At 45.0% G+C, this 518,295-nt stretch overlaps 3 protein-coding genes and 3 long non-coding RNA genes across 57 annotated transcripts; 2 read left to right on the top strand and 4 right to left on the bottom strand.

The window, feature by feature from the left end:
- The first annotated feature begins 38,493 nt into the window (after positions 1–38,493).
- On the top strand, positions 38,494–348,586 carry DTNB (dystrobrevin beta). Of its 42 annotated transcripts, none has more exons than XM_021677068.2 (21): positions 49,718–49,903; positions 75,803–75,870; positions 87,807–87,887; positions 93,621–93,834; positions 119,087–119,172; positions 129,788–129,942; positions 146,043–146,148; positions 150,718–150,884; positions 188,982–189,106; positions 238,940–239,017; positions 268,719–268,808; positions 272,277–272,364; positions 287,096–287,181; positions 288,385–288,498; positions 293,799–293,895; positions 301,843–301,863; positions 338,137–338,296; positions 339,111–339,200; positions 342,489–342,542; positions 346,517–346,550; positions 348,283–348,586. In XM_021677068.2, exons 2-20 carry the CDS (start codon positions 75,804–75,806, stop codon positions 346,519–346,521), a joined length of 1,884 nt encoding a protein of 627 aa, XP_021532743.2. In that variant the 5' UTR covers positions 49,718–49,903; position 75,803; the 3' UTR covers positions 346,522–346,550; positions 348,283–348,586. The 42 variants fall into 42 exon arrangements, with proteins under 42 accessions (XP_064219981.1, XP_021532743.2, XP_064219985.1 ...); XM_064363915.1 differs by lacking the exon at positions 348,283–348,586 and adding an exon at positions 347,861–348,238; XM_021677080.2 differs by lacking the exon at positions 268,719–268,808.
- On the bottom strand, positions 208,690–209,955 carry LOC110568161 (glyceraldehyde-3-phosphate dehydrogenase). The gene has a single exon (XM_064363910.1). The coding sequence runs from the start codon at positions 209,889–209,891 to the stop codon at positions 208,884–208,886; it is 1,008 nt and encodes a 335-aa protein (XP_064219980.1). The 5' UTR covers positions 209,892–209,955; the 3' UTR covers positions 208,690–208,883.
- On the bottom strand, positions 338,249–348,563 carry LOC135269659 (uncharacterized). The gene is made up of 5 exons (XR_010337895.1): positions 348,263–348,563; positions 344,552–344,675; positions 342,388–342,475; positions 340,731–340,953; positions 338,249–339,833 (listed from the first exon to the last, which is right to left on the bottom strand). It is a non-coding gene; the product is annotated as an uncharacterized LOC135269659 (long non-coding RNA).
- Positions 348,587–353,697: 5,111 nt separating the features above from the next.
- LOC135269660 (uncharacterized) lies at positions 353,698–376,432 on the bottom strand. Its single transcript, XR_010337896.1, has 3 exons — positions 375,909–376,432; positions 353,924–354,326; positions 353,698–353,808 (listed from the first exon to the last, which is right to left on the bottom strand). It is a non-coding gene; the product is annotated as an uncharacterized LOC135269660 (long non-coding RNA).
- Positions 376,433–385,761: 9,329 nt separating this feature from the next.
- LOC105717890 (uncharacterized) lies at positions 385,762–386,759 on the bottom strand. 2 transcript variants are annotated; one of them, XR_001107614.2, is made up of 2 exons: positions 386,267–386,759; positions 385,762–386,154 (listed from the first exon to the last, which is right to left on the bottom strand). It is a non-coding gene; the product is annotated as an uncharacterized LOC105717890 (long non-coding RNA). The 2 variants fall into 2 exon arrangements; XR_001107613.2 differs by having other exon boundaries at positions 385,762–386,151.
- A 222-nt stretch (positions 386,760–386,981) lies between these two features.
- On the top strand, positions 386,982–498,401 carry DNMT3A (DNA methyltransferase 3 alpha). 10 transcript variants are annotated; one of them, XM_012453299.3, is made up of 23 exons: positions 386,982–387,051; positions 416,593–416,841; positions 429,480–429,584; positions 448,947–449,214; positions 456,849–456,892; positions 457,305–457,451; positions 483,142–483,357; positions 483,649–483,807; positions 484,241–484,348; positions 484,607–484,763; positions 485,061–485,210; positions 485,306–485,350; positions 486,032–486,111; positions 486,709–486,821; positions 487,115–487,298; positions 487,461–487,545; positions 489,993–490,138; positions 491,177–491,267; positions 491,455–491,603; positions 492,686–492,771; positions 494,866–494,935; positions 496,054–496,172; positions 497,443–498,401. In XM_012453299.3, exons 2-23 carry the CDS (start codon positions 416,779–416,781, stop codon positions 497,582–497,584), a joined length of 2,727 nt encoding a protein of 908 aa, XP_012308722.2. In that variant the 5' UTR covers positions 386,982–387,051; positions 416,593–416,778; the 3' UTR covers positions 497,585–498,401. The 10 variants fall into 10 exon arrangements, with proteins under 10 accessions (XP_012308722.2, XP_064219975.1, XP_012308723.2 ...); XM_064363905.1 differs by lacking the exon at positions 386,982–387,051 and adding an exon at positions 387,638–387,653; XM_012453300.3 differs by lacking the exon at positions 386,982–387,051 and adding an exon at positions 416,239–416,414.
- The last annotated feature ends 19,894 nt before the right edge of the window (positions 498,402–518,295 follow it).

Genomic DNA, 518,295 nt, shown 5'->3' with positions numbered 1-518,295 from the left:
GGGAAAATTAAAGTCTTAGAAGAAAACTGGGAGTTTCACAATTGGTTTGACAATGATTTCTGAATGTTACGCCAAAAGCATGGGCAGCAAAAAAAACAGTTTTTAAATTGTACTTCAAAGGACATTATCAACAGTTAAAAGGCAACACACAGAATGGGAGAATGTATTTGCAAATCATTTATTTGATAATATTGAAAATATATAAAGAACAACTCAAAAAATGGGCAAAGGACTTGATGTGCACAAAGGACCTTGTGCGTTGCTGGTGGAAATGTTGTATGCATTGTGGATACCAGTATAAACCATACTCAAAAAATTATGTGATCCAGCAATTCCATTTCTAGGTATACACCCAAAAGAAGTGAAAGCAGGGACCCGAACACATTTGTATGTCAATGTTTTTAGTATATTCACAGTAGTCATAAGGTGGAAACCACTCAAATGTTCATTGATGAATGGATAAACAAAATGTGTATATAACTACATACAAGGAATATTAGCCTTATAAAAAAATTCTGTCATGCTGCAACATGGATAAACTTTGAAGACATGCCGAGTGAAACAGACTAAAGGACAAACATTGGATGATTCCATTTATGTCAGATATCTAGCCAAATTCTTAGGGACAATAGAATGCTGGCTATCAGGGGCTGGGGAGTAGGGAAGGATTAAGGAGTTAGTGTTTAATATTAGAGTACAGAATTTCCACTGGGAAAGATGAAAAAGTTCTGGAGATGGACAGTAGTGATGGATGTACAACATTGTGAATGTACTTCATGCCACAGACCTGTATGCTTTAAAAATTGTTAATATGGCAAATTTATGTACCTCTTTTTAGGAAAAAAAAGGAAACTAAATGGATAGAGAAAATGTATATTGTCTGAACAAGCTGAAGAGGTTAAATTAAAAGCAGTTTGTTTAAGAGAATACAGAATCAACAGAGTTAAGAAAAAGCCTGTAGCTCTATAGAAACTAGTAGTGATGTAAGCAGCAGCCATGTGTCTTCAAAGGAAACAAGGCTCTTAGAGATCACTTTCCAGTGACTTGGAATACTGTCATTGGAACTAAGAAGCTGCAACCAAAAATGGAACCAACTAGAACATTCAGTACAGCCAGGAACCCAGAATGTGGGATCAGACCCACAAGGCAAGAGGATTGTGTGAGGCCAGGAGTTCAAGACCAGCCTAGGCGACATAGTGAGACCCCATCTCTACAAAAATAAAGTATCTAGGCATGGTGGTGCACACCTATAGTCCCAGCTATTTGGGAGGCTGAGGCAGGAAGATCTTTTCAGCCGAGGAGTTTGAGGATGCAGTGAGCTATCATTGAGCGACTGTACTCCAGCCTGGGTGACACAGCAAGACCTTGTCTCCAAAGGAAAAAAAAAAAAGCCCTTTAGCCCACACAAAGATTATAAAGACGCCTAACCCCCTTTCTTTTTCTACGTGTTCTGTGGTTTAGATTTTAACAGCTAAAATTGATTTTGGCCCAGGCGTGGTGGCTCATACCTGTAATCTCAGCACTTTAGGAGGCTGAGGCGGGTGCATCACCTGAGGTCAGGAGTTTGAGACCAGCCTGGCCAATATAGTGAAACCCTGTCTCTATTAAAAATACAAAAAATTAGCTGGGCATGATGGCATGCGCCTGTAATCCCAGCTACTCAGGAGGCTGAGGCAAGAGAATTGCTTGAACCCTGGGAGGTGGAAGTTGCAGTGAGCTGAGATCGCACCGTTGCACTCCAGCCTGGATGACAAGAGTGAAACTCCATCTCAAAAAAAAAAATTAATTGATTTTGAACAAACTGCACATAAAGTGTACAATATGATAAATATTCCCATGTTTCACCATCACAATCATAATGAACATATCCATCACCTGCCAAAGTGTCCTCCTTTGTTGTCCCTCCCGACCCTCCCTGACTCCATCACAGGCAACCATTGATCTCTCTGTCACTATATATTATTTTGCATTTTCTAAAATTTTATATAAATAGAATCCTACAGTATGGTTTCTTTTATTGGTTAGGGGTCTGGCTTTCACTCAGCTCAATTATTTTGACATTTATCTGTCTTGTCACATGTATGAATGGTTCATTCCTTTGTGTTGCTGAGTAATAGTGTATGGATATGCCACAGTTTATCCATTCATCTCTTGATGGACACTTGAGTTCTTTCTAGTCATCATTACAAATAAAGCTGCTTTGCACAAGGTTTTGTATGGACATATGCTTTCATATCTCTTGGTCAAATACCTAGGAATAGAATGGCTGGATAATAAGGTAGATATATGCTTAACTTTTTAGGAAATGGCTAAACTATTTTCCAAATTTGTACTATTTTTACATTCCCACCCACAGTATGGGAGATCCAGTCCTTCCACTTCCTTGTCAACACGGGGTCAGTGTTTTAGCCACTTTGACAGGTGTGTGGTGGTATCTCCTTGGTGACTAATGTTACCGAACATCTTTTCATGTGCTTATTTGCTATCCATATATCTTCTTTCATGAAGTGTTCATGAGTTTTTGTATATGGTAAGAGATATAAATCAAAGTTCTTTGCATGTTAATATCCAGTTGTTCCATCACATTTAAAAAGACCATCATTTTTCCACTGAATGACTTCCATATTTCTGTTGAAAATCAGTTTTGTATATGTGTGTGTGTCTATTTTTGGACTCTTCCACTGATAAATTTATATATCTTTGAACAATTACCACATTGTCTTAATTACTATAGCTTTATAAATAAATCTTAAAGTTCAGTCGTGTTAGTTCTCCAACTTTGCTTTTCATGTATCAAGTTGGTTAGGCTATGTTAAGTCCTTGGTTTCCATATGAATTGTAGAATCAGCTTATCAGTTGCTACAAAAATGTAATTTTGATTAGGATTATTTTTACACAATACATCAATTGGGGACAATTGAGATCTGAACAATATTGTTCATCCATCTTTCTATTTGTGTATGTATTCTTTAATTCCACTAAGCAATGTCTTATATAGGTTTCAGTGAATAAGTCTTACACATCTTTTGTGAGATTCAACCCTACATTTTAATATTTTAAATGATACTGTAAAATAATTTAAAATTTAAAATTTAACACTCATTTTCTGAATGTTAAGTGATATAAACAATCAATTTATATTCTTGTACTTATTTTGCATCCTACGACCTTGCTGGACTCACGGATTTGCTGGCTTCTTTGAACATTTCATTGGATTTTCTATACAGATAACAATGTCGTCTCCAAAGACAGTTTTATTCTGGATAACTTTTCCTGCCTTATTGCTCTGGCTCTAACCTCCAGTGCTATGTTGAAAAGATGTGGAGAGAGAGGACATCCTCGTTCTGATCTTATGGAGAACGCATTTAGTATTTCTTGTTAAGTATCATGTTAGCCGTAGGTTTTTCCTAGATGCTCTTTGTCAGGCTGAGGAAGTTTTGTTCTATTATATGCTGAGAGTTTTTTACTGTTTTTTAATCAGGAAGGGATGTTGGATTTTGTCAACCGCTTTTTCTGCATCTATTGATACGATAAAGTTTGACTTTTTCAGTCTGTTAATATGATGAATTACATTGATTGACTTCAGGATATTAAACCAGCTTTGGATTCACTGATTTTCTGTATTGGTTTTCTGTTTTCTGTTCCACTGATTTCCACTCTGATACTCACTGTGTTTCATTTATTTTGCTTTCTTTAGGTTTAATTCTTCTTTGCCCAGTGTTTAATTTGGAAGCTGATGTTATTAATCTGAGGCCTTTCTTCTCTTCGAATGTAGGTGCTCACTACTCTACGTTTCCCTAAAGTGCTTCTTTCACAGCATCTCAACAGTTCTGACATGCTGTTGTGTCATTTTTCTTCAGTTCAAAATACATTGTAAGTTCCATTTTAAAATGGTCTATTAGAATAAACATGTTTCAAAACGTGTTAAATCTCAACCCCACTTCCTGTCATTTCTGTATGTATGACAAAATGGGGAGTTCATACATAAAACACTTTCACTGCATATTAAGGGATAGTCACAGAAAAAGTATTTGTGTGGGTGAATCATGAGCTGAGCTAGTGCTTTTTTCATGTAACACTACTTAAGAGAATAACTGACTGTGGTTGTTCAGATTTGGGAATTTTCTGGAAAATGAACAAAGCCTGTCACTTAAGAACAACAATTGACTGGCCAGGCATGGTGGCTCACACCTGTAATCCCAGCACTTTGGGAGGCTAAGGTGGGTGGATCACCTAAGGCCAGGAGTTCCAAGACCGGTCTGGCCAACATGGCAAAACTTCGTCTCTTCTAAAAAATATAAAAAATTAGCTGGATGTGGTGGTGTGCACCTGTAATCCCAGCTACTCGGGAGGCTGAGGCAGGAGAATTGCTTGAATCCAGGAGGTGGAAGTTGCAGTGAGCTGAGATTGCACCACTGCATTCCAGCCTGGGCAACAGAGTGAGACTCCATCTCAAAAAAGAACAATTGACAGTATTTGTTGGCAATGTTAAAATTTGAGCTTTAAAGTAAAACACTGGGGGGAAATATATACCCACCACCACAAGCTTGACAGTTTCCCAACACTTCAAGACTTTTTGAGGAATTAAAAATACTAAAATTATACATACATATATACACACACACATACATATGTATGTTGGATATTGTATCCTGAATCCAAAAATCACTCCCTAGAGAAACAGTCTCGGTAGACACTTAGTCTGCCTTCTCAAAATCAAAAACTTTGAGAACATTGCTCTGCCCTGCTCTGGATTATAAGGTATTTGATGGGGCTACACTCCAGGCCCAGCTACTGAGGCACCTCTCTCAGCCATTGCTGCTCTATCAGTCTAGTGCCACAGTTTCTCTGAGACTTGCAATCAGTATCCTCATACTCAGTGCGGGGAGTAAGAACACCAGCCTTGATATTCTTGGATTAACCCATACTCATGTGAGTATTTCACTATTGCAGTTTGAGACAGGTCAGCCGAGAGACCTTGCACCTAAATTCCTGCCTTTTTTTTTTTTCGTCTGCAGATCCTTCCCTCTCTGGTGGAAGGGCTTTCTCCTCCACGAATGGCACAAATTTATGCTTCCTACTCTCTATGGTTTATTCTTTATTATAAGCCCTCTAAGAGGCTTTGTTTCTTTGTATGTAGAAACCCAGCTTTAGAGACCTGAGAAATAGCTCTGTCTTTCTCAAAAAAGCCTAGCATTCAAGACAATTGTCTCACGATGGACTTTAAAAAAGTCTGGTTGAAGCGCAGAGCTGAGCCATAACGTCTTTGTTTTAGCCAGTGTCCATCCAATTTCCCTGAGAAGTAAGCTTCAACCTTACTGTTTGACTGAAAGTTTTGGCAGGGTGCAGGACGAATCACTGAGAAGGAAAAGTATGTTATTAGCTCAGCTGGATCAGTAGTGTTAACGATGGTGAAGGAAAAGTTTCAAACACTGAGAGCCTGGGTAATGAATGGTTCTTAATGTGTATGTTGTTACCTAGAGTACTATGACAAAGATGAGTTGGAGGGAAAACCCCGTATGTTTCAATCTTCTTTTTTTAGTTCTGCATACTAGGGGTTCAGTAAATATAGGTCTAATTTAATATCATTTTTCATTTGCAATTTTTAAATTCTTTTCTTTTACATTTGAGAGGTGGATAAACAGGAAAAACAGAAAACAAGAAGGGGAAGGAAGCATTTCAGAGAGGGAAAAGTTAAATACTTTAATATCAAATTATATTAAAATGATTAAATTCATAAACTTATAGCTGAGTGGATAAAGACATATAAATGTTATATTCTTTTAGGTGTTCCTACTGAGAATGAAAAAAACGCTTTTCTAAACATGACCTCTCCTCAACTTATTTGCAAATATGTATATTTAGACAATTCAGTATACAGTTGCTATGGCTGAATGTGTCTCCCAAAATTCATGTGTTGGAAATATATTCCCCAATACAACAGTGGTTGGGAGGTAGGGGCTTTCAGGGTGTTGTTAGGTCATGAAGGCGCCACCCTTATGAATGGATAAATGCTGCTTTATTATAAAAAGGGAGCCTGGCCGGGCGCGGTGGCTCACGCCTGTAATCCCAGCACTTTGGGAGGCCGAGGCGGGTGGATCACGAGGTCAACAGATCGAGACCATCCTGGTCAACATGGTGAAACCCCGTCTCTACTAAAAATACAAAAAATTAGCTGGGCATGGTGGCGCGTGCCTGTAATCCCAGCTACTCAGGAGGCTGAGGCAGGAGAATTGCCTGAACCCAGGAGGCGGAGGTTGCGGTGAGCCGAGATCGCGCCATTGCACTCCAGCCTGGGTAACAAGAGCGAAACTCCGTCTCAAAAAATAAAAAAAAAAAGGGGGGGAGCCTGGCATGGTGGCTCATGCCTATAATCATAGCACTTTATGAGGCCAAGGTGGGAGAATTGCTTGTGGCCAGGAGTTTGAAACCAGCCTGGGCAACATAGTGAGACCCCATCTCCACAAAAAGAAATATTGAAAATTTAGCTGGGCATGGTGGCACACATCTATAGTCCTAGTTACTCATGAGGCTGAAGCAGGAGGATTGCCTGAGCCCAGAAGTTTGAGGATACAGTGAACTGCAATGGCGCCACTGCACTCCATTCTGGATGACAGAGCAAGACCTTGTGTCCTGAAAAAAAAAAAGTTAAAAAAGGTGAGTCTGGTGGGAGGGGGTTTGCTCTCTTTTGCCCTTCTGCTTTCCAACAGGTGAGGACACAGCCAGAAGGCCCACACTAGATGCTGGTGCCTTGATCTTGGACTTCCCAGATCCCAGGACTGTGAGAAGTAAGTTTCTATCCTTTGTGAATTACCCAGTCTCAGGCATTTTGTTATAGCAGCACAAAATGGACTAATGCAACACTGTGTCTCTTCTCTTTGCTGAATCAGTACTTCTATTTTAATTGCAAATAGTAACACTGGCAATATTTTTTTTTTTTTTTTTTTTTTTTAGCATTACCCATGTGCTTAAGGATTGGAAACAATGGTCTCAGACAGGAGGAAGGGAGCAAAGGTGATGACAAAATCTCCACATAGTGTGACAGAGCCTCACATGTCGAGGTTAAACAGGCACTGGCCCTTTGAGAAGGGAAATCTGGGCATTTCTGTTATTTATGGCAATCCACCTACATTTGTGTCACATAGGTACATTTCACAAAGCACTCTGCAAAAGTTACCACATTTCATCCTCATTACTTTCCTGTGAGGTAGAGATTATCATGCTTATTGAATGTACAAAACACCGAGGCTCAGAGGGGATCAGGGGTCAGTGGCAGAGTTAGGGGTTGAAGCCCATTTTCTGAATCCTGGACACAAGCTGAGCTGCCCCAGCCCCACCTCCCTCCCGAGAAGGGGAGAGCCTCCTCGCAGTGACTGCCGCTGGCCTGCTCGACATTGTTCTCTTGCGGGCACTACCATCCATCAGGGAGGGATCCAAGGCTCCTCCAGGGGAAAGAAAGCTCTGCAATTAGACTAAATATAGTCTGGGAGAGTTTGCACCTCATTTGGACTAATTATCCTGTCACCCATCAGAAGAACAAAGAGTGAAGAATTTTCAAGCCTCATCATTTCCATTCCTCTCACTAGCTTGGGCTTCTATATAATTGACCTCACCCCTCGGGCTTGGAGATAAATGTTAACAGAGCAGACATGCTGACTGACTGTGAAATGTCTGGGCTGCTGAGGAAGACCACGTTGATAATTCTGCTTCAATTTCCAGCACAATCCAGACTCCATCAGAATTGGAGGGACACTGGCCTGGTGAGAGATTCCTCAGTCCTAGTAATGCTCAGATGAGAGAGAGGGAACAAGGAAAGGCCATCGGTGGAAACCCAGTTGACATCAATTGTGTGATGTATTGATACCCCATTTTGCAAAGCCTTTCTTGTTCTAACAAACACTGAACACCCATACTATGTGCAAGGCATGTGGACAGTTTATTAAATATCATGTTTGAAGGAAGCCAGAAAAAACTCAATGGATCCCTAACAGTTGAATGCAAAACCAAAGTTAGAGAAATTCAAGAGAAGGAAAGGTACTTTGGTCAAAATGTGTGCATAGCCGTTAAGGTTTAGGATAAAGAAGAATTTCGTTATTGAAGGTCAGTATGTCAGTGGCAAGTTTAAGCAATGAAATATGTTTCAGGATGGTTTTATTAAATTATTGTTTCTTTTAGGAAAGATCTATAGAGTATTTGCCATCAACCAGCAACAACATTTTTAAAAAGAATAGTGTGGGCTGGGTGCGGTGGCTCACGCCTGTAATCTCAGCACTTTGGAAGACTGAGGAGGCGGATCACGAGGTCAAGAGGTCGAGACCATCCTGGCCAACATGGTGAAACTCCATCTCTACTAAAAATACAAAAATTAGCTGGGTGTGGTGGCCTGCACCTGTAGTCCCAGCTACTTGGGAGGCTGAAGCAGGAGAATCGCTTGAACCTGGGAGGCAGAGATTGTAGTGAGCTAAGATCACACCACTGTACTGCAGCCTGGCAACAGAACGAGACTCTGTCTCAGAAGAAAAAAAAAAAAAAAAAAAGAATAGTGCTCCATAGAACACAGATTAAATTCTATTAACCACAGGTATTACAAATGGCTTTTATTAACTTGTTACTTTCCACTGTGGGTGATTTTCTTATGGAGGTATAACATCTGTTGATGGCCTCAGAAACTGTTATATGTGTAATAGAATAAAAATCTGTAATATCTGTAATAGCACATTTGATATCTGCAACAAGTTCCAAGTAAAAGACTGCAATGGAAAAAAATGTTTTGCACATTTCAGATCAGATGTTGCACATTTAAAAATCGAATTTCATTTCTAAGAAAAAGGATGAAGCTTGTTCTGCCAACAGGCCACAAAATAGAGTTCAAAGGGTTCGTGTCACAGTTTGAATCATCATCCAACCAAAGTGTGGAGAGACGGTTCATACATCTTGTGTCTGGCACTAACCAGTTGGCTCTCCAAGCCTCATTAACAACAACAACAACAGCACATATTTACCGATAATCCCCTATGATAAGGTGAATGAGCATGCCAAAATTATTATGTTGGTGCAAAAGTAATTGCGCTTTTTGCCTTTTTTTTTTTTTTTTTTTTAATGGCAAAAACCACAATTATTTTTGAACCAACCTAATATGAATTTTACATATACTTCCTCGCTTCCCTTCAGAGGCGAATGCTGCTACAAGACAGGATTCTGCTTCAGAACCCAGCTATGAGAGAGGCAGTCCCCACTCTACCCAGAAGGTGGAAGAGAGGAAGTAGGCTGGAATCCACTGAAGTGCTTCTGGGAAGCAGAGCAGGAGGCAAAGAAGTAAGTTGAGGAACCAGGGCGCACGAGCTGTGCAGAGGACTGGCCGTTTTGGTGGTTTTGAGTTTTCTGTGTTGGTTAGTTCCCTACTCCTTGGGTGTCCTCTCTCTCTCCCTCTCTCTCTGCGCTGCACCCACCCCCTCCCTGACGTCATCGTATTCTGCCTCACTCTTCCTCATCCTCTGCTTTGTCCAAAATCTGATTGCTCTGCTGCACACGTGTGATCCAAACCCAGTTACTCGGGAAATCTGGGCTGCCCCAAAGACCAAATTGGATTAATTATGCCCAAGCAAACTCTGAAAACGCTTTACAAAGAAAGAAAGAAGGCCAAATGAGCTGAAGACGGGTTCAGTGACCTGGAGATGATTTGGCTCATTTGCATATCTTGGTAGGGTTTTCAAAGGGCAGAGAAGGCAAGATCTTTTCCAGGAGCTTTGTTTAAACAACATATTTATATAAGAAAACCAGTTAACTATAACCCTCACCAAAAGAATTACTATGTTATCGAGTGCTAAAACCCCTGAAGCAATAATTCCCAGGTCAATTTTCTCTGCCCTGAGAGGAATGTGTTTCTGAATCCAGAAGTTAGGATGGCTTTGTCCATTCTCTCCTCAACCATGGGCAAGTTCCATGGAACACAGAATATAAAGGGCAGGTTTTCTAAGACTTTTAGGAGTAAAAGGGATTTCTCTCCCTTTGCAGCCAAAGAATAAATGACCGTGGATGAAGCAGGTACCTTCTAGACCACGGTTTCTAAGCCTTGACAGTTGAAACTTTGGGTCAGGTAAGTCTTTGTGGTAGGGGCTGACCTGGGCATAATAGAACGTTCAGCAGCATCGCTGGCCTCCCCTCAACTAGATCCCAGGAGTATACACACACACACACACACACACACACACACACACACGCATGCACGCACGACTTATGACAATAAAAAATGTCTGTAGACATCACCAAATGTCCCCTGGGAGATGGAAATCAACCCCTCTTGAGAACCACTGCTTTAGAGAAGGGGGGTGAAATATTATGTTCCAAAATATACATGTAAGAGCTTAAGTGTTTTTAAGTATTTAGGAAAAGATGATGTTTTAGGAAAAAAATATAGTGATAGCTTAACCTTCATAGGTTCCAGGGCACTGCTCCAAGCTGTGACTTCTGCTGAACTATTGTGTTTCAAAAGGGAAGGAACAGCATGTGTCATATTCACTGCTGTGGTTATTACACCCAGTACGGTGCCCTGGGCATAGCGTGTGCTTAAAAACATTTGTGACATTATTACCATTTAATGAGCAAATGCTATATGCCAAAGCACTATGACATGTTCATACATCATCCTTAATCTTTACCACAACACTAATAGGATAGGTAAAGTAAGACTCTTCAATAAAGCAAATCCAGATGTCATGTCATTGTTATTTGATTCCCAGTTCTTTGCCTTCCCCCAGCTTCTATGGGAATGAGCTAAAATTTCTACCAACATGAAGTGGGTGGACTGCAACTCGCTTTTGGGAAGAGGAGAAGCAGAGAGTGAGTCCCCATGTCCTCTGTATTTGCTCAGCCACCTTTCCCTGGATCCAAAAAACAAGGTGGCAGGTAAGTAGGAGATTCCTGGAATAATTCCTGCTGTCCTGGGAACTTCAGTCAGCCACAAAACCCATACTTGTCCCCATCAATATTTAAACTAGAGTAAACAATGCCCAGGTGACACAACATCACAGCTGAGCCTGGGAAGGATTTGGCTCACATCGCCAGCACCCTGGAAACCCAAGTCATGACATTCATTTCTCACTAATGCACCTTGCATTTTGTAAGATTGACCACTTCTGCCCCACTCATCACATCATGCTGGGGTTTTACTGTATCATCTCCATGGTACAAATGAGGAAACAGGCCCTATGAGGTTGCATGATTTGTTCAAATCACAAAGCTGCTAATTGGTATCCCAGGATTTGAACCATGCAAGGTTGGGCTGACTCCATATTCGTTCCACACATATCTTCCAGAGTGGAGCTGATGATTGCCATTCCTGCATCCCGTGTGTTCTAATTCCCTGAATGGTTCTGAGTAGGGGGATTGTAGTCTCTGCTGTGTGAGCTTGAGAGGGGCAGATGAGCAGGACCTGCTCCAGAGCCAACAGCCTTCAAGCTCTGCCAAGCAAGTGTGCAGCAGGAATACCAGGACAAACAGCAGGCAGGACTGGACTGGCCAGCTAAGAACAGGCAGAGGCAAAACATGCAGCCTTTATTATGAAATTGAACAAGACGAGGCAGAACCCATGATCTGGCACTTGCTCACCGCTCCTGCTGTAGGCAGGACCACCGAGTGAATCGCTGCCTCCCAGAGAGGCCTGAGCAGGATCCCTGACATCAGATAAGCCAGAGGTCTTGGCAGCTGCCCAGACCCCACCAGGGGAAGGTGCAGTGTTGGAGAGCATGCATGCTAGATTATACACGCGTGCGCGCGCGCGCACACACACACGTATGTGAGGCAGAAACCTAGCTGGATACAGGAGTAAGCTACTTTTCTTACGTATATTTATCTCATGGGGATTTTTAATTCTTTAAAAAAAGTCTTGCTTTTTGGCCAGCCACAGTGGCTCACACCTGTAATCCCAGCACTTTGGGAGGTTGAGGCAGGTGGACCACAAGATGGTCAAGAGATTAAGACCATCCTGGCCAACATGGTGAAACCCCATCTCTACTAAAAATATAAAACTTAGCTGGGCGTGGTGGCATGTGCCTGTAGTCCCAGTTACTCGGGAGGCTGAGGCACAAGAATCGCTTGAACCTGGGAGGCAGAGGCTGCAGTGAACCGAGATCATGCCACTGTACTCTAGCCTTGGTGACAGATTGAGACTGTCTCAAAAAAAAAAAAAAGTTTTGCTTTGGGCAGTTGTGTGGTCACCAACCTGGCTGTTGGTGTAAGTCAGTGAGTGCTGCCAGGCAGCACAGACCAGGAGTCCAGCTAGTTAGGAAAGCCAACCACATAACCATTTCTAGCAGAGATGGTGGAAACCAAGATGCTTTCATTCAAAGAGGAGCGGCAGGGCACAGTGACACCATTTCCCTTAACTGGGAGCACCACTGCAGGGAGGAAGCTAGGTCTGCTGTGGAGACGTAAGCTGAACCAAAGAAAACAGAACAGAAATGAAGTTCAAATAAACGAGTGGTGTAGCACCCCCACCACTCACACCAGGTAGGTAGGTGGTTCTTCCTGGACAAGGGAGCAGGTTGATTGAGGTAAGGAGATCAGGATGGCATCTCACAACAAGGACATGGGATGGGGTTCACCTCATCCCTCCATCTAGATAGAACTGTTGTTTAAGAGGAGATACACTATTCTTGTGATTGTGGTTTTGAGAATAAAAAAGAATAAAAAAAGAGGAGATACACTGGCCAGGTGTGGTGGCTCATGCCTGTAATCCTAGCACTTTGGGAGGCTAAGGTGGGTGGATCACGAGGTCAGGAGTTCTGGCCAACATGGTAAAACCCCGTCTCTACTAAAAGCATATAAATTAGCTGGGCATGGTGGTGTATGCCTATAATCCCAGCTACTCAGGAGGCTGAGGCAGGAGAATTGCTTGAACTGGGACCTGGGAGGCAGAGGCTGCAGTGAACCAAGATCATGCCACTGCACTCCAGCCTGGGCTACAGAATGAGACTCTTATCTCAAAAAAAAAAAAAGAGGTGATACTCTGGCCTGACAGGAAGCAAATCTATGTATTCATCAAATTCTGTTCTTAATTCTGCAGGGAAAATGATATGTGAACAATTGAACCTATGATATCCCTTTCCTTCATAATGTGAACTCATGTCATATATTACAAATGACAGGTTAAAATTATTTTCTATTATTTCATTAATCAAATTCTATTGATAGGTAAATTGAAATGTCTGGTCCTTCCTTCTCATTTCTTTTTTAATGCATGGAAAGTTAGTTGTTTGTTTGGTTTGTCTTTTGAGACAGAGTTCGCCCTGTTGCCCAGGCTGGAGTGCAATGGCACAGTCTTGGCTCACCGCAACCTCTACCTCCTGAGTTCAAGCAATTCTCCTGCCTCAGCCTCCTGAGTAGCTGGGATTATAGGTGCCCGCCACCACACCCAGCCAATTTTTGCATTTTTTTTTAGAGATGGGGTTTCTCTATGTTGGTCAGGCTGGTCTCAAACTTCTGACCTCAGGGGATCCGCCTGCCTTGGCCTCCTAAAGTGCTGGGATTACAGGCGTGAGCCACCGCACGTGGCCAGAAAGTTAGCTGTATAGCAGTAGTTAGAAAGTTAGTATCTTGTACTTTTAAAAAATGTAGGCCAGGTACGGTGGCTCACTCCTGTAATCCTCGCTCTTTGGGAGGCCAGCTCTTTGTGGGTGTATCACTTGAGCCCAGGAGTTTGAGACCAGCCTTTCTGCTAAAAATAGAGAGTAGAGACCCCATCTCTACTAAAAATACAGAAGAAAAATATAGCCAGATGTGGTGGCACACATCTGTAGTCCCAGTGACTAGGGAGGCTGAGGTGGGAGGATTGATTGCTTGAGCCCAGGAAGTTGAGCCTGCAGTGAACCGTGATCATGCCTGCACTCCAGCCTGGGTGACAGGAATGAGACTCGGTCTCAAAAAATAAAAAAATGAAAAATAAAAATGTATTCAGATATTTATTGAACTACTATTTGGCTCCTACTAGCACCTGTAGGCTTTTTCAAGACCCTGGGGACGTATGACACGGGTAGTTCCTGCTTTCACGGCATTGACATTCTGGTGAGGGGGTAATAGCGGGAAAGAAACAGGTATGTAAACAATAAACTTCCAAATAGGGATAAACACGTTAACCACGACAACGCATTACTGTTCCTAATTATTGCATTTATTGTTCTATATAATACTCTGAAGCTCACTCCGAATGATCTCCCTTCTCCCCAGTGTCCTTACAGAGCGTGAGCCTATTTGCATGTGTTCCTTCTGTCAGCAGGGGCACTCAGTTCAGCCCTCTTTTTTTTTTTTTTTTTTTTTTGATGGAGTTTTGCTCTTGTTGCCCAGGCTGGAGTGCAATGGCATGATCTCAGCTCACCACAACCTCTACCTGCCAGGTCCAAGTGATTCTCCTGCCTCAGCCTCCCAAGTAGCTGGGATTACAGATGCCCGCCACCACGCCCAGCTAATTTTGTGTTTTTAGTAGAGACGGGGTTTCTCCATGTCGGTCAGGCTGGTCTCGAACTCCCGACCTCAGGTGATCTGCCCACCTCAGCCTCCCAAAGTGCTGGGATTACAGGCGAGAGCCACCACACCCAGCAGCTACTATGTTTTCAATGGGCTGGTATGGGTCATAATTTTTTCAGCCACGTTAAATGATATACACGATCAATGAGTCAGCTGTGCCATAAATCTGCTGCAATTTTTAAGTACTCAATAAGAGCTTTCTGGATGGGCAGGCTTTTTTGTTATCATTTAGTGTGTTGTGAGGCTGAATAATGGCCCCTCCAAGAGGTCCGTGCCCTCATCCCTGGAACTGTGACAAAAGGGAAAAGAAACTTGGCAGGTGCACTTGAGTTAAAGATCTTGAGATGTGGACATTGTCCTGGATTATCTGTGTGGGCCACAGGACTCCTTGTAGGATGGAGGCAGAGGACTGGTGTGGGCAGAAAGTGATGTAATAATGGAGGCAGAGGGAGAAAGGCAGTGTGACACGAGGCCCCAAGACAAGGAACAGGGGAGCAGCCTCTTCAAGCTGGAAAGGCAATGGACTTTCCCTGGAGCCTCCAGAGGGACCAGCCTGCAGGCACCTTGATCTTATCCCTGAAAAACTCATTTTGCATCTCTGACCTCTTAGGACTGTAAGAGAATCATTCTGTGTTGTTTAAGCCACTGAATTTTGGTAATGTGTGTTTACTTTTATTTATTTATTTATTTATTTTTTATTTTATTTATTTTTTTTTTGGGACGGAGTCTCGCTCTTGTTACCCAGGCTGGAGTGCAATGGCGCGATCTCGGCTCACCGCAACCTCCGCCTCCTGGGTTCAGGCAATTCTCCTGCCTCAGCCTCCTGAGTAGCTGGGATTACAGGCACGCGCCACCGTGCCCAGCTAATTTTTTTGTATTAATAGAGACGGGGTTTCACAATGTTGACCAGGATGGTCTCGATCTCTCGACCTCGTGATCCACCCGCCTCGGCCTCCCAAAGTGCTGGGATTACAGGCTTGAGCCACCGCGCCCGGCCTATTTATTTATTTTTTTTAAATGAAGTCTTGCTCTGTAGCCCAGGCTGGAGTGCAGTGACCTGATCTCAGCTCACTGCAACCTCTGCTTCCCGGGTTCAAGCGATTCTCCCGCCTCAGACTCCCAAGTAGCTGGGATTACAGGTGCATGCCACCACGCCCAGCTTATTTTTTTTTGTATTTTTAGTAGAGACAGGGTTTTGCCATGTTGCCCAAGCTGGTCTTGAACTCCTGGGTTCAAGCGACCCAGCTGCCTCTGCCTCCCAAAGTGCTGGGATTACAGGCATGAGCCACCGCGCCTGGCCACCGGCCATGTTTTCATCTAAACCCCACAGTAGGAAAATGTATGAATGCTTCTTTTTCTTTCTTTCTTTCTTTTTTTTTTTTTTTTTTGAGACGAAGTCTTGCTCTGTCGCCAGGCTGGAGTGCAGTGGCGCAATCTCAGCTCACTGCAACTTCCGCCACCTGGGTTCAAGCGATTCTTCCGCCTCAGTCTCCCGAGTAGCTGGGACCACAGGCGCATGCCACCATGCCCGGCTAATTTTTGTACGTTTTAGTAGAGATGGGTTTCACCATGTTGGTCAGGTTGGTCTCGATCTCTTGACCTCGTGATCCGCCCGCCTTGGCCTCTCAAAGTGCTGGGATTACAGGCATGAGCCACCGTGAATCCTTCTTCTTGTTCGGATTCCATCTCTTCTGTCTAGTTGCTGAGCAGATCTCATTACGGGAAGCCAGAAAGAATGGCGGGACTGTCTAGAGAAGGAAGGCGTGTAAGAGTGGAATCTCATCTCCTTTTTCCCTAGATGCTATTTCTTTTGCGTCCATTTTGGTAGTTGTCTTTCCAGGAATCTGTTCATTTCCTCTCAGTTATCGCATGTGTTAATATACGGTTAGGCATAGCTTTGCCTATGACCCTTTCTACTTTGCTGACGTCAGTAGTCATGCCCCCTCTTTCATTTCTGAATTTAGTAATTTGAGTGTTGTCTTTTTCTTGGTTATTTTAGCTGAAAGTTTGTTAATTTTGTTCATCTTTTCAGAAAAACAGCTTTGGTTTTATTGATGTTCTCTGTTATTTTTCTCTATTGTTTTCTATTTTCTTTTTTTTTGTTTGTTTGAGCCAGGCTCTCAGTCTGTTGCCTCGCCCAGGCTGTAGCACAGTGGCGCCATCATGTGCTCAAATGATCCCCCCGCCTCAGCCTCCCAAGTAGCTGGGACTACAGGCGCACACCACCACACCCGGCTGTTTTTTGTTTTGTTTTGTTTTGGAGACAGAGTCTCACTATGGTGCCCAAGCTAGAGTACAACGGCACGATCTCGGCTCACTGCATCCTCAGCCTCCCAGGTTCAAGCAATTTTCAGCCTCCTGGGTAGCTGAGATTACAGGTGTATGCTACCACACCCAGCTAATGTTTTGTATTTTTAGTAGAAACAAGGTTTCACTATGTTGGCCAGGCTGGTCTCCAACTCCTGGCCTCAAGTGATCTACCTCTCTTAGCCTCCCAAAGTGCTAGGATTATAGGCATGAGCCACTGTGCCTGACCACACCTGGCTAATTTTTAATTTTTTTTTTGTAAAATCAGGTTCTCACGATATAGTCCAGGCTGGTTTCTAATACCGGACTCAGCTGATCCCTTCCACCTTGGCTTCCCAAAATGTTGGAATTACAGGCATGAGCTACTGCGCCTGGCCTTTATCTATTTTCGATTGCATTAATCTCCATTCTAATCTTTATTTTCTTGTTTTAGGTTTATTTCACTCTCTTTTTTTCTCTAAGGTGGAAGGTAAATTATTGATTTGAGTGTGTTCTTTTTTAATGGAAGGATTTATAGCTACACATTTCCATTAAGCAGTGCATTAGCTGCATCCCATATTTTGGTATGTTGTGCTAAATTTTTAAATAAACTATTGTATGTTATTGACTTGAGTTTACATAGGCACTAGTAACTGAAATTTTGAAGATAAAAACATATAAAATGTATTACTCACCTTTAAGGAGGGAGAGTAACTTAATAATGAGACAGTAGCCATGGATTAAGAATTATAGTGTGTAGAGTATAAAGATATTATGTATTAATTTCCTCTCTCTCTTTTTTTCCTTTTAGTTATTCATACCTAGGTATGTCTTACCATAAAGGCAGCAGGGCCAACTCTTGACCCCATTACACATTTCCTGTAAGTTACCCAAATTACAGACATTGTGCTTAGGAGGAAACAGCCTCAATAACGCTTATAAGCGTCAGACTACTGTGTGACATTTGCGTCTTTCACTTCAGCGCATCACTGTTTGAGGTTTCTGTTGTTGTTGTCGCTCTTTTTGTTTTGTTGAGATGGAGTCTCGCTCTGTCACCCAGGCCAGAGTGCAGTGGCCCGATCTTGACTCACTACAATCTCCACCTCCCAGTTTCAAGCGATTAACCTGCCTCAGCCTCCTGAGTAGCTGGGATTACAGGCATCCACCACCAGGCCTGGATAATTTTTGTATTTTTAGTAGAGATGGCGTTTCACCATGTTGGCCAGGCTGGTCTCAAACCCCTGACCTCAGGTGATCTGCCTGCCTCGACCTCCCAAAGTGCTGAGATTACAGTGGCCGTGAGCCACTGAGCCCAGCGTGTTTCAAGTTTTATCAGGAAAACGGCAACTTTTTGTTTAGTCACCTCCATTTTCCTTTTTCTTTCTTTTTTTTTTTTTTTTTGAGACAGAGTCTCACTCTGTCACCCAGGCTGGAGGGCAGTGTCATGATCTTGGCGGCTCACTGCAACCTCCACGTCCCAGGTTCAAATGATTCTCCTGCCTCAGCCTTCCAAGTGACTGTGATTACAGGTGTGCACCACCACTCCTGGCTAATTTTTGTATTTTTAGTAGACACAGTGTTTTGCCATGTTGGCCAGGTTGGCGAACTCCTGACCTCAGGTGATCTTCCTGCCTCAGCCTCCCAAAGTGCTCAGATTGCAGGCATGAGCCACCGTGCCCAGTGTCACCTCCATTTTTACAGAACCATTTTTAAGACCCATTGGTGGAATTAGCTCAATGATAAAGTATTTCCTTACATTTCCTAGGGATTGGAAAAGCCAAAGGCTAAAAAGGGAAGTACTACAATGAGCCTGTACCTCCATGTTTCCCTCTGAAAAAGAGACTTTTCTTCACCTTCTCCCAATTCCTTCCCTTCCTGTACCCACCATCACTGTGGTACTAACCCTCTCTCCCCTGCGTTCCATGTGGGTCTCCTCTCTCCAACAAAATCCTCCAAATTTCTCCTTATGTCTTGGGAGCTGGCACTCCCTCCTACTGCCCTCTTCCCTCAAGGGAAGCTGACTGCTGTCTCATGAGTTCACTGGAGGAAAACTTGACATTCAGGCTAATAGTTCTCTGTGTTTCCTTTCATAGCAACACTGCTTACTTACACAATTCTGCCCAGGAGTAGCCAGCCCTGGCATCTCCACCTTGGGGTATTTATAGGCTGTTATCACAGCTCCCCTGTTTCACAGGCTGTGAAAGGAGTTGGGTACCTTTCAGGCTTGCTTCTCCCTCCATCCACGTATAGACAGAGGCTGGAATCTGCCACTCTAGAACAAAGCATGGGACAAGGCACCAATCAAGTCCAAGTACCGCTCGACCAGAAACTGTCCACACACCAAGCTGGAGTTAGAGCTGTTCACACCCCTCAGCCCTAGCACCACCCTCTCATCCTATGAACAGAGCATCGCCCAGCCTGCTGCTTCCACAGCTGCAAAGGAGCTGCTCCTCCTTCCCGATGTCTGCTTCAGGCCCTGGCTGCTGACAACAGGACAGCTTGGAGCTGCCAGCCAGTGTATCTATGGTAGACTTAATTGGGGGACATTTTTTGACCTTTCAAAGTTAGTCATACCTTAAAGAGATTGCAAGTTTGGTTCTAGACCACCGCAATAAAGCAAATATTGCAATAAAGTGAGTCACACACATTTTTTGGTTTCCCAGTGCATATAAACTTTATGGGCTGGGCACGGTGGCTCACACCTGTAATCCCAGCACTTTGGGAGGCCAGGGTGGGCGGATCACCTGAGGTCAGGAGTTTGAGACCAGCCTGGCCAACCCCGCCTCTACTAAAAATACAAAATTAGCTGGGCGTGGTGGTGCATGCCTGTAATCCCAGCTATTGGGGAGGCTGAGGCAGGAGAATCGCTTGAACCCCAGGAGGAGGAGGTTGTGGCGAGCTGAGATTGCGCCATTGCACTCCAGCTTGGGCAACAAGAGCGAAACTGTCTCAAAAAAATGAAAAATAATAATTTATTGCTAAAACACACTAAGGATCATCTGAGCCTTCAGCAAGTCTTAATCTTTTTGTTGGTAGGGTCTTGCCTCAGCATTGATGGCTGCCGATTGATTGGGATATTGGTTGCTTAAGGTTGGCCTGGCTGTGGCAATTTCTTAAAATAAGATGACAAGGAAGTTTACCACATCAATTGACTCCCTTTAATGAAAGATTTCTCTGTAGCATGCAATGCTGTTTGATAGCATTTTACCCACAGTAGAGTTTCTTTCAAAATTGGAGTCAATCCTTTCCAATTTTGTTGCTGCTTTACCAACCAAGTTTCTGTAACAGTCTAAGCCCTTCGTTGTCATGTCAGCGATGTTCATAGCATCTTCACTAGGAGTAGATTTCATCTCAAGAAACCAGTTTTGGCCAGGCGTAGTGGCTCACACCTGTAATCCCAGCACTTTGGGAGGCCGAGGAGGGCAGATCACAAGGTCAGGAGATCAAGACCATCTTGGCCAACATGGTGAAACCCTGTTTCTACTACTAAAAATACAAAAATTAGTTGGGCGTGGTGGCGGGTGCCTGTAGACCTGGTTACTCGGGAGGCCGAGGCAGGAGAATCACTTGAACCAGAAGGCAGAGGTTGCAGTGAGCCGAGATTGCGTCACTGCACTCCAGCCTGGCAACAGAGCAAGACTCTATCTCAAAAAAAAAAAAAATAATAAAAATAAAAATAAACCACAATGCTCATCTATAAGAAGCAACTCCTCATCCATTCTAGTTTTATTATGAGATTGCAGCAATGTAGTCAGATCCTCAGTCTCCATGTCTCATTGCAGTTCTCTTGATATTTCTACCACATCTGCAGTTACTTCTTCCACTAAAGTCTTGCACTACTCAAAGTCATCTGGGAGGGTTGGAATCAACTTCTTCCAAACTCCTATTAATGTTGATATTTTGACTTCCTCCTATGAATGTTCTTAATGGCATCTAGAATGGTGAATCCTTTCCACAAGGTTTTCACTTTACTTTGCCCAGATCCATCAGAGGAATCACTATATATGGCAGCTATGGCCTTACAAATGTATTTCTTAAAGAATAAGACTAGTGAGTCAAAATGACTCCTTGATCCAGGGGCTGCAGAATGGATGTTGTGTCAGCAGGCATGAAACGGCGTTCATCTCCTTGTTCATCTCCACTACAGCTCTTGGGTGGCCAGGATTTTCAGAATGGTCAATGAGCACCAGCTTCAACTTGCAGTCACCAGCTGCATTCATCCCTAACAAGAAAGTCAGTCAGCCTGTCCTTTGAAACTTTGAAGCCAGGCATTGACTTCTACTCTCTAGCCACGAAGATACCTAGATGGCATCTTCTCCCAATAGAAACCTGTTTCATCTATATTAGAAATCTGTTGTTTAGGGTAGCCACCTTCACCAGTGATCTGAGCCAGATCTTCTGAAGCACTTGCTGCTTCACGCCACTTCGCCTCGCACTTTTATGACATGGAGATGGTTCTTTCCTTAAACCTCATTACCAACCTCCATTAGCTTCTTTCTAGCTTTTCTTCTGGAGCTTCCTTACCTCTCTTAGCCTTCAAAGAATTGAACAGGGTTAGGGCCTGGGTCTGGATTGGGCTTTGGCTAAAGGGAATGCTGTGGCTGGTTTGATCTTCTATCCAGACCACTGAAACTTTCTCCATATCAGCAATAAGGCTGTTTTGCTCTCTTATCATTCTGTGTTCACTGGAGCAGCAGTTTAAATGTCTTTCAAGAACTCTTCCTTTGCATTCACTTGACTGTTTGGCACAGGAGGCCTAGCTTTTGGTCTTTCAGGCTTTTACCGGGCCTTCCTCACTGAGCTTAATCACTTCTGTTTAGTGATCACTAAAACAGATATCATGATCATGAAAAAGCTGGAAATATTGCAAGAATGACCAAAATGTGACACAGAGACATGAAGTGAGCACATGCTATTGGAAAAATGGCCCCAATAGACCTGCTAGACACGGGGTTGCCACAAACCTTCCATTTGTCAAAAATGCAATATCTTTGAAGGACAATAAAGCAAAGTGCTATCAAATGGGCTATAACTATAGACAGTTCTGTTATTATAGGTTTCAGTCCTGAGTATGGGTTATCCCATAATTCAGGGAGGAGAAGAGACAGTAGAAAGATTGATAACTGTAACACTAACACATTTCTTTTTCTTTTTTTTTTTTGGAGATGCAGTTTCACTCTTGTCACCCAGGGTGGAGTGCAGTGGCATGGCCTCAGCTCTCTGCAACCTCTGCCTCCTAGGTTTAAGCGATTCTCTTGCCCAGCCTCCTGAGTTACTGGGACTACAGGTGCATGCCATCACACCCAGCTAATTTTTGTATTTTTAGTAGAGATGAAGTTTCACCATGTTGGCCAGGCTAGTCTCAAACTCCTGACATCAAACGATCCACCCACCTCAACCTCCCAAAGTGCTGGGATTACAGGTGTGAGCCACCATGCCCAGCCTAAAAGTTTTTAAGAAACAAAGATTACTTGACACAATTCTTCACAACCATTATTTTTTGCATATTGCTTTGTCATATTTGTATTTTCTATTCTTGAAAAATATATTATTTTATAGTCCGTCCTGCATGCTGATGTCTTTGAAAATACATATTTAATAGTATAAACATTTCCCTAAGTTTCTATGTAATCTTTCTAAGAAATTTAAGGATTTCTTCATTTAAAGAAATGACTGCCTCATTCACTGAGTCAGTATGTATAACAGACATACCATTTCCTTGCTTGTTGTATGTTAAGTTTTTGTCAGCAAAATCATTAGGGTAAAGGGTGCCAATGAATTCAGTGCTCCAGAGGGGGGTGGTCAGGGTGCCACAGTGCAGGGTGCTGCTGCCCACTGCCGTGTGAGGGCTGGAGTATGATGTCCCACGCAAGTCACTCACCTGCCTTATCAGAGGCTGCCTTACCCTGGTTCTATGTACCTTAACTCATGCTTCATCCAAAAAAAAAAAAAAAAAAAAAAAAAAAAACTCATGGAAAGAAAAGAATGTTGAGGCTCCTGTCATCTGTAGTATTGGATGAATCAAATGGTGCCCTCCCAGGGTCCAAGAGCCAGAGCCCACTGGTCACCAAATGATAAAACTACTGGGCCCCAGGAATAGCATAGCTGCTGCAGGCGTTTCTAAGTGGGAACTGGGGAGTGGACAGTGCTGGGGACTGACCTGGGTTGTGTGATGACCTCCTGCTTCCCCAGTTCTTTATGTCATAGTTGCAGCCACGTGGCTCTGCCGGAGCACCTAGCATCCCTGACTGCTGATCTGTGAGTCTCAAACTCCAGTGTGGTAGGAACTGCCTTGGGAAGGGAATGACGAAAGTAGAGATGCTCAGTCCCAGCCCTCTGATGGATAGGTCTGGGATGGAGCAAGGAGTGAGCATTTTTGACAAGTACATCAATTTTCCTTTTACAGTGATCAAGCAGATTGAGACACGCTGCCTTGGAACCTAGCTCAGGGACTTGTAACAAGACTGTTTTCAGGCTGGAAGCACCTCCTGATGTTATAGCTGGGTTTCTACCAGTGGTTTCTGCCTAGTTCCCAAGAAATGGGGATCTGCTTAACTCCCTCTGCCCTCCCCAATCCCAGCTGGGCCCAACTGCCGGCTCAGAGACCTCCATGACACCATCTGCTAAAATGTAGGACACAGCCTTGTCCAGCACAGAAGCCATCATTGTCTTTTGGGTCATTAGGGAGGTCACCAGATGATAGTCACCCATCTGCCTCCTCTTCTATCTTCTAAGCCCATCTTCCCACCCCAACCCCAACACACTCTGAGTCCTGTGGGGGACTTTCTCTTCCTGCTGAGTGCACTTGCGCTGCCTCCTCCGTGCTGCCCCTGAGCTTGTCTTACCTCTGCATGCCAGTTCCTCTCTGCTGGGCCCATCCTGCCACTGAGGGAACTGCTCTCCAGTGAGAACCCAAAACAGCCAGACCTGGAGCCATAGTGGGCGCCCTGTTTGGCAGCTGCTGGTCTACTTCTAGCTCCTGTTTTGTCAGCCTTCCTAAAGAACAGCATTGGAGCCTTCATGGATCACCTCCAAAATTACATCTTTCCAGATCTCTACTCTGCCTTTTTTTTTTACATGCAGACTGAAGTGCAGTGGTGTGATCTCAGCTCACTGCAGCCTCTGCCTCCTGGGCTCAAGTGATCCTCCCACTTCAGCCTCCCAAGTAGCTGGGAGTACAGGTGCTCACCACCACGCACAGTGAATTTTTCTTTTTTTTTGAGACAGAGTCTCGATGTGTCACTCAGGCTGGAGTGCAGTGGTACAGTCTTGGCTCACTGCAACCTCCGCCTCCCGGGTTCAAGTGATTCTCCTGCCTCAGCCTCCTGAGTAGCTAGGACTACAGGTGCTTGCCACTACACCCAGCTAATTTTTTTTTGTATTTTTAGTAGAGATGGGTTTTCACCATGTTAGCCAGGATGGTCTCCTGATTTTGTGATCTGCCTGTCTTGGCCTCCCAAAGTGCTGGGATTACAGGTGTAAGCCACCATGCCCAGCCTTGTATTTTTTTTTTTTTTTTTTTTCCAGTGATGGTGTTTCACCATATTGCCCAGGCTGGTCTCAAAGTTCTGGACTCAAGCGACCTGCCTGCCTTAGTCTCCCAAAGTGTTGAGATTACAGGCATAAGCCACCGTGCCCAGACTGTGCTTTAAAAAAAATAATCAGGGTTGGCAGGGCATGGTGGCTCATGCCTGTAATCCAAGCACTTTGGAGGCCAAGGCGGGTGGATCACCTGAGGTCGGGAGTTCAAGACCAGCCTGACCAACATGGTGAAACTGCGTCTTAAAATAATAATAATAATAATAATAATAATTAGGATCTCACTCTGTCACCCAGGCTGCACTCCTCTGACCAGGCTGGAGTGCAGTATTGCAACTATAGCTCACTGAAGTCTCAAACTCCTGGACTCAAGCAATCCTCGCCCCCAGCCTCTTGAGTAGATAAGACTATAGACAAACCACCAAATCAGCTAATCAAAACAAATTCTTGGCCAGGCGCAGTGGCTCACACCTGTAATCCCAGCACTTTGGGAGGCCAGGGCAGGCGGATCACGAGGTCGATCGAGACCATCCTGGCCAACACGATGAAACCCTGTCTCTACTAAAAATACAAAAATTATCTGGGCATGATGGTGTGCGTCTGTAACCCAGCTACTCAGGAGGTTGAGGCAGGAGAATCGCTTGAACCCAGGGGGCAGAGGCTGTGGTGAGCCAAGATTGTTTCACTGCACTCCAGCCTGGCGACTGAGCAAGACTCTGTCTCAAAAAAAAAAAAAATTGTTTTGGCTGGCTGTGGTGGGTCACGCCTATAATCCCAGCACTTTGGGAGGCAGAGGTGGGTGGGTCACCCAAGGTCAGGACTTTGACACCAGTCTGGCCAACATAGTGAAACCTCGTCTCTACTAAAAATACAAAATTTAGCCGGGCATGGTGGTGCATACCTATAGTCCCAGCTACTTGGGAGGCTGAGGCAGGAGGATTTCTTGAACTTGGGAGACAGAGGTTGCAGTGAGTCAAAATTGTGCCACTGCAGTCCAGCTTGGGCAACAGAGCAAGATTCTGTCTTAAAAAAAAAAACTCTGTTGCCCAGGATAGTCTCGAACTCCTGGCCACCCCCGCCTCAGCCTCCTGCTGCTCGTTTGTGTTCCTGCCCAGGGTATTAGGATGTCTCTGTGCTGAAGACATTCAGGCCACACTACCCAGTGGTCTCTTGCTGTCCTCAGTCACCCACCCTTCAACATTTACAAACAAATGAACACGAGGCTAAATATACAGTTAGTGTGACAGTCAGGCAAAGCCAATGAATGCCAGCCATTTAATGATGTCTTCTTATCATTCTGCTATATGGCATTTAATCATGAATGGTAGGCAGTAAGCTCTAGTTACAGTGATATATTGCTGGTGACTCAGATATATATTTGTAAATTAGACCTGACCCCTGATTCATAAACCAATAAAATATGAACTTGTAATTTATTGTATGTACCTGCAGTGGGCCTATTTCACCACTAGGAGGCAAAGGTGCAGTGTTTCTACCTTTTTCTTTTTCCGGGCAGCTTAAGGCTAATGTGCCAGTGAGCAGAGGGGTCCCAGGTCCCTGGAGTCTGGAAGGGCATGGGAGGAGGCAAAGAAATGGGCGGTTATTGTTTAAGGGGTACAACATTTCATCTGTGGAGGATGGAAAAGTTCTGGGGATGGAGGGTGGTGATGGCTGCACAGCAATGGGAATCTAATTCATGCCACTGAACTGGACACATAAAAATGGTTACCATGGTAAATTTTATGTTTATACATTTTATCATAATTTTCAAAAATTAAAACATATATATCACTGAAAATCTCAGCTCCAGGTTGTTAATGTCTTGTTTTTTTTTTTTTTTTTTTTTTTTTTTTTTTTGAGACAGAGTCTTGCTCTGTTGCCCAGGCTGAAGTGCAGTGGTGCGATCTGGACTCACTACAACCTCCGCCTCCTAGGTTCAAGCGATTCTCCTGCCTCAGCCTCCCGAGTAGCTGGGACTACATGCATGTACCACCACACTTGGCTAATTTTTGTATTTTTAGTAGAGATGGCGTTTCACCGTATTGGCCAGGCTGGTCTTGAACTTCTGACCTTGTGATCCACCTGCCTCAGCCTCCCAAAGTGCTGGGATTACAGGCGTGAGCCACCGTACCTGGCCAATGTCTTCCCTTTTAAAGCAGCTGTCTGCTCACGGATACCCACCCAAGGAACACACTCCCAGGCACAGGGACAGCCCTGCTGTCTGGCTTGATAAACAGGAGGCCTCAGAAAAGGCTGGCTGTCTTCAGCATGTCCTTGAAAGCTCCTAAGAGCCCTCATGTTCCAACCTTCCATTAGACTCACCCTGTGGGTCCCCAGCCTGGATAATCACCATCGTATGCTGCTTCGGCCTGATGCCGCCAGCATTGCTGGGGAGAAGCAATGAGCCAGCTGGCTCTGCTGCGGCCTCAATGCCATTGCGCCCAGCAGGGACCTCTGTGTTGCTTGGCAATCCCATTTTTCCCAGCCAGTCAAATCAGTAGCTCACTTTTCACTGTGACTCTTCCAAAGTTTTCTGCTTTCTTTAAGCTTTCACTTTTCCATATCCCCACCGTGCCCACAGCAAAATATCTCCCTTCCTGCTTCTCTAACCTCATGTTCTTATCCATCTTGTCTCCATCCACTCGTTTGTTTGTCCTGGAGCTGATGCCCCAGGGCGACAAAGGCCTTCTACAAGCCTCTCCATCCCCTATTTCAACTCAGCATCAATGATTTTATATATTGGGATTCTGAATAAGGTTAGTCTGAAAGTTTCTGTTGTTGAAAAACATTTTTTTTCATGGTATTGCCTTGGAGGCTCAAGTGTCTGTCTCCTGAGGAAGCTGACCCACCAATGCCCCAGTCCCCTTTCCTGCACACACTGATTATCTGATGCTCACATAATCTTTATCCACCAACCTCTTACCTGCAAACATGCTCAGAGGCACACACCCTAAAAAATACTCCCCTTGATCTTGTTGAGGCATTTAACTTGCCAGCCCAGCTCTCCTCTCCTTATCATCAAACTTAATGAAAAAGTTAGTGTTTCTCCATTCTGTGGCTGTGCTCTCAACTCCTGATACTCTGGCTTCTGCCCTACCCTAAAGCTTTCTCATGAGGCCCCGTCCCCACCCCAGCTGCCTTAGCAATGTTCCTGGCGCCCTCCACAGCAGATGTTCTCTTTGTCCCAGCCTTCAGGGCATTGATCTCCTCTGACCCCATCACCATCACCGGTTTCTCCAACATCTGTTCTTCTAACACCTAAACATCGTTCTCGAAGTTTCTGCCTTCAGTGTTGGTTTTTTTTGTTTTGTTTTGTTTTGTTTTTGTTTTTTTTTGACCTCTCTCTGTTGCCAGGCTGGAGTACAATGGTGTGATCCTGGCCTCTGCCTCCCGGGTTCAAGCGATTCTCCTGCCTCAGCCTCCCAAGTAGCTGGGACTACAGGTGGCTGCCACCACGCCCAGCTAATTTTTGTATTTTCAGTAGAGATGGGGTTTCACCATGCTGGACAGGATGGTCTCGATTTCTTGACCTCATGATCTGCCTGCCTCGGCCTCCGAAAGTGCTGGGATTACAGGCGTGAGCCACCGCGCCCGGCCTTCATTGTTCTTAGACACTGCTACCTTTTCAGCTGCAGCCTGTTCAGCGAATAGCTCCCAAATCTAGCCCCGACTGCTCTCCCAAGCTCGCACCTAAACTCAACTGCTCATAAGACACGGCCACTTGCATTTAACTCACCGCATCCCAAGCCCCTTTCTTCTGGGTTTTCTGTTCTTATCGTCAGTGTCACTAGTGCTCTGTCTCCCAGGTCTTAAGACCAGGAAAAGCGAGTTAGTGAATCTGCCAATCCTGGCCCTGCAGTGCTGCTCACACCTGTCTTTGCCTTTCCGTTCAGCTGCTGAAATCCTAGCTCAATCAAACTCTCATCGCTTCTCCTGTGCTTCACTTCCTGGCTTCCTATCTTCCCCACTCTGATTCTGTCTTCACACTCCTGGCACCGTGCATTATTCTAAAGCACAGCCAGGAAGACCATTCATAATGCAGCCCCTCCCGGCTCCAACCTCTCTTTCCCATGTATCTCTTGCTGTGCTCTCTGGCTTGGCTCAGCTGGACCACTCACCTCTGCCCGAGTGCGCTGTGGCTCCCCCACCTTTGCTTTCTGGCTTACACTGGCTACTCAGCCTGAAACGCCTTCCCCAGGCATCACCTCCATCTGACAAAACGCTTCAAGACGCATTGCAGGTGACCCTTCCAGCTGACCATGATCTCTTCCTGACTCTGTAGCACCGATTTCCTCCCTTCAAAGTCCGGACTCGTAGCATAGTCCGTTCTATCCCTCCCCACCCAGTTGCAAGCTCCTTGCAGCAACAACCCCATCTTACTCATTTTCGTCACCCGCTTCAGGGTCTTATACAAAGCGGTCGCTCAATGATGCCAGCCGGTTTGAATGGAAATGATCTTCACTGCTGATGGGAGGATGAGGTGATGTCTCTTTTCTTGGTGCTTCTCTCTGGTTTCCAGCAACAAAAACACTTTGGTCAGGTCATGTCCGGTCAGCACAGGTTCCATTTTGTCAGATCTCCTGCCAGAACCATCATGGGTAAAAGGTGGGCGTCTGAGGGTCCCTCTGAAGTGCCTCGTTACTCTCTCCCTGGCTCCCCTCTGTGATGTGGCTCTGGGTGGCATGAATGACCCTCGCTGGGCAGGGACTCCTGGTCAGCTCCTCTTGATCCCCAGTGGGCCTCTTGGATGCTACCAGGAGAGGCTCATGTCTGTTTCAGGGATCCTGCCGACTTGGGCTCCAGGTGACCCCCAGACCTGCTGTGCAGTGGTGCTGGGGCTGTGGGCATGGGCTTTCCCATTCTCCCACAGGAACACTTGGTCAGTCACTACAGTGAAGGACACAGGGACATGATAGTCTTTTAGAAAGCCTTATTACAGGCTGGTCCAAAGGCAGCTAGTTACTCGGTTAATTGTTCACTGTACTTGACCAGTCTACAAATAACAAAATAAAAAGCCTGTTTGGGTACGGTGGCTCATCCCTGTAATCCCAGGACTTTGGGAGGCCGAAGTGGGAGGATCACTTGAAGTCAGGAGTTGGAGACCAGCTTGGGCAACATGGCAAGACCCTATCTCTTAAAACAAAACAAAACTAGCCAGGTGTGGTGGCATGCACCTATAGTCCCAGCTACTTGGGAGGCTGAGGTGGGAGGATCTCTTGAGCCTATGAGTTTGAGGCTGTAGTGAGCTATGATCGCATCACTCACTCCAGTCCTAATGATAGAGACCCTGTCTCTTAAAACAATACATTTTTAAAAGCCTTATTATAAGGATAACCTATAAGAGCCTTAAGGAAAATAATGTGTTTTTAAAAACCTTCAATATAATCTCAGCTTTTTTTTTATTTTTAAGACAGGGTCTTACTCTGTTGCCCAGGCTGGAGTGCAGTGGCACAATCTAAGCTCACTGCAACCTCTGCCTCCCGGGTTCAAGTAGTTCTCCTGCCTCAGCCTCCTGAGTAGCTGGGACTACGGGTGTGCCTCACTATATCCAGCTAATTTTTTTGTATTTTAGTAGAGACGGGTTTCACCATGTTGGTCAGGCTGGTCTCAAACTCCTGACCTCAGGTGATCCACCTGCCCTGGCTTCCCAAAGTGCTGGGATTACAGGCGTGAGCCACTGCGCTGGGCCTCAGCTCTTTAATACAGCTATTTTCATATTTGCGAGTTTCCTTCTGGCCTTTGTCCATATGCATTATCTATTTTCAGATAGGTCTAGAAATAGTATAGGATAATATTTTGCTTTCTCCATTGATTATGAAATCAAAAACACCCATGATTTTACAGCTTTCATAATAATCCTTCATGGCTGTATAATATTGCACAGGTGATAATTTATTCTTTTCATTCGACATTTAGGTTGTTTCTGGTTTTTTACCTTAGAGGTGATGCATGTAACTTTTATCTTATGTTTTATTACTTCCTTGGGATTACAAAGTCGCAGGATGAATGTTTTTATGACTCTTGATTCTTATCCCCACATGCTTTTTATAGGGTTGTACTGATTTATAGATAATAGTATTTCAGTGCTCTCATCGTCCATTGTATTGCTCATGCCTATTCAGATTCAACAGATGTTTGATTGCTTATTATGTGGAAGTCACTTTCATATTTAATTGTGCATTAAAATCTTTTCCTAGCCGGGCCTGGTGGCTCACACCTTAATCCCAGCACTTTGGGAGGCCAAAGCGGGTGGATCACCTGAGGTCAGGAGTTTGAGACCAGCCTGGCCAACTTGGTGAAAGCTCGTCTCTACTAAAAATACACAAATTAGCCGGGCATGGTGACAGGTGCCTATAATCCCAACTACTCAATCCCAGCTACTCAGGAAGCTGAGGCAGGAGAATCACTTGAACCTAGGAAGCAGAGGTTGTAGTGAGCTGAGATTGCGCCGTTGCACTCCAGGCTGGATGATAAGAGCAAAACCCTGTCTCAAAAAGAAAAAAAATATTTTCCTAGAACCCAGCTGGGGGTGGTGGCTTAGGCCTGTACTCCCAGCACACCCAGGCTGGAGTGCAGTGGCGTGATCTCGGCTCACTGCAGCCTCCACCTCCCAAGTTCAAGTGATTCTCCTGCCTCGGCCTCCTGAGTAGCTGGGATTACAGGTGCGCCCCACCATGCCTGGATAATTTTTATATTTATGGTAGAGGTGGGGTTTCACCATCTTGGCCAGGCTGGTCTTGAACTCTTGGCCTCAGGTGATCCACCTGTCTCAGCCTCCCAAAGTGCTGGGATTCCAGGTATGAGCCACCTCGCCTGGCCTGCTCTGGCTCTTTAAGACCCCACAGTTAAGCCAAGACCTCTGTTAAATAATGTAAGACTTAATGGCACTGCCTTCTAAAAGGCGCCATCACTATTTCTCCTTGAAGTCATCCCTGCAGACTGGCATAATAAGTGTGAAGTGGCCTCAATGCCGTCTGTCCCCATGCCTTTTCTTAGGTCTCTACCTTCTCTTGTGATGCCGAGAATGCCCTTTCTCTACCTCTCCATGTGCTAACCCTCTCTGATCCTTAAGTACTAGCTCCACCAAGAAGGCTTTTTCTTTTTCTTTCCTTTTCTTTCTTTCTTTTTTTTTTTTTTGTTTTTGTTTTTTGAGACAGGGTCTCACTCTGTTGCCCAGGCTAGAGTGCAGTGTATAATCACGGCTCACTGCAGCCTTAACTTCCCAAGCTCAGGTGATCCTCCCACCTCAGCCTTCCTAGTAGCTGAGACTACAGGCGTGTGCCACCATACTTGGCTAATTTTTGTATTTTTTATAGAGACAGGGTTTTGCCACGTTGTCCATGCTGGTCTCAAACTCCTAGGCACAAGCAATCCACCTACCTTGGCCTTCCAAAGTGCTGGGATTACAGGACTGAGTCACTGCACCCAGCCAAGAAGGCCTTTTCAGTCTTCCTGTGTATCGGTTATCTGTTGCTGTCTAGCAAAACCATCTTGAAAATTTTACCTTACTAACAAGGATCTATCATGATTTATAATTTGATATGATTCTGTGGATTGGCTGAATGTGCCTGGAAACACTCATTCAGTTTAGGGTAACCCCATCTGATGGTCCAAGATATCTATCTAGCAGTTGCTGCTGGCTGCCACCAGGGGTACCTCCTTTCTCCTAAACATGGCCTCTCATCCTCCAGTGGACCAGACTGGCTTCCTTACATGCAAGTCTCAGGGCAATGTTCCAAGAGGACAAGCCCCACTGTGCAAGTGCTTACAAGCCTCTGGCTGTGTGATGTGTGTTGTTCTCCCTTGGCCAAAGTGAATCACAAGGCCAAAGTTAGATCCATGGGAGAGGGTTACCCATGATTCATTGGGCCATTACTCAGACGATCTACTACAGTTCTCCCTGGGTCACAAATGGTTCACATCCCTCCCACATGCTAAACACACTCACTGTTTCCAGATCTCTTGAAGTCTTGTCCAATCTTGGCCCCAGGCTCAAAGTAGGGTCTCATGATCTATGCCAGGCCCAGGTGTGGCCCTGGTGCTCAAGTGCAGTTCCTCAGATGGCTCCTCTTGATCTAAAAAGACAAAGTATTGACCTGGCATGGTGGCTCACACCTCCAATCCCAGCACTTTGGGAGGCCGAGGCAGGTGGATCACGAGGTCAGAAGATCAAGACCATCTCTACTAAAAATCCAAAAATTAGCCGAGTGTGGTGGTGTGTGCTTGTAATTCAACTACTCGCGGGGCTGAGGCAGGAGAATCGCTTGAACCAGGATGTGGAAATTGCAGTGAGCCGAGATCACACCACTGCCACTGCACTCCAGCCTGGTGACAGAGTGAGACTCTGTCTCAAAAGAAAAAAAAAAAGACAAAGTATCTCCTCCTTCATGTACTCAACACACGGTGGCCAGACAGGCATGGGACAACCTCAGTAAATACTCAACATTCACAAAGAGGAGGAATGGGGGATGCACAGGAGTTCTGTAAATCTGAAATGAACAGGCAGGACTCATTGTCAAGGCCTTCTGCTTTGGAGCTAAGGACTGCTACTGCACGACCACCCGTTAGCTCCCAGGAAATTATTTCTTAGTCCACTGTTGTCTTTGGCCTTTAGCCTTCCCTCTGAGCTTTTGGCTCTGTCTTCTGAGATGTACTTCCTTTTCAATAAGAATTGGCTTCTGTCGGTAGTAACTTTCTCAACCTGCTTTCTTTTTTCCTTAGAAAGTTTGGGACCCAGATGTCTTTTCCATTTTCAACTGTCTCTGTCCCACAACTCCCTTAACACTTTGTCAGCTTTTAACATATCAGAAAATAGTCCACTAGGCCAGGCGCGGTGGCTCACGCCTGTAATCCCAGCACTTTGGGAGGCTGAGGTGGGTGGATCACTTGAGGTCAGGAGTTCGAAACCAGCCTGGCCAACATGGTGAAAATTAAATGGTCACCTGGCCACCCTGTCTCTATTAAAAATAAATACAAAAATAGCCAGGTGTGGTGGTGCGTGCCTGTAATCTCAGCTGCTCGGGGGACTGAGGCAATAAGGGAATTGCTTGAATCTGGGAGGCAGAGGTTGCAGTGAGCCAAGATAGCACCACTGCACTCCAGCCTGGGCGATGGAGTGAGACTGTCTCAAAAAAAAAAAAAAAGAAAAGAAAAGAAAGAAAATAGTCCACTCAATTAGAAAAAAGTCATACCCAGGATTATTTTAGAGCTGGTCCTTCCTCTACTTCAGGCAGCACGTCAGAGAGCTGTGAGACAATGCCCTTAAGATTCTTAGAAACCCCTTTTTCTAGGTGACAGGGTTATTTGGCACCATCTTAAATCTCTTGGAGGTCTTAAAGAGTCTTCCAGCCTTCAATTTAATTTGATCTTTACCCTAAAGCCATGTCTTTGCAATTCTTTTGTGGGTTAGAGAGACTAGAAATCTGACATTTTATTTTTACAACCCAGCACATCCCAGACTCTCTGTTTCTTCTAAATTCTGTTTGCAAACTCAACAGTGCTTCCTTTGGAAGCTTATGGTTAAAGCTTCTAAAAAACAGACAATTTACACTTTTATTGTTCTACCTGGAAATTTCTTTAGCTGGATTCACAAGTTCGTTAGGTATGTTTCTTTTCTTTTCTTTTTTTTTTTTTTTTTTTTTTTGAGACAGAGTCTCTCTCTATTGCCCAGGCTGGAGTGCAGTGGTGCAATCTCACTTCACTGCAACTTCCACTTCCCAGGTTCAAGCCATTCCTCTGCCTCCCGAGTAGCTGGGATTACAGGCATGTACCACCATGCCCAGCTAGGTTTTGTATTTTTACTAGAGACAGGGTTTCACAGGCTGGTCTCCAACTCCTGACCTCAAGTGAACCGCCCACCTCAGCCTCCCCAAGCGCTGTGATTACAGGCTTGCGCCATGGCGCTGGGCCCGCCAGGTATGTTTCCTGTCTTTCGAGTTGCTACAGATGACAGTTTGGCAGCACTACTTCCACGACTTGAATTCTTCCCTCTACTCCTTCTTTCAGTGCTGCGACACACAAGTCACTCTCTCTCCAACCTCTGGCAGCTGTTTCCTCCTGAACCCTCTGGACCGCACCAGCAACCTCCTTGCCACCCTTCTAGCCGCCGTCTGCCACGCCGTCAAAAGCCAAAACAACATGCTGTGTTTTGTTTTATTACAACACTCTCTTCTCCTGGGTACCAATTTCTGTCTGTAAGCTTTGCTGCATAACAAATCCCCCCAAAACTTTTAGTCTTCAAACAATATTGATTTATTGTTTCTCTCAATTCTGCAGGTCAGCTGGAGCCTCCTCTCCTGGCGTCACCAGGGCCCAGCCAAGTGGCTGCACTTAACGGTAAGGTCAGCTGGCCTGGAACACCCTAGATGGTCTCATTCCCATGCCTGACAGTAGGTGCTGCCTGGCAGCTGGAGTGCCTCAGTTTCCCTCCACAAGGCTTTTCATATTCCATTAAGGAGACTGGCTTCCTTACAAGGTGGTCCCAGGGCAATGTGCCAAGACAGCAGGCCCTAGTGGTAAGTATTTATCCAGTCTTTGCTTATGTCATGTGTGCATTGCTTTAAGTCACATGGCAGCGTCAGAGTCCATGTAGGAGGGGAACACAGAAAAGCATGCATACCAAGAGGTGTGACTCATTGGGGACCATCACTGTGACAATCTGCCACACCAGGGCTCCAGATGGAATGAGTCTTTGGGCTCCCATAACTCTCTGAAGCTCTATTAAAAAGCACTTTCCCTTCCCTTCCCTTCCCTTCCCTTCCCTTCCCTTCCCTTCCCTTCCCTTCCCTTCCCTTCCCTTCCCTTCCCTTCCCCTCCCCTCCCCTCCCCTCCCCTCCCCTCCCCTTCCCCACCCTTCCCCGCCCCTACCCGCCCCTCCCCTCCCCTCCCCTTCCCTTCCTTTTCGACAGTCTTGCTCTGTTACCCAGGCTGGAGTACAGTGGTACAGTCATAGCTCATGGCAACCTCAAACTCCTGGGCTCAAGTGATCCTCCTACCTCAGCCTCCCAAGTAGCTGGGACTATAGGTGCATGCAACCACATTGGACTAATTTATTTTTATATTTATTTTGCAGAGACAGGGTTTTATCATGTTGCCCAGGCTGGCCTCAAACTCCTGGCCTCAAGGGATCCTACCAGCTGAGCATCCCAAAGTGCTGGGATTGCAGGTATGAGCCACCATGCCTGACCTTTAAACTTCTTTAAGCAGAAGTTGCCAGGTCTATTTTTTATCCTGTCTTCTATTTCATAGGCCAGTATGGGGAAGACATTCATTCAATATGAACTGCTTGCGAAAGAGTACTAGCAACACAGCGCAGGGCATTGCTGTTCGTGTGAGGGGTTCCTCCTTGGTGTTTCTCAACAGATACCCAAAGTGCTGCACAGGTTCCGAATCTCCTTGGGTCTATGACTGTTTCAGGTTTCTGAAAAGTCTAACACCTGCACCGCAGCCAGGTGCAGATCCTGTAGGGCCCAATCAGAAAGCCCAGGCCTGGCTAGGTGTGGTGGCTCACGCCTGTAATCCCAGAACTTTGGGAGGCCAAGGCGGGCGGATCACGAGGTCAAAAGATCAAGACCATCTTGGCCGACATGGTGAAACCCCCGTCTCTACTAAAAATACAAAAAAAAAATTAGCTGGGTGGGGTGGAGTGCACCTGCAGTCCCAGCTACTCGGGAAGCTGAGGCAGGAGAATTGCTTGAACCTGGGAGGCAGAGGTTGCAGTAAGCAGAGATCGCGCCACTGCACTCCAGCCTGGCACCTGGCGACAGAGCAAGACTCTGTCTCAAAAAAAAAAAAAAAAGAAAGCCCCTAGGCCTGCCTCTCATCACTCACAACCACAGCTCCTCGACTTATTCATGTATCTGACCATGAGTGCTGGGTTCTGAAGAACTTGACATTGGCTGGGTGTGGTGGCTCATGTCTGTAATCACAGCACTTTGGGAGGATAACCCCAGCACTTTGGGAGGCTGAGGTGGGCGGATCACCTTAGGTCAAGAGAACAGACTGACCAACATGCTAAAACCCCGTCTCTATTAAAAATATAAAACTAGCCAGGTGTGGTGGCGCACACCTGTAATCCCAGCTACTCAGGGGGGCTGAGGCAAGAGAATCACTTGAACCCAGGAGGCGTAGGTTGCAGTGAGAGGAGATTGTGCCATTGCACTCCAGCCTGGGCAACAAATGCGAAACTCCATCTCAAAAAAAAAAAAAAAAATGTAATTATTCAGGCCCTAAAAAAATCAGTCATGTGGAACCAGATGAGGGGCTGAATTGTGTAGAGGCTGAGCTCTGAAATGCCGAGTCAGCACACAAACGTGCGAGGCACACAGCAGAACAGGTGAACCCTGCATGAGGAAGTGAGCAAATGTTGAGAAGCTAAGAAGGTGAAACAAGAAAGAGATGGAGCAGCTCAGCATACACAACTAGAAAGCTCTTTCCTGTTTCTGGGTCCCGCCGGCCTCACGCCTCCTTCTCTCCAGTTCTAGAGAAATGGCATGGAAGGGGCCTGGAAGACGAAGGGGATGTGTATCTCGCTTGTCTTTCCTTCCTCACACGATAACAGGGACCATGGAAACATACCCTAATGCTGCCCAAGGCTGTCTGGTACATGCTGAAATCTAAAGCAGCTGAGGCTGGATGTGGTGGCTCACACTTGGAATCTCAGCACTTTGGGTGGCCGAGGCAGGCAGATCACTTGAGGCCAGGAGTTCGAGACCAGCCTGGCCAACATGGTGAAACCACATCTTTACTAAAAATACAAAAATTAGCTGGGCATGGTGGTGCGTGCCTGTAATCCCAGCTGCTCGGGAGGCTGAGGCAGGAGAATCACTTGAACCTGAGAGGCGGAGGTTACAGTGAGCCAAGATTGTGGCTCTGCACTCCAGCTCAGGCAACAGAGCAAAACTCCATCTCAAAAATAAATAAATAAATAAATAAAAATAAAAAATAAAGCAGCTGAGCCTCCCTTCCCTCCCCCACCACCACGCAGGGGCACCCTGGACGTATTTCAGACCTTGCGTGCTGAGCCGGCGGAATGGTCTCTAATTCTATCACAGCTAGTTTCCAGCGCCCTTTGCACTCTTCCTACAGCCAGAAACCCTTCCAATAATTAACTTTAACAAATGGGAGAAGCTCAGTGCTCCTCTACCCTGGCTGCACATTATACCACTTGGGGTCACTTAAAAAAATTCAGCCCAGGTGCAGTGGCTCATGCCTGGTCCTAGTGCTTTGGGAGGCTGAGGCCAGAGGATCTCCTGAGCCTAAGAGTTTGAGGCTGCAATGAGCAAGACTCTGTCTCTTAAAAAAAAATTAGTTCCGCCAGGCATGATGGCTCACGCCTATAATCCCAGCGCTTTGGGAGACCGAGGAGGGTGGATCACGAGGTCAAAAGATCGAGACCATCCTGGTCAACATGATGAAACCCTGTCTCTACTAAAGCTACAAAAATTAGCTGGGCATGGTGGCGCGTGCCTGTAGTCCCAGCTACTCGGGAGGCTGAGGCAGGAGAATTTCTTGAACCCAGGAGGCGGAGGTTGCGGTGAGCCGAGATCACGCCATTGCACTCCAGCCTGGGTAACAAGAGCAAAACTCCGTCTCAAAAAAAAAAAAAAATTAGTTCATCTAGATGAACTTTGGGTGCAGGTATATTTTCTCAAAATCATACCAGGTGACAGGTATGTGAGAACAGCTTCAATCACCCTTGAGCTAGTTTAGAAAGTTTTGTCAACATAGAATTTGTTGACATTTTCAGGTGTTTGACAACACTACATAAATAAACAGCCTTTGATAAACTAACAAAACCTGTAAGACACTCTTCCTTGGACACTCTAGCCTCTGGATTGCCTTCTTGGGGTAATTCTTGGGAATCTTTTGGGGTGCCATCAAGCCTCTGGCCTCATGAGCTTTGCATGGTATGGCAGAATGATAGCTACTCACACCTGTAATCCCAGCACCCGGAAAATACTGTGACAGGTCTCGCTAACTATCCAAGCCAGTCCAAACTTCAGCTTGACACCTAAGGACAGTTTTATTGAAGAATACAACTGCTGTTCACGAGATAAATCTTAGAAAGCTTTGTCTTGAAAGGTTTTTCATGCAATTTGTCACAGGCTCTCATAATCCACAGGATGATACAGAGAGTAAAGATCAACACCACCATCCAGCACTGCCTCTCCTGCCCGCCCTCCGAATCCCACTCAGAGGTGTTCGAGCTGGTTTTCTGTGCCAGCTTCATTCCACATTTGGACAAGACCGAGGACTCAGGCTTCAGCCTCTGGGGGTAAGGATTTCCACATTGTTATTTGCCATGCAAAATAGCAGTTCCTATTCATTTCTTCCAAATCTGCCTCTGTCAACACTGATGGCGCACTACCCGGTACTGCTGGTACTATGAGATTCGGCAACATTGTCTGTGTCCTGACTGTGCGGACCTTTGGCAGCCAAGCTCTCACCGTCCCCTGAAGGATGGATTTTGGTTTTTGTTTGCCTCCTGTGAAGGACCCTCTTTCTGCTAATCATTTTAATTACTCTCTCCTGGACCCCTTCCAGTCCTGTCACGCCATCTGTAAATGGCAGAGAACAGAACGACACACATTATGGTGTCAATGTATAATAATTTGATTCAAAGATGCAATTATGTCTCGTTTTGAGTATTGCTATCTGCGTGTACTTGGTTTTTCTGGCGGGATGGGGGTGGAGGTGGGAGGAGGAGGCTAGAAGCCAGAGCAGGCTGGACAGTGGATTTTATTTACAACTTTAAGGAATGGTTTTCAGGTTCATTAAATTGTTTTCCTTCAGCTGTTATTACCTTCCTCCTGCCCACACTGACACTCGGCGGGCAGGTGTCTGCCCTCCCATGCAGCTCGCTCGCATCCTTCTGTAGCCTCCTCCCTGCCACTCTCAGCTCACTCACTACCTGGCACATGACCTTGGCGATTCCACCACGCACCTCTTCCCCAGATCATTTATCACTATGGTAATTAAGACTTGGATGTTCAGGCTGTGGAATGAAAATAGAACAGGTTCTAGCACAGATTTTTAAAAATATTTTTCTTCCTGCCTCCAAAAAAGTACATGTTCATTTAAGACAAGTTTGAAAATACAAACAAATGCAAAGAAAATTAAAATAATTCTTAATCCTATTACCCAGAGATAACTTCTTCTAATATTTTGGTTTATATTCCTCCAGTCTTATTCAAGGAACACAACAAACACACACTTTTTCCCTTTATCTTTGAAAAACATTATATTTGATATATTCAAAGAATATATGTAACATTACACTCCCCCCACAAGAATCAAAACATTATAAATAATGGCAGTAATTGTCATTTACCTAAGTGCACCCCTTAGTTACCACTTCCTCTCATGGGGTGGGAGTGTCATTCCCTTGCCTTATTTTTTGTTTCCCTTGCCTTATTAAAGTAATTTTAGAAACTGTGTTTATTTGATTTTGAGGTTTGTAAAAATGGTAACATGCTATGAGTCATATGTTTCTTGCTTTTTTCACTAAGAAAAATGTTGGTTCAATTTATCCATGTTGTGTTATGCAAATGTTCTTTTATTTTTGCTGCTGTTTAATATTTCCACTGTGGAGATATACACATTTATACATTCATTTTTCTCTTGCTGGCCATTTGGATTGTTTTCACAAGTCCCAAGAACAGGCTGGGCGTGGTGGCTCATGCCTGTAATCCCAGCACTTTGGGAGGCTGAGGCAGGCAGATTGCCTGAGCTCATGAGTTCGAGACCAGCCTGGGCAACATGGTGAAACCCTGTCTCTATGAAATACAAAAATTAGTTGGGCGTGCTGGTGCATGCTTGTGATCTCAGCTACCCTGGATGCTGAGGCACGAGAATTGCTTGAACCCGGGAGGTGGAGGTTGCAGTGAGCCAAGATTATGCCACTTCACTCCAGCCTGGGTGACAGAGCGAGACTCTGCCTCCAAAAAAAAAGTACTAGGGACAGTGCAGTGATTGTACACTCCCCTTGGTGCATGCGTGAAGAGTATCTTTGGGGTTGAATAGCTGGATATAAGGTATGTAGAATTTCAACTCTGTTAAGTATTGGCAAAATGGTTGTACCGAGTTATACTCTCACCATTACTGGATAGGAGTTTCCAATTGATTAGCCTTTTTTCCAACATTTGGAATTGGGAAACTTTAAAACTTGCCATGTTAGTAGGTGTACAACTTTGTAGTATTAATTTGCATTTTCCTGAATACTAATGAAATTGAGGATCTTTTTCTATGTTTATTGGCCACGTGTTTTCTCTTCCATAAAATGCTTTCCCCTTTTTCTATTGTGTTGTCTCGCACATTTTTTTTTTTTTTTTTTTTTTTTGAGACGGAGTCTTGCTCTGTTGCCCAGGCTGGAGTGCAATGATGGATCTCAGCTCACTGCAACCTCTGCCTTTGGGGTTCAAGCAATTCTCCTACCTCAGCCTCCCAAGTAGCTGGGACTACAGGCATGCACCACCACGCCTAGCTAATTCTTTGCCTTTTTTGTATTTTTAGTAGAGATGGGGTTTCACCTTGTTGGCCAGGCTGCTGTGGAACTCCTGACCTCAGGTGATTCATGGGGTTTCACCTTGTTGGCCAGGCTGCTGTGGAACTCCTGACCTCAGGTGATTCAATTGACTCAGCCTCCCAAAGTGCTGGGATTACAGGCGTGAGCCACTATGCCTGGTCTCTCACACATATTTTTAAACAAAATTTGAGCCATACTACATATACCATTTTATATTATCTAAAACATTCTTTTACAGTGTTATTTTAATGATTTGGGACTCTTCTATCTCATAATTTAATCAGAGCTCTGTAAGTATTTTTTTTAATTTTGGTTTTGAGAAATAACTCTGGTAAGATATTCTATTGCATATATTTAATTACACATAACTGAATGTTTTAATAAAATAAGTTCTAAGAATTGAGATTTCTGAGCCTGGGCAACATGGTGAAACCCTATCTCTACAAAAAAATAAGCTGGACATAGAGGCATGTACGTGTAGTCTCAGCTACTTGGGATGCTCAGGTGGGAGGATTACCTGAGCCTGGGGAGATCCAGGTTGCAGTGAGATATGATTGCGCCACTGCACTCCAGCCTGGATTACAGAGCAAGACCCTGTCTCAAAACAAAAAAAAACACAACAAAAAAACCCAATTATATATCTTGGTAATGACTATGTATCAGTCAGTAAAAATCTTCTGAATTCCTTTTGATGGCCTCCTAATATCCCATTGTAGTTAAGTACAATAGTGTAGTCAATCCATCTTTTATGTTTGGGTGTTTAGTTAGTTTCCCATGCAAATACAAATATTTTTGCAAATTATGGTGCAATGAAGAAACTTACATATGTAAGCATGCCTATGTATTTCGGAGGTATCTTTAGCATAAATTCCTAGAAGTGGGAGTGCTAGGTTGAAATGTAAATGTACAAATTGTTTCTTTAAATCTTACCAAATGCTTCTCCATAAGGGCTATACTATTTTTCATTTCTTACAGCAATGCGTTTTTCCATAATCTCACCAACAGAGTACAAATATTCAATTGCCCCAACACCATTTATTTTTGAAACAGAGTCTTGCTCTGTTTCCCAGGCTGGAGTGCAATGGCAGTGATCTCAGTTCACTGCAACCTCTGCCTCCTGGGTTCAAGTGATTCTCCTGCCTCAGCCTCCTGAGTGGCTGGGATTACGGGTGCCCACCACCATACCCAGCTAATTTTTGTAGTTTTTAATAGAGACAGGGTTTCACAATGTTGGCCAGGTTGGTCTCAAACTCCTGACCTGAAATGATCCACCTGCCTCAACCTCCCAAAGTGCTGGGATTACAGGCATGAGCCACCGCGCCCTGCCTCCCAACACCATTTATTAAAAAGCCCATCTTTGCCTCAGTCATTTGACTGTTTATTGTCTACTGGATTTTCATAAGCAGTAAGTTAATTTCCGAAGTTTCTATTTGATTTCATTGGTTTGCCTATGAAATCAAACGAAACAGAACCACACTGTTTTCATTCAGAAAGCTCTACAGCATGTTTTAATATTTGCTAGGGCTAGTCTCCTCGCATATCTCTTTCTTTTCTGTGTCTTACTAGTTATCCTTGAGTGTTTATTTTTCCACATAAACTTTGGTATCAACTTGTATAGCTACAGAAAAGAATTTGTTTATATTTTTTGGAGAATCATATTAAATTTATAAATTAACATAAGGAGAACTGTTAACAACGTTGAGATATTTTAAACAAAACCAAGTGATGTCTTGTTCAAGTATACATATGCATCTTTGAGGAGGGTTTCATAGTTTTATTTTTTTGATGGAAACAGCTGGCTAGGTGCAGTGGCACATACCTGTAATCCCAGCACTTTGGGAGGCCAAGGCAGGAAGATGACTTGAGCCCAGCAGTTCAAGACCAGCTTTGTGAGACCTTGTTCCTGCAAAAAAAAAAAAAGTAGAAAAATTAGCTGGGTGCAATGGTGCACACCTGTGGTCCCAGCTACTTGTGAGAGAGGCTGAAGTCAGAGGATGGCTTCAGCCTGGGAGGGCGAGGCTGCAGTGAGCTGGGTGACACTGCAGTCCAGCATGACAACAGAGTAAGACCCTGTCTGAAACAACAACAGTGAAGAAAAACAACAACTTTATTAGATATAATTTACAAACTGTATAATTCACCTATGTAAAGTTTACAATTAAATAGTTTTTAGTATATTAACAAGAGTTGTGCAACCATCACCACAATCAACTTTAGAACATTCTCATCACTTCCAAAAGCAATCCTATACCCACTGGCAGCTCCTCCTCATTCCCTCCCACCTCTCCAGCCCCACGCATCGACTGATATCCTTTCTGTCTCTGTGGATTTGCCTATTCTGGACTTTCATAAAATGGAATCAGGCTGGGCAGTGGCTTATGCCTGTAATCCCTGCACTTTGAGAGGCCGAGGTGGGCAGATCATGAGGTCAGGAGTGCGAGACCAGTCTGGCCAACATAGTGAAATCCCATCCCTACTTAAAAAAATACAAAAATTAGCTGGGCATGGTAGTGTAAGCCTGTAATTCCAGCTACTTGGGAGGCTGAGGCAGGAGAATCATGTGAACCCGGGAGGCGGAGCTTACAGTGAGCTGAGATTGTGCCATTGCACTCCAGCCTGGGCGACAGTCCAGGACTCCGTCTCAAACAAACAAACAAATAAAATAAAATAAAATGAAATGGAATCATACGATATGTGGTCTTCAGCGACTGGCTTCTTTCACTTAGCATGTAATGTTTTCCGGGTTTATCCATGTGGCAGCACTCCATTCTTTTTTTTATTGCCCAGTGACATAGTCATCTGGGGGGATGAAGTGGTATCTCATTGTGTTTTTGATTTGCATATCCCCAGTAGTTCATCAAGTCAAGCATCTTTCTGTGTGCCTCTTGGCCTTCTGTATATCTTCTTTGAAGAAATGTCTCATCAAATATCTTGCCCATTTTGCAACAGGGTGATTTTTTTTTTTGAGATGAAGTTTCACTCTTGTTGCCCAGGCTGGCGTGCAATGGAGCAATCCCGGCTCACGGCAACCTCTGCCTCCAGGCTTCAAGCAATTCTGCTCAGCGTCCCGAAAAGCTGCGATTGCACGAATACACCACCACACCCGGCTAATTTTGTATTTTTAGTGGAGACAGGGTTTCTCCATGTTGGTCAGGCTGATGTCAAACTCCCGACCTCAGGTGTCCTGCCAGCCTCAGCCTCCCAAAGTGCTGGGATTACAGGTGTGAGCCACCATGCCCGGCCAATTTGTTTTATAATCGTTGTGTCTAATTATTCCTTATATATTTTGGATATAAGTTCCTTATTATATATATCATCTGGAAATATTTTTGTCCATTGTGTAGGCTGTCTTTCCATCTTCTTGATGGTATTTTTTGATGTATGAAGGTTTTAAATTTTGATAACATCCAATGTAGCTATATTTTCTTTTGTCATTTGCTTTTACCAGCCCCAAGGTAACGAAGATTAATACCTATGTTTTCTTCTAAGAGTTTCACAGTCTTAGCTTTTACATTTAGGTTGTTGAAGTCCTAATCCCCGGTACCTCAGAATGTATCTATATTTGGAGCTAGGGTCTTTCAAGAGGTAATTCAGTTAAATGAGGTTATTATAGATGGGTCCTCCTTCAATAGGACTAGTGTCCTTGTAGGAAGAGGAGGTTAGGGTGCACACATGGACAGTAGAGAGGGAGCACGTTAAGACACAGGGAGAAGGCGGCCACCTACAAACCAAAGAGCAAGGCCTCAGAACAACTGACCCTGCCAACATCTTTTTTCTTTTTTTTTGAGGTGGAGTCTTGCTTTGTCTTGCTTTAGAGTGCAGTGGCACTATCGCCACTCACTGCAGCCTCGAACTCCTGGGCTCGAGGGATCCTCCTGCCTCAGCCTCCTGAGTAGTTGGGACCACAGACACGCACCACCATGCCTGACTATTTAAAAACAATTTTTGGGCGGGGCTGGGTATGGTGCCTCGTGCCTGTAATCCCAGTACTTTGGGAGGCTGAGGTGGGTGAATCACCTGAGGTCAGGAGTTTGAGACCAACCCCGTCTCTACTAAAAATCAAACAAAAATTACTGGGTGTGGTGACAGGTGCCTGTAATCCCAGTCACTTGGAAAGCTGAGGCAGGAGAATCACTTGAACCTGGGAGGCAGAGGTTACAGTGACCTGAGATCACACCTCTGCACTCCAGCCTGGGCAACAGAACAACACTCTGTCTCAATTTATTTTATTTTTTTCTGTAGAGGTGGGGTCTTACTGTGTTGCCCAGGCTGGTCTTGAACTCGTAGGCTCAAGTACTTCTTCCTCCTCTGCTTCCCACAGCATTGAGATGACAAGCATGAGCCACCATGTCCCACCCTGCCAACTTCTTGATCTAGAACTTGTCGCCTCCAGAACTGTGAGAAGATAAATTTCTGTTCTTTAAGCCAACCAATCTGAATACTTTGTTATGGCAGCTCTAGTGGACTAATACATAAACCCCACTTGGATCATGGTATATTATTTTCTTGAATCATACTGGCCTTGTGTTTTGTGAGGTGCTTACTTAATAAATTTATTTCTTTTCCTCTAGTATAGGGGTGGCAAACTATAGCTCATGAGCCAAAACCAGACCAATGTCTGTTTTTGTAAATATAATTTTGTCAGAACGTCATCTTTTTTTTAAAGGTCAGGTCAGAGTTTATTGACAATGATGAACTATGACAGCCTCTATTAAATTACCCCTTCCTTCAAGGTGTACGTGATCAAAGCAGCAAAGATATTTTCATTCAGTCACATAACAAGCCATTTGTTGAGATTGAAACATCTGGTCAATATCTCCTAACAGCATCTAGCAAAATCTTAAATTTCAAAAGATAATTATACTCATATAGTCAAACTACCTGTCAAGTAGATATGTCAAAGGAAATATGAAACGTAAAATATGTTTTTTGAGATGGAGTTTCACTCTTTCACCCAGGCTGGAGTACAGTGTCACGATCTCGGCTCACTGCAACCACTGCCTTCCGGTTTCAAGCAATTATTCTGCCTCAGCCTCCTGAGTAGCTGGGATTACAGGCGCCCACCACCACGCCTGGCTAATTTCTGTATTTTCAGTAGAGACAGGGTTTCCACATATTGGCCAGGCCAGTCTCAAACTCCTGACCTTGTGATCTGCCCAAGGATCACTTATTGACATGTCATGTATGGTTGCTTTTGTGCTACAGCAGCAGGCTGGTGTAGTTAGGCTACCAAACCCAAAATGTTTACTATCAGATGCTTTAGAAAATTTGCTGACCCTGCTCTGCTAGACACTTAAGATGGGCTTGTATGTACAGCATTCTCTGAGTCATGCATTTTGTAAACAGTTCTTTTTTATCGACTGGATGTTTTAAAAACAGCATGAATGGATGGATATAAAATCCTTGGCTTGCATCTTTGTTCCTTAAGTTTCTAGAAAATGCTGAAAATGCTGTATCACTACTGCCTGGCTTTGTATGTTGCTCTTGAGAAGTCTGATGCCAACTATTTTGGCTACCAGATGCCATAATAAAACACCTACCCTAAAAAGAATGGGCTAAAGTAAGAACCATTTTAATTATAATTTTACAGACTTTGGGGTTAGGAATTTGGGTAGGGCTTGGCTGGATGATTCTTCTGTTCCACATGGCTTCAACTGAGGTCACTCCGTGGTATTCAGCTTATGTTTGGGGTAATATAGGGCATTCATGACAATTTCACTCATACCAGCAAGGATCAGCTAGGTGCTCTCCTCCACGTAGGGCCTTTCTGGGGACTTACATATTTTACATAACAGCTCAGGGCTTTAAGAATAAGTGTTCCCAGCTGGGCGCAGTGGCTCACGCCTCTAATCCAGAGGCTGATAAGGGTGGATCACTTGAGGCCAGGAGTTGGAGAACAGCCTGGCCAACATGGTGAAAACCTATCTCTGCTAAATGTATAAAAATTAGCCTGATTAGGCGGGAGCCAGTAATCCCAGCTACTTGAGAGGCTGAGGCAGGAGAATTGCTTGAACCTGGGAGGCAGAGGTTGCAGTGAGCCAAGATCATGCCATTGCACTCCAGCCTGGGTGACAGAGCGAGACTCCATCTCAAAAAAAAAAAAAAAAAAAAAGCTGCTGCATTAGTTTAGGGGAAAGAGGGGATAAGAGAGACAGATTCTAGTTATTTTTTAAGAGGTAGCATCAATGGGACTTAGCAGTTGTTGGGTATGGAGTCAGGGCAGAGGGGTGGAGAAGAAGGAATGAAGAATGGCTCCCAGGATTCTGAATTGGGCAACTGTTTGGACAGTAGTTTAGATGTGTAGAGTGTGGGTGTTTCTAGGACACCCAGGTAGAGAAGTCCAGCAGGCTTTTGTGAATAAGGAACCCGGATGAGTGGCCTGAGCTAGAGATAGAGCACTTGGGTGTTGCTGATATGCAGCAGATGCAGACAGGGAGGATGTGTGGAGTGAAATGAGCAGAGGAGGGAATCTGTGAGATTGAGAAGTGGTCACAGGGGTTAAGAGAGGAGTCACGCCATGTCACCAAGGGAGTTCCAGAAAGAGTGGAGTGCTCTGTGTTGTCAAATGTCACTGAGAGTTCTAATAATAGGAGGACTCAAATATGGCTTGTGGCATTTAGGATCAAACAGGCCATTCATGACTGAGAGCAGTGCAGTGATGCGGTGTGGACAGAAACTCCATAGGTTTGAGGAGCTGAGGAGCTGCCAAGGAGGTAGAGATGAGAGAAGGTGACTTTCAAGACATTTGTGAAGGGAAACAGAGAGAGGGACTAGTAACTGAAGCAGAATCCAGAGAGACAGAGAAAGGGGTTCTCCCTTTTTCTTGAGGACAGGAAACGCTTAAACATGTATAGATGATGAAGGAAAGAGACAAGTAAAGAGAAGTTGGTAATTTTGGAGTGAGAGGGGGAGAATGATTGAAAGATGTTTGAAAAGTTTTCTGAGGATGTGGGAGGTGAAGAAATACAGAACAGAGATGGAGAGATGCGAATACAAGTGTACTTGAAGTATTTATTCCCTTATGGTTCATGCTTGTCTAGTCCACATTTTGAATTTACATTGGTTTCAATCGATAGGACAAACATATCAAGCAATATTTACACATTTATTTTATATTATTTACACCTTTTCTCCAAAGAACAGAATCAATATTTACCCTCTCAATGCCTTCCACATAGTGGGTGCTCAAAAAGGGCAAATGAAGAAGCTAGAAGTCTCTTACCTGTATTCTGAGTATCTTAATATGTTCAAAATATAGCAAAGACCGTGCCTACAAGAGATAAGTCTCCTCAAGCATGAAAATATTCACACACTTTATGTATGAAAGGTAAAATGCCCATTTTTTTGTTTCGTTTTGCTTTTTTGAGGTGGAGTCTCACTCTGTTGCCCATGCTGGAGTACAGTGGCACGATTTCAGCCCACGGCAACCTCTGCCTCCTGGGTTCAAGCCATTCTCCTGCCTCAGCCTCCCAAGTAACTGCTGGGGTTACAGGCTTGGAATCACAGGCATATGCCATCACGCCCAGCTAATTTTTGTATTTTTAGTAAAGATGAGGTTTCGACATGTTGGCCAGGCTGGTCTCGAACCCCTGACCTCAAGTGATCTGCTCACCTCAGCCTCCCAAAGTGCTAGGATTACAGGCGGAGCCACAGTGCCAAGCCAGAAAATGCCCATCTTTTGAGGAACCTATTTGTTCCCATTTAACAAAGTTGGTTATCAGCATTTCCTTCACTATAGGAGTTTAAAAATAAAAAGAGGAGAGGAGGAGGAAGAGGGTGTTCTAAAGGCAGGCAGGCAGACAGCAGCAGGAGGTGGCACGATCTGCCTTACCATAAGGTGCCAAAAAACAGTGAAAACCATACTCTCAGCATGCAGGCCTGGGGTTGCTTAGCTCGGGAGCTTACAGCCTTCATCATTGACCAATAGCACTTTAATAAGGACGTTGCTGTTTTGAGTCTTAAGTAACACTGAGAAAAATGACCATTTGAGCCATTTAAAAAGTCTTACCTATTCCTAATTTGGCACCATCTCCTGCATTTCACATAGTTTGGAAAGAATTCTATAAAAGATGGCTAACAGTAAAACAAAAAAATTGGCGCTGAGAAGGTAAACCTGGCTGCCCCTGGCTCCTTTGCCCAAGCTGTTTTCCCAGCCCTGATGTCCTCCCTTTTTCCTCCTAAGACTTTTCTTCCTTCGAGGCTGATCATAAATGCCACTTCTTCCAGGAAGCCCTCCGCGGCGTCCAAGTAGAAATCATCTCTAGGTCCTGTGCCTTCCCAAAGCACCGCACCGAGGCTTGGCTCTGCACGGGTCACCGAACCTGGTTGTGTACATGGCTGTTTTCCCCGCTAAGTTATGGGCGCCTCGAGCCCAGGAGCCGTGACTGTGATCGTGACCGTGCGCCCACAGGCACCTGGTGCAGCGCGGGGCGCACACCGCTGCCGAGCGAGCTTGCGGAGTTCACGGGGGTCACTCGGGCAGAGGCTTGTGCTTAGGCGCTGGGAATGATTCACGGGGTGGCTCTTTGCATTCTTTGCCCTGTAGTCACGTCGGGCCGGGCACCCCGCGGGCAGATACCTGAGGATGGAAAGGCACCCGGCCCGGCGCCAGCGAGCGGGAGAAGCCTAGACGGAGTCAGCTTCCCGCCTGCCCGGAACCCGCGGGCGACCGGGGGGGCGGGGCACGCCCGCGGGGGCGGGGTCGAGGGGGGTGCTCGGCTGCTCCCGCCCCCTCCCGCCCCCTCCCCACGCACAGAAGCCCCGCCCCCGGCCGCGCGCGCGCGTTGGGCGCGCGCCCCCCCCCACCTCCGCCCTCCGCCCTCGCGCCCTCGCGCCCTCGCGCCGGGGGCGGGCGCTGCGCGTGCCGGGCAGGGAAGCGGCGCGAGCCGGGCGCTGCGAACGTTCGCCGCGGGGGCGGCTCGGGGCCTGAGTGGGCGCCGCTACTGCCTCAGTCGAGGGGGCCGGAGCGGGCGGAGGAGTGAGGCCGCCGGAGACCTTCCCGACGCCCCCTGCTCCGGCCGGGAAGTGAGCAAGGTGGGGGTCCGCGGCGGCCGCCGGGGCTGTGGGGAGCAGAGCGGGGCTGGAGCCTGGCGCCCGCGACGTGCGAGACGGGAGCCTGCGCTGCGCCGGGACCCGGGACCCGGGAGCCTGCGGGTGCGGGGCCGCGGGAGGCGGGGAGGGCGCGGAGAGCCGGGGCGCTGCACCCGCGCGGCTGCGAGGAGAACCAGGCGGAGGGGATGCGGCTGAGCCCGGGCCGCGAGGGATCTCGGGGTCCGGAGCGCGCCGGAGCGCGGGCGCGAGCGGGGGCGCGGCACCGGGTTGATGCTGCCCGATCCCGGCTCGCCGGGAGGCCGCTCTGCGTTAGGTGCTGAAGGGGCGAGGGAGGCAGGTCCTGGCAGAGGGCAGGTGAGGCGGGCAGGCCCTGGCAGAGGGAAGAATATTTGTTTCAGATCACCCCAAATCACTGTTTTCCGAGGCGCCTAATAGCGAACCTGTCCGGGAGGTCACCCTGGACTGGAAAGTGTCCCGAGAGGAGGATGCCGGTAACGAATGCTTGCCATTAAATTCCCGTGCCAGGCCTTGGGATTAGGAAGACCTTCTATCTACCTTGGGTAGAGAACCTTAGTCAGCACTGGGGCCACGAAATAGTATGAAATACACCGTCATTTGTTATTGAGGTGCTGGCAGTGTGACTGTGAAGGTATGCACATAAAATACAGAGGAGCATCGAATTTTATGTCTCGTGCCCTATTCACTTTAGATCTCTTTTGTCTTTTCTCAGTATTGGGAAATTGGAGCCATAAATTCCGTGGTTTTGGGGATAAAGCAGAAAGGTTAAAGAAGCCTGTGGGAGAAATTTGGGAGAGTTTTGAAGGCTCCTATGGGTACCATTTAAAGGGGACTCTCAGAGGGGAAACGACGTTTGGAAAGAAAGGAAGTTTCCTTCCTTCCCAAGTGGAAATAAGCTCCATGACTATTCACTGCTAAATCCTCAGAATGTTGCCTGGCTCACAGCGGTGGAGCCATTAATGTCTATTGCAGGAATGAATGGACAGGCAAGGTTTTGCCACATTTGACATGGAGCAGTCTCAGCCACTCTAGTGTTAGGGAAGGTTGCTGGATTTCCCCTGTTCTTCAAGTTCTCTCTCTCGCTCTGCCTTTTTTTTTTTTTTTTTCTGCCATGCGAGGCAACCCCGGTTCTTAGGTCTGGGCACGTTAAAGCAATGGTTAAGGGGTCGAGGTCTTGGTTTCCTGTAGCCATGCTACCACCTTCCCATGTTGCTTGCGTGTTGGCTGTCAGGAGCTTGCTCCTTCGGCTGTTGCTTGAGATCATCCCATTTTGTTCCTTCTCCCATTGGCTTTTTCGGAAGAGGGTAGTTTTGTCTAGAGAACACTTTTTCATTTTTATCCTGGTTCTTGAATCTTAGATCTGTAGTCCGAGGCTGTTTGTGCCTTTGCTTTTCTGTAAGGCTGGAGTTCTACCTGTTCTCTGCCTTGGCTGAATCTCTGAAGTCTGGAGAGCTCCAGGCTGCTGTTTCCGTTCGCTGGGTTGCAGTGCCTGTTGGGTTGCTTTGTCTGCCAAATTAAAACTTGACCTTTTATGAGTTCTTTGAGGATTTTTATCGTGCATAAGTGGAGTTGCCTTTGAAGGGGGATGTGCACTCAAGGTAGTGCTGGCAGCGTTTTTGGATGTCCACTATGCCTGAAAGACAAATTTCTACCTATGGTTGGAAAATTAGACTCAAAACCAAGAGAAATTCAATTTGTTGTTTATTTTATGGCTTTATATTAATCTCTCAGGGCCTTAGTTTCTTCGTGTGAAAAATAAGTAATAATCAAAATCTGGCATTATATAGGAAGCGTTGAAGAAGTAAATTACTTTCTCCTGTTTTAGGACTGTACAACCAGGTCTCTTGTTTAGGGGTGCCTAAGTTCTGCAATTCTGGGTGCCTTATTCCAGGCCCTCTCAATGATATTTTGTTTATGTATTTATTTTAAAACTAACTTTTTGACGCATAGTTGACATGATAAAATGCACAGATTTCCCATGAGTGGTTGGATGAGTTTTGAAAAAATGCGTACAGTGGTCCCCCCATTAGCCTCAGGTATATGTTCCAAGAGCCAATGGGTGCCTGAAGCCACAGCTAATTCCAAATCCTATACAGACTGTTTTTTTTCCTGTATATAAGCACCTATGATAAAGTTGTAACTGGTAAGTTAGGTGCTATGAGAGATTAATAACTTCTCTTAGGCATATATTTGGCTTCTCTTTGGCTTATCCTAGTTGCCAGCATCACTACTCTTGCACTTTGGGTTTATTATTAAGTAAAACAGTGGTTACTTGAACAGTAGCCCTGTGATACCATGGCAGTCACTCTGATTAATTGAGAGAGCTACAAGTGAGTAACCAGGGTGTGGCTTATGCAGTGTGGTTATGTTGGACAAAAGGATGGCTCACATCCTAGGTGGGACAGATCGGGATGGCACATTTCATCGCGCTCTTTAGAATGGTGCACAACTTAAAACTTATGAATTGTTTATTTCTGAGGGGGGACTGCTGTATACTTTGTAACCACCATTCCAATCAAGACATTTCCATGGCCCCAGAATGTTCCTGTATGCTGGTTTGCAGTCCATTCACCATCCTTCCCCACTCCCTTCTATTGATTTTTAATTACACGAGCGTCAGAGCTGTGGCATCTAGTTGTATAGATCAGCTTTAGGGAGCACCATTCACATTGGAGTCCCTGTGCCTGGCAGCTCCTGGAGTTGTATAGTGCACACTCTGTGTGACTGTGTGCTACAACTCTGCAGGTGGCTCAGAATGCACACTCGCTTGTCAAATACTCAAACAGTGCAGACAGGATAAAGGCCCCCTCGACCTACTCACGGAAACTGAAGTTACCAGTTCGTTGTGGTCTTTCCAGACCATTCTCTATGTAGATTCACGTATATATAGATAATACAGAATAAAAAAAGAGCAGTTTTTTCTCCTCTACATTAGTGACATCATACCGTATACATTGTTCTGCAGTTTTTTTCCCGTAACAGAATGATTTTGAGATCTTTTCGTGTTGGAACACAGGAATCGACCTGAGTCTTCTTACTACACAGTCTCTTATGCAGTACGTATTGTAGTTTGTTCAGTATTCTCATTAAGGGCCATTGGTGCAGTGAATGAAAAAATACAATTGCTGGGTCAGAGGTACGCATTTGACCATATAATTGATGGGGCTGTTACCATGTTGCTACTTGTGGATTTAATCTATTTATTTTTAATTGCTGAGTGTATTCAGTATTCAGTGTAGACTTTTTTTTTTTTTTTTTTTTTTTTTGAGGTCAGGTCTTGCTCTCTTGCCCAGGCTGGAGTGCAGTGGCACTCCAGAGTTCAAGTGATTCTCCCAAGTAGCTGGGACTACAGTTGAGTGCTGCCATGCCTGGTTAATTTTACAATTTTTTGTGGAGATGCAGTCTCGCCATGTTGCTCGTGCTGGCAAGTGATCCTCCCAAAGTGTTGGGATTACAGGCGTGAGCCCCTGCACCTGGCCCCACTATAGACTTACATCACAGCGTAATGTCTACACAGAGTCTTTTACTCACTGAAGAACAGTTGGGTTCCCTTAGATGCTGATTCTTCATGGGTCTGTGTGTTGCAAATGTACCCTGCCAGTCCTAGGCTTTTCTTTCCCTTTGTTAGCAATGTATTGGTTGTATATACCATTTAAGTTTAATGTAATATTTATGAAAAATTTCCTTAAATGACTTGTCATTCTTTTGGGTGTGTATCTGGTTTAAGAAAATTTCCTTGGCCAGGCGCGGTGGCTCAAGCCTGTAATCCCAGCACTTTGGGAGGCTGAGGCAGGTGGATCACGAGGTCAAGAGATCGAGACCATCCTGGTCAACATGGTGAAACCCCGTCTCTACTAATACAAAAAATTAGCTGGGCATGGTGGCGCGTGCCTGTAATCCCAGCTACTCAGGAGGCTGAGGCAGGAGAATTGCCTGAATTCGGGAGGTGGAGGTTGCGGTGAGCAGAGATCGCGCCATTGCACTCCAGCCTGGGTAACGAGCGAAACTCCGTCTCAAAAAAAAAAAAGAAAGAAAGAAATTTTCCTCTATCCTGGGATGTGAATTGTATATTCTTATATTTTCTTCCGAAAGTTTTAAAAAGTTTTGCTTTCCATATGGAATTTATTTCTATGTATGGTATGATGGAGAGAGAATTTTTTTTTCAATTAGGATGACCAGTTTTTCAGCACTTAAAAATTTTTTTTATTATAGTAAAATACACATAAACATTACCATTTTAACAATTTTTTTTTTTTTTGAGACGGAGTCTTGCTCTGTCACCCAGGCTGGAGTGCAGTGGCACAATCTCGACTCACTACAACCTCCGCCTCCTGGGTTCAAGTGATTCTCCTGCCTCAGCTTCCTGAGTAGCTACGATTACAGGCACGTGCCACCACACCCGACTAATTTTTTGTATTTTTAGTGGAGAACGGGTTTACAGGCTCTTGCCACCACACCTGGCTAATTTTTTTATATTTTTAGTGGAGACGGGTTTTCACCGTGTTAGCCAGGATGGTCTTGATCTTCTGACCTTGTGATTCACCCTCTTCGGCCTCCCAAAGTGCTGGGATTACAGGTGTGAGCCACTGCACCTGGCCCTATTTTAACCATTTTTAAGTGTACAGTTCTGTAGCATGAAATACATACATGAAATACATTGTTATGCAGCCATCACCACTGTCTCCAGAGCTTTTCCATCTTACTGAAACTCTGTACCCCTTAAACACCAACTCCCCATTATTCCCTCCCTCAGCCCCTGGCAGCCACCATTCTGCTTTCTGTCTCTATGAATTCCACTACTCTAGGCACCTCATATAAATGGAATCATTACAAAATTTGCTCTTTTGTATCTGGCTGATTTCACTTAGTATAATGTCCTTAAACTTCATTCATATCGTAGCATGTGTCAAAATTTCCTTTTTAAGGCTGAATAATATTCCGTGGTATGAATATACCAGATTTTGTATATTCATTCATTCATTGATGGACATTTGGGTTGTTTCCCACTTTTGGCTATTATAAGGAATGCTGCTGTGAACATTGGTATGCATATATCTGTGTAAGTCCCTGTTTCCAACTCTTTTGTGTATGTATTCAAGTGAAATTGTCAGTAATACAGTTTTAAAAATAATGTACATAATAGGATAAAAATAGATGAACACAACCTTGACCAATATGGCTGGATAGTACAGTGTTCCCATATATCCACCCTTTCCCATACAATTTCCCCTATTATTAACATCTTGCATTAGTATGCTACATTTGTTATAATTGATAAACCAATGTTGATACATTGTTATTAACTGAAGTTCACGATTTCTATTAGAGTTCACTCTTTGTATTGCATAGTTCTATGGATTTTGACAAATGCATAATGTCATGTATCATTAATATGGCATTACGTGTAATGTCATTACGTGGCATGACTGCATGTTACAACTCTGCAAGTGGCTCAGAAGGACACTCATTTGTAAAATACTCAACCGTACAGACAGAATAAATGTCATCACATAGCTATAGTTTTACCTTTTCTAGAGTTGGAAATGTCATAGATTTGGAATCATATAGTATGGAGCCTGCTCAGATGGACTTCTTTCACTTAGCAATATGAATGTATGTTTTCTCTAAGTCTTTTTTTGTGGCTTGTTAGCTCAGTTCTTTTTAGCACTGAATAATAATAATCCATTTGATGGAATTACCACAGTTTGTTTATTCATTTACCTACTGAAGGACATCTTGGTTGCTTCTAGTTTTTGGCAATTTTGAATAAAGCTGCTATAAACATCTGTGTGCAGGTTTTTATGTAGACATTAAGTTTGTAACTCCCTTGGGAAAATATCTAGGAGAGTGATTGCTGGGTCACGTTGTAAGAATATATTAAGCTTTGTAGGAAGCTATTAAATTGTCTTTCAAAGTGACTGTACCATTTGCATTCTCAATACTTTAAAAAATTTATTTCCAAGTACCCTAAATGTACTTATAGAATAAGTCTATCAGACTGTTCTGTAAAATTAAACTTACTCTGGAATAATATTCAGTTGTTGGTTTTGTTGGCTGTCTTTCTTAGCAGTATATCTCTTCATGTGTTTTGAAGTTTTGAATTACAGACTTGCTTTTTTTTTTTTTTTTTGAAACAGAGTCTGGCTCAGCAGCCTCTGCCTCTGCCTTCCAGGTTCAAGCGATTCTCCTGCCTCAGCCTCCCGAGTAGCTGGGATTACCGGCGTCCACCACCATGCTTGGCTAATTTTTGTATTTTTAGTCGAGATGGGGTTTCACCATGTTGGCCAGGCTGATCTCGAACTCCTGACCTCAAGTGATCCGCCTGCCTCAGCCTCCCAAAGTGCTGGGATTACAGGTGTGAGCCACCATGCCCACCTTAATTACAGACCCATTTTGAGAGTGAGTGCTTTTGATTTTGTTTTCTTATCTCTGTACCCATTCTCCTCCGTGTGGTGATATTTCAGGTGCTTGGGCTGACCTACAGGACCTCAGTCTGGAATCAGATATGATAATTGTGGGTCTGAGGCCTGCCCTTTGAGTTAATTGGGGCTATTTTCCACCCCTCATAGAATATGAGTCTTGACTCAGTTCCTGGTCCTGAGGGCTGTTTATATTTTCCCACTTATCTAAGTCTAGAACATTATATAAACTGTAGTTCTAGGCAGAGATTGGCAGCGGTATTTTTTAGCTTCCCGTCAGCTCCAGCATCATGACTGGCCCTGAGCGGTGAGTCTGGCCCAGATGTCTTCATTTTCATCCTCCTTTGCTTTCTGTTACTACTGCCCTGCAGGAAGTGTACACCTGGTTCTGGACTCAGGATCCAGCAAGCCTAGAGCCTCAGTCCTGCTTGCAACATTGTGTCTCCACATAGAGATTTATCTTGTTGTTGAGCCTATTTTTAAAAAATACTGTTAAAAAATATTTTATTCATTATTGTATATTTGGAGCCAAAAGGCTGCATCAAAGAATGTACTTACTGGGCCACTTTGACTAGAAGATTTAATTAACCAAGCTCCTGTTTCAACTTTATATGAATGACTTTTTTCTTTGTTGTTGCATTGCCTAGGCCCTCCGTATGATAGTGGGCATTTTAATCTTTTTCCTGAGTGGTGATGTTTTGATGTTTCCAGTGATTTACTGTTAAATACGATGTTTACTGATGGTTTCTGGAGGATGTCTTTTGTCAATTTAAGGAAATTTTCTTCTGTTCTTGGTATTTTTTTTTTTTTTTTTGAGATGGAGTTTCGCTCTTGATACCCAGGCTGGAGTGCAATGGCGCGATCTCGGCTCACCGCAACCTCCGCCTCCTGGGTTCAGGCAATTCTCCTGCCTCAGCCTCCTGAGTAGCTGGGATTACAGGCACGCGCCACCGTGCCCAGCTAATTTTTTGTATTAGTAGAGACGGGGTTTCACCATGTTGACCAGGATGGTCTCGATCTCTTGACCTCGTGATCCACCCGCCTCGGCCTCCCAAAGTGCTGGGATTACAGGCTTGAGCCACCGCGCCCGGCTGTTCTTGGTATTTTTAATTGGGTGTTGAATTTTATGGAGGCCCTTTTTTTTTGGTGTTTCTTGGAATTATTTTTTCCCCTCTTTAACATGTCGACAGTAGGACAGACCTCTTTTGAGTTGTAGGTAACTGAGAGAAACAGATGTATGTGATGTACTTGTTAATTCGTTTTAAACAAAAAAACCTCATGACCTTTAAAGAAAACACATTTTAAACTTGAATTTTAGTATATTAACAATATATATAAGTCAAAATAGGACTATTTGGACTAAATATCATTGTAACTTCACTATATTCAAATAGTACATAATTATATCAGTAATAATAGCTAACGTTTATTGGGCTCTTATTTGATGCCAGTCATTGTGCTAAATGCTTTACATGATATATTTAATAGTTACCATAGCCGTATGAGGTTATATTTAGCTATTCAGAACTCTTTGTAGTATTGGAGTGTAATTACTGAATTTTTAAATTGGAACCTAGAGAACTCTTTTAGGTTTGTAAAAAGCAAATCTCTGAGATTTTATGAACATTTATTTTCCCTGGCCCTGCCTTTTTTTTTAACCTGAAAGAGAAGAGAAAAGAAGTGTTAGAGGAAGGATATTTGAGAATTTTCTGAAATGAGGAAATTCTCTTTCAATAAATTTTGGCTTGTTACAACTGAGTGTTACTGAGAGTCTTAGTTATCACTGACTCTTAATTAAATCGACATCCAAAGACAAACTGACTGGGAGATGGTGAACTTACGTAAGAAATTTCAATACTTGGATGCTTTGACATAGCTGAGAGCTGGCAAGGTTAAGAAATTTACAAAAAGATTTAAAGGAAATAAAGGCTATTTAATACCAAGGCACGTACAGAGACATTTTGGAGGTACTTCCAAAGCCTTCTCTCCTTTTCCTTTAGTCTTTACTGTGGGAGTTACGTAACTTCTGCATGTAGACATAGTCCAGGTCTGAAACACTGTATCTTCTATGAATAGAACAGAGTATAAGAACTAACAAGGATCCAAACTTTTTGCTGCACTCTCTTCCAAACCCTACTTAACTCTATGATTTTAAGGTCTGAGCTAGCACCCCATTTTTGGGAGCTGTATTCTTTCCTTATTCCTTGAGGCCTCATGCTGCCCTGGAGGGGGCGATGTGACACAGTAGAAAAGAGAGTGGGCTTGAGCTTCGTGGTCGTCAAAACTCCACAGATTCCTAGCTTTGCAACTTCAGGCCAAGTTACCGGACCACTTAGACCCTTAGTTTCCTCTCTGCTTCTAACATCCCTACTCCTGATTATCTCAAGTTCAGCACAGTCCTGTCTTCTCACCTAGTTTTAAAAAGAGCAATAGTCTCCAAAGTGTGGGAGGTATGTAAAATCATCCTCTAGACAGGGTATTACAAGAAAATATGAACAATCAAGTTTTACAAATATTTAACCCATAAAGTTGACACTTTACTTCATCTGTGTGTCTGATGCTGTCTGTCCGGTATGGTAAGCTAGATGGGGTTGATAATGTGATCCTTCTTATTTACCTGCTTATATTGTTTTAGCACATATTTTAGTTCACCTCTGCTGAATTTAGGGGTCTTTCAGGTCATATTATATTATATGAATAAAATGAACCTTGCTGAATAGACAAATGGTTCACAAAGATTCCTGCAAAGAAAATGCAGAATGAAGTTTCAGAGTCAACTGAAGATTGAAACAATAATGCAAACACACATGGACAGCCAGAAAAACAGAGTGGATACTTCTGTTTCTATTATGAACATGTCAGTCAAATGCAAAATAGAAAAACAATGGTAATCCAATCAGATGGATGGAGAATCAATAATAAAAAATAGCTTAGAATTACTAAAACTATTTAAAATATGGATTTATGTACACTGTTGAGTACATTGTGCCTGAAGGTATTCACTAATGGTATTATGGGCTAATGTTATAAATTGAGTCATTTAAAAAGTAAGCATTCAGAATACGAAGACAGACTTATTGATGTTTTTCAGTGATGATTAGTCATGCTGTAATTAATCCAGTACCTTAAAATTTTATTAAGCTTAATAATAGTTTTTGTTTTTTTGAGACAGAGTCTCACTCTGTCACCCAGGCTGGAGTGCAGTGGCGTGATCTCAGCTCACTGCAACCTCCGCCTCCCAGGTTCAAGCAGTTCTCTGCCTCAGCCTCCCAAATAGGTGCTTGCCACCATGCCCAGCTAATTTTTTGTATTTTTAGTAGAGATGGGGTTTCACCATCTTGGCCAGGCTGGTTTTGAACTCCTGACCTCGTGATCCACCCACCTCAGCCTCCCAAAGTGCTGGGATTACAGGCATGAGCCTGGCCAATAATAAATTTTAGAAGTTTTTTTTGAGGTTTAAGAATAAAAGACAAAAAAGCCATAAACCTTTGTTCTTCCTGTTTGGTAAAAGTGGCTGAAATAATATATAGATAAATAATTTGAGTATGATGTAAAACTGAAATATATCCTTTATTAGCAACTATTGTTGAGATACTGGTAGAACACATTGCTGAAGATTTGAAATGATGGCTATTGTACCAAATTATAGTTTGTGAGAATTCATGTATATTTGGCTAAAAATACAGAGCTTATGGTATTTGATATACTCTGTTTTAATAATAAAATATATGGAGAACTGCCTCCCCCCCTCCAAACCACTCAGGATAAGATTTACCAGAGAATATACTAAAAGTAGATGATCTAAAATGTTATAAAGAAATAGGATATATGAAGCATAAAGAATAATATATTGTTGTTCAACCATTGTGAAAGACAGTGTGGCAATTCCTTGAGGATCTAGAACCAGAAATACCATTTGACCCAGCAATCCCATTACTGGTTATATACCCAAAGAATTATAAATCATTCTACTATAAAGACACATGCACACATATGTTTATTGCAGCACTGTTTACAATAGCAAAGACTTGGAACCAACCCAAATGTCCATCAACGATAGACTGGATAAAGAAAATGTGGCCCGTATACATCATGAAACACTATGCAGCCATAAAAAAGAATGAGTTCATGTCCTTTGGAGGGACATGAGCAGGGATGAAGCTGGAAGCCTCATTCTCAGCAAACTAACACAGGAACAGAAAACCAAACACCACATGTTCTCACTTACAAGTGGGAGTTGAACAATGAGAACACATGGATACAGGGAGGGGAACATCACACACAGAGGCCTGTCAGCGGGTGGGGTCAAGAGGAGGGTGCGCATTAGGACAAATACCTAATGCATGCTGGGCTTAAAACCTAGATGATGAGTTGATAGGTGTAGCAGACCACCATGGCACATGTATACCTATGTAACAAACCTGCACATTCTGCACACGTATCCCAGAAATTAAAGTAAATTTAAAAATATATGTATTTTTTGGCCGGGCGCGGTGGCTCACACCTGTAATCCCAGCACTTTGGGAGGCCTAGACAGGCAGATCATGAGATCAGGATATTGAGACCATCCTGGCCATGGTGAAACCCCCGTCTCTACTAAAATGCAAAAAATTAGCCAGGCGTGGTGGCGCGCTCCTGTAGTCCCAGCTACTCAGGAGGCTGAGGTAGGGAAATCGCTTGAATCCGGGAGATGGAGGTTGCAGTGAGCTGAGATCGTGCCACTGCACTCCAGTCTGGTGAAAGAGCAAGACTCCATCTCAAAAAAAATTATCTATCTATCTATCTATCTATCTATATGTATCTATCTCTCTCTCTATATGTATCTATTTCCACTTAAATAAATTGAGCACAGAAAGAGAATAATATATTGTACTTAGAACCCAGCCTAAGAAAGAAAACATAGCCAGTGGAGTTGGTATACCTCTGCAGTCATGATTCTGTTTCAATCCCCAGAGATATTCACTTTTCTGAATTTTGATGATTATCATTTCCATATACTTCTTTATACTTTTGCTGTGTGTGTGTGTGTGTGTGTGTGTGTATGTGTGTGTGTATGTGTGTGTGTATGTGTGTTATATTCAGGGCCAGGGCCAGGGTGAAATGAAAAGGCACATAGGTCCCCAATGTCAGGTCAGAAGGCCCTCAGTCTTAGGCTTGCGTGACCCCTAGAGTGGCGCTTCCTTAAATTTGGTGCCTAGGTGCCTTGTTCACCTCACCATAGTCCCAGTCCTCCTCCTGTTAGTGTGCATTTTTTTTTTTTTAAGTGCAGTGACGCGATCTTGGCTCACTGTAACTTCCAACTCCCTGGTTCAAGCAATTCTCCTGCCTCAGCCTCCCGAGTAGCTAGGATTACAGGCATGTGCCACCATACCCAGCTAATTTTTCTATTTTTAGTAGAGATGGAGTTTCACCATGTTGGCCAGGATGGTCTTGATCTCCTGACCTTGTGATCCATCTGCCTCAGCCTCTCTTAAGTGCTGGGATTACAGGCGTGAGCCACTGTGTCCTGCCCTAATTTGCATGTTTTTAAGCTTTATAGAGATAATATTTTTTGTGTATTCTCTTGTAACTTTTTTCACTTAATAATGTGAAATTGATCCATCTCAATAAATGTAGCTCTACTATATTCTATTGTGCACTTGACTATACTATAATTTTATTTTCCCATGCTTTTGTTGATGGACATTTAGGTTGTTTCTGATTTTGCATTTACAAACAATATCGTAAGCATTCTTGTATATGTCTCCTTAGGACATAGTTGTAGAAGGGAAATTTTTGGGTAATTAGGTATGTCCTTTTTTTTTTTTTTGAGACAGAATTTTGCTCTAGTTGCCCAGGCTGGAGTGCACTGGCATGATCTTGGCTCACTGCAACCTCTGCCTCTCGGGTTCAAGCGATTCTCCTGCCTCAGCCTCCTGAGTAGCTGGGATTACAGGCGCCCACTACCACACCCGGCTAATTTTTTTTGTATTTTTAGTAGAGACGGGATTTCACCATGTTGGGCAGGCTGGTCTTGAACTCCTGACCTCGTGATTCGCCCACCTCAGGCTCCCAAAGTGCTGGGATTACAGGTGAGAGCCACCATGCCTGGCCTATATCCATTTTTAATATTACTAGATACTGCTTTTGCTGTTCTAAGTATTATATTTATGCTTTCAATGAGAATTAATGTCACCTCATATTTTTGCCAATATAAATGATATTTTCAGACTCATTTTTTTATTTGATGTGTGTGATGGGTAAATTACATTTTTGTAAATTTTGTGTTGCAGAATAAAACAGATACTAAAAAAATTATAGCTTAGTGAATTATCCTACAGCAAATACTCCATCATCATCACCCAGGTGAAGAATAGAATTCTGCCAGCCCTTTTAGAAGCTCCTCTGTGTACCTCATCCCACTCATAGCCCCTTCCTTCCCTCCTGGAGCAATCACTGTCCTGATTTGCATAGTAATCCCTTCCTTGGATTTCTTTATGGGTTTATACCCCAACTGTAGATCCTTAGATATTATAGTTTAGCCTTGAGTTATTATGTGCAACTTTTTATATGTTTATTTCCCATTTTTGTTGCCTCTTCTGTTTTGTTTTATTTTATTTTTTTTCTTTTATTGAGACAGGGTTTCACCATGTTGGTCAGGCTGGTCCTGAACTCCCAACCTCAGGTGATCCGCCCGCCTCGGCCTCCCAAAGTGTATTGCCTCTTCTGTGAATTGCCTGCTCATATCTTATGTCAAATTTTCTTACTGGTTTGTACAAGTTGTGTGCATGTTGTGGATACCAGTCGTTTGGTTATATGAATTGCAGACCTCTTTTCCCAGTCTGTGACTTGTCTTTTCATCTTTCTTGTGAGTTTGGATATATAGATTTTTTTTAAAGTGTACTTTAACTTAGGCTAACTTTTGCTTAGAAAGTCCTTCCCTATGTTGAGATTAAAAGATATTTTGAGACTACTGTAACAAAAGCTTAACTGCAAAAGACATGAACAGGCACCTCACGGAAAAGGAAACGCATATGACCAGTAAATGTATTAGAGATGGGCACCTTCGTTAGTGATCAAAGAAATACAAATCAAGACCACAGTGAGATGATGTCATATACCCATGCTGTTGGCAAAATTGGAAAAGCCTGGTGGACCAAGTGTCGGAGAGATTGGGAATTCACACGATCTCAAATATATCAGACAGGAACATCCTCTGGTGCACTTTAAAAAACATTTTGGTGGCCGGCGCGGTGGCTCAAACCTGTAATCCCAGTACTTTGGGAGGCTGAGGCGGGTGGATCACTAGATCAAGAGATAAAGACCATCCTGGCCAACATGGTGAAACCCCGTCTCTACTAAAAATACAAATATTAGCTGGGTGTGGTGGCGTGCGCCTGTAGTCCCAGCTACTTAGGAGGCTGAGGCAGGAGAATTGCTTGAACCCGGGAGGTGGAGGTTGCAGTCAGCTGAGATCGTGCCACTGCACTCCAGCCTAGCGGCTGGCGGCAGAGTGAGACTGTCTCAAAAAAAAAAAAAAAAAACATTTTGGCAATTCCTTTTTTAGATATACAGTCAAGATAAACTCTTGACTTTATGCAGCAAGAGAAGGTACAAAAATGTTTATAGCAACACTGTCCACGACAGGAAAAAAAAACAACAACTAGAAACAACTCATTTCCATCAGCAGGAGAGTAGGTTAAAATGCAGTTTTGGAATTATGCAACAGCAAAAAAAAAAAAAAATGAATGAACAATAGGATGCATCTTAGCAATATTATATTTAGTGAAAACAATTACCCAAGGCTTATGTATAGTAAGATATCTTTTTTACATCCATGTGATTCAACTTACAATTCATTGGTTTTTAGTATACTTCTAGAGTTGTGCAACCATCACTATTAACTTCAGAACATTTGCATCATCCCTAAAAAGAACCCTGTACTCATTAGCAGTTACTCCCTATTCACTTTCCCCCATCAACCTCCCACAAACCCTGCAAACCAATGATTAATTTTCTGTTGCTATGGATTTACCTATTGTGGACATTTCATAGAACTGGAATCATATAATACGTGGTCTGTTGTGACTGGCTTCTTTCATTTAGCATAATGTTTTCAAGGTTCACCCCTGTTGTAGCATGCTTCAGTACTTCATTCCTTTTTATGGCTGAGCAGTATTCCATTATATGGGTTTGCCACAATTTGTATGAATATACTGCAGTTTCATTCCAGCACTATTTGTTGAAAAGACTATCCTTTCTCTATTGAATTGTCTTGCTACCTTTGTTGAAAATCAATTGACCATAGTGTAAGGATATATTTCTGGACTTTCAGTCTGTTCCACTGATTCCTGTTACTATCCTTGTGCCAATACTACGTTTTTATTACCGTGGCTTTGTAGTAAGTTTTCATACATTCATGGATTTCATTTGCTAATATTTTGTTGAAGACTTTTGCAATGAAAATGAATGAACAATGTTCATGCACATTGGTCTGTAGTTTTTTTGTTTTTTTTTTGAGACTGAGTCTCACTCTGTTACCTAGGCTAGAATGCAGCGGCGCCATCTTGGCTCACTGCAGTCTCCGCCTCTGGGGTTCAGGCAACTCCTCTGCCTTAGTCTCCCGAGTAGCTGGGACTACAGGTGCAGGCCACCACACCCGTCTAATTTTTTTGTATTTCACTACGTTGGCCAGGATGGTCTCGATCTCCTGACCTCGTGATCTGCCCGCCTGGGCCTCCCAAAGTGCTGGGATTACAGGCATGAGCCACCGCGCCTGGCTGGGAGTTTTCTTTTTTGTACTGCCTTTGTTGGGTTTTGTTATGTAGGCAATGCGAGCTACAAAATGAGTAGGTAAGCGTTAACTTGTCTTTTGTTTTCTGGAAGGGATCTTGTAGAATTGGGCTTGGAGATTCCTTTTACAGGTTTTTTTTTTTTTTTCCTACAAATTCAATTTCTTTAGTAGTTATGGGTTACTCTCGTTACCTGTTTCACCCTGGGCGAGTTCTGGCAATTTGTAGTTTTTGAGGAATTGGTCAGTTTTATCTTAAGTTGTTATATGTATAGAATAGAATTGTTCATAATATTTCTATGGTGTTTCTTTTAATGTTCATGGGTTCTATAGTGATAACTTCTACTCTTTCATTAGTAATATTGATAAATTATGCCTTCTGTATTTTTTTGTTTGTCTTGCTAGAGGTTTATCAGTTTTATTGATCTTTTCAAAGAACCAACTTTTGGTTTCATTGACTTACCTCTTTCTTTTAGTAAATTCTAGTTTCAATCCATTATGCTCAGATAACACACTCTGTATGAGTTTAATTCTTTCGAATTTGCTAATGCTTGTTTTATGGCCCAAGATCTGGTCTTTCTTAGTACATGTTTCATGTGCACCTAAAAAGAATACGTTTCATTATTGTTGGTAGAATGTTCTATAGATGTCAATTTGATCTATTTGGTTGATGGTGTTGCTCAGTTCTTCACATCCTTGTCACTACCTTCTCCCTGATCCTCTTCAGTGAGGTCATTTCATACATGTGTAATACAGCTGGATTGCTTTGTCACATTCTGTATTTCATTCTGGGATCTTCTGATTTTGTTAAAAAAATTGCATGCATTAAGGTTCACTCTTTGTGGCTGGTGTGGTGGCTAACTCCTGTAGTCCCAAAACTTTGAGAAGTAGGGACAGGAGGACTGCTTGAGCCCAGGAGTTCGAGACCAGCCTGCGCAACATAGTGAGACCCTGTCTGTACAAAATAAATAAATAATTAAAAGATTAAAAAATAAAGATTCACTCTTTGTGTTGTGAGGTTCTTTCAGTGTTGACAAATGCATAGTGTCATGTATTCACCATTAGAGTGTTATACAGAAGTTTCTCTGCCCTAAAAATTCTCTTGTGCTTCACCTATTCAGTTCACTGCCTGCTTCCCTCAAACCTCTGGCAACCACTGATCATTTTTCTGTTTCTGTAGTTCTGTTTTCTCTAGAAGGTCATAAAATTGGAATCAAACAGTATGTAGCCTTTTCACACTGGCTTTTTTCACTTAGCATTATGCGTTTACGGTTCCCCCATGTCTTTTGATGGCTTGATACTTTGTTCTGCTTATTGCTGAACAATATTCCATTTATGAAGTATTGCAGTTTATTTATACCTTCACCTATTGAAGGGCATCATCATTGCTTCCAGCTTTTGGCAATCAAGAATAAAGCTGTAAACATTTTGGTACAGATGTTTTGTGTGGACATAAATTTTCAACTCAATTGAGCAAATACCTAACAGTATGATTATTGGATCATATGGTAAGACTATGATTAGCTTTGTAAGAAACTGCCAAGTTTTTTACAACGTGACTGCTTGTGCATTCCCATCAGCAATGATGAGAGTTTCTGCTGCCTCTGCATCCTTGTCAGCATTTTTTTTTTTTTTTTTTGAGACAGAGTCTCACTCTGTTGCCCAGGCTGGAGTGCAATGGTGCGATTTTGGCTCACTGCAACCTCCACCTCCTGGGTTCCAGCAATTCTCCTCCCTCAGCCTCCCAAGTAGCTGGGACTATAGGCATGTGCCACCATGCCCAACTAATTTTTGTATTTTAAGTAGAGACGAGATTTCGCCACGTTGGCCAGGTTGGTCTCGAACTCCTGACCTCAGGTGATCCACCTGCCTTGGCCTCCCAATGTGCTGGGATTACAGGCCTGAACCACTGCGCCCAGGCCTTGTCAGCATTTGATGTTGTCAGTTTTTTTGGATTTTTAACCCTTCTGGTAGGTGTGTAGTGTTATTTTGCTGTTTTAATGTATAATTTACAAATAATAAGTGGCGTTGAACATCTTTTCATGTACTTATTTACCATCTGTGTATCTTCTTTGGCAAGATTTCCGTTCCGATTTTTGATTGTTTTTGATTGAGCTGTTGTCTTGTTATTGAGTTTTATGAGTTTTGTTTTATTTTTATTTTATTTTTTTTGAGATGAGGTTTTGTTCTGTCACCCAGGCTGAAGTGCAGTGATGTGATCATAGTTCACTGCAGCCTCTGTCTCCTGGGCACAAGTGATCCTTCCCACCTCAGCCTCCTGAGTAGCCAGGACTACAGGTATGTACCACCATGCCTGGCTATTTTTGTATTATTCTTGTAGAGATGAGCTTTTACCATGTTGCCCAGGCTAGTCTTGAACTCCTGGGCTGAAATTATCTGACTACCTCAGCCTTCCAAATCCTGTTGGGATTACCGGTGTGAGTTATCACGCCTCATGTTCTTCATATAATTTGTATACAAGTACTTCATCAGATACATGTTTTGAAAATATTTTCTGTCACTCAGTGGCCTGTCTTTTTATTCACTTAATAGTATCTTTTGCAGGGCAGTTAATTTTCATAAAATCCAATCTATTGATTTTTTTTATTTCAGGGGTTGTGCTTTCCAAACTCATTCATTTGGTTTTACTTTGAGCTTAGGATATTAAACAGCTTCTTCTAGTTAACTTTCAGTTTCAACCCTTTTATTTATTTATTTATGAGATGGAGTCTCACTTTGTTGCCCAGGCTGGAGTGCAGTGGCACAATCTCAGCTCACTGCAACCTCCAGCTCTTGAGTTTAAAAGGTTCACCTGCCTCAGCCTCCCTAGTAGCTGGGATTACAGGCGTGTGCCACCACACTCAGCTAATTTTTTTGTATTTTAGTAGAGATGGGGTTTCACCATGTTGGCCAGGCTGGTCTTGAACTCCCAATCTCAAGTGATCCACCTGCCTCAACCTCCCAAAGTGTTGGGATTACAGGCGTGAGCCACTGTGCCTGGCCAGGTTTCAACCCTTTTAGATTTAAGAAACTTCACTTATATTTGCATACCTAGGACTCTGGTCTTCTTTATACTTTGTAGACTGAAGCTGTATTCTGGTTCTTTAAATTGGGTGAAATAAACGTCCTGAGTAGGGTGATTTGGACCCACTGAAGATCAGACATGTTTGAATGAATGTGCCTGCTGGATTTCTCTGTATGCTCACAGGATGAACTATAGGAAGACAGGGGTGGAGAGTCCTGCGATCACAAGGTCATAAAATTTTATTTGTGCATTAGTGTGGACAAAGATTTTGGCAGTTGAAATGGGAAAAGAGGGTGGATATGAGAGTGATTATGAGGAAGGAAATGGCAGGGTTTGAAGTTAGAGTTAGTGTTAAGGTAATTATATTGGTTGTATCTAGATGGTGTGGTTAAGAAAAGGCAGAGTGCTAGTAGTCCAACTGGAAGGAAGTAGAGAGATGTACTTACATTCATGGTGGCGGTTGGTCTTCAACATTATATCAAAATGGCAAGGGCATCTAATCAGCTGTGGTATTGGAGTAAATATATTCTTATTAGGTATGGAACTGTTAAAAGCATAATTACAAAGATACAGGCATTAGTTTACATAAAGCCCTGGCGTGGAGTCCCCTTTTACTGGGCCTAGAGAAATGGTTTATAGTAATCTCAGTTTTTATGTATCCCAAATCCATTAATTTGGATTTTATGTAACCTAACTTATAAGCTTGCTTGAAATGAAACTACATAATGCCTTAATTCCCTAGTAGCTGACTTGTAGACAAGGATTTAAATGCAGGTATTTTGTTTTGGAAGTTGTCCTTGGAAAAGCCAGTAGGGGAGTGGGAAGTGAGATAGGAGAAAGAGGATAGCAAAGATTGCAAATACAAGATTTGTTATCAAGCCAGGTACTGATTTTTTCACAGTGTTCCCACTGAGAAACTCTAGGAGCTAATGTGAAACATGTGTCTTAGAGTTACAGTCCTTCAGGGGAGAGATAGGTGGAGTATTTATATACTATCTCTTTCAGTAATTGGTTAAGATTGTTTCCAGGAGGTGATAGATCTACAACCTGTCAGGCCTGCCATGCAGGGAACAAAATGGACTCAAGGTTAGAGAAGGCCCTCGGGGCTGTCAGGCCAGTGTACCTGGTAAGGGTTGGGGGATATGCGGACACTCTTTTGACACCTTCCTTAATATCCTGCCATGCAGTTCCAGGATCATCAGTTCTTTTCCTTTAAGACATCATTGGAAACATTTATTTTCACCTTAAATGAGCCATTCTAGTAGCATGTTAGGACTGGCTCAGGATGTCCTTTTGGAACGTTAAATTGTGAGTCATGGAAGAGTGGCCCATATCAACAGACCTTTGCTTACCAGCCTTATACTTGACCTCTAAGTTCAGCACTCTCAAGATCCAGCTATGTTCTTCCAGTTCTTGCCAGTATGTCCCATCGTCTCATACTGTGTTGTGAATCAGTGCTTTCATCTAAAGGAGGATCAGTTCCTCCCTATTCTGACAATGCCTGGTTGTTAGCCTAGAAGCAGTGAGGAAGGTAGGCACATATCTCCAGGAGGGCAGGCATCTTTGGAGGCATGCATCCCAGCCGAGACCTCATATCTCCAGGAGGGTAGGAATCTTTGGAGGCATGCATCCCAGCTGAGACCTCATATCTCCAGGAGGGCAGGCATCTTTGGAGGCATGCATCGCAGCTAAGACCTCTGCTTAGTTTTTAGACAGGTGAGTCCGCCCTCTTGTAGTTAGAGGAAGAAAGCTGCTTCTGGCCTAGAGGGTTCAGGAGAATCTTGTCAGGACTGTGAATTCAATCTCTGTAATTTGCTTGCTTTCATAATCGGAACTTGGGTCTAATTTTTAGCACAGTCTGTCTTCAGGCAAAGAAATGCAGATGCTGGCAACCAGAAACTGGACAGATAGGCCTTAGAGGAGCATGGGTAATGCAATAAAGGCAGGGTCTGCCACACCTGTTAGGTCAACAGATGGTGCCAGTGTTACGGCTACTGTTGAGTAACAGACTTTTCTTAGCATCAGTTGGGTGTGCTGGTCCATTCTAACACTTAACACTGACTATGTGCTGGGGATTGTTCTAGGCATTTGATGTGAGTCTTTACAATAATTCTTGAGGAAGGTACTTGTGATCATCACAGTTTTACAGACGATGAATCTGAGATTCAGAAGGATTAAGTAATTTTTCCAGAGTCCAGCTGTTGAAGCTAGTGTTTGAAATTTAGTTCAATTGACTAAAACACTCATTCTTTTGTTATTCCACATTGCTTCCCAGTAGATATCCCAATTATGTCCATTTGATAAATGATGAACTTGACATGCAGAGATTGAGTGACAAGGTGAGTTTCAAGGCTAAAGAAAACTATAGTTAGAATTCAGGATACTAACTCTTTTGCTGTTGAATATCATGTTGAACAGTGGCTAAATTTAATACTGGCTGCTTTATAACGTTTACTATTTTTAAAATTCCATTAAATGGTCTGTCTCAGGGTTTCTCAACCTCAGCACTATTGCTGTTTTGGACTGGATGATGCTTTGTTGTGGAATACTGTCCTGTGCATTGTAGAATGTTTAGCAGTGTCCCTGGCCTCTGTCTACTAGATGCCACTAGCATCCTCCCAGTTGTGACAACCAAAACTGACTGTAGATATTACTAAATGTCCCATGGCGGCAAAATTGTCCCTGGTTGAGAACCAGGTCAATCTCTGAAGGTGGTTGTGTTATGACACGACTCACCTAGAGTAACTCAGAAATTTGTTTTGTGAGCAGGGAGCTATATTGCTTTAAAATGGAAGCAGTATGGTGTGGTGGACAGAACATGAGCTTTGGAATTGGATGGAATTGCTGCATCTCTTGGCCCTGGCACTTATCAGTTCCTGTAGTCTTGATTAAATAATTTGTCTTTTCTGAGCTTTTGTTTCCTCATTTGTAAAATGGGCATTATGTCTCTCTGGTAGGGTTTTGGTGATTAAGCTGGAGGATAATATACATGGAAGAATGAGGGGGAAAAAAAAGGAAAAAAAAATTCTGTAGTAGAAGAAAGTGAAGGAAAGATACAGAAGGGAGTTGTCAAGAGAAGGAGCGAGAGGTACTTTGGGAAGGTCTAAGACGGCTGGTGAACGAACCACATCTGCCCTCTTCCCACACTCCAGTTCCAGGCCACTGAGTCTGGAAGAAATTTCTGAATGAGGCCAGGTGTAGTGGCTCATGCCTGTAATCCCAGCACTTTAGGAGGCTGAGGTGGGTGGATCACTTGAGGCCGGGAGTTCGAGACCAGCCTGGCTAACATGGTGAAACCCCATCCCTACTAAAAATACAAAAATTAGCCAGGCGTGGTGGCACGTGCCTGTAATCCCAGCTACTTGGGAGGCTGAGGCACTAGAATTGCTTGAATCCGGGAGGCGGAGGTTGCAGCGAGCTGAGATCTCGCCATTGCACTCCAGCCTGGGTGACAGAGCGACACTCCATCTCCAAAAAGAAAAAAAAAAAAGCTTTATTCTGTATTTTTGCTTCTATTCACTGTCACTATGATCAGTGTTTTAATAAGCTTTCTTGGCAATTTTTTTCTTTAAATAGACATTATTTTTTAGAGCAGTTCTGGCTTCACAGCAAAATTGAGTGGAAGGTACAGAGATTTTCACATGCACAGCCTCCCCATTGTGATTGCCCCCTACCAGAGTGGTGCATGTGTTACAGTGGCTGAACCTGCATTAATACAGCATTATCATTCAAAGTCCATACTTAATATTAGGGTTCACCCTTGGCGGTGTACATGCTATGTTTGGGCAATGTATAATGACATAATGTCTACCATTGTAATAGCATACAGAATAGTTTCATGGCCCTTAAAGTCTTCTGCTTATCTGCACCTCCCTGTCCACCATGACGGGAACCAATGGTATTTTTACCATAATTTTGCCTTTTCCAGAACATCCTATAACTGATAATGTACAGTATATGGTCTTTTCAGATTGGCTACTTTCATTTAGTAGAAGGCATTCCAGGTTCATTCATGTCTTTTCATGGCTTGATAGCTCATTTCTTAGTGCTGAATAATATTGCATTATTTGGATATACTACAATTTACCCAGTCACTTTGGTTGCTTCCAAGTTTCGGCAATTATGAATAAACGTGGTGTAAACATCTGTGAGCAGGTTTTTGTGTGGACATAAGTGTTCACCTCCTTTGAGTAAATACCAAGAAGTGTGATTGCTGGATCATATGGTTAGATTATGTTTAGTTATATAAGAAACCACCAGTCTTCTAAAGTGGCTGTACCATTTTGCATTCCCACTGGCGATGAATGAGAGTTTCTGTTGTTCCATATCCTTGCTGGCATTTGCTGTTGTTAGTTGTAGGGTCCAGCCCTACAGGGTTCTATGAGCCTCTCCCTGCTGATGTGGAGACAAGAAATTGTAGAAATAAAAGACACAAGACATAGAGATAAGAGAAAAGAGAGTTTGGGCCCAGGGGTCCACTGCTAACCAAATCGCGGAGACCAGCAGTGGCCCCAATGCCTGGATGCTTCCATTTCTATCGAGTTGCTGAGGGCAGGGTAGGTAGGGTGTGGCCTAGGTGGTTGGAGACTGGGGGCAGGGTAGATAGGGCATGGCAGTGATAGGGTCAAGTGCATCACGTGTCATGCAGGTAGGGGCTCAGGAAGGGCATAATGCATCAATACTTTTTCCATACTTGTCACAAAGACATTAAGATTTATGTTACTTCTACTGATTAATTCTTACAAGAAAAAAGGAACCAGGTGCAGAAGCAGAACATGGGAGGGGACATGGAACATGACCACTGAAGCACAGCATCACATAGAGACAATTAAGCCCCCGGATGTCTGCAGGCCTACCTGACAGCCATCAGGCCTTTCCACAAGAGCTTGGAGAAGCGGAGTTTTCTCCTAACTCCTCCGAGGAAGGAGATGTTTCAGCTATTTTGGACGTCTCCTTCCCTAGCTGGCTGAACAGCGGGAGCTTTCTCAGCGTTGGAGCTGCTGCACAGCCAGGGCGCCCTCCAGCAACCTTTATGGGGGTGTGACAGAGGGCTTAAAGTGTCTTGCCTTAGGGTCATTCATTTCACAATGTCGCCCCAAGTTCACACTTCCGACCTGAGAGGCATTAGTAAAAGAATGAAGATCACTTATGAATAACTAATAACTACTTTGGTTATATTGCTAGTTACTTTCTTCTTCATTATTTATATGGGAATAGGCTGAGACTTTTGGCTCCTGCTTTGGCATTTATGGGATCTCCCCCCTACAGTTAGTGTTCCGGATTTTGGCGATTCTAACGGATGTGGAGTTTTTTTTTTTTTCTTTGAACATTTTTTTTAGATGCTTATTTGCCATTCTGTATATCTCCTTTGGTAAGGGGTCTATTCAGATTTTATGTGTTGTTTGATTCAGGTTTGTAATAATTGTTTACATGGCTTTCGGATACTATCTTTTATTTTAAAAAAATTAAATTTTTTTTTTTTTTTTTTTTTTTTTTTTAGGGACAGAGTCTTGCCCTGTCAGCCAGGCTGGATTACAGTGGTGCAATCACAGCTCACTGCAGCCTCCAGCTCCTGGGCTCAGGTGATCCTCCTGCCTCAGCTTCCTGAGTAGCTAGGACCACAGACCCATGTCACCATGCTTGGCTAATTAAAGATTATTTTTTTTTTATAGAGATGGGGGCTTGCCATGTTGCCCAGGATGGTCTTGAACCCCTGGGCTCAAGCGATCCTCCCACCTTGGCATCCCAAAGTGCTGGGATTACATGTGCGAGCCACTGTACTTGGCCTAAAGAGCCAGTCTTAATCAGAATATTTATTGTAAAATGTTAAGAAATATATTTATATTTTAAAATTTTCTTTATAATATATTACAACTAAACTTTTTATAACCAGGCAACTTGCTTTAATGAATATGTAATTCGTAGTCATCATATAATTTGTGATTCCAATGTATTTGAGAATGACTTAGAACAGTTAAATCTACAAGAGTTTAATCATATTTGAAAATGATTTACACAGTTTAATCTACTTAGGGAAATTATTTGGCATATGCTTTTTAGATATTTTTTTCTTAATAGAGTAAGGCAAACTGCAGCTGAAATTGTCACAAATTTTATATCAGTGGGGTTCATGTAATAGGCTATTTGTGTTCTAGTTTTTTCTTATTTTTTTAGTTTTTAATTGTTTTTTGAGACAAAATCATTCTCTGTCTCCCAGGCTGGATTGCAGTGGCGTGATCTTGGCTCACTGCAATGTCCGCCTCCCAGATTCAGGCGATTCTTTTGCCTCAGCCTCACAAGTAGCTGGATTTACAAGAGGGTACCACCATGCCCAGCTAATTTTTGTATTTTTAGCAGAGACAGGGTTTCACCATGTTGGCCAGGCTGATCTCGAACTCCTGACCTCAAGTGATCCACCCACCTTGGCCTCCCAAAGTGCTGGGATTACAGGCGTGAGCCACCATACCTGGCCTGTTCTAGCTTTTTAGATATAGAGGTTTAGAAATACGTATCTACAAGCAATAATTATTTCAGAAGTTTAATGAAAGAGTTGGGATTCCATTCTGCCACTTCATAGTTGTGTGCCCTTGAGCAAGTTAGTATTCCTTTAGGCATACTAAAAGAATAGTGTGTATAGTATTTATAGATTAGACATCTGCTTCCTAATCTACATAATGGAGATAATAATAATTCCAGCACATAGGGTTTTTGTGAGAATTAAATGAGATAATATACATAAAGAGATTGGCAAGTGACTGGGATAGCCTGTCTGTTAATGTAAACTACTGTCACCATGTAATAGAAAATTCGTATTTAGGAGCTTTTTTAGTTAGGGAATTATATTAGTCCATTTACACACTGCTGATAAAGACATACCAAAGATTGGAAAGAAAAAAAAGGTTTGATTGGACTTATAGTGCCACATGACTTCGGGAGGCCTTAGAGGTGAAAGACACTTCTTACATGGTGGCAGCAAGAGAAAATGAGGAAGAAGCAGAAGTGGAAACCCCTGATAAACCCATCAGATCTCATGAAGCTTATTAACTATCATTAGTATAATATGGGAATGACCAGCCCCCATGATTCAGTTACCCTCTTGGTCCCTCCCACAGCACATGGGAATTCTGGGAGATACAATTCAAGTTGAGATTTGAATGGGGACACAGCCAAACCATATTAGGGACGAATACCTTCTTTAATATAAAATTGAATATTTTATATATATATTTTTTATGTATAAACTAAGTGTTCTTATGTCCTTTATTACAGCCTTTCATTACATTTATTTTCTAAATTATATTTAGTAACATGTTTATCTATGTGAAACAGTAGAGATATGGGAAATTATCTCAACTAATCCAGGAATCTGCAGAGAAAATAACTGAAGTTAAAAATAAGACAGCTTATATTTTTAGCACAGTAAGCAATTGTATGAGCTCATATAAATATTGATTAATATTTTAGAAGCCATCAAATAAAAGGACAGTGGTTTATCTTTTTCTGAATCAGGCTTCCTGTTTATTTTTATTGATACCGTCTTAAAATGTATTTGCAACTTGGTTTTCTGTACCTCTTCACAATAGAATGATTAGCACTTGATCGAATTGTCAAATTATACAGTGGTTTATTGTATCTTTCTTTGTCTCTAGGATGATTGAGGAAAGTGGGAACAAGCGGAAGACCATGGCAGAGAAGAGGCAGCTGTTCATAGAAATGCGTGAGTCTTGAGTCCTTGTTCAGATGTGCGGGAATGTTTGTGGTTTTTTTTTGATCAAGTCATAGCTTTTAATCAATTACAAGTTTTATGTTATAAGCTTCAAGAGGGAAGAATGAGAGTTAAAGAATCAAGGAATTGAAGGACCCCAAGTCAAAGCATGTATTTTAATAGAATTGACTTGCTTTCTTAGGCAGGGCCATAAATAACAAGGCAGAAATGTTACCTAGAATGTCTGTGATTTTGTACCATGCCAGTCAGTTTAGATCTCTTGCTGTAACTCCATTGTTACCATGAGCTTGCAGGTGGTGATTAGTGATTAATACATTATGTTAGTTACCTTCTACTACATACCAGTTCTGAGACAGAAGGGGACTAAGTGTTAGGGCGACACCTAGAGCTATTGGAAAACTAAAAAGAATGTGTATTTTGATATATTTTTAACTTTAAATATTCTGTTAAAAATTAGATTCTTGTATACAGTTCAAACAAAGAGAAGAAGATGGCTGAGAGAAGTGAGGTGGTTCCCAATCCTTGCAGGATTGTTTTGCTCTGTGACTGTTTGTCTATGTGACCATGACCATGTGACCTTGACCAACTCAAGGTCGCATTTGCTGAACCTGAAATTCCTTTGCCATGCAATAGGGGTTATTGGTCTGGACCAGTGATCATGAAACCTTTAAAACTACTGTACTTTTTTTTTCTCAGTGACATCTTACAAGGACCCTCAACATATGAGTATTATAAAATTGCTGGTGTTTGGCTGAAGCAGGAGAGAGGAGGAAGAGCCAGCCTGGGATAGCCCCCGGGGTCCTAGCAGAATTTTAGAGTTCTGTATATTGCAGTATGAAAATCAGTGGATAAAAATCTCAGAAGGCCCAACTCTCAACATATTTGACATCTTTAGGGTCTTGGTAATGGTAGGCAGAGTTTGACTCAGCTAAGTCGTGTGTTGTGCTGTCGGTCATAGGCCGGATAACTATTTGTTAGAGGTGGTAAAGAAGAAATTTTGGCATTGGATAGGCAGCCTGACTGGGTGATCATTAAGGACTTTTGTAGTTCACAATTTCTAATTGCTAGTAATCCAAGCCAGATACCTTGGAGTCATTTCCCTTCACCTCACCTTCTACCTCCAAAGAAATCAGAAGGCATCTGAGTTTTACCAGGTACATGCTGAATCTGTTCATCACACCGCAGTGGCTTTGAGTCCAGCTTTGCAGTTCGACTGCTTAGTTTGGATCTTGGCTGCCTCACTTCCTGGCTGAATAACCTTAGGCAAGTTAACTTAATCTCTCTGGGCCTCTGTTTCCTCATCCATAAAGCAGGAATGGCACTGACTTCATAGAATTGTGAAGATTAAATGAGCTAATGTGAATAAAGCACTTGGTACAATGCCTGACACAGAGTAGGACATACTTGTTATGGATGGTTGTGTTTATCACTAATGTTTTCTTTAATCATTGGTACTTTTCTGAGCAAAAGCAATAATTTCCTGATCCCTTCTTCTAGTCTTGACCCTCTCAAATCTGCTATCTATGATCAGCAACCAGATTGAACTATATAAATCTGTGCTACTTGTTTTTTTTTTGAGATCGGGTCTCGCTCAGTTGCCCAGGCTGGAGTGCAGTGGCACCATCTCGGCTCACTACAACTTCTGCCTCTCAGGTTCAAGCAATTCTCCTGCCTCAGCCTCCTGAGTAGATGGGGTTACAGGCACTGCCATAATGCCTGTCTAATTTTTGTATTTTTAGTAGAGACGCAGTTTCACCATGTTGGCCAAGATGGTCTCAAACTCCTGACCTCAAGTGATCTGCCTGTCTTGGCCTCCCAAAGTGCAGGGATTACAGGCATGAGCCACTGCGCCCAGCCTAAATGTGTGCTACTTCTTTGCTTAAATTCCTTTACTTGCTTCTTATCACTTTAATGGGAAGGACCCCACTCCTAAGAATGCCAAACAAGGCCCTTCTGGCACCTTTTTTGCTCTTCCCCCTAGTTCCCAATTTTTCTATCACATGCCTTGCATGTTACTTTCCAGGAATACTGAATTGGCTTTCCTGCAGATCATGTGGCTTCATGCCTTGTGCCTTTGCATAATACGGTTGTCTCCACCATCTGGCACACTGCTCCTGCCTACCCTTCAAATCTCAGCATAGGGGTCATCTTTTCCCTTCAACTTTGAGTGCATTTATTGAGGCTCTACTATGCTCCAGGCACTATTCTGGGTGCTAGGGCTGCAGGGGAGAACAGAACACAGTCCCTGACCTCACTCATGAAACTTCTATTTTAGTAAAAGGAAGCAGACAAAATGGGAAACCAAATACACAAAGATAGTAATTCCTGATATTCCTGATACTCAGAAGAGGCTGAGGTGCCTTAAGTAAATACACATGAGTGTGCAGGCATGACAGGGTAGAGATCTGAAGTAGTCCTGCCAAGAACTGGGTTTACTTTTTAGTAAATGTTACTACTCTTCACAGAAACCTCATAGGAATTGTCATCCTCTAAAGCAAACCTAAGGATAACAGTCAGTCGGGGAGACATTTGGTGAGTATGGCTTCTTGGGTCTCCCCTGTTTCTTCACAGGCAGATTTGCATGGGTGACTATAGTATGCTCTGCTGGAAGACCCACCCCCTAATTTCCGGCAATGTCAACCAGAAACTCCAGTATAACTGCTTTCTGTGGATACCAGAATCACCTTTTTCCAGCCATTATTCAGTTGTATCATTTAGTATGTTGATTTTAGTATGTCAATTTTGAATCTAGGATGATTGAGGAAAGTGGGAACAAGCAGAAGACCATGGCAGAGAAGAGGCAGCTGTTCATAGTACTCTTTCTCAGCTCTTATTAGTCTTAATATAGATGTCTACTTAGGTAGGTAACCATACCATTGTTTTTCTTTTTTTCTTTTTCTTTGAGACCGTGTCTTTCTCTGTCGCTTAGGCTGGAGTGCAGTGGCATGATCACAGGTCACTGCAGCCTCAACCTCCAGGGCTCAGTTGATCTCCCACTTCAGACTTCTGGGTATCTGGGACTACAGGCGTGTGCCATCAGACCTGGCTAATTTTCTTGTTTTTCATAGAGATGGGTTCACACTATGGTGCCCAGGTTGGCTCAAGTGATCCTCCCACCTCGACCTCCCAAAGCACTGGGATTACAGATATGAGCTACTGTGCCTGGCCAGTAACTATACCATTTTTAAAGAAAGACAGTCTTAACTCTTCCTTTTATAATTGTAATCCTTATGCCTTTTTCTTGACCTAGTGTACTCGTTAGGGCCCCAGATATTATATTGAAAAATAGGAAGGACAGCAGGCATCCTTGTCTTGTTTTTGATTTTCATAGGAATGTTTCTGATATTTGACTGTTAAGAATGATGGTTGCTGCAGGTTAACCTGATAAAGGTGAAAGAACTAATATGTCCAAATTTGCCAGGAATCGTTGTCATTATTTTCTTTTCCTTTTTTTTGAGATGGAGTCTTACTCTGTCGCCCAGGCTAGAGTGCAGTGGCACGATCTTGGCTCACTGCAATCTCTACCTCTTAGGTTCAGGTGATTCTTCCCACTCAGCCTTCTGAGTAGCTGGGATTACAGGCTTGCACCATCACGCCTGGCTAATTTTGTGTTTTTAGTAGAGACAGGGTTTCTCCATGTTGATCAAGCTAGTCTCAAACCCCTGACCTCGTAATCCACCCACCTCAGCCTCCCAAAGTGCTGGGATTATAGGCGTGAGCCACTGTGCCCAGCTATTTTCTTAAATCATGAATGAATATTGAATTTCATCAATGTTTTCTGCTTCCCTTGAGATGAATGAATTTCTTCTTTACTCTGTTAATATAGTGCTGGGGCCAGCCATCTTTTTCTTAAAGAGTCAGAAAGTAAATATTTTAGGATTTGCAGGCCGTATGATGAGTTCTTTGTCAAGCTACTCAACTCTGCCATTGTAGCCTAAAAGAAGCCATAATAATTTAATAATCTAAATAGTTTATATATTTTTAACTTTAATTTTCAGAATATTTCCTTTTGGAGCTCTTTTAAAAAAAATAATTGTAACTTTTAGATTCAGGGAGTACCTGTGTAGGTTTGTTACATAGTTTGTATTTTTCAACCCTGTGTTACCTTCACTATTATGACTTTTATACTATCCTTAAGCCTTTATGTTTTTAGGCAGCATTTTTACATTTTGTTATGAACAGTGATGAAATTAGTTTATTCGTTCTTTGCTTAATATTTTCTCTTCTAGACCCTAAGCAACATGAGAATAAGGATCACATCTGTTTATTATGGTGGTGCCTCAATAAATATTTATTAAAAGAAGAATGGAATATATTACATAGAAATAAGTTGGTAGTTTATGATTCTTATATGATATAAAATCACTTAAGAAAAATGAAAGGTAACAGATGAGAAGAGTAATCCTCAACTCTGGTGCTAAGTGAAAGCTTTCCAGTTGATTCTACAAGGTACTTGATACCAGGCCTCCATGCCCAGAGATTCTGATTTTATTTTGTCTTTTCTAAAGTTTGCCAATTTTATTGGCAAAGGACCGACTTTTGGCTTTATTGGTCCTCTTTTTGTATCTTTGTTCTCTGCCTCATTTGTGCTGTTTATTTTCCTCTTCATATTTAGGCAATTCTGTTATTTTTCTAACTTCTTATGTTGAGTTACTAAGGCCATTTGTTTTCTTGTGTAACCAGGCCTTTTTTTTTCTTATGTAAGCATTTAAGAATAAACTTTCCCGTTATTTTTTTTTCATCCCAAGTGTTCTGATAATTACTATTTTTCATGATCAGTTCTCTATTTTCTCTAATTTTTATTATTAATTACTTAGAAATATCCTTTTTTTGATTGGTTGGTTGGTTGGTTGATTAACTGATTGATAGAGACAGGGTATTGCTATGTTGCCCAGGCTGGTTTTGAACTCCAGGGCTCAAGTGATCCTCCCATCTTGGTCTCCCAAAGTGCTGGGATTACAGGCTTGAGCCACCGCGCCCGGCCTAGCCTTGCTTTTTAAACAAAACACATTTACTTCCTTGTATCTTCCATGGATTTGTTACAGGAAAGGGGTCCTGGTCCAGACCCCAAGAGAGGGTTCTTGGATCTTATGTAAGAAAGAATTCTGGGCGCGCCCATAGAGTAAAGTGAAAGCAAGTTTATTAAGAAAGTAGAGGAATAAAAGAGTGGCTACTCTGTAAACAGTGTAGCCCTGGGGGCTGCTGGATGCTCATTTTTATGGTTATTTCATGATGATATGCTAAACAAGAGGTGGATTATTCGTGCCTCCCCTTTTTAGACCATACAGGATAACTCCCTGATGTTGCCATGGAATTTGTAAACTGTCAAGGCGCTGGTGGGAGTGTAGCAGTGAGGACGACCAGAGGTCACACTCTCCGGTTTTGGTGGGTTTTAGCTGGCTTCTTTACTGCAACCTGTTTATCAGCAAGGTCTTTATGACCTGTATCTTGAGCTGACCTCCTATCTCATACTGTGACTTAGAGTGACTTAACCGTCTGAGAATTCAGCCCAGTGGGTCTCAGCCTCATTTTACCTTGCCCCTAGATAAGATGGAGTTGTTCTGGTTCAAATGCCTCTGACAGATTGGCCGAGCACCTCCCTCAAATCCTGTGCCTTCCTGGAACACAGTGTAGAGCACTCTGCCCTACCTGAAGAATACTAAAAGCGTGGACTTGTTGTACACAGAATACTGAAAGGAGGTGGCTTCCCCACTACTTTGCTCATCCTCCTCTAGCAATTTTTCTTTGCTAATGTCCAAAATTGTATCTATAGTTTGTCTAACCTTTTGATTTTGTATATTTTTAGGAGAAAGTAGATCAGAGTGTTTTGCACTAGCAACACCACTTCCCCAATTTTAACATATTTATTCATTGAATAACTATTTCAGGTGCTAGTTTTGTTGTGTTCTAGTTAGCATTTAACAGTGAACAGAAACAACAAATGGTCTTTGCCTTCATCATGTAACTTTGTTTCCTGGAAATAGTGCAGTAGGAGGCACATGGGGAAAGCACTGGGGTTCGGGAGGGATCTGGGAGAAGCGACACCCAGGATGAGTTGGTCTGAGGAAATGAAGGAAAGGCTGGGGCGGCAGCACTTGTGAAGACCCCGAGATGAGAGGGCTGGGTGCAATTGGGTGATTCTGTGCAGTCCAGACTGATTGCAGTTGGGTGTGAGGTGAATTTGAGGAGTGTGCATGAGCCATACCTGTTAGTTGAGCTGGGTAGTACTGTGTTTCTTGAACGTAATTTGATTGTAAAACACTTTTGGGGCCAGCGTGGTGGCTCACACCTGTAATCCCAGCACTTTGGGAGACCGAGGCAGGCAGATTGCTTAAAGTCAGGAGTTCGAGACCAGCCTGACCAACATGGTGATGACGCAGGAGCGGCCACAAGAAACAGACCTCTTGAACACCGAATGGGGAAGGAAGGGGTGATTTATTCGGCTGGGAGCAAGGTGGCATAGTTGCCTAACAGCCAAGCTTGTCTAACAAAGGAAACCTCTGCCTTTATATAGGCTTACAACTCTAGATATTACATGTGAAATGGTCTTGGGTTTACAGTTTCAGAAAGTACACGTGAGGGGGTCATAATCAATGAAGTAAGTGTAGGGGTTTGAGCAAGATTGAATGGGAACAATAGAGGGCGTTTCTTCCACTAAAGATCGCCTGAGATCTTAAGGGTGGGGGCTTTAATCTTTAACCTCCAGACCACTGACCCCATGCCTGCTACGTTTCAACTTTTACTTCCTCCTTGAGACAAGAGACAGGAAAGAGGGGTTTCTTTCCTCAGTGAAACCCTGTCTCCACTAAAAATACAAAATTAGCCAGGCATGGTGTCACACCCCTGTAGTCCCTGCTACTCGGGAGGCTGAGGTAGGAGAGTTGCTTGAACCTGGGAGGTGGAGGTTGTAGTGAGCCGAGATCACACTGCTGCACTCCAGTCTGGGTGACAGAATGAGACTCCGTCTCAAAACCAAAACCAAAAAAAAAACCCAAAAAACTCTATTGGGGCACTTGTTAAAAGTGAAGATTCTAGGCCAGGCATGGTGGCTCATGCCTATAATCATAGCACTTTGGAAGGGCAAGGCAGGCAAATCCATTGAGCTCAGGAGTTCAAGACCAGGCTGAGCAACTTAGCGAAACCCCATCTCTGTAAAAAACACAAAAATTAGCTGGGTGCGGTGGCACACACCTGTGGTCCCAGCTACTCAGGAGGCTGAGGTGCATCACCTGAGCCCGAAGGGTCAAGGCTGCAGTGAGCTGAGATCACACCACTGCACTCCAGCCTGGGCAACAGTGTGAGACCGTGTCTTAAAAAAAAAACAGTGAGACCCTGTCTTAAAAAAAAAAGGATTCCAGGGGTTCTCACAGATTTTGTTTCAGGAAGTAGCTGTGGAGTGGGACCTGGAATTTGATACATTTAGCATAGTGCCAGGCAATGCTTATGATCAGATGATACTAATTAACTCTTGGAATCACATGATCTTCACTATGATGGCAGTTAGCAAATTTAGCTTCATATCCTGCCTTCTATCCACACACACACACACACACACACACACACGTACGTGCACAGGCACGACAAATTGGCTGTCACTTATATCACTTTTATTATTTATATCTTCTTGCTTATAAAAAGACTTTGAAGTTGATCAGGCTTCTACATTTGTCATTTTCCTAAAACTCTTCTCTTGTCTGGAAATAAAAGGAGGTGTTTGCAGTGCACAAAAATCTCATCTGAGGTTGCATGTTTCTTTAACATTTTAACAGAATAAAACTGCATCCTTTTTCATGAAAGCATAATTACACGAAATATAGGAAGCTGTCAGTGGGAATCAGCTTTGAGCTAATATCTCAATAAGAAATATTTTAGAAGTAGCTGCAGAGTTTTGCAAGGAGTAGTTGCCAGACATGGTGGCTCATGCCTGTAATCCCAGCTACTCAGGAGGCCGAAGTGGGAGGATCACTTGAGCTCAGGAGTTTGAGACTAGCCTGGGCAAAAAATAAAATAAAATGAAATGAAATAAAATAAAATAGTGAAGGCTTATCCTTTGAGGCAGTGGGTGAGGACTTTACTTTCCTTCTAAGAAACCAGCAAAGATGATTGCTCCAGAATAAGGCAGACATATGGGAGGTTTTAGAACCTCTTAGTAGAATGTTGGCACAATATGATTTTAGTAAGATTCTAAGGCTATTGTTTGTATCTAACTCTTTGTGACTGCTATTAGATCTCTAAAATTCTGTTGCACGGCTCCCTAGAGTGTCTGAATTGTGTGCCATCCCACTATTGTCTGTACCTTTTTTCCACTGGGCTTTAGGGTGATGCAAGTTCATAAGGAACAGTGGCAAAGGAAAGCAGAGTGACACTTGATTCTTGACTGTTCCTGAAACTTCGGTGTAGAGATCTCTGGCAAACTTGGCTGGAGCACATGAAGTTTATCATTTTCCAAAAGTATTATAGTTAGCTTTGGACTTTTGTGATATTTGCTGTATTTTATCTTTTGCGGTATGCAAATCTGTCACTGCACTGGAGAAAGAGTCTGAAGAAAGGCAGTTATACCAGGTGCACTGACTTTTTCCTGTAGTTACTTTTCCACGAGCAAACATGGCCTAATAATTGCCTTGCAGTCTTATCAGTCATTAGTAACCTTTCTCTTCATCTGTTGGGAAGGAACTTTCCTTTCCTAGCTGTTCACATTTGTTTTCTTAGTATTTCCCATAAAAATATTTCACAGAAGTAAATATCTAGATGTTAAAATTACTCATGGTGATATAATGACAGGTTATTTATTAAATGCCCTTGAATCTTTGCCACCATTCTTTCTTTAAATCATCAGTTTAGTTTTTTACTAATTAATATTTAATGGATCCAATTTAGGCTGATATAATGATATATTAAGAAGCTAAATAAGTAAAAGAAAACAGAACTGAATAAATTTAACAAAAGAAGTGTAAAACTTATATGCTGACTATTATAAAACTTTGTTGAAAGAAATTAAGGAAGACCCAAATAAATGAAAGACATTCTGTGTTGATGGGTTGGAGGACTTATTATTTATAAGAAGGCAGTATTGGCTGGGCACGGTGACTCATGCCTGTGATCCCAGCACTTTGGGAGGCTGAGGTGGGTGGATCATGAGGTCAGAGATCGAGACCATCCTGGCCAACATGGTGAAACACTGTCTCTAAAAAAAAAAAAAAAAGAAGAAGAAGAAGGCAGCATTCCCTAAATTAACCTACAGACTCAATGCAATCCTCATAAACATCCCAACTGGATTTTTTTGTAGAAATGAATGGACTGGTCCTAAAATTCATATGGAAATTCAAATGATCCAGAATAGCCAAAAGAATCTTAAAAATTAAGAACAAACTTGGAGGACTCACACTTTCTGATTTCAGAACTTACTACAAGGCTACAATAATTCAGATTGTATGCTGCTGGCATAAGGACAGACACACAATCAATGAGAGAGAATTGAAAACCTGGAATTAAACCCATGTGTCTGTTGTTTTTTTTGACAAGGGTGGCAGAACCATTCACTGAGGGAAGACAGTCTTTTGAACAAATGGTGAACTGGATATGAATGAATTTGGACCCCTACCTCACACCATGTTATAAATTAACTCAAAATGGATCATAGACCTAAATATAAGATTTAAAGCTGTATAACTCTTAGAAGAAAACACAGGTATACATCTTGACCTTGAATTAGGCAAAGTCATCTTGGACCTGACACCAGAAGCACAAATGACAAAAGAAAAAAAAATAGGCCAGGAGTGATGGCTCATGCCTATAATTCCAGCACTTTGGGAGGCTGAGGCGGGCAGATCATCTGAGTTCAGGAGTTTGAGACCAGCCTACCAACATGGTGAAACCTCATTTCTACTAAAAGTACAAAAATTAGCTGGGTGTGGTGGCGGGGGCCTGTAATCCCAGCTACTCAGGAGGTTGAGATAGGAGAATTGCTTGAACCCAGGAGGCAGTAAAGTTGCAGTGAGCCAAGATTGCACCACTGCACTCCAGCCTGGGCCACAAGAGTGAGACTCTGTCTCAAAACAACAACAACAACAACAGCAACAAAAAATAGATAAATGGGACTTTATCAAAATGATAAACTTTTATACTTCAACAGAGACCACTAAAATCAAGAAGCCACTACCCACAGAATGGGAGAAAATATTTGCTAATCATGTATATCGCAAGTGACTAGTATCTAAAGTATGTGAACAACATTTACAACTCAGTGATAAAAAGACAACTCAATTAAAATGTGGGCAGGGCTGGGTGCAGTGGTGCAAGCCAGTAATCCTAGCACTTTGGGAGGTCGAGGCAGGAAGATTGCTTAAGCCCAGGAGTTTGAGGCCATCCTGGGCAACATAGCGAGACCCTGTCTCTACCAAAAAAAAAATTAAAAATTAGCCAGGTGTGGTAGGTAAAATGACTGTTAAGGGTAAGAGGTTTCTTTTTGGGATGATGAAAATGTTGTAAATTGGTTGTGGTGATGATTGCACAATTGTGTGTGTAGTAAACACCATTCAGTTGCACTCTTTAAATGGGTGAATTGTATGGAATGTGAATTATATTACAAATATATTTACATAATATAAAAATATATATACTATATATTATATAGTATATATACTATATATATTTATATATAATTTATACAATATAAAAATGTATAATATATATTATATGTGTATACATAAATCTATTTTACAGATAGGGTCTCACTCTTTCCCCTTCTTGAGTCAAAAGTTGCTGCCAGATTTTATAAAGGCAGGATAGGTGAAATAAATTTCACATTGGGGCCGACCCTATATAAAGCGACCTTAAAATTCAAGTAGACTTCATTTGCAGCAGATTTTAAAATAAGAACAAAATGTGATTTATAAACTCATGTGAAATTTTAGGCTTTAGTCTAGTTACTCTGGCTTACTCTTCAAATAGTCATTTATTTTGTTTATGCATTTTTTGGGTCTAGACTCAGAACAGCATTCAGTGCTGATATCTTGACTTTGCTTCATGATGCCTGAGATCTCAGCAGAAGACTCAAAGGCTCAGGGTTTGAATGATTTGAAGGCTTGCTTACCTGTGCATTTGGCAATCGATGCTGTTTTGGTTGGTGGACTCAGTTCTTCTGCCTATGAGCCTCTCACTGTGGCCTCTCCACATCAGTCTGGGCTTTCTCATGGTATAGCATCTGGGTTCCCAGGGCAGGCATCCTGGAAGAGCAAGAGGGGAGCAAGCTGTGCCGTCTTCTATCATCTGTCTCCAGAAGTCCTACACTGTACTTCTGCTGCGTTCTGGGCAGCGAGGCAGTCACAGTGTCCTGGTCAGATTCCCATGGAAGGAAAGAATCTCTAGATCTTGATGGAGAGGGACAACATACTAGAAGCACATAAAATACTGCTCTGGAAATACTGTTGTGGACACAAAATACAGGCTGCCACAGACCTGGAAGGGGACCTTATAGGCAGCTGGTAGGTTCCCCCATTTCCCAGATGAGGACACTTATGCACAGCGGCATGCGGCATGGCCACAGTTGCATTCTGTAGTTGGTCAGGCTGGGACAGGCATGCAGCTTTTCTGACTCTAGGCTTGGGTCTTTCCCACGATGCCACCCTGCTCCCCTTTCCTAATCATGTAGTTCACTCACCCATGTCATGAGTGTTCCTACCTTTGGAGTTTTCGCTGATGAACAGACAGGATATCAGGAGCAAGACTAGCAGAGTCCCGGCACGTATTGGGCATGCACATGTTTCTTATCCTTTTCTCCCTCTGTTTTTTTTAATTGACCCTCCATAATAAAACAGAAGTCCTAGCTGACTGTTATACTATGGCAACACAGTAGAATGGAGCCACTTTCTAGCGTTTGGAAACTAAATGGTAAATCCAGTTGAGCATTTCTGTTTGCCTTTTTTCAGGTGCTCAGAATTTTGATGTCATACGACTATCAACTTACAGAACAGCCTGCAAATTACGATTTGTACAAAAACGATGCAACCGTGAGTCATTTCTACTCATTTCTGTGATAGCTGGATAGAGTTTTCAATATTATAAAAGACTTTAACATGTTCTGGTCGCATTGTAATGTTAATTGAACTATTTTTGTCTTAAGTGTTTATCAGTATGTAAGCTTTGTAATGGAAGAACTTGTCATTTTACTCGTTTGTCCCTCAAAATGTTTAACAAACTCAATAATGTAGCTAGTTTTGAGGCTGGTGTGGTATTAATGTTCTTTAAATGGGAGAATAGATTTATCTGTGTCTTTTATTAAGGAAATGCTTTATACAAAATGTTTTATACAAAATTAATACAATTTATCAGCTTCTGGAGGAAAAGAAAAACATTAGTGTTTTTGATAAAGGTATAATTGAAGTTGATTTTCTTGATTAAGCTTAATATAATATGAATCAACCTTTTCTATAAATAATTGCTACCATGTGGATTATAAAATAAAGTGTGTGTGTCTGTATATATGTATATGTATGTCTGTGGTATATACATAATCTTTCTTCTCTTTATTTCCATGAAGACGAACTAATCATGACAGAATTATTGTACTTTTCTTGTGTTTGTGTGTATCAGTGAAAAACTGTTTTATACAATGGAAAGAACATTAACCATAGAATTGAATGTGTGAAGTGTTGAGAGCCTGACTAGGCTAATGGCATTAATAATATAAAGTAAAAGATGCATTGTTCTAAAGGTTTTATTTTGTTACCTTTCACCTAGGATTTTACAGTTGATCTGAAAAATATTTTGAGAATGTACAGGATAAGTAGTAGTCAGTTTTCAAGTTTTTTCTTATGTACGTTCAATTGTTCTTTCACTTTTTATTGAAAAGGTCAATAGTCAATAAACAAGAAAATAAACAATTTTTTTTCACTGCTAAAGAGTCTTCTCATATACATTCATTCTTGAATCTGTACAAGAATGTTCGTGGCAGTGTCCATATATGAGGAGGTCTGCTTTTTGACCCTCTTTGTGTTCCACTGGACTGTTTGTCTATCCTTCTACCAATACCACACTGTTTCTTGTAGCAGTAACTACTATTAGAGTTTAGTAAATCTAGATGTCAGGCAAGGCAAGTCTTCCCACTTTGCTCTGTTTTTCTTTTTAAGATTCTCTGGGACAGTCTTTTTCACATTTATTTCCATATAAATTTTAGAATCTGCTTGCCAATTTCTACTAAAACCAACAAAATAAAATAAAGAATTCTCTTGTATTTTTTTTTTCATTTCTTTCTTCAAGTATAATTTACAAACAGTAAAATTCCTCTTTTACTGTATGGTCCTGCAGGGATTTTGATTCGGATTGTATTAAATCAGTAAATCAAGTTGGGGAAAATTGACATATTTCCAGCACTGAGATTTCTTCTTATGGATGTGGTATATGTTCATCCCTAGAGCTATTTAGGTCTTTAATTTCTTTGTAGAGATGTTACACATCCTTCATTGGATTTTTTACTTTTGTAATTTTTATTTTTTAAATCAGAGTCACTCTATCACTCAGGCTGAAGTGCAGTGGTGTGATCTTGGCTCACTGCAACTTCTGCCTCCTGGGTTCAAGAGTTTCTCCTGCCTCAGGCTTCTGAGTAGCTGGGACTACAGGCATGCACCACCATGCCCAGCTAATTTTTGTATTTTTAGTTGAAACAGGGTTTTGCCACGTTGGCCAGGCTGATCTCGAACTCTTGGCCTCAAGTGATTCACCCATCTTGGCCTCTCAAAATGCTGGGATTACAGGCGTGAACCACCGTGCCTGGCCTCTTCATTGGATTTATTACTAGGTCTTCAATGACACATGATACTATTATTTTTAAATTTCGTTGTTATGTTACTGATGTATAGAAATACAGTGATCTTTATATCTTGATCTCATTTCTTGCAGTTGTTCTCAACTCATATCAGTTTATCTGTAGAATCTTTGATTTCTGTGTACATAGTTTTGTTATTTCTGAATAATGACAGCTTTATTTACTTATTTCCAATACACTGATGATTTCTTTATCTGCATATTTATCTTGGTTTGGCCTCAAGTACAATAGAAATGATGATAGTGAACATTCCTTATCTCATTCCCATGATCAGAGCAAAGCCTCTCATTTTACTATGAAGAAATATGTTTTTGGCAAGTCCTTTGTAGGTAACATTTGTCTTAGCCTGTTTTCTGTTGCTTATAACAGAGTACCTGAAACTGGGTGATTTATAAAGAAAGAAATTTATTTCATACAGTTATGGAGGCTGGAAGGTCTAAGATTGTGGAGCCATGTATGTTGAAAACCATCTTGGTGCTGGGGACTCTGCAGAGTCCAGAGGCCATGCACAGCATCCCATGGTGAGGAGGCTGAGTGTGCTAGCGCAGGTCTCTCTTCCTTTTTCTGTAAAGCCACCAGTCCTACTCCCATGATAAGTCATTAATTAATTAGTCCATTAATCCATGAGTGGATTAATCCATTCGTGAAGGCAGAGCCCTCATGACTCAATCACCTCTTAAAGCCTGCCTCTCAATACTGTCACACTGGGGATTAGATTACATTTCAACATCATTTTTGCAGTGGACAAATATTTAAACCATGACAACCTTAATCAGGTTAATTAAGAAAGTTTCCTGGTAGTGTGTTTCTTTATTTCTAAAGATAAGATTTCCTTTAAAAGTTGTCTTTTTGATAATGATTTCTAACTTAATTTCATTTTAATCAGAGAGCATGGTTCATATAATTTTAATCCTTTAAAATTTGTTGAGATTTGCTTTATGGCTCAGGATATGGTTTTTTTTTTTTTTTTTTTTTTTTTTTTTTTGAGACAGAGTCTCATTCTGTGGCCCATACTGGAGAGCAGTGGTGAGATCTCAGCTCACTGTACCCTGCCTACCAGGTTCAAGCAATTCTCCTGTCTCAGCCTCCCAAGTAGCTGGGATTACAGGTGTGTGCCACCACACCTGGCTAATTTTTGTATTTTTAGTAGAGTTAGGGTTTCACCATGTTGGTTAGGCTTGTCTTGAACTCCGCACCTCAAGTGATCCACCTGCCTTGGCTTCCCAAAGTGCTGGGATTACAGGCGTGAGCCACTGCACCCAGCCAAGGATGTGGTTAACTTTTATATGTATCTTTTTGTACTTGAAAATGAAGCATATTCTCTCATCAGTGAAGGCTGTACTTTATATAGTGCTCATTATGCCTACTTTATTATGAAGTTTAATTGTCTGTGTCTGTACTTTTTGAGTGTTTATTTGCACTATTACTTACTAAGAGAGGTGAGTTAATATCCCCCAGTAAGCTTCTGAATTCCTTTGTGTCCCTTTGAGGTTCTGTTTATTTTTGTTTTATATGTTTTGAGACTATTCTATTAGATGTAAATAAATGTAAAGTTCTTACATCTTTCCTTCTTTTCTTTTTACTTTTTTTTTTTTGGACTCTAGGGTCTCACTTTCTCACTTTGTCACTCAGGTTGAAGTGCAGTAACACAATCATAGCTCACCGAAGCCTTGAACTCCTGAGCTGATCCTCCTGCTGTAGCCTCCGCAGTAGCTAAGGATACAGGCATGTGCCACTGTGCCTATTTTTTTTGTGGAGATAGGGTTCCACTGTGTTCTTCAGCCTGTTCATGAACTGGCTTCAAATGAAGCTAGGAGTGGGATTACAGACATAAGTCACTCCACCAAGCCTCCTATATCTTTTTTATCAATTAAAAACTTATATCATTATTCAGTGACCCTCTGAATCTTTAACAGTGCTTTTTGTTCCACCACTAAAAAAAATATAAAATTCATATATTATAAAATTCACCCTTTTAGAGTGTACAATCTTTTCATTGATTTTTAGTGTATCCATAGAGTTGTACAACCATCATCACTCTCATATTCTAGAACATTTTCATCACCCCAGTAATAAACCACATACCCATTAATAGTCACTCCACATTATTCTCATCTCCCATCTCTGGCAACTACTAATGTGCTTTTGAAAAATGGATTTGCCCGTGTGGACATTTCATGTAAATAGAATCTTACAATATGTCATCCTGTCTGGTATCTTTTACTTAAAATATGTTTTCAAGGTTTATCCATATTGCAGAATGTATCAGTACTTCATCCCCCTCACCGCCTTTTTTTTTTGAGATGGAGTCTTGCTTTGTGGCCCATGCTGGAGTGCAGTGGCACAATCTTGGCTCACTGCAACCTCTGCTTCCTGGGTTTGAGTGATTCTCCTGCCTCAACTTCCCGAGTAGCTGGGATTATAGGTGACTGTCACCTCACCCAGCTAATTTTTTGTATTTTTAGTAGGGACAGGGTTTTGCCCTGTTGACCAGGCTGGTCTCAAACTCCTGACCTCAGGGGATCCTCCTGCCTTGGCCTCCTAAAGTGCTAGAAGTTTTCTTCTATTTTTAGTTTGTTGTGTTTTTATTATGAAAGGATATTTGATTTTTCCAAATGCCAGTTCTATGTCTATTGAGTTGATCATGTGGTTTTACAAGCTCCCTGCTTTTTTTCTGTTACAAATAAAGTAACATCACCTTTATTGTGGTTAGAAATTGTCATCTACTTATATTTAAACCTTTTTTATGTCTTCATGTTTTACACATATTCCTTGCAAACAGCATATAGTTTGATTATTTAAAAAATGTGAATTTGCCAGTCTTTGTCTTTTAAGTGGTACGTTAATATGTTTATAGTTATTGCAATTAACTGATATATTTGGATCCACACCAGCCATCATTTTTTTTGCTATTTGTGCTGCTTGTTCTGTGTTTCTTGCCTTCTTTTGGATTGATCAGTTGTATTTTCCTAATTTCAATTCTTCCCCTAGTTTTTCAGTGTTGGAAAGTATACTTTCAGATTTTGTGTACTTGAAAATGTCTTTATTGAACCTTTTTTCTTGAAAGCTTTTTTTTTATACTAGGTATATAATTTTGTTGGTGGTTTTGATTTCTTTTCAGTACATTAAAATTATTTTGCAGTCTTCTGCTTCCTTTGTTGCTTGAAGTCAGGCGTCATTCTTATTTTTCTTTCAAAGAAATGTCTCTTTTCTGTCTAGTTGAGTATTGTTTACTTTTTTGGTGCACTTAAAAAGTTGTTTTTATGTTCCATCCAGGAATTTTTGTCATTTTTCAAGAGGAGTGTAGACCCAGATACCCAGCCTACTTTATTACTGAAAATGAGATTTAAAAGAAAGTCAGCCTCTTAAATGATAGAGGAAATATGCAATAGATAAATTTATTTTTGGCTGACCTATGAGTTGTTGAGAGCTACGAGTTGCCTGTAAAGCATGTTAATATTTTACTTAATGCAGTTGTATTTCTCTCTCTCCTTAGGGTTATAAAGTTTGAGTCGTAAACTGTTGCTTTAGTTGCTAGGCTAAAGTAATACAATAAAGTGATTCAAGATGATACAGCAAATTTTCAAAAAGTGTAGAAGTTCTCATAAGTAGTTCTTGATCTTTTTTTCTCCAATTATCCATTGCTAGGAATTGCATGGGTCGCTGTGTGCAAAGACATGAAATACTGGCTATTTACATGTGAAGTCTGGAAGTGGTCCTTCCCCTACCGCTATAGTGGCTCCTTGATGTTGTCTGGGACTGAAGTTCTTTATTTGACCACAGAATGTTTTTTTTTTCCTCATTGTTGGCTAGAAAGTTTCCTTTCAAACTTAAGAACTAGTTGATAAATTTAAGAGTCCCATTGTGAATGTAGTACCACACTTTAAAATTGTTGACAGTTTATTTTCTTTTTCTTTAGTTCATCTTGTTGATATCTGGAACATGATTGAAGCCTTCCGAGACAATGGCCTTAATACACTGGACCATGCCACTGAGATCAGTGTGTCCCGCCTGGAAACTGTTATCTCCTCCATCTACTATCAGTTGAACAAGCGCCTTCCTTCTACTCACCAAATTAGTGTGGAACAATCTATCAGCCTCCTCCTCAACTTTATGATTGCTGCATATGACAGGCTAGTACCTTCCCTTACATGCTTACTTCTTTTAAGAACATCTGTCTCTGAATCATTCTTCTTCCATACTGCCTTGCTAAGGGCTGGCAACTTAGAATCGCAGTTAAAAGGGAAATTATTCAGTGCAAGCCCTTCTAGAAACTGGTTCATAGTGACTTACTGTCCTAGAGCATGGCATATATTAAACTCTGGAATATTATGGAGAACCCCAACATTTGAGATGTATGGTTTGGGAAAATTATAGACACCTTATACAGCTGTTCTCTAGCTCATGAAAAAAGCTGTTTTGAATTTGATTATGGGGCTTTCTATTTGACTTTTAAGGCTCTTTCTTTTTTTTTCTATGCCTAGTTTGTTCAGAAGGCTAATCTTTTTTTACTCTGTAATATCAAATATTGGACTATAATTTTCTCTCTCTTTTTTTTTTTTTTGAGGTGGAGTTTCGCTCTTGTTGCCCAGGCTGGAGTGCAATGGCGTGATCTGGGCTCACCGCAGCCTCCGCCTCCCGGGTTCAAGTGATTCTCCTGCCTCAGCCTCCTGAGTAGCTGGGATTACAGGCATGCGCCACCATACCTGGCTAATTTTGTATTTTTTTTTTGAGACGGAGTTTCACTCTTGTTACACAGGCTGGAGTGCAATGGCATGATCTCGGCTCACCGCAGCCTCCACCTCCTGGGTTCAAGCAATTCTCCTGCCTCAGCCTCCCAAGTAGCTGGGACTACAGATGCGCGCCACGATGCCCAGCTATGTTTTTGTATTTTTAGTAGAGACGGGGTTTCACCATGTTGACCAGGATGGTCTCGATCTCTTGACCTCGTGATCCACCCGCCTCGGCCTCCCAAAGTGCTGGGATTATAGGTGTGAGCCATCGCACCCGGCCTAATTTTGTATTTTTAGTAGAGAGGGGGTTTCTCCATGTTGGTCAGGCTGCTCTCGAACTCCTGACCTCAGGTGATCCACCCGCTCAGCCTCCCAAAGTGCTGGGATTACAGACATGAGCCACTGCGCCCAGCCAAATTGATTTTCTCTTTATATCTAGGAACCTATTTTAAACTTTTTCAATGCAGAACATAGTTTAGTAGATCTTAAAACAAAAGAAGAAAGCTATTTAAATGTACTCCAATTAAAAGGGAAATGATTTGCTGTACTTATATTTATAGAGAAGTAAGTTGGTATTGTAAAGAATAAAACGAAAAAATTGTAAAGCACAGATTTATGATTGTGGAAGTACAGAGATTAAATGGTGATGTTCTATGAACCAAGAGTTCTAGTTTCTGCTACTTGCTATCCTCTTGGCTATCTGATTTGAATGGATTAATTGTCTCTGCTTCATGTTTTGCTGTCTGTAGACCTTTTTTGGGTACATATATTTGTAAAATGCTTTTAGTTGTATCTTATAATAGTAAGGAGTCTGTGAATTAGTGGTAAAACTGTGGAAATGTCAAAGCCAAGTCATAATTTAAGCACTCACTAAATTCACAACATTTTTATAAGCCGTTATCAAATTAGACCTTGTATCCATTTAATAGAAAATTATTTAAAGAAATCTGAATTTTTGTTTTTTTCAGATAGGTTCTTGCTGTGTTTCCCAGGCTGGTCTCACACTCCTGGGCTCAAACAATCTTTCCTTCCAGCCTCTCTAGTAGCTAGCATTACAGGTGGGCACCACTGTGCCCGGCAGAAATCTGAATTTTAAAAATAAGAGTGTATAAGTGACATAAGTCCCAGGATTCTAATGCCATTTTTTAGTAATTTAAGTTAGTGACTCCATAGATTAATTTTTTCTTGCCCAAGAACTGGCTTTTTGTTTCAAAACCCTTAGTAAAAATTGTTATTCTGTGGTAAGTGAGCAGCACCTTATCATGACACTGACTCATTCAGTAAATCAATTCAGGGATCACACAACACAAACTAACTCAAGAAACAATATTTTTTAAAGTCAGAAATAAAAAACATCTTACTGTCTACAAATGGTCAAGCAGAGATGAAAACCTTGGATTCCATAATCATGTTAAATAAGTTAAATACTGTGGCATCTTAGTCCACTTGGCTGCTCTAACAAAATGCCATAAACTGGACACTCTATAAACAACACACATTTATTTCTTGCAGTTCTGGAGGCTGGGAAGTTCAGGATCCAGGCAGATTCTGTGTGTGGGGAGGGCCTGCTTTCTGGCTCCCAGATGGCACCTTTTTGTGGTATCCTCATGTAACAAAGGGGGCAAAGGAGTTCTCTGGAACCTCTTTTATAAGGGTGCTAATTTCATTCATGAGGACACCCTCAAGACCTAATCATCTTCTGAAGGTCCCACCTTCTAATACTGTACCTTGGGGGTTAGGATTTCAACATATAAATTTGCGGGGAGCACAGACATTCAGGTTATAGCATATGGCTAAAGAAGGAAGGGGAAGGAAGAGGGCAGAGATAGTAAAAGGGAGAACGGGAAGACCAAACTTAGAAACAGAAGGTACAAAGATATCCTGGTTCATATACAGAGAAGACTAGACACATACAGAGAGACTAGGAGTCCATAAGTGGACAGTGAATCAGACGAAGGCAGTTGAGTAGAAACACACACTGAAAATAACTAGTAAAAAAAAAAAAAAAGATGAGTGAGTTAAGAAGAGTAAGGGATATAGTATGTTATTAGTGAGTTGGGTAATTTTTGCTTTGATTTGTTTAAAACATTTACCGTGGTATCAGAATAAATGATCACATCTTTACTAAGCTTGAAACCTTTATATGACAAGAGCTTATTTGGCTATCTGGAAGTTTAAAATTGATCTTCTTGTGTTGGAAAAAAAGAAAGAATCTGATTATCAGAATTTCATTTTTGAAAACCAGGGCATTTTGTTGTTAAATACTTTAAATGTTAACCTTTTTATTGATTGGCCACTTTGTTACTTAGGCTGGAGAGTTCCTTTCATACATAGACTACCTAGTTATTTATTTTAATTGATCCATCCTGCCTTTGTGTTTCATAATTCCATAAGGTTAAAATTTGAAAGCAAAAATTATTTAATCTCTCACCTCCAAATTTATAGTCCATGTTTTTGGCCAGATAATTTCTGATTATTATAATAGAGTATGAGACCCTAAAACAACAGTCAGGAACAAATAGGGTCTAAAACTTTTCTCTAAGTATTTTCTTGAGACCTAATTTTTTAATACTGAGAGTTCTGAATGTGTTATATTTTGATAATTAAAAACATTGAAAAGGACAGAGACTTCACTTCGAAATTTCAGGCTTCCAGAAAATTAAAAAAAAAAAAAAAAAAAGCACAGAGACCAATATTTACAAAACCCCTGGGTGCAGGATCTTAGTGAAAGCCACAAGGAGTTGTGAAAACACTGCTAGCTGCACTTTTTCCCTCTCAGGTTCTCCAGCACAATATTATTGGTAGTCATAAAGGTGCTTTAACCAGTATAATAAGGATGTCCAAATTTCCAGCAAGAGGGAATCCTTACTCTGCTGCAGCTAAGCCAATTTCACACTTTAAGGTTTGTTACTTACAGATCCCCTTTCTATTTCCAACCTTGATATCAGTTCAGTGTCTTTAGCTGTAAGTAGTAGAAAACCTACTCATGTGGCCTTTTATAATAAGAATATGGATACAGGCTGACAAACTGAGGGGTCCAGACGCAGGCCAGCCCCTGATCTTGGTTGCATTAGAGCTCTGACTTCATTTCTTTGAGTGGCTTTGCCCTCTACTTATATCAGCTCTATCCTTAGGCTGACTTCACAAAATGCCTGTGAGCAGCTACTACTAAATGCCTCCTCTTTGAAGTTGAGGTTAAGAAGAGTTGGCTTCTTTCAGCACCAAGCAAAAGTACCCAAGTCTTCCTCCAGAACTATGTACTTTGCCAGGTATATGTAGGTGTTAGGCTTTATAGCTCAAACAAATCAGAATTTGTGCCTCTGGAGCAGAGAGTGGTTTAATTCTTACCCTGACCCCATGGTGCCATATATGGGGGATGGATTAGATATGAGGAGACCCCCGTGTTCACCATGCATTTCATGAAGGGCATCATACACTCGTGGTTCCCTTTCTCATTGAGTGGCCTCACCAGCCACCCAGTTACTTAAACCTGAAACCTGAGAATCATTTATAACTCTTCTTTCTACCTCAGTCCCACACCCAGTTGGTTGCCAAGAGCTGTCCTTTCTGCCTCTCGAATATCTCTCAAATCTGCTTCTCTCCATCTGCACTGCTACCATCCCAGACCATCTTCCTTTTCCCCTGAACTACTGCCATGACTTCTGACTGATCTTTGTGCGTGTACACTTTCTTCCTTCATTTATTCATTCATTCTTAGAAATAATAAACATTCATGCACACACTAACCCAGAAACTTGAACATTGACCCTGTCTTGCAGTATCTCTATCCTTGACAAAATCAGGATGTTCACTTTAGGTGCAGGTCAGTGGGATAAGACAGGAGAGGATAGTTTTTGTTGTTTTTCATTCCCTCTTGCATTTTCAAGCTTCCATCAGAGTTATTTTCCCTCTGCCTGAAGAATAATATGCTTTGGTATTTCCTTTGTGCAAGCAGATTGTGACCTACAAATGTGGCTAACAACATTAGCTTAGTTTTTGTTAGAAAATTTCACCTTCATTCTTTAAGAGTATTTTTACTTGGTGTACACTTCTTCATTGACAATGTTTTTCTCTTTTTTTTAAAGACGGGGTATCACCATGTTGGTCAGGCTGGTCTTGAACTCCCGACCTCAGGTGATCCGCCCGCCTTAGCCTCCAAAGTGCTTGGATTACAGGCGTGAGCCACCACGCCCGGCAACAATGTTTTTCTTTCAACATTTTAAGAATGTTGTTCCAATATCCGTTTGTTTTCATTATTTCTGTTGAGAAGTCAATTGTAGGTGTAATCTTTGCTGGTAATCTCTTTATGTCCTGTGACAACTTTTTTTTTTTTTTTTGAGATGGAGTTTCGCTCTTGTTACCCAGGCTGGAGTGCAATGGCGCGATCTCGGCTCACCGCAACCTCCGCCTCCTGGGTTCAGGCAATTCTCCTGCCTCAGCCTCCTGAGTAGCTGGGATTACAGGCATGCGCCACCATGCCCAGCTATGTTTTTGTATTTTTAGTAGAGACGGGGTTTCACCATGTTGACCAGGATGGTCTCGATCTCTTGACCTCGTGATCCACCCGCCTCGGCCTCCCAAAGTGCTGGGATTACAGGCCCTGTGGCAACTTTTAAGATTTTCTTTGTGTTTCTGGTTTTAAACAGTGTTACCATGGTAAGTCATGGTGTGACTTTTTTTTGTATTTATCCTACTTGTTCATTGAGCTTTTTGTACATGTGGTTTGATATGTTTTATCGGTTTTTTAAAATTCTCACTCATTTTCTCTTCATACATTGTTTATTCCCAATACTCTCCTCTCTTCTGAGACTTTATTATTTTAAAAAAATCTATTACCACATAATATTGTTCTGAGACTTTAAATAAATGTATAGTATGCCTCTTACTGTCTCCTCAATATTTTTTCTATCTTTTGTGAATTTGGTATCAATTTTTCATTCTGGGCTTTGTTCTTGATAATTTATCCTATAATATGTCTTCCAATTTACTTATTCTGTTTTTGCCAATGGCTAATCTGCTCTCAAACCCACCAGGTTCTTTTACTTTAAAAAAAATTTATTTATTTATTTATTTATTTATTTACGAGATGGCATTTTGCTCTTCTTGCCCAGGCTGGAGTGCAGTGGTGCAATCTCGGCTCACCACAACTTCCGCCTCGTGGGTTCAAGTGTTTCTACTGCCTCAGCTTCCTAAGTAGCTGGGATTACAGGTGCACACCACCACGCCCAGCTAATTTTTTGTATTTTAGTAGAGATGGAGTTTCACTGTGTTGTCCGGGCTGGTCTCAAACTCCTGAGCTCAGGTGATCCGCTTGCTTTGGCCTCCCAAAGTGCTGGGATTACAGGTGTGAGCCACCACGCCCAGCCCCAAACCCACCAGGTTCTTAATTTTAATGATTTTGTTTTTTAGTTTAAACATTTATATATGATAGATTTTAAAAAATTGTTTTGTTTTCCAGTTCTCTACCAAATAACTCATTCTTGTCTCTTATTCCTTAAATATAGTAAACATAGTTATTTTAAAATCTGTGCTTACCAGAGCCTAAAATATCTGAGACAGGTCTCAGTCAATTTGGGAAGTTTATTTTGTCAAAGTTAAAGACACATCCATAACACGGCCCCAGGAGATTCTGACAACATGTGCCCAGGGAAGTCAGAGTACAGCTTGGTTTTATGCATTTTAGGAAGACATGATACATCAATCAAATACATGTAAGATTTACATTGGCGTGATCTGGAAGGGTGGGACAACTTGAAGAGGGACAGGGAGCTTCCGGTCATCGGTAGATTTAAACAGATTCTGGTTGGCAGTTGGTTGAAGGAGTTCTGACAAGGAGTTGTGGAGGGCTAGGTTTTATCACACAGATGAAGCCTCCAAGTAGCAGGCTTCAGAGAGAAGAGACTGTAGATGTTTCTTCTCAGACCTAAGGTCCAGTTTATTTTTGTATTTTTCAGTCAAGACAGGGTTTCACTATATGTTGCCCAGGCTGGTCTCAAACTCTTGACCTCAGGTGATCTGCCTCGGCATCCCAAAGTGCTGGGATTACAGGTGTGAGCCACCGTGCCTGGCTTTCATCTGTTATTTCTTTAGCTATAGCTATTTTATTTCCCTATGTAATATATATCTGATTTATTCTTTTTTGGGATTTGTGGTTCTTGTTTTATATCGTCTTTTTAAACATGTTTATTCTTATTTTTAAATTCTTGGTCCATTTGTTCTAGTACTGATGCTTCTGAACCTGGTGTATGTTGTCCTACTTTGTTTTGTTTTTGTAGGTAGCTGTATCCCTGTGTCTAAGGACTAGTGAAGGAGTGGACATTTGCTGAGAATGTGGGCCAAACTTGGACATGTGGGCTAGATTGTCCACATGTGTGCATAATCCTTTGAAGTATGGGCTGTGCTGGAGGTGGGAAGGAAGGGGGATCAGATTCTTCCCACGTGGGAGTATAGGCTGCCTTACAGTTCTAAATTTGAACATGACATTCCTGGCCATTATAAAGGTATGCTAGTCAGGGTACAAAGATAGAAACACACGCACACATATTTTTTTCTATAGTCCAGGCTGGAGTGCAGTGGTGCAATCTTGGCTCACTACAACCTCTGCCTCCTGGATTCAAGTGATTCTCATGCCTCAGCCTCCCGAGTAGCTGGAATTACAGGTGCATGCCACCACGCCTGGCTAATTTTTGTATTTTCAGTAGAGATGGGGTTTCACGATGTTGGCCAGGCTGGTCTCAAACTCCTGGCCTCAAGTGATCCACCTGCTTTGGCCTCCCAAAGTTCTGGGATCGTATACAGCCATGAGCCACCGCACCTGGCCAAATTGCTCTTATAACTTTATTTCTGATTTTTGAATCTTATTTTTCCTCATGTTTTTCATCCACTTTTGTTTTACAAATGAGTCTGTGGCCTTTACCAAAGTGTTGGTTCAGAGTTACAATGAAATTTCATTTAAAAATGTAACAAACTGGTAAAAAAAAAAAAAGATACAGCTAATGAAACTAGGTTTGGATAAAATCTGTAAAATATATATAAATCTAAAAAATACAAAATATAGTTTTGAATGTGTCATTTAAAGGCCCAGAGTTATTGTTTACCATTTAAAATAACACTTGGTAGAAAATATTCTTGCTAATTTGAACAATTGAAAGATTCCTTTGGTATAAAGATACTTATATATGATGGATTTATATGAAAAAATTCCTGTGTGGTTTGCAAATGTGGCTAACAACCATTTAAAAATGTTGTTTTAGCAGTTTCATTTGAATACATTAAAAAAGTTGTATTGTTCCCTCTTAATAGTGAATGTTTAAAACAAAACAATACAAAACAAAGCAGAAACAAACAGTCCATTTTAAATAAAAGCAAATGTATTCCATAAATTCTGAATCTGCCCAGCCTAGCACATTATGGAATGGATGTTGCTCAAAAAGATAATATTAGGTTACAGTCTTCTTCATTAGTGATTTTTAAACAAAACTATAATTTCCTGGGAGGCACAGACATTTCATGTGTTGGTGTACAGTATTTATTTACATCCCTGCTTGTTTTTAGAGGATTCAGGATGATAAGAAAAAAGCCAGCCAAGTAAGATCAGAGTCCTAGTGCTGAGTGCGAAAATTTTCCACTGCTGTAGCACATTTAATTTTTTTTTTTTTTTAAGAGACAAGGTCTCTCTCTGTCACCCAAGCTGGAGTGCGGTGGCGTGATCATAGCTCACTGCAGCTTCAAACTCCTGGGCTCAAATGATCCTCCTACCTCAGCCTCTGGAGTGGTAGAAATACTGGGTGCCTACCATCATGCCTGGCTATTTTCTTTTTCTTTAAAATTTCAGAGCCGTTTCTCAGTGTGAACAGGCTAATTAGTTTATTTTTTATTTTGTGTAGAGATGGGGTCTTGCTTTGTTGCCCAGGGAGGTCTTGAACTCTTGGCTTCAAGGGATTCTCCTGCCTTGACCTTCCAGAGTCTTGGGATTACAAGCATGAGCCACCACACCTGGCCATCCATCACTTACTCTTTATCTTGTAGCTTCTATCCCAAGAGAAGTCATGAGTTTGTGCTAATTTCCAAACAAAAATCTGGATTCAAAATATGCAGATGTACAAAGGGTTTTACCATTAGCTAATATTTCAGAAGTATTTTTTTTGTTTATTCTTTTGTGCATCTTTTTATTTTTTTTTAAAGAAAGGGCAGGAGAAATACTTTTTCTGAGTGTGTTTGTTTTTCTTTGCCTTTCTTTTTTTCTGAAACAGGGGAGAGAAGTAGTAACAAGTCCAGAGAGACTTCTCCTGTCCATTCAGTACCTCACTTTGAAATTAATCTGATTAAGACACTATTTCATCATGTAACTTCCCACTTCAGAAACCTTCAAAGAATCCCGGTAGGTTTGAATTAAGCTCACACCCCACAGTTTGGTTTAATGATAACAGTGCTTAGCTCCTGACCCACGCCAAGCCCTAATTACACTCCTGGAGACACTTCTTTTCCAACATGACGTGCTTATTTTCCCCAGACAGATGCCATGCGTTCTGTTCCCCTTCAACTCCCACATCTATCTGGGATTACCCAGTCTCCTTTTCTTCTGTCCAAATGTTTTCTGTTTCTCAGGATTCAACTCAAGTTTTTATCTACTGCGTAGCCTGCCTTATTATCACCAATCCCATTTTCATCCCTTTGATGACTTACAGTCCTTGTTTATATTATTATTTTGGCCCTTAATTACATAATGTTGTAAACTGCTTCCTAAGTATTCAAAAAGGAACGGAAATCCTTGAGAGCAGAGATTCTGCTTTATATATCTTTCATTCCTCAATTAGTATAATACTAGATTATTTATAAATGTTTATAACATTGAAATGAAAAGCAGCAGGCATTCTGATTGTGATAAAATTAAATAATATTCTAAGTTGATTTTACTTGATTAAGCCGTTTGACATTCGCCAAATGGATTCTTGATTTGCAGTTGATTATTGTAAGATCCATTCACTGTGAAGTTTTGTAAATTAAGATTAATTGGCAAAATGCGAGTTTTTGAAAATCAAAGAGAGATGCTCTTATTACTTTTAGCTACATATGATAATCAGACTGGTAATAGTGCTTCTGAAGCTGAAGTCTGTTTTCATGTGAGAAATTTATGGTTGGCAGCATCCACAATCATTTGCTAAAGAGGTAGAAACAGCTTGTTTTCTTAAGTACAGAATACTCCCCGTAGTCTTGTTTTCAAAAGTATTAATTTGAATAGCAAACTCCTACTAGATAGTGTAAAGCTAGAGAAACATCATCCAGATTAGGTTAGTTTTAAATATTGAAAGGCAGAATTTGAGACCTTATTGAACTGAAACGAATTATTTCCCATCCACAGGGAACAGGTGCGGACCACAGAGGCTTCTGAAGGTAGCTGCATGTTAAAACATAACAGCGTTTATTCAGGGTGACTCACTGTCTGCTTAGCTTGGCACTTGTTTTCTCAGTGTTGGATAATAAGAACTCTTTTTAGAAGTCATGTGCATCATTTATTGTCAGACTGTAAAATGATAGGGCTATGGAAATGAATCATACAGAGAAGGCTGACGAAGAGAATCATCATGTCCTTTACTGAAGGAGGACATTACCTGGAGGGCTTCTATTTGAGTGGGGTTAAAACGACAAGTTTCTTCTGTCCTATCATCTCAACAAATATTACCTGCTTATCTTTTCATCTTAATGTCTTGATATAGACGTTAGTATTCACTGTTAATTGTGTTGTATTTCAAATGTTGACCTATACCAATCAACTCTGTAGCTATCATAGGCCAGATTTGAAGTGAGTTACATTATTTGTGATGAAACCAGGTTAAATATCTTTTCCAAATCTTGTTTGAAGGAGTCAATTCTGGTATAAACTTGGACTTTGAATTGGAAGTAGTGAAAACATGGAGGTTTGTGAGGTTGTATGTGCCGTGGCCAGGGGTAGCTAATTATTCAGTTTTAAGTGTCATTTGACCAGTATACACAGAAAAATTTCAGATGTCTGGTGGGAAGGATCAAGAATGAGTTCTTCCAAGAAGAAGGAATCAGTTAGATCAAGAACAAAATCATGCGGTATCAGGGTGCTGAGTAGCTGCAGTTTTCTCTCTGCTTCCCTCTAGTTGTAGAGGAAGAATGCTGGGGCTCTAAAGCAACATGAGAAAAGCAAAGGCAGTGCTTCCTCTTGGCCTTGTTTGCAGGCAGTTGTAGGAAGTTAGGCTTAAAGTAGACTGAGAGGTTTAAATGCCAAGAAAAGCATTCAGCGCAGAGGAGTAACTGCTGATGCTTGGCCTGCAAAGCAATCATTTAAGAGAAAGGAGCAAGCTAAGGTTTTTTTCTTTTTCAAGGGAAAAATATAAGTAACATGATTTGTGAAAGTAAGGATGTTGAGACTACCCCTTCATTAATTTTATTGGGTAACTATTTCTTTTTTTTTTTTTTTGAGACCGAGTCAAGCTGGAGTGCAGTGACTTGATCTCGGCTCACCACAACCTCCACCTCCCGGGCTCCCCTGCCTCAGCCTCCTGAGTAGCTGGGATTACAGGTGCATGCCACCACGTCCAGCTAATTTTTTTTTTTTTTTTTTGAGACGGAGTTTCGCTCTTGTTACCCAGGCTGGAGTGCAATGGCGCGATCTCGGCTCACCGCAACCTCCGCCTCCTGGGTTCAGGCAATTCTCCTGCCTCAGCCTCCTGAGTAGCTGGGATTACAGGCACGCGCCACCACGCCCAACTAATTTTTTTTTTGTATTTTTAGTAGAGACGGGGTTTCACCATATTGACCAGGATGGTCTCGATCTCTTGACCTTGTGATCCACCCGCCTCGGCCTCCCAAAGTGCTGGGATTACAGGAGTGAGCCACCGCGCCCGGCACGTCCAGCTAATTTTTGTGTTTTTAGTAGAGTTGGGGTTTCACTATGTTGGTCAGGCTGGACTCAAACTCCCAACCTTGTGATCCGTCTGCCTTGGCCTTCCAAAGTACTGAGATTACAGGCTTGAGCCACTGCACTCGGCTGGATAACTATTTCTTCTTTAATAAGTTTCTTTTTAATTTTTTTTTTTAGATAGGGTCTTGCTCAGTTGCCCATGCTAGAGAGCATGCCCAGTGAGCCGAGATCACACTGCAACCTCCACCTCTTGAGTTCAAGTGATTCTCCTGCCTCAGCCTCCTGTGTAGCTGGAACTACAGGCATGCACCACCACACCTGGCTGATTTTTGTATTTTTATTAATAGTAGAGATGGGGTTTTGCCATGTTGGCCAGGCTGGTCTCGAACTCCTGGCCTCAAGTGATCCACCCGCCTTAGCCTCCCAAAGTGCTGGGATTGCAGGCATGAGCCACCATGCCTGGCTTCTTTAATAAGTTTCTGTAACTGTATTTAAATATACAATTATTACTTTTGTGTATATTTTTGTTTATATTAATATTTCCTTTTGAAGAGTATATAAACCTTTTGATAGCACAAACTGTGAGCCTAAAGTGGTAAATGATGATAAGTGATATGAGTGGGAAAGGCTGGCTAATCATTAAGACCTGAGCCTGCTGCCCCATTCTCAGGATGCATACTTACTTATAAATGTATTCTTAAACATAAAAGAGTCACTAAGTATTTTCCCCAAATCTGTCCTGTCTATAAATTCATCCTGCTCACATTTACTATGATCTTCAATCTCAGATTCCTCTATTTTACCTGAACTTAAAACTTCTTCCACTCTGCTTAGTCTGTTTATCCTATTGAGTTACACATTGACACTTCCATGCATATCCCCTGACCCTTAATAAAGCATATGATATTAAGCATACATACATTTGTGCACCTGAAAGTGCATACAGGCAGAGGGAAGAGAAGATTTGTGGTTTGTTAGGTGGGAGATTATGTGTGGAGATTTCTTTCTTTTTTTTTTTTTTTTTTTACAGAGAGAGAGAGAGAGAGAATAGGAAGGAGGAAAAAGGAAGAGAAAGAGAGAGAGAGAATGGGGAGGAGGAAGAAGGAAAAGAAAGAGGGAGAGAGAATGGGAGTATTGCTTTCTTGCTCAGGCTAGAATGCAATTTAGTAATGGGTATTGAAAACCTCTTTTATACTGATAATTATACTTAATGATGTAGTCAGGAAGGAATAAGGGAAGAAGATAACAAACAAACAGCCAACCAATATTTAATTTAAACCTATGAAATGCTATGCGATTACTGAGGAATGATTTACTTCCAATTATATAGTCACCTTTGGAATAGGTGTGAGGTGGTAATGTATGTTTTGTGTATTTGAAGTGGAGAGTTCTATAAATGTTTATTAAGTTTACTTGTTCCGGGTCTGAGTTCAAGTTCTGAATATCCTTGTTAATTTTCTATCTCGTTGATCTATAGAATCGTTAGCTCTTCTTGTTGCATTGATCCTTTTGCCATTATGTAATGTCCTTCTTTGCCTCTTTTGATCTTTGTTGCTTTAAAGTCTACTTTATCAGAGGCGAGAATTGCATCTCCTGCTTTTTGTTTATTAGTTTATTTTTACTCTCTGTTTGATTGGTACATCTTCCTCCTTCTCTCTGAGTCTTTGTGTATTGTTGCATGTAAGATGGGCCCGGATGCAGCATACCGATGGGTTTTGGCTTTTTATCCAATTAAAATATATATAAGTTTAATACCGGCGTTTGATGCTAGCTGACTGTTTTGCCCATTAGTTGATGTACATTTTTTATTGTGTTAAAGTTCTTTGCTTTTTGATGTATTTTTGGAAAGGCTGATATTGGTTGTTCCTTTATATGTATAGTGCTTCTTTCAGAAGCTCTTGTAAAGCAGGCCTGGTGGTGGTGAACTCTCTAAGTACTTGTTTGTTCGCAAAAGATTTAATTTTTCCTTCGCTCATAAAGCTTAGTTTGGCTGGATAGGAAATTCTGGGTTGAAAGTTCTTTTCTTTAAGGATGTTAAATATTGGTCCCCACTCTTTTCTGGCTTGTAGGGTTTCTGCTGAGAGATCTGCTGTAAGTCTGATAGGTTTCCCTTTATGGGTAACCTGACCTTTCTCTCTGGCTGCTCTTAGTATTTTCTCCTTCATTTCAACCCTAATAAATCTGGCGATTATGTGCCTTGGGGTTGGTCTTCTTGAAGAATATCTTTGTGGTGTTCTCTGTATTACCTGGAGTTGAATATTACCCTGCCTTGCCAGGTTGGGAAAATTTTCCTGAATGATATCCTGAAGAGTATTTTCCAACTTGGATTCATTCTATTCATCACATTCAGGTACACCTATCAAACGTAAATTAGGTCTTTTCACATAGTCCCATATTTCCTGGAGACTTTGCTCATTCCTTTTCATCCTTTTTTCTGCATTCTTGTCTTCTCGTTTCATTTCACTGAGCTGGTCCTCGACTTCTGATATCCTTCCTTCTGCTTGATCAATTCGACTGTTTAAACTTGTGCATGCTTCGCGAAGTTCTCGTGTTGTGTTTTTCATCTCCATCAATTCACTTATATTCCTCTCTAAATTGTCCATTCTCGTTAACATTTCGTCAAACCTTTTTTTCAAGGTTCTTAGTTTCTTTGCATTGGGTTAGAACAAGTTCTTTTAATTCACAGAAGTTTCTTATCACCCACGTTTTGAAACCTGCTTCTGTTATTGGAACACAGGTGTAATCTATTAAGCCTTGTTCCGTTACTGATGAGGAATTGCAATCCCCTGTAGAGGGAGAGGCATTCTGATTTTGAGTATTCTCTACCTTCTTACGCTGGTTTCTTCCCTTCATTATATATTTGTCCGTCTGTCGTCTTTATAATTACCGACTTTCTAACTGGGTCTCTGACGTCCAACTTGTTGATTCCCTGCGCCGAAATCTGAGCAGTCCACTGTGCCGGCCAAAACAGCGGTGTTAAGATTGATGGTGCTTTTCTTCCCGGGAATCTCCGGACTCTGCACCAAGAACTGGCGTGCTAAGGCACCAGCAAAACCGCCGCGCCGGCCACAAGAGTCGCCCTGGCGACCCGTGGATCTCCTCCACTGGGAATCTCCTGGTCCATGAGCAACTAATTTTCGTCTGAAAGTGTGGCGTCCTCTCGTTCTTTGCGCTTTCACTGGGAGGTACGTGCCCGAGCTGCTAATCATCAGCCATCTTGGATCTCTCTCCCATGTGTGGAGATTTCTACATGGCTGTTACTGAGTAAGAAAAATGGTTAAACAGTGGATTGCAGAGATGAGGTATTAAAGGAGTGCACATTACTGGCAATGCTTATTTGAGGGATTAATGAGGCTGAGGCAGGAGAATCACTTGAACCTGGGAGGCGGAGGTTACATTGAGCCGAGATCTCGCCATTGCACTCCAGCCTGGGTGATAGAGTGAGACTCCATCTCAAAAAAAAAGGAAAAACAGTTTTGTTTCATTTTTTCCTCTCTTTCGTCTCCTCAGCCTGATCTAGATTATTTTGTAAATTAACAGATTCCTTCATCAGAGACCAGACATTGAGACTAATATTAATCCTAATGAATGGAAAAGAATAGAAGTGTTTTAGTGCTGATGCAGGTTAATTGAGAATTATATCTGTTATTCTATAATCAAATATGAGAATTTCTGAATCTAGAACTAATATTTACAACAGGGTTGAGTTAAAGAATATTTTGAATAAGGATGCAAAGTGTTGTAAAATATTAGTGTTTCTAAAACATTTTGAAGATTAAGAAAGTGTTGTACAAGTACTATTATAATATTTAGAAGTTAAGATGTCATAGTACCCATTAAGACCCATTGTATTGTGTTTATGGATGAGTACTAATGAGTTAAGTCTCTTCTCACTGAAGAGTTGGGAGTGACATGGCTCTCTTGCTAGTATGCTGGACTCTGCTACACTTTCCTGTCTGTCTGCATAGATAGCATCAGTTTTGTCCCTGCAGCAAGGAATAGGTAGTTTGTCTTTTTGAAGGAAGAGAATGAGATTTGGAGCCAGAATGATTTACACAAATGCAGTATGATTACTTTTCTGTAATCTTTTATTGTGTCCTTTGATTTACCATGGCCAAAAAAATAAAAGCTAAAGTCTTACTATTGCATTCAAAGCTCTGTGTTGGTGGTTCTCAGCTCTGGACGCATACGAAAATAACACAAGGAAGTTTTTCAACGTGACATGAACAGGATGGGGTTTAGGCATCTGAATAGTATCTTTATTCTCTTGCCTTATTGAGGATTGTATGGGTTTAGAACTCTAAAAATATACAAGAAATGATCTTGTTGATTTCTACAGAAATGCCCTATTATGAATTCAATTGGGAATTGCGAAATAATAAGAAATATACATGTTGGTCTCTGCCCTCAGTCCCTGGCACAGAGTCCCTGAGACCCTTGTAATTTCCTGAGTGATAGGGGTGGCAGGAAAGACAGAGCTCCTGATAACCCCTTGATAGGTGGTAGAATCTTTTGTTTTAATATTTGCACTTTGACCCCAGTTCTTTCCACGGAACTCCTAAGGCCTTTGTAATTTCCTGAGTGATAGGAGCATCTTTTGTACTAAGGAGGCCATTCTTGGTGGGCTCCTGGATAACCTCAGGATATAGACTGATTGCCAGGGGAACTAACTGTGTGATTGATTAGAGAGTTGGGACATTCAGCCCCACCCCTTAACCTCCAAGAAGGGAGAGGGGCTGAAGGCAGATCACCAATGGCCAAAGATATAATCAGTCACCCCTGCATAATGAAGTCTGTATTAAAAACCCAAAAGGTCTAGGTTTGGAGAGCTTCCAGATAGCTGAACAGGTGGAAGTTCCTGGAGCGTAGTGTAGCACACCTGGGGAAGGCATGGAAGCTCTGTGCCGCTTCCCACAAAACACATCCTATGCATCTCCTCCATCTGACTGTTCATCTGTATTTTTTATAGTATCCTCCATAAGTAAGTGGTTAAATATAGGTGTTTTCCTGAGTTCTGTGAGCCAGTCTAGAAAACTAATCAGCCCAAGAAAGGGTCATGGGAACCCCCGATTTTACAGTTGATTGGTCGGAAGTATAGGTGACAGCCTACTACTTGCTACTGATATACAAGGTGGGGACTGAGCCCTTAACCTGTAGGATCTGATGCTACCTCCAGGTAAATAGTGTCAGGCTGGAATTAGATTATAGACATCCAGCTGGTATCCGCTGGGGAACTGCTTGGTTGGTGTGTGGGGAAATAACTCCCTGTGGATCTGGTGTCAGCAGTGAAGTGCTATGTAAGAGAGTAAGAAAAACAGTGTCGAAACCCTGTCTTTACTAAAAATACAAAAAATTAGCTGGACGCGGTGGCACGTGCCTGTAATCCCACCTACTCATGAGGCTGAGGCAGGAGAATCGCTTGAACCTGGGAGGCGGAGGTTACATTGAGCCGAGATCTCGCCATTGCACTCCAGCCTGGGTGATAGAGTGAGACTCCATCTCAAAAAAAAAGGAAAAACAGTTTTGTTTCATTTTTTCCTCTCTTTCATCTCCTCAGAGGATTGCATTGAATCACAACAGGATTCTGATCAGTTTAGAGAAAACTGACATTTAAATTACTGAGTCTTCCATTTTGTGAACATAGTATATCTCTCTAAATCTTTGATTTCTCTCATTCTTTTTTTGTAATTTTCAACATACAGATCTTGAACATGTTTTAAAAAATGATTTTTATTTTAGTATTTATATTTTTGTTGCTATTATATTTCCAATAGTCTGCTAGTTTAGAGAAATAAAATTGAATTTTTTATGTTGACCTTGCATTCCGGTGTTGTTAAACTCACTTGTTGTAGTGTTTTTTAGTAGTTCTGTGGCTTTTCTTTGTAGGTTTTTAAGGATTTTCTACAAATGATCATATTGCCTGGAATGAACAGTTTTATTTCTTTACTTCTAATCTGTATGTTTTTTGTTTCTTTTTTCTTTTTCTTTTTTTTTTTTTTTGAGACGGAGTTTTGCTCTTGTTACCCAGGCTGGAGTGCAATGGCGCGATCTCGGCTCACTACAACCTCTGCCTCCTGGGTTCAGGCAATTCTCCTGCCTCAGCCTCCCGAGTAGCTGGGATTACAGGCACGCGCCACCATGCCCAGCTAATTTTTTTTTGTATTTTTAGTAGAGACAGGGTTTCACCATGTTGACCAGGATGGTCTCGATCTCTTGACCTCATGATCCATCCGCCTCGGCCTCCCAAACTGCTGGGAATACAGGCGTGAGCCACTGCACCTGGCTTGTTTATTTTTTCTTATTTCACCAGCTGGGTTCTGGAGTGTGATGTTGACAAGGAGTCGTCGTGGGAGCAGCCCTCTTGATTTATTCCTGATCTTAGGGGAAAAGCACTCAGCCTTTCTTCACTGAGTGTGATGGTCACTGTGATTATTTTTAAAGATGCCCATTGTTGGCCGGGCATGGTGGGTCACTCCTGTAATCCAAGCACTTTGGAGACCAAGGCGGGCGGATCACCTGAGGTTGGGAGTTCAAGACCAGCCTGACCAACATGGTGAAACGCCTGTCTTTAAAAAAAAAAAGCCCATTGTCACATGGAAGAAATTCTCTTTTTTCTCCCCAGTTTTCTGAGAGCATCAGGGATGGATGTTGAATTTTGTCATCTGCATCTATTCAGATGGTCATATAGCCTTTCTCTCTTTTTGGTCTGTTGAATAGTGAATTATATTGATTGGTTTTCATATGTCAAGATAGCCTTATATTCTTGGGATAAAGCTCCTTAGGTTGTGATTTTGTCCCATTTTATTTTGCTACATTTGATTTACTCAGGTTTTTGTAACTATGTTTATGAGGGATACTGACTTGTTTTCTTTTATTGTAATGTCTTTGTGTGTTTTTGGTATTAGAATAATTCTGGCCTTACCCTTATCCTAAACAAATTAATGCAGAAACAGAAAACTAACTACTGACACTTTCTCCTTTGTAAGTTGGAGCTAAACATAGGGTACTCGTGGACATAAAGATGGGAACAGTAGACCCGTGGGACTGCTAGAGCAGGGACAGAGGGAGGGGGCAAGGGTTGAACTAACTGTTGAGTACTGTTCTCACTACCTGGGTGATAGGATCATTCATACCCCAAACTTCAGCATCACGCAGTATACCTGTGTAACAAACCTGCACATGTATCCTCTGAATCTAAAATAAAAATTGAGCTGGGTGCGGTGGCTCATGCCTGTAATCCAAGCATTTTGGGAGGCCAAGGCAGGAGGATCACTTGAGTCCAGGAGTTCAAGACCAGCCTGGGCAACATAGTGGGACCCTGTCTCTACAAGTAAATAAATAAATGAATAAAATAAAAGTTGAAATTATTAAAAGAAAGAATAATACTGACCTTATAAAAAGAGTTGGGAAGTGTTTCCTCCCTTTTTTTATGACTTGGAAGAATGAGTTGACATGCAGTTTTTTCTTCTTTAAATGTTTAGAGATCTCCAGTACAGCCCTCAGAATGAGGAGCTTTCTTTTTTGAAAGACTTTAAACTATAGATTCAATTTATAATGGATATGAGTTTATTCAGTTTATCTGTTTCTTCTTGAGTGAGCTTTGGTAGTTTGTGTTTTCAAGTAGTCTGTATCTGTCTAGTTCATCCAAGCTGTTGAATTCATGGACATAAAGGTGTTTTAATAATCTTTATTATTTCTGTAATGTTTGTAGAACCTGTGGTGATTTCCCCTCTTTCTTAATGTTGGTAATTTGTATCTTTTTTTTTCTTAGTCTGGCGAGAGATTTGTATATTGTTGATCCATTCAAAGAACCAGCTTTTGGTTTTATTGATTTTTTTCCCTCTATTTTTCTGTTTTCAGTTTCATTAATTTCTGCTCTTACAGTATTTTTTTCTCTTTTTCTTGTTTTGAGTTTAATTTGCTGTTCTTTTTCTAGTGTCTTAAGTTGGAGGGGTAGATTATTGACTTGAGAACCTTCTTTTCTAGTATAAGCATTTTTAATACTTACAGTGAAAGTACCCACTATTTCATTCCTCTCTTCCTACATTCCACCCTGGAGACAACCAGTGTTGTTATTTTCTCAGTATCCCCTCACATATAGTTTATACATATGCAAACAAATATGTGATAATATTATTCTTCTCCCTCCTTTTTAACATAGTTGTTAATAACCTTCCAGCAGTTATGTTGTTCTGTACCTTGCTTTCCCACCTTAGTCTGCCTTGCATATAATTCTGTCTTTCATATATATTTCTTACTCTTTTTATGATAGCAGTCAGTCTATTAATGGACATTTTGATTATCTCCAGTCTTTTGCCATTAGAAACATGCTGCAAAAAAAACGACTATGAATATGCACATTGGAAAACATCAGTTTAATCTTCTTGAGTGTGTGAATTCCTGGTGAAAAGAACAGAACAGTTTTCTACCCCTTTGTGTTTCTCTCCTTTTTCTGTGTTTAGATAATGTGCTGTCTCTTTTGATAAAGGGCCCACTTGGTTTAGCGAGAAAGAAATAATTACATTTCTACACCAATTCTTCTGCTTGGTCTATCCAAATGACTTCAGACATATTCAAACTTATTCTTAATAATTCCTTTATTAAGTATTAGACCAACAATAATATTATTGTATTATTATTATTTTATTTAGAGATGAGGTCTCACTATATTGCCCAGGCTGGTCCCAAACCCCTGAACGTAAGTGATCCTCCTGCTTCAGCCTCCTGAGTAGCTGGTGCTACAGGCACGAGCCACAGTTCCCAGATACAATCACTTTAGAAGTGGATAGGGTCCTAAGGATGGTATTCTTCCTGAAGCCATTTCCAAGGTGCTGTGCTTTTCCCTCTAGATTATTTTCAAACTCCTCAGCATTGCCAGTACCCTCGGCCCTCTGTATCTGCAGGTTCCCATGTGTCAATTCAGTCACCTGCGGATATGGAGGATCAACTCGGGGACTTGAGTATCCATGGATTTTGGCATCTGGAGGGGCCCTGGAACCAATTCCCCATGGATCCTGAGGGCTGATTGTATGTAATCCTTAGAATGTCATCAGTGTTTGTGCCACTGGTTTCACTTTGACCCACAGCAGCTTTTTTTCTTTCTTTCTTTTAGTAAGGAATATCAATAAGTCAACAAGTATTTATTTGTACCTATACTTATGTTTTGTTGTCATGCTCATCGAATAGTTTAAAATAGTTTGAAAATATCCCTCAATAAGAGAATGGATAAAATGCAGTATATTCATACAACAGAATGCTACAATAGCAGGATGAACTAATGTACGTAACAACATAATAAATCTTGCAGAAATTTTGTTGAGTGAAAGAAGCCAGACACAAAAGAGTGCATACTGTAAGATTCCATTTATATGAAGGTCAAGAGCTGTCAAATCTGTCTTATGATACTAGAAGTCGGGATAGATGTTACCAGGCTGGGCATGGTGGCTCATGCCTGCAATCCCAGCACTTTGGGAGGCCTAGGCTGGTGGATCACCTGAAGTCAAGAGTTCGAGACCAGCCTGGCCAACATAGTGAAACCCCGTATCTACTAAAAATATAAAAATTATCTGGGCATGGTGGTGTGCACCTGTAATCCCAGCTCTTGGGAGGCTCAGGCATGAGAATCACTTGAACCCAAGAGGCAGAGGGTACAGTGAGCTGAGATTGTGCCACTGTACTCCTCCAGCCTGGGTGACGGAGCAAGATTTCATCTCAAAAAAAAAAAAAAAGGATAGAAGTGACCACGGTGGGAGGTGGGTTTAGGAAAGATGTGCTTCTGGATGCAAGTAATATTCTGTCTTTTGACCTGAGTGCTGGTTACCTGGGTGTTTATTTTGTGAAAGGGAACATTTTGTGAAAGTTCATTCATGAATTATGCACTTTTCTGTATGTTCATTATACTTTAATGGAAAGTTAAAAAGGATACCATACAGAATTAACTAAAGGCATAATCGTTGATCATGGATGGACCTTAAAATTATATAAAACCAGAGAGATGACTTACTGTTTTCTGGCATATATACTCTCTCTTTAAAGTGATCATTTTAGAAGTAATTAATTATGAAAGTGATAAATATTACATTACAAAATAAAAGGAAATGTAGCTAAACTATTTCTTTCAAAATATGTCAAGCTAGACCAACCTGACTATCATAGTGAAACACCATCTCTACTAAAAATACAAAAGTTAGCCAGGTGTGATGGCGCACGCCTGTAATCTCAGCTACTCAGGAGGCTGAGGCAGGAGAATCGTTTGAACCTGGGAGGTGGAAGTTGCAGTGAGCTGAGATTGCACCACTGCACTCCAGCCTGGGCAATAGAGCGAGACCCTGTCTCAAAAAAAAAAAAAAAAAAATTCAAGCCAGGTGTGGTGGCACGTGCCTGTGGTCCCAGTTACTTGGGAGGTGAAGGTGGGTAGATTGCTTGAGCCCAGGAGGTTAAGGCTGCAGTGAGCTCTGATCACGCCACTGCATTCCAACCCGGGTGACAGAGGGAGACCCTGTCTCAAAACAAAACAACAACAACAAAAATATATTTTATCTAAGTCGACTTCACAGTACTTAGACTGAAGACAGTCTTTGGAAACAGTAACTTATGACATTTAAAAAATATATCTCATTATTTTTTAGTTTTTGTTTTCCTTTTATTATTAAGGTCAGTGCTTTCCCATGTGCTTAATAGTCATTTGTGTTTCTTCCATGTCTATTTTGTTGTATGTGAATGCATTTTCCCTTTTTCTATTGAGTCTTTTTTTTAAAAGTTGATTTGTTTTGGGTCAGTGATTCTCAATTCTGGCTGTGTTTTTGAATCACCTGGGGAACTTTTAAGAATTACCAATGCCAATGCCCCACCCTAGGCCAAATAATTAGGACCTCTAAGGGTTGGCCCTGAGCCTTAGTATTTTTAATGTGTGTGTGTGTGTGTGTGTGTGTGTGTGTGTGTGTGTGTGTAAATTCTGTTATGGAAATTTTTATGTGTTCCAATATATATAGCAAGTATTTTTTAACCTATAGATTTCTCCTTCATCATTCCCCCCATTAAATTATTGGCCTTGTCCAGTAATGGTAATCCTTACTTTCCTATGATTCATTTTTTCAAACAGTTTTTATCAAGAAATAAAAGACAGCTACAAAAAAATACTCGAAACAAAGTACAGTTGAATGAGTTGTTATAAAGCAAATACCCATGTCAGTGCCTTGGAGGCTGGGAACAGAATGCTGTTGGCTTCCAGAGCCCCTGCGTGCCTTCTGTGCTGCAGCCTCTCGAATGTGCTTAATAGCCTGATTTTTATGGAAATCTTTTCCAAGATTAATTTTTACTTTGTTTCTTTTGTGGGATTTTGTGCATATTCTTGCATCATCAAGTCTGTGTCTACCAAACATGTTTTGAGCAAGTTTCCCTCAAGAAACGTCATTAGTTGCATAGCAAGGTGCACTCTCCTGTCCTTGAGCACTTCCTCTTCATTCTTGCCTTGCTGGTCATCAGGTACTCTTTTTTTTGAGATGGACTCTGGCTCTGTCACCCAGGCTGGAGGGCAGTGGCACGATCTTGGTATACTGCATCCTCCGCCTCCCAAGTTCGAGCGATTCTTCTGCCTCAGCCTCCCAAGTAGCCAAGACTACAGGCACACACCACTATGCCCAGCTAATTTTTTTTTGTATTTTTAGTAGACATAGGGTTTCACTATGTTGGCTATGTGGGTCTCCAACTTCTGACCTCATAATTTGCCTGCCTCAGCCTCCCAAAGTGCTGGGCCTGCAGGTGTGAGCCACCACGCCTGGCCCATCAGGCATTCTTAATCTCACTCTGGACTTCAGCAGTAGTTCCTTTTGTTGCTTCATCGTTATGGGCCACTTTACTTCAGGTTAGAAGCTGTATTCATCAGAGTTCTTAGTTATAAGTAATGGATGCCATCTCTGGCCAATTAATTAAAAGAGTGATCCATAGATTCTCTAAGAAGGTTGGGAATGTAGGCTTGAAAACCGCTGCCAGGAACAGTGCAAAATCATTCCACAGAACTGTCATGAAGACATCTCTCTGGCCACAGACCTTGCTGCTTGTGCTCCAAACACCACTGATGCTGGGCTCTGGGTGCTGCCCCAACAATCACTCTCTCTGCTGCCCCAGGACACTGGATGTAGCTGCTCCTACTGCTGTTATCCCCACCAGGTGGATTCTTCTGGAGTTCCTGCTTCTCCAAGTTAATCATTTCCCCCTTGAAATCTAGCATAGTGCATCTTATTTGGGGAGCTGTGTTGTATGCCCCTATCCTAGTTTCAAAGAAAGATGAGAAAGCAAATATATGGGTTTTTCTTCTTCTTTCTTTGTACTTTAGTAGTAGAAAGTGTACTTATCTCATAAGGTAGGGTGTGCTTAAATGTAAACTCAGCATTCAAGTGCTTGGTGTAAAGAAAGTCCACTCTAAAAGCTCCATATCAGTCTTAGAAACCCATTCCATGTAACCCAGTGATGTATCTTACACCACTAGCTTTTCTTACATAATGCAGTAGTTATTTGATGCAGGAATATGCCTTATTTCCAGGTGCCATATTGCTTTATACATGGAGCTGAAGCTATATTTCTGAAGAACTATGTATTTTTAAAAAAACCCATTCTAATTTTAGCTAGTTGCAGGCATTTCTATTTTGTTTTATGAATAAACTCAAGGAGATGTAATAGTTAAAAACTCAACTGTAACAAATGTTGATATTTCCTGGTGGTGTTTTTACTGATAATTTTCTAGCTTATGGGCTATTTACCTTTTTTCAGGTTTGATCTTTCTGTATATAAAGACAACGTGGGAAATGGAAAACACCATATTAGAACCATTAGTGGATATAAATAGGATGATACATGCTTTTTCGAAACAAAAATGGTATAGCTTTTGTTATTGCAAAAGTATCTTACTCTTAAGTTACTATGAAACATTAACACAAAAGCACATTCTTGGCTTACATATGATAACTTTAACAACCAACTAGTGAAGTTTTTATCTGCTGTGAAACCAGGGCATAGATGAATGAATGAAGCCGTGGACACTTTGGGTCAGGGGGCCTTGGTGATATTGTCTTGGTTCTGCTGGTGGTGTACAGCATTACTTTAGGTGATTCATTTATGTTCTTCTATATTTCATCTTTCCAGTTCTAAAGAAGAATTAATATTACGATCCCTTCCTCTTCACTTTTCTTACAATGGTATATTGGAAGATCTGAGACAGGTGTGATTGAGCTTCTTAGAATAAACATTTACATGGTAACATAAAGGTTATTACAGTAAAAACAAAGATGAATGTACTATAAAATCTTCATAGCAGGATGCGCCCTGTTGTTTACTACATAACAAGACACTGTTGTAATATCCTGATGTAAGGTTATGTTTCTGAATTATATTCAAACCAGGTGGCCCCTCAGTTTTGAATACTTAACAACTGTAGCTGTGGATTTAATGGGGTTAGTTAATAGGAAATTCACTTCAGATTCTTCCATTTGACCTCTGCTACATAGCCAATAGAAATTACATACAGTGTTTCTAAAACTTATTTCCAGAAAATTCAGGCTAGCTTTAGCATTCTTCACCTAGCATAGGTGAAGTCTTACTTCTACAAATGAAAACAACAACAACAAAATCCAGGGTTTCTGAATGTGGTAAAATTGTAACAGACAAGGTCAGGAATCCACTTACTGGTTGCTCAATATTTAGTGATACATTGACTCCTTTTGTGGTTTCAGATAGCAATTATTTCTAATATAATTTATTTTGCAGTGAGGGCCGAGGCAAGTTGACGGTATTTTCAGTTAAAGCTATGTTAGCAACCATGTGTGGTGGAAAAATGCTGGACAAATTGAGATGTAAGTATTTTCATATTATTTGAAAAATGTCATTTTCAAATGAGGACTTTTAAATGAATATTGTCAGAATTTTGAATGATGCTATGTTGAGCTTTTTAAAAAAATACCAAATTACTCACTCTGCAGCAACTCACAGTAGGTGAGTTATGCCACCTGCTGTTCAGATGGAAAAGTTGGTTGATTTAATTTATTGTTAGTGTTTTTTAGTGAGCAAACTGAAAAGTCTCAGAATCCTAATGCTGACATTTAAAAAATTATTTTAGAAATGTTTTCCACATTATCAAAATTATACTTGAAGATGATTATATTGAGAACTTTTAGTTAAAATGTGATCACTTTTACTAGGTTTGTTTAGGTTTAGCTCTTAAAAACTCCATTTTTCATCAGTTGATGTTTGCTGTGATTACATTATTCGTTACTACCTTAGAGTCAGGTGCAGTTATTTAGAAGCTGATGACCTGTTTTGTTTTGTTTTTTAAGTTCCTGTTATCTTTGCTAATTTAATTTTTTTTTTTTACAACTAGTCATTTTGGCATTTTACCATTCATTAGATACTGTAAGAAGATGATTAGTTGAGATCAAAAAAGGTGAAATTCATGATTTAATTTTGCTGCTTATGGTTTTTATTTATTCAGTCATGAGTTACTAACTCCCTAAGATATGCCAAGAATTGTGCTAGGTGCTTTACATATATTTTCTCATGGAATCATTAAAATGCCTTTGAGCGACAGGTGATATTTTCTTCATTTTATAGATGAGTTAACCAAGGGGGCAAAGCTGGGGTTTTAACTCACTGTCAGCGCCCTGTCCTGATTATGCTCCCCTGAGCTAGTGCTGTGACAGGAGACACATGGGTAATTTCAGCACAGTGTTCAGAGTGCCATGAAACAGTAGCCACAGAGTAGGAAACTGGATGTCACCTTTCACGGGGATGAGACTGACGTCTTAGTGAAGTAGTGTGGTACCCTGTGAGCCCGGATTTGGATGACTATATCCTTGCAATGTTCCTTTGTGCCTTACTTTTTTTTTTTAATTGAGGAATACAGAGGCTTGATCAGACTCAAGTATTAATACAAGTTTTTGGGCAAGACTACTTCATAGGTGCATTTGTTTTTTGTGCTTTTTCTTACTTTACCATGATGCTGAAAGTTGGAAAGCTAGATGATCCATTAGATACAGATTTAGATATTCCAAAGAAATACCTTAATGTATTTCATCAACTATTATCCAGTTTAGCTTCATTTCAAAATCAGCTGCAATGTAGAACATTTTTGATAATAAAAATTATGATTTTATTTGAATATTCTTCTGAGGCTCTTTACATGGTACATCTCAAAATATTCTTTGGGCTGAAATTTCTTTTATATTTTTATAAAATACAAAAATGATGTTTTCTGAGAAAGATAATATGTATGAAATTATATTCCATTCAAACAGAAAGAAAAGTTATAATTTTGTCTGATTTTCAATTATGATAATACTAGATAAAGAATATATATACCATCTTTATTAATATCGGGGAGACTGGTTGAAAAATACAGTAGTAGAAAAATATGGTAGCAGAAAGTTATTAACTGTGTATTCTAGATGATTCTGGAATCTTTAAGTTTCTTTAAAGTCAACTATGTTTACACAGCCAGCTCACCTGACACATAGTAAATATTTACAATTTTGTCAAATGTAAATTGTTGATCAAATACTGAAATTACTGCAGTTCTGTGTTGTAACTGTTAGTGAAAAGGCACAAATTCTAGTTCTATGTTTGGAAGGTATCCAGGTGATAGCAGTTTTTTTGATGTGGCTTCTGAACTTTTTGGAGGAGCACAACATGACCAAGATTGAAGTGGCACAAAAGCCCATGGGCCAAGCCAAAGGTGACATGTCAGTGTACTCAGGGCCCCAGGTCATTGCAATGGTGTTCGGATAGATGTGATACAGACTGTGCTGGGTTACCCATCACCATATTTATCTTATTCAAGTAGATTTCAAGTGTGGTTTCTTTTCCATGCTAAAAATTAGAGTTTCTCTGCCAGCTGTAGGTCTGTTTCATTATTTTTATTGTACTGTAATTATCTTGGTTTGGGATTGAGATGTTCGACATAAGTAAAATATTTGGGTACAGAAGCCTATCTCTACTTTTTAATCCTCCAGGTCGGTGGAAACCACTTTAAAATGTGGCCTGGCCCTTCCGTTTTAAACAGAACTTGGCTGGGTGCGATGGCTTATGCCTATAATTGTAGCACTTTGGGAGGCTGAGACAGGAGGATCACTTGAGGCCAGAGTTTGAGGCCAGGAGTTTGAGACCAGCCTGGGCAACATAGCAAGACCATGTACCTATAAAAGTAATTTTAAGGCCGGGCACAGTGGCACACGCCTGTAATCCCAACACTTTGGGAGGCTGAGGCAGGTGGATTACCTGAGGTCCGGAATTTGAGACCAGCCTGGCCAACATAGTGAAATTCCGTCTCTACTAAAAATACAAAAATTAGCCGGGTGTGGTGGCACACGCCTATAATCCCAGCTACTTGGGAGGCTGAGGCAGGAGAATTGCTTGAGCCCTGGAGATGGAGGTCACAGTGAGCCGAGATCGTGCTACTGCATACCAGCCTGGCCGACAGAGCAAGACTCTGACTCAAAAATAAATAAATACATGAATGTAATTTTAAAAAGTTAGTTTGGCATGGCAGTACATACCTGATGTCCCAGCCACTCGGGAAGCTGAGGCCTCCAGGAGGATTGCTTGAGCCTAGGAGGAGTTTGAAGCTGTAGTGAGTTATGATTGTGCCACTGCACTGCAGCCTGAGTGATGGAGTGAGACTCTGTCTCAATCAATCAGAACTCACTGGTTATACTTATAACATTTTCATCTCTTAGGGATGCCATTTTCTGACGCATTTAGGATTTAGGGCTAATTGTGAAGCTTGGGTTTTCTGTTCCTCCTCCTCCTATTTTGAGACTACTTTGCTTTTTCAGTTCTTGAGTTTTTTGTTGTTGGTAGTGGTAGTGGTGGCGGCGGCGGTGGTTTGTGTATGTCCTTTATCACTGGCAAATATGATGGTATATATTTTCAGTGTACCACTCTCTAGAAATCTCTCCTTGCTTCTGACTTACAGCTTTTCATATGCTACGGATAGAGAAATCATAACCAAACCTCTTAGCGTTCTATTTAAGGATTTAAAGTGATTGTTAGGAGAGAAGCACTTGAACTTGTGTAGTATGATTGTTAGTTTGGGCTATTTTCAGAACCTTTCCCCTCTTGTTTTCTAGTTCTCAGCAATGTCCTACTTAGTTGAGGTGGCTGAATAGTAGTGCAGCCAAAAGGGAGAAATAACACTGTATTGTAACAGCAGATGATCTTTGTTTATTCACTTTCTCCTACCTAATTATTCCATTGTTTTGGTTCTTGTTTGCTCCAGCCTCCTTCTACTGACTGGACTCTATTGTTACCATTATTAATGTTCCTGTTAATAATATTAAGTTTTCTGATTTATGGAATGTTTTAGCATTTCTACGTTTTTTTCCTTTTTGCTTTGATCTTCCCTTTTTACTTTCTTAGATTTTTTCCTATGATTTTCTCCCCCTACTTTTTTTATTTGACATGGGGTTTTTGGTTTGTTATAGTGTCAAGATACATTTGAATGACTGAACAAATATTTGTACTTCTAGTTTAAAACATTTCTTAGATTTTTCAGATTTGTCTTAAGCGAGTTTCCGTCTCCAGGTAGCATTCATTTACAGAGATGGTTCACTGTTGCGGCCATTAGGGACTATGTCCTAGATTCAGAGGTAACTTATATCAGGATTCTAAATACCAACGATTTATAATTGGAATGCGGATTTTAATTGAAAGCATGATCAAAATTCAGCAATGTCAGAAACCCAAAATATAACTCAAGAAAACAAAATTTGTAGACTAAAGCCCATTATGTGTTAAAACATGCTTAATTATCAATTAATTTTACTATGTGATTTATTTACTTTAATTCTGCTATTTGTTTTCCAAGAAGCTTAGTCTTCTTATTCAAATTGCATCTGGTTGCACTAAAAGGAGCAAAAGATTCATCAGTTTATTTTAAAATTCATTAAAAAGCTGGTGCTACCATTTTGAAAGGCCGTTTAACAGTATGTATCAGGAAGGCTTTAAAAAGATTCATATTCATTCAGTCTGCTTCTTGAGTTTATCCTAAGGAATTAATCAGAAGTATACCCCAAGTTTTTTGTGTATTTGTTGCAACACTTACATGAAAACTTGAAACAGCGTTAGTGTCCAAAAGTGAGAACTCAGTTAAGTTTTGGGACACCCACATGATTGAATATAATGCCTTCAAAAATAGGGTTTAGACCAAAATGCATAAGTGTAATATGGTTTTAAATAAAAATTTACTATGCACAAAATAAGAAAAATGCCAAAATGATAGCAGAGATTTTTCTCTGGGTTCTAACACAATGGTTTTATAATAATTCATATTTTTGCATGTTTTCGATAGGCCACACTATCAGCAGTCAGAGAAAAGATGACCTGAGGTTCTTTCTGTTTTGCTCAGAATTGACTGTTCCTACAGATGTTTCAACTGTTTGCTTCCTTGATGTTTCATTAGCAGACTGTAGAAGGACCTCCCTTTGAAGTTACAGTTGAAGTTTCACCTGTTCAGACTTTAGACTCCTCTACTGTAGTTTTTTAATCACTCATGGCTACGTAATTATCCTCACTGGTTTCTATTAACCATCCCTTTTCCTCATTAGATGGAAGTGACTGTTTAATCTGAATGAGTGATCCCCAGATTTACATTTCTTAAATAACCAAAATGTTTAGAACTGGGAGAAAGTAAGATATAAGCCCTAAATGTGTATTTTATGAATAAAGGGAAAGAAAGAAGAAAAAGGAAAACAAAAACCAAAGGAGATCTGGAGTCTTGTCTCAGGCAGTTTCTGGCTGAGTCAACCCTAGAAGCCCAAGGCATGTAGACTCCCACTCTCCAACCTCATTCTTGCATAATGATGTGGCATATTAATGAATTTCTTTGTTTGTTTGTTTTGAGATGGAGTTGCTCTGCCCAGGCTGCAGTGCAGTGGTGTGATTTTGGCTCACTGCAACCTCCATCCCCCGGGTTCAAGCGATTCTCCTGCCTCAGCCTCCCGAGTAGCTGGGACTACAGCCGTATGCCACCACGCCCAGCTAATTTTTGTATTTTTAGTAGAGACAGGGTTTCCCCATGTTGGCCAGGCTGGCCTTGAACTCCTGACCTCGGTTGATCTGCCTGCTTCAGCCTCCCAAAGTGCTGGGATTACAGGCATGAGCCACCCCGCCTGGCCAGTGGCATATTAATGGGTTTTGAACTACAGTATGTAGTACTTGGGCCTAGTTGTATATAGGTATTTATAAACTTACAGATGTGTGTGCATATTTTTGTGGGTTAGGTTGCTCAGGGAAAGCAAACATGTAAAAAAAATTGCTTTCCATTTATAGACTCATTTCTTTAGTCTAAACAGCCCTATCATCTTGCAAAAAAAAGCATGTGGTTAGTCATGTTGGGTTGAAAGGGGCGTTGAAATAGATAGATAGATGCAGCCAGTAAAACCAGGGTTAGTATCACCAGGAAAAAATCAAAACATAGGTGATGATGGTGGATCAGTAGCATTATTTTGCGTATCACACAAAAGATATTATAGAATATTTTAAAAATTGTGTACACATGGACGTTTAAGGGCTTGATTGTGGGTTTTTCACAAGGGAGAAAGCTTCCCTTTTTAGCTGGAAATAACTATTGGGGAATTAGCATACTTTCAGATGTGTATAAATAGAAAGAGAATTACTGGGGAAATTAACTGGGTATCTGGGAAGTAATGTAGTCCCTTAATGCCAGGAGGGTTTAGATTTATTTAATTAGAGTACTAGTTTACTTTTTTTTTTATATTTTCATTAAATTGTATTATTCACTTCTTTGGTAAGATCCTTTTATACGTACATAGGTAAATCACAGTAACTTAGATTGATTGTTAAACTTCATTTAAGATTTAAGAATTAGCAATCATTTTTAAACTGTTTTTCTTACAGATAAGCCTATTCATTAAAAAATACTGTTTTAAACCAATAACTCAAGAAGTAATGAATTACTGCACTGTGCCTTCAAGTTTTGGATCTAGCAGTATGTCTCATTAAAACAAATAGATATGTTTCTACTTCCCTTATTGTAGTATGGGCTTATTATAGTTTCTTATTAATTAAAAAAATTGTTTTCATTACTTTGAATCTATTCATATGACATAGTAACTAAGTATAACTGAAGTAATACTTTTTTGTGGGAGTGGTTAGTCATTTTACTATCCAGTCACTCCTTTTTATTACTCTGAATGGGTTAGGTGTAGATTCGTTGGTGTGGGTGTATACATATGCATTTTTGTGATTGTGAAGCTATACGTGTATATATGTACTTGGAAGCTAAAGTCACTGGTCCTGAATATTTACACCATTAGTGGCCACGAGTTAATTACTCATTAGTTAATCAGTTATGAATATACAGAGTGGCAATAGAAAACTTGACTGACAGTGGCTTGAGCACATTGGGACTTATTTTTCTCATGTAAAAGTAAGTCCAAAGGCCGATAAGTTCAAAGTTGGTACCCTGACTTATGGTTGTCATCACAGACTTTACATCTTCCCATCTTCCTGCTGCCATATGGCTTTCTTACTTAGGATCAAAAGATGACTGCTGTGTCCCAGGCCTCTGTACTTACTTCAGACAGAAGGAAGAAAGAGGTGCTTCTATTAGGAAAGCAAAGGGTTTTCCAGAAATCTGCACTAGCATTGCAATGTATAAAGGAGGCTGAGAAGTCATTTGTAAATGGCACACAGCCATTCCCAGCAGTCAAGCTCAGCTAGAAAGTGAGAAGGGGAAGAAGATACTAAGTAGGCACCTGGCAGTGTCTGCTACCTCCCATGCTGACCCTTTGTTTTCATTCAGATTTAATGAATGATTATATTCCTCACTGTAAGAATAGCAGCCAGCTATTTATTTATTTTTGAGATAGGGTCTTGCGTTGTTACCCAGGCTGGAGTGTAGTGGTATGATCATAGCTCACCGCAGCCTCCAACTCCTGCACTCAAGCAGTCCTCTCACTTCAGTCCCCCAAGTAGCTGGAACTACAGGCCTGCCACCATTCCTAGCTATTTTTTTTATTTTTATTTTTTGTAGAGATGAGGTCCTGCTTGTTGCCCAGGCTGGCCTTGAACTCCTGGGCTCAAGCACTTCTCCTGCCTGGGCCTCCCAAAGTTCTGGGATTACAGGTATGAGCCACCACACCTGACTAGCAGCCAGCTATTTAAAGGTTAAATCATTTATGTTCTTCCTTCCTTTGAAGAGCATCATTTATTCATATCATTGGTAACATTTTCCAAGTTCTCTATTTGTAGTCTAGAACTGTGGCCAAATACTGTTTCTAACTGTCTACAGGGTGGTTCCACTTGAAAATTTGCTAGTTAGTTAAACAGATATGTCCGAAGCGAAGTGTAATATGTTCGAAGTGAAGTGTAATATCTTTATCTTCAGTTTGTTTATGTCAGTCAGGATTTGTCAGCATTTTCCCAAGCTAGAAACTTAGAATAATCCTAAGTTTTAAACTTTTGTTCTGTAATCTAGTTTGTCATCAGCTGCAGTTGTTTGCATTGAAATGTCTTGGACTTGGCCTCCCCTGGCCCACACACACTGTCACCACTGTAATCCAGGCTCCCCCACCTCCTTTGTGCATTGTTTACAAGGTTTCCTAGCTGGTGTCTCCAATTCCATTATTTTTCTTTTATTCATTGTGTGCCGGTCATTAACAGTCTAATCTCCTTGAAACCTAGCTCTCTAAAAATTTGATCTCTACTTAAAAGTTTTTAAGCTTCCCTCTTTCAGCGTTTTCTTTTATAACAGAAATACTCTTCCTGTTCAGTCTTTATTTTTCTTTATTTCTCAATATAAGTTGCCTATCATAGAATGTTTTCTTCAATGCCCTATTTCCTGCTTATCGCCGGTAAGAGATCCACGCTGCACATTCCTGTCACAGAGACTTTGATTCTCCTCTTCTTTAGTGCCCTCCAGCCCCTAGCCTCAACCTGTTTTGACCTCATCATTCCGAATCCTATCTTTCAAGGCCTAACTTCTAAATTTCTTTCTTTCAGAACTTGACAATTCCTGTCGATGTGTTTTTGCATCTATTCTAAATCGTATTTTGAAGGAGTGTTGTGTTATGGTATTTATTTTGGAGTCAGATAGGTGTGAGTTCAAACTTGATTTGGCTTCTTACCTTTTGACCTTAAGTAAGTTAACCTTTCTAAATGGTAATAGTAGAATAATGCTTAGTATTATAATTTCTTACATGAGAGCAGAAACCCAGAATAATAGTATCTTAAAGTTGAAGTTTAATTTTCTCTTACATAAAAGAAGTCCAGAGGTAGGTGGTCCAGGGCCAATATGGTGACTTCATGTTCATCTAGGATTCACAGTTTCTTGTCTTTTTTTTTTTTTTCCTACCATTCTAGTGTGATTTCTATATCAAGATTGAGATTACCTCATAGTCCAAGATGGCTGCTGGAGCTCCAGCTATCATAGCTGCACTCCAGATAGAGGAAGGAGGAAAGGAATAAGGAAAATGTGGCCTGCTTTTTAGCTCAGTTATGTTTCTTTACCTAGTTTTCTGGAAGTCCCCTACAACCCTTCTGCTTACAAGCTCATTTTAGCTAGAACTTAGTCACATGACCACTACTTGCTGGAAACTTGCAGCTTATTAGCTGGTACATTCCTGCACAACATCAAATTAGTGTTCTGTTAGTTACTAAGGAAGAAGAGGATAATGTGGCTACTGGCAGACTCAGCATAGTTACTGATAGTGGTGCCTAGCACATGGTGGGGCTTCACATATATCTTTTTGCTTCTGTTTTTTCTGTTGTGTTTGAAGTCAGCTCAAATTCTTTGTTTTATGTGTATCTTATTTTTCCAGCTACATTGAAAGTTTCTTGGGGGATAAGGACCATTTATCATATTTCTTCGTTGTGCTTCTAAACACCTCACAGAGTGCTTGCACTTGGACCACATAACAGGAATTTAATGTGTATTTGTTAATTTATTTTACTTTTTACTAGGGCTATCTTTTAGTTTCTTGCTGGATTTTTTTCCCCCTTTTGGGTATTTAATATTTTTCCATCAACTGTAAACTAGTAGCTATCATCAGAGGACACACTGAAGATTTTCATTCGTTTGGTAATTTCTTGTTTTCTAATGCCTTAAAAATTACGCTATGGATCCATAACCTAACATTTTATCTTTCTTTAATTAGTGTATTTAAAAAGATTTTTTTCACCTGATGCTTCAATATAAATTCCCCAAAATTGAACCCAAAAAGTAATGCATATATGTATGTTACATATATCTATTAAATAGATACAGATCTCTACTATACCTGTGTATTGTGAATATATAGACTATGAATTTTCTTTTTTCTTTTCCTTTTTTTTTGTTTTTTGGAGACAAGGTCTCACTCTGTCACCCAGGCTGGAGTGCAGTGGTGTGATCACCGCTCATTATAGTCTTGACCTCCTGGGCTCAAGCATTCCTCCCACCTCAGCCTCCTGAGTAGCTGGGACTACAGGTGCACACCACTATGCCTAGCTAATTAAAAAAATTTTTTTGTAGGGATGAGGTTTCACTATGTTTCCCAGGCTGGATGAGTCTTCAAAATGCTGTTTGAAAAGTCCTCAGGAAATGATTTTTCTATGCATATTTGACTTGCTCATTTGTTTGTAAAGAAGTTCAATGGATTGAAAAACTGCCTAGGTCATGTTTCTTTGTCAAATGCTTTTGACTCCTGGTTATTTTTCTTTTACTCCCCAATTATGGATGAGAAGATAGGAATGATTGGAGACAGGAATTCCCTGCAAGCAGATAAAGTTGTAGTAGTATTACTGGAAGCTTCTTTCTCATCTGCTTGACCTGACTTAATATAAAAATAGGGTCTTACAGTATCAAAGTGTCTTGGAATACAAGCTTTTAGATGAGTTCTTTTTATTCCCCTTTGGAACTCATTAGATAAATATTTTAAATATGCTCTATGACTCCTTCAGATGTGTTCTTCACAGGCATATATTACATCATTAGTATAGAATATACAAGTATAATATAATTTCTTTCATACCCTATTACCAAGATGCTAATACGTTTATATATACTCAATCATACATACGTCTTATTTAAACTCATGTGGAGATACTAACAGATAAAGATGTGCTGCTGCAAATTCTTCTTGGAACAAAGTGAGGTATAAATAAAAGTTCTATATCATCCAGTTTTATACAGTCAAAAAGAGTAGGTAGATAGTCATACGTGAGTGGTTATTTGATTTGATATTTAGGTAGAATATTAAGTGAGTGGAAGAGAGGGGCCTCAACTGAAGGGTAGCCACACAGTGCTAATAAGGATGAGAATAGTTTTAATAGTAACTAAAAGTCACAATAATTTTATGATACCTTTTAAATGATTTTTTTAATGATACTTTTTGCATGGTATACAAATGACATAGAGCCATTTATAAAAGCTGATGTTTCCTTACAGCTTGACTTTATTTGGTTTTGTTCTCATAGATGTTTTCTCCCAGATGTCAGATTCCAATGGTTTAATGATATTTAGCAAGTTTGACCAGTTTCTGAAGGAAGTTCTGAAGCTCCCAACAGCGGTCTTTGAAGGGCCATCTTTTGGTTACACAGAGCACTCAGTCCGCACCTGTTTTCCACAGCAGGTAAGGACAGTTTTATAGAATCTAGGGCTAGAAGAGCGCTCATCCCTCCCTTCACCTTCTAACAGATTTCTCCAGATTGCTTCCAGTCTAGGATGTAAAGTCTTGAGTAGGGGAGGAAAAAAGCTTTAAAGGTGGTGGTGGGAAGTGGATGAATAAAAGTGGGGGCTAAAAATTCACCTGAAAACACTTTTATGGGGGAACTGGAGGTGGAGAGGGGTGTCTTTTCTAAGAAAAATTGAAATATTTTAAAGAAAAATGTTTAAGTAGTGTGTACATTTTTGCTACTGGACATATATATTACTTTTTTCCAGATGAGTTCTTTAAACCATGAGATAAGGGAATTTTGATATAAAATCCTGTAACAATACTGCGTTGTTTCCTTTGTGCTGGAGACAGGGAGTGTTGTACAGCTCTTACCTCCCAGCATAATATCCTTCAAGGGTACACTGCCATTGTCATATTGGAAAAAGATGGATTTGATTTCCTTCTGGTGGTGTTGACATAGAGACTGGAATGAGTGTGTTCCTGAGATCTTAACCATGTTTCAGAGGACCGTCCACACTTAACAAATGGATGGTACAGCCAGTGTCCATGCTTCAGGCAGAGGATATCCATTTGTTAAGGTAGAGATTAGATAAAAGAAGCTTAATGCTAAACATACCTAGAAAGTTCTGGAAAGGAATTAAAAAACTAATGCTAAAACTAATAGGTAAAAAATTAATGGAAACAGGATATTGACATAGTCTAAAAGTATCTCCCCATAAGATATTTATTAATTACAAAAAGAACATAGTAACTTTGCAGTGGAGAAACTGATCAGATACCACTTTACCAAGTGATGAAAATCCGTATCACCACTGAAGGGGTAAACTGATACTGCCTGCCTCCTGATAGGACACATTGAGAAGTACTCAATGTCACTTCTCTGGTAACTCCTGCCAAGAAAGCATAACCTGAATCTCATCCCGAAGAAACATCAGACAGACTCCAACGAAGGAATTTCTACAGCCTGAGCTTCAAAAGTGTCAATATCATGAAAGATTAAAAAAGATGAGAACATGTTCTAGGTGAAAAGAGTTTAAAGAGACATGAAAAGCTGAATGAACTCACAAGCCAGGATTTTCTGTTGGTATAACAGATGTTATTGGGACAATTGGAAAAATATGAATAAAGTTTATAGACTGGATCATAGTATTTTGTCAATAAATGTTAACTTCCTGATTTTGAAATTTGTACATAATTGTTTAAGAGCATGTCCTGTTTTTTAAAAAACATTTGAACTGTTTAAGGATAAAGGAGCATCCTTCTGCAGTGTTAACATTTGAGGAATCTTGGTTAAGGGAAAATGGATATTTTTTGGTAATCTTAACCTTTTTGTAAGTCTGAAAATTATTTAAAGATAGGAAGTTAAACTATAAAAGGAACTTATCTAAAGGTTTGAGAACTGAAAGGACGTTGTAAACTAGATCCTCCTGACTTGTGATACTCTGATTCAAAAAAGAATGAAAAACACATACACACACACGGCCCACTCCCCACCTACATACCTTTTTACGTTTAAAGTTAAGAATTCATGGTTATTTGAATTCTGACTTTCAAATAATATTTACAGTTTTTTTTAGAGGTTATTCAGCTTTAGTACTGAAGGTGGCACCCATGATAATGGAGAATTATGTTTAGTAACATGTGAGGAGATGTTCTTCCCAAATTTGTGCACACTCTGCCTAATTAGTTTTGTGCAGATTTGCCTGTGTGCACTATTTACTTTTTCTTTCAGCATAAATGGCAGTCAGCATCAGCTTTTAGCATATTAAAAATATCTCCATGCTTCAATTTATTCTAATAAAACATAGTTTGCATCTTCTCCCCTGAATATACATTTTCAAATGATGTAAAGTTGTCTGAACATAATCCTGGTACAAGAATGTCCTACAGGTATTAAAGTGCCCTTCAGGGATGTAAGTGAGGATGAGTATAAGGAAGTCACTGCAAACAGCTCTCCTGCATTTTATATCTGGAGCCTGTCTTACTGCTGCTGCTGCTGCTGCCGCCGCCGCCACCACCATCACCACCTTGGTGATATCATCACCTCCCATGATGGCCCACACAATATTCTGGGGTCATCTCGTGTATGATGTACACATGGCTTTTCATACAAGATGCTTCCTGGAGGTCAGGCTACTGACCAGAATGCTACTCTTAAGCAATACTACATCCAGAATGCTACTCTTAAGCAAGATCATATTGGAACAGGGAAGGGAATTTGCACAAAGAACTATCAATGACGAACATTGAGAAATGGATGACAATTATGTGGGGTGCTAAATCTAATCTTTGATTTAATTGCGACGTGAGTATTCCGATGAGAATCTGATGTTGGAATTACAGTTTAAAATGTTTTAAAAATTTTTAAAGTGCTGTTGTTAATTCTAAGAATGCTGTCTAGGATTCTGCAAATTAACCTTATGACATTCATAATTATGAGGCCTTTGAACTCGCAACCTGATCATTACTTTTTACCTGCTTCATTCATATTTTTGTAAAAAAAATTAATCTGCATTTTTGTATATGTCAAATTTGGAAAAGAGAAGTTTATCTCAGTCTATGAAAAGTTAAAAAAAAAAAAAAGAAGCCTCAGATGAAGTAGAAATCACTGATAGAATATACTGATATATTGACCAAGAAGTGAGACAGCTTGGACAAAGTTTCATGCTGCACGGTGGCGCGTGCCTGTAATCCCAGCTACTCAGGAGGCTGAGGCAGGAGAATTGCCTGAACCCAGGAGGCGGAGGTTGCGGTGAGCCGAGATCGCGCCATTGCACTCCAGCCTCAGTAACAAGAGCGAAACTCCGTCTCAAAAAAAAAAAAAAAAAAAAAAAATTCAGTGAGTTTTGGATTTCTTTTTGAAAACGAGCTTTTCTCAGTTTGTTTTGCTGCAATATGTGTTTCCTTAGTGGGAATCAGTTCATATCTCATCAGATAGAAAACGATGTTGATGCAAATTAGAAATTGCTTTGTTTTTTCATATGTACTTTCCCCAGCACTTTGATGTTCAGGGTTGAACAAAAAAAAAATCACAATTAAAGAGAAAGTATGACTATTTTAAGAAAGGAGCTGAAAATCCTGCAGTGCCTTCCTTTGGGAAGAGAAGTGACTGGTTTAGAGGACCGACCCCTGAGCTGCTTCACTTTCTGCAGTGCTGTGATGATGAAGCTGCAGCTGAGTGAAGAGGCTGTGAAGACGTTTTGCCTCCCATGCTGAAATTATCGTTTGGCAGAATTAAGCTTTCCCCGGCATCTGATACCTAGTTTTGATAAAACTAATCTATTTTGGAAGTTATATGCTCTTCTCATGAAGAAGCAATCAGTGGCTCAGGATTGAAGGCTGAAAGACGCCATCTGACAGGGACTCCAGTGCACGTGCCCGGGGGAGTTTAGTTGTGCTGATTATTTTGTTTGTCTTCTATTTACAAAGCCATGTAGATTTTTAGTGGTTGTTCCAACTCTGTTTTCCTTATATACCTTTTGATTTTTAAGTTCACAGTTTTGTACTCTGTATACCTTTCCATTATAGCATTTTGATGTAAAGAAATTTCAGCTTCTTTCTTAATGTACACATTACAGCAGAAATGCTTTTTTTTTAATGACATGAAGAGAATTACACATTGGTTTATTTTAGTATAGTTTAATTATTTTTTAAAACACATTTTGTGCCTTGAAAACGAACCTACAATAAGGTCTGTGGATTATGTAGTTTAGTTGTTTTTAAAACACAAGAGAAATTAAACATGTTTATAAGTTAATTCAGCAGAACCCATCTATTAGGATAGCTAAAATTAAATACTGACTTTGAGTATTGGTAAAGATGTTTGGAGCACCCAGTACTCTCAACAAACTTTGTAAGAAGCCCTGGTGGTTTCTTAATAAAAATAAACCGACATCTCCTCATGACCTAGCAATCAAATTAAAACCTAATCCTAGGTTTTAAGACTTTTCAGGACTCCTCTTATCAACTATATTCATACTAGCCCCAAACCAGAAGCATCCTGGATGTCTGTCATTAAAAAACATTGAGGAAAATTTAAGAGATAATATGTCTGGAATTTGCCCCAAAATAATGAAGGTTGGAGGGAAAGTAAAAGCAAAATGAAACAAAATTAGTCATATGTTAAGAAGAACTGTTGAAGCTGGATAGGCTTTTTTTTAGATGGAGTGTCTCTCTGTCACCGGGCTGGAGTACATTGGTGCTGCTACAACCTCTGCCTCCTGGGTTCAAGTGATGCCTACTTCTGTCTCAGCCTCCCAAGTAGCTGGGATTACAGATGCTTGCCAACACACCTGGCTAATTTTTGTATTTTTAGTAGAGGCAGGGTTTCACCATATTGGCCAGGCTGGTCTCAGCCTCCTGATCTCAGGTGTTTCTCCTGCCTCCACCTCCCAAAGTGCTGGGATTACAGGCCTGAGCCACTGTGCCTGGATGGGATAGGCATATTATACTAATCTCTCTACTTTGGTATATTTTTAAGTATTTTAATAATAGAAAAATTGTCATTGCAAATTTGTGATTGTGATTATTGTCTGAACATAGTACGGTATTGTTTTAGCATCCCAAGACGAATACTTTGGGGAGTAGGCCAGATATATTAACATTCTTCAGTGTTTACAAACTGACTTTCAAGGCTTAAAAGTTATTTTAAATAAGCAGTAAATGTATTTAAATTTCTCCCCTAATTTTCCAAACTTTAGAGTTTTAGAAAGTGCAGTATTTCTCCTTAGAAAGAAGATTGCTGTTTGTTATTTTTTTTTAGGTCTTCATATTGATGGCACCTGCAGCCCATCTAGAATGGCCACTGCCATGACGGTGGCTGCAGTGGGGAAGGCGTGGCTGGGGCTGCATACTCCACAGAGCTAGCAGGAGCCAGGAACAGGCAGAAGCTCTGCCCTATCCTGAGTTGACAGGGCGGAAGCTTCACGTTCCCCAGGCACAGCTGCAGCTGGCCAAGCCATGGCCGCAGACTGGGCATCTCTGCACTGTCAGGGGCCTGGGAAGGCTACCCCTGCCCTGGCAGGCTTGAAGGTGTCTGCTCCCACTGCCTGACCTCTCCTTGCTCCCATCACCTGCTCCACTGTCAGAGCGAGGTTGAAGCTGAGCCCGGGTGCTGTTGCAGCCTGGCTGGGTGTGCACACGCTCGGGGCAGCACTGACATGTGAGCCCCCTGTCACCTCAGCCCCCTCCAGACTTTGGGCACTGACAAGCATGGGAGGAAGGCCAAGGGGGTGCTGAGGGCAGCTTGGCACTGGCCTGCAGGTGCCCCTTGTCACGAACAGCCTGGGTGCCATGAACAGCAGTAGGAGGCAGACAGGCCCTTGGGTGGAAGGCTTTGGGTCCCTGGTGAAGCCCCGCCTTCAAGCCAGGAAGGGCCTGAAGCCCAGGGGTCAGACTGCCAGTCCTGTGGACTGGAGTGGGAACTTGTGGTGCTTTTTCCAGGCCCACCCATGGCCACTCATGTACCAATCAGCATGTACTTACTCCCCTTTAAGACCCATGAAAGCCCTGAACTCAGCAAAACTTGAGCAAATGACAGGACTGCCAGCTCCTCTCCTAGAGAGGAGCTACTCACCCTAGAGTCTCCTCTCTGCAAAGAGCTAAAGAGATGATGGGACAGCCAGCTGCAGAGAGGAGCTACCCACTCCAGGATCTCCTCTCTGCTGCGAGCTGAACGCTTATCGGGTTACCCTGGCTGCAGAGAGGAGCTACTCACTGTGAGTCTCCTCTGAGCTGTTCTATTGCTCAGTAAAGCTTCTCTTTGCCTTGCTCACCCTCCACTTGTCTGCGTACCTCATTATTCCTGGGTACGGGACAAGAACTCGGGACCCACAAAATGGCAGACCCAAAAGAGCTGTGACACAAAAGCTGAAATATGCCCCTTGCTCGCCGTGTTGCTGGCAACAAGAAGAAAGAAGGAGAAAAGGGCTATACCCCTTTGGGGACACCAGATGTAAGAGCTCCCCGAGCCAGGGATTAATACCCTCTCTAGGGCTCTGCAGTTCCTGACATCTCCAAGCTTATGGGTGCCACCATGTTCATAGGTGCCAGTGTGGAAGCTGCTTGCAGTACTCCTGGTCCAGCTGTAGCCTCACAGGGAGCCAGCACCCATGCTGGTGCCTGGAGCTGCCCACCCGCTGCAGTTGGCATGCCTGGCTGTGTGCAGTGGCTGGACCCTATGCTCCCTCACACTCCCTTCACTGCCCTACACCTGGCTTGCCCTTGGCAGGCATTGGATCCAGCTGGTAGCGTGAGCCAAGTGCAGTCTGCCAGACTGAGGAGGCGGAATGAGCCCAGAGGGCCCAAGCAAAACGGGCAAAGGTGCCACAGAGGTTTCCAACGGAAAAGCATCACCCCAAGAATCCTGTAACAATATTGACTTTAGTTTGAAGAGTTCAACCCACCTTGCAAGGAATTTTTAATTAATGCCTATCTTTATGAAAAGGAAACCTGAATAAACAAAGAATGGAGAGAGAGGGAGGAGAAGTGAGTAGATAGGTACATTCTTGCAATCGGTGTATGCAGGAGATACTGTTGATAACACTTTATTGGACACCATGTCACACTTCCGTTGATTCACAGAGGTGGTCGCAGTTGTGTAAAAATGGGATTATACTATTGCTAGTTAATTTTCAGAATAGCAAGAATATTTCATGCCTTGAGTTGTCCTCTGATTATATTTGACAAAATATTATCTCCATCTATGTACCAGAATGATTTTTCTCCTCACTTTGAAGTGAGACATCTTCTGGATGTTCTGACTTTGTCTTCCTGGACATTGAATAGGGTTTGGCAAGCATTGCCTGGCGTGTGTATGTGTCTGTATGTGTTATTTCATAGGTATTTTGATTAAGGAGGTTTTATCATCTCCGCTAGCTACCCTTCACTACCATGTACTTTGGTATGGATTAGTAGTGTTTCATTGATTTGAAGATGCTTTTTCACATCTTGATACTTCTGATGTCGAGATACATAACCAGTGGTACCTTATAATTGTGGTTGGTTAGGCAGTGGTTATGATGGCTGTCATTTCCTGCACATGCGTGAACTTGAGCATAGGTGTTCATTTGCTATCACTTCAACTGAGTTGTGTCCACTTTTGGCACTACATGTGTTGTCACTTAAAATGTTCTCAGAAAGCATACTGTGATTTGACATTAAACAAAATGTTGTTTTAAACGTAGAAAGGCTTGGACAGAATAGAGGGGAATATACTGGATATTAATAAAACAAATCTTCAGCATTGGAAGAATTCTGTATTATTTTGCAAAGCAACAGCCTGGTACTTTATAGAACCTTTTTAAAAAAGAGGAGGCTTTTAGAGCCCTTTTTTTTTAAAAAAAAAAAAAAAAAAAAGAAGAAGAAGATATCCATAAATAGATGAAGCTGTATTTTTTTTTTATTACTGAGATATAACCAAAATAATTTCCCGTCACACTAAAGCATTGCATCCAAAAGACCAAACTGCCAGGTTCCCCTGAATAGACGAAAAGAATTTCAGTTCATCAAGAGGCTGGTGTGACCAATTTACATGTGATGAAGGATTATGGTTAATTAAGTCATTGAGTTAGTCTAATTGGCTGAGTGTTTTTTTTCTTGGGGTAGAAAAAAAAATAATGGTGTATCTTACAAGTGATCTTGTAAGTGCATCTTAGGTGGGATGAAATACAGGGTGTAGAATGGGTTTTATTATGATCAGGTCTATAGTAATGAGGCCTGTCCCACTAGCATAATTAGATTGAACAAAATCGTGTAGAGACCTAGAAGTGAGGTTTTATTCTAGTTGGGCCTGTGACGGAGAAAGTATCTTACTAAATGAATCCTTACACAGAAATGACAAGTGGCTCCAAGATTGTTTTCTTTTTAGAAAAGGATTTTTTTAAGCAGTACTTGCTATCTGCATGCTCTAGGAAAGCACCCCCTGCTTCCCCACTGATGATTCATGAGCTGAAAGCAGTTCCTGATGCATTCATGTTTCCAGCCTGTGGGGTGTGGCGCTATTGGTCCAGGCCCTTCTTGGTGTTCACTGGTGGCACAGTCCAGTGTGCAATCCCATTCTGGACCTCCGATGTCCCCTCTGCCTTATTGCCTTATGACTCACTAGTATTCAAGTAAAATAGAAAAATTCATCACCCAAAAAACAAAGGACCCTTGTCTCCTTGTCACTTTATTCATTGGCTCAATGGCAGCCTAAGGAAGAGGAGTGTGCTTTCTCAGATGTAGCTTTGATTATTCCTTTTAATCATAAGTAAATCTGAGTTTAAATCATAACTTTGCAATACAGCTCTGTTGATACCCTTAGTTTTCATAAAAAACTTGACTCACTCCTCATTGCCTGCTGAATAAGGTTCTTAGCATGATGTTGTGGCTCCTCAGCAATCCAGCCACAGCCTATCGTTTCCCCTCCATTCCTGATTGCTCCCGCTCTACCCCATCCCTCGCCTGTCCTTACCCTTAGCACACCAGGGGATCTTTTTGGCGGTTGCCACAAGGTCATGGGTTTGCACTGTTTACATCCCCTGTCAGCGTTGTGCCAGAGCATCTGTCTCTCCACAGCCTTGCCAACAGCACATGTTCCTACACTTTTGAATTTTTGCCAATCTGATGGGTGAGAAATGTTATCTCAGTGTAGTTTTGATTTGCATTTCTCTTGTTTTGAGTAACCTGTGTTTTGAGTGACTCAAAGTAGTCAAACTTTTTTGTTTATATTCTTAGTCACTGAAATGCCAGTAACCCCTGACTTTCTATCTCTCCTCCAACAAAAGCTTCAGATTCCACATCTCAGCTAAAATATGCCTTCTTCTTTGATGCTTTTAATCTTTCACCGTAGGATTGTGTCCTCTTCTGTACTCCCATGACAGCTCAGTTATGCCCTGATGGGAGGGATCTTATTCTCCTTCAGCTTTACATCCCCAGTGACTGACATAGTCTAGAAAAAGATCCATACTTACTATTTCTTGGATTAATTGAATGATTTTTTAAATATTTTTTTGAGACCCAGTCACGCTCTGTTGCCCAGGCTGGAGTGCAGTGGCATGATCTCAGCTCACTGCAGCCTCCACCTCCCGGGTTCAAATGATTCTCCTGCCTCAGCCTCTGGAATAGCTGGGACTACAGGGATACACCACCACACCCAGCTCATTTTTTGTATTTTTAGTAGAGATGGGATTTTGCCATGTTGACCAGGCCGGGCTCAGACTCCTGGCCTCAAGTGATCCGCCCATCTTGGCCTCCCAAAGTGCTGGGATTATAGATGTGAGCCACCACATCTGGCCTTAACTGAAGTTAAGTATGACATGAGAAAATTAGTAATTTTGGTTTGAATTCTAATTGAAAGCTTAAACTCACATTCTCCTTGTTTTCATTGATATTATTTCATGATTTTCTCAAAGGAAATAATCTTTGCAATGAGAGAAACGTAATATTTCAGAATATTTAAAGTTTTTCTAATCTTTCCTTTATCCATAACAAATAAAAATATCTCTTATAAAAAGCACAATGACATTATATTATTTTGTCTTTACAAATTACTCTTATTTTCAAAGTCCAAAATAAATCTGTGATGTGGGGAAATTCAGTGTGAAAGTAATTGAAAGGCTGCCTGTTTCAGTTACAGCAGCTCTGTAACTCTGGTTAATATATATTTGCCCTTGTCAGATAAAATATCATTATAACTAGATAAAGAAGTTTACATAAAAATGTTTTAACCTGGACCAGGCGCGGTTACTCATGCCTGTAATCCCAGCACTTTGGGAGGCTGAGGTGGGCGGATCACAAGGTCAGGAGATTGAGACCATCATGGCCAATGTGGTGAAACTGTCTCTACTAAAAAATAAAAAAAATTAGCCAGGCATGGTGGCATGCGCCTGTAGTCTGAGCTACTCAGGAGGCTGAGGCAGGAGAAGTGCTGGAACCTGGGAGGCAGAGGTTGCAGTGAGCTGGTATCGCACCACTGCACTCCAGCCTGGATTACACAGTGAGACTCTGTCTCAAAAAAAAAAAAAAAAAAAGTTTTAACCTGAAAACTTTAAAAGTGTCACTTTAAAGATTGTTAACTAAATGTCATACATTGTTTAAGTGATAAGGTGATGGATAAATATTTATATGTTGCGCATAAGAAAATAGGAGTTTTTATTGGAAATCATGAAATTGGAGGCTGTAGCAATGATGATCTATTGCTAAATTATTTTACTTTCTCATGTTAGTGTAGTGATATTGGATTTTTCATTTTTAAGGGGTTACTCCTATCCTCTTTTAAAACTGGGAAGAAGTAGTTAAGGGTGGAGGAAGGGAGGTGAGAATGCCATAGAGGGTAATAGTTGTTAGTCTAGATTAGAATAACAAAGAGAAAAAGGCAGAAACACTTGTTTCTAAAAAAATATGAGACTGATAGAATGATTAAAAACAGTCTCAGTGTTTTATAAAGGGAATCATAAATAAATCATGGTGGTTTTGCTCAGTGGATCAGGCAGCTGTTAAAATGATTAGAAATGAAGACCTTGTACAAAACAAAATGTTTAATAGAATGTTAAGTGCAAAAACAGATGACATATTTATATCTGTTCTGTTCACAAGTATATAGAAATATATACATCTGGAGGGAAACAGAAAAATGAGAATTGTGGGAATGCATTATTTGCATTTTATTGTAGTTTTTATTAATATTATTAAGCTCTTAAAAATAAGGAGAAATGCAAAGAATCTGTTCAACTCCAGAGCAAAAACAAAATGAAAAGCTAGCAGACAGAGCCAACCTACCTTTCTTAAAATTATTTATTGAGGCTAGGTACAGTGGCTCACGCCTGTAATCCCAGCACTTTGGGAGACTGAGATGGGCAGATCACAAGGTCAGGAGTTCGAGACCAGCATGGCCAACATGGCGAAACCCCGTCTCTACTAAAAATACAAAAATTAGCTGGGTGTGGTGGCATACGCCTGTAGTCACAGGTACTCAGGAGGCTGAGGCAGGAGAATCACTCGAACCCTGGAGGCGGAGGTTGCAAGGAGCTGAGACAGCACCATTGCACTCCAGCCTGGGCAACAAAGTGAGACTCCGTCTCAAAAAACATTATTTATTGAATGATGCAATTTTAGAGTTGGGAAGCCTCTCAAAATTTTTGTAAAAACCTCTTTACACTGTAAAAATTATTGAGGATCTCAAAGAGCTTTTATTTATATGGGTTAAATCTGTCAACATTTCCATATTAGAAGTTAAAATTGAGGCTGGGCATGGTGGCTCATGCTTGTAATCCCAGCACTTTGGGAAGCTGTGGCGGGTGGATCACTTGAGGTTAGGAGTTCAAGACCAGCCTGGCCAACATGGTGAAATCCCGTCTCTACTAAAAGTACAAAAATTAGCCAGGCCTGGTGGCGCATGCCTGTAGTCCCAGCTACTCAGAAGGCTGAGGCAGGAGAATTGCTTGAATCCGGGAGGTGGAGGTTGCAGTGAGCCAAGATCGAGCCACTGCATTTCAGCCTGGGCAACAGAGTGAGACTGTCTAAAAAAGAAAAAAGTTGAGGGAAAAAAAGTCACTTAAAAATAACAATGATGAACCTATTATACATTAACATTAATAACATTTTTATGGAAAATAATTATTTCAAACAAAAATTTAGTGAGAAGAGTGCCTTGGTTTTGTATTTTTGCATATTTTTAATATTTGCCTCAGTAGAAGACACGTGGATTCCCGTATTTGCTTATCCATTCAATCTGTTGTGATATGCTGTTTTGGTTAAAATTTGGAAGAAAATTTGGCCTCAAACAGCTACATAGTTGGGAAAGGGAGAAGTCTTTTTTAATAGCCTTTTCAGATAACTGGTTTTGTCACATTCTCTCTGGAAAACCCCACTGCACACTCTTGAGAGAATAGATAAATAATGTCTTAGTATTATTATGAAATACTGCAGAACTCCATGAAACTCCATGAAAATGTTTAAGTACCTCTCAGGGGTTCCCTGATCACACTGAGAACCGCTATTCTAGCCCTTGAAAGATGAGAAAACTGAAACTCAGAGATGTGCAGTGGTTTTCTCCGAATCACATAGTTGGTGGAAGACAGAGCCCTTGGACATGGCTCTGCTAGTTTCATTCCTCATGTTTTTGGAAAACGCAGTGTAAGGTATTTTAGGCTGACTGACAGCCCCATGGAGGCCATGTTAACCTCTGTGACCTGCATGTACACTCCAGTTGAGTTCTGAGTAACTGGAAGACCATGAGAAGAGGAAGAAATGATCAACCCCTGTGATGCCTACTTAACTTTGAGACATTCTCTATTGTTCCTTATTCCCACCCCAATTGATAAGGCCATTGAACTTTGTAACCGACCTTGGTCAACACTTCACACCCTAGGACCCCCTCCCAGCTTGCAAACCTACGACTCCCTCCCAGCTTGCAAAAAACCTCCCTAAACTGTAACTTCTATAACTTTCCACTGCCCACCCCAAACCTATAAAACCAACTCCTATCCCACCACACTTCGCTGACTCCCTTTTCAGACTCAGCCATGTTGCTCACACAAAGCCTGTTTGCGGGGGCGGGGGTGGTCTCTTCATTCAGAGCTCATGCATTTTACTTTTGAACAACTTTTAGAGATTGATCCTGAGTTTATTTATGAGGGTCTTCTGAGATATCAAGATCTAATTATACCTTTTCATCTTGAAGATTAAAAAAACTGTTCATGGTAAACAAATCAAAACTTTTAAGAGAAAGTAGTATTGGGGGCGGGCGCTTTGGCTCACGCCTATAATCTCAGCACTTTGGGAGGCCGAGGCGGGTGGATCATGAGGTCAAGAGATAGAGACCATCCTGGTCAACATGGTGAAACCCCGTCTCTACTAAAAATACAAAAAAATTAGCCGAGCAGGGTGGCGCACGCCTGTAGTCCCAGCTACTTGGGAGGCTGAGGTAGGAGAATTGCTTGAACCCAGGAGGTGGAGGTTGTGGTGAGCCAAGATGGCACCATTGCACTCTAGCCTGGGTAACAAGAGTGAAACTCCGTCTCAAAAAAAAAAAAAGAGAAAGTAGTATTAGAATTATAAGTGGATTATAAAAATGTAATTTTTAACATACTTAAGATATAGAAATATTAATTTGAACTTTAAATTTATGACAAAGGATATGATACATTTAATTTTGTTTGCCACTTTTTACTAGCTAAAAATTTTCTAGCATTTTCTATCTCAATTTATATATAATTATTTATTTATTTATTTGTTTGTTTTTAGACGGGGTTTTACCATGTTGGCCAGGGTGGTCTCGAACTCCTGACCTCAGGTGATCTGCCCTCCTTGGCCTCCCATAGTGCTGGGATAATTTTTTTTTTTTTGAGATGGAGTCTCACTGTGTCACCCAGGTTGGAGTGCCGTGGTGAGATCTTGGCTCACTGCAGCCTCTGCCTCCTGGGTTCAATAGATTTTCCTGTCTCAGCCTCCCAAGTAGCTAGGATTACAGGCACTCGCCACCATGCCCAGCTAATTTTTGTAGTTTTAGTAGAGATGGAGTTTCACTATGTTGCCCAGGCTGGTCTCGAACTCCTGATCTCAGGTGATCCACCTGCCTCGGCCTCCCAAAGTACTGGGATTACAGGTGTGAGCCACCACGCCCTGCCAATCTCAACAATTTTAAATAGATACTTTTTACTTTATCTTCGTTTCTTGGTTATCTGCATGTTCATAGAGGCATTTTCCATATCTGTTCCTCCGTTCAAATGTTAGGTGGCTTTATGGTTTTTAATGTTATTCACTGATTCCTCCCAGATTCCATCCAGATCTCAAACGATAGTATTCTTGGATCCTGAGATGGAAAACACTTAGGATAACCTTTCTTTAGCCTATTTGAATAGGTACTTCTCATGCTTCATCATCAGTACTCAGTGATGTGTAGAGGCCCTTTGAATGACAGCTACATACCACCAATCATTCTGTCAGCCCTCTTGCGTAGCTCTCAACTCCTCCTGCCCCAGCCAGAAGTTCCATATTAGAAGTTAAATTGAGAAACCGTCAAATTACTTGACTACTTCATGCTGGCCTGCAGGCTGTCCGGAGATGAGACTGTCCCTTGGCTTTCTTCATCTTTTCCAGATTTGTATTGCACAGCTTCTTTCCTGCTCTGCCTTCTGCTCTGCCTCCCTTTTCTATTCCCCATTTACCAGTTTCTTATTTTAAAGATTATTCTTAATAAGAATGACCTCCAATTTACATATACTGGAATCAAGATTCTCTGAGTCGCTAGAAAGATGCAGAGGAACAAGTCTGTCTAGTCTCGAGACTTGCGAGACAGGAGCTCTTGTTGGGAGGGTCCCGTGATGGGTCCTATGGCAGCCCTGGGGGCCTCTGTTCTTCAGGCCAAGCACCCCAGTGTCTTCACTCCTTGCTTCCAGTTTGTGTTAAATATATATTTTTGTGGTAAAAATTGGAGTTGTTTTGTAATCAGCTGCCAATGTCTTTAGATCAGCTCTAACCAATTTTATCTTTTCTACCTTTTTTCCCCCCTGAAATAAATGATTTAAACGTTTTATGGGGAAATACCCATATTTTTTATATCCTGTTCTTCACATTAAGAGGTGGGGCTGGGAACACAGTTACTTGGGAGAGAGCAAGGTGAAATTCTGGGTGTGCTTTTGGCTTCGCCCCAGCCCCTGACCTGCCTCTGAGTGGTGGGACCAGGACTTGGAGGACGCAGCGACGGCCATGCACCTGCTGAGTGTGTGCCCTGTTGTCTCGGCTCTTCTTTTGGAACAATTTGAAGTGAGGTCTTCGTGTCCAGGTTATAATCACGGAGCTCTCTTGTTGGGTTGTGTGACCCTGGACTTTTAGCTTCTTTTTCCTTTCCCTTCGGAGCTGGAAAGGTGTCATGTGAACTGGAGAAAATAAAAAGAAAATTGATTAATTTGAAATATTATTTTTGTTTTCTCTGTATCATATAACTCTATCTTACCTTTCTAAACTGTTTTCTAATTTGATGTCTACGTGAGATATGTTATTTCAATATTTCATATACAGTGGAAGCTTACCGTATATTTGTTAAAAAGAGAAATAGAACAGAAAAATGCAGTCTAGCCAATGAGCTGGTGTAACGGGAGCGTTGTGATGGGCATTTGGATATGTAGGTTTCAATCTCATCCTTATTGTAACTGTCTCTGTGATTTTGTCAAACTATTTGAACTACTTTAAGCTTCTGTTTTCTATAAGTGAGAAAGCTGCTGAATGATGTCTAGGTGTTTGCCCTTCAATTTATTTTTTTTCAATAGTTACTTATCAAGTATTTCTTGTGTGCCAGGCACTGTTAGGAAAGCTGGAAATGTGGCAGACAAGCAGCCACAGTCCCTGCTCTTATTGATCTTGCTTTATACTTAGGTGTGGGGTGTCCTGTCTTCCCCACTGGATAGCGGAAATAGTGACTTGAAGGACAGTCTTGGCTTCATGGCTGATTTGGGTCAGGCTACCGAAAAACAAACTTTAACTCCTTCATTTTCTCGTCTGTAAAGTGATGATAGTAATATCTAACCTAGGTTATCTTACACATTTGACTAAAATAAAATAACGTATGTTGGGATACATTTGAATACACTAATAGTAGTCTAAAGTACAGCATGTAGCAGTGTCTGTAGTAATGTAAAATATTTTATTTTGCTATGAAATTTAGCATGTAATTCACTAAAGCTTGGATGGGAAAATCTTAAATTAACTTAATCTTAGAGTTCAGAGATTCTTTAAAAATATGGCTAGGCATGGTGCTCATGCCTGTAATCCTGGCACTTTGGAAGGCTAAGGTGGTCTGGTTACCTGAGGTCGGGAGTTTGAGACCAGCCTGACCAACATAGAGAAACTCCATCTCTGCTAAAAATACAGAATTAGCTGGGCATGGTGGCACATGCCTGTAATCCCAGGTACTTGGGAGGCTGAGTCAGGAGAATCGCTTGAACCTGGGAGGCAGAGGTTGCGGTGAGCCAAGATCATGCCATTGCTCCAGCCTGTGCAACAAGGGCGAAACTCCGTCTCAAAAAATAAATAAAATAAAATAATATAAAGTATATTTGTTTTTCTTCTCTTCACAGAGAAAGATAATGCTAAATATGTTTTTAGACACAATGATGGCTGACCCTCCTCCCCAGTGCCTTGTCTGGCTACCTCTCATGCACAGGCTTGCCCATGTTGAGAATGGTAAGCAGAACTTTTATTGTTTAATTCTTCAGGCTATAGAAAGTATAGGAACTGATTATTTGCAATGTCCTTAGCTATTAATATCATTGAAAATTATACTTGACATTTGCTATCACTCTGTCATTTGATTTTGCAGTTTTGGCTTTCAGAAGAATATTCTTTTAAAAAAGGAAGGACACATTATTTCTTCTTTTTTTATTTTGTCCGGGACAGTCTCACTCTGTTGCCCAAACTGGAGTGCAGTGGCGCAATCCTGGCTCAGTGCAATCTCCGCCTCCCGGGTTCAAGCAATTCTCCTGCCTCAGCCTCTGGAATAGCTGGGATTACAGGCACCAGCCACCATGCCTGGCTAATTTTTATCTTTTTAGTAGAGACAAGGTTTTGTCATGCTGGCCAGGCTGGTCTCAAAGAGACTTACTACTTTAGAAAGGAAACCAAGAAGTAGGCTGGGCTTGATGGCTCACACCTGTAATCCCAGCACTTTGGGAGGCTGAGGTGGGTGGATCACTTGAGGTCAGGAGTTCTAGACCAGCCTGGCCAACATGGCAAAACTCCATGTCTATTAAAAATACAAAAATTATCCAGGCGTGGTTTTGGGCACCTGTTATCCCAGCTACTCAGTAGGCTGAGGCAGGAGAACCACTTGAACCTGGAAGGTGGAGGCTGCAATGAGTCAGGATCGCGCCAGTGCACTCCAGCCTGGGCAACAGAAACTCTGTCTCAAAAAAAAAAACAAAAGGAAAGGATACCAAGACGTAGTCATATCAGGTCATACAATTTCAACTATATGCTTTTCCTCCCTAAGATTCCAGATGATTATTTTCTGTTTGAGCCCACCTGATTTTTAGCCATGACTTCCTGTTTCATCTTCATCAAACTCATAGTTCTAAAAAACTGTATGTATGCAATATCAACTGCAAAAACTATAATTATTTTGGAATAATTTAAAGAAAATAGTGAAGATATAATTTAACAGTGGGTTTCCTTTTTCTTTTTTTTTTTTTTTGAGATGTAGTCTTGCTGTTGTCACTTGGGCTGGAGTGCAATGGTGTGATCTCAGCTCACTGCAACCTCTGCCTCACAGGTTCCAGCAATTATCCTGCCTCAGCCTCCCGAGTACCTGAGATTACAGGCACCTGCCACTACGCCTGGCTAATTTTTATATTTTTAGTAGAGATGGGGTTTCAACGTGTTGGCCAGGCTGGTCTCTAGCTCCAGACCTCAGATGATCCACTTGCTTCAGCCTCCCAAAGTGTTGGGATTACAGATGTGAGGCACTGTGCCCATCCAGGTTCCTTTTTTTTTTTTTCCCCATTTTTTTCCTTTACCATTTTTGCCTTGAATCTGTTCTTGATATCCCTCCCAGGAATCTGACATAAATTTTTGTTTTGCTCTAAGTTAAAATGGTACTTATCTCTTAGTCACTTCTTAATTTTTTTCTGTTCTTGCCATCAGTTTATCTCCTCCTGTAGCTTGTTGGCGTTTGTTAAAGGGAAGGCCATTGTTTTTCTAGCAACATTCCTGGTCTCAAGGCTCTTGCCTTTCTTCATTCCTCAAAAGAGAATGAGGAAGAGCCAAGAAGCCACTAAAAAGTGTCCGTTTTTATCCCTTCTGGAAGAATGAACTCAACGTCCATACTGTTTATATTTTATCGCTCTCCTATCTATACTTTAAAATAAATTTTTCTCAGCGTTTTACCCAACTATGGCTTTAATTCACAAGTACCTCAGATTGAGGATTCGTTTCTTAAAGGACCAGAATCTCTCTAGACTAAACCAGCAAAATTTTAAAAACAGGATTCTTGGATAGATTTAAATTTTTGAGAGCAATGCCTTTATAGCCTTAAGTGTTTCAGTAGTTTTATGTCCAGTTGATTTTCATGAAATCATTTTGTATTTGCTATTTGTCAAGATGTATTATTATCCATATGAACATTTTATTGTGACTTTTATAAAGTATAATTTATTGATTACATTCTTAATGTGTGTGGTTTGTAGTTTTTTTTTGTTATTGCATTTTAGGTTTTGGGGTACATGTGAAAAACATGCAAGGTTGTTGCATAGGTGCACACGTGGCAGTGTGATTTGCTGCCTTCCTCCCCTTCACCCATATCTGGCATTTCTCCCCATGCTATCTCCCCACAACTCCCCACCCCCCACTGTCCCCCCAAGTCTCCCCCAACAGACCCCAGTGTATAGTGGTTTGTAGTATATTTATCAAAGACAAAAATGTTATAAAATCATTAAAATATCTGGAAATAAAATATGTTACTATTACACTAATATTTTTCTATATGTCTTAATTTTAATGGTAAATTATAAAATAATGGTATTTCTGGTTTTTTTTTGGTTTGGGCTCTGTGAAGTTCATCATGAATTAGATCGATGTTACTGTGCATAAGGAGTAATGTTTATTCACTTAAGCAAAAGTTGTACTTTTTAAATTGATTTACTAATCCAAGTAAGATAAGAAGGTAACTACTAAGGTAGTAGATACTTAACTACTACTAAGTGATGCACTTTACCAAAATAATACTTTTACCAGAACCTGAACAGTCTTTATCTTTCTTATTTATAACTGAACCAACACACTTGCTAATTTTTTCATCATTCTAGTTCTCTGCTTTTCTACCTGTCACCCATTCCACTGACTAAGGATTGACTTGACTGGTTTGGAAGAGAACACAGGAAAATCACATAGACATATATGTTCAACCAAAATTATCAGAATATATTTCATAATTTAATACTAATACACATATATCTTTTATTAACCTAAATTACTTAGAATTATAAATATTGGCTGCACAGATGTTGACCTCATTGACGTTAGCTGAGATTGATGGAGTTCGTTCTCTGGAGGAACTATACTAGGTTGTATAGTTAATTTGGAGCATACACTCTTAATTAGTATTTACAGCATTCCTTAGGAATAACTTGATGGCAAAAAACCTAATTTCCTAGAAATAATATCCTTTGGATTTTTTATTGCTAATTTTAGTTTTCTTTTAGTCCCTAGTGGTCATGTTATATAATCTTGTATTGTTTTTCTCACCTCATACTCAATTTTTTTTGAGTCTTGATTCATTAGTTAATATATATTTTTGGAAGCAAGTCTAAAAGTCCCTATAATTGAAATAAGATTGTGGTCTTATATATATAATGCTAGAAATATCTATGTAAGGACTAACTTATATATATAATATATAGTTGCTCAATGAAGATTTGAATACTCTATCCCTCTTTTCTTTTTTGAGACAGAGTTTTGCTGTTGCCCAGCCTGGTGTGCAATGTTGTGATCTTGGCTCATGGAAACCTCTGCCTCCTGGGTTCAAGCGATTTTCCTGACTCAGCCTCCTGAATAGCTGGGATTACAGGCATGCATCACCACGCCCAGCTAATTTTGTATTTTTAGTAGAGAGAGGGTTTTTCCATGTTGGTCAGGCTGGTCTCAAACTCCTGACCTCAGTTGAATCACCCAGCTTGGCCACCCAAAGCACTGGGATTACAGGTGTGAGCCACCACACCCGGCCTATCCCTCTTTTCTTTTAACTTTCTTTTCTTGTGTTCGGAGTTGAATTGTCAGAGGAAAAAATTATGCTACCAACATTTAAAAGTATAAATAGTGGCCGGGCGCGGTGGCTCACACCTGTAATCCCAGCACTTTGGGAGGCTGAGGCGGGTGGATCACGAGGTCAAGAGATCGAGACCATCCTGGTCAATATGGTGAAACCCCGTCTCTACTAAAAATACAAAAAATTAGCTGGCCATGGTGGTGCATGCCTGTAATCCCAGCTACTCAGGAGGCTGCGGCAGGAGAATTGCCTGAACCCAGGAGGCGGAGGTTGTGGTGAGCTGAGATCGCGCCATTGCACTCCAGCCTGGTTAACAAGAGCGAAACTCCGTCTCAAAAAAAAAAAAAAAAAAAAAAAGTATAAATAGTGATCTATAATATACAGTTGTGTATTGCCCTCGATAGTACATTGGAATGATTAGATTAGATTAGAATCATTAGTCTATGTTGAATTTTTTTTCTGATGTATTGAGTCTTTTCTTTTTTTTTCTTGTAAATGGCTGGTTAGGCTAGCACATAATTTAGATTCTTTAGTCCTGTTTTTGTTTATTGTTGTTGTTGTTGTTTTGTTTTTGAGACAGGGTCTTTTCTGTCGCCCAGGCTGGAATGCAGTGGCACAATCTCTACTCACTGCAGCCTCCGCTTCCTGGGTTCAGACAATTCTCATACCTCAGCCTCCTGAGTGACTGGGATTATAGGCACGCGCCATCATGCCTAGCTAATTATTTTTTGTAATTTTAGTAGAGACAGGGTTTTGGCATGTTGTTCAGGCTGGTCTTGAACTCCTGGCCTCAAGTGATCTGCCTGCCTCAGCCTTCCATAGTGCTGGGATTACAGGGGCGAGCCAGTGCACCCAGCTCTAATTTTGTTTTCACCTTTGTTTTTATATTAGATTTGCTATTCCCCTGTATTGACTGTATTCTCCAAATGAAAATTTATTATTTCTTCTTTTATTCCATCCCTTGTCTCCTGCCCTTTTTCTCTCCTGTCCACAAGTCTTCCATCCCGTGGAGTGCTCCTACTGCCGGTGTGAGAGTATGATGGGTTTTCGGTACCGGTGCCAGCAGTGCCACAACTATCAGCTCTGCCAGAATTGCTTTTGGCGTGGCCATGCCAGTGGGCCTCACAGCAACCAGCACCAGATGAAGGAGCATTCCTCTTGGGTAACTGCTTTGTGTTTCATGTGTATCCCTGAGTGTTAATCTATTTTATCAGTAACAGCACCTGGGCCTGCTTCCTCATGGATGCCTACCAAATAAGGATATGGTGTAGTAAAATCTTAACATTAACATTTATGCCAGGGTTGCAGAAATGTTATGCTTCCTCACTTGATTTTAAAGCAGATTTAAAAAATTTCCAGGAAACAAAGATAGTATATTTGAAATGGTCTATTTTATTCAGAAGTGGAATGTTGCATTGCTCTCTTTCCAAAGTGAAAAATGAGTTTCTTCTTATTTTAAAAATGTACAAGGGGAATCCCCCCAGTGTTTATTTTTTTGAGTTTTAAGTAAGACTTAAAGTTCTTTTTGCAAGCAAAATTTCCTCATATTTATAGGGTTTAAATGTTGCAAGGAAAGTTGCAGAAAATAAAGGAGTTAAATCTTTATGCCTGTAAAGTTGGAAAAAACATTGTATTTTATAACCATTGCCACATTGGTGTCTTTACCTTCTAAAGTAGTTTTTAAAATAGTAACATCTTGGCAAAAGTCAATATCTGATTTTTCTGTGGTGTTTATAAATTATGTAACATGTGTATCATCAGTTATTTTCCTTCCTTTCTCTCAGTTTATTTTCAGAGTTTTAAAAATGCCATGTTTTCCTTCCAAAAAGTTGCCACAGCCTTTGTTTTAAAATCTTTCCCCTAGTTTTTGTTGGTTGGTTGGTTGGTTGGTTGGTTTGCTAAACGGTAGAAAAACATATGAGGGCAGAAGTATAATTCAGGTTCTAGGTTCTTTAGCCTGGTTGTCTGTTGGCCTTCAAGTATTAGAAAGCTTTAATAACCAGTTTTTATTTTCTCTTTGCTTGTCTTAAAATTCAACCAAGTAAAAGCAAATAAACTCACATCAGGAATTAAAAGAAAAAAACAAAACAAACTTCAACGTACACTTAACCCTAGTTCTTTCATCTCTGACAATCTGTTAGATACTTTTTTTTTTTTAAACTAGATAGGTTTCTGTTATAATTAACCATAAAATTTTGTTAAACTGAATATCCTATCCTGGGTCTTGTGTTGTGAAATCCAATTTTTTTTTTTTTTTTTTTGGTTGAAGAACCACTTTTAAAATCCTAAAAAAAAGAAAAAAAAAAAAAGTAGTTTTTTTTTCTTTTTTTCTTTTCTTTTTTTATTGAATAAAGAGAATTTACAGATTTTCAAATTGTTTGTTTTTGGTTTCTTAAAGTGCAAATACTTCACTATGTTAATTGTTGATTTTTTTCTAGTGGGTTTTTTTTTGTGGGGGGCAGGATAGAGTCTAACTGTTCACACTGGGATAATTTTTGCTGTTTTAATATTCATGTTGACTGAGTTTGCTGGTGTGTTTCTACTGAAAATTCTCATTCTGGATGTTGGGACGAGGAGAATGAGAAACTTCTTGTTTTCTCTGGTTTGAACTTCCTCATTTGGCTAACTTATTACCCTTTTAAAAATGGGGATTTTGTATTTATTTAAAGTCAAGTGACTGATACTGCTTTATGATTTGCATTTTTCATCTACTCTTGAATTTTTTCATTGAGTTATAAGATACATACCAAAAAGTATACAAATCACAAATAAATTCTTACGTTTCTGTGTGATCCTCACAACACTCTTGTGAAATAGGTCTTATTTCCATGGGTTGTTATTCTTATTTTAGCTTTTTTTGTTTTATAAATTCCTTTTTGTTATAGTGACTTAAATTTTTTAAAAAATCAAGTATTGTCATCCTGCATAATTTTGAAGATCATATGATAAATGTGTCAGTTCTGAATTTTGATGGATATATGCCTTGCGTAGGGTAGATGCATACTGGTAAGGCCTTTTAGCAGTATGTGCAGGTGTCTGTATGTAACTTGTTTTCAAATTTAAGATTCTGTACGTGCAGAGCTCTTGCTCTTTGAGGAAGATGTGGTTGAATTTTGAGGCTGGGTAAAGAAGTTTCTAGTTAACAAAAAGATGTGTTAACAATTTAATAGTAATTTCTTCAAGATTGTCAGCTGTGTTTTCACTAATATTTTGAACAAATGTTTCTATATACTCATAACGTGAGTTTAAGTGTGTATTTAACCAGCTGGTATATGAATTTGCATTGTAGATGTGATATGTGAGTTTTTATATGTGTGATATGTTTTATATGATTTATAAGTTTCATATGATTTATATGTGTGATGTATGAGTTAGTACCTGGAAGTTTATTTTGAATTTTCCAGAAATTTCTGTTAAATGTTTTTATCTCAGTAACTATGCAGTATAATTCATTCTTTTAGTCATTGGTTCACTTGGTTTGCCTTTATTACAAAGAAAATGCCATATGGTACCATATCTGAGATTCATCCTGTCTGTTCATTCTTTCATTCAAAATATATTTTTAAGCTCCTACTGTGTGCCAGGTCCTCTAAGAGGCTTTTGGGTTACATCTATGAACAAACCAGACGAAGACTCCTGCCCTGTGGAGCTTAAGTTTTAATGAGCATGAAAGAGACTGCTAGAGCTTGTCAGCATTACTCTTTTCCTATTCTTGTTGGCATGTACCTAGACTACACTTTTCAGCCTTTGTGTTGCTGAGTGGAACCATGTGAATAGTTCTTGCCAGTGGGATGTGAACAGAATGATAGGTGTCTCTCCAGAAGAAGACAGTTAATGAATAGCAGGGTGCCTTCTCTACTCTCTCTGATACCTTGGTGGAGAGAATGTCATTAAGACTCAGTGGAGGGTGAACCATGAAGCAAAAGGAAACTGGGTCCTTGAATGATGGGTGGAGAAGAATATCCAGCAGTCCACTTGACTGTGATGGGGGCATGATAAAAACTTCATGTTGAGTCACTGAAGTTTTAGTACAAGAGGTAGAGTTCTGTTAAAATAAAATCTTAAAATTTGTGGCATTGTCTTAGCAGTCACATGGTACACTTGATGAGGAAACTGATATTACAGAGGGAAAGTCAGAAACCCATGTTATTTATAGTGGCAACCAGTTTGGTAAATGTATCGTCTGTGATCATTTGGAAGACACAAGTGGGCTCTAGGTCAAGTGTTGGAAAAGATCAGAATGTGAGACTGTTAATGGTAAGGTGACAAAGGAGAGAGATGAGCTCAGAAAGAATTGACTAGTGCGCAAGCAATAAATGAAAGGGAACAGAGAAAGCTCTGATTCTTGGGGCAGTGAAAGGAAAAACAGACTGCTTCCAGACCCTAGAGAGAAAGCTAAGCATTGAGAAAGGCTTTAAGCTGCAAAGTCCTAGTAGAGCTTCTCAGTGGAAAAAGGTGACCCAGTTCTGTGGCGAAGATCAGATTAAGGGAATGGGCTCTTGTTCTTGGCTGCTTATCAGAATCCCCTTGGTTCTGCCTACAGAGATTCTGCTTTATTGGTCTGAGGTACATGAAACCCTAGACATAGACAGTTTTAAAAGTTCCCCAAGTGGGTGAGGCACGGTGGCTCAGGCCTATAATCCCAGCACTTTGGGAGGCCAAAGCGGGCAGATCACCTGCAGTCAGGAGTTCAAGACCAGCCTGGCCAACATGGTGAAACCCCATCTCTACAAAAAATACAAAAAATTGGCTGGGCATGGTGGTGGGCACCTGTAGTCCCAGCTACTCGGGAGGCTGAGGCAAGAGAATCACTTGAACCTGGGAAGCGGAGTTTGCAGTGAGCCCAGATTGCACCACTGCACTCCAGCCTGGGCAACAAGAGCAAAACTCCGTCTCAAAAAAAAAAAAAGAAGCTAGTGCAGAGAAGCTACAAATAAAAATAAAGTTCCCCAAGTGATTCTATCATACAACCAAAGCTGAGAGCAACTGATGTTGTTCATATGGCCTCCAGGTGGCTTCTGTTAAGTTGAAAGCAAGAGTCAAAGAAATACATTAGTCTTGGGAAAGAACTTTGTGTGTGGTTACTGGCACATGGACTCAATCAACTGGAAACAGATAGATCAAAGGCCTACTAAGTTTCTGAAGAAATTACATTGGCAAAGAAATTATAAGCCTGAACTGAACAAGCCCTTAACTATTTGAGCTATAAAACCACTATTAAAAAAACAACAATAACCCTGAGAACTTGGTCTGGCAGGATAGGTTGATGGGTTGTGAAGGTTGTGCAGCCCCTCCAGAGGGTATGCCAGAGCCCACCTGGCCAAGAAGGCTATTGGATAAGGAAGAAACTCCTGCTCTGGTTCCACCATTGTATATTGGGAGCAGGAATGGAAGGTGCAGACAGTTTGCCTTTTTGGTTCATAGATTGCATCTTAAGGAGTTCCACATGATCCTTATGAAGAAGACTATGCCATATCCAGAGATCCTGGATGCAGTGACTGAATCGGACCGCAGGTATTCCACCTGGGCATGTATGGCACAGTGGGAGGAGGTAAGGGTGCTCTGTGTGTAAGAAAAGGGAACAAAAATGCAGTTGGTGATTGAAGTTTCAAGAATATTCTTTTCTTAAATTCCACTGGAGAGAACTAATATGGTCCCATGTGGCCACAAGGAGGATGTGTTGTGTATTATCTATATATCACTTCTCAGCCAAGGTGGTTTGAAGCAGGCATGCCTCTTTATCTTTACCCTCCCACTGCTGATATACATTGACCAAATGGAATGGTCTCCAAAGGGGCTGGCTGAGGCAGAAGTCCTCAGATGGAGTAGGCTGGGTACCTGCATGGATAGAGCAGATCCCCTCTGCCAGCTTACATGGGACTCTAATATGAGCAGATATTAGCAAGTGGAATCAGGAACGTAGGGGTGAGGAGACTGGAGATTGAATACAGAAGTCATATAGGCCTTGTTGAGAAAGTAAGATTTAAGCACACTTAGAAGTTTACCAGCAGGTACCTGGGGAAGAGCCGAGGTAGTGTTCAGTGTTCAGGCCCTGGAGTGGGAGTGTACCTGTTAATCCAGGGAAAGAAGCCAGCATGGCCAGAATGAAATGAGCAGGGGAGGATTGTAGGAGAGGAGGTGAAAACATTAATATGGGCCTGTTGACCGTTGTAAGGACTTTTACTCTGAGTGAGATGAGGAGTCTTATAGGGTTTTGAGTAGAAGAATAACATGATTTGATTTATATTTTTAAATGGTCAGTCTAGATGCCATGTAAAGAGTAGATAGTGGAAAAGAAAGAGAGGAGCAGAGAGACCATTTAGGAGAAATTCTAACGATAATTAAAACAAGATATGGTAGGACAGTAGTAGAGGTTGTAAAAAGGATTGCATTATGATATGTTGTATAAATCAGCCTAATGGATTGGATGTGGCTTGTGAGAGTGGAGGAGTCAAGGAAAAGTCTTAAGATTTTGTCCTGAGGATAGAAGGATGGAATTGCCATAGACTGAGGTGGGGAAGGCTGTGGATGGAGAATGTTTAGATGTAGGATCAAGGATCAACCTTGTTCACCCTTTGTTCTGGACATGTTGAACTTAAGTTGCTTATTAAATATCCATCCGTATGGAGTTGTTGAGTAGATCATTGTATATGATGAGTCTGGAGTTTAAGAAAGAAGTCTGAGATAGAAGTATAAATCTGGGAGTTATTGGCATATATTTAAAGCCATGAGACTGGATGATACCACTTATGATACCACTAAGAGAATGAGTGAAGATGGAGAAGAAAAAAGAGGAGTAAGAACAGACCCCGGAGCTCTTCAGTATGAGGACATCTGGGAGAAGAGGAAGATCCTGCCTCCAGTGAGGTGGGATGAAAGCCAGGAGAGTGTGTGTTCTGGAAAACAAGTGAAGAATGTGTTTGAGGAGGAGGAAGTGATCAACTGTGTCAAATGCTGCCTACAAGGAAGAAGGACTGACCCTTTGTCTAACAATGTGGAGATTGTCTGGAGAACAGTTTCTGTGGAGTGGTGGGGACAAAAACCTGATTAAAGTAGGTTTAAGAGGGAAAGACAAGAAAGATGGAGACAGCTAGGATAGATAACTCTCCTAATGAATAAATGAATATCTTTTTCTGGCACCATTTTGTCTTCTTTTTTTTTTTTTTTTTTTGAGACAGGGTACCACTGTGTTGCCCAGCCTGGAGTGCAGTAGTACGATCATGGATCACTACAGCCTTGACCTCCTGGGCTCAAGCAGTCCTCCCACCTCAGCCTCCTGAGTAGCTGGGACCACAGTCATGTGCCACCATTCCCAGATAATTTTTGTAGATACAAGATTTTGTCATTTTTACCAGACTGATCTTGAACTCCTGAGCTGAGCTCAAGTGATCTGCCCACCTCCACCTTCCAGAGTGCTGGGATTACAGGGATGAGCTGTGGAGCCTGGCCCTCAAACACCATTTCTAATAGTAGTTCCTGTTGGAATTTTCAAGGACTCATGAATTCCACTTCACTTTTCCTCCCCACAAGATGACAGCCAGGAGTTAGGCAAATGGCAGTCTATTTGAGAAAGTGGTTTTAATTGTGGGGAAACAGTGAATTTGCCTGTAGTCCCTGAATCAAATATACCCTCACTCAGCTGCTGGTATTTCCAGCAGGGAGCAGATCTTGAACACTTAATGGATCTGGGAGGAGAGGAGAATGTGTGCTCTGTGGAGTGTGCAGATCCCAAAAAAGAGAGGAAGGGGCTGAGCTGGGCATGTTCAGTTCCTTCTTCAAAACCAACCAGTCTGATTAGGAGACTGAGGGTCAGAGGGTCCCTCCACCTGGAAATAAAAGAGTGTACAGTAACTAAATAATATTAATTTTTGTATTCAAACATGCAAGGTTATATCAGTCTTCTTTGAGACACTTGGTAAATTTGAGTAACCTTGTCATCAAGACTGTGGTGCCCGTAGTGTTCCAATGACTTTTGCTGCATAATAAGCCACCCCAAAAGTTAGTGACATGAAACACCAATCATTTGATTACACCTGCAGATTTGAATGGGGTAGAAGGTTGGCTTGTCTCTGCTCCATGCCGTCTGGGGCCTTCGCTGGGGTGATTGAAATTCTAGGTTTGGAGGATGTGGCTTGAGTGACCGGAGGGTTCTTCCCTCCCATGTCTGACTGCCCTGGGGTGGGGAAGGGTGGGATCTGCTGGGATGGTCCCTGGGGCCACCTATGTGTGGTCTTTTAATGTGGCTTGTGCTTTTCACAGCTTGGCCGCACTGTGTCTTAAGAGACAGCATCCCGCCTTTCGCCCGGAACCGCCATCTTCCAGTAATTCACCAAAATGATGAACACAAAGGGAAAGAGGAGAGGCACTCGATACATGTTCTCTAGGCCTTTTAGAAAACATGGAGTTGTTCCTTTGGCCACGTATATGCAAATCTGTAAGAAAAGGGATATTGTAGACATCAAGGGAATGGGTACTGTTCAAAAAGGAATTCCCCACAAATGTTATCATGGTGAAACTGGAAGAGTCTACAATGTTACCCAGCATGCTGTTGGCATTTTTGTAAACAAACAAGTTAAGGGCAAGATTCTTGCCAAGAGAATTGATGTGCGTATTGAACACATCAAGCACTCTAAGAGCCGAGATAGCTTCCTGAAACGTATGAAGGAAAATGATCAGAAAAAGAAAGAAGCCAAAGAGAAAGGTATCTGGGTTCAGCTGAAGCACCAGCCTGCTCCACCCAGAGAAGCACACTTTGTGAGAACCAAGGGGAAGAAGCCTGAGCTGCTGGAACCTATTTCCTATGAATTCATGGCATAATAGGTGTTTAAAAAAAAATAAAATAAAATAAAAAAGACAGCATCCCTAGAGGAGGCAGCAGTTGTCCTGGAGAGCAGGGCCGAGCTGCATACACGGCCTTTCTCCCCTGGCTGTGGGAGGTGTGCAGCCTCACTTATGCTGTGTTCTGCATGATGTGAGGAGTCACTGAGGCCAGCCTGGAATGAAGCGGAGGAGAACTGGACTCCACTTATGGTGCTGGTGATGGTCGTGGGAAGGTCACATTGCAAAAGCTCCTGTGTGATGGAGACATTGTTGCAGTGATCTTCTGCCCCGTATCTGTTTGGAAGTTATAGTCTGTCCCACATAGGATAAAGCCTTGTAATCAGAACAAGGGTTCCCACATAGGTGGTTAATTTAGCCATAGTAATTATCATGTTTTCCTATTAAATTATACTTTTTAAAGGAAGGCTTTATTAAAATAACTAAGCATAATATTTACTAGGATTTTTATTACCATATTTAAATAGTTTTTTTTAAGTAAAGTATTTTGAATATAATCGTTTAGTTGGGTTTTGTTTTTTTTTTTAATCACTGTTAAATGATATTTAACCTTAAACTTCCTTTTTCCTTGATCTGAGCATACATGCTTTTCTGATTTACTTTAAACCAAACTCCTTCCACGCCTGCCTACTTCCCTCCCTCCCTCCCAAACTCCTGTTAATTGTGTGGTAAAATATATGTAATATAAAATTTACCATCTTAACCATTTTTAAGTGTGCAGTTCAGTGGCATTATGGGCATTCACACTGTTTTCAGCCATCTCCAGCATCCATCTTCAGACCTTTTTTATCTTTCCCAACTGGAACTCTTCAACCTTTCTTGATATGCAAGGAAGGCTCATAGCAAACAAGCCTTCTTCTCTGCCTTCCTTTCAGATCTCTGCTTACCTTGGTCTTCACTTTACCGAAATAGATCTGACTGATTCCCGTCTAGGTACTCCATGGCAGGAAGTCTCTCTCTGTGTTTGCCCATTTACACAAAATATACTTGTACCACAGTTACAGTTAGTAGAGGGCCTTTGTGGATTTAGTTATGTAACTGACTGGTCAGTGGTATGGAAATTTCACCTTTCTTCCCAGCAGATGGCAGAGTCCACCTCTGAACAAAGTTACTTATCCTGTTCTTCAGAATCTTCTATAAACGAAGAAGTACGTTGGATTTCTTTAACAATCTCTGTTAATCAAATACTGTTTTACTTAAAAAAAAGTGTCAATGGACAGCTTATATGTGCAGTGTAGTTGTTTGGGCATTAGTAAAAAGTGAGCCATTTAAGGAGTCAGAGCAAATTTTCTTGTGACAGACCTAGATCAATTGAGGTTGTTGACTTATTTTGGTCAGAAGCAATGTTCGATTTCCATGTGACTAGTGTCCCTCTCCTCACACCTCTTGAATTATGAAAGATAATATGTATTCATGGGAAAAAGGTGTGCTTACTGAGCATGCTCCTCTCCAGTTTTAAATAGCTACATGTCATAATTAAATGATTGCTTTGTATAAAGTACAAAACTAACAGAATTTTTTTAAATGTATAGCACAATATCCCCACTTGTGGCAAGTGAGAGCTAAGACATACACATCAAGAAATTAAAAACAAAATCTACAAAATCAAGTCCTTTAACCCAGTGGCCAACTCTTCTCAAAGAAACTGCTGAGGCTGGGTCTGCTGTGGCCTCTGCCTCTGCTTTTATCAGTCATTTAAGCTGTCTGTCCCCTTGTCTTGGGTGACACCAGCATTTTATCATGGTCAGTACCTTCTGCCCCAGCCCAGCTGTCTAATAGTCAGTCCTCTGCAGCTCAGTTTCCTTTAGCACTGCTGGTCCGTGACCAGCAAGCTGCCCTCACTTTCAGCTGCTTCTCCACACATTTCTTTCACCCACTGTCTCCATTGAAATTTGGCTGTCCTGGAAGAACTCCACTTTTCTGCAACCTTTTCGGGTGGTGGTGATTTTTTTCTCTCACATCCCATGCATATTAGGTGTTGATATTTTTATTAGGGTGACCATATAATTTATCATTGAAACCAGACCCACTTGAGAGTAAAAGGGGGCACTGTTAATTATGCAGGGACAACATGCATAAACTGTGATTGTCTTGGACAAACCATTATTTGTGCTCACTGTTTTAACTTCGTTTTTACATTAAAAAAATTACTACAAATTTAGCTGCTTAAAATCGTGGAAATGTATTGTCTCAGTTTTTGTAGGTCGGAAGTCCAGGCTCTCTGCTCCAGGTCTCACTGAGCTGAAATCAAGGTGTCAGCTGAGGCTGTAGTTATCACCAAAGGCTTAGCAATATTAATATTAGCAATTTAGTCCTGGTAGCTCCCTGATGGCAGAATTTATTTAGTTGCAGCTGTGGTGGTGAGGTCCCTATTTTCCTACTGGTAGTCCACTGAGGATGACTCAGCTCTCAAAGGCAACCTGCAGTTTGTTTTCATGTGGCCGCCATAAGCAGTTTGCACCACGAACATTTGCTTTCTTCTAGGCCAGACAGAATGCAGCTCTCTGATTTCCTTTCCTGCAACCAGCCAGAGAAATACTGCTTTTAAGGGGCTGACCTGATTAGACCAGGCCTACCCAGTGTAATCTCCCTTTTGCCTTATAACGTAATGTAATCAAAGGAATGATAGCTTATCGTATTCATAGGTTCCACCTGCACTCCAAGGGGAAGAAATCATACAAGGACAGAGTTCACTGAAGGTAAACAGAATTCTGCCTATACTAGGATGGATTACTTGACTCCAGGAGTTTGAGACCAGCCTGGCCAACATGGTGAAACCCCATCTCTACAAAAAATACAAAAATTAGCTGGATGTGGTGGTGGGTGCCTATAATCCCAGTTACTCAGGAGGCAGAGGTTGCAGTGAGCTGAGATTGTGTCACTGCACTGCAGCATGGTTGACAGAGTGAGACCCCATCTCAAAAAAAAAAAAATGTGAATTAACTTGAGGTAAAAAATGGATAAAGGACCTGAATAGATGTTTCTCCGAAGAAGATATATAGATGGTTGATACGCACATGAAAAGATGCTCAACATAATCGTTAGGGAAGCATAAATCAAAAACACAATGAGATGCTGCTTCACACCCAGTAGGACAGCTAAATAAAAAGACTGACCATAACAGTGTTGACAAGGATGTAGAAAAATCAGAACCCTTATACTTTGTTGGTGGGAATACAAAATGGTGTAGCCACGTTGGAAAACAGTTTAACAGTTTCTTAGAATGCTAAATGTAGACTTACCATGTGATCTGAAAATTCTGCTCCTAGGTATATACCCTTGGGAGCTGAAAATATATGTCTCTACAAAAACTTGTATATGAATGGTCATAGTGGAAATAACCCAAATGTCCATCAACTGATGACTGGACAAAGTGTAGTTTACCAATACAATGGAGTACTATTAGGTGATCAAAAGAAATGAAGTCCGGATATACACTGAAACATGGGCGAACATTGAAAACATGCTAAGTGAAAAAATCAGACATAAAATGTCACATATTGAATGATTCCATTTATGTGAAATCTATAGAATAGGCGAATGCATAGAGACAGAATGAAATGTACAGAATAGGCAGATGGACAGAATGTACATTAGTAGTTGCCAGGGGATGGGGAGAGAGAGGAATGGGAAGTGGTTGCTGATGAGTATTGGGTTTCTTTTTTAGAGTAATGAAAATGTGCTGAAGTTAGATATTAGTTATGGTTGTACAACTCTTTGAATATACTAAAAACCACGGAATTTTACAGCGGGTGAATTTTATGGCATGTGAATGATATCTCAATGTATTCGGTTTTTGCATTACTATAAAGGAATACCTGAGACTGGGTAATTTATAAAGAAAAGAGGTTTAATTGGCTCACGGTTCTGCAGGCTGTACAAGCATGGCACCAGTGTCTGCTCAGCATCTGGTGAGGGCCTCAGGAAGTTTACAGTCATGGCAGAAGGCATAGCAGAACAAGAGCAGGAGCAAGTGGGGGGAGGAGGAGCCACCTTATTTGAACAACCAGCTCTTCTGTGGACTGTGAACTCACTCATCACCAAGGGAATGGCACTAAACCATTCTTGAGGAATCCGCCCCCATAATCCAGTCACCTCCCACCACACCCCACCTCCAACACTGGGAGTCACATTTCAACATGAGATTTGGAAGGGACACACATCAAAACCATATCACTCAATAAAGCTATTATTTTTTTATTTTAAATTGGATGGGTAGGGAAAGCTTTTTTGAGGTAGTGACATTTAAACTGACATTGGAATGACTAACTTGAGGTTGGTAGTTGTGAATTCAATGTCAGACCAGTCAGCGTAGCTGTGTATTTCACTCCCACCACACACTGTGTGGGTGGAGGCAGAGAGGGTTGAGTTTTGACGGAAAAGTATGACAAAGGGAGAGAAGTAGCAAGGAGGGGGTTTGAGTGTGTGCAAAGAAAATATAATATTGAATGTAGGCTTGTAGGAGAGAAATTAGGGCCACGAGGGAGACAAGGTAAAGATGGTAAGCTCAATGTAGTATATAGGTTCAGTGGGTTGAAGTATTGTTGGAGGCAGACTACTAGAAGGAATGTGCTAGAAAGACAGAAGCTGGTACGAGAGTAGGTGCTTGAAACTGAGATTTTAGGTAATATACAGTAACTGTTGTAGGTAGGAGATGACTGGAATGGTGGCCAACATAGGATGGGAGAACAGCTGCTGAAGGAGGGGAGTTCAGAGAGGACATATGTATTAACAGATGTATTAGCTTCCTGTGGATGCCGTAACAAATTACCACCAACCTGGGGTCCTAAACCAACAGAAATTTATCCTCTCACACTGCTGGACACAAGTTTGAAATCAAAGTGTCAGCAGAGCCACGTTTCCCTCTGCAGGCTCAAGGAAGGTATCTGTTTGTATTAGGATTCTCCAGAGAAACAGGCTCAATAGGGTATGCACATGCATGTGTGTGAGATTTATTATAAGGAATTGGTGCATCCAGTTATGGAGGGTGACAAGTCTCATCTCAAGATCTGCGGGGTGAGTCAGCAAGTTGGAGACCCAGGAGAACTGATGATACAGGTCCAATCCTTGTCTGAAGGCCTGAGAACCAGAAGAACCAATGGGAGGTAGTGCCAGCAGGCACAAGACCTAGGATGTGTTGATTTTTCAGTTTGGGTCCAAAGGCAGAAAAAAGCCAATGTCCCAGTTTGAAGACAAGAGGACTTCTTTCTTATTCGGGACTGGGTCAGCCTTTTTGTTGTATTCAGGCCTTCAAATGATTGGGTGAGGCTCATCCTCACTAGGGAAGGCCATCTCTTTTACGCAGTCTACCAATGTAAATGTTAATCTCATGCAAAACACCCTAAAAGAACACCCAGAAGAGCATTTGACCAAATATCTGGGCCTCTCATAGCCCAGTGAAATTGACACATAAAATTTATTTTATTTTATTTTTATTTTGAGACAGAGTCTTACTCTTGCCCAGGCTGGAATGCAGTGGTACGATCTCAGCTCACTGCAACCTTCCAGGTTCAAGTGATTCTCCTGCCTCAGCCACCCGAGTAGCTGGGACTACAGGCATGTGCCACCATGCCTGGCTAATTTTTGTATTTTTAGTAGAGACAGGGTTTCACCATGTTGGCCAGGCTGGTCTCAAACTCCTGACCTCAGGTGATCCACCCGCCTTGGCCTACCAAAGTGCTGTGATTACAGGCGTGAGCCACCGTGCCCAGCCCCTTGACACATATATTTAACATCACGCTGTTCTTTGCCTCTTCCAGCTTCTAGCTGCGGTTGACATTCTTTGATTTGTGGCTGTATCACTTCAATCTCTGCCTCCTTGGTCACATTGCCTCCTTCTTTTTTATCTCTTCTCCTCTATGTATCTGTCTTATATAAAAAATACATATGATTGCATTTTGGGCCCAACCTGGTAATCCAGGATAAAAATACTTCCTCTCCATCTAGATTCTTAAGTTAGTTTTGTCATAGAAGGTAATGTTCACTCTTCTGCCATATAAAGTAATACAGGTTCCAGAGATTAGGATGTGGACATGTATTTTTGGGGGCCGCCATTCCTTCCACTACAATCAGTGCATTGGAAAGATCAACTATGTAAATGTTGAAATCAACAAGAATTATGACAGTAGTAATGACCATGAAGGAGGGATAATTTGGGTTTTGGTCTGATGAAGTGACATTCACAATTGGAGGTTTAAGGAAGAGGGAAAATCATCTGAGAGTGGCAGTGTGGCTCTAGGAGGATTTCTCCTTCACCTGTAGGTCTAGCTGTTTGAGGAGGGTGAGAAAGAAAGCAGCTGCCACTTGAAATGGCTGCAGGGAAGCCGAGCCTTCAGGGAATGCCAGGTTTCCTCCTAGTGCCGTAGGTGAAAGCAGTGTTCAGAGAAGAGGTTGATGCGTAAACCTCAGACAGAGGAGGGATTTTGCCAATGGTGGACTACGAAGAAGGGTTTTGAGAGTGGAGGATTAGCGAGAGAGAGTGTCACATGAGGGGATGTACTGAGCCTCACAGGAATAAAAATCCAGGTGAGAGTCTTGGATGTCTTATTTTTTTTTTTATTTTTATTTTTTTTTTTTTTGAGACGGAGTCTCGCTCTTGTTACCCAGGCTGGAGTGCAATGGCGCGATCTCGGCTCACCGCAACCTCCGCCTCCTGGGTTCAGGCAATTCTCCTGCCTCAGCCTCCTGAGTAGCTGGGATTACAGGCACGCGCCACCGTGCCCAGCTAATTTTTTTGTATTAGTAGAGACGGGGTTTCACAATGTTGACCAGAATGGTCTCGATCTCTCGACCTTGTGATCCACCCGCCTCGGCCTCCCAAAGTGCTGGGATTACAGGCTTGAGCCACCGCGCCCGGCCGGATGTCTTATTTTTAAAAAGTATAACCTGATATAAAGCTCATGCTGGAATTAACCCCAGATAGGCAGATCATGGTGCTGTGGCAACGTGTTAGTTGAGAGGGTGTTGGTTGCCAGGAACATGCCTCTGTGTCCTTGTAAGAGATGAGAGTTCACTACCCCGTGCTTTCTTTATACTGGAGAGAAACTAAAAGGATCTCTGTGTCTATGGCGAATTGTCAATTAAAAGGCCTCAAGCTTCTTAAAAAAAAAAAAAAAAACAGGGTTCTGGGTTCCTCTTTTTACTCTTGTTGATGGTGTTATGGAGGCCTGGGGAGAAGTGCTCTGAAACTCTTCCAGTCGAAAGCTGACTTAGAGCTAAACTGACTGTTTCCTTGACCAAGGCCTGCCTTTGAAATTCTGGACTTTCTAGAGCCACTCGAGGGTTAGGGGGAATAGTCTGGGGTATTCTGACAACATTTATCAGAATCTTCAGTAGGTTGCTTGGGATGTTTTAAATATTGCCCCTTTCAATCATCTGAACATTGCCTAATTCTACTGTGGTGTTTGGCTACACGATTTATTCATAAAACCACTTATAGCTGCAAAAATGCTGAGTTTAAAAGAAGAACATTCAAAATGGACCCAGCTGTTTAAAAAGATGGATGCGATCAAATAAAGAATTGGTGTGTAGTTTATGAAACAACGAGACATTTTTTCAACTGTAGCCTGATTATTCTTAGAGAGATGACAGGGAGGTTTTTCCATTGCAGAGAAATGTATGACTTAACCTGAACCAAGCAGTTCTTCAAATGAGCAATTTCCTGTGGCAGTCATCACTTGGCCTCAGCCCTTTCGTCAACTTTAGATCTTTTTTCGTTCTTACAGATGGCCACCAGAGTTGCACTGGAGACTGCCTCTTCTGCTTCCATGTGTGGGAAGATCAGTGCGTTCTCTGTGATCCAGTGGTGTGAATTGCTTATCTGTTTCTGCATTAACTCAAATCTATCAGTGATTATTGCCTGAATACATTATGCTTTTTGAGATCTATAAGTACAGATTTAGGGTTAAACTCTTCCTCTAAATAAATTTAATCCATCTGTGTTATATGTTGCATATCTCCATTTAGTGACTACAAAATGTCCAGCTATGAAATATTCATGTTAGTTACTCATTAAGCCTTTGGATCGCCTTTGATAAGCCCGATCCTGTGCTCCCTGGCATTCTCTCCCACACCTTCTTTCTGAATGTCTTCACATGGTTCCAGCTTTTACATGCCCCTCACTCCACCTGAGACACTAATCAGTTTCTGCAGTTCTTAATTGTAGCTCATTCTTCTTGTTTAGGTTATAACTCCTACCTTCAGAGATCTCATGGACATTTCCGTCTTGAAGTCTTACTGGCTCTTCTGTCAATACATGGTTCTAATAATTTTTCAGTTCCTTTGCTTGGACTTCTAGGCAGATAATTACATCATCTGTAGAAAGCAGTAACCGGATCACTTTCTGATGGTCCTACCCGCTCTCACTTTCTTACCTCTTTGTGTTGGTAAGAACTTCTAATTTGGGGGGAAGCAGTGCTTCCCAGAATTTTCTGGTAAGAATCGTCTGCTGCTTGTTAAATATACAAAGACCCAGGCCTTCACCTTTGGGAATATTAGTAGGTCTGGGTTGAGGCTGAGGAGTCTGCTTTGTTTTATTTTTTAAACAAATGCCCTGGACATTTTTTATCTTCAGAAAAGTTTGGAAAACACTGTTTTAGAGCAGTGCTAACTAATGGTGGTGATAGTCTTTTATTGCTGCTTTTGATGTGTCTGTACCATGTGTGATGTCAGTGGACTGCTGACGCTTCTATTTTGACCTGTGGTAGCATTTATTTATGACAGCTCTGGAGCTGTGGTGTGTCCAGGTGAAGTCATACAGTTGGCTGTCTAAACAGTGCAGCGAGCTTTCTATGCTGGTATTCATTCAGAGACATCTCAGTTCCAGGCCCTGGAGAGTGCCGCCATACACAGAAGCACACGGGAGGTCCTCTTAGTCTTCCGTATCTCATCTTTTCTCTAACTCCAGTCTGCCTTTCCTGGGATCCTGGCTGCCTGATGATCTTCCATAGTATTTGTATTCTCTGCTCCTTTTGGCTTTAGCTGACTAGAACTTTTGTTTACCAAAACCTGAAGTATTGGTCACACTCCTTCCTACTTCAGTTCTGCCATGGAACCCGTAACTGCATTTGAGTGCCAGAGAACTGTCTGTATGCGAGAAGCAACTTCTAATACAAAGTTGATTTTTCTCTTACAGAGTAATGTTTTGAAAGCTTTTATAGTTAGGTCTTTGGTCTGAGACTCTTATTTATATCTTCCACTCACAGGCAGCACTATGACAGTATTAAACTATTTGCAGTTGCCTAATACACTGTATTTTCTTAGTTTTATGTTTTTGAATCTGCTATTCTAGCTGCCTTTATCTCCTCTCCTCCCCATCCTATCAGCTTTTCCTTACCAACCTCTGTATATCCTTTAATTAGCTCTGGTATCACTTCTTTTTCTGATCCCCCAGGCTGATTGATGTGTCTCTTCATGGTCTGCTATATCACACTGAATTCCTCTTTCAAAAAACTTTTCACACTATTATAGTTGTCTTTATATAATCTGTTTGTCTATGTATTTCATTAGATTATGGGTCCTTAGTTTATTTTCAGTCTTTATATCCCAATTACCTTTTACACATAATCAATGTTTATTAAAGAACTTCATGAAAATTGCATTTTCCTCTTGTTTCAGTTTTAAATTACTTTTGATTTTAGAAATGTTCATTTTATGCCCAGCCAGCTTGCAAAAATGTAAGAGATTGATAATACTCAGTTTTGACAAGGGTGTAGAGAACTCTTGAAGATTCTTCGTAGGAGTACGAATAGATAAATGTGGGTGACAGAATTTAAATGTAACCTTTGACCCAACAATTCCTCATGTAGGAATTCTCCCAGAAAAAACACTTGTGCCAAGTACACTAGGATTTTTATGGGAGAGTATCATAGAGTATCACGGCAGCATTATTTGTGATAGCAAAAAAAAAAAACCAAAAGGAGATGGCCAAAACATCATTAGTAGTGAAATGATTTTATGGTATTCTGCATGGTAGTCATAATAAGTGAAATAGATCTGGAAAGATCTATTTTATTTTATTTATTTAGTTATTTTTTGAGACTGAGTCTCTTGTTGCTCAATCTGGAGTGCAGTGATGCAATCTGAGCTCACTGGAACCTGCGCCTACTGCGTTCAAGTGATTCTCCTGCCTCAGCATCCCAAGTAGCTTGGATTACAGGCATGCGCCACCATGCCCTGCTAATTCTTTTTTGTATTTTTAATAGAGACGGGGTTTCACCCTGTTGGCCAGGCTAGTCTTGAATTCTTGACTTTAGGTGATCTGCCTGCCTCGGCCTCCCAGAGTTCTGGATTTATAGGAGTGAGCCACCATACCCAGTCAGGAAAGATCTATTTAATAATAGATAGGTAGTCATAATAAATGGAATACATGTGGAAAGGGGTTCATATTGAATGAGAAAAGCAAGTTACATAGCAGAATATATAGTGTATAGTATAATCTCATTTTTGTAAGAATAGATTTGATTTCATATGTTTATATTTATGCATAGGAAACTGTCTAGTATGCAAAGGAAAAAAGCACTGTTTATCAAGTTACGCTATTTAAATTACTTGATTTTTTTCAATGATGTGTAATCTTCAGTATTCATTTAATTTGTCTTCCTCTGGAATGTCTGAGTTGTCCCTTTTTAAACTAGCAAGTCATATATAATTTCTTTTTATGAAATATGTCAAGCATATAGAAAAGACTTTATTGGGCTTTCAACATTTTGCTTGATTTGCTTCAGATCTTTTTTAAAAAAATAAAACATTACAGAAAAACTTGAAGCGCTCCATATCTTCCAAACCCATTTTCCTCCTTCCTCAGAGATAACCTCTATTTTGAATTTGGTGTTTAGTATTTTCATTTCTGTTTTTGTTTTTAATTACTCATATGTATGTGACCATTAATGATTTATAGCATTGTATCTCATGTTTTTAAACTTCATCAAAATAGCATCTTGGTGCATATACCCTACAACAGTTTCCTTTTTTCATTTGCATTCTTTTTCAAATGATCTCCACGCTGATGTGGCTATTTTCAGTGCAATATAGAATCCACACCTGTTATCCTCCTATTGATTGACATTTAGCTTGTTTCTAATTTTCTCCTTTTCCAAACACAGCTTCAGTGGATTTTCTGGTACAGGTCTTCTGGTGCAGTGTGGAGAGTTTCTCTGTGGTCTGTTTTTAGGAGTGGAATCCTTGGGATGAGAGGAATGTGCATTTTCAGTTTTATTTGGTATTGCTAAATTACTCTCCAAGGTGACTTTACTATTTTACACTCCTACCAGCAATATATGAGCTTTACTTCTGGGTAATATATTACCTTTAATTCTCTTGTAAAGCAATAAAATTCTCAACAAATTTTTGAAAAAAAAAATTAGACCCTGAACTGCTGGTTTAAACTGTCTAAAGAAAATAAATTCTGTCTGTGATATTAAACTAATGTTTTATAGGACAAGTCAGTACTCAGTGCAACATTTTTCCCTGTTGTGTGTACTCTGAAGGGTGCCAACACCCACTCGTCCCCCCACGCTCATTTGAATGCTTCCCACCCAGGCTAAATCGATGACAGCTCAATTAGGAGCAAGCCTTAGCCTTGAACTTTGGCCAAAAGCTTTGTTTTTCCCTATACATATTCACGGCCTTTCCAGTTTTAAAGTATTAGCATTTCATGTAGCAATTATTCTTATTTCAAGGGTACCCCTTTTAGCCCTCTTTCTTAAAGAGGTCTTCTTAAAGAGATGTCTTAAAAGGTGTGTATGGAACCATACATTTATATCGGCTATCATGACAGATCTAGGAATGTGTCAGTCTACTGATGTTGAATTCTAGCAAATCTTTGTATTATTTTTTTCTTGAAAGGGAAGCCAAAGTTATTTGCCGTTCAGCACAAGATGCTGCTGTCCTTATGTAGCTATTGCTGAACGAGTTGGAATAAGAGTGGTTTCTTTTTCATGGGTTAAGGGGTTTTTGTAACTTATAAGCATGTTTCAGAAGCCATATGTGAACAAATTACATTTTGTTCTACCTAGCCTTTTTTTTTTTTTTGAGACAGTTTCCCTCTTGTTGCCTTAGCTGGAGTGCAGTGTTGTGATCTCAGCTCACTGCAGCCTCCTCTGCTTCCCAGGTTCAAGTGATTCTCCTGCCTCTGCCTCCTGAGTAGCTGGGATTACAGGCGCCTGCCACCATGCCCGGCTAATATTTTTGTATTTTTAGTAGAGATGGCCAGGCTAGTCTCAAACTCCTGACCTCAGGTGATCCACCCACCTCAGCCTCCTAAAGTGCAAGGATTATAGGCATGAGCCACCCTGCCCAACCCTACCTACCCATATTTTTATAACTGTCAGCTAATACTCCTAAATCTTGGAAGATTAACAAAAATTACACATATTAAATTATAGTTTACCAGTTAAGTTAAACTGGAGCTTAGCAATTCCAATGTTTCATTTTTTAATGCAGTAATTTTGAAGCCTTTTATAAAACAATATATTAGCTGAGTGCTGTGGCACATGCCTGTAGTTCCAGCTACTCAAGAGGCTGAGGCAGGAGGATTACTTGAGCCCAGAAGTTTGAGACCAGCCTGGACAACATAGACTCCTTAAAAAAATCTCTTTTTTTAAGAGATCATTTTAAAGAGATCTCATAAAAAGAGATCTCTTAAAAAATATCAAAAAGAGAAATTACAAAATTTCTAAAATAAATTTTTATGAACTTTAATTTTATAAAAAGAAATGGGAATTTCAAGGTGGTGGACAGAGGGCATGCTATATACCTTTTCCACCTTGCTTCTGATGCTTAGATAAATGAGAATTTTTAAAGTTATCTGTAAGTACAATGGGTGGGGCAGGTGGAAGGAAAGGAAACCCTTAGTAGGCTGCAGACTACGAAGAATCTCTGTGAAAAGTAGATGAGATCTATTTGCAAAAGGAAACCTTAGTCCAGAACCAGGGCAGGCGAGCATTGCTGCTAATGATGCAGACAGTGTCTTCGGTGCTCTCACTTGAAGTAGTTGCTATCAGGAGCTGTGGGGGGCTCATGGCAAGTGACAGGGCAATGCTGGCAGTATAGCATGGTGATGGAGGTGTCTCAGGCAGGTGTAGGGTATATAGGAGCTTGGATTGGAGAGACAGGGCAGTGTTCCAGGTGCTGAATGGTTTCTAGGAGAATAGGAAGCTACCTTGCTAAGACTAGCTATAAAGCTTTTTGATGAGGTGGCACCTTCCATCCCTCTTTCACTCTCACTGAAAACAGCTCCCATCCCTGCCCTCCAGGCAGGCAGCACAGAGTAGATGTCTGAACAGGAAGCCTTGACTAGGAAGTTGAGCACTTAGTTAAAAATCACCCCAAATGAGAGGAATATAACTGGAGAAGGTAACTGAGGAGGTAACAGAAGAATTTATCTCAGAAGTAGAATTAATAGAATAAGCAGAACTAGATTTTGCAGTAACTATAGTTAAATCCTTAGAGATATGAGCAGTTACGTCTTCTACCAAAAATAATTAAGTAGTGATCCTGGAAATTAAATTTTTGATTGTTAAAACAAGAAACTCAGTAGATAAGCTGATTAACAGGGTTTATAGCTGAAGAACAAATTTGTGAGCTGGAAACTAGAAAAATACTCCTTAGTACATTCCTATTATTATAAAGCAAAAGAAAAAAAAAAATAAAGGGTGGAGGATGGATTGAGAATTTCCATCTAATAAGAGTTCCAGATAGAGGCTAAAGAAAATGCAGAGAGATGATACTTAAAGAAGTAATAGATCCAGTTTCAAGATAGTTGACCAAACACATCCTGACCTCATCCTGTTTCTACACCAAATCCATAGAAATGATAAGGCATTAAGTTAGATTAATAAATTCCCTTCCAAAATTAAAAATGAGAAATGTTCCAAAGCCCCAAAGCCATAAGACATCTTGAAGTGAAGGTGGTGTATGTTAAAATGAGAAGCTGTAGAAAGGAGCCACTTACACGGCCTACAGGAAGTTCTCACTACTACTGGGACTCTGAAGCTGCTCAGCCAACTCCTTCAGAACAGATTCAGCCAAGGATCCCCAGCCAAGAGGCCACTGTTGACTCAGACCGCAAGTGCACAGTCCTGGAGGATGTTTGCTTGGCCAATGACCATGAAAATCAAGGGGAAGCCTAGCACAACAATATAAAATATGAACATATGAAATATAAACAGCAGAATTATACCCTAGGAAGCAGAGCTATCCGAGGAAACTTTAAATATAGGCAAATGTAATTTCCTTAGAGGACCAAGGATAGACTTTCATGCACGTTAAAACAATTAGAAATCATAAAGCAATAAACAAGCAGTCATGAAAATGAAACCTATAGTTGTTAAAGCAAACTCATTGGATGGGCTACATAGTAAATTGAATGTAGCTAAAGAACAAATGAGTGAACTAAAAGATCAGGGTGAGAAGTTCTGCCAAAACTCAGCATCAAGAGGCAAGAAACAGAGTCTGAAAGAAAAGTTGAGGCATTTAGGTCAGTGTGGAAGTTCCATTATTTATCTAATAGGAGCTATAAGTGAAGAAAATTGACAAGAAACAACGTTTGAAAAATTGAGGTCTCGGCTGAGTATAGTGGCTCAACGCCTGTAATCCCAGTCCTTTGGGAGGCCGAGGCAGACAGATCATTTCAAGTCAGGAGTTTGAGACCAGCCTGGCCAGCATGGTGAAACCCCATCTCTACCAAAAATACAAAGATTGGCTGGGTGTGGTGGTGTGTGCCTATGGTCTCAGCCTCTCAGGAGGCTGAGACAGGAGAATCACTTGAACACAGGAGGTGGAGGTTGCAGTGAGCTGAGATTGCACCATTGCACTCCAGCCTGAGCAACGGAGCAAGACTCCATCTAAAAAAAAAAAGGGAAAAATTGAGGTCTGAAAATATTCTAGAATTTCCAGTACTGAAAAAGTATGAGCCCTCAAATATTAAATATTAAATATGCATCATTGTGATGATGATGAGAAATTCTTAGGAAACACTGGAGAGAAAAGACTGATGGTCTTCAAAAGAATTGAAATTCAAGTGCTAGATTTCATTACTGGTGTTAAGAAAACAATAGCACAGTGCCTTTAAGCCGATGAGAGAAGTAACTCTGAGCTAAAATTCTATCCCATCTATACTAGCTCTCACCGGCAAGTGTACCACAGTAGCATTCTCAGATGTTAAGAGCTTTGCTGAAAAACTATTTAAAGATATACTGGCTGGGCACAGTGGCTCACACCTGTAATCCCACACTTTGGGAGGGTGACACGGGAGGATCACTTGAGCTCAGGAGTTCGAGGACAGCCTGAGCAATATGGTGAAACCCCATCTCTACAAAAAAATACAAAAATTAGCCAGGTGTGGTTGTGCATGCCTATAGTCCCAGCTACTTGGCAGGCTGAGGTGGGAGGATTGCTTGAGTTTGGAAAGTAAAGGCTGCAGTGAGCCATGATCACTCCGCTGGAGCAAGGAAAAAAAGGAACCCAGAAGGTAGTAATGGGATCCAAGAAAAAATAAGGAAGCAAGTAAATCAGGAAAACAACAATGGTCCATCTAAGTAAATATTGGTTGTAAAATATATGATAATTTTTAATAAGTTGCAATTTAGGTCAACAAAGTTAGCAAATGGAACTTTATGGGTAGGTGGAGCAAAAAGGGAAATAAAAACATGCAAAAGAATTCAAGAGGAATATATAAAATGTAATTAACTCCAACTTGTAAGAAAATATCATTTTAAGTATGCATCAAAAATGTAAGGGTGGCCGGGCGCGGTGGCTCACACCTGTAATCCCAGCACTTTGGGAGGCCGAGGCAGGTGGATCACGAGGTCTGGAGATCGAGACCATCCTGGCTGACACAGTGAAACCCAATCTCAACTAAAAATACGAAAAATTAGCTAGGTGTGGTGGCACGCACCTGTAGTCACAGCCACTCAGGAGGCTGAGGCCGGAGAATCGCTTGAACCCGGGAGGCAAAGGTTTCAGTGAGCTGAGATTGCACCACTGCACTCCAGCCTGGGCGACAGAGTGAGACTACATCTCAAAAAAAAAAAAAAAAAGCAAAAGTGACTACTAGACGAGTTAGATATAAAATATAAAAGTTGAAACCTATCAGAAGATAACAGTGTGGCAAAAACAACCTTGACCAGTCCAAGAGAAGATGGGAAAGTAGGAAAAAAGAAAGCCATAGAAAATAGAAGATACAAAATAAGTCCTAGGATTACATTTAAATATGTATATTAACATATGTATATCAGTTATCAAATATATATTACTGATTCATATCAGTAATCAAAACAAACAAAAAATTAAACTCGTCTACTTAAAAGATAAAAACTCAGATTTAAGAAAATAGTAACCACTTATGTGCTATGTTAGAGGATACAGTTAACAATAAATATTACAAATATAGTTTTACAAAATATTAATATGAGATAAAACAACTCAAGGCAGGCAACATTGGGATGGACCAAGGGAGAGTTCAAATGCTAGAAAGTAAAATTTATCAGGAATTGATATCAGCACAAGCCTGTTTATCCTGCTCTTAGTAACACTGCATGTTTGTGGATATATGTATGTATTTATGTGTATGATAAACATATACATACGTAATTGTTACAGAGGCTTTCTGCGTGATGGCCCCGGTTCTGTCCTTTTCCCTTCAGTCTGTTCTAAATATAGCAGCCAGAATGGTTCTGCTAAAAACCTCAGATCCTTAGCTGCTGGATGCACTCCAAGAGTGTCTCATCTCATCAGGGTAAAAGCCACAGTCCTCACAGTGGTATACAAGGCACTAGCCCACCTGATCCCCTTACCTCTCAGCTCATCTTCTGCCCCACTCTCCCTTGCTCCACTCCAGGCACACTACACTCACATCTTGCCTTTCCTTCAGCATACCAGGCAAGCTTGCATTTTAGGGCCTTGCACTTGCTCTTCCTTTTGCCTGAAGAGCCCATTCCCCAGACGTCCACGTGCCTCACTCCCTCACCTCCTTCTGTTCTTAGGAAGAAGCCTTCCTGACCACAATGCAGTGAAATTGGAAATCAACAACAGAAAGAAAAAAAATAACCTTAACACATATCTTGAATTTAAAAAGAATATAAACTTCTAACTTCATGGAATAACAAGAATTCATAATCAAAATGAACAAAATTAAATGACGGGAAAAGCACAACATACCTGAACCTATGCCTTACATCTCAAATGATACTCAATGGAAAATTATAACCTTACATGTACTTTCTAGGAAAGAAAAGATTGAAAATAAAGGAACCTAGATTTCAGTACTCTGAAACTGAAAGAAGTACTAATAAATCTAAAGTAGAAGAGAGTAATAAACATGAACGTAAAAAATTATTGAAATAGAAATAAACTCTTATCAGGATGACAAAAAGATGGTTGTTTGAAAAAAATAGTAAAATAGGTCTAATTTATTGACTAATGTAATTTCTTTAAAGTACAAACAATTTCAGAAATAAAAACAGTGATACGGGGTACAGACAGTTTTGCTTTTTGTAATTATAAGAAAATACTAGGAACAACTTTATGCTGATAAATTGGAAGACCTAAATGCGATGTATAATTTTTTAGGAAAACAGATATTACCAAATTTGGTAAAATAAGTAGAAAATCGTAATAGTCAGCAAACAAGTTAAAAATATTAGAATGAGAATCAAAGATCTACATTCCAAAGAAAGCATCAAGCCTAGACTATTTAACAGGTGAGTTCTCTCAAACTTTCAAGAAACAGATAATTTTCATTTTATATATACCATTCCAGAGTACAAAATTGGAATGCATCCATCCAATTTTACTAGGCCAGCATAACCTTCATCCCCAAACAGCAAGGATGGCACCAAAAAGAAAACTACGAGCTGTCCTCACATAAGAATACAAGTTGAGGTGGGTGCATCACCTGAGGTCAGGAGTTCGAGACCAGCCTGACCAACATAGTGAAACCTCGTCTCTACTATAACACAAAAATTAGCTGGGCGTGGTGGCAGGTGACTGTAATACCAGCTACTCTGGAGGCTGAGGCAGGAGAATTGCTTGAACCCGGGAGGCGGAGGTTGCAGTGAGCCAAGATCACAACATTGCATGCTTGCCTGGGCAACAGGAGCAAAACTTCGTCTCAAAAAAAAAAAAAAAAAGAATACAGGTGCATGACTCTTAGCAGTAGATTAAAAAAAAAGAATACAGATGTAAAATTTCTACATTAAAAAATTGGCAAATTAATTTGAGCATTATCAAGTAGCACTTAATGCAAGAATAATTCAACTCCCATTTAAAATAACTGAATGGAAATTCAGGCCAGGTGTGGTGGCTCATTGCTGTTATCCCAGCACTCTAGGAGGTCGAGGTGGGAGGATCACTTGAGGCCAGAAGTTTAAGACCAGCCTGGGCAACATAGCAAGATCCTGTCTCTACAAAAAAAAAAAAAAAAAGAATTAACCTGGCACAGTGGTGTGTGCCTTTCATCCTAGGTACTCAGAAGGCTGAGGTGGGAGGATTGCTTGAGGCCAAGAGGCCAAGGCTATAGTGAGCCCTGATTGCACCACCTGTACTCCAGCATGGGCAACAGAGCAAGATTCTGTCTCCAAAAAGAAAAAAGACTAGAAGATCTGTCCTATCCTGTTGCACCAACCTGATTGCTGACTCCAGCAACATGGTAAACTAAGCTAATTGTAATCTCCTTTCTCCAATGACAGAAACAGGCTTGCTGGATTAAATATAACAACAATTGAAATGCAGAATTTAGCTTGAATAAAAGTCAGAGAAAGCCCTGGCTATCAGAATTAAACCTAACACTGTAGTGTTCCAGGGGTCTATCAGATTGGATCCTGGATTTAGCCCCAGAGGTTAGGATTTAGTGCCCCTACAACAAAGGAAATCTGTCTTGATTCACTCAAGGTAAGTAGAACTAATATTTCTGTAAAGGCCAGAACTTTAGAAGAGCTACCTCCTTAAGAAAGAGGAGCTAGAAAAACTCCACTGGCCCAGAGAAGGTACAAAAAATATGCAGCAGCCAGGGCAGGATCTGGGGGAAAAAACCTCCAAAGTGTACCTTGAAAAACTGAAGTAATAATCTTTTCAAGCCAAAGTGTTAAGTAGAAGTTTAAATTAGTTAAAATTTGTGACTGAAAGTTTTCTGAAAAGTTGTTTAGATTAAAGAGATTTTATTCCAGTGCAAACTAGGGAGATGCGGCCTTTGGTACAGAATGAAGGTACCTGCTGAGAGAAGCAAAAGAGGAGTTGTCTATTACAGAGAAAGTTCCTGTCCAGGTTCCTACTCTGGTCCACTTATGCAAATGAAGCTTGCAAATTTGCTTAGTCTGATTGGTTGATGTTTGCTGAGTTCTGATTGGTTGATGCAAGAGACAGTCTATTGCCTCATGTAGGAACAGACAATTATGAAAGTCCCAATGTTAAATAAACATAGGGTTTGCTGGGAAGCAGAGTATGTGTGTGACCTCTAGTCAGCAAATGACTGCTTTGGCTCTATTTGAATTTAGGCCATTCACCACTCAGAATCCATCTTGAAGAATTGGCTCGTTCAGGGTTCACAAGTTGAAAATTAAGTTTCTAGGCTGGGCACGGTGGCTCATGCCTGTAATCCCAGCACTTTGTAGGGGCTGAGGTGGGCCAATCACTTGGGGTCAGTAGTCCCAGACCAGCCTGGCCAGCATGGTGAAAGCTCATTTCTACTGAAAATACAGAAATTAGCCAGGCACAGTAGCACATGCCTATAGTCCCAGCCACTCAGTAGGCTGAGGCAGGAGAATTGCTTGAACCGAGGAGGTGGAGGCTGCAGTGAGCTGAGATCATGCCACTGCACTCCAGCCTGGGCGACAGAGCGAGACTGTCTCAAAAATAAATAATAAATGGATAAATAAATAAAGTTTCTTAAGCACAGTAGCAGCATTTCTAGTGTTCAGTAACCACATGGGGCTAGTGGCTTCCATATTGGACAATGCAGATATAGCATGTCTTCATCATCCCTTAAAGTTCTGTTGGATAGCACTGCTCTGAGGTACCTACCAGAAGCAGATGCCCACCCCCCGCACCCAGTAAAAAAAAATGCTTCTGTAGCCATTCACTTCTATAGCTCAGTTCAAATGGGACTCCCATGCAGAAAACAACCCCTGCTAAAGGTGGGCTTATTATAAAAAATCACAAAACAGTGCACTATGAGGGAGAATCAGCAAACAAACAACAGATAGGTTTAGCATGCCAAGAACTTTAGAAATGGCATGTTCAAAAAGTTAAGTGAAATTAGGAATAGTGACATTTGTTAAAAGGGACAAGCTGACATGAAGAAAGGCCAAATTGAACTTTCAGAACTCAAAAATATTAAAATTAAGCTCAATAGAGGTGTTAAATAGAAAGTTAGGGACCGTTAGAGTGAAAATTAGGGAATGGGAATTAGATCTGATGAAACTAGTTGGAATACAGAGTGCTGAACATAGATAAAAGGAGATGGAAAGTGTGAAAGGCAAGTAAAGGATATAAAGTGTAGAATGAAAAGATCAATCCAGAATTCTGTACCCAGCTAACTATTCAAGAGCAAGAAGAAATAAAGATATTTTTCAAAAAAAAGCCTCAAGGAGCTTGTCACCAACAAAACATTGCTGAAGGAAAAATAAAGGATATACTTCAAGCAAAAAATAATTTGAGGTAAGAAAGAAGAAATAGTGCAAAGTGGAATTGATAAATATGAATCACTTTAAGCACCAGGTATAATTAATGACTAATTTGGTGAGCTTATAATAAGGTGCAGCTGAAGTACTAAACAACTATGACATGAAACTGGTTGAGGCATGATTACGTTTAAGGGACTTGAGTTACTAGGTGAGATTAGAGATGTTGATTAAGATTGTGGTAAGTGGGGGCCGGGCGCGGTGGCTCACGCCTGTAATCCCAGCACTTTGGGAGGCCGAGGCGAGTGGATCACGAGGTCAAGAAATCGAGACCATCCTGGTCAACATGGTGAAACCCCGTCTCTACTAAAAATACAAAAAATTATAGCTGGGCATGGTGGCGCATGCCTGTAATCCTAGCTACTCAGGAGGCTAAGGCAGGAGAATTGCCTGAACCCAGGAGGCAGAGGTTGCGGTGAGCCTAGATCGTGCCATTGCACTCCAGCCTGGGTAACAAGAGCGAAACTCCATCTCCAAAAAAAAAAAAAGATTGTGGTAAGTGTTCATGTTAAAATAGAGAAAGTTCCTGACTTGTCTAAGGATTTAGCAGGTTTTGGACCAACAGTCTGCCACTGGGGAATGTTTTTCTTCTTGGATCCCCTCAGATGGTGTGGCTTGGAGCTCAGGATGATGTACTCGGAAAGAGAGAGTAATTGGAAGTGAAATGACAGGAATGGCCTCAAAGGCACCAATCCTGAGCTTTTTCCATTAGGCTGTTATGCTCCCAATGTCGGGGCCTGTCAGCATATACCCTGTGCTGAAGATTGTGTGTACAAGGAATTAGCTTGAGGCTGATTGAAACACAGTGATCTGAGCTCAAGAAAAAAGTTTTTCAGAGTATCTCAGTGCCTGGTTCATGGTTATCTGAGGAAAACAAGCCTCAGCCCCTGGCACAGGAACACATGTGAAACTGTTGCAGTGAGTCGCCTCCTGCTGCCCACTTTGGAATCTGCCCCTCAGTTGGACACCATGTCCCCACCCTAACACACCTTCATGACCCTCCCACCCCCGAGTCCCCAGGATGGTACTCCGCATCCCCACACTGCGCTGTGGGGGTCTGTTTCTTTCTAATTCCTCGTGAGAATGCTTCACTGCTCTCAGCTGTCCCTCCCAGTTGCCAGCTGTTCTTTCTCTGAGTAATTTCACCTGTTGACAGGCTGTTTGTATCACGAAAAAAGTGACAGACCTAGTGATATGAGCCTTAATTTTTACACCAAGTTTTATGTGCCTATATGTGAAGATCTGATTCATAAGACTATTTCGAGGGTTAAATGAAAAGCACCCACCAAATCCCTGACACTAAGTTCTCAATACATGTTGCTTTCATTTAACAACAACAACAAAGGCAGCTGCCAGAAGAGTAAACTCAGAGCAAATTTCCAAAAGAGGAAACTAAGAAAAATACAACCTGAAAAGGACAAAAAGGAAAAAGATGAAACAAGTAGTGACATAATAAACTGTAAAAAATGAATAAAAATATATTACCAATCAGTAAATTAATTAAATTTTCTAGGTAAAAAGTAACAATTGTCAAATATTTTTAAAAATCTGTCTCAGCCAGGCATGGTAGTCCATGCCTGTAATCTCAGCACTTTGGGAGGCTGAGGTGGGTAGATCACTTGAGGTCAGGAGTTCGTGACCAGCCTAGCCAACGTGTTGAAACCCTGTCTCTACTAAAAATACAAAAATTATCTGGGTGTGGTGGCATGCACCTGTAATCCCAGCTACTCAGGAGGCTGAGGCAGGAGAATCACCTGAACCAGGGACGCAGAGGTTGCAGTGAGCCAAGATCATGCCACTCTACTCCAGCCTGGGTGACAGAGCAAAACTCTGTCTTAGGGAAAAAAAAAAAAAATCTGTCTGTATGCTGTTTACAAGAGACAGCTAAAAAATACAGACACAGAAAAATTGAAGTTAAGAATAAAAAAGACAAACCAGGCCAAGTACTAATCAAAATTAATTTGTTGAAATTATATTAATCTTAGAAAAAGGATTTCAAGGCAAAAATCTTTACCAGAGAGGTTAGAATGGTAAACTTTGAATATTTTATCATATTTATAAAGTCTTTATCAGAGATGGTTTATTAAAGATAAAAAGACAAAATTAATAGTTCTACACTAATACACATCTAATAATGTAGCTGTAAAATATATAAATTAAAAGTTAATAGGAACACGGTGAGATTGAGAAATACATTATCAAACTGGATAATTTTAACGTATCCAGCAATGAATGATCGCACTTTTTTTTTCAAATACACAAAAATTGACCACATAAAGGAAGCCTCAAAAGAGAACTAGTGTAATATCATATAGACTATATTCCCTGGGAAATCAAGAGCAAAAAGATAAACTGTATATTTGGTTATTAAAAGCTAAGTTGAAATGAACAAATTTCTAAAACAGCATTGCTTAACCAAAACTGATTCAAGATGGAATAGAACACCCAAATAGTAACATAATTATTAAAGAAATTGAGGCCGGGCATGGTGGCTCACGTCTGTAATCCCAGCACTTTGGGAGGCCGAGGCAGGCAGACCACGAGGTCAAGATATCAAGACCATCCTGGCCAACATGGTGAAACCCCGTCTCTACTAAAAATACAAAAATTAGCTGGGCGTGGTGGCGCACGCCTGTAGTCCCAGCTACTCGGAAGGCTGAGGCAGGAGAATTGCTTGAACCCGGGAGGTGGAGGTTGCAGTGAGCTGAGATTGTGCCACTGCACTCCAGCTTGGTGACAGAGCAAGAGTCTCTCTCAAAAAGAAAAAAGAAATTGAATTTGCTCAATATATTGACACAAAGGAAACAACCAGGCCTGAATGACTTTACATGAATTTCAGCAAATGTTCAAATAAAAGAACAATTACAGTATTTATAAAATTTCCCAGATTCTTTAAGAAGTAATGAGCATTCCCAATTTTATTTTTGAGGCTAGAATAACCTTGGTACCAAAGTCTTAAAAGTCAGCAAGAAAAGGAAAATTACAAGCCATTTTCTTCTTGAAAACATGAAGAAAATAGAAAATTCAGCAGTGTTTAGGAAAAATAATATATTGTGACTACACTGGTTTTATTCATCAATCAAGGGTATATAATAATTTACCACATTCATAGATTGATGGATTAAATCCTTATAGTTACCTTGAAAGACCCATATAAAATATTTAATAAAACCCAACATCTAGTCTGGGCACAGTGAGGCTGAGACAGGTGAATCTGTTGAACCCAGGAGGTGGAGGTTGCAGTGAGCCGAGATCGAGTCACTGCACTCCAGCCTGGGAATTGACTGAGACTCAGTCTCAAAACAAAAAACCCAACATCTACTGATAATTTAAACACGCACAGAACAACAACAAAAACCTTAGCAATCTATGGGTAGGAGAAACTCCCTTAACCTAATGTAAAGTACTTGTAAAATCTAATAGCATCTCTTACATTTACTGGCAAAAGGTTGAAAAGATTTAAGATTGAAAACAAAACGAGAAGGCTTGCCATCCTCACTTTTATTCAGCATTTTATTGACAACCCTAAGAAATCGTACCCATTGTGCACTATTGTTGGAGTTTAAAATGGAGCAACTTTTGTGGAAAGTAGGTATGGTGGTTCCTCAAAAAGTTAAAAAAAAACTACCATATAATCCAGCAATTCCACTTATGGATATATTACCAAAAGTATTGAAAGCAGGGTCTCAAAGAGATGTTTGTACACCTATGTTTATAGCAACACTATTCATGATAATCAAGGGGTGGAAGCATTCTACATGTCCATTGGTGGTTTTCAGGGGCTTGACGGAAGGGGAAAAGGGCATTTGCTTAATGAGCATATGGTTTTGGTTTTACAAGATGAAAATATTCCTGAGATTCGTTGCACAACAATGTGAATATACTTCACCCTACTGAGCTGTATTTTTTTTTTTTTTTTTTTTTTTGAGATGTAGTCTTGCTGTCACCTAGGCTGGAGTGCAGTGGTGCGATCTCGGCTCACTGCAACCTCTGCCTCGCAGGTTGAAGCAATTCTCCTGCCTCAGCCTCCCAAGTAGCTGGTATTACAGCCCTGCCACCACTATGCCTAGCTAATTTTTTGTATTTTTAGTAGAGATGGGGTTTCACCATGTTGACCAGGCTGGTCTTGAACTCCTGACCTCAGGTGATCCACCTGCCTTGGCCTCCCAAAGTGCTGGGATTACAGGCGTGAGCCACCACGCCCTGCCTGAACTGTACATTTTTAAATGATTGAGCAGCATGCACTCCAACCTGGGCAACAGCGAGACCCTGTCTCTAAAATAATAATAATAATAATAAAATGATTACGATGGTAAATTTTATGCTATGTATATTTTATCACAACTTATAAAAAAGAACATGGTTGCTATATACAAAACCTATTTGTAAAATACCTAGGAATAATAAGAGACATATAAATCCTTTATGGAGGAGAATTTGAAACTTTGTTGAAAGACATTAAAGATTTGAGTACATGGAGAAACGAACATATTCATGGAAAGGAATGGTCAGTATGCAAAGATGTCACTTCTCTCTAGAATTATCCATAGATTTTATCAGTTCACATTGAAATCCCAACAGGATCTTTTTGGTGGTAAATGACAAACTGATTCTAAAACTTAAGTGGAAAGTGCAAAGAGCCAAAGATAAGATGCCCTCAAAGAAGAATGTATATCTGGGGCACTTGCACTTCCTGAAAAGATAGGAGGCAGCTATAGTTATAAAATCACTGGTGGTGGTATAGGGATAGAAATAGAATATATATCCAGCAGGAATGTATGTAATAATAGTCCATTTATTAAATAATGGACTATTAAATGATAAATATGAGTAGTAAGTGTAGGACAAAATTGGGTTATTTCCTCATACTTACCAAGACATTATTTCTAAGTAGATTCAAACTTAAATCTAAAAAGTGAAAACTATAAAACTTTAGACGGCAATGTGGGAGTATACCTTATAGCCTCGGGGAGGGAAGTATTTCTTATGGTACAAAAAGGACAAAATATAGGGAAAAAATTGCTAAATTGGAACTGCTGTTATTAAAGATGTTCGTCAAAAACGTAGTAGAGTGAGAAACAAACCTCAAAATAGGAGTTGTTTGTGAGATATAACTTTCCTAGGATTAAAATACAAAAAGCATAAAGAACTCTTAAAAATCAGTTTAAAAAAAAGGCAATCCGTTGCAACCCTGTGACAAAGATAGGAACAGATACTTCACAGAAGAAGAAATACAAATGGCCCATAAACATAGGAAAAGAGACTCAATCTTTTTAATAACCAGGGAATTGCAATTTAAAACCACAATACCATTCATCACCCACCAGCTTGGCAAATGTTAAAATGTCTGGCAGTAACAAAGCTGGCCAGAATGTGCAGTTTAAGGAACCTCACACAGCTGATGAGAGTGGAAATTAGTGTAACCACTTTGTAAAAACAAGTTGGCAGTGCTTAGTAAAATTGAATGTGCATAACCCTATGAGCCAATAATTCCACTGTTAAAAAATTTTTATACATGGCCACTAAGAGACATAGTCAAGAAAGTTATACCAGCATTGCAAATAAATGTAAAACATGGAAACACTCCAAATATACATCAGCAGTGGAATGGATATATAAATTCCAATGTAATTAAGCAATGAAATAACCATCAAGCAGTGAAAAAAATGAATAAATTGGAATTACATCCATCAAAATGGATAAATTGTAATGTAACTGAGTGAAAGAAGCAAGTTGCGGAAGTATATATATAGGGCTATACAGGTTTTATATGTATCTAAAAAAATGTATTATTTATACATAGTTGGTAAGATAATAAAGAAATGATTAATATAAAATCCAGGATAGTGATTATCAGGAGAGGAGGAGGCAGAGTGGGAGTGGATATAGTATTAGGGTAAGGGCCCATCAGGAGTCTTCAGAGTGACTAATGTTCTGTATCACAGGCAGAATAGTGAATAGGTAGGTGTTTAATAACTTTTAAAACTGTACATACACATTTTATACTCTTTGGTGTGTGTATTATATATTTAGAGACAGGGTCTCACTCTGTCACCTAGGCTGGAATACAGTGGGACTGTTGTAGCTCACTGCAGCCTCACGCTCGTGGACTCAAGTGATCTCTCACCTCAGCCTCCTGAGAGGCTAGGACTACAGTTATGTGCCATCACAAGTAGCTAATGTTTTTTTTTTGTTTGTTTGTTTGTTTTTGAGATGGAGTCTTGCTGTGTTGCCCAGGCTAGTCTCAAACTCCTGGCCTCAAGTGATCCTCCCACCTTGACCTCCCAAAGTGATGGCTTTACAGGTGTGAGCCAGCATGCCCATCCTCATATATTTTTAAAATATAACCTTGTAGTATTTTTAAGAGAGGATAGGACATGTTTTGAAATTAGGTAAAGTGGATTAGGGTATTGAAAATGCAATATCTTATTTAAAATCATTGCCTAATAGTATTTAGAGGAGATTTAACTTTCTAAGTTAAGACATCTCCATTAAATCAGTTTTAGAGTGCAAGTTGGGAGAAAGTACAGAGACCTCAAACAGCATCTCTGATACAGGTGCTTAAAGGAAGTGTAGGAGACTCCAGGTCCTGCACCTGTAGTGCTGTTCTTCTGCCGTCGCTCCCTTCTAGCTTCCTGAAATTTTTAGTCATCAACTTTGTGGCCTCATCCTAAGGGCTGACTGGACAGAAGAGCTAATGCTCCTGTCTTGACACTTACAGCATTTTTCAAAGTCTTGCTTTAGAGAACTTTGTTAATAGTAGCCTCCTAAACTAACTATTATCAAAATTCACTTCAGGCCCAAGTCATAATCACTCTGAGATCTTTTAAGGAAATCACTTATTTATGTGTTTAGACAACCTAATTAGGTACATAGTATTAAAATTTTCAGGCTAGTATCTTTTTTGGTTGTTCCTAGACCTTAGTTAATAGTGTGATTACATGTGTTTATTTCCGGTTTTTGTTTTTCCTTCCCATACATACCAAGCTTCTCTTGATGTGCTTTAATTATTTGGAATTCATCTTGATGTATTGAATTTACTTTTCTGTTTCATGGCTATTATTTTTAGGATGGAGCTCAAGTAGTCTGTGTGATAATACTTTTCAAATACATTGCATGAATTAATGGCAGATAGAGCAAAAAATCATGAAATTAATACATCGATGACAGATGTAGTGTTTCATTCTAAAGGTGAGTAAGGGGCTCTCTTTGATGTCCTCTGATTGCCTGTACTTGTAGTTTTCAAAAAAAAATAAGATATATGTGGTTTTACTAGGTAGTTAAAAGCAATCTGGAAAATTCATCTAGGTAAATAATTTGTTCAAATACACATTCTATTATAAGACAGGTTCTGAAAATACAAAGATGAATAATATGTAGATCCTACCCCTCAGAAGCACTAGTATAACAGAGATGGACAAACAAATTAAAAATTGCAGTAGAGCATGGTAAGGTGCAACAATGGAAATGGGTACAGGTAAATGGGAGCCTGGAAAGGCACTTGCTGTCCTATGGAGCAGTGAGGAAAGTCTTCACAGAGGAAGGGTTGCTGACCAGCAGGCTTGAGAGAAGAGCAAAAGATTTATAGAAAGATAGATTGGGAAAGGGAGACCTGAGAAAGGCATGTGCCAAGATACAGAGACCTAAAAGAGCACAGTGTATTTTGAGTTAACTGTGAGCAGCTCATCACTTAGGTGAGTGGGAAGTGGAAAGAGAGAGGCAGGAGTCAAGTGTGAAAGCTTTTGTATGGAAAATGAGACATTTATGTAGATCTCATTCTGTAAGTGACTATCAGCCTTTGAAGGATATTAACCAGAAGAGTGACACGATCTCTGGGGGCAGTGCAGAAACTGGATTAGTGGGGGAAGAATCAGCGTCACATCACGACTTCTTCTTGGGCAAAAAGAAAATGGAAAGAAGTTAGGGGAGAAGTTCAGAATTTCCGCTGTGTTTTGCTGTATATACTTTTAAGGAAATTAGGTTACATCTAGACTTTTCCCAGAATGTTCTTTTCTCTATTTTTGAGACGGGGTCTCACTCTGTTGCCCAGGCTGGAGTGCAGTTGGTGCAGTCTTTGCTCACTGCAGCCTCGACAGCCCAAGCTCAAGCGATCCTCCCATCTCAGCTTCCCAAGTCTCGGGGAATACAGGTGCATGCCACAGCACCACCTAATTTTTTTTGGAACTTTTTGTAGAGACAGGGTTTCACCATTTGCTTAGGCTGATCTCAAATTCCTGGGCTCAAGCAATCTACCTGCCTTGGCTTTCCAAAGTGCTGGGATTACAGGAGTGAGCCACTGTGCCTGACCAACTTTTCCCAGAATTGAATGTGTTGAAGGGAGTAGTAGTAGGTGATTTGGAGCCAATACATGAAGTTTCTGAAGAAATTGTATTATTCAGTCTTTATTATAAATAAGTATTCATTAACTGGGCCTATATGATCTTACAGGCAAACAGATTTTTGTTTATTTTGTGTTAAAATACTGTAACAAGCAGCATATAGAAGTCTAGTGGGGATGTGGTATTGATGAAGCACACAGCTGCAACCATGTTGTATTTTCCAATTAAAGTGGCACATATGGTAATAAACTGCAGAGGCATCAGAATGAAATATTTAAACTTTTTTACAGTTAATATCCTGCCAAGAAAATCTCAGATAACAGTGTTATTTTAGAGGAATTGTCTGGACAGTATAATCTGTATAAAAGGAGCTTCCTTAAATATGGGTTTTAGAAGTGAATGTTCCATATTGTTTATTTTTGTGCATATTTATGATTAAATCTTAGACTTGGTAGTCTTTGGTGTGTATTATTCTACCTTCCAGAAGAATGTATTGGTATGCCAACTTATTTTTGTAGATTATATATAATAATATAGAGCCCTGGGTCTGATGCTGCCTGTGTATTGTGAATGTACTCTGTATCTGACTACGTAACCTGACCCCTAATATCAAGTGTTCTACCTCATGTTTATTTGGGAATATCCTAACATCTTGGGGATGTGACTTAGTTAGCTAATCTGCTAACATCCATAAGCTATGTACTCTTAGCCTTTTAGTATTGTAGCCCATCAAAAAGGTTTTTTTTCTTTCTTTTTTTTTTTTTAGACAAGAGTTTTGCTCTTGTTGCCCAGGCTGAAGTGCAATGGCATGGTCTTGGCTCACTGCATCCTCTGCCTCCCAGGTTCAATCAAATAGCTGGCTCCCAAATAGCTGGGATTACAGGCACCCACCACCACACCCAGCTAATTTTGTATTTTTAGTAAAGATGTAGTTTCAACATGTTGGTCAGGCTGGTCTCGAACTCCTGACCTCAGGTGATCCACCCGCCTTGGCCTTTCAAAGTATTGGGACTACAGGTGTGAGCCACCGTGCCTGGCCCTCCATCAAAATGTTCTGACTCTGATCGGGGAATTAACATTAACACCTTAGCAAAAATGATCCAGAAGCATCTAAAGAGGTAGCTCTTGCCAGGAGTACATAGAGATGTCCAGAAGGAAAGTTAACATTGCTTGATAGTGTGACTTTATTATAAACATGAAAGAGGAACTGCAGAAATGAAGGACCACAGATGACCTTGGGACAAATGGAGATTCCTTTCTGCAGGGCCCAGTGATGCTGACTGTAATGAAACTTGATTTGTATTTGAAAAGATGTTTTCTGCGCTCTTGTCACAAGGTTTTTTTTTTTTTGAAGTTCCTTTCTTCTTTTGAAGAGTTGATTCCTTATTATTTTCTGCTTTGACACAGAAATCTCCTGCAAAGAAGCTGAGCCATGCAATTAGTAAATCTTTGGGGTGTGTACCCACAAGAGAACCCCCGCATCCTGTTTTTCCTGAGCAACCAGAGAAACCACTTGACCTTGCACATATAGTGTAAGTATATACCTGGGTGTGGATGTGAATCACACTGAAATGGGGGCCTTATGAAATTCTGTGGATCAAAACCAGACATCATTTAACATGAACATTCAATTTTCGGGTTTTTACTTTCTATTGGGGGAACTTAGACTTCAAGCTTTCTTCTCTGTAAGTCACCATAACCTCATGGAAACCTAGCTCCTGATTCCTGAAGCCTGAGTAATATGGCAGTCTCCAGAAATATGAGTCCATTGAAGAGTAATTACTGTTCTGGTTTTAGCTGGGTTGCCTTTTGTCGTTTTGGGTTCATTACTTAAATCAGTGGTAGAAATCTTTTTCTCTACAGCAGTAATGCTCATAGAGACTTAAATTAATTTAGACAACATGGAAATGAAAATCAACTTAATTTGTTCTTTTTGTATTGAGAGAAAATTAGGAAACATAAGACTATATTCTATAAATAAAACTGGTGTTTTGTATGTATATTTAGTTGAATATTCATGCTAAGTAAAGCAAAGCTAGATGGGAACAAGAAAATTGAGAAAGAGGAAAGAAGGGAGGAAGAGAAACAGTGAAGGATAAGATTGAGCTTCTAAACTGCTTTCTTCACTCTGAATTAATTGATGATACTATGCTTCCCTGATGAATAAATTTAGTAGGGTTTTGGATCATGAATCTTTATCAGGTGTTTAGAAGTTTTTCTGTTGGAGTGGGCTTTCATTTTCTTTCACCTGCCAGATGGAAGGTAGTTAACTAAAGGAGCTCTAGAGAATCTTGATCTTTTTTCCTTTTTTCTTTCAATTATTTAGAAATCTTTTTATACCTATTAAAATAATCCATGCATGTGAATTAAAAATTCAGTCACACAGAAGAGCTTATAATGAATGCAACATACTCTCCCACACTTCACTGTCCTTTGGGTTTTAAATCTACTAATAGTTATCTCCATATTTTAAAATAATATGTTGGGAACACCATTTTTTGACTTACCAGTTTTAGACATTATTATCATTCTTCTTATTTTTTGAGACAGGGTCTCGCTTTGTCACCCAGGCTGGCACACAGTGGCCTGATCTTGACCCACTGCAACCTCTGCCTCCCAGGTTCAAATGCGATCCTCCCACTTCAGCCTCACAAGTAGCTGGGACTACAAGCGCAGGCCACCATGCTCAGCTGGTTTTTAAAAAATTTTTAAGTAGAGATGGTGTTTCACCATGTTGCCCAGGCTGGTCTTGAACTCCTGGGTTCAAGTGATCCCCCTGCCTCAGCCTCCCAAAGTGCTGGAATTACAGGTGTGAGCCACTGTGCCCAGCCAGTTGTAGACATTATTGACTGACTTGTGGTGTAAGGAGTTAACCTCACTTCTAACTCTGCATACCAACCCATACCTGTTTTTCATAATTATATCACCATTTTAAAGTTGGTTACCTTTTTAATTTTAAATAATATTTTAAAAACTCGATTTCTTATAACTTCTTTTTGACTTCCACTTTGTAAACTGAGAAAATTAGCACTTTCTGTTTACTTTTCCTTTGCTTCCTAATGTCTGTCATCTGTGCCCTTATTTTTATATTGTCAAAGCTGATAATATTTATCTTCTCTTCTCTAACCATAACTAAGTCTTCTGAGGTTGATTAAGGGTTAAATCTAATAGTTGAAAACCAAATAGTGGCATTTACAGTTAGTATCCTTCATTACAGAGTCACATAGTGTGCTGCGATTCTGTGGATCCTTTTGTGCAGTTACTTACTCTCTCATTGGAGTTCACTGGGCTCTTCTTTCGTACCTACCATTGATTGCTGAAAATCATTCCTGTTGATTTGTTAACTGATTGATTTTCTTGTACAGTTGTTGTTGTTGCTTTTCCTGTGGTTTCTCATTGCTTTCTTTTTGTTCTTGGGAACAAAGATGTCCCCCACCCCTACACAGTGTTCCATAGCACAATTTATCTGTTGCCTATAATCCCTTTTTTTGTTAAATTTGTTAACCCTTTTCCTTTTTGGTTAGTGTTTTTCGTGTTGAATTAAAAAAAAAAATCTTTCCCTGCCCCAGCGTTATAGTGGTTTTCTCCTTATTTTTTTCTTTAGGTTTTAAAGATGGCCCTTTCACATATGTCTTTAATTCATTTGGAATGGATTTTTGTGTGTGGTGTGATGTAGAATATCCAATTCTCATCCCCAGCCCCTCACTTTCTGCATCTGAATAATAACTTGTCTCAGGGTCATTTATTAGGTAATCCATCATTTCCCGACTGACTACAATGCCACCATTGTCAAAAATGAAGTTTCCAAATATGCACAGGCTGGCTTCTGGCTTCTTTATTCTGCTCCTTTGGTCAAATTGTCTATTCCTATGCCAATATCTCACTGTCTTAATTGCCATAAGGGACTAAGTAATCTACTTTTTCCTGAGTGTCTTGTCTATTATTTGCTCTTTGCTCTTTCATATAAATTTTAGACTTATCTTATTGAGTTATTTTGTTGAGATTTTTGATCAGAGATTCATTGACTCTAAAGATCGAATTGGGGAGAATTAACATCTTTATAGTATTAAAGCTTTCATTCCATGAATGTGTCTTTGCGTTTATTTAAATATCTTCTTATACCTTTAAGTAAAGTTTTATAATTTTTCCCCAGAAAAGTCTTTATATATTAGATTAATTCTCATTTCTCTTGACATTTGTAATTGCTGTTACAAAAAGTATTAGTAATATCTTTTTTTCCTAAAGCTATTTGAGATATACTTTACATGCAATAAAATACACCTGCTTTAAGCATACAATTTGATGAGTTTTGGTAAACATATGCTGTTGTGCAATGGAATATTTTCTGAACTATATTTCTTAACAATTTGTTACTAGTGTATGGAAATGCAAATAGTTTTTGTATTTTAGTCCACTATCTGTGTAGTCATCTTGCTTAAATTGTTCCTTAATTCTAGTACTTTATACTGAGATTCTGTTGAATTTTCTATAAATAATTATTTGATCATCAAATAATGACCGCTTTGTTTCTTCTCTTCCGTACCTTATACTTTTGAAAATTAATCATACTTTTTGCAAGGCGGGGGGTGTCTTACTGTGCTGGCTAGCCCCTCTGGTGCAATACTGAATAGAAGTGGTTTAGAAGGCATTTTTGTGTTATTACTAACCCTGAAGAGAATGCTTTCAGCATTCATTTAGTGTATTATTTGATGTAGGTTTTGTTGAAACTATTTATCAGGTTTAAGAAGTTCCCTTTTATTTCTAGTTTGCTAACAGTGCTTTCTTTTTGTCATGAATGGATGCTGAATTTTATCAAAGACCTTTTTCTGTATTGAGATGATTATATGATTTTCTCTACTGATGATCAAAGACTTTTTCTTTATCCTGTTATTGTAGTGAATTACATTAATGGTTTTTTAAAATCATCTCTACCTTCTGAGGTAAATCTGAGTTGGGCATTGTTTGAATACACTGCTAGGTTTTGTTTGCTAATATTTTGTTTAGATTCTGGCTATGTTTTTGAGTGAAATTGGCCTGTAACTTCCCTCGATTTGGGGGTTGTTTTTGTTTTGTTGTTTTTATTGTCCAGTTTGCAATTCTTACAAAATTGGGGAGCATTCTCTCTTTTTATATTTTTGAAAGAGCTTGTTCAAGATTGGAGTTATTTTCTTTGTAAATTTTTGATGAAACTCACTAATGGAGCCATCTAAGCCTGAAGATTTCTTTGTGGGAAGAGTTTTAACTTGTAACAATGTTTAAAAAACAATTAGAAAACTATTTTTATTTTTCATTTATTTTTGAAGTTGCCTTGGAGCATTTTCTGTTTGTAGGAATTTATTAATTTTACCTCAATTTTAAAAGTTGTTGACACAAAGTTCATAATATTTTATTGTCTTTATAAGTCCACAGTATGTATGCTAATGAGCCTTTTTAATTTCCACTCTAATGTATTTAATGGCTTTTTTTTTTTAAGCTGTCAAATCTTGACTTAGGTTTGTTCCAATCTACTCGACTTTTCAAAGGACCAACTTTTAGTTTTGATAATCTCTTATTGTATGTATTGTATGTTTTTTATTTCATTTATTTATGCGCTTTATTTTTTCTTTTGTTAAGTTTCTTTGGGTCTATTTTGCTATTCCTTTTCTAACTTTTTTTTTTTTTTGAGACAGAGTCTCGTGCTGTTGCCCAGGCTGGAGTGCAGTGGTGCGATCTCGGCTCACTGCAACCTCTGCCTCCTGGGTCCAAGTGATTCTTCTGCCTCAGCCTCCCAAGTAGCTAGGATTACAGGTGCCCGCCACCATGCCCAGCTAATTTTTGTATTTTTAGTAGAGACGGGGTTTCACCATGTTGGCCAGGCTGGTCTCTATCTCTTGACCTTGTGATCTGCCCGCCTTGGCCTCCCAAAGTGCTGGGATTACAGGCATGTGCCACCATGCCTGGCTAATTTTTGTATTTTTAGTAGAGATGAGGTTTCACCATGTTGACCAGGCTGGTCTTGAACTCATGATCTCAGGTGATCCACCTGCCTCGGCCTCCCAAAGTGCTGGGATTACAGGCGTGAGCTGCCTTGCCCAGCCTCCTTTGCTAACTTCTTTAAAGGTATGGTCCACTTACTCATTTCAGGTTTTATCGTTTTTGTTTCTTTTTTTCCCCTCTTGTAGAAGCATTTAAGGCTATAAATTTCTCTGAACCTTATCTGGGTAGTACCCAAGTTTTACTACATAATATTTTTTTGTTGTTTAGTTTTAAATATTTCCTAAGTTCTGTTAGGATTCTTCTTTGAGAAGTATACTTTCTTAATTTCTAAACATACAGAGGTTTTCTAGTTGCCTTTTTGTTATTAATTTATAACTTATTTTTAGTCTGGAAAATGGTTCATATTTTTCGGTTTTATCTGCCAGTTACATCTTTCAATATCTTTTACTAGGTGTGTGTGTGGCATAACTTTTTCTAAACTTTTACTGTCAACTTTTCTGTGTCTTTAGGTTTTGACTATGGAGACTAAATGATGTAGTAGAAAAAAAGTTACAGATTATAAGCTGGATTTTAAAAATCTAATGTGACAACCTGATAGTCTACCATGGCAACCTTGGTCATTTGATAGAATGACCAAACCTGGCAAGTCTGGTCATTCAAATGTATTATTATAATATCATTATAATTATGATTATAATTAAAACTTATTTACATATTATAATTATTAAAATCATTACTATGATATGTGGACTTTCTCCACCATTTTATTTGTGCTATTTTTAAAATTCCCTTTTATGAACATTTACCACTCTAGTCACCTTTTCCCCTATAGGTAATCATTCAAATGTGCCTGTTATATATCTTTTTATTAGCATGTGTTCTTAAAAAGTTGGTATTGTTCTGTATGTCCCTTTAAGATATTTATTTATGGCCAGGAGTGGTGGCTCACACCTGTAATCCCATCACTTTGGGAGGCCGAGGTGGGCGGATCACTTGAGGTCAGGAGTCTGAGACGAGCCCAGCCAACATGGTGAAACTCCTTCTCTCCTAAAAATACAAAATTAGCCAGGCGTGGTAGCACATACCTGTAATCCCAGCTATTCAGGAGGCTGAGGCAGAAGAATCGCTGGAACTTAAGAGGCAGAGGTTGCAGTGAGCTGAGATTGCATCATTGCACTCCAGTCTGGGCAACCACAGTGAAACTCTGTCTCAGTTTTTTTTTTTAAGTTATTTATTTGTAAGTGCTGTTATGAATAGCATTTTAGCTGTCCATTCTCCCTGAGACACCTTGGTTGCTTTTAACCTCTGCCTCCACATATAATGCCACAGTGTATGGCGTGTTTCCCCCATGGAGCTGCATGAGGGTTTCTATATATTCATAGCTAGGATAGAGTTCTGGGGTCAAAAGTTATGTGAATCCTGACCAGGAGACATATGTTGGAGAATCCAGTAGTTTAGTGTAGACTTTCACTTAATCTCTTCGTTTTCATTCGGGCTCCATACCCCTACCTCCACCTGAAGCTCCTGAGCTCAGGGACTTCCTGCTTGGTTTAGAGAGTAACCTCTGGTTTCCTGGTGGGCCTGGAAAGGAATAGTCATCTGGCTATGTGGTGTTGGGAGTGGGGCTGGAGGTGGTGGGGATCTTGCTGCTTCTTATCCGTACTTTGAACCAGTCCTCTTACTTTTAATGCCACCTCTCACCCCTCCTTCACAGGTTCCAGGCCTTTGATTCCTGAGCGTTCCCAGTGTTCTGTGGCTCCACTTTCCCTCTCTTTGGGCGAACTTGACCTCAGGATTCTTCTATTTAAAAGGCCCTCCCCATATTGAGTCTTCTGTTAGAAATTTAAGTAGAAATGCAGTCTGGGATTGAGAGTGAATAATTAGAACTTGAATTTTTCCTTAGTAATTCTTTTTTTTTTTGAGACGGAGTCTTGCTCTGTTGCCAGGCTGGAGTGCAGTGGCGCAGTCTCGGCTCACTGCAACCTCCACCTCCTGGGTTCAAGCGATTCTTCTGCCTCAGCCTCCCGAGTAGCTGGGACCACAGGCGTGTGCCACCACGCCCAGCTAATTTTTGTATTTTTAGTAGAGACGGGGTTTCACCATGGCCAGGATGGTCTCAATCTCTTGACCTCGTGATCTGCCCGCTCGGCCTCCCAAAGTGCTGGGATTACAGGCGTGAGCCACCGCGCCCGGCCCAGCAATTCTTATTTTATTATGTTTGCCTTGAATTTTTTTTTTTAATTTTTTTTGAGACAGAGTTTGCTCTTGTTGCCCACGCTGGAGTGCAATGGCACAATCTTGGCTCACTGCAATCTATGCCTCCCAGGTATAAGCAATTCTCCTGCCTCAGCCTCCCAAATAGCTGGGATTACAGGCACGCACCACCACGCCTGGCTAATATTGTATTTTTAGTAGAGACAGGTTCTCACCATGTTGGCCAGGCTGGTCTCGAACTCCTGACCTCAGATGATCTGACCATCTTGGCCTCCGAAAGTGCTGGGATTACAGGTGTGAAACACCACGCCCAGCCTGGATCTTTTTTTAAAATGAATAAAACATTAAAGATAAAACTTTGATCTCCTGTGTTCTTCTTCCTCATCTAATCACCCTTTCCTTCTCCCAAAGGGTAGCCACTCACATTTGTTTGGTATTCATGATTTTATACTTTTAAAAATACTTTTACTAGATGTTTATACATCCATAAAAATCAGATATGTTAAAACTATATATAAATGGTCATGCTCTACATATTGTTCTATAAGTTTATTACTTTATTTAATAAAATGTTTTTGGGCTGGGCATGGTGGCTCATGCCTGTAAGCCCAGCACTTTGGGAAGCCAAGGCGGGCGGATCACGGAGGCAGGAGTTTGAGACCAGCCTGGCCAACGTAGTGAAACCTTTTCTCTACTGAAAATACAAAAATTAGCCAGGCATGATGGCATGCTCCTGTAATCCCAGCTACTCAGGAGGCTGAGTCAGGAGAATCGCTTGAATCAGAAGGCGGAGGTTGTGGTGAGCTGAGATCACGCCACTGCACTCCAGCCTGGGTGACAGAGCGAGACTCAGTCTCAAAAAAAAAAAAAAAGTTTTTCAAATTTATCCAAAATCTCAAATGGTATTCCATTTAATGACTTTACCACAAGTAATTCGTTAGTGATTGCTGGACATTATTTCCAGTTTTTCACTAGAGCTGAGAGTGCTGCTTTGAGCATTCTTGTATGGAGAAATCCTGCAAGGTAGGAGGCTAACTACTAGGTCCTAGGATATGAATATTACATATTCAGGATAGAGCAAGTAATAATACACTAGCAGATTAACCTCCAAATCTCAGTGGTTCAACTCATAAGTGTTTATTTGTTACTCTCACACTGTCCGTTGTGGACTGGAATGATTAGAGCAGCTGACCTGGGCAGTGGTTCAGTGGTGTAGGCTGCTTTACTCTTCTGGCTCCACCATGTTCACAGGAGTCCTCTTCCTTGCTGCAGCAGGGGAAGAAAGAGTAGGGACAGCTCAGAGCCATTCTTCTGTGCTTTGGCTCAGAAATAGCACATGCCATCTTCCTCACAGCCCTACCTAATATCAAGCCTAAGTAGCCTTCTGTGTTCCTAGGAAGGAGAGGAGAACCAGATACTGGTCAGCTCTAGTAACTTGTTCTGCAAGTGTCTTCAACTCCACAAGGTATTACCTAGAATTCAGATTTTATAGTTAAACGATTTATTAGTCTGAATTACTCCCAAGCCAGGAATATAGTTAGCAGACCACCCAAAAAAACAAACAAACAAACCTTTGGTAGATTCTTTTTTAGATTTAGTTGAGATGTTAAGCAGTTAATTCTATTTAGTTTGACGAGATAACTTTTGAAGTTTCAACTTTGAGTTTCTATGTCTTACAGATTTTTTTTCTGTATTCAACACATGTTAATGGTTCCCAAACTTGGCTAATATCAAGATCACTCAGAGAGCCTTATAAAGTACAGATGGGCCAGGCGCAGTGGCTTCTGCCTATAATCTCAGCACTTTGGGAGTCTGAGGTGGGCAGACCACCAGTGGTCAGGAGTTCGAGACCAGCCTGACCAACATGGAGAAAACCTGTCTCTACTGAAAATACAAAAATTAGCCAGGCGTGGTGGCGCATGCCTGTAATCCTAGCTACTCCAGAGGCTGAGGCAGGAGAATCGCTTGAACCCGGGAGGCAGAGGTGGTGGTGAGCCGAGATTGCACCATTGTACTCCACCTGGGCAACAAGAGCGAAACTCCGTCTCAAAAAAAAAAAAGTACAGATGACCAAGGTACTTCCATTCTAGGTCAACTTAATTATAATTCTGGAGGTGGGCTAAGAATCCACCTTTTGAAAGAGTTCCTAGTACATCTGATCAGTTTAGAGAACCACTGCATTAGGGGGACATAAGGAGTTTTAGCTATATGAACAGCAAACTAAAAATTCAATACTAAGCATTAAGAAATGTGCAGAGTGCAATGCAGGGTACAAATACAAACATATGAGTAGCAGTTCTTTTCTTTCTTTGATTTTATTTTTGAGACAGAGTCTTGCTCTGTCACCCAGGCTAGAGTGCACTGGTGCAATCTCAGCTCACTGCAACCTCCACCTCCCAGGCTCAAGCAGTTAGTTCTCAAGCCTTCCGAGTAGCTGGGATTGCAGGTGTGTACCACCATGCCTGGCTAACTTTTTGTATTTGTTGTGGAGATGGGGTTTCGCCATGTTGGCCAGGCTGGTCTTGAACTCCTGACCTCAGATCATTCACCGTCATCTGCCTCGCACAGTCCTGAGATTAAAGGAATGAGCCACTGTGCCCAGCCATGAATAGCAATTCTTAACGCTTGCTAAGATTCTCAATTTTCATTCATTCAGCAAATACTTATTGAGGACCTTCTAGCTACTCTACGAAGTGCAAACAGTATTCACATAGTACTTTCTGCATTTGCAAATAGGTTTGAGTGAGAGTGAAGAAGCCAGATTTATGTAGTTGCAGTAGGCTATCCAGAATTTAGTTCATGAGATCCTTTTAATTGAAGGTTAATACTGTTGATAGACTTTTCTGATAGGCTCACCAATATTTCCTTTTGTATGTAGCCAGCAAAGTAATAAACTAGTACAAATCAAAGTCTGACTCTTTAGAAAATGTGTGGACTCCAGGCCAGGCGCAGTGGCTCACACCTGTAATCCCAGCACTTTGGGAGGCCAACAGGGGTGGATGACCTGAGGTCAGGAGTTTGAGACCAGCCTGGCCAACATGGTGAAACCCCATCTCTACTAAAAATGCAAAAATTAGCTGGGCATGGCGGTGCACGCCTGTAATCCCAGCTGCTCAGGAGGCTGAGGCAGGAGAATTGCTTGAACCTGGGAGGAGTTTGCAGTGAGTGCAAACCACTGCACTCTAGCCTGGGCAACAGAGTGAGACTTGGTCTCAAAAAAAAAAAAAAAGAAAGAAAGAAAGAAAGGAAGAAAGAAAATATGTGGACTCCAAGATTTGCACATGTCAATACTTATGGATCCTGAACCACTGGGGATCATAAGTTTCCTATGATAAACACAGAGGTGTTATCTTTCCCTTGGAAAAGGGTGAATGTTCCAAATCATTGTTTATCTTCATCTTTTTCAGATGTAGGCAAATATCCTTCCGTTTTTATGTAAATGTGATATTCTTCTATTTCCAACAATAATGACATCCTCATGTCCATGTGTTTTAACTCTCTGGACATCTATATGGAATCTGTAGTTCTTCTGTATACTCCGAAATCAGATATTTTTCATTTACAGAAGCACCCTGCAGATTGAGGGAAGCTTTCTTAAAACTTTCCACTGTAATAGATTGTGCAGCTTAAAATTAGAAGGGGTATAAGTTGCCTATTATGGCATTAGTCACTTCAAAATTAAGTTTTACTTTGTCGCAGATAACTGAGGCCAGGTAAGTGTCTTCTAAAGAGGTTTAAAATAAATAGTTTGGCTAGAAAGAATAGCTTCATGGAGCTTAAATATTCCCCAGTTGGGTGCTGGTGATATGATTCTGGTCTAAATACTGGAAAATTTAGGGATTTCTTTAAAGTTAGAATTTCTAAATAGATTTTGTGGTTTCTGATCAGTTTCAAGATTAGACCATTGTATCCAAAAGAACTGTCCTCCTCATTTTGTAGCTCTGAGAGATACAAATCATATATTTATCCTATCTATGAAAGTAGTTCTCTAACAAGATGTCTTTATCTTATGGTTTGTGTTTATCTTTAGGGAGGTTAAGAAAGGATTACAGGTACGGGCCAGGCATGGTGGCTCACACCTGTAATCTGAGTACTTTGGAGGCCAGGGAAGAATAGCTTGAGGCCAGGAGTAGGCAACCAGCCTGGGCAATACAACAAGACCCTGTCTCTAAAAAAATTAGCTGGGTGTGGTGTTGTACACCTGTGATCCCACATATTGGGAGGCTGAGGTTGGGTGGGGTGGGGGGCAAGTTGCTTAAGTCCAGGAGTTTGATGCTGTGGTAAGCCATGTTCACACTGTTACACTCCAGCCTAGGCAACAAAGCAAAACCCTGTCCCCCCGAAAACAGGCTTTTGTGAAGAACTTTTCTAGTGAGGCCAGAAGATGCCTAGGAATTGGCCCGTGAAGGGTGGAGAGAGGAGCCTCCTGGCCAGGGACGCAGAGGGCTTGGCCACGGAGCAGGGGCAGGCTGTCAAGCAGGCAAGAGCGGCCACACAGTGTTGGGCCTTATCCTTGACTGAAGACTTATGGATAGGAGAGGGACATGTTGAATTTTCCATTTTAAAAATCTTTAGCTGACAGGTAGAAATGGAGAGTGGGATGAGGGTGAAAGAGAGGCCAGGCCAAGTGAGAGATGATAGTGGTTTGGACTGTCGTAGTGGCAATGGAGATAGAAGTTTATAAACACAAAGATTTTGAAACCTCGTATTTTACCATTATTAGATGCCCAGAGGTAAAATTTAAATAGAAATAAAAATAAAACAGGACTTTGGGGCAGGAATTGAAACTAAGTATGACATGAAGTACTGTATATTTGGATGTTTTGCTGTTGGCATAGAGATTTACTCAGATCCTCACACATTTGAGATGCAAGTGTTAACTGATGTGTATGGAGGACCCACCGTGTCCTGGGCCCTTTGCTTTCCTCTTCTGTGTACATTATTTCATTTAACCTCAGCAACAGCCTTTGTAATATAAATATCATTTGCTTATTGATTAGTTGATTGATTAGCAGGTTCTTGCTCTGTCGCTCAAGCTAGAGTGCAGCTGGGCAATCATAGCTCACTGCAACCTGGAACTCCCTGGCACAAGTGATCCTCTGGCCTCAGCCTCCATAGTGGCTGGGACTACAGGCGTGCACCACCACACCTGGCTACTTTTTGTATTTTTTGTTGAGACAGCGTCTCATTGTGTTCCCCAGGCTGCTCTCAAACTCCTGGTCTCAGGCCATCCTCCCACCTCAACCTCCCAAAGTGCTGGATGGGATTACAGGTGTGAGCCTTCTCACCTGGCCCCATTAGCCTATTTATTAGCTCAAGAAACAGTATAGATGAGGTTGAACGATGCACCCAAAATCACACAGCTGCAACATGGTGGCTTGGGGACTAGAGTCTAAGGCCCCAGACTGTTGACAGCCTTCTTTCCATTGCACCTTGGTATCCTAACACACTGACACACTATGAAATTGTTATTACAGAAACATGCAGTAATTGAGTGTTGTTTGAATCTCATGGTTAGTTTCACAATCAAGAGAGAACACTGAATAACTGTATCTTTGTTGAATAATAGCAGGGAGGCAGTGGGGTATGTAGAAGGAAAAGTGGATTGAAAATCAAGAGACCTGGGCACAGTGGCTCATGCCTTCGGGAGGCCAAGGTGGGCCGATCACCTGAGGTCAGGAGTTCGAGACCAGCCTGGCCAATCTGGTGAAACCCCGTCTCTACTAAAAATATAAAAATTAGCTGGGCACGGTGGTGGGTGCCTGTAATCCCAATTACTCAGGAGGCTGAGGCAGGAAAACTGCTTGAACCCTGGAGGTGAAGGTTGCAGTGATCCAAGATCATGCCATTGCACTCCAGCCTGGGGAACAGAGCAAGACTCTGTCTAAAAAAAAAAACAAAAAAAAAAACCCAGTTTGCTTTCTGTAAAATGGTGATAAGAAAACCTGTCTTAATTGTCTCAGGATATTTTTTTAAAGATAACATATGGGAAAGTGCTTTTAAGTGGTTAGAAGGCTATAAACTTTTAACATCTTTTCCTTCAAATAAAGTTAATCATGTCACAAAAATGTAAACTCCACAAAGGCTGGACTTTGTCTTGTTCTCCACTGAATTCCTAGAACCTAAAATACTGCTTGGTGCATGGTAGGCACCTACAGTGTATAGAGTGAATGAATGAGACTCAACACAATATATTATACACAGGCATCTAACTCCTCCCCGCCATTTATGTTTTTGCATTTTGTTTTGGTTTTGGTTTTCTTTCAGAAAGGAAGACTTGTCATGTACTGACAGTTTCCTAAAGCCTCCACTAGATGTCAGGCCTATTTCCTTGTGTTCCTTTCTGGGGGTGGTGAGAATATTGAGTAAACAAGGTTTTTCAAATAAATCTCAAGACTTGTATTCAAAGCAAAGCCAATTCACGTATCAGCGCTCTGGCAACTTATCTTACTTTCAAGTCTCTGAGAGAAATGAGTTGTTCCTTTTGGCAAAAACATATTTATACTACGTCTAGCTCTAGATGCCTCTAACAGGCTTCCTGCGATCCTAATTCAAGCAATTTGCTCTTGCTAATTTTCTAACCACAGAGTCCTTAAGCCTAATCTCTTTAATTAGTGGTTAGTCACCGTTGCATTTCAGTTTGTGGTGATTTATTTCTGAGGGAAAGCAAAACTTCCACGTGTTGGCTTAGTGTGTCTGTTCCCCTGAAATTCCAGCGAGAAAGAGCCCAGTGTCTCCCACTGCACACACCTGGGATTCCTCTTAACTGGGGTGAGCAAACTGTAGCCTGCAGACTAAGGCCAGCCTGTCCCATGTTTTTGTGTTGCCCATGATCTAGCAAGACTTTTATGTTCTTAAATGTTTGAAGGGAATTAAGAGTATTTTGTGAAGTGACACTTACATGAAAATCACGTCAATGTCCATCAGTAAAGTTTTATCGGGACCGGGTGCAGTGGCTTACCCAGCACTTTGGGAGGCCGAGGCTGGTGGATCACTTCAGGCCAGGAGTTCAAGACCAGTGTGGCCAACATGGCAAAACCCCTTCTCTACTAAAAAATATAAAAATCAGGCAGGTGCAGTTGCATGCATCTGTAATCCCAGCTACTCGGGAGACAGGCACAAGGACTGCTCGAGCCTGGGAGGCAGAGGTTGCAGTGAGCCTAGATTGTGCCATTCCAGCCTGGGTGACAGAGCAAGACTCTGTCTTAAAAGAAAAATTATTGGGACACAGACATACTTACTCATTTTCATATTGTTTATGGTTGCTTTCAAGCTACAGTGGCAGAATTGAGTTATTGACAACTGAGACCAAATGGCCCTCAGAGCCTAAATTATTTACTATCTGGCCCTGAAAAAGTTTGCCAACCCCTGCTCTCAAAGAAGGGTGTCTAAAACTGCAAATTTAAGGCACTTCGTGCTTCTTTAGACTCTTTTTTCTGAATGCTCATCATCATCTTTGGTTTGATGGCCCAAGTTGTTTTTTCACCCAGCGATGAAGATAACATCTTTTGCTGAAAGACTCATAAAATTTGTTACCTAGAAACCAGACTGCCTCTTATTGACAGAAACTCTTTTGTTTCTTGCATACATAAATATATAGCACATTTGAACAGCTAGGCCAACCAATTTTCTTCACACGTTGCATCAAAACAGAATTAACCTAGATAATTAAAAAATACTGTTATTTAAATTATACTGTAATTATAAAACTGTAATTACAGTAATACTTTAATGTGGCTCTAATTTGTTCTATTTTAACTGCCCCTCTGTTTAATACTGACTTGGACTCTGTATACATCACTTTGATTTGAACTTTAAAAATCTGTTCTCTTTGTTTTTTTCTTATACCTCATAGATCTTTTTGAACTTTAGACAACTATGGCTTAAGCATTGGTGCTATCAGTGCTTATGAACTTTTTGGTAAAACACAATATGCTTGTTTTCTTCTTATTCATAACAACTTTAAATATATCAGCAGAATTCACCAGACCAGGAATAATATAAAGACCATTTGTAACCCTGTGAAAGAACAAGTCTAACTTCTTGTTTATGTTGTTTAATTGTTAAAGCACATCTTTATGACACTTCTTTTAAAATGATCGATGAGTCTGGAGTTGAAAATGGCTTTTGTGACAAGGGCACTTATGGTGAATTGCCTTGCTGTTTACACCTGTTCTTAATTGTTTTTTGTTTGTTTGTTTGTTTGTTTGTTTTGAGATGGAGCCTTACTCTGTTGCCCAGGCTGGAGTGCAGTGGTGCAATCTCTGCTCACTGCAACCTCTGCCTCAGAATTCAAGCAATTCTCTTGCCTCAGCCACCCCAGTAGCTGGGATTACAGTCGCACACCACACCCGGCTGATTTTTGTATTTTTGTAGAGACAGGGTTTCATAATGTTGGCCAGGCTGGTCTCAAACTCCTGGCCTCTTGATCTGCCCACCTCGGCCTCCCAAAGTGTTGGGATTACAGGTGAGAGCCACTACACCTGGCCTACAGCTGTTTTTAATAAGCCAATTTGTTTTCTGAAGAGAGTTATTAATTGGTTTTATTGTATTCTCAAATTATTGGATGTTACAGAATTCATGATATTGATAAGTTGGTGTAGGTTGAAACACTTCTTCTACAGTAGTTACTGAATGTGTATTGTGAGTGGGCTGTCTTCTTTTGTTGGGAGAATAGAGTCTTATTTGAGGAAACTGACAGATGATACTTTTTTCTTAGGCCTTTAGGTCAATCTGATGTTCCAATTGTTTGAAAGGAGTATCAGATTCATTCTAGGTATCTTGATCTCCTGAGACTGAACCTGTTTGGAAGATTGTAATCTTGAACCATTTCTGACAGGTAAATATGCAGGCTGAGCATCTCGAATCTGAAAATTCAAAATCTGAAATGCTCCAAAATCCGAAACTTTGTGAGTGTCGACATGACACTCCACAGAAATGCTCATTGGTGCATCTCAGATTGTGGATTTTTGGAATTAGCATGGTCAACCAGCGTAAATAGAATGCAAATATTCCAAAATCCAAAATACGAAACACTTCTGGTCCCAAGCATTTTGGATAAGGGATTCTCAACTTGTACTTTGATTCTTAGATCATAGCTCATCTGATATTTATTGTCTTGCATTTTGCTGTAATGACTTTTTGGGTTGTTTGTTTGTTTTTTAGAGAAAGGGTCAGCACCAAAAGACAGGGTGAGAAAACAAAAGTAAAAAAAAAAAAAAAAATAGAAACAGGGTCTTGATCTGTCACCCAGGCTGAAGTATGGTGATGTAATCATAGCTCATTGTATCCTCAAAACTCCTGGGCTCAAGCGATTCTCCTGTTTCAGCGTCCCAAGTAGCTAGGACTACAGGCACATGTCACCACACCTGGCTAATTTTTATATTTTTTTGATGTGATGGGGTCTTGCTATGTTGCCCACGCTGGTCTTGAACTCCTGGCTTCAAGAAATCCTCCCACCTCAGCCTCCCATAATGTTGGATTGTAGGCATATGCCTGGCCTGCTGTAATGATTTTCAAATATTTACCCTTGCTGATGTAATTTGCTTACCAGTGGGCCATTAGGAACCTAAAACTTGGGGTCTGTTTCTTTGTCTTTTTATGAAAAGAAGAGTTGCTTTTTATTCTCCTGTATATATAGCCTAGAATGTGAAGGCTGTTAGGTCACAGCCCATCTGATACTAGTTCTGTCTTGCATTTCGCTGGGATGAATTTGAAAATGTAGAAGCTGGGGAATACAGAGTTTTCTTAGAGCCTTGTGCTTCACTATGTCCTGGTATGAATGTTATCTGTTTTGCTCCATTTCAGGCTGAAAGTCCCAGAATCATTGTTCTGAGCTTAAGGTTGCTTGCTAGCCTTGGAAGTATACCTCTCCAAAAAGGAAGGAAAGAGCAAAGAGGGCCATGCATCATCTAAGACAGTCCTAGAACTAGAATAAGGTTTTTGCCTGAACCTCAGTGTGTGTGTGTGTGTGTGTGTGTGTGTGTGTGTGTGTGTGTGTGTGTGTTTTGGGGTGGGGGAGAGGGGAACTTGCACTCACAAACCCACATGTGTATATATATGTGCAGTACCTCTGTGTATGTGTGAGAGAGAGGGATCCTCATGTGAAGAGTGAATGTGATGATCGTGGTGCAGTAAGGAGTAACAGCATTACATAATACAACAAAACAGAACTGTCAAGCTTGAGTCAAAGGAGGGTGATTATTTACTAGTGGCTGTGACTTTGTTCTGCTGAGTTGCACTCTCCTCTTGAGATTTTTGCACCTTGTTTGCCATTATCCTACCATAAAGGTCTCTGCTTTTAAACTCGAAATCTCACAAATCATCATCACTTGGTATCCTTTTATTATTATTAATATTGTGGTTTAAAAAACCCCATAATATAAAATTAGCTATCTTAATTATTTTAAGTGTACTGTTTTTAAGTGTACAGTTCAGTAGTGGTAGGTATGTTTATATTGTTGTGAAACAGATCTTCAGAACTTTTTCTATACCCATTAAACATCAATGCCCTTTTCCCTCTACCCCCTGGTAACCACCATTCTATTTTATGTTTCTATTAATTTGACTACTTTACATGCCTTATGTAAGTGGACTCATGTGGTATTTGTCTTTTTGTGACTGCCTTATTTCACTTAGTATAATGCCCTCAAGGTTCTGTGTTGAGGTATCTATGTTGCAGCATGTGACAGTATTTCCTTCCTTTCTAAGGCTGAATAATATTCCATTGTATGTAGATACCATATTTTGCTCATCCATTCATCCCTCATTTGTATGATGTGTTATCTACAGACAATGGAATATTATTGAGTTGGGTGCTTTCACCCTTGGGCTATTGTGAATAGTGCTATTATGAACATGGGTATGTAGAAAACTCTTGGAGTCCCTGCTTTTAATTCTTTTGTATATATACCTGGTGGTGGGATTGCTAGATCATATGTTCTATTTTTAATTGTTTGAGGATTTGAGGAATCCTCATACTGTTTTTTTATAGAGATCACACCATTTTATAATCTCCCTAGTAGTGCAAAAGAGTTCTGATTTTGCACATCCTTGCCAACACTCGTTATTTTATGTTGATTTGTTTTTATAGTAGCCATCGTAATGGGTATCAAGTACTATTTCATTGTGGTTTTGATTTGTCTTATTTTTGAGGTCCAATTTATGTTCTGTAAAATTCACCCACTATGACAGTTAAATTATTTTTAGTACATTTATACAGTTTTGCAACCATTGCCACCATCCAATTTAAGAATATTTTCATCATCCAAAAAGTTCCCTCCTATCCATTTGTAGTCAATCCCAGCTCCCACTTCCAGCCCTAAGGCAATCACCAATCTACTTCCTGCTTTTTCCAGAAATTACACGTAAACAGAGCCGTACAATATGTAGTCTTTTGTTTCTGACTTATTTCAGTTAGCATAATGTTTTTGAGGTTTATCCATGTTGTTTCAAGTATAAATAGGTCATTTCTTTTTAATGTTGAAAATGCCCTTTGTATGAATATATCACATTTTGTTATCCATTCACTGGTTGATGAACATTTGGCTCATTTTTAGTTTTTGACTCATATGAATAACGCTACTATGAACATTGATGTCTTTCTGTAGACATATATTTTTGTTTCTCTTTAGTACATATCTAGGAGTAGAACTGCTGAGTCATTCAGTATAAGCATATGTTAAACTCTTTTTTTTTTTTTTTTTTTTGAGACAGAGTTTTGTTCTTGTTGCCCAGGCTGGAGTGCAATGGTGCCATCTCGGCTCACTGCAACCTCCACCTCCTGGGTTCAAGTGATTCTCCTGCCTCAGCCTCCCAGTAGCTGGGATTACAGGTGCCCACCACCATGCTTAGCTAATTTTTTTATTTGTAGTAGAGACAGAGTTTCGCCATGTTGGCTAGGCTGGTCTCCAACTCCTGACCTCAGGTGATCTGCCTGCCTGGCCTCCCAAAGTGCTGGGATTACAGGAGTGAGCCACGGTGCCCAGCCACGTATGTTGAACTTTTTAAGAAACTGCCAACCTGTTTTCTAAAGTGATGGGAGGCCAGGCACAGTGGCTCACACCTGTAATCCCAGCACTTTGGGAGGCCAGGGCAGGTGGACCACCTGAGGTCAGGAGTTCAAGACCAGCCTGACCAACATGGTGAAACCCCGACTCTACTAAAAATATAAAAAATTAGCCAGGCGTGAAGATATATGCCTGTAATCTCAGCTACTTGGGAGGTTGAGGCAGGAGAATCGCTTGAACCCAGGAGGCAGAGGTTGCAGTGAGCTGAGATTGTGCCATTGCACTCCAGCCTGGACAACAAGAGTGAAACTTGCCATCTCAAAAAAAAAAAAGAAAAAAAAAGAAAAAAGAAAAAGAAATGAAGCAGTCTTGATTTTGTTATTAACTAAACTCCATACTTCATTGGAATTTAATTAGCTTTTTTCCCTAATGTTCTTTTTCTGTTCCAGGGTCCTATCCAGAATATCATATTACATTTATTCATCATGTCTCCTTGGGCACCTCTGGGCTGTGACAGTTTCTTTTGCCCATTTTGTAATTGGGGTGTTTCTTCATATTGAGTTTTAAGAGTTTTTTAAAATATATTCTGGACACAATTCTATGTTAGATATGTAATTTGCAAATAATTTGTCTCATGTATGTCTGTCTTTTCATTTTCTCAATTATTTTTTGAAGAACAGAAGCTTTTAATTTTTAGGAAATCCAGTTTATCAGTTTTTTCTTTTATGGATTGTGTTTTGAGTGCCATATCTAAGAAATCTTTACCTAATTCAAGGTCAGAAAGGCTTTCTCCTAGAAGTTTTATAATTTAAACCCTACATTGGTGTGAATTTTAAGTGAATTTTTATGTCTGGTTTGAGATAAGGGTCTAAGTTCCTTTTTTTTTTTTTTTTTTTTTTTTTTTTTTTTTTTTTGGCTGAGCACAGGGGACTTTATTGATGGTACACGACAAGGTGGGGCTCCCTAGGCCCCTCCCTCTTCAAGGGGTCTGCATGGAAACTGTGAGGAGGAACAATTCAGTGTGGTGGGGGACTCAGTGTGGTAGGGACTCCCCAGCAGTGAGGGCCTCTCTTCCTCTCGTGCTCTTGCTGGGGCTGGTGGTCCAGGGGTCTTACTCCTTGGAGGCCATGTGGGACATGAGGTCCACCACCCTGTTGCTGTAGCCAAATTCATTGTCATACCAGGAAATGAGCTTGACGAAGTGGTCGTTGAGGGCAATGCCAGCCCCAGCATCGAAGGTGGAAGAATGGGTGTCACTGTTGAAGTCAGAGGACACCACCTGGTGTTCAGTGTAGCCCAGGATGCCCTTGAGGGGGCCCTCTGACGCCTGCTTCACCACCTTCTTGATGTCATCATATTTGGCAGGTTTTTCCAGACGGCAGGTCAGGTCCACCACTGACACGTTGGCAGTGGGGACACGGAAGGCCATGCCAGTGAGCTTCCCGTTCAGCTCAGGGATGACCTTGCCCACAGCCTTGGCAGCGCCAGTAGAGGCAGGGATGATGTTCTGGAGAGCCCCACGGCCATCACGCCACAGTTTCCCGGAGGGGCCATCCACGGTCTTCTGGGTGGCAGTGATGGCGTGGACAGTGGTCATGAGTCCTTCCACGATACCAAAGTTGTCATGGATGACCTTGGCCAGGGGCGCTAAGCAGTTGGTGGTGCAGGAGGCATTGCTGACGATCTTGAGGCTGTTGTCATACTTCTCATGGTTCACGCCCATCACGAACATGGGGGCATCAGCAGAGGGGGCAGAGATGATGACCCTTTTGGCTCCCCCCTGCAAGTGAGCCCCAGCCTTCTCCATGGTGGTGAAGACGCCAGTGGACTCCACCACGTACTCAGCGCCAGCATCGCCCCACTTGATTTTGGAGGGATCTCGTTCCTGGAAGATGGTGATGGGATTTCCATTGATGACAAGCTTCCCGTTCTCAGCCTTGACAGTGCCATGGAATTTGCCATGGGTGGAATCATACTGGAACATGTAGACCATGTAGTTGAGGTCAATGAAGGGATCATTGATGGCGACAATATCCACTTTACCAGAGTTAAAAGCAGCCCTGGTGACCAGGCGGCCAATACGACCAAATCCGTTGACTCCGACCTTCACCTTCCCCATGGTGTCTCAGGGATGTGGCTGGCGATGAGAGGCAAGCGACGGCTATCTGTGGAACCGGAGGAGCAGAGCCTAAGTTCCTTTTTAAATATGTGCAGCCAGCTGCGTTGGCCCACGCCTGTAATCCCAGCACTTTGAGAGGCCAAGGTGGGCAGATCACTTGAGGTGGGGAATTTGAGACCAGCCTGGCCAACATGGTGAAACCCCATCTCTACTAAAAATACAAAAATTAGCCGAGTGTGATGACGGGCACCTATAATTCCAGCTACTCAGGAGGCTGAGGCAGGAAAATCACTTGGGAGGTTGCAGTGAGCCGAGATCACGCCATTGCACTCCAGCCTGGGCAAGAAGAGTGAGACTCAGTCTTAAATAAATAAATAAATGCGTGTGTATCTACTTGTCCAAGCACCAGTTGTTGAAAAGACCATCCCTTGCGCCATTGGATTGTCTTGCCAACTTTGTTAAAATCAACCGACTGTAAATATGAGTTTATTTCCCATTGACCTGTGTGTGTATCTGTCCTTATGGCTGTACCATATGGTCTTGGTTGCTATAACTTCATAGTAAGTTTTGAAGTTGGGTAGTGTAAGTTCTCTTCTTTTTCAAAATTGTTTTGGTTATTCTAATCCTTTGCATTTCCACAGACATTTTAGGCTATACCTGTCAATTTTAACAAAAGATTTTGACAGGGATTCTAGTAAATCTATTAATCTCCTCTTCTTCCCTCTCATACTCTACCCTTCTTCTCCCTTATTTTTTGTCGGTGTATTTGTTCTGTTTTTTTTGCCCGCTGTGTTTGCAATGAGTCCTGTATAGGACACAGTCATCTTCTATGTATAACAAATCCTTAGCAGGAGCCACAACTGTGAATATATTCCCTTTGATTCAACCCACTTTTATATCCTGCTTAATGATAATAATGGCAATGAAAAATCCTTTTAAGATTTTTCAGCCGAGTGCAGTGGCTCACACCTGTAATACCAGCACTTTGGGAGGCCAAAGTGTGCGGCTCACTCGAGGTCAGGAGTTCGAGACTAGGCTGGCCAACAAGGTGAAACCCTGTCTCTACTAAAAATGCAAAAATTAGCCAGGCATGGAGGTGGGTGCTTGTAATCCCAGCTACTCGGGAGTCTGAGGCACAAGAATCACTTGAACTCAGGAGTTGGAGGTTTCAGTGAGCTGAGATTGTGCCACTGCACTCCAGCCTGGACAACAGACCGAGACTCTGTCCCCACCCCTACCCCCCCCAAAAAAAAGATTTTTCAAAGATGTTTCTTGTTATGTGAACTTATAATATAAATCATCTATTTCTAAAAGGGTGTTAGATGTATGCAAGGAAAATTCAGAGCTGAAAATTCACATCTAGTAAATTTGTGTAGCATATTATATGTCCTATGACATAACCCAGTGCATGTCTTTTTCTGATTTTGGTTCTTATTCTGTGACTTCCTTACACTTAAAAGCCAAAGTCTGTACAGTGGTCTACAAGGCCCCATAAAATCTGGTTCCTGGAAACCTCTCTAACTTTATTTCCTGCCACTTTCCCATTGCCCTATACTCCTTTGTTATTCTGGTTTTGTTCCTTGCAAATACCAAGTATGTGTCCACCTCAGGGACTTTGCAACTGCTGGTTCACTTGCCTGAAATGCTCCTCATCCTGATATTCACATGGCTTATTTTTTTATGTTACTCAGATCTCTCCCTAAGTGTTAGCTTCTCAGAGGTACTTTCTATAACTCTTTTATCTAAAATAGCTAAAATAGCACTATCAGTCAGTTTCCTTCAGTCTTGCTTCAGTTTCCTCATGACACTTACCATTATATGACATTTTAAAAATTCATTTTTGTGTTTGTTTATAATCTCTACCCTACTAGACTGTAAGTTCTTTGAAGACAAGGATTTTTTTTTCCCACCAAACTTATTTTACTGCCAGAAACAAGGACTTTATTTTGCTTCCTGCTGTACCTCCAGGTACTTACAGAATGCATAAATGCATGTATATGTGTATATGTTCATGACCTACTAATACTATTCATGAGGTATTCAGGTTATTAAATGATATCAGTGTGTCAGGATGAGGCAGGCTTTATTTCCTGTGGGCTTTTTTTTTCTTGAGATTGAGTTTCGCTCTGTCGCCCAGACTGGTTGGAGTGTAGTGATGCGATCTCAGCTTACTACAACCTCCACCTCCTGGGTTCAAGCAATTCTCCTGCCTCAGCCTTCCAAGTAGCTGGAACTACAGATACATGCCACCACAGCTGGCTATTTTTTTTTTTTTTTTTTTTTTTTTGGTATTTTTAGTAGAGACGGGGTTTCACCATGTTGGCCATGCTGGTTTCGAACTGCTGACTTCAAGTGATCCACTTATCTCAGCCTCCCAAAGTGCTAGGACTATAGGCATGAGTCATCATGCCCAGCCTATTTCCTGTGTTTTTACAGTGCTAGAGGAATAATTCAAAAATTGGGGTTGGAAGCAATGGTTCTCCAGTTCATTATGATTATTTTCAAAATCCTTAAAAAAATAATCATTCATAGTACTGGAGAAATTTGCTTTTCTTTGGCATTTATTTCTTCCCTATCTAAACATGTTATACCTGTAATATAATTTCATGCAGACATTGAGCCTCAGGATTATATTTCATTTGAATGGGATTTCTTAATAGGATTTGTATACTGACTGCAATTTAGAATAATTTGAATATTTCTTGGCACCTTTGCGAGTCTTTATATTGCCCGCTTTTGACTGGTGCCTGAGTTTAGAACCTGCTTTTTGCCCTTTATCATTCTTCTTAAAACTCTAATCTGTCCACATATTTCTAACAAATTAATCTTCTTGAGTCACTGCCTTTGTCATATTACTTCCCTATTTAAAAATCTACAAAACCCCACTGCCTATAGAATCAAGGAGGCACTCCTCGTGCTGGAATTCAAGGCCTGTGTAATCGGGACCCACCTTAACTTTTTGAATCTTATCTTGTGCTACTAATTTATGGAGTACAAAGCCTCTGCTTTGCCAGACCTGCTGCCTTCCTACCCTTTAAAACTTTATAACCCTTTCCACTGAGCTAGTTAATGATGTCCCAGCCAGGCTGCCCACTTTTCTGAATGTCCTTCTTGACTCTTTCAGACTTCCAGGTTTTCTGTATCCTCGAGTCCACTTTAAATCCTGCTATGTCCATGCAACCTTCCTTAAACTCTCCAAGTAGCTAACTCATATGGATCTCTTCTTTCCGTTTCTAAATTCCTTGAGTTCTTGTTGTTTTATCAGTCATTTGGGCACACAATAAAATGCAGTCTCCTTCTTTAAGGGTTTCTTCAGTATGTATTAAACCCGGACTTCTTGAAGATTGTAAGTACTTCCTTTGCACCATCAACTTCTTTTTTTATTAATTTCCTTTTATGACCAGATCTCGTGAGATGTACCCTCAAATTCTTAAGGGCTGGGATTGTACATCTTTAGTGCCTGGCAGATTCCATGTGTTTGTGGGACTGAACTTTTTACTGACTGGTGTTTCTAGATTATGGAGCACAGTTATAAATTCTAGTTAAATTAGGTTAAACTCAGCAACTTTCTTGTAGTCTCTCTGTTCAAGGTCACGTTATAGGACCTTGCTTGTTTATTTGCTATTCTTTTGCTGGTCCTACTGACACTTTGGAAGGCAACCAAAGAGAAGTTACTCATGCTGTGAAAATCTATATTTTTTAATGAGCTTTTGGAGAGAAGCTCTTCTTTTACTACCAGAAATAATCCTGGAGGTCAAGATAAGGTTGGAATAAGGCATCTCCTCTGGTGTAAACTGGCCCTTTTCTTTTGTCTCACTTTTTCCCCTTTGGATCTTATTACTGGAATAATCTTAAGGGTAAAACTGGACACATTGGCTCCAAGCATCAATTTAAAGAAATATTCAGTTAAATTCTATTGAATAATCTACATCTTTGGTTTTTCACTTTTAAAAATAGAATTGTTTTGGAATTTAAGGGACACCTTTTTTTCCTTTAGTCATTTCTTCTAAGCTGTGACCACCTCGTGTTTAATTCTATATAAATCCAGCTGTTATTTTTTACTCATTTCCTATGTCTAGTTTATCACAAGGAAAACATTCTTGTGAAGAGCTTCTCCATAGATTTTATTGAGATGAATTTTTAATGTCTTCATTTTGAGAAATCGATTAAACTGCTACGATGTTATCTAGGTGAGTTCAGCTCTTTTGAAAGCTTAAAAATCTAAAACTGATACTGTATGGAAGGATAAGTTCCATATGGAAACATAAAAAAACTAATCTTAAATTTGAACCTACATGAATTTAGGGCATAAAACCGATTTATATTGACATAATCTGTACATTTCTCAAACAAATGAAGTAAATAAATACAAACAAATGGTATGATACTGCACAAAAGAATACATTTTAAGAAAATCTTTCATGTTTCCATATAGATTTAGGACATTCATATGTATTGTTCATCATCTCAAATTCCCTCTCACATTTGCCAAGTTGTCAAGTAAGAAACATAAACATTTTGTTCCTGCCCTTTGAGAAAATCAGTAGGTGGAGCATGCTATAATTTATAATTACAAATAGCAAAGGCCTAAAAGAAATTCCTAACCACAGGCCCACTTTCACATAGGTTTGGAACCAGAATTTATACTATATTTTTAGCCCCCAAATCCCAACTTAGAAATTTAATTAATTAAATTTAAAGCTTCACTTTTTGGGTGGTGCTCCCAGAAACCTGTCAGAAGCAAACATAAATTCTCTTTGTAGAAAGGCACTTAAGCCGGAAGCAGTGGCTCACTCCTGTAATCCCAGCACTTTGGGAGGCTGAGGAGGGTGGACCACTTGCAGTCAGGAGTTGGAGACCAATCTGGCCAACATGATGAAACCCCATCTCTACTAAAAATACAAAACTTAGCTGGGTGTGGTGTTGGGTACCTGTAATCCCAGCTACTTGGGAGGCTGAGGCAGGAGAATTGCTTGAATCTGGGAGACAGAGGTTGCAGTGAGCCGAGGTCACGCTACTGCATGCCAGCCTGGGTGACAGAGCGAGACTCCCATCTCAAAAAAAAAAAAAAAAAAAAAAAAGGCACTTAAAAACCTTAGCCTTGAGTAATCTCCACAGATAAGTTTCAAGGAACTTGAACTCACGTTAAAAAAAAAAAAAAAGCTGGTGTGAGGAAGCATTAACAGGAACAATACATTAAAGTTCTATAAAGAGTGTGAATTATCAAATACAGAATATAAAATAAATATTTTTTTAAAAAAGCAGGAATATGTTTAAAGTGTAAAGTATGAAGAAACAAAAGACTATAAAAATTACGAGAAAACCTGAAGAGGAATCAAATAAAACTTCTAAGAACTGAAAAAATAATTGGAAACCTCAGTAAGATAAGATAAATATCAGATTAGATTTAGAGATTATATCCTATAGATAATTGGAATTCCAGAAGGACAAAATAAAAAAATTAGAGGTGAGGCCACAAGATAATGAACGGAAATTGCCCCAAGTTGATAGCAGTGGTCAACAAATATTAATTAAGAACCTAGGCTGGACATGGTGGCTCATGCATGTAATCTCAGCACTTTGGGAGGTCAAGGTGGGCAGATAGATCACTTGATGTCAGGAGTTCGAGCCTGGCCAACATGGTGATACCCCATCTCTACTAAAAACACAAAAATTATCCGGGTGTGGTGACATGTGCCTGTAGTCCCCAGCTACTCGGGAGACTGAGGCATGAGAATCACTTCAACCCTGGAAAATAGAGGTTGCAGTGAGCTGAGATCGCACCACTTGCACTTGAGCCTGGGCAACAGAGCAACACTCTGTCTCAAGAAAAAAAAAACAGAAACTGGCTGGGTATGGCAGCTCACACCTATAATCCCAGCACTTTGGGAGGCTGAGACGGGTGGATCACTTGAGGTCAGGATTTCAAGATCAGCCTGACCAACATAGTGAAACCCTGTCTCTACTAAAAATACAAAAAAAAAAAAAAGCCTAAAAGAAAATTCATACCCACACACATCATAGTAAAGCTAGAGAACAGCGGAGACAAATAAAAGATATTAAAAACAAATAAAATATTATTTACAAAGAATTGACAACGTCACAGAAAATTGACTTCTAAACAGCAACATTAGAAACCACAGGACCACAGTGGAAATACTATCTTCAAAGAACTGAGAGGAAAATAATTATAATCCTAAAATTATATACTCAGTGAGAAAATACCTGTCAAGAAAGGCAGAAGACAAAAACATTTGCAGATGAATAAAAATGGAGAGTTTACTACTAAAGGAACCACGTTAAGGAATTTGTAAAGGATACGCTTCAAGGAGAAGGAAAACGATCTTATGCATTTGACAAAATTCAATCCTCAATTCACATTTTTAAAAACTCTCAGAAAGTTAGGAATAGAGAGTACCTTCTCAACCTGAAAATGCACGTGTATGAAAAACTTACCTAGCTACCATCATACTTAATGGTAAAAGACTGAACATTTTACCTTAATATTGGAAAGAAGGCAAGATTGTCACTCTCAGTGCATCTGTTCAGCATTTTACTAGTGATCCTAGCTAGTGCAATAAGACAAGAAAAAGAAATTAAAGGCATTCAGGTTGAAAAGGAAATAGTAAAATTTTCTTTATTCATAGATGATATGACTGTGTACATAGAAAATGCTAAGGAATCTACAAAACAAAATACTAGAACTAACAAAGGAAGTTAACAGTATTGCAGGACATAGGTAACTTTTAAAAAAATCAGTAGCATTTCTGTATATTAGCAGCAATTAGAAAATGAAATTTTAAAAAGCAATACCATTTATAATATTAAGATACATAACATGAATAAATATAATGAAACATATGTAAGATCTGTAAACTAAATACAAAGCATTGCTGAAAGGAATTTTAGGGCTGGGCACGGTGGCTCACGCCTGTAATCCCAGTACTTTGGGAGGCCATGGTGGGTGGATCACCTGGGGTCAGGAGTTCAAGACCAGCCTGACCAACGTGAGGAAACCCCGTCTCTACTTAAAATACAAAGTTAACTGGGCATGGTGGGTCACGCCTGTAATCCCAGCTACCCAGAAGGCTGAGGCAGAAGAATCACTTGAACCCAGGAGGCGGAGGTTGCAGTGAGCTGATATCGTGCCATTGCACTCCAGCCTGGGCTACAAGAGTGAAACTCTGTCTCAAAAAAAATTTAAAAGACCTAAATAAATGAAGAGATATGCCATATTCATAAATTGGAAAGCCAGTGGTGTACCTAGCATATCTGACATTCAGAATGGATCATATTTAACAACCTTTTCCTCTATATGTCAAGTATGGTTAGTAATTATGAAATGAAACAAATAATTACTGATTCCTGTTTTTGTCTGTATTACTTCCTTCATTATCTTCAGATTTTCTCTGTTTATCATTCAATCATGCAGCAAATATTTATTGGGTACTTAATATGTTCCAGGCCCCATTCAAAGAAAAACAGACAAGACAGTCTTGGCTCTCATGGAGCTTGTTTTTTTAGTGCTGGGAAACAGACAAAAATCATGATAAATAAATAAATAAATTATATGATAGAAGGTAATAAGTGCTGTATAGAATAGCAAAACAGGGAAAGAGGGATGGGCAGTATTGGAGGTAGAGTGGGTTGCAGTTTTTAATAACTGTTTTAGGCCTTAATGAAAAGTGACATTTGAACATCAGCTTTAAGGAGATGATGGAGTTACCCTTTTGGCTGTCTGGAAGAAGAGCATTCCTTGCAAAAGGAACAGGTTGGGCAAAGGCCCTGCAGCCAAAGCATACCTAGCATGTTTAAGGAACATCAAAAAGCTGGTAGGGGGGTGTTAAATTAGCAAGGGGGAGATGAAATCAAAGGTATTATGAGAGCTAGATAGTAGAGGGTCTTATATGCCATTGTAAGAACTAAGTTTGACATGAGGATGTGTTTGGATCGCTTTGACTGATCTGACTTCCATTTTATTTATTTATTTATTTATTGCTTGTATTTACTTTCTTGACACTTTATTATTCTAGCCTGATTTAAAATACAATACAATGTTTCATTACTATTTCTCTCCTAAATTTCAGGGGATACAGACCCTTAGTTCTTTTTTTTTATACTTTAAGTTCTGGGGTACATGTGCAGAAATTGCAGGATTGTTGCATAGGTACACACGTGCCATAGTGGTTTGCTGCCTCCACCACGCCCCCCCGCCGCCGTCACCTATATCAGGCATTACTCCCAGTGTTATCCCTCACACCTTACACAAAAATTAACACGAGATGGATTAAATATTTAAATGTAAGACCTAACACCATAAAAACCCTAGAAGAAAATCTAGGCAACAGCATTCAGGACACAGGCATAGGCAAGGACTTCATGACTAAAACATCAAAAGCAATGATAACAAAAGCCAAAATAGATAAATGGGATGTAATTAAACTTAAGAGCTTCTGCACAGCAAAAGAAACAATCATTAGAGTGAACTGGCAACCAACAGAATGGGAAAAAGTGTTCGCAAGCTACCCATCTGACAAAGGGCTAATATCCGGAATCTACAAAGAACTAAAGCAGATTTACAAGAAAAAAAAAACCCCATCAAGAAGTGGGTGAATGATATGAACAGACACTTTTCAAAAGAAGACATTTATGCGGCCAACAAACATATGGAAAAATGCTCATCATCACTGGTCATTAGAGAAATGCAAATCAAAACCACACTGAGATGACATCTCATGCCAGTTAGAATGGCGATCATTAAAAAATCTGGAGACAACAGATGCTGAAGAGGAGGTAGAGAAATAGGAATGTTTTTACACTGTTGGTAGGAGTGTAGATTAGTGCAACCATTGTGGAAGAAGTGTGGCAATTCCTCAAGGATCTAGAAATAGAAATACTATTTGACTCAGCAATCCCATTACCAGATATATACCCAAAGGATTATAAATCATTCTGTTATAAAGACACATGCACACGTATGTTCATTGCAGCACTGTTTACAATAGCAAAGACCTGGAACCAACCCAAATGCCCATCAATGATAGACAGAATAAGGAAAATGTGGCACATATACACCATGGAATACTATGCAGCCATAAAAAAGAATGAGTTCATGTCCTTTGCAGGGACATGGATGAATCTGGAAACTATCATTCTCAGCAAACTGACACAAGAACAGAAAACCAAACACCACATATTCTCACTCATAGGTAGGTGTCAAACAATGAGAACACATGGACACAGGGAGGGGAACATCATACACTGGGGTCTGTTGCGGGGTGGGGGTGCTAGGGGAGGGATAGCAGGGGATGGGGAGGTTGGAGAGAGAGAACTTTGGGAGAAATGACTTCCATTTTAAAAGGCTGTTCCTTCTGTCTGCTGTAAAGAATAGACTAAAGGAGAGTCAGAATGGAAGGTACGAGTCAGCTTTTGAAAAGGGTGAGAGGAGGACTTGGGTGGACGAGGTGGATAACAGTAGAGGTGATGAGAGGTGATCAGATACATGAACACTGGATATATTTTGGGCAACAGTATTTGCTGACAAATACTCTAGAATGAGAAGGAGAGGTCAGTTTGGTCTGCACAACTGGAAGTGTGGCGATGAGGATTACTATAGGGAGAACAAGCTTGTGCAGGATGAGAGCTCCATTTTGGACATGTTGAGTCGTTTTTGACATCCAAATAGAGATGTCAGATAGTTTATATGTCTGTGGGTGTGTGTAACTTGACCATGTAAACCTTTAGGATTCTAAATACATCAAGCCACATGTCTTGTTGATGTGGGTACACTGGAGTAAGTTACAAATGAAAAAGTACTAAAGTACTGCTGGATCCAAAAATTTACCATCTTCAAAATGAAAGCATCGTAGACCCCTTCTAACATGTCAAGTGCACTTTCAAGGATATGTGTGGTTTGGAAATATAAATTTGGGAATTGCCAACTTACAGATAATATTGAGACAGACAAGAGAAAACATGTAAGGATCAAACCATGTTACTAATTTCTTATTTCTTACGATGGTTATTCAGTTAATTCATTTTTTACAATTCTTTTTTTTTCTAATATGCATGGATCCAATTGTAAAGTTAAGGCAATTTTTAAAATTTCCAAACACATGAGACTTTTTTATATTCTTTGATGCTTTGTGATATTACTGAATTTTGGTGAGAGATGGTATTCTGTGTGATAATGATTCTTCATGGAAGAGTTGAGATTTCTTTTAGGGCCTGGTGTCTGAACAATTTTCCTAAAAAATACCATGCTTAAAATATTTGTCAGATTGTTGGTGTAGGTTTCCCCATATTCTCATTATATCAAACTTATGTGTATAGAAAAGATTAAATTTAATTTTTAACAATTCTTATTGATACATAATATTTGTACATTTTTATGGAATACATGTGATATTTTGCTTCATGCATAGAATGTGCAATGATCAAGTCAGGATATTTCCTCATGTTCTCATTTATAACGCAGAGCTGAATGATGAGAACACATGGACACATAGAGGGGAGCAACACACACCAGAGCTGATTGGAGGGTGGAGGGTGGGAAGAGGGAGAGGATCAGGAAAAATAACTAATGAATACTAGGCTGAATACCTGGGTAATGAAATCATCTGTATAACAAACTCCCATGTCACACATTTACCTGTATAACCCACACATCCTGCACATGTACTCATGAACTTAAAATAAAAGTCAAAAAACAAAAGGGTATTTAGGGTATCTGTCACCTTGAGTATCTATCATTGCTGCGTATTGGGAACATTTCAAGTTCTCTCTTCTATTTTGAAATGTACAGTATGTTATTGTTAACTATAGTCACCCTACTCTGCTATTTAACATTGGAACTTGTTCCTCCCATCTAATTGTGTGTTTGTACCCATTAACCAACCTCTTTTCATCCTTCTTCACCCCCATAGACCCTTCTCAGCCTCTGGGTGACCATCATTTACTCTCTACCTCTATAGGACCAATATTTTTAGCTCCCACTATGACTGAAAACGTGATATTTGTCTCTCTGTGTCTGGCTTATTTCAGTTAACATATAATCTTCAGTTACATATAATCTTCATGTTGCTGCAGATGCCAGGATCCATTCTTTTTTTTTAACCACCAAGTAGTATACCACATTGTCTTTCCATTGGGAGCATACAAAGAAATTGTTTCTAAATAATTGATTCAGAAATAAGATGATGTCCTGTGGAGAACTGTGTGCTGACTCAGAACCTTTAGCGATGATGAAGACATTGACGTGAAAGATGCATTTAAAGACTTTGGATGAAATTGAGTCATGAAACTGAAATAAAGCTGTATTTCTAAATTTTTGTGCTTTTAAATTTTATCAGTAGCTGTAGGAGGAAAGAGAGAAATAGGGTTTAGCAGGAGAAGTACAAGTGACAGCAAGCTTTTGATATTTTTTTAATGGAGCGAGCAAACCCTAAATATAAGTTGATCTTTCCCAAGAAAAGATCTCTGAAAACTAACTTGACCATGTAAACCTTTAGAATTCTAAATAAATCAAGACATATATCTTGTTCATGTGGGTACAAATGAAAAAGTACTAAAATGCTGCTGGATGCAAAAGTTTACCATCTTCAAAATGAAAATGCCGTAGACCCCTTCTAACACATCATCAAGTTCACTTTCATTTCTGTCTGCAGTAGTGTTCTTCAGCTTCCTGTGAATGCATCCATTTATCATTTTCCCCAAACTTTATATGGACACAGGAGAGAAATCATGACAGAAGAGGCCTTGAGTGGAGAGGCTGGAAGAGTGTCATTGTCAGCTGTACTTCCACCTAGGGTACTCCAACCAGCAATGCAGACAGGCGGGGTGTGGAGTGAGCTCATAGCAGTGACATGGATGCCAGTTTAGACAGCTACTTAGAGCCTTTCTAAGTAGCTATCACTGTTATGATGCTGTGACATGATAGATGACATGATTTATCATGTCATAGCATCATGATCTATCAGTCAATCCTTATACGGTATTTAGGCTTAGAAACTTTTTCAAAGCCAATCATTTCAGATATCAATTATGAATTTCTTTGTCACTGGAGAGAGTAATGGGCAGTTTCTCTGAACTTTTGGACCTGAAGCAAACTAACCCACTTTGAAAGTTAGTAATAAGTTTGAAATTGGAAACTATGTGTCCTTCAAATTTGTTCTCCTTTTGGAAGATTTTTGGGCTATATCTCTTGCATTTCCATGTGCATTTAGAGTCAGCTCATCAAGTTTTGCAGGTGTGAGCCACTGTGCCCAGCCTGTAGTTTCTTCCTGTAATTAATTTCACCCGTTACTGTTCACGCTGCCCTTCACATTCTGTGCTCTGTCCCTCTTCTATATCCTTAGAGTTTGTTGCCTTGAAAGATGATATCCCACTGTTATTTTGTTTTTATTATATTTCTGATACGAGTCAACTCTTCCATTTTCTGCTAAGTAGTCTAACACATGCATCCATCTTTTAGGCTCTTATTTTGGATATCCAGGTGTGTGTAGTAACAGTGACACTAGTTGGCAATCTGATTTGTTGGCTTGGCTTTTCTCACCTCTTCATTTATCTAAGTAAATAATAGAATTATTTCCCAGGCACTGAGGCATTTAGTAAGGGTTTCATTTTCACTCCCTCTACTTTTAGTGTAAATGCTTGTGTAGTTTTTGTCATTTTTGTTTTGTTTTTAATTTATTGTGCCAAAAAATTTCAGGACCTGTGTTTGAACAGAGTAGCACATTTGCCAGAAACACTTAGGAAGGAGGCGAAGTGGTGAGAATGAGGCGGCACTGGGAGGCTGAGGCTGTGCTGCCTGGGCAGTACCTGCACAGACAAAGAGTTTTGTCCTGATTTGGGAGACTAGCAGAGAATTGATGATTTGGGGCAGAATAGTGACATGACAAGAGCTGTGCTTAGGAAAGTAATTTTAGCTGTGAGAAATCAGATAAGTAACAATAGAAAGGTTCCCTGGACACCCATGAACCAATAGAAAACTTAGAATATTTCAGTAACACTAGCCAAATGAGGACTGAAACGTGATGGTGGCGGACTGAAGCCAGGAACACAGTTTTAGGAGCTATTGACTAGATGAAATAAATAAGAGGCCACAAAATGACTCTGAGTGGCAGAGACAATCTCATGATGGGGCTACCCTGCCAGAGATGTCCATCAAAGCCTGCTCAGCAGCTCGCACTGACTAGCCCTTTTGTTTCAACTGCCCTGGGATACGCTGCCTTTATGAATTAAGGAGCTGTCTGCATCAAAGCAGTAGACAGACACCATCGTCCTATTTTTTCACCCTGCTTGCATTCCCGTTAACTCCTCTTCAGCAAAACAAAACAAAACAAAATCAAGCCTTACTGGTTCTCCATACCTCCTGATAGCTACCTACCTAGATTACTTGGCAGACGCAGTTCTGCAGACTACTTTCTTATCAAGAGTTGGCAATTAGAAGAGGCCCTTGGAGAGGAGGTGGGACTGCTGCTTAAAGTCCTCATCAGAATGGAATTGCTGACCGGGTTCATCAGGTTACGGATTTGCAGCAAGAATTTGATTCTACTGCAAGTAGGTGTGTTTTATTTTTAGGCTTCCAAGGAGTGGTAGCTACACCGTGTGCTACCTCTGCTTTCCTGTCCTGTCATTTGACTGCTTCATGGACTTGCTGGTGGAGGGCAGACGTGTTGTGTGTTTGCCTTCTAATGAGTTGTCCTCTTGCGCCTGCTCTTTCCCAGAATGCTCTGTGGGGTAGACTATCTTGTAGAGAAGACCCTTCATCATGTGATTATTCTGTTTCCTTAGAGAAAACTGCAACATAATGCATTAGACGCGAGATCTGCAGAGAAAGAAGACTTTGCTATAGAGTGTAAAGGTTTAATAGCTATTCTTTGCCTTTATGTTTTTGCTACCTTAAGCACTGGACTGATGATGATTGTGTTTATTTTTGGCAAGATGCTAGAGCCCCTAGAACTTCCCAGGAAGTTTCTATAAAGGGGCAGCCCACTATATCTTTTCTTTTTTTTTTTTGAGACAGTCTTGCTCTGTCATCCAGGCTGGAGTACAGTAGTGTGATCTCAGCTCACTGCAACGTCTGCCTCCCAAGGTTCAAGTGAGTCTCATGCCTCAGCCTCCCAAGTAGCTGGGATTACAGGCATCCACCACCATGCCCAGCTAATCTTTGTATTTTTAGCAGAGATAGGGTTTCACCATGTTGGCCAGGCTGGTCTTGAACTTTTGACCTCAGGTGATCCACCTGCCTCAACCTCCCAATGTGCTGAGATTACAGGTGTAAGCCACCATGCCCAACCCCACTATATCTTTTCTTATTTGGTAAAAATATGTGAGAGTCAGCCCGTCTTCTATAGCAGTGTATTTATTTCCATTTTTGAAAACAGATTTCAGCTAATGACCATGTGAACAGATCAGGAAATGACATTGCATCATGCATTTCAGTGGCCCCCTCTATGAGCAGTAACTTGTTGAAGCATTTAAGATGCCGTGTTTTCTCATCTTTCTTAAATACAGGATTTAGCATCTACATAAATTAGAAACAACTTCCTAAGTTTAATGAACAAAGAGAACAAGGAGGGATTCATGGAAAGATTTTTAAAATAAAAAAATACATTTCTGTTGATTTAATGATCTGGTTTATAAGACTCTTGACTGCTTTTTCAAGAAAATGATACTAAATTGAGCAATACTATTAATTTCCTAACTATTGTCTCGTTTCACCATTCTGTCCTTTTCTAGAGCTAGAGAGAGATACCTAGCTTCCTCTGCATGTCTCTAGACAGTATCTAGTGGTGAAAGTTTAAGAATGAATTTGTAGTAAACTTTTCCTTCCTAATAAATAGTTCATTAAACAAGTCTGATACCACAAATGGCTGTGCTAAATTGCAATGCATATAAATTGAGGCATGTGTGTCTGTTGATAGGGGAGTTTTTTACATTAACAAATTGGTTAATTAATTGTAAATAATCAATAAAGTTAAATGTACTTCCTAGAAGTCAGAGAATCCTCATTGTAAGTATGTAATGTGATATTTATGCTACACTTACAGTACCAGATGCTTATTTTTTTAACATCGTGGTTTTCCAAAAAGTGTTTTTGCTTGTTTGTTTAGCTTCTTTGCTTTGGCAGATAACCCTAGAACCCAGTGAAGTAACAAGAGACGGTTGGTCCATTACATACAGATAAATAAAGAGCATCCTACTCAAGGAGAATGAAAAGGAGCCACCCTATCCGCACTAGAATCATAGCAATGCAAGGGCTTTTAGAACCTGGTCTCCTTAATGTTTCACCAGAGCTGCAGTTTACCAGCATTATGGATCAGTGTAATCCCTTATGTCCTCTTCATCATAATGGAATAATAAGAAAACTGGTTTTCTTTGAAGACAATTTCACTTAAGTTTCTATGAATAGGTCTATAACCACAAATTTTTGAAAAACAGTAGTAACTAAAAAGAGAGAGAGAAGGCCGGGCACAGTGACTCACACCTGTAATCCTAGCACTTTGAGAGGCCAAAGCAGATGGATCACTTGAGCCCAGGAGTTCAAGACAAGCCTGGGCAGCATGACAAAACCCCCATCTCTACAAAAAAATACAGAAATTAGCCAGCATGGTGGTGTGCGCCTGTAGTCACAGCTACTTGGGAAGTTGAGGCAGGAGAATCGCTTGAGCCTGGGAGGTGGAGGTTGCAGTGGGTCAAGATTACAGCACTGGACTTTAGCCTGGGTGACAGAGTGAGAACCTGACTCAAAAAAAGGAGAGAAATGCCACCTTCATTCTAAAGCATTATGCAGCAGAGATGCTGCAGTTCCTGCATCCCGAGCACTGTCATTTGACACTTAACCTTTTGAAGAAAGTTAATCTTTAAGTAAGTGAACATTTTTTGTTGATTTGTTCTGCAACCTCCCTTTTTTTCTAGGAACAGTGCTCTCTCCTTTAGAGACCTGGTTCTCTCCCAGCGCTAACTGCTGTTTCAGGAGGAATACCAGTCATAGCATGGGGCCTGCCGAACACCAGAGTAGGCAAGTGACTCAGGGAAGGCCAGAGGCTTTGCAGGTGATTTTCAAATTGGGATGAGGGAAGAGGTTTTGTTCTCCAGTGGTAAAGCTGCAAGATGCTGGGCAGAAACTGTTTCTTCTTAAGCATAAAAAGCTGTGGGCTCTGTGTAAAGTCTGACCCAAAATGAGATCTAAGGAAAGGTAACAGTAGATGTCCTAATTACATTCTAATATCCTGGAAGCCAGCTGCACCCCTACCCTTCATGAAGTTGGTTATGAATTTAGTTACAATTTAGTTATGGCGCCCAATTAGTTCCTCTCCCCGCACCCCCTTAAACTACTTCAAGTTAGATTTGAAGCTAGTCCTGAATTGGGGCAGTGTTTCTCTAACTTGACAGTTAGCGTTCCCTGAAAACGCTAATCTGAAAAATTCATTTGGATAATACAGAGATGCCTGAAATAAAAGAGTATTTGTGGATTTAACCTATTCAGTGGCTTTAGAAGCAGATAAAAGTAGTGTCCAATACTGATTCTACCATGTGACCTTGAACACATTATCATCTTTGCCTTTTTTTTTTTTTTTTTTTTTTTTGTCGCCCTGGCTGGAGTACAGTGGCACAATCTTGGCTCACTACAACCTCCACTTCCTGGGTTCAAGCAATTCTCCCACTTCAACCTCTGGAGTAGCTGAGATTACAGGCGTCTGCCACCATGCCCAGCTAATTTTTTGTGTTTTAGTAGAGACGAGGTTTCACCATGTTGCCCAGGCTGGTCTCGAACTCCTGACCTCATGATCTGTCCATCTCGACCTCCCAAAGTGCTAGGATTACAAGCGTGAGCCGCTGTGCCCAGCCTAGTTATCTTCTTTGACTTTTGTTTCTTTATTTGCAAAATAGAAATACCACCATGAGTAGTAAGAATTCATATGATGTTTCTGAGGGACCTGGCTCAGTGCTGATGCATTTTCATACTCAGCAAATGCATAGGCTCTCCTCCCTGCCACAACTCTCCCCAGTGTTGCAAAAGTAAAGAAATGTATGCAAAATACACAACAAATGCTGTAACTGTTAACTTCATAGGATTTTTCTTATTATTTTGTTATACTGGTTTTTATTTCTATCAAATGAAATAATTAAATTGTCTTTGTTATAAATGATCTTACATGTATTTGGCTATAAATTATCATCATATAGGATTTCATCTAAAAATTGTAATATGTTAAGCTAAAGCTTAAGTATCTGTTGTTGCTGTGACTGATGATTAGGAGGACTGATTATGAAGCTGTTGCGGGCAGGGACAGTCTTCAACTTGTTTTGTCTTGAAACCCCTGACAGTGCTAGGCATGAAGAAGCCGTGGATTTTTGTTTGTTTGCATACTACAGCCATGTTTATTTAAATGGAGCTTGTAACTAGAAAGGTTTTCCAGAGCTTCTGAAATTTCAGAACCTGTTTTTCTGATAAGAGAAGTGAGAAATTGTGTAACGTTGGCCAGTCTATGAAGGACATTCCAGGATAAGTAACTGGGAGAAGAGCTGAAAGCAGGGACTTGAAAGAAGCAAAAGAAGAAGAACTTGCTGGAGAGAGTTGGAAGACTTGAGTGGTTTGGTAGATAAAAGAATGAGGTAGTCTCTAGTGTGGGTTTTGCATTTGTTTTAAGGTATGATAAAATCTGCTGCATGATCTCAAAAAAGAAAAAGGCCTGATTCAAGTGAGTAGGGAAGATAATTTCAGAAGTAACATAGGTATCTAGGATTGAAGGCAAAATAGCTGGCCACAAAAATATTAATAAGAAATTCAATGTATTTAACTAAAATGGTTACCTCCTTTCTAAAGCATTATTATGGGGAATACAAAAAAAGAAACCAAGTAAATGAAAGCATTAGGGCACCATAAACTCTTTTCCCTTCTCACACCAATAGTAATAGACCCCCCAGAAATCTGCTAAAGATCCCCAAATGCATGGCTGGCCGACAGCTGTCTATGTAAAAGAGAATTACAGGACACTAATCTTAACCTCCACAACTAAAAATGTTCTGTGGAAAGAGCAAGCTAATGTGCAAATAAATTTAAAAGTAAAGGAAGGAGGGTAAGTACATGGCTGTCTGCATGACTTCCCACAGAAGAGGCTCTGTCAAAGAGCCTGGGGAAAAGGGACAGCTCTGATAGGTACCCCAAATCTTACTTGTCCTCCAGGCTTCAGCTGGCTTTGTTCATTTCCTCCTTTTTTTTTTTTTTTTTTGAGACAGGATCTGTCACCCACTCTGCAGTGCAGTGATGTGATCTCAGCTCACTACAGCCTCAACCTCCCAGACTCAAGCAATCCTCCCCACTCAGCCTCCTGAGTACCTGGGACTACAGATGTGCACCACCAAACCCAGCTAATGTTTGATTTTTAATAGAGATGGAGTCTTGCTATGTTGTTCAGGCTGGTCTCAAATTCCTGGACTCAAGTGATCCTCCTGCCTCGGCCTCCCAAAGTGCTGAGATTACAGGCGTGAGCCACTGCACCCAGCTTACTCGTTCATCTTTAAAACTTTACAGTTTTAAGTAGAAATTTTGTCTACCCAACATCAATACTGTACGTTCACATCCTGGGTTAGAGACTCTCATCCAGACATTGTTTACCCCTGGATCTAAGTCAATTTGAAAAGTCAGAATGAGTCATAACACTCAATGTTGATTTTAAGTCCATTGTTAAACTTTTTTTTTTAAGTCAACAGTCTGGTTTATATAATAGATAATTTGCTCATTAAACATATGCATTATGTTAGGCTAAGATTAGGAACCTAGAAGATCTTTGAAATGAAGATTAGATTTTAAAGTTATCCTGATAAGCTCTCAAGCCAGATGGCTTACATTCAGAGAGCCATTTAGGACACAGAGTTCTAATAATATGATGAGGAAAGAACAAATAATGTATTTAAAACTATACTCAAAAGCTATACTCTGCAACTGTTATCGTCTTATCTTCTTTTATATCTATATCTATATCTATCTATCTATCTATCTATATATATATATATTTTTTTTTTTTAAAGATGGGGTTTCACCATGATGGCCAGGCTGGTCTTGAACTCCTGACCTCAGGTGATCCACCCACCTCGGCCTCCCAAAGTGCTAGGATTATAGGCGTGAGCCACCGTGCCCAGCCTGTCTTATCTTCTTATAGAAACAACAGGAACAATGATCTAACATCAAGCTGTTGGCTTTTTTTAATAGAGTAAACATCCTTAAGTGTTTTCCTGAAAGTGTGGCCGCCAAAGATAGTAGACTGATGATTGAGAACACACGCTCAGAGCCACTCTGCCTCAGTTCAAATCCTCTTTCTCCCGTGATTTGGCTTTGTGGCCTCAAAAACATTACTTATCTCCATGCCTCGTTTTTTTTTTTAATCTGTAAAATAAAGATAATGGTATCTACTTCATCGGCTTGCTGTAAGGTTAAATGAGTGAATCCATGGAAATGTTCAAGTTTAGTCTGCCATGTACTAAGCACTCAATAAATATTGCTATTATTAGTAAAGACACTGTCCACTCTGCTGATTCTATTACTAAGTCATAGATGGTAGAAGAAGAAAAAAAGACACAGACCAGGTAGTAGACATTAACAGAGTTAAGTAGAAAAGAATATACCGCTGTTGCCAATGAAGGGGGAAAAAGTCTGCTATCATTGCAAATGCCACAAATACATCGACCAGATATAACAGCGAAAATGTCATTGTCCCATTTTTGGAGAATATTCTCACCACACCTAAATATAATAGAAAGATTACTTCTTACCCACTCTCCACTCCTGTTACATTCCACAACGTGGCACTGACTCATGAGCAACACATATTTACGGAGTTCCTACTCTGTGCCTCGTACTATGCCAGATACTTGAAATATAATGGTAAAAATATCACAGATTTCTTACAGTATAGTAGAGAAGATAATCTAGACTGGTCTAAGACGTTTTCTTTACTCTCATTTTTGAGGAGTGGTGATGGTACCAATGTTGGGAAGTTGTGGAACTTTGGATCTACTCAAACCATTTTCACAGGTTTTCTACTGAAGTCTCAAACTTCCGTACCATAGTTCCTCCTCCTCCTTCCCTCCCCCTCCCTCTCGTATGTGTGTGTGTCTGTGTATGTGTGTGTGTGTGTGCACGCGTGCATGCTCATATAACACTTTCCTTCTCAGTTTGCTTTCTTAATGATAACAAAAATAATATAAGCTCACTTTAGAAATTTGACTCCTTTTTTACATTAAGCATCTCTTTCTCTTAAAATCTGGAAAAATTAAACTGAAAAGGTTGGAGAAGTATTGGAAAGTATAATCAAGCAGGAAAAACTGCCCATAATTCCACTTATCCTCAAATGTTAATTTGAGGATATTCCCTTCAGGTGTTTCATTTTATGCTTATTATGTAGTTGAGTGTGCTGTGTGCACATATAAATAATTTCGTAGGACTATTGTGAAGATAGAATAAAGTATTTAAAGCTCTAAAGTGTGTGATAAATATCAACCATTCAATAATTGTTAGCTATCATAGTTATCTTTGTTACCTTCTATATGCTGAGCATTTTTCCAAGTAATCAAAAAATCACCATAAGCATTATTATTTAATGACAGCATAATATCCTGTAATTATGGATATACCATCGTTTACTTTTCCTTTCCTTGTATTTGAACACTTAGGATAATTTCAGAATTATCCTATCATAAATAACACTTCCCTGAATATTTGCTAACATAAATTTGTCTGTGCATTTCTAATTAGTCTTTGGAATTGATTCTTAGAACAAGAAGTACTGAGCCAAAGTGCTTGAATGTTTTCTAAGATCTTTGATGGACGTATTGCCAAATCGCTTTCTAGAAATTTGGCTTACCTTTTTACTTTCACTCTTGACTAGTAATAAATTAAGGACGTATGTCAGAAAACCCTCTCAACTCTTAAGGATTGCCTTTTTAAAAAGATCATTATTTTTCCCAGAGGAAGTGGTTTATAATTGTTTTTTCCCCTGAGACAGGATCTCACTCTGTCACTCAGGCTGGAGTGCAGTGGTTTGATGAGCTCCTGGGCTCAAGCAATCTCACCTCAGCCTCCTGCGTAGCTGAGACCATAGGCATGTGCCACCATACGCAGCTAATTTTTTAATTTTTTGTAGAGATGGGGTCTTGCTATGTTGCCCAGGCTGGGTTCGAGCTCCTGGGCTCAAGCAATCTTCCTGCCTTGGCTTCCCAGAATGCTGGGATTATAGGCATGAGCCACTGTGCACAGCCTATGATTTTTTTTTCTTTTTTTTTTTTTTCGGGACAGAGTCTTGCTCTGTCGCCAGGCTGGAGTGCAGTGGTGCAATCTCGGCTCACTGCAACCTCCGCCTCCCGGGTTCAAGCCATTCTCCTGCCTCAGCCTCCCATGTAGCTGGGACTACCAGGCGCATGCCACCACGCCCAGCTAATTTTTATATTTTTAGTAGAGATGGGGTTTCACCATGTTGGCCAGGATGGTCTCGATCTCTTGACCTCATGATCTGCCCGCCTCGGTCTCCCAAAGTGCTGGGATTACAGGCGTGAGCCACCGTGCCTGGCCAATTTTTAATTAACTTTCTCTTGAGTCATTTGTATTTCTTCTTTTTAAACACATATTTTTACTTTGCCCATTTATCTAAATTGAAATCCCTGCAGTTTTCTTGTAAAGTAGTGTGACTCCTTTGTGTATGCAGGTATTTAATTTTTGCTGTGTCACATTTGTTCAGGTAGTTCCTTAAATTTTTTTTCTTTCTTTTCTGATGGTTTTAACAATTCAAATTAATTGGTGTTTTTCTAATTTTTCCATTGCTTTTGAGCTAAGAAAATCCTCTCTATTCATAAATCTATATCTTTTCTCTTAATTTATGTTGTTAAACATTTATATTTAACTCTTCTTTTTTCTTTAAGAAACAGGGTCTTGCTGTGTTACCCAGGCTGGCCTCAAAAACCTGGGGTCAAATGATCCTCCCACCTCAGCCTCCTGCATAACTAAGACTGTGGGTGTGTTCCATCATGCCTGGCTTATATTTAACTCTTTAACACCCTAGAAATATATTTTTCTTTATGGGATGAGGTAATCTCATATTTTCCCATGTGTATAGCAGTTTTTCTTCTATTAAGTATTTACTACATTATATTATAATTATTTTTCTAAATTTTTCTTCTTTGTAAGACTTAAGTTTTCATCTTTTTAATTTTTATTTCCAGAAGCTAGCACAGTGCCTGTCACATCATAGGCAAATATTTGATAAACGAAAGAAATATACAGTTATATATAATCTGTTCTGAATTTTTTTTTTTTTTTTTTTTTTTTGAAACTGAGTCTCTCTGTCGCCCGGCTGGAGTACAGCAGTAGCATAATCTTGGCTCACCGGAATCTCTGCCTGCTGCATTTAAGCCATTCTTCTGCCTCAGCCTCCCAAGTAGCTGGGATTACAGGCACCTGCCACCATGCCTGGCTAATTTTTGTATTTTTAGTAGAGACGGGGTTTCACTATGTGGGCCAGGATGGTCTTGATCTCCTGACCTCATGATCCACCCACCTTGGCCTCCAAAAGTGCTGGGATTACAGGTGTGAGCCACCACATCCAGCCTGTCCTGAATTTTTTTTTTTTTTTTAAAGAACGGGATCTCGCTGTATTGCCCAGGCAGGTCTCGAACTCCTGGGCTCAAGCTATCCTCCCGCCTCTGCCTCCCTAAGAGCTGGGATTACAGGCGTGAGCCACAGTGCCTGGCCTGAAATATTTTTAAACATACAAGTCATTCATCATCTATTCTTACAGATGATTTAAAAACTCTTAAGAGAGATATTGTAGAAATTTTAATTTCTAGTTAGTCTATATTTCAGAGCATCACCAGAATGAATTGGAGTGGTCTGGCCACAAGGGAACTGCATGAAAATGATTTCTACCTGTAAGCTCAGTTTGTATTTTGTAGTAGGAGATGTGTCTCCCCAATAACCACAACCTCTGTTCCTATTATCTAAGCCACCCTCTTACTGCACAGTTAGTTCCCCAAACCTCTCCTACCCCACCTAAAAACAGTAAATATAAATGTACGTTTTTGGCTGGGCACGGTGGCTCATGCCTATAATCCCAGCACTTTGGGAGGCCATGGCAGATGGATCACCTGAGGTCAGGAGTTCAAGACCAGCCTGGCCAACATGGCATGAAACCCCATCTCTCCAAAAAATGCAAAAACTAGCTGGGCATGATGGTGGGTGCCTGTAATCCCAGCCACTCAGGAGGCTGAGGCAGGAGAATCGCTTAAACCTGGGAGGCGGAGTTTGCAGTGAGCCAAGATGGTGCCATTGCACTTCAGCCTGGGTGACAGAGCAAGAGACGCCATCCCAAAAAAATAAATAAATGCACATGTTTAGTGTTCAGAATACTGAAATGAACACTGTTTAAGTAATGACACTCATATATGTTGAAACTTGACATTTCATCTGAGTTCTATTCTCCTATTTTCAACTGCTTTCTAGACATCCACTTACCTGTACTTATCAATGGTACTTCAAACCCAACAATTTCAGAACTAAAATCCTATTCACTCTTATCTTGTTGCTTATTCTGTCTACCCATCCCTCCTCCTTTCCAACCTCAGATCTTGTTTCCTACTCTGTGTTTTCTAGTTTGGATATTTTACCACCCAGTAGCCAAGATAAAAGTCTCTTATTCTCTACTCCTTAACCCTGTGTACTTAATCAGTCACCCTCTCGTACTGGTTTTGTCTTCACAATATCTTTCCTTTTCTCGCTCCCCTATCTTCACTACCACTGTCCATCCTCATACTCACTGATCTGGACAACTGCCATAACCTCTTACCTGGGTGGCCTCCCAGCTTCCATTCCCCCACTTCCAAGTATATCCTACCTGACTGATTTTTATATAGGGAAAAGATTCCCCTCACCCCTAGAAATTCAGAGTCACTGAACTGAGGGTAGGGCTTGGGTATCTTATCCATGCACACTCCTGATAAAAGACCAACCTGCAAGATTCTGGAGTGAGCTTTTAAAATGATGTGATAGTCACATTGGTTTTTGTCTAATATTCAGTGCTTCCCCTACTGCTTGCAATGTCAAGTTCACATCTCTTACCTTGTGATAGGGCAAGCTGCTTTCACATCCTGGCTGTCCTCTACCTTTCCAGATGTGTTTCCAGCCACTCCCTTTCAGGTGCCTTTGAGTCAAATAAATAAGTTAGACCCGATTTGACATGTATTTTTGGATTTTTATGCCATTTTACGTACCATTTCTATCTAGGGTTCCCTTAATGCTTTTTCTGTATCTGGAAAACTCTTCTCAATAGTGCCTCCTCTCTGAGGGCTTCCTTGACTATTCTTGACACTCATTCCTCCAGGCAGAAGTACCTGATCTTCATCTGTGACTCTCAGCACTTGGCCTATCAGTCGTCCCTCGGTATCCATGGGGGTTGGTGCCAGGAGCCCCCACAGATATGGAAACCCAAGGATGCTCAAGTCCCTGGAATAAAATGGCATAGTATTCGCATATAACCTATGTGCATCTTCCCATATACTTCAAGTCATCTCTAGAGTACTTGTAATACCTAATACAATGCCTACACATCACTTCTTCACAAGGATTCAGTGTAGTACTCAGCACATGGTGAATTCAAGTTTTACTTTTTGGAACTTTGTGGAACTTTTTTTTCTGAATAGTTTTCATCTGCAGTTGGTTGAACTCACAGACATGGAGGACCGACCATACTTCACTGCTGCACTCATTACATGGCATTGTGATGATTTGTTTGCATATTTGTCTCCATCTATATACAGTTAGGTCATTGAAATAAAGATAGTCTTACTTTTATCAGTAGGCACCCAGTAACACTGACTCTTTCCTTTTGATTAAGAAGTACCAAATTCTTGGCCGGGCGCGGTGGCTCATGCCTATAATCCCAGCACTTTGGGAGGCTGAGGTGGGCAGATCATGAGGTCAAGAGATCAAGACCATCCTGGCCAACATTATGAAACCTTGTCTCTACTAAAAATAGAAAAATTAGCCAGGCATGGTGGCACACGCCTGTAGTCCCAGCTACTTGGGAGGCTGAGGCAGCAGAATTGCTTGAACCTGGGAGGCGGAGGTTGCAGTGAGCCAAGAGCCGAGATCATGCCACTGCATTCCAGCCTGGTGACTGAGACTTCATCTCAAAACAAACAAAAAAAAAGTACCAAATTCTTGCCAAGTATTTTAAAAACCACCTCTACTAACTAGTAAATACCTTCTACCTATATCATCATCCTCTTCTATCCCATCAAAAAAATGGTGTGTCTTGTTAACAAAGAAGGAACCTCCCAAATTTCTGGACCAAGTGGTGGATGGTGCCCATTTTGGTATCATGAAACTGATTAGTGCCTATACCTTGCTGAGATCTGTACCAAAGGCAAATACAGAAATCTGGTGACATGCTTAAGGTATTCAGCTAGTTTTAAATGTTAAAGATCAACAAAACCAATGTCATAAGTTGTGCCAATTCTGTTTTTTTAAGTTTCTATAATTTGTAGCATTAATGTCTGCTCTACACCTGGAAATACTCTTTTCGGTTATGTCTTGCAAGAACCATGAAGGTTTTGTATGTTTGTTTGAGCCAGAAGTCATTTTTAGTATTTTTCTTTTCTTGAGGTAGGGTCTTGCTCTGTCGCCCAAAGCTGGAGTGCAGTGGTGCGATCACAGCTCACTGCAGCCTTCACCTCCCAGGCTCAAATGGTCCTCCCACCTCTGCTTCCTGAGTAACTAGGACTGCAGCACATGCCACCATGCCAGACTGATTTTTATTTTATTTTTTTTTTGAGACAGGATCTCACTCTGTCACCCAGCCTGGAGTGCAGTGGCACAATCTCAGTTTACTGCAGCCTTGATTTTCCTGGGCTCAGGTGATCCTCCCACCTCAGCCTCCTGAGTAGCTGGGACTATGAGTTTGCACAGCCATGCCAAGCTAATTTTTGTATTTTTTTGTAGAAGTGGAGTTTCACTATGTTAGCCAGGCTGGTCTTGAACTCCTGGGCTCAAGCCATCCCCCTGCCTTGGCCTCCCAAAGTGCTAGTTTTACAGATGTAAGCCACTACGCCCAGCCAGCAGGCTAATTTTTTACAAAAAGCCTGGGGAGACAATGTCTCACTATATTCCCGAGGCCATGTTACACCTTTTAAGAATACATCCGAGCTGTTGGCTTTCATGGTGAGTTGTGGTCAAGACCTTTAAGTTTGCAAGTGCTTCTTTCATTTTAAACTGCAGACATATACCTGTCTCTCTAGCAAAACATGTTAGGAGTTCAGAAAGACTATGACATTTGGGGATCAGTTACGATTCCTTTATAGTTTATGATATAACTATTACTGTCTGGTTTTGAATATTAGAGAAGAGGCTTTGATATTTGTGCTATAATTGCTGAACATGATATATACTGAGAGATATTGATGATGATAAAGATGTTTGTGGTATCAGACCAAACAAGTTGTTACAAATCATGAAATTTTATTGCATGGATTTATGTTCTAGGAATTAGAATTTTTTATTCTCATTTTTTTCTCTGAAAATACCAGAAAGGAAATGGAATGCAGTGATATCTTTAATATTGAAATATAGCAGGTGGCTGGGCATGGTGGCTCACACCTATAATCCTAGCACTTTGGGAGGTTGAGCTGGATTTGATTCATTCATAGGGATCGTCTCTGTTTCAGTTGGACAATTGACATAAAAGAACCTGCAAAAATATAAATTTAAGACTGAATGTAAGCTAATCTCTGTGTTTACTTCCATCATTAGTCAACCTAAAACAATTGATTAATTGATTGTAACTCAGCACAGCCACTAGCATTAATAGGCTTGGAAGTTTGGGGCACCATTGGATATCTGTCTGAAGACAGATAAATAGGTAGTCAGATAAATAACTTGGAATTGACTTCTAGCCCAGACAGGCGTATTTCAAGTCTAAATGTCTTACTTAGGGACATGTCACACAAAGAGAGGAATGTAGAACCATAAGCATAGTACTATGGCTTAAAAATCAAGAGCCCTAAATCTGTTCTCTGCAAATTACTTTCCATCTCAGATCCTCTCCTTTAAATGAAAAAAGTTATTTTTAAAAATCCCTACATAGAATGCAATTGATTTAAGAAGAAAAAAAGGAGTGCATAGATAGATGGAGAGAGGAAGAGATCCTTCTTTAACCTCTAGGTTCCTTGGCTCTCCCTTAAATATTTCCCCTTAAACTTTTATTTGAATGTACTGTGAAACCTGCATAACAATAAAAGCTGTGATCCCTTAATATTCACCAAGAATTACTAAGTATAACCTCTCCAAAAACGTTTTACATGATTAACTGTCCTTAAACGGAAGGAGAAACCAGAAGGTAGTAGTTCCCAAGCACCTAAATATGAGAGAAGGACTTTCAGCTTCACTTTTATGCTTTTGATGGACAAATCTGAGAAGTATAATCATGCATAACTTAACAGTGGGGGATACATTCTGAGAAATGCTTTGTTAGGAAATTTTGTGTTAACATCTTAGCGTGTACTTACACATACCTAGATGGTTTATCCTGCTGCATACCTAGGCTACACGATGCAGCCTAGGTATGCGGCAGGCAAAATGACCTTGGTTTGTGTAAGTATACTCTATATACGTATGTAGCCTCCTCGACTACAAACCTGTATGACGTGACTGTACTGAATGCTAGAGGCAGCTGTTATACAAGGGTATTTGTGTATCTAAACATAGAAAAGATATAGTAAAAATACAGTATTATAATCTGTTATAACAATATGTGGTTTGTCATTGACCTAAACATCATTATGCGGCACATGACTGTACTTCTTCCAGTTTAAAAGAGGAAGTGAGAGATTTTCCACAAGAATTTAGCAATAGTCATGTGGTTCCAGATGCAAGACAGAAACGTTTTGTAGCTGAACCTGGTAGGGAGGGAGAGGACTTGAGGAATGGCTGGAAGGCAAGATACTAGGCTCCTTTTGAGATGCTTGAATTCATTCCTTCAGGACTTTCACAAGAAGGAGAAATGGACAGACCTGAGTCCAGAAAACCTGCAACTAAAGACAAATTACCAAAAGTGCTAACCTTCAAGTTTAAATTTGGATTAGTGGTTATAAAAGACAATATTCTAATTAGAGTATAGGTGTAAAATTTGGATTTGTTGTTAAGATGATTCTAGTAGATAATTAATAAAAGTTTCTTTCAGAGTCTTATTTTTGAATGTGGTATTTAACAGTTTGTTTTGGTTAGAAGTTTGCAAACTAAGTCTGAGGGAAAGCAGTGAGCTCTAACCAAATCTCAGGAACAGCATGCACCTCAATGCTATGACCTTTGTCATATACGACGAATGCCAGACACCTAGTCCTCTTGTACCTAAAATGTAGAGAAATTCACTGAGAGGCAGAATCTAAATTTTTTTTTTTTTTTTTTTTTTTCGAGACAGAGTTTCGCTCTTGTTACCCAGGCTGGAGTGCAATGGTGCGATCTCGGCTCACCGCAACCTCCGCCTCCTGGGTTCAGGCAATTCTCCTGCCTCAGCCTCCTGAGTAACTGGGATTACAGGCACGCGCCACCATGCCCAGCTAATTTTTTGTATTAGTAGAGACGGGGTTTCACCATGTTGACCAGGATGGTCTCGATCTCTTGACCTCGTGATCCACCTGCCTCGGCCTCCCAAAGTGCTGGGATTACAGGCTTGAGCCACCGCGCCCGGCCCCAGAATCTAAATTTTTATGTACTAAAACTACAAAGCAAAAGCCACTGAAGTTACGCCCTGTAGTAGTGTGTTTATAATCAATTGCTTCTGGTACCCACAGCTCAGTGGTCCTGTGGCTTTGTGAGCGAGAACCTCCTTTGCTGAATTTACTTAGGCCTGAAGTATTGATTTCTGCTCCACTCCCCATGGGTCCCACTGTGCTTATCGCAAATGATGGTTGGTCCCTTTGCTCTTATCACCCTTATCGGCGTTTCCCTTGTTTCCCCTAGTTGGTAATTATTAATGTAAGGTAAATGTCTTTTCTTTCAGTCCTCCTCGCCCTCTGACTAATATGAATGACACCGTGGTTAGCCACATGTCCTCTGGAGTGCCCACTCCCACCAAGAGGTATGTATGTCTTGTGCCTTCGACTTGGGTATTGGCCTCTGCTACTGATTTGCAATGCACTCGTCAGAAATGAGGCCTGAGAAGCACATTGTTCCACAGGGCAGAAAGGACTGGTTTGCTTTCTCTTCCTTTGACCGTCTTTTAGTGTTAATTTCTACTTTTTATTTTCCTTTTTTTCCCTCACTGACTCACAAATACAGCAATTGAAGTTTGGCTTTCAGTGGTGCCTCAGGTGGAAACTTCATTTATGACAAGCAGTGATGACAGTGTCAGAGCCGATTAGGCATGTTTCAGATCTGTTTTTTAACCTTAAACAATATTTTGATAATCATGAGTTTCAACAGTTTTTTTGCCTTTGAATTCTTTAAATGTCAAATATCATTTTTGATTTTTGATTAGACTATGTAAATTGAATGAATCCCTTATAAAATTTAACCCTAAATCATTCTATGTATGATTTATAAATATTTAAGTTGAAAAGCCTGAGTCTCTCTCTTTCGGTTATGCAAGGAGTTTGCTTTAGGGGCCTTCAAGGAATGAGCACTGTGTACTTCTCTCTCCTCTTTATTTAATTTGCTCTTCTCCCAAATTCTCTCAGGCAGGACTTAAAAGAACTGTATAAAATGGCTTTCTATTTGGTATAAGCTCTTCCATGACCAGAGCAATGCAAAAACTCCCTCAAGGGCACGGCCATTAAAGAATTCTTTCTAACAGTCATCACTCAAAAACAAGAAAACCGCAAAGACATTCCAGCCCACCCCCTAGTCCTTCCTGGAAAAAAAACTACTTTGTGCCATATGTACCGATTGCTTTGGATTAATTTAGCTATAGAAATGCTATAGAAGTTTTGACTTAATATATAGTGCTTAAGACTCATGATGTTTGTTCCCATTGGCTAGAACTCCTAGGGCAATGTTTCTCAAACTTGACTGATAGGAAGAATCATCTGGGTCTCTTGTTAAAAACAGATTTCTGGGACAACATCAGACCCAGTGAATTGGAATTTCTAAAGATAGGATCTTGAGAAGCTACATTTTTATTCCAGCTGATTCTTATCATCAAGCAAGTTAGGGCAATAGCCCAACAAGGAAGCTAACCAGTTAAGTGTAGAACTACCCTGAAGAGAGAAGTTAGGGACTTAATAAACCAGAGTGGCTTGAAAATACATTACCCGCATGGAGACTCAGGACCTGACCAGGTAAGAGTGCTTACCTTCAGCCTTGTTAGGGCACTTTCCAGCAGCGAGACAGTCGTGCCATGTTTCTGGGCAGAGCTGAGTAGTGTAGGGCACCAGAGCATGGACTCTTGGCCAGACTCTGTCTGAGTTTGAATCCTGGTTCTTTGCTGACCTTGAAATGTTCTTGTCGTCAAATTTTTTTTTTTTAGACATGGTCTCTCTCTCTCTGTCTCCCAGACTGGAGTGCAGTGGCCCAGTCTCAGCTCACTGCAACCTCCGCCTCCCAGGTTCAAGTGATTCTTCTGCCTCAGCCTCCCGAGTAGCTGGAAGTACAGGCACCTGCCACCACACCTGGCTAATGTTTGTATTTTTTTTTTTTTAACAGAGATGGGGTTTCACCATGTTGTCCAGACTGGTCTCAAACTCCTGATCTCAAGTGATCCAACCACCTTGGCCTCCTAAAGTGCTGGGATTACAGATGGGAGCCACTGCACCCAGACTTGTCTTCAATTTTTTTTCTAAAATGGGGACAAAAATAATATCTACCTTTTGGGGCTTATGTGAGGATTTAATATATTATTTTTATGACTTAGGAAGCTGGAATGTGAGAACAAGTGAGGAAGAGACAGAATGATTTACCAGTAATGCCCTCTCAAGCAGGAAAGGAATTTTTATGGATGAATACAAAGCAATTAAGCCTGTCCCACCTACCTAGATATTATGATAACCCTTGATGTCCTTGGACTTGAGTTCTTTATGTTAAACACTCACAGAATTCAAACCCAGACTCTAAATCAAAGATATTTCCATTTCAAAACCAGGCAAATAAGGTAGATTATTCAAAGAATTCAGGTCATAGTTTTCATGCATAAGAATTATAAGAATACCATCTCATTCAGTAGCATTTCCCATCTGAATTCTTCTCATCATTTACTAGTTCTGTCACCTAAGTCACCTGAGTACATGAGAGTGTACACCTTGGTGCCTGGTGACAAGGGGTACCATGTGTTATGTGTGCTACATTCAGTGACCACAGCTGAATGTAGCTGCTAGAGGCTGTTAGAAGGAGTACGGCTTTCTGGACAATGTTTTATTGCTTGAGAAGACTAAAGGGAGCAGTAATAATCCGAGCCACCTCTGTAGAGGACTGAGCTTTAGGCTTCCTGTGTTACACCCCCAGGCATAATTGTAAGTGGCCAGCTGTGATTGCCAGTCACAAAATGATATCTGTCATTTTTGAAAGCTGCTTCAGATAATTCATAGCCTGGATTAAGATTTCATTTTAGCTGGGCGCGATGGCTCACACTTGTAATCCCAGCGCTTTGGGAGGCTGAGGCAGGCGGATCATGAGGTCAGGAGATAGTGACTATCTTGGCTAACATGGTGAAACATCGTCTCTATTAAAAATATTTTTTTAAAAATTAGCCGAGCATGGTGGCGCACACCTGTAGTCCCAGCTACTCGGGAGGCTGAGGCAGGAGAATCACTTGAACCCGGGGGGCGGAGGTTGCAGTGAGCCAAGATCGCGCCACTGCCCTCCAGCCTGGGTGACAGAGAGAGACTCCATCTCAAAAAAAAAAAAAAAGGTTTCGTCTTAAAGTCAGCATTTCAGCCAGCACCTCTTTCTGGATGGAATTAGCCCACCCTAGAAGTAGTTATCGTAAACCATCCAAGGGCTGACCAGCAGACCAAAGGCAGCCAAAGCGCAAACCAGAAAAGAAGGTTGAACTCTGACTGATCAAGAAGCACAATTACTTGAGTAGAGGCTACACAGAAACCAAATGCTTGTACCCTACCAATACATCCCCAGGATTTTAGGAGATTTCATTTATATTCAGTATGAAATTGTGATATACCATGTGGATACTAATTATCTAATTCATAGACTTGACTTTTCATGGCCCCAGTAACCAAACAGTGTAAATTTCCAGATAGTATTCTACTTGCATCCTTAAGGACTCCTCAGCTTTTCCTCCCTCCTCTGAATGTGGACAGACCTGTGTGGCCAGAGTCAAATGTAAGCCAGGAGCCAGCACGCCCTGCCAGCCACAGAGCCTTACTAGGCCCAGACAGGAATCCTCATGGAGAGAGAATAGCTGCTCTCCAGAATAAGAGGTTTCTTTTAGAACTCATCCTAAGACGTAAATCACTGAATGAGACAAGAACGTACACAGTGATAAAAATGCAGGAAAAATTTAAGTGCTCTAGTTCCTACCTTTTTAATAGGCAGTGCATATAAAAGTAGTGATAATCACAGTGGTCAAAAGTAATGCTATGTTAGTCCAAATAAAAGATGATCCGAATGCAAGCTTTACTTTTTACAGCAGACCTTTTAAATGGCAGAGATGCTGGCTATCATGTGAGACACCATAAATCATGTACCTGAGAGGTACTACTCTAGGGATTTGCCCTCCCTAATCTTTTACTCTCTCTAAATTGATATTTTATAACTGAAAAGAAATCTTGTCTTTGCCTTAGGCTAAATCGTTACTTGAAATTTACTTTCTTTTAAAAGCATCTGCATACTACGTTTAAAAACAAACAAGAACAAATCTTTTCAAAGCTTTAAAACATAGGCTTACAACAGAGTGAGACCCCACCCCTGTCTAGTTCCTCCAAGGCCTGCCTGCGTCTAGACCTGTTTTTCCCGAAGGTTCAGAATGTGAATTGTGTTCTACTCCTCTGTACTGTTCTACTATTTTAAATCGCCTTCTATTCAGATTAATATGGAAAATGATGCTAATGTTTTTTTATTTGTAAATGTCTTCTAAAGCTTTAGCTGTAATTATTTATGGATACTTAAAGCTTAACAATTCTGTGGGAATTTCATATAACTGTGGAAGTAACAAAAACCTTCAGTATGCAACTCTGTGCTTTGTGCCTTCGGTTGGTATATTAATGTTATATCTCCTTAGTTTCAAGTATTAACATCGAAACTTAAAAGGCAAAACCCACAAAGCAAAGGCAAAAAGCAGAAAGGGAAGGGCAGGAGAGTACACAGATCACGAAAGCAGCTGGAATGTCCCCAGACAGCCCTCCTCTTCAGAGCTGCCTCTCCGTATGCTGCCTCACTCCCTGCCACTGTGGAACAGCTGCTCCCAAGCTGCCGATGGCTCCAGACACACACCTGTCTACAGTCTTGCCTCTCCGGGGGTTGTGCTTTTTCTCCCTTGGATTAGAAAAACGCAAGGAAGGATTCTTGTGTCCTGGATTGCATTACTGCCCATCCTTGTGTGTATGTGAGGGGCCATGCTCATTAGACCTATGGCATCAGAGCAGAGAGAGAAGCATTTCCCCCAAAGAAGGGGATACTGTCATGAAAAGAAGAGAGAAAAGATGCTGAGGTAGGAGGAACACTTGAGCCCAGGAGTTTGAGGCTGCAGTGAGCTGTGATCATGCCCATGAATAGCCACTGCACCCTTTCTCTCGCAAAAAATAGTAACGAAGGTCGTTAGCAGAGCATGGTTTTCCTACCTAGCACGTAATTGTGTGCACACATGCACATACACAGACCTTCCCATACGCATTTCCACTTCCAGAATTTTCCTTCTTCACATAAGGCAGCCATCCATGTGTAACTGCTGATGCTCTTGCACTTTCCTGGGAGTCTTAGCCACCTCCTGTGAAAGGGACAACATTCAGAGTATCCAGTTAATACACATTCATCTGAACCAGGCCTAGGTATGTCCTTTTGTGATCCATTAACCCATTAAACCATGAACCAAATGATGCATTTTGAACACTCACACACTCTGTATACAAAGGTAAAAATCTGCAAATAGGATAATTGCAATTTAAAGACACAGGGAAAAGGGAAGTAACAGCATGGCATATTAAGCCACATTTGCCGTTTCATCCTGAAGCACCACTAAAATGACAGCGAAGGGATTTTTTTTAAGTAAAAACTTGCAAGTACAAAGAAAAATGGAAGAGGAAACAATAGCAACAAAATTTTGGAAGCAGCCAAGCAAATGGATGAGTGGTAATAAACTTAACAGAGAAAACTGGAACATAAAGGCTGAAAGTAAGAGCAGCCCAGAAGAAAGCCAACCCCAGGAATTAGAACACTCTGGAAACACAGATGCAGAATGATTGGCTTATCGTCCCTGGAGAAGGTAGAAGGACTTAGGAATTACAGCTATGGGCTTCTCTTTTCCGTGGCTTCTGAAAAAACTATTTTATGTATTATATCACACCTCCCTTTGCATAGATGTGTTTTAGGAGAGGTCTTTTTTTCCCTAACACCTCACCTTTATTTCTCTTAACAAATAAAATAATATTCTCTCAAAAGTAGAAATAATTCTTTGTATTCTGTTTTGTTCAGTTGTTGATAATGTATTGACTTGGGACCTAATACCATCTTTGGATGGGAAACTGGTAAATATTACAGCCTATAATTCTGAGTAGTCCTAATTGCTAGCACTTTTAGGGAAGGGTGAGATTTTATCATAGTGTATTTACTTTCATTTATACTTCATAAGAAAGAAAAGCAGTTTTTAAAAATCAGAAAATGCCACAGTATAAATATTATTTCTGAACTGTAGAAACATGGCCAAATTAAGAGGTGAGTTGCAATATAATAGTACTCGCATACCTCAGAGACACTGCGGGCTTGCTCCCAGACTGTCGCGATCAAGTGAATATTGCCATCAAATGAGTTACACAAACTTTTAAATTTCCCAGTACATGTAAAAGTTTTGCTTACACTATACTATAGCCTCATAAGTGTGCAATAGCAGTGTGTATTTTAAAAGTATATACCTTAAAAAATATTTAATTGCTAAAAAATGCTAATGATCGTCTTAAGCCTTCAGCAAGTCCTAATCTTTTTGCTGGTGGAGGGTCTTGCCTCAGTGCTGATGGCTGCTGACTAATCAGGATGGTGGTTGCTGAATATTGGGATGGCTGTAGCAAATTCTTAAAATAAGACAGCAATGAAGCTTGTCCCCTTAGATGACTCTCCCATTCATGAAAGATTTCTCCTGTAGTATGTGATGCTGTTGGATAGCATTTTACCCACAGTAGAACTTCTTTCAGAATTGTAGTCAGTCCTCTCAAACCCTGCCACTGCTTTGTCAACTAAGTTTATATGATATTCTAAATCCTTGTTGTCATTTCAACAATGTTCACAGCATCTTTTTTTTTTTTTTTTTTTTTCATAAGATGAGATTTCACCATGATGGCCAGGCTGGTCTTGAACTCCTGACCTCAGGTGATCCACCCACCTCGGCCTCCCAAAGTGCTAGGATTACAGGTGTGAGCCACCATGCCCAGACTGTTCACAGCATCTAAACCAGTAGATTCCATCTCAAGAAACCCCTTTCTTTGCTCATCCATAAGAAGAAATTCCTTACCTTTTCAAGTTTTATTATGAGATTGCAGCAATTCAGTCACATCTTCAGGCTTCACATCTAATTCTAGTTCTCTTGTTTTTTCCATCCCATCTTCAGTTACTTCCTCTACTGAAGTCTTGAACCCCTAGAAATCCATGAGGGTTAAAATAAACTTCTTCCAAACTCCTATTGTTTATTTTAACCTCCTCCCATGAGTCATGAATGTCTTTAATGGCATCTAGAATGGTGAATCCATTACAGAGGTTTTCAATTTACATGGCAGCTATAGTCTTACAAAATGTATTTCTTACATAATAAGACTTGAAAGTCAAAATTACTTCTTGGCTGGGCGCAGTGGCTCACACCTATAATCCCAGCACTTTGGGAGGCTGAGGCAGTTGGGTCACCTGAGGTCAGGAGTTCAAGACCAGCCTGACCAACATGATGAAACCCCATCTCTACTAAAAATACAAAAATTAGCTGGGCATGGTGGCACACACCTGTAATCCCAGCCACTTGGGAGGCTGAGACAGGAGAATCGCTTGAACCCAAGAGGTGGAGGTTGCAGTGAGCCGAGATTGTGCCATTGCACTCCAGCCTGAGTAACAAGAGTGAAACTCCATCTCAAAAAAAAGAAATTACTTCTTGATCCATGGGCTGCAAAATGAATGGTGTGTTAGCAGGTGTGAAAACAACATTCGTCTCCTTGTATGTCTTTATCAGAGCTCTTAGGTAACCACATGCATTGTGAATGAATGAGCCATAAACCATGCTGTAAACAGATGTGCTGTCTTATTGTTCCATTTATGGAGCACAGGCAAGGTAAATTTAACATAATTCTGAAAGGCCCTAAAGTTTTCAGAATGGTGAATGAGCATTGGCTTCAAGTTAAAATCAGCAGTTGCATTAGCCCCAGCAAGAGAGTCAGCGTGTACTCTGAAGCTTTAAAGCCAGGCATTGCCTTCTTCTCTCTAGCTGTGAAAGCCCTAGATGGCATCTTCTTCCAATAGAAGCCTGTTTCATCTCATCAAAAATCTGCAGTTGTGTGTAGCTGCTTTCAGTGATCTGAGCTAGATCTTCTGGACAACTTGCTGCAGCTTCTCCATCAGCACTTGCTGCTTCACCTTGCGCCTTCATGCTGTGGAGATGGTTCTTTCCTTAAACCTCATGAACCAACCTCTCTTAGCTTCTAGCTCTTCTGCAGTTTGCTCACCTCTGTCAGCCTTCATAGAATTGAAGAGAGTTAGGGCCTTCCTGGATGAGACTTTGGCTTAAGGTAATGTGATGGGACCACTAAAACTTTATATCAACAATAAGACTGTTTTGCTTTCTTATCATTTCTGTGTACAGTGGAGTAGCACTTTTAATTTTCTTCAAGAGCTTTTCCTTTGCATTCATAGCTTGGCTGTTTGGCACAAGAGGCCTCAATTGCAGCCTGTCTCGGCTTTTGACATGTTTTCCTCACTAAGCTTAATTATTTCTAGCTTTTGATTTAAAGTGAGAGAGATGCAACTCTTCCTTTCACTTGAACACTTCGACATCATAGTAGGGTTATGAATTGGCCTAATTTCAATATTGTTATGTCTTAGGGAATAGGGAGGCCTGAGAAGAGAGAGAGAGATGGTCAGTGAAACAGTCAGAACACATATTGAGTGATTAAGTTGGCTATCTTATGTAGACGTGGTTGATGGCACTCCAAAACAGTTACAATAGTAACACCAAAGATGGCTGGTCACAGATCACCACAACAGATATGATAGTAATGGAGAAGTTTGAAGTATTGCTAGAATTACCAAAATGTGGCACAGAGACACCAGGTGACCACATGCTGTTGGAAAAATGGCACCAGTGGCCTTGCTCAACTCAGGGTTGCCACAAACCTTCAACTTGTAAAAAGCATGATAAAGCAGAGCACAATAAGACAAGGTATGCCTGTATTAAAATGGCTTTTTGACTGGGTGACAAGGTAGAGAGTTTATCTTGTTATCTACAGAATACAGAAGAATCACAAAAATCACTATTTTTTGTTTGTTTAAGACAAAAAAAAGTTGGGGGAAACTAAGAAAGGGAACAAAATGGAAGTGATCAAGTCAGAAACTATCCATATATGGACTCAGTGCACGATTCTTTTCCTACCTGTGAAATGAGAAAAACGGAGTTTGTTAGAAAAGCAATAATTAATGAGGGTTTCAGCAAACAACTTATGAGACTCTCACCAAGTCAACACAAGAATAGTTTTTTTTCTCCTGTGTTTTTTTTAAAGACAGAAAAGCAGAGTAATTCAAAATTAACACGTAATCGTAGAGAACTGCAGGGTCCTTGGTGTTGGCAGATGTCCAAAGCCTGTCTGACAGCCTGGGCAGACTGCCAGTTTTCAGCTGCTTCTGGGTTGGGATTAGATTCCATTTCCAATCAAGCATTTAAGGTAAGCCTTTCACCAGTTCTAACTCAGATTAGTTCAAACAGAAAGTTTGAGTATTTCCAGGTCTGTACTTAAATACCTTAGTTTGAAAAATACAAGCTGACAGAAGCATAGTAACTAATAGTTTGTTTCTTCTCATTGGACTGAGGCTTGAGGTCCTGAGCGTGACCAAGCATCACATCCATCATAGACCGTCAGCAGAGCCAAGTGGAAGGAGCAGGTTTGGGGGGAAAGATTGCGAGTGCAGTGTTGTCGTGTTCAGATTGAGATGTTTGTGGGGTGCTGGGAGTGAAGACAGGCTTTGTAAATTTTGGATGTGGGTGGGGCGAGGAAAAGTGGGGGTAATTTTCAGATTTCTTCCTAGCTTGAGTAAAGGGACCTTTCATCAAAACACGAGAGGAGGATTTGTGCCAGAAGAAGGTTGGGAACCAGACCATTGTTTTTGTCATCCAGATTCTTCCAGCAAATCTCACATTCACACCAGCAAAGGGGATACAGATACTTAGACCCAACAAATGACCAGTAGAACCTAAGATGTATATACATGACACACACCGCTTTTCTCTCTACCAGCCCCACAGCATACTCTCTCCCTCTCTCGCTATATAATGTCTCTGTCTCTCTCTGTTTCTGAAACACACATGAACACACTTTTAAAAAACACATTTTTACACAGACACATGCTTTGGGGCTTTTCACTTAAATACTTTTTTGACCTTATCTCCTAAGAAGCTGACTCAATGTAGCTGCTACGGTCAAACGATGGTGATGAACCACAGCCTGGCTCATAGAAGAAACATTTCCGAATGCTGGAATTCCCCTGGTGATGCAGCCTAGACCTACTATGTTTAACCAGAGATTTTTTTCATTCCTCTTAATATCAAACTATTAAAATATTTCAGCTCACTTCAGCTAGTAAAGCAAACATTTAAAGCAAATCAGTGCCGTGGTACAGTTCTCAACTTTTTCATGGATCCTACTGGGGAATCTCCAGTCGACTCCCCATTTCACCCCTAATTTAGTCTTTTCTTTGCAACCGCAGGGGTTTTCCTGAAATGCAAATCTGGTTATGTTGTTACCCGGATTAAAAGTTTCCAGCAGCTCTTCTTTGCTACAGCACTGTCTAGTAGCATGGAAGTGTTCTGTGCTAACTAGTATGGGAGCCAACTAGCCACACGTGTCTGTTGATTACTTGAGATGTGACAGAGAAAATGAATTGCTAATATTATTGAGTGAGTGATTGATTGATTGAAATGGAGTTTCGCTCTTGTTACCCAGGCTGGAGTACAGTGGCGCAGTCTCAGCTCACTGCAACCTCCACCTCCCAGTTTCAAGTGATTTACCTCCCGAGTAGCTGGGATTATAGGCATGTGCCACCATGCCTGGCTAATTTTTGTATTTTTAGTAGAGACATGGTTTTACATATTGGCCAGGGTGGTCTCAAACTCTGACCTCAGGTGATCTGCCTACCTCAGCCTCCCAAAGTGCTGGGATTACAGGCATGAGCCACTGCACCCAGCCTAACTTTATTTTATTGGAGTGAATTGGAATTTAAATAGCCACATGTAGCTGATGGCCACACAGTGCTACAGGCTAAAGCCCTCATTCTTCTGTGTGGCTTACAAGACCCTTGTTTCTGAGCTGACCCTTGCCAGCCCTTCCAGCCTGACCTCATCCCACTCTTTCTTCTCAGCATCCATACTCAGAAGCACTTGGACCACTCACAATGCCCCAGGCAGGTGGCTGCACATGCCACTTCTCCCTGAAGGGCCTCCCTATCTTTTCACCTTTGTTCTCTCCTCTTTATCATCTAATTCTTCCTTCTCATCTTAGCTCCGATTCCTCCAGGAAGCCTTCCCTAACACCCTAAAACTATACTATGTGATCTTCTGTGAGCCACAGCGTCTGGTACGTATCATAGTATCGTAGTAGCTGTTTGTTTGATGCCTTTCTAGACTACAAGCTCTTTGAGGGTGTAAACTCCCCAGGCTTTAGCCAAAAACAAATTCTGTCTCTCAAAATCTTCTTGCTGCTATTTGCCTCTTAATTAGTTCTTTCTCTGCTAGGAAAGGGATTTTCTTTTTCAGTTATTTCAAATAAATCACATAGCACTGCCTGCTTATTCCATTCAGAGCAGAGAAATAAAACAGAAAATTATTATTCCTCTATTTTATACGTATCATGTGTAAATATAAACTACATTGCCTTTGACATGACTATCTAGTAGGAAGTTTAATCGATTACTAGAATTTTATGTACAGTAAGCCCAAGCATTGATTGATAGTGGGTCCTTAACCTCATTGAGCTTATTTACTCAGGAGAAAACATAAATGAGGGGGTTGGGAGGGAAGAAAGTGGAAGGACTAGATACGTTTTCTTGTTCAATATGATATTTATTTGGTAAAGATTTTGATGCAGGCCAGTTGCAGTGGCTCACGCCTGTAATCCCAGCACTTAGGGAGGTCAAGGCAGGTGGATCTGGATCACTTGAGGCCAGAAGTTTGAGACCAACCTGGCCAACATGGCCAAACCCTGTTTCAACTAAAAATACAAAAATTAGCTGGGCATTGTGATGCACACCTGTAGTCCCAGCTACTCAGGAGGCAGAAGCAGGAGAATTGCTTGAACCCGGGAGAGGAAGGTTGCAGTGAGCCAAGACTGCACCACTGCACTTTAGCCTGGGTGACAGAGTGAGTGAGACTCTGTCTCAAAAAGAAAGAAAAAGATTTTTCATGCATTTCATGTTGGGAAAGAGGTCATTTGACAAATTTAGATAACATCACCACCACTACTTCATCAAAACGAGACCCTGCCGGGTAGAGAGGCAGAGGAAAGGTGAGAGGGGGGGAGCAGTTCTTAGAGAGCCCCATATCACTCCAGCTCCTTCATTCTGTCCATAACCTGGCTGTGCCAGAGAACCTATAGAGAGCCTGGCATGTCATTGGGCTTATTTGTCTCTCTCACAGGTTCTCATTGGACAGGACTATTTTTTCTCATTAGCTTGTAATACAGTGAGGGCACAGACTATTTTCTTTCCCCTAAACAGAGTTGATTGCATCAAGCCACATCCTATGAGACAGTGAGCTTTTTGGAAGGATGTTTTTCCTGTATTTCCTTGCCCCTTCTGTAGGCTATAGTCCTTCGAGGAGAGATAATCCAGATGGGGAGTGTCATTACATTCTGTAAATCCATCTCTTCCACACTAGTGCCTGACATTGTGTTACTTTTTTTTTTTTTTTTTTTTTTTTTTTTTAGTGATAGAGGAGAAAAGGAACTTAATTTGCTCTGAGAATTATTTATGGTGTGCTATAGGATCACATGTTAGAGAAGAGTAACACTTCTTGCCCCGTGGATCTGAGAGTCTCAGTCAGGCACTTAGAACTCAGTTAATATGTTTATTACACATTCATGCATGTGTTTATACTGATAAACAGCAGGCCTCTGTTTATGTTGATACAACAGGACACAGCTTTACATACTGTGATCCAAAGTTGTTGTCTTCAGGCCAGGCACAGTAGCTCATGCCTGTAATCCCAGCACTTTGGGAGGCCAAGGCAGGTGGATTACCTGAGGTCAGGCGTTCGAGACCAGCCTGGCCAATATAGTGAAACGCTGTCTCTACTAAACATACAAAAAATTAGCCGGGTGTGGTAGGTAGTGCCTTTAATCCCAACTTCTTGGGAAACTGAGGTGGGAGAATTGCCTAAGCCTGGGAGGTGGAGGTTGCAGTGAGCTGAGATTGCACCACTGCACTCCAGCCTGGGCACAACAGAGCGAGACTCCATCTCAAAAAAAAAAAAAAAAAAAAGTGTTGTCTTGTATAAGAATCTGTTCTGAAATGTGATACTTTCAGTGCTAATCCCTAGTCTGCATCCACTTTCCTAGGATTTCCTTGCTTAAGTCACTGATTATTCCAGGTATTTGGGTTTTCACTGGAATATTTTTTCTGCTGCTTTGGTGGTTCCTACCGATTTCTCCCACCGTGTCAGAACTGCTGACATTTCTCCAAACTTCAGGACTTTCCAGAGTCAGAGAATTGTCTTATAATTTACTGTTAGAATCAGCTGGCCTTCCACATTTTTTGTGGAGGACACAGAAATGCTTTTCTGAGCTTCTCACTCAGCACTTCTAATAGAGCTTCCACGTGGGATCTTCCTTGAAGCGATTTGGTCTATTTGAAGTTGTGGAGGCCAGGCTATGTGAAAGGTGACCGTGGTCTTTTCTTCTCTTAGCCTTACATTTTAGCGGATGATAAAGGGAAACATCAGCTAGATTGATTTCTTTTTTTTTTTTTTTTTTTTGAGACAGAGTTTTGCTCTTGTTGCCCAGGCTGGAGTGCAATGGCACGATCTCGGCTCACCGCAACCTCTGCCTCCCATGTTTAAGTGATTCTCCTGCCTCAGCCTCCCCAGTAGCTGGGATTACAAGCATGCGCCACCACTCCTGGCTAATTTTTTTTTTTAGTAGAGATGGGATTTCTCCATGTTGGTCAGGCTGATCTCAAACTCCCGACCTCAGGTGATCCGCCCACCTTGGCCTCCCAAAGTGCTGGGATTACAGGTGTGAGCCACTGCACCCGGCTGGTTAATTTTATTTTTTAGGGACAGGGTCTTGGTCTGCTGCCCAGGCTGGAGTGCAGTGATGCAGTCATGTCTCACGGCAGCCTCAAACTGTTGGGCTCAGGCAGTTCTCCCACCTCAGCCTCCCAAGTAGCTAGGACCATAGGCATGTTGCCACCACACCAGGCTGAATTTTTTTTTTTTTTTAGAGACAGGGTCTCGCTGTGTTGCCCAGGCTGGTCTCAAATTCCTGTCCTCAAGTGACCTCCCACCTTGGGCTTCCAAAGTGCCAAGATAGATTGAATTTCAGATTGAAAATGACTGCATTGAAAGTGACTGAAGTGACCCAAATTCCACTGTGTGGCTAATTTCTCACTCCTTTCTTCCTTGGTTTCCTTCCTGGCCTCTGTGACAAATTCCTCTAGCTGCACTCATTTCTTATTTGCTAGTGCTCTTCAGGACCCTGCCTTGGGCCCACACTCCCATTTTAGTGATCCTACATCTAACCTCCTACCCAAATCAATCCTCTGAATTCCAGAACCATTCATCTCAATTCCTACCTGGCATTTCCACTTAGATGTTTCACAGACATCTTAAAGCCAACATATCATTTTTATCACTGTGCTTCCAGTACCTGACACAATATATTGAAAACTCAGTACAACTAAATATTTACTATAGGGCCACTCTGTGTCATGCAATTCAGTTTTGCCCCCCAGTCAGAATTCCAACTGCAACTACATCAAACTTGATGCATTTATATCTTATCTTTGTAGGATAAGTCATTATCCTATTTTCTGACCTAGACTTTCTCCCCTCTTTTCACCCCTCATCACCCTTTTTCACCTCTTTACACAACCCTCTTCCTCCTTCACAGCTTCAGCTTGGTAAGTGGCAGCACCAGCACTAGCTGGAGCTAGAAACCTGGGAGTCTTTTTTACTCCATCCTCTCTGTTTCTCCCTCTCTCACTCTGGCCAGCCAGTCACTAAGTCATACTTTTTCAGCTCTATAGAGTTACAATTTATATACAATCAAATTCATCAATTAAGTGTACAATTTGATGAATGTTGACAAATGTACTCAATTTTTATGCAAATGTATACAAATACAGCTTCTTTCTGTGCTCTAGTCCGAGCCACCCAGAATCCCCTCTCACCTCTATTACTGCGCGGCCCCTTCTCTGAGTTTCTTGCCTTTCCTTTTGCCTCTCTGGTCTGCTTTTAATACTGCAGGTAGTCATCTTTCCAAAGCACCATCTGATTATGACAGTCCCCTGCTTAAAACTCAGGAGCATCTCATTGTCCCTGAGAGAAACACCAGTTCTTTAATATGGTTTGGGACTGGGCGTGGCAGCTCACGCTCGTAATCCCAGCACTTTGGGAGGCCAGGTGGGCAGATCGCCTGAGGTCAGGAGTTTGAGACCAGTCTGGTCTCAAAAGGGCACAGAAAGAAGCTGGCCAACATGGTGAAACCCTGTCTCTACTCAAAATACAAAAAATTAGCTGGGCATGGTGGCTCACACCTGTAGTCCCAGCTCCTCAGGAGGCTGAGGCACGAGAATCACTTGAACCCACAAGGCGGAGGTTGCAGTGAGCCGAGATCACACCACTGTACTCCAGCCTGGGTGACAAGAGTGAGACTCCATCTCAAAAAAAAATAAAATGAAATACATAAATAACATGACTTGGGCAGCCCTTCATGATGCGCGGCATATCTCCCCAGCCTCATTGTCCAATGCTCTCCCCTACTCTTCAACCTGGGACTCTTTCAGTACCTGGAGTATGCTGTAAGTTCCCTCACCTGCACTTTTGCACGTACCCTTTCCTCTTTCCGGGACCCTCTTCATCCAGCATCTTCACCTAGCCAACCCTGTTGATCACCCAGGTTTCAACTTTGATGTCACTTTCTGAGGGAGGACTTTTCTGATCTCCTGGACTAGGTTAAATCTTCTATTTATGATCTCCCCAAACATCCTTTTATAACATTCTCTATCCTTATAAATACCTGGTGAATGTCAGTATTTTCAGCATTCCTCTCAAGACTGGACACTTCCCAAGGATGGAGCTACATTTATCACTGTAGTTCCAGTACCTGATGTCGTATATTGAAAATTCAGTACAACTAAATACTTACTATGTGGCCACTCTGTGTCACACAATTCAGTTTTGCCCCCCAGTCAGAATTCTAGCTGTGACTACGTCGAGCTTGATGCATTTATTGCTCATTTTTGTAGGATAAGTCATTATCCTATTTTCTGACCGTATAGGTCAATCCTTTAGAGTTTATATCTGTTTTTAAAATAACCACATATTAGGGACCCTGTCATTGACTAAGAACACAAAAACAGTGCTTTCATGAGCTCCAGAGACAGAAGGCAAGGCAAGAGCATTGTTCCGAAACAGATTTCTAGTGTTCATGTCTAGCAGCTACTTTGTTTTACACTTGACTCTTATTTAACTTGTTACTCCTGGCTTATTTCTTAAACTTGGCTTTATTAACCTCATGTTCACCTCTGGTCAGAGTCCAAAGGCCAGTTTCTTGCTGTGGTTCCCTTTGGACTCCTGTCCTTGCACTTTGGCCCTCGGTCGTTTTGTGGGCTTACATACTACCTTCAAACTTAGACCCACTGGAGAAGCAGCCGAAATCCATGAGGCCACTGGTCCAACATGGACAATCCAGAATAGCGTATTGCACCCTGGGATGGTCCTGTTAGATTAGGGGCACCCTGCAGTTGATCCTGGGCTAGAAAGTTGTCAGGAAGAAAAATATGTTCATTCCAGAGCTGCTTCTCCTGGGAGCTTCTTCCTGTTATGACAACTTGGAAGGGTGCAGCTATCTTCCTTAGTTTCTCACCTCATCACAATGAATTCCTAGGGCTGCGTAAAACTTATCTAAGGCATAGAAGGATTCTAGAGCCACTTTGGAATCAAAGCAGACTTATGGATGTGGTCGTAAGCCACTTTAGTTCCTAACATCCACCCAAATTCAAGAATATATGACAAAGACTCCTCCTGAACTCCTCTCAGATATTGGCATGGTGCATTGGCACATAACTGGCCTCAGAACACTTCCCAGCTACCACATGGTATACATGAGGACAGAGGTTGGCAAACTACAGCTTGTGCCGACTCCTGCCCTTGTGTGTACCATGTATATACCTTGTGTATACTTGTTTTGTCAATAAAGTTTTATTGGAACATACTTGTTTACATATTCGATATAGCTGCTTTCCCTACCATGGCAGATTGAGTAGCTGCAACAGAAACCTTACGGCCTACAAAGCCTAAAATATTTACTATCGGGCCCTTTGAGAAAAATAAGCATTTTAGTTTGTCTTGGATTTAGAATAAGGATGTTAAAAATAGATGCAGTTCTGTATGCAATTTTTTTTTTGTTACTTAGAATTTCAGAGCTGATAAAAGGTACTTTATAAGTCAGCATGTTGTAGTCCATTACTGGCTCAGCATAGATAATGAAATAAGATTACCAGGCTGGGCGCCAGTGGCTCACACCTCTAATTCCAGCACTTTGTGAGGTCAGGGTGGGAGGATCACTTGAGGCCAGGAGTTCAAGACCAGTATGGGCAACACAGCAAGACCTCATCTGTACAAAAAAAAAAAAAAAAAAATTTTTTTTAGCTATCTGGATCTGATGTGCCCACCTGTGATCCCAACTACTCGGGAGGCTGAAGTGCAAATATTGCTTGAGCCCAGGAGTTTGAGGCTGCAGTGAGCTAAGATCACACCACTGCACTCCAGCATAGGTGACAGAGTGAGACTCTGTCTCAAAAAGAAAAGAAAAGGAAGATTATATCAAATTCCGTAGGCCTTTACATCTTCTTCATTAGTAGTATGGTAGCAGTAGTCAAAGGTACAAATGTTGGCCCCTTTGAAATTTAGAATAACAAATACAGAGATGAATCTCTATTCTCTCACTTCAACTTGCCCAAAGACTAATGTGGCTTATTGTTTGAGTTCCCATGAAATTAAAAGAGTATAATATACTTATTCAGAGAGCAGCTGGTAATTAGTAATTGGGAGAAGGACCACCTCCATCAAGGAAGATAATATTAGTAAATAATTGTCCTGCCAACACTCAACCAGTACATTAGAGGGCACTTTGGCAGACTCTTTGGCACTTCAGCCTTCTTCAGAGATGACTCCCTTAAATGTCTAACGCTTTGAAACAATGGTTGCCAGAATTACTCTCATTGTTTGAGTAGAAATGACAACTTTGGGAAAAAATTATCTTAAAATCTGTTATAACAACACTTGGTAATATTCCCCAAATTCTGTATTTTCACTTACACTACATATATAAAAATTGAGGTGCCATAAGAAAATCTCGCTGAACTTGCCAGGTGCAGTGGCTTATGCCTGTAATCCCAACGATTTGGGAGGCCAAGGCAGACACGAGTTCAGGAAATCGAGAACAACCTGGCAAACACGGTGAAACTTTGTCTCTACTAAAAATACAAAAAAAAAAATTAGCCAGGCATGGTGGCATGCGCCTGTAGTCCCAACTACTTGGGAGGCTGAGGAAGGAGAATCGCTTGAACCCAGGAGGTGGAGATTGCAGTGAGCTGAGACTGTCACTGCACTCCAGTCTGGGTGACAGTGCGAGATGAAAGAAAGAAAGAAGAGAGAGAGAGAAGGAAAGAAAGAGAGGGAAGGAAGGAAGGAGGGAAGGAGGGAGGGAGGGAAGGAAAGAAATGAGAGAGAGAAAGGAAAGGAAGAAAAAGGAAGAAAGGAAATAAGGAAGGAAGGAAGGAAAGAAAAGAAAGAAAGAAAAGAAAGCAAGCCTGCCTCACTGAACTCTACCTGTCAACTCAACAGAAATTCAATCTAAACTTCTGCTCCAAATTGTGTGTTTCCCAACCAACTCCCTGGTCACAACCACACTGTAACTGTTCTCTTGCACTCACAGCCACCTCAGCCCAGCACTCGCCTGGCTGAGGGACTCGAGGCAGGAGCTCCCCTGCTTGTCTGCATGGTATTTACTCCTGTCCTTTGCTGGTGTCAACTCCATTTCACCTTGAGAGAAGAAAACAGTGTGGTGGAGAGAGTATAAGCTCTGAAGTCACCTAGGCCTGAGTTCAGGGTCTAGCTTTGTTCACTACCTGTTGACAGAGTTATCGAGTTAACTCTTTATACTTAAGTACTTCTTTCTTTTTGTTTTTCCGTTTGTTTGTTTGAGATGTGATCTTGCTCTGTCGCCCAGGCTGGAGTGCAGTGGCTCCATCTCAGCTCACTGCAACCTCTGCCTCCTGGGTTCAAGTGATTCTCCTGCCTCAGCCTCCCAAAGTGCTGGGATCACAGGCATGAGCCACCACACCCAGCTTTAAGTACTTCTCTAGAAGTAACTAATTACTTCATCTTTAGGCTAATTTATTAGTTCAGCAAGTATTTGCCGAGCACCTGATATGCGCAAGGCACTATTTCAGGAGGTGCCTGGTGATTTAGCTGTGTAAAAATAGGTCCCTGTAGCTGCCATTCTAGCAAAGAAGACAGAGAAATATTGTTTTATAATATAATAAAGAATAGTAGTAAATGCTGTGCAGAAAAATAGGGAGTGAATGGTTCAGAGAGTTTTAGGTTTTAGATTGGATCATCAGGGTAGGACCTTCTGGAGAGATGACTTTGATCAGGAATCTGAATGATGTAAGGAGAAAAGAACAGCCATGCTAGCATCTGAGGGAAGATTGTTCCAGGCAGAGAGAATGGGGAGGATAAAGGTCCATGTTGGAAGGCACTGGGTGTTTTCTGCAGTAGCAGAAAGATCAGCATGGCTGAAGCACGGTGAGCAGAGGGACGAGCATAGAAAACCAGCTGGAGAGGCAAGGGACCAGATCACACAGGAGAGAGCAGATTTGAATTTTAAAAAGCATTTTTAGTAAGATTTATTGTAGAATAGTTTTAGGCTTAAAGAAAAGTTGCAAAAGTAGTACAGTAAGTTCCCATATACATACCCCTTCCTCTGTTTCTTCTGATATTGCTATCTTATGTTGTCCTGGTAACCGTGTCACAACTAAGAAATCAACACCCATACACTACTGTGAACTAAGTTCCAGCCTTTATTCCTATTTAACTAGATTGTCCACTAATGTCCTTTCTCTGTTCCAGGATGCCACATTTCATTTAGTCATCCTGTCTCCTTGGCCTCTTCTCGTGACGGTTTCTTAGTCTTTCCCTGTTCTTCGTGACCTTCACAATTTTGAGGAGTACTAGTCATGTATTTTGCAGAATGTCCTTCATGGTTTTCTCATGATTTGACTGTGATTATGGGTTTAGGGGAGGAACACCACAGAGGTGAGGTGCCCTTCTCATTGCATGGTAGAGGTACCTGCTGTCAGCATGACTTCTCGCTGATGATGTTAACCTTGGTCTCCTGTCCAAAGCTGCATTTACAAGGTTTCTCCACTCTTTTCCTACTCTATTCTTAGGAAGTCCCTAAGCATAGTTCATACTCAAGGGCAGGGGTGAGGAATTAAGCTCTACCCCTTGAAGAGGGAAATGTCTACACCTTCTATATATCTCCCATTTGCTTATTTAATCATTTATTTATATCAGTGTGGACTCATGGACATTTATTTGATGCTTTGGGTTATAACCCAATACTGTTTAATACATTAGTTATTTTGTTGCTCAAGTTGTTCCAACTCTGGCTTGTGGGAGCTCTTTCTGGTTGGGTCCTCTGTCCTTTTGACCTGTCACCTTTTGTTTTTTAAGCATTTAACTACATTGTGGCATTATCATCTTATATATTCCCTGCCCCAGCCCTAGAATGAGGCATTTTTCTAGGGAGCCCTGGCTCCTTTATTAAGGAATGGTATTAGAAATCAGTGTGTATAGGCTGGGCACGGTGGCTCATGCCTGTAAACCCAACACTTTGGGAGGCCAAGGCGGGCAGGTCACCTAAGGTCAGGAGTTTGAGACCAGCCTGGCCAACATGGCGAAACCCCATCTCTACTAAAAATATTTTTAAAATTAGCCGGGTGTGGTGGTGTATGCTTGTAGTCCCAGCTATTCAGGAGACTAAGTCATGAGGATCATTTTAACCTAGGAGGCGGAGGCTGCAGTGAGCCGAGATCAGGCCACTGCACTCCAGTCCAGCCTGGGTGACAGAGCAAGACTCCATCTCAATTAAAAAAAAAAGAAAAGAAATCAGTCTGCATATATGCACATGCCTATAATTCTTTGTCTATCCATCTGTATCTGCATTAAGCAGGTTAGTTATGCTGAAGTACCTGACTCTGATCCAGTCCCACAGGGTTTCCTGTGGCTGTCTCCCTTGGTCGTCTGTAACTTCCCTCTCCAGGGGTGAGACACCCAGCTCCTATCATCCACCATCCATTGACTTCCTTGTTCTGTGCCAGCAGCATGTGTAGCAGTTTCAGAATTATTAGTGAGGACCCTTGATTTATTTATTAAAGAAATTTATTGAGCTGTGACTCATACACCATACAATTCATCCATCCAAAATGCACAATTCGGTGGTTTTTAGTGTATGCACAGAGTTGTGCAGCCACTACTGAAATCAGTTTGAGAACATTTTCATCACCCCAAAACTGCCTTATTATTACTTATTAAAAGGCCATTCATTGCAGTGTGGAGAATCAACTGTAGAGTGTATGAGCAGAAGAAGAGAGCACAGTCAAGAGGCTATGGGAGCAGTCTAAGCGAGACCTCGTAAGAAATTTCTCATGAGAAGTCATGGCTGCAGTGGAGATGATGAGAAAATGAAGCCACCAGGACTTGCGGTGGATTGGATGTGTGTTCAAGGAAAATTGAGAGAAATTTTTTAAACTCCTCTGATTTTGGCTTGACTCTGCCATTAATTTGAACTGGTCAGTCTGGGGAGTAGCAGGTGAGGAAGTGGGGTGGAGAGAATCAAGAGTTCTATTTTGAGCATATTAGACTTGAGATGCTCCTTGGGCAGCCAAGGGGAGGTGTTGAATAGACCATCAAGGACATGATGCTGGAGCTCGAGGGAGAGGTCAGGGCTGGAGATGTAAAATCATGAGGGTTACCATAGTGCCTTTCTTGTGAGATTGTTCTGAGAATAAACAAGAGAAGATGTAGAAGAATATCTGATGGGTCACAGGTACCTTGTTGATAATGACTATTACAACCTATGTGCCAGATGCTTTTTGATATTATTTTATTTAATCTTCCTGACACGCTACAAAATAAATATATGAAGTAGATTTTATATTATTGTTATGATTTTACAGATAAGGAGACTAAGCATAAAAAAGTTATTGTCCAAGTGCACACAACTAGAAAGCATCAGGGTGTGGATTAGAAGCCAAAGCCCATGCTCTCAATTGCTGGACTCTCTCCTGCCTCCTATTTGGTATATAACTGTTACCATTGGCTCCAGGCTGCTACTGTACACCCAGCTTCAAGACAAGGTCAGGAGCTTGTCCAGCCTCTGACCTTGTCCCACTGTTGCTCACCCTTCGTCCCCACTTCCCCCATTTAAGTCCCTTCCCCTTGCTCCTTGTCCCTACAGATGTGCCTCCTGACTATTGCCTGCTACCACTAGAAACTCTACTGACATCACGAGATACTATCACCATTTTTTGGAGAGCAGTTCTCATGCTGGAATGCAGCTAGAGCACCTGCAAACTTGTTCCAAATGCAGATTCCCAGGCTGTGTTCCCAGATTGTTTCAATGGAAGCCTGGGAGTTCCAAAGGAGGTAGTCAGGGGAAAAGTATTTTTAGCAATGCTGCTTTAGAAGCATTTCTTTAGGTAGGCCAGTCCCATTCAAGACCTTCTGTCCTCAGCTCTGGTCATCATTAGCATTGGCATAGAGCTAGGGGATGCCTTGAGAGATGTGCTGATCAAGGTGCCTTACAGAGTATTCATTTCATTGTCACTCCTCATTGTAACTCTGTGGTCATTGTACTGACCTTTGCTTTTGGTGATCTCCCTGACTGGATAAAATTGTATTGTGTCCTCTCAGAGGAGGACAAAGTCCCGCTCATCAAAACACTTACTGATTTGCAAGTTTACGGTTATTGGTGTCATTTCTTTTCCTACTAAAGTGTTCTTAGCACCATCAGAACAGCAGCCATGTCTGAGTTTTGTTTACTGTGGTGTCTTCATCACTGGACCCCTGGTAGTGCTCCATACATTGTTTCAAATGCCCAATTTCCATCAGTCATGCTGTTAGAACTATTGGATATTTAGGCGTGAAAATCACCTCCTTTTATGGATTGAATTGACATTTGACAGTTTAGGAATTCTTGTTTTTATGTGAAATAAATCTGTATTGAATGCTATTGACTCTGCTTTGGAACAAATTTCAAAAACAAAACTTGTTTGTTAGTTGGGGGTTATATATATGTTGCATATTTATGTATATATGTATATTTATATTTTATCAAAAAGGAAAGAGTTCTTAATCTGGTAAAATAGGTACAACTTTGGGGGTAGAACCACATTACACCCCACACCCCAAACAAAATTATCGGAAAATTCATGGTCACTTAACTTCCTTATCTAACTACTAAGAATGCTTTTCATTGTGGTCTAAATCTCTAATTATCCGACAAACAATACTGGTTCTCAATAGAAGTCCTCCTGTTGGCTGGGCGCGGTGGCTCACGCCTGTAACCCTAGCACTTTGGAAGGCCAAGGCAGGTGGATCACCTGAAGTCAGGAGTTTGAGACCAGCCTGGCCAACATGATGAAACCCTGTCTCTACTAAAAATACAAAAATTAGCCAGGCATGGTGTCACAGGCCTGTAATCCCAGCTACTCAGGAGACTGAGGCAGGAGAATCACTTGAACCCAGAAGGCAGAGGTTGTAGTGAGCCAAGATTGTGCCACTGCACTACAGCCTGGGCAACACAGCAAGACTCCGTCTCAAAAAAACACAAATCTTTTCTTGGCCTCAGTTCTTTTCTAGGTACCCTTCATATCTCTCCTTCCCATTTCAGAAAACCTTTAAAGGGTTATCTGTAGAAGGAAACTTCAATTTCTGTTCTGCCGTATCCTTTCAAACACACCCAGCCAGACTTTCACCTCCTGTTACTTTGCCAAAACTATGTCAAGGAAACTGGTGACTTCTATACCACAGAATCCAGCGGTCAGTTTTCAGTACTTAACCTTACTTGATCGTCAGTTGCATTTAACATAGATGATCTCTCCTTTCTACTTGAAGCGCTTGTTGCGTGTGGCCTCCAGATACCACACTCTTAGTTTTTCTCATTTCTTCTTGGCCTCCTTTGCAAGTTTTTCCACACTCCTTTGAAATCTGAATGGTAGGACAGGGCCACTTCTCTTTTCTGTCTTCACTCACTAGTAGGAGGCAATTGTAGCCAGACTCACTTTTTTTTTTCCAAGACGAAGTCTCACTCTGTCACCCAGGCTGGAGTGTAGTGGTGTGGTCTAGGTTCACTGCAACCTCTGCCTCCTGGTTTCAAGTGATTATCCTGCCTCAGCCTCCCGAGTAGCTGGGATTACAGGCGCATGCCACCATGCCCAGCTAATTTTTTTTGCATTTTTAGGTAGAGACGGGGTTTCACCATATTAGCCAGGCTGGTCTCAATCTCCTGACTTCATGATCCGCCCACCTTGGCCTCCCAACGTGTTGGGATTACAGGCGTGAGTCACTGCACCTGGCCGACTCAAACTTTTTATAACACCGATAATATTGGTGACTTCTAAATGTATTTTTCTGGGCCACATCTTTTCCCTGAGCCCTTACCTCATATATCCACTTCGTAATCAGTACCTTCACTTGGATATTTAATACATATCTCATAATTAGCATGTTGCAAACTGAGTTCTCTCTCATCCCCCACCGGACCTACTTCTTCCTTAGCCTTCCCCATCTCAGTTCATGACAATCCCATTTTCCCAGTTGCTCAGTCAAGACCCTTGATTCCTTCATTCTCTTACATCCATCTCCACTTCCCGATTATGAGATCAGCTGTATACAAAAACACCATGGAAATGTGTTCAAGATTCTGCTATTTCTTATGACCTCTGTTACGCTGTTTTCCTAGCCCACTCTTATCTCTCACCTGGAAGATTACAATAGTCTTCTAATTGACTCTAATTGACTGTATCTTCCCCTGTTCTCTAGCAGTTTACTTTCTAGAGAGGAAATATCTTTTTTATTTTTTTGGAAATGGGGGTCTTGCTATGTTGCCCAAGCTGGTCTCTAACTCCTGCGCTCAAGTGATTCTCCCACACTGGCCTCCCAAAGTGCTGGGATTATAGGGATGAGCCACCACATGTGGCCTAATGATCTTATTAAAACATAAATAATATCAGGGCCGGGTGCAGTGGTTCACACCTGTAATCTCAGCACTTTGGGAGGCCGAGATGAGCCGATCACTTGAGGTCAGGAATTCAAGACCATCCTGGCCAGCATGGCAAAACCCTGTCTTTACTAAAAAATAAAAAAATTAGCTGAGCATGGTGGTGCATGCCTGTAATCCCAGTTACTCAGAAGGCTGAGACAGGAGAATTGCTTGAACCCAGGAGGTGGAGGTTGTGATGAGCCGAGGTCGCACCACTGCACTCCAGCCTGGGCGACAGAGCGAGACTCCATCTCAAAAAATAAAATAAAATAAATAAAATCATATGTCACCTCTTTTTTAAAGCCCTCCAATAGCTTCTCATAACAGAGTAAATGCTGAAATACTTACAATGGCCTACAAGAGAGTTGAAAGGGATAATGTCTGAAATGAAAAATTATATGGATGAACTTAACAGTAGATCAGAAATTGCAGAAGAAAAGCCGGGCGCGGTGGCTCAAGCCTGTAATCCCAGCACTTTGGGAGGCCGAGGCGGGTGGATCACGAGGTCAAGAGATTGAGACCATCCTGGTCAACATGGTGAAACCCCATCTCTACTAAAAATACAAAAAATTAGCTGGGCATGGTGGCGTGTGCCTGTAATCCCAGCTACTCGGGAGGCTGAGGCAGGAGAATTGCCTGAACCCAGGAGGCGGAGGTTGCAGTGAGCCGAGATCGCGCCATTGCACTCCAGCCTGGGTAACAAGAGTGAAACTCCATTTCAAAAAAAAAAAAAAGAAAGAAATTGCAGAAGAAAAGTTCACTGAACTTAAAAACACAGCAATACAAATTACCCAGAGTGGAGCGCAGAAGAAAATTATTGGAAATGAACTGAGCCTCTGGGGCCTGTGGGATAATGACAAGTGGTCTAACAGAAGAGAGGGAGAAAAAACACTTAAGAAACATTTTTTCCCAACTTTTCAAAGAAATTTTCACAAATTCGTTAATAACTATAAGTCTACAAATGCTATAAATGCAACAAATTGTATGCCAGGATAAACAAAGAGAAAACTGTACTAGGGCACATCAGAATCAAATTGCTGAAAATCAGTGATGAAGAAAACATTTAAAAAGCAGCTAGAGAAGAGAAGAAGTGGCGAAGGGGCATATTACATCCCTGAGCCCAGGAGTTCAAGACCGGCCTGGGCAACAAAGTGAGATCCCGTCTCTACAAAAGATTTGAAGATTAGCTGGGTGTGGTGGTGCACACCTGTGGTCCCCGCTACTCTGCAGACTGAGGCTAGAGGATCACTTGAGCCCAGGAGGTCGAGGCTGCAGTGATCCATGATTGCACCATGGCACTCCAGCCTGGGTGACACAGCAAGACGCTGCCTAAAACAAAAGACATGTTACGTACAAGGAAACAAAGATTAGAACAACTGTTGACTTCTCATTAACCCTTTTCTTGTTCAGAAAAAAAGTACAACTCACTGCTGTTGCTCCTTTAATTTTACATCAACACACTCTTGGAGGCTGAAGCAAAGTGATTGATTTTCAATATGAAAATAAAATATAAGAACTATTCTTGGAGTTATTTCTAAACAGAACTGACATCAGAATCATCTGAATCATCAGAATCATCTATTTTGGAAAAATTGGATTCATTAAATGAATCTTCAGCCAACTGTTCAAGAACGATGTTATTAATAATTAACATCAGCTGGGCGTGGTGGCTCACGCCTGTAACCCCAGCACTTTGGGAGGCCGAGGTGGGAGGATCACGAGGTCAAAAGATCAAGACCATCCTTGGCCAACACAGTGAAACTCCGTCTCTACTAAAAATATAAAAAATTAGCTGGGCATGGTGGTGCACACCTGTAGTCCCAGCTACTTGGGAGGATGAGGCAGGAGCGTTACTTGAACCTGGAGGAGGTGGAGGTTGCAGTGAGCTGAGATCACACCACTGCACTCCAGCCTGGCAATGGAGTGAGACTCTGTCTCAAAAATAATAATAATAATAATAATTAAAATCATGCACAGGAATGCTATGCTTTCTAAGCTTTGGCATTTTCAGCAATCAAGAATTACTGTATTTTACAAATGGAAATACCACTGCTAAAAATAGAATGCTATAAATAGAATGATGTCTTTTGTTTCCAAAGTCAATGTACTAGAGTGGTAAGAGGATAATAATAAAAACGAGATGTTTCATGGCAAAGTTACCTTGGGGTAAATGCTGTATCCTCAAGCAATGCCAGCAAATATTCTCGGGGCAAATGGGAAAAGGGTTAAAAGGCACACAAGTCAGAAGAAAATGAAATGGTACCTTGAAAGCACTGAGAGGACTTACTTTTTTCCTAAAATGTACAGATCTTCTAGCTTTGTCCACTGAGAAGGCCTAGAATTAGTGAGCCTAGAACAGTGAGCATGCTGGCATTCTGACTGTGGTCTCTAAATATTCTCTTTGCCAGTAAATGGAACCAGAGATCCTTAGAAGGATGGTTCATTCCAACTCTGGGACAGGAAATATACCAAACAAAACTAGGCAGCCGGGCACAGTGGCTCACACCCGTAACTTTGGGAGACTGAGGTGGGCAGATCACCTGAGGTCGGGAGTCCGAGACCAGCCTGGCCAACATGGTGAAACCCCATCTCTACTAAAAAAGCAAAAATTAGCTGGGCATCGTGGCGCACGTCTATAATCCCAGCTACAAAGGAGGCTGAGGCAGGAGAATCGCTTGAACTCAGGAGTTGGAGGTTGCAGTGAGCCAACTGCACCACAGCACTCCAGCCTAGGCGACAGAGTAATACTCTGACTCAAAAAAAAAAACGAGCATTTTATTTTGCTAGAAAGCAAAGCAGGAAGGCTAATAAGCTTTAATGGATGTATCAAAAGAACACAGGAGCTCCTGCTGGCCAAAGGTAGGACAATTTGGACTTCAGAAAGATGACTGGGGCTGGGTACAGTGACTCACACCTATAATCCCAGCACTTTGAGAATCTGAGGCAGGGAAATCACTTGAGGTCGGGTGTTTGAGACCAGCCTGGCCAAAATGGTGAAACCCTATCTCTACTAAAAATACAAAAATTAGCTGGTGTTATGTACCTGTAATCCCAGCTACAGAAGGCTGAGATAGAAGAATCGCTTTTCATGGTAACTTTGCCATGAAACCCAGGAGTGAAAGGTTGCAGTGAGCTGAGATCATGCTGTGACACTCCAGCCTGAGAGACAGAACAAGACTCCATCTCAAAACAAAACAGAACAAAACAAACAAAAGCAGAAATGTATCAGTCAAATACAAACATAAAAGAAACCTACCAGCCAAATACAAAGTGGGGACTTTGTTTGGATCTTGACTTTAACTGTAAAAGGACATTTTTTTTTTTTTTTTGAGACGGAGTTTCGCTCTTGATACCCAGGCTGGAGCGCAATGGCGCGATCTCGGCTCACCGCAATCTCCGCCTCCTGGGTTCAGGCAATTCTCCTGCCTCAGCCTCCTGAGTAGCTGGGATTACAGGCACGCGCCACCGTGCCCAGCTAATTTTTTGTATTAGTAGAGACGGGGTTTCACCATGTTGATCAGGATGGTCTCGATCTCTTGACCTCGTGATCCACCCGCCTCGGCCTCCCAAAGTGCTGGGATTACAGGCTTGAGCCACCGCGCCCGGCCGTAAAAGGACATTTTTTAAGATTTGAGGAAATTGACAGATGGACTAAGGTACTGAAATATTTTTGTCTATGTTTTTAGGTGTGATAATGGTGTTAGGTTGTATGAAATGTTTTTACTGTCTGATAGATGTACAGACTGAAGTATCCTCAGGTGAAGTAATTGCCTGGGGTTTGCTTTTAGCCATGCATCCCTGCACAAACAGTTGGAGGAATGAAAATTAGATTAAATAACATTGAAAAAATGTTGATATTCGTTCAAGTTTTGCAATGGGTACCTGAGAGGTAGTCATTAGATTATGCAAGTTTTAATATTTCTGTAGTAAAAAGTTAAAAGACCATGTGCTTAAGGACCTTTCATATATCTATAAGAGAGAGCATCACTCATAATATATAGTGTTGCCCTGCAATTAGGTGCAGTTCTAATGAGTTTGGGACAGGTGCCAGTTTTGTTTTTTGGTTTTTGTTTTTTTGAGATGGAGTTTCACTCTGTCACCCAGGCTGGAGTGCGATGGCGCAATCTCGGCTCACTGCAACCTCTGCCTCCCAGTTTCGAGCGATTCTTCTGCCTCAGCCTCCCGAGAAGCTGGGATTACAGGCATGCGCCACCACACCCAGCTGATTTTTGTATTTTTAGTAGAGATGGAGTTTCGCCATGTTGGCCAGGATGGTCTCAATCTCTTGACCTCATGATCCACCCACCCTGACCTACCAAAGTGCTGGGATTACAGGTGTGAGCCACCGCACCTGGCTGAGTACCAGTTTTATGGGAGAAATAGACTGATGCTAAAGGCAGCATCCTTAGAGAAATAAAAATGTTTTACTGGTAACATGAAGTAACACTGAAAATTCTTAAGTGTACACAAAAGCCTATAAAAGCATAGCACTAGGGGGTCATGTAGTAATATTTAGTAGATTCGCTGGGCTTCAGTTTTCTTGCCAGAGGGCATCCTCTAAAAAGTGCATCCATCACAGAGAGCAGCACCTGGACAAAAGTTGTACACGCGGCTCCTCTGCTGACTCAACAAGTCCTTCCCAAGGGCTGTTGTGTCAGTGGGCCAGAGCCACTCCCGAAGGACTGCTTTTGTTCAGAGGATTTGAGAGACGAATTCCTGAGGATCTAACACCATATTTCATTTTGCATTGTGATTTTTTTATTGTTTTCCTTATTATGATTTATTACTTTTTAAATTTTTCTTTGAAGTTTGCTCATTTTAATCCATGTTCATTTCTCCCTCTGTATGTGTTTGTGTCACGCTTGCTGTCTTTGCCTCCGTTGTTCCTAGGTTACAGTATAGCCAGGATACACCCAGTCACTTGGCCGATGAGCATGCGCTGATAGCCTCCTATGTGGCCCGTCTGCAGCACTGTGCACGGTTAGTGGTGGTGCAGCAGCAGCAGTGGGCAGCCAGGGGTGATCAGAGGGAGGGAGAGCTTTGCTACCTGGGGTTGTCAGCTGGAAAAAAGGCTGTGCATGGAGGGTTTTTCTTAGCAGCTACCAGCTATGTTTGGCAGAATTAAAATAATTGCTAAGCATTAGCTTCTGCAAGAGAGGGAGCCTTGCCAAGCCTGGGCGTTTACCTAAACATGGAGTCAGACCTTCTCCTTTAAATTGGGGTTCACTTCCTTCAGCTTACACTTGAAAGAATATATATATCTATGAGAGATCGACATTTCCAAAGATGCAATATTCACAGAGGTATCTGAGGCAGCCTCTTCCTGTTCATTCTTACCTAACTAATCTTTCCATTGACATTCAAAGTTTAGAGTTGGTCAGCCCACAGATATCCCACTTTGTCTTATCTGGGGGCTTTGATACTGTCACCCTACTACATCTTTGCCATTCTTTATCTGTTAGCAGGAATCTGTGATTGTTGATTATTTAAACCAGTGATTCCCAACAATGGTATGGGATCACTGTCACCTGAGGGTCTTTTTTCCAAATTATGTAGACTCTCTCATATTATAATACTTACATGTGTTATAATAGCTCCACGTTCCCCTAACCCTGAAAACTACCATGGCAGTGACTCTCTGTTAATAAGAGAATGTGTCTGATTCTTCAGTGGTTTGGGATGGAAAAGCATGTGATAACTGCTAACTATAGCAAAGTTAATCCTTTTTTAAAAAGATTTAATACAAAAAAATAAAGTATTACATTCAGGTAGGTCCAAAGTCTCCTGCCCACTCCATACCCACACCCACCACCATTCTTCAAGTAGGATGACAGGTGAAGTTTAAACAATCTAAAACCATCCTTCCCCTACATAACAGCAAAGAGGAGTCACGATGCCAAACAACTTGGAAAGCCATGCTTTGAGCTATTTGTTCTTAAAGAGAAAAGCATAATTTATAACCTATATACATAACAGGGGCTGAAACTTTACATTTTGATCTTAGTTTGGCTTACAGTGTGCCATGGATTCTTGGGAAGGTCATCTGACCTTGCTGCTACTCCCCCTAATAAGTAATAGTTGGGAAATATACATATGAAAAAGACTGTATTAATATTATACTTTATGTCATTTCCCATAGTTTTCCTACTATGACTAAATGGCATAATTATTCTGGGGTATGTACATATCTCTAAAGCTTGGAGAAGTAGGGTTTTCTAACCTTCTAAGTATGTTTAATAGGCTTACCCTCTAGGAGGGAAGGAAGGGCCTGATCATTGTGTGCACGGCATCACAGAGTGTCTTCTCATCCAACAGATGATTTCTCTGCACACCGTCCCAGCCTCTTGATCTCTAAGAATTGAATTGTTTCACCCTAGGCAAGACAAATTATTTATTATCAGTAAAGACAGTTGTCCAGAGTAAGCAGAAGTTTCCACGGTAAAAATAGCAGCAGAATGTTTGACAGAAACTGTTACCTAGTAATTTAGCCCAGTAAGATTTATGGTAAGTTTAGCTGAGGCCCTCAAGTCTCACCTTGGCTCCCTGAGCAAAAATTGGTGGCCAGTAGCCCTGGGAGAACATGAGTGGGTGAGTACTGCATGACTTCCTGATTTATAATCTAAGGAACTGAGCTCCACACTTCCTCCAAGAAGTCAGAACCTTCCTGGCTCACTAATTCTGAAAATGAAAGTCAATTCAATCAGAAGAATAAGGATCCTTTCTAATTGCCCTCAAATAATTTCCATTGACCTTAAAACCTCTCATCAACACAAGCCTCTAGTTTCTGGCTAGAAAACATAGCCAGTTAAAGCAGCCCTGTCATCCACACTCATGTATAAATGACAAATAGGATCAACCTTCCTAAAGAGATGGAATGTGATCAAGAAAAAGGAGCTCTTTTGCACAGAAGAGCCTATTGTACCCCTTGCCAGATAACAGAGGTCAGCCACTTTAGGTCCCACTTCTTAGGCTACCAGTCCCTCCATAATAGTACCCACTTGTATTGTTAAGCATTCATTTTTATTATTTTTTATTTAAAAGATAGTTTTCTTATTTCAGGCAGATACCTTTAAAGCATAAATATTATAGTTTATCTCTCACCTTGGGGCCTTGACCCTAAAATATTAAAGCCAACTGATAGTAGTCTGTTCTTATTACAAGATCATTTCTGAGAAGATGATTATATATCCTGGAGATGGACATTTGCATGCCTAAAATTTTAAAGTGTTGACAGACATCATAGGCAGAATACTTGAAGCACTTAAAAGAAAATCCTAGAAGAATAAGTTAAGCTTAAAGACTTAGCCAAAGAAATAGAAAGATTAAAAAAAAAAACTAGAAAAAATATAGTCGATTCTACACATGAAAAGATCACAGATCTTTATTGATTTAGCCACACCCTTCCCAGATTCCTCTCAGTAATTATAACAAGCTATAATGAATATTGAACTCATGTCTTTAAATTTTTATATATTACTTCTCATACTGCTAAATTCTGATAAAGGGTTTTTGGAAACCCAAGAACATAGGGCCAAACTACAGGTAAGCCACAGCAGTCATCTCTAGTCATTTAGTCAACATCATCTCTGTCGCCTTACAGCATCTGACAGTCTTAAACAGAGAATTATATAGCCACAGTCCCAATTAATCTGGGACTGTCTTGATAAGGATAAATAGCATTTGGTATACTAAATTAACGAAGTCATGTATTTCAGAATCAGACAGAAGTTCCATGTCAGCATCCCATATACAGAGCCAGCCTATTACTCAAGAACCCTTCCTTCATCCAGATACCACAGTATCTGAAAACCTGTCTGAATGGGTCCTTACATTTTTAGTGTTGGTACTCTTGTTAAAGAGTAGTGCATTAAACTAATTAATTCCAAGATGGGGCTATAGATGTAGAATGAGCATAGTAAAGGAAGAGAAAGGGGCACGAAAGGGGAATGTTGGATGCCATGGAATCTTTTCCAACTTTACAATGTGTTTGGCCTGCCCTGGCAAGGCCAAACTTCTGCTTAGCCAGTGTTAAGTATATTTTTTCCTCAGCCCTCTGTTTTTCACGATGCTTTAGTTTTCTCTTGGTCTTTTTGAATTTGAGATCTAAGTCCAAAAAGTCATCAGTTTTTCAAAACATTTGGTTAGAAATCTGTGTCTCAGACTCTGTGGGTGCCCTGTCTTTTCCTAGCCCTTTCATTCAAAATGAAGTGGCCCTTTGATGGTAGGGGAGCAGAGGAGATGTGCTGCTAATGAGGAGTGACAAATGTGGCATCATCATTTCTCTAAATCCCCTTTTTTCTCAGAAGACCGTTAGTACCTATGACCCAGGCCTCTAGTTCTTTCGTTACCATTCTTTTATGAGCTTTTCTTCCCTCTGTTCTTTCTAAGAATGGAACAAGAATAAGGGATGTTTAATAGACACCTGTTGCATTTTTATTTCCTTGGCAGTGTTCTGGAAAGTCCTAGCCGACTGGATGAGGAACACCGGCTTATAGCTCGCTATGCTGCCCGGCTGGCTGCAGAAGCAGGAAACGTGGTAAGTTAATGGAGGATCCCAGGAGAGTAGCAGAAATTAGCATTACTTTAATATACGAATGGGAAGGAAATAGTAAACATGAAACTTAGGAGAACAGGTACCTCTGGGACAAAAGGAAGGGGGAGTATCTTTAGGGTAGAGACTGAAAGGGACTTTAATTTCATCTAAATGTTCTCTATTTAAACAATGAATCGAGAAAAGAAAACGAGCCAGAATTTTATTCTTTAAGAGATCAATAAAATTAATAAACCCAGCAATACTCATCACGAAAAAAGAGAAAACATTAATTACTAATATCAGGAATGAAAAAAGAGATATTGCTTTAGATCCCGTAGACATTAAAAGAATGATAAGGGAATATTATGAACAACTTTTTCCCGGTAAGTTTGACAACCTAGATAAAATAGGTAAGTTCCTTCAAAGACTCAATAAAACTGACATAGGAACAAATCAAAAAGTCAAATATTCCGATGATGGTTAAAAAAGGTGAGTTCATAATTAACTTCCCACAAAGAAAACCCCAAGCTTGGCCAGGCACAGTGGTTCACACCTGTAATCTCAGCACTTTGAGAGGCCAAGACAGGCAGATCACTTGAGGTCAGGAGTTCAGGATCAGCCTGGCCAACATGGTGAAACCCTGTCTGTACTAAAAATACAAAAATTAGCCAGGCATGGTGGCGCCCACATGTAATCCCAGCTACTTGGGTGGCTGAGGCACGAGAATCACTTGAACCCAGGAAGCGAAGTTTGCAGCAAGCTGAAATTGCGCCACTGTACTCCAGCCTGGTTGACAAAGCAAGACTCAGTCTCAAACAAACAAACAAACAAAAACCAATCTCAGGTGGTTTAACTGTTCAATACTATCATATACTTAAGGAAGAAATAATGTCAATTTGATGCAAACTCTTTCAGAAAATAGAGCAAGAATGAACACTTTATTAGTCATTGTATGAGGCTACTATAACCTGATACAAAACAATACAAGGGCATTACAGGCAAAGAAAATTGCTGGCCGAATTCTCTCATGAACTAGATGCAAAAATCCTTAATAAAATATTAGCAAATTGAATCTAGCAATATGTAAAAAGGATGACACTCCATGATCAAGTGAGATTTATCCTAGAAATGCAAATGTGTTTAATACATAAAAATCAATGTAATTGATCTCATTAACAGTTAAAAGATACAAATTATAAGATCATTCAGTAGATGTAGAAAAAAGCATTTGACAAAATACAGCACTCATTTATAAAACTTTTTCATATGCTAAGAGTAGAAGGAAACTTCCTGACCCTGATAAAGACTACCTACAAAACCTACAGTTAAGATCACACTTACAGTTTAAATTTTGAAACATCTCCCCCTAATACTGGGAACAATTCAGAGATAACCACTTTTGCTACCTCTATTCTAAATTATACTAGAGGACCTAATTAATGCAACATGACAAGAAGAAAGGGGCATAAATATTAGAAAGGCAAAAGTAAAGCAGTCTTTATTTGCAGATGACATGATTGTGCACATGGAGTCCTACAAAATCTTAAAAAACACTAGGAGAACAGATAAGTAAATTTTAGAGTATTGCTGAAGATATAAAGTGTATATCCCAGCACCTTGGGAGCTGAGGTGGGCAGACCACTTGAGCTCAGGAGTTTGAGACCACCCTTTGGCAACATGGCAAAACTCTGTCTCTACAAAAAATAGAAAAATTAGCTGGGCGTGGTGGTGTGCACCTGTAGTCCCAGCTGCTGGGAAGGCTGAGATGGGAAGATCAGTTGAGCCTGGGGAGGTCAAGGCTGCAGTGAGCCGACATCATGCCATTGCACTCCAGCCTGGCGACAGAGTAAGACTCCATCTCAAACAAACAAACAAACAAACAAACAATTTACTATAGCATTAAAAATACCAAGTACTTATGGATAAATTTAATGAAAGATGTTCAAGACTGAAAACTGTAAAACATTACTAAGAGAAATTAAAGAAAACCAAAATAAATGAAGACATGTGCCATATATATAGATTAAAAAGTCTAATATTGTTAGGATGGTAGATTTTCCTAAATTAATCTATATATTTAATATCAATTCAAGTCTTAACAGCCTTAAGGACCTAGAATAACCATAGCAGTCTTGAAAAAGAACATCAAAGTTGGCAGACTTAATCCTACTTGACATCAAGACTTACTATAAAGCTATAGTAATCAAGAAAGTAAAATGTTAGCAGAAGGATGAACAAATAAAGGAACAGAATAGAGTTTCCATAAAAGACACTCATGTGTAAGGTCAAATGACTTAACAAAGGTAAGAAACAAATCAGTCAGAAAAGGAAACTCTTTCTATTTTAACAAATGCTGTTGGAACAACTGGATATCCATGTAGGGGAAAAAAAGAATCTCAACCCGTGCCTCACACCATACAAAGAAATCAATTTGAAATGTATCATAAACTTAAACATAAAAGCCAAAACCATAAAGCTACTAAAAGAAAGTATAGGAGAATAACTTCATTCTCTTATGAAGAAGAATGAAAATTTATTAGTTTATAGAGGTCACAAATCATTTTAAAAATGGATAAATTGGACCCTATCAAATGTAAAATCTTTTGCTCATTAGAAGATACTTTAAAAAAAAGACAAACTGGCCGGATGCGGTGGCTCAGGCCTGTAATCCCAGCACTTTGGGAGGCTGAGGTGGGCGGATCGTGAAACCCCGTCTCTACTAAAAAAATACAAAAATTAGCTGGGCGTAGTGGCGTGTACCTGTAATCCCAGCTACTTGGGAGGCTGAGGCAGGAGAATTGCTTGAACCCAGGAGGCGGAGGTTGCAGTGAGCCAAGATTGTGCCACTGCACTCCAGCCTGGCACCTGGTGACAGAGCAAGACTCTGTCTTAAAAAAAAAAAAAAAAAAATGCCGGGCGCGGTGGCTCACGCCTGTAATCCCAGCACTTTGGGAGGCCGAGGCGGGTGGATCACAAGGTCAAGAGATCGAGACCATCCTGGTCAACATGGTGAAACCCCGTCTCTACTAATACAAAGAATTAGCTGGGCACGGTGGTGCGTGCCTATAATCCCAGCTACTCAGGAGGCTGAAGCAGGAGAATTGCCTGAACCCAGGAGGCGGAGGTTGCGGTGAGCCAAGATCGTGCCGTTGCACTCCAGCCTGGGTAACAAGAGCGAAACTCCGTCTCAAAAAAAAAAAAAAAAGACAAACCACAATCTGAAGGAAAATATTTGCAAAACATGTCTGACAAAGGACAGAACATATAAAGAATTCCTGCACCTCAACAATAAAAAGACAACCCTTTTTTTTTTTTTAACGAGCAAAAGACTTGAACAGATATTCCACAAAGAAGATACACCAATGGCCAATAAGCACATGAAAATGTGCTTGATATCATTAATCATCAGGAAAATGCTGATATATATACTATATACCATTATATACCCACCAGAGTGGCTAAAATGAAAAAGTTGGATGACACCACGTGTTGGAGAGGATGTGGAGCAACCAGAAATCTCACAGTGTTCTTGGCGGGCCTATAAAATGGTACAGCTACTTTGGAAAACTATTTGGCAGTTTCTTAAAGAAGCAAACATTTATACTATGACGCAGCAATTCTACTCTTAGATATTTATCCAAGAGAAATGAAAACATGTCCGCAAAAAGCTTTGTACAAGAATGTTCATAGCAGTTTTCATAATAGCTGGAATAGCCCACATATTTATCAACAGAATAGATAAACAAAATGTGTTACATTCATACAATAAAATTGTCTCAACACAAAAAGGAATAACATTGATACACACAAAATATTATTATGAGTAGTAAAATCAAAAATATCAAAAATACTATGAGTAGTAAAAGAAGCCAGATAGAAAGAAGTTTGTACTGTTTTTTTCCATGTGTATGAAATTCTAAAATAGGCAAACTAACATATCCATTACCTTAAGTTAATCATCCTAATCATAATCAGATAAGGGTTGTTTCTAGAAATGAAAATATTGAAGGGAGATGAGGAAACTTTCTGGATTGATAGAAATATTCCACATTTCATTAGGGGTGTGGGTTGCAGGAGTGTACATTTGTCAAATGAATTAAATGGAACACTTAAGATCTGAGCAGTATATCTCAGTTGAAACCAAAAGGAACCAAGAATGTTGAATATGTAAGAGTTTGATTGAAATAGGAAGTGGCTCCCCAGAGATTTGCAGTGTGTTTCCTGTAATTTTGAAATATTCATAATAAAATATTTTCTCTTTTTCTTCTCCTTTTTCAGTTCTTTACTTTCTTTGAGGAGTTATGTTCACATTAATATTCATCCCCCCAACCAGCCACACACACACATTCATTCAGCAAATATTTCTTTTGTTGCTGTACTGTGCCATACTGGATACTGTGGTGGACAAATGATTCCTGCCCTCATGGAACTAACAGTGTAGTGACAGAGACAAACAATAAACAAATAATCACACTACTAAACATAACTACAAATCATTATGTTCAATGGAAGAAAAATGTAGGGAGCTGTGGAAGTGCAGAGCAGATGCCTGATCCATTCTGGAGAGTAAGGGATAGTTTCTGTGAGAAAGTGTTACTTGAGTTGGGATCTGAAAATAAGTAGAAGAGAATTCAGTTTCCTGGGAATTGAAAAGTAACTGAAAACCAAAGCAGCCCAAGAGCTACTGTTGCTGCCACTGCTACTGCCACCCCTGCCCTGTGCTTGGATGTCAATTGTCAGAGCTTCTGTGGGCAAAACCTTGGTTATGTGTAAAGTGAAGAGTTGGAAATGAGACTCTCACATTAAGGTAGACCCCTTGAAGCATTATACCCTTGGTGAATGTGTTATATAAAAAATAACTAGGCCAGGCATGGTGGCTCATGTCTATAATCACAGCATTTTGGGAGGCCAAGGCAGGTGGATCACCTGAGGTCAGGAGTTCGAGACCAGCCTGGCCAACACGGTGAAACCCCATCTCTACTAAAAATACAAAAAAAAAAAATTAGCCAGGCATGGTGGCACATGCCTGTAATCCCAGCTACTTGGGAGGCTGAGATAGGAGAGTCGCTTGAACCTGGGAGGTGGAGGTTGCAGAGAGCTGAGATCACACCACTATACTCCAGCCTGGGCAACAGAGCAAGACTCTGTCTCAAAAAAAAAAAAAAAAAGTAACTTGCTGCCTGCCAGCACACGGAAAAAGAAAGCTTATAGGCCTCCTTCTGTTGCATGAAAGCAGTCGTCTTCCCTGGAAATTCAAAACCTTCAGCCTGTCTAAACTTGTGTTAGGTGCATTTGCATTACTTCATAGTTTGAGAAACACTGAGGTGAAATTTTAACATTAAAACTAACCCCAAGGCACCTGGTAGAAGCAAAGCATAAATTTCTGCTTACATTCTCAATTGAGGCCTAACAGCACTCCCACTGAAAGAGTCCAATTAAACTTGAACCCCTATGCTGACATTGCAAAAAGAGACCCTCAATGGCTTTAGATATTAGAGTTATTGGCTATAACATAGCTATGTTTAAGATTTCTAAAGACCTAAAAGAAGGAATTAAAACATGACAAAATACTATCTTAAAAGAACAAAATTGAAAACAAACCACACGGAAATTACAGATTTTTAAAACAAAAGTTATTGAAATTTAAAATTTGGTGGATGGGTTAAATGTCAGATTAGACACATCACTAGAGAGTTAGTGAACTAGAAAATATATGTAAGAAAATTTTCCAAGGTACAACACAGGAAGATGAAAAATCTGAAAGTTTTTAGACATGGGAGATAGAGAACCAACAGTCATCTAATTGAAATTCTCAAAAAGAAAATAGAATTAGGGTGAAAAAATATTTGCAGAATTAATGGCTACATTTCCAAAATCTACTCAAGCATTCTCAGATGAATATATCACAGTGAGTCCCCAAACAGATAAATAAAAATAATTCTACAGCTAGGCGTATCATAGTGAAACTACAGAATACAAAGGTAGAATCCTCAGAAAGCAACCACATAAGAGGTTACATTATCTACAAAGGATTCCCTACTAGATTTCTCCCCAGAAACAATATAACAATTTCTTTATAAAGGAAAAAAAAATCCCTTTAAAAACAAGGCCGGGTACAGTGGCTCACACCTGTAATCCCAACACTTTGAGAGGCCAAAGTGGAAGGATTTCTTGAGCCCGGGAGTTTAAGACCATCCTGAGCAACATAGTGAGACCTCATCTCTACTAAAAAGTAAAAAAGAAAGGAGGGAGGGAGGGAGGGAGGGGGGGGGGAGGGGAGGGGAGAGGTGGCATGTGCCTGTAGTCACAGCTACTTGGGAAGCTGATGTGGGAGGATTGATTGAATCGAGAAATTCAAGGCTGCAGTGAGCTGTGATCACACCACTACGCTCCAGGCTGGGCAACACAGCAAGACCCTGTCTCAAAAATAAAAGAGCTGATTACATTCAATGTTACCAGTGTATGTGAAAAAACTTTAAGAATTTTCTTTATGAAGAAAGACGGTTGAATAATATACCAAAAGAAACTAGATAAACTGTCAAAAAGGAGAAATAAAGACCGTTTCTCACAGAGACAGAGAAAGGTGACAGTAAGGTTCATCCTAAAAGAATACTACTAATAACTAGTATTTATTGAGTATTTACTTTGTGCCAGTCATTATTCTAAGTGTTGTGCATATGTTAGCTAGTTTATTATTCAAAACATTCTTGTTGAGGAAACTAAACCTCAGAGAGATTAAAAAAACAACTCCCCAGGGTTAGTTACATGGTGTGTAAGTGGCCAAGCTGGGACAGGGGTACTGTCCTGTCTCCTAATACTAAGATTTAACTACTGGCGGTTATAATTTGGGAGATAAGGAATTAAAACTAGATGCAAAGAGTGAGATGGAAGGAGGAATGAGCTGAAGCCAAAATAACAAGAGTACACATGCATTAATCAGGTAAAGAGAAGGAAGTGTATGCCCGGCGGGGTTTTCAGCATACGTAAAGGCCCTGAGGCTGGAGGTTGCATGGCCTGAAAGTTGGCATTGTGGCTAGAGTGCAGAGAACAATGCTGGAATGAAGTCAGGCAGGCCAGCTCATGCAGGACCATATTAAACAAACCAGTAGATCCGTTTTAGAAATGTTTACCAGGCCGGGCGCTGTGGCTCACGCCTGTAATCCCAACACTTTGGGATGCCGAGGCGGGTAGATCACAAGTTTAGGAGTTCAAGACCAGCCTGGCCAAGGTGGTGAAACCCCGTGTCTACTAAAAATACAAAAATTAGTCCAGCGTGGTGGCGGGTGCCTGTAATCCTGGCTACTGGAGAGGCTAAGGCCAGAGAATTGCTTGACCTGAGTGGCGGAGGTGGCAGTGAGTTGGGATTGCACTGCTGCACTCCAGCCTGAGAGACGGAGCAAGACTCAGTTTCCAAAAAAAAAAAGAAATGTGTACCAATTTATGTTTACTTCTTCATAGGGAAATAGAGTTATGAAAGCAGCAAATGGGAATTCATGCTTTGTTTCTCCCCCAAAAAGTAACTTATCCCTTTGGATTTGTTTAGATTTCAAAATCCTTTCCTTGAAAATCTAATGTCAGCTCGAGTATCTGACTCCATTACAACTCTAAAGGTTAGTTAGTCAAATGGAACAGAAGAGAAGAAAAAGTCTGAGAAAGAAACAGAAAAGTGTTACGTGATTAGTTAAACCTTAGACATGCCCTCAGTCAGTCACAACTGCTCCAGCTATTTTAGAGATTAAAATGTATAAAGTTGTTGAGATGGGCCATGCTGTGGTTGGATTGTAAAACTTAAGTATATTTTATGCCATTACATAGTCTTATTGACTTTACATAGTACTTTTAAAATGTCGTAAATAAAAGCTCCAAAGCTATTTGACCTTGAAAAGATTTCATTACTCCCTTATGCAAACAAGATAAGTGTCTTTACACCTGATAGTTTCAGATGCCAATTCTTTAATTCTCATGAAAATGATCATTGTTAGAATGAATACTGATATGGTTAGGCCTTTTTCATCTTCGGTTTATTTTGCAGAGTGTAATTATCTTACAACCATTGGGCCACTCAGGGAGGATTCTTCTTGACTAGAGTTTTGTTATACAGAAACTCCTAATCCTCTAATCTTACACTGATACAAGTGCTTTGCATAAAGTGGGTGTAGTGCTCAAAAGAATTTATTTATAGCCTGCCAGATAGGCTTTGTATTGATTTTTTTCAAAGACCTTCTTCCACGTTGTTAAATAATTTGAGTAGCCAGCAGCGGACCCTATAGCGTGCTTCAGCGTGCGTGCCATAACGTCTCCCTGGATGGGGAGTGGGCTGCAGAAACCTCTGTAAGCCGACCTTCAAAGAGAGACTTTTCATGTTGCTTATATGAGCCAGGAGAGAGAATTTGTTTTCCTGATGTGCCTACCTACATTTCTTTCTTTCTTTTTTCTTTTTCTGAGATGGAGTCTTAGTCTGTCACCCAGGCTGGAGTACAGTGGCGCAACCTCAGCTCACTGCAACCGCTGCCTCCCAGGTTCAAGCAATTCTCCTGCCTCGGCCTCCCGAGTAGCTGGGATTACAGGCATCCACCACCACACCCGGCTACTTTTTGTATTTTTAATAGAGACTGGGTTTCACCATGTTGACCAGGCTGGTGTTGAACTCCTGACCTCAGGTGATCCACCCACCTCAGCCTCCCAAAGTGCAGGATTGCAGGTGTGAACCACTGCATCCAGCCCTGAATTCCTTTTTTAAAAACAAAACTATAGTGTGTGATAAATCATAGTCGTAATAGTAAATTCTTAAAGTGTCATTACAAACATCACCAAGATGTAATCAGATGTTTTGTTTACCTCTAAGGGTTTTTTTTTTTCCTTTATAAAAAAATTTAAAACTCATTATGGAAAACTTGGAAGAAAGGTGAAAGAAAGGGGAAACCATCACCCATTGTCATACCACCTCACACTTCAGTGTTTCTGAGCAGCTTTCTTTCAGATCCCAGGCTGCATAGCCTGGTCACCTTGTCAGCTGCTCCAGGCATGCAGCACTCAGAAATATCCTCATGGCTTATTATAATTAAAGACCGACAGTCTCCTACGGTGTTATGCAACTTAATGGCTCCAAACCTCCCTACATATTATAATCATGTATGAAGTATTTTAAAAATAAATAGATCCTTGGCTTTGCCTCTGACCTACTGAATCAGAATCTCTGGATTTAGGGCCCATCCATCTTATGGGAAAAAAAGAAAACTCCCAGTCTTCTGATTTACAGTGAGTTTGGGAATCACTGCCTTCCACAGCAGATTGGGTTTTTGAGAGAGAGGGTAACAATCCACAGCCCTCTGGGTAGTCTAAGGCAGCTTGGGTGATGGGCAAACTGCCCTGGAATATTAAAAAAAGCCTAGTTGATACCAGGCATATCCCTTTGGGACTCATCCTGCCACATCCATACAGACAGGAATCTCCAGTCTCTTTTTAGGAGGCTCCAGAAATGCATACTACTGGATTACCGTTTGCTTTCTTGAGTTGGCGTTCCTTGGCTTTATAACATTTGCCAAGTTTGACTCAAAGGGCTCTTAATTATTATCCTGTATTTTTCAGATGTGTCTCATCTCATTAAGATGATGGAGCTCTGTGAGTCCACCTGAACCTGAGATAATGCTCATGTGACAGGAAGTTAGAGGCACCTTGTCCTTCCAAGGACTAAAGGGACCTTATTCTCATATAATAGTAAATTGATCCTACTCTGGAATCTTCATTCTCAAATTCAGAGCTTTAATTTTATAATATGGTCCTCTGATCCCTAACTTTGTTGCCTTTCGTTGCTCTGGCCTTAATGCATCCATCCACACAAACTAACAGTTGCATTCTTTGTTAGGTCTTTGATTATTGTTTCATTTTTAGATGATCCCTCACCTTTGTCTCCTAAACTCATTCAGCTTATACATCTGTGGCACTGAAAAGTCTTTTTCCTCCAGATGTTACCCTGCCTAACTGCTCTGACCTAATAACAGAGTGAGAAATAACAGCTACCATTTTGAGAGCCATCTGTATTCATAACCCTATGCTGGATATTTTAGAAATATTACCTCTGGTTCTAAGAGCAACTCTGGAGGATAGATGATTCCTAATGTGATTTTACAAAAAAGGAAACCAAGGCAGAAAAAGGTTAAATCGTCTTTCCCAAGGTTCTCCAGCTAGACTTGAGATTCAAATACAGGGTTATGTGACTTTATTTGTGAATGTGGTACCCTTTGAATTCTCTTCTGGGATCACTTTCCATACTCACAGTCAGATATACACCACCAGTGTTTTTGCCTTACACACAACCAATGTTTTTGGTATTTGGTGCTAAGTAAATTGTTTTTTTCCTGAAAACAACCAAAATGTGCAGGAGATGTTCTACAGTGTCCCAGTTCTGCCAGTTTGAACAAGAACTCTGATGCTTAGAGCAGTACATCGACCTTGGATGCACACTGAAATCACTTGAGAAGGAAGTTTTTGAAACTGCTGCTGCCTGAGCCCACTTCCAGAAACTGATTTAGTTGTTCTTGGATGATACACTCTGAGCACTGAGGGTTTAAAAATCCCTCTAGGTGATTGGAGTGTGTGGCCAAATTTGATAACCACTGACCGAGAGAAACGTTTCTGGACTAGGGATAAGCCAGAGTCACCTGGCATGCCAGATGTGACTCTTAGTTGAAAACCATTAGTTTTAGATAGAGGGCACAAGGCAATAATTCTACTTTCTCTGTTAATCTATCAGATTCCTCTCTGCAATCTGTCTTCTTGGCAAAGGACCTGTACTTTTACTCTTTCAGGCCACGTTTTGCCCTTTAGTAGGGCCCTCATTAGCTCACCTTAAACTAGGAAAGACTAGATGTTGTTGAGACTTTAGGCCAGCTTGCCAAAGACAAGCCAAATCTCTGGACTTATTAAAAGTTTGAAAATCTGAACCCTGAAGTTCTCTTGATTTCTGAAACCTGTTTAGTCTGGAAAATTTTAGAGGAAAAAAAGTAATCAGTTTAGAGAAAAGTTGAAAAGGTGCATGTCATCATCTTCTTAGCCAGAATGCAGATTACATACCATCTCTATCCTAACTTTCTAGGAAACCGTATTTTCATTTCACAACTTAGGAATGCCTATGATGCCTGAGTGTCTTTGAAAAAAATATTTCTGGTTCTTCCTTAGGATTCAGGTTTCCCTGATTGAAAACAGCCCTGGCTTTGAATTTGATAGAGGTTTACAACTTTTCAGTTTGTAAGTTTTTGTTAAGACCGTGTTAAGTTTTTTGTTTATTACTTCAGAGGTGATCAAGAAACTTCTTGAAAGAGCAAATTCTACCTAATGACTTGAGACCTCCATGAAGAAATTTATTAGATACACCCCGATTCTCCACTGCCCTAACACACAACACCGAGTTGCTAATGCCCACGTTCAACACCAGAGGACATTGATGCATCATGTGACACTGCCTCAGTAAAGCTGTCAGCATAACTTTACCAAACAAGTTATATAACAGCAGTGAAGCCACTGGCACAGGATAATATTCATAATATGACATTTAAAAATTGCAGTAAGTAAAATATACTTGTTATGTTGTTGAACAAAAGAAAAAGGAAAGAATTAAAGCAACCCAAGGGCCTAGAAGCGAGTGGATTATCTCTGATACCTGTGAGTAATGCTACTTTAGCTGCCACTGGCAGATTGTAGGACGGCCCATGAATCCATTCCTAGGGTTGTTCTGAGCTCTTTGGGAAATGGTCCTAACTGGATTTTTGCAGTGAATCTTGTTCAATACAGATTGCCTCAGGATGTTCACTGAAAATTTAGGCTTGCTCTGGACTCCCAGAAAACATTCAAAGAATCGGGTTGTTACACATGTGGCTTCATTTTAAGCATGAAAGGAATAGATTTGGGGAAGCAAATCACTGAGTTGAAGCTTCAGAGATGTCCTTCCACATGAAACAGGGATCATTCAGGATCCAGGAATCTGTTTGCCTTAAGGTCTTCTGAATTGAAGCAAAGAGAGGGGAGACGTAGGCCTGTAGGTGAATGACTTGGTGCCCAGTAGAAGTCCGGTTTCCTGAACCAGAGATTGGTCCTGTAGGTGAATGACGTGGTGCCCAGTAGAAGTCCAGTTTCCTGAACCAGAGATTGGTCAGCAATCACAAGCTGGCTTAAAATATTTCTGGACATGTCTGCTGATATCTGTAGGGTGAATTGTTTTCAAGAATTTGCATCAAAATACTTCAAAGAGAAACAAAATACGGAATAGATGAAGCAAATGTGTCAAAAATCTTTGTAACTGTTTAACCTAGTTTGAGTATATGGAAGTACATTATTTTCTCTCCTTTTGTCTATGTTAAAAATATTCTGACCACATTTTTAAGTAAGTTAAAATAGGGAACCACAAAATGATACCTAAGTACCTTCACATTGCTCTGTATGTCCGCCTGTATATTTGGATGTAGGGCCGAGCCTATTCATTGAGTGTAGGTCCTCTGGAGCTCCAGGTTGTCTCCTTTGCATAAAATGTTCTCCCATGATGCAAGTTCAGCTTCCTTTTGCAGTCCTTTACAATGAAATGAGAACTTAGTAGCTCTTATGATCCAAGAGTACAAAATTTCTCTTTATAATTTTTACAAATCTTTACAGCTGTCTCACCTTCAGCTAAGTCAGTACCAATTTATTCTAGAAGCTCATCTCTATGGAGTCTCCAACTCATTCAACTTGGTTTTCCTAGAAATAGAAACCCTCTTTTGTCCTCATATCTCATTGATTTTTGGGATATTTAATTAGGTTACATAACTGCAAGTGCAGTCGTTCCAGTGAGGAACAGACAACGAGTCGTTAAGCGCGCAACTCAACTGATTGGTGCAAAAATACATGGGGAGCTCTAGAGTATGGGCTGCTAGCCACGAGCCAGGGGCAGCAGTCATTGTTTCCCTCAGGAAGTTGAGACCGTTCCAGGATGCCTGCTACACGCACTAAGTAGAGGTCAGTTAAGAGGGCTTCAGCTTTAGGTTTTTTTCTGGGTATCTCTTGCTTTAGATGCTACAACCTCCAAGTTGCTCATTGGACTTGGGAACTTCTTTTGAGTTTTAGTGGCACGAACATAATGCTTTGACTACCAAGATTCTAGGATTTTATTACACTCCAGAACCATATCGCCACTTCACTGCAGCCTGGGTGACAAAACAAGACTTTATCTCAAAAAAAAAAAAAATTTTCTAAGTTAAAGAAGATAGACATAAAAGGTCAATATTGTATGGTTCCATTTATATGAAATATCCAGAATAGGCAAATTCATAGAGACAGATGATGGAGGTCAGGGACAAGGGAAGGGGGAATGGGGAAAGACTTTAGGGTATGCTATTTCTTTTTGGGGTGGTGAAAATACTCTGGAATTAGATAGTGGTGATGGTTTCATAACTAAATTGGTCCAAGCATGGTGACTCACACCTGTAATCCCAGGACTTTGGAAGGCTGAGGTGGGTGGATCATTTGAGGTCAAGAGTTTGAGACCAGCCTGGCCAACATGGTGAAACCCTGTCTCTACTAAAAAAACAGAAAAATTAGCCCAGCGTGGTGGCATGCACCTGTAGTCACAGCTGCTCGGGAGGCTGAGGGAGGAGAATTGCTTGAATTCGGGAGGCAGAGGTTGCAGTGAACCAAGATCACACTACTACACTCCAGCCTGGGCAACAGAGCAAGACTCTGTCTCAAAAAAAAAAAAGAAAAAAAAACCTACTTAATTGTATACTTTTTAAAAGTGGATTTCATAGTAGGTAAATTATATCTTAATTTTCAAAAAACTCACTATTATGAACTTCATACTCACTAGAATGGTTAAAAGAAAAAAAAGTAAGTGAATAAAACAACAGGTGTTGGTGAGGATGTAGAGAAATTTGGAAATCTCATTCATTATTAATGCAGTTATAAAATGGTGCAGTCACTTTGGAAAGCGATTTGGGAGTTCCTTAGATATTAAATATAGGTATCATATAATTCAGATATTTTACTCCTGGGTATTTACCCAAGAGAAATGAAAACATACATGGAAAAATACTTGTAAATGAAAGTTCGTAGCAGCTTCATTTATAATAACCAAAAGCTGGAAACAACAGAATACTACACAGCAATAAAAAAGGAGGAACTACTAGGCCAGGCATGGTGGCGTGCCTGTAGTCCTATCTACTCAGGAGGCCAAGGTGAAAGGATCGCTGAGCCCAGGAGTTGAAGACCGCAGTGAGCTATGATCATGCCACTGCATACTGCATACCAGCCTGGGTGACAGTGCAAGACCTTCTCTCAGAACAAAAGGAACTACTAATTCATGGAACCAACATGAATGAACCCCAAAAACATCATGCTAAGTGGAAGCCAGGAACCAAAGACTATGTGTTGCATGATTCCATTTATATGAAGTTTCTAGAAAAGGCAAAACTGTAGACAGCTGGCCTGTGGCTGCCTGAGGTTGGGGGTGGGAGTGGCAACTGGTGACAAACTGGCATGAGGAAATGTTTTGTGGTGATGGAAAATGTTCTAAAACTGGACTATGGTGACTGGTTGCACAACTGTTTAAATTTACTAAGAATCCTTGAATTGTTCACTTAAAATGCGGAGATTTATGATATGTAAATTATACCTCAAAAATCTGTTTTTTAGAAATCAGTCAGTCTAGAACTCTGGGTATATTTGGATCAGAAAAAAAAAAAAAACAAAATCTTTCTCCCCATTTTAGACTCGTCCTCCCACTGACTTGAGCTTTAACTTTGATGCCAACAAACAACAAAGACAGCTTATCGCAGAACTGGAAAACAAAAACAGGTAAGAACAGAGAGGCTGAGCCCAGTCTAAAGTCCAGGATTATCACGTGCGTGTCTGATTCTCATTTTCCTGGGATACTCGGTGGCTTTTGACCGCCAAGGAAGATCTAGCCTCAGTGAACCTAGGCTAGCCCAAGTCCAGTGAATGTCCTGGGCACTAATTTGTGTCTCTCTGCATGCTGTTAATTCTGATAGTCCAAAGCCCTGCTCACCTGCCCTCAGGGGACTGCTTTTCCCAGGTCCTCCTCCCACCCATCTGCGGGACCCCCCTCACAATTGCATTTTCCACTCTGCTTCCCAGCAGCATTTTGCTGTATTTAGTCATCTTGTCCTGACCCGTTATGCTATGTAGGACTGTCAGGTCTCTCGTTTAAAAAAAAAAAAAGGGGGGCCAGGCGCAGTGGCTCATACCTGTAATCCCAGCACTTTGGGAGGCCAAGGCAGGCGGATCACTTGAGGTCAGGACTTCAAGACCAGCCTGGCCAATATAGTGAAACTCCATCTCTACTAAAAATACAAAAAAGTAGCCAGGCGTGGCGTGCGCCTGTAATCTCAGCTACTCAGAAGGCTGAGGCAGGAGATCGCTTGAATCTGGGAGGTGAGGTTTGCAGCGAGCCGAGGTTGTGCTGTTGCACTCCTGCCTGGGCAACAAGAGCAAAACTCCGTCTAAAAATTATTTTTTTAAAAGCCATTTAAAGGCACAGAGAGCAGACAGCACACCATTATGCACTGAAAGGTGGAAGCCAGGACAAGGAGACCTGACCTAAGGTAACAGGCATAGGTAGAGGCAACGCAGCTGTCTATCAGGGCATCGGGAACAGGAGAAGGAAGGGGCGGGGAAGGATTGAGGGAAGTCGGCGCAGGACCTGCATTAGGAGGTTGCAAGGAGTTCCCTTTTCCTCCTCGCTGAGTGGAACAGAATAAGTAAAGTATTCTGGCTGTAATTTTCCTTTCGTGGAGGTTTTTCAGGTCCTTGAGGAGAGTATTTTTATGACTTTTTCCACCACAAAGGATTGCTTTGTTAAGGAAATGTCAGGTGAAGTAGTATTGAGAAGGTGTCCATTTCACATCTTGGCCATTTGGAAGCAATCAGAACAAGATTGGTAGAGGAGGCACTGCTAGAGTTGAAAACTTGTAACCAGAAAAGAGAGAGCATGGATGAGAAGCACTGTGCAGCCCTTTTCCGTTCACCCGTCCTCTCTAGAGAGATCCTGCAGGAGATCCAGCGTCTTCGCCTGGAACACGAGCAAGCCTCCCAGCCCACCCCTGAGAAGGCGCAGCAGAACCCCACGCTGCTGGCAGAGCTGCGGCTGCTGAGGTGAGTAGGGATACACTACCACTTCCCACATGTAGTCTACTACACTGGAAACTTAGGAAACCAAAGGCAGAATCTGTTCGGTATAAACAGTCCTGGTGAGAGTAAACCACTGAAGAGTTTCCCCATTCTGTTTCTGCTTCAGAGGTCTGGGTTCCATTAGAAATCACTCTAGGAATGTCAGCCATTATCACAGAACTTGGTAAATACCAGTCTCCCAGCTCCGGGACCAGCCGGGCAGTGTTTATACTTCTGTGATTGCTTTAAGAAGACCACTGTGCTGCAGTCCCTCTTCTTATCTTTCTAATTTGTCTGACTTTAGAGACACTTATCAGGAATAACACTTTGCCTTTCCTGTGAGTACATTCTCCTGGCACTTTACAGTCAGTGCAGGGCTCTGCTGAAGGAGAAGGATGCTTCCTATGCACACCTCTGAGTCATGAAACTCTGGCACCAAGACTTCTACACAAAGTGTCTCAAGAATCAGGAAACTGACATAGGATGAGAATAGGAATAGAGAGCAGCATCAGCACCCGCTTGATGCTGTCTTGGAGGGAATGAGGAAGTCTTCTCAGAAGTGATTTGATCCATTATTAGGGTCTTATTTCTAATGAGCCTTAGAAAGAGGGGTGTGTGTGTGTGTGTGTGTGTGTGTGTATGTGCACACGTGCACACACACACGTGCTCTTCAGTAAGTTAAGATATTATGGAAACTACATGTAGTGACTTGATTCTTACCAGATTTCTAGATTTTCCAATAGTGGGTTCTTTCTGTTGAGGTTGATTTTTAATTTTCTATCATCTGGGATTTTGTGTAGCCTCTTGTTTCTTTTCCCAGAGAATGGACATTATTGTTTTCTGTAGATATCCTACTGTTTAGATTTATAGCATCAATAAAAATTGTCATAGTAGAATCATAAAGAATTTAAACTGTGCAGATAAAAAAAATCATTAGATGTATAGAAATTCTCATTCTCCTAAACACTTACTTGAGTTTCTCAAGGTAGTTAGGCTGAGATTTTGGTGGCTCTGTGGTTCACTGCTGCACGTCTCGGGTATTAGCACAGCTGGTGTTGTACTAGGGAGGATGGGAGCACAAATGCTGCTGACTTGGGCAGAGTGTAAGTCTAGGCTGTTGGCATAAGATGCACCTGTTGTCTAGTGCCTGGTTTTATATCTAGACAAGCAAAAAGGCCTGTCATCCTGAGTCTAACTGTTGCTGAAACTGGGATTGCTAAAAGTGCTCAGTTAAGCTGGAAGGATCTGAAAAATTTCTTGGCTGTAGTAGCAGGGCTGAGTCCAGGGATGTCACATAGGATAGCAAGAAGCGGGAATGTAATCTGAGACCAAAGAGGGTCTGAAGGTTGAGAAATCAGAAAGTATTTAACCTCAAAAGCAGTTTATCTATCGTTGAAGAAAGGAGGGACTGTTGTAAAGTGTGCTGGAACAGTTGTTTATGCCTGTGTACAAAACATATTGGCCTTCTACCTCACACTAATTACAGAAACCAACACCAGATGGACTAGACATGAATACAGAACTTTAAATCTTCTAGAAAAAAAGTAGGAGAATTTCTTCAGGATTTTGGAATAGAAAGCAATTTCTCAGAATTACCGTGAAAGAAGAACTTGGTAAATTCACATTTACATTAATATTGAGAACTTTTACTTATCAAAAGACACATAGGGCAGGATCCACTTGTAGGTATCTGACATCCGTCTGGTTTTGATCAGTATGTATGAAGCCAGGGACTGCCAGTACCCAGCTAGTATAATAAAACAAGGTAGAGAACTTCACCCATAGGGTGAGTGGTTATGAGTCTTGACCACCAGGGTTGTTTTTTCTTACTTTATCACTATTTTTAATGGTGTGTTGCTTACAGTAAAATGTATGACAAATGTGTGTGACAAACGTATAAGATACGAAGCGTAATAGTCAAATGCATACTTAGGAGCCCACATCCTATTTGAGAACTCCTGTATAACTAAAACAATGTCATCCATAGAAGTGCCCCTCCCTTACCCCATTTCCTCATCTCCATCTTCCCCGCTGAGTGAACCTCTATCCAGAATTTGGCTTATCCTTACCTTGTTTTTAAAACAATATTATCGCATTTTCATTAGCCTATATAATAAACTGTTTAGTTTTGCTTTTTGTTTTCTAAACTTAGTAGAAATATTATACTAATATGGTGGGGGTGGTCCCAGAGGACATCCCTCTCCACCCCCTACCCCCACCATATTTGGATCCTTCCACATTGTTGCTTGAAGCTATAGCTCATTCATTTTCACCTTACACTGTAATTGTTTAGTCACACACAGTACAGATAAAGAATTTTGCATCCAGGCTTAGGAGTTCAGGGGAGGAAGTCTTCCTAGAACATTGAGCAGATCCTTCTTCTCGAGGGTCTACTGCACTGAAAATTTAAGGTGTATGAAGACTAGAAGACAATGAGGCCATCCTAAAAACTTATAATCTAGCTTTGGAACAAAACATAAAATAATTTGGTAGTTAAATAATATTGTGCCATGTCAACAAACAGTATGCATAAGAAATCTGTGTAGGGAAATATATATAATATAATGTGTATATATACACAAGATATTTTACATATTTAATACCTATGTTATATAATATATGTTACATATTGTATATTATATAATATATAACAGATATAGATATAATACCTATATTATATAATATATATTATGTTATTATCTAATATTATATCTAATACCTGTATTTTATAATATTATCTATTATACCTACATTATATAATATTATATCTATATCTTTGTGGGTCTAATTTTCCTCTGGAAGCATTTGGACCCATGGAGGTAATAGAAGTTGAGCTAGACCATGAAAGGTAAATAATGATTTGGATGAAGTATAGGACAAAACATTTTAGGTTGAAAGTGGGCTTGGGGTTCACCATGATTCCCTCAAATAATTATGGCACATTTCAGGAAAGGGAAAGAGTCTTGGAACTAAGAATTATTTTCAGTCCTTCATTACATCAATCTTTAGAGTGCCGGTGATAGGAGACACAATTAGCCAGGCAATTGAGACCAGATTCTAGAGAGTCTTAATTGTTAGGTCACTGGAAATCCTTGGAGAGTTTCAAATCATGATTTTGGTAAGTGCAGTAGATGTTGATTGGGCAATACTGGATGCATGATACTTTCTTAATGTTTCAATACATGCAAAGATGAGTAAGGCCCATCCCCTGACCTCAAGGATTTTGCATCATGGTAGGAGTGGCAGTGAGTAAAGTAAATGAAGTGCCACTGAGGAGCACTAATTACTGTAGTGCTTAATCAAGAAGGTCCTGCTGAAGTGAGCAGGAGCAGCTTCCTGACCATGATGCTGAGTCACACGTTAAGGAATGAATAAGATTTGGAAGAGAGGTGAATTATAAAATGATGGAGCCCTCTTAGGAAAAGTGAACCATAAGCTGGAGGTCCAGACACAAAGGGCACAAAATAGGAGGTGAGGTGCTAAGGATAGGAATGTAGATGGGCTCTAGAGCCACACTTTCCGATAGAAATACAATGGAGGCCACATATGTCATGAAAAATTTTCTAACAGCCTCAGTGAGAAACCAAAAAGTAATGTGTCATTAATTTTAATACTATATTTTACTTAACCTGATATTTTCAAATATTATCCTTTCAACGTGTAATCAGTATTAAAACATGATTGAGACATTTTGTTTTTTTCTGGACCAAGTCTTTGAATTCCAGTATGTATGTTACAATTTCAGGGCATCTCAATGCAGACTAGCCGTGTTTCAGGTGCTCAGTAGTCCCATGTGGCTGATGGCTACTGTGTTAGCGTGGGTCTAGATTGCGCAGGGCAAGGGTCAGTGATGCTAGAGATTCTGTTGAGATCATTATGGGATGATGAAATGAACATAGCTTCGATCTGAGCAGCAGTTTAAAGTTCATAGAACATTCTCATATTTATTACCTTATGTGATCCTCAGAATATTGTTGCTGTTATGTTATTAGTCCCCTTTTAGAGGAGAGAAAATTGAGGCTAAGTGACTTGTCTGAGGTTGCATATTTGGTAAATACTGGGGCTGATACTAAACTCTGAGGCTGTTGATTTCCATTCCACTGCTTTTTTCTCACCGTAAAAGATGAAAGAGGCAGACGTCGTGGCTCACGCCTGTAATCCCAGCACTTTGGGAGGCTGAGGCAGGTGGATCACTTGAGGTCAGGAGTTCAAGACCAGCCTGGCCAACATGATGAAACCCTATCTCTACTAAAAATACAGAAACTAGCTGGGCATAATGGCAGATGCCTGTAATCCCAGCTACTCAGGAGGTTGAGGTGGGACAATCGCTTGAATCCAGGGGGGCAGAGGTTGCAGTGAGCCAAGATTCCACCACTGCACTCCAGCCTGGGTGACGGATTGAGACCCTGTCTCTCTCTCTCTCTCTCTCTCTCTCTCTCTCTCTCTCTCTCTCTGTATCTCTCTCTCTCTCTCTTTCTCACATACACACACACACACACACACACACACACACAAATGATGAAAGCAGGATTAATCACACTAGGAGACTGTTGCATGCTTGAGGTAAGGAGTGCTTAAAGTGAGAGAAATAGGAATAGAAAGCACATAAATTTTTCAAGAAAAATGATCTGAATATAGTTATTGATTGAATATAGAATATAAAGAAGAAAGTAACAAAGAGGACTGAGTTTTTCAGCCATGACACCTGGAAGGAAAAATAGCAGAGAGAGGGAAATTAGGAAAAAAACCCACTTAGGGAGAAAAGTCTTAAGCCTGGTTTTGGACATACTGAGCTAGAGTAGATGGCATAAAATCTATCCTCAAGGAAAAGTGACTGTTCTTAGACACAGGGAGCTGTCCCAACCTGTCACCCTTCTTGACTCTCTCTAGTGCTGAAAGTACTTACTACTGAACCCCGTTTTCTCTGAGCAGTTTAATATGGTTTCTTCACTATTAATCTAAATTTGGGCTAGTTTTATATATTTTTCGAAAGGCATTGACTTTCTAAAGAGTTTTAAAATCATTCATTCACTCTAATAATATGAATCATATCTTTATATGGTAATGTAAACTTTCCCAAGCACTCTTACCTATTATTCTCAGAACAGTCCAGGAAAGTAGGCAAAACAGACATTATCACCTAATTTTATGCAGTATCAGAGGCTAAATGACTTGCTCAGTCTCATAACTGGTAAGTAGCAGGATCAGGTCTGAAATCCATTTCACCTGGCCTGAGATCCATCTTTGAGGGTCCCTTTATCTGATGGGCTTCTCCTCTTGGACAGGCAAAGGAAGGATGAACTGGAGCAGAGGATGTCAGCCCTGCAGGAGAGCAGGCGGGAGCTGATGGTCCAGCTAGAAGAGCTGATGAAGTTGCTGAAGGTAAGAGTCCTTGTCCCACACTCAACTCTTGTCATTCATCTCCCACCGCAGCCTCAGCTGCTGCCTCCCTGTGATGTCAGAATAGGATGAGACTAAAGGCTTGACTTTAGCCTAGAATAAGTTTTCAGATAAATTTCCATAAATTTAGTCTAATTGAATATAAAAGTCATCTAAATTAGTACAGAGCCAGATTATTTAAAAAATTAGTAACTGGAAATAGGATAACGTTCTTGAGCAGTTGCTTTTATGAATAAATGAGAATGTTTATAAATAGGATATTAGCTATGTACAAATGAATAATATTTCTCAATTACTTAAAGTTTTTTTTTCTTGAGATAGAGTCTCGCTCTGTCACCCAGGCTAGAGTGCAGTGGCATGATCTCTGCTCACTGCAACCTCCACCTCCCGGGTTCAAGTGATTCTCCTGCCTCAGGCTCTCAAGTAGATGGGATTACAGGTGACTGCCACCATGCCCGGCTAATTTTTTTGTATTTTTAGTAGAGATGAGGGTTTCACCATGTTGGCCAGGCTGGTCTTGAACTCCTAACCTCAGGTGATCTGCCCACCTTGGCCTCCCAAAGTGCTGGGATTACAAGCATGAGCCATTGCTCCTGGCCTTAAAGTTTCTGTTAAAACAAGTTTTCAAATATTCCACTTAAATACTTAACAAATATTAAGTGTTCTATTTCAAAAAGTAGTACAGAGGCAACCTGTATTAGGGTTCTGCAGACAAATGGAACCAGTAGAATATATATAAAGATATATAAGAGAAGATTTATTATGGGAATTGGCTCACACAGTCATGGAGGTAAAGAGTCTCATGTTAATGCCATCTGCAACCGGGAGAGCCAAGAAAGCTGGTGGTGTAATTCAGTCTATCTCTGAAGGGCTGAGAACCAGGGGAACTGATGGTGTGACTCCCAGTCTGGGAGGTGGGTTGGGAGGTGAGTCATGTTGGATCACTGGTTTAGGTCCCAGAGACTACAGCCTCAAGAACTTGGGGAGCTCACATGTCTGAGGGCATAGAAGATGATGTTCTAGCAAGTCAGCCCTTCCTCTGCATTTTTCTTCTATCGAAGTCCTCAGTGGATTGGATGATGCTGCCCATGTTGGTGAAGGCGGATCTTTACTCAGTCTAATGAGTCAAATGCCAATCTCTTTTGGAAACACCCTCACAGACACACCCAGAAATTATGTTTTACCAGCTATCTGACTATCCTTTAATCCAGTAAAGCTGATACATAAAAATAATCATCACACAAACCTAATTAAACCATTCTAATCAGTAACTTTACTATATTAGGAATAAGATAGCTTATTAGCTCTAGGTTTGGGATATGGGGAACTTAATACATGCATAATAAGTCAGGTCTATCTTGTGGCGTGATCATAGCTCACTGTAACCTTGCTTGAGCTGGGTTCAAAGGATCCTCCCGCCTCAGCCATCTGAGTGGCTAGGACTACAGGCACACAAGGTCTATCTATTCTCGTTGAAAGCTGTATTGCAACCCGTATACCCCAGAGCAAAGGAAGGCGTGCTTGGCATTTGAATGGCCTACCCTAGACAGTTTTATTGGCATTGAACAGAAATATCTACCTGGTTACGAGGCAGCAATACCAGCGTACTTGCTCCTGCTATTACTTTCTTAGGTCCCACCCAGCAATGCTGAGAACCCACTGCATTTTGTCGTATGACACCAAGTTAACAGCCAGAGAAAATCACAAAGTGTGGAGTGCCCCAAAAGCCAGATGACAGGAGTGAATTTAATCTTGTGATAAAGGGGAGTCATTGGAGGTTTAAAAACAACAGTTCGGGAAAATGCTCAGGACAAGTTAGAACAGGGAAAAACTAAAAGATAATAGGAGACTAATTTCATCCTCCAGGCCTGAAGTGACAAGGATCTTAACCCCAGGAGTGGTAGCCCAGGACAATATCAGTTTAGAGACTTCTCTTCAGCTTCTCCATTCTAAGTCAGTCTCTTAGTAAAGAAGCTAATGGGCATTAGCAACTTGGATAAATGTAGCATTTGTGTTTTAAACTGGCTTTTTTTTTTTTTTGAGACGGAGTTTCACTCTTGTCACCCAGACTGGAGTGCAATGGCGCGATCTCGGCTCACCGCAACCTCCGCCTCCTGGGTTCAGGCAGTTCTTAAACTGGCTTTTGACTTGCTCAAGACAATACTGTTTTTCATCATGAGCTGAATTGTTGGTTGTTGTTGCTGTTGTTTCTTCCCCCTAGCTTTGGCCCTGAGTGTTTGGGTTGTTTTGCATAGATATGTTTCTGCATTAACCCTGTTAGCAGGATTTTTCCTCAAAAACATTTTATGTCTGAATGGGTCTTACTTAAAGAAAATCTGATGCAAAAACCTGGCCCAAATCCCTCTAATAGTTGTCAAATATCCATCTGAGCAACCCAGTCCCTCACTCTAAACAGCAGGGATGTACTTAAACATACGTGGCCTGTTTAACATCTGTAACCTCATGTGGCTTTAAAAGTCCTGCTGCCGTGGAGTTAGTACACCTGTGGGATGGGAGATAATATGGTATCCGGTCAGGCGCGGTGGCTCACGCCTGTCATCCCAGCACTTTGGGAGGCCAAGGCACGTGGATTACTTGAGGCCAGGAGTTCAAGACCAGCCTGCCTAACATGGCAAAACCTCATCTCTACTAAAAATACAAAAATTAGCCAGACGTGGTTACATGTGCCTGTAATCCCAGCTACTCGGGAGGCTTAGACAGGAGAATCACTTGAACCCAGGAGGCAGAGGCTGCAGTGAGTGGAGATTGTACCACTTCACTCCAGCATGGGTCACAGAGTAAGACTCCATCTCAAAAAAAAAAAAAAAGAGGGGATCCACTCACCTCTTCTCTGTGTCAAAGCTCCCTTTTAGAAAGATGTTCTCAAAGATTACCCAAGCATAGCTGGAAAGCTCCCGGTGCCCCAGTGTGATTTTTATAAAAGGCAAAGGTTTATGTAAACTGAAGGGAAGTCAAAGTGCCTCTCCCCTGAGTAACCCTGTGCCATTGCCTTTCAGTTGGATTGTCTTAGCAATCCCCAGAGCTACTGACTCCAAGCCCTATGCATGCTGCTGTGGCCGTCTAGTATACCACTGATGCTTGTATTCAGGGGCTAAGCAGAATGAGCTAATGCCTGGAACTCTACTCCCAAACTTTGAGTTTCTTTATAGTTGCAACTTTAATTTCAGTAAAATAAGCAGGACACCGCTGCCCCTGTAAGATCCCCTGCCAGGTTCTTAAATGCCTTACCATTTACCCATCTGACAAGCTAAGGCTATTCAGACTGGGAGGAAGGATTTGCAAACACAAATCCAGGATGTTGTCTTTTTATCCATTGACTAGAATTCACAGTTTAAATTTCACACTCTTAGTGTCCAGCTTCCTAAAAGAATTACCACATAGTCTTAATTTTTGTACTGTATGCATATCTAAAAGGTCATACACAGGAATTATTGACTTCTATTAAAATTTCAGTATTTTCCTACTGTTAAAAATACATATTCATCAACCCATAAAAGAACCCTTTAGAATCCTAATTTTAGGCCAGGCACAGTGGCTCACACTTGTAATCCCAGCACTTTAAAAGGCTGAGATAGGTTGATCACCTGAGGTCAGGAGTTTGAGACCGGCCTCGACAACATGGTGAAACCCTATCTCTACCAAAAATACAAAAATTAGCCAAGCATGGTGGCACGTGCCTGTAATCCCAGCTACTTAGGGGGCTGAGGCAGGAGAATCACTTGAACCTGGGAGGTAGAGGTTGCAGTGAGCTGAGATCGAATCACTGCACTCCAGCCTGGGCAACAGAGTGAGACCCTTTTGAAAAAAACAGCAAAAAAAACCCTTCTGATTTTAATGTAAAAGGATTGTTCTACTTTTATTGATTTTCGGTATGCAAACATTTAATTCTCTTATAAAATAGCAGTTAGTCAAATGGACAGTCAAGCCACATGGTCCACATAGTAAATTTCCATGCCACAAAGAGTTCTTTCATTCTACTGCTTCAGTAAACTACGATGTACTTTATCTTCTATCTGAAAATGATCATTTAAAGAAGCATTCATAAGAAATGACATCATTGTTTGTTAATTCATTCAACAAAAATATTAATCCTTTTCTTGGAACAAGGCAGGGTAAAAATTAATTTTTTTGTTTATTTAACAAAAATCTATTGAGTTCCTAAGTGTCACTTTAGGTATTTGGTATATCGTGGTGACTAGACTCAATCTCTGTCACCAAGGAGTATCAAGGACCCTCCTTCTTTGTTTTTTGTTTTTTTGTTTGAGATGGAGTCTCACTCTGTCACCAAGACTGGGGTTCAGTGGTGCAGTCTTGACTCACTGCAACCTCTCCTCCTGGATTCAAGTGAGTCTCCTGCCTCCTGCCTCAACCTCCTGAGTAGTTGGGATTACAGGCACCTGCCACACAACTGGCTAATTTTTGTATTTTTAGTAGAGATGGGGTTTCACCATGTTGGCCAGGCTGGTCTCTAACTCCTGAGCTCAGGTGACCTAACTACCTCGACCTCCCAAAGTGCTGGGATTACAGGCATGAGCCACCCTTTATTCTTTTTAATGACATAATGTAGACTGACACTCAGGCTTTCATGCTTCTCTACATATCTTTTCCTTATACTTTTTCACCTGATTAATGAGTATTAATTACTAGCCTCAAAACTTTGTATTGAATCTAGAAGTGTTTATATGTTGGTGTTTCTAATCTATGTTCAACTTCATTTTCCATTTGTCTGATATTGCTTTTGAAACTCATTTACCAGGCCGGGTGCAGTGGCTCATGCTTATAATCCCAGCACTTTGGGAAGCCGAGGTGGGTGGATCACCTGAGGTCAGGAGTTCAAGACCAACCTGGCCACCATGGTGAAACCCCGTCTCTACTAAAAATACAAAAATTAGCCAGGTGTGATGATGCGCGCCTGTAATCCCAGCTACTCAGGAGGCTGAGGCAGGAGAATCACTTGAACCCAGGAGGCGGAGGTCATGGTGAGCTGAGATCACGCCATTACACTCCAGCCTGGGTGACAGAATGAGACTCCGTCTCCAAAAAGAAAGGAGAGAGAAGAAAAGAAAAAGAAACTTCTTTACCAGATGAATTCTACAGTCTTGAGTTTCAACCTCATTTGCAAATGTTTATCTAGTTTGAGTGTAAATTTTTATGTAAATGTCAACAGTGGCTATGCCATTGCTTTGACCACCTTGCCAGACCTCATTCATGTGGAAGAGACTCACGTGTTTTTAGGTGACATAAGCAGTTCTAAGTTTACACTTTACAATTAAGGTATTATTACCCCCTTTTAAATCACATTGGCTCTATCCCCTGTCATCAGTCAATATTTACTGACCCCAGCTGACTAGTTGACAACACAGAGGTTCCCTGACCTTGGATCTGACCTGTTTACCATGTTGACAGAGCCTAAAAGGCTTTATCTGATTAAGTTTTGTGAGTTTAAATTATGCCACACCATCCTAAACAACACTTTGCCAAAGTCCACTCTCTCCTAATACTAGGGCACATGGAAGGCCTCTAAGTCCTGGAAGCACTGCCCTGCCCACTGTCCCCATCCTAGCCTGATCTGTGTCTACTGCAAATTATGATTTCTTTCCTGACAAACTTAAATTGCAGTCACCAGATGTCCAAGTATGAAACATTGCTTTCTGAAATTTCCCTATTCTATTGAACCACAGCAGTGTTCTCTCTCATACCAAACCTGGAGAAAACTGTGAAAGTAGAGAGATGTCTTAGAAACAGTTCTAAGAAATTACATGCTGGTCTTCTGACCTCAGATACAATTTCAGCCTGTTAGGATTGCCCTATCCCTCCCAACCATCGCACTTTCTACTTCAACACAGTACCAGCAATGAAAACATGGTGTAATTGTTTGATAACTGTCCTATGAGTGTTTGCCTTGCCTCATGAATATAAGAAAAGTGTCCTGTCCCGAAGGGAAGTCTGGCAAGGAAGAGAACTTGCTTCCTAACTGCAAAGCAGGTGCAAAAGCAGAAGTGCTGTAACTCCTCCAAGCTGCCAGAGCCAATGCTCAGCGCTCTGTGCCTGGGCTCCTGTGAGTTTAGCTTTGGTCAGGCTAAAGCATCTGGCTTTGATTGTGAAGAGCACCTTCCTGTGCCGAGTTGGAGTCTCCTTAAGATATTTCTCAGTGCCCATTTATTTCTACTCCCTGTCTCTCCCTTGCAACAATAAAAATTATGTTCTCCAAGTGTTTACTTACCCTCTCCCTTTTGTAATTGCTTTGCTTTACTGAGGTCTTTCTCACCATTGCACCCAGATCTATAGACTGTGTGAGAGCAGGAGCACTTACCATTCCTAAGACTTCCACATACATGTTCAGTAAAGACTGGCTGTGTGGATTGGTCTGATTTAAATAGCACCATTCCACAGCTTTTAGATTTACATACTAGGCTAAACAGCTGAGGTTTTCTGACTGCAGTGATCCATATGAGGCACAGAAAGTCGAAATGAGAGAGACCCATTAAAAGAGTATGCAAATCAATAGGAAGAAAACACAAAAGACAGGGTAGATGAGTAGCAAAGAACTGAAGCGAGAGAAACTTGAAAGTGTTCTCTTTATCCTTTTTCCTACAGCGTCTAATAGTGCATTCATTGGACAGTCAGCTGATAGCCAGCAAGTGCATGCTCTGTGTACCGTCATTGTAAGGTTCTAAAAGACAGACCGGCTGGGTGCGGTGGCTCATGCCTGTAATCCCAGCACTTTGGGAGGCTAAGGTGGGTGGATCACCTGAGGTCAGGAGTTCGAGACCAGCCTGGCCAACATAGTAAAACCCCGGCTCTACTAAAAATACAAAATTAGACAGGTGTGGTGGCATGTGCCTATAATCCCAGCCACTCAGGAGGCTGAGGCAGGAGACTCGCTTGAACTCGGGAGGCGGAGGTTACAGTGAGCCCAGATCGCACCACTGCACCCCAGCCTGGGCAACAAGAGCAGAACTCCATCTCAATAAATAAATAGATAGATAGATAAATAAACAAAAGACAGACACCATTTCTTTATGTTTCCAGTGCTTTCTGCCTAAGAGGTACTAAATAAACCTGTGTTCAATTAATGAAAAACTGAAGACAAGAATTCTTTTTTGAATGACCTTTCAGGGTCTCCAAGCAGTTTCCAGTTTATTGGGGGAAGTGAGTATGTATGGGATTCACTGAAATAAAAAAAAGGACACTGTGCCTGAAGGCAAGTAGATGTGGGTACATTTCCAACATGTTAAGTGTGGAGAGGGGATCAAATAAGAAAAGAACCTGTCGTTGGTAGCATTGCTAGTTGGGAAGTTATTAGAGCAGTGGGTCTCAGACTTACATGCGCCAGAATCAGAGACAAGATTGAAGGCACTGCTGTGTCCCACCCTTAGAGCTTCGGTTTGGTGGGGATAGGGTGTGGCACAAAGTTTGCATCTCTTGACAAGTTCCCAGGGGATGCCGATGCTGCTGGTCTGTGTTCTATGCATTGAAAACCACTTGCCTAGATAAACGTACCTAAACATATGTAAATATTGTGAATAATGAAACAGAATGATCATTCGCATTTCAAGTCATGGTTGAACTTCCTCTTTCAGATTCCCCGAAATAGCTGTGGGAGCTTAGGCAGGTCAGGCTCTCTAGGCCTGTTTCATCTTCAGTAAGAGTGTTGGACTGGGTGGTTTCTAAGGTTCTTTCCTTCTAGCTCTGGGAGTTAGCATTGAATCACTCGCCGGGCTGAGGCCTGCCGCTTGCTTTGTCCTCTGATGCTCCCGTGGGGGACGGGGCCTTTGCTCTCAGCACCCATGGGCTTGGCCTGGTTTGCCTGATTTTTCTATCATTTCTTCGCAGTGTTTGTGGTGATGGGCATTAATTTCTCTCCTTTTTTCCTCTGCCTTTTTTTTTCATCTTCAACACATCCAGGAAGAAGAGCAAAAGCAGGCAGTAAGTGAACTTCAGAATTTCCCACCAGACTCTCACTCCTTTTGCATGTTCTTTCTTTCCTCATATAAATGTTTCTCTTCTCCCTGAACATCATCTCTGAAGAGGGTTTTATGTGTAAAGCCCTCAGTGGTTCTCCCCATGATGTTGTAAAATGACCTGAAAGTTCAAGGCATGTTTACCCGGTAGAGCATGTTCTTACTTAATACCAGAGCTGTAAGTACCCATCTGTTGTGTGTATTGAAGTGTGCATGATTAGCCAGGCTACCATTGCATTTTCTGCTCTTTCATTCTCTGTAGTTTTACATCTGGAGTGATTTTAATTGCTTGAAACAACTTTTTGGGGTTCTGGGGTGACCTCATGTCATGAATGAATGTGCATGAAAATGAGGACTTCTTTTGCTAACTGGAGATGTCCTGCAGTCTTGACTAGGCTTCTGGATGTGGGGCTGCGCCAGCCTTCATAACAAAATTCCTGACGACGACTGAGACGCTGGCTACTTGTAGTGATTTCCTGTTCAGAACCTACTCCAGAGGGAGTTCAGCCTTCTCCGAGCTGTGCGGCTGTTGCATGGTGTTTGGGGGAGGTTTATGTTTCTTTTTGTTTTTCCTGATAGCCACTGACCCGCACAAGAAAGTCAATTGCAGGCTTATCTACCATATTAGCACCATATGTTTATATAACATAGTAAAGTTTCAAAGCATGCATTTTTAAAGTTGAAGCTGAGTTTTCGTTTACCTTGGAGCTTTTTTTTTTCCTTTAGGAGAGAAATATAAAATGTTTAATTTTAAAAATTTACTTTTTTTAAAAAAAACGCAAATGTACACGTTTTAGATTAGGAATATAAAACATTATACTTATAATTTCCAGCTAGGAGAGCAGTGGGACCATAGAGTAAAAGGGAGAGGAAAGGAAAGACGAGATGGGTGGTGAGGGGAGGAGGCGAGAACAAGGTGCAGAGGAGACAGACTGTCAGAAAGGGGGAAAGAAGATGGCGCATGGCGTCAAGAGTGGACAACAACCCGGAAATCTAATGGCTTTCATGGAACCAAAGTACTCTTGTTTTGGTTTTTGCTAGGTTTGGTTTTGCTTTTTTCTTCATTCACACAGAGTTTATTGCTTCCATTTCTGGTGCTTCTGCATCAGTGGGTACATTGGGATGGGCAAAGCAGAACTGGATGGCAATCAAGCCCAGCCATTACATGCTTCTTCCAGGAAGTGACACGCTCACTTCCTCTCCATTTCATTGGCCAGAGCAAGTCACATGACCATACTCCACCTCAAGGGGGCTGGGAAGTCTAATCCTCCAGCTTGTCCAGAAGTCCCAGAGAAGCAGATGTTGGAAATACCTCCCCCAAGTAGGCAAATGAATGAGACTGTTGGAGGGAGAGGAAGGAGACCACTTATCCTCCTGGCTCCTGATAGTCTCATCCCTTGTTATGCAGTATTCCCTTCCTGCTGACCCAGGGTGTCATTCCACCTGTCGTTGCTGACCACCAGTGTCCCCTCCTTCTCTTCAGCCCTCCATACCCCAGAGGTGCACTTTGCCGCTGTAGCCACTTGCTGCTAACCTACTTCCAACAGTCTGCCTAGACTGGCACAGCATCTCCTGATCTCCCTCTGTGTGTGCCTGCTGCAAGTGAGCACGGACTGGAAATGCCCTACACCTCACCTGAATACTCTTTCAGAAGAGGGCAGGCATTGTGGATATTTATCTTAGTGGTATCAGTAGAGCTTCCAGTAGACATTTCATTTTTAAAATTTTTATGGATTACCGTGTAATCCAAGAAACAGGAATTCCCACTGCTATGATATTAGTTCTTAGGTCAGTATAAATCTAGCCTTGAGCAGACAGGGGATTAAATCACAACGTATTGGTTTCAGTGACCTTTCATTCTATGTGAGATACCATCCCCTTGAAGCTGGCAAAATGAGAACCTAGACTGCTGAAGCCTGTCTCTAATGAGCCACTGTGGGTATACCTTGGGAGCTGTCCATGGCCAGGGGCCTGAGCTCATGTCCAAGTCCCTATAGTCTCATAGGAGTGTCCATAGCATGAACTGGTACACTGTGTTTTTTCCCTCAGCTTTCCCCACCATGGTATGAGGTAAGAAGTGCTGCTCTGTTGACTTAGGTAGAAATATCCTTCTGTCCACTTCACAGGTTGAAACTGGACTCATCCAAGTTCAGCTCTGAGGCTCAAATTTGGACTGAATGACTACATAATTCAATGTTTTTCAGATGTACAACTGAAAAGACTATAAAGCTTTAGAACTAGCTTCTGTTTAATCCCTATCATTATTGAGTGACAGACAAAATGTAGGAGTATTTAACACAGAACTATGACATAACCCTAACCTTTCCCTCCCTCCCTCTCTCCCTTGCTCCCTCGCTCCCTCCCTCCCTTCCTGGTTCTGGTTAGTGTTGTTTAATTTCTTTCCTATCAAAATGTCTTACCCTAAATGGGTAAGAAAATAATGGTATAACTTGTTAGCTTGCAATTAGGATTCTTTTTTTTTGAGATACAGTCTTGCTCTGTCACCCAGGCAGGAGTACAGTGGTGCGATCTCAGCTCACTGCAACATCTGCCTCCTGGGTTCAAGTGATTCTCTTTCCTCAGCCTCCCAAGTAGCTGGGATTATAGGCACCTGCCACCACACCCAGCTAATTTTTGTATTTTAAGTAGAGATGAGGTTTTGCCATGTTGTCCAGGCTGGTCTCGAACTCCTGACCTCAGGTGATCCACCCGCCTCGGCCTCCCAAAGTGCTGGGATTACAGGCATGAGTCACCATGCCCGGCCAAAATTTTAAAAAGAAAAGAATTGTAAAAGACTTTTAAAATGAAGAATTTACTAGATGTGCTTCCCAAAACTGTTTCTGTAAATCCACTCTAGAGAACTTTTGATAGCGTCCACCTTCTTGCTGCATTCCCCTTTAGGGATTTACTATTTACTACCACCAGGATCTCTTTCTACCCAGAGAACACCCTGACACTCTCTGCAGACACCAGCTGGGTGTCCTACAGCTGGGTGTTCTGACACTACCTGGAGTCAGGGCAGAGCCCACAGGTTAAGGGCTCTGTCCCACAAAACTGCCTCACACTTCAGACACCAATCGCAGGTAGTAGTTCTCCAGGTTACCCACACTTCTGTCCGACTTGGCTACAAATCGGGGCTCCCACAACCCCTTCCTCAGGTTCAATAATTTGCTGTAATGCTTCATGAAACTCAGAGAAGCACTTTCCTCACTATTACCAGGTGATTTTAAAGGTTATTATAAGGGCACAGGTGACCATCCAAGGTGAAGATGTACATAGGGCAGGTTCCAGAAGGGTCTAGGAGCTTCAGTTCTCATGGAGTTGGGGCATGTATCACCTCCTGGCATATGGATGTGCTCACCAACCCAGAGCTATCCGAACTCCTCTGTTTAGGGTTCCATTCTGCATGCATGATTGATTTACACATTGGCCATTGGTGATTGACTCAATCTCCAGCCCCTTTCCCCTCCCCAAGACCTGCTGGAAGGGGCTGAAAGTTTTAACCCTCTAATAATGCCTTGGTCTTTCTGGCAACCAGTCCCCATCCTGAAGCTATCCAAGATCCTCCAAGCCCAGTCATCTCATTAGCAGGCAAAAGATACCTATATCACTCTGGAGATTCCATGAATTTTAGAAGCTCTTGTGCCAGGAACCTGGGATGGAGGCCAAATATGTATTCATTATATCATAGTATTACAGGGTTACTTTGGCATTTGGGAAACTTGAGACAAATGGGCAATAATTGTGACTTTATTTATTTATTGAGATGAGGTCTCACTCTGTCATAAGGCTGGAGTGCAGTGGCGCGATCTTGGCTCACTGCACCCTCTGACTCCCTGATTCAAGCTATTCTCCTGCCCCAGCCTCCCAAGTAGCTGGGATTATAGGCACCTGCCACCGTGCCCAGCTAATTTTTATATTTTTAGTAGAGACAGGGTTTCACCATGTTAGCCAGGATGGTCTTTACCTCGTGATCCGCCCGCCTTGGCCTCCCAAAGTGCTAGGATTACAGGCGTGAGCCACCACACTGGCGTAACTGTGACTTTAAAAGCTTGGGTGCTGTGGTTCTGCCTTCAGCCTCAGCCGCTTCTGTGGTGCTTTAAGTGGCATCAGTACCTCAACTGACGTTCTTCTGCCTTTCCTCTCTCTCTTCCCCACTCCTTCCCTTCTCTTTTCTCAGATCTAAGGGTTATAATGAGGGGAAAACTGCCTGGCTCTTTCAGATAAGACTTCACTGAGTGAGTGTTCAGCCCATGATTTACGCTGCAGTTTGACAGGCTCAGGAATTACATCGCATCAGTTGAGTGTGGGCTGGTTAGGCCTATGATCATCATCAGACGGATTAAAGGGCCATGTCTGCCTTTTTCACTTATCGTATCCCGCCTCTAGCCCAGCCTGCCACACAGTAGATACTCAGTAAATATTTGCTGAATGAAAACCAGTATTAACCAATTTTACAAGACTTTGACTTACAGACTGTATGGATTAATAATTGTATTAATTATAAGGAACATAACTTGTTCAAATACCTATAGCAGTGATTTTGCTCAAGGCATTCCCAGATAGATCCATTCAGGAGACTAAATTATAGCTCAGAAATATCCTTTATAAAAAGGAATCTGATTTCCCAAGAAAGCAATTAATAAAAATAAAAATAATTTTTAATAAAGGAATATGAAAAAATTCAGTGTTACCAAAAAAATAGGAACACCAAGCTGATTAGTATTAACATTGTTATTTCTGTCTAAAGGAAATACACTGATATGTAGCATAAAATCACTCTCTTTAAAAAATACTAATAATCTACAAAATGCAGGATATCTATAGTTATTTGCATCATTTGAAAATATTTTGAACACTGCTCAGTAAAAGCCCAGTGCCCTCAGTCAGAAATACGGTTGTAGGATTCATCAGCATGTTACAGAGGGCCACGAGGGTCACCACAGACTGATTAGGTCCCTACTGGCAATGGCATTCGTGACCATTGGTGCACTTGAGCTATGGGCTACCTTGGTCTTGATCAAACAGTATCGCAATCCTAGCCTGGAAAGACTTCAGACGTACAAGTTCATTCTAGGAACCTGTTAGGGTTCCATTTTTCCCAGTTATTCAGCACACCATAAAATGTCACTGCTGGATCTCTAACACCACAATCACTGAGCTATCCAAGGCAGGGGGTTCCGTTTATTCGTGAAGGCTGTGTTTCCTCCAACATTTCTCTGATCTCTCCTATTAGAAGTTAATTATCAAATAATGATCATCTGGCTTAAAGACTGTAACTTTATATATGTTTTATAGAACATTTTATATAATGATCATCAGACTTAAAGACTGTAACTTTAGACAATAAGCGTTATGTAAGGATAGGAAGCTCCTTCAGGGTGGCCTTCGCCCAGCTTAGGTAGTGGAGTAGTGGTCCAAAGGGTAATATAATTAGTGGAATTTTGGGGAATCAGCTAAGAGAACATTGCCACACTTGGGACCTTTCCTTTTACTTCAGTGAGTTGGGCTATCACGTGGGATCTTGCCATCATGCCCTATCTGATTTCCAAGACCCAGACAAATACCCAGCTACAGCTATACCAAAGAGAGCATGGTTTGGCCTGGCTCCAGGAAGCCCCATTTCTGATCACAGCTCTACCAGATATGCCTCAAAAGAAGGTCACTCACTGTTTAGTTAGCAATGGTTGACCCACAAGGGCTCCCATAAACCTCATGAATATTAACTTTGTACATTTAAGAGAAAGTACTTTTAAAAACAACAAACCTATGCGACACAAAAAAGAAATCTCCTCTTTGGTCATTAAAGAGATTGTTGGTGGGCCAGGCACGATGGCTCATGCCTGTAATCCCAGCACTTTGGGAGGCCGGGGCAGGCAGAACACGAGATCAAGAGATCGAGACCATCCTGGCCAACATGGTGAAACCCCGTCTCTACTAAAAATACAAAAATCAGCCAGTCATCGTGGCAGGCGCCTGTAGTCCCAGCTACTTGGGAGACTGAAGCAAGAGAATCCCTTGAACCCGGGAGGCTATGGTTGCAGTGAGCCGAAATTACGCCACTGCACTCCAGCCTGGCAACAGAGTGAGACTGCATCTCAAAAAAAAAGATTGTTGGTGAACCTCTTGATGTCAGCATGCCTCATGGGTCATGTTCCCTTCTTAGCCTTTGGATACATCTCACTGGGAAGCAATTCAGATTCACATGCTTCTGCAATCTTCAGGGCTCTCTGGCTCCATAATCCTCCAAAATAGAAGCCTGAGTCTGTTTCTCGAAAGGCAAACGATTGCCATTCATTTATGTATTTAGCAGTGTTTTACTATATATGTTCAAGGCAATGAGCTTGACCTTTTGGAGGATAAAAAGAGAAATCTTACACAAATACCACCATCAAATAGACTGAAAGTTATTTCATGGATGATATGATGCCCTAAATGCAGAAACACAAGCCAGGTCAGTGGTCTCCTGGGCCTCAGGCACCGCTGCGGGCTTCCTAAATTTACAAACTGCACAGATGTCTGTTGGTAAATGAGGATTGCTGTACTATACGTAGGACTCCGCCACAAACCTTTAGCCTGGGTCGCCATCCTAGGATATGTGCATAGCCTGTCTGCCAGCGCTGGCTCCCGCCCACATGCGGCCTCTCGAGAGTCTTGCGGGGTGTATTCATCCGTCAGTCTTGGCACCTGTACTCACTGTAGGGACCTGGCAGTTTGTTGTTTGTTATTTTTTTTCCCCTAGAAAGTGGAAATATCACTAAAATATTAATAATGGGTTTGGTTTTTCTTTTTCTTTTTTTTTTTTTTTTGAGACAGAGTTTCACTCTTGTTGCCTAGTCAGGAGTGCAATGGCACGATCTCAGCTCACTGCAACCTCTGCCTCCCGGGTTCAAGTGATTACTCCCAAGTAGCTGGTATTACAGGCCCATGTCACCACACCCGGCTAATTTTTGTATTTTTAGTAGAGACAGGGTTTCACCACGTTGGCCAGGCTGGTCTCAGATGATCCACCTGCCTCAGCCTCCCAAAGTGCTGGGATTACACGCATGAGCCACCACACCCAGCCATGGTTTTACTTTATGATTAAGTATAAGTTTATTTGAGCCCAAAGCTTGAGGATGGCCCCCAAGGAGCAAAGATTCAAATTGCCCTGAATATACACTCCAATCAGCAGCAGTTACAATGGGTTTAAAAAAAAAATGAAAAGGTAGTTCCTAAGTTGTTTACCAAGAACTTACATTAAAGTAACATAAGCAGGGCACGTGTTTTCAGGATCTCCTGAGGATTGTGTCACAGGCCAAGTAAGTTGAAAAAAAATAATAACATAGGCTGGGCACAGTGGCTCACACCTGTAATCCCAGCACTTTGGGAGGCCAGGGTGGGTGGATCACAGTGTCAGGAGTTCGAGACCAGCCTGGCCAACATGGTGACACTCTGTCTCTACTAAAAAAAAAAAAAAAAAAAAATTAGCCAGGCATGGTGGCACACTCCTGTAATCCCAGCTACTTGGGAGGCTGAAGCAGGAGAATCGCTTGAACCCAGGAGGCAGAGGTTGCAGTGAGTTCAGACAACACCATTGCACTCCAGCCTGAGTGACAGAGCAAGACTCCATCTCAATAATAATAATAATATAAGCTATTGATTATCTATGCATTATTCTTTTTATCACAAATTCCAGGAACATGAAGCTAATGGGTGAGGCAGGTAGTCAGGAACAAAATGCCCTTAAGCAACTGCCCCTGGATATGACAGGGTGGTACGACTGAAATCCCATACCTGTGTCTCTCAAGACCTCAAAAATTTTGAATACCTCCTATAAAAATAACTCAGACTGCCCCGAGCACCTAACAGGGGTCCAAGGATACAAGGGAAAAATAGCTTTTGGGGTCTAGGCTGCATCCCTCAATATTTTCCATCACTCTCATCAGTGTCAGGCTGAGAGATTTCCTTACCTACTTCTTAAATTTCCCTCCTGTACTATATGTCTGTCTTTTCCTCTCCTGATGAGAATGCACACAGCATATGAAAACCATCCTTCAAGGTCTCCAAGAAAATTATCTCCTCAGCCAGCTGAAGAAATTCTTCCACTGGAAGACTATTGAATTCCTAGGGCACACTGCCTCCCTCAGAATACTATAGACTGAATCTCCGCAAGGCATTAACAGAAAAGGATGAAGAAAAAATGGCTTGTAGGTTTGGAGCCTAAGAATCTAGGGAAATGGTGGGTGTCATTTACTGAATAAGTGAAAATAGAGACATGACCTGTGTTAGGAGGGGACCTTGAACTGATTTTGGACATGTGCAACTGAAATTTCAGTGGAGTAAAAGGGCTAGTAATATAGACTTGGAACCCTTCAACACAGAATGAGGATTGAAACCTTAAACCTGAGCCTTAGGGAAAACCCATAGTAGACAAAAAGAAGAAAGAGGAGGCAGGAGAAGGACTGTCAGTTCTCCTGGGAGCCCAGATAGTTGCAAGAAGGAGGAAGTTAGTAAGACAATAAGACAAGGAAGCCCATGAAATTGACAATAAGGAAGTTATCAGCAACTTGAGAAAGAAAATGTTCAGGCTGGGCATGGTGGCTCAAGCCTGTAATCCCAGCACTTTGGGAGGGCGAGGCAGGTGGATCACAAGGTCAAGAGATCGAGACCATCCTGGCCAACATGGTGAAACCCCGTCTCTACTAAAAATACAAAAATTGGCCGGATGTTTGGCGTGCATCTGTAGTCCCAGCTACTCAGGAGGCTGAGGCGGAAGAATCGCTTGAACCCGGTAAGCGGAGGTTGCAGTGAGCCGAGACTGCGCCACTGCACTCCAGCTTGGCGACAGAGCAAGACTCCGTCTCAAAAAAACAAAAAAAGAAAATGTTCAGTAAAGTAGTAGAGTGCATACAGCTCTGAGAAGTGGGCTTTGTCCCCTTCAACCCCCTCAGCACCACCTCCTGTCAAATCATGTCACCCCACTGAACGAAGATTTAAATCTGTGAATTACACGTGAATGGACTGCCCTTCTCACTAATCGAGTCTTGTTGGCTATATCTCATCTTTTTCATCTGAACAAGCGCAGAACCTTTACAAATCTCATTTTCTTCATCTGTGAACCTCCAGCTCCAAAGTTCTTTGATCCTTTCATCATTGTACCAATTGGTATTCTGGAGTAAGGCTGTAAACTGAGAAAGGTCTATAGAGATCTATTTGGGTCGTGGCCTATAGAGAACAGAATGAATGAATGAATGAATGAATGAAACCCAGTTGGTTTTATTTCACTGATTTCTCCTTTCCTGACTTTGAAATCCTGTGGCCCTCACTTCATTGTCTGGATTTTCTTTCAATAACTTCTTCCCTAACGTTTATTCATGCTAGCCTCCCACCTGCCACTTTTCCAGATACAAGAAAGTATCCTAAGGAAACATCAGCTGCATCCCTGATCCCCTTCTCCTGTGGCTCACCTGTGTGATTCTTGGCCATGTCTCCAGCAGGACAGGATTCCCAGGCATTCTTCCTCTCTGTTCTGCCTCACCCCAGCATCTTCTCTCAGCCTGGGATTGTCTCTATAACCCTTCACTCTGAGAGGATCTGGAGGCATTTCCTCAAATCATGAAGCTGCACCAGTCTCTAGGGTAATAGGTTTTATAGCTGACTCTCAGGTTGGTTCTGATGTTCCATATTAACGATAATGCTAAGGTTTGGAGCGTCCTTCACAGAAAAGAACATCTGCTTAGTTTCAGCTGAAAGATGCGTGTTATAACAAGCACTGTAGACTCTTGCACTCTTCTGTTTACTCCTCGTCATAGTTTGGCAGTATGCATTTGGAACTGCAATATAGATGCCCTGATGTTTAAAAAAAGAAAAGTAGAGGCTGTTTTATAAAATTACAGGCAATGCAGTTAACTGCAGCTAAAGTGGTTACTTTTTTTTTTTTTTTGAGATGGAGTCTCACTCTGTCGTTCAGGCTGGAGTGCAGTGGTGTGATCTTGGCTCACTGCAACCTCCACCTCCTGGGTTCAAGCAATTAGCTCCTGCCTCAGCTTCCTGAGTAGCTGGGACTACAGGTGCGCATCACCACACCCAGCTAATTTTTGTTTTTTGTTTTTTGAGTTTTTTTTTTTTTTTTGTAGAGATAGGGTTTCATTATGTTGGCCAAGCTGGTCTTGAACTCTTGACTTCAAGTGATCCGCCTGCCTCAGCCTCCCAAAGTGTTGCCACCATGCCTGGCCAAGTGGTACTTGTTAAATATTTTTTTTATTTCAATTCCTTTTGGGGTACAAGTGGTTTTTGGTTACATGGATGAGTTATTTAGTGGTGACTTATGAGATTTTGGTTCACCCGTCACCCAGCTACTATACATTGCACCCAATATGTAGTTGTTTATCCTTCAGCCCCTCCCAGCCTCTCCCTTCTGAGTCTCCATGATCCGTTATATCACTCTGTGTGTTTTCGGATGCTCGTGGCTTACCTCCCACTTGTAAGTGAGAACATACAGCACCTGGTTTTCCATTCCTGAGTTACCTCACTTACAGCAGTAGCCTCCAGGTCCATTCAGGTTGCTGCAAACGATACTCCATTCCTTTTTATGGCTGAGTAGTATTCCATGGTGTATATAAATAAAGAATTCCACATTTTCTTTATCCACTCATTGGTTGTTGGGCACTCAGGTTGGTTCTATATCTGCAGTTATGGATTTTGCTGTAATAATGTGTGTGTGCATGTGTCTTTTTCATATAATGACTTCTTTTCTTTTGGGTAGATACCCAGTAGTGGGATTGCTGGATCAAATGTTAGATCTATTTTTAGTTCTTCAAAGAATCTCCACCCTGTTTTCCATAGTGGTTGTACTAATTTATATTCCCACCAGCAGTATATAAGCATTCCCTTTTCACCACATCCATGCCAATATATATATTGTTTTTGGACATTTCAGTAATGACCATTCTTGCAGGAGTAAGGTGGTATCTGATTGTGGTTTTGATTTGCATTTCCCTGATGATTAGTGACACTGAGCATTTTTTCACATGTTTTTGGCCATTTGTATATCTTCTTTTGAGAAATGTCATGTCATTTGCTAAAGTGATACTTTTATTATAGTAAGAATCCATGCCGGCTCACCATTGCTCTGCACAGACGGCTAACCATAAACCCTTCAGTGATTTTTTTATTATGTATTATTAATTTAAATGTACATACAATTATTTATTAATTGCTTTCACATTGCACATTTCAACTCCTATTTTTAACCTGCTCAGACCTCAGAAAATCAAGAGAGAATCTTGGAGACTCTCAGATCTGTAGCCATCCCAGGACATCCCAACTGTGCAGAAGATATGGCAGTCTATTCTTGGGCCCCTTGAAGGTCTAACTAACTGAGGCTCCTGGCTGCCTGCTCTTCTTTCCACAGCAGCTCACCACCCAGGAAAATAGCTCTGGGTGGACCATCCTCTGTAGGCCCTCACGACTAAGTCACCCTCAGCCATCTTTCTCATCCTCAGCACTCATGGCATTTGGGGCCGGATAACTCTCTTTTTGCAAGTAGTTGGCACATGTGTTGTAGAACATTTAGCAGCATCCTTGACTTTACCCACTGAGCGCCAGTAGTAGCCTCTACTTTCAGGCCCCTAGCAGGTGAAATTGCCCCCTTTGTTCATTGGAACCCCTGCTCTGAGCCCAGAGAACCTTTCTCTGTGATACCAGTATCAGCCTCCATGGCATTCTCAGAACCCCTTATTCTGAGATTTGGGTATGGGAAGGGTGGGACCCCGCAGATCCCTCCTCTGTACATATTTCATGCTTCTGTTGATGCCGTTATCGGCACTCCCTGTATCCCTGCCAGCCATCGCCAGCCTCCTGCTCTGCCCTCTCAGTTGCCAACTTCTAGTCAGTTTTCCCTCCCAAAAGTTGCTCTCCATCTTTCTATTCCTATACGTCATTCCAGTTTCCATTATCTGTCACCTGGTTTTGGAAAAGCCTCTTTATTGATAGAACCCCTGTCTCCTGTCTCTCGCTTCTCAGTCCCTTCCTGCCATTGCCCAGAGCTAGATTCCTGAGCACAGACCAGACTGGCCATGTCCCTCCCCTCCTTAGAAACCTTCACCGGCTCCTCTTGCCTCTCTGCCTGTAGCAGGAGTCAGTGGACTTTTTCTTCAAAGATTAGATAGTAAATATTTTAGGGTTTCCAGGGCAAACCAGTTATTATGTAGGTACTTTATGGTTATACAGTTATATATTTGAAATGTAACCATTAGAAAATGTAAAAATCATTCTTAGCTCATGGTCTGTAAAAAAAAAAGTGGTGAAAAAATAGAACATTTTATTGATTTAGTTAGTTATTTTGAGATGGAGTCTTAGTCTGTCATCCAGGGTGGAGTACAATGGCTCAATCTTGGCTCACTGCAACCTTCACCTCCCAGGTTCAAGTGATTCTCCTTGCCTCAGCCTCCCGAGTAGCTGGGATTACAGACACACACCACCACACCCAACTATTTTTTGTATTTTTAGTAGAGATGGGTTTTCACCATGTTGGCAAGGCTGGTCTTGAACTCCTGACCTCAAGCAATCTGCCTGCCTCAGCCTCCCAAAAGTGCCAGGATTACAGGCATGAGCCACCGCACCTGGCCAGAACATTTTTAATGGTGGTGAGTTGAGCCAGTCATGGTAGCTCACACCTGTAATCCCAGCACTTTGAGAAGCCGAGACAGATGGATCGGTTGAGCCCAGGCATTTGAAATCAGCCTGGGCAACATGGCAAAATTTCATCGCTACAAAAAAATACAATATTTAGCCAGGCACAGTGGCACATGCCTGTAGTGTCAGCTACTCAGGAGGCTGAGGTGGGAGGATTACTTGAGCTCAGGAGGTCAAGGCTGTGGTGAGCCATGATCGCACCACTGCACTCCAGCCTGAGTGACAGAGCAAGACTCTGTCTCAAAAAATAACAAATAAAAAACAAACAATAAAAATAATGGGGGCAAGTTGGATTTCCCATGGATTGTATAGTTTTCTCATCTGTGGCCTATTTTTATTTTTTCTGATGGAGTTTTGCTCTTGTCACCCAAGCTGGAGTGCAGTGGCACGATCTCTGCTCACTGCAACCTCCGCCTCCAGGTTCAAGCAATTCTCCTGCCTCAGGCTCCCGAATAGCTGAGATTATAGGCCCCTACCACCACACCTGGCTAATTTTTGTATTTTTAGTAGAGATGGGGTTTCACCATCTTGGCCAGGCTGGTCTCATGACCTCAGGTGATCCACCCACCTCAGCCTTCCAAAGTGTTGGGATTACAGGTGTGAGCCACCTTGCCCAGCCCTGATCTGTGGCCTCTTAAACTCTGCAGCTGCTCATTTACGGCTCTGGCTGCTCACCACTGACACTTCTCCTTTCCTGCTGCAGGTCTTCCCTGCTCCCCACACTCCAGCCTCACTGCCCCTTCTCACCCCCAGTACACCCTCCTCTCCTGCCCGGTGCCCTTGGTCATGCACTTTCCCTGCCTGGTTTGCCCTTCCCAAGCCTCTTCTGCCCATTGCAGTTGTACCCCTTGAGATACTCTCAGCTGCCACCTCTTCTATGAAACTTAACCCTATTCCATAACGTCAGGCCAGGCTGCTTTTCCTCTGTTCCTCTGCCGTGGCACCTGTTTCATCCCATTTGGTGTGCTGGTTGCATACGTGCCTGTCCCTCGGGTTAGGTCTGCTGAGTCAAGCCATTGCCGCAGCTGCACAGCCCCCACCCCAGCACCTTTCAAAGTAGAATAACAACAGGTATCACTCTATGGAACCAAGTGTGTGGAGCATTTCATGTTCACCCTCATCGACCTGTGAAGTAGATGTTGTTATCCCCACCGTACATATGAAGAACCTTAGGTGCAGAGAGGTTAGGTAAGTTGCCCAAGATCACACAGCTAGTAAATGGCAGCTAGAATCCAAACTAGGTTCACCTAGGCTGGGCACAGTGGCTCACACCTGTAATCCTAGCAACAAGAGAGGTCAAGGTGGGAGGATCGCGTGAGGCCAGGATTTCAAGACCAACCTGGGCAACATAGAAAGACCCCATCTCACTCTCACACATACACATACACACACACACACACACACACACACACACACACGCCCAAACCAAGAAACAAAAACTAGGTTTCTCAAACCGCAAAGCCTGGACTCTAACCACTGTGTTATATATAACAGGGGCTTAACAAAGTGCAGTGTCATTGTTGAATAAGGCTGCCATACCTCACCACACATGTTTTGCTTACCCATAAGTAACATTTAAATCAGACTCATTAAATTTTAAAACCCCACTGACAGGTCCCAGCTGCCTTCCTGCTAATAGATTTAGCTGTCTGAATAAGGACTACATCCTCCTGAGAACCTATCCTAGTTTTTGTTTCTAATATGCAGTCTGAGTGTTTGGTATTCATTGCATAGGTATTTTTCTCTTGGTTGGTGAGGTCTCAGATCATTTTGCAGAGAACTGGCTTTGAAATCTTGCAGTGAAGACTAGTGGGATACAGGCTGGGCGCGGTGGCTCACATCTGTAATCCCAGCACTTTGGGAGGCTGAGGTGGGAAGATCACTTTAGGTCAGGAGTTTGAGACCAGCCTGGCCAACATGGCGAAACTCCATCTCTATTAAAAATATAAAAATTAGCCAGGCATGGTGGCTGGTGCCTGTAATCCCAGCTACTCGGGAGGCTAAGGCACAAGAATCGCTTGAACCCGGGAGGCGGAGGTCGCAGTGAGCCGAGATCATACCACTGCACTCCAGCGTGGGTGATAGAGCAAGACTCCATCAAAAAAAAAAAAAAAAAAGACTAGTGGGATACCATTTTCAAATAGGGCTAGGCAAGCCAGGAGAAACAAACAGAAAGGAGTTAATTCTAGTCTTAGAATTTACGAGTTTCTCTATCTAAAACTTTACCTTCCAACTTTCTTTTTATCTGAAGGTTTATCTTGGGTTTTAATAGGTTGTTCTTTGTCTCAGAAATTTAATACACCTTCTTCCTTCTACTAAGGAAGATAATTGTACACCTTGCCCCCACTCTTGAAGTCTTAGCAGAAGCTTTGTCTTCTATATAATTTAGTATAACTTGAATAGGAACAGAATCATGAAGATTGAGAAGCGTAACCTTCTGCCGTTGCCAACACCGTGATCACAAATCATCTAGCAGTCCTAGAATAGCTGCTTCCTGTCTTCTCAGCGTGCCTCACCAGCCATCACAGCGAGTGACAGGTTGTGCCTGAGCCCTGAGGTTCTTGACATGACATGGGAACAAACAGCTGTCAACCCTCTACAGAGGGACCCCACGGCAGACTTTTTGGTGGCTTCATCCTTCCACCAGACACACTAAGGTAAATGTGTGTTCACGGTGGTAAGAGAGACATCATAGAACTCTTCAGCCCTTCTCTCCAGTGTCTGGAAGCCAAGTTCATCCTTAAAAGACTCCACGTTCGTGCTGACCACGGGCACTGAAAAAAATTAATAAAAGGCTCTGTAGCACTTAAGCTTGCAGTTGGGTGCCTCTGCGAAGCAGGGACTGTGTCCAGGGACATTCTTTGGCTGCCTCCTTGCTCACCGCCATTTGGTTGCCTCTCTCCTCTCCTTCACCCTCATTCTCCATGCTCTGAGCGCTTCCATTTCCAGTCCTAACTCCTGACAGTCTTGACTCTTGTCGTGTGAGGCAATTATTTCCAACTCTCAGCAGGATAGGCAGTGCAGCATCAGATAGCCCCATCACCTCTCCCTCGCTTCACTCCCGCTTTGATGAGACAGCTGCATCTCCCTAGCACAGTCACCACCAGCACCAGCTCAAAATAGGTATGTGGGGTTTTTAACTTTGTCTTGAAGAAAAAAATGTACAAAGGCTGTTCTCTCCATATCCCAGTTCTCTGTACCTTCCCGGTTGCCCACATTTCAGACTCACAGCAACTCTCTCCCATCATTGTTTTTTGTTTCTCTGAGAGGGCCTCTGAAAATCGGCAGCAAAGAGGCCACTTTGTTTAATTTAAATACACTGCAGCAAAATGAAGGTAATTGTCCACACAGGCCATCTGCTACCTGGCAGGTGTCCATGAGTCAGAGAGATAGAAATGGAGACTAAAGTGTCTTCCATTCTGTTACCATGATAACAGCTTAGCTCCGAGTTTGAGTTGGGTGTGCGTGTGAAGGGGGGCACAGTTATGAATGCTCTGCAGAGGGCATTAACTCTTAAAGTCTGGCTTTTTGCCACAAGCCTCTCTGGTCTTGTTTACCTGACTATAATGTGTACCAGGGGGATTAAAAATTCTTCTTTGTTCCATGGGGAAAAAGAAGAAAGGGAAGTCCTATTTTTGGAGCCCCTACTATGTGCCAAGCATCATGCTGGGGCCACCTAGGCATGGCCAAGAACAGTGCAGTATCATTTTCCTACTAAAGACAGTGCCTTTCTCTCTGTGCAGCTGGTCTCCTGGCCAGTTCTCTCTGCCACAGCATGTGAGTCCCTGCCTCTGTGCTCAGATGCAGAGCTGGTGAAGGATCACCGTGTCCTCAAGGCACCTTCTCTGGCATCCTCTGTACCTGTTTGGGCTCCACTATGAGATTGGTATTATAGATAAGGGATTTTCATAATCCATGTATTCTCCTTTCTCACATTTCCTTACTGGAAGTGAAATTGACTCTCCTCTGGAAAATCATGGTTAGTGTCAATCGTCAGAAGTCTTAACTGATCCATGTTCCTTTTAGTCTCAGAAACACTGTGCAGTGATCCCAATATGCTTAGTTTTCTCCTAGCAGTTTGAGGCAGTTGGCAGAGCCAGGGACCAGTCCTAGGCTATCTACTGATTTTGTATGTGACCTTGTGACCTCCCTTGACCTCAGCCTCCTCAAATGTAAAATGAATGTGGGACTAAAACAAGCTGTTTTTCTGGGGTCATGAACTCTCTGAAATCGTAATTTCTGAACACTTTTCTTGGAACATGATGCATAGCTTTCTCGGGTTCTCAGGGTCTTTGCTGATTTGAAAATGAACAGCCAGCAGTCTAGAGAGCTTATCAGATGGCGATGTTTCACTGTTTCTACATTTGCAACAGAATTGTGTCCAACTCTTATACAAGGGACCTCTGTATTGAGAGAACCTGAGTGACAGGGCATTTGTTGTGTTTAGTTATTGGTGAGACACATGATTGGCCTGTGCCTTTGTTACAGCCTGTACTACAACAAGATTCCACTGTCCTTGTATCAGGAAACCTTCAAACACGGAGTAGCACGTTGCAGAGCTTCCCTGGCTTCTCCAGGCGGATTGCCCTCTCCCGGCAGCTGAAACCCAGAGGCACAAGGGTCTTTGGTACCCATCAGTGGACAGCACATCCCCATGCCTGGAGCCACCTGACTAGTTCCTCTACCTTTGCAGATTTCTAGGTGTTTCTCAGGTTTCCCATAATCTCAGGGTGCCAAGTGCGATGTGCCCCCAAGTCTCCCACCGTGCTGTGTATTCTAGGCTGGTTTGTGTTGAGCAGAGTTCTTGGCAGTCTCCATGGAGAAGGGCCTGTCTCTGAACATAAAATACATGTGTACTTTTGAGACGAGGTGCATTTGCACAGTGCAGTGCTCCATCTTGATTTGTGGTGTGTTCGGTCTGGCCTGTGTCTGTCAAGTAAACAGAATGAACAAACTCCAACCAGATTCAGAGGTGACTGTCAGGATGTCAGCAGTGTTGCTGAGCACTGAAGGCTTCTCAGGCTGCATGTGTGCCACACACTCCAGTTTGTACTTATTCAGTTAGAAGGACCTTATTTCAAACTCTTTCCTGAGATAGTTCCATCTTCTGCAGAGTAGCCTGCTCCCTACCCCTCCTCAGCAGCAGCATCTGCACAGGCCCTAAGTGGGCAGCAGCTATGGTACTGACTCCACTCGTGAGAAGTTAGAAGCAGAATGTGCCATGATGTGACCAAGGTGCTGCCGGGACCCTCAGAAGAGCATTCCTCATGGACAGAATGGTCAGAACTGAAGCAAAGTGTTGGTTCTTGCCATGTCTGAGATGAGGTTAACTTGGCAAAGATCATAGGTCACAGAATTTTATATCGAAACAATTTAGTTTTTATCTAGTTGAGTTCCCTCAGCTTACAAATAAGACTGAGTCCCAGAAAACTTAAAATGCATGTGCTACAGTATCAAAAGAGCCCAGGTCTCCCGACATCTCATTCGATGCCCTTTCCACTGAAGCACACTGCCTCCTCTGTGCTCAGCTGGGAGGTGCTAATAGCCAGGACCCAGTCACAGAGCCTGCAGCTTCCCCTGTTCTTCAGGGTCATCGAGCTGGAGCTGAGAAGTGCCTCTAGGCCCTGGTCATGACTGACAAAGTGAAGAGGCTGAGTCTTTCAGTGTCGGGATGGGCTGATGTACTCAGGGCCCTCTGCACATTCCCAAATCAGGAGAGTTTTTTTCTCGATTGTGTATTCCTGCCTCTTGTCTCATCTGGCGGCCTCTTTCCTGGGCTCTTTGCCTATTCCTCTGAGGGCCTCTGGTCCTGCTCTCGCATATCTCAGAACTCCTCCACCCTCTCTCTGTTCATCAAGTGTCATCATAAGGGATTGATCTAATCATGTATTTTTAAATTTCATTTATTTATTTATTTTGAGACGGAGTCTCACTCTGTCGCCCAGGCTGGGTGCAGTGGTGCAATCTTGGCTCACTGCAACCTCCACCTCCCATGTTCAAGTGATTCTCCTATATCAGCCTCCTGAGTAGCTAGGACTACAGGTGTGCGCCACCACGCCCAGCTAATTTTTGTATTTTTAGTAGAGACGGGTTTCATCATATTGGCCAGGCTGGTCTTGAACTCCTGACCTTGTGATTCGCCCTCCTCAGCCTCCCAAAGCGCTGGGATTATAGGTGTGAGCCACCACGCCCGGCCCTAATAATGTTATTTTTAAAAATTAACCTTAGCATATGAATTACCTGTTGCTGCACAACAACTTACCCCAAAACGTAGCTGCTTGGGAGAACAAATATTTTCTAATAATCCACAAGTATTATAACCTCACAGCAGCCCAGGTGCTGTCTTTCCCGGTCCCTCAGTTCAGTGTCTTGCACAAGGCTGCCATCAAGGTGTTGTCACCGCAAGGCCCAGCAGCATATGTGGCTCTTGGCAGGACTCAGATTCTCATGGTTCCTTGGACTCAGGGCCTCAGTTTGGTGCTGGCTAATGGCTGAAAGTCACCCTTGGTCCCTGCCACAGGGCAGCTCACAGAATGGCAGCTGGCTTCACCAGGATGAGGAAGCAGGAGAGAGCAAGAGAGAGGAAGAGTCAGAGTCTTCTATAACTAACCTCTCCTTGGAAGTGATATCCCACTTGTCTGATTCATTAGCAGTGAGTCACTAGGCCCAGCCCACATTGAAGTGGGGAGACTACACCCAGATATGAATGCAGGGGTGGTTACCTGGGGCCATCTCAGAGGTCTGGTGACCACGTTTGCTTATCTAGCTAAAGTATCTCACATAAATTATGACTTACTGATTGGCCAGGCACAGCACTCCTGTAATCCCAGCACTTTGGGAGGCTGAGGTGGGCAGATCATATGAAGACAGGAGTTCGAGACCAGCCTGGCCATCATGGTGAAATTCCATCTCTACTAAAAATACAAAAATTAGCCAGACATAGTGGTGCACGTCTGTAATCCCAGCTACTCAGGAGGCTGAGGAACGAGAATTGCTTGAACCCAGAAGGCAGAGGTCACAGTGAGCCGAGACCACACCACTGCACTTCAGCCTGGGAGACAGAGCAAGATCCTGCCTCAAAAAAAAAAAAAAAAAAAAAAAAAGGGCCAGGCACAGTGGCTCACACCTGTAATCCCAGTACTTTGGGAGGCCAAGGCAGGCGGATCATGAGGTTGGGAGATTGAGACCATTCTGGCCAACATGGTGAAACCCCATCTCTAATAAAAATACAAAAATTAGCTGGACGTGGTGGCACATGCCTGTAAGCCCAGCTACTCAGGCAGGAGAATCACTTAAACAGAGGAGGCAAGGGTTGCAGTGAGCCCAGATTATGCCATTCCCCTACAGCCTGATGACAGAGCGAGACTCCATCTCAAAAATAAAAAAAAGATTCACTGATGACTGATAGATGTATTACTCCCTGGAGATTACTGCCTGCTCTAGCACTTTTCCTGCTCTTTTCCACTTTTCATTACAGAAGAAAAACGGCCAAAAATTTGATGCATTTCTTTGTCATCTAACAGGTATTTCTTAAGAATTTACCTGTGCTAAGTGCAGGGATTCAGAGGATGAAATTTCAGAAGCGAGATAGTGCTGTGATGGAGACGCACGGGGTTCTGTGGGAGCATCTCAGAAAGACCTCATCTCATCCTAGAGGAGATGGCAGTGAGACTGATGCCCAGGGGACCAGCAGGAGCCAGCCAGACAGCGTGGGGGAGAGTAGTGCTCCCAGCAGAGAGAATGGCATGAGAGAGCCAGTCCCATCAACAGTCAAAGAACCTTTGCCACACTTTTGCTTTTTTGTCAAAACCACCAAGTAGCAGAGTTGGTTGACATCCCTTGCATAACGTATATCCCATCCAAGATCAGCTCCAGTCTCCTGAACCCACAGCCTCAGGCCTGGCAAAAGCCCATGCATATTGGTGGGCTATCACTTTTGCCTTTGACCCACCCAGGATTGCAAACTGGTGTTACTCAACCCAAACCAGAATTCGCAGAGGGCCCTGACAGCTCTGTCCTAGCTTCATTTTCATCCCATATGATCCTAATGCCAAAGGCTGACGTATAAGACCCATGGAGAAATAACACCTGCCTAGGAATCGTAGCTTTTCTCTTTCAGCTGCTCTGAACAAACTTGTAGAATCTGGTTTTTATCTTCCTTAGAGGGCACGTGCTGGGCAATGATATCAGGAAGAGGGTCTGATTATTTCCAGGCTGACGGTGGGCAGGAGGTGTCACTTCCAGATACTAGAGCGTTAGCCACCTGTGGCTGGCCACCCTGTCCACCCCTCTTGTCTCATCCCCCATCAGCATTTCAATATCAAAGTATTTACAAAGGTTCAGTGTCATGCTCTTACAAAGCAGCCTGGATGTTCACCTTGGATCCTGTGACTGACTTGCGGTCCTCAGGCCATGGTGCTGGGCCCAGATCATACAATGGGACATTCCTGAGTCCTCACCATGTGTTTAATGCTGACTGGGCCATCTGTCTTACAGTAAAGTATGTTAGTATTTCAGAGGTCATGGTCATTCTTTTTTTTTTTTTTTTGAGACGGAGTCTCGCTCTGTTCCCCAGGCTGGAGTGCAGTGGCATGATCTTGCCTCACTGCAGTCTCCACCTCCTGGGTTCAAGCGATTCTCCTGCCTCAGCCTCCTGGGGTTACAGGCATGTGCCACCATGCCCAGCAAATTTTTGTATTTTTAGTAGAGCTGGAGTTTCGCCATGATAGCCAGGCTGGTCGCAAACTCCTGACCTCAGGTGATCCACCCTCCTTGGCCTCCCAAAGTGCTAGGATTACAGGCATGAGCCACTACACCCGGTCCATTCTTTTTCTTTTTCTTTTTTTTTTTTGAGGAAGAAAGAAAGAGAGAGAGAAAATGGGGAGGTGGAAAAAGGAAGAGAAAGAGAGAGAGAGAATGGGGAGGAGGAAAAAGGAAAAGAAAGAGGGAGAGAGAATGGGAGTATTGCTTTCTTGCCCAGGCTAGAACGCAATTTAGTAATGGTTATTAAAAACCTCTTTTATAATGATAATTATACTTAATGATGTAATCAGGAAGGAATAAGGGAAGAAGATAACAAACAAACAGCCAACCGATATTTCATTTAAACCTATGAAATGCTATGCGATTACTCAGGAGTGATTTACTTCCAATTATATAGTCACTTTTCTAATAGCTGTGAGGTGGTAATGTATGTTTTGTGTATTTGAAGTGGAGAGTTCTATAAATGTTTATTAAGTTTACTTGTTCTGGGTCTGAGTTCAAGTCCTGGATGTCCTTGTTAAGTTTCTATCTCGTTGATTTATAGAATCGTTAGCTCTTCTTGTTACATTGATCCTTTTACCATTATGTAATGTCCTTCTTTGCCTCTTTTGATCTTTGTTGCTTTAAAGTCTACTTTATCAGAGGCGAGAATTGCATCTCCTGCTTTTTGTTTATTAGTTTATTTTTACTCTCTGTTTGGTTGGTAAATCTTCCTCCTTCTCTCTGAGTCTTTGTGTATTGTTGCATGTAAGATGGGTCTGGATGCAACATACTGATGGGTTTTGGCTTTTTATCCAATTAAAATATATATAAGTTTAATACTGGCGTTTGATGCTAGCTGGCTGTTTTGCCCATTAGTTGATGTAAATTTTTCATTATGTTAATGTTCTTTGCTTTTTGATATATTTTTGGAAAGGCCGATATTGGTTGTTCCTTTATATGTATAGTGCTTCTTTCAGAAGCTCTTGTAAAGCAGGCCTGGTGGTGGTGAAGTCTCTAAGTACTTGTTTGTTCGCAAAAGATTTAATTTTTCCTCGGAGAGAGATCCAAGATGGCTGATGATTAGCAGCTCGGGCACGTACCTCCCAGTGAAAGCGCAAAGAACGAGAGGACGCCACACTTTCAGACGAATATTAGTTGCTCACGGACCAGGAGATTCCCAGTGGAGGAGCTCCACAGGTCGCCAGGGCGACTCTTGTGGCCGGTGTGGCGGTTTTGCTGGTGCCTTAGCACGCCAGTTCTTGGTGCAGAGTCCAGAGATTCCGGGCAGAAAAGCACCATCAATCTTAACACCGCTGTTTTGGCCGGCTCAGTGGATTGCTCAGATTTCGGCGCAGGGAATCAACAAGTTGGACGTCAGAGACCCAGTTAGAAAGTCGGTAATTATAAAGACGACAGACGGACAAATATATAATGAAGGGAAGAAACCAGCGTAAAAAGGTAGAGAATACTCAAAATCAGAATGCCTCTCCCTCTACAGGGGATTGCAATTCCCCATCAGTAACGGAACAAGGCTTAATAGATTACACGTGTGTTCCAATAACAGAAGCAGGCTTCAAAACGTGGGTGATAAGAAACTTCTGTGAATTAAAAGAACTTGTTCTAACCCAATGCAAAGAAACTAAGAACCTTGAAAAAAGGTTTGACGAAATGTTAACGAGAATGGAAAATTTAGAGAAGAATATAAGTGAATTGATGGAGCTGAAAAACACAACACGAGAACTTCGCGAAGCATGCACAAGTTTAAACAGTCGAATTGATCAAGCAGAAGGAAGGATATCAGAAGTCGAGGACCAGCTCAGTGAAATGAAACGAGAAGACAAGAATGCAGAAAAAAGGATGAAAAGGAATGAGCAAAGTCTCCAAGAAATATGGGACTATGTGAAAAGACCTAATTTACGTTTGATAGGTGTACCTGAATGTGATGAAGAGAATGAATCCAAGTTGGAAAATACTCTTCAGGATATCATTCAGGAAAATTTCCCCAACCTGGCAAGGCAGGGTAATATTCAACTCCAGGTAATACAGAGAACACCACAAAGATATTCTTCAAGAAGACCAACCCCAAGGCACATAATCGCCAGATTTATTAGGGTTGAAATGAAGGAGAAAATACTAAGGGCAGCCAGAGAGAAAGGTCAGGTTACCCATAAAGGGAAACCTATCAGACTTACAGCAGATCTCTCAGCAGAAACCCCACAAGCCAGAAAAGAGTGGGGACCAATATTTAACATCCTTAAAGAAAAGAATTTTCAACCCAGAATTTCCTATCCAGCCAAACTAAGCTTTATGAGCGAAGGAAAAATTAAATCTTTTGCAAACAAACAAGTACTTAGAGAGTTCACCACCACCAGGCCTGCTTTACAAGAGCTTCTGAAAGAAGCACTATACATATAAAGGAACAACCAATATTAGCCTTTCCAAAAATATATCAAAAAGCAAAGAACTTCAACACAATAAAAAATTTACATCAACTAATGGGCAAAACAGCCAGCTAGCATCAAACGCCGGTATTAAACTTATATATATTTTAATTGGATAAAAAGCCAAAACCCATCAGTATGCTGCATCCGGGCCCATCTTACATGCAACAATACACAAAGACTCAGAGAGAAGGAGGAAGATTTACCAATCAAACAGAGAGTAAAAATAAACTAATAAACAAAAAGCAGGAGATGCAATTCTCGCCTCTGATAAAGTAGACTTTAAAGCAACAAAGATCAAAAGAGGCCAGGAATGACATTACATAATGGCAAAAGGATCAATGCAACAAGAAGAGCTAACGATTCTATAAATCAACGAGATAGAAAATTAACAAGGATATTCAGAACTTGAACTCAGACCCGGAACAAGTAAACTTAATAAACATTTATAGAACTCTCCACTTCAAATACACAAAACATACATTACCACCTCACACCTATTCCAAAGGTGACTATATAATTGGAAGTAAATCACTCCTCAGTAATCGCATAGCATTTCATAGGTTTAAATTAAATATTGGTTGGCTGTTTGTTTGTTATCTTCTTCCCCTATTCCTTCCTGACTACATCATTAAGTATAATTATCAGTATAAAAGAGGTTTTCAATACCCATTACTAAATTGCATTCTAGCCTGGGCAAGAAAGCAATACTCCCATTCTCTCTCCCTCTTTCTTTTCCTTCTCCCTCCTCCCCATTCTCTTTCTCTCTTTCTCTTCCTTTTTCCTCCTTCCTATTCTCTCTCCCTCTTTCTCTTAAAAAAAAAAAAAAAAAAAAAAAAGATTTAATTTTTCCTTCGCTTATAAAGCTTAGTTTGGCTGGATAGGGAATTCTGGGTTGAAAGTTCTTTTCTTTAAGGATGTTAAATATTGATCCCCACTCTTTTCTGGCTTGTAGGGTTTCTGCTGAGAGATCTGCTGTAAGTCTGATAGGTTTCCCTTTATGGGTAACCTGACCTTTCTCTCTGGCTGCCCTTAGTATTTTCTCCTTCATTTCAACCCTAATAAATCTGGCGATTATGTGCCTTGGGGTTGGTCTTCTTGAAGAATATCTTTGTGGTGTTCTCTGTATTACCTGGAGTTGAATATTACCCTTCCTTGCCAGGTTGGGAAAGTTTTCCTGAATGATATTCTGAAGAGTATTTTCCAACTTGGATTCATTCTCTTCATCACATTCAGGTACACCTATCAAACGTAGATTAGGTCTTTTCACATAGTCCCATATTTCCTGGAGACTTTGCTCGTTCCTTTTCATCCTTTTTTCTCCATTCTTGTCTTCTCATTTCATTTCACTGAGCTGGTCCTCGACTTCTGATATCCTTTCTTCTGCTTGATCAATTTGACTCTTTAAACTTGTGCATGCTTCGTGAAGTTCTCGTGTTGTGTTTTTCAGCTCCATCAATTCACTTATATTCTTCTCTATCTTGTCCATTCTCGTTAACATTTAGTCAAACCTTTTTTCAAGGTTCTCAGTTTCTTTGCATTGGGTTAAAACAAGTTCTTTTAATTCACAGAAGTTTCTTATCACCCACGTTTTGAAGCCTGCTTCTGTTATTGGAACACACGTGTAATCTATTAAGCCTTGTTCCGTTACTGATGGGGAATTGCAATCCCCTGTAGAGGGAGAGGCATTCTGATTTTGAGTGTTCTCTACCTTTTTACGCTGGTTTCTTCCCTTCATTATATATTTATCCGTCTGTCGTCTTTGTAATTGCCGACTTTCTAACTAGGTCTCTGACGTCCAACTTGTTGATTCCCAGCGCCGAAATCTGAGCAGTCCACTGTGCCGGCCAAAACAGCGGTGTTAAGATTGATGGTGCTTTTCTGTCTGGGAATCTCCGGACTCTGCACCTAGAGTTGGCGCGCTGAGGCACCAGCAAAACCGCTGCGCCGGCCACAAGAGTCGCCCTGGCGACCCGTGGGGCTCCTCCAGTGGGAATCTCCTGGTCCGTGAGCAACAAATATTCGTCTGAAAGTGTGACGTCCTCTCGTTCTTTGCACTTTCACTGGGAGGTATGTGCCCGAGCTGCTAGTGATCAGCCATCTTGGATCTCTCCCCGCTCTTTTTCTTTAAGTGGATTTAATTTCCATCTTGAATTCCCACTCTGTCTGAACTGGTCACTTAATCTAGACATTTCCAGGCAAACTCTGAAACCAGTCCCTCAGAGATTCTTATTCCCCTTCCTGTGCCCTGAGATTTGCCTATTCTGGACATTTTATATAAATTTGTGATCTTCTGTGACTGGCTTCTTGCACACAGCATAATGTCGTCAAGGTTTATCCACATTGTACCACGTGTCAGTACTTCATTTGTTTTTATTGCCAAATACTGTTCCATTCTATGAATATACCACATTTTATTTAAATCATCCATCAATTGATGGACATTTGAGTTGTTTTTACTTTTTGGCTATGTCAAATAACACTGCTGTGAACATTTGGGGTCAGATTTTTGTGTGGACATGTTTTCATGTCTCATGGATATACACCTAGGAATGGAATTGCTGGGTCATGTGGCACTCGATGTTTAACCTTTTGAGGGGCTGCCAGGCTGTCCAAAGCAGCTGCACCATTTTACATTTTCCTTTTTGGTGGGGGATGGTATTTGGTCTTAATTCTATACATGGCTTAAAGAAATTAAGTTACCTAAAAATCTCAGGACAAATTTATGCCTTTTATTTTATATTCGATTCAGAAATTGTTGAGATTTCCCTAGAACCGCAGTCTACAAATACGTGACCGTGAAGGATTGGGAGGTGGTAATAGGAAAGTAGCTTGGGAGACAAGCTTGTCTCGGATTGAGGTTTCAATGTTAGGAAAAAAGAACATTAGCAATATTGCAGAGTGGTTACAAGAGCTATCCCTAGCACCAGTCTGGTTTTTTTTTTTTAAGTTCCTTTTTTTTTTTTAATTTCAGTAGGTTTTAGGGGAACAGGTGGTGTTTGGTTACATGGATAAGTTCTTTAGTGGTGATTTCTGAGATTTTGGTGCACGCATCACCCGATCAGTTACACTGTACCCAATGTGTAGTCTTATCCTTCACCCCCCCCACCCTTTCCCCCAAGTCCCCAAAGTTCAGTGTATCATTCTTTGTTGTTGTTGTTTCTGAGACAGAGTGTTGCTCTGTCGCCTAGGCTGCAGTGTAGTGACACGATCTCAGCTCACTGCAACCTCTACCTCCTGGGTTCAAGCGATTCTCCTGCCTTAGCCTCCCAAGTAGCTGGGATTATAGACATGAGCCACCACATCTGGCTAATTTTTGTATTTTCAGTAGACACGGGGTTTTGCCATATTGGCAATGGTCTCGAACTCCTGTCCTCAAGCGATCCGCCCATCTCAGCCTCCCAAAGTGCTGGGATTACAGACTAGTGTATCTTTTTTTTTTTTTTTTCCGAGACGGAGCCTCAACTCTCCTACCAGGCTGGAGTGCAGTGGTGCAGTCTCGGCTCACTGCAACCTCTGTCTCCCCGTTCAAGCGATTCTCCCACCTCAGCCTCCCAAGTAGTTGGAACTACAGGTGTGCACCATCACGTTCAGCTGATTTTTGTATTTTTAGTAGAGATGGGGTTTTACCATGTTGGCCAGATGGTCTCAAACTTCTGATCTGCCTGGCCTCCTAAAGTGCTGGGATTACAGGCGTGAGCCACTGCGCCCAGCCCAGTGTATCATTCTTATGCCTTTGCATTCTCATAGCTTAGCTCCCACTTATGGATGAGAACATACAATGTTTGGTTTTCTATTCCTGAGTCACTTTACTTAGAATAGTGGTCTCCAGTTCCATCCAGGTTGCTGTGAATGCTATTGTTTTGTTCCTTTTTATGGCTGAGTAGTATTCCATGGTATGCATATACCACATTTTCTTTATCCACTCGATTGATGGGCATTTGGGCTGGTTCAGTATTTTTGCAATTGTGACTTGTCCTAGCACCAGTCTTCAAGAGGGAGGGAGGGAATATTTAATTAGGACTTCTTATGTATAATTCTACATTTTTTAACTTATGCCATTAATCTTTTTATAATAGTCCATATTAGATAAGAGAAAACTAAGATTCAGAAGGATTAATTTATTTAATCAAAGAAAATACTGAAATAAGAATGCAAATTCCACCTCTAGTGCTTTATTTACAACATAAATTTTTATCTAGCTTCCTTGCTCACGGGAATAAGCTTTACCAATTATGTGAGAAATACCTACAAATCGGTTGCAATGATTTATTCATGTATTAATTTGTTTAATCATGATTTTGTCACACAGATTTTGAATATTTGCTATTGCTAGAAACTCTGATGCTGATGTGATTAGAGAGATGCATATAAATATTTATATACATAAATATATATTTATATATTTATAAATATTTATGTATATTATGTGATTTATATATTTGTATATATAAATATACATGTATATTATGTGATTTTATATATTTATTTTTTTATTTATAAATATGTATGTATTATATGATACATAAACTTTTTAATTTTTTTTTTTTTTTTTAAAAGATGGGGTTTCACCATGATAGCCAGGCTGGTCTTTTTTTTTTTTTTGAGACAGAGTTTCGCTCTTGTTACCCAGGCTGGAGTGCAATGGCGCAATCTCGGCTCACCGCAACCTCTGCCTCCTGGGTTCAGGCAATTCTCCTGCCTCAGCCTCCTGAGTAGCTGGGATTACAGGCACGCGCCACCATGCCCAGCTAATTTTTTGTATTTTTAGTAGAGACGGGGTTTCACCATGTTGACCAGGATGGTCTCGATCTCTTGACCTCATGATCCACCCGCCTCGGCCTCCCAAAGTGCTGGGATTACAGGCGTGAGCCACCGTGCCCGGCCCGCCAGGCTGGTCTTGAACTCCTGACCTCAGATGATCCACCCACCTCAGCCTCCCAAAGTGCTAGGATTACAGGCATGAGCCACCGCGCCCGGCCAACTTTTTAAAAATTTTTTAGTTTTTTTTATTTCAACAGGTTTTTGGGGAACAGGTGGTGTTTGGTTACATGAATAAGTGTGTTAGTGGTGATTTCTGAGATTGTGGTGCACCATCATCCAAGCAGTGTACACTGTGCCCAGTGTGTAGTCGTTTATCCCTCACCACACCCCACCCTTTCCCTGAGTCCCCAAAGTCCAGTGTATCATTCTTAGGCCTTTGTCCTCGTAGCTTAGCTCCCACATATCAGTGAGAACGTACAGTGTTTGGTTTTCCATTCCTGAGTTACTTCACTTAGAAAAATAGTCTCCAGTTCCATCCAGGTTTCTGTGAATGCCATTATTTCATTCCTTTTTTATGGCCGAGTAGTATTCCATGGTGTATATATCCCATTTTCTTTACCCATTCATTGATTGACGGGCATTTGGGCTGGTTCCATATTTTTGCAATCGAAAATCGTGCTGCTATAAACATGAGTATGCAAGTATCTTTTTTGTATAATGACTTTCTTCCCTGTGGATAGATACCTAGTAATAGGATTGCCAGATCAAACAATAGATCTACTTTTAGTTTTTTTGTTTTTTTGGTTTTTTTGAGATAAGAGTTTCGCTCTGTCACCAGGCTGGAGTGCAGTGGTTCAATCCCAGCTCACTGCAACCTCCACCTCCCAGGTTCAAGTGATTCCCCTCCCTCAGACCCTGAGTAGTGGGGACTACAGGCACACACCACCACGCCCAGCTAGTTTTTTGTATTTTAGTAGAGGTGGGGTTTCACCATGTTTGCCAGAATGGTCTCGATCTCCTGGCCTCATGATCCACCCACTTCGGCCTCCCAAAGTGCTGGGATTACAGGCGTGAGCCACCACACACAGCCTACTTTTAGTTCTTTAAGGAATCACCACAGTGTTTTTCATAGTAGTTGTATTACTTTACATTCCCACCAACAGTGTAAAAGTGTTCCTTTTTCACTGCATCCAAACCAACATCTATTATTTTTTGAGTTTTTTTAATGGCCATTCTTGTAAGAGTGAGGTGGTATTACATTGTAGTTTTGATTTGCATTTCCCTGATAATTAGTAATTTGAGCATTTCTCCATATACTTGCTGGCCATTTGTATATCTTCTTTTGAGAATTTTCTGTTCACATCCGTAGTCCAATTTTTGATGGGATTGTTTTTTTCTTGCTGATTTGTTTTCTTTATAGATTCTGGATATTAGTCTTGTGTCAGATATATAAATTGTGACGATTTCCTCCCACTCTGAGGGTTGTTTGTTAACTCTGCTGATTATTTCTTTTGCTGTGGAGAAGCTTTTTAGTTTAAGTCCCATCTGTTTATCTTTGTTTTTGTTGCATTTGCTTTTGGGTTCTTGGTCATGAAATCTTTGCCTAAGCCAATGTCTAGAAAGGTTTTTCCGATGTTATCTTCTAGAATCTTTATGGTTTCAGATCTTAGATTTAAGAGTTTGATCCATCTTGAATTGATTTTTTGTATAAGGTGAGAGATGAGGATCCAGCTTCATTCTTCCATGTGACTTGCCCATTATCTCAGCACCATTTGTTGAATAGGGTGTCCTTTCCCCATTTTATGTTTTTTGTTTGCTTTGTCAAAGATCAGTTGGGTGTAAGTATTTGGCTTTATATCTGGGTTCCCTATCGTGTTCCATTGGTATATGTGCCTATTTTTGTACCAGTACCATGCTGTTTTGGTGACTGAGGCCTTATAGTATAGTTTGAAGTTGAGTAATGTGATGCCTCCAGATTTATTCTTTTTGCTTAGTCTTGCTTTGGCTATGTGGGCTCTTTTTTGGTTCCATATGAATTTTAGGATTGTTTTTTCTTGTTCTGTGAAGAATGATCGTGGTATTTTGATGGGAATTGCTTTGAATTTGTAGATTACTTTTGACAGTATGATCATTTTCACAATATCGATTCTACCTATGCATGAGCATGGGATATGTTTCCATTTGTTTGTGTCATCTATGATTTCTTTCAGCAGTGTTTTGTAGTTTTCCTTGTAGAAGTCTTTCATGTTCTTCATTAGGTGTATTCCTAAGTATTATATTGTATTTATTTATTTTTGCAGGTATTCTGAAAGGGGTTGAGTTCTTGATTTGATTCTCAGCTTGGTTGCTATTGATGTATAGTAGAGCTACTGATTTGAGTACAATAATTTTGTATCCTGAAACTTTGCTGACTTCATTTCCAGTTCTAGGACCTTTTTGGATGGGTCTTTAGGATTTTCCTTTTTTTTTGCCTTTTTGTGGAGAACGGGGTCCCACTATATTGTCCAGGCAGGTCTTGAACTCGTGGGCTCAAGCTATCCTCCTACCTCTGCCTCCCTAAGAGCTGGGATTACAGGCGTGAGCCACAGCGCCCGGCGAGTCTTTAGGATTTTCTAAGTAGACGATCATATAATCAGCATATGGCAACAGTTTGACTTCCTCTCTATCGATTTGGATGCCCTTTATTTCATTCTCTTGTCTGATTGCTCTGGCTAGGACTTCTAGTACTATGTTGAATAGAAGTGGTGAAAGTGGGCATCCTTGTCTTGCTCCAGTTCTCAGGGGAAATGCTCTCAACTTCTCCCTGCTCAGTATAATGTTGGCTGTGGGTTTGTCATAGATGGCTTTTATTACATTAAGGTATGTCCCTTCTATGCCAATTTTGCTAAGGGTTTTACTCAAAAAGGGTGCTGGATTTTGTCAAGCACTTTTTCTGCATTTATTGAAATGATCATGTGATTTTTGTTTTAAATTCTGTTTATGTGGTATATCACATTTATTGACTTACATATGTTAAACCATCCCTGTGTCCCGGGTATGAAACCTGTGTGATCATGGTAGATTAGCTTTTTGACAGTGCTGTTGGATTTGGTTCACTAGTATTTTGTTGAGGATTTTTCCATCTGGGATATTGGTCTGTAGCTTTCATTTTGTTTTGTCCTTCCCTGGTTTTGGCATTAGGATGATACTGGCTTCATAGAATGATTTATGCAGGATTCCCTCTTTTTCCATCTTTTGGAATAGTATCAGCAGGATTGGTACCAATTCTTCTTTGAATGTCTGATAGAGTTCAGCTGTGAATCCATCTGGTCCTGGACTTTTTTTTTTGGCAATTTTTTTGGTTACCATTTCAATCACGCTGCTTATTATTGGTCTGTTAAGAGATTCTATATCTTCCTGGTTTAATCTAGGAGGGTTGTATATTTCCAGGAATTTATCCATCTCCTCTAGATTTTTTATTTTTTTTTTTAATGAAATGGAGTCTTGCTCTGTCACCCAGGCTGGAGGGCAGTGGCTCGATTTTGGCTTACTGCAACCTCCGCCTCCCAGGTTCAAGCAATTCTGCCTCAGCCTCCTGAGTAGCTGGGATTACAGGCATCCACCACCACACCCAGCTAATTTTCGTATTTTTAGTAGAGACAGAGTTTCACCATGTTGGCCAGGCTGGTCTCAAACTCCTGACCTCATGATCTGCCCACCTCGGCTTCCCAAAGCACTAGGATTACAGGCGTGCATCACTATGCTCAGTCTAGGTTTTCTAGTTTATGTATGTAAAGATGTTGATAGTGGCTTTAAATAATCTTTTGTACTTCTGTGGTATCGGTAGTAATGTCTCCCGTTTCATTTCTAATTGAGCTTATTTGGATGTTCTCTCTTCATTTAGTCTTGCTAGTGGTCTATCAATTTTATCTTTTCAAAGAACCAGCTTTGGGGTTCATTTATTTATTTATTTATTTTAGAGACAGAGTCTCCCTCTGTCGCCCAGGCTGGAGTGCATTGGTGCAATCTCAGCTCACTACAACCTTCACCTCCCAGGTTAAAGAGATTCTCCTGCCTCAGCCTCCCAAGTAGCTGGGATTATAGGCAACCACCACCACACCGTGATAATTTTTGTATTTTCAGTAAAGACAGGTTTCACCTTGTTTGCCAGGCTGGTCTCGAACTCCTGATCTCAAGTGAGCGACCCCTCAGCCTCCCAAAGTGCTGGGATTACAGGCGTGAGCCACTGCACCCAGCCTGTTTCATTTATCTTTTGTATTTTTACTGTGTGTGTTTCAATTTCATTTAGTTCTGCTCTGATCTTCGTTATTTCTCTTCTGCTGGGTTTGGGTTTAAATTGTCCTTGTTTCTCCAGTTCTGTGAGGTGTGACCTTAGATTGTCTATTTGTGCTCTTTCAGACTTTTTGATGTAGGTATTTAATGCTGTGAACTTTACTCTTAGCACCACTTTTTCCATATCCCAGGGGTTTTGATAGGTTTTGTCACTATTATTCAGTTCAAAGAATTTTTAAATTTCCATCTTGATTTCATTGTTGACCTAACAATCATTCAGGAGCCGATTATCTAATTTCCATGTATTTACCTGGTTTTGAGGGTTCCTTTTGGAGTTGATTTCCCATTTTATTCTAGTGTGCTTTGATAGAGTACTTGATATAACTTTGGTTTTCTTAAATTTACTTAGACTTGTTTGATGGCCATTTTACATTTCTGTCAGCAGTATATTAGGATTCTAATTTCTCCACATTCGTGCCCCACTTGTCTTTTTTATTATAGCCATCCTTGTGGGTGTGCAGTGGTGTCTCATTGTAGTTTTGATTTGCATTTCCCTAATGCCTAATAATATTAAGCATCTTTCCATGTATTATTGGACATTTATATGTCTTTGGAGGAATGTCTATTCAGATCCTTTGCCCATTTAAAAATATTATTTGTCCTTTTATTATTGAGTTGTAAGAGTTCTTTATATATTTTAGATATAGATCATGTATCATATATAATTTACAAACATTTTCTCCCATTTTGGGGGTTGACTTTCACTTTCTTCATGGTATTCTTCAAAGCACAAAAGTTTTACTTTTGATAATGTTCACTGTGTCGAGTTTTTCTTTCATAGCTTGGGCTTTTGATGTCATATCTAAAAAGTTATTGCCTAATCCAAGATTATAAAGCCTTCCCCTATGTTTTCTTCTAAGAATGTTATAGTTTCAGCTCTTACGTTTAGGTTATTGATTCATTCTGAATTGATTTGTCCATACATTGTTTAATGGTACCTTTTGAAAAGCAGAAGTTTGGCTGGGCTCAGTGGCTCACACCTTTAATCCTAGCACTTTGGGAGGGTGAGGCAGGTGGATCACCTGAAGTCAGGAGTTTGAGACCAGCCTGGCCAACATGGTGAAACCCTGTCTCTACTAAAAACACAAGAGTAGCTGGGCGTGGTAGCACGCAACTGTAATCCCAGCTACTCGGGAGGCTGAAGCAGGAGAATCAGTTGCACCTGGGGGATGGAGGTTGCAGTGAGCCGAGATCACACCACTTCTTAAAATTTCAATGAAAGCCAGTTTATCTGTTTTGTTTTTACATATCATGGTTTGGGTGTGATATCTAAGAAATCTTTGCCTAATCCGAGGTCACAGAATTTTCTGGTGTTTTCTTTGAGGTGTTTTATAGTTTTAGCTCTTATAGTTACTATGATCTATTTTCGTTTTAGCTCTTGTAGTTACTATGATCCATTTTGATTTAGTTCATATTTATTTGTATCACGGAAAGATCTCAGAAAGCATGCTAAGTGACCAAAGCAAACTGCAAACTGATATGAGCAGTACAGTATCATTCATGCAAAATAAAAGCATGAAATATCATTTATTATTCATAGTTATATATGCACATATAGGTTAAAAGTTTCACACCAAAATCTTTGATAATGGTTGCCTCTGAAGGGATGAGAGGAAAGAACCGGTGGTCAAAGCGGTCCTCAGATTTCTCTGCAATCTTTTTAGGTTGAAATACATTTGACAATATGAACAGTTACCAATTTGGAGTAGATGGTTTATTATGTTGTACTTTTTAGTATTCTGTATTTTTTTTAACTTCTCAAAATACACACGCATACACACACACACACACACACACACACACACACACACTCGATTCAAAGTGAGAACCACAGAGAACAATCCATTCTGTTGCGTTCGGTGGCCACACGGTTGAAGCACTGCATTGGGATGTCGTGCATCCAGCCTGTCCACCTGTTCAGGGCCACTTGTTTGTATGTGGGGTTTCTGAGCTGGATCCCCAGAAGGATAACTGTCTTCATTTGAACTCACTCTCACACTTTGGCTTATATTTTTTCCAGTTTTGCTTCCACAGAAAACCCTAGTCTACCTGCCACACACTGTTCCTATCGCTCTGAAGAGCTGCGGAGCCCACATCTCATTCAGCAGCCCTTGATCACTTTTCTCTTTATTTATTTTATCCCATTGCTCCAAACTTTCTCCACAACTCTACCAGGGCCTCCCAAGAAAAGCTTGGTGTCTGCTTACCACGTGACCTTTCTCACCTCGTCTCCACGGGGTGGGGCCCCGGACAGCTTTGCTGTGCATGTGGCAGGACGGGCCTGACGGCCCCGCTTGCAGCCTGTAGCTGAGCTCCCCACGTGCTCAGAGCATGCCCTGGGGAAGTGGGGGCGCAGCCTGCAGAGTGTGCACTGCCACCCCTGGAGTCAAGGGCTTCTTCCCATGCCTCCCACTGGCGAACTGTGTGGCTGATACAACACTCTTACTCTTTCCATTCTTCTTCTCCTTCTATAAAATGGATATAAAAATATATGCCCTGGCCTGGTGTGGTGGCTCACGCCTGTAATTCTAGCACTTTGGGAGCCCAAGGCAGGCAGACTGCCTGAGCTCAGGAGGTCAAGACCAGCCTGGGCAACATGGTGAAACCTCGTCTCTACTAAAAATACAACAAAATTAGCACACTGTGGTGATGCACACCTGTAGTCCCAGCTACTCAGGAGGTTGAAGCAGGAGAATCTCTTGAACCCAGCAGGTGGAGGTTACAGTGAGCTGAGATCGCACCACTGCACTCCACCTGGGCAACAAAGCAAGACTCTGTCTCCAAAAAAGATATATATACACATATAAATACGTACACACACACACCACACACGCACACGCCCTTTCCACTCACAGGTTGCTGGGGCTGTCAAATGAGAATGTGTACTTAAATGTGTTTGCAAATAAAATGAAAGTCATTTGTGTATTACTTCCCACTCTGGAAGCCAGGCCCTTCTAGAGCCCTGGCCCAACTACGCAGCTCACTGTGTCTTCCTGAGAGCCCTCCGCCCCTCTGTGCCAGCCTCTTCTTTCCCTGCCATTCTTGGTCTGTTCTTATGATGTTCTCCCACCACCTGCCCTTCACGCCCCCTTCCTTTTTTTCTTTTCTTCTTCTCTGCAGTCTTGGAGGCAGCCTGACTCCTTCCTTTCAAATATGATCTTGTACCACTGAACTCTGAGGCCCGTTGGCTGGTTCCAGTTGATGGAGAAAAAGGACTTTCTTCCTTCCTCAAAGAGGTCAGGTACTTGCGATAACGTATTTTCTCTTTGAATCTCCAGGCTCAGGCCACAGGGTCACCACATACATCGCCCACCCATGGAGGCAGCCGCCCAATGCCCATGCCCGTCCGCTCCACGTCTGCTGGCTCCACCCCCACCCACTGTCCACAGGACTCGCTGAGCGGAGTCGGGGGAGACGTGCAGGAGGCCTTCGCACAAGGTGAGTTTCTGGAGCAGTTTGCCGGGAATGAAGGGGTTTGGAAACATGGATGAGATTCCTGCTGAGGTTTTTTCCATTTATTTTTTGTGCTCTTAGCTTTGAGTGATCAGATTTTCACCAACAGTGTAAATAAGTCAGGTGCTGGCCCCCTCTTATGAGATGGGCTGGTCTCCAGTGGGAGGGCTGCAGGCTTCTGATGTGTGCCAAGAACAGGCCTCCTGGGGTTCTCTGCCCTTTTTTCTGGATTATGGGAAGTGCTTTGTCCTTCTTTGGGCTTTGTCTCCTCCACAGGAATTGGGTGGAATAATTTGCTGGTGTAGAAGAGACTGTAACAGGCACTGTACCTGGGACCATGCTAAAAGCACAGTGCGCATGGCATTGCCGGGGTCATCAGAGGAGCTGGTGGCCAGCAGTATTAAGTAGTTGGGTAGGGGTTCAGAGGGAAGTCCTGCAGGGGCTGGGGATGAGAAGGGGAGGTGGTGGTGGTGGAGAGTAGAGTCCCTCGCCCCCCAGGGCTGAGGAAGACCTTGGTGGATTGCTTATTCTGGAGCCCAGCTCTTGATTGTGTGGTGACTCCGAAGCGTGGAACTGACAGGATGCTGCTGCCCAGGTGGAGAGGGCAGAGGGATAGGGACCAGTGGATCAGTGCCTCCTGTCCCTGATGTGCCTGGGAGCGGGTAAAGCTGCTGCGGCCCCGTCTCCCCTTAGGTATTCCACACCTGTGTCCTCGGGCCTGGCAGAACTGAGGCGTTTGCCCGACCATCTCTTCTCCATGCCCACCCACACTGCATCCCCATCTGCTCTGCCTCCTCAGGTACGAGGAGAAACCTCCGCAATGACCTGCTGGTGGCAGCTGACTCCATCACCAACACCATGTCATCCCTGGTGAAGGAGCTCCATTCAGGTGAAACCCAGAGCTCCCACCCAGCTTCCCGGCCTCCCCTTCCTTGCCCATGCCCTTCTCACTTCCTCGCCGCCAGCGCTGGCAGAACCTCACCACCCAGCTCGCACCACCCCATCTCACCACCCGACTTTGCCTTCTAGGAACACACTGGATGTCTCCACCCAGAGAGCCTCTCACACAGGATTGCATAGGGGCGATTGCACATTCAGGCTTATCTTAGGAGTCATCTTGTGGAGCAAGCTGAATTTAGAGAAATCCAGACCTTTAGGTGCAGTCAGGCTCCTTCCTTACTTAACTCGTCTTCCGTCTGTGCTTCATCCACAGCCGCTCTCTCCCTAGGCCTGACCGACCGTCTCATTCTGAAGCTTCCCTGAAGGTCTGGAGCCGAATCAGCCAGGAAAGCTCTGGACCTTCCCCTGCTGCCTTTCTGCTCTCTCCTGTTTCATTTGGTTTTGAAACCTTATTCCCTCCTTTTGTCCATGACCAGGCTCTGATTTCACCTGAAGTTCATGACCTGAGTCTGTCGCCTCTTCTGCACCTCGTGTTCCGCTCATCTGTGACTTCTTTCTCAGTCTCTCCATCACTTCGCCACTTCAGTGACTTCCCAAAGACCTTTACCTCGGGGCATTTCACCTTACGTAAAAACCAGGAAAGAGAGAGAAAGTAAAAGGCCATTAACGTATCATCCTGTCTCCAGGAATCACTAATGATTCCACAGCGGCAGGGTTTCCGCACTTTGTGTCAAACTAGCGGTTTCCCTTCCTAAGCGCTGTAGGTAACAGGCTGATGGCTCTCTTTTGTTTCTTTCCACCTAATGTAGTGCTTTTAAATACCTTGAATTAGCTTAACAGGGTTCTTAAATAAAAATGGAAAGCAGATTTTCCATGGACCATTCAAACACATACACTTATTCAAACACTCTCAGGGAAGGCAAGCCGTGGGCATTTTCCAGCCCTTCGTAGGAGAAGGCACACACGGTTAGGGTTGTCATGGGACCGGCCAGGGCCCCCAGCTCTGCTCTCAAGTTGGCCTCTTTTCATACAGACAAAAATGAGTGCGTGGCCCACGCTGGTCTTCCCAGTCAAGGTCAGATGCTGCTTCTCCTGTTTGATGGTGCCACCCTCTCCGTTCTAACACTGTTTCTCAGCCCCTATCAGAAGTACAGCCCCCTCCACACACATAAACACAAGAGGTGACAGCCTTCGGGATAAGCTCACAGGTGACTGGAAGGCACTTTCCCTAATAGAGCTCCAACAGATGCCAGAAATCCCACTTTTAGAGGAAATTTCTTAGGGAATTTTGGGCCATGGAAATTAACCACACTTGTACCTCATGGCCACTTATTAGAGTTTATGCAAAATAAGTGGTGTCTGCGCTCATCGTGCTAGGGTGAGAGGTCATCAAATACCATAAGGTATATAGAGACCAAATAGCTTCACAAAAATTAAAAGTTGAAAGGAATACTCAGCAGTCTCTCATTGTAGGAGAGGATGGTTTCAACAAAATGATGTAGTGTAATTTGGAAGGTACCTTCGAGAGCACATCGTCCGGTCCCTTACTGTAGAAATGTAGTGTGTGCTTCTCAGGAAAGTGGTCTGCCTGAGGTCGTGCAGCTTGAATTGGGAAAACTGGTCCTAGAAGTTGGGTCTTCAGAGCATTAAGCCAGAGATCTTACTCCCCTCCAGGACAAGACGTCAAAGCCAGAGTCCCACGAGGCCCCTTTCCCTGATGCTGTCCTCTCAGTCACTGAAGCCTGTAGGTAGACATGGACCACAGCCACACGTGGCACAGTATCCCTCTAACATGCAGACACAGACGCCCTTTACATGTGAGGGTGCCAGTTTCTCAATGAATGGAACAGCTTCGCCCAACACGAACACGTCTTTACTATCTCCTTGATCGTGACTACAGGTTTTTGTTCCAATGAGAGGACATATTAAAATTATCTTTACATATATTCTATACAGTATATACACAGTATATACATAGCTTGTACTCCTCATATTTATAAAGTTTTTTATAATGGAATAATGGAATCCTAGAATTGGAAAGCGTGGTAGCTCACACCTATAATCCCAGCACTGGGAGGTCAAGGTGGGTGGATCACCTAAGGTCAGGAGTTTGAGACCATCCTGACCAACATGGTGAAACCCCATCTCTACTAAAAATACAAAATTAGCCAGGTGTGGTGGTGGGAGCCTATAATCCCAACTACTCAGGAGGCTGAGACAGGAGAATCACTTGAATTCAGGATGTGGAGGTTCCAATGAGCACTCCAGCCTGGGTGACAAGAGCGAAACTCCATCTCAAAAAAAAAGAAGTGGACAGGATCTTAGAAGTCATTTAATCCAACTTGCCACCCAGTAAAACAGTTCTCTGAGTATTTCCAGCGAGCTCATTCATGACCAACTCTAGTCACTGGAAAGTTCTTTCTTAGTGGGGAGCCAAAATCTGCCTTTCTGTAACTAATTTATCCCTGTCCCCTCCTCTAAAGCTACCCAGGATGAGCCCAGTGCCTCCTCTGCAGGCTCGCCTTTCATGGGTTGGATGGCAGATGACATGACCCTCCCTAGACTTCTCTTTAGACAGCTACACCCAATTCTTCAGCCTTCCCAAACATGACGTGGTTTACTCTTCCCAGCCTGCCTGACCACACCAGGATGTGGCCATTTTCCAAGGCCCCTATTTAAAGTGCACACCCAGGGCTGGGCACCCTGCTGTCCATCACGGGGGCTCCTTTCCCTGCAGACCACAGGGCATCTGTGACACTCTTGAGTGGACGCCTGGAAAAGCACCTTGGACAGCATGAGCATTTCCCACATAGCCACTTTGCACTGTGTGGTCATTGTACGTTTATCATCCACTAAAACATCTGGATTTTTTTTTTTTTTACAGAACCCCATGTTGATCTAGGTATTCCCCCACCATATATTTTATGGTTGCTTTCTTAAACCTGAATACAAGACATTAGACGTCTCCCTGGTTGTCACCACCTGAGGACAGACAGGCATAGAACAGAGGCACACGTCCCCCACCCCCGCCCGGTCAGGAAACTGAGTGATGTGACTGCACTGCTCCCTGTGGGCTCCCTGCTCACCGGCTCCTATTCAGCAGTGCTGGGCGTGGGCCACGCAGGTGCAGACTGCGGAGCTGAAGCGCCCTCGGGGGCCTGCAGCCAGGAGCTTACCTAGGGTTTCCTCCCAAGCCTCGGCAGTTGCTTTGTTCACCCTCCTTCTGTACTTGCACTGTGCTGAAGGGTCACTGGCCTCCTTGGACTTGTTTTCACAGCAGAGGAAGGTGCAGAGGAAGAAGAAGAGAAGATGCAGAATGGGAAAGACAGAGGTAAAGGCAGCTCGACAGGACTCCTAGTTTGAATGGGGAGCCAGAGCCCATGGATGAACTGCCCCCGACTTTGTTTCTGCATTCCTTCCTGCCACCACCTTTCCCAAAGCTTCCAGACCCAAGTTCCCTCTGCCCACTTTCCTCATCTGACAGGTTTCGCCTTCCAGGTGGAAATGTCAGCCCATCAACAAAAGCTTCCTGATTTCCTGATCTTGGGATAGGTTGTTGGGATACAGGAAGTAGATACAAGTAAAACATAAAACATGACCCCCTTGACTGGAGAAGTTTATAATCTAGTTAAGAAAGCAAAACTAAAAATGCAAAATAAATAGGAGATAAAATGAAGTGACAAAAAAAGCTAATCATAAAACTTACATGCTGACATATAAGTATAAAAAGCGTTTCTGAAAAGGAAGAGATTCTTGTGGGCCAGAATAGCCAAATGGCTTTGTGGCTTCAGGGAGGAATAAAAGCAAGAAGGGAAGGTGTCAGCAAAGGACAGTAATGCCTTCCTAGTTTCATTATATATCAAACCTGTTTCATACATGACATCTGGGAAGACGTGCACGGAATGATTTTCACGTGTGATGATATCATCTAATCCTCAACAACACTGTGAGACAGATTCCGGTATCCCCATTTCACCTATGAGGAGACAGGCTCAGAGAGATGCTGCTCATGTTCATGTTAAATGGCAGCAATTAGGCTGGGCACAGTGGCTCACGCCTGTAACCCCAGCACTCTGGGAGGCCGAGGCGGGCAGACCACCTGAGGCCAGGAGTTCGAGACCAGCCTGTCCAACGTGGTGAAACCCTGTCTGTACTAAAAACACAAAAATTACCCAGGTGCGGTGGTGCATGCCTATAACTGCAGCTACTCAGGAGGCTGAGGCAGGAGAATCCCTTGAACCCAGGAAGTGGAGGTTGCAGTGAGCCGAAATTGCACCACTGCACTCCAGCCTGGGCAACAAAGAGAGACTCTGTCTCAAAAAAAGAGGCAGAGATTAGGCTTGAACTGGGTCTTTCTGACTCCAGACTTCATGCTCTTAATCTTCATCCTTCTATGTTATACTGAACAGAAAGCAAGATTCTCTTTGGGCATTTGAGGGTTAGCTGTTCTTTCTGCCATGAGTTAATATGTTGGTTGCTGGATTCCCCCTAAATGCCAGCTCCCCAAGGCAGAGATTTTAGTCTGTTTTGTTCATGTTGTGTTCCCACTGCCTAGAACTGCACCTGGCACTTAGTAGGAGGTCAATTAATGAACAAATCAGAAATAAATGGGGTGATGAGATAGTACCTTATCAAGGGAGAGAAATGGAATGGCTGGTCACCCCAAGGAGGTGAAGGTAGGGAAAGAAGGAAGGATGAGGAGGAGCCAGCCCCAGCCTTTCCATGGAGGAATTCTGAACAAGGCTCAGGGGAGTGAAAGAACCTGCCAGGTGATAATGGCACAGCCTGAGTTTAACTCCAGTGCCCGTGCTTTAGTCTGAGCAGAAGTAGTAGACAAAGCGAAGTGGAGTGGTCTAAGGAAGGGTAGAAGGAAGTCAAGTGGGAGAGGCAGGTAAGGAAGCTGTGACAAGGAAGGGAAACCCCTGGGACAGGGGTCTGGAGCATTGTTGGCCCATTCGGCTGCTGTGGCTAAGAGAGGGAGGTCTTTGGAGTCTCGGGGGCAAGGAATTTGTCAGCAAGGACACTGAAATTGCTGAGGAAGAAACTGGGAGAAGAGGAAGAATATTCTGCAGATTCTGAAATCATCTCGTGAGTCTGAGCTAGGCCTGGGAGGAAGTGGACAACAGCGCCAGTGAATTGATGAGAGTGACATATTTGGCATGGACGCCAAAAGGTCAGACTAGGCTGGGCGTGGTGGCTCACGCCTGTAATCCCAGCACTTTGGGAGGCTGAGGCAGGAAGATCACTTGAGGCCAGGAGTTCCAGACCAGCCTAGGCAACACAGCAAGACCCCATCTCTACAAAACATAGAAGTAATTAGCCGGATGTGGGAGTACACACCTGTAGTCCTGGCTACTTGGCAGGCAGAGGCAGGAGGATTGCTTGAGACCAGGAGTTTAAGGCTGCCGTGAGCCATAATCATGCCACTTCATTTCAGCCTGGGTGACAGAGCAAAGCCCTGTCCCTAAAAATAAATAAATAAAAGATCACACTAGAGAGCAGTAGTGTTTCAGACATCCAGAGATGCTTCATAGAAATATACAAACAACCGACTTCTCCACACAGACAAGAAGGCAGGAGGGCAAGAGGTGAAGAGATACACAGATAAATTTACACTGGTGTAAACACATACTCCAAACACATGCACACACACACACATGCACACACACACACATGCACATGCCACCCAAATCCCAGCATTGGTGTGGAATGTTCCTGGCTGAAGACTTAACAGCTGCATCTCTGGCCTCCCTTCCCCTGCCCCTCCCTTCCCCAGTGGCTTTTTCCCATGGCCTCTCCTCAGTCTCTTTCACTCCCCCAAAGCAAACCTAGGACTCTGCCCCAGCCCCTGAGGCCTGGCCCTGGCCATGAACTCCAGCCCTTATCCTGGTTCCAGTCTGAGTGTGGGCCACGCCTCACATGGGGGTTGGACCACGTTTCCCTTGCCTGGACCCTTCAGGCTCCAGAGCGCTGTCTTTGCACCTGCACTGCCCTGTCCCCATCTTCTCTCTTTCTGTGCCTCTTGCCCTTAGAGCTCCTTGTCTTTCAGTGCATGTACCAGAATGTCTGTATGTCTATGTGAAATCTTTTTGTGGGAATGCCTGAATTTTTATTTCTATGACTTTCTGGTGTCATCCCTAAAGCCAAGAGTGCTGAGTCAGTGGTGAGAGATGGTAGTGTTTTTTACGTTTGGCTCTCCACATTATTTAGGTCCTAGGATATGTCCTTGAAACTATAATGTAGCTCTTACATGGGCATTTTTATAAGACTAAGTGTTTTCATGGGGGACCTTCTGATCCTCTGCCATGAGCTAGGCCTGAAATTTTACATACCTAGAACTGACTGCAGTCACCTGGACACCAGAGATCTGTAACTGTCCACTGTAAAGAGAGAGAGCACATTTGCTTCTCTGGGGTTGAAACCATGCTGACATGATATAAACAGAACTTGGTCGGCACTGTCAGGCAAGCACAGTCTGCTCGATGGGAAAACCGTAAGAGTCAAATGGGACTTTGGAAGAATCTGGACCAAGCTGAACTTCCCCGCCACATTCACCCCTGCCTCACGCCTCTCCCTGTTCACCCCGGCTATCTGGGTGCATCCTGGGGAAATGCTTCTGCTCCATCGGGGTACCCTTCCTCCTTTGCACCTCCTCAGAGGAGTGTAACCAAGACGCACAGAAGCACAGACTAACACAACTTCCCTCATAGTACAACATCTCCACCCCTCCAGAGCCTCATGTTATGCTCCTGTGTCCCTCAGAACCTCCCCTCCCAGACCCTGCCATCCCAGTGTGGGGGCTGTAAATCCGGTTTGCATCCATAAAGAGCCCTGGTGCGAGTCTGGACAGCAGTGGCCTCCAAGAACGGAGCAGGCTCGGGAGGGGCAGGCCGTGCTGGAGCCTTGGTCGGGCAAGCGCACGGCCTTGCGACCATCTGCAGGAGGGGACCGCCCTCACCCACAGCATAGTCATGTTCCCTTGGGGACCTTCCAGAGCTGCGTGGGCTTTGCCCCGCTAATGGAACTGCTCCCTAGATTGAAGGAGCGTTGGTTCCATTTTTTAAATGTTTTCCTTCTCCTGAGAAGCATCTGTCTCCATGGCTACTTCATGTGGGCTACAGCTGTAGAAAGTAGGACTCTATCCTGCTATCATACCTGGGCAGGAAAAGTCAACATGAAGGTAACAGGGGAGAAGCCAGGAAGCCCCCGGGGTGGGTGGGTCAGGGAAGCCCCTAGAGACAGTCTGGGGCATGAGAAGAGCCTGGCCGTGACCTCAGTGTGTTGTTTCTGCCCATGCTGCCGCAGGTTAGCAGAGGAGCCAGACACAGAGGAAGCTCAGGTGAGTACGGAGAGTCCTCTGCCTCCCCACGGCCCCGCCCTCCCTCCTCAGCATCTTCCCTTCCCCTCCCTTTCTGCAGTCACAGCTCCCAAGCCAGGGCAGTTCTAACAGGTGAAGATGCAATTAGAATTTTCTTCAAAGAGCCCAACTGTACCTTCCCTCTGCCCAGCCCAGCCATGTGCCTGCCTTGCCCTATTTCTAGGCTGTGTCCCATCTTGCACAGCACGTCTGCAGGCCTGGTCCTTGGGCATGGGCCTGGTGTCCTCTGTGTTGGGATGGCACTGGCAGACCCAACACCGGCGGCTGAAACAGGGCATGCTGAGCAAGGCCACCGCCCTGGGGAGCACTGCCTCCCATGCGTCTTTCCCACAGCCACTGGCACTTCCTTCCTGGGATCCACACCACAGCCAGCGCGTCCCTGGATTCTGCCGCCCGGCACTGCACCCAGTCACAGCCCCTGAGCCACAGACACTTGATTCATGCATGATCACACTGACTACAAGGCTGACCAAGCCGCTCCCTGCGGTGCCTGCAAGCTGCACCTTCTCACTTCCTGAAGAAGCAATGCAGAAAAGTGCAGGCTGCCCCAGCGGCAGATGCTCACTGCCTTTAGGAATTAGTCATTCCCATTTTCCAGCTCAACACCTTAACTCTTTCTAGTCCCAGGCCAAGATATCGGACTTCTCCATTTGAAAATCTTGTCTTCCCTCCCCTCCCCCACTTCTTATTTTTAAAAATTAGGCATCTTCCTCGGGTGAAAAAGCCAGGCCCCTAGCCCCACAATCCAGAAAAGGAGTTTTTTCAGGCCCTCCCAAGTTGCGTCATCCTGGAATAGCCTCTGGCCCTCTCTCAGCCCTCTCTCCCCATCCGAGCCAGGCCCTTGAAGGGCTCTGCCCGCTCCCTGGGGCCCCTCCAGTCTTTGCCTGTGCTGATTCAGGATTATGCAAGCTGAGAGGTGGGCAGCACCTGGGCCACGCACATTCTCTTGCTGCCCTGGAAATCACAGTGCCCCTGGGCCTTGGAGAGAGGCTTCTCCCTGAACTCACTGTACACATTCAGGCAAGGCCCTCTGCCAAGCAAGCCTAGGCCGTGGCAGCCGAGGAGGGAAATCAGGAACTGACTCGCCCTGCAGGAGCCTGCCAGAGCCCCTCTCTCCCCAGGGCAGAAGGAACTGGGGTGCAAGGGAACGTGGCAGAGCCATGTGCCCCCACCGCCTTATTGCACATGGAGGAAACCAAACCCCCACGCCAGAAGCGGAATTGGAGGCGGGTCTTCTGCCTTCTAATCCTGCCCTCTCTGACCCACATCAGGGGTGATGAGAAACACCAACAGTGGAGAGTCACACTAAAAGCATGAAACTCGGGCGCCATGGTTTCCTGGATGGCCAGGTCTGCGGTGTGCTGGCCTGGAGCTGAGGCTTCCTCCCTTTCCTATCTTACGTTCATCGGCACACCTCAGTCCTCCCTGCCCTTCTCCAGGGCCACAATTCTCCTCAAGAAACCACCCCATTCCAAACCTTGCATTGTGAACTCAGTTCTTCCACGGAAACATCTCCTGGCCCTTCAGAATGATGGCAGGGGACCCTAGGTACCACCCTTCACCCCAGCGCTTGAAAGGTGCGCAGCATCCTAGCAACCCCTCCCCTCATGGCCTCCCATTCACAGCAGACGTTAGCAGCGTTTGCCCCAACCCTGGTAGTGCCGGTGACTAACGGTGAGTGTGTCTTGCGCAGGCACAGAGGACAAGGAGCAAGCTGGCGCCGACATGGCGAAGGCAAGGTCTTCCCCAGAGGCACATTCCTCTCCATCTTTCCACTGCACACCTGGACCAGGCTTTCAGGCTGCCAGACTTCACCCGCCAGGGAGAGGGGAGGCAGAGCCGGTGGGAAGCCGGGAGGGGCTGCGCGGCACAGCTGGTGGGCCTCCCCTGCACAGCCCTGCATGTACTAGCACCTTCATCACTCCCCTCAGGGCATGGGCTCATCTCCGCATCAGGAATTTACCTGGAGGTTGAAAAGAGAAAAGAAAAAGCACCAAGCTCTTGTGTGTGTGTGACCTGATGGAACTCTTTCTGGCGTCTGGCCAGCACGTGGGGTGCTTCCGAACGTGGGGACACAAGTTTCCTTACCTTTGCCCTTTAAAAAACCAACAGGTTTCTTCTATCGTGCAAAGAAAGCGTCAGGCCCTGCTCAGCTCTGTAGACATTCACACCCTGGCCGTGGTGCTAAAAATAGCCTCGCACTGGTTAGGCTTCCGCCGGCCCCAGCGAAGCCGCCGCTCTGCAGCCCGGGAGGGAGGGGCGGAGACCGCGCCGCGCGCTGCAGCCCGGCAGGGCCTCCTCGGAGAGGGCGGGAGGGACTCTGCGCCGCGGACTCCGTGGCCGCCAGGGGGCGCGCCGCCAGGAGCGCTGCTCACAGCCTCTCGCTTTAGGGGTCCATTCGGCTCGGGCACACGTGATCCTCAAGTCCCATTCCCAGTGATTTTCATTTATTTTTTCCTCTTCCCTGGGCTCCAGGATGTTATTTTTAGCAGAAGAACTGCTATAAATATTTATAAAGGGCAGCGACTGTAATGAAGCGTGAATCCCCACAGCTGGCTCCCCAGTGTCCCCCACCCACCTCTGCAGACCCCTGCCCTTGGCTTTGAGGAGGACTGTGCAGAGCCAGTGGGATCAACTCCTGGCCACACACAGATGGAGTCCCAGGGAAGCCTGGCAAGGAGCAGTCAGGATAAAATAAAAGGGGCGGGTGTTCACTCCTTCCATCCTTTCCTCTCCACCTGTCTCTTCTCCACCATAGCTCATCTTCCCACTGGTTGGCACTGTGTACCCCCCAAAACTTCCCATGGGGTTCCACTCTCCCGGGCCCCTCTCCGGCCCTCCAGGCAAGCAGGGATCCCTGTTTCCAAGGGCATGGGATCCTCTTCCCTGCCCAAGCCCTTGCTGACTCTCCGGGTCCTCAGCTCTGGGGCCAGCATTCAGGTACCAGGTGCACTCTGGTGATACCAGTTCCTGCTAAGGTTGATTTCTTGGAGAACTAGAATACCCACCATTACCTAAGCCCTGAGCTCCTTTGTGACTATTGGCATCTGCTTTAGGACCCAGATCCCTATCAGACATTTGGAACTGGGTCCCTTTCCTCAGCCCTGGTGAGGAACACAGGTGGTCATCACAGAAGGAAGATGGGCACTTCCATCTTAATCGCTCTGTGACCACTTAGCCGCCCAATTTAACCAAGGTAGACGGTCTTTTGAGAGACTGCAGCATCACTGACTCCTGGGTAAGCCAGGCTGCTATGCAGCGACAGGCTGGGCTGGCACTGTTTTGCAGTGCCGGAGACCCCTGGAGGAGTACCAAATGCATCGTGGGTCTTGAGGAAGCAACAGCTCCACTGAATTCTTGTCCATAAGTCCTGGCCACCCTGAGCTTCCTCTTCCCTCCACAGCACCTCTCATCTGCTGGTGATACTACATCCACCGGCAGATACTATGCGCTGCTTACTCTGCTTCTGCAGCCCATGAGAGCTTCGGAGGGGTACAGTTGCTATGGCAATGCCTACAGCCATCTGATTCCTGCTACACCTTCTGGAAGGAAAGAGCTAGTGAGGCATTCATTGGATTCCCAGTCTGGCCTCAGCACTGTCAGGGGTCAGCTGATGGGTTACACACTGGACGAGTGGGAGGTAGGCAGCCTGCCTGCCTTGGGAAGACACTCTGTAGCCACAAGCCTAGTGCACCTGGACAGGTTCTCCTTGTGTGGATCAGAAAACTAAATGAGGTGTCCTACTCAGGGCTCCTGGGTAGTATACCACACCAGCAGTTCTGACATAAGGATGCACGTGAATCCCCCAGAGGACTTGTTAAAATGTGGATAGCACAGCCATACCTCCAAAGTCTCTGATTCAGCAGGTCTTGGGTAGAGCCAGAGAATCTGCAGTTCTAACAAGCTCACAGGTGATGGTGGTGCCATTGGTCCAAAGACCACACTGTGAGATCCACCGGTCGACACTTTCATGAAGAAGAAAGCAAAGCAGTGCAGGAAGCCCTTGCCCATCAGTGAAGAAAGGCCAGAGTCAGCCGTCTATTTCAAAGGAAGAAAAAGAGCCCTGGGGATGTGTGCTGGAATTCGGATCTCAGCCTAACTTAGTGTTGGTCCCCAGCAATCAATAAAGACTCTCCAACATGAAGGTGGGGCAGCATTGAGGCCAGGCCTGTAAGTTACAGAAGACCAACATCGTGGAGGCCCAGTAGCTGAGGGGGTCTCTTCTCAGTAGAGACTCTCAGTGTAGGGGGTGCTGCAGTCCTGCCTGGCTCGGGAGGGACAACAGAGGAGAGGGAGTGTTACAGGCACCTAACCCCCCGCAGCCAGAGCCTCCACACCAAGATGCTTTCCCCAGGATGCAAATACCATCTTCCACACGAAACAACATTCAGGCCCAGATGGGCTGCTTCAGCCTACCAGAAGCTCCATCTCCCGTGGATGTTATTTTAACAGGGGAAATGATTACTAGAGAACCTAGTAATTCGATGTTACAGGCCTCCCCAGCTAAAGTAGCAGATCACAGGGACTCTGATGCCTTCTCTGCACCTAATCTCACTTGGGAAACCAGGGCTCTGTAGGTAGCAGATTTGGAATCTCTCCTGCCTCCTCTATGGGTACACCTGCAAACAGGTGGAAGACACTGGCTCCCTCTACCCTCTGCCTCCTACCTCCAAGGGGGGACAGCTGGGGTAGGACTATGACATAAAAGAAATGGATGTCAAATCATTTCACCAATTCCAAAAGCAGTAGGAGTCTACCAGTTCTGTGACAGTTTGAATGGATTGTGCTTTCATGTTGAAAATTGAAAATCTCTAAGGAGGGTCCTGAGAACTAGAACTTGCTGGGGAGGGAGGGAGGGGCAGGTGTTGAGACAAACACCAGGCAGCCATCCTTGCACTTCTGAAGTAAATGGAGCCTATCTTGCTAAAGGCGGAGATTCAGAAGGGACTCGCAGGCTAGAGGTGGAACTGTTGTTTATTCAAGAAGATGCTTCACGAGCACCAGTTGTGTGCTGGGCATGAAGCCCCTTCTTCAGGCCTTCAGGCCTCACTGGCTCCAGGGTCTTAGCGCTTAAGGCTGGAATCTGGTCTGGAATCATAACTATAGTGAGGGGTGGGAATGGAGGAACGGGGCTTCCCTACGCTCACACCAGACCAGGACAGTGGGAGCAAAGGGAGACACCCAGGGGAGGAAAGGCTGTGCTTCCTACTCAGTCTGTTCTAGGGGCTTAGAAGGAGGGGTCCTCAGGCTCATGGGTGGGAGGGGAGACTGGGAAGTGGGACCCGAGGAACCCAGGGGTGTGCCCTGTGAGTTCAAGAGTCACGACGAACAACATACAGAGGTTTTGCAGCCCCCTGGGACTCAGCTCACTGCTGGCTGAGAAGGAGTTGGTTACCACGAAGTCAGCGATGGCCTCGGCCAGCCCCAGCAAGTCCTCAGCCAGGTAGCAGAAACACCTGTCCAAAGCTTGGCCCACAGCCATGGCCACACCCCCAGGTGGAGTTCATAGGCCTGAAGCTTGGGGTAGCGTAGCGGCACAGGCAGATAAGCGCACCCCGTTTTGGGGAGGGGCAGAGAGTCCTCAGGGCATGGCATGGCGTGGGCACACCCTGGCCAGGCCCCTCGCTGGGGCGGTGTAGGCTACAGTCTCTCCAGAGCCCTTGAGAGCAAGGCCTCAGGCTCAGCGCCCAACTCAGGACAGGGCAGCTGTCCGCCCCGCCACTGCCTTCCAGCCTGAAGGGCACCTGTACCCATCAGGCTTTCTGTTGAGGCCTCAGCACGTGAACACTGTCCTCACCACCATGGTGTGGTCCCGAGACCTTAGTCACCTTGTCTCTTTCCCTCCCCACCTGGACAGGCCTCCTGCATGCCAGGCACCCCTTGCCCTCACTGAGGAGGTTCAGCCCAGGTCCCATGTCTGAAGCATCTGGAAGTCCTCCCCACAGCTCTTCCCAATCCCAGGGCTCTTCCTTTCCTGCAGAGCAGGCCCCACAGCTCCTCCTGCCTCCTCCACAAAACCTGTTGGCCATAGGTGCCGACAAGAAGTATGTCCTTTGCTTCCCAGCTCAGAAACAGCAGGGTGCTACCCTGGTGAGGACTCTGCCCTCCTCTGCCTTGATAGTTTGCTCTCCTGGGGCTGCCCTGATGGGCTGGTCTTTTGGAAGAAGGATATGCCCTGGGCCTGCTGAGAAGGCCATGCATTGAGGACGAGGGCGCCCCGGAATCGCTTTGGCCCAAGGACCTGGCGCAGATGTGGCTGTGAGAGAGTCTGGCAGGAGCTCCTGCAGAGACACCCCAGCTTCCTTCAGGACCAGCTCCTGGGGATGAGCCAGGCTGGGGACTGTGGGGCTGGGGGTTAGCAAGGAGGCCTCCGGGCTGGGACGCAGTCCCCTCCTCCGTGGGCGCCTCTTTCCTCCTGACTGCTGCTCGGTGTTTGTCCTACTTTCCTCATTGCCTAGGCAACCATCCTGGGCTCACCCTTTGCCACCCAGCCTACCCCAGGAGCCCAGAGCCCAGCTCTTCCCACTCCCGGAGGGGGAGAACAAAGAAACGAGGCACGCAGAGAACAGCAGGGTGATGCCAGGGACACGTGGGCTGACGAACCAGGGGCAGAGGAGAGGGAAAGGGGACGAACAGGATGGGAAGACAAGCAGAGCTGGAGCTGAGGGGGAGCCATGGACACTGGGACACGGCGGACGGCGGACGCACGGCAGGTGTGAGGCCAGGAAGGGAAGGAAGGAAGCCGGGAAGGAGGTAGAATGGAGCCGCATCCTGGGCTTTTGGGAATCGTTCCTTTGTCCCATTGTTGCCACAGATCATTAGCCCTGAATTTTACCCTACTTAGATCCCCACTTGCTTTCCACCAGGATATCCCATTAGACCCATTAGACAGGGCCAGGGCCAGGGCTGCGGATGACCTTCCCCTCGGATCCCACCCCCTCGCCCGTCGCCTACCCAGGCGCAGGCCTTGGCCTCACTGGCGGCCTCCTCCACCCCAGAAGGCTCTTATCGCCCCAGCCCCACCCTCCTCCCCCATCCCACCCTCCTTCCCCTATCCCACCCTTACCCCAGCTGAGTCTACAGTGCTCCGGGCGGGTGGGTGATGGAATTTCCCTGGGGGTGGCGGCTTCCAGGAGTCCAGCTTATCTTCTGCCTTCGGCCATCACAGTTGAGTCCAGAGGAATGAGATTGGGGTCATTGGGAGGCCTCTGGAGCCGAACTGCAAACCGTGGGGTTTAAAGCCAGGGTGGAGCTGAGAGAGGCCCTTGTTCAACACTCTGTTTACTGAGGCCTCTACCCTGACGCCCACGCCCCCTCGCCCAACCACTCCTTACCTGCCCCCATTTTATGATAGAGCCTGCGTCTTGATTCCCCCACTCGCTCTGTTAAGGGGAGCCAGCTCCCTAGACGGGGTCACTCCCTCACTGTGTTGTGCACACACAGCTCCCCACCTCAAAAAAAATGCCTTTCAACTCAGCACACTCAGGCACACCCAAGGCAGGAACTCCTTTCCAGCAGGAGTCTGGGGATCTTAGGAGCTCTGCTTGGGGAAGCCGGAGAGCAGAGCTGCTTCAAGACATGTAGGAGGGAGCGAATAAAGGAAAGCACCAGAACCGAAAGAACAGGGAGATCATGACACGTAGGACCGCGTGCGGCTGTTCTGTAAGCTGCCTGCACGTTGGGCTTCTCAGTCGCTGGTGACCAGATGCAGCTGGGTTTCTTCCAGAGGGCTTGGCTCTAGAGAGAAGGGAACAGGTGCCTGTTCAGGGTCTACTGTGTGCCAGCTGCGCTTACACGTGTGGTCGTAGTGTCATCTGCTCAACAAAACTGTGATGTGATGTTATCAGTTCCCAGGGGAACAAAGCCCCTGGAGAGGTCGGGCGTCCTCATGCAGTTAGAAAGGGGAAACCCCATCTGTCTGCTGGGTTTCGATGCTCCTTCCCTTCCCACTGTCAAGGAAAAGAGTCCAACTCTAAAATATTTGAAGAGATCTATTCTGAGCCAAATATGAGTGACCATGGCCCCATCACACAGCCCTCAAGAGGTCCTGAGAACACGTGCCCAAGGTGGTCAGGGCGCAGCTTATTTTTATACTATATATTTATTTATTTATTGAGACGGAGTTTTGCTCTTGCTGCCCAGGCTGGAGTGCAATGGCACGATCTCAACTTACTGCAACCTCTGCCTCCCAGGTTCAAGCAATTCTCCTGCCTCAGCCTCCCAAGTAGCTGAGATTACAGGCATGCGCCACCAGGCCCGGCTAATTTTGTATTTTTAGTAGAGACGGGGTTTCTCCATGTTGGTCAAGCTGGTCTTAAACTCCCGTCCTCAGGTGATCTGCACGCCTCGGGCCTCCCAAAGTGCTGGGATTACAGGCGTGAGCCACCGAGCCCGACCAGTCTCATGCATTTTAGAGAGGTATGAGACATCCATCAAATACATTTAAGAAATACATTGGTTTGGTCCAGAAAGGAGGAACAACTCAAAGGCGGGGAGGGGGTGCGCAGTTCCAGGCTATAGGTAAATTTAAATATTTTCTGGTTGATAACTGATTGAGTTTGTCTAGAGACCTGGGATTCGTAGGAAGGGAATGTTCAGGTTAAGGTAAAGATTGTGGAAAAAGTTATTTGAAGTCTTATAGTGGCTGCCCTTAGAGACAACAGATGACAAATGTTTCCTATTCAGATTTTAGTTAATCTCTTTAGGATTGGGAGGGTCTGGAAGAAAAAGATCTATCTACCTTAATAGACATTGTTTACAGATGCAAAGTTTCCCCCACAAAGAACAGCTTTGCAGGGCCATTTCAAATTATGGCAAAGAAATGTAGGGCTGTTGGGCCCCACAGGGTCCTGGGGTGTCCCTTATGCTGTGCCGAGGTGCAGGATCCGAGAAGTAAAGAGACAGGACACTGAAGGACTGATGAAGAGCATCTGGATTCCGGGGGCCATGCCGCCTATGAGCAGAGACAGGCCAGCCCCGAACGCACAGAAGCGTCTGTATTTATTAGGTACAAGCAGGGGGAAGGGTTATAAGTGAGGTTATCATCTATAGGCTTAGTGATAGGGCATACATAATCACGTGAGTCACAAGTGAGGGGGACACCTCATTATGTCACCTGGGCAGAGAGGTGGGCCATATGCAGTAGAGGGCCGTGCCGTGCACAGTAGTAGAGGGTTGTGTACAGAAAAGGGGTGCACCCCCATTAGGTCACTGAGGCAAGGAGGTGGGCTGTGTGCAACAGGTGTCGTGCGCAACACTTCTTACCTGGGGGCTGGAGACTTCAAAGGATTTTTTTTTTGAGATGGAGTTTCGCTCTCGTTACCCAGGCTGGAGTGCATTGGCGCGATCTCGGCTCACCGCAACCTCCGTCTCCTGGGTTCAGGCAATTCTCCTGCCTCAGCCTCCTGAGTAGCTGGGATTACAGGCACGCGCCACCGTGCCCAGCTAATTTTTGTATTTTTTAGTAGAGACGGGGTTTCACCATGTTGACCAGGATGGTCTCGATCTCTTGACCTTGTGATCCACCCCCTCGGCCTCCCAAAGTGCTGGGATTACAGGCGTGAGCCACCGCGGCCAGCAGGATTTTTTTTTTAAATAGGCAGTCAATTAATATGTTTTAAGACTATTTAGAGACATGGGAAAAATGTTCACAGCACAAGATGAAATTTACAATGCAATAAAACATGTACATGAACTATTATCTTAATTAAATAATAAATACTTTATAATTTGAAAATAATGCCGGGCTAAAAATATTCCAATATATTAATGAATTTTATTTCTAAGAAAATGCAAGTTAATTTTTAATTTATAAATCTTCAAATTATAATGCCCATGTTTTATTTTCAGAACATAAAATTATATTATAATTTGTAAATTTAAAAATACTGCACATTAAATTCTGTATCTCATGCTCTTATAAATGACTGGAACATTTTCACTTCAACTATAGTGTTGCTATATATATATTATATATATTATATATGCATTACTCATATGTGAGTAAACTTATTCATAATATATATAGCCTGTGACAGACATTATAACAATATTTTATCTTCCTATAATTATCATATTTTCAATTATTTGCATTTAAAAATTCATATTTACTGTCATTTTCAAGAATAAAACTCTTATTTTGTGAGGCTTATCTGAACACCAATGTTTAGGAGACTTTCCCTTAACTTATTTGGAAGCAAAAATTTGCCAGTCAATTACTAACAAATAGCCTGAGCATGGCCCACACAGACAGACCAGCTCCTCACTCCTGGAGTGCTGGTGAACATCCGCCAGGGTAGCTTTAGGGCAACACTGTCAAACGGCCTTTGGAATCAATTAGAGGCTCCAGCCCTGCAACAGGAAATTATGGCTATCCTACTCCAGAAAGAAAGCAAAGCAGAAGCTTCCGTTATTAACCAGATTATTTTGTAAAAGAAGAAGGAGAACATTTGAATCTTGCTAAAACTTTTCTAAATAACTACAGGTTATAACTACACTCATCCACAAATGTGGATGATCTTTTCTTAAATTTTGTCTTAAATTTTCTGATATCTTAAATGTCAGAATTTAAGAAAAGATCAGAGAGACTTTTTATTCTGCATTTTCACTACCAAGAAAGTCAAGCTAACCAGTGGTTACAGTTTTTTTGTTGTTGTTGTTGTTTTTGACTTCAAAGGATTTCTAATAGAAGGATACTGTAAGCCAATGCAATGGGAGCTGACAGACTTGTGCTCTTCTCTTTTTTCTTTTTTTTTTAAGATGGAGTTTCACCATGTTGGTCAGGCTGGTCTTGAACTCCCGACCTCAGGTGATCTTTCCACCTTGGCCTCCAAAGTGCTTGGATTACAAGCGTGAGCCACCACACCCGACCTATGCTCTTCTCTTAAGATATTTATGGGAGGGTGATTTGAGCTAGCACAGAATCGAGAGAAAAGACTGACAGGGTATACAGCCACCGTGACTGGTCACACCAGAGGGGTTCTTCTCCCTCGGTTATTTTCAGGGTCTCAGGCCTGAGGCCTACTTTCCACAGGAACTGGATGCAAGGTACTACAACTCCTTTATCAGGAGGAGAGCCTCTTGCTCCAAGCCTGCCATACAGTGTTATGCCCTTTCAGGCAGGGACACCACTGCCTGGGTCTTTGGTTCTTGTCCTGGTCTGGCTGTTTTCCCATGTACTGCTTCTGTTCTGTGACTGCTGTAGGCATTCCTCCTACTATAAACTACTATATGGTTATATGGAAGGATTATATACATCATCACTAAATGTCAGTACAGCTCTGACTACAATACCTACATGATTATATAGAAAGATTACATGGAACTAAGTATGATTTTATCTATAAGCTAGATATAGTAAACAGTAAGTTATACTTCAGGCACGAATTCTATAAACTAATATATGATTATATATAAAGGATTATATAAAGGAAATAGCTGAGTAATAACACTATAAACTAAGATATTCTTCAGGCACTAATTGTGCCTGGGGTCTGGACAGTTCTCCTTCCTCAGTGCCCATGGGGTGTGTTACCCATAAAGAAACATGTTTTGGGGTAAAATATTTTTATTTTCTTCCTTATCTCGTAACATTATGCCAGAGTCAAGCTAGAAAGTAAGTTACAATATCTAGGGTTAAATAAAACCCATCTGATGAGAATTTATGGTTTGTAGCGCATGACTCCCCAGACCCCTTAGATAGGAATTTGGGCAAGATTAAAAAATCAGAGTTTAGTCCTCACCACTGTGTCTACTTGCTAACGTGATGGAATGGCAGAAAGACTGCAAAGAAGAGGAAGAGAATTCCAAGTTTTGGGGGAGAGAGCAGGGGGTGGCTCAGGGAAAGAAGGGGAGTGTTGACTCAGTTGGCTTAATGGGAACCTGGCTGCCCACTTCGAAAACCACAATGGAGAAAAAACCACCAGATCTGCTGATACTTTTTCACCGTAAAACATCCCGGGGCCCCTCATCTTGCACCCTGGCTCTGCGGGCAAGATTGGAAGGTCTCTGGGGGGCCTGCTCCTCTGAAGGATCACCCACCCCAACTGTCTGTCACATTCTGCCCTGGCCAGGCCTCACACTAAAGAGACTCGTCTGGCTCCCACCCCAGGTCGGAGAACCTCCACCCCAGACTTTGTAGGGGGGATCAACAGAAATGGAACCTTTAGCCCCACAGAGAGGCTGCGACATTCCCACTGTCACTTGAGGATTAGGGCAAGTCAAAGAACCATAGAACATTAAAGTGTGAAGGAACCATCAGGACAGCTCGAGAAGCTGAAACCAAGCCAATCAGATGACCCGGCTCCACACAGGGAGGGAGCGGAGGGGTCCCTGAGGGGTGTGCTGCCCCTTCCAGGTCTCCTCTGTCAGCAGAGGAACTGATCCTGCTGCTTAGAGTCATACTAAACCTTCGGATGTGTAAGGACACTTTCCCCTGGAAAAATGCTACGTCACTCACTTTATATCCTGGCCTTAAGCCAACGGAGCCTTCACCCCACCCTCCTGCCTAAGTCACCTCACCAAGCATCCTCTGGCACTGACAACAGTGCTTTGGCCTGGTTACCAAGCCTTCCTGACCACCTGGCTTCTCCACGTGGGATATTCATCCTCCCAGAAGCAGGTCCTCCAGTGACTGATCTGCACTCATCTGGCCAAACAGAGGGCATCCTCCTCCTCTCGCTGCTTCTTTTAAGTTCCTTGCAAAATGAGTGGGACAAATAGATAGAAGTTGCATGAAAATGAAACACAGTTCTTCATTTGCCGTCCACACCAGGGGCGCGAGGTCCCGGAGGCCAGCTGCGCATTAGATGTAGAAGGCTGCAGGACGTCCCTGAGAAAGGCACTCGTACAAAGCAAATGTTCATCACCAAACACGGGGGACAGAAGAGTGCTAAGGGAAGAGTCCAACCATCAATAAATAAAACGGTAGCAAATTATGAAATAACAGAACCCATACTGTCTCGTGACTTCCATTCACATGCTCATCACAGCCTATCCAAGGCTGCTTTTAGAGTTTCATTGAGTTCTTCACTGCTTCCTACTCTTGTAAGCTCTTAAATACGCCTGCTCAGCTCCTCTTGCGTCTTTGTTTTTTAAAAACATACTAAAGGAACTATTTTTGCAGCAAAACCTTCCTCCTCGGATAAAACTTCGCTTCACTGGCTCTGGCTTTTGAAGCCAGGCTTTCCCTGCTCTGAGCCAGCGCACCTCCTCTGAGGTCCCTTTTAGTCTGGAGGCCTGTGGTGATGTCAGTGTGCCTCAGCTGTTTTCAATTAAACCCCTCGAGCTGAGCTGAATAAATGGCTTCAGCAAGCTGATTTTCCAAAGGGTCAACCTTATTTTGAACCAACGTGTCAAAACAAAATCAACTCAACCTGAAACACGTACATTGCAAAAAGATACATCTCTTCACTGATTTACCTTAAAAATTACAAGAGCAGGCCGGGCGCGGTGGCTCACGCCTGTAATCCTAGCACTTTGGGAGGCCGAGGCGGGAGGATCGCCTGAGGTCTGGAGTTCAAGACCAGCCTGGCCAACATGGTGAAACTTCATCTCTCCTAAAAAATACAAAAATTAGCCGGGCATAGTGGCGGGCACCTGTATTCCCAGCTACTCAGGAGGCTGAGGCAGGGAGAATTGCTTGAACCAGGGAAGCAGAGGTTGCAGTGAGCCGAGATCGCACCACTGCACTCCAGGCTGGATGAGAGAGACTCTGTCTCAAAAAAAAAAAAATTACAAGGGCAAAGCAAGATGCAGAGGGCCTCCCCAGACCCAGCCCACAGCTCCCCTGGGGTGAGAAGGAAGAGGCTTTGATTTCAGTGTCCTCAAAGAAGGAGGCAAAGAAATGACAGCACCGCCCCATGTTCCAGCCTCGGCGTGGCTAAGACTGTTCCTGCCTGGGGCCTCCCCGCCTCGGGCCAGGACTGGGTCAGCTGATGAGGAAGCATCACTTCACCGGCTGCCACCTGCCTCCTCGGCCTGGCCCACCGCAGCCCCCAGCCTAGAAGTTGCCCAGCCCTAAAGGATGGCCGCTGCAGAGGCTGGAAGAGTGATACCTCTCAGCCCTCCACCAGGTTGAAACCCCCCTCCCTGGCGGGTGCTGGGGACCCCACACTGACACTGGCACTTGCTCCTGCCCTTTTCATTTGCCAGCTTTGCTCTCTGGGAAGGGGCGCTCTGAATGGAACCCTACCCAAGGGACCAGACAGGATGGTTTGGACCAAGAGGTGGATATTCTGCATGCTGTTTTGGGTCTAAATTGGAGGACAGAACAGAGAGTGGCCCGAAGTCTTATTTTGTTTAGCCCAGGAGGCGTTTTCTAAACAATTTAATGGGTTGCAAATGGTGAAATATCAGAAGATTTAACAGAAAAACCCAGATGTACAGTATCTCTGGAAAAGTTAGACTACCTGGCTCGACTGGTCCCACAGTTCCCCCATGGCAGCAAGTCTGCTGAGACCCGCAGGTACCCCCTGCCCCCTGCAATCGCCGGCGATGCCTGCATTCAGCGGCTGCTGCAGGGCAGCATGGAACTGGCACTTCCCTGCTCTGTGGGGGCATCGTCACATCCTCTGAAGCTTCCAGTGACTGATCTGCACTCATCAGGCCAAACAGAGGGCAACCCCCTCCTCTCTCAGCTTCTTTTAAGTTCCTTGCAAAATGAGTAAGCCAGAGAAAGCCAGAGAAAAGAAAGCCTTCCTTGGCCATTCTCGGGCAGCAGGCGGCCTCCCTCTGACTCGAGAACTAAGAACTGAGACAACTGAATTTCTGCAGAGCACGGATTTGTGGGAAAATGTCCACACCTTCAATCATTCCATCCCCTTTTACCCTGTGGCTTCTGTGCAAGGCTATAGAGTTCTAGGACAGAAGAGCCAGAGAGGGGCCTCACTGCTGAGTCAGATGGTCCCCTAGGCCCCGGCCAGCTGTCCCCAGTGTCTGCTGTCACTGTGCCTTCTGCTTCCATCATTCAAGGCCAGGGGAACCCCAGTGGCAAAAGCCCCATGCCCCCAATCTACATGCGGGTTGCATTATTTTGCTCATCAGTGATCAGTGCAAAATGTGCGTAGGTGATTCTCAAGTGCTGGTATTCCTGGCAGGCAGGACACCGGGCCACCCTATAGTGATGGTGGGCCTGCTGATGACTGTGCGGGATGGCCCCGGGCTATAACTAGGAAAGCAGAAGTTTTAGAAAAACAAGGAACTGGGGCAGAGTGGAGAGAAGCCCCTTCAACATGGGCACAGTCATGAAGTCAGCGTCCACCCCGCCCTGTCACACAGGGCCTTGAGTCCCAGAGCTTTTTTCTTTTATTTATTGATTTTTTTTTTTTTTGAGACAGCATCTTGCTCTGTTACCAGGCTGGAGCACAGTGGCATGATCATGGCTCACTGTAGCCTTGACTTCTCAGACTTAAGCAATCTTCCCACCTCAGCCTCCCAAATATTAATAGCTGGGACTACAAGCAAATACTACGACACCTGGCTAGCTGGTTTTTTTTTTTTTTTTTTTAATAGAGACAGAGTTTTGCCATATAGCCCAGGCTGGTCTTGACCTCCTGAGCTCAAGCAGGGCGCTGGTCTCAAACTCCTGGGCCCACCTCGGCCTCCCAAACTGCCAGGATTACAGGCGTGAGCTTCCGCACCTGGCCCCTCCAAGCTTTTTCACGTGTGCTCATCTTGTCTTCCTGAACCAACAGTAAGCTCCCTGAAGGCAGGGATAGTGACATACACCTTCAGGTCACTCACAGTATGTGAATACTACGTTCTCCAAGATCCCTGGTAACTAAAATGAGTGCTTATGGACAAACACCTAACATGCAAATGATTTACTAAATATACAGAGAGATCATGCAGATAATTAATCAACACTCATGAAATGCTAGGATAGTGTCTGAACAATGTTTACAAATAATAGTACTATTTTATTGCTTTAAAAAAAAAACACCTGTCTTTCTGAATGACTCACCACCCACCCCACCCCAGTCCAAAGCTAAAGCATCATGAGACATGTTCTCGTGCAAAGAAGCTGGCCTGTCTCCGGGTTCTAGGACAGTCAGCTTCAGCCTGGAGGCACTTCCTGGCTAGGGGCGAGACAGTCCAATCACCATGGCCCACAGGAAGCAATTTTTCCCTCTGTGCCAGTTACCGCTGAGGGTATTCCCACTTGGGAACACCCAGATGAGGTGTAAAGTTCCCCCAGACACTTGAAACTTGAAAGCTTCCCGCCAACCTGACACATGTGAGCAGGAGCTACAAGACAGTGCTAGGAACACAGTGAGTGCCAGTTCTCACCAACCTGAAACACAGGAGGAGCTAGAAGACAGTGCTAGGAACACAGTGAGTGCCAGTTCTCACCAACCTGAAACACGGGAGGAGCCAGAAGACAGTGCTAGGAACACAGTGAATGCCGGTTCCTACCAACCTGAAACACGGGAGGAGCTACAAGACAGTGCTAAGAACACAGTGAATGCCGGTTCCTACCAACCTGAAACACGGGAGGAGCTAGAAGACAGTGCTAGGAACACAGTGAATGCCGGTTCCTACCAACCTGAAACACGGGAGGAGCTAGAAGACAGTGCTAGGAACACAGTGAATGCCGGTTCCTACCAACCTGAAACACGGGAGGAGCTAGAAGACAGTGCTAGGAACACAGTGAATGCCGGTTCCTACCAACCTGAAACACGGGAGGAGCTACAAGACAGTGCTAGGAACACAGTGAGTGCCAGTTCCCACCAACCTGAAACACGGGAGGAGCTAGAAGACAGTGCTAGGAACACAGTGAATGCCGGTTCCTACCAACCTGAAACACGGGAGGAGCTAGAAGACAGTGCTAAGAACACAGTGAATGCCGGTTCCTACCAACCTGAAACACGGGAGGAGCTACAAGACAGTGCTAGGAACACAGTGAGTGCCAGTTCCCACCAACCTGAAGCACGGGAGGAGCTAGAAGACAGTGCTGGGCACACGACTGTGCCAGTTCTGAGTTAGCAAATGACTAACGTATAGTGACCCAGAGGGTGTGCCTGCCTGGAAATGAAGCTTATGTTAGAACCTAACGATCGTGCAGGCTGGCCCTGGATGGGGAAAAGACTGCTTTTCAGTGTGTTTCATGAATACATGCTTTACGGTGATGCCGAGGGTGGCCATCTGTTTTTTGTTTGTTTGTTTTGTTTTTGAGATGGAGTGTTTCTCTTGTTGCCCAGGCTCGAATGCATTGGCACGATCTCAGCTCACTGCAACCTCTGCTTCCTGGGTTCAAGCGATTCTCCTGCCTCAGCCTCCCGAGTAGCTGGGATGACAGGCATTCGCCACCACACCCAGCTGAGGGTGTCTATCTGTAGAGAAAACTCAGAGAGGCTAACAGGGATGGGAAAGATTGCACAGTCGGTAAGAGGTGAGCTGAGGTGCGGGTCCAGGACCCGTGATTGGTGTGCCCGCTGCCCACCCAGCTGCCTGGAAAAGACTGGGTGCCTGTGTCCCAGCCTCTGGCCGTTGTCTGGGGGCTCCCAACCCTGCTCCCTCTCCCACGTCCTGCCTGTCTCCCGCACGGCTCTGTGGGTGCTCCGCCCTCAGCTCACCTGCTGTTGCTGTGACCTGCCCAGCTCCCAGGAGCATTTACATGTGACTCCTGCCCTCTGCTCCAACTTTGGTCCCCAAGTTACCCAGTCCTGCTGGGGCGCCTCCAGCTGCCCCAGGCTTCCTCCATGATCTCCCTAGACCTGGCCTAAATCTGCCATCTCCTGCCTCAATTTACCTTTTTGAATCTTCTCCCTTTCCCCTTCCTACGAGCCTACACCCTGCTGGCCCCCTGCTAAGTCTCCTCCTTCTGTCCCCATCTTGGCTCCCAAAGGTCCTCACCAGTGAGGGCTCTGCCTTCTTCTCTGGAGTTGTCTCATCCTCCCTGTCTCTTGGAGGCCTGGCTGGGGCCCTGCTTCTCAGGGAGGTCCCTGAGTGTTCCCGGAATCCCTGGGGACCCAGGCCTTCCTGGGCAGCCATAGGGTTCAGTGGAAAAGCATGGGCTCTGGAGGGCAGGCACATCTGCATTTGCATCCTGACGCTGCTCCTTTCTAGAGCATGACCTCAGACAGGTCACTGCCTTACTCTCTGCATCTATAAAATGAAGATAATTCCAACCTATTTAGTTGTTCTAAGGATTACAGTAAAACATGTAAGACACCTGGGGTGGGGCTGGGCTCACGGCAAATGAGTGATAGTGGTTGCTTTCCTTTCTCCCTCTGACACCAGTGTCTGCACCACCCACTGGGCACGGCGGGTCAAGCCACACTGAGCCACGCTGGCCAGACCCTACCTGGACTCATAGGCAAGAGGCTACAGTGATGGGGATGGGGGAACCTGGTGCTGCCAGGACGCCCGGTGCCAGGTGGCTGGGCATCTCTCTAGGCCTGGCAAGGGTGCTCAGGCTTGGGGCGCTGATTTGTCTCCCCTGCCCAGACATGTAAAGGGCCACTTAAAGATGTTGAGGGGTGGAGTCCAGAACCCTGAACCAAATCTCTGCCCGACTGCAGCCCTCAAGTCATGGGAAAAACCCACTTCTGGGGTGGAGGCTGGTCTTGGAATGGCAGGTAAAGACCAGGAAAGGATGGGGAGGACCACCTCGCAGACCTCACTCTCAGCACAAGTATACACACACTTGCAACTTGCTTGCCCCCTCAGTACGCAGGCAGCTTTTTCAAGCCTTTGAAACACTAAGATCTTGTCACAATTTTCTCCCAGCTACTCGGGAGGCTGAAGCAGGAGAATCACTTGAACCCATGAGGCGGAGGTTGCGGTGAGCCAAGATCGTGCCATTGCACTCCAAGAGCGAAAGCCATTTAAAAGAAAAAGAAAGAAAGAAAGTCCTCTCCGGACAATTATTTATTGTTTGCCAGAGATACTGGGCTCTGTGCAAGCTCTTAGAGAGAGGGAGCTTTCTCAACCAATCAAGGAGCATCTGCTTCACTTACTCACTTAGCAAATATTTCTTGAGCATCTACATGTGCCAGGAATATTCTAGGGGAAACCAAAGAACAAGACAAGGTACCTGCCCTCAGGAAGCTGACATTTGAGTGCAGGAGACACTAAGCGATCGTGTAACGTCAGGAGATGGAAAATCCTCTGGAGAAGAGGCGTGGTGAAGATGTAGACAGTTCTGGGGGAGGGCGGTGGGGTCTCTTTGGAATTCTCAGTCTCTGCCCCACTGTGCAGCAACTGGCAACTTCTTAGGTGAACAAAGAGGAAACACACAACTTTATCTGGCAGGATACTTCTCTCTAGGTCTCCAATTCAGGACCAACATTTTTGCCCTAGCGATGAGGACCTCTGTGTCATGTCCCACCGATGGGCAGCCACCTGGCCAGACTCTCTAAGCAGCAATCCTGGTCCCCTTTCCCCATCTTCCCTCTGCAGCCCATACCTGTGCTCTGCTTCACACAGCAGTATGTTTGTTACCAGTCTGTCTGTGGCCACCTCCTCCAGTGACAAAGTGAAAACGAATGCATCCAATCCCACAGATGGCTTGCTTGCTTGCTTTCTCTTTCTTTTCTTTTTCTTTTTTTTTTTTTTTTTGAGACATAGAGTCTCACTCTATCACCCAGGCTGGAGTGCAGTGGTGTAATCTCAGCTCCCCACCTCCTGGGTTCAAGCAATTCTCCTGTCTCAGCCTCCTGAGATTACAGGCACGTGCCACCACACCTGGCTAAATTTTGTATTTTTAGTAGAGACGGGGTTTCATCATGTTGGCCAGGCTGGTCTCGAACTCCTGACCTCAGGTGATCCACCTACCTTGGCCTCCCAAAGTGTTAGGATTACACCGCGCCTGGCCCTAGAGATGGCTTTCTATACGGAGCAAGAAGGAAATATTCTGGCTGTTACACTCCAATGCTTTCCTCTCCCCCAACTGGACAAAAGACTGAAACCTACCAACCTGCCAACCACGGCAGGGTTATTCGGGGCGGAGCCGCCGAGGGGCTGTCGAGCGCTTTTGAATCTGTTGACTCAGCTGTTTTCCAGCTGCCCTAGGGAATCCCCCAACATCTCAACTCTCCTTAGCTCCTTGGGCTTCTGCAATGATATCAACGTGACTTCCGCACTGCGCTTTCTGAGCTAGCAGCTCTGCTCCGCTGCACTCGGGGCCCACTTCCTCTAAATTCCCAGCTCCTCTCCCTGTGGCACTTCAGCGCCCATGGCAGAGTTCCCAAGTGTTCCCCTGTGTACAACCTGGATCCTGTCTACGCCTGTCCAGCCTGCCCACAAGCTCCCCACCCCCTTTGTTTCCCCCTTACTTTTGATTCAGAGAAACCCCACCCAATGCCAGCCAGATAGCGGAAGCTTAACAATCAGGTGCTAGATGTGCAAATAAAATACAGCCACAGATTGTTACATTGGTAACACCCACACAACATTCAGAGACCAAGCAAATGAAAAAGGGAGGTCTGGAAGGTCCTCACCTTTGCCCTTTTATAAATAATCGATGTCTTTATTATCAACAGGTGCCACCAAGGATTTTTCCTGGTGTGTAGATTTATAAGGTGTCTTATGAAGGAATGGAAAGTGGAAAACACATTAATTATACACTTAACAAATTGCCTTTATTAAAAAAACAAAAACCAGGAAATTAGGATTGTCCTTGAGGAGTGAACACACCCATGGGCCATGCCACAAATGTTCTCTTTCTGTGTCAAGTGAGCCACCCCGTCCCCTCTGTCCCCCTCCCACACACACATTTCCTCTCGTGCAGCTCAGGCACCGGGACTGGGTCCTCTCCCTACCCCTGCCAGGAAGGCAAAAAGAAAGCAAGACCGGGCCCAGCCAATCAACAGTCAGCATTTCTAAAGCTCCGCCCCCTGCTACAAATATGCGCTCCACCCCTGCCAGCGCCACCTGGAGGTTGAGGAGCGAAACGCGGCGCCTGCACGGGGTCCTCCGCCCGCCGAGCCGCCGCTAGTCTGCCGTGGTGGAGACGCGGCCTCGGCTCCAAAACCTGCCGACCGCAGGGGGTTATCCGGGCGGAAACGCCGAAGGGCTGTTGAATACTTTTGAATCTGTTTACTCAGAATGACTTTCCCCACAACTTCACCCGATTTCTATTGCATATTATTCCCACTTGACCAAAAGAATGAGTTTGATGTGGAAAGTGGCTCAGAAAATGTGACAGTAGTGGTGTTAGATGCGCAACAGCATCTCTTTGGGCTCAACTCCCATTAAGCAAAGTAGTTGCCTGGGGTGGGGAGGGGGCACCCTTTTTCCTGATCCCCCCAGTCAGTGGGGCAGGAGCTGCGGGCACTGTCCCCACCGCCGGACTAGTGGCCCAGAGATCCTAGAAGAGACCCAGTCTTCCCATGCTGCACCGAGGCCTCCCTGATGTGGCCGCCAAGCTGTCCTCGCTCCCCCGCTGAGTGGCCTGATGGGGGTCTCAGTCCCGCTCTCCCTCACGGGGTCAGGACACTAAAACGATCATTTTTTTCAGGCCATGCTCCTTGCTCCTAATTTAAAAGGCGATCTGGCTGGGCACGGTGGCCTACAGCTATAATCCCAGCACTTTGGGAGGCTGAGGTGGGCGGATCACCTGAGATCAGGAGTTCCAGATCACACTGGCCAACATGATGAGACCCCCATCTCTACTAAAAATAGAAAAATCAGCCGGGTGTGGTGGTGTGCGCCTGTAGGCCTGTAGTCCCAGCTACTTGGCAGGCTAGGACCAAGGCCAAGCCAAGAGGCAGAGGTTACAGTGAGCCAAGATCACATCACTGCACGCCAGTCTGGGCAACACAGCAAGACTCCGAGACTCCGTCTCAAAAAAAAAAAAAAAAAAAGGTCTGGGAAGGATCCCCTCTGAGACATGGAAGACTTACTTGGCTGAAGGTGGGTTTTTTCCTTGAGTGACCCAGGAACTCAGTAGCCCTCCTGCAGGAGGGGTTTGTTCTGGGAGGAGAAGCCCAGATAGGCAAGGGTGGTGTGAGGCCAGGTGGGCATTGCCTCCACAGGCCTCTTTGCTTTGGGAAGCCCAAGTGACCCCAGGACCCTTGAGAAAGGAAAGGTAGGGGGAGAGAAGAGGGCAGGATGGATTTTGTTTTTTCTGAGACGGAGTTTTGCTCTTGCTCCCAGGCTGGAGTGCAATGGTGCGATCTTGGCTCACTGCAACCTCCGCCTCCTGGGTTCAAGCCATTCTCCTGGCTCAGCCTCCTGAGTAGCTGGGATTACAGGCATGCACCACCGCGCCTGGTTAATTTTGTATTTTTAGTAGAGACAGGGTTTCTCTCCATGTTGGTCAGGCTGGTCTCCAACTCCCGACCTCAGGTGATTTGCCTGCCTCGGCCTCCCAAAGTGCTGGGATTACAGGCGTGAGCCACCGCGCCCGGTGAGTTTTCTTTTATTGAACACCTACTATATACCATATGCCATTTAGATTTCTGATCATGACAGCAGCCTCCTCACGAAGGCCCAAGAAAGCTGGCTTTAAAATTATAAAATTACATTTATATACCCCTGAACACCATATATTAATTTTACACAAAGGAGAATATGCCTTTAGGCTCTTTTCCTTTTTCTTTCTTGTCTGTGGGGAAAAAAAAAGAAAAAAAAAGTGGGAGGGGTTTGGTGGGCACAGAAAGGAAGAGGTATGCCACCAAAATCACCCGAGAAGAGACGGGGGGTCTGGTCTGATTTGCGCCAGGGGAATCATGAGGGAAGGACACACCCAGGCCTCTCCCGGTGGGTGGGGAAGAAACTTGCTCTAGCAACTTCAAGATGGTTTGTCTGGTCAAGGAAGGGAATGGACAGGGCGATCTCGTGGGCCCTGCTCAGGCTGGCTGCTGGGAAAGGAGGGTCTATGTCAGTCAAGGAATCCAGGAAATCTGCCAAGTTACGGCTTGCAGGGGCTGGGGGAGCCACCTTCCCTAGGGCCACTATGGGTGGTCTTGGGGCCCTCAGAGAACTTGCTTCTTGGGCACCTGAGTTAGATCTGGCAGAACCAGCAGACACCCTAGGACCTTAGATAGGCCTGCCCTCCCTGCCACTCTCTGGGCAAGAGCCCCAAGCCCGTATCTCCAGGGCTTGTGCAGAAGGCACTGCTGGACCCCTGAGAAGCCCGAAAGGTCAGCCTTTCCTGCCCTGGCGTGGGCCCCAGTTTTGCTCAGGAAAATTAGCCCCCACGGCCCAGGTTCTTGTACCCTCCTGTCCTAAGCGTCTCTGTCCCTGTCTACTCCTCTCCCCACTGTTCACGGCCACCAACTTCCCCAGGCTGCAGCTCACATCAGCTCCTGGAATTCATTAAGTGTGGCAAGGAAAGGTCTCCAGTCAAGAGATCTCAAGATGTCTGGGGACAGGCAGGTTTTCCAAATGCCCCTGGGTGCCTGGGACACAGTGGGAGGGAGGGGACAGCAAGGGGAGAGTTGAGTTAGACCTGCCCAGGGACAGAGCTATGAGCCCAAAGTTCCATACCCAGCATTGCAGCAGATGGGCTGGGTGACAAGCCCTTGGCCTCTGCTAGCCTCTAGAACAAGAGAGCCCCGGTCCCCCTGGGAGATTCTGTGTGGACAGAAGGTGAGGTGAGAGTCCAGGTCTGGCCCAGGCTCTGCCACTGACTTGCACAGAGACACCCTCGGGACCTCAGCGGCCTCATCCTTAAAATGGCCAAAACAAGGACTAGGGCCCGGTGTAGTGGCTCACGCCTGTAATCCCAGCACTTTGAAGGCTGAGGCAGGCAGATCATGAAGTCAGGAGTTCGAGACTAGCCTGGCCAACATAGTGAAACTCTGTCTTTACTAAAAAATACAAAAAATTAGCTAGGTGTGGCAGCGGGCACCTGTAATCCCAGCTACTAGGGAGGCTGAGGCAGGAGAATTACTTGAACCTGGGAGGTAGAGGTTGCAGTTAGCCGAGATCGCACCACAGCACTCCAGCCCAGGTGACAGTGCGAGACTCTGTCTCAAAAAAAAAAAAAAAAGGGCTGACCTATCTGCCTTCAGGTTTGTGATTAGGATCTCATGAGAGCCCTGTCTGAAAGGGGAATTTTTCTCATTTCTCTCTTGTGTGAAACGAAGGATGGAGAGAAGCAGAGAAGGCAGGCAGTTCATGAGGGTCATGTCAGCTAAGGCTGTGGAGTACTCACTAAGTGCAGGCACAGTACCAGGCTGTGGAGTACTCGCTATATGCGGGCACAGTACCAGGCTGTGGAGTACTCGCTATATGTGGGCACAGTACCAGGCTGTGGAGTACTCGCTATGTGCGGGCACAGTACCAGGCTGTGGAGTACTCGCTATGTGCGGGCACAGTACCAGGCTGTGGGGTACTCACTATGTGTGGCACAGTACCAGGAAGTCAGCACCTTCTCATTTAATTCTCCCAACAACCCCGCAAGTCAGGCATGACCATCACTCCCAATATTAACACTGAAGAGCACAGCATCTGGCGAGTGCACAAGCTGGCATGAGAATCCACAACTCCCGATGCGAAGCCCCTGCCCTTTATCCAGTGCCACTCTGGGCCAGAAGTTCCCCTGAAGGACACTCTCTGTGGTGGGGAAAATGCCTCTGCTGGACGCCTGAAGCTTAGTGCTCAGCCCCAGCTCGCTGAGTGAACCTGGGGAATTGGCCTAACACCTCTGCCCTCCATGCCATCTTTTGTCTAAGAGGAGGTTTACTCTCTGGGAGTCACTTTTGTGATCCCAGCCCTGACCCTATGTTAGGTTAGAAAAGGAATGAAAATGCAAACTGGTGTCAGACCTGGAGCCCGGGGTCAGGGCCTGGCATGGGCCTCAGGACTGCTGCCTGCTTTCAAGCATCCCTGCACGTGATCTGGGCCCAGCCACCCCAGGAGAGAGGCAGGAGCCTGTTACAAGCCCATGTGTCAGAAAACTAAGGTCAGGTGAAGAAAAATGACTTCTCAGGGTCCAAGAGCAAATTAGAGGCAGAGCCAGGGTTGGAATCCAAGTCTCGAAGCTCTTAGCCCGGCTCCCTGGCTCAGGCCCCAGCTGGGAACAAAGGAGGAAGAACAAGCAAAGGCAGTTGCAACAAGGCTGTGTCCCCCTCTGAAAGCTCTAGGGGAGGCCCAGTGTCCTTGCCTTTGCCAGCTTCTGGAAGCACCCACATTCCTTGGCTTGCGGCTCCCTCCTCCATCTTCAAAGCCAGCCACAGTGGGTTGAGGCCTTCTCAAGTTGCATTGCCCTGACACTGACCCTTCCATCTCCCTCTCCCATTTCTAAGGATGCTTGTGATGACATTGAACACACCCTGATAATCCAGAATAATCCCCCAACTCTAGGTCAGCTATTAGCAGCCTGAATTCCATCTGCAACCTTAATTCCCTTCATGTGACCCGACATATTCACAAGTTCCAGCGATTCGGACATAGAGATCTTTCGGGTGCCACTATTCTGTCTACCATATGCCCCTTGTCCCAAAGGAGACATATTATGCTGTTCTTGCATTGCTATAAAGAAATACTTGGCCAGGCACAGCGGCCCATGCCTGTAATCCCAGCACTTTGGGAGGCTGAGGCAGACGGATCCCTTGAGGTTAGGAGTTTGAGACCAGCCTGGCCAACATGGTGAAACCCTGTCTCTACTAAAAATACAAAAATTAGCCAGGTATGGTGGTGGGTGCCTGTGATCCCAACTACTCGGGAGGCTGAGGCAGGAGAATCGCTTGAACCCAGGAGGCAGAGGTTCAAGCCGAGATCGCACCACTGCACTCCAGCCTCAGCAACAGAGCAAAACTCCATCTCAAAAACAAACAAACAAAAAATACAAATAAACGAAAAACACTTGAGACTGGATATTTTCTAAAGAAAAGAGGTTTGATGGGCTCAAGGTTCTGCAGGCTTTGCAGGAAGCATGGTGATGGCATCTGCTCAGCTTCCAGGGAGGCCTCAGGAAGCTTCCAATCATGGTAGAAGGCAAAGGAGGAGCAGGTACGTAGCAAAAGCAGGAACAAGACAGCGAGAGAGTGCTTCACACTTTGTGGGAGATGCTATATGTCACTTTTAAATGACTGAATCTCACAAGAACTCAGTGTCACGAGGGCGGCACCAAGGGGATGGTGCTAAACCAGTCACGAGAAATCTGCCCCGTGATCCAGTCACCTCCCACTGGGTCCCACATCCCAGACAAAGGATTACCGTTCAACATGAGATTTGGGCAGAGACAAATATCAGGGATGTCTAAAAATCGACATCAGGGGACTTCTAAAAAGTTGCATTTCTTGCAGCTGCCGTGGGTTGAGATTTGTAACTGCTGTTGTCCTGTGTTCCTCCCTCAAGACTCCGTCCAGCCATAGCCTCGGCCTCTGAGGATTTCCCTTGCATTCCACTTCCTGCCTCCTGAGCCTCCCCAGGAAGTGTTCCCTGTGGAGTGAAAGCCCTGGTGGGAAAGCCCTGGTGCCCACCTTCTCGGCACCTCCCTGTCTTTCTGTCCCTCCTGCAAGTGGACTCATGGCCCTGCAGCTGTAGGGGGACAGCAGAACAGGCCCAGGGTGCTGGCCAGGCTCACAGGGGGAGGCCCTCGGGTAAAGGGTTGTCTCTTCCCAGATGGGTCAGGGGGCTGCTGGCTGCTGGCAGGGGCAGCTGAGAGGGCCCCAGAAATGTCTATAGAATTGCTTCCCCTCCTCCCATGTCCTGAAGAGGTTCCTATGTCTCGGTGCCAGTGCCGGCTGGTGAGATGGGGAAGGTGAGCCGGGCCGTGTGCACAGGCTGCCAGGGGGGCATTTTTGCCACTGTGCACTATTGTTGTTTTATTCCTGGCACCACTGGGGAAGGGGGCGGTGGGAGTGAACCCAGGTAAATGACTGAGCCAGGCTCTTCTGGGAACCAGCAGGAGGCCCTGAGTGGGTCCATGTCTCCCTGTGGTGCTGGGACACCTGGGATTCAGGCTGGGATTCTGCCCCACACTTTTGGACAGTCTGCTCTGGGCTGCCTGGGATCGTGTTAGGTCAAGTCCAGCTCCCTTGCTTCTAAAATGGCTTCCTGGTATCTGGATCCTTGTAAGCCCCTCCCCTTGAGCGTGGACTGGTCCTAGTGACTTGCTGTTAACGGAGGGAACAGCGCAAATGCCTCTGAGATTTGGTTATGAAAGTTCGTCTCTTCGCTTGCCGCACACTCTCTCGCTCTCTCTTGCTTTCTCTCTGGTGAGGCCAGCTGCCATCTTGGGAGCTATCTCGTGGAGAGGCCCACGTGGCAAGGAGCTGAGGGCAGCATCTGGCCAACAGCCAGCACTGAACTGAAGCCCTCAGTCCACCAACCTGTGAGGAACTAAATCCTGTCAACAACAGCCATGTGAGTGAGCTTGGAAGTGGATCCTTCCCCATCAAACCTTGAGATGACAGCAGCCAGACACCTTGATTGCCAGAGGACCCCAGCAAGCCACCCACAGATTCCTGACCCATGGAAACTGAGAGACAATACGTGTTGTTTTAGCCACTAAGATATGGGCTAACTTGTTATGCACAGTGGATAACAAATGCACTCCTTCCTCCTTGACCGGTTGCCTCGGAAACACTAAGTCCCTTTGTCTTTGGCCTTCATTCATTCTTCCGGCTCCCCTTGCCTCCCTGAGCCTCCTTCTCTCTCCTTTGTCATCATCTCTTCCAGCCCCAGGTAATAGCCTACCCCTGAACCTCTGGTCTCCACACTCCCCAGAGGGCCCACCCCTTCATGGGTGCAGTGTGAGTCGTGTCACACCGATGGGGCTGTTCCTCCAGTTATTCACCACTGCACCTGCTCCTCTGAATTCGGTTATACCTCTCCTCTGGCCCTTGAATACATGTTTGATCTGGATGCTCCTAGAACAATGCAAATCAGTTGCTACGTTCCTCCTCATCTGTTTTCACTCAGCAATAGATGTTCCCTTTGTGTGTTTGTTTTTTGAGACGGAGCCTTGCTCTGTCACCCAGGCTAGAGTGCAGTGGTGCAATCTCACCTCACTACAACCTCCGCTTCCCAGGTTCAAGCAATTCTTCTGTCTCAGCCTCCCAAGTAGCTGGGACTACAGGTGTGCACCACCACGCCCAGCTAATTTTTTTGTATTTTTGGTAAAGACGGGGTTTCACCATGTTGGCCAGGCTGGTCTCGAACTCCTGACTTCAGGTGATCCACCCACCTTGGCCTCCCAAAGTGCTGGGATTACAGGCATGAGCCACCATGCCCGGCCAGATGTTCCCTTCAAAAGGTGGCTTATAGCTTCCCCAAACCCATTGCCAGAGCTGGGTGCAAATCTCCTGACCTCCCTCCAATTCAGACTCAGCTTCTTACATATCATTTTCAAGGCATCAGATTATCGATTATCAATGACCTCAAGTCTTCATCTATCCCATTGAACCTGCCTGGTCTGTTTCCCACCTGTCATCCCATGTGAGTCTAGCAAACGGACTGGGGCTGAAATGCCAGCTGTGCCGTATTCTGCCTGTGTGCCCTGATGCACTTGCTTCACTCCCTTGCTTCAGTTGTCTAAGCTGTGGGTAGAAATTAAAATTCTGCAGATGTCCTTCAGCAGGTGAAGGGTTACACGGCGGCATATACGTACCATAGACAGTTACCCAGCGATACAGAGGGATGAACTAGTGGCACAGGCAACAATCTAGATGAATCTAGAGGGCTATGCTTGGTGAAAAGAGCCAGTTCCAAAAGACTGTATGCTGAACGAGTTCATTTATTTTTTTTTGAGACTGAGTCTCACTCTGTCGCCCAGGCTGGAGTGCAGTGGTGTGATCTTGGCTCACTGCAACCTCCGCCTCCCAGGTTCAAGCAATACTCCTGCCTCAGCCTCCTGAGTAGCTTGGATTACAGGCACCTGCTACCACACCCGGCTAATTTTTTGTATTTTTAGTAGAGATGGGGCGTCACCATGTTGGCCAGGCTTGTCTCGAACTCCTGACTTAAGTGAGCCACCCACCTTGGTCTCCCAAAGTGCAGGGATTACAGGCATAAGCCACCTCACCCAGCCTTGAAGGAGTTCATTTCTATAACACTATTGAAATGACAAAATTATAGAAAAGGAGAATAGATTAGTCGTTGTCCAGGGTTAAGGGGTGGCCAGCTGGAGGGTAGCATGAGGAATCCTGTGGTGACAGAAACGTCCAGGTCATTGTCAGTATCTTAGTTGTGACAGGTCACTTCACTATGAGGCGGTATCATTGGGGAAACTGAGTAAGGGTACATGGGATCTCTCCATAGCGTTTCTCACAACTGCATGAGAATCTAAAATTACCTCTGAAAAAGTTTAACTTTAAAAATGACACCCACTTTATTGAGTTATATAGAACATAACATAAATTAGGGAATACATTACCTAATAAAAGAATATGAATAAAAAAATCGCCACTGCTTTTTACTCACCAAAATGTTTGTATCTGAAAGTAACAGGTCCGCAGGTTTCTAATCATTCATCTTGAAATTAACACATCCCACAGAAAACTGGGTGGATGGTGAGATGTCTCGCTACGCTCCCTGAGACCGTGCTTGGTGCAGATAAAGTGAGATCAGGTTCTGTAGATGGCAGTTCCTTCCCTCTTCCCTCTGGAGGAGCAGCAGAAATGGGGGAGAACTTAGAGAGATGAAGGGAGGGTGCAGAGTTAGGAAGGCTCGTTAAGACAGGATAACCAAGACTGAGGTGTGGGCCTGTGGTCAAGGGAGAGAGAATTAAGGGGGAGTGGCCACCAGCATTCCAGGTTCTAGCCTTCATTGTACCTTCCACGTGCTGCCCTCAGTCTGACTGCCCTCACCTGCTAAAGCCCAGCCTCCCTTCAGACCCAGCCCAGATCCCATTCCTCAGGGATACTTTCATTCCAGCCAAGATCACTTCTTGTTTGAGCTCCACAATGTAGCTCATATCAACTGGCTAACATTGGCCTGGATTTCGTGTAAATTCTTCACTGGCAAAAACTATCCCACCAGGCTCCCTGGCACAATGCTAGGCACAGAATACACAGGACAAAAATGATTGATGCCTTATATCATAGTCAGAGGGATGACCTTAAGGCCGGGCACAGTGGCTCGTGCCTGCAGTCCCCATACTTTGGGAGGCTGAGGTGGGAGGATCATCTGAGGTCAGGAGTTCAAGACCAGCCTGGCCAACATGGTGAAACCCCATCTATACAAAAATTAGCCAGGCGTGATGGTATATGCCTGTAGTCCCTGCTACTCGAGAGGCTGAGGCAGGAGGGTTGCTTGAGGCTGGGAGGTCGAGGCTGCTGTGAGCCATGATGGTGCCACTGCACTCCAGCCTAGGTGACAGTGAGACTCTATCTCAAAACAAAAAACCACCACTAACAACAAAAGGCAGAGGGAGTTTTCTCAATGTATAAAGAGGTCATAAAAATTAAGAGGAGAAAGAACACAACCTGATAGATTAACAGTCAAAAGCCACAAGTGGAGAGTGCTCCATTGATCCATGCCAATGATCCTTAAACACATGGGCAGATTCTTAGACCCTCTCAATCAGAGAAATGCAAAAGAAAATGTACAGCGAGAAATCAATGTTCATCTATTACATGAGCAAAAATCCAAGAGTTTCACAACAAACTCAGTGAACAAGGCTCTCTCATATACCTTTCTGATGGGAAGGCAAAATGCTATTTATTTTGAAACAGTCTCAAAGGTACAGAAAGGTTGCCAATATGCTACAAAGTACTTATTTTGGGGAGGAGCCATTTGTGAATAAATTGTCAACAGGATACCCCGTTGCCCCCCCTCCCACAACTTTAGTATGTATTTCTTACAGATAAGGATATTGTGTTTCTTTTCTTTTCCTTTTTCTTTTTTTCTCTCTCTCTTTTTTTTTTTTCAGACAGAGTCTCACTCTGTTGCCTAGACTGGAGTGCAGTGGCATGATCTTGGCTCACTGCAACCCCCGCCTACTGGGATCAAGATTCTCCTGTCTCAGCCTCCTGAGTAGCTGGGATTACAGGCATGTGCCACCAAAGCCAGCTAAGTTTTCTATTTTTAGTAGAGACAAGGTTTCACCATGTTGGCCAGGCTGGTCTCGAACTTCTGACCTCAGGTAATCCACCCACCTTGGCCTCCCAAAGTGCTGGGATTACGGGTGTGAGCCACCACACCCAGCCTCAGGATGTTGTTTTTCATAACTACAGTAGAGAAACATCAAAATCAGAAAGCAACATTGATACATTACTACTATCTAATCCTCAGACCCCATTCAGCTTTCTCCCGTTGTTCCAATAATGTCCTTATTTTTTATTTATTTTCATTTTTTGAGACAGAGTCTCACTCTGTCACCCAGACTGGAGTGCAATGGCGTGATCTTGGCTCACTGCAACTTCTGACTCCTGGGGTCAAGCGATTCGCCTGCCTCAGCCTCCTGAGTAGCTGGGATTACAGGTGCCCATCACCACGCCTGACTAATTTTTGCATTTTTAGTAGAGACAGGGTTTCACCATATCGGTCAGGCTGGTCTCAAACTCCTGACCTCAGATGATCCACCCACCTCAGCCTCCCAAAGTGCTGGGATTACAGGCATGAGCCACCATGCCTGGCCCAATAATGTCCTTTATAACAATAAAATCCAGTTCAGAATTATACATTTCGTTTTCATGTGTCTTTAGTTTCTATAATTATGGAACGGTTCCTCAATCTTTCTTTGACTTTCATGACCTTGACACTTTTGAATAATTCAAGCCACTTAATTCGTGAAACAGCCCTCGTTTTGGGTTTGTCTGGTGTCTCCTCAAAATCAGATTGAGGCGTGCAAGAATGTCACAGAAATGACGCCGCGTCCTTCTGACTGCATCCTGGTGGGTGGTACACCATTTAGATGTTGCCAATTACTGACAACATTAACTTTTCTTTCAATCACTTGATTAAAATGATGTGTTCCAGGCTTTTCCATTGTAAAGTGACTCTTTTTTCCCTTTGTAATTAATAAGGATTTTGTAGGGAGGTACTTTGAGACTATGTAAACATCCCATTCCTCACTAAACTTGCTGTTTTTCCCTAGCTGTTTCTGTCAGTGTGGACTATGGGTTATAATCTATTAGTATCTGTCTTGGTCCATTCCATTGCTAGAAAGTAGCCTGAGACTGAGTAATTTATGAAGAAAAGAGGCAGATTTGGTTCACAGTTCTGCAGGCTGTACAAGAAGCATGGTGGCCGGGCGCAGTGGCTCACACCTGTAATCCCAGCCAATACGGAAGGCCGAGGTGGTGGATCACCTGAGATTTGAGACCAGCCTGGGCAACATGGTGAAACCTCATCTTTACTAAAAATACAAAAATTAGCTAGGCATAGTGGTGCATGCCTATAATCCCAGCTACTTGGGAGACTGAAGTGGGAGAATTGCTTGAACCCAGGAGGTGGAGGTTGTAGTGAGCCGAGATTGCACCATTGCACTCCAGTTTGGGAGACACAGGGAGACGGAAGAAGGAAGAAGAAAGAAGGAAGAAGAAGAAAAAGAAGAGGAAGAAGAAGAAGAAGAAGAAGGAGAAGGAGGAGGGGGGAGGAGGAGGGGAGGAGGAGAAGGAGGAGGAGGAAAAGGAGGAGGAGGAAGAGGAGGAGGAGGAAGAGGAGGAGGGGGAGGAGGAGAAGGAGGAGGAGGAGGAAGAGGAGGAGGAGGAGGAAGAGGAGGAGGAGGAGGAAGAGGAGGAGGAAGAGGAGGAGGAGGAAGAGGAGGAGTGGGGAGGAGGAGGAGGAGGAGGAGCAGCAGCAGCATAGCCCTGGCATCTGCTTCTGGTGAGGGCTTCAGGAAACTTCCACTCGTGGCAGAAGGCAGGTATGTCACATGGTGAGATAGGAAGACAGAGAGGAGGAGGTGCCAGGCTCTGTTTAACTATCAGCTCTCAAGGGAAGTAACAGAGCAGGAACTCACTCATTACTTTGAGTGGGGCACCAAGCTGTTCCTGAGGGATCTGTCCCTGTGACCCAAACACCTCCCACTAGGCCCTGCCTCCAACACCGGGGATCAGATCTCCACATGAGATTGGGAAGGGAAAAATATCCAAACTATATGAGTACCGTTATTTATTTTGGTGCTCAAATTGTCCCATATTCCACCAGTGGCGGCCCCTTCTGTACCTGTCACTCTATAAGCATGTCCTACTCTCACATGGGACATGCCCTGGCCTCCACTTGTCCCTTGCTCAACCCAACTCTGGAATCTGCTATTTCTCCAGGCAGGTCCAGTGGCTTCCAGTAAGGACTGGTATTTAGAAACCAAGTTTTGGGCACTAGCTTTACTTATGGCTATTGAGGTTTGATTGTGCCTAGGTGCTCTCAGGGGACAGAACAAGAGAATGGGTATATTCCTGAGGCATCTGGTGGGGGAAGAGGCTAAGTTAGCATCTAGAAGCTGGGGGACGTTAGTGGAAGTTGCGTGGAAAATCCAACAAGAGAGTAAACACAGTTGGATAAAATATGGTGACCTGGCACATACAAAACCATACAGAGTGAACGTGTATCTAGGATTTTCTCTGTGAATGAGGATAACGGCATTTCATGGGTTTACAAAGCACTTTTGTATCCACTCTGTTTTGGCGCTCACGATGTCTACGGGGCGCATGGACAGTCATCTGCTCGGCAGTATTGGGCCTTTGCGGAGCTGGCTGCTCATCCATGATTCCCAGGAAGTGAGCTGGCTGGCAGCTGCCTGTGGTTGTAAGGAAGTGACACTGCACAGGGACTGCCCAACCTCTGAAGGAATCCCCAGGAAGACGTGATCAGGCCAAGAGGAAGCTTGTCCTTCTCAAAGGGGACTTCTTCCCCTCACCGCTCAGGAGCAGCCACGATGACAGTGAACCAGGGAGATTCTCCGAGGAAGTCAGGCCAGGACCGGGCTCCACTGCCAAGATGTGAGCCCTGGCTGGGTGTCATGGCCACGGACAGGTAGCCCCTGCACACTGTTTCCCTTCTAGCTTCTCCTAAAGCCAGTCTTCATTGTGGATCATCTATTTTCTCTCCACTATTGTATATATGGTGTTTTGGGGTGGTTGAGTTTACAATTTAACCGCAGGGTATAGGATAAGAAGAAGCCATACTGAGACCTCATGGACAGGCATGCACATTACTCAGACATCTTGATCTTAGAGCTGGCCATGACTTGGATTATCTTTTTCACAGAGAGTAAATGCATTTTTAGTTGTGGATGGGGTGGTGGGTTCTTTATATTAGCAGGAGCATTTTTAATGTTATATTTTCTATTGAGATGAAATTCATATAACATTAAATTAATCATTTTAAAGTGTATGATTTGGCTGGGTGCAGTGGCTCATGCCTGTAATCCCAGCACTTTGGGAGGCCGAGGTGAGTGGATCACTTGAGGTCAGGAGTTCAAGACCACCCTGACCAACATGGTGAAACCCTGCCTCTATTAAATACAAAAAATTAGGCCGGGCGCGGTGGCTCACGCCTGTAATCCCAGCACTTTGGGAGGCCGAGGCGGGTGGATCACAAGTTCAAGAGATCGAGACCATCCTGGTCAACATGGTGAAACCTCGTCTCTACTAATACAAAAAATTAGCTGGGCATGGTGGCGCGTGCCTGTAATCCCAGCTACTCAGGAGGCTGAGGCAGGAGAATTGCCTGAACCCAGGAGGCGGAGGTTGCGGTGAGCCGAGATCGCGCCATTGCACTCCAGCCTAGGTATCAAGAGCGAAATTCCGTCTCAAAAAATAAAAATAAAAATAAATAAATAAATAAATAAATAAATACAAAAAATTAGCCAGGAGTGGTGGTGCATGCCTGTAGTCCCAGCTACTTGGGAGGCTGAGGCAGGAGAATCACTTGAACCCTTGAGGCGGGGGTTGCAGTGAGCCAAGATCGTGCCATTGTACTCAAGCCTGGGCAACAAGAGCAAAACTCTGTCTCAAAATAAATAAATAAATAAATAATAAAATAATATAAATAAAGTGTACAGTTCAGTGGCATTTAGTCCATTCACAGTGCTGTGCAGCCACCAACTCCGTCAAGTGCAGGAACACTTTTGAAAGTGCATCCATGGTGGGGAAAGGTACGCATGGATGCTGCGTGGCCATCGGGTGGCGTGTGATGTGTTTGCCCAGCTTCCTTGCTTTGGTGAACAGCCTTGCCCTGCTTCACAGGGTGCTGGCAGGATCTGTTCATCCTAGTGCCACTGGTTGCACCCACTTCCAGGAGAGGGCATGTAATCTGTGCGGTCTCACTGGCCACAGAGCCTGGTTCAGGGTGGACTTGTGACCAACACCAGAACAACTGAACTAGCCCCTGGGACTTTTCTGCTAGGGATGGCCCCTTGAGTGAGGGTGACATTGAAGAAAAACAAAAACAGAAACAAAAACCAGGGCAATTGTGTGTCTCAGTCTTTGAGGCTCAGAGCTGGGGGTGAAGCGTTGTTAAAAACCCCAAGCTTCATGTCCTGGAGGCAATAGGGGACTTTCTGAAGTCCTTTTTCCTTTCTTGAAGGAAAAGAAAATGATATTCTTCCACTGGGATTCTAAGCTGGGAGCATATGAACCTGAGCCTGCTGGCCGCCATCTTCCAAGGCTGTGTGGAGTTTGTTTAAAGTAGGAGGAAAAGATGCCAAAATAGTGGGAAGCAGTCATGAGCAATGGAACAAGGGAAGAAAGGGAGAGGGCGGGGAGAGAGTGCACTCTGGAGCTGGCATTTGAACCCCTGAGTTTTCCTATTCCAAAAGCCCCAACCCTGGGCAATTGTCTCAATTCTGAACAATGGAATCCCTCTATTTAGGCTAATTCAGGCTGGTATTCTGTTACGGCAACAGAGAGAACCTTGACTAATATAACAGCCCGACCTGGCAGGTGGGTGGAAGGATCCCCATGTGTTACAGATGAAGAACCGACGGTGATGAGGTCCAGGACATAGTTCTCCTAGTAGGTGTCACGTGGAGGGGATATTAAGATGACTGCAGTAGTGAGTCACTGTGGGGGTGGAAGTCACCGAGCATCTGGTAGGTGAGCCAGGTCTGGAAGTCAGGAAGGAGGATGGAAGGTCACCCACTGTGCCAAAGGCAGATGGGATGGTTTGAGGAGGATGGATGGCAAGGACACAAGACATGTCAGGATGTTGGGGCCAAGGGTAGCCCAACAGCCACTTCTCTCTTTTGAGTCAGGAGTGTGGGAGCTAAGCCTTCCGCTGGAGGCCCTGGGTAGAGGATGTTAGAGGAACACGTGACCTGTGATGGGGCTGAGAGGGCCCGTGTGGTAGTCACCGGTGCTAACTCTATCTGGTTCTCGCCACCTTGAGGCCCATGGTGGCATTTACTTCCTGGTCCTTGTAGGTGAATGGAGCTGTGTGACTGCCTCTAGTGACGAGTGCCTTTTGTCAATGGGACACCCGCTGGAACTCTCCTTGAGATAGTGGCTCTCCCGTTGACCAGGGTCCCTGACTATTCAATGAGCAGAACCCCCTCTGCAAACCTGCGATAGACATGTGACATGGGCAAGAGAAGGAATTTAGCGGTTCTTTGGTAATCCACTGGAAATGTAATATACAGTTGGATTATGCTCTATATTTTTATTGTGGTAAAATAGACATAACATGGCATTTATCATTTTAACCTTTTTTTTTTTTTTGAAATGGAGTTTTGCTCTTGTTGCCCAGGCTGGAGTGCAGCGGCACCATCTTGGCTCACGGCAACCTCCACCTCCCAGGTTCAAGCAATTCTCCTGCCTCAACCTCCCAAGTAGCTGGGATTACAGGTGCCTGCCACCACACCTTGCTAATTTTTGTATTTTTAGTAGAGACAGGGTTTCACCATGTTGGCCAGGCTGGTCTCGAGCTCCTGATCTCAGGTGATCCGCCCGCATCGGCCTCCCAAAGTGCTGGGATTACAGGTGTGAGCCACTGCGCCCAGCCATTTTAATCATTTTTGAATGTATAGTTCAGTGGCATAAGTACAACCACCACCACTATTCATCTCCAGAACTTTTTCATCTTCACAAACTGAAACTCTATCCCCATTAAACACTGAATTCCCATTCTCCCTCCCCGCAGCCACTGGTACCCACCATTCTACTTCTGTCTCTGTGAGTCTGACTACTCCAGGGCCTTCATATAAGTGGAATCCTACAGTATTTGTGCATTTGGGTCTGGCTCATTTCATTTAGCATAATATCCTCCAGGTTCATGCATGTTGTAGCAGGTGTCAGGATTCCCTTCTTTTTAAGGCTAGATCATCTTCTATTGTATGGAGAGATTGCATTTTGCTTATTCATTCATCAGTTGATGAACATCTAGGTTGCCTCCACTTCTGGCCATTGTGAATAATGTTGCTATAAAACATTGTTGTATAAATATCTATTCAAATCTCTGCTTTCAGCCAGGCGCGGTGGTTCATGCCTGTAATCCCAGCACTTTGGGAGGCCAAGGCGGGTGGATCACCTGAGGTCAGGAGTTCAAGACCAGCCTGGCCACCATGGTGAAACCCGGTCTCTACTAAAAATGCAAAAATTACAGGCGTGGTGGTGTGTGCTTATAATCCCAGCTATTCAGGAGGCTGAGGTAGCAGAATCACTTGAACCCAGGAGGTGGAGGTTGCAGTAAGCCGAGATTGCGCCACTGCACTCCGGCCTGGATGACAAAATCGAAACTCTTTCTCAAAAACAAAAACAAAACAACAACAAAAACAAACAAACAAAATCTCTGCTTTCAGTTCTTTGGACTGTACACCAGGAAGTGCTGGGTTATATAGTAATTCTATGTTTAATTTTTTTTCAGGTACCGCCATACTGCTTTCCAGAGAAACTTTGTGGTTTTAAGTCACTGAGATTTGGAGTTGTTTGTTACTGCAGGACAACCTAGCCTGCCCTGATACTGCCCCATACTCCAGATAATCTAGAATCAGCCAGGATTCTGATGAGGCCACAGTGGGGCAGACACAAGTGAGGGGTGTAGAATCTCAAAGGCTAAACCAACCTGAGTTAACCCAGTATGTTGTATGGTGATGAGGGTTAGCCAGCTGGAATTACAGGTGCGATATGCCTCCTCTTGGGACCAAACACATTAGGGCCAGGGTCTGGAACCAACCCTGTAGCCATATGGTTGTTTCTTAACAAACATAAACCCCCTACATGGTCACCTTGGGCCTCTTGACCTCAGCAACCCATACATCCAAGGTTACATACTTCAGTGGCTCCTAATAATGTCATCATAAATAGCCCTATTGAATAGAAATTTACATTTGCTCATCATGGCCCTGAGAATTTCAGCTTTTTGTTTTGTTTTGTTTTGTTTTGTTTTTTTTGAGACAAAGTCTCACTCTGTCACCCAGGCTGAAGTGTACCAACGGCACAATCTCAGCTCACTGCAACCTCCACCTCCCAGGTTCAAGTGATTCTCCTGCCTCAGCCTCCTGAGTAGCTGGGACTACAGGCATGCTCCACCATGCCCGGCTAATTTTGTATTTTAAGTAGAGATGGGGTTTCACCATGTTGACCAGGTTGGTCTCAAACTCCTGACTTCAAGTGATCCACCCACCTTGACCTCCCAAAGTGCTGGGATTACAGGGGTGAGCCACTGCATCCATCGAATTTCAGCTTCTTAAGAGCAACTATGTTTCAAAAGTGTGGTGTGGGCTGAGCACAGTGGCTCATGCCTGTCATCCCAACACATTGGGAATCTGAGGTGGGAGAATCACCTGAGCCCAGTTCAAGACCAGCCTGAGCAACATACAGAGACCCCTATCTCTACAAATAATAACAATAAATTAGCCAGGCAGGTGGTGTGCATCTATAGCCTCAGATACTCAGGAGGCTGAGGCAGGATGACTGGTTGAGCCCAGAAGGTCAAGGCTGCAGTGAGCCATGATCATTCCACTGCACTCCAGTCTGGGCAACAGAACAAGACTCTGTCTCAATAAAAGAAAAGAAAAAAAAGATGTGGTGTGGGGTGATTTCAGAGTCAAATGGACCCGGCTTTGAATCCTGGCTCTGCCACTTCCCAACTGTATGGCTTTGAATAAGACCAAGCCTCAGTTTCTTCATCTGTAGCGTGAGGGTAGTACAAACTACATCACAGGGCTGGCAAAGACTACGGAAAATGCCTCTGGTGCCTGGCACATAGTAGACACTCAGTAAACAGTTGCTGCTGTTTAGGGGCAGTCTTCTGTAAACCCTTGATGAAGGCAGAGGTATCTCAGTCACCTTTCTAAAAATGGTCTTCTCCTTTGCCAAGCTGGGTGCACTATTTAGAATGTTCACGGATGCCCCTCTTGATGTAGAAAGTGAAGAGTCCAGGAATCTGAGGGTCACATGTTAATTCCACCAAGCTTTACTGAGTATCTCCTAGCAGCAAGTGCGGGGCTACAGGGATGACAGACATGGTCCTGGTCCTCGCAGAGCATTAGGAGTCTCTGGGGATGGGCCGGTGGAGACCATGGACAGCAGGGCCTATCATCAGTAGAGGGGGTGGCCACTTGAGTGAGGGTGACACTGATCACAGCCAGAACTATGGCCTGGAGACTGGTCTCAGATCTTGAGGCTCAGGGTGGGGGTTGGGGAGATGGAGGGACCTGGAAGCATTGGAGGACTTCAGGAAAGAAAACCTTCCCTTCTGTATGAAAGGCAGCTCCTGGTCCCAGAGAACTTGGCAACTCCTTTCTGTGACCCTCAAAAGGGTGGCGCTGATGGGGGCTGTGCTGCTTGGGGAGAAGGGAAAAGTAAGACCCGATTCACTGTGAAGTGAGTCCCACCACCAACGCCAGCAGCCCCTGCCCGCAAGTAGGATGGCGGGTCCCTGGGGAGAGAACACACCATGTCCTGTGCCAGTCAGGGAGCTCAGGGCACTGTATGTAGCTGAAGGGTTGAGTGGAATTCGGGGTGCAGAGCTGAGGTGGTTGGTGGGATGCAGGGGCGCGCAAGGAGGCTGAAAGCGGGGCGGGGGGGGGGTCCCAGCCCCAAGTCCTAGAGCGGCTGCTGGAGGAGTGAGATGAGCACACAGTGGCTGTGCTGGTGGAATTAGAGATGCCCCAAGTCAGGAACCCGGAGCCCTGAGAGCTTCATGGGGAAGGAGAACAGCCCCCACAGTGAAGGGGTGAGGGCGGAGTGTAGGTATGCACGGAATCTTCCAGCTGGAAGAGACCTTCAATGTCATCTCGTTCAACCTCCCACCTCATGAAATCTTTCAGTCTTCCAGTGCCCAACTGAGGGCACCCAACTCTACTTGGACACCTCAAGGTACGGGGAACTCACTCCCTTCCAGGCGGCTGATCTCAGAGAGGCTCTGGAGCCTGCGGGACCGCCAGGAGGGCTGTGGCGCTCCGACCTTGGCCCTGTAGAGCGGCGTGGCCTCCACTCCGCGGCGGCACCTGGCTGGGGGTTGCGGCGCGGATGGGCCGGCGCTGCTGTCCCCAGCCCCAGTGCTGAGGCAGGCAGAGCGCAGTGGGCTCTGGCGGAGGTCGGAAGAACTGCAGGGCGAAGGCCGCCGGGGGCTCCGCGGGCTGCGGGGGGAGGCACTTGACACCGGCCGGGGGAGAGGAGGGGCCGCTGTCCCTACGGCCAGTGCTGGATGCGGGAACCCAGCGCAGAGGCAGCGCCAGGTAGCGGGGCACCCCGCGTGGGGAGGGCTGCGGCGAGGCCCCGTGCTCGGCTCCGACACGAGGGGCTCGGAGTGGCCGAGAGCGTGGCCGAGGCGGGGCGCTCGGGCCCGGCGCCCGGTCGGGGCGGTGCGGGGTCCAGACCTCCGCCTCCCGGCGTGCGGGGACCCTGGCGGGGCCGCGGAGGCCGGAAAGTCGCGCCGAGGGCGCTAGGACCGGCCGCGCGCCCAGGCCGCTCCAGCCGCGGCGCCCCGGGGCCCCCCAGTCGGCGCTGCCTCCCCGGCCGGCTCCGCAGCGCCGGGGCCCGGGCCAGCGCGGCCGCGGGGGGCGAGCGGCGGGCGGAGGCCTGGGCCGGCGGGCGGCCGGAGGGAGGGAAGGAGGAAGGCGGAGAGAAGGGGTGGGAGGGGGGGACCCGGCGGAGGAGGCGGAGAGAGGGAGCGCGACAGCGAGCGGAGGGAGGGAGCGAGCGAGGCAGGCAGGCGGGCCGGGAGGGAGGGAGGGCGCGCGGGCGGCGGCGGCGGCGGCGAGAGCAGAGGACGAGCCGGGACGCGGCGCCGCGGCACCAGGGCGCGCAGCCGGGCCGGCCCGACCCCACCGGCCACACGGTAATCAGCGCCGCTGCTGGCGGCCCGGGAGGCCGGCCCGGAGGCGGCGGGGAGCCGGGGAGCCGGGGAGCCGGGCGGGGGGCACCGCGGCGGGCAGTGCCCGGCTCGGGGCAGGCTCCCGGACCCCCGCAACTCGGCGCCGGGCGCCCGCGGGGCCGGGACTGCGGGCTGGGACGGCGGGCGGGGCTGGCCGGGCTGGCCGAGTCGGCGCGGGGGATTTGAGGGTTTGTTTATGTCCCCGCGGGCTCGGCAGGCGCTCCCTCCCGTCCCGCCCGCTCCCGGCGCGGACCCCCCTCTCCGCCCCCGCCCGGCTCCGGGCTCAAGTTCAAGTCTATACAATGCCGCGGGGGGCCCCTCCACCGCCGGCCTCCGCCGCGGTGCCCGGCTCGGCGCTGCTGCAGGGGCCCCGGCCGGGCCGCCCCCGCCTTCCGGGCTCTGCCCCCGCCCCGCGGCCCCGCCTGGAGCCCGCGGCCAGGACGCCGGAGGGCGCAGACCCCGACCCAGAAGGATCGGCCCCCGCGGCGGCCCGGGGGAGCGGGGGAGGGGGCGGGGGCCGGGCCCCGCGCAGGCTCCGCGGCGGCGGCAGAAAATGGCAGCCCAGCCTGGCACGACCCGGCCCCCCGCCCCTCCCCCCGGCGCCCGGCCCTCCTCGGCCCCGCGGGGCGGGGGACCCGGGAGGCCCCCGGGGGCGGGCCGAGGGGTGATTGCGGGGCCGGGCCGAAGAGCGCCGCGCCGCGATCCTCCTCCGGCCACCTGTGGCTGGGGGTGCGGGGCGCCGGCGGGTCCGGGAGGGGCGGCAGGGCGGGCAAGAGCGCCGTCTGGGGGGCACACCTCCCCGCGGAGTGCCAGCGGCACGGAGTGGGGGTCGTCGTGCCCGGCTCCTCCCTGTCCCCACCGCGGGCCGTGGGAGCCGGGGCGGCCGCGGTGGCGGCGCCGCAATGTGGGGGCGGGGCGGGGGCGGGCGACGATCCCGGGCCCGGGCCGCGGGGGCCGGAAAACGCGGGGGTGGGAGCAGCGGGGCCAGGGCCGAGAGCGGCGCGTGGGGGGGACGCCTGGGGTCGTCCCTGCAGCCCCCCCGGGCACATTCCCACGCACGCGGACACACTCACGCACACGCACCCCGCCGGGCCGGTGCAGACGTGTCCTTGAAAGCTTCGCATCTGCACAGTGAAGGACGAGGCCTCGCCGCGGCTGCGGAGCGGGGTCTTCGGCCCCACGTCCCCGCACCCCGGGAAACCCCCAGCTTCAGAGCCGCAGGCGGCCGCGGTCCGTGTCCCGCCCTCACCCCGCTCCCCTCCCCCAGGCCGCCCTGTCCTCCCTCCCCTTCGGCGCGGACCGGGCTGGCGCGGGTCCAGGGCCCGCCCCTGGCCTCCCCCAGCCCCTCATCGCTGGGGCCCGCGGCCCTGGGGCTGCCAAACTGCGTTTCGTTTTCCTGAAGCCTCCCTTCTTGGGGGCACCCTCTCCCACCTTAGCCCCCCTCTACCATTTCTCCCCGTCTTCTTATCCCCTCCGTCCTGCCACTCTCTCTCTCTGCTGCCAGTTGAGGAGGTGTCGGCGCCCTGGGCAGGAAGCGGTGCCCTCTGGTTCCCAGGGGCTGCCTCCTTCGGCTCCTGAGGGGAGCCCCCTGTGGCTGCACCTTGACCCAACATGGCGTCTGGCACCCAGCAGGGCAGCTCTGGCCTGCGGCAGGCTGCAGGCGGGCGGGTGGGCAGGGCCGGGCCCCAGAGTCGCGCAACTCCCCCCGTCCCCGTCTCAAACCAGCGGGGACAGAAGCCTTGGGGAGAAGCGCCCTCTGCCCTGTGACCCAACTTGCCCCTCGCTGCCGTGCCTAGAGACTGCCATCAGCATCCCTGGGGGCCTGCTCCGTCTTCATGTTTCACCCTAGGCTGCCAGTGGCTGAACCGCCTCCTGGGCGGGCGGCTGCGAAGGGATCCTGGGATCAGGTGCTGCTCCAGTGTCGCCTCCTCCCTCCCTCCCTCCCTCCCTCCCGGGCAGATGTGACAGCTGCAGCCAGGGGAGCTCTTCTCCTTGCTGTTGCCAGGGTATTAGGTCTGGCCTGTGGGATTTGGGGAGCCAGGCATCCGGGGCACCCTCTTGGGATGACTGGCAGGGGCCAGCTCCTGGTAGTTTTCTGAGCAGCCTGCCTTTGGAGAGTTGAGTTGTGGGGAGTTCCTGCTGGGTTTCTGGGGGCAAAATGGTCCCCCTCTGCCTCCAGGTTCCACCTAGGCCCTGATTGGGCTGTGACAGGTGGCTGTCAGGGTGGGAGTGTGTGTGCACAAGTGCTGGCTGCAGGCGAGGGCCCAGGCCGACCTCCGCAGCAGTCCTGGCACCTGCCTTCTTCCCCTGATGGTTCCCCCTCTTCTATGCAGCCCCTCCCCAGATAAGCAGCTGCCGGTTCAGGCCCACCAAACTTCCCTTGTTACCCCACCCTGGCATCAGTGCCTTCCATACGAGACTGGCCCTGAAAAAGGTGAATTCCTTCTAGACTCAAGGAGTGGACTGGTCTACAGGGCCAGGGCTGCCTTCTGAGTCCTGGAGAAGCCTAGGAGAGGACGCCAGCGGCCATCTGTCAGGGTGTCTGCAGACAGGATTCCTCTGTGGGGTGGGGGTTGGACTAGAGCCGGAAGGTCCATTCCAGCTTTGACATTCTATGACTCTGATTCTAGTTGTGGAATTTCAGGCCCAGAAATGGGGACAAGGTAGTCTGTTTTTCGGCACAGGGCAGTAATTGGGGAAGGCTTCCAAGGAGAAGGAGATAGGAGAGCGATCAGGGCCCCCAAGGGGTTGGGCCTTGGGAAGGAGAGGCAGTATGGGGAGGGTCCCTGCAAGAGACTGGTTGGTCACGCCTGACTCGGCAGAGGGTGTAAAAGTACAGCCTCCTTTAAGCCTCGGCACGTGTGTGGCCTGTAGGTTTGTGTATAAATCCCCGTGTGTGGATAATTTGTGACGTTTCCTTTTCAAGTCCAATTCACAGTAAGCTCCTCAGTCCCATATAGATGTTTTACTATCGCTTTCACACCCACCTCTTCCAGTGGTTCTCAGAAAGCTAGGAAGACAGGACAAGCCGTAAAATTTTTGTCCTGGGTCACTGGAAGGAAGAAGTGGAGCCAGGCCTGCACTCAGGGGAAGGCGCCCCACTCTACCGCGCACATGTGTCGGTGCCCCCTCTCAGTTTGTAATCTCCAGGGAACAGGGTCCTTGCCTCCCTGGGTCCCCGTTGGACCAGCGGTGAGGCCCCCCAGGGTGTCTGCTGAGTGAGGGGAGTGCTCTGCTGTCTTGCCCTCTCCCTGAGGCAGCGTGAGTGCGGGGCTCCCCGCTGCTGCCAGTGGCCACCGCCTACTTACAGGCCAGCTCCTCAGGCTCTCGCTTCCCTGAAAGACCCAAGTTCTTTCCCAGCAAAAGCCCAGACTCCCCTGAGGCTTCTCTTTTTGGAATCCAGGGAGAAAGAGGACTCTAATAGGTGACTTAAAGCAGACCACCCTCTCCCCATCTTTTGGTCTGAACTGTCAGCATTAGAACCCAAACCTCAGAATTGCAGCCTGGAAGAGGAGTTTAGCTCTGAGAGCTCTTGGAGCTGGGGACAGGGCTGTTTGTGGGAGGTGGTGCCCAGTTCTTCCCAGGGTTATCTGTGCTACCCAGAGCCTGAGGCCTGCAGGGCCGTTCACGTGCCGGTCACATGCCTCTCCCTGAGCACTTCCTGCTGCCTCCAACTTGCTGGCCTGGAGTCCTGGACTTGGTGCGTGTCCTCCCCACCCTGTGCCCCACTGGGAGTCGAATGTGTCTCTGGCCTCTAGCAAGTAGGGCCAGAGCGTCTACCCTATGCTATTCCCCACGCTGCGGCCCTTGGGGAATAGCTTCCATTTCCGTTTGAATATTAGTAGATGAGCAGAAAGCCCGCCTGGCCCGAGGCTGGGTTTCTGCAGGAACTTCGCTGTTCCTGAGCAGGACTTTAATAGGCTACTAAAGGTGCCAGATTCCTTTACACTTTCATTTTGAGCGCTCATTTCCAATCATTTCTCTCTTTGACGATTTTTCCCTAAAAACATGACCAAATCTGAGATTCATGAAGTGTCAGCCTGAGATTTATGTCTGTGTCCGAGCCTGCCTCCACTTGGCTAAGCGTGTGGGCAAGACGAGGTTCGGTGCATGTGTGTCTGTGCATGATGTGCGTGTGTACGTGGTATGCTGCTGTGTGTGGATGAGGAGGACTTGCTTCCACATGAGCCAGTGTCAAGGCAGCGTGAGGCCCTCGAGCCACAGGGAGCTGCGCTCTGACTCCTCCCAGCAGCAGGAAGTTGGGCAAGAACTCGATTCCCTGGGCCTCAGTTTCCTTACCTGTAACATGGGAGTGCACATGGGTTCTGCCTACAGGTGATTGTGAGGATGGAGTGAGATGATGTGCGTTACAGCCCTAGCAGAGTGGGAGCCCTCCTGCTAGCTGTGTCTGTTTTCATCATTTGGGCGGCTCACGTGGACTGGCGCTGCAGGAAGTGCTCTGAGAAGCCTCGTCCACCTTCCTGTGTCTTTTGCAGAATCTTGGTCAGATGAGGAAAGTGCCGATTCTGATTCAAAATCCTGGGAGGTGGGAGGCTCCTCAGAGCCACTTAGCAATCTGTTGAGTTGAACAAATCACATGTCAACAGGTTGTTTTGCTTCCACCTGAAATCCCTCCTGCTGTAGTTTCAGCTCATTATTCTCATTTTGTCTTGAGTGCAGCAGCACTTTCCCACCGTATTCACTTCCACTTTCCAGAGATGTGCTGAGTATCTCCTGGCAGCCATGTCCTGTGCTGGCTTTGAGGGGACACAGTGCATTTAGGATGCGCCCAGCTAATGCGGGACTGCAGAGTGGGACCAGGGTCACCAGAGAGGGAGAATAAAGTGCTTAAAGAAGAGAGAGGTCACAACCAACTAAGGTGATCAGGGAAGGCTTCTTGAAGGAGATGGCATCTCAGAAGCGCCTCAGAGCATGGAAGTAGGGCTTTGGGGCTTCAAGGAAGAAGCCAGGCTGTCAGGGGCAGGGCAACATTGGGGGTTGGCTGTAGTGCCCGGGTGGTGACCTTGGTCCTGGGTTGTGCTGGAGGCCAGGCTGAGGCCCTGCCTTGGTTTGGGGAGGAGGTCTCTGTGCTCTGGGAACTCCTGTGTGACTCACGGAGAATCGCCCTGAACTGCCTGAGTGTGGCAGCCAGTGGGGGGTGGGGGTGGAGAGAGGACAGCAGGGAAGGAGAGGAAGGGGCCAAATAAGCTCATTTGGTGTCAGATCCTGATTCTTTCTGTTCTATATACTAGAGCTTAAGAGCTCAGACTTGGAGAGCAACAGAGCAGGGTTTAAATTACACTGACCCCAGGGGTTATGACTATTAAGGGGGAGGCCACGGTCAGGTCTGATCTGTGTTTGAGTGTTGGCAGTCATGGTGAGGATAGGTTGTAGTAGAAGGGTCTTTTTTGTGGCCTCCCCAGAGGTCTTCATGTCCCCCCTTTCCCCTTTGCCCATCCCACCAGCCTGAGACGCCTCAGCATCCAGGGCATTCCTCCAAGGGACCACCAGTGCCAGGGAAATGGGGGGGTGGAGACGTCAGGTTCCTGTCTCTGCAGCCTGACTCCACCCTGCCCCACAACACACATGCGCTGGGGAGAACCGAGCCACCAACCCAGAGGGGAGGTGCCCTGCAGGTGGCCTAGGCCCCCCAGGCATGAGTGCAGGTGCCTGGCAGCCCCCTGCAAGAACAGTTGGTGGGCAGGGCCCTCTGGGCCAAGTCTCCCTTGCTGATCACATCACAGGTCACCAGCCTGTCTGAAGGAGAGCAAGGGTGCTTGGTGGGCAGTGCAGGTGGGGGTAAGGGAGGCGCAGACGCCTGGGGCTTTCCTAGCTAAATCCAGTGTGGAGTGGACTTTTTTGTTTTTTTCAGCAGTAGCTCTGCGTTGCCCACTCCTGTCCTGTTGTGGCCCCCTCTGACCCTTAAGGCTGCCCAGCCTTATTTAGATATATGACCGGGTTCCTATTTTCTCTTTCCTGTGGTCATCGCCCTGCTCGCCACCATCCCTATTGATCTTCCCTCCCTGCTTCTGTTTCAAATGTCAAGGTCATTTTTAATTCTGAGCCAGTTATTAGCTGCCCCATCTGAGTGCACAGAGGGGACAGACAACCATCTCTTACAGTCAGTAACGGGAGAGCTGGAACTTGGGTCTCCTGACTCCTACTCTAGTGCTCTTCTCGCTATAATGAAAGGGGAGGGGGGCTTGTTGCGATGTTCGAGATCTGATGGATCAGCTAGGTTGTGGGTTCCAATGATCCTTCCTTGAAAAGGTAAAAAGATGCTTAGAGAGGAGATTATGGGGCATGGAGTTAGATTTGTGGCTCACTAAGCTGTTTATTGAGTGTGGGCTGTGTCCTGGGGAATACTTGGGAATGGCCATGGCCTGGGGGCAGGAGGCCTTTGGGGTGTCCCTCCCCCTCCACTCCCAAGAGGACCCCGGGAGGCACAGGGGGTTTGCCTCTGCCCATGCCAGGCCAGTAGGATGCCCCAGCACCCCAGCGAGCAGAACCTGTTTGGAAGGAGGCTTCGGGAAGGCCTGCATGATTACTCGTATAGGTTCCCAAAGTGGTAAATAAATGCACTGGTAAAGGGAAATCTACTTAGATTCCCTAAAAGTCTTTGAAACAAGGTAGCAAGTGTGTCTATTCTGATGTGTTAGATGCCCATGCAGTAGTGTTGTGGTTTAAAACAAAATGTTCATAGTGTAATCTCATTTTCGGGAACTTCTTTAAAATTGCTACAAATACGCACATTTATAGGTTTGCACATGCATGGAAAAGTTGTTCTGGAAGGATACACACAAACCCGTCAACAGGTTTTTGCATTTTAACTTTATACACTTTTGTTTTATTTGAAAAAATGTAAATGAACTTGTGTTACTTTCTTAATAACAACAAAAATAAAACTACACTTTTGAAAAGCCCATGGATAAGAATGTGGAAAAAAGAATTCAGTCACGTAAGGCTGAGGGATGGACTCTTTTTTTATAATGGGTAAGAAACTGGTTTAGAGACTGACAGCAAGGGGTAAGCTTACTCAGGTACGTGTCTTTTCTGGAAAGGCTGCAGGGAGAAATATTGCAGATATAAGGCCTCTGAGCAAAGGCCTAGGCTGGCAGGGATTAGGTGAGAGCAGAAAATAGGCCGCTGACTGCATGCACCCTGGCCCACGCCAGGGACAGGGGACAAAGTTAGCTTTATAGGATGGCGACTGGAAACACATTTCTGACCCAGAGTGAAGAACAAATCACTGAGGATCTTCCCCAAAAGCATCAGTCCGGTGGGCTGTTGTGGCCCAGAAGGTTCCTGGGGAACTGGAAGGTAACTGTGGCCTGGCCCGGGGTGGCGCTCAGGTGGCCCAGCCCTGGCATAGTGAGAGCCTCTTGGGAGGCCTCACCCAAGGGAGACAAAGTGGGGCTTCAGGAGGCCCCACAAAGGAGTAGAAGGGGTGCCTAGAAACTTGCCTGGCATGTGGGCTCAACTCTGATATAGGAGTCCCTGAGCAGGTGGCAGTGACCCAGGTGATGGGGTGGAGAGACGAGGCAGGGGCAGATACAAATTCCTTCACCTGCAGTTGTCTCGCTACCCCAGGAAGCTCAGGGCTGGTTGCTTAGCAACAGCACCTACCACCCTCTTCCACCTTCCCCTCCCCCACCCCATCCATGGGTGCCTCTCAGAGCTTCCCTTCCCCCGAGGCTGCCCTGTTCAACAGGACGTGAGAAGGGTCTGTGCACTTTTTTGGCCCTGCCCCTGGAATAAGGCAGGAACAGACATAAAAGGACCCAGGACTTGGAGGCAAGCACAGAACTGGTCCCTCTACAAACCAGCCATTCAGTTCCAGGCATGTAGGGGATGGATGTGCAGGGCAAGAAAGATGCTCGGGAGTCAGGCCCACCTGGAGGAGCGTCTCAGCCCCACTTGTGCTTAGTTGCTGCTGGCCCCAAACCACCTGGAGCTGCAGGTTTTTCATCTGCAAACTGGGGATAAGAATAGCAGCCACAGCTTGCAGGGGTTGCCTGAATGACATGCAATAATTCATGAAAACAGCCAGCACTGTGCCTGGCACAGAAGAGGTGCTCAGGAGGCGTGAGCTGCTTTTCTTTACATGGGGGTCATTCCAGGGCTGCCTGAGAGTTAGGGTGACCCCCACAAAGCCCTGCTGCTCTGTAAGACCCTGCAAGTGGCTGGCCACGGTGGCTCACGTCTGCAATCCCAGCACTTTGGGAGGCCGAGGTGCACAGATCACCTGAGGTCAGGAGTTTAAGACCAGCCTGGCCAACGTGGTGACACCCTATCTCTACTAAGGATACAAAAATTAGCCGGGTGTGATAGTGCATGCCAGTAATCCCAGCCATTCGGGAGACTGAGGCAAGAGAATTGCTTGAACCTGGGAGGCGGAGGTTGCAGTGAGCCAAGCTCAAGCCATTGCACTCCAGCCTGGGCAACAAGAGTGAAATTCTGTCTCAAAAAAAAAAAAAAAAAGAAAAAAGATCCTGCAAGTGTTGCTCGTCCTCCCTGTGACCCGCTCACAGTGAGGGGAAGAAATAATCAAATTTGAATGACCCCCTAAAGCCCACGATGGACTCTGAGCTGGGAGTTGGGGGCCTGGGGAAGTGGCAGGGACAGAGGAAGATGTCTCGGTCCTTAGCTTCCGTTGTCTGACCCAGGTCCCTTTTTCCTGTTGCCAATAAGTTGTCCCTTTTCTCTCAGCCTTTCTGCACCTCCACTTCTTCCTGTGAGGCCAGGATTTACCTGCACCTTTTTTGATCTCTTCAGAGTCCCCTGCTCATGTGGGGATCCAGTAGCTCCCCCAAGGCCTGGCCCATCTTTCCCTCCCTGCCCACTGGTCTCTTTGGGGCCAAGCAGAGAGTGGCCTTTGCTGGGTTCTGGCTCTGCCCCACGGCCTGGAGGCATGGGAGGCCCTAGACCACAGCCCAGCCTGGCAGCTGGCACGCAGCAAGGGCTCCTAATGGTTTTATTACCAGCAACAATGTGGTGCTTGTTGCCATCCACGCACAGGCTGACGGTTCCCAGCCCAACTGGTGGTGGCCTGAGGGCCCTGCCTGGTACTGGAAGCTCAGCTGAGAAGCCCAGTGGGGCTGGGCAGTCAGTTGCCTCTGCATTTTCTTCTGTCAACACCCTGCCAGCAGCCTAAAATCAGAGAGAGCTGGGGCATGGCATAGTGAGATGCTGGCCCCCAAGTCGGCAGAACTGGCAGCACTTAAGTGTTCTCTCCAGAGGATCCACAAATTACATCCATCCATTCATCTCAGAGAGACCTACTGTGTGCCAGGCACAGGCTACACAGATGAAAGGGGTCATGCTCATCCTCAAGGAGCCTGCAGCTTAGGTGGGGGTCTGGCAGGGCAGAATGATCCCTGGCACACTGTGCCCACACATTACCGGGGCTCAGAGAAGGAAGTCGGATTCAGGGGGAGAGAAGATCCAGAAAGGCTTTCTAAAGGAGGTGACGCTTGAGCTGAGTCTCAAAGGGCAGGGAGCAGTTAGCCAGGTGGACAAGGGTGCTTTTTGGCCCCATGTGGCCGCAGTGTAGGGAATGATGGGGTACGAGGCCAGGGGCCTAGGCTGGAGGACCATGGAAGGCCGGGTTGTTATCTGTCAGTGGCATCAGCTTGGTATTTATATTTGAGAAAGATCATTCTAGGGCATCGAGGAAGAGAACTCAGGCAATAGGGTTTGGGGGCAGGGAGCCCAAGTGGAAGGCTGGCACAGAGGTCCGGGAAAGCAGTGTGGGCCTGGAGGGGGTATGCGTGGTACGACGTCTAGGAAACGGAGTCAGTAGGAACAGTCGTGATAAAGGAATGAGGGAGTTGGGGTGGCCCTCTGGCTTCTAGCTTAGCCAGCTGTGTGGGTGGGGATGCCCTTCATGGGGGGTACGGGGTGGGGGGAGTCAGAGAGAGCAGGAGGTGCCTCCCACATGGAGTTGGATTGGAATTGGGACTTGAGGGTGGGTGGGATTTTCCCAGGGCACCTTCTCCTTTCTGAACTCTGACTTCCCCAGGGGGAGCCAGAGGCAGGCCAGGCTTGCAGAGGAGGCTGGAGCCTGAGTCATAGGCCTGGAGGCGGGGCCCCTGGTGCAATGGATGAGAAAGGCAGGTGCATTTCAGTCCATAACTGATCGGACCCCTGCAGATTTTTGAAGGAATATTTTGAGGAAGGTGCTCGCACTCATGCATTGGGGATGCTGATGAGTTGGGGTGCTTGCTTCCCAGTGATTTCCTCAGAAGATGACCTGCAAGGCCTAGACCCTGGCCCTCCACCCAGAACTTGCGGCTAGTCTCATTGCCCTCTGAGAATATTTGGGTGGGCTGGAAGTTGATATCAGGCTGTCCAGCCTTGCCCTCACTCTCCATTCAGAGGCAGGTCTGTGGAGAGAGACAGGAGGGACAACCTGGGGACAGCATATTTGGAAAGCAAACAGAAAAGAAGCAAAAACTGTTCTTCTAAAATAGAGGCTTATGTGTGTTCTGTGAAGGGTAATGTGGAAGACTGTTTCCAAAGAATTTCTAGAAAAAGGACGTGAGCCACATCAGCACCATTGAACTTAGATAGAGGCCAGGAGCAGTGTGGCATCGTGCTGGGGCCACCAGGCTGGGGGGCTGGACAGATGGTGGTTTCATCTCAGCCCTGCCACCTCCTTGCTTCGTGTCCTTGGGAGATCACGCAACCTCTCTTAAGCTCAGTTTTGCCGTCTGCAAAATGGATGTAACTTCACAGGCTGGTGTTCTTGTTTGTTCTGAGCACTGCTTCTTGCACTAAACCTGGATGTTTTATCTCACCCTTTTCCCTTTTTTTCCTTGTTTTATTTTTTTGAGACTGAGTCTTGCTCCGTCGCCAGACTGGCATGCAGTGGTGCGATCTCGGCTCACTGCAACCTCTGCTTTCTGGGTTCAAGCAATTCCCCTGCCTCAGCCTCCCACATAGCTGGGACTACAGGCGTATACCGCTAAGCCCGGCTAATTTTTTGTATTTTTAGTAGAGATGGAGTTTCACCATGTTGGCCAGAATGGTCTCGCTCTCCTGACCTCGTGATCCGCCCGCCTTGGCCTCCCAGCGTGCTGGGATTACAGGTGTGAGCCACCGCACCCAGCATTTCTCACCCATCTTTTAAAAGAATCCTCATACAGTTGGCCTCGAGGGTGTTTGAGGATGAAAATTCAATCATGTATGTTCACTGCTGGCACAGAGGCGGCACTCACATGCCCTATCCGTCCCTCCCTCGCTTCTGCACTTCCTCTGGTTCTTTGCCTCCCGAGAAGCCTGTTTCCTCCTGTCCCCTCGGTCAGTTTTGAGTTCCCCTTTCCAGGGAAGGTCCATTCATCGTGTTCGATAGACTCTCTTCTTCCCGATTATTCCCTGCAAACCTGACGCACCCAGTGTATCTGAAGAGCATCTACTGAGCTAAATGGGAGTTGCGGGGGGCTCAGTTCCTGTTCTCTTTTTATAAGCTGGGGGAGGATCTGTGCGGAGCTGTCCAGGAGAGCAGAGGGCATGGGGCCCCGGGGGAAAGTTGCAAGACCCAGCAGGACCACAGCTGAGACCTTGCCCTGTAGCTGGCTCAGTGTGCCAGGGGATAGGGGCACACAGCCCTGGTGGGTCTGGGAGATGAGCTCAGAGGTGACTTGGCCTGGACATGGGTGGGGCTGCCCTGCTCTCAGAGCCAGACCTCGGGAGATGGCAAGGAGGGCCGCTTCCTCTGTGAGAGCCACACATGACGGCCCTTGGGCTGTATGGTGGCTCTCTGACATGCAGCTGCACCCCTGGGGAGATGTTTGAAGCCTCTCTGCATGCTGGAGGATCTGGTGGGAAGATGGCTTCGAAGCAGGGCTCTTGTGGTGGTGATGCTGCCAAGAAGGCCGGGCAGAAGTCGGCTGTCTCTGGCTGGGGGTGGGGCAGGGGCTACAGTCCATCAGAGTGTGGAAACCTGTCTTTCTCTGGTTTGTGCAGACCTGTGTGAGCAGCCGTGCCGCAGGACTGGCCCTCTGGAAGTGGGGCATACATGAACTCAGGGTGTGGCGGTGTAATCAAATGAAATGTACAGCATAATTAATCTGGCATACCCTTAATGATATGCATAATTGTGCTGCATGGTAATTAGGTGTAAATGGTAAGCAGTTCACATAAATGTTTTTGTAATTGGTATTAATTTTGCACAGGCAAACCAAGTTTATGCGGTTTTTCTCTTCTTGCTCTGTTAGTTTTCTAGTACAGGCAATTCCAAGCTTTTGGAGGAATTCTGTTGCAAATGTTTGTTTATAGGGCAATGTTTTGTGTTTTCTCTCAGAACAATGTTATGAATGGTTATGAGGTTCCCAAGCTGGTTTCCAAATGCCTCTTTGGCCCATACAGTAGGTGAAATGTGCAACGCATGTGCCTGTGTCGGGAGACCCCCCAGGATCCTCCTGCTCCGGGTGCCCGGGGAGCACAGCACGAGGGGAGCTGTGCACGTGTGTGCCTGGGTCATCTCTGCATGTGTCTAGGTGTGTCTCTGTGTGTGCATCTATGTGTGTTTGTGTGTGTGTGTGTGTTCTGCATGACTGTGAGAGACTCCGGAGGCCACAGCGGCAGGTTGAAATTCTCTGGCAAATACATTCCCCATTCTAGTGGCAAAGGAGCCTGGGCTGGAGACTGAGGGGCATTAGCTGGGAGGGGGACCCAGGCCCAGCAGCTGTTTCTAGGAGTGAGCACAAGCCACTCCGGGGCGTGGTCTGAAGCCAGAGTCTAGGTTTCCTAAGAACACACGGCTTGCCTTTCTTTCTGATCAAGCACATAATAATGTTTAAATGAACATTTATTGAGTGCCTGCCACATGCCAGGCCCTATGTTAAACACTGGACTCAGATTCCCTTCTGTCTTAAAATAGACTTGTGAACTAGGGACTCTTATTCACCTCCCTTTACAGCTTGGGAAACTGAGGCCCGAATCTCTGAGTGACAGAGCCAGGGTTTGAGGCAGAGACTGCTGGAGGCACAGGCCCGTGGTTCTGAGATGTGCTGCTTGGAACCCTGGGCTCTTCTCCCTCCCTCGGCCCCCTCCACAAATGGTTTTTTTGTTTGTTTGTTTTGAGATGAGATCTCACTCAGCCGCCCAGGCTGGAGTGCATCTTGGCTCACTGGTGCGATCTCAGCTCACTGCAACCACCGTCTCCCAGGTTCAAGTGATTCTCCTGGCTCAGCCTCCCGAGTAGCTGGAATTACAGGCACCTGCCACCAGACCCGGCTAATTTTTGTATTTTAGTAGAGACGGGATTTCACCATGTTGGCCAGGCTGGTCTTGAACTCCTGACTTCAGGTGATCCGCCTGCCTCGGCCTCCCAAAGTGCTGGGATTACAGGCGAGAGCCATGGCACGTGGTTTGTTTTGGTTGGGACAGACGATGAGGAGAAAGGCAGCCCTGTGGGAAAGTCTGAGAGCAGCAGGCTCCTTTCTGTGGAAGTGGGTGGGGAGGGGCCGAGCTCCAACAGCCCTAAAGACCCTTTGGGGGACCTTCTGGTTTGGAGCTGAGAGGGAGTTGGTCCAGGTAGTGGGTTGGGGGAGCATGGACAAGGGCGGCGTCGGGAGAGGGTAGTCACAGGCCAGCCAAGGACTCACCCCCGTTTCCTGTGGTTCACTGATAGCCTAGGCCCTCACCACCCCCTTCACCTTGGGGATCTGGGGCAGGTGGGCCTGCAGACCCACGGCAGGTGCACTGCTGGCCTCGGAGCTCCTGCAAGCGGCCTTTCCATGGGGCTCTGTCAAGCGACCCCTAGAATGGGGATTGTGGGGGGTCGCTCTAGGCACCGCAGCACTGTGCTGGGGATGTTGCAGCTGCCTGGGAGTGACTTCACACAGTCCTCTCTGCCTCCAGGGTCACCCGGAATGGGGTTTCGGGGGACAAGCTGTGGGCGGGGTGGGGAAGGACAGCAAGATGCAAGGCATGAACTCTGACCTCGTCGCTTTGGGAAGTTAGACACATCTGTATATGCAGGGAACACTCATTGACCCCTGGGTGGGTGGTGGAGGAGAATAGGACAGGGTGGGGGAAGGAGAGATACTGGGTTGAAGGACTGGGAGAGGGGAACTGAATGGGCCCTGTGGGAGAGGGTGGGAGCCAGGGGTGTCATCTGGGGACAGCTGGGAGAGCTGGGAGAGGTGGGGGCATGGCCAGAACAGTGGGCGGAGGCTGCATTGCAGCCAGCCTCAGTGAGGCCAGGCCAGAGTGTATATTTTACCACGTGTGAAAATCTTTGGCATCACAGGATTTTTTTTAAATAGTAGCTTTAAGATATAATTCACATTCCATACAGTTTACCCATGTTAAGTGTACAGTTCGATGGTTTTAGTACATGCACAATCAATTTTTTAAAGTTCTCACCAGGCGTCATAGGTTTGCATAGAGAGAGCTGTGTGCGGACAATTTTACAATCTTTGCTGAGAGGCTAGGGTGGGAGGTAGAGACGCCAGAGGCAGGCGGACCCACTACAGGGGAGCCAGCAGGTTACTGTGTCGCAGACACGAGAGGTACAAAGGGCCTGGAGGGACTAGGGGGAGGAGAGAAGCCTGAGGACCAGGTGATTGCTGGATGTGGGGACCCAGGGGAAAGGTGGGACCTGAGTTTTCTCCAGGGTTTGGGACTTAGGCAGCTGACAGGAAGGGAGTGTTACTTCCACGTTGGGGGAAAAGCCAGAAAGTAGAGCCGGCTCTGAAGGAAGCATGTTCTGGAAGAGTAGGATTTTAGATGACTGCAAGTCATCCAGTTGGGATGAAAACAAATAGAGATGGAGCCCCGGGCAGTAGGAGGCCTATGTTAACTTGTGCCCAAGTGTCTTAGAGGAAGAGCATTCAAAGAAAAGCTGAAGGTAGAACATGACCTTTGAGGAGCGCCCACCGTGCAGAAGTGGGATCAAGACTCTTGGCCAGCCCTGGATGTAAGGTTTGTTCTTGCCGAGTTTATAAGGAAGAAACTGAGGCCAACACAAGAAAATCCAATATGAAGGAATTTATTCAGGCTCCCGGGCGAGGTTCTGCAGTCCGACAGGAGGGGCCAGAGAAGTCGCACGGACGCCTCTCAGACAGGGGTTTTTATAGGGAGTGAAGGAGCTCGATTGGTTGTGGGAGAGCAGGACTACTATTGGGTAAAGTTGCAAGCCTTTGTTTGCATACAGGACTTGGCTGCTATTGGTTAGAATTACTCGGCTGCTATTGGCTAGAAAGACTCGGCTGCTATTGGCTAGAAAGACTCGGCTGCTATTGGCTAGAAAGACTCGGCTGCTATTGGCTAGAATCACAAGACCCTGCTTGCATACTGGGTTCTTTAAGGGAAAGCCAGGCTATGCAATAAGGGGAAAAGGGAACATGCCCGAGTATGTCCGAGCTTTCAGAAAAAACGGAGGAGGGGGATGTGCGTCCGAGCACCCGGTGAGGCAACCGGCCTTACACTGGAGACAGAGCTGCAGAATCTGAGGCTAAGGAGCAAGGAGCCACATGGAGTCCCGGCTGGGAGAGAACATGGAGAAGGCACTTGCTGGTGAGCTCCAGAAGCAGGGGTCTCCTTTCACTCCAGGGCCCGGCTCCACAGTGGCACTCAAGAAATGGCTGTTGAGGGAGTGCCTGAAGCAGGGAGCGATGAGCTGGCCAGGATGTGGAACTGAGGGCCGTGAGGAGGGAAAATGGCCCTCTGGGGCCGTGGGTGACGGTATCAGTCAGGGTCCATTCAGGAGGCAGAGACCACATGGTGATTGGAACAAGGAAAGTTTCGCATAAGGATTATTAACTCTAATGGGATTGGAATAATGAGGAATTGGCTAGTAAGAAGCAAAAATAACTCCAAAGAATACAAAAATAATAGCTGTGAGAACAGCCCCTACCTCTAGGGTTGCCACAGAATGCCCAAGGAAGAGGCCCCACAGGGCTGAGATCCAGACGTTGATGGAGAGGGTGTGGCCACGGCTCCCTGGATGGCAACGTCTCTGTAATGCCATATTGGCAGAACTTGCTGGATAACCACACTCCGGAATTTACTGGAAATCCATCTTTTTGGGTCTCAAGGAAAGTTGTTTGTGAGAGGTATCTTGCTGGAAGCATACGGCTGCTAAGTTTTCCCAGGGGAGCACTAGGTGAAGCTCCTGACTGTTGGGTGCTGCTGACTGCCATGTGTTGCTGGAGCCAGGCGCTGGGGAAGCTACCTGCATTGCAAGAGGCTGGCACTCCTGCAGGAGCTGAACACTGGAAGGCTGCATGCCACGGGAACTGGGTGCTGGAGAAGCTGCGACAGCACAGGAGCTGGGTTCTGGGAAGCTTCACATCTGGCAAGACCCTGATGCTGGAAAGCACCCATGCAGCAAGATCTGGCTGCTGGAGAGGCTGTATACCATGCAGGAACCCACCAAGAGAGCATATCAGGTCTAGGAAGGAAACTCACTTCCTCCTTCAACACCTCTTCGGTGTCCTCCACAGTTGTGCCAGCTGGCAAAGGAAAAGTATTTAAAGGGCCCAGCTCCATCTTCACAGCACAGGCAACAATGGGTGAATAAATTGATAACTGGCACAGTCTACCCCTTTGGCTACACAGCTTCCATTTGCACCCTTTTACAACATCTGGATTCCCATACAAAAACAACCAACAGATGTCTACGTATCAAGACAGTTATCCTTCTTATGAAATTCTCACCCTTTTGCCCAAAGACCCCCAACCGTCTGGCTATAATAACTTCTCAAAGCCAGTCACAGTCCCACTGAATATTCTGTTACCTAAAGACTAAATTATGGCCGGGCGTGGGCTCATGCCTGTAATCCCAGCACTTTGGGAGGCTGAGGCGGGTGGATCACGAGGTCAAGAGTTCAAGACCATCCTGGTCAACATGGTGAAACCCCATCTCTACTAAAAATACAAAAAATTAGCTGGGCATGGTGGCGCGTGCCTGTAATCCCAGCTACTCAGGAGGCTGAGGCAGGAGAATTGCCTGAACCCAGGAGGTGGAGGTTGAGGTGAGCCAAGATTGCGCCATTGCACTCCAGCCTGGGTAACAAGAGCGAAACTCCATCTCAAAAAAAAAAAAAAAAAAAAAAGACTAAATTATAAAGTTAACTGCCAACAACTTGTATAGAAAACAATGGGGGCTGGGCATGGTGGCTTATGCCTAATCCCAGCACTTTGGGAGGCTGAGGTGGGCAGATCACCTGAGGTCAGGAGTTCAAGACCAGCCTGGCCAACCTGGTGAAACCTCGTCTCTAATGAAAATACAAAAGAATTAGCCGGGCATGGTGGCAGGCGCCTGTAATCCCAGTTACTTGGGAGGCTGAGGCAGGAGAATCACTTGAACCTGGGAGCCGGAGGTTACAGTGAGCCAAGACTGCACCATTGCACTCCAACCTGGGCAACAAGAATGAAACTCCGTCTCAAAAAAAAATGAGAATGAGAAAAGAAGAAGAAAATGGTTACCATATTGCAAACACACACACATATATATCAAGTGAACAGAAAACGTGCAAAACCACTAGAGGCCTGGTTTCTGCATTTGTTCACAAGGCTACACTTGCTACCTGGCTTCCTCCTCCTCTTCTCCTAGTCTGCATTTCCTCCACACTCAGCCAGAGCCTCAGCAGGTCATGCTTCTTTTACTTGGTGGAGTGGCCCAAACCCTCATTCCCAAAGGATCTGAGTCCTTAGTTATCCTGCTTTTGTTATTGTTACCATAACTTTCCATTAAGCTTTCCTTTGGGTATGGAAGGTCTTAAGAGGTGCCTTAGAGAATCTGCTGGGTTCCAGATGTAGTCTTGCTTGGCTCCGTTGCTGATCAGCAATCCAGTTTTCTCCTTGGTAACTAGGATCAATCACTCCAGACAGTGGTGTCACTCCTTTTTTCCACTGCCAGTTCTGTGACATAAGGAATTCAAGAAAGCCAAGTGGGTGTAAGTGTCATCTGTCCCAGGGAAAACTTTGTGATATGTCCCATGGTGGGAGCATTCTCCCCCAAGGACAAAGATAGTCAGCATCCCTAGAGGGTTTCAGAGCCGTGGGGTCGGGGAACAGGGCCACACGTAGGGGCTAAGTGATAGAGCCTCCGGAGCTGGCAGCTGTATACCATTCTGTAGAGAAGGTTGAAAAAGTAGAGAAATGTGCAGATGACCGTGGGCCGCTTCCGCCGGGTATGATAATATCAGACCCATGCTGGTCGCTGCCAGACCCCTGTCCAGGACCATGTGCCTGATTCTCACATGGACTCCAGCCTGGCCATCCTGTGCCCCTGACTCCCAGGCTGTGGGAAGCCCATCTGACCCACACATAGCACGTGTGACCCCTTAGACAGGGCTCCTGGCTTCCAGCACTTGGAAATGGGTGCTGGCTTACGAAAGTCTGTGTTGGCTCATTTTGGCTCCTGAGAACAACTTCAGCTCCTTAACAGCATCTATTTTGGGTATAAATCACCCCCCGCCCACTTTTGAGACTGTGTCATGGCAACCATTAGTGTGAGCAAAGGAGTCTGACTCAGACTCCCATGTGGCCGCCGTAGTGGCAGCAGGTTTGGTGTGATCATAAGTGCTCCTGCTGCTGGTGCCAGTGCTGGTGGTGCCATGGCCTCAAGGGTGGTGTGAGAGCCACAAGCCGTCTTATTGTGACTCTAGAGCCAGACAGATGGGCTTTACAGAGGGCAGGACTGCTGGCCTCTCACCAGTGGCTTTGGTATTCTATGGATACCCAGTGGTTTGGGTGAAAGTGATGTTTCTGAAAGGGTGATGGAATGATGATGGGCATCTCACTGGAAAGTGGCACCAAGACCCCCCTCCCTCCCCCTCCTCTTTATCCATCCCCAGCCTTATGACCAAGAGAGGTTGTGACAGGAGGGGGAATAGTGGACAGATAGACATTTCTGTCTAGGAGGTCGCCTCTACTTTCTGTTAGCCCCCAGTGTACCCCCACCCTGGCAGTTGATTGGGCAGGGGGCAGGGGTGGGGCACAAGATACTCTGCTGCCTTCTGTCACCCACAGGACTCATTGGCACCCCCTCCTAAGCTCACATAGGAAATTTGGCCATGGGACTCTTATCTGTGGGCCAGGGTCACCCCAGAGGCATAAACAGTTGATCATGGTGCTGGCTCTGGGATCCATGTTTAGTGTGCTCATTCATGACCGAGAACTGCCACATTTGCCAGGGGTCCCAAGTTACATGGACCTGGATTCATAATCCTGCCCTGGAGCTCACTAGCTATGCTACCCTGGAGAGGTACTAAATCTCTCCAGGCCTCCATGTCTTCTATAAAATGGGGAAAACACTAGGACCTACTGCATAGGATTGTTATGAGGATTGAACAGGACGGGGCATGTTTTCTAGCACAGTGCCTGGCACATGGTAGGTGCTCAGGAAATAGCTGCTTGAATGAATGAATGAATGAATGAATGACTCTGCATTGGGCAAGGCATTGAATACTGTCATTAGAAAGTACTGTGCCCTCCTTCCCCGCTCCCACTGCAGACAAGCCTGACCAGGAAAGAGAGACTGACTGGAAACTGTTTTCTGGCCAGTCCGTGCCCAACGTTGATCTATCTGCAGCAGTCGCATGCCAGTTGTGAGGGATGGGGTGGAGGGCTGAGGGCTTCTGAGTGGGACGGACCTAGACTGCGTTTGGCTCCACCCCTTACCCACTGTGTGACCTCGGGCAGTTTTATTAATCTCCCCATACCTCATTATTCTCATCTGGAAAATGGGGATAAAAATAGTACCCGCTTCAAAGGGTTGGGGTGAGGCGTGAGGATTAATGAGATGTTGACATTGTAAAGCTCTGCTCGCGGACCTGACATGTTGGAGAAGCTTAAGTACAAGCGCCTGCTTGAGCAAAGGCCACTTAGAGGAACTCCAGGGATTTCAAGAAACGGGAGAAATCTGCGGGCTGGTTGAATCCGAGAGTAATAGTCGTTAAGATTTATTGAGTACTTTCTCTGTGCCAGGCGCTCTTGGAAGCATTTTTAGGGCATTCCATTTTAAATTTCACAGCAGCCCTGTAAGTTGGAGAGTTATTTCCCCACTCAACCGCTGAGAAAACTGAGGCACCGTTTTGCCTCAGGCCACACAGTTGATAAGAAATAAGGCTAGCGTTAGAAGCCCTGCAGTGGGCCTCCCAGAGGGGACTGAGATTAGCCTATAGGCCAGGAGGGTGTCAGCCACAAGTCTAGACTCACACCAAAGGAGTGATAGTTCACAGCACCCAAAAGTTCAGAGACGCCCCTGCCTCCAGGAACAGCAAGACCAGGGGACCGGACAGTGACTGAAAGCTTTCTTCCTCTGTCTCCATCTCTGAGCTCTTTGTTCTCAGGCAGGCTCTCTCCAAGTGGTGGGAAGGCAGCAGCTGGCAGCCCCTGACTCACATTGACCATGTTAGCATCTTTCCATTACATCGGTAAAAATGTTCCAGGGAGGCCTCCGATTGGCTCTACCTGGTCACATGCTCACCCCTCGCCTGGGGTGGGGGTTAAGGTCAGCATAGGCACAGTCAAAACCCCATGACCAGAGTTTCCCACCAGGAAGGAGGGGAAGGCATCTAGGTAGAGCAGAACAACCAGAGTCCACTAGAGGAAAAGGAAAATTCATGCAGAGGGAGGAAGAAGGACCTGCTGCAGAAATCTCTGTCATTCAGACAGAGAGCTTGAAATGGAGAAGAAGAGGCTCTTGGGGTGAGGACATTGGGCTGGTGTTTGGTGGAGTGAGGATTTAGGTTTGTGGGCTGTGACAGTTTTGGTTTTGGAAGAGGACAATTGTGTGCAAGCCTGTGTTGGGGTGAGACTGTGGGGTGGCAGGGAGGCCAGCAGTCTCTCAATCTGAAGATGGAGAGGAGGCTCCGGTGGTCATCTCAGCGGGTGCTGATGAGGCTGCGGTTGGTGAGGAAGGTGGGGATGGCGGTGGGGACAGTGTGGTGCGGGGGAGCAGTCCTGAGGCTCCAGGAGATGGTTGAGATGTGGCTCTTCGGTCTGAGATGGGGCTGAGTGAGCGGGGGTTGTGGTTAGGGATGCAGGCAGCACTGACTTGCACTGCCCATGGGCTCGTTGCAGTGGGAATGATGTGTTTGGAGGATTCAGCATTTCGTGAGGTTGGGGGGTGGAGAGGGAGGTACCAGTGTTGTAGCTGGTGATGGAACTCTGTGTGGGTGTGAGGAGCTGATGATGGTTATTCTGTGGGACGTGATGATTTCATAAAACAACAGAGGTGGAAGGGCCTCAGCTACGCTCTTATTTATAGAGGAGGAAATGGAGGCCAAATGCAACCCATGGCTGCAGATGGGATGTAAGCCCTTTCTCCCATCCACACTCTCTCTGTTTAAAAATTCATTTTTATTTACTCACAGTAGTACATGCATATAATTTAAGAAGTCGAATAGTACTAAAACCTCCTCACAAAATGCAGAGATTCCTTGTCTACTCCTACCCTTATCCTCTTCTCAGAGGCAACCACTTTGATTCTCTTAGCCGTTTCTTCCAGCAGTTTTCATCTCATGTTTCTGAGTAAAGTGCATATTTTTGATTCATCTATTTAGACATTTTCCATTGATTTCCTATTTAGTAGATCCTCTTACATGGCCAACCCTTCTACTCCTCAGCCATTCTCCTAAATATTAACAGTACTCTTCTTATATTTTTTCAAAAAACTGTTTGCTGTTGGTTTTTTTGAGACAGGATCTCGATTTGTTGCCCAGGCTGGAGTGTGGTGGCACGATCACAGCTCACTGCAGCCTCGACCTCCTGGGCTTGAGCAATCCTCCCGCATCAGCCTCTCGAGTAGCTGGGACTACAGGCATGTGCCACCATACCCTGCTTATTTTCTAAATTTTTGTAGAGACAGGATCTCCCTGTATCACCAGGCTGGTCTCAAGTAATCCTCCTGTATTGGCCTCTCAGAGTTCTGGGATTACAGGCATGAGCCATTGTGTCCAGCCTCAAAAATGTTTTGCCCATTTGGTTGCCAGAATAATGGTCCCCCTAAGATGACCAGGTCTTAATCCCCTGGACCTGTGAATATGTCACCTTACATGGCAAAAGGGACTTTGCAGATGTGACTAAATTAATGACCTAGAGATGGGGGGATTATCCTGGATTATCTGGGTGGTCCCAGTGTAATCAGAAGGGTCATTAGAAGTGAAAGATGGAAGCAGGAAAGTAGTCAGAGAAGAAGATGTTGATGAGGCAGAGAGTACTGTGATGGAAAAAGACTGTCCATCGCTGGCTTTGGAGTTGGAAGGGGACCACGTGGCAAGGAATGAGGGCAGCCTCTAGACGTTGAAAATGTCAAGGAAATGGATTCTCCTTAGAGCTTCCAGAAAAGAATGCAACATCTTGAGTTTAGCCTACTAAGGAGAGTTTTTTTTCTGCTTTACTACTGACTTCCAGAATTGCAAGATAATGTGTTGCTTTAAGCCATTAATTTTGTGGTACATACAAAAGTAATATGTATGTTCATACATGCATACATACATGTATATACACACACATATATTTGTTAAGCCTACATACAGTGTTTATTATTTCAATGAAACTGTTATTCACAGCTGAGCCTTGTGGTGTACTATAATAGTTTGTTTTCATTTTTTTTCCTGAACTTAATAATTACCTTGTTTCTCATTTGCCTTACTTTTTGTACCTGTTGCTAATTCCTACCACAACTTCTAATATAATTTTATTTTTCTGTAACAACACTGTTATCTTAGCTCTTTTCTTTTCTTTTTCTTTTTAATTGACACATAATAATTGTGCATATCTATGGGGTACCATGTGATGTTTCAATACATGTGTACATTGTATAACAATCAAAACAGGGCAGTTGGTATGTCCATCACCTCCAACATTTATCGCTTCTTTGTGGTGGGCCTACCACACTTTAAGTAGCCATCAGTATTGCTTTTCACATGGGCAGTCATGTTGGTAAAAGATGCTTCAGTTCCATTTTTTAAGTTTTCTACCCTCTTTCACTCTGGTTGCTTTCTAGGCACATTGTAGCTGATGTTCTGTGACTTCCTTTTATAGCCGTCTTTAGAATTCCCTTTACTTTTCAGTTGCAGTCTCTGTTTTCTGTCTTTCGTGTCCTCCTCTTACTTGGCTCACTCTTCTCGTTGGAGCATATCTTCCAGGACACACGTCTGTCCATGTCAAAATCCATTCATGGCCAGGCGCAGTGGCTCACACCTGTAATCCCAGCACTTTGGGAGGCTGAGGCAGGTGGGTCACCTGAGGTCAGGAGCTTGGGACCAGCCTGGCCAACATGGTGAAACACTGTCACTACTAAAAATGCAAAACTTAGCTGGGCGTGGTGGCAGGAGCCTGTAATTCCAGCTTCTCTCCAGGCTGAGGCAAGAGTATCTCTTGAACCCAGAAGGCGAAGGTTGTGATGAGCCGAGATTTCAACACTGCACTGCAACCTGGGCAACAGAGCAAAACTGTCTCAAAGAAGAAAAAAAGGAAAAAAACTCCATTCGGTTCTTGGGTTCAGATAGCAGAGTATGGCCACAAGTGATACCTGTAGTTTTGTCAGGTAAAAAGACAGTTCAGTCAAGCACAGTGGCTCACACTTGTAATCCCAGCACTTTGGGAGCCTGAGGCAGGCGGATCACCTGAAGTCGGGAGTTCAAGACCAGCCTAACCAACATGGAGAAACCCCATCTCTACTAAAAATACAAAAATTAGCCAGACATGGTGGCAAATGCCTGTAATCCCAGCTACTGGGGAGGCTGAGGCAGGAGAATTGCTTGAACCTGGGAGGCAGAGGTTGCGGTGAGCCAAGATCGCGCCATTGCACTCCAGCCTGGGCAACAAGAGTGAAACTCCGTCTCAAAAAAAAAAAAAAAAAGACAGTGCAACAGCAGAGGGCACGGTGATGACGGCACTCATGCCCCAGACTCAGCGGGGAAGGCTGGCCCTCTCTGGCTCGTGCTGGATGACTGGTGTGTGGCCTCTTTTCCCCTTCATCCTGGAGCCTTTCTGCCCTTATCTCCTGTACTGGATCTTCTGCATGTTCGAGGACATCTTCCTGTCCTTCCTGGGAAAGGATGGTGAGACCTCATATGTCTGAAGATGTTTTTACTAGGGCCCAGCAGGATGGCTCATGCCTGTTATCCCAGCACTTTGGGAGGCTGAGGTGGGAGGATCACTTGAACCAGGAGTTCAAGACCAGCCTGGGCAACATAGTGAGACCCCACCTCTATTTCAGAAAAAAAAAGAAAAGAAAAGAAAAGAAAATGTCTTTATGGTACTCTCACACTTAAATGATAATTTGGCTGAGTAAATAATTCTAATTGGAAAATTGTTTCAGATTTGTTTAATTTTTTAAGAACTCAGGCCAAGTGTGGTGGCTTACACTTGTAATCCCAGCACTTTGGGAGGTCAAGGCGGGTGGATCACTTGAGGTCAGGAATTCGAGACCAGCCTGGCCAACATGGCAAAACTCATCTCTACTAAAAATACAAAAATTAGCTTGGCGTGGTAGCATGCACCTGTGGTCCCAGCTACTCGGGAGGCTGAGGAATGAGAATCGCTTGAACCCAGGAGGTGGAGAGTGGCTGAGATCCCACCACTGCACTCCAGCCTGGGCAACAGAGCAAGGCTCCGTCTCGAAAAAAAACCCAACTGATTGGAAGCTCTGAGAATGGTATCAGGCTTGTTGATTTTTCAGGTCTATGTAGGTTGACCTGAATAAGCCATTTTGACCCCATGTGGGTACTGATGTTGGTACTGGCATCCTTAGACCTTTTCTCTTGGACTCATTAGATTCTCCAGAGAAGAAGGAAAGGGTTGTCTGGCTGCCAGTGTTCTCAGAGCCCAGTGGGGGAACAGCCTGAGGGACTGGACATCAGCATTGAAAATAACCTTCCTCTTCTTGGTTTTGATATATCATCTTTGTTCTCAGCTGTCCCTATTGACTCTCTGTGCAAAGACCCCCTATTTTATGCCCTCCAGAGACTATGGATAAACCTTCAGACTTTTAGAGGAGGGATCTAGGAATTCACTTCTCTCATTCAGCCTCTTGTTTTTCACACATGCATCTTCTTCAGCCCCAGTCCCGAAGTACCTGGTGCTTTCCTATAAGCATCTGTTTAAGACTCTGTTATATATCAGCATTCACACGCTTGTCTGAAATTTGGCTGTCACAAGTCTGCTTTCCAGATTCCACAATTTTGTTGGTGGTATTTCTTCTCTTGTTCAGCCTAATCTTGTGATTTTATGTCTTTTTTTTTGAGACAGAATCTCGCTCTGTCACCCAGGCTGGAGTGCAGTGGCGCAATCTCACCTCACTACAACCTCCGCTACCTGGGTTCAAGTGATTCTCCTGCCTCAGCCTCTGAAGTAGCTGGGACTACAGGTGTGCATCACCACGCCCCACTAATTTTTTGTATTTTTAGTAGAGATGGGGTTTCATTGTATTAGCTGGGATGGTCTCCAACTCCTGACCTTGTGATCCACCCACCTCGGCCTCCCAAGGTGCTGGGATTACAGGTGTGAGCCAACGCACCTGGCCCGATTTTATGTCTTCTTAAAAAATCTTTTGGCCAGGTGTGGTGGTTTATGCCTGGAATCCCAACACTTTGGGAGGCTGAGGTGCTAGGATCACTTGAGCCCAGAAGTTTGAGGCTGCAGTGAGCTGTGATACAGCCTGGGTGCCAGAGCAAGAACCTGTCTCTAAACAAACAAACAAAACGTTTTTCTACTGCATTGGATTTAGAAGGTAGTGACCCTTGGTATGCATATTTAAAGCTTTCAGTCCTTTTTCCACAACAGTTTTATAATTGAAGCAGTGGAGATGGTGCTATCTGTTGTGATATGAAGATGCTTTCATGGTGGGATTCCTTGAAACTTTTTTAAGTGGCTGTTACAAACATTCATGGTCGCTGTGGACTCTGAAAGGAGGAGATAAGGGTTTTTGGTGGCGGTGGTGGCTGCAGTGCCGCCCTTGGCCCAGGCGAAATGCTTTGTTGCTGGATGCACCAGGGTGGGGCGTGGGTGGGGCGTGGAAAGAGCGGGTGGCGGACCCCTGCAGCTATGTTGGGACTGTGGGCCCAGGAGAGCCCCTCCCCGAGACTGGGCTGCCCGAAGGAAGAAGGAAGCCTCTAAGGGCAGGTGGGCAGTGCCATGTCAAGGTCTGGGACCTTAATCACCAACTGGGGCCCCCTAGAATTGTGCAGTAAATGGCCTGCCTGGCAATGTACTGGAGGATTTTAGGTGATGGGGGTGATTTTGAGGAACTGCTGCTGACGGGGCTGGTCCAATGAGCAACACGAAAGGGACCTAGGATTGAACAGGTCAGCTGCGTTTGCTGTGAGGACAGTTTCTGCAGCTCAGATGTCAGAGTCTTGGTGAGGAAGGGGAGGAGGAAGAGAACCTCCCTCCCCTCTCCCCCTCCCCTCCCCTCCCCTTCCCCTCCCCTCCCCTCCCCTTCTCCTCCCCCTCTCCCTTCCTCTCTCTCCCTCTCCCCTCCTCTCTCTCCCTCTCCCCTTACCCTCCTCCTGGTGAGGAAGGGGAGGAGGAAGAGAACCTCCCTCCCCTTCCCCTCCCCTCCCCTCCCCCTCCCCTCCCCTCCCCTTCTCCTCCCCCTCTCCCTTCCTCTCTCTCCCTCTCCCCTTACCCTCCTCCTCCCCCTGTCTGTCTCCCTCTCCCTCTCCCTGTCCCTCTTCCGTGTCTGCCCTTGGGGTTGGCCCTGTGAGGTTCTGCTTGTCCCCCCAGCTTCCTTCCTCTCCCCACGGGGAGCTAAAGCTGAACCCTGAAGCACCCATGGTGGCGCAGATGCCCTGTGGGTGTCTCTAGGCCTAGGGCAGCGTTGAGACAACTCCCACCCCACTTCCTTGTGCCTGAGTCTCCCCAATTCCATTTGGGGTGCCCTGTCCTTGTCAGCCCTTCATGTGTCCACTGTACCTGTGGGGCCGCAACAGCCTCCTTGGCTGGTCAGAGCTATTCATAGAAGGGGTCCTGCTCTCCCATTTCATTGGTGGGGAAACTGAGGGCCTGGGAAGCCTCCATCAGGAGCAGAATCCACCCCTACGGACTCCAGGCTCAGCATTATTTCCAACCAGACTCTGCCCCTCTTAGCTTATGTGCCCTTTTGAAGGTTTTGGTTTGGGGGTGGCTGGAGATGTCCCTGGTAACCAGTGGGAAGTGGGGCTTGACAGGGAATTGCTGGCTGCTAAGGGCTGGGGCCGAGGGCTTCGGATTTGACCAGTTCTCTGTCGGGCTCTCCAGAGTTGCTTCTGTGGTGTGTGTTGGGGAATGTGAACCCAGCCCCTCAGAGTTTTAGCATCAAAGAGATCTGGGTTCAAGCTTCTGACGGATCCTAGCCTTGTTGATCTTCGCATCACCTGTAAACTGGGTACGCACAGCAGCTGCCCAGGCAGAGCACAAGCCAGGCCCTAAGCGGCGTGTGCCCTGTGGAGGCGATCCCCACTGCTGTCCCGCTGTCTGCCCTCTTGGAGACCTGGGCAACAAGCCTTCCTGGAGCCCAGGTGCTGTGCCTGGGGGCAAGGGGAATGGACACCGTGCACCTGGGCTGCCTCAGGGCTCAGCTGTGGGGCAGGCAGGCTTCCAGCCCTTCTGGGTTAACCTGATGGAACCCTTCCCATCCTGGCCCTAAGAAGGAGTTGGGAAGCCAGGGCAGAGCATCACTCCCAGCTCCAAGGGGCAGAGGGGCGGGAGAACCCCGCTTGGAAAGAGCAGAGGTGGGGACGGGTCCCACCCAGGGCATCTGGACTGGGGCAGGAAGTGGAGGGGACCCGCCAGCTCCTTCCTTTCACTAACCCCTGGGGCAGAGCCAGGGCTGGGGCCCCCACTCCCAGGCAGCAATGCACCCCTGAGAAAGGGGCTGGGCCTGTGGGAGAGCCAAGCCTGTGCTTTCTCCCGGTCCTGGTTTTCCAGGGAGCCCTGGCTGGAGGGGGATGGGAGGAGAAGCCCAGGAGGGAGGGGGAGCCGGGGAAGCAGAACCAGGAACTAGAAGGGGAAGGGTGTGGGTGGGCCCAGATCCAGCCTGCCTCTCGCTCTCCCTCGCCTGCCAATCCCCTCCTGGGCCCTGGCACACTTGAGGCAGGGGCTTGGCGGCCGCCTCCTCCAGGGGTGGGGAGCAGGGGAGCTCTTGTGTGTCTCTGAGTGAGGGTGCCGAGGCAGCAACACCCCCACCCCAGCTGTGGCCTGAGCTGCAGGCTTTGTTATTTCACTAGCTTGAGGCCTACACCTGGAGCAGTGGGTTCAGAGGACCCCTCGAGCCTGCCAGCTCTGCAGCCAAATGGGGCTGGTTCATGGGGTAGGGGAGAGAGCCTCCTCACTCCTGCTTCAGTGTGGCCGTGGCCTGTGGCCTTGGCCGTGGCCTCTCCCCCCAGGCCAGAGCCAACCAGGCCTGCAGCCTGGCCACAGCCTGAGTTCAGGGCCCAGACTTCTCCGGGCCCAGGCGCCAGTCCTGAAGCGAGGTGACATTTCACTACATCCTGACTGCGCTCACTTCCTCCGCATGGCGGGAGGTGTGGGGGTGGGGGTGAGGGCAGATTAGAAGGAAAATGTAGCAGGGCTGGGGGCCTCTGGGGGAGGCTGGGATTTCCCGGGGGCTGGTCAGGGTGAGAGGGAGGATGCGGGAAGCTTTCAAAGGAGAGAGCGGCTGTGAATGAAGAGAAGGGTGGAGGCGGAGGCAGTTGGAAGTCCCAGAAGTGGCACCCACTGGCCGCAGCGACAGAGGGGAGACCGCTGCCACCTCCAAGGGACTGAGAGGCTGCTGGGGTAGGAGGTGACCTGAGGGGAGCTGGCCTGGGTTTCCCTGCTCTCTGGGGCGCTGGTGAGGCCGGGAGGAGGAGGAGCGAGGCCCCAGGCCTCACGGGCCAGGTGTGGCCCTGGGCTGAGGGCCTGACCCAGGGATGGTGGGTGCCCTGCTTCACTGACCCTCTTCTCTCCCTCACAGGTGGAGCCATCGAAGCCCCCACCCACAGGCCGCAGGAGGCAGCGTTCACCAGAGGGCTCCACACCGGGATCTATGTTTAAGTTTTAACTGTCGCCTCTAAAGACCACGATAATTCCTTCCCCAAAGCCCAGCAGCCCCCCAGCCCCACGCAGCCCCAGCCTGCCTCCCGGAGCCCAGCCGCCCGCCATGCCCTCCAGCGGCCCCGGGGACACCAGCAGCTCTGCTGCGGAGCGGGAGGAGGACCGAAAGGTGAGCGGCGGGCCCTGCTGGGGGCCCTCTGGCCGGGGAGAGGGAGAGCCCTGTCCCCACTCGCTGCCAGCCGGCTCCCCGCACTGAGCGTGACCACATCACTCAGTGCTCACACGGTGTGGGACCCTCACGTCCCTGTTTGGGTGATGAGGAAGCTGAGGCTTGCAGAGGTTGAATTCTGATGGTCGAGGAGGCATTTGGCTCCAGGACACAGGCTGTTAACCGCCATGGCGCTCGCATAGAGGCCCAAAGCCCAGGTCTGTGCCACGGTGAGGGTTCGGCTTCACAGATAGTCGCAGAGCCTGGGTTCCTTCTTGGACCTTCCTCTTACTGGCTGTGAGCCTTCCGGTGAATCACTTTCTCTCTCTTTCAGCTGCCTCTGTTTCCTTAAGCTGTTCAGTAGCTTCTAAGGGGCCAAAGACAAGTCTGGTGGGGGGGCATGGTAGACAAGAGGCCGCTGGCAGGGTTGGGGGGGCACCCTCCCACACAGACGCAGGCACAGGCTGGGTGCTCAGTATGTCGTCAGCGCACTTTGGAGATGGTGATTTCCTGTCCCCGCCCCCTCCACCCCAGACTCCAAGTGAATGTCACTGGGTGATCTTTTGTGGCTTTTGGTCTCGGAGCTGGTGACCTCCATGTTTTCAGAATCCAGTTGAGGGGATGGCCTCTCCACCCTCCTGCTGATCTCCAGGTTGTGCCTGAATCAGTCAGAGGAGATTGTATCAGACTGACGGGAGTCCCTGCTGGGTCCCCACGGGCTGCCTTGGCCTGTTGAGCTGTGTCCCCACCATAGGAAAAGCTACCCCTTAACCCCCAGCACTGGAGTGTGTTGCCTTCTGTCAATGGAATAGTAAACTCACTGCCACTCCTCCCAGGGATCTTATGATGGCCACAGGCCGTCCTGGCATGTCTGTCTGCTGTGACCCATCCATAGTTCCCGCCCCCGCCGCTCCCCTTCCCCTGAGCAGTGCTGGGGGTTGTGATGCTTGGTGGTATCTGGGAGTAGCCCAGCATGCTTGTGGAGGCAGCAGTTGGTTCTTTTGGATCAAAGGTGGACACCTGGCACCAGCTGTGGGGGCCCTGAGCACTCTGGGGCTAGAGGCAGCCAGGCACCCCACCTGCCTGAAGGGCATCAGCTCAGAGACCTCCCTCTCGTGCTCAGCTCCTTCCTGGGTTCACTCATTCTCCAGAGTGTGTTTCTGTTTCCTGATTTTCCATTAATGGTTCCATTTGGTCTTTGGGGACAATGCTTGAGACAAATCAGGCAAGGACAGATGGCTCCAGTTTACAGATGAGGAAGCTGAGGTCTCCTGGACAGTGCAGGTCCAGATGAGAGCCTGTTCTCCTGCCTCCCAGGTCTGAGCCCTTCCCACGTCTGAGCCCTTCCCACGGCCTACTGGGGATACACACACACATACCAGGAGTCCACATGAAGCCCAGGGACCTGCCTTCCCAACCTAGCACGCTGCAGAGCACCGTGGGGGTGTGTGCACCCAGTCAGGCAGAGCAGGCCAGGAAGCCAGCATGCGCCGCAGCCCACTGGGCAGGGCTCCCGGGGCTACTGATCAGGCTCCTCCTTTCTGACCCCTCTGGGAAAGAACAGATAGTCCTGAATACCTGCGGGCCTCCAGGCTTTTCCCGCTCAGGACTCAAGTAGCATGAAGACCCAAGCCCTTTGATTGTAGAGTCGGGGACACCTGCAGCCGCCTGTGCTCTGGAGTGGCAGCTGTGGCCATGGCTGGCTGCCTCCCCTTCTTGGGCCTGGCTTGCTTTCTCTGTCGGATTAGGTGACCCTGAGCCTCAAGACTCGTCCCACTCCGGGTCCGATGTCCTGACAGTTGCTGACGCAGCTCCCCATCGAGGGTGGGGACAGCTAGGACACACTCTTCTTGTTACTGGACTGGACTCCCATGCCACTGCTGCTGCTCTAGGCTGTGGAGCCCCAGGCCCCCACCGATGGACGGCAGCAGGTCAGGATCTGCATTCTAATTGTTCAGGATTGAGAAGCAGCGCTGGACCAGGAGTCAGAAATCCCAGATCCTAGGCCTGAGTATGCCACTTACTGGAGATGTGACTTCATGCCATCTGGGCTTGTGTTTGCTCAGCTGGAAAATGGGGATAGTGACTCTAGCCTTGCCTGTTTTACAGGGCGATTGTGGAAGTCAGATGAGGTCACGGGCATGGAAGTGACCTGTAGACAGCAAAGTCTGGTCCAATTATGAAGGATTACGATTGCTATTATTATCTACCCATAGTAACTGCCCTGGCTCAAGCGGCAACAAACACACACCCAGCCCTAGATCCGGTGCTGATAGGGCGTGCACACTCACACACCGGCAGGCAGGCGGTCATGCCAAAAGATGGCAGCGATCTGGATAGAGAAGGGCCGGGCCGTAGCCGGGCCTCCTCCCCAGCCGCCCACGCCCACACCACGCATGCTGGCTCACCTGGCACACCTCCCCAGCACCTCTGGGCTGGCTCCAGCACCTCCAGTGAGCCGCGCAGCCAGGGAGGGTGGGGAGAGGCACTGACAGCTGCCCCAGCAGCCCGTGAAAGCCAGGCCTGTGGGCAGGGGTGCTGGTAGCTGCAAAGGGGAAGACACAGGCTTGGTCTGCAGCCCAGGGAGCCTGGCACAGGTGCCAGGGGCACTGTGCACAAAGGAACTGTTTGGCAAGCCAGATGGAAGGGGTGTGGCCACCCACCAGCCCCTCCACCACCTGGCCCCATGTGGCCCTCTAACCTCTGCCCCCCCACCCCACCCCCAGCCACGCCTCCACACACCTTTCACTCCAGCCCCACTCCTGTACTTCCTGGAGTCTCCAGGTCTTTGTTTATGTTGCTCCCTCTGCCTGGTGGGCCCTTTCCCTAATCTCTTCTCCTCCCTGGTCAGAACCTCAAAGCCCAGGCTGTAGTCTGCCTTATATTACAGTTTGCAGGGGACCATTGGTTCTCAAAGTGGGTTCCCCAAACCAGCAACTTCAGCATCACCTGGGAAGGCAAAATCAGGCCCCACTCCAGACCGGCTGAGCCAGAACTCTGGGCCTGGGACCCAGCCGGGCACCTTTTAACCAGCTCTCCAGGGGATACGGCTGCACACAGATGCTGAGAACTACTGGTGTAGATAACGTCACCCACTGCTAGCCTGGAGGGCAGGGCCACAGCCCTTTTCTTCCCTGTGAATCCCCAGGACCTGGAATAGCACAGAGTAGGTGCTCGGGAAATATTTTGTGGATAGGACGGAAAGGAAAATGAGAGTGTCCAAGACCCTCCCACAGGAGAATAATTCTGGTGCCCAGGATCAGGGAGGTGGAGTGCAAAGCTGTGGGTGCTGGGCTGAGTGGCCATGCTGTGGCTGGGAGTGTACAGAGTGGCCTGTGTGTGTCCCTGGCACCTGCCGCCTACCCCTACCGCCATCCATATGGTGGGCAGAGCGGGGCTGCTTGGGGAGATGGGGAGGAGGCAGGCCGAGCTCTGGGGCTGTGGTCAGGGCGAGTCAGCTGGTAAATGTGGCTGCAGCAGAGGGAGGCGGCTGGCCTCGTGGAGGGTGGGTGGGAAGGCAAGCAGCGGGGAGGCTGGGAGCTTAGAGGGGAGTGTGGAGCAGAGGACGGGGGCAGAGGGAGCAGGACAGGGGACCAAGAGTGGTCCAGGGGCTGCCTCAGATTCCCAAATATGAATCAGAGGGGAGTCCAGAGCCCCAGGCCAGGCCCCTGATCTCAGTGCCACCCCCTTTCCTCTGGCCTCAGAAACAATGGCTAAGATGCATTGAACACCGACTCTGCCAGGTGCTGTGTGTGTGCATTATCTTATTTAATTATTATAAATGCCTCACAAGGTAGACACTATTATTTTCATCATTCTATCTTATTAAGGACTAAACTGAAGCTCAGAGAGGTTAAGTTACTTGCCTAGGGTCACACAGCTTATAAGTCATAGTGCTGAGGCTGGAATGAGGCTGGCTTCAATGCTTCTTAGGCTGTCTCCTTCATGAAGGGGGACGGGGTGAACGGTGCCTCCCGATGGTGATACAGTGAGAGTCTGTAGTCCTCCCCTGGACTTCTGCTGCAGGAAGCCTTTCACTGCATAATAGCGCTGCTGCCCTGGGGGAGAGGTTGGGGGCCCTTCACCTCCAGCAGGAACTGCACACACCACCTGCACGCACAGGCACACACACCAGATGGAGGCACTGCTGCAGACACATACCTTCTTACCATTTCTTCCTGCCTCCCGCCCTCCTTCCTTCCCTGCTCTCCCTCTTTGGACATACCGCTCTTCTTTTATTCTCTTCCTCCCTCCCTCCCTCCAGACTGAGGTACCTTTCCAGGTACTTGGCCGCTAGCAGGGCTCTGCAAGGCTGTTAGATGAACTGAGTAACCATTCTTGGAGGGCCTAGTGGAGGGGTGGGAAGACACTGAGGTGGGTATGCCGTGCCTACCCTCAGGGGTGGTTGAGGCTAGCTGGGCAGCTCCTCTGATCAAGCCCTCTCCTGCCTGCAGTAAAAGCTGCAGCCGGGGTGCATACTGATGCTGAGGAAGCACTGCAAGTATGTGTTTGCACAGGCATGTGTGACAGTGTGTGTGTCTGTGGCCAGCATTGGGGCTGCTGCTCCTCCTTTCCCCTTCCCGTCAAAGGCCAGCCCAGAGGCCCGGCAGCCACTGATTTCCCGTGGGCTCTCTGCCCTCCCTCTGCCCTGGTCTGCAGGCGCAAGGGCCTCCATCCTTGGGTGGAGTCCCTGCCAGTTCCAGTGGCAGTCATTCTTGCTGCCCTCCATCTGTCATCTGCTCCTGGGCACGTGCTGCCTCTCTTGCACTCAGATGCCCCCACATGGTCACTTAGGGCTGGCTCTTCTCTTGACGATGGATGCTGTAGGGTCATTTCAAAGAGCATCCTTCTTAGTACATTTAAATTGCTACAGAAAAAGCCTCTGCACCGTCAACGTCACTCAGAAACCCAGCCAGCGATAATGGTGCTCCTGCTCTTACCTTGGGGGAGTTAGGAGAGGCTTGGGTGTGCTCTGTGGGTTTGTGATGTGAACAGTGCCTCTCTCTGACCGGAGCAGGACCTACATTTTGCACTTCAGGTTCCCTGAAATTCTCTTAAATTGGACATTATTATATGTCAAATTTAGTTAACCTTGCAGTCAGCACAGTCTTGGGTCGGGGTTGTTTGGCCCTTGGAGACAGGCCTGTGTTGAATCTGGACTCTGTCGCGTGACTTGGCAACATGGCTATGAGTGGGAAAATGGCCCCTAGTTGGCTTGAGAGGTTCAAACGAGATGGTGTGTGCAAGTGGTTCACACTGGGACGTGGCGTATGTTAAGTGAGCTTTATGATTTATTTTGGACATCTACCTACTAATCCACCCACCACCTGCCTACCTACCTACCTTCTTACATCTTTGTGATTTAGACTCACTGCCACCCCATGAATTGCAGGGGCATGGGAGAGGAAACCATGGGTGGGGATCTAGTGTGGACTTAGAGTCTGCTGAGAGCCTAGCACTTGGAGGGAAGGTTGTCTCTCTTTGGGTCATCAGTCACGAAAGGCTTGAGTTCCCTTTATCCCTTGAACAAAAGTAAAACAAGGCAAGTGGTGATGAGACCTAATTCCTGATGGCAGGGGCTGTGGATCCCGTCAGGGGCCTAGGTGAGGGGCCGTGGTCACTTGGGTCCCTCCTGCTCTTAATGGCTAGGTTAGGGAGGAAGCCCAGCCCTGCCGAGAAGGTGAGTCGGCCAGGGCAGGAAAGGCTGGGCTCAGCTGTGCAGAAAAGGAGTGGGCCGGGTGCGGTGGCTCACGCCTGTAATCCCAGCACTTTGGGAGGCTGAGGCAGGTGGATCACCTGAGGTCAGGAGTTCTAGACCAACCTAGCCAACATGGCAAAACTGTTTCTATTAATAGTACCAAAATTAGCTGGGCATGGTGGCACAAGCCTGTAATCTAGCTACTCGGGAGGCCAAGGCAGGAGAATTGCTTGAACCTGGGAGGCGGAAGTTGCAGTGAGCAAGATCGCACCATTGCACTCCAGCCTGGGCGACAAGAGCGAAACTCCATCTCAAAAAAAAAAAAAAAAGAGTAAAGCTGAGTAGTGGTGGAGCAGTGTTTCAGGACAAGTGGGAAATGAGCCTTTCCTCGCTGGCAGCTGGGCTTAACACAGGAGGCCTGGTCATGCCCTGCAGCTGCGTCTGCAGAGAGCCACAGGGCATTAGGAATATTCCTCATAATCATCCCACATAATGTTTGTGCAGCATGGAAGGGAGTAAAGGAGTGTTCTCTGCACGGTAATTGGCTCACTCCCTCATCACAATAAGTCAGAAGGCGCCCAGAGCAGGGTGATGATCAGAGGTTCCTCATCCCCATTTTACAGATGAGGAACTGAGGCTTAGAGAGGCCACACGGCTACAGAGTAGTTTTATCTGGATCTTCCCCTCTATTAAGCAAGGGCTGGCAGAGCCAGGTGTGCTGCTGAAGGAGCAGACATGAGTGGGCTTGGTGCCATGGAAGCGGCCACAGGCAGAGCAGTGGCACACTCCGCTCTGGGCTCAGCATGGCGTCAGGTACTTGTTTACATGTCATTGTCTCTCTCTGAACCAAGTTTCCTATTTGTTTATCTTTGTATCCAGTACACAGTAGGTGCTCAATAGATTTTTTGAGCACACCCCTATGCCTGACCTTGTGATGGCACCAAGACCTCAGAGGCGGACGGGGCTGAGGTATGCTGCCCTGTGGGTCTGAGGTCTGGCACAGCCTGCACCTGCAGAAGATAATGAGGCCAGCTAGGTGGACAGGCTGTGGACAAGGAGCTGCAGCCCTGGCAGAAGGACCTGGGAACTAGGCGGGCAGCACCGTTGTCGGCTATTCAGCATTTCTGGAGCACCTCCGTGTGCAAGTACCCAAGAGCTGTGGGGGACTCAGAGGGGCCAATGAGACACGGCCCCTCCCCTCCGAGAGTGGCCTTTCAGGAGGATGGAAGGCTTTCCTCAGTAATTATCTTATGATGCCACCTAAGCAGTCAATGATTATTTGTTGGATATTGTTGAATAATTGAAATAAAGGGCTGATAGCTTTGGGAGGTGACTAAGATCAGAAAAAGCAGGGGGCTTTGGAGGGCTGTGGACCCATACGCATCTTCAGTGATTCCCGGCCTGATCCCTCACGCTGGGATCAGCCTCTGCAGGTTGGCCTGGGCATGGGTGTGCGTGTGAGCATATGTGTGTGTGTGTACATGGCGTGGGGGTATGTGAGCGTGTGGCTGTAGTTCTGCAGAGCCTCGTGCTCAGGAAGCCCGGGACAGGGCTCTGCCCCTTGCAGAAGCCAATTCGTTTCACTGAATTCCATGACCACAGACAGTCCCTGGGAGGCCAGCCAGCCAGCTGGCAAAGGCTGTGCCTGCTTCTTGTCCCAGGGGGCCTGGGCAAATAGCTGGCTAGATCAGGCAAGTTCATCCCCTTGACTCAAGCACCAACTTGAGATATCTGCTCAACAGATGCTGGGTCAGTAGCATCCAGTTTAAGTATTGAAGGGAACACATCTGTCAGGCTGGCTGTCTCTAGGTGAGGGCCTCAGAGACATAACTCTCTTGTGGGGAAGGGTCCTGTGTCTGGGCGCAGCCAGCCCAGAGTGTCTGTGCCTGTAAATGCCTGTGTGCCTTGACCTCAGATTCCCTGTATCTTTATGGCGTTACTGTGTGTCTGTCTGTTGATGTGGTAGGGTATAGTGGCTTGCTGCAGTAGAAAGACCCATGGGCTGGTAAACAAAAGATGTAAATTTTGGTTCTAAAGGCCTCCTTTCCTGGCTCTGATCCCTGCAAGTCAGCTAATCTCTCTGAGCTTCAGGTGTTTCACCTGTGTAATAGAAAAAAAATAATACCAGCTCTGCTTTCCATAAAGTATAAGAATGAAATGAAATAACATATGTGAAGATGCTTTGTTAATTACCATGTACAGTACAAATGTGAGAGATTATTATCATCATCGCCCTGCGCATCAGAATGAGACATTGTATATGGCTTAAAATAATCCATCCAGTGAGCAGTGTTGAAATGTAGGTCAGATCATAGCCTCAGAAGTTTAGAGAGAGGAACCACCTAATCTAACAGGCCACCAAATGTGAAGGTGCTTTGAAAGCTGCAAAGAATGACACAAATGCAAAGTGACAATTATGTTTAAGTCTAGAAGGGATGTTTTAGTCCTCTTGTTTCCTAATCTAGAATCGAAAAGATCTGAGAGGCACTGGAGCCTCGTACACAGTTGTATTTGTACGGGTTTGTGGATTTGTGCGTGTGCTTCTGTTTGCATCTGTGGACTCATGTCAAGCACCTACTCCATGACAGTCATTCATCAAATGCCTGCCTTGGACTATAGGCATTGCTCTAGGCATTCTGGATGCCACCATCAATCAGACACTGACACTTCCCTCAAGGAGTTGACCACTGCCGTGCTGGGTAGGGGAACTATAGGAGAGGAAGGGTCTTTCAGCTCAGTCTCGGTAAGGGATTGGGGGGCAGGGAATCTAGGATATGAGGCTGGAAAGTTGGGTAACAGTTTGCTGATAAACCTGACGGGAAGCCGGTGTGGGCAGAACGAACAGTCTGCCCAGGGGCTGAGGCCAGAAGCAGTTTGCTTTCACCCTTGGTGCCGTCTGTTGGGACCATGATGTGGAGAGGGAGACCAAGGCGATCCAGCCAGATCCTGGGGACCATCCTGCACATGAGCGGAGCTTGGCTGGATCCTCCTGGCCCCTGGGAACCCCCGTGGCAAGGGTTTAAGCTCTGCAGAGTGACATAATCAGCTTTGCATTTTGGAAAGCTCCCAGAGCCCTGGTATTGCCACATATCTTGCAGCAGGAGCCCCGCCAGATGTTGGGTTGTGCATGGTAGTGAGGGATTGCTGCATTTGGTGGGCTGCGCGCTGGGATTTGCATGAGGCGGGGAGGAGGATGGGGAGGATGGAGTGGGAGTGAAGTACGAATCCGGATGTGTAGAGCGGGGGAAGGTAGCAGTTCTTGAGTGACTCTCACATGTCAGCTTTTGCTACATCACCTTATTTAATTCTTATAACATCACTGTGAAGTAGGTATCATCCCATTTGATAGATGAGGAAAGCAAGACTCAGGGAGGTCAAAGAGCTGGAGGTTACTCCTAAGCAAAGAGCAGAGCGAAACTCCGAGCCCGGCTCTGCCCTCTCCAAAGGCTACATGTCTGGAATTTCCTCCCCCTCCCCTCCCCACTGGAAGTGTGGACGAATTCAGTCCGCTGGCTTGACAGATGAGGAAACCAACCTGGGCTCACATCTATTCCCGAGAACCGTGTTACTGTTTTTCAGCTGTTCCATGTCACCACGTGTCAGATTCTTTTCTTTCAGAGTATTAGCAACGCCTCCTAATTCAGGGCTACTTGCAGATTTGATAAGCATATTTTACATTCCTTTGCTCAACCCATCAGCAAAGATATGGAATAAAACACCCTGTGACAGATGCGAGAATGAACCACTTGCTACACTTCCTTGGAACTGTTGAGGGGCATGGCCTGAGCCATCTGCTCACCCTTCTCGGCGTGTCAGTCCCCTCCCTCCACAAGGAGACCTCAGGCAGGCCCAGAGCAGAAGCATCGCTTCCCGCTCTGCCCTAAGACTCCATCGGGAAGAGTTGGCAGAAGAGAACGTGCTTTTCACATCGCTGCTCTTAGAGCCAAATGTCAAGGGCAAAGGCCAGGAGTTGAGACCTGGCTCTCGTGGAGACTCCAAGCACCACCCAGAGGCACATGGGGCCTGACTGCTGGGCCAGCCGTAGAGCACCTTGCACCAGGTGTGGGGTACACACAGCACACCTGCCCTCCCCACCCTCTCTGGACCTATCATGACCTGGAGAGTGGCCTGGCCCCGGGGGTCCACCCCTTCCTCCTGGGCTGGGTTGCACTGAATTGAATCCAGTAGGGGAAAAAAAATGTGCCAAGCACCTGCAGGCTCAGCACATGTGGTGTAGGTGAGAGATGCCAGCAGGGCTGCATATGGCAGAGGGGTGGCCTGTCGGGGCCCCCAAAGGCTTTCTCCACATGCCCAATGGAAGCCAGTGCCCATCGTGAAATGTCACGCGTCTTTATTTTTAGGTCATTGCTGTGTGGTAACTGTGGTTCCCTTTCACTGATCAGAAGCTCTGGTTGACTTTCACATCTCTGATTAATTCAGAATAAAAGAAAGTCAAATGAATCCCTCTGTCACAAATGCAGCTTGTTAAAGAAATAGTTTAAAGCCCAGGGCAGTAGGAGTTTTTCCAGAATCTGTCCTAGGCTCAGGGGCTTCAGCGGTAAACAAAACAGACAAAGGGATAAACCCTTTGTGCAGCTGTCTTCTCAAAACCCGAGAAGCAGACAGGACAGACACCTTCATACCCCCATTTTACAGATGAGGAAACTGAGGCTCCGAGAGGCTGCTCCTGTAACTAGGAAATGGACAAGCTGGGCTCAGACCCACTTTGCTCTTTCCATGACCTCACATGACCCCTGATGATGTTACATATGCTGATCAAATGCTGCCCATTTGCACTGGTTGAATTGGATCAGAAGCCCCACCTCTGCCTGAAATTCTTAGCAGTTGTGTAGATCCAATCAGAACCTTCACAAATACTAAGCTGCACTGGCAATGCGTCCTCTCTGTGTGATCCTTTCTTACATGGGGCGTCTTCAGAAGATGGTACAGAAGCAGCAGACCTGGCCTCCCATGGGGCATGCGCCCTCGGGCACTCTGAGCCCTCTTGAAGGCTCCCGCCAGTTGGCTCCTCTTCCCACGGCCTTTCTGCCCTCACCACCCCTCTGCTGTGCTTTCCTGAAAAGAGCCCCTGAAGGATCTCCGGTCCCGGGGCTGGTCTATCCCTCCAAGACGGCATGGGGCTCCCTGTCCCCTGGCTTCCTTTCCAGATGCTTCCTCCGCTGTGCTCCTTAAATTGTCCTCTTTGGCCCTTCTCCAGCCCTCACTGCCATATTATTCTGCACAGCTTAGTGACAGTGCCCTTGGAGGTCAGCTGTTCTGACACTAGCCGAACCTCCTCATCCTCAGTGCGTTTCTCTGACAGCCCTGGGCTCTGGCGTTGCAGCTCTCCCCTTCCTTGCTCCCACAACACACCAGGGTTCTCTTCTGTGCCTCCGAGCATTCTCTCCATCTCTTGTGTGAGCTCTGCCTCTCTGCAGTTTGACTGTGGCCCCCACCTGTGCCAAGATCGGGCACCTCTGTTCCCCTGCCATGTGCATGTCTTTGGAGGCCTTGCAGAACTTGAGTTGTGATGGTCTGCCCCAAGGACATGGCTCAGCGGGAGGATGGACGGAGGGACCAGGGACTCTCTTCCCACTGGTCTCACGTCTACAGCTGGTCACAGTGGGTTTCCATTTGTGTGCCCCATTATCATCTAAAAATTAATGTGGCAAACCACAAGGTATTTTGCAATCACAGAAAATGAAAGTTGAGTAGGACATCGAGGGCCATGGTAGTCTCTGGGAAAACTGTGGACCCTTTTCTCCGTCTGTGCTGCCGGCAGCACCCTGGGTTGGCGCCCTCCCCAGGGAGGGCCCCAAAGCTGTCTTGGGCTCCTGACATCGTGCAAGGTGTGAAGAACAGCCTGTGTTCCCTCTGCAGGGTCAGGGCCGCACTCTCTCTCCTTCCCCAGTATCATTTCTGCTGGTGATTAGTCATGCCAGAGCCTGGCTGAGTCAGAAGGGACTTGTGGGTGGTTTGTGGCCAGGCAGGAGTAGTGAGGCAGGACTTTCTAGGTTTATGTCTCTGTGCCCCAGGAGACAAGCACGTCAGGGCCCAGCCTTGCACAGGTGTCATGTGAGGGGTGGGGAGCAAAACAAATGAAATATTCGCCCAAACTCAGTGAATGCAAGAGATGGACAGGAGCTGAGATTCAGTCCCCGCGACCCTCCTGCAGGCTGACAGGCGTGCGCGGTGCCAGCTCCACCTGGCAGGGGTGTTCACAACTGTACAGTCCTCCACTTTCCACAGTCCTCATAAGTATCTCATGGACTTCAAATAGATATTGCTTAATATTTCTTTTCACTTGATTTTATTTTCAATAAAGGTGATTCATTAAGTAGATCACAAATGTAATTTTTGTACCTGTGAACAAAAACTTTCTCGTACGAATAAACTTTTAACTCAAATCCTTTATCAGAGCTTGTGTTATGATTTTGTGGTTCAGAAACTGTGATCATAAAGAGGGAGAGATGCCTTCTGCCGGGGCACAGGGTCTGGCCTGAAGATCCCCACAAGGATTATTATTTATATACGCATATATATGGGTGTGGGGTTTTTTTTCTTTTTGTAGAGATGAAGTCTCACTATGTTGCCCAGGCTGGTCTCGAACTCCTGGCCTCAAGTGATCCTCCTGCTTAGTCTTGTCAAAGTGCTGGGATTACAGGTGTGAGCCACTGTGCCTGGTCAAGGATGTATTTTAAATGGGGCTCTGAGGGGTGACTCAAGCTTCACCAGGCAGGAGGCGAGTTGGAGGGGGGCATATTACACAGCCCTGAAGTGTGGCTGGTGGGACAGGAGGAGGCTGGGGTTGGAAGGGAGGCCAGGCCAGCCCCGGACAGCCCTGGAATGATGCACTGCTTGGATCCACCTCTGGCCTCACAGGCTGTGTCTGTGCCTGCAGGATGGAGAGGAGCAGGAGGAGCCTCGTGGCAAGGAGGAGCGCCAAGAGCCCAGCACCACGGCCCGGAAGGTGGGGCGGCCTGGGAGGAAGCGCAAGCACCCCCCGGTGAGTGGTGCATCCTACACCCTCCTATGCACACACGCCACACACATGTACCTGGGCACTCGATGCCAGTGATGTGTGTCCTGCAGGGACCTGGGGACATTTAAGACCAGGTGATGGCGTGCACCCCTCCAGCTACAGAACTGCTTCATATACCCCATTCTTATCCCACCCTCATTTCCCTGTTTTCTTTTTGTTTGTTTGTTTTTTTGGAAATGGAGTCTTGCTCTGTCGCCCAGACAGGAGTGCAATGGTGCAATCTCGGCTCACTGCAACCTCCGCCTCCCGGGTTCAAGCGATTCTCCTGCCTCAGCCTCCCTGAGTAGCTAGTATTACAGATGCGTGCCACCACGCCCAGCTAATTTTTTTCATATTTTTCATAAAGATGGGGTTTCAGGCCAGGCACAGCAGCTCAAGCCTATAATCCCAGCACTTTGGGAGGCCAAGGCGGGTGGATCACGAGGTCAAGAGATCGAGACCATCCTGGTCAACATGGTGAAACCTCGTCCTACTAAAAATACAAAAAATTAGCTGGGCATAGTGGCGCGTGCCTGTAATCCCAGCTACTCAGGAGGCTGAGGCAGGAGAATTGCCTGAACCCAGGAGGCGGAGGTTGTGGTGAGCCAAGATCGCGCCATTGCACTCCAGCCTGGGTAATAAGAGCGAAACTCCGTCTCAAAAAAAAAAAAAAAAAAAAAAAAAAAGATGGGGTTTCACCATGTTGGTCAGGATAGTCTTGAACTCCTGATCTCGTGATCCACCTGCCTTGGCCTCCCAAAGTGCTGGGATTACAGGCATTTTTCTACATGCAGACCTGGAAGCCCTAAAGGGCCAGGGGACTTGGCTGGTGGGTCTTGGGCTTGAGACTTGACCTAGGCCCCTGACTCCTGGCCTCCCTCTGGAAGGGAAGCAAGAGGGCCTGCCAGAATCCCAGGCTGGACCAAGATCTCCCTGGCCTGTCTCTGCAGGCGCCTTGCTGCCACACTCTCACCCTAGGTCTCAGTCCCCACCTGGAGGAGGAAGGGAACTGAGAGTCCCCACCTGGAGGAGGAAGGGATCAGACTGGGAGTCTGATCAAATGGGAGTGAGGAGATGCAGGCTGAGGAGGCTGTGAGAGAGCAGGAGGATCAGGGCCCTGATGAAGGAAGTCCTGCAGGGGAGTAGGCAGCAGGGTCAAGCCCAGCTCCGGGCTTCTGGGAGCCAGTGCCGCTAAGGCCTGGGGGCAGCTCTGGAGAACAAGGCCCCTGGGCTGTAGGAGCCTGAGTGGCTTATGCCTTAAACTCAGATGTGGAGCAGTCATTATTTGCCAGCACCAGAGACAGCTGGTTCCTTTCTTTTAGCCCCTTCCAGCTGAGAATGGTAAACTTGGAGCAAGAAGGTAAGGGGGAGTCAGAGGCTCTGGATTTGTTGCTCAGCCCTTCAAGGAAATGTTCTCAGCAGGCCTGGAGCCCAGGACTTGCTCCCTTGGGGTAGAGAGCTGGGGTGAAGGTGACTAAAGTGAAATGGGATGGTAGAGGTGGGCGGTGGGTTCCTGGAGGTGGGTGTGGAAACCTGCTGGGTAATGCAGTGCCCCACTGCCAATTCTGCCTGAAGATTTGGAGGGGGGTCAGGCCGGAGTGAAGTCATTTAACTGGTAAGTAATTTTAAACATTTTAATATTAAAGCAAACATGGATATTTTATGGCCTGGAACGAAAAATTCACATGGCATTGAAAGATAAAATGAGATTTTGGAGGACTTTCTGGCTGGCAGCAGACTCCAGATTCCTGGGGCCCCTGCATGCTCCTCTACCCGCAGGGCGCCTTGATGGAGAAGGTGTGGGAGGGGAGCCAGGCTGGAGTCAGAGCACACTGGTGACTCCACATCTGCAGCGTGCCCTGCCCCTCTCCTGAGGCTTGGCAACCTGTGATCTGCTAAGCAAACTCCCCCTGTCCCCATCCAGTTTCTGGGGACAAGAGCCACCACCTGTAGCAAATAAAGACCCAGCAACCCTTAGACTTATCTTTGTGAGTCTCTGGAATCAGAGGGCAGCCGCATTGCTGAGAGGTGGAATGAAGCTCTTGGGTGAGAAGGTACAAGGAAGTCAGGGACAGGAGTGTGGGGACATCACCTGGACAATGACAGAGAAGAGGGGCACAGCTGAGTGAGGGGAGAGGGAACGGCGGCCATACATCCCTGGGCCTGGAGCAGGCTGCAGTGCAGAAGGAAAAACACCATCTTTGGGGTCCAAGAGACCTGAGTTCAAATTCTGACTCCACCACTGGCTACTTGTATAGCCTTGAACAGCTGCTGCCTGAACCTCAGGTTCCCCTTCGAAAAATCTCTCGCCCCTGTGAGAATGAAATGATGCATGTACCAAGGGGCCTCAGCAAAGGTCAGGACTGCCCCTGCCTGGCCAAACCTTTCCTCTTCAGGAGGCCATGGCAACCGTAGTTTGACAGAAGAACAGCACCTTGATCTAATGCTTCCCAGCCATGTGTCCTTGAGCAGGTCACCCAACCTCTCTGGGCTGCTTCCTCATTGGTAAAATATGGCTGCCAGGAAAACCTGCCCTGTCTATCTCCTGGGGCTCTTTACAAACAGCAAAACAGTCCAAAGGCCGGGAACAATGGCTCACACCTGTTATCCCAGAACTTTGGGAGGCCAAGACAGGCAGATCATGAGGTTAGGAGTTTAAGACCAGCCTGACCAGTATGGTGAAACCCTGTCTCTACTAAAAATACAAAAATTAGCCAGGCATGGTGGCTCACACTTGTAGTCTCAGCTACTCAGGAGGCTGAGGCAGGAATCCCAGCTACTCAGGAGGCTGAGGTAGAAGAATCACTTGAACCCAGGAGGCAGAGGTTGCAGTGAGCCAAGATTGTGCCACTGCACTCCAGTCTGGGTGACAGAGCAAGATTCTGTCTCAAAAAAAAAATGTGCAGAGCTGGCTGTGTAAAAACCTGTTCCACTGCAGGGCACAGGGTCCACCAGGCTGGGGTGCAGGCCTGAGGGATGGGGGCCCAGCATCAGCCTCTCAGCAGCCCTGGGAGGTGGGATGCATCCTGTGCCCGTCATGGTCTGGATGTGTTCTAGCCTGAGTCCTGGGTCATACCTGCAGCTGCCTGGCCTCTCAGGAGAGGCCCAGGGTGAGGAGGAGCGTGGGGAAGGTGAAGCTGATTGGGGAGTCAGCCGTTGGGGACTCCTTGCACATTGGAGGAACCAAGAGAGACTGACCCCAAGGACAGCAGCTAGCACGGCCCTCCCTGGGAGCCCACATTGGTGGATTCCTGCTGCAGCCGGGGCTTAGCCCTGTGGCGGCAGGTGCTGGTCCTGGCCTCTTCCCCTCCCCTGCAGGAGCACAGCAGAGAGGGCTTCTGAGGATCTGCTGCATCTGTGGCCCTGGGAATAGATTTGCCAGGGAGCTTTAAAGCAGCTGAGTGTGTCAACCAGCTAAGCCTGGGGAGGGAGATTGGCTCAGGTCCTGACAGGTGTGATGGGGGATGGGGACTGGGAAGTAAGAGATGAAACCCTGGCTGGAGGCTGTTGGCTTCCACAGCCGGCCCTGGACAGGGAGGGTCAGGTACACCCACTAGCGTTCTCACCAGGTCCCAGCCCCAAGCCCAAGAAATCCTGGGCTCTCTCCTCCTTTTGCCCTCAAGAACTGTCTGTCGTGGCCTTCAAGAGGCATCTGTCCCTGGGTGCCTTCTGCCCCCGGCATTGCCCTCGCCCGAACCAGACTCCACCTGCCCCCCGCATGCCCAGGCCAGTGTGCTCCCTTCATGACAAACACTTTCCACTTCCTGAGCACCGACCATGTGTGGGAAGCCCCCAGAGGAAGACGTCTTCTATTTCAGTCATGTGTGCTGCAGAGAGGAGGCCACACATAATCACAGTACACGTAGCACCGGCATGTCTTTCTGCAGGAACCCCTGGGACTCCATTTCTTAGACAGGATCTGGATTCCAGCCCCTCACCATCTGACCACCCCTTCCCTTGCTATGCCTGATGTCACTGTCTACCTCCTGGGGCTCTTTACAAACAGCAAAATAGTCCAAGGGGTGCCTTTGGCCATAGAAACCTCACCCTCTCACTGCTCCCTAAACACACCAGCCATTCCCCCTGCCCTCGCCTTCCACTGTTCCGCAGCCTGCCTTCTCTCACCTGCCCCAGCACTGCAGCCCAGCAGAACCCAGCCTGAAAATGAGGCCCGGTTCAGTCACTGTGACACGCTGGCCTCTTTTTTTTTTTTTTTTTGAGACAGAGTTTCACTCTTGTTGCCCAGGCTGTAGTGCAATGGCACGATTTCTGCTCACCGCAATCTCTGCCTCCCAAGTTCAAGCGATTCTCCTGCCTCAGCCTCCCAAGTAGCTGGGATTGTAGGCATGCGCCACCACTCCTGGGTAATTTTGTTTTTTGTTTTTTGGTTTTTTTTTTTAGTAGAGATGGAGTTTCTCCACGTTGGTCAGGCTAATTTCAAACTCCTGACCTCAGGTGATCCACCCGCATCAGCCTCCCAAAGTGCTGGGATTACAGGCATGAGCCACTGCACCTGGCCTTTCCTCTCCCTTCTTGAACTGTTTCTAAAATTAATAAAAATGAACTACTGATGTCCAGGCACAGCGGCTCACGCCTGTAATCCTAGCACTTTTGGAGGCTGAGGCGGGTGGATCACAAGGTCAGGAGTTCGAGACCAGCCTGGCCAGTGTGGTGAAACCCCATCTCTACTAAAAGTACAAAAATGAGCTGAGTGTGGTGGCGCACACCTGTAATCCCAGCTACTCGGGAGGCTGAGGCAGGAGAATCACTTGAACCCAGGAAGCGGAGGTTGCAGTGAGCCAAGATCGCACCATTGCACTACAGCCTGGGCAACAGAGTGAGACTCTGTCAAAAAAAAAAAAAAAAGAACTGATAAAGACAAGTTACAAGCCCACCGATCACCCACGTGGACTGCAGTGGTCTGCAGACCTCACTTTGAGTAGCGCTGGTTGTTACTTGTCAGTACAGAACTGAGTATAACTATTCAGAAGATTTTATGTGCATGTGATAATGTTGCCACATCCACGTGCTGTGATTTTGTATTTTACAACCGTATCATTTCTCAGTGCACTGAGAATTTAAAAATCTGAAACCAAAGCTTTCACTTTCATCCCTGACAGTTTGAAAATGTACCGCCATTGCGTAGTCACTGAGCTGTGCCACAATGAGTTTGCCCGCCTCACTGAGGACAGAGACTAGCAATAAAGGCTCATGGTTACACAGCGTGTTACTGCCTACAGAGGCCTTTTACAGGGATTACCTTATTTGATGCCAACAAACCTGTGTGAGGTAGCTGGGGTCCACCTTCATTATCATCCCCACATTCAGAAGAAGAGACTGAAGTTCAGAGAGGATGATCAGGACTTGGACGTCACGTCTCTCAACTGCAAAGTCCATGGTGCTCTTTCCTCCTTATTCCTGGAGCCATGCAGTTTGGCTCCTGGGTACCTATCCAGAGGTTCTCTTTAAGTTAATATGTGAATGCAGGACTGCTGGAAAAAGTGTGTAGAACTGGTCCAAAAAGCACACAAAGAAAATATAACTGAAGAGCATGATTGATACAAATAGCAGGGAGCCTGTGTGTAAGTGCCAAAGGCTGCGGGGGTCTGAGGGCGAAGAGGTGTGCCTGCTTCAAAACAGCAACAGCCTAGTTGTCTGCAGCACTGGCCAGAGAGCCAGGATGCTGCAGTCAGAGCCGGCAACAGGAAACAGGAAGTCAGCTGCAGGGCAGGGCGGGGCTTAGGAAGGGAGCTGGCACCTGGGCCAGGGCCTGCGGGCTGGCCAGTGCCCATGATGGGGAGGCGGGGGCGGGCGCATGGGGCTGAGCCCATGCATGGGTGTGAGGTGAGGAGGAAGGGGCAGCCTTCAAGGATGTAGCAGGGTGACAAGTGTGGGTGTCTGAGGCTGGTTCCTGCCTGGTCGCCAGTTCAGAGATTACAGTCCTGCGGAGGCCTTTGTCCTTTGTGGATGGTTCTGGTTGGAGCCCTGGAGGGAGAGTTTTTGCCCCTACCCACCAGGCCCTGGGGGGTGAGCGGCCCTGCCAGCCTCCATCCCGTTTACTAGTGATGCGTATTTATTCATTGACGATTTATACCCACCAACTTCCTCCAGGGTTATTTTTGCTCAGAGGGAGCACTCTGAGGTCACCTCCTAAGAATAACCCAGAATGGGAGGGTGGAGAAGGAGGGGGCTGGGCACTGGTGCTGAGCTCAGCTGAGCCCAAGCCGGTGTTAGACCTGACCCTCCAACACAGCACAGTAGTGAGCCAGTCCAAGAGGGCTAACTGCACCGCTTCAGAGCAAATGACTTGGGTTATAAATGGGGAAGTTAGGGGACCGTCCTGCTGCAGCCAAAGTCAGCTGGGTACAGCTTATGGCAGCTGTCAGAGGTTTACTGTACTTGCTAGCTTTCCAGCCGAACAGGACCTTTGATTCTTCTCCAAGTTAAGGCAGAGCTCAGCTCCCCTGCTTGTTTCCAGATCAGAGCCGCTCCTGGGCTAACCCTTTGCACCCCAGCTCCGTGACGTGGTGCCCTTGCTTTTCTGCACACAACTTCTTGACATAGTGTCTCCCACTCCTGGGCTGTAGCCCCCGGCCTGCCTCTAGAGGTGGGTTTTCTTCCTGTGAGCCTGCCTCAGTACATGCTACTGCCCACTCAGTCTCCTCATGTTTTGGAAGGCGTGAGGAAGACAGGCCGGTACACTACTTGGGGGGCAGTGTACCGGCCTGTCCACCCGCCCGCTCCACTGCCAAGCAGTGAAATTGATGCCCTGCTACTGGAGTCCCACATGGAAAGTCCTAGCCCGTGGCGGGGACTTCAAGTGCTGTGGGACTCCTAAGGATGCTGGAAAGCTAGGGAAGATGGAGGACGCAGGGCTTGACTTGGGCCTTAGAAGGGAGGTGACATTTGGAGAAGTCAAGAGGAAAGTGAGAAGCACCCCCCACCCCAGGACCTTGCTGAGCTGGGTGTGGAGGAAGGAGAGCACGCAGGGTGGGGCGGGTGTGGGGAGGCCCAAAGGCAGGGGCTGTGAACACGCAGGCGCAGGCCTGGCTAAAGTGACTGGGGATTCATTGAAAAATGTCTATGGGGCCGGGCACGATGGCTCACACCTGTAATCCCACCACTTTAGGAGGCCGAGGCGGGCGAATCAATTGAGACCAGGAATTAGAGACCAGCCTGACCAACATGGCAAAACCCTATCTCTACTCAAAATACAAAAAAGTTAGCCAAACATAGTAGCACATACCTGTGGTCCCAGCTACCTGGGAGGCTGAGGCATGAGAATTGCTTGAACCTGGGCAGGCAGAGATTACAGTGAGCCGATTGCACCACTACATTCCAGCCTGGATGACAGAGGGAGACTCTGTCTCAAAAAATAAATAAAATATGTGCATATATACATATACGTATATATATATATGGTTATATAATAGTAGCTGGGTATGGTGGTATGCCTGTGGTCACAGCTACTTGGGAGGCTGAGGCAGGAGGATCTCTTGAGCCTGGAGGGTGAGGTTTCAGTGAGCCATAACTGTGCCACTGCATTCCAGCTGGGCGACAGAGCAAAACCCTGTCTCAAAGCAAGAAGAAAAATGTTTTCAGTTTTGGTTGGAAAGGTAGCTTGCAGGCAGCCTGAAGGGCTTTTACTCTTCATCCTCTGAAAAATGCGTTATCTGGAAGGTTGTGAGGAGGCGGAGATGACGTGACAGGAGTCGTGTTTGGGAAACTGGCTCTGGCACCCATGAGCATGGCATTCATCTCCGAGCATGAGCGCGTGCTGGGAGCTGGAGAGGCAGGGGCACCAGCAAAGGCCCAGGGCCTGTGGGAGGTGGCAGTGGCGGGGCAGGATTGGCCAAGCATATGCTGCTGGCCCTGGGGATGCTGGAGGGGAAAGGGTAAAAGGAGGCCCCAGTGATGACACAGCAGGGACAGTGTCAGGTCAGTGTTGTTGTCAGAGATGAGGCTTCTGGAAGGGAGCAGATGGGGCAGGGGTCCCTGTCGAGGCCACCTTACGTAGCTGGTCTTATTCGGGGAGCATTTAAGTAGCATCTCAGAATATCTTTTTTTTTTTTTTTTTTTTTTTTTCAAAAATAATCCCTCTGTTTATTTCCATCCCTCCACATCCCAGGGCCACCTTCAGCAAGTCATTCATTCCTGCAGGTCCTTTCATTCCTGCAGGTCCTGGCCTTTGTGGCCTTCCTGGGGCCCCAGGAGCTCTTCTAGGGCCTGGGCTGCACCTGCCTTGCTCCTGCCGTTGCAGGTACACGCAGGTACATGCCGGCACACGCCTCCCAGGAGAGCTGTTGACATGGGTTTTCTTTCATCATCCCCACCTAGAGAATTTTGTACATTTTGGTTCTCCCACCTCAGGAAAGACATAAGCGAGCTGGAAAAGCTCCAGAGAAGGGCACTAAATTGATCAAGGGGAAGGCAAGGCTGCCAAGAGAGGACAGACTAAAAAGATTAGGGTTCTCCAGTCTGCAGAGACAAAGGCTAAGAGAGGACGTGATTAAGGCTATGAAATCATGTCGGGTGCAGCGGGCTGAGTACAGCACAGCTGGGGGGTGGAGGGAGGACACCCATCAGACATTTCAGAAAGGAAAATGAAGCACAGAAAACACAGCACCATTTTCCATGGTGAGTTCCCTTCTTACCAAACCCATCACCCTAGGGATGGCAGAGATTGAAAATAGAAGTCACTTCAAATGAGATTTACTTAAACACGTGGATCTCCCATACATAACGGCTTTCTTTGGGGTTTTTTGTTTGTTTTTTGAGACAGAGTCTCACTCTTGTCTAGGCTGGAGTGCAATGATGCGATCTCAGCTCACTGCAACCTCTACCTCCCAGGTTCAAGTGATTCTTCAAGTGATTCTCCCATCTCAGTTTCCTGAGTAACTGGGATTACAGGTGTGCACCACCATGCCCAGCTAATTTTTTGTATTTGTAGTAGAGATGCAGTTTCACCATGATGGCCAGGCTGGTCTTGAACTCCTGACCTCAGATGATCTGGCCATCTCAGCCTCCCAAAGTCTTGGGATTACAGGCGTGAGCCACCGCATCCGACCAGCATAACAGCTTTTTAAAGAAAGCCTCCAGCTCACTGTGAAATCCTTTGAGGTTGACTTCAAAGAGCACAGCCAGGCCCTCTTCCAGGTGGACCTGTGTCCCCGCTGGAAGCAGAACCCCAAGTGGGCCGGCCACTCACCGGGCGTGGTCATTCTGGCATCCATTTGCCATGGCTTGTGACAGCCTAGCAAGGCCACGGACTGAGTGACCTCTAAGGCTTTGCTGAGCCCCGAGTTCTCTCCTCAGACACGTGAGTGGAGAGATCTCTGGGGAGGAGGGAGACAGGTAGCTCCCAACAGATGTGAGGGGAATGGTGGGACCTTGAGGGGGTGCCCAGGCTGGGACCAAAGTTTCCAGAGTCGGCCCTCTGTGGCCTCTGGTCCCGCTGTCCCTGACCCCATTGGCGGTGCTTTTAGCCACCCACAGGGAAAAGGGAAATTGGAAGAGTCGGGGGTCCTAGCTCCATAGCGTTGGAGCCTGCTCCATCCACCACAGGAAGGCTGAGCAGGGGGGCACCTGGGGACCCCTCGCCCTCCTGGAGTGGGCATGGGGCGGGCCTCTCTGGCTTTCCCTGCCACAGGCCGCTTCCAGCTGCCATCAGATCTCTGGAGAGGGCTGCCAGGGGAAGGGGGCTGCAGGAAGGGCGGGGCTGGGCAGTCGTGGCCCCGTGCCAATGCTTCAGGGGCAGAGCTGCCCTGCTTACGTGGACATGCAGCTGTTTCCTGAAGCGAGTCAACCTGGAAAAATCCAGGCTGGGTGAGGGGTGATGGGGCTGCAGAGCTGAGGACATAGAAGGAGCCAGGAGCCACGGTGTGAGTGGAGGGCCTCGCTGGCGTGTGTGAGTTCACATCGTGTGGCTTCCCCACACACATCTGTCCTGAGGCTGGCAGTGAGTGTCAGGCATCAGGCGCCTCTTTCTCAAGTCTGTGCATGTGATGGTGAAGAGACCATGGCTGGCCTGACACCAGGGTTCCCGGGTGGCATGGAATGGATCTCATGGAGGCCTTAAAAGCACCATGGCAGGCCCACCCTTCTGGGTGACCAAGGTGAGGTGGCCCCCGCCTCTGCTGGGTTCTGGGGGAGATGGCAAGAGGAGCTCCTGGTAGGAAAGGAAGAGGCAGTGAAGGAGGGAGAATGGCATCCCAGTGAGTGCTGCATGTGGGCTACAGCCTGGGGAGAGCGCTCCTTGCCCCAGATGCCAGGACCTCATCTCTCCTGTGCCATGACCCTCACCTCTCCTCCTCCTGGGTTTTAGTTTTTGTGTGTAAATAACTATAAGAAAGCAAAACTTAAAAGTCACTTCTGGCAGGGCGCATGGCTCGCACCTGTAATCTCAATACTTTGGGAGGCTGAGGTGGGTGGATTACCTGAGGTCGGGAGTTTGAGACCAGCCTGGCCAACATGGCAAAACCCTGTCTCTACTAAAAATCCAAAATTAGCCCGGGCCTGGTGGCTCACACCTATAATCCCAGCTACTAGGGGGGCTGAGGCAGAAGAATTGCTTGAACGCAGAAGGTGGAGGTTGTAGTAAGCCGAGATTGCACCATTGCATTCCAGCCTGGGCAACAGAGCAAGACTCCATCTCCAAAAAAAAAAAAAAAAAAACTTCTATAAAATTAGCTGAGTGTGGCACACACCAGTGGTCCTAGCTCCTTGGGAGGCTGAGATAGGAAAATCGTTGAATTTGAGGCTGCAGTGAGCTATGACCACACCCCTGCACTCCAGCCTGGGCAGCAGAGTGAGACCTTGTCTCTAAAACAAAAATTTTTAAAAATTATTTCCATAGGCCGGGCGTGGTGGCTCACACCTGTAATCCCAGCACTTTGGGAGGCCGAGGCGGATGGATCACGAGGTCAAGAGATCGAGACCATCCTGGTCAACATGGTGAAACCCCGTCTCTACTAATACAAAAAATTAGCTGGGCATGGTGGCGCGTGCCTGTAATCCCAGCTACTCAGGAGGCTGAGGCAGGAGAATTGCCTGAACCCAGGAGGTGGAGGTTGCGGTGAGCTGAGATCGCGCCATTGCACTCCAGCCTGGGTAACGAGCGAAACTCCGTCTCAAAAGAAAAAAAAAAAAATTATTTCCATAAAAAAAAAAAAAATAGGCATGGTGGCAGGCACCTGTAGTCCCTGGTACTGGTGAGACTGAGGCAAGAAGATTGCTTGATCCCAGAAATTCAAGGCCACAGGGAGCTGTGATCCTGCCACCGCACTCCAATCTGAGTGACAGAGACCCTGTCTCTTGAAAAAAAAAAAAGAAAAGAAAAAAAACACCTCTCCCTACTGGGAGTTTCAGACTTTGCCCCACCCTGGGAGGCAAGGCTTCCATTGGAGTGAAGGAGGGGCAGGAGGTCTGGGTCTGAGAGGGGAAAGGGGAGGCAGCGGCAGGGCTGCGGAATTGGTTGGGACTGGGCAGGCCACGGCGGGAGGCTCCCCCTTGCCTTGCCTCTGGCTTTTCCTTGAGTTGGGCGCTGCTCAGGGGAGGGCCAGCAGCCTCTGCCCGGCTCTTCTTGAGCACTGCATGCTGCCTCTGCCTTCTCCGAACCCTGGAGGGATTTGTGAGCTTGCACTTTTCTTAGACTCAACCCAAAGCGGGAGTCAGCCTTCAAATGCCTTGCCTGTACCTGGGCCATCCTGGAAGCTTTACCGCCTGGAGGTATGTGACCCAAGGCAGGCCTCAGAAAAGCGAGCGTCGCCCCCAGCTCCCCTAGGATGCCTGGGAGAATTACATTTATTAATTTTATAAGCATATATATGCCCAGACCTGTGCAAGGTGCTAGAAAGCCGTAGGTGGAGAGGCCTACAAAGTTAAATAAGGTTGGCCGGGCTCCGTGGCTTACACCTGTAATCCAGCACTTTGGGAGGCTGAGGCGGGCAGATCGCCTGAGGTCAGGAGTTTTGAGATGAGCCTGGTCAACATGGCGAAACCCTGTCTCTACTGAAAATACAAAAATTAGCCAGGTGTGGTGGCAGGTGCCTGTAATCCCAGCTACTTGGGAGGCTGAGGCAGGAGAATCACTTGAACCCCGGAGGCACAGGTTGCAGTGAGCACTCCAGCCTGGGCAACAGAGTGAGACTTCGTCTCAAAAAATAAAAAAATTAAATAAGGCAAGGCTCACGGTCAATGAGCGAGGCCACGGTAAATAGATAATTAGATTCGGAGGGATGAGGTGTAAGGAGATAGGGTGAGAAAGCGCACTGTAAACAAACGTGGCATGCATCCGCTGGGACAGGAGTGAGGACTGTGGTGGCTTCAGCCCCACCCTTCAGGGTGAGGCTGGACCAGCAGCTGTCCACACCTGCCAACTATAGGGGGCTGAGGGCTCCAGAGACAGGGCCTAGCCCAGATCCTCTCACACAGACTTTTACATGCTCCTTAGAAGACAGAAAGTGGAAGAGTGGTTACTGGGGGAGAGGCCACTGGGAGGTTAGTGTTGAATGGAGACAGAGTTTCTGTTTGGGATGGCGAAAAAGTTCTGGAGATGGATGGTGGTAAAGGTTGTACAACCATGGGAGTGTACTTAAAAGTCCGCTTGAGGCTCGGTGCAGTGGCTCACACCTGTAATCCCAGACTTTAGGAGGCTGAGGTGGGTGAATCACAAGGTCAGGAGATCGAGACCATCCTGGCTAACACAGTGAAACCCCATCTCTACTTAAAATACAAAACAATTAGCCAGGCATGGTGGCACACACCTGTAATCCCAGCTACTTGGGAAGTTGAGGCAGGAGAATTGCTTGAATCCAGGAGGCAGAGGTTGCAGTGAGCCGAGATTGCACCACTGCACTCCAGGCTGGGCAACAGAGTGAGACTCCACCTCGGAAAAAAAAAAAAGTGTGCTTGAAAATGGTTAAAATGGTAAATTTTATGTATGTTTTACCCCAGATTTTTAAAAGTTTTAAAAAAGTGTTCCTTAGGCCAGGCATGGTGACTCACACCTGTAATCCCAGCACTTTGATAGGCCGAGGCGGGTGGATCACCTGAATTCAGGAGTTTGAGTCCAGCCTGGCCAACATGGTGAAACCCCGTTTCTACTAAAAATATAAAAAGTTACCCAAGTGTGGTAGCAGACACCTGTAATACCAGCTACTTGGGAGGCTGAGGCAGGAGAATCGCAGAGGTTGTAGCGAGCCAGGATTGCACCACTTCACTCCCACTCCAGCCTGGGCAACAAGAGCGAAACTCCATCTCAAAAAAAAAAAAAGTGCTCCTTAGATAAAGGCAGTCCCTGTCCTTGCCCCATCCTCAGCCCAGGGTATTTCTTTTTCTTTTTTTTTTCTTCCAAGATGGAGTCTCGCTCTGTCGCCCAGGCTGGAGTGCAGTGGTGCAGTTTTGGCTCACTGCAACCTCCGCTTCCCAGATTCAAGCAATTCTCTCTTTTTTTTTTTTTTTTTTTTTGCCACCCCTCTCTCCAGCCCAAGCAATTCTTACCTCAGCCTCCCTAATAGCTGGGATTACAGGCGCCCACCACCATGCCCGGCTAATTTTTGTATTTTTAGTAGAGTTGGGGTTTCACCATCTTGGCTAGGCTGGTCTTGAACTCCTGACCTCGGCTGGTCTTGAACTCCTGACCTCTCGTGATCCACCCACCTTGGCCTTCCAAATGCTGGGATTACAGGTGTGAGCCACTGCACCTGGCCAACCCAGGGTTTTTCTTTTTCTTTTCTTTTTTTTTGAGATGGAGTTTCACTCTTGTTGCCCAGGCTGGATTGCAATGGCACAATCTCAGCTCACTGCAACCTCCGCCTCCCAGGTTCAAGTGATTCTCCTGCCTCAGCCTCCTGAGTAGCTGGGATTACAGGCATGTGCCACCACGCCTGGTTAATTTTGTATTTTTAGTAGAGATGGAGTTTCTCCACGTTGGTCAGGGTGGTCTCAGACTCCTGACCTCAAGTGATCCGCCTGCCTCAGCCTCCCAAAGTGCTGGGATTACAGGGGTGAGCCACTATGTCCAGCCAACCCAGGATTTTTCAGACCCTATTGCCATTTCGTCTGGACTGATTCTCTGTTGTGGGGGGTGTCCTATGTCTTGTGGGGTATTTAGCAGCTTCCCTAGCCTCTACTCCTTAGGTGCCAGCACCTCCCCCCAACCAGGTGGCGACCAAAAATATCTCTACACACATTGCGAGAATGTCCTGGTGGGGAGGTAGCAAACCGCCCCAGTTGAGAACTATGGCCTTAACCCGCCTAGAAAAGCTGCTCACAGGAGAGGCCTGAGGAAAAGCCAGAGGCAAGATGGGGATTCTGTCCAGAAGGAAAGCAAAGGTTGGCAAACTCAGAGGAACCCCAGGAGGTTGTGGGCAGGATTTGAAGACCCAAAGTGAAGCATACTGGGTAGGAGGATCAAGCTGTACTCAAATCTAGAGTGACTAGATTCATGACCCTCCTGTGGCCCCCATCTGGCCCCTCTGCAAGGGAGGAGAAGTGAGGGGTGCTCGCTGAGGCTTTTCCCAATCTGAAATTGTCACCTGCCCTGCACCTGCTGGTAGTGCCTTCTAGGATGGTTGGCACCCCCAACCCAGCCCTCTCCTAGATAATGGGCAAAATGAGTCTCTCGGGGGTGTGCTGTGTCTCCTTTCAAGACGACTGTCAAAATAAAAGCAAACAAAGGCAGATTGTTTAACAGACATGACAGCAAAGCTGAAACCGCCTCTAGCCTGTGCGCAGGAGGCTCTCACTTTTAGCCTAGTCTTTGCCATTCATGCATCAATTGTGAATATTGGCTCAGCACCTGCCAGGTGCCCCACTCCGTGCTAAGTCTGGCCGGATCAAGCAAAGCCCTGCCCTCCAGGAGTCAACAAGCTGTAGAGACAGGAAAAGGAGGGGAGGGGAGTGGCTAGGAGGAGAGCATGGAGTTGGGGGCAGAAGAGGCCAGGCCTGGCTGGGGTACCCCTCCCTCCTGGGCTTCCAGTCTGTGGTTCTTGCCCTTCTTACCAGGGATGTTTCCTTCAGTGAGCACCCAGCTCTTCCCCAGAGACTTGGAGAGTTGCTTCAGGCTATTTGACTAGGACCTTGTTCCTTCCTCTGGATGGTTTTGTCCTGCTGGTTACCCTGAGCCGAGAGTCTCAGTGAAGGGCCACACTTAGCTTGTGGGAGGTTATTTATTTATTTATTTATTTATTTATTTATTTTTGAGATGGAGTCTGTCGTCCAGCTGGAATATAGTGGCATGATCTCGGCTCACTATAACCTCTGCCGCCCAGGTTCAAGCAATTTCCCTGCCTCAGCCTCCCAAGTAGCTGGGAATATAGGCACATGCCACAATGATGCCCAGCTAATTTTTTGTATTTTAGTAGAAATGGGGTTTCACCATGTTAGCCAGAATGGTCTTGATGTCCTGACCTCATGATCCACCCTCCATGCGCTCCCAAAGTGCTGGGATTACAGGCATGAGCCACTGTGCCTGGCTGCTTGAGGGAGTTCTTGATGGGTAGGATGAATCAAGGGTTGACTATGGCAGAAGTCATTGCCCCACTGAATTGGCACATCCAGAACCTGAAAGGGCAGGTGAGGAGGATGGGGTAGTTGGGCAGAGGACCGTGTGGACCAGATTTGGGAGTGGGGATTTCAGCTGGTGAGCTAACTTGGGGCTGAAAATGTACAGCATGCCTCGCTTCCCCCTCATCTGCCCAGCGTGCCCGGCTCCCACCTGGCTTTAGGGGCATCTCTGGGAGAATGACGCCTCTGGTGCTATTGCAGACTGGATTTGGTGGGCAGGGCTTCCTCATGTGCATGAATGACTGGGTTGGTCGGGAGCCTGGGGATGTGTTGGGCCTCGGAGCTAGCCCTCATGGGTCTCTATGCTATGGAGCCAGCAGTCAACAGGAAGTGAGTCCCAGCATGAGAGGAGACCATGTGGTCCCAGGCAGGAAGTGAGTGACAGTGGAGTTGCCTTGAGCAGCTTTGTGGGGCTCAGAGCCTGCCCCAATCTGAGGCGTCTGTGGGGCAGCAAATGGTGAGAAGAAAGGAAGACGCAGCCATGAAAACGTCTGGCTCTGAGCTAAGCTTCTTAGCTCAAGTTGGCCAGGCAGGACCCCATGCACCCCTCGTGGTAGTGCCATGTTTGGGGCTTTGGAGTACCTGGCACAGCTGGACCCCCAGCGGTGGCTGTCAGTGCAGGGGTGCACTCCACTCTTCAGGCTGCAGGGGCTCATGACTGAGCCTTGCAGGGTGACAGACAGGGTTTACACCAGGGAGGACCCTTCTGGGCTAGAAGTACCCTCTTTGCTTAAGCAGGGAGGGAGGAGAGACATTCTGAGTCCTGGGGAGGGTCCCGACACACAGGATGGAGGCAGAGGCGATCAGCACGGGTCTGCCGTTCCACTTTCCTTCCTGGATTGGCCTTCCCGGCTCTGCTGGCAGCAGCCCAGGCCCCCAAGCGCAGCAGAGGACTTCTCGCTTTCACCAGTCACCTCCTCTTCCTCTGGTTGCAGCCCCCTGCCTCCAACTGCTGAGGAGTACACACATGCAGCTTTCTGTGGGAGCTTCCCTCCTGGAAGCAGGCCTGCCCAGCCGCCCCCACAGCAGGAAAGCAGCTTGGCAGGCCCTGCAGTTCCTTCTGCTCCTTCTCCAGCTGCTCCATGGGCCCGGGTCCCCATCCAGGGAGGAAAGCCTACCTGAGAAGATTTCGGTTTTGTTTCTGTTTTTGCTTTCCCAAGGCCCGTGTCCCTAATTGCCACCTCTGGGTGTTCCTCACCAAATAACAGTGGGTTCAGAGTTCAAGTCCTAGACCGTTAGAGCAAAAGCAGCCTTGGAGGGCCGGGCGCGGTGGCTCAAGCCTGTAATCCCAGCACTTTGGGAGGCCGAGGCGGGTGGATCACGAGGTCAAGAGATCGAGACCATCCTGGTCAACATGGTGAAACCCCGTCTCTACTAATACAAAAAATTAGCTGGGCATGGTGGCGCGTGCCTGTAATTCCAGCTACTCAGGAGGCTGAGGCAGGAGAATTGCCTGAACCCAGGAGGCGGAGGTTGCGGTGAGCCGAGATCGTGCCATTGCACTCCAGCCTGGGTATCAAGAGCGAAACTCCGCCTCAAAAAAAAAAAAAAAAAAAAGCAGCCTTGGAAATAGAACGGTGCAGGACTGGGGACCCAGTGCTCTCTCAGGCTGTGCACTTGAGTGGTGGGAAACCCTGGAGGGAACTTGGCAGGATCTCTGCACATTTAGCTGGACAGGCCCTTTCACCTGGCCAAACCCCTTCTGGAACTCCATGCTCTGGAAACACGCTGGTGTACAGGGCTGTAAGTGCAAGGGTGTTCACTGCAGCAAAAAGCAAATCAGCCCAAATGCCCACCATCAGGGAACGGCATGCATACATTTTGGAGCATCCAGATCCATCTGTACTGGGATGGAGGGATGCCCACTCTGCTTGTTAAGTGAAAAAGCAAGTTGTAGAACATTACGACTAGTATGATACCCTTTTGGAAAAAAACATTTCTGGATCTGGATGTGTATATGAATACATATGTATAAACATGTAACTTACACATGATTGTTGATGCATAGGAAAAAGTGTGGAAAGGATACTCACTGAACTGTTAATAATGGGTACCTTAGGGGAGAGATTTTGGGGGTAGGGAGCTGAAATAGGAGCTTTAACCTTTCAGCATTATTCATTTTTTTGTATAGTTTGATTTTTTTTTTTTTTTTTGAGACAAAGTCTCACTTTGTCTCCAAGCCTGGAGTGCAGTGGCACTTTCTCGGCTCACTGCAACCTTCACCTTCTGGGTTCAAGTGATTCTCCTGCCTTAGCCTCTCAAGTGGCTGGGATTACAGGCATGCGCCACCACGCCCGGCTAATTTTTGTATTTTTAGTAGAGATGGGGTTTTGCCATGTTGGCCAGGCTTGTCTCGAACTCCTGACCTCAGGTAATCCATCCGTCTCAGCCTCCCAAAGTGCTAGGATTACAGGCATGAGCCACTGCGCCCGGCTATAGTTTGATTTTTTATAATATATCTGTCTAATTTTTATAAGTAGAAAAGAAAAGACAAGAAAGACAAAACCTCCAGTGGTCTAGACCAGTCATCTCCACCTGACATGCAGGGAAACCGAGGCGCTTTCTGAGATCAGTGCTTTATCTGAGGCTTGCTGAGCTGATACTGTCCCTGCCTTTTTACTGGGTAGGTGTTCTCTACATGGAGCCAGCGTGGCAGAGTTGCCGAGTGCAGCCTGGTGCCCGTGGGTGTGGCAGAGCGCCGAGCCGTGGGGACCCCTGCCTGTTCCTGTCCCACACTGGACACCTCCATTCTTCTTGAGGTGTCCTGGCCCATGTGCCTCTGGATGGCTGAGGACTGAATATATACACACAGTAGAGCACACAGCAGGCACCTGGCTCTCCTGCTCTTCCTTTGTCCATGCAAAGCCTGCGACCTGGAGCAAATCACAAAACTCCAGAGAGCCTCAGGTTCCTCACCTGCTTCTCAGGGAGGCTGAGAAACTCTGAGGAGGTAATAAGTGAGGAGCTTTGTCCACTGTGCAGTGATACACACAACCAGGATTATTCTTTATTTGATTTTTATTACCTGGAACCTTGGCAAGTCAGTTCTTAGACTCTAGGGAATAAAGAAATGCATTTTCCTTGAAGGGAGAATGAGGGACCCCAGTGCTCATGAAGGGTTGCTGCAGAGCCTGAAAATTGCTTGCCAGAGCCTTGGTTCTTCTGGGTCTGAGTGCCTGGAAGAATCTGGGGTAGCCCAAGCCAGCGGAGAAGGCTGTGCTAGATTATGAGCTAACAGAATGCTTTTCTGGGGGGCCTCCTTCAACTCTCATGCCTCAAGAGACCAAGACAAAAGCTGGGAGGGGACTGACTATAGAAGTCAGACCAGCATGAGTCCCAGACTTGATCTGGTGGCACTGGAATCTTCTCGGAGGTGGAGGGTGAGATTCTGATTGGAATTATGAGTGGCACAAGGAGCATTTCTTTTTTAACGGGGGCAGAGAAAGCTTGGACATCCTGTGTCACCTCAGTGAGTTGCAGTGGGGTGGGGGAGCAGATCCCTTGAGAAGTGCACCCAGCCCGGCAAAACTGCTTGGGTTCCTTTCCTATTTCTTAAGCTGGAGTCCACAGACCCATGATTTCAAGGGGTCAAGCCCACGGACCCTTTGATGTTGAAAGCAAAATTGTGAATGTTTCTGTTTGCATGAAGGTATATATGAAACACAACTTCTGTACAGAAAGTACATAACTTTCTCTAGAATTTCAGACCAGTCAATGATCCAAAACAGGCTAAGCCCACTGATCTAACCCTCCTCTTGTGTATCTTTCTTATATTTGCAGGTGGAAAGCAGTGACACGCCAAAGGACCCTGCGGTGACCTCCAAGTCCCCATCCATGGCCCAGGACTCAGGCCTCTCAGAGCTGTTACCCAACGGGGACTTGGAGAAGCGGAGTGAGCCCCAACCAGAGGAGGGGAGCCCTGCTGGGGGGCAGAAGGGCGGGTCCCCAGCAGAGGGAGAGGGTGCAGCTGAGACTCCGCCGGAAGCCTCCAGAGCAGTGGAGAATGGCTGCTGCACCCCCAAGGAGGGCCGAGGAGCTGCTGCAGAAGGTGAGTCCTCAGCATGAGGGGCAGCCTCTTCTGGGCCCACCAGCATGCCCTGAGAGTCAGGGACTTCGGTCTCCAGCAGGTGCCAGGAGGGATGGACTGGGTCGTGGCTAAAGGTCTGCTTGCAAGGATATGGCCTGGAGGCTACTGGCTGGATGCAGCCTGCACGTTTTTTTTTTTTGTTTTTTGGCCCATAGAGTGTTTTAAACATTTAAAAAATTAGTTGCCAGTATTTAAAAATCAAAAAATTTCACATAAAAATCTGGAGTTTTGGCTTCTCATGAAAAAAAAAAAAAAAAAAGCTAGATCTGGCAACAGTGGGCTTGCATGATGCCAGTGATTGCTAGACTGGGATAATGGCTGTGCCTCCACCGCCTTTTCTGGCTGGTTGTGGGCCTTAGTTTTCTGCAGATCTACCTGGCCTGCTTACTCTCCCACATGCCCTGAAGCTCCTGGGGACTGCTACATTTGTAGCCCCTGGCCTGGGCACTCAAGGGCAGCAGATACCCTGTTTGCCTCCCCGAGTGCAGAGGTCCTGAGCCCACCCTTGTTGGGCTGACTCCACTGGAAATGTGGTTGTGACAGTGGCATGGAGAGGGCTGGGAGAGGGTATTCTGTGCACTGCCCAGCCCAGGCGCCTTCATCAGGGGACTTTTTGGCCTAACCCTAGAAGCCTGGAAAGTTGCCCACTTCTCTCTTTCAGGTTAAGCCAGCAATTTCAGGGCCAGCCGAGCTGTAAACATGCTAGTAATGACGACAACTAGCATTTGTCCAGGGCTTCGCAGTTTACAGAGCGCTTTCTCATACATTATCACATTTGATCCTCCAAGGGCCCTGCCAGGTTGTTTTGCATATGTGCATTTTAATTTCAAAAAGTCTTCCTTCCAAGCGTGTATGATGGAATGAGTAAATTGATTAATTGGCGTAACTTATTTTGCACGGATCCAACCTAATATTCATGCAGGATAGAGAACATTTCCAGAATACAAATTTCCAAACTTATTAAGAAGCTTTTATTCATTTATATTCAACAAATATGTGTGATGCTCCCACTATGTGCAGAGCACTGCAGAGGCAATCTGTATTCATTGTTTTATTTACTCCTCTAAACAATTTTATTCAAGAGATAGGACGATCCTCATTTTCTTTTCTTTTTTTTTGAGACAGAGTCTCACTCTGTCGCCCAGGCTGGAGTGCAGTGATGCAATCTTGGCTCACTGCAACCTTGGCCTCCCTAGTTCAAGCAATTCTCTGCCTCAGCCTCCCTGAGTAGCTGGGATTACAGGCACCTGCCACCACGCCCAACTAATTTTTTGTATTTTTAGTAGAGGCGGGGTTTCACCATCTTGGCCAGGCTGGTCTTGAACTCTTGACGTCGTGATCCGCCCTCCTCAGCCTCCCAAAGTGCTGGGATTACCAACGAGCTCGGCCAATTATCCTCATTTTCAGGCGAAAAAGATTAAGGCTTAAAGAGATGATGTGACTTGCTCATGGAGCCCCATCCTTAAGTGGCAGATGCAGGGCTCATTCAATCCTGGTCTTGTGTCTTTCTGCTATTTTCAGCTGTCCTGGAATGGGGCTTGGTGTGGAGATGGGTCCTGAACTGTCTGGGCCTCTTGTATGCATTCTGATACTTCCCGGGAGTGGGAAGGGCCTGGGTGGAGTGAAACAGATAAGGAAAGGGAGAATACACCATCCTTCCCATGAACAATGCCAGCCCTGCCCTTCCAAATGCAGTGCTCCTCATGGGCTGACCACAGTTGACTTCGATTCCCGGGACCCCAGCACGACTCATGCTGAGCTGCTACCCAGGGTCAGGGCATTCTTTCCTGCCCTGCAGCATGGAGCCATTGCCCCAAAGCTGTTTTCTGGCCTTGAGGGTTTGTTTTCACTTTGGGATTTCCCTGCCTCCATTTCTAGTTGTTCTCAGGGGCTCCTGCTTCCGTCAGTCAACAGGTGTTTCTTAAAACACCCATTCAAGGGCGGGGTGAGGTGGCTCATGCCTGTAATCCCAGCACTTTGGGAGGCCGAGACAGGTGGATCACAAAGTCAGGAGATTGACATCATCCTGGCTAACACGGTGAAACCATGTCTCTACTAAAGAACAAAAAAATTAGCCGGGTGTGGTAGCATGTGCCTGTAGTTCCAGCTACTTGGGAGGCTGAGGTAGGAGAATTGCTTGAACCCAGGAGGTGGAGGTTGCAGTGAGCCAAGATTGCGCCAATGCACTCCAGCCTGGGCAACAGAGCAAGACTCCATCTCACAAAACAAAACATACCCATCCAGGGTGTGCTAGCGTCATACCAGGGACTGGGGAAATTGTCATGAACAAAAACCCGGTTCCTGCCCTCAAGGACCTCACAGTCAGCTGGAGAGACAGATATTAATGAGAAATCCACGCTTAAAAAGATGGGATTCCACATGAAGATAAGTGCTCTACAGGAAGCGAAGCATGGCCAGGGAAACTGCAACGAAGAACCTGAGATGACCTGGGCTGGTCAGCTCGAGCTGAAGGGCGAAGGAGTCCACCGGGGAGGGTAGAGGGAGAGAGTGAGAACAGGGAAGAAGGCTCACAGGTGGGAGGGAGCACGGTACCCAGGGAACTGACAGATGTCACAAGGCTAGAGTGGAGAGAGCAAGGGAGAAGGGTGTGGAAAGTGCTAGGGCAGACAGGCTAGGCCTTCCAGGCAGCTGGGGGACTGCCGGGGGGCGCAGGGGGATGATGTGTGTGACGTAATCAGCTTTGCAATTTGGAAAGTTCACTCTGTCATCTGGATCCTGGGATGGAATGGAAGAGCTGGGAAGGAGGGTGGCATCAGAGGAGATGATGAGCAGGATGGCAGCAGAGATGAAGGGAGGGGACAAATGCCAAGGACATGAGAGGTGAGGGAGAGATGCTGTCAAGGATGATTCCTGGGTCTGAGACTTGCAGACAGGTGGACCTTCCTTGGAATCTTAGTGCTGAGTATGGTGGGCAGAAACACTTTAGGTCTCCTTCACCTCCAAAATTTGGCCTTGGGGCCTGGTGCAGTGGCTCATGCCCATAATCCCAGCACTTTGGGAGGCCCAGGCAGGCAGATCACTAGAGGTCAGGAGTTTCAGACCAGCCAGGCCAACAAGATGAAACCTCATCTGTACTAAAAAATACAAAAAAAATTAGCCGAGCATGGTAGCACATGCCTGTAGTCCCAGCTACTTGGGGGTCTGAGACAGGAGAATCACTTAAACCTGGGAGGTGGAGGTTGCAGTAAGCCAAGATTGCGCCACTGCACTCTAGCCTGGGCAATACAGCGAGATTCCATCTCAAAAAAAAAAATAAATAAATAAAAGACTGTTGGCCTTGGTGCACTCCTGTGTGGCTCCAGCTATCCAGGAAGTATAGATTCTGGCAGGGATCAGAGCTGGTAGGATCCCTGAAGGCTACTGTGCACTGTCTGGATGCTGAAATTGGTGAGATGTTACCTAGTGGGGTGGGCAGTGGCCTACCAGAGGCTCCACCAGTGTGCAGCTGGCAGTGGCTTAATCAGGGTGTAGAGGCTGGGTCATGGTTCCAGCAGTCAGCTGACATAAAACAAATACTCGGTTCATTGAGATGAGGAAGGAGACTAAGGCCCTGGAGAGGATGTGGCTCGGCCATGGTCTCCTTTTAGTTCCTCTTATTCCAGGTCTCTTTTCAGGGGACGTTCTCCTGGAACCCCTTTCATTAGCTCCTGTACTGCAAAAACAGACTTTTGAAGTCAGCATTTCTTGTAGCCTGAGCATGTGCTGAAAGTACAGCCAGGAGAAAGGAAGAGGGGAAATGAGATGAGTGACAGGGACAGGAGCCAACACCCCACAGGCCCATGCTTGTCTTGGGAGTGCCCCTGCCCCTCCCCCCAGTATTCATGCCATAATGAGGATGATGATGGCAGTGGCAATATGGCTTTCCCTTGCTGAGTGTTGACTGTATTGGCATTTTCTGTCCTCGCTACTCACAGCGGTCCGTACACCAGCAGCACTAGCAGCACCAGGAATTTAGAAATGCAGAATCCCAGGCTCCGCCAAAGACCTGCTGGATCAGGATCTGCATTTTAAACAGATCCTCATGCTTCCCATGCATATGGAAGTTTCAGAAGCTCTGCTGTGTATTATACCCCATGTGTGATCATGGGAGGAAGTTGTTGTTTTTTTTTTTTTTTTTGAGATAGAGTTTCGAACTTGTTGCCCAGGCTGGAGTGCAGTGGCATGATCTTGGCTCACCACAACCTCCACCTCCTGGGTTCAAGTGACTCTCCTGCCTCAGCCTCCCAAGTAGCTGAGATCACAGGCATGTGCCACCACACCCGGCTAATTTTTTTGTATTTTCAGTAGATACAGGGTTTCACCATGTTGCCCAGGCTGGTCTTGAACTCCTGACCTCAGGTGATCCATCCACCTCGGCCTCCCAAAGTGCTGGGATTACAAGTGTGAGCCACTGCTCCCGGCCAGACTTTTTTTTACTGAAACAGTCTCATTCACTCTGTCACCCAGGCTGGAGTGCGGTGGCACGATCTGCAACCTTTCCTTCCCAGGTTCAAGCGATTCCCTCAGCCTCTTGAGTAGCTGGGACTAAAGGCATGCAACACCACACCTGGCTAATTTTTGTATTTTTAGTAAGGCCGGGGTTTCACCATGTTGGCCAGGCTGGTCTCAGACTCCTGACCTCAGGTGATCCGCCCGCCTCGGCTTCCCAAAGTGCTGGGATTACAGGCATGAGCCACCTTGGCTTCTCAAAGTGCTGGGATTACAGGCATGAAAATTATCCCCATTTTTCAGATGGGGAGACTGAAGCTTCAGAAAGGTTCAGTTACTTACCCAAGATTATGCAGCTGGTGAAGGACCGGATTAGGGTCAGCACAAAGCCCCTCTCTGCTCAGACTGAGCACAGGGCCCCCTCATGGAGATTTGAGTTCATTTTAAAGAGAACTTGGGTGGCCCTTGGCTGAGTATAGCCTCAGACTATGAGGCGAGTGTTAGAAGCACCCTGGCCTCCCCTGCCCCCAGGACCTGAGATGCGCTAGGGTCACGTTCTGTCCCACTAGGGCCACCCTGGAAAGACACAGCCACCTGGCCCTGCCGGTGACCCTGGGCCTGGGCCAGGAGCAGTTGGGCTGCATGGGCGGTACTGAGAGAGCAGCTGACCCTCCCTGACTCACGACAAGTGCCGCATTCCGAGGCAGCCGGGCCAGGCTGGAAAGTGTGCGTGTGTGCGTGCGTGTGTGTGTGTATGCGTGTGTGTGTGTGCGTGTGTGTGTTCACTCAAGTGGGCATGCGCAGAGTCTGTCAGGGAGAAAATTCCAGAAAGAAGCCAGTTGGAAACTGCATAAGGAAAAATCGTTCTGTTTTGGGGAGCCTGGGGGCTGGGAAATTAGGAAGGGGGTCACATCGAGAAATAACAGTAGTGGTACAGCAGAGAGGGAGCTGGCCGGGGCATCTAGACCCCTGAGAGTTCATTTCAGCTCCCTCCTTAAGTCACTTCGCCCCCCCAAGTCTCAGCTTTCCGCAAAATTTTAAGTGCTGAACAAGTACTCAATGATCTCTACAAAGCCTTTCAACCCTGATTTTCTGATATTCTAATGAATAAATCTCGGTAAGAGTAATTAAATGCCATGGAGAGTCCCAGGTAGGAAATGTTTGAGGGAGAGAATGCGGTCGGGAGCCCCAAGTCCGGGTCCCAGAGCCAGCTCTGAGGTCCCTCCCTCCCCGCCCCCGCCGCAGGTCTGACGAAGCGGTTCCCATCCCCAGAGCCCCGCGGGGTCAGGGTCCACCAGGCCGCGCCCCCCCAACGGCCGCCGCCTGATCACAGGCAGGCGCCCCCTGCTGGCAGCCCGGAGCCTCACCGGGCAGAGCAACGAGATCTGGGAGGAGGGGGAAGCCCTGGCCTGGGAGCCGGGAGGACCCGGACGGGCTGGAGGGGGCCCCCGCGGGAAAGGTGGGGAGCTGGCTGTGGTGGGAGAGAGGACAGAAAGGAAACAGGGAGGAAGAGCCAGACAAGACGGGTGAGCCAGCCCTCAAAAGGCTGGTCACGAACAAAGCGCTGGCGAGTACGAAACCGCCCACGCGCACAGGTGCCCGCGACAGACGCACCCCGTCCCCGCCCACGCCACCCCCGCGGGCTGAGCCCGGCGCCAGACCCGCACCCACGGCGGCCCTCCTGCCTCCCTCCCTCGGTGCTCCTGGGCCTAGCTGGCGGTAGTCGGTAGTCGCTGTCACCCGGGACAGAACCACTGAAGGCAGCGCTGTCCTGGGCGCCGGGGCGGCCGAAAGCCAGCCCAGGACCCCCTGGCAGGAGGGAAGGGAGCGGCCTCCCGGGCTGAGGACCCGTGGCCGTGAAAACTGCGGCTGGCTTCCGCTCCACAGCCAGGAGATGAAGTCGGGGCTGTTTTTTCCGTTTCAGGCTCTTTGTCTCCCCCCACCCCAAGCTACCATGAACCAGCCTTAGTGACCTTCCTGCTGTGTGCCCAGGCCTCATACGCTCTTGGCTCCCAAGAAAGAAGCTCAGGGTTCAGGGGCCCAGGTGGCCGGAGGGCCCACTCCCCCACCTCCAGCAAGAAGCTAGGGGAGGCAGGCCCTGGGGCTGGAAAGGGCACCTGGAAAGGGCACCTGGAAAGGGTGGTGAGGGCCTGGGCGTGAGTGCAGGGGTGCCTGGGAGGAGTGCAGCTCCCCTCTTACTCCGGGTCTGGAGAAGCACAGGGAGAGGGCAGGGTGTCAATAGGGAAGTTGACACTTCCCTGCCAAGACAGGGAGTCAGGGCCCAGTAAAGGAAATGAATGCCCTAGGGAAGGGGAACCACGCTAACATGCATTAAGCCTTACAGTATGCCCGGCCCTACGCTAGGCACTTAAGGCTCATCATAACCTAATGATTTTAGAACATTTATCTACCTTGATATAGTTGGGAAACAGGCCAGGAAAGTTTACAGAGGTCTCACTGGAATCCAAACCCAAGTCTTCTAGATGAAAGGCTGAGCTCAGGGTCCTGAGCATGGGGCAGGGAGTGGAGGGACAGAGGTGAGACTGGTAATAGAACCATAATATTTGGACCACAGGCAGACCTTGGAAATCGCATCCAGCATCCTTATATTCCAGATGAGGAAACTGAGTCTTGTAGACAGGGTCTTGTTCCAGTTGGCCCCAGTACATGCCCTCATGCCCAGAAGGCCTTTTTGCAAACACTCCGTTGTAGGGCCAGGGAGGCCTCTAAGGCTGCCCCCTCTGGCCCTGGCCTTGCTGCAGCCCCTCTGCCTTCTGCACCCCTTCTGGGGAAGGGGGTCTCTTGACTGGGAGCAGCAGATGGTAGTATTTTTAGTACCCTTCTGTGTACCTGAGACAGAGTCAACGGGCCAGAAACCCAGCTCTGACTTTCCTTGTGTTCCCTCTTACCTGGGCTTCAAGGCCTGCCCCTGCCCGAGTTCTTTCTCTGCCCTAGGCCCCGCTGGGTCCTCAGGGTCAGCACTGTGCCTGGCATGTGGCAGGCCATCATGGTTGACACATGAACAGCTAAATGGCTGGAGGACCCCGTCCCCTCTGGCAGGGACCCCAGGCACAAGGTGGGGCCTCTGAGCCACTCCAGGAACTCTGTGACCGACGACCGGTCCTTTTGTTCTTCCCTCTCCACAGGCAAAGAACAGAAGGAGACCAACATCGAAACCATGAAAATGGAGGCAAGTGTTCCACCCCCCAGGGGCTCTGTGGATCCTGATTCTAGAAGAAGGCCACGGGTGGCGAGTGTGTGTGAGGGGGCGGAGGATGGGCCCCACCCCCTTCTTTACACATCCCTCTGTGGGAAGGAGAGGAAGTGGGTGTGGAGGTTGGAAGTCCCCCAACAAGGCAGCCGGCTCATCCCCCTTCAGAGGCCAGGTGCCTCCCCTCTCGGCCTGTGGCTGTGTCCATGTACCCCCACCCCACCACCCATGTCCCTCGCTCCTCCAGCCCACACAGGGCCTGCCCAGCACTCCCGGGGTGCCCTTTCTGGCCAGGAGCCAGCATCCACGTTGTGTCTGAGGTCAGTGCCTCCTCAGTGGGTCTTCAGTGCCCACCCTGAGGCCCTAATACCTGTCTGTCTCTCTGTCCTAGGGCTCCCGGGGCCGGTTGCGGGGTGGCTTGGGCTGGGAGTCCAGCCTCCGTCAGCGGCCCATGCCACGGCTCACCTTCCAGGCGGGGGATCCGTACTACATCAGCAAGCGCAAGCGGGACGAGTGGCTGGCACGCTGGAAAAGGGAGGTGAGGTGCCTTCTGACCTGAGCCCCAACCTGTCCCGCAGAACTGAAAAACCAGAAGTGATGGGCCTCAGTTTCCCCTTCAGGCTAACCCTTAGAATTTACAGGGAGCCGCTTAATCCCTAGGCAGCGATGACCAGCTCATCTGCTCCTTCAGCAAATGCTTATTGAACGCTTACTGCATACCCAGCTGTGTACTAGGCCCTGGCCGTATATGGACCCTGCCCTCATGGAGTTGACATTCTGATGGGGGCAGAACACAAGAAACACGGGGCTGAAATAGAAGATAGCAGAGGCCTGCTTTAGGTGGGGTGGTCAAGACAGGCTTCTTGGAGGAGGTGGCATTTCAGTTAAGATCTAAACGAACTGAAGAGCCAGCTCTGTAAGGGGTGGGGTGGGGGAGAGTGTTCTAGGCAGAGGAAGCAGCACCAGCAAGGCCTTGACTTGTTTGGCAAACTGTATGCCAGGGTGAAATGGCAACGGAGAAAGGGCCAGATGTAGCTGGAGAGGTAGCGGGGCTCCGTGCATCAGGGCCCTGCAGAGTCTGCCTAAAAGCTGGCTTACTTCTGAAAATACTGGGCAGCCGTAGACGGTTCCTGTGCACAGGAAGGATTTGATGTGGATTTGAGAGGCAGCAATGGAGACAGAGGAGAGCCTTGGGGTGTATTTTGGACCTGGAATCACTGGGACTTGCTGATGGACTCAAGGAGGACTACCAGGGGTCTGGCCTGAACACCTAGTGATGGTTGTGTCGTTTGCTCAGATGGGAAGAGCCAGAGGAGGTGGGAATCCAGGGTTCCATGGAGATGCCAGGTGCCTGGAGTCTGGGAAGTACGGGCTGTGAAGGTGGGAGTTGAGAGCAGGACCCTGGCATTTAAGTTTGGGGGGCCTTCAGGGCTCAGCAGGGGGAGAGGGAGGAGTGACAAAGTCTCAGAACCATGTCCATTGAAACCCCAACATTTCTGGGCCACGTGGAGAGGAGGAGTGGCAGGCAGTGGGGACAGAGGGAGAAGGCAGGACAGAGCGGTGTCTAGGGAAGCGAGGGGTTTTCCTGGAGGGTGGCCACCCAGCCCTTTCTAGGGAAAGCTGAGTTCACTGAGACAAGCCCATGGTTCAGAGAAGCTTCTGTGGGGCTCAGGGAGGTGGGAGCAGCCCATGGAGGGCTTCGGCCATGCAGACAGACAGGTGAGAAAATGGAGGCCGAGAGACCAAAGAGAGAAGTCAACTCGCCACGCACCATTTTTGAGCTGTCTTGTGTGTTTGATTAGTAGAGAAAAGGGGGTACAAAGAGAGGTGTGTGGTGACCTAGCTGCACAGGAAAAGAGAGGAAACTGCCACCACGTGGGGCACTTCACGTGAACTCAGCTCTCCTTTTGTCTTTACCCCAGGCCTCCAGAGGAAGGCGGCCCCATTCATCCATTTACCTTTGTGTGAGCTTTCTCTAGAGAAAGTGCAGAACAGAGGCCAGGTGCGGTGGCTCACACATGTAATCCCAGCACTTTCAGAGGTCAAGGTGGGCAGATCACAAGGTCAGGAGTTCAAGACCAGCCTGGCCAGCATGGTGAAACCCCTTCTCTACCAAAAATACAAAAAATTAGCTGGGCATGGTAGCGGGTGCCTATAATCCCAACTACTCAAGAGGCTGAGGCAGGAGAATCGCTTGAACCTTAGAGGTGGAGGTGGTAGTGAGCTGAGGTCGTGCCATTACACTCCAGCCTGGGTGACAGAGCGAGACTCCTTCTCAAAAAAAAAAAAAAAATAGAGTGTAGAACAGGATGGGAGTTCTGGCTACTTGATTGTTTTCATTTCCTCTGGGACCCAGGAAGGCAGAAATTACTTTCCCGGAAGAACCTGGAGAAAGGGCAGCCTATCTGAGGTCTGGGAGGAGAGCCACTTACCCCCGTGCTTGGACGTGTCTTTGTGGTGGAAATTCAGGAACTGGGCTGTTCTCTCTAAGTCAGTCGCTGCCTCCTGGGTCCCCTGCAACCTGGAGACAGGGGCTTTGCATTTAGCTCCTGGTTCTGTGAATAAAGTGTTTCTGTTCTCACTTAGCCCTGGGGCAAGAAGCTTAGACATGACTTTTAGACCTGGAAGAACTTTCAGAAATTCCGTAATTCTCTAGCTATATTCCCTTGAAGAAGCAGTATGGAGGCCTGCCCTCAGTTAAAAAAAGGGTTTTACCTGCCCTCGGTGAAAAAAGGGTTCTTTTCCTCAACTCCCAGGAAAAATTAGATCATAGACACATTTTCTCAGTTTTAGGTCTTCCACTAAAATTTAAAAAGACTTTTTTGGGCTGGGCATGGTAGCTCACACCTGTAACCCTAGCACTTCGAGAGGGCAAAGCAGGTGGATCACCTGAGGTCAGGAGTTAGAGACCAGCCTGGCCAACATGGCGAAACCCCATCTCTACTACAAATACACAAATTAGCCCGGTGTGGTGGCGGGCACTTGTAATCCCAGCTACTTGGGAGGCTGACGCAGGAGAATCCCTTGAACCTAGGAGGTAGAGGTTACAGAGAGCCGAGATTGTGCCACTGCACTCCAGCCTGGGTGACAGAGCGAGACTCCTTCTCAAAAACCAAAAAAGACTTTGTAAAACTCATGAATATTTTCTAACATATGCAGAAGCAGAAAGTAGTGTAACAACCTCCCATTGCCATTACCTGTCTTCAGTAATTATCAAAAGATTTTCTAGTAAGTCTTCAACCCTTGGCATCTGCTTCCCTACTCCCAACCAATGAAGGTAACAGTGGGCATTAACAGAAAAACCATTAATTTAAAAGACTTAGTACATGTGACTTGCGATATGGAGATCACCAAACAAAATATATTTTCTGGCCGGGTGTGGTGGCTCACGCCTGTAATCCCAGCACTTTGGGAGGCCAAGGTGGGCAGATCACGAGGTCAAGAGATTAAGGCCATCCTGGCCAACATGGTGAAATCCCATCTCTATTAAAAATACAAAAAAATTAGCCAGATGTGGTGGTGTGAGCCTGTAATCCCAGCTACTCGGGAGGCTGAGGCAGGAGAATCTCTTGAACCTGGGAGGTGGAGGTTGCAGGGAGCCAAGATTGAGCCACTGCACTCCAGTCTGGCAATCAAGCGAGACTGTCTCAAAAAAAAAAAAAAAAAAAAAAAATATATATATATATATATATATATTTGCTAATAACATTATTTCTTATTCATATGCCATAATTAAAGAATTCCACAAATTCCAGTACAAGTTTTAGAAATAATTATCTCATTTTCAGACTAGGGGATTTAGGGCTATCGAGTTTTATAACTGGCCACAAGCTCATATGGAGAATTGGGAACAGGGCCAGAATGGAATTTGAATGTAAGCTTCCTATTCCCATGTGGGGTCCAGCCCCTGAATGTCACACAGTCTCCTCCTGGGCTATGCCTGGGGCCAGGTAAGGGCTAGATGCAGGAATGAAGAATGTTGGGAAAACACAGGCAGCTTTCAAGATTCCCAAGTCCCCTTCAGACTAAAGAGTAGTAACTGTTGCTATCAGGCCTGTTTCCCGTTTGTTGCCCAGGCTGGAGTGCAATGGCGCCTTCTGGGCTCACTGCAGCCTCCGCCTCCTGGGTTCAAGCGATTCTCCTGCCTCAGTGTCCTGAGTAGCTGGGATTACAGGTACCCACCACCACATCTGGTTTTTTGTATTTTTAGTAGAGATGGGGTTTTCACCATGTTGGCCAGGCTGGTCTTGAACTCTTGACCTCAGGTGATCTGCCCTCCTCGGCCTCCCAAAGTGCTGGGATTATGAGTCAACCACCACTCCCAGGCTATCAGTCCTGTTTTCTGCGGGGTGTAACAACAGTACAGACATTTCTCCTCTTTTCTCAGTCTCATCATAGCTGTCTGATATTTGAGCCTTTCTTCTGAAACTGCCTCCCTAGGCCTTCCCGAGGCCCCTGCAGGTTCCTCCTCACCTCCTTCAACTGATCTCAGGCAGCCATCTCGGTTAACTGCATCCCCAGATCTCCGCCCCCCATCCTCTGTCAGTGTTGATCCACTAACCACTTACCCTCCTAGATCCAACCACCCACCTCCTCCCAAAAAAGGCACCTCCCCTCCTGACAAACCACCCAGCCTTCAGGACCCAGCTCTAGCTGTTCCCCAGGCAACATCAATTGAAGGGCCAGCCAGCACTTCCTAACCTCCGGATGCAACGCGCACAACACTTAATTCAGGGTACCCTTACTGAGCTGATTCCCAGAAGCCGCCACAGCTGAGGGCCACGGAAGAGGCATAGAGGATTCCTAGTTATCCCATGATAGGGTGAGGGCTCATAGCACCTGCAGAAGGAGCTGTGCCCTGAACTGGGCCTAGACAAATGCTGCCTGGGGTCATCTACGCATCAGCAGGAGGTGGCTTTTGGCTTTTGACAGTTGAACTGGAATTTAGGGAAGGGTTGAGGAAGGCATTTCAGAGGGAGGAATACAGCAAGCATGAACCCCACCCCACTGCCGAGACACAAAACACATGGGCTTTTCAGGAATGGAAGTTTGCTGTGGTGGTGGACGGTGGGTGTGGGCAGGGAGCAGCTAGGAAATGTGGCTGGAGGGTGGGGCGGGGCCAGAAGGGCTCCTGTGCTCTGCGGGGAGCTGCCACCTGACCCCAGGCTGCACCAGCCCTTCCCCTAGGCTGTGTGCCCCACCTGGGGGTCTTCTTCCCCCCAGCTTAACTTCCTTCTCCTTGCCCACTCTTGTCAGTCAGACCGCAGTTACTAAGTGAGCCTACCCCAGATTACCCACTCCCCAGGCTTTCCCTCCCACAGGATTTAAGAGACTCTGAATGTCACAAAATGAAAGAAATTGAAAATAAGTGAATGGGGGGAAAATGAGACATTTCCTTGGTCCCTGAGGCTGAAGTGAGAATTCCTGCTGGAGCTGGGAGGGAAGCTGATGTCTTCTGTCTGTTCCATATCCTGCTGCTGTTCCTTCGCCTGCTTACTAGTCTTGTAAGAACTAAGCTCTGCTTTAATCATGATCACACCCTGCTATAGAACCTCCAATGGCTCCCCATTGTCTCCCCCATCATGTCAGATACCCTCTGGCTATCTCTCAATTCTTCAACCCTGCTACCTCCACAGTCAACCCACCCCACTTCACTATAGTCCTCTAATAGGAGGGTATCCCCTAGGAGAGGACCTTGCCATGCTCCTTCCTTCCTCCCTGCCTTTATTCCTGCTGTTTTCCCCAGTCCATTCTTCAGGGTTGAGGCCAAGAGCTGCTGCCTTCTCCAGGAAGCTTTCCAGGATTTCTCCACTCCAAAATGACCTCTTCCCTTCCCTGAATCCCTATAATCCTTACTGGGGTTTTTTGTTATTGTTGTTGTTTGTTTTTTTGTTTGTTTGTTTTTGAGACATGGTTTCACTCTGTCTCCCAGGCTGGAGTGCAGTGGGGCTGTCTTGGCTCACTGCAATCTTGGCCTCCTGGGTTCAGGGCAAGAACCCGGGTTACTGAGCTGATTCCCAGAAGCCTCCACAGCTGAGTGCCACGGAAGCTACCAGGGCTACTGGAGGCATAGAGGATTCCTAGTTACCCATGATAGGATGAGGGCTCATAGCACCTGCAGAAAGAGCTTTATCTTGAAAAGGGCATAGACGGATGTGATTCGTCTGCCTCAGCCTCCCGAGTAACTGGGACTACAGGCACACAACACCATGCTGGGCTAACTTTTGTATTTTTAGTAGAGTTGGGGTTTCACCATATTGGCCGGGCTGGTCTCTAACTCCTGACCTTGTGATCCACCAACCTCGGTCTCCCAAAGTGCTGGGATTACAGGTGTGAGCCACTGCGCCCGGCCTTTTTGACTATTTCTTATGTGTTAATCATGTCTTCTTCTGTCTGGCCTAATGCAAAGGGCAGGGAGAACAGGCCCAGTGAATACCTGCCTGTTGGCTAAGCAGTTGGGAGGTGGGTGAATGTGGGACCTTTCTGGGAGCTTGAGTTCTTGGATTTCCACCATGACAAGGGCCCAAGCCCTTGATTTCCAGGTGGTTTTTCCAGGGGTGCTGACAGGTATACCTGGAGGATGGCATGGGGACTGGCATGGACAGGCTCCATGGGTGAAATGACGCCAGAGTCTCCTCTAGCCTGTGTTCCTGCCATTCCCACTGGACTTCTGAGCTGAGGAGAACCTTCCTCGGCCTAGCAGAGCTGGCCAGTGGGGAGGGCAGGGGCCGAACAGTTCCTCCTTCCCAAGGAAGGCAATCCCTTGGCTCCTCTTCCTTCTAATTATCAGAGCAAAGTGCACCCTGACAGAGGGCTTTAAGGTTAGGAAGGGCCTCACACTTCATTAGTCCTCCCTGTAGCTCAGCAAGGCAGATGAGCACGGAGACCCAGGGACAGCAGCTGGGTGGTCATCTCCCATGGGAAGCCGCTCACTCCGGTTTGTGTCACTGTTGGTGGTTTTAGGACTCAGTTACAGCACATTGATGGCACGACTTGCTCATTAATCTCTTTACCCCAGCCAGATTCTAAATTACCTCCAGGCAGCGGGTACCATGTCCTAGTGTTCTAAGACTGGTCTCTTTCCTGGCTTCCAACCTGAAGGTAGGGACCCTCGATTCATGCATCCTTATGCTTACTAGATGCTTAATAAATATTAAACAGTGATAATGAAACATCTGTGGCTGGAATAACATAGTCTCTCCTGCCTTCCCTCTCTACACTCAGAAACAACCCACTCCTTCCGCCAAAGATAGCAGAGCCTTCATAGGTCTGAAGGGTCGGCTGCTGTTTACTGTGGCCCTTGGAGGCAAGTTCAAGTTCAAATACTGCCTTAAGTAAGGTCCCACTTACTGGGTGTGGGACCTTAGGCATCTCTCACCCTGCACCCAGCTGAAGTTCCTCCTCTGTGGATAGACTTGGCTGTTCTCTGCATCTCCATGAGAGCAGCACTCACCAGCATGTTTTCTGCCTCTACCCATTTCTACATTTAAGCTTGTTCAAGGCTGGGCACAGTGGTTCACACCTGTAATCCCAGCACTTTGGGGGACCGAAGCAGGTGGATCACGAGGTCAGGAGTTCGAGACAAGCCTGGCCAACATAGTGAAACCCCATCTCTACTAAAAATACAAAAATTAACTGGGCATGATGGCCTGTGCCTGTAATCCTAGCTACTTGGGAGGTTGAGGCGGGAGAATCGCTTGAACCTGGGAGGCAGAGGTTTCATTGAGCCGAGATCACGCCATTGCACTCCAGCCTGGATGGCAAAGTGAGACTCCATCTCAAAAAAAAAAAAAAAGCTTGTTCAATGCAGGCATTCTGGGCATCCCTGCCCCCAGAGCTGGCAGTGGGAGGTGCAGGGTGAAAGTGTGCTGAATGAATGAACAGTTCTTATCTCAGAGTTGTGTGGATTAATAAGGTAACACAACATTTAAAGCTCCTAGCCCAGAGCTAGCATATAATAGGAACTTGATAATTTTTTACAAGTTCTTTTCTTTTCCTTTTTTTTTTTTTTGAGACAGTCTTGCTCTGTCACTAGGCGTCAGGCTGGAGTACAGTGGCACGATGTTGGCTCACTGCAGCCTCTGTCTCCTGAGTTCAAGCAATTCTCCTGCCTCAGCCTCTCAGGTAGCTGGGACTACAGGTGCACGCCACCACGCCCAGCTAATTTTTTTTTGTATTCGTAGTTGAAACGGGGTTTCACCATGTTGGCCAGGATGGTCTCGATCTCTTGACCTCGTGATCCGCCCGCCTCGGCCTCCTAAAGTGCTGGGATTACAGGCTTGAGCCACCCCGCCCGGCCACAAGTTATTTTAAATTACATAATTATTACACAAATACATTCTTATGAAAAAGTCCGTCCTCACCTGCTACCCTAAAATTTTATTTTGAGGCAGAGTCTTGCTCCATTGGCCAGGTTGGAATGCAGTAGCATGATCACGGCTCATGGCAGCCTCAACCTCTTAGGTCAGGTGATCCTCCCACCTAAGCTTCCTGAGTAGCTGGGACCACAGACATGTGCCACCACACTTGGCTAATTTTTAAATTTTTTTGTAGTGATGGGTCTCCTTATGTTGACCAGGTTGGTCTTGAGCTCCTGGGCTCAAGCAGTTCTCCTGCCTCAGCCTCCCAAAATACTGGGATTACAGGCATGAGCCACCACACCTGGCCTGAAAATTTAATTCCTTCACCAGAAATACTTGATGCTATCAGTTTGGTGTGTGTCATGATTTTTTCTATTTGTGTGTATGCGTGTAAATATATAATTTTGCTTCAAGGGTTCTTTTTTTCATTTTCTTTTTACACAAATGGAACCACACTGTAGTTTTCGTTTTACAGCTTGGTTTTTCACCTGCAATAAGTCTGTGCAATCTAGCCAGATAATTACCATTAGTTTCCACCATATGGATTCCCATGGTTTTATTTAGCTATTCTGTTATTGGTGGGCATTTATGTATGATATTTTACCGGTTAGCATTGCAGCAGGGAACAGCCTTGGTCATGGCTCTTTGTGTATCTATTTCTCTAACATAGATACCTAGAAAGAAAAAGGCCTAGTTGAAGGGAATGTGCATTTTACATTTTATGACATCTGCCAAACTGCCCTCCACAAAGGGCACTGCCAACTTATGCTCTTATGAACAGGGTATGAGAAGACCTTTGCCAACATCAATATTTCACTAGTCAAATGGGTGGGAAAATAGTATCTTGTTATGCTTTTAATTGGCATTTCCCAGATAACAAGTAAGGTTGAACATCTTTTCCTTGTTTATTGGCCATTTGTGCTGCTGCTTCTGTGAGCTTAGCAAATGTTGCCTCCCCTGACTTTACAACCCTCCAGTCTCAACAGACTGTGCTTCCTGTCCGCCCTGGGAAGAGCAGGCTATGAATGTCCAAAAACCCCGGCGCCCCTGCTGTGCCATTTTCCATTTAATAAGCAGTCACTCAGCACCTACTAAGTAAGGGAGTCTTGTGCTAGGGGCTATGGGAAGGAGGAGATGAATAAGGTGTGATCTCCTGGGCTTTTGTCTAGTTCAGGAGAAATGACAGTGCGAAGACCAGTAAGGGCTCAAACCAAATTATTAGCCAAGCGTGTGTGTAGCAGTTTTGGAGTATTTGGACTGGCAGACATTCCTCATTTATTTACCATACCTGACCTTTTGCAGGGTGGCCTCAAAAATAACATCACCCTGGAAGGAGCCGATGTTTGAAGTAAGCACAGCAAGTATACTTTACCCAAAGGCTGAATGTGCTTTAGAGGCTCCCATGACAGCTTGTAACCAGCAGTGACTTCCAGGGCTGGCCTTTACCATAGGTTATGAAAGTTGCCACAGAGGGACTCCCCATTGCCTTTTTTTTTTTTCCGCAGAAAGGCTTTTACTGGGCAGACATGGGGGTAAGTCTCATGCCGGTGGACCAGTGAGGGGAGAGGGCACGTCCTCCAAAGGAGCAGGGGTGCCCATTGTCCTTTACGTGGATGGGTTTATTGTGCACCAGAGTCTTCACTTCTGGGGCACAGGGAGAACAGCTCTTAGAACAACCCATACTTTTTAGTGGTGAGAAAAAAAGAGGCAGGGTGGGATAGGTGACTAATAGCTAGCCCAGGGCCAACTCCTGGCCACAGCAAAGCCTGAACCAGGGAAAGTGGGTTGAACTTTACTGAGCACCTACTTTATGTCACGCACTGTGCCAAGGAGCGTTAACTTTTACCACAGTCCTGAAATATATTATCTGCATTTAATAGAAGTTTTTTTGTTTTTTGTTTTTTTTGAGATGGAATCACTCTGTCACCTAGGCTAGAGTGCAGTGGCATGATCTTGGCTCACTGCAACCACTGCCTCCTGGGTTCAAGTGATTCTTCTACCTCAGCCTCCCAAGTAGCTGGAATTACAGGCACCTGCTACCACGCCTTGCTAATTTTTTTGTATTTTTAGTAGAGATGGGGTTTCACTATGTTGGCCAGGCTGGTCTCAAACTTATGACTTTGTGATCCAGCTACCTTGGCCTCCCAAGGTGCTGGGATTAACAGATACCACGCCCAGCTAGAAGTATTTTTTAACCCTATTTTGCTATTAGAAAACTAGGATTTCTCTAGGTAAGTAGGTTACCACCACATGGGTATCCTGATGGAGTGGTCCAATGGGCAAAACCAGACTCCAAATCTCATGTTGCTTCTGTTGTGCACCCAAATGACTCACCTATACTCCCAGTTTTCCTGGTTTCCTAGCTTGGAAATTATCACGAAATTAAAGGATGGGTTTAGAAGAGAGGGAGAGAGCTGGCCTGGCTTTCCAGTCCGCTGCACACTCTTTCCGCCCCTGGCCTGCAGTTGCTGGGGCTGCTCCCCATGCCTCTTTGCCAGGAGGTTTAGGTCCCTTTCAGCCTCCCTGACCACCCCTCCCTGCTCTACTCATCCTGAACCCTTGCCCTTGCATTGCTGTTTTCTCATGACCATATGGATGATGTTGTGAAACTGGATTAAGAAAATGTTGGAATGAGATTTGGGAGGCCTGGTTTCTCGTCTCAGCTTTTGCTCCTCCTTAGCTATGGATATGAGGAGGTCTTTCTGCTTTTGCATTTTAGTTTCCTGGTTTATAATACGACAGAAACAGATGAGATGACCCCAGAGATTCTAAAATTCTATCATGGCAGGTGGGGAGCAGGGGGACTAGAATCATGATCTGTACTCCCTTTGTCACCTAGATTACCTTGTACATAAATTCTAAATTAAATATTTGCATGAATTCTCAGATGTCACATATGTGCTGCTTCTAGAGACACATACATGAAGCATCCTTATAAAAACTTTAAAAAAAAAACCTTCAGCCCAGTGCAGTGGTTCATGTCTGTAATGCCAGTGCTTTGGGGGGCCAAGGTGGGGGGATCACCTGAGGCCAGGAGTTCAAGACCAGCCTAGCCAACATGGCGAATCCCGGTTTCTACTGAAAATGCAAAAATTAGCTGGGTGTGGTGGCGCATGCCTGTAATCCCGGCTACTCGGAAGGCTGAGGCACAAGAATGGCTAGAGCCAGGGTGCTAGAGGTTGTAGTGAGCCAAGACTGCACCACTGCACTCCAGCCTGGGCAACAGAGCAAGACCCTGTCTCGAAAAACAACGAAAACAAAAAACAAAAAAAAAAGACAAAGGGTTATCCAGCCTTTACTGAGCAGATACTGCGTGCTCAGTCTTTAAGACGCCACCATGTGTGTCTGGGTGTCTACTATGTTCCAACATTTTCTAGACACTAAGGAAGCAAATTTAAGGAAAGTCAGAATCCTACCCTGCACTGCAAGAGCTTGGTAGGTAAATTAATGAATTGTGCTGTAACCAGGGGAGGTCCGTTTTAGAAATACGAAGGGAAGGACAATGTGAGCAACTACCTAGCCCTGCCTAAGGGCCTCAGGGAAGGCGGAGCCCGGGGAGAGGCAGGGCCCGGCCACTGACCTGAACCAGACTGCTTGGCAGGGACAATGGGGGAAGGGCATGGAGTGGGATCCTAACGGAGGTGCTCAAAGAAACCCTCTAGGAGTTTGGGGTCTAGAGTGCCTCAAGGTTTTTCCCGTATTTAGGCCAACTTTAGGAACCTTCCCATAGCACGGTCTAGAGGGCTGACAAAGAAGAAAACATAATGGCCAATGTTCCATCTGCTTTAAAGACCGGACCGCTTGTCAGGGAGGCCGTGAGATGTTCAAGTATGGGGTGGTCTCCAGAGCCGTCTGTGTCACTTTATTAAGGGGCCAGTATACTAGTTAAAGGAGTTAATGGACCTTGGTACTTACTACTTACTGCTTAGTAATTCAGTACTTACTAGATACACATAGATACACTATGCTAGTGGTGAGGTTGGGGAAGACCAGTGGAATACAGTCCCTGTCCCAGAGGCACACATTGTCAAGTGGAGGAGGCAGGAATGTTCCCAATAAGTCTCAGTGGCAGGCAGAGCGTGGGACTTGCTCTGTGCTCTTCTGTAATGACAGCACAACACGAAGCATAAAGGAGCATGAGAGCTGCTTCTGGAGACTCCAGGAAAACTTCCTGGAGGAGGCATCCTTTGTATGAAACCCCGTCTCTACTAAAAAGACAAAAAAAAAATTAGCCGGGCGTGGTGGTGCACACTTGTATTCCCAGCTACTCGGGAGGCTGAGGCCGGAGAATTGGTTGAACCTGGGAGGCAGAGAATGGAGTGAGCGGAGATTGCGCCACTGCACTCCAGCCTGGGTGACAGAAAGAGACTCAGTCTCAAAAAAAAAAAAAGAGATATTTTCTTTTAGGAAGGGGCGGATTTTTAAGGTAGTGTTTGAATATGCTGCTTTCGAGAAGCCAGCAGATTGGTGCTCATGGGGACAGGTTTTTTTGTCTTTTTGAGACGGAGTCTCGCTCTCTCGCCCAGGCTGGAATGCAGAGGCGTGATCTCAGCTCACTTTAACCTCCCAACCTCCGCCTCCCAGGTTCAAGCAATCCTCCTACCTAAGCCTCCCAAGAAGCTGGGATTATAGGTGTGCGCCACCACCTCTGGCTAATTTTTGTATTTTTAGTAGAGACGAGTTTTCACCATGTTGGCCAGGCTGGTCTCAAACTCCTGACCACAACTGATCTGCCCAACTCGACCTTCCAAAGTACTGGGATTAGAGTCATGAGCCATCACACCAGGCCTATGTTAATTTTTGAGACAGGGTCTCACCCTGTCGCCCAGGCTAGAGTGCAGTGGCATGCTCTGATCATAGCTCACTGCAGCCTCCAACTCCTGGGCTCAAGTAATCCTCCCACCTCAACTTCCCAAGTAGCTGGGATCACAGGCATGTACCACCATGCCCTCTGTGGAGCCCTTTCTGACTACCCTCAAATCCCTGTGGCCACCCCGCATCCTTCACCCTCAGTCTGCACTCCCTCCTAGGCCAACTGCATTTGGTGAGTGTGTGTGTGCAAGTGTGTGGGTGTGAATTTTACCATTTTTCTGACTTGCCATTCTTCAGTAGCAACTCTACAGATGCCACAGCTCTTCCCCATTCCTCTTTAGTCCATGAATGGTGGGCAGTAAAAATATTATTTTCACTTGCAACTCAGATGGATTGGACAAAAACAGGAATAACAGCTCAGCCTCCTGTATATTTGATGCTAGATGCTGTTGGAAAGGCAGCTTTGTGGGGCAAAAAACAAAAATTGAGTGAGCTTGCTTACATATACCAAAGATGCTCTTAAGACTTCAGTGTTTCTCAAAGGGTGGGATTGTGTTACCACACCAGAACCACCTGGCCAGTGCATTACCCTCCTGGGCTCCATTCAGAACCTCCTGGGGCAGAAGCTCTGGGGCAGTACTTGTGGGTCTGATTTTTCTAGCCAGCCCCCAAGGTGATTCTGGGGCTTAGTACAGTTTGAAAACCACCAAGCTTCAGATGATTAGAAGGAAACCAATCTCAGGCGGGGCGAGGTGGCTCACACCTGTAATCCCAGCATTTTGGGAAGCCAAGGTGAGTGGATAATGAGGTCAGAAGTTCAAGACCAGCCTGGCCAACATGGTGAAACCCCATCTCTACTAAAAATGCAAAAATTAGCCAGGCATGGTGGCAGATGCCTGTAATCCCAGCTACTCAGGAGGCTGAGACAGGAGAATTGGTTGAAACTGGGCGGCAGAGGTTGCAGTGAGCCGAGATTGCGCCGCTGCACTCCAGCCCTGGCGATAGAGTGAGACTCCATCTTAAAAAAAAAAAAAAAAAAAGGAAGAAACCAAATCTGGCACACAGATTCCCACAGAGATGTATTGGTAGATGCGTTTATTGTGTCACCTGCATTGGCGGGGGGTCTCTCTGCACATTTTGTTTAAACGTTACTATCTGGGCCAGGTTAATCACATCAGAATTCAGTGATGCACCCAGCACGGGTGGCTTCCTGAGCTCTCTGGGTGATTGAGATGGCCTGGGTTGCCAGTCTGATCTTGAATAACAAGCAAAGGAAGAAGTACGGACTCTAAGGCGAGCAGACCTAGAGAACAGTTTCCAAACAGGGTTGGGGGGGAAGACCGGAAAGGACTTGGTACAGAAATTTAAATGTTTCCTTTCGGATGGAGATGGCAGGGTTCCCGCTGTTTTAAGCAATAGTTACCGCCAAGCCTGTCTGCTGGGTTCCTCTGGAGTCTTCTCTTTGGACCCTGAAACTTGAGAGGGTCTGCATGCCTGAATCTGAATGCGGCTCCCTTAGGCCCCTCCCTTTGACCCCTGGATCCTGGAAAAGGGGTGGGGGAAGGGTGGGGAAAACAGGCCAGGCTGTTAAGGTTTACCAGGTTCCTTTTGGCCCACACCCTCCTTGGTATAAACTTAACACTTCTTTCCAGGGTCCAGTTTCTAAAGCAAAGTGACAGCATCGACACATCCCTAAAGTGAACTTGCTATGAAGTCCCTTCTGCCTCTCAAATGCGAATCCCTCCTGGCTTCCTTTGATCTTATCTGTAATATTTAGCAGATACGTGTGATTCCATTAAGCTAGTAAGGAAACCAAGGCCCAAAGAAGCTAGGGGTTATTTGAGGTCTTGTCATCAGCTGTAAAACGCCCCTGCTCAGGGAAAAGACCTGGCATCCCCTCCCAGTTGAATTTCCTGGTAAGGGACACTGCCACTTTCCCACCCCTGCTGTGGCATCTCTGCTCCCTAGCCCTAGGCTCAGTCACTGGTAGAGCTGTGCAGATCCAGCAGTTCCAGGATAGGGGGTGGAAGTGACCAGGAAGGAAGAGTTGGGTTTGTGGAGAAGCCTTCCCCTTATGGGACAGACCCAGAGCTATAGGGAAAGGGAAGTCAGCCACCAAATCTACAGAGCCTGGTGGTGCATCCAGTGGGCTGGGACTTCCCAGCATACACCATTAGGGAAGTGTAGGGTTGGCTGGGAGAGAATGAGGGAGCCAAGGGCTCTGGGATGGACGTGGGGAGAGAAGGGGAGGTGAGTGGGTCAGCAAGAGGGAAGGACTGCCTTTCCAGCAGGCGGGCTCCCCACCCTGCATCTTACTCTCTTGATTTAGAATAATTCATCTAGAGTGTTAGTGCAGAAAGCCCCTTACCGCTCCCCGTCCCTAACAGACACCATCAGGCTGTGCTTGTGCTTTTCATTTTTGCCCTTCATCTACCAGGAAGCTCATGCAGTTGCAGATGCCCCCCAGATCTGGCTGCTCCTGTCTGAAAAACCTGGGAGGTTGTGCCCATTCCTAGTTTCCGCTCTTTCATCTTCCCTTGAGCCTTCCTGCCTTCACTGATCCCAGCCGCCTCTGATTTCCTTCGGCACATGTAGAGAAAGCATCCCTACCACATAATTTACCATCTAATTGCATGCTGTCTTTAATGAGGGCTGGGGTTTCATGTGTGGTGGGTCTTGGGCACACAGTTAGGCTGTGACCAAAGACTCAAGGCCCATGGCATCTGCTAGCACTTGCACCTCTTTGGTTCCCTTCCCCCAGCCTACCTACTGCAGGTGCTGAGGGCTGACGGAGCTGGGGTTTAAGGGAGCTTCAGGCAGGCTCCCAGGATAAAGCACAGTTCCCTTACAGGTTCTAAAACTAGACCGATCAGTTCAAGGGTTGGGGGGTGCCCCTGCCCCAGAGCGTTTGCCCAAATGTCACTTTTCTCCCCAGACTCAGAGAGGAAGTTCTGCTGCAGGGCGCAGGTTTGGGGTGATGGCATAGAGCCCAACCAGGCGGCTCACTGCAGTTGCCATGGTGACCCTTTTGCTTTTCTTCAGGAGGATGTATTTCTCTTTCAGCCCACATCATCTGCCTGGGCTACCATTATTCTGTTCACTCTGAGAAGCAGACTCCTAGCCCCCTACCTTCCACATTCTGCCACAGGGGGCAACTTGTCAGGGGCTTTGGTTTGAAATCTCAGTCCTGCCTCAGACAGCAGCAGGTTGTGCATGAACTGGGAGCAGGCCGGAAAGGCCCAGAGGAGGGGCTCACCCAGGACACATGCCCTGAGGGAGCTGACCTTCATCTCCTGCTCCCCTCCTCTCTCCAGACCACTTCCTCTTGAATGAATGGCTCTGACCCTTCAGGTGGGCTAGGTCCTCTCTGGGCCTCAGTCTTCTCATTTGTAAGAGACTGTCAGGGCCATCAGTGTTTCTACACCTGGCTGGTATTAGAATTACCCAGGGAGGTTTTAATAGATTCCTGGGCCCCACCCTAAGCCTGGGTGAAGGTAAAGCCAGAATCTGTAGGTAAAGCCCAAGAATCTGTATTTTTAAAGCCCTCCTTGGGTGATCCAGATGCAATTAAACCAAAGGGAGTCTAGGGTTCTCCTGGCAAGATGATCTGCAAGGTCCTCGTAAAAAGAAAAGGAAGCTCTGCCCAGTGCTGAGGATTGACTGGCTTCTCCAGGCTTCCAAGAGCTTCTGGAGAGCCCCTTACAGGCTAGTCCTCTCAGGAAGCGGGTGTTTCCTGGTCATGCCAGCTAAGCCAAGACCAGACTCCCACCTCTCTCCCTCCAGAGAAGCCAGGAGAGGGAGAATGACAGGAAGCGGGGATGTTGCCATAACAACAAGCTCCAGGCAGAGGCCTCCCTTCCAGGGGCTGGTACTTCACCCCAGTCCTGGTGGTTTCCATGGAGATGGGTTACTGAGGGACGGGGGGAACATTTACCCCACTTAGAGCATCAGCCAGGAGCTGCCAGAAGGCAGAATATCGCTAGGTGCAAGCCTTTGGACCCGTCTGCTCTCTGGGTGCACATTTGACACCTTCCCCGTGCTTAGTTGCTCTCTCTGCGACTGGTCTCCTTAGCAACAAGTCCTGCGAACTCCATGCTGTTGGCTCCATGGCTATTTTTAGCTTCACTGCCAGCAGCCCAGTCCTGGTCATTTGCTTGCAACCTCCATATGGATAGCAAGGGAATAGAAAAACAAAGATTCCTGGCCTCTTTTGGGAGCCCTAGACTGGGACCTCTTAGCAACGATGAGAATATCTGCTACGAAATGGATCTGCTCTCCAACTTGGAACTTGGGCAATGGATTTGGGATAAGGCTCCTGAGATGACACTGCATTCAGTTCAGCAAACAGTTTTAATCCTCTCTTATATAAGGGCAAGGTGCTCTAGCCCACACTGCTTCCATTCGAAGGTGAATGAGGTCCAGTCCCTGCCCTCTAGGAATATTTAATCTTGCAAAGGAGAAAGATGAGTACACAATCACCTTCGCACAGGCAAAGACTGGCAGGTCCTAACGGAGGCTTACAAAATGCTAGGGGAGTGTGGTGGGGACGGGGTTGAAGACAAGGGACAGTAGGGGAAGATAAGGGCGAGGGGCCAGGGCAGCACTGTCAAAAGAACTTTCTGGGATGATGGCAATGTTCTAAAATCTGTGCCGTCCAATTCAGTAGCCCCCAGCCACATGTGGCTCTTTGACACTTGGAATGTGGCCAGTGTGACTGAGCAGTTCAATTTTGATTTGTATTTAATTCAGATAGCCACATGCAGCCACTAACTACTGTCCTGGACAGTGCAGGGCTAGAGAAACGTTCATGGGGAGGTCACTGGCGGACTGGTGTAGAAGGATATGCAGGGTTTTAGTGGTGAAAGTTGAAAGGGAGGACCCTACCAGGAAGAAGGAACAGCATGTGGAATAGCAAGTGGGAGGGCAAAGCGTGGGCTTCCTGCTATCACACGGAGGCCTCCAGATTCGTGGGGGCCTAGAATGTCATGCAGAGTGTTGACTGATTGGCATTGAGGCTTTTGAGCTGTAGGTGGGAGAAGGACGGGTTCAGAACAGACATCCATCTTCACCTTTCTTTTTGTCTGGATCAGGTCTCCCCTGAATATGTGTAGGGCGGAAAACATGCAGTGACTTCCCATGTGTTGCTTTGCAGATGGCTTTATAGGGGCCAAGGCTTCTCTGATTTAGAGTAAAGAGACTCACATGGTAAATGTCTTGTGGGATGGCAGCAACCTAATCTACCCTCATCCTGCCAGAACTGGATTTTATGACAGAGCATGCCACAGAGCACTGAAGTTGGAGTTAAAACGTCAGGCATGAGCTCTGGGCACTGCTGCTCTTTGGTGAGGTATCATGATGGCCTAGTGTCTCGTCTCAGTTCTTTGAGGCTGGAAAGTCACATTAACATACTTATGATCATGACTCTTCAAAGACCCAGGAGAGCTTCAAAGACACAGCCCAGAATGTTAGATTTACCAACTGATAACAGACCGTGTCCTTGCCACACACATGGTAATACTTGTCCTACTGTTTTCTGGCAACTTGCTGGTATCAGAGTCATAGGAAAATGTAATTAGAATTAGAAGTTTGCTTGATGAATACAGGATCAGGGCAGAGAGGTGTCCTTTAGAGGTCTTTTCATTGGGCGTTGGCAGCCTATGGGATCACTGTCGTCTGCCTGCCAAACAGGAACTGTGCCCTCGCTCTCAGGTCACTCTCTCCATTGGACCACACCGAATACTTCCTTTCCAGCACCTCTTTTAGGCTCTTGACATCCAGCACATTTTCTTTTCATCCAGGAGTTCCTCCTTTCGACATACTTTTATAACAAATCCAAGAACATGGCTTATTTTACATGATGCTGCTATTTGAGGTTGGCTATCTTTATCTCAATCAAAAGACCTATCTGGTAAACTACCAGGGAGGTTTACTTTGGAAGCTGAAGAGCATGTGTGACCTGAGGATCCTTGAAGATTGCCCCATTTTAGTAACGGGATTTTTCTTTTTACTAAAATCACCTCTGCCCTAGATCTTGGGGTCTCTTCTGCTTTGGGGTCTCTGTCCATCGACTACAAAGAAGACACATCTCTGTTTAAGTGACTTAGGGTCTAGAAAAGGCAGTGTTTCCCATCTGCATAGTTACAGCAGAGGGAAGATGCTCTAGGTTGGTAGGGGGACAGTTTTGAGCCTGGGCTTCCTTTTGCTTGTTGGGAAGTTGTGTGGAAGAGGTAAGATTTGACTTTAATATTAAAAGATGAGAATAAGAATTTTGATGGCTAGAGGGAATAGCTTAATATGTGGGCCAAGAGAAAGTGACAGTTTCAGTCCTTGCTGCACACACAGCATCATTATAGTATGTGTCCCAAGACCAGAGTATGGAGTCTAAGGGGTTTAGCCATGTTATAATGGAAGAGGGGGTAGCGTACATGAGACAGTATCTGAAAAAGGCCACCAAGCAGAACCAGAAACTCCTTTTTTTTTTTTTTTTTGAGATGGAGTTTCGCTCTTGTTGCCCAGGCTGGAGTGCAATGGCGTGATCTTGGCTCACTGCAACTTCCAACTTCCAGGTTCAAGCGATTCTCCTACCTTAGTCTCCCAAGTAGCTGGGATTACAGGCATGTGCCACCACACCAGGCTAATTTTTGTAGCTTTAGTAGAGATGGGGTTTCTCCATGTTGGTCAGGCTAATCTTGAACTCCCAACCTCAGGTGATCCGCCCGCCTCGGCCTCCCAAAGTGCTGGGATTACAGGCTTGAGCCACCACGCCCAGCCCAGAAACTTCTTTTGAGAGGAGACCTGAGGTGAGTTCTCAGTCCCGTTGACCGGGCATGTATGCAGAGGAGGTATCAGTTAGAGAAGTAGCTAAGCAAGTCATATCGCATTCCCTAAAGGTTGGGAGCAGGCAAGATGGACAAATTCCGGGCTTCTCTCTTCTGCTTGGGGAGCCCCTGGAGATGCATACCAGGCTGATAACTTAGTTGGGTTGAAAGGTGGGTTGGAACAGAGGAGAGCCTGTGTTTTTGTTTGCTTGTTTTTAGAAGAGCTTCTTTTCCTAACTGTATGGATTCTGGGTCTCCGGGTTGGGGGCAATCTGAACCCCCCAAGTCTTCTAGGTAGAAGGCTCTCTGGTTTGCTTGCTCTGATGGCCCTGGTGGGGGGGCTTCCTCACTACATATTTCATGACTTCATTATACCAGCACCTGTATGTCCCAGGTGACTGTGGCTGGGAGCCAGGCACCTAGGGAATTGTCTCACTGTCATTAGGAGATGCTGGCATTCCATGGCCCAAGAGGGCTGATGTCATCACTCCTGTTTTGCAAATGAGACAACAGATTTCTTGAGGGTTAAGTGACTTGTTTAAGGTCATAGTGGTGGAAACAAAACTCAAGTCCAGTTCTTCTTTTTTTTGTTGTTTGAAATGGAGTCTTGCTCTGTTGCCCAGGGTGGAGTGCAGTGGCACGATCTTGGCTCACTGCAACCTCTGCCTCCTGGGTTCAAGCAATTCTTCTGCATTAGCCTCCTGAGTAGCTGAGATTACAGGCTCGAGCCACGGCACATGGCTAATTTTTGTATTTTTAGTAGAGAAGGAGTTTCACCATGTTGGTCAGGCTGGTCTCAAACTCCTGACCTTGTGATCCTCCTGCCTTGGCCTCCCAAAGTGCTGGGATAACAAATGTGAGCCACCGTGCCCAGCCAAATCCAGATCTTCTAACAAGTGCCGCTGCCCAAAGAGCCCTCTGCTGTTGGGAGCATTTCCCTTCAGTTCCTTGCTTCTTCCTTCTAATTCATCTTGCCAATTGAAACCAGGCTGATCTTTCCAAAATACCCATTCATCTTATCAGAAAACCTGCAGTTATTCTTCCCTGCTACAGAATATACCCACGGATGCACCTGAAGTCTTGCTGTTACCTTTGCCATGTTGTGTACTGGGAGGGTGGAGGTGGGCGAGGGTCTCCTCCCTCCCCAGCCTTGCAGCTCTTGTTCATCCCACCCATCTCACCTCATTCCAAGTCCGATCCAGCCTCCAGGCCCAGTCAGCTCACCTGGAACTCACCTCTAACCTCTTTTGTCATCCATGCCGCCCATTTTTTCTACTTGGTATTTGTGACATAGTTACCTTTACATATGTTTGTTTTACAGTGATCCTTTCATATCTCTGCAAGTCTAGTGAAGTCTTCAGCCCCTGAGGGCAGAGCCAACAGGGTCTATTTCTTTATCTGATGCTACAACCAATGTAAATAGAGGGCTGAAGGTAGAGACTGCGACTGCCTTGGGGGTAGGTGCCTTTGTTCAGGAGGAGGGAGCTTGAATGGCGGAGGCTGCACCTGGAGGCCGCACCTGGAGGCCCCAGGAGAGGAGTCAGGTCTTCTCGATCTGCAGATGTTTGAGCCTGGGAATGAAGGAATTGCTGAACTTCTGAAGGAGCGCCCTTGCCCCGACCAACCTTGCAAATCGGAAAATGAGAAATCCAGGGAAGGCCCGGAGTGACGGTGGGGCACTGGGACTCGAAGCCTGACCGCCTCACGACGCGCTTTTTGAGTCCCCCCCCATTCACCTGTAGTGTGGAGGCGGGAGCCCCCCCAAACACTCCCCGATCTGGAGCGCTCCCAATGTCTGTGCGCGCCTGCTGTCACTCTCCGTCTGTGTGCTGAGTTTTCCTGCAGCTTCCTGGGCCTCCTATCTATCTGTAAGCTTTTTCTTTTTCTTTTCTTTTTTTTTTTTTTTTGGTTGTGCTTCTGAGAAACTCACTTTTCACAACTTTCTCCCGGCTCTCCCAGGCCGTCCGAAAGCTACGGCTTGCTTTCGCCCGGACCCCCGGCACCCTCCCGGCAGGCGGCTGGGGAGAAGCCCCTTCCCTCCCCTCCCGGGCCCCCGGCCCCGCGCTAATCTCTTCCAGAGCTGGGGGAGGGGCCGGGCGGCCTTCCCGGAGGCGGGGCGCTCCACGCCGCCCGGCCTGGGCGGGCCCTGGGAACGGGCGGGGAACGTCCTCGCCCCCCGGCCCCGCGCCCCTCGGACCGGAGGAGAGGGGTTGGCCCAGCGCCAGCGTCGGAGCGCCGGCCCCCTCCCCGGGCCGCTCGCAGCCAACCAGGCCCTCCAGCGGGGCCCACGTGACCTGGAGTCCTAGACAAAGAAAATGTTCCCTCCCTCCCCCCCGCCGCCCCCCTCCCCTCACAGTGGCCCCCTCCGCCCCCAGCCCCATCGCCCCCTTCCCCTCCCCCCAGACGGGCAGCTACTTCCAGAGCTTCAGGGCCGGGGCTCACACCTGAGCGCTACCGCAGAGGGGCTGCACCTGGCCTTATGGGTAGGTTCCTGGACGGAGCCCCGGGGAGACCGGGGGCGGGGAGGCGGCAGGGCCGGTGGGAGGATCTCCGCAGCCCTCTGGGTTCGAAAAGAGTCAAGTATGCCTCCCCGGCCCGCAGCAGCTGCGGCGTCCCGGCCCGGCCTGAGTTCTGGAGATGCTGACTTAGTGCTGGCCCGCCGCCTCCCTGCCCACGAGCCCCAAGGCCCCACTCCTCGTGGGCTCCAGTGGCACCTGGCGCCCTCGGGGGACAGGAAGCGCAGCCGGCCGGGAGCCCGGGCCGTGGTAACTGCAAGCTGGGGCACGCGGAGCTGGTGGCCCAGGAGCTGGGTTGGAGGCAGCTTCAGCTGAGCTGGCAGATGGGTGCCTGGCAGTTCCCTGTTGACCTGCGTTCCTGGCTGGGGACCACGCTGTCCTCAGGGCCCTGCCAGCTCGCGGCCTCTGGAGAAGGACAGCTTCCTCTCCTGCGAGTTCCTGGAAGCCTCAGGGCAGGGCGCCAGAAAGAAGTGGTGGGGGGTGGTAGGGGACAGTGCGACCCTGACAGGGGACCGGCCTGTGACACCAGGGTAGCCCAAGGCCGCGTGGGCTTGGAGGCGGTGGCGCGCAGACCTCTGACCTTTGGAATGGGAAGCGCTGCAGTCGCCGGGGGAGGGGGAGGGGGAGGCGGCACAGCTGCCTGAGGAGATGGGACTGGACGGGAGGCAGTAGTCACCGGAGTTCCCAGTGGCTTTCCCAGGCTGGAGGGACTCCAGGCCCAGTGGCTTCCGTGAGCCAGCGGGGAGTGGGGAAATGGTGTGGTGTCTCTCTTGAATGCCACCTGGCCTCTCTGCCCTCCTGGGGGTGAGCAGCCTGCAGCCCAAATGGGAGAGCCTCGAGTTCACCCCTGTTTCTCTGTTTGCCGGGGAGGAAGGTAGGAAGGAGTGCAGGAGGAAAGGGGGTGCTTTCCCAGTGCCCCAGACAGGCCTATTCTAATGAGGCCCTTCCCCCACCCAGCTCCGACTGCCCCTTCTTCCCCTTTCGTCAGGCCTCCCGCTGCTAACCCACCCCCTTCTTCCTTCCCCAACCCCACTGCCCCAGTCCCGACGGAGGCCCCTTCCTCCTCCGCCGCCCTCACCGGGCCGGGCGCGTGTTCTGCACCAAGTGGGCTGGGGATGCTGAACAGCTCGCAGCGCAGCAGCTGACAAGCTGGGGGAAGTTGTGGGGGAAGAAGAATGTTCAGGAACTCACTGTGAAGGGGCTGAGAAGAGAGACAAAGGGGCCGTGGGGGAGTGCTGAGGGTGGTGTCAGGCACGACTCCTAGACCTGGGGAACCAGGGGAGGAGCCCGGCCCACCCGCTGCTGCCTCTGCCTTGGAAGTGATAGCGGGTCCTTTCCGCTCCCCGCCCCCTGCCCCTTGCAGACCTTGTACTGGCTCAGGGGCCGCATCACCTCTGGAAACAGGGTCTTTGGATCATCCAAGGCACCACCCTAGGTCAGCCACCCATGCCTGAAGCTTGAGAAGGCATAGTGGGTGAGGAGCAGCGGCGAGGTGTGGGCTCCTCTGTGAGGGCAACTGACGCAGCTGAGGATCCCAGGAAGGGAGGCGCCCTCTCCCGTAGGGGGTCCACACTTCAGTGCATCTTCTCCTGGGAGAGGAGGCGATGGCTAATTGATAGTAGGAAGGGGAGGGCAGAGTCCTGGCCAGGTGAGAGTGGCACTAGGGAGCGATGAGCAATTACTCCGCATTCTTCCCCCACCCCTGCAGTCCGATCCCTGAGCTCATTCCACCATCCATGAGCTCATTTTCCCAGCTGTTTGGGTGTTGGGGGCAAAGGATGCATTATCCTGTTTTAGAATTTGTTGAGTCAGAGGAAGAACTAGGACTAACATCTTCAGTATTTTCAGAATCGCCATAAGAAACAGAATTGGTCTGTGGCTTGGAGGCAAAGACTTGAAGACTCAATGAAATTAAATGAATCTGTAAGATAATACGTTAGACCATTGAGCTTCAAACAAAGGTTCTTAACCTGGGACCCTTGGATCTAGGGGTCCATTGACAGGCTTTGGGAGAATCCTTGGAATCACTGGTCCATATGTACACCAGATTCTTAAACAGGGCAGAAAATCTTGCCCAAAATCCTCCCGTTCAAGTGCCTTTTTAGGTTGGAGCATCTCCTACCAGAAAGGAGTGCTCCAGAGTCAGCTGCTGGTTGTGAGGCTCTGACTTGAGATTAGAGCTCTTCCTCATACTCCACGGTGCTTCCCCATCCTCTTTGCCCTTGAGGTTGGGTTTGCATTCGAAGCTCTAGGCCCCTGGGGGAAGTGCTTTTGAAAGGCATGTAGAAAATGGGGTTTTTCCCCGTCTGAATCTAGTATGGTGGAAATGGGTGTGGAGCCTTGAAGTCAGAGGGCCGTGTCTCCTAGATTCAGTAAAAGGCTAATGGTTCTCCGCTAAGTATCAAGGATTTCATTCTCCTTTGTAGGGATCCTGGAGCGGGTTGTGAGAAGGAATGGGCGCGTGGATCGTAGCCTGAAAGACGAGTGTGATGCGGTGAAAGGATGGAGGCTGTGCAATGGGAGAATAACTGGGGTTTGGATTATTAATTTGTTGGTGGGATGGCAGAGAGCACGCCTGGTCTATAGTGCCTGCTCAGTAAATAACTGAATGAATACATGTATTTATGGATCTGAAGGGTGCACACAGAAGGGGTTGAATCTGGTAACAATACACTCTGGGTGTGATCCATAAGAACTCCAGCATGGCATCTGAGCATGGGAACAGGCAGGCTCTTGGGGGAGCTTCCTATGGTGTTTGAGCATGTGCTGGGGGAGATGGGCTCTTTAAACCCAGAGCAGTGACTTCATTGTCAGCAGACATCACAGAACTAGAATTGTGGCCTGGAAACCAGGAATAGGAGGGATCGATTGCCCAGGGAAGTTTTGGAGAAGAAGAGAGGGTCCCCCCTGCTTTTTAAATTTTTGGTGACAGAGTCTCGCTATGTTGCCCAAGCTGGTCTTGAACACCTGGGCTCAAGTGATCCTCCCTGCTCAGTAACTGAGATTACAGGCACATGCCTGGCTGAAGATCCTAGTCTTAAGAAGTAGTGTAGGAGAAGGTAGAACCCATATCTGTGCCTAAACAATAGTGCCTGATTAATAGTTGGATAGAATTAACATTTCCATAGGCCAGGCAATGACTCGCGCCTATAATCCCAGCACTTTGGGAGGCCAAGGCGGGGAATTACCTGAGGTAAGGAGTTTGAGACCACCCTGACCAACATGGTGAAACCCCGTCTCTACTAAAAACACAAGAATTTGCTGGGTGTGGTTGTACATGACTGTAATCTCAACTATTCAGGAGGCTGAGACAGGAGAATCGCTTGAACTTGGGAGGCGGAGGTTACAGTGAGCTGAGATCGCACTAGTGCACTCCAGCCTTGGCTACAGAGTGAGACTCCGCCTCAAAAAAGAAAAAGAATTAACATTTCCATATCATAGGGTGGGCAACTGAAATGCTGATGAGGTTGAGGAATATTAGATCGGGGAGGAAGCTTTCCTAAAAGGCAGAAAAGAAGGCTGGAATTTCGTGGTTTGAGTTTACCTCTCTACTTCAGGTCTTTCCAGTTTTCATGGCAAGGCAGTTGGTTGGCTCTCTCCAGCCCTTGACCTTCTGTCACTGTCCCAGGTTTTGACACACTTGTTGAGAAGGTCCCCTTGAGTGTCAGGTGGCCTTGCCAATTCCTGGAGAGGTCAAGGTGACTTGCTTTTTGTTTCCCCAGGCTGAGAAGAAAGCCAAGGTCATTGCAGTAATGAATGCTGTGGAAGAAAACCAGGGTTCCGGGGAGTCTCAGAAGGTGGAGGAGGCCAGCCCTCCTGCTGTGCAGCAGCCCACTGACCCCGCATCCCCCACTGTGGCCACCACGCCAGAGCCCGTGGGGGCCGATACTGGGGACAAGAATGCCACCAAAGCAGGCGATGATGAGCCGGAGTACGAGGTGAGCGGCTTGCTTCTTCACCAGCTGTGGCCAGCTCTTTCCGGGGGCCTTCCACTGCCAGCTCCTCCCGTCCTGCTCTCCTGTCTCCATCTCCCACGGGCTGCTCGCTCTCTCCACCTGACCCCGGGCCTCTTCGTCTCCCCAATTTTGCTCTGTCTTGCCTCATTCAGATGGAGCTCCCTCCTGGCTGTCCTGCCCCCCAGATGCCCAGGGCTGGGGTTGCCATGGGGGGATCAGGGTGGCAGGGCCTCATGACCACTGTGTAATGATTTCTGCTCCTTGGGGCTCCAGGACGGCCGGGGCTTTGGCATTGGGGAGCTGGTGTGGGGGAAACTGCGGGGCTTCTCCTGGTGGCCAGGCCGCATTGTGTCTTGGTGGATGACGGGCCGGAGCCGAGCAGCTGAAGGCACCCGCTGGGTCATGTGGTTCGGAGACGGCAAGTTCTCAGTGGTGAGTTGTGGGTTTGGCAGTAGCCTGGGGTGGGGGGAATGTTCTTGATCCCAGAGCCTGTGGTTTCGGCTGGGGGCAGTCTGGAATCGGGGTGATGGAAGTGGGTTCTACTCACCCCCACTCTGCCTGTAGCGGCTGGAAGAAGCCTTAGGGATAATTAGGTTGCACCTGTGGCTCAGAGAGCTAGGGTGCCAGCCCAGTTTTAGCCTTCCAGGAACCTATTCACTAGAATTCCTTTCCACCTGTGCTCAGGTACTTCCCTACTCTTGGTCTGGACTCCTCTCTTTGCGTCGGGTTATTGTTTGTCACTGCATCTGGTCCCCTCCAGGGCTGAGATTGACTCTTAGTGCTCCCAGCCACTGCCAGTTGCGAGGCACGGGTGGGTGCTTGCAAGTGGAAGCAGCAGCAAACAAGGCCTGGCTTGTCCCCACAGGTGTGTGTTGAGAAGCTGATGCCGCTGAGCTCGTTTTGCAGTGCGTTCCACCAGGCCACGTACAGCAAGCAGCCCATGTACCGCAAAGCCATCTATGAGGTCCTGCAGGTGAGTGTCCCTGCTGGGAGCTCGGAGGAGGCGCCTCGAGCACTAGGAGGCCTGGAAGTCAGAGTGCAGGTCGGGCCAGGAGGCAGTGACTCCTTCCTCCCCACCTCAGTTGCCACTTGTGTGCCCTTCTTCTTCCTCCTTAAAAGTTTCCCCCTCCTTGCCCATGCCACCCTCACTACTCAGAGTCTGGCCTTAAGCCGTACCCATCTGCCCTCCAGCCTGTCCTGACACCCCCATCCCTGGCGTGTCGCTCTCCAGGTGGCCAGCAGCCGTGCAGGGAAGCTGTTCCCAGTGTGCCATGACAGCGACGAGAGTGACACTGCCAAGGCCGTGGAGGTGCAGAACAAGCAGATGATTGAATGGGCCCTGGGGGGCTTCCAGCCTTCTGGTCCCAAGGGCCTGGAGCCACCAGAAGGTAAATGTGGGCACCTAGCCCTCTGGCACCCCTGCCTGCCAGGCAGATCCACACCAGGGCTGGGAAAGCCATGCTTAGGGAGGGCGGCCAAGGCCTTCGCAGAGGGGCCCAGTGGGAATGGCCAGGGTCTTCATTGACCCGGGGTCAGGACTTGAGTGACCTGCTCGCCCAACCAGAGAGTTGGGAGGTGGGAACAAGTTGGAGACCAGGCTGCACCTCACTGTAAGGAGGGTGGGGGAGGGGCTGGGGTTTCCTGTCAACCTGTAACTGACCTTGGCCCCTGCTTTCCTGCTCCAGAGGAGAAGAATCCCTACAAAGAAGTGTACACGGACATGTGGGTGGAACCTGAGGCAGCTGCCTACGCACCACCTCCACCAGCCAAAAAGCCCCGGAAGAGCACAACGGAGAAGCCCAAGGTCAAGGAGATCATCGATGAGCGCACGAGAGGTAGTTGGCCTGCTTCTGGAGAGGGAGGCACCGGGAGGCCTGCATCCAAGGATTGGGCACGGCGGCCTCTGACGCCAGCTCTCCTCCCCTTGCAGAGCGGCTGGTATACGAGGTGCGGCAGAAGTGCCGGAACATCGAGGGTGAGTTTGTCGCCTGGAAACTCCAGTGCTCCTAGTATGGCGTGGGCAGAGTAGTGTAGGCACTTAGGAAGGTTTGAATGACAGAGCCCGGGGTGGTGTCCTGCGTGTCACACCACCTCCACCCCGCTTCTCGCACCATCTTCCTGGTGCCAATCCTGCTCTCCTGTCAATGGCCTGGGCTGGTCTTCAAGGGTTTAGGACTCCCCAGTGACCAGAGGAGGGCACCCCTCTTGGATGTGATGTAACTCACCTACTGGTCACCTTTCAGCCTTTCACCTTTGCTCACCATTGTCATCCCTGGTCTGTCTCCCTCAGCCGGGTGCTGGTGGAGCTGGCTCAGGACCCTCAGGGCCTGGGAGGATTGGGGCAGGGGTAGGACTTGAGGATAGCCCTGGAATCCCTCCGGAGTAGCCTGGAGCCAGGGCTGCGTCTCACGAGCAGGTTTCTGTCCTCCTGTCACTCCATCTCTGTTCACGGATGGTGGCATTGGTGCTCTGAGGTGGTGGCCTTCTGAGACTGGGGCCACAGTGCCTCCCTTTTCCATGGAACACCCTGGACTCTTTTTTTCTGGCTGCCGCTCTGGCACACCCTTTTTTTGTGGCTGGTCTGGTGCTGGGCTCCAGCCCAAGGAGGGAGAGGCCCTTGAGTGGACTCACCCCATCCCCTCACTCTGCTTTCCAGACATCTGCATCTCCTGTGGGAGCCTCAACGTCACCCTGGAACACCCCCTCTTCATTGGAGGAATGTGCCAAAACTGCAAGGTAGGGGGACCCCTGTCCAGGAGAGGTGCCGTTGAGGCCAACCCTTCGGCCTCCTGGCTGACTGTGCCCACCACTTCTGGGCATGTATGGGGGTGACACCTGGTATGTGTGGATGTAGACTTCAGAGCTTCTTCTGGAAGCAGAGTCCTGGTGACATGGGCCCTTGGGTGACATGGGCTTTTCACTTGCTCTCATTTTTCTCCTCTGAAAGATTCTTGTCATCTCTCAAGCCCCATTTTAGTCCCCAGATGTGGGGATGGGGCAGAGCGGCAGGGACCTGCTCAGGCTGAGCGTAGCAGGGTTGTCATGCCCTCGGGAGCCCAGAAGAAAAACCCAGAGCTACAGGAAGGCCCAAGGTGGTGCTGCAGCCCCCTGCCTGGCCTTGCTCTCAGGCTGTTTGGTTCTGTCCATGGCGGCGCACGGGCAGACCTGGTTTCCCTTCCCAGACCTGCAGCTGGGGCTGACCCTGGCTAGGGAGGTGGTAGGTCTTGTCTCTAGGGCTGTCAGGTTCTGCAAGGCCGGGTTCAGAGCCTGCCTTGGTCCTGGCCGTCCTGGGACCCGCCCTGGTGGTTTCTGACCCTCCCCGCTGCTGTTTAGAACTGCTTTCTGGAGTGTGCATACCAGTACGACGACGACGGCTATCAGTCCTACTGCACCATCTGCTGCGGGGGCCGAGAGGTGCTCATGTGCGGGAACAACAACTGCTGCAGGTGAGGCTGCCTCCCTCCTCTCCCCCCTCCCCCACTTCTCTCCCCTCCTTCCACCCGGCTCCCTCATCCCCCTCCCCATAGACCCCCAACCCCAGCCATCCTGGCCTCCTTCCACTGGCTCTGCTTCCCTCCCCTCCCCTCCCCTCGCCTCGCCTCCCCTCCCTACAGACCCTCAGCCCCTATCCCCCACCCCCCAGCCACGCTCCGGCCGCAGCCTTTCCATTCCAGGTAGCAGATCTTGGCTTCCCTGGACCAGGGCTAAGAGTCCCCTTTGCTGCTGGGTTTCCTTCCAGGTGCTTTTGCGTGGAATGTGTGGACCTCTTGGTGGGGCCAGGGGCTGCCCAGGCAGCCATTAAGGAAGACCCCTGGAACTGCTATATGTGTGGGCACAAGGGCACCTACGGGCTGCTGCGGCGGCGAGACGACTGGCCCTCCCGGCTCCAGATGTTCTTCGCTAATAACCATGACCAGGAATTTGTGAGTGCTGGGCGGTCTGGAGCTCCCTAGGCTGAGTGTTGGTTGTGGGGCTGAGCTTCACACAGGGTGTGCGGGTCTAGGAGCCTGGCTGGAGGGTCAGCGCTGGGTGGGATTGTGGGACACGGCTGGACGTGCACCTGACCTGTTGTGCTCACTGCTTAGGACCCTCCAAAGGTTTACCCACCTGTCCCAGCTGAGAAGAGGAAGCCCATCCGGGTGCTATCTCTCTTTGACGGAATTGCTACAGGTGAGGGCGCAGGCCCAAGAGGTGCTGGCTGCCTTGTGCCAGGATGGGGGGAGCCATGTGTGTGGGCAAAACCAAATGATGGTTATCTTCATAACCACCAAAAAGGAAACGTGTGTGAAGTGAAAACATATGCAGTCCATGGAATTAGATTTGACCAAAAATAAAAAGGTGAACAAGGTGGGAAAGCAGCCTGTGTGCTGGGCACTTCCCTTAGTGGTGAAGACTCAGCAGCAGAGGATGGAGTGATCATTAGTCAGATTCACAGAGATTTCACAGAGCCTCGAAGGACAGACTCAGCAAGACAGAAACATATACAGTTCTGTTGTGTTTTAATTATACACAAGATCTAAAGAAGGCTATTTAAATCACCCGTTATCCTTTTATTAATATTTTGGCATACATCCTTTTTGGATTTTTTCTGTGCCTGTGTTTCTGTAACCATACATCCATAGATAGATAAATTAAGTGGATAGTGAATGCACATGGTGTTGTAACTTGCCTTGCATTTATTATGACTGCTTTTTCATGGCAAACAATATAAAGCTACATTCTTCTTTTTTTTTTGAGACGGAGTTTCGCTGTTGTTACCCAGACTGGAGTGCAATGGCACGATCTCGGCTCACCGCAACCTCCGCCTCCTGGGTTCAAGCAATTCTCCTGCCTCAGCCTCCCAAGTATCTGAGACTACAGGCGCGCGCCACCATGCCCACCTAATTTTTGTATTTTTAGTAGAGACGGGGTTTCACCTTGTTGACCAGGATGGTCTCAATCTCTTGACCTCGTGATCCACCCGCCTCGGCTTCCCAAAGTGCTGGGATTATAGGCGTGAGCCACCGCGCCTGGCCTATACATTTCTTTTTTTTTTTTTTCTTTTTGAGACAGGGTGACTCGCTCTGTCACCCAGTCTGGAGTGCAGTGGTGAATCTCCACTCACTGCAACCTCCACCTCCTGGGTTCAAGCAATTCTCCTGCCTCAGCCTCCCAAGGCACTGGGATTACAGGCATGTACCACCACCCCCAGCTAATTTTTGTATTTTTTAGTAGAGACAGGATTTCACCATGTTAGCCAGACTGGTCTCAAACCCTGACCTCAGGTGATCCACCTGCCTCAGCCTCCTAAAGTGCTGGGATTACAGACGTGAGCCACCATGCCCAGATAAAGCTACATTCTTTATTTGTAAGTGCTGCATAAGGTTCCCTTGAGTCAAAGTGTCATGATTTATTTAATGAATTCCTATTAGGTCATTTACTATTTTTTTATTATTATAAGCAGTGCTGTGACAAGCATCCTGATATAATATCTTTATATACTTCAACCATTCCCTCCTTAGGAAAACCTTTAGGAGATGCTGGGTCACCCTACAGGGATTGTCTGCTTTATGTGGCTCTGGACACTGCAAAAAGCATCCTAGGTGCTTGTGAAGACACATCCAGCCCTCTGCCCTGCCCCCCAGCCAAGGGTTTCCCCAGCTCTTCTTAAAATTTATGTCTTTGTTTGGCCAGAGGGAAGATAGGTGGTCTCAACCCAGGGACCCTGGCTAGAGGGTGAGGGTGGGGGCGGCTTCCTGGGCCAGATGTTTGTCTTCTGTTCTCAGCTCCATGCTGCTCTTCTCTAAACCTAGAGAAGTTCATTTACAGCTTTTTGTTTCCCAGGCTGGAACCTTGAGACCTTCTTAAATCATGTAACACTCCAGGAGGCTTTAAAAGCTCCTTGGTGGGGGGAAGTGTTGGGAGCAGCAGAAACAGTGCCGTACCCTGTTTCTCCTGAGGTCCTCTTGGTGTCTGCTCTGATTGTTTCCTTGCCTCAGTTCGGCCAGCATTTCTGGAGGGGGAGGGATCGTGGTAAGGAAATCAGTGTGGTTAGCTGGGGGGAAAACGCAATGGAGGAGGCCTCCTCCCTCTGGAAGAGTCTTTGCAACTCATCAGAGGACTGAGTGAGGAATGGAAGCCGCTCTGATGGGAAGGCAGGGATGCACAGAGCTGGGGACTCACAGCAGACGGGGCGGTGAGTCCAGGCTGGGTGGGGCATTGATGAAATCTTTGTGGAGCAGGGAGCATTCGGTTGAGTCTCGAAGGGTGGGGTAGAATTGTAGCAGAAGGTGATAAGAGGGTGTGGAAGGACCAAGCTGTAGATGGAGGACAGTAAAAGGCCCCCAAAAAGTCGTGTGATTCTTCCTGGATCCTGGAACCATGTACTCTCGGGTCAATTTTCCCCAGCTTTGACTGCCTTCCAGATAGGCCAAGTGAGGCATGAGACAGAGCCTCGATGTCCTTACTATGGATACCCCAATTGGATCCAGAAAGGATTTAAGACATCTTCAGGGAAAAGATAGGACTTGGGCCTGCAGCTGACCCCACAGGTCCTGTTGGCCAGCAGGCTCACCTGCCAGGACCACGGTGCCAGGGAGATGGCTCCAAGTAACAGTGCTGTCTGCCGGCTGGCACAGGGCTCCTGGTGCTGAAGGACTTGGGCATTCAGGTGGACCGCTACATTGCCTCGGAGGTGTGTGAGGACTCCATCACAGTGGGCATGGTGCGGCACCAAGGGAAGATCATGTACGTCGGGGACGTCCGCAGCGTCACACAGAAGCATGTATGTCTGTGCTGTGGGGCGCAGCCTGTCCTCCCCTCCCCGCACACTCGGCCCCTAGAGGCAGCCGTTGCCTTCTTTCATTTTGTTCGTTTGCTCTCTTCCTCTTACCCTTTGCCCCAGCCTCTTTTTCTCCTTATCTTCCATTTGTCCTCTGTCTTGAGAGGGTAAAGGGCAAATTAAAATGGGGTTTGGGCTAGGCACGGTGGCTCATGCCTATAATGCCAGCACTTCAGGAGGCCAAGGTGGGAGAATCCCTTGAGGCCAGGGGTTTAAGACCAGTCTGGGCAGCATAGTGAGACCCTCTCTCTACAAAAAAGTTAAAAAACGAGCCTGGCGTGATGGGACGACCCTGTAGTTCCAGCTACTTGGGAGGTTGAGCCAGGAGGATTACTTGAGCACAAGAGGTCAAGACTGCAGTGAGCTAGCCTCACACCACCGCACTGTAGCCTGGGCAGCAGAGCAAGACTCTCTCTTTAAAAAAAGAAAAAAGCTATTTGAGGCCTTGCCTACTTGGGCTCTGGCTCCTCCTTGGGCTGGTTTCTGGGCCCTTTATACTAGAGCTCTTTGGATTAGAGAGAGGTTCCTGCCTTCCCAGTGCTTTTGGCAAATAGCTTTACCAACCTTCATATCTGGGAGGCTCTGGCAGGGTCTTCCCTTGAGCATGACTGCAGGCCCTCTGGAGTCCTGAAGGGCACTTGGAGGGCATTCACATGGCCCAGACACCTTGCCTAAGACACTCAGCGCGCCGGCTACCTTCAGACTCAGCCGTCCACTTGGGTCGTCTTCCCATTGGGCGGCTGTGCTGCCTGCCTGGGGCATGCTAGTTTCCCCACTGGCCTGAGAGATGATCCATCTGGTCCCCTTCTTGTTTAGGACTCGCCCGTGGCTGCAGTTAGGGTCGTGAGCCTGCAGAGCAGCCAGGTCTCCTCTCTTTCGGGTCAGAGGACTTCTTTGCCAAGTTCACAGATCATTTCTCTTTCTTCCTGTCTGCCTCTGTCCCTGGACAGCAGGCCCATCACGTTGCCTTTATCCTCCCAGATCCAGGAGTGGGGCCCATTCGATCTTGTGATTGGGGGCAGTCCCTGCAATGACCTCTCCATTGTCAACCCTGCTCGCAAGGGCCTCTACGGTAGGTACCATCCTTCCCCTCCACCTTCTCAGCTGGTGCTTCCGCACATAGGTTTCCTCCTTGGATATTTCTGCCCTGGGACAGCTATTCCCGATGACCCTGTCTTCCCGTGCCCTCCCCGTGCCCAAGCCACACCACTGTCTGTGCAGGCAGCCCCAGCTGATGGCTTTCTCTTCCGACCTCTCAGAGGGCACTGGCCGGCTCTTCTTTGAGTTCTACCGCCTCCTGCATGATGCGCGGCCCAAGGAGGGAGATGACCGCCCCTTCTTCTGGCTCTTTGAGAATGTGGTGGCCATGGGCGTTAGTGACAAGAGGGACATCTCGCGATTTCTCGAGGTATAGCCAGCAACCTTGGTTTGGCCAGCTCACTAATGGCTTCTACCTTGGCCTGCTGCTCCATCCCTGTCTTATCTGCATTGTGGAGCTGGGGACTGGTGACTTCTGCTTTGCAAGGGGCCTGTTTGGGAAGCCCCAGGCTTTCCAGATTGAAAGGGAGGAAGCAGAGTTAGAGGCCCACCTCAGAAAGAACCAGTGGTCTCACTCTAAGAGGTGGGTGTAGACCTCCAGGGTTGAAGGACCTGTCACCAAATTGGGTGGGGTGCCTGACTCCTGGGGCTGGGCATTCTGTGTGGTGTCCATTCACACTAGGACCTTTGAGAGGACAAAAATCAGTTTTCCCTGAGTAAGCAGGGCCCATCCTCACTTCCTGGTACCATGACATGGCACCTGAGAAGCAAGCAGGACTTACTGAGTTTTCATTCCTCTCATGTGAGTCCCAGTTTAACCCTGAGCCAAGTCTGAGCCATGCACAGAGAGCTTCTGCTGCCAGAGGCATGCTTAGGGTGTCCCATCTGAGAGTGTGAGCCCACTTGTGCTCCTGAGTCTTGGGGGTGGGTCACACCTCGAGCTGGTGTTCTAACTGTAAGTGAGAGCAGGCCTGTGCCTGAGTTACAATCGGGGCTCATGGTAAACCCACCCACACTCCCTGGAGCCTGGGTTCTCCCAGCCTCTGGGTAGTCTGGAGCCGCACTGTCCAATATGGTAGCCACCAGCCACATGCGGCTATTTATATTAACATTAACCATTCAGTCCCTCAATCACACTGGCGTCATTTTAGGTACAAAATAGCCACCTGTACTAGTGGGCTAGTGGCCACTGAATTGAACAGTGTAAATAGAGGACATCCCCACCGTCGAAGAAGTTCATTTGGACAATGCTAATCTAGAATGTTCGGTGACAGCATGTAGAATGTGGCTAGGTATAATTCCAGCTTCTCCTGGAGGCTGCAGGCTAGCCCAGTGAGTGGCTCCTGAGAGAGAAGTAAGAGCCTTTGAGGCTTTCAGGCTCAACACCACAGCATGCTGGCGCTGTTTCGTCTTCCTCCTTGGCTCATCTTCAAACCATCTCCTGTTTTGTAGTCCAACCCTGTGATGATTGATGCCAAAGAAGTGTCAGCTGCACACAGGGCCCGCTACTTCTGGGGTAACCTTCCCGGTATGAACAGGTTGGTGAGAGCTCCCGGGCCTGGGGGGCTGTGGGCTGGGACTGCAGATGGGATGGCCCACGGTTGGGGGTGTCCCTGAGCCGGGCCCTCTCAGGCCAGCCTCTGCCGAATGGCTAGCTGCTCTGACGGGTTGTTTATTTCCTTTTGCTTGAGGAAGAAGAGGAGTCAGGGTATGGAAAATACTTGTCTGAAACCAACAACTAGCGGTCTTAAAGCAGGACTTTTAAAAGCACTCTCTTTATACAAAAGAGACGTCTGCTACTGAGTTAGATAGTTGGTTTTCCGACATTGGTGATGTGTCCCAAGCCCTCTGGTGCTTAGATTCTCCTGAGGCAAAGCCTTGGAGCATGGCTTTAGGACTGGGAAGGGGAGTCATGGCCATAGCCTGTTCCAAGAGAGGGAATCTTGCGACAGCTGCATGTGAATTCAGGGTTCTGCTTAATTTTCCTAATCACACACTTGGTTGGCTTCAGGTCCTTTCTTTGAAAGATTTTCTTCAGTTAGGTTACACAGATAAAGATTTTAATATCCAGGAGCGAAGAAAATTCATTTCTCAGGTGTAAAACTGGCATTATAAAAAGGCTTTTGAGGCGAAAGAAATTGTCCAGAGTTGGCAATTCAGAAGCACACTGAGAGCCACTCAGTCAGTCCCTGTCCATTGTGGAGGGAAGTGTTTTCCAGAGTGTTCTGAGTCATGGGTGATAAACCTCCTTGGTCTGCTACGTGGTATAACTAGGAGACATCATTTCACCTGGCCTCAGTCAAATAGTCTCCCTCCTTGCTATTCCCATGAGGTCATAGGACCTTTCCCATCTCATACATGTTTGGTAAAGTTGCTGTTGAGGATTTGTTGAGGGGAAGGAGTTGGAGCATTGGGGCAGCTGGCCTGAAACTGTCCCCTGAGAGTTCCTGAGATACATGTGTATATTGGAAATAGATGGGCTGACGTGGCCCAGTATTTTCATGGAGCCACTCAGCGTCTCCTGATAGACCTTGGTCCTGGGGGATTTCTCGCCTGCTTCTTTCATTTCTAAAATACTGAACTCTGAGCTTCTAGGAGGAGGAGAGGTCCCGCATGCAGGGCCGACTGGACAGTGCACGCGTAAACAGTTGGGGGCGTCTGTTGAGTGCCTGACTTGACTGCTGGCCCCCATGGTTCCCTCACTGAGTTCCTGGAGCCAGTGCTCAGGGAAACCTTCCTTAAATATCCTTACGTGTCAGAAGAGGTCAGCGTTGAAAGGGACAGCCATTATCTGGCCTGCACCCTGAGAAGTGATGTGTTTAATGTCAGAATTTTGGTCTTCAGGGAACTGCAGAATTTAAGTATTTTTTTGAGACGGAGTCTTGCTCTGTCACCCAGGCTGGAGTGCAAAGGCATGATCTTGGCTCACTGCAGCCTCTGCCTCCCAGGTTCAAGCGATTCTCCTGCCTCAGCCTCCTGAGTAGCTGGGATTACAGGCACCTGCCACCACACCTGGCTAATTTTTGTATTGTTAGTAGAGATGGGATTTCACCATGTTGACAAGGATGGTCTTGAACTCCTGACCTCAGGTGATCGCCTGCCTCGGCCTCCTAAAGGACTGGGATTACAGGCTTGAGCCACTGTGCCCGGCCCAGAATTTAAGTCTTTTAAAACTATATGTTTAAGACTTGTGGCTTAATCAGTCTCATCCAGTGGACACACCCATGTAACAATCACCACAAATCAAGATTCAGAACATTGTCACCCCCAAAGCTTACCTTGAAGTAGGATGCTTGAAGCGCAGTGTATTTTAGGCTAACTGACGTAAAGATAGCTGTGCTTTTTTCCCTCTTCTGCTAGGTGTTATCTGTCTATTTGTAGTTTGAGACCACCTTCGAATTTACCTCTACGGATGAATGCTTGGTGGATTTGTGTTTATGGATGGCCGCAGTGTGTGTTGGTGTTTGTGGGGAGTTTGAAGAGGATTACGACGTGTGTACATGATTTGGGGAAAGGGGCTCTTACCCTGTGAATTAGTGGCTGCTGGCGGGGGGAGGGACGGCTCATGTGGCTGGGGGCCTTCCCGCTGTCCTCCAGGTTTCTCTTGTTACCGTCTCTCTTCTGCCTCCTAGGCCGTTGGCATCCACTGTGAATGATAAGCTGGAGCTGCAGGAGTGTCTGGAGCATGGAAGGATAGCCAAGGTCAGCTTCAGCGTCCAGGACCTCTGCTGGGGGGCAGGGAGAAGGAAGGGCAGGATGAGGTGGAGCAGTGGCCAGGGCCATGTCCCACCTGCACCTCCAGCTAGTGTGGAGAATGCAATTTAGGAGCCAGTGCAGGGTCATGCAGCGGGGCAGCCAGAGGAGGGCCCAGGGCTGCTGGCCTTCAGCCTTCCTCCCCGGTGAGTGTCGCCCACTGCCCCCAGTAGACACTGAGGAGTCTTTACCAAGACCTGGACTTGCTGTGGCTTGTTTTTCATTTTTTAATTTTTTGGCCAAAACCTATTGCAAAAGCCTTGAAATCAGAGCAGCCTCCCATGATATGGAAGCTCCATTTCTCTCTGGAGCTGGAATCTCCTGGAGTGAGTACCTGAGGCATTGGGTTCTGTGTCAGCAGGTTCCAGCATTCAGAACCATTGGCAGCTCAGAGGGCATCTTTGAGCCCCTCAGTAACTTAGCATCCTTTAGCCTACAAGTTACTCCACCTCTGAAAGAGCTAATTCTTTAGAAGACTTGGAAGGTATAGTGGCTACGGCTTCTACTTCTAAAGTCTGTGGCTAGGCTGGGCACGATGGCTCACGCCCGTAATCACAGCACTTTGGGAGGCTGAGGCAGGCAGATCACCTGAGGTCAGAAGTTCGAGACCAGCCTGGCCAACATGGTGAAACCCTATCTCCACTAAAAATACAAAAATTAGCCGGGTGTGGTGGCATGCACCTGTAGTCCCAGATACTCGGGAGTCTGAGGCACGACAGTCTCTTGAACCCAGGAGGCAGAAGTTGCAGTGAGATGAGATTGCACCACTGCACTCCAGCCTAGGTGACAGAGTGAGACTTCGTCTCAAAAAAAAAAATTAAATCTGTGGCTAGATGGATCTGACTACAGTTGGCCAGATGACCTCCAAGTAGGAAGAAAAGTGGGGCTGTGGGGTGTGCAGAGGCTCCTTGCCTGGTGAACTCTGCTCTCTCAGAGCCATACCCAGCCCCCTGGGAGGACCAGACCCTGTCAGGGTTGGCAAGTACCTGGCATACTTGGTAGATGCATGATCAGCGTTGGCTGGTGAATGAATTCATGCTCAGTCCTCTTTTCTCTTCATCTTCTAGTTCAGCAAAGTGAGGACCATTACTACGAGGTCAAACTCCATAAAGCAGGGCAAAGACCAGCATTTCCCCGTCTTCATGAATGAGAAAGAGGACATCCTATGGTGCACTGAAATGGAAAGGTACCCGAGTTGTGCGGGTCCGGCTGTGGCACGGGGTGATCTGGTTGCCATGCTTGCTGGGGGGTTCCTCTGCCTTTCCCACCTGGCTGTTTTTCCACAAATGCCCTGGGAACAGTGGGTTGTATTTCCCAACATGGCAGACTCCTGGGGTGGACTCCTGGCCAGCCAGGCTCCTGTGTATTATAAGGCTGGTCCAAAGTAAAAGGAGTCTAGGGGCCAGGTGCAGTGGCTCATGCCTGTAATCCCAGCACTTTGGGAGGCAGGCGGATCACCTGAGGTCAGGAGTTTGAGACCTGCTTGGCCAACATGGTGAAACCCCATCTCTACTGAAAATACAAAAATTAACCCGGCATGGTAGTGTTGTGCGCCTGTAGTCCCAGCTACTCAGGAAGCTGAGGCAGGAGAATCACTTGAACCTGGGAGGTGGAGGTTGCAGTGACCTGAGATCACACGACTGTACTGCATGCAGCCTGAGCAACAGAGAGAGACTCCATCTCAAAGGAAAAAAAAAGAGGAGTCTAGGAATCCCATGGTGCCTTGTCTCCCAGAGACCCTGCTGATCCCCAAGGAAACGCTGCAGCGGCAGGACCTTCCTCAACTTGTGGTGCCAAGTTTGTAGGTCTTTTGTAAACCAAGCCAGCATAGGGCCAGGCAGACCTTACAGCCTCCCCACCTTGATTTGGTGCAAACAGGACTCTCAGGGCTGGATGACCTTCGTGTTCTCTGAGTATAACTAGGATTTAGCCAGACAAAGAGACCATTTACACAAACAACCAAAGCAAACAGGAAATCCTTCAGCTTCTGAAGTCGGGCCGGAGTTCAGCTCCTTTTTCGCCTTCCCTCCTCTCAGTGGGCAGGATGCTAGGGCTGTGTGTTCATTACATGCAGGCCCGAGGTGTGTGCTATGGAGCTAGCCCTGGAGGAGAGGGAAACTGTAGAGTGTGTCCTGGAGGTATTTCTGCAGGATTGTTCAAAATTAACTTGTTTCTGCTGGGTTGTGAAACTCTAGGCAGTGACAACCTTACTACCTCTAAGGCCACAGAAACCAGCACAGTGCCTGGCACATGGTTGGCGATCCGAGTGCTGGGTTGTTTATAAAGGACAGAAGATTTGGCAGAACTAAGCGTGCATCGGGAGTTGGTGGGTGTGAGTGCCCCGTCCCTGCTCTGGGTGGCTGCTGGTCCTCTGGGTCCTGCTGTATGGTTAGATGGCTTCCGAGCAGCCTTGTCCCACCAGCACTCACCCTGCCCTCTTGCCTTCTCTCCCCCAGGGTATTTGGTTTCCCTGTCCACTATACTGACGTCTCCAACATGAGCCGCTTGGCGAGGCAGAGACTGCTGGGCCGGTCGTGGAGCGTGCCAGTCATCCGCCACCTCTTCGCTCCGCTGAAGGAGTATTTTGCGTGTGTGTAAGGGACATGGGGGCAAACTGAGGTAGCGACACAAAGTTAAACAAACAAAAAAACACAAAACATAATAAAACACCAAGAACGTGAGGATGGAGAGAAGTATCAGCACCCAGAAGAGAAAAAGGAATTTAAAACAAAAACCACAGAGGCGGAAATACCGGAGGGCTTTGCCTTGCGAAAAGGGTTGGACATCATCTCCTGATTTTTCAATGTTATTCTTCAGTCCTATTTAAAAACAAAACCAAGCTCCCTCCCCTTCCTCCCCCTCCCGCTCCTTTTTTTTTTTTTCGGTCAGACCTTTTGTTTTCTACTCTTTTCAGAGGGGTTTTCTGTTTGTTTGGGTTTTGTTTCTTGCTGTGACTGAAACAAGGTTATTTCAGCAAAAACCAGTAACAAAAAATAGTAACAATACCTTGCAGAGGAAAGGTGGGAGAGAGGAAAAAAGGAAATTCTATAGAAATCTATATATTGGGTTTTTTTGTTTTGTTTTGTTTTTTTACTATATATCTTTTTTTGTCTCTAGCCTGATCAGATAGGAGCACAAGCAGGGGACGGACAGAGAGAGACACTCAGGCGGCCGCATTCCCTCCCAGCCACTGAGCTGTCGTGCCCGCACCATTCCTGGTCACGCAAAACAGAACCCAGTTAGCAGCAGGGAGACGAGAACACCACACAAGACACTTTTCTACAGTATTTCAGGTGCCTACCACACAGGAAACCTTGAAGAAAATCAGTTTCTAGAAGCCGCTGTTACCTCTTGTTTACAGTTTATATATATATGATAGATATGAGATATATATATAAAAGGTACTGTTAACTACTGTACAACCCGACTTCACAATGGTGCTTTCAAACAGCGAGATGAGTAAAAACATCAGCTTCCACGTGGCCTTCTGCGCAAAGGGTTTCACCAAGGATGGAGGAAGGGAGACAGCTTGCAGATGGCGCATTCTCACGGTGGGCTCTTCCCCTTGGTTTGCCACAGAGTGAAGGAGGAGAACCTGGGAGCCGTGTTCTCCCGTTTCTCCCTGCCAAAAAGGGGGTTAGATGAGGTGGTCGGGACCGTGGACAGCTGAGAGTGGGATTCATCCAGACTCATGCAATAACCTTTTGATTTTTTTCTAAAAGGAGACTCCCTCGGCAACCTGGCAGGGTACGGAGTCTTCAGGCCCAATTTCTCACTTTAGCCGATTCGAGGGCTCCTTGTGGTGGGATCAGAACTAATCCAGAGTGTGGGAAAGTGACAGTCAAAACCCCACCTGGAGCAAATAAAAAAACATACAAAACGTACTGGTGCTTTCCTGTCTAAGTCGCCTTTTGTGTGTTCTTTTATGAGGCCCCCACCATCCACCCCTCTGTGCACAAGGCGGCTCCTGGCCCCTGGAATGTGATGTTTTTGGTCATCTCCAAAGGCTGCAGTTTTATACTGGGAGGCTGATGACATCTTTTATTATAATTATTCTTATGGTTCTGGTTATAATTATGTTTGTTTTGAGATTTTCTTTAAGAAAACAAAAACCCAACACCCTTCCCTTTAGGTTTCAAACCAAGGTGCGGGAGCAGGGTGCTTCTGAGTTAGCAGTGGCTCTGGTGCCCTGGCTACCACCCCTCGGGCCAGGTGGGCCACTGGGCATGGTGACAGCTGGGCAGCCAGGGAGTCCCCGAGGTCTGCCTTCCGGGCTCGTCACTCTTCTCTTCTACTTCCCCTCCTCTTGAGTCGGGTGTGTCAGGGCTGGAGGGAGGACCGGCCGTCTCTCTCCTTGTGTGTGTGGTTGGAGTGGTGTGTGTTTCTTTTCTAGTACTCGGTCTGATGATAGCTGTGCTCTTACCTCGAGTCAGCAGCACCTGGAGCCCTCAGTGCTCGGCACTTGGTTCTGCCTCCTACAAGGCAGGCGGCCTGGCGTCAGCAGTAGGAAGGGACGGCGTTGTTGGCTCCAGGGTGAGGGCCCGACGGGCAGGTGCTTGCCTGGGTAGATGGGGTGTAGATATGTGGCATATAGAGATATATATTTTATAATGGGAGGGGGGATGGCACCTCCTGGGACTGGCAGAGCTGGGAGGTGTGTCGGCAAGCACATGGCCCCAAGTCCACGTCCCTAGAAAGATGGGGCCTACGGTGATAGGCACTCTATAAATACATAGATAGGGTCATGTATAAGAAATATTATGGGGTGGGGAGTGGGGGAAGCGGGCTCTGTGCTGAGCCTTGGTCCCCACTGCAGACATAAACCCCACACCAAACAATCTCGCACGCATACACAGGAGCATATTTCTGTACTGATGCATAACGAATGCACTCACACACACGCCAGGGAGCTCCCAGCACTCTTCTCCCAGGGTTCAGGACTTTGTGGAGTCAGCCCGTGCAGCTATTTACCTCTGTTGCCCTGATTGCAGGTAGACTGTCAATCCCAGAAGTTGCTAGGTGCTGAAGGCAGGAAAAGGAGGAGGTTTTATTTCAGCAGGTGCTCTCCTCTAGCAGGTAGTGTTCTATCTCTTTTGCCCCTGGTGATGTCAAAAGATTCTTCTGTTAGCAACCTGTGATACTGACCTGCAACTCTAGGCACCAGTAAAGTCAGCCCTCAACTCCCCCTACCTATTCTCCCCCAACTAAAATCAAATTGACATCCAGGTCTGTCTTGGCCAGGGGGCTTTCATTGGGGAAAAAAAAATGGGACAGTGAACCTTATCTATTGACTAAACCAAATTAGTAATTAGTGACAAAACCAAACCAAGGCTTTGACCCCCTGCTCATTACTCAGGAGTAAATTCACACAGCTGGTGGCCGGTCTCACTCCTTTTTGGGGTGCTTGGTCCTGGACCCCAATCTACTGTCTCCTTGACAGATTGGTGTTTAAGATCACGCCCAGTTGCTTCCTGTCACCTCTGACAGGTGGTGACTGGGCCCCTGTGGGGCTGGAGCAGCGAGGAAGGGAGCCTCTGCCCCCTCTTTAGAGTCCCTGTGCTAACTGTGGTGCTCACCCAGCCCCTCCTTGCTCCAGCGGGGGCTCCGTCCTTCGGGCCTGGAGTCCACCAGTGCCACTCCAGGAGGGCTTGGGGAGGAGGGACTGCCTCAGGCAGTCCAAGGTGCTCCCTCCCCCGCCGGCCGTCGCTAAGGTCTTCCCGGCTCCCAGGATCAGGACGGAGTCATCTAACACTTCAGGCTCTCCCAAGCCACTGCTTAGTGACAGAGTTAGCCTTTCCCAGTGGCCCAAGCTCCACCAGAGCTGGGCCTGGTGCTCCACCCAAGGGATTGGTGTGGGGACTTGGAAAGAGACTTGGTAGCCAAGGGCATGGCAAGCCCGGGGGATTCCTGTGGGCCGGCTTGCTCCAGGAGGGAGTGCTGAGCACAGAGGAGCCCTTACGGCTGACAGCTTGAGAGCACTTGTTCCTCCAGGTCTAGCCAGTTGACTGGGCCCTAGAATGGACCAGATGCCCCAGAGGTTTTGGGGCCCCCTTGCAAGGACAAGAGTTAACAATCACCAGCTTTTCTTCCAGCCCAGCCTGTGGTCTTGGTCTCACAGTAGAACTTGGGGGAGAGTGTGGGGGCTTTGGGATTGTGCCAACTTGGCTAAGCTGAGATGTGCTTAAACACCGCAACCCTGGGGCCTCCGGGGACAGGTATTGGGTCACCTTCCAAGGGGCGCTGTGCTTCAGCAGGCTGTAGATAAGGCAGAGGTTAGAGGCGGTGGAGTAGGGCAACCAAGAGGGCCTAGGGAAAATTGCCAGGCATAATCCCTGTGGAATTTTCTCTCCAAAGATCAGGCCCATTTCCCCCTTAGAAACAAGGGTTCTGGGGGTTGAGGGTGATGTCATGTGGAGGTGCCAGGTGGAGGTGCCAGGTGGAGCATGATGCCAAAGAGATCTGTGGCTCTTGCCTGGGGGAGGTAGCCAGGTGCTAGTACTGGGGACACAGCCCTTGGCCTCCTGCCTGAGCAGGAAGCTGGTTTCCAGCAGGTGGCTGGTGCTAATCCCCACCCCAAAGGAGTGATGGGACAGTGAACAGGCAGCCTGGGGGGGGCACAGGTGGGCACTAGCGGGGGTCTGCAGTCCACAGATGATGACATGAATCTGTTGCTCTCCTTTTCTGTCTAAGCCCCAGAGACTTCTTGCTATTGAACATCCTATTGGAAAGCAAACTTTCCAAGACAGCATCCGCGACCTGTTAGCTTTTGAAATGGGCCTGGGTGTGATTGGCTGGTAGGGATGCGCGTGTGAGTTTTGGCGCGTTGCAAGAATTGGGGCAGGCAGCCCGGCAGGAAGGAAGGCTGACACCGAAAGGATCTCACAGGGCCCAGCTCCCTTCGCTTCCTGATAATTGGCCACCAGGCCATGGCGACTCTGGGGAAGTCGCCACCTTCTCCAGCAGAAGGAATATTTCAGCAGAGCCATCTGGGAGATGTTCCTCTAGTAAAACTGCATTCATTCATTTCATAGTTTTGCTTATATAAATAGAGTAGATTTGGGAGGCAGTTTTGAATTCCTGTCTCTATGCTGCTTGGTGCAGAATTGCAGCGGCTCCAAGTGTCTTTCAGAGCTGTTGCTTTTAGGAGCCCCCTCAAGCTGTGGGCTTAGGGCCAGGGCAGGGAGGGGTGCTGCCTGGCACTGTGCTCTGAAGAGGGGCTGCTTGCTTGCTTTGGTTGGGAGCGTGGCAGAGCCAAGTTTCTGGTGGGACCGAGTTTCTAGCCAGGCCCCTGTTTTGGTCCCGGGAGGTGAGTAATCTGAGTTTGTCGTTGTGCATTCTCCAGGCTGCCTGTTCCCGCGCGCGGGAGCCTAGAGGGCCCCCCTGGAATTGTCCTCCAGGAGTCCTCCAGGAGTCCTGCCTGTTTGGCAGGAAGCAGCCAAAACCTCCCGCTCCCAACCCCAGGGGTGGAAAAGGTGTTATGGAGGGATGGCCTGGAGCTAGAATGGCCTTTCTGGCTGTGCCCTGCTGAGCCGGGATTAGGGAAGGTGTCAGCCGCCTCCTCACCAGGCCCTATGCTGGGGTCAGGAGGACCAGGAGGAGAGGGAAGGGATGAGAGGATGGACTCTGCTGTTGTAGCGGGAGCTCTGCAATCTTTACGTTTTGGTAAAGGCAGGCCAGGATCTTTGGGGACCGAGTTGGGGAGCCTTGTCTCTGTGTTTCTGAGACCCATATAAGGTGGCCCTTTGGTGGGAGACCTGTCTCTGACCCGAGGCAGCAGAGTTTTGGCGGGTAGGGGGAGAAAAGCGAGCAGGGAGGACAAGGACAGAAGATCCCTTTGCTGGTGGTGACTTACTCACTTCCCCCACCAGAGGGCCCGGGACTCCTGAAACTCCCGTTAACTGGAAAACTCCCAGGCTCGGCTCCACTGGAGGGGCAAGGAGGGTGGCTCCCCCAGCCCCAGCCTAGCGGCCTCCACCCCTGTGCCTGAGAACATGAGCAGTGGTCTAAAGTCCCCTAGTCCCATTTCACTTTATAGACCGATTTGGTTGCACAGCCCTAGAATTCAACAGACAACAAAAATGCTGAAATTCCTTAGAATACGCAGAGGGAGGAGGTGACTCAACAAGGTGCTAAAACATTTTATTAAAAATATATATTGTTAAATTAAGTCTGCTGTCTGGACAATGACTGTTTGTTTTGTTTTCTTGTAGTGGAGTTTAAAAGAGACTATTATTTTACTCTGATATATTATTATTAAAAAGGCATTTTAACTTTGTACTTGAAAACTAAATGAGCGATTTCATGTGTTTTAGCTGAGGCATTGAAGTAGCGGGTGCTTACTTATTTGTGGGAAATCATGTATTCATACTGAAGAATAAACTCCGTAGCTGATTTGGTAATAACTTTTACTGTTACAGACGATTTCGCTTTGACCCCGGTGGCAGAGCACTTTTACTCCACATTCCACGCAGCTAAATGCAGGACTTCCCAGGCCCTTCCCTCCCCAGCCCTCTTTCCTTTCTCTTAAGTTCCTCTTTTTTCCTTTATTATTTTTTTTTTTCCTGGTTCCAGCATCCTTTCACCACTGTGTTTTGTTTTGTTTTTTTTGTTTTTTTTTTTTAGGGTTGCTTCTCTATTTATTGACAATAATAATGTACATTTCACAGTCTGGTTCTAGGACATCCAGGGAGGGATGAGTGGGGCCCGAATGGGTCCCTGCCCCACCCGCCTGGTGTCCTGTTGTATCTCTGTGTAAGTGATGCTCGTGACATAGCTGTTTATGAAATAATTAAAGAGGTCAATGCGTACAACAGATGTAGAAAGTCTGTCAGTTCCGCCTTCATCACATTTTTTTTTGTGCCCAGAAGAATATAATAAAGCTCCTTTCTAATGTACTTGTGCTGGAGAACACTTGAATAAATGGACTGTTTTTGTGCAAAAAGAAAAACGGAAAAGCACCGTAATAATGTCCTTTTGTCTCGCGTCTCTTTTCCCTGCCATGACTGTTCACAGCCTCCTCCAGGGGGCTCAAGTACCTAAGCGGGGAGGTGCTAGCGTCTGGCCCCGACGAGGCAGGGCCTCCCTAAAGCACGTCACCTGCATGAGCATCAGATTAGTAAATGGGGCTGTCCCCTGGGTACAGGAAAGAGTTTTGTTGACTGGAAGCTGAAAAAATAAGTTATGGTGAGATAGGGTTGCTTGGAAAGTAAATTCAGCTCTGGGCTGAGCAACAGAAGTTATTAATTTATTTAGAGATGGAATTTCACTCTTGTTGCCCAGGCTGGGTTGCAATGGTGCAGTCTTGGCTCACTGCAACCTCCACCTCCTGGGTTCAAACAATTTTCCTGCCTCAGCCTCCTGAGTAGCTGGGATTACAGGCATGTGCCACCATGTCCAGCTAATTTTGTATTTTTAGTAGAGACAGTTTCTCTATGTTGGTCAGGTTACTCTTGAACTCCCGACCTCAGGTGATCCGCCTGCCTCAGCCTCCCAAAGTGCTGGGATTACAGGTGTGAGCCACTGTGCCCAGCTCAGAAGTTTTAACACCAGAAAAGGGAGAGGAGCGCACCTTACTCCAATGCAATCAGACGCAGCAGGAGGAGGATTTTTGAACCTGGGTGCTCACACTCTAAGCAGTGTTTTGCCAACAAACAAGCATTCAGAGGAGAGCAGCCAGAGTGGTAGACGGTCTGGACTGTCAAGGGGCCCCAGAACAAATCAGGGCGTTTGTCCTAGAAAAAGGAAGAATTGGTAGGCCAATGTTTGTAAACACCGACGGGGCAAGCCCAAAGGGCTGGGGTCTTTCCAGGTGTTCCACAGGCAGGTGGAATGATGCAGGGAAGCCAGTGTCAGTTCAGCATAAGGGAGGGAGGTCCCTTTCCCTGCTCCAGCCGACAATGCAAGGGCCACTTGAGTGCAGTGAAGCCCTGAGCAAAGTGCTGGATAGCCACTTGGGGATACCCCCAGTTTTCCTTCAAACCCCAACTCTGAGTTCTCTCGCTGTCTGGCCCTCCCCAGAGCTGTCTTGGAAATGGATGTTGCCTCTTGGTCTGCAGAGCCCTTCACTCAGTGTTCTCTTTGTCTGCATGACTCAATAATCACTAGTTCTCTGTCCCCACCTATCTAAAGTGACCATCTGACTGGATGCAGTGGCTCATGCCTGTAATCCCAGCACTTTGGGAGACTGAGGTGGACAGATCATCTGAGGTTGGGAGTTCGAGATCAGCTTGACGAACATGGTGAAAACCCATCTCTACTAAAAATACAAAGATTAGCTGGGTGTAGTGGCACATGCCTGTAATCCCATCTACTCGGGAAGCTGAGATAGGAGAATCGCTTGAATCTGGGAGGTGGAGGTTGCAGCGAGCCGTGATTGTGCCAATGCACTCCAGCCTGAGCGACAGACTGAGACTGTATCTCATAAATAAATAAATAAACGTGACCATCTGAATAAATGCAAGAACTGGGACAATTGATACCTCATCTCAACTCTAAGACCTCAAGCATCTGTGTTTCAGTTTCATCTTCTAAGTGCCTAGTAGGTCTAGTCAGTGCTTGGTTCTCTTAAGGAAGGGTTACTCGGCTGGGTGTGGTGGCTCACCCCTGTAATCCCAACACTCTGGGGGGCCAAGGCATGTGGATCACTTCAGGTCAAGAGTTCAAGACCAGCCGGACCAGCATGGTGAAACCCCGTCTCTACTAAAAATACAGAAATTATCTGACTGTGGTGGCGGGCACCTGTAATCCCAGCTACTTGGGAGGCTGAGGCAGGAGAATTGCTTGAACCTGGGAGGTGGAGGTTGCAGTGAGCCAAGATCGATCCACTGCACTCCAGCCTGGGCGACAGAGTGAGACTCCAGCCTCAGCCTCCCAAAGTGCTGGGATTACAGGTGTGAGCCATGGCGCGTGGCCACCACCAGTTTGTTCTGACAGCACTCACCTCTCAGTATATCCCCAACTCGGCCATTTTCACCTCTTCCCTGCTGCAGCTGCAGCCCAAGTTCCCATCATCTGTCCTCTAGCTGGTCTCTGTCCCCATCGTACCACAGCAGGTTTCTCTGTTTCTGTTCCTGTCTCAGCCCTTTTGACACACAGAATAATCCTATTAACCCATTCATGCCAGAGGTTGCAATGTTTTGAATTTTTGCAATCAGACCTTGGAGATGACCTTGAGTGGTAGGATATAAACAACTACCACATGCTTAGAATTCCAATAATGGAACACGAGGCATAAATGGGTCAAACCGGCCCCTTTTTAGGCTAGACAAGGTCTCTCATGCCTGTAATCCCAACACTTTGGGAGGCCAAGGCAGGTGGATTGCTTGAGGTCAGGAGTTCAAGACCAGCCTGGACAACACGGCGAAAACTTATCTCTACACTGGGCATGGTGGTACATGCCTGTAATCCCAGCTAATTAGGAGACTGAGGTGGGAGATTCATATAAGCCTGGGAAATCGAGGCTGCAGTGAGCCAAGACTGTGCCAATGCACTCCAGCCTGGCTACGTAGCAAGACCTTGTCTGAAAACAAAACAAAAAACTTTTTTTATTTTTATTTTATTTATTTATTTATTTTGAGATGGAGTCTCACACTGTTGCCAGGGCTGAAGTGCAGTGGCACAATCTTGGCTCATTACAACCTCTGCCTCCCAGGTTCATGTGATTCTCCTGCCTCAGCCTCCCAAGTAGCTGTTATTACAGGTGCACACCATACCCTGCTAAATTTTTTTTGGAATTTTTAGTAGAGACGGGTTTTCACCATGTTGGCCAGGCTGATCTTGAACCTCGTGATTTGCCCACCTCAGCCTCCCAGAGTGCCGGGTGAAATTCTTCTTTTGCTTGCAGCTGTCTTCACTAAAATAAAAGTTCTGCAAGGCCAGACTCTCCTTTGTTTCTCCAGCATCCCCAGGGCCCAGACCAGGTCTCATACATAATTGCTATGTGGTAATTATAATCACTGTTACAACTACCGAGCATTGAGTGCTCAGAATGTACCAGAAATGGTTCAGTATTAACTTCACAACCCTCTGTGCCAGGTACTACTGTCTCGTTTTACAGGTGGGACACGCCTTCTACTCATGGTCACAGATGCACAGTGGCAACACTCAAATTTCAAATCCTGTCTGTACACTACAGGTTACCTATCCCCACTCCACCTCTCATGGGTCTCGGGTGGGTCCCCTGGGGAATGGTAGTGCCTCACTCCCTCCTCAAGAGTTTGTGTATGCAGCCCTTCAGGCTTCCCCTGCCTTAGCCCTGGGTCCTTCTTCACCTGCCACCCCAGGGGGCTGCCTCTGCAGAGGGGAGGGACAGCACAGGCAGGAGCTGGAGGCCAGGGCCAAGTCACTGTCCCCACTGGCCATGTGACCTCGAGTGAGTCTCTTAACCAGTCCTACCCTCTGCTTAGACTGGAGAGAAAGAATGCAGCCCTGTTTGCCTCGAAAGTTGCGCTGAGGATTCGATGAAGTAGAGAATGGGGAAGGGCTTGGGACAGGGTAAGGAGCGAAGGGCCACCTGTTTTCTCTGGAGGTGCTGACCATCCAGGGTCCTGGCCCGGCAGGTCTACTGCATTGCTCTGGAGCCCGGTCAAGGGGCTTCCAGGAGAACCAGGCAGTGGCACAGAAGGCTGGGTTTGGGATGACCTCAGCTATGGTGTCCCACACCCTCATGCTGGTACCAGTTCCCAAGAGAGGCGCATCCCTGCCTCACATTTGAACCCCTTCACTTCAGTCTTCTGCCGCAGTTCTTCGTGTCTTTTGTGGCATTTATTGCAATTGCTAATCATTTTGTTTACTTATTTCTTGTGTCTCCCTCACTAGAATGGAAATCTAGGAGGGTGGAAACTGACTCTGCTGTCCTCCATTGTATCCCCAGGAGCTCTCTATCAGTTTGTTGAGTAAATCAGTAATCACGCCTGCAGAGAGCTCCAGAACAGGGACTCTCACCGTCTTAGAAGCCTCTTTTTCTGGGCAGAGCATGGTTTAGGGAGTTTTTGACAATGTCAGGGACCTCTTGAGTTTGTTCCAATTCAGCTGCAGAGGCACCTATGTTATGTCCACACTGTACAAGGGCAAGGAGGAGGGAGGTAGCATTTGCTTTTTGTTTGGTTTTGTTGTTGTTTTGATTTGTTTTGTTTTTTGAGACAGGGTCTCTGTCGCCCAGGCTGGAGTACAATCAGGGCTCACCACAGCGTCGACCTCCAGGGCACAGGTGATCCTCCCACTTCAGCTTCCTAAGTAGCTGCTAATACCAGTACACACCACCCAGCTAATTTTTGTATTTTTTGTAGAGATGGAGTCCCGCTATGTTGCCCAGCCTGGTCTCTGACTACTGGGTTCAAGCAATCTGCCCGCCTTGGCCTCCCAAAGTGCTGGGATTCTAGGCATGAGCCACTGCACCCAGCCAACCTTTGTTACTGAGTGTCCACTATGTCTGAGGAATTTGCTGCTGCAGCCGCAAATGCAACTGAACTTCCTGTGGGCCCCAGCTCGTGCCAAGTCCTTTCCATGCATTATTTCATATAATTCTCATGCAAAGGCCTCCAGTAATTATGCCCATTTTACAGATGGGAAAATTGAGGTTCCTAAAGATTGCATAACTTGCCAGGGAGAAGAAGGGTTGAGGTGCTGTTTGACATCCCAACCCACCAGGCTGTTTCCACTCTCCATGCTTCCCCAAAGCAAGTCTCTGCCCATGGGGAGGGTCTCCTGGGCTCTCAGAGCAACCTCTGCATTGAAGAGAATGAACCAAGGACTTAAAAAAGAAAACTAATATAACAGGACCATTTTCCCCTAGGCCTAAAATTATGTTAGCTGCACCAAATTTTAAAATAACCAATTTAGAGAGAGATCCAAGATGGCTGATCACTAGCAGCTCAGGATTGTAGCTCCCAGTGAAAGCGCAGAGAACGAGAGGATGCCACACCTTCAGATGAATTTTTGTTGCTCACAGACCAGGAGATTCCCAGCGGAGGAGCCCCACGGGTTGCCAGTGCGACTCTTGTGGCCGGCACGGTGGTTTTGCCGGCGCCTTGGCGCGGCGGTTCTTGGTGCAATCTTAACACCGCTGTTTTGGCCAGCGCAGTGGATTGCTCAGATTTCGGCACTGGGAATCAACAAGTTGGACGTCCACTCAGAGACCTAATTAGAAAGTCAGTAATTACAAAGACGACAGATGGATAAATTTATAATGAAGGGAAGAAACCAGCCAAAAAAGGCAGAGAATACCCAAAATCAGAACGCCTCTCCCTCTACAGGGGATCACAGTTGCTCATTAACAACGGAACAAGGCCTGATGGAGAACGAGTGCGTTCCATTAACAGAAGTAGGCTTCAGAAGGTGGATGATAAGAAACTTCTGTGAATTAAAGGAACTTGTTCTAACCCAATGCAAAGAAACTAAGAACTCTGAAAAAAGGGTTGATGAAATGCTAACAAGAATAGACCATTTAGAGAGGAATATAAGTGAATTAATGGAGCTGAAAAACAACATGAGAACTTTGTGAAGTATGCACAAGTTTTAACAGTCGAATTGATCAAGCAGAAGAAAGGATATCAGAGGTCGAAGACCAACTTAATGAAATGAAACGACAAGACAAGATTAGAGAAAAAAGGATAAAAAGGAATGAGCAAAGTCTCCAAGAAATATGGGACTGTGTGAAAAGACCTAATCTACGTTTGATAGGTGTACCTGAATGTGATGAAGAGAACGAATCCAAGTTGGAAAATACTCTTCAGGATATCATTCAGGAAAACTTTCCTAACCTAGTAAGGCAGGACAATATTCAACTCCAGGTAATACAGAGAACACCACAAAGATATTCCTCAAGAAGACCAACCCCAAGGCACATAATCATCAGATTCATTAGGGTTGAAATGAAGGAGAAAATACTAAGGGCAGCCAGAGAGAAAGGTCAGGTCACCCACAAAGGGAAGCCTATCAGACTTACAGCAGATCTCTCAGCAGAAATCCTACAAGCCAGAAAAGAGTGGGGGCCAATATTCAACATCCTTAAAGAAAAGAACTTTCAAACCAGAATTTCATATCCAGCCAAACTAAGCTTCACAAGAGAAGGAAAAATAAAATCTTTTGCGAACAAGCAAATACTTAGAGAGTTCACCACCACCAGGCCTGCTTTACAAGAGCTTCCGAAAGAAGCACTATACATATAAAGGAACAACCAGTATCAGCCTTTCCAAAAATATATCAAAAAGTAAAGAGCATCAACATAATGAAGAATTTATATCAAGTAATGGGCAAAACAGCCAGCTAGCATCAAATGGCAGTATTAAACCCACATATATTATTATTAATCCTAAATTTAAATTGACTACATCCCCCAATCAAAAGATACAGACAGGCAAATTGGATAAAAAGCCAAAACCAATCGGTATGCTGCATCCAGACTCATCTCACATATAACGATACACAAAGACTCAAAACAAAGGGATGGAGGAAGATTTACCAACCAAACGGAAAGCAAAAATAAATAAATAAATAAAAAGCAGGAGTTGCAATTCTCGCCTCCGATAAAATAGACTTTAAAGCAACAAAGATCAAAAGAGGCAAAGAAGGACATTACATAATGGTAAAAGGATCAATGCAACAAGAAGAGCTAACGATCCTAAATATACACGCACCCAATACAGGAGCACCCAGATACATAAGACAAGTTCTTAATGACTTATAAAGAGACTTAGCCTCCCACACAATAATAGTGAGAGACTGTAACATCACATTGTCAATATTAGACAGATCAATGAGATAGAAAATTATCAAGGATATCCAGGATTTGAACTCAGACCTGGAACAAGTAAACTTAATAAACATTTATAGAACTCTCCACTTCAAATACACAAAACATACATTCTTATCAGTACCACATCACACCTATTCCAAAAGTGACTACGTAATTGGAAGCAAATCACTCCTCAGTAATTGCATAGCATTTCATAGGTTTAAATGAAATATTGGTTGGCTGCTTGTTTGTTATTTTCTTCCCTTATTCCTTCCTGTCTCCATTGTTAAGCACAATTATTGGCATAAAAGAGGTTTTCAATACCTATTTTTAGACTGCATTCTAGCCTGGGCAATAAAGCAATACACCCGTTCTCTCTCCCTCTTTCTCTTCCTTTTTCTTCCTCTCCTTCATTTTTTTTTTCTTTCTCTCTTTCTTCCTTTTTTTTTTCATTTTTTCTAAAAAAAAAAAAATCTGGCTCAGGTGGGCCAGAGAATTCCAGAGTCACCTCTCCACTAGAAGCAAACCATATCAGATCTTTTAGCTTAGACAGAAGGTCTCTGCCCAATAAATTGACTGGAGTTCTGTCAAATAGCAAAAGAGAGTATTTTTCAGTGAAAAGGTCTAGAGTCTTTGTGTAGGTTAAGATGTGAATTCCTTTTGAACTTGATTTGATAACCCCAGAACTGAAATTCTGTTTTACTGCTAGGGAGAAGTTATTCTTTAAAAGTGGTATTTAAGCTGGAACTAGTCACTCTGGTGTCAACTAAGACTGGAAAAAAAAAAAATCTTCATTAAATTTTAATTTTGCATCCCTTTGATAAATAAAATAAAATAATCAATTAAAAAAAAAGGAAAAAGTAAAAATTATTCATAATCCTACCTTCCAGAGATAATCACTGTTGGAATGTCTCGTTTTTCTTTCTTTTTTTTTTTTTTTGAGACGGAGTTTTGCTCTGTTGCCAGGCTGGAGTGCAGTGGTGAGATCTCAGCTCACTGCAATCTCCATCTCCTGGGTTCAAGCCATTCTCTTGCCTTAGCCTCCCGAGCAGCTGGGACTACAGGCAGGCACCACTGTGCCCCACTAATTTTTTGTATTTTAGTAGAGAAGGGGTTTCACCAGGTTGGCCAGGATGGTCTCGATCTCTTGACCTCATGATCCACCCACCTCGGCCTCCCAAAGGACTGGGATTACAGGCGTGAGCCACCACATCCGGCCCTAATCTTTTTTCTTTTGAATTAGATACATATATTTTACTAACTTAAAATCATACTGTTCATTAATATCCTGTTTTATAACAATTACTAACATTTACCGGCACTTTGTGCCAGTTATTTTTCTGAGAACATTTTATTGTTAACATTTTCCCACATCACTAAACAGTCTTTGAAAACATCACTTATGTATGTATTTATTTATTATTTAGAGATGGGGTCTTACTCTGTCACCCAGGCAGGACTGCAGCAGCATGATCATAGCTCACTGAAGCCTGGAACTCCTAGGCTCAAGTGATCTTCCCACCTCTGCCTCCAAAGTAGCTGGGACTATGGGGGCGCCACAACGGCCAGGTAATTTTTTTGTATTTTTTTGTAGAGATGGTATTTCACCATGTTACCAAAGCTGGTCCCAGAAAACACCTTTTTTCTTTTCTTTTTTTTTTTTGAGTCAGTCTCACTCTTGTCACCCAGGCTGGAGTGCAATGGTGTGATCTTGGCTCACTGCAACCTCTGCCTCACAGGTTCAAGTTATTCTCCTGTGGCAGCCTCCCGAGTAGCTGGGACTACAGGCACATGCCACCACGCCCGGCTAATTTTTGTATTTTTAGTAGAGACGGGGTTTCACCATGTTAGCCAGGCTGGTCGTGAACTCCTGACCTCAAGTGATCCGCTCGCCTCAGCCTCCCAAAGTGCTGGGATTACAGGCGTGAGCCACCGCGCCCGGCCGAAAACGCCATTTTGTAATGGCTGCATACTATTCTACCCAGAGATAGTCCATGATTTATTTAATCCATTTCCTTATCCTGGACATTTCCAGTATTACCTTTTCCTTGGATGATGCAATTATCTTTTTTTTTTTTTAAATTTACTTATTTACTTACATAGAAACAGGGTTTCTCTCTGTCGCCCAGGCTGGAGTGCAGTGGCGCGATCCCGGCTCACTGCAGTCTCCACCTCCCAGGCTCAGGCTATCCTCCCGCCTAAGCCTCCTTAGTAGCTGGGACCACAGACGTGCGCCACCACGCCCAGCTGCTTAAAAAAATATATTTTAAGGGATGGGGGGGTGCTCCTTATATTGGTCAGGCTGGTCTCGAACTCCCGGGCTCAAGCCATCCTCCCCACTCCTCTTCCCAAAGTGCTGAGATTTACAGGAGAGAGCCACCGCGCCCGCCGGCGCAATCATGACAGATGCTGCAGTGAGTGAGCATGAGAGCGTGTTCCTTTACTCATGGAAATACATTTACATATATTTTTGTGAAAAACAGAAACGACTCCGCCCCCGCGAAGTTAGGAGAAAAGCAGCAGGGAGCAGTGGATGGGAGGGTGCAGCGAGCTCGGGCTCTGTAGCGTGGCTGGGTGCGGGTCCTGAAACCGCGCACAGGTTTTCCAACGGCGCCTGGCATCCCGGGGCTGGGGCGGAATGGGCCTGGGGCTCGCAGGTCCGCGGCGTTCCGCCGCCACGCATGCGCGCGCACGGCCCTCCCCGAGACCGGCCAGGGGCGCGGGGCCGCCGTTTTCTGTCTGGCTGCCCGCGGGGGCTTCCGGGTGCGCAGGAAGGTCCCGCCCCACTCGGGCGGGGCCAGCGCACCGACGTGGCGTCCTCTGCGGCTCTGCTCGCCGAGGGAGGCGCGGTGACCTGCACACACCCCTGCCTGCAAGCTGCGAGCGGTTGAGCTGGGCACCCGCGTCCGGTCGTTTTTTAGGATAAATGTCTCAGGGGTATTTCCGGTCGAGGGGCTCCGGACCCAGATTAGGAAATTGGCCCCAGAAAGGTTGAGCGCTTCCCTCCGCGCCGAGCCAAAGAGCGACGGCTGGAAGGGCTCACCTTTACCTTGAGTCCCTTGGGTGTCTCTCGGAGTTCTCAGAGGAAGAACTTTTGGATGAGGTCCCTTGTGGTGGTGGGGATGGGACTCAGGTGGTCGCCAGGAGCGAGAGTCTAGTGATGAGGGGTCCCAGAGGGTTTGGGTGGCAACCTCCGGTCATCTTTGGGGCTAGGAAATTTGGTTTTGTTTTTGTTTTTTTTCCTGCCAGGCTGCCCAGCCTTTTGTTTGTTTGTTTGTTTTGTTTTGTTTTGTTTTATGAGAGAAAGAGAAAGAAAAAGGGGGAAAGAGAACAGGATTCTTGCTCTATTGCCCGGGCTGGAATGCAATCCAAAAATAGGTATTAAAAACCTCTTTTATGCTGATAATTGTGCTTAACAACGGAGACAGGAAGGAATAAGGGAAGAAAACAACAAACAGCCAACCAATATTTCATTTAAGTCTGTGAAATGCTATGCAAATGCTGAAGAGTGATTTACTTCCAATTAGTGTAGTCACTTTCAAAATAGGTGTAATATGATACTGAGAAAAATGTGTGTTCTGTGGATCTGGGGTGGAGAATTCTATAAATATTCACTAAGTTTACTTATTCCAGGTCTAAGTTCAAATCATAGATGTCCCTATTAATTTTCTATGTCGTTGATCCGTCGAATATTAACAATGTGGTGTCAAAATCTCCCGCCATTATTGTGCGGGAGTCCAGGTCTCTCTATAAGTCATCAAGAACTTGTCTTATGCATCTGGGTGCTCCTGTATTGGGTGTATATATATTTATAATGATTAACTCCTGTTGTTGCACTGATCCTTTTACCATTATGTAATGTCCTTCTTTGTTTCTTTTAGTCTTTGTTACTATTAAAGTCTATTTTGTGAGAGATGAAAGTTACAACTCCTTTTTTTTTTTTTTTGGCTCTCCATTTAATTGGCGAATCTTCCTCCATCCCTTTGTTTTGAGTCTTTGTATGTTGTTGCTTGTGAAATGGATACAGCGTACCGATGGGTTTTGACTTTTTATTCAATTTACCTCTCTGTGTCTTTGATTGGGGCATTTAATCCATTTAAATTTAGAATTAATATTTGTGAGTTCAATATTGTCATTTAATGCTAACTGGCTATTTTGCCCATTAGTTGATGTAGATTCTTCATTATAGAGATAGTCTTTACGTTTTGGTAAGTTTTTGGGATGACTGATATTGGTTGTTCCTTTCTGTTTGTAGTGCTGCTTTCAGAAGCTCTTGTGAAGCTGGCCTGGTGATGATGAAATCTCTGAGTGCTTGCTTGTTTGCGAAAAATTTTCTTTTTCCTTCACTTATGAAGCTTAGTTTGGCGGGATATGAGATTCTGGGTTGAAAATTCTTTTCTTTGAGGATATTGAATATTGACCCCCACTCTCTTCTAGTTTGTAGGGTTTCTGGTGAGAGGTCTGCAGTGAGTCTGATAGGCTTCCCTTTATGAGTAATGTGACCTTTCTCTCTAGCTGCCCTTACAATTTTCTCCTTTTTTTCAACCCTAGTGAATCTAGCAATTATATGTGTCTTGGAGTTGCTCTACTTGAGGAATATCTTTGTGGTGTTCTCTGGATTAGCTGGAGTTGAGTATTGTCCTGCCTTACTAGGTTAGGAAAGTTTTCCTGAATAATGTCCCGAAGAATATTTTCCAACTTGGATTTATTCTCTTCATGACATTCGGGTATACCTATCAATCGTAAATTAGGTCTTTTCACATAGTCCCATATTTCTTGGAGACTTTGCTCATTCCTTTTTACTCTTTCTTCTCTAATCTTGTCTTCTCGTTTCATTTCATTAAGTTGGTCTTCGACCTCTGATATCCTTTCTTCTGCTTGATTAATTCGACTGTTAAAACCTGTGCATACTTCACGGAGTTCTCGTATTCTTCAGTTCCACTAATTCACTTATATTCCTCTCTAAATTGTCTATTCTTGTTAGCATTTCGTCAACCCTTTTTTCAAAGTACTTAGTTTCTTTACATTGGGCTAGAACGTGTTCTTTTAGGTCACTAAAGTTCCTTATTATCCCCTTTCTGAAGCCTAAATCTTTTATTGGAACACACTCGTTCTCCATCGGGCCTTGTTCTCTTGTTGATGAGGAACTGTGATCACCTGTAGAAGGAGAGGCATTCTGATCTTGGATATTCTCAGCCTTTTTACGCTGGTTTCTTCCCATCATTGTGAGTTCATCCACCTGTCATCTTTGTAATTGCCTACTTTCAAATTATGTCTCTGAGTGGACGTCCAACTTGTTGATTCCCAGCGCCGAAATCTGAGCAATCCACTGCGCCGGCCAAAACAGCGGCATTAAGATTCGTGGTGCTTTTCTGCCCGGGAATCTCCAGTCTGGCTTCCCTCTTGAGTCCCTTCTTCAATCAGGTCAATGGGCAACTCTGCCTTCCTGGAGCTCCAAACGTCGATCAAAAGGGGACCCAGTCCCGTTTACTCTGCACCAAGAACTGCTGTGCCGGGGCACCGGCAAAACCGCGACACCAGCCACAAGAGTTGCCCTGGTGACCTGTGGGGCTCCTCCGCTGGGAATCTTCTGGTCCGTGGGTAACAAAAATTCGTCTGAAAGTGTGGCGTCCTCTTGTTCTGTGCACTTTCTCTGGGAGCTACAATCCCGAGCTGCTAGTGATCAGCCATCTTGGATCTCTCCTCTGTTTGTTTGTTTTTAACTACTGTAGTAGGAGCATCATCAATGCTGTGTGTGCTGGTGTTGGTGGTGGTGCTGGGTTGGGATGTATACAGGGTCATCCTGGCCCACAGCCTCCTCCCAGGGTAGACTGAAGCTGCAAGACCCTTCTGTTTGTGCATTTTTCTCCATGTAAGTCTCAACACTGCACCTCTAGTGTCCCTGAGTCAGAGGGACCTGGAGGGGTCTTCCCTGGGTTTGTGGCCTCGAGGGGCTCTGGAAGGATCCCTCGCTGGAAGTGGAGAAGTGAATATGAGAATAGGAAGGATTGCAGCCCCTGCCCTGCTGCCGAGGAGGGGACTTTCCTTCTCTTCTTGGGTAGGCTTGGCCAAGATCAAGGTCATTTTTGGCTGTGCTGGGGAGGAGGGTGGGCAGTGGGTCACCCTTTTTGAGTGTGCTCAAGGCATTAATAGGTCCCCAGAAGAAGCAGGCCTCCTGCTCTGAGCCAGATTCCACCATTCCCCTCCTGAATCAAATCGGTGGCCAGCCTGGGTGGGAAGCAGGGTGTGGACCAGGCTGTGAGGCTGCTGTGTCCAGGCAGGGGGCTGGCCTCATTTCCTGAAGTTCTGAGGAGCGAGGGACACCTGCAGGCCTGGACAAAGTCCATTTGGGCTCCTTGCACCGTTAAGGATGGTGAATGAAGAGAGCCCTGGGCTTACCTGCACTTACTGGCACTGTGATTCTCCCCTTAATGGGCCAGTCACTTGAACTCTCTGAGCTATGGTTTATTCACTTTAGTGGGTGAACATTCTGCCTTAACCAAGTTCTTAAAGAGTTCCTGTGGGAAGCCACATAAGGCCATAGTTATAGAAGGTCCTGGTGGGGCTAAGTGCAGTGGCTCACGCTTGTAATCCAAACACTTTGGGAGTCCGAGGCATGTGGATCACTTGAGGTCAGGAGTTCAAGACTAGCCTGGCTAACATGGTGAAACCCCATCTCTACTAAAAATACAAAAAAATTAGCTGAACGTGGTGGCACACGACTATAATCCCAGTTACTCAGGAGGCTGAGACAGGAGAATCGCTTGAACCTGGGAGGCAGAGGTTGCAGTGAGCTGAGATCATGCCACTGCACTCCAGCCTAGGCAACAGAATGAGACTGTCTTAAAAAAAAAAAAAAAAAAGAAGCTTCTGGTCAGCTGAGAACCAACTCCAGAGGCCAATCTGCCCTCTCTTAAGGACTGACCTCCCCTAGATTCTGACTGCAAGTCCAGAGACTTAGAAATGATTTCTCTCTGTCTCTCTCTGTACGTGTTCTCATCTATTACTTGTCACACTTGTCCACCGAACTTAAATTAGAGATTATAGGCATAAAGAAGAAAGTTAAAATATTGAACTACCTGGTGATTACATGAGTATGTTATCGAAACTCAACTAATACAGGTGCAGATTATTGTATGCAAATTATAGCTCAATAAAGTTTTTATTTTAAACTTTTTAAAAAATCCCACCATTGCCAGATATAGGTGATGGGAAGGAAGGCAGCAAATCACACTGCCACGTATGCACCTATGCAACAATCTTGCATGTTTTTCACATGTACCCCAAAACCTAAAATGCAATAAAAAAAAAACATGAACAAGAAAAAAAAAATCCCACCATTACTGATATTTTAGAATATATACTTCTCAATTTTGTTTTTTTTTTTTTTTTTCCTTTGGGATGGAGTCTTGCTCTGTCCCAGGCTGGAGTGTAGTGGTGCCATCTCAGCTCTCTGCAACCTCTACCTTCTGGATTCAAGCAATTCTCCTGCCTTAGTCTCCCAAGGAGCTGGGCTTACAGGCACCTGCCACCGTACCCAGCTAATTTTTGTATTTTTAGTAGAGACAGGGTTTCA

This window comes from Aotus nancymaae, unplaced genomic scaffold (assembly GCF_030222135.1).
Source record: "Aotus nancymaae isolate 86718 unplaced genomic scaffold, 86718_ANA_hifiasm-v0.15.2.pri h1tg000057l, whole genome shotgun sequence".
Taxonomy (NCBI): Eukaryota; Metazoa; Chordata; class Mammalia; order Primates; family Aotidae; genus Aotus; species Aotus nancymaae.
Note: the sequence above shows the minus strand (reverse complement) of the source record. Positions and strands in the feature narration are given on the sequence as shown.

What these genes read in the sequence shown, in the direction of transcription:
- LOC110568161 (XM_064363910.1), bottom strand. Translation starts at nt 209,891, where the DNA reads ATGGGGAAGGTGAAGGTCGGAGTCAACGGATTTGGTCGTATTGGCCGC.
- DNMT3A (XM_012453299.3), top strand. Translation starts at nt 416,779, where the DNA reads ATGCCCTCCAGCGGCCCCGGGGACACCAGCAGCTCTGCTGCGGAGCGG. An exon ending in ATAACCATGACCAGGAATTT is followed by an intron (nt 487,299 to 487,460) that starts GTGAGTGCTGGG and finishes CTCACTGCTTAG; the next exon opens with GACCCTCCAAAGGTTTACCC. An exon ending in ACATCTCGCGATTTCTCGAG is followed by an intron (nt 491,604 to 492,685) that starts GTATAGCCAGCA and finishes CCTGTTTTGTAG; the next exon opens with TCCAACCCTGTGATGATTGA.
- DTNB (XM_064363911.1), top strand. Translation starts at nt 75,804, where the DNA reads ATGATTGAGGAAAGTGGGAACAAGCGGAAGACCATGGCAGAGAAGAGG. An exon ending in ATGATTGCTGCATATGACAG is followed by an intron (nt 93,835 to 119,086) that starts GCTAGTACCTTC and finishes TTTATTTTGCAG; the next exon opens with TGAGGGCCGAGGCAAGTTGA. An exon ending in GTGCCCACTCCCACCAAGAG is followed by an intron (nt 239,018 to 268,718) that starts GTATGTATGTCT and finishes CGTTGTTCCTAG; the next exon opens with GTTACAGTATAGCCAGGATA.